Source organism: Equus caballus, chromosome 9 (assembly GCF_041296265.1).
Source record: "Equus caballus isolate H_3958 breed thoroughbred chromosome 9, TB-T2T, whole genome shotgun sequence".
In the NCBI taxonomy this organism is placed as follows: domain Eukaryota; kingdom Metazoa; phylum Chordata; class Mammalia; order Perissodactyla; family Equidae; genus Equus; species Equus caballus.
The window spans coordinates 18,746,920-19,282,599 of record NC_091692.1 but is presented as its reverse complement, the minus strand read 5'-3'; the positions used below and the strand labels follow the sequence as shown (position 1 = coordinate 19,282,599).

General features: G+C 40.2%; 5 protein-coding genes, 3 long non-coding RNA genes and 3 other non-coding genes across 26 annotated transcripts; 8 read left to right on the top strand and 3 right to left on the bottom strand.

Annotated features, from left to right (window-relative positions):
- The first annotated feature begins 111,302 nt into the window (after positions 1-111,302).
- Positions 111,303-136,252, top strand: LOC138915631 (uncharacterized). The gene is made up of 3 exons (XR_011421726.1): positions 111,303-111,436; positions 113,936-114,124; positions 133,041-136,252. It is a non-coding gene; the product is annotated as an uncharacterized lncRNA (long non-coding RNA).
- An 878-nt stretch (positions 136,253-137,130) lies between these two features.
- On the top strand, positions 137,131-225,671 carry DNAJC5B (DnaJ heat shock protein family (Hsp40) member C5 beta). 5 transcript variants are annotated; one of them, XM_005613089.4, is made up of 6 exons: positions 137,131-137,277; positions 162,186-162,425; positions 168,911-169,038; positions 204,649-204,862; positions 208,584-208,755; positions 224,331-225,671. In XM_005613089.4, the coding sequence occupies exons 3-6, from the start codon at positions 168,920-168,922 to the stop codon at positions 224,423-224,425; spliced, it is 600 nt and encodes a 199-aa protein (XP_005613146.1). In that variant the 5' UTR covers positions 137,131-137,277; positions 162,186-162,425; positions 168,911-168,919; the 3' UTR covers positions 224,426-225,671. The 5 variants fall into 5 exon arrangements, with proteins under 5 accessions (XP_005613146.1, XP_023504294.1, XP_014583496.1 ...); XM_023648527.2 differs by lacking the exon at positions 137,131-137,277 and adding an exon at positions 152,268-152,556; XM_023648526.2 differs by lacking the exon at positions 162,186-162,425 and having other exon boundaries at positions 137,138-137,277.
- Positions 225,672-235,981: 10,310 nt separating this feature from the next.
- Positions 235,982-241,327, bottom strand: LOC138915516 (uncharacterized). The gene is made up of 2 exons (XR_011421568.1): positions 238,527-241,327; positions 235,982-237,880 (listed from the first exon to the last, which is right to left on the bottom strand). It is a non-coding gene; the product is annotated as an uncharacterized lncRNA (long non-coding RNA).
- Positions 238,939-239,011, bottom strand: TRNAR-ACG (transfer RNA arginine (anticodon ACG)). Its single transcript has one exon. It is a non-coding gene; the product is annotated as a tRNA-Arg (tRNA).
- Positions 239,925-240,013, top strand: TRNAY-GUA (transfer RNA tyrosine (anticodon GUA)). Its single transcript is given in 2 exon segments — positions 239,925-239,961; positions 239,978-240,013. It is a non-coding gene; the product is annotated as a tRNA-Tyr (tRNA).
- TRNAA-AGC (transfer RNA alanine (anticodon AGC)) lies at positions 240,147-240,219 on the top strand. Its single transcript has one exon. It is a non-coding gene; the product is annotated as a tRNA-Ala (tRNA).
- Positions 241,328-248,130: 6,803 nt separating the features above from the next.
- On the top strand, positions 248,131-293,371 carry TRIM55 (tripartite motif containing 55). 5 transcript variants are annotated; one of them, XM_070222199.1, is made up of 11 exons: positions 248,131-248,482; positions 249,030-249,202; positions 255,340-255,505; positions 257,524-257,619; positions 269,227-269,460; positions 269,809-269,831; positions 269,935-270,059; positions 271,329-271,585; positions 272,939-273,226; positions 274,573-274,660; positions 292,353-293,371. In XM_070222199.1, exons 1-11 carry the CDS (start codon positions 248,315-248,317, stop codon positions 292,361-292,363), a joined length of 1,629 nt encoding a protein of 542 aa, XP_070078300.1. In that variant the 5' UTR covers positions 248,131-248,314; the 3' UTR covers positions 292,364-293,371. The 5 variants fall into 5 exon arrangements, with proteins under 5 accessions (XP_070078300.1, XP_023504290.1, XP_014583477.1 ...); XM_023648522.2 differs by lacking the exon at positions 274,573-274,660 and having other exon boundaries at positions 272,939-273,191; XM_014727991.3 differs by lacking the exon at positions 274,573-274,660.
- Positions 293,372-294,247: 876 nt separating this feature from the next.
- CRH (corticotropin releasing hormone) lies at positions 294,248-495,262 on the bottom strand. Of its 6 annotated transcripts, none has more exons than XM_070222201.1 (9): positions 492,025-492,159; positions 487,008-487,145; positions 461,013-461,112; positions 390,382-390,611; positions 388,655-388,806; positions 298,243-298,378; positions 297,542-297,678; positions 296,057-296,360; positions 294,248-295,365 (listed from the first exon to the last, which is right to left on the bottom strand). In XM_070222201.1, the coding sequence occupies exon 9, from the start codon at positions 295,349-295,351 to the stop codon at positions 294,761-294,763; it is 591 nt and encodes a 196-aa protein (XP_070078302.1). In that variant the 5' UTR covers positions 295,352-295,365; positions 296,057-296,360; positions 297,542-297,678; positions 298,243-298,378; positions 388,655-388,806; positions 390,382-390,611; positions 461,013-461,112; positions 487,008-487,145; positions 492,025-492,159; the 3' UTR covers positions 294,248-294,760. The 6 variants fall into 6 exon arrangements, 4 of the variants coding, with proteins under 4 accessions (XP_070078302.1, XP_070078303.1, XP_070078304.1 ...); XM_070222202.1 differs by having other exon boundaries at positions 390,437-390,611; positions 487,089-487,145; positions 492,025-492,148; XR_011421564.1 differs by lacking the exons at positions 294,248-295,365; positions 296,057-296,360; positions 297,542-297,678; positions 298,243-298,378; positions 492,025-492,159 and adding exons at positions 316,158-316,362; positions 495,143-495,262.
- Positions 368,330-413,444, top strand: LOC111774934 (uncharacterized). Its single transcript, XR_011421566.1, has 4 exons — positions 368,330-368,453; positions 368,972-369,042; positions 381,073-381,208; positions 413,080-413,444. It is a non-coding gene; the product is annotated as an uncharacterized lncRNA (long non-coding RNA).
- Positions 492,258-493,846, top strand: RRS1 (ribosome biogenesis regulator 1 homolog). The gene has a single exon (XM_001494813.5). The coding sequence runs from the start codon at positions 492,258-492,260 to the stop codon at positions 493,353-493,355; it is 1,098 nt and encodes a 365-aa protein (XP_001494863.1). The 3' UTR covers positions 493,356-493,846.
- Positions 495,263-495,294: 32 nt separating the features above from the next.
- Positions 495,295-529,803, top strand: ADHFE1 (alcohol dehydrogenase iron containing 1). 3 transcript variants are annotated; one of them, XM_023648519.2, is made up of 14 exons: positions 495,295-495,391; positions 502,559-502,596; positions 504,413-504,459; positions 505,992-506,045; positions 506,228-506,382; positions 506,528-506,724; positions 508,290-508,367; positions 510,163-510,268; positions 513,575-513,727; positions 515,484-515,582; positions 518,736-518,814; positions 518,996-519,092; positions 521,746-521,903; positions 528,577-529,803. In XM_023648519.2, the coding sequence occupies exons 1-14, from the start codon at positions 495,333-495,335 to the stop codon at positions 528,658-528,660; spliced, it is 1,404 nt and encodes a 467-aa protein (XP_023504287.1). In that variant the 5' UTR covers positions 495,295-495,332; the 3' UTR covers positions 528,661-529,803. The 3 variants fall into 3 exon arrangements, with proteins under 3 accessions (XP_023504287.1, XP_023504288.1, XP_023504289.1); XM_023648520.2 differs by lacking the exon at positions 504,413-504,459 and having other exon boundaries at positions 495,298-495,391; XM_023648521.2 differs by lacking the exon at positions 513,575-513,727 and having other exon boundaries at positions 495,302-495,391.
- Positions 529,804-535,680: the final 5,877 nt, after the last annotated feature.

The window sequence follows — 535,680 nt, the reverse complement described above, 5'->3', positions numbered from 1 at the left end:
AATGTTGAGTATCTTTTCATGTACTTCTTGCCATTTGTCTATCTTCTTTGGAGAAGAGTTTATTCAAGTCCTTTGCCCATTTTTGAATTGGGTTGTTTGGTTAATTCTGGATATTAATCCCTTATTAGATATGCAATTTGCAAATATTTTCTTCCATTCTTTGGGTGATTTATTTCATTCTCTTGATAGTGAATTTGATGCCCAAAAGTTGTGAATTTTGATGAAGTCTAATTTATCTATTTTTTCTTTTGTTGTCTGTGCTTTTAGTATCATATCCAAGAAATCATCACCAAATCCAGTCATGAAACTTTCCCCGTTTTCTTCTAAGAGTTTTATAATTTACATTTAGATCTTTGATTCATTTTAAGTTTATTTTTGTATATGGTATAGGGGAAGAGTCCAACTACATTCTTTTGCATGTGGATATCTAGTTTTCCCAGCACCATTTGTTGAAAAGACTGTCCTTTCCCCCATTGAATGGTCTTGGCACCCTTGTCAAAAATCATTTAATCTTGTATATGAGGTTTATTTCTGGGCTGTCTACTCTATTCCATTGGTCTATATACTTTATGCCAGCACATGCTATTTGGATTACTGTAGTTTGTACAAGTTTTGGAATCAGGAAGTGTGAGTCCTCCAGCATGTTCTTCTTTTCTGAGATTGTCTTGGCTGTTCGGCGTCCCCTGAAATCTCATATGGATTTTAGGATAGATTTTTCTATTTCTGCAAGAAATGTCATTGGGATTTTGATAAAGATTATGCTGAATCATTAGACCACTTTGGTAGTGCTAATATCTTAACAATGCTAAATCTTTCAATAATGAATATGGAGGGCTTTCCATTTATTTATACCTTCTTCAATTTCTTTCAGCAATGTTTTATAGTTTTCTGTGTACAAGTCTTTCACCTCCTTGGTTAAGTGAATTCCCAAGTATTTTATTCTTTTTTATGCTATTGTAAATAAAATTATTTTCTCAATTTATTTTTTGACTTGTTCATTGTTAGTTATAGAAAAGCAACTGATTTTTGTGAGTTGATTCTGAATGCACAATTTTGCTACATTCATTTATTAGTTTTAACAGGTTTTTTTGTGTGGAATGTTTGGGTTACTACACAAGATCACATCATCTATAAACAGATAATTTTACTTCATCCCTTCCAATTTGGATGCCTTTTATTTCTCTTTCTTACCTAATTGCTTTGGCTAGAATGTCTATAACCATGTTGAATAGAAGTGACAAAGTGGGCATCCTTATCTTGTTCCTGATCTTAGAGGGAAAGCATTCAGTCTTTCACCATTGAGTATGATGTTTGCTATGGGTTTTTCATATATGGCCTCTATTATGTCCAGCTAGTTGCCTCCTATTCCTAGTTTGTTAAGTTGGTTTTTTTAATCATGAAAGGATGTCAAATACTATCAAATCTTTTTTCTGTATCATTTGAGATGAACATGTGCTTTTTCCTTTATTCTGCTAATGTGATATATTACATTGATTGATTTTCAGGTGTTGAACAATCTTTGCATTCCAGGAATAATCCTATTTAGTCATAGAGTATAATCTTAATATGCTGCTGAATTCAGTTTGTTATTATTTTGTTGAGGATTTTTGCATCAGTATTCATGAGGGATATTGCTCTATAGTTTTCTGTTCTTGTGTTGTCTTTGTCTGGCTTTGGTATGAGAGTAATGCTGGCCATATAGAATGAGTTAGGAAGTGTTTCCTTCTCTTCAATTTTATGGAAGAGTTTGAGAAGGACTGATGTTAGTTCTGCTTTAAATGCTTGGTATAATTCCCTAGTGAAGCCATCTGGTCTAGGACTTTTCTTAATCTCCTTACTTGTTATAGGTCTATAGATTTTCTGTTTCTTCATGATTCAGTCTTGGTAGGTTTTCTACTTCTAGAAATTTCTCCATTTCATCTAGGTTATCCAATTTGTTGTTCATAGTACTCTCTTATGATCCTTTTCATTTTTGTAGAATCTGTAGTAATGTCTGCATTTCCATTACTCATTTTTATAATTTGTCTTCTCTTTTTTTTAGTCATTCTAGCTAATGATTCTTTAATTTTCTTTTTAAAGTAGCAAATTTTGCTTTAATTGATTTTCTCTATTGTTTTTCTATTCTCTATTTTATTTATCTCTGCTCTCATCTTTATTATTTCCTTCTTTCACCTAGCTTTGGATACAGTTTATTGTTCTTCTTTTTTTTTTTTTTTGAGGAAGATTAGCCCTGAGCTAACTACTGCCAGTCCTCCTCTTTTTGCTGAGGAAGCCTGGCTCTGAGCTAACATCCGTGCCCATCTTCCTCTAGTTTATACGTGGGACGCCTACCACAGCATGGCTGCCAAGCGGTGCCATGTCCGCACCCGGGATCCGAACCAGTGAACCCTGGGCCACCGAGAAGCAGAACGTGCGAACTTAACTGCTGCGCCACCGGGCCGGCCCCCAGTTTATTGTTCTTTTTCTAGCTCCTTAAGGTGTAAAGTTAGGTTGTTGATTTGAGATCTTTCTTCATTTTGAATGAGTTTATATCTATAAATTTCACTCTTAGTACTGCTTTTGCTGCATCCCATAAGTTTTGGTATGTTGTATTTTTGTTTTCATTTGTCTCAAGATATTTTCTAATATCTTGTGTTATTTCTTCTTTGACCATTTAAGGATATATCATTTAATTTTCACATATTTTTGAATTTTCCCGTTTTCCTTCTGCTGTTGATTTCTAATTTCATTTCACTGGGATTAGAGAAGTTTCTTTGTATAATATCAATCTTTTTACTTTTATTAAGACTTGTTTTGTGGCCTGGCATCTGGTCTCTCCTTGAGAAAATTTCATGTGCACTTGAAAAATTGTACGTTGTACTGTTGTTGGATGGAGTGTTCTGTATGTTATGTGTGTCTGTTATGTCTAATTCATCTATATTGTTGTTCAAACCATCTAATTTCCTTATTAACCTTCTGTCTGGTTTTCCTATCCATTATTGAAAGTGAGGTATTGAAGTCTCCTGATATTATTGTAGGGCTATCTATTTCTCCCTTCAATTCTGTCAATGTTTACTTCATATATTTTGGATCTTTGATGTTTGGTGCATATATGTTTATAATTATTATATCATTTTGGCAAATTGACTCTTTAATCATGATATTATGTCCTCCTCTTTCTCTAACAACTGTTTCTGTCTTAAAGTATATTTTTTGTAATGTTAATATAGCCACCCCAGCTCTCTTTTATTATTTTCACAGAATATCTTCTCCTATCCTTTTACTTTCAACCTGTATGTGTGTCCTTGGATCTAAAGTGAGTCTTTTGTTGATACCATATAGTTGGATCATGTTTTTTTTAATCCATTCTGCCAATCTATGCTTTTTGTTTGAGAAGTTTAATCCATTTACTCTTTTTTTCAAAGATTGGCACCTGAGCTAACAACTGTTGCCAATCTTTTTTTTTTCTCCCCAAAGCCCCCCAGTACACAGTTGTATATTTTAGTTGTGGGTCCTTCTAGTTGTGGCATGTGGGATGCCGCCTCAACATGGCCCAACGAGTGGTGCCATGTCCATGCCCAGGATCTGAACCCTGGGCCACTGGAAGCGGAGAGCACGAACATAACCACTTGGCCACGGGGCCGGCCCCAATCCATTTACATTTACAGTAATTACTGATAGGAAAGAACATACTTTGTCATTTTGTTATTTGTTCCAAATGTCTTATAGCTTGTTTTAGTCCCTCATTTCCTCTATTACTGCCTTCCTTTGTGTTTAATTGATTTTTTTGTAGTGACGTATTTGGATTCCCTTCTCATTAGATATTTTCTTTGTGGTTACAATGGGGATTACATATGTCATCCTAAAATTATAACAATCTATTTTGAATTGATACCAACTTAACTACAGTCACATACAAAAACTCTACTCTTTTACAGCTCCCCTACTTTATATTATTGCTGTCACAAATTGCATTTTTATATATTGTGTACTCATTAACATAAATTAATAATTACTTTTTAGGCATTAGTCTTTCAAATTTGTAGAAAATGAAAAGTGGACTTACAACCCAAAATTATTATAATACTGCTTTTATATTTGCCTATGTATAATTACATTTACTGGAGATCTTTCTGTCTTCATACGGCTTTGAATTATAGTGTAGCATCCTTTCATTTCTTTTTTTTTTTTTTCTGCTTTATCTCCCCAAACCCCCCTGTACACAGTTGTATATCTTAGTTGCAGTTCCTTCTAGTTGTGGGATGTGGGACGCTGCCTCAACGTGGCCTGACGAGCGGTGCCATGTCCATGCCCAGGATCCAAACCCTGGGCCGCTGCGGCGAAGCCTGCGAACTTAACCACTCAGCCACGGAGCTGGCCCCGCATCCTTTCATTTCAACTTGAAGGACTGCTTTTATCATTTCTTCTAGGGCAAGTCTAGCAGAATGAACTCTCTCAGCTTTCATTTATCTAGGAAGGTTTTAATTCCTCCCTCATTTTTGAGGGACAATTTTGCCAAATATAGAGTTCTTGACTGATGGAGTTTTTTCTTTCAGTATCTTAAATATATCATCCAAGTGCCTTCTGGCCTTCAAGGTTTCTTCTGAGAAATTGGTAGATAATCTTATTGGAAATCTCTTGTATATGAGAAGTCGCTTTTCTCTTGTTGCTTTCAAAATTTTCTCTTTGTCTTTCAACAGTTTGAATATGTATCTCAGTGTGGGTTTCTTGGAAAGACAAGGTCAGGCTTCCTCATATTCTCCAATATATCCTATTGCTTGCCATTTTTATTTGTCAACACATATGAGCTTATTTGGAAATAGGGTCTTTGCAGACCTAACAAAGTTAAGATAAAGTCATATGGGATTAGAGTGGGCCCCATACTCAACAACTGGTGTCCCTAAAAGAAAAAAAAGATTTGGAGCCACACATACACACTCTCTCTCTGAAGACAGACTGAGATTGGAATGATATGTCTACAAGGCAAGGAACACCAAGGACTGCCAGCAACCACTAGGAGCTAGGAGAGGGGCATGAAACAAATCCTCTTCTAGAGCCTTGGGAGGGAGCGCAGCATTGCCAGCATCTTGATTTTGGACGTTAAGCCTGCAGAACTGAGAGAGAATAAGTTTCTGTTGTTTTCAGCCACCCAGTTTGTGGTAATTTGTTATGGCAGCCCAGAGAAACGAATACAATCAGACTACTCAATTTTCTGTGTGTTTGAACTGGAGCAGGAGGTGTTTCACAGAGGGTCAATTCTTCTAAATTCATTTCCACACGAGGTTAAAAACAACAACAACAAAAACTAATCAAGCTAGCTGGGTTTTTTTAGGGCACAGTATAAAACCCATCTGTTTAATTAAGGGATGTGGGAGGACTGGCAAATGTGAAACACAAATTTTGGGCTCTAGTTATAAATATTTAAGTGGATGCCTGTCTGACGTTTACTTTCTGTTTTGAAAAAAACATCATTCTCTCCTGCTATCTCTGAAGAAGAATAGTTACAAAGAACAAGGATCCCTTTCCTAACACCTCACACGATAAGAATGCAAAATGTTGAAGAGAATGAATATTACTCAGAGCAGCAAAATCTTTGACAGTGGACTTGAAAATTGACTACTAAACTAACAGTTATCCAAGTTAGTTTTCTAACTAAGAAGTATCTCTGAACTTAACTATCATTTTATATGAAATAGTAACAGATTTAAAGAAAGCACCTGTATTATTTACATTTCCTACTCTTCTGATTCCATTGCATTGTCTTAAGTTCCAATATCATCTTAAAAATAGTTCAAGTTACAAGATATTTAAGATCTTAAAGCAGTTGGTTATCAGGTATTATGGGTTGAATTGTGTCTGCTCCTTTCCTCCCCACCAAATAAAAAATAGGTTGAGATCCTAACCTCCAGTACCTCAGAATGTGACCTTATTTAGAAATAGTGTCATTGCAGACATAATCAGTTAAATTCAGATGAGGTCATACTGAATTAGGATGGGCCCCTAATCCATTATGTCTGATGTCCTTACAAGAACACAGCGGCACGGGGAGAACACCATGTGAAGATGGAGGCAGAGACTGGATTGATGCATCTACAAGTCAAGGAACACCAAGGATTGCTGGCTGCGACCAGAAACTAGGAGAGAAACGTGGGACAGATTCACCCTCAGATCACTCAGAAGGAACCAACCCTGCAGACATCTTGATTTTGGACTTCTGGCCTCCAGAACTATGAGAGAATAAATTTTTCTTGTTTTAAGCCACCCAGTTTACATGCCATAACATAAAATTTACCGTTAGCTATCCAGTTTGTGGAATGTTTTACAGCAACCTTAGGAAATGAATATGCAGGACTTTTAGCAAAATTATAGTACCTGGGGGGAGGGGAGTCCTTTAATATTTTTTCAGTTCCAGTTTTTCATTCATTTATTTATTCATTAAATATTTGTTGAGTGACTACTACGACTGCTGTTGAGTGTTAAGCACTTTCTAGGCACTGGACATAAAACAAGACAGAGAAATGTCCTTGCCTTAATAAAGCAAAAAATCGAATGGAGGAGAATAGCAACAAACAAATGAATACATAACATAACATAAAACGCAACACAACATAAGCTAGTGTTAGGTGCTATGAAGAAAAATAAAACAGGGAAATGTATTAGAAAGTGGTATATAGAGGTCATGGAAGGCCTCTTTGAGAAGATGACATTTGAGTGGAGACCTGAGTGAAGCACAGAAGTTAGCTAGGCAAGGATTAGGGGGTAGGGAAGAGTTTTCCTGATAGAGGAAACCAGTACCAACGCCCAGTGCACGAGTAAGACCAATGTAGAGGGAACCTAGTGATTGAGAAGCAGAGAAAGGAGATGAACCCAGATCAGTGTAAGCCCCTGGAGGCCTGGTTGAGCATCTGGATTTTATTCTAAGTGCAATGGGAAGCCATTGGAACTTTTTGTTTGTTTAATCAGAGAAGCGACATATCTGATTTATATGTTTTAAAGACTTCTCTGGCTGCTCTGTAGACAATGGCTCCTAGATGAAGAATGGAAGCAAGGAGATCACTAGAAAGCTTTGAGCATCTTTGGAGATGGCGCTATGCAAACTGATATAGAACAAATTTACAGATAACCATCTAAGCCCATAAAGGTCATCCACTTTTCAAGTTAAAAATCACAATAGTCATGGGGTTCTTCCACATCCCTAGAACTTCTTCATATTAGAAATGGGTAGGAGTTTCTGAATAAACCAGTTAATATCCATTTGAACATCTTACTCACAGCTCAAAAACTTAAAATAACTCTAAAGTTGAGGGATAAAAATGAAGTTACATTGAAAAATCTCGGGATTAATTTTTTTTTAGGTAAACATATAATATAATTAAAATTTTACAAGCAGAGCAAAAATGTTATACATATTAACAGTATCAAATCAAAATTTTAACTGCAACTAAAATAATAATCCTACTTATGGTGTTCAGGAATTTCCGCATTGTCTAAGAATTAGTAAAGGTTCACAATTCTTAGGATGGAAGGCGTCAACATTCAAACTTCAGTTAAGTTTAAAGTGAAATTTGTTCATTTGGGAATAAGTGAATATAATTAGTAATAGTGGTCATTAGCTTTAGAAAACAAAATGATTAAATATCCAAAGTTGAAGCTTTTAAAAATTTTCCCAGGGCAAAAAAAAACTCAGTTCAAAAATGGGTGAAAGACTTGAACAGACATTTCTCCAAAGATATACAAGTGGCCAATAAGCACAGGAAAAAATGCTCAACACCTTTAGTCATTAGGATAATACAAATCTAAACTACAATGAGATACCACTTCACATGCATTGGATGGCTATTGTCAAAGAAATGGAAAATAAGAAGTGTTGGTGAGGATGTGGAAGCATTGGGACCCTTGTACACTATTGATGGGAGTGTAAAATGGTCAGTCGAGCCAGCCCTGATGTCCTAGTGCTTAAAGTTTGGCACTCACCTCTTCGGTGGCCCATGTTTACTTCCTGCTCACGGAATCTCACCATTGTCTGACAATGGCTATGCTGTGGTGGTGGCTCACACAGAAGAGCTAGAATGACTTACAACTAGGATATACAACTATGTACTGGGGCTTTGGGGAGGAAAAAAAAAGAGAAAGATTAGCAACAGATGTTAGCTCAGGGCAAATCTTTCCCCACAAAAAATGGTACAGTTGATGTGGAAAACAATTTGGTGGTTCCTCAAAAAATTAAACAGCATTATCATACGATCCAGTAATTTCACTCCAAGGTATATGCCCTGAAAAACAAAGCAGGGACTCAAATAGATGCTTGCACACCAATGTTCATAGCAGAATTATTCACAACAGCCAAAAGGTAGAAACAACCTACACGTCCATCGATGGAAGAATGAATATACAAAATGTGGCATATACACACAATGGAATATTATTCAGCTTCAAAAAGCAATGAAATTCTGATACATGCTATAATGTGGATGAACCTTGAAGACATTATGCTAGGTGAAATAAGCTAGACACAAAATGACAAACATTGTATGAGTCCACTCACATGAGGTACCTAGAGTAGTCAATTCAAGGAAACAGAAAGTAAAATAGAGGTTATTAGGCGTCAGGGCAAGGGAGGAATGGGGAGTTATTATTTAATGGATATAGAGTTTCTGTTGATATAATGAAAATGTTCTAGAACTAGACAGTGGTGATGGTTGTACAAGACTGTGATTGTACTTAACGCCACTGAACTGTGCACTTAGGGTCAAAATAGTAAATTTTATGTTAGGCATATTTTACCACAATAGAAAGGGAAAAGGCATGTGCTATAGCCGACCACTCTCTGAGCTCTAGAATAAAACCCCTGAAGAGGCAGGCCACTACTCTTGCTCTGAAGGCACAGCCTCTTCAATGCTCACAGTGGTTCTGTTCTCAGAAACGGGGGGTTTGATAGAGCATGACGGTGGTCTCCCTTCTCTGTAAGCACCCGAGCCTGTGAGATGGCTCATCAGGGTACCTATTACACATTTTTTTCCTCTACTGTTTTTCTGGAAAGCCTTGGAAAAACTTTTCAGATGTATTCTATGACACTTGCTTCTTCTGTTCATTTCAAATATTCTCACAGCTGACCAACAAAGACGGAGTCATTTACCAAGCTGAAGTTTGTACAATTATCATGATTTTCCTTAATACTTTCCATATGCTGATTTTTAAATTTAGATTGGGCCAATTGTACCTGACATGAATGTTGTCAATAGTGCCCAACTTTGTTGGCGGCAATACGCCCTGACAACTCAGCTCTTGTATGTTTCCTTCATTTGAGCAATCTGTCCAGCCCCATCAGGCAAAATACTATAATGCAATGTGTCTGTGGGCAATTATTATAAATCATACAGCCTACCAGTCAGCACCACAAGTAAGACTGTGGTACACACATGGGAAGACAAAGGAACAGATAAGCTGTGAATCAAAAAAAAAAAAAAAATTAATAAAAGATTTTTTAAAAAGGAGTGCTTTACCAAAAAAGCCCCTCAAAACAAACAAAAAGACTCTTGACCAAGGCCACAAGAAACCAGTTACTTTTACTTTAGACAAAGTTCAGTCAGATGAAAGAGAGAACTGGAAAAAATGCTTTTCTTAATCTGTGGGGAGTTTCGTCTGCCAAATAATCCTCAGACGACCCTCCCTCACTCGAACGTGTTTAAGTGAAATAACAACAGACTTATAATAAAGGCAACAATGATGCAAGTTCACAAGAAGTAGAAATAAAAATGTTTGCACATGCATAAATGAAAATTATCCATGAAAAAACATACCAATCGTTCTGGAAATAAGTCCCCAGAAATGGCAGTGAAGGGAGAGAATGCTCTGGCTTCTGCAGAACTCACCTAACACCGGAGTCTGGAGTTACTCACTCATATCCTCAAAGCCCTTATTCTAGCATCTGAAACTTCTGTTCCCACCAGTGCCTTGCCCTATCATCTCCACGTATTTGTTCATGTACTCCTCTCTGAATTGAACACCCACTCCTTCCCAGCCAGCCCCCAGGTTCCCCAAGTCCAAATCCCAGGGATCCTATGGCCCAGTTTAAACGTCCATCTTCAATGAAGCCTTTCCCAAACTCCTCAGCTGAAAGCAATCTCTCTCTCATAAAGTTCTGTGAGACCGTCTGTACTCCTCTCAACGCACTCCCCTTTCTGTGTGGTATTATATTTATTCATGTACATATATGATCTCTCTGGACCCCTAAACACAGATTTTCTCCAGAGATATCTACTGGACCCTCTTCTCGTCATTCTACACTACATCACTATCCCTCCACCATGACCATGTACCCACTGCCTCACGATGTCTTACCTCTATGAACGTGACTCCAAAATCCCTATTCCAATCTTCAGTCCTATGGTTATCTCATGTTTAAGTCCCTCATTTCTGACTGCCTGCTAGATTTGTGCACCAAGTTGCCCCTTTAAACTTCAAACTCACTAAGTCTACAGTGGAAAGGATCACCTTCCCTTCCCAACTTGCTTCCTCTGTTCTCCTTATGTTAATGACTGCCTTTCTGGTCACTTGGGTGTAAAACTCCTTGCCCATCCTCCCTGCCCACATCCAGTCAGTTACAAAGCCTTGCCAATTTCATTTCTGTAATATTCTAGTCATTTCAGCCCTTCTGACCCCATTTCCCTTTTCCTCAAACTCCAGTTACTGTCTTATCCTGACCATCACTGCATCCACAGTATCTAGATGGTGTCTTACTTAGAGTGGAAAATAATACATATGGGAAAAAATTAATAGTAAATTTACCACCCCAATGTCTTTTCTCACTCAATTCTCTTATCTTGGAAGGTTCTTGTTCCACATTGCCAATATCTACACTATTGCTCAAGGTACAATTCAATTGCTCATTCTAGGAAATCTTCCCAAAAGAGCACATTTCACATTTTAGATTTCTGAATCAGTCAGGATTCTTGGTTGCAAACAACAGTGGCCAACTTTGATCATTTTAAAGAAAAAGAACAACAAAACAATTTATTGGATAATATGGTGGAAACTCATAGAATGGATGGAAGGCTGAAAAACAGGCAGGTAATAGTCATTGGTTAATTGCCCCAGGAAATTCAAGGTGGGGTTTGGAAGCATTTAACTGTTTTTCCAAATTGTTTTTTTTCCTTTTTGTTATGTTAAGGAGATGTAATCACCAACTGCCCTGAACCAGACCAAGCCTCACCACAAGAGCTACACCTATGACCTTTGCCTTATTTTTTATGCTAAGACCTCTCCAGCAGGAGCTTAGGCCTTATTACCATAAGCTGCAGTGTCTGTGGAAGCATGTTTTCCGACTGAGCCTGCACAAGCCAATACCCACCTCTCTCTTTGGAATATTCATTCCCCATCTGAAATAAAAGGGCCCTGCTTCCCTTTGCTCAGGACGCGATGACTTTGGAAATGATTTCTCTTGGTCTTCTATTTGCTGCAAATATGCTTTACTTCGTGAGACAACTACTTCTGGTGGAGAGTCTGATTTAACTTGCCAGGAGGCAAACCCACTTTGGTTTTGGTAACATAATCTGTAGGCTAGACAGAAGCATTTGGCAAGGATGCCACCACCCTTCTTGTCACCATATCCCACTGCTGCTGGATTTAGGAGCCAATACAATCTCTTCTCACCATTCTTCATCTTTCATCACCTGCTTAAGATTCAAAGTCCTGGGTGGGCATGTACATTTGGCTAATCCTAGGTTATTTGTCCACAGGGTTCTAGGACACACGATACCTGACTCCTTGACTTCACAGGAGGTGGCAAAACTCTGCCTCTCCCAAAGACTCAGATAATGGAGAAGTCTCTATGTTTATAAGAGATTCAGATACTGGGCAGCAAAATAAAGTAACAAATGTCCACTACGTTGTGCAGCAGCCATGTCTTAATTCTTCCTCTAAGTCCCACGAAGCCAGAATTCATGACTAGCTCATTTTTATATTCACTGCAGTTCCTAGAAAAAGCACCATGCACTTCACCTGGTTGAGAGAGCTCCTTTTGAATTACTTTATCCTATCTATTGTGTAATAAAATGAAATAAAAAAGATCCCCATGAACAAGACACAATCTGTGTGGCTAACCAGGATGAAAAAACAAAATAGAGTCAAGCAACCATGACAGAAACGGGATACAGTCACCTACTCTGGTTTCAGAAAAACCACAGGATACACTCAAGCTTTTTCTCTCCCACAGTTCCTGATTTTACAAAAGTCCCTAACAGCTACGTGGACTTAACCAATAAAACGTGACCTGCACCAACCAATCAGGACTTAGCAGGCTTGCATACCTTATTTGCATAAGGGGACCTGAGTGGAAACCTGCTCAGAAAGTTTCTCTACCAAAAAACAGCCTCCCAGGGGCCGGCTCAGTGGTATAATGGTTAAGTTTGCACACTCCACTTTGGTGGCCCCAGGTTTGAAGGTTCAGATCTTAGGCGTGGCCCTACACATGGCTCATCAAGCCATGCTGTGGTGGTGTCCCACATAAAACCAGAAGGACTTACAACTAGGGTATACAACTATGTGCTAGGGCTTGGGGGAGAAAAAAAAAAAAAAGAGGAAGATTGGCAATAGATGTTAGCTTAGGGCCAATCTTCCTCACCAAAAAACAAAACAAAACAAAACAGCCTCCTTTCTTTGTTCTCACTGAGCTGTACTCTTGGTTTGCTTCTGAGGGCTTGTCTTCCAAGTTTGCAAACTGTATGTGCAATGAAACTTTCCTAACTAAATCCTTGTATTCCAGAGATTTTTGTTGACACTATCTTGATTTGAACTTTCTTGTTTAAGCTTCTCCATGCCACTTGAAATTTTTCGGATTTTAAATATTTCTCATGTTTTCTGTAAAAGTTTGATAAATATTTGTCAAATAAAACAATAAATGATGCACTTTTTAAAGCACAGAAGCCACAGTGTTTTACATACATTATTTCCCTCACTTTTAACAAAATTGTTAGCTTTTTTCCATAGTAGCATTTAATACAATTATGAAAGCCTTTAAAGCTAATAAAACATTCAAATTCTGTTCTTGAAAGATATACCTTCAGTTCCTCACTTAACCATAAATCTTTATTATGTGTTCTCAGTTCCAGAGTCTAAGCAACTCTACTTTATAATTTTTCTCACATCAAATTTCCATTTAATGCACAAGATAGCTAGCAATAAAAAAAAATCAGTCTTTTTCTTCAGCTGTACTGTGCTCCACTTATTTTCCCACTTCTCCTTGTTGAAAGTGTTTCTAATTACCTTATTATATCTACCTTGTTTTAAAGATTTTCAGTTTAAGCTACTCCATAACACCTTAAAAATTTTCAGATTTATCAAATTTCTAAAGTCTTCTCTAAAATTCTATCTTTCTGAGCAGCTTTTATGCTATTTATGAGCAGAGACCATTTCCTGGGTACATTGAGTACCCAGCACACACAAAATATGTGTTGAACAAATTGATTAATGAGAAATGAGAAGTACATCTTAAGGAATTAGATGTGCCTGGATCAAGCACCTAAATGGTAGCAATTAAATTCATGCTGTCATCATTATTACAGGGTAATGCAGGGGTTCTCAGAGTGTGGTCCATGGACCCCAGGACGCCCTGGAGACCCTTTCAGGGGAAGATCTAAAAGATCAAAACTATTTTCATACAAATACAAAGAAGATATTTTGCCTTTTCATTGTGTTGACATTTGCAATGGTGTGAAAGAGATGGTCAGTGTGACTGCTGGCGCCTTAGCACAGCACATCTGCATTACAAACCATGGCATTCTTCACCATTGGCACTCCCTTTAAAAAGATGCCAATTTTAGCTTATGCACATCGTTGAAGTAAAAACTATTAATGTTATGATATCTCAATCCCTGGGTCCACACCTTCTTCATACACGTGACGAAATGGAAAGTGTGCGTAAAGCATTAGTGTCCCATGCCGAAGTGTGCTGGTTGTCTCAAGGAAAAACACTTTGCCACTGCTGTTATCGTGAACTAAAGTAGCTGCTTTTTTCATGAAACACCATTTACCTGGAAGAATGACTGGCAGACAAACTGTGCTTATTAAGACTTTGGTATTTGACAGACCTTTTCTTTAAATGAAGTAGAGCCTGTCACTTCAAGGAAAACAACTGACAGTATTTGTCGTCAATGATACATTTCAAACTTTCAAGCGAGTATCAGGATTTTGGAAAATTTTTTCCACCACCGTGAGCTAATCCTTAAAGATTTTTCTGAATATCAGTGGTGATATTAATAGATATATTTTTAACATTATATAATGAAATGTGCCAACATTTGTAAAATGAGCATGATAAAATGAACCAATATTTTCCAAATGACTAGTGCAGGATTTACAGAAGCATGCAATGGTAAAACAATCCATTCAGAGTTCAAGATAGTTCAGTGAATTTTAGCGTAACAGAGTACAAAAAGTTCGTGGATGAGATTTCAGATTCCACACTGCAACCAACCTTTAAGAAACCATCATTTGTCGAGTTTCAGTGCTGCATCAAAGAAGATTATCTATAAATATATGAAAAGATTTTTAAAAACTCCTCCCTTTTCCAACTACATGTGTATGTGAGGCTAGATTTTCTTGACATACTTCCACCAAAACAACATATTGCAACAGTTTGAATGCAGAAACAGGTATGACTTCTAGCTATCTTCTCTTAAGCCAGACATTAACAAGATTTGCAAAAATGCAAAACAATGCAACCTTTTTCACTACTTTTTTGTTTTGGAAAATATAGTTCTTCGCAAAAATGTTATGTTCATATGTAATAGATTTACTATAGTTGTTTTTAAACAAATATTTTTAAACTTTCAATTTCTAATGTGGTAAATATTGATAGATGTAACTCACATAAACAAAAGCTCTGTGAGGTCTCACAATTTTTTTTGTTATTGAATATGACCTTTAATATTACTTTTCAATTAGTAGACTTTTTTTTTTGTTAAAGATTGGCACCTGAAAACAACTGTTGCCAATCTTTTTTTTTCTGCTTTTTCTCCCCAAATCCCCCCAGTACCTAGTTGTATATTTTAGTTGTGGGTCCTTCTAGCTGTGGCATGTGGGATGCCGCCTTAACAGTGGCCTGATGAACAGTGCCATGTCCGCGCCCAGGATCGGAACCAGTGAAACCTTGGGCCGCTGAAGTGGAGTGCACGAACTTAACCACTCAGCCACAGGGCTGGCCCCTAGGCTTCTATTTTTGAAGCAGTTTTAGGTTTACAGAAAAATTGAGCAGAAAGTACAGAGTTCCCATATACGCACCCAATCCTACACACGGGTGCACACGCGCATGCACACACACACACACACACACACACAGAGTTTCTCTAATATTAACATCTTGTCTTAGTGTAGTATATTTGTTACAATTGATGAGCCAATATTGATACAATATTATTACTCAAAGCCCATAGTTTACATTAGGGTTCATGCGTTGCGTTGTACATTCTATGGGTTTTGATGAATCTATAATGATATGTAGTCACCATTACAGTATCATACAGGATAATTTCACTGCCCTAAAAGTCCCCTAAACTCCACTTATTCCTCCCTCCCTCCTCTAAACCCCTGGCAACTACTGATCTTTATACTCTCTTTTACCTTCTCCAGAATGTCATACAGTTGGAACCACGCATATAGTAGCCTTTTCAGATTGCCTTCTTTCACTTAGTAATATGTATTTAAGATTCCTCTGTATGTTTTCGTGGCTTAACAGCTCATTTTTTAAAATCACTGAGCAATATTCCATCGTATGGATGTACCTCAATTTGTTTATTCATTCATCTATTGAAGGACATCTTGTTTACATAGTTGCCATGTTTTGGCAACTATGAACAAAGCTGCTATAGACTTTTGTGTGCAGGTTTTTGCGTGGATATAAGTTTAGAACTCCTTGGGTAAATTCCAAGGAGTGTAGTTGCTGGATCACATGACAAGAGTATGTTTAATTTTGTAAGAAATTACCAAACTGTTTTGAAGCAACTGTCAGACTGTCTTCCAAACTGATTGTGCCATATCACATTCCCATTGGCAATAAATGAGAGTTCCTGCTGCTCCATCAGCATTTGGTGTTGTCAATGTTTTGGATTTTAGCCATTCTAATAGGTATGTAGTGATATGTCATTGTTGTTTTAATTTGCAATTTCCTAATGACATTTGATGTTCAGTATGTTTTCTTATGCTTATTTGCTATCTGTATATCTTTGGTGAGATGTCTGTTCAAGTCTTTTGCCCATTTTTAATTGGATTGTTTGTTTTCTTATTCCTCAGTTTTAAGAGTCCTTTGCATATTTTGGATACTAGTCCTTTATTAGACATATATTTTGCAAATATTTTCCCCCCGTCTGTGACTTTTCTTATCATTCTCTTCACATTGTTTTTCACAGAGCGGAAGTTTTTAATTTTAATGAAGTCCAGCTTACCTCTTTTTTCTTTCATAGATTGTGCATTTAGTATTGTATCTAAAAAGTTATGCCAAACCCAAGGTCCCTTAGATTTTCTCCTTTGTTATCTTCCAGGAGTTTCATGGCTTTGCATTTTACAGTTAGCTCTAGGTCCATTTCGAGTTAATTTTTGTGAAGGGTGTAAGATCTATGTCTAGATTTATTTTTTGCACGTAGATGTCTGGTTGTTTCAGCACCATTTATTGAGAAGACTATCCTTTCTCCATTGAACTGCCTTTGCTCTTTTGTCAAAGATCAGTCAAATATATTGGGATCTCTATTTTGTTCCACTGATTTATTTGTCTATTTTTTGCTGGTACCACACTGTCTTGATTATTATAGTTTGATGGTAAGTCTTGAAGTTGGGTAGTGTCAGTCTTTCAACTTTGTTCTCCTTCAATATTTTGTTGGTTATTTTGGGTCTTGTGCCTCTGTGTAGAAACTCAGAATCAGTTTGTTGAATATCTACAAAATAACTTGCTGGGATTTTTATTGAGATTGGGTTAAGTTTATAGAACAATTTGGGAAGATCTGACATCTTGACAGTATTGAGTCTTCTTATCCATGTACATGGAATATCTCTCCATTTATTTAGCTCTTTCTTGATTTCTTATCTGAGTTTTGTAGTTTTCCTTATATAAATCTTGTATGTTAGATTTATGCCTAAGTATTTCATTTTTTTGGTGCTAATGTAAATGTTATTGTGTTTTTAGTTTCAATTTCAGTTGTTCATTGCTGGTAATTGAATAGGACCACTTTATTTAATGTTTTCTTCTTATTCTGTACAGTTTCTTTTTTCTCCGTCAATAACTTTTTAAAATTGAGATATAATTGACATAGAACATTGGTTTCATTTGTGCAACATAATGATTTGATATTTGTATATATTGTGAAATGATCATCACAATAATTCTAGTTAACAATATTTAATATTTTCTTAGAGTGTAAAGGGTCCTGAGGTCATAACATTTGAGAACTGCTATTGTTTTGGAATGAGCATGGTCTTTGGAGCCATGTGGAACTAGGTTTCAATTCTAGCTCTAACACAGTTTCTCTATCACTATGGGGACGTTACTCAACTTCTCTCAGTCTTGGTCTGCCTGTAGGTAAAATGGGATAAAAATAATAACTACCTTATAGGGTTGTCTTTAGGATAAATCTAGTAATATCTGGAGTACCTTTCATGGTATCTGGCATATAGAAACAACACAATTAATAGTACCTATTGTTATTCATGTTTTTTTGACCTGGTAATGCTATACTGGAGAATAAACCTCAAGGAAATAACTCCAAAGGTGGTAAGGAGAAGGTTATTTAAACAAAACTGTTTATATTAGCACTTCTAACAATAGTAGAAAGCTGGAAACAATAACGGACAAGACAAACACATTATGCTCTAACAATATGATGGATTATGTAATCACTAAAACTGACAAGTATATAAATTAGGTTGATTTGTGAAAATTAACATACGAAAAAAATGTAAGGAAAAAATATTAAATAGTGTGTAAACATCATAACCATAACAAATGCATTTTGCAAATTTACAAATATTGGAAGTTAATTTGAAGTAATAAAAAGAGAATCTAAGATTTATTAAATCTCTTTTTGCAAAATTGCTATATTCATGATTTTTTTTAAATGGAGATCTATAAAGTGGTTTGTTTGGTTTTTTTTGGAAAGGAAGATTGGCCATGAGCTAACATCTGTTGCCAATCTTCCTCTTTTTTTTTTCTCCCCAAAGCCCCAGCACATAGTTGTATATCCTAGTTGTAGGTCATTCTAATTCTTCTATGTGGGATGCTGCCACAGCATGGCTTGATGAGTGGTGTGTAGATCTGCATCCAGGATCCGAACCCACAAACCCCAGGCCAATGAAGCAGAGTGCATGAACTTCACCACTCGGCCACAGGGTTGGCCCCACATTCATGATTTTTAAGTGATAGCAAATTCTTTATTGTTTAGTATTTTTGGAGTGTTTCTGATAATTACCCTAAAGTGCTTTGTGCCTTGAATTCTTTCTGAAATTTACATTAATGTATGCAAATAATTTGCACTGCGACTATTACAAAGCTGTCCCTGAAAGTCTGTCATATATATCAAGTGTACATCTTCTCTTGTAAATCTGTTATTACTACGAGTCCTCTTTGGGAATATTTTTGCCTTGCTCTTTCCTTTCCACTAACATATGAGAAAACCAAAAGCATGAACCAAGGTCTACATGAGCTCTTCTTAGTGTCCCATTTTCTGCTTTTCTTCCTGTCCTTTCCTAAAAGCAAATACTCCTTTGGACATTTCTAAACCTCTCATGAAGTCTTGCTCACTTTTATGTGACAAAGGTGTTAAGTCAAGGAAAAAACACTGGACTAGAAGTCAGCAGTTCTAAGTCCCACCGTTGGCACTAACTGATTATGTAGTTTTAGAAAAGTTTTTCAACTGTCCAACCCTCAATTTCCTCATCTGTAAAATAAGGTTGGATAAATGGTCTCTTTGAGTTCCCTTCCAGCTTTCAGAATTCCCTGAAATCTATATTCAAAGTCCAGAGTATGTCTTGCATCTCTGAGCACAAAGAGTTCCAAAAATATTCATTGTGATTTTTCTTTTCCATCTTCTTCTTGCTCTTGCCCAACTATTGCTGCCTCTACTATGTTATTCAGATCAGAGCTTTCACCTTCACAGGTGTATCCTGGGTCTGCTCTCTCAAGTTCCCTTCCTGATTTATTGTTCATATTGTTCATATTGTTCAGTCATCTCCTCAAAAACTATCCCCAGAGAACGGTCTCAGCGAGGTAGGATAGGTAAAGATTGATTATTCACATGTTATAGTTACCCATTTATTGAAGCCATTTCTGTGAGCTGGGTGCTTTGTTAAGTCCTTGTAAACATTATCTCATTTATTTATCACAACTATCCAATGAGGTAGGCATTTTTATTCACATTTTACAGATGAGAAAACAAGTTTAGAGAAGTTTAGTGGATTGGTCAAGACCATATAGGATTATTTTCTCTAACGTTATTTAAATTGGACATAAAAGACTCCAACTATACTGGCTGTCTCTCTAAGCTGGGCTGCTTAGAAACACAAGTATGGCTACCATATTTTGACCTTGTAGTATCCAGTTCTGACTAGAAGATATCCTTAAGACCTTCATTACAAACCAAACTGGTTTCCTTTTTACTTCAAGGAAAGCATTGCGGTATTGCTGATAACTGTCACTAAGATTATTATGGCAGATCATGTCATCTGTTTTCATCACACTGCCTTTAACTCTAAATTCCAGTAAAGCAATGAAGATTGGTATACTTTAAACACTGTCTTTCAAAATGGAATCTTCTAGAAACGGCACAGCAAAATTCTCAGGAGTAATCTCCTCTCTACCCTTGGAAATTCATTCCAACTACTAATTTGCCAGCATGATTTGATGGCCTTCAATATAAAGTTTCTTTCAAAGAGGGTTTTATTTTGTTTTTGGTGGGAAGGGGTTTATGTTTTGTTTCTGTTTTCTACTTCTAGAACATACTTTATTTTGATTTTGTGAATTTTACTTTCTTGATTTCATTTACATCTTGGCTAGTTAAGATAGTTTTGGCAGAAGTTCCATTTAAAAAAAAATTACTATGCATTAGAAGTGATATTTGAATAATTTAGGCTTATTGCTCTTGAAATAGAATTCAATGCCATAAAATTAATCATTTTCATGGAAAATAAAAAGCCATTGAAGTTGTCCTTTCTGCGAATCAGCCTTAAAGAAGTTATTATCCCAATGAAAACCAAATTCTCATTCATCAAAAGTTAGGATAGTTCAAGGTACAACAAGATAATTCTCTGAAAGAGAATCTGCTGACTATTATGTGCGTAGATACTACTTTTTCAGGATCATGCCACAAGCAACATCTTTTCAAGGACCTTTCCCACGCGGGCTAATCTGCCCTCAATTATTTTGCCACCATCTTTTCCTTATTTCTCTCCAACAACATTCCTTTTCCCTACCCCATAGATAATTTATTTCCTCATCTAACTTTTTCCCTATTTTTTCTTTTCCAGAGGCCCTTTCCTACAGTCCCTCCCTCAAGTTTTCCTCCACATTTTCAGATTATCAATATCCCCCCAAAGTTGCCTACACTTTTTCTTCCTAGTTCATCTCCTTAACTCAAAAATTAGAGTGTGTAGAATAATGATACATAATGTTTGGAGGCGCATAATGGGTAGAAGTCTTTGGAATGTTTACCTTTCATTTCATTACTCATTAAAGTAAAAAAGAAAGGAAGTAGATGGCTTAGACTGAATATCAAGTCTGCTTCTGATACTGAATATCAAAGGCTGCTAAATTAAAAGAAATTCCAATCTTTTATTTATGTGATATTTTTCTCGTATGGAGCTCAAAACTCTTTTATGTATTTGCTCTTATCTACGGTTTTGTAAGGAAGTTCTGGCCTACCATCCTACCTTAGAAGATCTTTGGGGGATCTAGTTTCTACAAGAGTCAGTGCATGCAACTACCGTGGAAAACAGTACAGAGGTTCCTTAAAAAATTAAAAATATAACCACCATATGATCCAGCAATTCCACTCTGAGTATTTATCCAAACAAAACAAAAATCCTACTTTGAAATGATATCTGCACACCCATGTTCATTGCAGCATTATTTATAATAGCCAAGACATGGAAACAACTGAAGTATCCATGGGTGGATGAATGGGTAATGAAAATGTTGTACATATATTGGAATATTATTCAGCCATTAAAAAAACTGAAATTTTGCCATTTGTGATGACATGGATGGATCTGGAGGGCATAATGCTAAGTGAAATAAGCCAGACAGAGAAAGACCAATATTGTTCAATTTCACATGTGGAATCTAAAAAACCCCCCAAAACCAAAGAACTGAGCTCATGCATATAGAGAACAGATTAGTGGTTGCCAGAAGTAGGGGGTGGGTGGGTGGGTAAAACGGGTGAAGGGGGTCAAAAGGTACAAATTTCCAGTTATAAAATAAATAAGTCATGGAGTTGTAACGTACAGCTGGTGACTATAGTTAATAATACTGTACTGAATATTTGAAAGTTGCCAAGAGAGTAAATGTTAAAAGTTCTCACCACAGCAAAACAAATTTTGTAACTATATATGGTGACAGATGTTAACTAGACTTATTGTGGTGATAATTTCACAATATATACAACTATAGAATCATTATGTTGTACACCTGAAACTATATAATGTTATATGTCATTTATACCTCAATAAAAACAAGAGTCATTACAGGGTAAAGTCAGATCTGACAAGTCCCAGCTTTAATGACAGTTTCTCCCTGTCATAGACTTTAACTGCTAACATAGCCATAGCACTAACCCAATTTTCTGGTCCCTCAGAAAAGAGATAGAGAAGAGATAGCTTGGGAAAATGCTGACAGATAGCTAGATAACTAGATGATAAATAGAAAGGAAGGAAGACAGAGATAGAAAGAAAAACAGAGAAGACAGAAAAAATAAGAGAAAGAAAGGAAACCTAAAAGTGGTGGAGCTCGAAATATATCATGTTAACAAAAGACAAAACCATTAGAAGTGTTTCAGAAACAGACAAGACTGATACCAGCTCAACACAAGGTTGACATAAGGGAAGCCATATTGTGGAAAAGAAATCATATTCTAACTTTGAGTGACCTCTGATTAACTAACCCAGACATGCTCTGCAGATTTTATGGCCCCTCCTAGCTGCTATAAGTTGATAACTTTGTTCTTTTGAATTCCTTATGAATGTGATGACCCCCCTGGGCAGAGAGTCTATACTGATAGCCATCATCAATGACAACTGAAGGATCAGTGTATAGGGCGCTGCTCTAGTCTCTAATGCATATCCAGTAAAACAAAAGACTATCAGTAGCTAAGACCAGATATCTGCTCCCACCCAGAGACCAGATGTCTGCCCCCACTTGGAGACCCACTGCCTCCCCCACCCAGAGACCAACCCCATATATAACTGACCTATAGTCTTTGTTCTGTAAGATGGTTCTTTTAGACATTAGTCGGCCATCTTCCCTCTTGCTAGCAAGCTGTAATAAAGTCCCTTTCTCTCCTACCACCTTCCCTCCTGACTATTGGCATATCTCGCAGTGGACAGATGACCCCACTTTGGGAGGTAACAAGACTTGGGAGGCACACTACAAACCACTCTGAATCCTTTGTGATGTCAAAGTTCTATTGATTCATGAAGTATGTTTTAAACTCAGTTATCATTCCCCTGTCCCAAGTCTTAACTCTCGATTAAATACAATTAAGCATTTAGATAAAATAACACTGTATTTCTTAAATTCAGAATCAAACACTTTATGAAGGTGGCTCGATACCATTTTTACTTCTTCAGTGCTGTCCTCTCTTTTCTAACCTTTAAATAGTGAAGTTGATAATTTATTGTTTTACCGAAGTCTTACAAAGTCCTTGAGCTTACAGATGGCAGTCTAGAACTTGGAATTAAGGCCACATGGCCTCTATTGTAGACAGCCATTGCTGGGAACAGACTAGGTCTTTCTCTTTCTGAGCTAACAAGTGAAAAGAAACTTTTGGGGCAGTTTTGGGGAGAAGGCTCAGCTGTTTATTCTCTGTCCTCTTGGCTTGAGAGGTGTTAAGTTTATAAAATTATTTCTGAGACTGCTTCCCTTGTACTGAGGTATTGAAATAAGTTCCCAGATTTCATCTTTCCTTTGAGAGTGCAGATACTGTCTTGCTGGCCGCCAGATACACAGGGCTGAGAGGTCTCCTTATGGCGCCTCCTCTGCCAGCAAAGTCAGACCACATGACTCTCTTTTCCTAACCAGATGATGCGCCCGTTTTCAAACCACTGTTATGGAGAAGCTGAGAGAACGAGATTAAAAATGTTTTTGAAAAATAATGTTACTCTCTCACTCCCAAAGCACTCCACTTATTCTTTTTTTTTTTTTGCATGTTACTTTCCAATCCTGTTGACAGGTAAATATATTTTTATGTAGTTGCAATTTCAGATCCTCTTTCTTAAAATAATAACATTATTTGCAAGCTCTTTTTTCAAAAGCCACTGTTGCTGTTTTCCTCTGTAGGTGACTTTTAACTAAACCTGTGTTCATAAACAAGTGTGAAGGGCTGGAAAGGAGAGTGCTGTCATTACATAATCTTGGCACTGATTATCAAAATCTCTAGCATGTTCTCTGACCTTCTCAGTTTGACCTAAATTTCATTTTATGTTCATGTTTTAAAGTATCCCACCCCTAATATTTCATTCAATCTTGTTGGAAAATAAATAGATATCTGACATTTTAAGGCACTATATAATAATTTTTTTAAAAAAAAGCAACCAAGAATTGCTTAGCTTATTTACAATAGACTGGCAAAGCGTTGCCATGGAAGATGTGACATCACCAGGATAATGAACGTGAGAAAATTGTCTGGAGCGTTACATTGACAAAGGAGAAATGAAAAGAAAAGGAAAGCTTTAACTTGCCAGGAGGTTGAATCTCCTAGGAAAAGGAAGTATTCAGTACAGTAAAAGTTCCATGATTTTTCTAATTTAGTGTTCTAAGGATCATTAAAGCCATAATTTTTATCTAGAGAGACTGCTGCAAAAGAACTGGTGGTTTTCTTAGCTTAATTGCCTGTTACGAATTCAGATTTTATATATTACTTAAACATATTTGCAAAATTCTATTATATTCCTATTCAAATAGAAGTGGAAAAATTACTCAAGAAGAACCTAAAAATATATATATTAGAGAATACATATTTTGGTGATTTTTCCATGTTTTTTTCAAGGCACAATTTAAAATGTGCTTCTTTTCTGTTTTCTTGAATGGGAAAATTATAACATCTTAAATATTGAAAGACTTTAAATAGCCTATATGATTTATAGAAGGCATTAGAAGAATAGACCTCAAATCTACACTATTTGTCATACTTCCTTCTCTGAGAACAAATTTTCATCCTTCTCTCATATTATGTCAGAGATTGATGATGAATGCCTGAAGAAGTCATCTAATCACTCCCGCATTCGGGTACAAGTAAGTCTTGATCTAATCCATTATGTAATCCCTATATAAGTTTTATGGAGGGAGCTAAAGCACTTTTCGAGTACTGCCTGTTTTCCTTCTGGTTGTGTAAAGCCAACCTGCTGGGCTGGCGTCAGATTCTACATCTAGATTTATTTTAGGGCACCCGGTCAGATCTGTCCCAGGCACAAACTGTTGAGATAGCACGGTTCATCTTTGATGTGTTCCATTTCCTCTTTTGGGGCCTCTTTTCTTCCAGGCCCCACCTGCTGCCCTGCCCACCACACCTATCATAACAGACCTGTGCTAGTGTTCAAGCTGGGCTGGCTGGGCTGACGGAGCTGGCACTCAGAACATTCCTGCTGATTGAGCCTGGGTTTCATTTTCACCGTATTTGTTCCTTGATCTCTCAACTGGGTAATTTCCTTTCATTGTCCACAGACAATTCTATTGAAGATTCCTGAAGACTCAGAGGAATATGGCTCCAACTGTAAAGTTTATTGACCTTTAGTAGAAGGTGAATGTTTTTTTCCTTCTGGAGAAGCAGACTAACTCTTTCAAATCACGTGGTTTATTTCTGTGTGGAGATGTATATGCTTCTCCATGCCTTGCTCACAGAATGAGCATTCTGTAAGTGAGACACGATGGGAGCAGGAGCAGATCGATGGAAGCTGGGAATGCTGAAGCTTCAGGTCCCGTTTTCTGCACAGGTCTGTCCGAGGTTTTGGGAAAGGCCATAGCAATGTGTTCACATGTCATATGCTTTTGCAAAAGTTGTAAAATAAAGATATTTTAGCCATCTTCAGTTAGCAGTACTCTTTTGCCCTTTGACTGCCCCTCTGTAGTGCTTGCCCTTGCGTTAGGTATGTTGGATCAGATGTGGGTATTATGGGATCCTGGTAAGGGGAAGTTAAGTTGGTGATACATTTAGTTTAGGTTTCATAGGATATATTTATGTAGTTTGCAGTCATTTCTGTGATTAATTAAGTTATAGCTAGGTGTTGTAGTGAAGGAATAGCTTTCAAGAATACTTCTAGCTCCCACTATGCTGACTCACCTAGTACCTTGACAGAGTGCAAAGCCAAGGTTTATACAACACGAATGGGTCCTATCACACATCTTACTAGGACTGTGTAGGTAAGTATTGGGGAAATGTGTTTGAAATATCCTAAGCTAGTCTATGGAAAATTCGTCCAATCATCAGATGTATAAAACTATAAGCAGAGGATTCAGTTTGCACTGAAGCCTGGGAAGAACCGTGGCTTTCCAGTTGGAATATATATGGTGATGCAACATCTACAGTTATCAGCACACCATGTACGTCTTTCTTTTGTGATGGGAATTGTGTGAAATAGAGTTGATAAAAATTCTTTTGATTTTAGGGCACAACCCTGTAGCAGTACTAAAACCAGCAAGTATGTCTGTGTATGAGATTGTGATGACTCATGCATCTCAAACCTCAATATGTAAAACAAATTTGGATCAAGTATATTGCAAGAAAGGCTGAATTACTTTTCTATTCTCTTTATAGAAGACGATATTACAAAAAAGCTGCTGTATAAAGCAACTTCTAAAGAGCATTAAAACAGGAAATGCAGAAGAAAAGTACTATAATGGTATGTCAGGCAGTTGATTAATAAAAATATTATGTAATTTTCCTGGAGTTTGTATTACTTATTGTATTTGTCAGCATTTAAAAATGTTTTAACTTATTGTGATTTCTATTATCATTCTAATTTTTTTACCTAGGTTTGCATTTGTGATTTTGTATTCTTTTCTTTAAAGAGGGCCCCCAAATTATGTAAGCTTCTGTCTGTATCAAACCTGACCTGCCTCTGAACAGGATGAGAGGAGCCAAGTCAAGCTTATCCTTGGCATCTGACACAATGACTTAATCAAATAAGAAATGAAGTTAGTAAGAAAAGGTAAAAATAGTCAAGGTACTATAAGCGAGGCAAGGAGCAGGATTTTTTTTTAAACAATAACATGTTTTCTGTTGGTGAATATGATGGTGATATGTTTAGATAAGATTACTTAGGGGAAAGTTATATATTTAAATTTTTACTGCATTTATTGAGCTCTATTTCCTCTCTCGTATTTAAAAATATCCTATTAGTTGCTTGGCATTGGAGGAATATTAATGCTAAACATTTTATTTAGGGTCTAGTTTGGGTTTTTTTTTGCCACCTAGATTTTTTTAAAGGATTCTTCCATTTATATTAGAAGAATTTTCTCTAAACTACACCACCCCAAAACATATTTAGTGAAATATTCAATGGATTATTAAAGTGAATTGAGTGGTCTTCCCCACCTACTTATCCATGGCTCTCTCCGGGGGAGCCTACTTTTCATCTCAAGTGGGTTTACAAACTCACCTCCTTAGAAAGCATAACTAGTGTCTGGTGCATGTCAAACTGCTGATTATTACAGTGTTCTGGAATCAGTCTTTTCAGTGTTGCAAGACAAATAACTCTTGTTATAAATTCTTGTTATGATGATTAGTTAATTCTCACTCTTCATTCCAAAGCTCTGCGGTTCTGGGGCAAGCAAAGACACATCATTGGTGGTAGGTTCTTGTCTCTGGAATTTGCATTCTTTGTTATCCTTTTGAGATCGGGGAGTTCTGATCCTATCTATCCCAAACACATGCCTGAAGGCCTCATAAAGTGCTGTTCACTCTTGTTGGTTTCCTATTGACTGACTTTCACAACGAAGGGTAATGGAATAGCAGGTAAAGCACGGAGAAACTCGCTTCTATTTCCACTCCTGCTTGAATTTTTCTCTCTTCATTCTTGAGTTATATCCTTTTCTATGGAATTTTTATTATGAGGTATTTATTATCATTCTCCAGGATAAATCTTGCAAGCAGTGTATAGTTGATTAGCAGTATTAACTGGATTGAGATCCTCTTCGGTCTGTTTCTCTCTCTTTTACTTGAGCTTGGATGAAAAAACTACCAGGCAATTTTGCTCAAACTGTAAAGGAGCACAACATAGTCCTTAGAAAGTCAAATTGTGGAAAACATTGTACCTGTCATGTTTTCTGCATATCCTAATGCAACATGGCTGTATAAAAATATTACATCAAAAAAGTTTTGAGAGGATATATAGGAGATGCATTGGACTTCACTTTTTTTAAATTTCATAAATTTTCTCCACTTGAAGAGCTAGATTTAATCCACACGTTGGTTTTATTGCCATTAAGTATTTAAAATTAGTTAAATTTATTGTGTTCTTTGTGTTGGAAGAATGACTCAAAGAAGTTTTCAAACTGCTAAACCAGTATAAATGATTTTCCATAGCTTGTGTCACATCAGCTGAGAAAAATCAGTCCTCATAAGCATGGCATCGAATCTGCCAAATGGCACAACCTGGTGCTTACTTAAGTTTACCAAGTCATGAACTGTGTTCAAAGATGCAAGGAGAATATGACCCATCATATCTCTATTGCATTTTAATCACAAAAAAAAAATTTCTTCCAGCTAAATTCTCCATAATCTGAAAACACTGATAATGCTACACTTTTATTCAAACATTCCAGCAAGTCATTAGCCACTGTGTAACACTTGCCACAGAACACTCAGATTCTATTTGGTCAAGTTTGACCTTGCTAGTATTCTAAGTTTTTATATATGTATAACATTACAAATATGTTATCTAATATTAATATAATACATACATATATATGTATATATGAAATCTTTATGCACACAAAGACTTTAACCCAAGTCCCCAAAGAATTAACAAAAGAACTGGAAATCAGAAGACGTGGACATTCTCATTTTGTTTTTTGAGCTTTTGAACATTTTGCTTTTAAAACTTTTGTTTTAATTATTAAAGCAATATATATACATACACTGCTCATTTTAACAATAGGTGAATATAAAGAAAAAAGTTAAATACACTGCTCATTTTAACAATAGGTGAATATAAAGAAAAAAGTTAATAGTCTCTCCCCACTTTCTTTCCTAGCTCTCTGCCTTCTAGTAACCAGGAGTAACAATTAGCTAGGTATTCTCCCATATCTTTCTCTAAGACAACACAGCTCTGTAGATCAGACTTAGCCCGTGACTAGCTGGGACATAGAGCATGAGACTCAAGTCTTCAGTTTCCTCTTGCTAAAAATAAGGATGATTCAAAGACCACAATGCGATATTACTTTATATCCACTAGGATGGTTAAAATAAAAAAGACAGACAATAACAAGTCTTGGCAAGTATGTGGAGAAATTAGAACCCTAATACCTTGCTGATGGGAATGTAAAATAGTGCAGCCGCTTTGGAGAGCAGTTTGGCAGTTCTTCAAAATGTTAAACAGAGAGTTACTATGTGAGCCAGCAGTGCTACAACCAAGCATATATGTGAGAGAAGTAAAAACGTATGTCCACACCTAAACAAATTTCTTAACAGCATTATTAATTATTGCCAAGAAGTAGAAAGCACCCACGTCTGTCAACTGATGAATGGATAAACAGAACGTGGCATATCCACACAATGAAGTATTATTCAGGCATAAAAGGGAATAAGGTACTGATACGTACTACAACATGCATGAACCTTGAAAACAATATGCTAAATAAAAGAAGCCAGTCACAAAAGACCACATATTGTATGACGCCACACTGTGAAGTGTCCATAATAAGTAAATCATTAGAGACAGAAAGTAGATCAATACTTGCCAGAGGCTGGGGTATTGGGCTTCTCTTACCCTAAAAAATGTTCTATAATTAGATTCTGATAATGGTTACACAATTCTGTGAATATGCTAAAAACCACTGAACTGTAAACTCCAAATAGGTGAATTTTATAGTCGTGCAACATATCTCAATAAAGCTATAAAAAAGAAAAACAAGGATGTTTAACTTATTTGCTATCCAAGTTCCCTTTAGATTATAGAATTCTCTGTCTTAGACAATGTGAAGACACTTCCATGTTCTTTTCTTATTTTTGTTGACAAATTCAGTTCGATATCAAGTTCTTAACATGCATATTAGATCTACTACATTTTCCCCATTCTCTTAAAATGGTTCTTCATATTTATGCTTAAATTTGATATTTATTCTATGACATGGATATTGATCTTTGGTTACGACAATATAGAATCCAAAATATCTTGGTAAAGAAAAAAAGTGAGCTGACAGTTGGCATAACCAGTGTCTTACTGGCTTTATATACACAGTAGGGCTTGTTATTCCTCTTACTAATTGATGAGAGTCAAGAAAGCAAAATATTGGACTAATCCTGTTATGTATGGGATATCAAATTTCAGTTTCTAATATTTTTTGTAGAATTACCATATTTTGTAGCCTTGAAAACAAATATGCAAATAAACAAAGAAACTTGAATCAGTTGTCATTTTGACCACAGCAACTGTCCAACAAATGTATCACTCCTGTTCAGAACTTCAGCGGCTGCTCCAGGATATCTCGGGAAAGTGGGCAGAGTTTATGGGCTGTAGCCTGTCCAGAAGGGGGAGGAGACTAAAGACTACATTTGCATAAGATTGAGGAAACTTCAAGTGGCCATTTATGTCTATGCACATTAAAGAAAGGTGGGAGTTAAGTTGGGTACGCTGGGGGAGGGGCGAATGCCTCTCCAGCACCCTTTTCTTGGTGCTGGCATTGAATTAGCATTTTCTTAGTACTAGAAATAATTTTCTCCTTGCCTGTACTTCCTATGTAGAAAACTCCCCTGTTCATACTCAGAAAAAACAAACTTGAGCATGACCATGACTCCTAGATGGTGGGCAACTAGACCGGAGTTGAGACCTTGAGTCAAAATGAGCTTATAAGACTCTCTTCTCGGAACTGGGGCAAGAGATTGCGTCAGTTATCTGTGAGGGTGTCTATTTGACTGAAGTAAATCACAACTTAAAGTAAAGGAGACCTAGAAAATAAATCTGGAAAAGCAAGTTGGGGTCAGATTGTAGAAGACTCAGCATGCCAAAGTAAGCAGTTTGTATAGTATCTTAGAGGTAAAAGGGAGGAATTAAAGGTTTTTAGATAGGAGAGTGACAAAAATAAAGTAATGGTCCACAGGAAAAATGGACGGGAGACACACCGGAGGTAAACCTATGCAGAAGACAAAGTATAACAATAGTAGATCATCTGGGAGGGGCAGGAGGGATTAAACGAGAAGTTGCCTCATCCCACCCCACCCCTGTTAGAGAGAAGACCTCCATGTATGAAGATGGCCAGGAAAGAGCAAAAAAAGTTGAAACTTCTTCAAGAGAAAGAAATGAGAGAGGAAGCAAGGAAGGCCCACGTATTTCAGCAGTTTTCAATGTCTGTTAGCCATAGAGCTGTTTCGCCAAACCAATCTTACAGAGAAGTCTAAATAGGTAAAACAAATAAAAGTGAATTGTCCTAATAAAGGTTGCTGTGTGTGTGTGTTGGTGGTGGTTGGGAGGTATTACCTCCAAGTTCTCAACTCCCTCTATGAAAATCAATGACATGCTTGGTCTCCACATGAGTGGGGAAGGCATTTCTATTGGTGTCATTGAGGAAAATGATTTAGAGTGTCTTAGGGACTTAATCAAACTCACACAACTAGTATGAGGCAGAATCAGGACTAGAACCCAGATCTTACCACCCCAAATCCCTTGTTCTTTCTGATACACCACTCAAAATGCCTTGTTCTTTCTGCTATAGCACGCTAACATTTTTCATGACTAAAGGAGTTTCTTTGAAGAACCAGCAACAACAACAAAAAAAGAAAGATTTGGGAAAAATATGTGGTACTTTATAAATCAATAAAACCAACTCATTTATCTGATCAGAGGCCCCAAAAGGTAGTCCAACTTAGGAGGGAATTGCAGTCCCAGATCATCTTTTAAAAAATGATTTCTTATTGAGAAACATGATTTTTCTTCCTTTAGGAGAGACAGGCATTCCTGGTGGTAATGTAAAATGGTGCAGCTGATGTGGAACACAGCATGGTGGTTCCTTAAAAAAAATTAAACACAGAACACTATAGGACCCAGAAATTCCACTCTGGGTGTATACCCATAAGAACTGAAAACAAGGATTCAAAAAGATATTTGTACACCCATGCTCATAGCAACATTATTCACAGTAGCCAAATGGTGAAAACAACTCCAATGTCCATCAATGGATGAATGGAATACACAGAACATGGTATATACATACAATGGGAAGTTATTCAGCTTCAAAAAGGAATGAAATTCTGATATGTGCTACAACAGGGATGAACCTTAAAGATATTACCCTAAGTGAAATAAGCCAGACACAAAAAGACAAATATAGCACAATTCCACTTGTATGAGGAACCTAGAATAGTCAAGTTCATAGAGACAGAAAGTAGAACAGTGGTTACCAGGGGCTGAGGGGGAGGGCATGGGGAGTTATCATGAGCTAATGGGTATAGAATTTCTGTTTGGGATGACGAAAAAGTCCTGGAGATGGATAGTGGTGATGGCTGCACAACAATTATGAATGTGCTTAATGCTAATGAATTGTATAATTAAACATGGTTAAAACGGTAAATTTTAGTTCTGTATATTTTACCACAATAGAAAGAAAGGTGAAATTTTGTCCTTTGTTGCCTTCTCTGCCATGTTTAGAGTGATTTCTTGGCTTCCATTATCACTGTGTTAGTTGAAAAGCAAGAGAGACTTTGCTTTTCCTCACAATAGACATTTTGTTCTTCATCATAGCATTTAGTTTTTCTTAGCATTCTTGGCAAACCCTCAAACGAGTGATCATCAAACCTCTATGTTAAGAATGATTCTTACTAGATTTTTCTACGGTAGGAATATGCTCGTTATTTCTGGGTCAAGAAATATAAGTGAAATCAAACAATAAGAAGTCCTCGACTTTATGTGCTTCTTCCAGGAAGCATGGAGGCCTACTAAGAAACATCCCAATGTCAGCTAACTTTCATTCTGATGTGGATAGCAGGTTGATGACAGTAATAAACTAGCCTGATCATCTAGATCCTTGCTACTTAAAGTATGACCTACGGACCAGCTGTGACAGTATCACCTGGGAGCTTGTTAGAAACGCTTAACGTTGGGTCCCATCCAAGAGCTACCAAATCTGAATCTGCATTTTAACAAATCCCCAAGGGTTTCCTATGCACGTTTGGAGTCTGTGAAGCACTGATCTTTGCTTCACAGAAAGTCTGTGAAGCACTACTTAAATGTAACACAGAAATTTTTTTCTTCTTGGAGAAAGAAAGCTAAAAGTATGAAACAAATGTTTACTGCAGATCTGCTACATACTAGACACGATAGTATGTCTCACCAATGTAACATCATTTAATACTTAAAATAACAATAGAGGTATAATTTATTGCTCCTAATTAGCAGATCAAAAACCTGAGGTTCAAGTGTCCCATTGTCACCCAGTCAGGGTGTCCAGGACTGGCATTTGACTTCAGGTGTTTCTAACTCCAAGCTAACTTTTAAGTATATGAAAGAAGGCATTCGAAAACATTTTAGAATGAAATGTTACTCAGGAATTCCGCTAAGGAAAACATGGCATGACTCAGAATCATAAAACTATCAACATTGAGCATTTATTTTATCGTTGCAAAGTGCTTTCCTTTGTTAATCCTCACAATACCCAGGTGAGGCAAAAATTGTCTCCATTCTGTAAACGAAAAAGCTGAAGCTCGGAGTAGCTAAAGGTTTGCACACAGTCGTAAAGCAGTGAGTCAGAACTGGAATTAAGGTGAGAAACTTGACTGTTAACAACCAATACTCTGACAGTCAACTCTCTGAAGTTATCTGCATACTCAGAGACCCAAGGTAACTCTTTTGTAGCTGTTGACTGTAGTAGTTTGGAGCCAGGTGAGTTGATCTTCAGGGCATTCAACTTTCCTTAATGTGGCTAAACAAAACCACATGGAACCCACCCATTTCATTATGACTGATTTTGTCCTGCACTATCCACGGATACATATTAATTTGTGAGGTCCTATGACCAAATCCTTAGAAGAGTGTAGTCTACGAGGCTCAGCACGATGTGTCCCTTGGTCTCCCTGCCTATTCTCTCTCCTCTTATGTGGTGTGTCTCTTGGCACTGGATGTCCAGCCACCCTGGCGTTCTCTCTTCACTTCCTGGAATAGGCTGTGCCCCTTCCCAGCTCAGGTCCTTTGCACAGGCTATTTCCTTGTCTTCCAATGCTCACTCTCTTCTTTTCTTGGCTAACATTTATTTATTCACTCTTCGGGTCTTGACCTTCATTTCACTTGGTCTGGGAGGCTTTCCCTAACCCCTTGTCTAGATTAGGCTCCACTGTTGGATACTCTCACAATTCCCTGGACTTCTCCATCATGGCACTGACCACAAGTTCAATCGATGAATTATTTGGTTAATTATTTCTTCAAGGTATAACTTCCCCTACTAAACTGTGAGATCTGAGAAGGCAAGAATTGTATTATATTTTATACTACTCTCTCCTGGCACACATGCCTAACACATAATCAATGTCCAATAAATATTTGTGGAATAAATCCATGGATTTCAATAAGGCCTGTGAAAATATCTTCATAAACTGTAAAATTTTATATTAATGCTATTGCTATTATCATTATTTGTATTCTGATTACTTGAAATTTTTCTTATATTTTTAACAATGTCGCTAAATATTGAATTAGTATGTGGTAAATTAATTGTCATACATTTTCTTTTATTTTAATAGCTGAGCTTAACTTTGGCCCACCTTCTAGTTTTTGATGATATGCATAGGAAGAGCAAAAGTCAACCTGGCAAAGGCGGGCAGAGTTTCCTTCGGCTGTGGCAGATGTCCTAACTAGATGAGAAGGCTATAAATTCCTAACCTGACCTTTTGCCCACAAGACATGAGTCAGTCCTAAGAGATTCATACTCATACCAGAAGAGTTTGGGCAATCTTTCTGGTACTACTTGTTCCCAGGAGAAAGCATGTGTTTGCAGACAAACGTGTCTGCTTTTTTTTTTTGTCAGAAAACATAGACCATGTTACCCAGGATGCTTCCAACTTCTGCCATAGTTGCCAAGATATTAAAATAAATTCTGTGCCCAACTTTAACTCTTTGAAGTCTGGTATTCTCTACTTCTCTGTTCTCTTTAAATGACTTCTGTTTTTTTCCTAATTGTCCTGTTTTATATTATATTAAGAGTCCTGCTGGGCCAGCCTGGTGGTGTGGGTTAGATTCACACACTCCACATCAGTGGCTTGGGGTTTGTAGGTTCAGATTCCAGGCGTGGACCTAGCACCACTGGTCAAGCCATGCTGTGGCGGCATCCCACATAAAATACAGAAAGATTGGCACAGACGTTAGCTCAGTGACAATCTTCCTCAAACAAAAAGAGGAAGATTGGCAACAGATGTTAGCTCAGGACCAGTCTTCCTCACAAAGAAGAAAAAAAAAGAAGTCCTGAATCCTTTTGGGCAGTAGGCATAATATACACCTTAAAAAAAAAAAAAAGTATATATATATATATATCATATGCCTTTAGCCTGAGCTATCAGCAGTTCAAGAAGTAATTGCATTTTAAAGGAGGAACTGGCAAAAATAAATCAATTATCTTCAGTACAGTAATGGAATAAAGACACTGTGGCATTGGATTAGAGAAATATATTGTGCATTAAGCTTTCTTTAGTGTTCCTCAAGTTAAAATCCTATTTAACTCTCCTGTTGACTAAGATGAGGCTATCTTTACCACAGAATCTCTAAGACTAGTCAGTATTTTTTGTTTATGGTATGGATTCAACAGTGTGTGAGAAAGCACTTTGTAAACATGTTAAAGTGTTTAATAAAGGTTCTACCCAAGTGAAATTGCTATGGTTATAATAATTCTTTAATTACATAAAAAATTGTTTTAGATATTAAATCTATTGAATATTGAACCTGAGCATTTTGAGCATCAGAAACAGGTATGCACTGACTTCTGCTATTTTAAGCAAATAATTTTTTGCCAGCAAAAGAATAATGATAATAACTAGCACTTATTAAGAGTTCGTTATCTGCCAGGCACTATGTTAAGAACCTTATGGAAACGATCTCACATAATCCCCCCTATCCTGTGAAGAGAACCATTATTATTTTCACCCTCACTTTAAGATGAGAGGAGAAGTTAGGCAACTTACTCAAAGTCAAGTTTGAAGTTTGTTAGATACAAACCAGGGTGATGTTCGCAGCCTTTAACAGTAGCTATCGCGAGGACATCCGACAATCAGAAGGGACACTGACCAGAACCCTGCAGCAGCTCCAGGAGACCGGCAAATTCCCTCTAGTGCCTGGATTATGGGCTGGTCCACGAGTCGTGGGGGAGGGATCAGACAGGGTGGGAATTTAGCTGAATATCAGCTCTGAATGTAAAACAAGGCCTTTGCAACAATGTGGTAGGATGTGGGGTATGAGACTGAGAATTCAGTTCAACAGATAGCTTACTGTGCCAGACACTCTGTAAGCCCCACATGGTAGAAAAGGAGTGAGGAAGATATGACCTCTCATCTCAAGGGCCTGGGAACTGGGAGACCTGAGATTAGGTCTCAGTTCTGATTTGGGGAGCTGAGTGACTTTGAGAAAGTCACTAGCTTCCTGGAGCTTCCTGAAAAATGCATTTATTTTCTGATCAGTAAAGCTCAGGGGAGGCAGCAGGGTGACTAACCTTTTTGGAGCCTTAAGTCTTTAGTGACCACTTCTAAAAGAGGTGCAACTTCCTTTACATGCATGTCATGTCGCATTTAGCTGATGCTGTTTTCTTCTTTGGTGGCACTGTGATAGTCTGAGTTTGAAACTCTGCAAGGCAGTAAAATTGTTTTGAACTGTTAAATAATTTAGACCAAGTAAACCCTGTACACAAATATGTAATTATGTGAACTGCTGTTATTGATCTTGGAGTGTAACTGTTTACCCAATGAAAGCTAAAGGTGTGCTCTAATTAAAGCCTTTTAAATTCATGTTGATATTTGTACAGTTGAGATGCCATAATTATGTTCAAATGAATTCTTGGTGCTTCAGGGAACATGTGGCTATAGAAAATAATAATGTTGCTATAATTATTTTCCGTTTTTATTTAATGATATAATGGTTTATGCAATGTCAATGTTCAGATGGAACGGGTTGTTAATGATGTGATTATTGAAAACAGTAAACTATGTTATCATTAAAAAAATCTTCTGTGACCAGGCAACCTACTTTTTGTTGAATTATGCTAAAGCAATATTTTTCACATGTTGGATGAAAAATATCTTGTATTGCTTTCACACATGGTTCATCATCTATCTGAATACACTGGGGTAGAATTTTCCAAGGTTTATGCCTAATGCACACTTAGAATGCACACACTCTGGTATTTATCCATCCTCATAGACAATACATATTTCTGAATATTGTCAGCAACTGACATTCTGGTAAGCGGAGCTACAGAAACTAGGGAGACAGGTAAAAGCAGCAAAAGATTGACATGACATCCCATTTCGCAGGACCAATTTCTTTCCTACCTGTAGCACTGAGAGAGCATGCTACGCCACACATTTGGTTTTTTTATTACTCTAAGGCTGAGTAAGCTATATTCAGCGAAAGCTTCTATGAAACAACTACACCTGCTTCAACTACGGAACTAGACTGCTTTGTCCAAGTTACCAAGGGACGGACCCCTTGGAGCTGGACATTTGCATGTTCAGAATAAAAAGACTAAACAAGTCTTCACTTCGTTGTGTATGAATACATCCATGGAGGGGGACATTCAGTCTTGCTTGTCACAGGACAATTTATGGTATAGTGCGGCAAGTGGCAAAGTTGGAAAGTGTCTAGGATCCAGAGTCAGGTGGACCTGGGTTCAGATCATGGCTCTGAAACTTGTTAGCTGTGACTGTGGTCAAAATACCTATCTATCTTGGTACTTATCGTCTCTTGTAGATACTTATCTACAAGTCTCAGTTTCTTTAGACCAGGGTTTCTCAACAGTGGCACTATTGACATTTTGATAATGCTTTATTGTGGAGGAATGCCTTGTGCATTGTAGGATGTTTGGCATCTCCATCCAATAGATGACAGTAGCAGTTCCCTGCCAGTCGTGACCAACAAAAATGTCTCCAGACGTTGCAAGGTTTTACTGGAGTGTATCGTCCCTGGTTGGGAACCACTGCTTCAGATGTTAAATTATGGATTATTGAATCCACTTCATAGGTATGGCAGGCAGAATAATAGCCCCTGAAGATGTGCACATCCAAATACCTGGAACATATGAATATGTTACCTTACGTGGTAAAGGGGAATTAAGATTGCAGATGATGGAACTAAGGTTGCTAATCAGCTGAACTTTAAGTAGATTATTGTGGATTATCTGGGTGGACCCAATGTAATCACAAGGGTCCTTAAAAGTGAAAGGATGAGGCAGAAGAGGCCAGAGTGATGTGATGTGAGAGGACCTGAATTGCATTTGCTGGCTTTGAAGATGGATAAAGAGGCCCACAAGTCAAGGAATGTGGGCAGCCCCAAGAAGCTGGAAAAGGAAAGGAAACAGATCCTACCAAGAGTGTACAGGAAGGAATGCAGCCTTGCCAATGCCTCAATTTTATCCCAATGAGACCCGTGTCAGACTTCTCACCTACAAAACTGTTAGATAATAAATTTGTGTTGTTATAAGCCACCAAGATTACAGCAACTGTTATAGAAGCAATAGAAAACTAATACAATAGGGCTATTGTGAAAATTATGAGATAAGGCATATATATATTATTATTGCCTGACAAATAGTAGGCTTGCTCAATGTTAGTTATTTTTTTTACTATTTTGGAAAAATTTGGGTCATAACACAGTCATCTGCAAGTTTTAATGGTGTCCTAGCCCTTTCAAAAGAATCCATGGATTTCTTGCAACATGTTATCTGGACATGCCACTTGTTCAGCTGTAGCAAGAAATCCCTCACTCTACCTTGCTATTCGTGCTGCTGTTTGTGTGTTTCGACCTACAATTCTGCGTTCTATATCCCTAGCTCTCTGAGTCCTTGACTTCATTCTTTTCTAAGGTCTTCCTTCCTGTGGCTACTCTCTAGACGTGTGTCTTTGGCTCTTGTCCTTGGGGTCTCTCTCAAGTGTGATATTTTTCTTGTCTTCTGGCTCCCTGCTGAGCAGCTGTGATAAGACATGTAACCCTTTGTCCCAAACCCATTGTAACCACACAAGTTGTTCGAGCCCACCAGCCAGCCTCTTTCCTGGGGTGGGGATAGGACAACTGGAACAGCTTTGTTTTATGTATTTTGATGCTCCATTGTTTGGTGTCATTACATTTAGAACCATTATGTCTTCTTGGTAGATTGATCCTTTTATCATTAGAAAATGTCATTGTTTGTCTCTAGTAATTTTCTTTTCTCTGAAATCTACTTTATCTGATATTAATATAGCCACTAATGCTTTTTTTCAAACTAATGCTTGCATGATATATTTTTTCCCTTTTTTTTTTTTTTTTTTTGGTGAGGAAGATCAGCCCAGAGCTAACATCTGTTGCCAATCTTCCTCTCTTTTCTTGAGGAAGATTGTCACTGAGCTAACATCTGTGCCAATCTTTCTCTGTTCTGTATGTGGGATGCCACCACAGCATGGCTTGATGAGCAGTGCGTAGGTCTGCACCTGGGATCCAAACCCACGAACTCTGGGCCCCCAAAGCAGAGTGCACAGACTTAACCATTACACCACCAGGCTGGCCCCCTATTTTTTCCATCCTTTCACCTTCAATCTGCTTGTATAATAGTATTTGAAGTGAGTTTCTTGTAGACAGCATATTGTTGGATCATGTTTTTTAATCCGCTTTGCCTATCTCTGGCTTTTAAGTTCTATAACCAGAGCATTTACATTTAAAGTAGTTATTGATATGTTAGAGTTTAAATCTACTATTTTATTATTTGCTTTCTATTTGTTTTCTGTTTCTCATTCCACAGTTTCTATTATTATCCTCCTGTGGGTTACTTGAATATTTCTAGGGTTCCATCTTGATTTGCTCACTGTCTTTTTTAGTACAGTCATGCACTGCATAAGGACATTTTGGTTAATGATGGACCACATGTACCACAATGGTCCCATAAGATTAGCACCTTATAACCTAGGTGTCTAGTAGGCTATACCATCTAGGGTTCTGTAAGTACATTCTATGATGTTTGCACAATGTCAAAATCGCCTAACAATGCATTTCTCAGCATGTATCTTTGTCATTAAGTGACGCATGACTGTATGTCAGTTTATATAGTTTTCTTAGTGGTTTCTGTAGGTATTATAATATACACGTGTAACTTAGCACAGTCTACTGGTATCAATGTTTTCCCACGTTAAGCGAAGTAGAGAAAACCTGCCTCTATTTAGACCTCTTTATCTTCAGTATTTTTTAGATATAATCGCCCTAAGCATTACAATACATTGAGCACCACATCAGATGGTGCTATAATTTTTGCTTCCCCAACCAAAATGACTTAAGAAACATGTGAGGCATAAGGATAACAATGGAATAGTTTAAGAGTCCGTAAGTAAACCTTGACATTTGTGGTTAATTGATTTTCAACAAGGCTGCCAAGACAATTCAACAGGGGGAAAAATATCTTTTTAACAAATAGGGCTGGAACAACTGGATATTTTACATGCAAAAGAATAAAGTGGGACCCTAACCCTGCAACATATACAAAAGCTAGCATTTCTCCAAAGAAGATAGACAAATGGACAACAAACACAGGAAAAGATACTCAACATCATTAATCATTAGGGAAATGCAAATTAAAACCACAGTGAGATCCCGATGAGAAAAATTATAATTGAAAAGTCAGAAGATAATAAGAATTGTCAAGAATGTGAAGAAATTTCAACCCTTATACATTGCTGATAAGAATGTAAAACAGTCCAGCTACTTTGGAAAATAGTTGGGCAATTCCCCAAATGATCAAATATAGAGTTACCATATAACTCAGCAATTCCATTCTTAGGTATATATTCAAGAGAATTGGAAACATATGCCCACACAAAAATTTGTACATAAATGTTCATAGCAGCATTATTCACAAAAGATGAAAACTGGAAATAACTAAAAATCCATCAACTGAGGAACGGATAAACAAATGTGGTATATCCATACAATGGAATCTTATCTAGCCACAAAAAGGAATAAAGGACTGATACATGCTACAATATGGATGAACCTTAAAAATATTATAGTCTGTGAAAGAAGCCATTCACAAAAGGACATGTATCATATTATTTAGTTTATATGAAATGTCTGGGATAGGCCAATCCATATGGACAGAAAATAGATTAGTGGGTGCTAGCAGCTGAGGGGTGGAAGTGGGTAATAGAGAATGACTACTAATGGGTATGGGGTTTATTCTGGGGTAGTGAAAATGATCCGGATTTAGATAGTAGTGATGATTACACCAATTTGTGTATATACTAAGAACCACTGAATTGTACACTTTGAGTAAATTTTTAAAAAATTTATGAGGATAGTCTATTATGTTTACCCTTATTTTTATCCCTTCTGATTTTTCATTTTTCCCTGAAGTCCCAAGCCTTCTTGTGTTATCATTTCTTTACTGTTTAGAGAACGTCCTTTAGCTGTTCCTTAAGGGTAAATTTTTTAGCAAACAAATTCTTTAGTTTTCCTTTGTCTGAGACTGTCTTCATTTCCTCTTTATTCCTGAAGGATGTTTTTAGCAGATATAAAATTCATGGTGGAGAGTTCTTTTCTGTCAGCACTTGAAAACGTGCCATTTCTTTCTGACCTCCATTATTTCAGATGAGAAATCTGTTGTCTTTCGAATTGGTGTTCCCTTTTAAGTAGTATTGTGTCATTTCTCTCTGGCTGCTTTGAAGGTTTTTTCCTTGTCTTTAGTTTTCAGATGATTAATCATGATGAACTTGATGTGAATTTATTTGGTTTTAGCCTGTTTGGGATTTTCTCAGCCTCATGAATCTGTAGGTTTATATCTCCCTAAAAACTTTTGGGGAAGTTTTTAGCTCTCTTTTTCCAAACAGTTTTTCAGTCTCACTCTCTCTCTCCTCTTATTCTGGGACTTCAATCATTCAAATTTAGCTCCTTCATTATTTTCCTATAGGTTCCTGAGACTGTTTTTTTTTTTTTTAATTTATTTTCTCTCTGTTTTTCAGATAGGGGAAATTTTATTGATCTGTCCTCAAGGTATTGATTCTATTCTCTGTCATCACTCTACTTTTGGTCCCATCCACTGAATCTTTTATTTATGTTACTGTATTTTCAGTTCTAAAATTTTTGTTTTTTATAATTTTTTTTGTGATAGATTTTCTATATTTTCATTTGTTTCAGGAGAATTTGTAACTGCTTTTTGAAACATTTTTATGATAGGTGCTTTAAAATCCTTGTCAGATAATTCTAACAGTGTCAAAATGGATAAACAAATGCAGTAAATGGCATTGAATAAACAGTGTTGGCATCTTTTTTTTTCTCATTCAAGTTGTGATTTTCATGGTTCTTTATATAATACATGGTTATCAATTGTATCCTGGACATTGGGATATTATATTATAAGAATATAGGTTCTATTTAATCTTCTTTTCAGGTGACAGTCTCCCTTCACATGAGACCAGGTGGGTGTGCATGTTCAACTTACCACTGAGCCTCCCTGACAGCTTTCCCAAAGAAAGCGGGGCACCTAATTATGCATCTTGTTGCCTCCACATGGGGATAGAGTGTCAGCACAGCTTTCCACTGGCTTCTACAGGACACCCATACCATCAACATCAGAAACAATGATTGACACAAATTTCAGTACTTTCTCCAGGGCTCCAGCTCATGTTTGTGGGGCTCTAGCTTGTATTTGCTCTCCCCAAACTTACGTCAGTCTTCCCTTATGATTTGCCTGCCCTGTAGACTTCAAGCTTCAGTATCAGAAGTGGAGACAACAGCCTTACAGAGATTTATTAAGCAGCTTCACAATGACATAATGTCGAACTGCTATAACCAATCCTCTCACATGTATACATACGTCCTAGTGGTTCTGCTTCTCTGACTGAACTTTGAAAACCAAAAACACATATTTTTTCAGCAGTTTACTGCAGATGTCCACAAACTGGGCCTTCATCATTTTAAGCAATAGTTTGGAAAATCATTTAAAAATCATTATCTTTTAAGTAAATGTTTTATTTTAGAATAGCTTTAGATTTATAGAAAAGTTGAGAAGATAGTACAGAGAGTTCCCATATTCCCCACACCTTAGTTCTCCCTATTTTTTTTTACAGCTTTTAATTTTATATTTTAACAGCTTAATTGAGATATAATTCACATACCATACGATTCACCCATCTAGAGTACACAGTTCAATGGCTTTTAGTATATTCAGGGTTGTGCAACCATCATCACAATCAATTTTAGAACATTTTTATCACTTCTTCTAAAAAAAACTTGTACCTATTAGCAGATACTCTCCATTTTCCTCCTTCCTCCCCAGCTCTCAGCAACCACTAATCTACTTTCTATCTTTATGGATTTGCCTATTCTGGACATTTCATATACTTGGAATCATACAATATGTGATCCTTTGTGACCAGCTTCTTTCACTGAGCATTATGTTTTCCAGGTTCATTCATCTTGTACCAAGTATCAGTATTTCATTTCTTTTTATTGCTGAATAATATACCATTGTATGGATATGCCAGATTTTTAAAAATCCATTCATTAATTGATGGACATTTGGGTTATCTCCACTTTTCAGCTATTATAAATAATGCTGCTACAAACATTTGTATACTAGTTTTGGGTGGACATATGTCTTCATTTCACTTGGGTATATACCTAGGAGTGGGATTGCTAGGTTTATGTTTAGCATTTTGAGGAAGTGTCAGACTATTTTCCAACGTGGCTACACCATTTTACATTTCCGCCAGCAGCGTGCAAGTTTCCAATTTCTCCACATCCTCACCAACACCTATTATTATCTGTCTTTTTTATTATAGTCATCCTTTTTGATTATACGGTATGAAGTGGTAGCTCATTGTGGTTTGGATTTGCATTTCCCTCATGGCTGATGATGTTGAGCATCTTTTCCTGTCTTTTGTTGGCCATGTGAATATCACCTTTGGAGAAATGTCTGTTCAGATCCTTTGTCCGTTTTGAACTGAGCTGTCTTTTTATTATTTAATAGTAAGAGTTCTTAATATATTTCAGATGTAAGTCCCTTATCAGATATAGGATTTGCAAAATTTTTTCCCATTTTGTGGATTGTCTTTTCACGGTTTGTTTTTTTTTTTTTTTTTGGAAGATTGGCCCTGAGCTAACATCCATTGCCAATCTTCCTCTTTTTTTTTTCCTCCCCAAAGCCCCAGTACATAGTTGTGTATCCTAGTTGCAGGTCATTCTAGTTCCTCTATGTGGGATGCTGCCACAGCATGGCTTGATGAGCGGTGTGTAGGTCCACACCCAGGATCCAAACCCATGAACCCTGGGCCGCCGAAGCATAGCATGCAAACTTAACCACTACACCACCGGGCAGCCCCCAATGGTATCTTTTGAAGCGTGGATTTTAATGTGGATGCTGTCCAATTTATCCATTTTTCCTTTTGTTACTTGTGCTAGTGACATTATTTTTTAACTAAAATTCTGAACATTAACCTGATTTCACAACACCCTTACTGGCAATCAAATCATTTGAAAATAAAGCAAAACTTGTGATTTCCAAAAAATTGGTATCTCATTAGGTAGAAAAGCATAGAGAGGCTGGGGTATAAGTTGAGGGGGAAACCAACTAAAACTGCCCCATCACAGCTACACTCCCATCAGATGAACTGAGATCGTGTGTGCAGGGCACCATAAATGTCTGTTATGGTCTAACCCTTACACCACTGAGATATGCTTGACTGATAAATGATTCTTCAAGATGGGGGCTGCATATAATCTCTAAAATAAACCAGACTTACCATGGGAAGGTCAGTGAAACAAGCCATAAGCCCTGTTTCTATGGCTGATCCCAAGACCACAACTGATATTCTTTATCTCCCTCCTCCACAACCCATTTTATATTTTCTCATTCTTGGCCAGTATTGCAACCTCTCTAGGTTCCTCCCCTGGTAGAATGACCCACACTTTCATCTCTGGGGGGACTGAGGCCTTGGTGGCCTTACCTGTCAGACCATAGTTACTACTTTTGCCCGTTCATTGTTATTCACTGGGAATAGAAGCACCTGGGGATGCTCTGATGAGTCCACAGGGTTACATGCTCTTCCCTGACCCATAATGGAGGAGCAACCTTATTTCTTTATTCTAATCAGAGTCAGTTATCTCTGCCAATAGAGAAATTCCTTTCTTTGCATGGTGGCTCATGAACGTGAGGAGTCCAAAGTGACCAGGCATTAGTTGTAGTTCTGAGTTCAGGGAAAGATTACTATGTACCCAGTGAAAGTATTCTTTCCTCCCTGGGAACCAAGACCTCTAATCCAGCAGAGCCCAGAGCTGCAGGGATGGGAAACATAAATTCTACAAGTGGGCCCATGAGAGTAATGCTGAGACAAGCCAATATCTTGGTTCCTGGTCCTGTGTAGTGCACTTGTGAGGAACGTGCACCATATATTATGCACTTGTTGAAAGCATATATCACATCCTGAAGGAGATGTTGTCTCCTAGCTGGTACCTTAACCAAACCTTTCCAAAGATTTATAAGGCTGGTGCTCTGGGAAACGTGGCATATGGTAAGATTAGTGTATCCCATAGCCGTATGCCCACTGTCAGATACCCTTTTGCTGTAAAATGGCTCCTTTGGTCTGTGGCAGAATTACACAGGATTTCATGTTGGTAAAGCACATTCTATAAACCCTTGGAGAGTGGTGCTGTCAAAAGTTCTGTAGGCAGAGAAGTCATACCTTATCCAAGGTACCTGTCAAAGACTAATTACTGTCCCTTCAGGATTGAAAGGATCTGAAATAATCACTTCATCCAAGAGGCTAGTTGGTCTTCTCAAGGGGTACTATATTGAGAACACGGCTTTGGTCTCTGTTGCTTCCCAGCTCAGTATTCAGCAGTGGCAACAGCCAGCCAGGTCAGCCATGGTGAGAGAGAACTTGTGATGTTGAGCCAATGCACAACCCCCAATCCTGCCACCATGGCTACTCTGTATGTGAGCATACTGTGCAAGCACTGGGCCAACTAAGAAGTTACTTGGTCTACCTGGTTGTTGAGTATTTCCTCTGCAGTGGGGGTTTTCTGGTAACTATTAAAGCAAAATACAAAGATCCGTAATCTTTGTACCTACTCCCAGAAATCCTCCACATACATCTTCCCCAGACCTTCTTGTCTCTGATTTCCCATTTTTGCTGCTTCTAGGACCTGATTAATCAGCCAAGCCATTCACCACTGTCCATTCTCTTATTGGAGTTGGAGACAATAATATAGAAAACATTAGAGGAATTCTCTGTAAAGGGGAGCAGAGACTTGGGGCAATGATTGGAGAGAGAAAAGGGATGAAGATAACTTTTTTAAGATAAGAGGACAACAGAGTGTGTCAGTATGATGATGGAGATAATCTAATAGAAATAGAAAACTGTGATGTAGTACACAGAGAATTACTAGAGATGGATTCCAGTAGCCTTGACATGCCTTATAAGTGGCAGTTTATTATTTGAGGACAAATTATATTTTAGTCATTTATGTATAAATTTCATGGGATTATGCAAATTTATTATTCAAGAAACATATATTAAGCATCCTCTTACGAGCTAAGAAAATGCTATTTCTAGGGATATAGAGGTAAATAAGAATTCCTTAAGGAACTCACAATGAGAGAGAGGATTGTGGAGAAACTTAATTGCAATTCATTGTGAGAAATGCTATAATAGAGGCACAGAATGAAGACTCTCCATTCTGATATCTTATGCCCCCGACACTCAAATAACTGTGTAGATATACAGAGTCCAAGCACAAAAACTGTACAACTAGTTCCTTCAGGATTTTAAAATATCTTTCATCTACTGTTTTTGTACTTATAGGGGAGAATCAGAAGAGAAACTAGTTCTTTTTAATTTGCTCTCTTTTCTCACTGCAAAATGGATAGAGAGGTGACGTAAATGTAAATGTGGTTATAAAAAGTTACAATTATGAATAATTGGTACTGTCAGTTACAGATCCTGATAAATTGCTGGTATGTGGAATCATAAAGATAATAGGCAGAGGAATGTTATGAAATCACGTGCTGCTTCTCTAGGTGATTATTAGGGGGATAAAGCATCAGAATGGAGAAAATGAAGCTGACTTTATTTGGACTTTACTGTCTTTCACTGAGCATGTATTACACATAAAATTGCATAGTATGGGTCAATTTCAGAAAGTTTACTTTGAGGAGGAAAAGAGAGTGCAACACTGGGAAGAAGAAAGCCAGAAAACATCTTCACATTTTAAAGAGTTATTTTCTATTTCTCATAACTATGCCGCTGACATGTAATGTCTTCAGAGAACACAGACCAGGGCAACTGGAGCTGACTCTGGGCCGTAGACGACAGTGGCATTGAGAGTAACAAGAGCTTCTCAGAGACGCATCTTCTTCCCCACAGCCAATCAACCTCGTTAACTGCTCCCACGTCCCACACAAAGTATACTCTCTCAAAGCTTTCCAAATTGAATAATTATTATAGTTTTCCAATTTTATTAAGTATAAACTATTATTTTTGTTCTCATGATATAATTGTATTATATTTATTTATGTAATTATATGAGCATTAAGACAAGTTAGGATTGACCAATTGATATATTACATATTGTAAACATTTAATTAGATGTTTTAAAGTTCTGGAGCCAGTATTATTTTTTTTTCACATCTAAAATATATTAGAGGCCTTTAAAAATGTCATAACCCTAGGTACTTTGCCAATAATGCCTATTATATAAAATTTAGATGGTACACAACAAAAAAACATGGATTCTGGTGGGGTCTTTTCCTTTTGCAAGAATGCCCCTCCCATTGCAGGATTATAAAGTTATTCTATACGTCCGTTTAATTGATCTGGAATTTATTTGTATATAGTGTAGGGATGAAACTTCACTTTTGTATATATGTGTATCAAGTTGCCTCATATGTTTAATTGTTAGTGGATTGATTGTTACAGGATTGCTTAGCTTTAGAAAGTCAATCAGCTGTCAGGATCATAGAGAGAGGTCAGGTGCTATGGACTGAATGCATCCCTCCGAAATTCATGTGTTGAAATCCTAATCTCCAATGCAATGGTATTTGGAAATGGGGCCTTTGGGAGATAATTAGGTCACGAAGGTGGAGCCCTTATGATGGGATCAGGGCCCTTAGAAGAAGAGACCGGAGGGAGATTTCTTCCTCTCTCTCTGCTCTCCTCCACATGAGGACCCAGCCAGAAGATGGCCATCTGCAAACTGCAAAGAGAGCCCTCTCTCTGATCTCAGAGTTCCCAGCCTCCAAAATTGTGAGAAATAAATTTTTGTTGTTTAAGCCAAGCTATAGTATCTTGTTTATAGCAGCCTGAAATGACTAAGACATCAGGTAAGGAAAGAGAGGTGATGCAGGTGAAATACAGGTAACACTTGGAAAACTCCTTTTCCCTTTGTGGAAGAAATATTAGTCATTCAAAATGTCTCCATAGGATGTTGTATATATTTATATATTACATGTTACCAAGTTATAATGATTACCACTAATGACCATTTTGTACAAGGCAAGTAATCAAAGAAATTCTAGGTAAAAGGGCAAGCCCAAAAGCCAGAGCTGATCAATTTTTGGTTTCAAGATGTCAATGATCTCTTCTCTACAAAAGAGCTGCATGTAAGGAGCACGTCTCAGATAAGAACTTTCCAAAAGGAGTTGTGAGATTGAGGTTAAAGTATGTATGGAATCTGATCTCTGGACCTGGGAGGCAGCAGACTCCCTTGAAAGACTCCCTGGGAGCTTTCCAGCCAACCATGAGGGGGCTCAGAACAGTAAGCAAAGAACCCTGTTTCACCAAAAGTCAGTGCCTGCCTTAAAAACTGCTTAGACTGGAAGTCTCAGGACAGAACAAAGAGGCGCTTGTAGGACATCAGAGCAGGAGAAGAAAGTGGGATCTCTGGCTTGCTCCTTGCTGGGCGGCTATGGATTGGCTGTGTCCTCTGGCAACCCTCTTCAAATTGCTGCTGTCTCTGGATTCTGGTAACCACGCCCTCCACACCGGGAGGTGGTAACAGTTCCCTGCAATTGCTAGCACCAGGGTTTAGCCCATCTTTTGTTGGTTTCCCTAAACCCCCGCTCACACCTTTATTAATAGACCAATTGTTAATTCTCCTAATTGCTCAGTTGAGTTGTGCTGTTTCCTGCTGGGATCCGAGGGCTATATCCATTCTGAATCAGATGATTCTCCTCATGGTCCCTGGGGGAAGCAGAGTGCAGGTTTATTTTCAGCTCACCCTACTCCAGGGTGTAGCTTTTGAAATCCCAGCCTTACGGAGGAGGAACACCAGTTAGACTCACCTTGACTAGAATCTGGACTTTGTCTCTTCTTCCCCAAAAGACCTTGAAAACTGAAGGTAAAGTTCACCAGATTCAGCAAAAGCCAGGTGCTCCACTCACCTTTCTGAGTTCAAGCCTCCACTGAGGACTCGGCCTGAGAATTTTTTTCTTCCTTATCAGCTCTTCAACGCTTTTAAGAAGATGATGTTTTACCTTTTATCTAGGACTTTCAATTGTTTTCAGCATATAACCACCATATTACCAGAAATGGAAATCCTCTGTTATTTTCTTTTACAGCAGATGAGATTTTTTTATCTCTCTTAGACACTTTTCATTTCCTCCCTCATCCTCTTTATATTGTATAACACAGAGGTTTTTAGCTGAGTTTTATTTTTAGCTTTGTTTGTTTTTGCTTATTCTATATTCAACATTTTTCTGCTTTGACTGTGAAAATATTATTCAATGCTGAACCAAAAAAAAAGTACTATGATTACCCTTCCTTTCCTATTTTTCCTGCAGTTTGTATCTGACTTTCCTTATTTTCCTTAGTTTTCTTTGCATCTGTGAGTAAATCTTACTGCTCCATACCTACCCTAAACATTGCGATTGATAAGCTGACTGGGTATAAAATTCATGGATACAAATCGTTTACTTAAAGATTTTGCATGCCTTCATCCACCATCTGCTTGTTTCTGACGTTGCCATAGAAAAGCTTGATGTCATTGTGATTCCCAGTCTTTTGTGTGTACCTGTTTTTTCCTCCTCTCTGGAAGGTTTTAGGATCTTCTTTTTTTTTTTTTTATAGTTCAATACAGTGAAGTTGATATGGGTATTTTCTTAAAAATCTATTTTGCAAGGCACTCAGTCACTAATATCTGGAAATTCTTGTCCTTCCATTTCAGACAATTTTCTTAAAAAATTTGGTAACTCCCCCTCCTTAATTTTCCTTTTTTCCTCCTGGAATACTTCTTAGTTAGATATCAATCTTTTAGGACTGGTATTCTAATATTCTTATGTTTTTTGTCAGTCTTTGTCTTCTTGTTTTAGTTTTGGCAAGATTTATTTCACTTTTTCTTCTCACCCTTCTATCGAATTTTAAAAATTGTTTTGAGGACATTTTTATTTTCAAGAGTTCTTTCTTGTTCTCTGTTCCTACTATATAACATATTATTTTTGTTTCAATAAGGAACTTCTTCTCTTTTCTCTGGGGATGTTAATTACAGCTTATTTTTTGTTTTGGTCTGTCTTTTGTGTTGGAGGCTATGCTCAAAGGCCTAGTGATACACTAGAAAGCCAATTAGAAACTCTATGTAGAGAGAGGCTTGCAAACTGGCAAGCTTCATTATAGGTTAGTGGTTCTCACCCTCCACCCACCTACCACCACCAGAGGACTTGGCAGTGTCTGGAGACATTTTTTATTGTCTTCTTGGATGAAGGATACTGCTGGTATCTAGTGGGTAGAAGCCAAGGATGCTGCTAAACATCCTACAATGCACAGGACAGCAGCCCCACCCCCTCACCCCCAACAAAGAATTGTCTGGTCCAAAATGTCAATAGTGCTTAGATTAAGAAACCCTGGTGCTGGGACATGGAGCCTGCTTTTTCCTTGTGGGCCCCATATGTAAATAGCTAAAGGACTTTCTCTGGTGTGTGTGGTCAGTTTCTCCAGGGAAGAATCTTCCAGGCCCCTGCTGAAAGTATGAACCTGGCTGCTCCTGTTAAGAGCGGGCAAAGGAGAGGGGCTGGCAGGGCTCTTGAGCTTGTAATATGCAGACTTTTGCTTAAAATAGTTTTCACTTTTCACTTCACCTCACCATTCTCTTTGTTAGTATCCTTTCTGGTTCAAATTTCTCCAGAAGGATGGTCACTAGGCTGAGAGAGGTGGGAACAAAGATGTGAGGACTCAATTTTTCCTTTTACAAACTATCCAACGATCTTCTTATTAACGCTTAAGCATCCTTACCTTTCAAGATGTTGTTGTCTTCACTTTCTGAGCCATTCTGGGATCCTGTGCGTTAAATTGGCTTGCTTCTGGCCAGTACCACCTCTGCAAGCACTTAGCTTTGACTTTCCTGTGTTCTGCTAAGTCATTTATCATTCCTCCATCTGATTTCCCTCCTAGTATAATGTGGTCTGGGGTTACAGATGTTTCCTAGATTCAAAGATGAAATTTAAGTTTCTGTTTCTTGTTCTTTGCATGAAAAGGCGTTAGAAATATCTTTAAGAAGGAAGTAATCAGGACTTTTATGCCGAGTTGCAGAACACTCTTATTCTCTCCATTTCAGTTGCTTCAAGTTCACAATTTAAGCATAGTTTGTGTTCTTTTGCAACATGCTGATAGAAGATTTTTGAGCCTCTATCTTCTGAGCCCTCATGCCTCCATCACAGCTGTACTATAGCTATTCTTTTTATGCAAAGAGGGCAAAAGTAATGAATAAATGCTTTGGCGATCCAGAGGAGAAATGAATGCTTTGGTAGAATCAAGGAGGGTTTGAGAGAGGTGAGCCTAGCTGAAATTTAAAGGCTGATTGTCATTTGGCAGTCAAAGAAGGGAAAGAGAGGGGAAGGAGCAAGGTGGAGAGAATTCTAGACACAACAAACTACAAGTAAAAAAAGTTTGGAGATGTGAATAACTGCTAGAGACAATAATTATGGCTGACCATTATTGGTGCTTAACTAGCAAACACATCTAATCCTCATGTTAGCCCTGTAAGGAAGATACAGTGATTATTATCATGTTCTTCATTACACATATGAGGAAACTGAGGCATAGAGAGGGTTAGCAACTTGCCCAAGGCCCTCAGGTAGGAAGTCGCAGAGCAGGGATTGAGACCCCGGCAGTGTAACCCCCCAGAGCATGCTCTTTTTGACCACACCAGATTGCGCCCTGGTGAGAAATGTCACTACTAAGGTTGATGGGAGCTGTGAGACCAGATCCAGGAGGAAGTCGGGAGCCAGTTTGTTAGGGGGTCTTCTATGACAGGACAAAGAGGCTTAGAATTTATCACATTCACTCACCAGTAACTCACCAGCCAATGGATCTTAAGCAAGGTCAAACTAGCAATTTACCTCTGAGGACTCTTGATCAATAGTTCCCACTCACCAAATGAAAAGGTTTCAGTGCTTTTCTTTTCTGGCATGTCTCATAAGTCGTAGGTCTGCAAGTTACCTCCAGAGCACTGGGTTGGCCTAAACCATTTCCCTAATCTTACTGCTGCTCCAACTATCCCCCAACTCTGAGTTAGTATGGCCTCTACCAGTCAGCTGCACTACTGATGCTCTCTGGGCAACTGGTCTTTCTGCAAATGGGTCCCTGACCACACACACCTCAGCTGATTGCCTCTGGAAGGATCAAAAGTCCAAGTAAAAACCTAGAGAAACATTTACAGAAGGAGTGTTTATATGCTGATAAAGTATTCCTTGGAATGTGAGGCAATTTCTTATTTTGTTACCAGAGACTAACATGTAATGGGATCATTAAATAGTTAATGAATATGGATATATTTGTATAAGTATGTTATAGTTATAATGAATTACGATATTAAAGTCTCTTTTCACGGAAGTGCAATGTAATATTACGCTGGTGGATTTTGAGCCTATATGCTACTGAGCACTTGAAAAAAAATCAACAAATATTATGGAGCCCCTTCTAAGTGCTATGGAAGATACAAAGAAGCGTCAGGTGTAGTCCAAGACTTAAGCAATATATAATCTAACCATGCATCATTTGACATGGTTTTATATACATCTTTGTTTCTTATTCTTTCCACATTTCAATGATAAATTACTTAAGTAGAAGGGTCCTGCTAGATATGAGCACTTTTGTCAGACATTTGTATGCTTTACAAAACCAGCACAGTGCTAGTGTCATAGCAGGAACTTAGTCATCATGGATTCCTTTTTTATTTGCAGTTTCTATATCCTTTAATGGTCTCTGGAGTAAGGTAGATTTTATTCACATCAATAATGGGGGATCTAAACATTTCTTAGTAGGATCACTATTTCTCAATATATACTATATTCAACTAGTTAATTCTTTCCAATTTCATGTAAATGTAAATAAAATAAAGGCAATCATTTTAATTTTCTTCCAATTATAAAAGTAATACAGTATAGAAAATGGAGAAAAGTATAAAAAATAAAAGTCACCTATAATTCCTCCACTGAGAGATAAGAATTTTCTATATTTTAAATATTTCCTCTAATAAGGATACTTATTAAAGCATTATTTATCATATTTAAAATTAAAAAGAACATAATTATTGAATAGAAAGTAATGGTTAAATTTATTACAGATTATCATATCCATATGGAGGATTATTTTGTAGTCATTGTAAGTTATAGCAGCCATTATATTTTTTATAACAGTTTTACTGAGATAAATTTTACATACCTTAAAGTTCATCCATTTAAAGTGTACAATTCAATGGTTTTTAGTATATTTGCAGAGTTTGCAACCATCACCACAATCAAATTTAGAATATTTTCATTACCCTAAAAAAGGAACTCTGTACCTCTAGCTGTTATTCCCAATCCTCTCTCTCCACCCCATCCGCGCCCTGGGCAACAACTAATCTAATTTCTATCTCTACATATTTGCCTATTCTGAACATTTCATATGAATGGAATCATACAATAAGTGAGCTTTTGTGGCTAGCTTCTTTCACTGAGCATAAGGTTTTCAAGGTTCATCTATGTTGCAGCACGTATCTGTGCTTCCTTCCTTTCTATGGCTGAATAATATCCCATTGTATGGCTATACGACTTTTTGTTTATCCATCTGCCACCTGATGGATGTGTGAATTATTTCCCCTTTTTGATCATAATGAATAATGTTTCTACGGACATTCACATACAAGTTTTTTGTAGACATATGTTTTCAGTTCTCTTGGATATATACCTAGGAATGGAATTGTTGGACCGTATAGTAATTCTCTGTTTAAACATTTGAGGAACTGCCAGACTGTTCTCCAAAGTGGCTGCACCATTTTACATTCCCACCAGCAGCGTATAAGGTTTCCAATTTCTCCACATCCTTGCCAGCATTTGTTATGTGTCTTTTTTATTATAGCTTAGTGAGTGTGAAAGGGTAGCTTATTGTGATTTTGATTTGCATTTTCCTGATGGCTAAGGATATACAGCATTGTTTCATGTGCTTATTAGCCATTTGTATATCTTTGAAGAAATACCTATTCAGATCCTTTGCCTACTTTTAAATTGAATTATTTGTCTTTTTATTATTGACTTGTAAGAGTCCTTTATATATTCTAGATACAAGTACCTTATGAGATATATAATTTGCAAATATTTCCTCCCATTCTGTGGGTAATTTTTTCACTTTCTTGATCGTGTCCTTTGAAGCACAAAAGTCTTTAATTTGATGATGTGCAACTTATCTATTTTTTTGTTGCTAGTGCTTTTGGTGCCAAATCTGAGATCACAAACATTTAGCCCTTTCTTCTAAAAGTTTTATAGTTTTAGCTCTTACAGTTAGGGCTTTGATCCATTTTGCATTAATTTTTGTGAGTGATATGAGGTAAGGGTCCAACTTCATTCTTTTGCATGTGGCTATCCAGTTGTCCTAGCACCATTTATTGAAAAGACTATTCTTTCCATTGGAAGGTCTTGGCACCCTTGTCGAAAATCACTTGGCCATAGATGTCTGGGTTTACGTCTGGACTCTCAATTTTATTTCATTGATCTGTATGTCTGCCCTTGTGTCAGTACCACATTGTTTTGATCGTTGTTGCTTTGTAATAAATTTTAAAATTAGAGAGTGTGAATGCTCCTTTGTTCTTCTTTTTCAAGATTGTTTTGGCTAATCTGGCCCTTTGCAATTTCATGTTAATTTTAGAGTTACCTCGTCAATTTCTGCAGAGAAATCAGCTGGAATTCTGTTGAATCTCTAGATCATTTGGGGGAATATTGCCATCTTAACAGTGTTAAGTCTTCTAATCTGTGAACATGGGATATTTTTCCAATTATTTAGATATTCTTTAATTTCTTTTAACAATACTTTGTAGTTTTCAGAGTATAAATTTTACACTTTTATTGTTAGATTTATTCCTAAGTAAGTTATTCTTTTTGAAACTAGATTATAAATGGAACTGTTTTCTTAATTTCATTTTGTATTGTTCATTGCAAGCGTATAGAAACACAACTGGTTTGTTTTTGTATACTGATCTTGTATCCTATAACCTTGCTGAATTCGTTTATTAGGTTCTCACAGGTTTTTAGTGGCTTCCTTTGGGTTTTTCTATGTACAATATCACGTCATCTGTGAATAAAGCTTTATTTCTTCCTTTCCCATCTGAATGTCTTTTATTTCTTTTTCTTCCTTGATTTCTCTGGCTAAAACTTCCAATACAAAGTTGAATGGAAGTGGTGAGAACAGACATACTTGTCTTTTTCCTGATCTTAGTGAGAAAGTGCCAGTCTTTCACAATTAACTATGATGTTAGCTGTGGGTTTTTCATAGATGCCCCTTTATTAGGTTTAGGAGATTCCATTTTATTCATAGTTTATCAAATGTTTTTGCCATGAAAGAGTGTTATATTCTATCAAATGATTTTTCCCTGTGTCAGTTGAGATGATCATGTGCTTTTTGGTTTTTATTCTATTGACATATTGTATTATATGAGTTGATTTTAAGACGTTGAAACAATCTTGCCTCACTGGCATAAATCCCACTTGGTCATGGTATATAATTCTTTTTATATGTTGCTGGGTTCAGTTTGCTAGTATTATGTTAAGTATTTTGTTAAGAATGTTTGCACCTATATTTGTAAGAGATGTTGGTCTGTAATATTTCTTTTCTTGTGATATCTTTGTCTGGTTTTTGTATCAGGGTAGTACTGGTCTCATGAAATGGTTAGGAAAGTGTCCCCTCCTGTTTTTTGGAAGAGTTTGTGAAGAATTGGTATTAATTCTTCTTTGAATGTTTAGTAGAATTCAGCAGTTAAGCCAGAGCCTGGGCTCTTCTTTCCGTAGTTTGGTTACTAATTCAATCTCTTTACTTGTTAAAGGCTTATTCACATTGTCTATTACTTCTTAAGTTAGTGTTTTTGTAGGAAGTTTTTCATTTCACCTAATTTGATGTACAATTGTTCATAATATTTCTTTATAATCCTTTTTATTTCACTATGGTCAGTAGTAATGTCCCCTCTTTCATTTCTGTTTTAGTAATTTAAGTCTTTTTGCTTTTTTCTTGGTCTATCTTGCTAAAGATTTGTCAATTTTGTAGATTTTTTCAAAGAAATAGCTTTTGTTTCAATAATTTTCTCTATTTTTTTCTGTTCTGTATGTTTAAAATTTTTCCTTTAATATTTATTATTTCATTCCGTCTATTTGTTTTGAGTTTAGCTTGCTCTTCTTTTTTCCAGTGTCTTAAGGTGGAAGCTTAGATTATTGATGTGAGGACTTCTTTTAGGGTATAGGAATTTATAGCTGTAAAGTTCCCTCTTAACACTGTTTAACTGCATCTCCTAAGTTATGGTACATTGTATCTTCATTTTCATTCATCTCAAAGTATTTTCTTATTTCATTGGTGACTTTCCTTTGTTCCATTAACATATCTTTTTCCTTTCTTTTACTTTCAACCTATTTGTATCTTTGAATCTAGAGTGTGCTGTAGGCAGCAAAAAGTTGGATCTGACTTTTTATCCAGTCTCACAACCTCAGTCTTTTTTTTTTTTTTATTGAGTTAATGATAGGTTACAATCTTGTGAAATTTCAGTTGTACATTAATGTTTGTCATTCGTGTTGTAGGTGCACCACTTCACCGTTTGTGCCCACCCCCCACCTCACCTTTCCCCTGGTATCCACCAAACTGTTCTTAGTCCATAATTTTAAATTCCTCATATGAGTGGAGTCATACACAGATTATCCTCCTCTAGCTGGCTTATTTCACTTAACATAATTCCCTCAAGGTCCATCCATGTTATTGCAAATGGAATGATTTTGTTCTGTTTTGCAGCTGAGTAGTATTCCATTGTATATATGTACCACATCTTCTTTATCCATTCATCTGTTGATGGGCACTTAGGTTGCTTCCATGTCTTGGCTATTGTAAATAATGCTGCAATGAACATTGGGGTGTATGGGACTTTTGGGATTGCTGACTTCAAGCTCTTTGGATAAATACCCAGTAGTGGGATGGCTGGATCATATGGTAGTTCTATTTTTAACTTTTTGAGGAATCTCCATACTGTTTTCCATAGTGGCTGCACCAGTTTGTATTCCCACCAGCAGTGTATGAGGGTTCCTTTTCCTCCACAACCTCTCCAACATTTGTTACTATTAGTTTTAGATATTTTTGTCATTCTAATGGGTGTAAGGTGATATCTTAGTGTAGTTTTGATTTGCATTTCCCTGATGATCAGCGATGATGAGCATCTTTTCATGTGCCTATTGGCCATCCGTATATCTTCTTTGGAGAAATGTCTGTTCATGTCTCCAGCCCATTTTTTGATTGGGTTGTTTGATTTTTCTTGTTGAGTTGTGAGAGTTCTTTATATATTATGGATATTAAGCCTTTGTCAGATATATGACTTGCAAATATTTTTTCCCAGTTAGTGGGTAGTTTTTTTGTTTCAATCCTGTTTTCATTTGCCTTGAAGAAGCTCTTTAGTCTGATGAAGTCCCATTTGTTTATTCTTTCTATTGTTTCCCTTCTCTGAGAAGGCATGGTGTCTGAAAAGATCCTTTTAATACTGATGTCAAAGAGTGTACTGCCTATGTTTTCTTCAGAAGCCTTATGGTTTCAGGTCTCACCTTTAGGTCTTTGATCCATTTTGAGTTTATTTTGGTGAATGGTGAAAAAGAATGGTCAATTTTCATTCTTTTACATGTGGCTTTCCAGTTTTCCCAGCACCATTTGTTGAAAAGACTTTCTTTTCTCCATTGTATGCCCTCAGCTCCTTTGTCAAAGATAAGCTGTCCATAGATGTGTGGTTTTATTTCTGGGCTTTCAATTCTGTTCCATTGATTTATGCACCTGTTTTTGTACCAGTACCGTGCTGTTTTGATTACTGTAGCTTTGTAGTATGTTTTGAAGTCAGGCATTGTGATGCCTCCTGTTTTGTTCTTTTTTCTCAGGATTGCTTTAGAAATTCAGGGTCTTTTGTTGCCCCATATGAATTTTAGGATTCTTTGTTCTAATTCTGTAAAGAATGTATTGGGATTCTGATTGGGATGGCGCTGAATCTTTAGATTGCTTTAGGTAGAATGGACATTTTAGCTATGTTTATTCTTCCAATCCATGTAGATGGGACGTCTTTCCATCTCCTTATGTCGTCATCCAATTCTCTCAGAAAGGCCTTGTAATTTTCATTACATAGGTCCTTCACTTCCTTAGTTAAATTTACCCCAAGGTATTTTATTCTTTTTGTTGCGATTGTGAATGGTATTGTGTTCTTGAGTTCTTTTTCTGTTAGTTCGTTATTGGAGTATAGAAATGCTACTGATTTATGCAAATTGATTTTGTACCCTGCAACTTTGCTGTAGTTGTTGATTACTTCTAAGAGTTTTCCAATGGATTCTTTGGGGTTTTCTATATATGAGATCATGTCGTCTGCAAACAGCAAGAGTTTCACTTCTTCCCTCCCTATTTGGATTCCTTTTATTCCTTTTTCTTGCCTGATTGCTCTGGCCAGGACCTCCAGTACTATGTTAAATAAGAGTGGTGATAGAGGGCATCCTTGTCTCGTTCCTGTTTTCAGGGGGATGGCGTTCAGTTTTTGCCCATTGAGTATGATGTTGGCTATGGGTTTGTCATATATGGCCTTTATTATGTTGAGGTAGTTTCCTTCTATGCCCATTTTGTTCAGAGTTTTTATCATAAATGGCTGCTGGATCTTGTCAAATGTCTTCTCTGCATCTATTGAGATGATCATGTGGTTTTTATTCCTCAGTTTCTTGATGTGGTGTATCACGTTGATTGATTTGCAGATGTTGAACCATCCCTGTGTCCCTGGTATGAATCCCACTTGATCATGATGTATGATCCTTTTGATGAATTGCTGAATTCTGGTTGCCAAATTTTGTTTAGAATTTTTGCATCTATGTTCATCAGTTATATTGGCCTGTAGTTCTCTTTTTCGTGGTGTCCTTGTCAGGTTTTGATATCAGCGTGATGTTGGCCTCATAGAATGTGTTAGGAAGTGTTCCATCTTCCCCAATTTTTTGGAATAGCTTGAAAAGGATAGGTATTAAATCCTCTCTGAAGGTTTGGTAGAATTCCCCAGGAAAGCCATCTGGTCCTGGGGTTTTATTCTTTGGGATGTTTTTGATTGCTGTTTCCATCTCTGTCCTTGTGATTGGTCTGTTCAAATTGTCTGCCTCTTCTTGAGTGAGCTTTGGGAGATTGTAGGAGTCCAAGAATTTATCCATTTCCTCTAGATTATCCATTCTGTTGGCATACAGTTTTTCGTAGTATTCTCTTATAATCCGTTGTATTTCTGCAGAGTCTGTTGTTATTTCTCCTCTTTCATTTCTGATTTTGTTTATTTGAGCTTTCTCCCTTTTTTTCTTTGTAAGTCTGGCTAGTGGTTTGTCAATTTTATTTATCTTCTCAAAAACCAGTTCTTTGTTTCATTGATCCTTTCTACTGCCTTTTTTGTTTCAATAGTATTTATTTCTGCTCTGATTTTTATTATTTCTCTCCTTCTGCTGACTTTGGGCTTTATTCGTTCTTTTTTCTCTAGTTCAGTTAGGTGTACTTTAAGATTGCTTATTTGGGATTTTTCTTGTTTGTTAAGATGTGCCTGTATTGCGATGAATTTTCCTCTTAATACAGCTTTTGCTGTATCCCATATGAGTTGGTATGGCATGCTATCATTTTCATTTGTTTCCAGGTATTTTTTGATTTCTTCTTTAATTTCTTCAATGATCCATTGCTTGATCAGTAGTGTGTTGTTTAGTCTCCACATCTTTGTGCCTTTCTCAGCTTTGTTCTTGTAATTAATTTCTAGCCTTATAGCACTATGATTGGAGAAGATGCTTGTTATTATTTCAATTTTTTTAAATTTGTAGAGGCTTGCCTTGTTTCTCAACATATGGTCTATCCTTGAGAATACAACCTCAGTCTTTTGATTGGATTGTTCAATCCAGTCACATTTAATATTACCATTGGTATGGTTGCATTTATGTCTGCCATTTTACTCTTTGTTTTCTTTTTTTTTTGAAAGATTGGCACCTGCACTAACATCTGTTGCCAATCTTCTTCTTCTTTTTTTCTTCTTCTCACCAAAGCCCCCTGGTACATATATATTCCAGTTGTGAGTGCCTCTCATTGTGCTATGTGGGACGCCACCTCAGCGTGGCATAACGAGCAGTGCGATGTCCATACCCAGGATCTAAATCAGTGAAACCCTGGGCTGCCTAAGCGGAGGGCGCAAACTTAACCACTTGGCCAGGGGGCCAGCCCCTGCTTTTTTGTTTTCTCTATGTCACATGTCTTTTTTATGCCTCTATTCCTCCTTTACTGCTTTCTTTTGCAGTAAGTGAATATTTTCTAGTATAATATTTTCATTCTTTTAATGCTTTTTCGCTATTTTTTGAGTTATTTTCTTAGTGGTTGCTCTAGGGCTTATCATATGCATCTGAATTTAGACTCTAGTTCAGATTTACACTAACAATTTTAGTGAGGTATAAAAATATTACTACTATTTAACTCTATTTCTTCCCCTCCTTCCCTCTTGTGCTCTTATTATTAATTTACATATTACATTTGTATATGTTACAAACTCAACAATACACTGTTATAGTTATTATTTTATATAATTTTATATCTTTTAAAGAAGGTGGAAATGGACATCCACATGCAAAAAGATGAATGTAGACACAGACCTTACACCTTCCACAAAAATTAACTCAAAATGGATCATAAACCTAAATGTAAAATGCAAAACTATAAAACTCCTAGAAGATGACATAGGAGAAAACGTAGGTAACTGGTTATGGTGATGCCTCTTAAAATACACCAAAGGCACAACCCATGAAAGAAATAATTGATAAGCTAGAATTCATTAAAATTACAAAGCTCTGCTCTGTGAAAGACAGTGTTAAGAGAATGAGAAGACAAGTCATGGAAAGGGAGAAAACATTCGTAAAAGACACATTTGATAAAAGACTGTTATCCAAAACATACAAAGAACTTTTAAAACTCAATAATAAGAAAACAAACAATCTAATTAAACAATGGGCTAAAGACTTTAACAGACACCTCACTAAAGAAGATATATAGATTGCAAATAAGCATACGAAAAGATACTCCACATTGTATGTCATCAGGGAAATACAAATTAAAACAATAACAAGACACCACTATACAACCATTAGAATGATGTAAATACAGAACGCCAACACCACCAAATGTTGGCAAGGATGTGGAGCAACAGGAACTCTCATATGTTGCTGTTGGGAATGCAAAATGGTACAGCCACTTCGGAAGACAGTTTGGCAGTTTGTTAAGAAACTAGACATAGTCTTACCATATGATCCAGCAATGGCACTCCTTGGTATTTACCCCCAAAAGTTGAAAACTTATATTCACACAAAAACCTGCACATGGGTGTTTATAGCAGCTTTATTCAGAATTGCCAAAACTTGGAAGCAACCAATATGTCCTTCAGTCAGTGAGTGGATAAATAAAATGTGCTCAGACAATGGAATATTATTCAGTGCTAAAAAAGAAATGAGCAGGGCTGGCCCAGTGGCATAGTGGTTAAGTTTGTGCACTCTGTTTCAGCAGTCTGGGTTTCACTGGTTTGGATCCCAGGCATGGACCTACATACCATACATACCATTTATCAAGCCATACTGTGGCAGGCATCCCACATATAAAGTAGAGGAAGATGGGCACAAATGTTAGCTCAGGCCAATCTTCCTAAAAAAAAAAAAAAAAAAAGAAATGAGCTATCAAGACATGAAGGAAATTTGAATGCATATTACAAAGTGAAAGAAGCCAATCTGAAAAGGCTATCTACTATATGATTGCAACAAAATGACATTCTGGAAATGCAAAACTATGGAGATAGTAAAAAGATCAGTGGTTGCCAGGGATTGAAGAGGCATGGGGAGATAAATAGGCAGAGTGTAGAAATACTGTAAAAATACTCTGTATGATATTTAAGTGATAGACATATGTCATTATACATCTGTCCAAATCCAGAGAATGTACAACACCAAAAATGAACCCTAAGGTAAATTATGATCTTGGCTGATTGTGATGTGTCAATGTGGGTTCATCTTTGGTTAAAAAATGTACCGTACTGGTTGGTGATCTTGATAATGGGGAGGCTACACATGTGTGTGTGGGTGTGAGGGGGCAGTATATGGGAAATCCCTGTACCTCTCTCTCAATTTTGTTGTAAACCTTAGACTGCTCTAAAAAATAAAGTCTTTTAAAAGAGGAGATGAAGGAAGAAAGGAGAACAAGTATGTATGTATAGAGTTTGTTATGTTAACTTTCTTATTTACCATTTTTGGTTCTCTTTATTTGTTCCTGTGGATTCAAATTACCATCTGGTGTCATTTCCTTACTCTAATACAGCTTTGCACCAATGCACTTTCTTTGTTCTGTTATTGTCAAATATATTACATTTCTATATGTTATGGGTCCAGTAATATAATTTTTTATATATATGTATATAATTTTATATATATAGTTTATATGATTACTTTAAAATCAGTTAAGAGAAGAAAGGAGAAGAAATATGCATTTACACTGCACTTTATGATCACATAAATACTTTTGCTTTTTGTTTTTCACATGGATTTGAATTACTATCTGGGCTCATTTGCTGTCATCCTGAAAATCTTCCTTCACTATTTCTGGTTAGGCAGGTCTCCTAACAACAAATTTTTTCAGTTTTTGTTTATCTGTGAGTGTCTTTATTTTGCCTTCTATTTTGAAAAATGGTTTTGCTGAATATAACATTCTTAGTTGAGTTTTTCTTTCAGCACTTAGAATATGCCGTCCCACTGCTTCCTGGTCTGTGTTGTTTCTGCTGAGAGGTCAGCTGTTTATCCTATTGGGGTTCCCTTTTACCAAATGAGACTTTTTCTTTTGCTGCTCACAAAACTTTCTTTTCTTCTTTGTCTTTCAGTATTTTTACTATTATATTTTAAAATGTGGATCTCTTGTGTTTATTGTATTTGGAGTTCTTTGAGCTTCTTTGATGTGTAGATTATGTTTCTGTCAACTTTGGAAAATTTTCAGTCATTATTTTTTGAGTTTCTTTCCTGCTCCTTTCTCTCCTGTCCTTCTGATTCTCCCATTAAACATATGTTGGTGTGCTTAATTGTGTCCCACATTTCTCTGAGGCTCTGTTCTTTTTGCTTCATTTTCTTTTTTCTCTGTTCTTTGGATTGTGCGATCTTTATTGATCTATCTTCAAATCTGCTGATTCTAACTTCTGCCAATTCAAATATACTCCTGAGCCCCTCTAGGGAATTTGTCACTTCAGTTATTGTTTTTTCAACTTCAGAATTTCCATTTGGTTATTTTCAATAATTTCTATCTCTTTGATAGTCTCCTTGATGAAACATTGTCTTATCTCCTTTTACTTCTTTAGGCAAGGCTTCCTATTGTTCCTTAAATGTATTTATAACGGATACTTTAAAGGCTTTATCTGTTAAATCCAACATCTGGGTACTCTCATAGGCAGTTTCTATGCCTGTTTTTCCCCTTGTATAGGTCATACTTTCTAGTGTTTTGGTTTCCTTTTTTTTTTTTTTTGACATGTCATAATTTTTTGTTGAAAACTGGACTTTTTAGGTAATATATTGTAGCAACTCTGTGTACTGTTATCCTTCATCCCCAGGGCTTGATTTCATTGTTTTCTTGTTTATTTGTTTAGTAACTTGGCTGATTATATTAATCAAGTCTATTTCCCCACAGTGGGAAGCCTGTGATGTTGCCCCTCAGAAAGCATGTGCATACTCATCCTGGGATAATGGTGGGTTTAGCCTGGCACAATTTGTCTCTTTCCTTGATCTCTCTGTTGCATCTTCTGCCTCTGTTGGTATCACACCCAGCTGTTAGACTCCATTAATTGCTGGTTGACTGCTTTATTGTTTTCAGCAATGTCCTGGGGGCATAAATTGCTCCCTTGTCTGACCCTATTACATTCAAGATCCTTTGCAGAAGTAGTTTTTGAGACCAGTCTTTGAGGTTTTTTCTAAAACCTAGGCATTCAGAACTGTTGTTTTCTCTGGTAAACTACCTGACCAAGGTTTAGCTTCTTGCTTTCATGGAGCTACCAGCTGTCTCTTAATTGCTTATCATCAAATTCTTCATTGTTTTCAAGAGCACCTATGGACTTGAATTCCCCAACTCTTCAAATAAAGTCAGTGCCTTTGGACAGTACTTTGGAGCTCTCTTTTCTTATGGACTGCCTGCCTCTTGGGCAAAATCTCTGAGTCACTCCTCCAGAGCTGGGGCAGGCACAGGGGCCCACTTTTATCAGAGTGACACCCTGCATTTATGAGTTGGGCATGAGGGGTATTGATATCTTCCAGTGAAGTTAATGGAGGTCCCTGCCATCCCTAGGCTAGAGCTTGCATATATGTGTGGGAACTGGCCGGAGGAAGGGAGGCTCTATTCTTTTAGCCACACTAGCTAGAAATTTAGTCTTTGCAACCCGGAGCTAGGAAGATGAGAAATACTAGTGGGGCTGCCCCTCCTGGGGAGATACCCAGGAGCTGAGGGTAGGGACAGCTCGATCTTCTTGGCCATACCCACCTGGATTGGAACTTCCATTGTGAGGAGCTGGGGGTGTGGAGGGAGAGAGGGAATAGGTCATGACTTAAGTGCCACAGATTTGCTTTCTTTCAGAGACTTAGTAGATTTTCTTGAGCAAGTGTTTCTTTATTTGCTGCATGCACTTAGGCCAATTTCCAAAGAGTTTAAATGGTTGTTTGTTTTATAATTTTTACAAGATATGATGATTTTGCTGGGGAGTGGGTCCATGGAGCAAATTCTTCCTCCATTCCAGAAATGGAACTCCCAATAGTCATTACATTTTTGAAGCATATTTAATCACATGAAAAATGGTCATGACATAACAGCTGATACAAGTACAATTTAAAAATATTTTCAGTATAGTCTTGATTTTGTACATCATGTATGAGAGTTTTGAATACATATATTTTATGTATTAAAAGAGAAAAAACTGGTAGAAAATAAGCAAAACCTTAACAAGTGATCTTTTATTTATTTTACAAATTTTGTTTAATGAATATGTATATGATTAATATAATCAAAAATAAAATTAAAATAAAACACAATATCTTAGTAGTTTTAGCTCAAGCATGCTTTCCACTGATATATCTTCCCGGCTGACTATAGCAGTACTGGAGGAACAGCAATATTGTAGAAAATTTTGCACCAATTCATTATACCAATAAGTACCAATACATTACAATTACGAGCCATTGGTATATTTACATGAATCAAATGACAGAGACTGAAATTTGGTCTACTTTGGGCAGTAGGGAAATATAATTATATTTTACACCCTTTCCACATATGACTTTCTCAGTCTCTTGCCTGTGATGATGGTGGTAATGATGATGACGATGATGAGAATGATAGGCAACTCTGACCACATACAACGTGCCAGAACCTTTTTCTTTATGATTTGGTATATTCACAATCTTATGAGGTAGATATTGCTATTATCTTCATTTCATATTTGAGGATACTGAGGCATAGACAGGCTAAGTAACTTGTCTGTTTCAATTCGGAACGTGAATAGAGAAAAGTAACAGAGAACTTGATTAACATGGGCTTAAACATTTAGAGGAGTTTTTTAAATTTATTTTTTGCTTGTTAACAGAAATCAAGAAACTTTTTTGTTCTCTTCCATTCTTAGCGTGCGGCATTTGGCCTCAGAGTTGCGGGATCTTTCTGGATGTCTGTCTAGACATTGTGTCTTGAAAGAAAGAAGAGTAGAAGATGGAAAGTAAAGGGTTGAAGGGGCTATAAGCCAAGTTTATCCCTTTAAAAAACCTTTCCCAGCATATCTTCCTTGGAAATTCCATTTCCTTCTCATTGGCCAGAACTGGTTCCATGACCACTCTCATTTTCAAAAGAGCTTGAAAGAAATATTTTACCTCTGGAGGCTCTATTGTTGAAAAAGACAAGGGAAAGACTATGAATGTCTTTTGGGTCATCAATCCATTATGCGATACAGGCTGTGGTCATATAGCTAGTAAATGATGCAGGTCAATTCTCTTAACTCTCTAATAATCTGCCTGCAGATATTCAAAGATTCTATTTAGAGTACACTAATAATTTAGTGTAACATTTTGCCATTAGTATGACTCTTAGTTTTGTAGCCATAGAGCCAGACAGTGGATTGAGAGGAATTCATGATCCAAAAGATGACATTAAGAAGGCTGGAGAGCTTTGTCTGAGAAATTTCTAAAGAGAATGCAGACTCAATCATGCAATAAAGGGATTAGTTTAATTCAGCCAGGGTTAACAAGGGGAAGGTGGAGGATGGTTTGTAGAATTCCATCTACCGAAGTCAAACTATAACCAGGAAAAAAAAATAAAGGTAAAACAAACCTAGGGAACAAATATTATAAAACCAAACCCATCTGAAGGATGTAGACTTAGAATTCTTTCTTGTCACAGCTCTTCCCTCTGCAAACCTGTATCCTCAGGGCTGTGTCCCTGCCTGGGGTCTCTGATTGATAAGCAACCGTCTGAGGGTCTCATGGTCGGCACAGCCACCTCAACTTGCCTAGGATGCTAGAACTCCGCTTCTGTTCAGCCAAGTGTCCTCCCAACCATATGGAGTTTTAGAATTAAATTTGGATGTAATAAAATTAACCAAGCCACAAATAATACTTTTGTGTAAAGTATAGGAATAACTAATCATTAGAGTAATCTATTGTATTTATTATTTAAAATGTAACGCTTAAGAGAATCTGACAGGGGCTGGCCCTGTGGCCAAGTGGCTAAGTTCATGTGCTCCACTTTGGCAGCTCAGGGTTTCACTGGTTCAAATCCTGGGCACGGACCTAGGACCACTCATCAAGCCACACTGAGGCTGCATCCTACATAGCACAACTAGAAGGACCTGCAACTAGAACATATACAACCATGTACCATGGAGCTTTGGAGAGAAGAAGAAGGAAAAATAAAAAAAGATTGGCAACAGATGTTAGCTCTTAAAAAAAAAAAAAGAGGATCTGACAGATTACCCATATACTTTGAGCTTTACCTGCATTATTGACTTCAGACTTAAATTTTAAATTGATAGGCATAAGAATTTGGATAATTTCACAAACAGTTCTTAAATTTTTAGGATAACTTGAGATTCACTATATATATAGATGCATTAAATTTATTAGCTTATGGAATTGTTTTGCTGTTAAGGATTGTTTAGTTTACCCTGTCAAGCATTTGAAGTTCTAAAAGAAAATGTTAAATATGTGAAATTTGCAAATGTAGTTAAAATATTTAATGAAGTGAATAAATAACTTGAGGAATTAACTAAGTTTGTAAATGGGAATGATTATTAAAAAGAACTTAGCCTGGTCAGCTTGAGTTAATTAACTATTAAAAGAATAAGTGAAAATGATTCATATTTTATTAGAATTATAAATAGAACAACATGAATTGTAAATTGCACTTAAAGAAATGTTTGTAAGCATAAGGAAATTAGGTTTTAAATTTTGTAATGTTAAGAAGTAAACATTAATTTAGAACCAAAGTAACTGTAAATAATTCCTTCTCTGCACAAAGGCCCCTCTTGAACCTTCAAAGGCTGCACACTGACACATTTTCATTCTGGATGAATAGAGGCTTTATGTAGCATTTCACTGTTTATGCAGCCCATAGCACTTGTCTAGACAAGGACAATAAGCTGGTTAATGCCAAATATGAAGGCAGCAGTTTCCAAGAACTCAGGGTGTACTCCAGTTATTGGGAGGGATCTTTTTCTAAGACCCCACCACTCCATCCCTTGCATAACATTCTACTTAAGACCATTCTTTCCTACCTATAAAGAGAAATCTGGCCTTGGATTAAGGCAAACAAAGGATGTCCCAGTCAGCAGGTTTGGTTCCTCTGACAATGGAGCTGAACTTGCACTGCTCAGAGGATTCCTGACCGCACGGCTTTGGGCCCGTGCTCTCATGGTGAGAGGCTCCAAGACCCTCTAGAAAAGGGAGTTTTATATTTTCTGTTGAACAAATGATTTTAGGTTGTATCAACGTCCTACCCTGTCCAACAGAGCTTCAGTTTATTTATCTTGGCTACGTCAAAATTGCTGGACTGAGAATTCATCTGCTGAAGTACCATTCAGTTCACTCTCCTCTGGAAAGGGTTTCCCTTTCTACGTGTCTAAATTGATTATCAGTAGAATGATGTCCTATTTTGTCAGGAGGAAGGGAGGGCTTACTTGTTTGTTTTTATTGACATCTCCCTTACTTGGGGCTGCTGGAGAAGGCGTTTGCTAACAGGTTTTCATAAATTTGAGGTTTGTTGGTAGGTGTATCCTTCGGAGTAGGCAGCAGTGGCTCCATCTTTGACAATGAATTGCCTCTTTCTCAGTGACAATCTGCTTCCCAAAGAGTTAAGAGTCTAATGCACTCCTTCCTAAAATCTCTATTACTTCAGCAAAGCTTCCTTTGTCAGCTGGCTTTATTTTAATTTTAGAAATTTTGTCTGACACTTTCAGGAGTAACCTCAGTTCCAAAGCCCTATTGTGTGAGAGAAACAGAAGTCACAACAAAATGGCTTCCCTGATAGCCAGGCAGACACACAGGGAATGTGTCACTCAGCCCTTTGTAAAAGCTTCCAGAGGAGACTTCTAACCACACGGAGTCCTCAGAGTGACAGGGAGCGGGGACTGGTTTCCAGCCACATCCCTGGTCGAAGGCCTCAGTCCCATGGCCTATAACCCTGGTGTGCCTTCCACGTGGCCACAGGTATAGCCTATCTTGGGCGCTGTGCCTGTGCTCTCTCTGCTCTGTCATGTTCCTTGCCTCCTGAGTCTGGCATCCAGCCTGGGCTGTCATCGCTTTCTCTAGCTGGGGCACCAGATCCAAGTGTGGAGGAGGGTGTGGCTGAGGCCCTGCCACCGTCTGGCCTTGGCATGGTCCTGGAACATAGTGCTGTTCACACTTGAATGTGCTAGATTCAGATTCCGCAGGTCTTGCTGCTGGGGGGAGGGGGAGGCGCGGGAAGCAGAGAGCCTGCATTTCTAAGCCCCCAGGGCATGCTGTTGCTGCAGTTCTGGGACCACAATTTGAATATCAAGAATTGAAAAGACATTTTAGGTGATTTCTCTTTCTTTCTTTCTTTCTGTCTGTCTTTCTTTTCTTTCTTTCTTTCTCTTTTCTTTCTTTCCTTCTTTCTTTCTTTCTCCCTCCCTCCCTCTCTCTCTTCCTCCCCCCTTCTCTCCCTCCCTTCCTTCCTTCCTTCTGTCTTGTTAGTAAGAATCCTGTGACTACTTAAGGTTATGTGATTTCTGTTTCTCCTCCAAACGTGAGTTATACTTCAAAATGTCCCCTTTTACATCTGTATCGGGATTCAGGAAAAAAGATGTGTGGTAGTAGTGGGGGCGGTGTGCTGCAAACTCATTTTTTCATTCAAATGGCATCCTTTGAGAATGTCCTTCAATTCCAAAACCTCCGCCAAATTCACTGTGGATATTTGTTTATAGGGTGTCAAATGTGTCTCTGAAGATATATATTTTTTTTTTTTTGAGGAAGACTAAGCATGAGCTAACATTCGTGCCCACCTTCCTCTATTTAATATGTGGGACGCCTACCACAGCATGGCTCGCCAAGTGGTGCCATGTCCGCACCTGGGATCTGAACCAGTGATCCCTGGGCTGTAGAAGTGGAATGTGCACACTTAACCGCTGCACCACCAGGCCGGCCCCTGAAGATATTTTCTTTATATCACTTGTCTTTACTTCCTTTTGAAAAACAGGGCTCAGCATTTTTTTAATTCATTCTTTAAAAAAAATAATTTTCCTACTAAATTGTGGTGACATTACTGCTGTGGGATCTCAGAATCCTCATCAGTAGTTGTCATTTATAATAAAACTTATGTTCGAAATAACTTGTCTATTATGCTGGGATGGGGAAAAATTGTTTTCCATAATTAATAAAAACAACAAAATCAAAAGGATATTAAGTTTCTGGTCCTTAATTTTGGAACCAAAAACACTGCAGTAATTATTTGGTATGGCGTGGGCTCTGTACATTCTACTGGCTTATCTGTTCTTTCCTACTATTTTTTTAAACTCTTGTAGCAGCAGCTCGTCTTGTACACTTACCAAAGGCCCTGCGCTTCCTCCCTGTGTTGTCATGTCAGATGTGGTCAATGATATCCTGTTTCTGCAGGAACAAGTTCAACTTCCTTCATACTGCAGAAGCAGAGGCTGCCTCTGAAAATTAATAAATTCCATACAGAAAAGTATTCTAAAAATTATCATTAGAATTTAACTTTACAAGAGAGGAAGCCCTAGATAGCTAATCATTGTTGATGTCACTCCATGTTCACTTCCAATTTTGCAATCTTTGCCAAGAAAGCTGTAAGCAGATCAAGAAGATGCTGGTAATGTTGGGGCTGGTGCCTCAGTTTACCCTACAGCTGCTGTTTAGCCACAGGGAGCACCTTAGGCTGACTGCTATTAATTTCAAGGATGAGCAGGATGCTTGCTTGGGATTCGGTGGTCAGTAAAGGCAGTGGGACGGGCCTGAACCCTCATAGGAACTCATATTCACCAAAGTGAAATAGGAGGTCGAAAATGCCCACGGCACTTTGTTACACACTGTCAGAATTCTCTCCGAAAAAGACCCATTTGTCATGCTGCTAGTTTCTAGTTCTGCCAACATGATTTCTCTCACTTCCTTGGCTTAATTGACGTCATGGCACATGAAAATTTAAATATGAATCAACAATAGCACTGCTAAGCATACACTATATGCCAAGGGAAGTTATTTAACTCTTTCAACAACTTCTTCAAGAAATTGCTATCTCTGTTGTGCAAATAAGGAAACTGAGACTTCAAGAAGTTAAGTGACTTGCCCGAAGTCCAGGAGAATGCCAAAGGGTGGGTGTGGGTGTGATTGTGCCCTCAGTTCAGGAAACAAGGAGGAGCATTGTCTACAAAGAATTTAAATATAATAATAAAATTGAATAAAAGTCAGACTACCTTGTTTGTGTTTTTTTTAGCATTTTAAAAATTTGTGGTAAAATATACAAAACATAAATTTACCATCTTAACCACCTTCAAGTGTACAGCTCAGTGGCATTAAGTGTATTCATAGTATTGTGTAACCATCACCACCATCCATCTCCACATCTCTTTTCATCTTGCAAAATTGAAAATTTGAACCCATTAAAAAATAACTTCCCATTCCCCTCTCTCCTGTCCCTGGCGACCACCATTCTACTTTCCGTCTCAATGAATTTGACTATTCTAGGTACCTCATATAAGTGAAATCCTGTAGTGTTTGTCCTTTTGTGACTGACTTATTTCACTTAGCATAGTGTCTTCAGGGTTTATCCATGTTGTAGCATACGTCAGAATTTCCTTCCTTTTTTAGAGGTGAATAATATTCCACTGTACATAGATACCACATTTTGTTTATTTGTTCATTTGTCAGTGGACACTTGGGTTGCTTCCATTTTTTGGCTATTGCAAATATGCTCCTATGAGCATGGGGGCGTGAGTGTGTGTGTTTAAATCATTACGTACCCGCAATTCTAATAAAGTCAGTGATAAAATTAATCCTTCCCCCCAAAATTCTTTTGTTGGTCCAGTTTTAAGCAATTGTTGTAGGTATTACTGAATTTTAATCATACAGTGTATGCCTCAAAATTAGCACATTTAAAAATTACATCTCCTTTAACAATCATTGGTTTCTACATGGAAGTTAATTCCAAGAACAAGAGCTCCTATTCATTTAGATAATAAGTTTGTGATGGTTTGAAACCTTTTGAGCTTGCTCGGAGTGCAGTTAGTATCTTGAACCTCTTTTTTGGTACTACATATTCCTGTGCTTAAATACAAATTGAAAAAAAACAACGATAGCACACGATTGTAAAGGCAAAGAACAGAACTTGAGTCACTCTAATGCTGTCATTCTATGTGAACAATTTGGAGTTTTTGTTTTTCTTTAAAATTTAAAGTAATAAGACAGCTGCCAACTGTGCGGTATAATCTTTTTGTTTAGTAAGTACAATTTTTAGTTCGTTCATTAAATATTTGACTGAATTTGAATATCTTTAGCTTTGGAATTTACTTTTTAAAATTGTTAATTGTTTTAAAACTAAAGAATTCATCAAGAAAATAATGATCATTTACCAATTATTACATGAGTATTACTGAAAATAACTTTGTTGAAGAGGAGAGGATGTTAAAGATCTACTCTGGTGTCAAATAGCCTAGGTTCATCAAAGTCACAAGCGTATAAGTAGCAAGGCATGTGTTCAAACCCAGATTTGTCTAATTCTATGCTTTTTAATTATTAGCAAGTTTGCCTGTTTTCTAAAGATAGTTTCCTATTTACCAGTACAGTGTAAGGGTTTAAACACTTACCACGTACCAAGTACAATGTCATGGTGAACAAGGCATTCTTCCTCTCCTCAAGGAACATCTACTGTTAGTGAGAAAGAAAAATCATGTAATAGGTTGAGTGTTTTTTAAAAATTAACTGATATCTTGGTTTTTGTATTGCTTATGTTTTGCTGCATTGGGGAGTGTGGAGTAGTGAGAATCAAGATCTTTTTCCATTTCCACCAAATGGAGAACCCTACACTGTGCTCATAAAGCCCAATCGCCTTATACCCATCCTGTCCCAAGTGGTAGTAAGGGTACAAGCCCCTGAGGTCACCAGAGAACCAGTATCCACCAGATCAGCAGGCACCTTTTCTGCTTCTAGAAGATCGAGGAGGGATATTCTGGTTTGACTCAAGGAAAGGAAAAGAGACTTAAGTGGGAAAGAACAGAGTGCCTAGCTGTGTGTGCGTGCATGGAGAAGAGGGGAGCAGAGGTTTTCCTAGATGTAAATGAGTCTGAGGGTTGCTGTATATGGTGGGGTGGGGTGTATAAGGTGGGTGAATCTCTGCCTTATGGGGAGTCAATCCAGAGTGGCCAATCCATGCTGAGGCTTTGAGTGGCTGTGAGGGCTTGATGTCCTCCTGCAGCTGGTGGAGAGGATGCTGGGGTGAGGGTGGTCCCCGAGTTCACCAGATAATCAGTATCCAACAGGTCAGCTTGCAACTGCAGCATCATGCAGCTGGAGAACCAGTTTTCTGGTATCATGTGAACTCAGAATTCTTGGGTAATCTCACTGGAATGTAGGGCAAGGAGGAAGACCACAGATTGAATTCTTATGATTCAAGAGGATGAAAATGAGGAGCACATTTAGTTTTAGTTTTAGAAATAATAGAATGTGACATTTTTTGCACCTGAGTAGTGAAGAGTAAAATTCCTGCTTGCTACACAAATAAACCAATAAGTGCAAGCCAGAGGGATGAGCCATGCTGAGCGGAGCGTAGATGCATAGGGAGCACTGAGGAGGGGCAGGGTGGGCTTCCTGGGAAGAGATGTCCAAGCTAAGAGTGAAGAGCATTAGCAAGGAGAAGGGGTGCTGGGATGCACCAGGGGAAAAGGAGGAGGAGAGTGCTCCAGGCAGAGGGAACAAAGGTGCAGAGGCCAGATGGGAGAAAGAGGAGGAGTACCCGAAATGCAGGACTGCTGGAGAAGTTACAGGGTGGAGGGTTGGAACCAGGTGAGGCAAGCTGGGCATCCATCAGGAAGACCCCACACTGGGAAAATGCGAGTTTATCCTGAGGGCAATAGGGGAAAAAATCAAAGTGTTTTAAGCAGAAGAATGAAGGGATAAGATTTAAGTTTTAGAAAGAGCGCCCTGGCTGCCAAGGGAAGAGACTGTAATGGGGCAAGGCCAGCTGAAGGAGGCCAGTCAGGAGACTCTATCTGGTGCTGTATGGAGCCTCATCAGAACTCTGTGAAACCCCTGAGGCACCCTGAATTTGCGTTTTTCACAAATCCCTGGGATGAATTCATTCTCCTCAGGTTCTGTATTAGTTTCCTAGGGCTGCTGTAACAAAGTATCACAAACTGGATGGCTTAAGACAATAGACGTTTATTCTCTCCCAGTTCTGGAGGCTAGAAGTCTGAGATGAAAGTGTTGGCAGGGCCTTGCTCTCTTTAGGGCTCTGGGTGAGAATCTGCTCCATGCCTCGTTCTGCTATTGCCGGCCATCCCGGGCATTCCTCGGCTTGTAGATGCGTCACTCCAATCTCCGCCTCTGTCATCACATGGTTTCTCCTTGTGTGTCTCTGTCTTCACATCATCTTTCCTCTGTGTGCATGTCTGTGTCTCTTCTCCTTTTCTTACAGGGACATCAGTTAGTCAGGATTGAGAACCCACCCTATTCCAATATGACCTCATCTTAACTGATTGTATCTGTAAAGATGCTTTTTCCAGATAAGGTCACATTCTGAGATTCTGGGAAAGGTATGAATTTTGGAGGTTTCATGTGAGCACATCAAATCTGATCTCCACTGGCTCTGAACCATGAGGCACTGGGCAACTGCCTCAATAGTTAGTTTCCTTTACAAAGTTAACCCAAGTGCAAGGAGGGACTAGTGTATTCCAGAAGTATGCTCCCCTTGTTTATGCATAGATTATTGTTTAGATTTGCTCTGTTTTTTCACATCTGGAAAGGCTGTTACTGAGATTCCAAGGAGTAGAAAGATTGTAACAAGCATCTGCCCCACTTAAGTACACGCTATATTCTCCATTGAGACAACACATAGCTTCAATTCAACATGACCTATAAGGCTCCAAGAAAACAGAAGCCAAATAAATTGTTGTTTAAGGCATAATGCTATGCAAACATCCATGTCAATTTTATTAAATACTCAAGGGAAAGTTTGAGTAATCAATTCTTTTAGGGCAAATGCTTTTGATTTTGAGGCCAAAATCTGTGTATAATTTGGAAGCTTATCAGAAGATTCAGAGAGAAAGCTTATATTTTGTCACAGAAAGTTAGTTTCAGCTGTTTACAAAACGATAAAACTGGGACATCAAGAAACTAAGTTAGGGGCTGGCCTGGTGGCACAGTGGTTAAGTTTGTACCTCCCTCTTCAGCAGCCTGGGGTTTGCCAGTATGGATCCCAGGGGCAGACCTACGCACTGCTTATCAAGCCACGCTGTGGCAGGCAACTCATGTATAAAGTGGAGGAAGATGGGCATGTATGTTAGCTCAGGGCCAGTCTTCCTCAAAAAAAAAATAGGAAATAAAGAAATTGAGTTAAATTCTTATTATATCGTATGCATACTTAGTATAACACAGTGACATCCTGAATGATTTGCAGCACTGCGTCTCTCTTTCTTTAGAAGGAATGCATCTCTAATATATTGTTAGATGGATAGTTTAATGTTAGGTGATAATTTTCCTTGCTTTTAGGCTGCAGTAGAGCACTTAAGTTTTATTGTTTTCTCTGAGAATTCAAACCATGTGGTCTACAATAATCACAACTATTTTGAAAATTACTCATAGAAAAAATTACACATAGAAAAAAACATTTGAGGAGCCTAGACCTGCTTTTCTGGTCTGTGGAGAGGGCTCCTTTGGTTCCTGAATCCATCATGAAACAAATGACTGATCTCTTCTAATGAAAACATATTTTATCAGACTACCATTAAAGCTCTTCTAATTTGTTCATAAGATTTTTGAACTGGAAGGGCAGAACAATGTCCCTACACACTTCTCTTCGGGCCCTGTACACCACTGCCTTTTGGTAAGAACCGTCAGCCACATGCAAATCCACCTAGCTGTACCATCCCCTGGCCTAGCCTAGTTTTCCCAAATGCCTGATGGAGTAGTATGGGAAATTTTGCTGGGCGCCTTGCTAAAACCCACTAATACTATGTCTACCCACCTCTTTTTATCTTACTTGTTAGCAACTAAGTGTGGTGGTAACCATGTTAAAAAAGAAAGGAGGTTGACTGTAGCTGATGTTTTGTAAACCCATTACAGCTCCCAGTGGTCACATCTTTCCTTTTTAGGAAAAACATTATTTGACAGTTTTCAAATTTTGCCCAGGATTAAGCATACCAATACATAGTTTATAGATATAATAATATCCCCAATTATTGCCATTTTATTGAGTGTCTCCTCTGTGCCAGGTATTGTATTAAGTGCTTTACTTGTGTCATTTCATTTAATTTCTACAACAAGCATATAAGGTAGATTTTACTCCCAGATGGAGAGTGAGAGCCAGGGTGATTTAATTCCTTTTCCAGATCCACATGGCTTATATCAGACAGCCAGTATTAACCTTGAGTCTGTCTAACTTGTAAGCCCATGCTCCTTACTACAACTCTGGTCACCTGATGATATTCTGTGCAAATCAATATCATTGCACTTTCCAAATATTTATTATATAATCTGCTAAGTGTTTCCCTTCTCTAGGAAACGTGTCATTTCTCTTTTTATGCCCAGTGCTTAGCACAGTACTTGTTACCTAAGAAGGTTCTCAATCAAATTTTGTTGAGTAAATGCATTAAAAATGTCTTCCTATTAACCACGATCTTCTTATGTTTGAAAATTAGGAGACCATTTGCCCTTATCCAACACCTATCTTCTTGCCTTCGGTGATCACAGATAATGGCTCAGTTATCTGCATTTTTGGCAGTCAGATGTTCTCATAATATCCTCTCTTATCTAAGCCTTAAAGAGAGCCTTTGTTTTAGCTTTTCCAATCTGATGATTGCCACCCGGGCAGAGAACACAAAGCAAAATGGAAAATTGGTTTCCTTTTCTTTTATATCCATTAACTTTTTACCAGCAGCCAGATATGAACTTATGCCTGCCATATTCTTTTTTTTCTTTCTGTTGATTTTCTTTTTTTTCTGCCATATTCTTCATCTTTAAAAATAAATTACTATTCTTATTGCCCTCAATCTTTTTCTTTATGAAATGGATGGCTACTTTAAATCAATAATATGTTGGAGTAACACATTTAAAACTGAACACTCCTAGGCCTAACGTCTCATTCTTTTACTTATTCATAAAATCACATTTCAAATATAATTTCAATAATGTCAGAATACTGGAAGAAGAATAAGTTAATAAATGTTCCCTAATACTTTAAGAATTTTGAATTATGTGTATATACATGGCAACCTCAAAAATAGGGGGAAAAACAAAAATCATTTTAGTCTTTAAAATGGACAGATATTCTATGTTGGCTTTGCCTAATAGCTACCAATTCTTGCCTCCGTGCCTATTCTGCCTACAACATACATACACCATATTGGAATACATGCTCAGCCAGTACATTTTGGTAGTTATCTCCTCCTAGCCAAGAATTTTATGTTTTGGTGAATAAACATAATTTATTATTATGTAATAATACATAATTATTATTGTATTATGACCTAGACCTGCTTTTCTGGTCTGTGGAGAGAGCTCCTTTGGTTCCTGAATCCATCATGAAACAAATGACTGATCTCTTCTAATGAAAACATATTTTATCAGACTACCATTAAAGCTCTTCTAATTTGTTCATAAAATTTTTGAACTGGAAGGGCAGAAATTTAGTGTCAGAGATGTGCCAATGTATGCAAAAAATGGGACCATTTTCTAGGTCCCTCATTTATTGGGCTCTGCAACTGCCCGTGAGGGAAGGAGACGCACAGGCACACATGTAGGAGCCTTTTCAGAAGAGCCTCTCCCTGTAGCACTTGGGAGAATTATTTGGAATGGGCTTGACATACAACTCAGTGTGTTCCCTAATTTGTCAGTCCCCAGGAATGGCACTGGATGGCAGAAATCATGATTTTCTCCTGCTGAAAGGCTGGATGCATCAAACAGATGGATTTAGCAAATGCCAGAAACAAGATTGAACTCGGAAGGAGAGCCATTTGCTGAGATCCCCAACGAGGAAGAAATAGGCTGGAGCATTTCCAAGGCATAGAGGAACCAGAATAAAGCCTGATGTGAACCTGGCTTAAAGAGGATATCACGGCACAGAAATGGAAAGAGATGTTTCTAGATGGGATCTGTCCACTGATCTCATCAGGAAGGTTTATCCATTTTTTATCTCCTTTCTGTCCATGCCGTATATCTCATAAAGTGGTAGAAGTTCATTGCCTTAAGTGCTATTTATACAGCTATTCAACTCATTTACTTAATTCATTCATTAACCACCATTATTAGTACATTACTAGATGTTAAGGATGCAAAAATGAGTTAAGTCAATATGTTTCCAGAGTAGCAAGTGAACCAAGCATGCCAATCAGCACACCTATTTTCCATCATAACATAAAACAAAGTAATTAGAAAGCCCTATCTCTAAATCACCATTACAGGATATAGGAAAAGAGATACATTATTACAGGCAATACATGCTTATCCAAGTGTTTATGAATGTAGCATTAAGTATTATAACATATGATGCATATATCTCAGGACTTACCCAAGATATGATTACTAAAGAAGGTCACCTGTATGTCTCAGGCCTCACTGAGATGTACTATTTGATACGTCTGAATAACGTCACATTTTTGATAATAAGTTATTAGGCACTGAGTCCTCACTCGTGAAATTACTGCCCTTCAATGTCACAAGTGTTTGCTTTTTCTCTCTCTCTCTCCCTTTTTGCACACATGCACACATGTGCACAAACACCCATTATTATTAATTTTTTGGTTAATCCATTTGAGAATAAATTGCAGCCATCACGACCTTTCACTTTGAAATATCTGATCATATATTCTAAATATCTAAATACCTCCTAAGGACAAGAACATTTTCTTACATAACCATGACTCAATAATCAAATTCAGGAAATTTAACAGCGATATATGACTATTTTCCAACACACATCTCATATTCAAATTTCACCAGTTATCCCAATAATTAAATGTCCTCTATGGCATTTATTTCCTTGATCCAGGATCACACATTTCATTGGGTTGTCCTGTCTCTTGTCTCCTTTACTCTAAAATGGTTTCTCAGCCTCTCTGTGCCTTTTATGAAATTCACATTCTTGAGTATAGGCCAGCTGTTTGTGGAATGTCCTTTGACTGGGATTCTGTCATTATTTCCCCAGGTTATTTTTCAGAGTTTCTCCTGGCTGATCTGGAGCCGGTCCTTCTGGTTCTTCTGTCTGGCCAGCTGCCTTCACTGCCTTCCACGTGGCTGCTCCTGTGCTTCAGGAGAGGCCTAGCTGTCTCTTCTGCTGATGGCCACCACTCGGATCCTCTCAGGACTCAGAGAAAGTGCACTGCAGGCTCATGGCTTCTTGCTCCAAACCCTGGACGTGTGCTCCTTAATTCCTCACAGCATACCTGAGGCCAGGCTGCAGCTTTTTAATAAAACTTCATTCAATACTTGAGGATAACACAAGCACAACACAGAGAATAAGGTCAAACTGCTACTCAAAGTTGCTACTCTTAGGGCCCACAGGCTAAAATATGACTTCATTGTTTTAAAGTGGTTCCTACCTCCACATGGAAGGGTCAGCTCGCTCTACCACAAATGCTTGCATGATGTCCTCGCTAGGGAGTCCAGATCCAGCAGGGTACCCAGACCTGGAGGGAGAAAAACATCATCCTCAGTGCCCTCATTTTCTGATTTAGGAGGATTGTCTTCCAAGTAAGGACATCTATCCCCTTACCTGGGAACGTTGCTTTGGAGTATTAATTTGGACCATGGCTCAGCGGGTCCAATCCTCCCAGACCACATTTACTAAAGTGAGGCTGTCTAGCCTTATGTAACACTGCATGTGGGCCACCAAGGATCCAGCCTGGAAGTACTACCACAAGCCAAATACAATTCTTTCACAGCCTGCTCTCCAGCATGTGGTGAAGAGTAGAAAGCTCTTTCACACCCTTACTACAGCCAGGTCTTCATTTCTGATTTCATGTAAACAAATGCTTGGGCAAGAACCCATTAACACATCTCCCAAGAACAACCAGCAATTTTCAGACATAAGAAATTCTAAATCTAGATTGAGGAAAAAATTATAACTTTGCCAGGGGCATAACTGAGCTTAAGATACACCCAATTTACATTACTAAATAGACTGTTCAAAGCATTTGCATTTGGGTTACTTCAAGTTTTGGCCTTCTTTAAGAAAAACAGTGAGTACTTACTTGTCCTTATACCTACACAATAAAAAGACCCATTGAAGTCATGTTTACAAAAATTGATTTAGCTGTCTGGCCCCAAAGGTAAATTCCACTCTCTACCCCAGAGGGTGAAACTGCTTATAACTTCAAGACTGGTTTTCCAGCCTCAACTATTTTTACTATTTTAAGGCAGATTTTCAGCTTCTTCAAATATGTGCTACCTTTCCAGCCTTGTCACCCAAAGTCCTCCCTCAGCACCCTGTGTTCGTCAAACAAGAGCACTTTGCTGATCTCTGATTCTATGCCTTACTTTTTTACTTCCAAACACTTGCTTTTGTGGGCCTTCCATCTTGAATATCTCCCCATCATCCAAACTCTCAAAATTCTACTTAGTTCAAAAACCTGCTCAAACACAAACCCCAATCTTCTCAACTGGGTATGATGGATGTTTCCTAAAATCTCATAGCACAATATTTGTGCCTTTTTCTTTCTTATGGCTGTCATGGTCTACCTCACGTTACAGTTATTGGGTTCGCGTCTTATCTGTCCTACTAGGCTTTCTCAAGGTCACTGACAGAGTCATATTCATCTTGATATCTCTCCCATTATCTAGCATAGTGCCTTGCAAATAGCAGTCATTCAAAATATTTGTAGAGTTGAATTGAACTAAAACCTAGTGAATACAAGATCTTCCAGGAAATTGACAGCTCTGATTTAAATGACATCACATGGCAAATCTGAAAATATTAGTTCAAGAATGAGAGATGACCTGTTTCAATCTGTTGTTAATTTGCCAACCACAGCTTTGGCTAAACATTAACAAAGACAGTCATTGTAAATAAAGACTCCTTTAAGTCAAAACTAATGGACATTTGACGATACAGAGTAGAACAACTGGGTAAAATGATTCCTGGGTTGTAGAGCTTGAGGTTTATGAGAAAAGTCCAATCTCAGCTAAATGGGAAATAAGAAATTGCCCCTGTTCACTCTGCCGTTTGGTTGGCTATACTGAAAGAAAAATTAAAAGTAGAAAACAAGAAGGTAGTAGGCTAAACAAAGATCTTTAGTGACACATTTCTGGTGATGTTTTGGTCATCATATCACTGTTATCAAATACAGTCACTGAAGGCCTATTAGAATGGGCTGCTGATCAGCTAATTCTATTGCAATAGAATAAGATGGAAAAAATATTATATAACAAATGCTACATGGATTCCTCTTGGAGGAGAATTGCTTTTCTTATGGATAAAGCCTTGAGAAGCCTGTAAAGAGTGAATATTTCCCTGTAGAGTACAGGTGTCAAATGATTTGGAGTTTTCTGAGGAAAGAAGAGAGACAAAAAGAGAAATTTATTTTCAGTTGGGGTGGGGCAGAGGGAGAAGGGAGAGAGAGAAAAAAGGAGGACCACGGACATAAAGAAATGCCATGTCTAGAGGAATACTATGAACTAAACAAGGTGACTCCTCTCTGTGACCTCATGCACATTCAGGAAATTTTACAAAATCACAAAAAGCTTGAGGTGATTGGATTTCTTGTGAAAACCAGTAAAGTGAGCAAGTTCTGCATCATGGTTTTTGTGGGAAATAAAATAGAGACAGTAAGCTCTGGTGCAGGGGCCTGAGTCAGAGGGAACCTGGAGATCTAGAGTTTGTGAGAGTCCCCAGAAATTCTGGGGACTTCCCCACCCCTGGAAATTAGAGGCTTTGACCAAATTTCCCCCAGAGCACAGAAATAGAGAGGGCTTTAGATAAAATCAGCATTACAGCAAGTTTAGTGGTCACAGGCTTATAATCTAATATTCTAGGGATATTAACCCGTGACTTATTTACATAAACACTACCTCCATTTATAAGAAAAGCAAATAATGCTTGGGGCAGTATAATGTAGCATTTATGAGCATAGACTGTGGAGCCAGATGCCTGAGTCTGATTCTTGGCTCCACTTTTTACCAGTTATGTGATCTTGGATAATTACTTGACCCTCTGTGCCTCAGTTTCTTCATTTGAAAAATGGAGGGAAGAAAGGTACCTATCTGTGAGCAAATGATTTAACAAAACCTATTATTCCTCTGTGAAACTTAAACATTGGTTGACTTTCCAGCTCTGTTCTCCTGGTAGCCTGGAAAAAGTAGAAATGTCAACTATGTTACTAGACATTGTTGTTTGTTGTAAAATGAGCCCTGAGTGGTAAATTGGACCTGGACTGGGAGGAATTAGAATCATGATATGATGCATTTGTCAAAACCCATAGAATGTAAAATACCAAGCAGGAACCCTGATGTAAACTATGGGCTTTAGTTAATAACAATGTATCAACATTGGTTCATTAAGTGTAATGACTGACCACACTAATACAAGATGTTAATAATAAGAGAAATGTATGTGTATAGAGAGCTAAAGGAGTATATAGGAACTCTCTGTACTTTCCGCTCAATGTTTCTGAAACCTAAAACTCCTCTAAAACATAACGTCTACCAGTTAAAAGAAAAAAAATCCTACAGGAGATATTGGCTTTGCTGGAGGCTTCTAAGCCAGGCAGACCTTGCAGTTACCCGATGTGGGTTTTGCTTTCTGCCCTTGAGCTTTCGGACAGCTTCAAGAATTGTCATTGAAGAGACGTGTCTGAAGCTGCCCTGCTGGTGAGCTCTCCTATAGCTTTTTGAATGGGCTGGTGACCTGTGGTCACTTGGTGAGTCTCAGTACTTGGTTGAGCCTAAGAAGACCTCTTGGTAGCTATGCCCTATCTCCTAGAATTGTCATGAGAATTAAATAAGGTAACATTGCAAAGCACTCAGCACAGGGCTTGGGACACATAAATGCCATCTTATATTATAAATTATTGTTAGTTGCTATCATATATATATAGTATATATTATTGTTATAATTATTGCAGGAGTCAGTGGTTGTAAACATTTTAATAATTGTATTTCAAAATATTATGAGTGATATGCTCTCTGCAATGTCAGATCAATATATGGTATGTATGTGAATACATCCATAGATATAGATATAACATGCATGTCATAGATATATATACAAATATAGGTATAACATATATAGTCATTATATAATAACGCTTGATTTTTTTTTTCTTTGAGGAAGATTAGCCCTGAGCTAACTGCTGCCAATCCTCCTCTTTTTGCTGAGGAAGACTGGCCCTGAGCTAACGTCCATGCCCATCTTCCTCTACTTTATATGTGGGACGCCTACCACAGCATGACTTGCCAAGTGGTGCCATGTCCGCACCCGGGATCCAGATTGGTGAGCCCCAGGCCGCAGAAGTGGAACGTGTGCACTTAACCGCTGCGCCACCGGGCCAACCCCTGGTGTTTGTTTTGATTCCTTTTCTGAGATGGTCAGTCAGGTGTGGCCATAAGACGAGAAATAGGAAATGCTCAGGAAAAAGCAAAGTTTCTTGTACTCACAGGGCCTAGAGGCAGGAGGTGTGGCACACCACACACGGCCACATGGGAAAGCACCAAAGGGTGGTCAGGAGGGAGAAGAAAGGAGCCAGGGGAGGGTTTAGGCCAGAACCTTTGTTGGGATTTCCCTGAGAAAGGCAAGGCATGGCAGGGCATACAGTTTAGGACTGACTAGTTTAAATAATTTTGTGGGGCTTTGGGCTCTAGGGATGGTCCCTCTCTGCCTTGTACTCGGCCTTGGGATGAGTAAGGCAGAAGAATATTGCCTCCCGGGGTGTGCAGACAGAGAGATGGGGTCTGGCTCTGGACTGGTCAGTTTGTTTATCAAAGGCATGCTCCTGGCTGGGCCCTTTGCTCTCTAAGAATTGGTTAGCCCAGGGAGGGGCAGTCTCTCCCCAGCCAGAGAGATTTATTAACATGTAAAAACATCACAATAAACAGAAACTAAAAAATATATATATACAATACAGTGTTCCTCAGGCAATCCCCAAAACTCCATTATGTGGAAATACTTCAGTGATTACAGATGGAACCCAAGTCAGGACGGCATCTTTAAAAAGTCTGACCTGCCCTCAGCTCCTGGGCCCTCTGCTGCTGCTTCTCCTCAGCCGTTTCTGCAGCAGTCAGCTCCCTGTCTGAGTACTACTCAGTTCTATACTGTTCTACTGCCTAACGCCAATGCCCAGAGTCTGGCGCCTCCCACTACTTCCTCACATGTACTTGCATGAAACGCCATGCCACAGGTTAGATAAATCTGGCTCCACATACTGAAGGGGCCGGGCAGCATCACAGAAGTTTAGGGGAGTTAAGTCTGTGGGGCACACTTCGGTCAGCAGTGATGGCAGAGAAATTTCTTCTCCGTCCCTCCCTACAGCGAACTGTTCTGAGGTAATGTGTTCCATCACAGTATAGAGGAGACAGCCCCTTTATAGAAGAGGCCCTCTGTGTCCCTTCGTGAAGGAGACACTGTCTTGTGTTTGCTTCCACTCTCACTTCCTTTTTCCCTCACTTTTGCTGCCCTGGAATTGCAGCTCCCAAGGAAGCATTTGTAATTAAGTGTTGCCTTAGTCTCTGTTTTCTAGTTAACCTGGGCTACACCTTGCTCATAGATCCATGCCCTTAATAAGGCCAGTTACCAACCTTTCTGCATATTCTACCATAGTCCTCTCCTTGCCCCTTTCATTCAGTTCACATTCCAATTCCACTCACTTCAGTTCCATGACTCTCCTATTATATCTCTATTTTGACTCTGTGTACTCACACTCACCTTGGTTTATCCCTGTCTCCTTATTATCATGTATTTGCTTTTCCAGCCTCCATTTCTCATTCTTACTACAGTTAACAATATTTTTATTTTTATTTGGGAAATTACTCTTCTCTTACCCTTAGTCCACGTGGTTCAGGTGGAGCTAAACTTCCTTCCTACATTGCTTGGGTCTTGGCCAAGCAGTATAATCCATACCCCTAGTCATAGGGAGTCTTTTGGAGATAGGCATATGACTAAGTCAGTTCAAACAGAGCCAGTCCTGAGATATTTGTTGGAACTACTGAGGAATAAAAGTTCCTTTTCCTCTTAGAAAGAGAAAGAAAAGTGAGCCTGCACATTGAGTCAGCCTGAGAATGAAGCCAGACCCAAGGGAGAGAGGAAGAGGCTGGCTTTTGATGGGGAGGTTTGAGCTACTGAATTCATTCATGCCTGATGTTTTCTACCTGCAAGTCTTTTAGCTTTTTTAGGAAATATTTTGTATTGTAATTCTGCCTTTCTGTTGCTGCAGCTGAAAGTGTACAAACTAACATGGTTCTCTTTCTCCCTAAATCCCAGCCTCCTGGGCATTAATAGAAAAACCTGGAATACCCAATGTGGTACAACAGCACAGCTCCCTAGAACCTTTGATCTCCATACCCTTCCACTACAGTGTTGTGGAATGAGCTTAAATGAGTCATTCAGTAGAGATGAGGATTGAGTTATTGGCCCTGAGGGCAGACACTCCACATGTGGTACTCAAGTAGCCATTCCACAGTACACTGTCTTGTCACATCTTGCCTCTTCTCTTTTCCTCCTGACCTGTGTTTCTGTCTGAGTGCCTTGCCAGCAATCTGATGCAATTTCTTAAATTCTTAAAACTGCAGGGGAATTTTATGGCCATTCAGGCACACAGTTCTTAAGCAGAGCAAAGCAGGTGGAATTGCTGGCGCCCTACCAGACCAGAGAGACAAAAGCAGGTCTCTGGCCCCAGGATGTGGGCGCAACTCTAGGAGGAACTTCCCATCGTGACCACTCTGTGCCCTCCAAGTTTGGCTCCTGTTTGTCATTTCTACTTGACTCATGTTCCTGTCTCTCCTAACTCTTGATTGATCATGCCTCTCCTCCTAATACGGTTTTACTTCTACACTTGGGCACACACTCTCACACTGACCGGGTAATGTTTCTTAGCCTCGCTTGATGCTTTAGACCCTTTTCCTTCCTTTAATTTGCCCCTCTAAGAAGACAGGTCTTACAATTCTGTTCCAATCTGGTGCGTGGGACCTGGACACTGGCGAAGTCTAATTACTATGAAATAGAACTATTTACTCTACTGTGATGCAAGCTCTGGGTGTACCAGTGTGTCCCTGACCAGCGCTAAAGAGAATTCTTCCCTTACCTTGCCAGGCCTCCGGGAGACCTCTAAAGTTTCTGCATATCCTGCTGCATTCTCAGAGGAGTGTGCTCATGCAGTGATCAGCTGTGCATTGGGCGAGGTCTACAGCTCATGCAGGAGATTCCTCCTGTTTACATGATAAGTGAATTGCTGATGAGTGAGGTCCTGAAGCACAGACTGAAAAATATTCCCACTCATGCAACGGGGCAGTTTTCTGTGACATGTTAACCCCTTTAGTCCAGCACAATTTCTGGACATTTGCTTGGTAACCTTTGCAGCAGCCATAACCCAGTCTACTGGACATGCACTCACTGGGCAACTGGTTGACTTTCAGGCAACTATGGTGGTAGAATTCAGATATAAGATACATGGACCAAACAATAACAGAACATATTGAGTATTTTCTATATGCAAGGCACAGGCTAGGAGCTAGTGGCTCAAACAGCAAAACATTGAATTAAAATATTATTACAAATCATGAAATGTGCCTCAATCAAAATGAGCAGGAGGCAGAGATAGAATAATGGGGAAGGGCGACCATGCAAGGAAGGCCTTTCTGACAAGGTGACATGAGGGAGGACAGAAAGATTGAGATGGCATTGATCTTGCAAGCAGTTGAAGGAAGGGAGTGTTATAGCCAGAATAGCAGACACAAACTCCCTGAGGTAGCTATGTTAAAGAAATGGAAAGAAAATCAGGGTAGCTGATGGGTAATGAGCAAGGGGAAGAATGGTACAAGATGGGAACTGAGGCATGGTCAGTGGCAAGATGGAGGGCTTTAGAGAGCTTGGATGCAATTCTATGTGAAAAACGAAGCCATTGAAGTGGGAGAATAACATGAAATAATTGAAATTCCAAGTCATTCTTGCTTCAAAGTGCATGGAGAATGGGTCGTAAGAGGCAGAAGAGAAAGCAGGGGAAGCAACAAGGAGGCTGCTGCCCAGCGCAATGGCCTTGGGGAAGAATGGAGGGTTTCTCCATCCATCTGGTGAGTGAATCAACACGACTCCCTGGTGGATTCAATGTGAGAAGTGAGAACAAGAAGAAGCAGGTATGACGCTTAGATTTCTCGCTCAAAAGACTGGTGCATGGTGGTGTCATTAGCTAAGATGGGGAAATTTTAGGGGAGAATGAATTTGTGAGTGAATGGGAATCCATTGAAGTTTTGGAATTAAGTTTCAGCTGTTGGTGAGACAGAGAAATGAAGACATCCCATGGGAAGCTGGAATACACACTTGGAAGCTGGATGGGGGGGACGGGAAGAAGGTGGTGGAATGTCTGACCTGGAGGCGGGGATTTAGGAGTCTTCAGCATACAAATGGCATTTAAAGCCACAGGAAGGAATGAGGTCCTCAGGAGAGTGTATGGTAGGAAAAAAAGGAGGGCAGAGGGTGCTTGGCCCCAGTCCTGCCCCTCAAGCCTTCTCCACAAGTCCTAGTCCTTCCTTCTGCAGGCTTCATAAGCAAAAGATACAGCTCTCTTCCTTACTCTCATTAAGGAGCCTAGTGGCCTCTAAACACATGAGCCAACCAGGTCATCCTCTTAGAAAGCCAAGTCTTTATGCCTGTCCCCATGCTTCTATCTTCTATTCCTTTAAAATGTGTTTTCTCCCCCTACTCCCAAGGTAGACAAATGATCTTCATGCTAACAGAAAAAAAAGAAGGAAGGAAGAAAGCCCAAACAACACTGCCGTCACCACCCAGCTAAGCAACTAAACCAACAAACAAAAGTAAAACATGACATCTCAGAAGGGAGACTACCCCCTGGCCAAGTCTTGGGGGATAATTTGCTCTAAAGCTGTTAGCCTTGGGGTGAATAATGCTTCCAGACTGCTCTGCTTTGCCTTGGCAATCAGTTTATCCATGTGAGCGTGTAGCACGGGTCACATGGAAAGTTGAAACAAGATAATTTGACTGACTCTGGGCCAACCATGGCCACACCTGGATGAGCATATGCTCTGCTGAAAATGGGTCATGAAGCTGACATGCACCTGTAAAGACATCACATATCTTTCCATGTGGTGTGTGAGCTTCAAAGACCCTGTTGTGTAATTATCTGCTCTTTTTATGTGAAATGGTCAGGATCTTCTCCATCTCTCTGTGAATACTCGCTACTCCTGGCAGATTCACTCTCTTCCTCCTCCCACCAACAGCTCTCAGACTTGGTAGGCCAGGAACGAATTCCTGTACCAGAAAGAAGCAAGCAGGAAGTGTCCTCGCTGTGGCTGTAATCACCCACAACATTGAGGTTTCCTTTGGGTGTTTTGCACCTCTGCTTTTGTTCATTTTGCCCTGCCCCTTTCCTTCCGGTGCAGTGTCAGGCCACTTTCCTGGCCCTTCTCTGAAGTGCTTAAGGCCACTTCTTTCTTACCTTCCTAACTGGTTCTTACCCCACTATTTTCCCTGACCAATCATTGCTGTGCTGCTCAGACTGGTGATCCAATTCACAACTTGCCCTGATGCTTGTTTTGTAAGTGCCTCTGGGCCCCTAGCTTCCTATCAGGTTGCAGACCTGCTTTGCAACCCAGATCCACAACTTCAGCGTGTTCTTCGCTCTTTGAGCCCCAGCTTCCTGCCTGTCTTTATACTAAGCCACCACCCCCACAGTTCCTCTGTTGACATATGATGCACACATGCAGACTGCTTTAAACACCTGCATGCTGTGGTTGTGCATCCTTATGTATATGTTTGGTGACATTTGGCTCACTAATAACTACTCCATCTCTGCTCCCCACTAAGAGGGTCTGCCTCCTGCAGCTTTTCCCTGGTGGTCAGCATAGATGTATATCTCTGCTCCTAAGCACGGTTGCCATTGATTCTTAAAAGTGTTTCTTCTTCCTGTCCTAGGAATGCCTGCTTCATATTAGCTCATCCTCAGAGCTCCTTGGGAAATCTGCATTCAGCCAGCAGGTGCGAACAGTAAGGCAAAGGCTGGGAATAACAAACGCATGGGCTTTCAGCCTTCATTGATGTTTAATATTGTCTGTCTCATAGGTGGCATTAATGAAGTTAAGGAAAAAATGTGTGGTTGTCCTTAGTGCTATAGACTAAATTTTTCTGAGCCTCCTGAGCTCATATGGTTCAATTATATTTCCTTTCCTCTAAAAAAAGTTAGGCATGCCCATGTGACTTGTTTTGGACAAAGAAATACGAGCAGAAATCATCCATGTTACCTCTAGGTGGAAACTTTAAGAACCAGTGTGCACTTTGGCACATTTCCTTTTTCCTGCCAAGGCCAACACTGTCCATTAGAAATATAATGCAAGACATCTATGTAAGTTTAAACTTTTTAGTGGTCACATTAAAAAAAGTAAAAAGAAAAAGTTAAAATTAATTTTAATGATATATTTCATTTAACCCAAAATGTAAAAAATATCATTTCCACAGGTAATCAATATTGAAACTTATTCATGAGATATTTTACATTCCTTTTTTCTCATATTAAGTCTTTGCAATCTGATGTGTATTTTGTACTTAATTTCAGTTCAGACTAGTCACATTTCAAGGGCTTGATAACCAAAATTGATACACAGTGACTACCATGGTGGACAGCGCAGGCCTTGGCAATCATATATATGATATATATGTATCTTACTAACTTTTAAATTTTACCACCAAAAAAACCCCATAAGCCAGAACTTTAAAAGTCTTGACTTTTGGGACTTAAAAAGACCTTCGGGTCCCCACCTTTTGATGGGCAGGAAGCTAGTCCCCAAGGAAGGCATATTCTCCAGTGCTCACTTCAGATGTGGTCAAAGAGGATACTGAAACAGAACCAAAGTACATTCTCTGCCCCTGAGTAGGGGCTCCTTACAACACTTACCCAGCGGGATTTCAGAATTCTAAGTGACTGCTGTGTGTCTATCCTACTTTCCCAAATTTTAGTGGAGAGATAATATTAAGGCCCGAAGAGAGAATATTGGAGCAGCTGAGGGATAGTAGAGATACTGAGAACAAAGGGAATGAGAAGTTATGGATAAGCAATTAGATTCTGTTTGGAATTATTTAAGGAATAAAGTTTGGAATTACATTTAGATACACTGGCTAATGGGCTGATCCCCAGAACATAACTCCTTACAGATACTGCTCTCACTGGGGCCGCAGCACTATGTGCTTCACAGAAAAACGAACCAAACCTGGTGTCGGTCTTCATTGGGACTTGCCATGTCTATCTTCCACGCATCAGCCAGACTGATCATCAGAAACATAGATCAGACTGTGCTGCTCTCCATCAAGACACTTCAATGGCTTCCCACTCCCTCTAAGACAAAATTTGAGCTCCTTTAACATGGTATTCAAGGCTCTTCACGACAAGACTCCTATTTTCTTTTGCAGCCTCATTTCTTTCCACTCACTTCCTAATGTTTTATGCTTCAGGAACACCAGAGTATTTTGAGTTTCTTGCTCATGCCATGATGCTTCTCTGTATTTTTATTTTCCTGGAGTCCTCTCCTTCCTTTTGGCCTGGCTAAATCCTACTAACTATTTAAGACTTAAGTTAAGTGCCATCTCAAAGAAGTCTGTGCTGACTGCCAGGACGAGTAAATGTTCCTATCTGGCCTACCCTAAGACTTTGCACAGCTATCAGTGAACATCATTTTGCATTGGAATTATTTATTTATGTATAGCTTGTTCTTGGGAGCTTATATTTCCTGAATAAATATTTCTGGAAGACAGAGCCAATAACACAGAGAAGAATGGAGAGGGAATCCTTCTCAGAGAGCAGGGTTACCAGAGGCTTAATAAATGCCTCTTGAATAGTGGCAGTTGAACAGTTTGCTGCTGAAATAGTAGAATTTGACCATAGTTCATAGTCCTTACCTGCATGGCAGTGGTATTTCTATGCCAATAATTGAGGAGTTTTAGGCTGCTTAATTTTAAAATGGCTTATGATGAGGATTTTTAGGCTGGTTAGTTTTAAAACTACAGATGAGATTCAGGCTCCAAGGAGTGGAATTTGTTTGCCCCTTTGTTGGGAAACATTTACATTTCTAAGGGAAACCTCTATCTGTGAAGATGCCTCCCTCTCTGTGCCAGGAAGAGGGGGGGATGGTCTTATCTCTAGAGGCTCTTGGTCAATGCCAGAGGCAAGAACTTAAGTTGGTTACTGTCTGGCAACCTCATGTAACTGACCCTCCCCCCCACAAATCCTCCTTTGTCTTTAGCCAAGGATAAAATTCAGGCGGTGACTTCTGCCATTTACTCAATCCGGTTTGATTCTTATCTACCATTTTAACTTTTTTACATATTCTTTGTCTTGTAAAGAGATAACTCACATACCTATGCCTTAAATTTAGTCCTAACCCTCAACTCGGGGCAGCAGCAGCAGGAGCTCTGACTGCCCGTGGGTCCTGTCCCCACGCACCAGCTCTGCCTGCCCATGGATCCTGTCCCCATGCCAGCGGGGGCAGCAGCAGCGGCTCTGCCTGCCCATGGGCTCTGTCCCCATGCCAGCGGGGGCAGCAGAAGCGGCGGCAGCAGAAACTCTGATTGCCCATGGGTCCTGTCCCCATGCTATTCTACTCTCTAAATAAAAGAGCACTACTGCCAGATCTTGAGAGTCCAAGAAATCTTTCTTTCGACTCCTCGGCTCACCGACCCCGCATCAATAATGTGTCATAATTTCCAGAACTTCTTACTTTTTACCTGATAGGCCCCTGAAATTCTGATGGTATAAGCTGGTTAGCTTTTCCTTGCCAGCATATCAGAGAAGAATCTCGAACGCCTGATCTTTTACCATAGCCTGCTGACTTCCTGGCCTGGAGACAGAGCTGTGAGACTAAGAGACTAGAGGTCAACACAAAAGTTCCTGTGGTGGAGGAAGGTAGTTATGTGGTAATTGTGATAATGTCTTATCCGATTGTGCAACCATGGCTAAGGGCTTAATGGCCTTTAACACAGCTATGACATTTAGGTATATTTTTGGATTATCATATGAAATAACAGACACTTCTTAAGCAATTTATTTTATCAAATGTCAAGATTATTAGAAATTTGTGGAAATGCCTGCCCAGGAAACCACCTGAATACCTTCTTCTTATCTTATAACTTACATTGTCTCTTCCTTGTGACTACATTGGAAATTTACTATACTTTTACATGACCCCCTGACCATAGTGGATTGATTTATGGATGGAAACATGAACCCGGATGAACCAATTATAAAAATGCTCAACTCAAAATCATGTTTTATTGCTACAGAGATTGTCACCTGACTTAAGATTGACAAATAAAATCCAAGATTGTTGGACTTGGTAAAAGAAAGGTTGAAAGCTGTAAGATGCAAGACTTGGAAGACAAATGGAACAAAACTGAAAAGAGAAAAGAAATGAAAGATGTAGCTCCTGGTAGATTCGAGGCATACTTCCAGCTATTCCTTTGATCCAACTGCTATTCCTGCAGTTTTATCACATTCTTTGATACAGTGAGATAAAAAATTCCTAGAGCTCCTTATGTTTATTTGAACTGGATTTCTGTCAATTGCAATAGGAAAAGTGTAAACTAATATGTGTCACGCACTGTGCTATGTACTAAAGACAAAAGACAAATATGCTAGTCCTTATCCTCAAAAATCCACATTCCAGTGAAACAACAGTGTTTTAAATGAACTCATTACTTTTAGATACGATATCTCATTTATTATTTTAGCAATTCTGTGAAATAGATATTATCACTATAGCAGACTCTTGTCTTTTACAATAGATACGTGTAGAGATCTCGGGAATCCCAAAGGTGAAAATATAGTGGAAAAGTAGACCCTTCATTAAACGGAATATTGAATTTCATGATATAGTTGTTCTTGTCACAGTATTAGAGACATTATCAAATTAAACGTTCTTCTGTTTTATTTATCCAAAATTTTTGTTGAGAGCTATATCTTTTATTTTTCTTTGTTTTTTTCTTCCAGCATCGATAATAGCAGATAGCTTTTTGGGGGATTTTTTTTCCCTATGAAATAAAATTTTTAAATAAACCATGAAAATTACTGCTTACGTGATGAAGCTCTATTGAGTTCTATGTGGATGTTGGTAAGTTGACTAGGTGTAGCAGTCTCGCAGTAAACATGATTTAAATGGATGGCTTAGCCAAATGACAAATCATTTCATGTCCTGAACCTTCAGGATGATTCTAATATAAATGTAGCCATGAAGCTTAAATCATGGAATACTCATATCCTATTGTATTTACAGATGAAGAAACTGAGAATAAGGGAAGGAAAGTGACATCAAGATAATAAATACATCAGTGAAAGAGGCTGCACTTGAGCTTCAATTGTGTTGGCTTAGCTTCTAATTCCAAGTCCCCTGATCCATTAAAGTATGGAGGATCTATGGTGGATTAAAGATGGTCACGAAATCTTTGACACTTCTCCCACTGAAGTTGGAGTCTGTGTTTCCTCCACTTGAACCTAGGTGAGCTCTGTGACTGACCTAATGGATATAATATAGTGGAAATCACATGCTGCCAGTTGTTGGGTGCAGGCCATAAGAGAGTGACAGGTTCCACTTCCTATCGTTTGGAACACTCACTCTTGGAAGCCAGCCTCATAAAGAAGTATGACTATCCCAACAGTACCACATTCTAAGAAGCCAAAACTGTGTGAAGAGGACCCAGAGGATGAGACACCATGTTGAGCAAGAGAGAAACCAAGGAGCACTGAGATACTAGACATATGACCCATCTTAGAAGTGGGTACCCAGCTCCAGTGACCCCAGCTGACAATAAATGGATCAAACACAAGTTGCCCAGCTGAGGTCATCCTGAACTCCCAATCTGCAAATTTTGAGCAAATAAAATAGTTGTTTAAGATACTTAACTTTGTGGTAGTTTGCTATGCAGCAGTAGAGTGCAGGAACAGATACAGGTGGTGCCATTACAAAAACCCAAAATATGTAGCCTTGATTTTGAAACTGGACAATAGGCAAAGACTGAAAAGCCCTCAAATGGAGATTGATGGAGGCTAGAAGGACAGGAGGTTATTACTGAGGGTTGGCAGGAGGGCAGCCCATATTGTGTAGTTGCAGAAGATTTAGCAAAACTGTCACTTTACGTATTTTGCAAAATATATTATGGACCTAATAAACTGGTGGATCTCAATAAGTTGATTTCCAGGCAGAATGTTAAAGGTGCCAGCTAGTTCTTGTATTATCTGCAGATGATAAAGTGTAGATAGGGAGAAATAAGCTAAAGAAGTTATTCAATTTTTTAGCAGAATTTAGAGGAAATATATAGGACATAGGACTTGCTGGCTTCAAAGATAAAACTATCTCTCTTTTGTTTTCCAGCCGAGAAAACATTTTTAAAGCAAGAAATAGCCTTCAGATAAAGATCAAAACCAGGGCAATAGAACAAAAATTCAGGGTAAAGATGAAGTCAAACCACAAGCATAAATCCCCATGATAAGATCTCAGAAACATTTAAGTTGATGTCCCATGGATCCCATCAGCTAGACAAAAGATTTTAAGAGTGTGCCTCATAATCCTTCTCTGTCAAACAATAGAGATTCTAATAATCTTAAGGATATTGTCCCATCCTTAAGCAGATTTGCAGAGGGCCAAAGGCACAAAACAGACTAGCTCAAAAAGATCTGTGGACTTGACTTTTATCCAACAGAATGGATTGTAGTTTCATACACAAGAATTCTACAATGTTTTTAAAGGAATTATACCACCTTGGAGTGAAGGGGCAGAGACAATATCAAATTAAAAAGAGCGCTTCGGACCTCTAAACTAATACAGAAAGGATTATTCAGGCTGAGAAACTTACTTAGCGGCTATTTCTTGTGGACAATGAAGAATAACTTAGTGGGCAGAACCAAGAGCCCAAAGGTCAGAACCAAGGGCCCCAGAGAATCATACAAAGGATGCAGGACCAGGGTTTAATCAAGGAACTGGTAATGTGTGCCTAGCTGGATGTCACATTGTTATGGACCAGTGACTGCTCTGCGCCCCCTTTTCCCCCTTTCTCGAAAGGCCATGTCTACACATGCCTGACCCAACATTGTATGTAAGCGTGTGTGTGTTTGTGTGTGTGTGTGTGTGTGTGTGTCGGGGGCAAGCAACTTATATCTATTCACAAGACTTCAGATTGAGACAATATATACCTGAGGAACCAAACCCAAAGAGGTTTATCCACACCTGGCCCTGAGATCTGCAACCTTAAGCTTAAGCCCAATGACATAATGGGGTGAGACTTTTGAGGACCGGGAAAGGGGATTAGCACATTTTGCATGTGGGAAGAATATAGTTTGTGACCACAGGGCAGATGGTCACAAATTCTTTGATACTCCTCTTGTTGATTAGTGAGGAGTCTGTGTCCGTACCTCGAATCTGGTCAGACGCTGTGACTATTTCCACCAATCGAATATGACCACAGTGAAGATGCGCCAGTTTCCGAATCCAGGTTTTAGAAGATTGGCAACTTTCACTTCCTGTTTCTTGGAAGCCAGCAACCACTTGGGAAGTATGACTCTCTTGATACCTCTGTACTGTGAGAAGCCCAACCACGTGGAGAGGCCCTGGAGGACGAGACACCACGTGTGGGAAGAGAGAGGCCAAACAGAAGTGACGTGCCATATATGAGTGGAAGAGTCATCTGAGAAGTAGAGCCTAGCCACCACGGCTGATGCCTCATGGATCAGAAATGAACCCTTCCAGAGTTCATGATGTATAAAAACTATGAGAAAATAAACTGGCTGTTCTAAGCCACTAAGTTTGGAGTCGTTTATTATGCAGCTATAGTTAACCAGAACAGCTTCTACTTTGAATTCCCTATTTAATCAAAAGTACTTGCTCTTTCCATTCATAGAAATTGTTAGTTATACAAAATTTCAATCAGTCTGACTTCACGATTTCTGGGCAACAGATGCGACAGAAGTTATAATGTCTCAGTGTGATCCTGGGCCTCAAGAGGCTTGTGTGCTTCTGCTCTTTCTCTTGGAAACTTTGAAGTCTGAAGAAATGAATCATCCCAGCTGACCTCCCTGGCTGACCCCCGCAGCTGACCATGGACTTACCAGCGAGCCCAGCTGAGATCAGCTGAGTCCAGCCCAGACTGGAAGAACCCACCCACTTGGACCCAGCTGAAATGGCCAATTTGAAGAATCATGAGCTAAAGAATGGTTGTTGTTTTAAGTCGTTAGTTTCGAAGCGGTTTGTTAGACAGCAATAGCTAACTGGTACAATAGCCTTCTATTTGATCTACTGCCAACCAAAAAAAAAGCGGAGAAGTATTGGTTGTTCTATCCAGTTTTAGGTAATTTATTTACTTTTGTTTCTTTATAAATTTGAGGATGAAACCAATAAACTTACTTTTAGTATTTCTGTGTGGCAGAATACAATGAGAATACAGCAACACTGTGACATTCCTGCCCCAAATTCAAAACCTGAATCTAATTACAAGAAACATCAGCGGGGCTCGGCTGGTGCGTAGTGGTTAAGTTTGTATGCTCCACTTGGGTGGCCCAGGGTTTGTGGGTTCAGATCCTGGGCTCAGACCTACACACTGCTCATCAAGACGTGTGTGGAGGTGTCCCACATACAAAATAGAGGAAGATTGGCACGGATGTTAGCTCAGGGCCAATCTTTCTCACCAAAAAAAGAAAAAGAAAAGAAACATCAGGGAAACCCAAATTGAGGGATATTGTTCAAAAATGTCAAGGTCACAAAAGACAAGGAAACATCAAGAAACCATTACAGTTTGAAGAAGACTAAAGGACATGACAACAAAATGCAATACATGATTCTGGACTAGATCCTTTTACTATAAAGAGCATTTTTGGGGGATAATGGACAAAATTTGCATGGAGTATATGAATTAGACTGTAGTGGTGCATCAGTGTTAATTTGCCAATTTTGATGATTGTGTGAGTATATAGGAAATGTCTTTTGTTTATAGGAATTATATACTAAAGTATTTGGAGGTTTGGAGGCATCATATAGACAATTTATTCTCAATGGTTCAGTTTTTTAAAAATCAAAAAAGAAAAGAAATATTATAAAAAAGAATATTAATGGTAGGGCAGTTTCGGTCCTACAAGATAAAAAAGAACAGGTATCTCCCACTTAAGTCAATAATTTGTTGTTGATAATCAGACTTATTGCCCAAGAAATGCTGACGAGGAACCCACTTTCCATTATTTTAATTGGGAAAAATTATATGGCTAATACATCAACCCAAAACACCCAACTAATTTCCCTAACATAGAAATAAAACACAGTAAAATGCTTATATATTAGAAATATCACATTAGCATATAATGTGTTTAAAACATCATTTTCTGATTACCAAACAATTAATAAGGTTATCAATAAATTTTTGCTTTGTATGTAAATCCCAGATATAATCCTCCTTGCTATCACTTAGTATGCTTTTCAAAATGGTCTACTCATTAGGATATTGATATGATTATGATAGTCTACTAATTTTATTTGATTCAAGACATTATTTATTTTTACTGTTCTTTATTAACTCAAGAATTATTCTATCCATAGTTTTGTTAAAGACATAGTATTGAATTTTAGGGAAAAATAAAAAATTTTCCTATATAAGCAGTGGTGAAAAAATATTGTACTGAAAAATAAGTATATTCAGTGAAGTTTGTGTAGTACAATCCAAGAGGCATTCTAATGACAAAATGTTACCTGTGAAGACATGGTTTATGCCTGTATATTGTAAAGCTACCATCATTTCAGCTATAAGTCTTACACAGAAATCTCAGTACAACCGAATAGATTGACCCTCAAATGTAAGAATTACATTATACTACACAACGTTATAAATATTCAGCCAATGAATGAGATTACCGGGTAGCAATTGAGAAAATAGTTTAGACTGATACACCATTATGAACACTAATTGTCGATAACTTAAAGAATTAAATGGAAAATCTAGAAGAAAAATTGAATTGAATTTATCTATTTTATGCATGGAGAAGAATTTCCTAAGTTTAGAAGCAACAGAAGCCAATAAGGGAAAAATACACAAATATGATTACAGTGAAATTTTAAAACTCTATGTGTATGAGTTTAAAAGTAAAACAAACATTTATGGCAAATAGGAGACCAAAGTATTAAATAGTAAGAGCTCCTACAAATCCATAAGAAAAACGTGAAGACACTGACAGATATATGGAAAAGAGCACAAAAAGACAGTTTATAAGAGAAGAAATACAAGTAGTGAAACAAATTATGGGAGAAAATAACTTTACTAGTAGTCAAAGAAATGAAAATCATAACTGGGATCTATCATAGCCATCTTAAATTAGAGAAGTGATTAAAAATATCACAAATCCAAAGGCATGCAGGGTGTGGTAAACTAACTGGGAACTTTGCATATAACTAGCATCCATACAAAATAAAAGAATCCCTTTGGAAAGTAATTTGGCATGCTGACCCAAAGGCTATAAATATTAATATCTTGACCCATTATATTTTTGGAATTCACTCTTCTTTTTGCACAAAGATGATCATTATAAATTTGTTTATAACAGCAGAAGAAAGTATCTGTGTTAGAGTGGGGGTGGTTGGCAAACTAAACAGCTAATGGTTAAGTAAGCTGTGGTGCCGACATTGCATATCATAGTCTGTGGTTATTAAAACTACTCTAAAAGTGAACAAGAGTGATGATACAATGTTTTAAAAAAAGTAGAACACAAAATTATATATCCTGTGTTATTACCCAACTTAGTCAGATAAGAACCAATGTGTACAAATCAGTGGTGAGATCAGCATATCAACAGTGGATGTAAAAGGTGATGAGGTGATAAAAGATTGTCTAAAAATTTTTTTCTCAGGGATCCCTCATACACTGATGGTGCAAACTGGTGCAGCCACTATGGAAAACATTATGGACTTTCAACAAAAAATTAAAAAAAGAAATACCATACAATCCAGCTATCCCACTACTGGATATTTATCCAAAGAACATGAAATCAACAGTTCAAAGAGATTTATGCACCCCTATGTTCATCGCAGCCTTATTCACAATAGCCAAGATGTGGATGCAACTCGAGTGCCATTCTACAGATGAATAGATAAAGAAGATGTTTACATACAATGGAATACTACTCAGTCATAAAAAAGACAAAATTGTATCATTTGCAACAACATGGATAGACCTTGAGGGTATCACGTTAAGTGAGATCTGTCAGACAGAGAAAGACAAATGTCATATGATTTCACTCATACATGGAAAATAAACAAACACATAGATAAGGAGAACAGATTAGTGGTTACTAGAGGAGGAGAGGGTGGAGGGAGGGTGGAAGGGATAAAGGGACACACCTATATGGTGATGGATAAAAACTAGACTATTGGTGGTGAACACAAAGCAAACTATACAGAAACTGAAATATAATAATGTACACTGAAATTTACGCAATGTTATAAGCCAATATGATCTCAACAAAAATAAAATAAAATAAAATAAAAAGTTGGGGGGAAAGTACATAGTCTTGATTGTGAGAACAGAGAAAAAAGAGTTGAGTCTTGTTTCCTGATGTATTACAAATATCTGACACATGGTCAATACTAATAACTAATTTTTAAGCTGAAAAAAAAATCTATTCTCTGTTTTTCCAAATTAAAAGAGCATACATATTGCCTTTATAATTAAAACAAAATAAGGAAAGAAGAGAGGCGAGATAATGTGCCAGTGCTTATAGTCAAGTGGGAAATTTTTCCTATACAACTATTCAATAAGCATCACCAAAAGTCCATGAAAATCATACAGATGCTGGTGACTGCACTCTGGAAAGCAGATCGGGATCACAGAGCACTGTAAAAAACCAGTGTCCTACATGGAGCTGGTGACAACTCTAAACAAGACTGAGGTCATGCACCAACCTGCCCAAGGAGACTTTCCATATAGTCATAGCTGCTGTAATGCTTTATGAGGCTTCATAAACACATCGAATGCTTACTGGCCAGGAAATAAGCCTGGTAGTTAGGTATTTTTGTTTATGCGCAACATAAAGTGTGTCAGTGTTTTTCAACTTTTCATAAGGTTAAGGTCACAGTGTTTTTCCATTTTAAAATTGCTCTTGGAAGAAAAAAACCCAGCAGTCCCACCATAGAGTGTGTTTTTAATGTAGGAGCAATCAATGGAAGGATTCATGTTTTTGGTTTTCAAAGATCATTTAAAAAGTTCACAATGGATTTGTGCTGGTAGTATTTTAAATCAAGGAAGTATGTTGGTCATATCATTTTACTTGGAGTTTTGCTGCTTCTTAGAGTGCAGGATGTTTAAAGCAAATGTAATACAGTAGCGGGTAATCTTCCGTTTAGCTTTACAATTCTATCAGCAAAACTCAGGAATAGCATGTTCTCTTTGAATTGCGTTTTTGCAATTTGAGATTTAGGTTCAGGTTTCTTGACGCACCCCTGGGCATTGAATCTGAATTAATTATTGCATCCAATTTCCTGCACCTAGCCCCTAAGACAAGCGCAAACAAGCGAGAAATGGTTACCCTCATGGCGAATAAAGATCCTATCAAAGCAAAGCGCAGGGCAGTACAGTGTCTGCTGGTAAGAATTTATCCATTGCGAAAGATCGAAGGGAGAATCAGGTTGGCACAAATTGAAAGCTATTGAATACGCTTAATATCTTCTAGTTTAATTCACACCTTGCAGGTATGGATCAAAACACACCACGAAAAGCTTTGCTATAATGACTGAGGGAGGTGGGGTTTTTTCTTTCTTTTTGTACTTGAGGAGAAATTAGCCCGGCACCACCTACCATGCAGACGGCAGGCCTTGTGCCAGGTTACATGTGCGCTAGTCAGGTTGTCACCCATTGTTATGGGGAAAAGGGTTCCTTATGACCGGTCTGAGATTTGTCCTCCTTAATGAATGAGTCACGAAAACAAAAAGCAGAGCTGGGCTTTTTTGAAGCTCCTGTTTCTCTGAAGATTTGAAAAGAATGGTCTCAACCCTCAAAATGTCTTATCCCCTGCGATATAAAGTTCTCAATAAATAATGAGAAGATTAACAAAAGAATTTCATTATTTTATTCACTAAAATGTACATACTTGCTCTCAGTCTTTTTATCTTCGCTTTAATTCTCCATAAAATCTATTAATGAAGCACTCCAAAGGCTGGTCCTAGGGGAAGAAAAAGAGAATATCTTTTCTTATTCTCTTTATTAGAGACATTAAAGAAGAATTCTCTCCTCTTTAATTCAAGTTTTTAGGCAAAAATTTGAGAATGACTTTGGAAATCACCTATGAGGTAAAGAGAATGCCATACTGAGTTTCATTTTGTACAAGGGAGTATCTTTAAAATAAAAATAATAGCTAACAAGTATTACTATTAATAATAACAAATAAAAGAATAAAAGCTAACTGCTGGTTGTGGGGAAGTTAAGCCTTGAAAACAAGTCCCTGAGTAGTGCCTTTTTCTGCCACAAAACATTGTGCCTGTCAGTTGGGAGTTAAGAACACTTACAATATTTTTTTCTCAAAAAATTAGAACAGATTCAAGATTCTCTCCATGTTAACATAACCCTTGCGTGCATTCCAACGTTGCCTTCTTGAATTAGAGAGAAAGTTTTAGGCTTTTGGCTGATATTCTGGGGAGTTGTGGCCCATCTCAGATACATCTATTGTTATGGGTTGAATTGCATCCCCGCAAAAATGACTGGTGAAGTTCTAACCTCTAGTACCTCAGAACGTGACCTTATTTGGAAATAGTTCTTGCAGATGTAATAGTTAAGTTGAGGTCACACTGGAGTAGGGTGGGCCCCTAATTCAATACAACTGATGTCCTTATAAGAAGGAATGTCATGTGAAGAGACAGACACACACAAAGGAAGATGGCCGTGTAAAGATGGAGGCAGAGATTGGAGTCACACCACCACGAGCCAAGGAATGCCTATGACCACCGGAAGCTAGGAAGAGGCAAGGACAGATCCCCCTCTTCGAGGGCTTGGAGGGAGCACGGCCCTGCTGCCACCTCAGTTTCAACTTCTAGCCTCCAGAACTGTGATACAATAAATTTCTGTTGTTTTAACCCATCCAATCTGTGGTCGTCCTTCGTTACAGCAGCCCTGGGAAACTAATAAACCAATGGAGGTGTGCCTTGCTTGAGTGAGTGTCATCCAGTGTTAGTCAACATACGTATTCTGTGGGAAAAAAAAGGAGATAAAGAAAAAAACGATTTTTTCAAAGCTGCATAGAAGTTTGGGGTTGCTGACTATGAAATTTTGTGCCTGGCTAGACTGGAAAGTTCATTGCCAAGTTCCCTAATGTTCACCGAAGGTCTCTATGTCTCACCCACATAATCCAGGTCTTGATAAGATTGTTCAAGATAGCATAAATGACTAGGGTGTCCAAGGCACTCAGGTAGTGACCAAGGGCCTGAGCCAGGAGTCCGCCTCCAAATATTGCTCCCAGAAAATCAAGACTGGGCCCTTGTAGGGCAAATGATCCCTGTCTTAACTCTGGCCTAAGGATTCTCAGTTGGAGGTGGGACCCAGGTGTGGGCTTGGGATTCTTGACTGTCCTTATCTCATGAGGATGCATCCTGGGCACAGCAGATGTCAGGACAAAGCACAGTATTGGCAGGTTGGTTCTGATTTGGGGTTAATGCTGGAAAGGCACTTGGTGGACTGATGCTGACTGTTGAGAGCTGGGCTGTGTTGAGAAAGATTTTGATGCTGTGCCTGGGCCCAGTGGACAGAGCTGTGATGGATGGACTCTTTCACTAGTGAACTCATACGAGGTTATGGGAATGGAGAGTGTCGGAGCCTCAGCATGGATTTACTGACTCTGGGCTAAGGCAGGCCTCCGATAGGCTAAAATAATTGATGATGGAAAATTGAAAATTACTGTTTCAAATCTGAATAATCCAAGATATTTAGCAGTTTGTCTATGATTGAGATTCCAAGAGTCCTGGTCTAGGAAAGACTCACAACCACCTGGGTACTTGAAGCAGTCAGAGTCCTGAGAGAAAGGACTCTTTCTAGCTGAGTAAGTGAGATAATATTAGTAAAAGAACTGTTTGCAAAGGTGTGGGCAGGGTTTAGAGAGAGAAACAAAGGCCATAGCTTACTTTAGGCCAGTCAGAGCAGGGAACCATTTCTACATGTCAGTGGGAAAGGACAGGGGAAGGAAGCAGTGACCAAAGCTGGAAGATTGCTGTGTGGACAAGGTCCCAGATGGGAGCTAGGCATTCAGGAGAGGCTTGCAGGCAAACTGCAGGGGCCTGGCCAGAACAGAACCAGGGTAATAGATACCCAGCCCCCCACCCCTCCATCTCCTGCTAGTGACTCCCACTGGAAGCAGGAGGGCAAGGGAGCCCTCCATGGATGCAATGCACACAGTCAGCCTTTGGGGGCACAGAGCAGGGTGGGGACATGGATGGAGGGACTGCTGAGCAAATGAGAAGGAACCAGCACAGACATCTTTTATTCAGGACCATTCTGATTGAAAGTGACAGAACCCTATCCTAACCTAACTGAGACAAAAAAGGAGATTTATTGGAAGTCTTGGTGGAAAATATACGAGTTCATTTGAACCTCAGGAAAACTTAACTGGGACTTAAGCATTGCCATCTTGGGTTCTCATCTCTGCTTTTTTCCCTATTTCAGCTTTATTCTCTTAAATCAGTTTCATCCATCAGCAACTTCTACCTTTATACCTTCAACACCAAAGAGAGATTAAATTCCTTTGCTTACGTCCAGTGTGAAAAATCTCAGGACTGGCTTGCGTCTCACTCTGCTGACTTCCAACAAACCAGTTGTGCCCAGGGCTTCAGGGTGCTGGGACTGGTGACCCCACTAAATTCATGTGCTTGGAGTGGAGGGAGGAAGAGCTCCCCAAAGAAAGGGGGCCCATCCCAGAAAAAGGGAAGAGTTCTTGGCATAAAAAGAGAATAGGTGTCCACTGCAGGAAGGACACAGAAGCAGGGATGAGGATGGGGAAATTGAGGAGACGGAGGGGCATTCTGTGCTATTTGCCATGACAGGGGCTCAGGCTGAGACCCGTGGAGAGAGGGCAGTGTTGGGCTTTACCCAGAAGCTGTGACCATTGCTCAAATCAGTCTCCTTCCTGCTGCTATGGGAGATACCTTACTAACTACCTTTCAGGCAGACAAAAAGCCTGAAATTCTCAGCTGGTGTCTGACTCCAGCCTGGCTTTCCCGTTTGATCATCATCACTTCCAGGCAGGTGGTCCTGCCTGCCAGTTCATTTGCTGTTCCTCAGGAATGACCCACTTCACCATGTCTGGCTGATTCCTTTCCATGCATCTCCATCTGTCAGGATCCTACTCATCACTCAAGACCCTGCTCAAATCTCACCACCTCCATCAGAACATCCCTGCTCCCACCTGTGAGAAAGAAGCTTTCTGTCCCCTGTTCTTCTGTTACTATCATAGAGCTATTTAAATATTTATCAAGGCTGGATTTCCATCAGACTTCTTTATCTATGTCAGGCTCCCTCACCAGATGGTGAGGTCCTAAAGAGAAAGGAGCATGACTTCTGTGCATCCCCCACGCACCCACGCCCACACCCCCACATGCTCTTGTGCTTGGCACAGGGTCTGTGAGTTTTCAAATTGTTGAACGAGCTCTGGGAGCAGTGGGAAGGAATGGGGATCTGACTCCTGTTTTGTGCCCCTCCCTCCCACTTTACATCCCCCAGTTGCTTTCTCCTTTCTCACATTCCGCCTTTCTGCTCTTGGTTCTTCATTTGCTGGTTATAAATATGGTCACTCTTCTTATGACATTGGGATATATTTAGGATTAGAGTTTGGCTTTTAAAAGCACGCGCCTGAAACACTGCACTCCTACCTCTACCGTGGTTAAACATGTGACGAGTGTTGTCAAGCAAATGTGACTATATTTCCTTTCAGAAACTCATGTGCCTCAAAAACGCCAGGGTTGAAATCCTTTGCGGAATGATATTTTTATAAGAACTTTTAGAAAAGTATTGATTATTAAGTGAAATTGGTCAAATGTGCAAAGCATCAAGGATTGTTCACCCATCCAAGGGGCGAGCTTGATCTGACCTCTGCAGCTGTTGCTCCATTATAACTCTCCTGTTCATGCTTTTTACTTCAAAACTGGTTTACACTTTACTGTTAAGAAAGAGAAGTAAAACTGTTTGTTGAGTGCATTGAAAGACGATGGGCTTTCCTTCTTTCTTTTTTGGTGTTAACCACAGGTGTCTTTAACTGTACATAGCCTCTCTAAATGACCCTTTCTGTTTCTATAGCTACTACTTTGTGGACTAAAGTTCAGCAGTTTGTGGGTTGGACAATTTGACTTGGTAACCCCCTAAGCACATCCTGAAAGAAAAAAGACCTTACCATCCCCCGTGAAGAGATCTGCTAAAATTTGAGTAAACAAGAAGTCTTGAGTTTTATGACTACTAGTCAATAGCACATCTGTGCCAAGCCATAGTAATCAATTAAATAAAATGTAGCTTCTGGTTATTAAATAAAGTAGCCATTTTTTTTTTTTAATCAGAAGTGGTAAAAGAGAGGACCTAAACCTTTCTATTTCTTCTAGGACTTCAAACAAGCAATCCCACCTCACTCCTCTTTTCTCCATCAAACCAAAGAAAGAGAAAGGAGGGAAGGAAGGAAGGGAGGCAGGAAGGAAGAAAGGAAGGAAGGAAAGAAAGAGGGAAGGGAAAACATCCAAACATTTTCAACAATCAAACAAGGAAAAATTTAACAACTTTTCAAGAATAGGTGCTATGTTTCTTAGATGAAAATTTTTAATTTAGCTGAGAAAATCAGAAACTACAACCCTACTCCTCTTTGGTTCTAAGCCCCCATCATGACATTTTATTGAATCCACATTTCTACACTAATTACTATAATTTTTCTAGAAATAAAACAGAACACAGTAGAACAGATGTGATGACATTCAAGGTGTTCAACTGTGATACATGATTGACCCAAGTCACAAGGGAAGTTGGGAAAGAGGATATTTAGAGTTTCCAGCTTCTACAGTAGAAGATGGCAAGAGAAAAAAGGAAGTTAGGAATGACAACTAGGTCAGCCAACCAGGTGAAAGAAATGGCTTGGGCATAGGCAAAGGAGTGGAATGTACAACGTATCTTGGAGGAAGGGCAAGTAGATCACTTCACACTGGTGCTGAAGGCAGGTCAGAACTAAGAGATGAGATCAGAGAGAGAGCTTGGCACCAGGACCTTACCTGCCAAATAAAGGAGTTTGGAATTTATCCTTTTAGCAATGGGGACCCAGCAGAAATTTATGAGTGGAAGAGTGACACGATAAAGCAACTTTTAAAGTTTTAAAGATTAGAGTGGTGTTTGAGGATGAATAATCTGGCCAGAGCCTAGAATGTGTTGAAGGAGGGTGAGCCTGAAGGACGGGGCAAGGAGACCATTGCAGTGGTCCCTCCATGAAGTAATAAGACATGAATTGGAATAGTGGCAGAGGTATGGAATAAAAATTATGATCATGGAAGAGATGATAAAGTGTGAATGATCAGGATTTGTTGATCAATAAAGGACCAAGAAGAGGAAGCACATCAAAGATACCTATGCAGCTTTAAACCTGGGTAACTGGGAAAATATGTAACAGAAACATGAAACCAAGAAGGAGCTGGTTTTAGGAAGAAGTTGATTAGTTCAAGTTTAGATGTGAATTTGAGGTACGGGGAGCAGGATGTGCAATGGAGAGATAGAACAGGCAGATAACACGCAGTCCACAAGATATTGGACATTAAGAATAACGCCCCCTCTGGTGCTGCTCCCCAGGGTATATTTGGCACAGGAAGTGTGATGGTGTTTCCTAGCGGAGAACGTACAGTGTTTCAGAGAAAAGCAAATAATTCTATATATAGTCTGTACTCGGCACAAGTGAAGCCTGAAAAGTTTTTGAGATTAGTAATAAAGGCCCCCAAACAAGAAGCAGACATTCCATGGCAAGTAAGATGAAATACCCACAAGTATATCAAAAGCTGGGAGAAAAGAATCCAGGCTGTATAATAGCTAAGACAACCATATTAAGTGCTGCCACCAATTTCTGAGTGAGAAAGAACTAGAAGGTATTCAGAATCACCTGTATGTTTATATCCAAGTTAGTGTTTAGTAAACTTTAAGTGTAGTGTTCTTTCTAAAGGGTGCTGTCATTCCAACAAATCCTTTGTCGGGTCCCTAAATTAAAGAACCTCCATGTGGGTTTATTATTATATGGATTATATTATATTATTATAGATGGACAATCTGGAGAGATGCTGACTAACTAATACAGTCAATATGCTGCGCAAGAGCCCACAAAACCAGAACCGGCATTTCAGAATGCTGTCTTTACAAGGCCTATTTTGGTCTGATCATGCCTGTTGCCACAGAGCTGATGCTGTCTGCGGCTCACGTTGAGCTAACGGTGATCTCCATGCATACAGTCCTTCAGCTTGAGGTGGAGAGGATTCAATTTTAAGAGGCAGAAGAAATAAATGTGTTCATCAAATTTTCTGCATGGAGTAGGAAAAAAAGAGTTAGTAACAAGAAAAACTTCTGAACTCAGAAAATAAAAATACTCTTAAAGGAGCTGGCCTGGTGCCACAGTGGTTAAGTTTGTGCACTCTGCTTCAGCGGCCTGGGGTTCACGAGCCAGGATCCTGGGCACAGATCTGCATAGTGCTCATCAAGCCATGCTGTGATGGTGTCCCACATAAAAAATAGAGAATTGGTACAGATGTTAGCCCAGCAACAGTCTTCCTCAAGCACAAAGCGGAAGATTGGCAATGCATGCTAGCTCAGGGCCAATCTCCCTCACCAAAAAAAAAAAAGAAAAATCTTAAAAATTTTTCTTCAGGGGATAGAACAAGGTGAATACAATTGTCCTTATAACAGTGTAGTTTTGTTAAGTCAGTTTGAGTATCTGACATTCTTTCCAGGGTTTTCATCTTCTGTACACTGATTGCCAAGGCAATCAAGAAACATACAGCAAGACTTGAACACCTAAAGTAATTTTATAAAGGCCAGCTACCTTGTGTTATATAAAGCCCAGAGCCCAGCATTCACATTCCACTTTGGCTGATATTTTTCACATTGTTTTCATTTGATAGATAAGAATGGTTATGAACATATATTAGATATCACCGTGTATGGGGTTACATGAAGCATTGTTTATGTGAGAGATGTAAGATGTGCATATCCGTGTGTGGGGAAGGAAGCATAAGTGTGCCTGTTTTGAAAATGTAAATGAGGAAACAGCTACCAAAGCAAAAAGATCCCAAAGAACAAACAATAACGACAAAAAATTTTGATTAACCATATGGGAAATAAAATTAAAGGCTAATTTTTCTGGATTTTTTTCCAGAAGAAACAGAGATGTAAAAAAGTCCAATTGATATCAGAATTTTATTGAAAATGTCCTTGTTTTGTGCTCTGGCATTTTCTACAATGAGAGTCCTTATCAATCAGGGGCATGGGGAAGGAGAGACGCTGGGAAGGAGGGTGCAGATGTGAGCAACAACTGGCAGTGGCTGGCCAGGGGACACGTAGGGGTCCAGAGGACACCAATGCTGGAAAGCAGATGGGTCCCCTTCAGGTAATCAGTCAGAAAGCAGGCAATTCAACTCACCCAACCTGCATCAACTCAAATGCTGGTGAACAACGCACTCAAACCCTTGCCTTCACCTTTTCAAGTCACGACATAGGCACAAGAGAAAAGTGGAGATTCTTTGGCCCTGACAAAAATGCTTAAAACTCCCCATGCCAAACCTTGAGTCCCAGTGACAGAGACAGGCTGTTTCAGCTGCTTTCTTGCTGTGGGCACCTGCTGCCTTTTACGCAGATTCCTTGTAGCTGGCTGAGATGCTTGGCTAGGATTCCTGTCTCCTGGTGCCCAAACTCTTTGCCTGTGGCTCCCTGGCCCCCATGTTTCTCCACCTGATTCTTCCTCTTTCTCTCTCAGAGTCTGGAACCTGTCTGCCTACAAGACCTTCCCTATTTTCTCTGCCATCTGGCCTTTGCCTTCCTTCTTAGTGCTCCCTCATCCCTCTTCCTAGTTGAATTCCCAGTCCTGGCCTCTAAGACCCCCTATATTGTATCGTGAAAATGAAGAACTCAAGGACTACAAGTTCTTTCACACTATATGCTTCGTCAAGGCTGGGTTATGTCTGTGACGTCCACTGCTGCTTGCCCAGCACCTGACAGCACCACACATGCCTGACAAAGTAGACATGAACCAAAGAACAAAAAATTAACATAAGTTGATTATGTATTGTTTAACCAAAGTAGGACACTTAGGAAATAGGAAATTTTTATTATGGATTGAAACAAAAAGATATCTCTGCTTAATCACCAGTTTATTAGGAAATTCAAAGAATGAAAAAGTTCATATGTTTATGGTTAATTGAGATGTAAATCCTGAGTATTTCACCTTCGCCTTCTCAGCGTCCCTCAAACATGCCAAGGAGCCTCCCACTTCAGGGTCTTTGCATTTGTTATTCCCTCCGCTTCAAACGTTCTTCCCTCAGTTACTGCATGGTTCATGTGTTCTGGAATGTTCTTCCCTCAATTCCTGACATGCCTCATGTGTTCATTTCCTCTGGATCTCTGCTCAAATGTCACCACAGCAGGGAGGCCTTTCCCTGACTCCCCATCTAAAATAATACCACCCCATCACTCTCTAGATCTTGTGCCCTGTTTCATTTTCTCTCCACCTGACACATCATGTATTTATGGGTCCATTTCTGCCTCCTCCCACTGGAATTTGTAAGCTTCATGAGGGAACACCTTTCTTTTCCTCGCTACTGTATTCTCACTCCCTGGAATGGTGCCTGGGATAAAGCAGGTGCTCAGTAACCATTTAATGGATGAATAATTGAAGGTAGAAACTTAAATATGCACTTTTAAATCTGATGCTTAAAACTAATCAGTATGTCGGTTCAACTTAGTAAGCATTATCATTGGACCATATAAGAAATTATAAAAGAAAACAGCCTATTGTATTTAATTTTATTGCATTGAACTATAGACTAAGCTTATGTTTATAAACATTATGACAAGGGAGTACATTTTCTTCATTTTTATTTACTCATTTGATTCTCATTAACCTATTCTAAAATATGTTACCGCTTACTCAGCAATATTTTATCTGCAGGCTAAATAAGATAGAACATCTGCCTCCTAGATACATATAATGAATCATAAAAGTACAGACCCAGGTCAGGTATAGCAAAAGTAGACCTCTTCAAACACACACATGCTTAATCTTTAAATGGATCTTCTGGTGGGGCTTTTGAGAATCTGATAGCCAAAGTGCATTTTTGAATTACTGCTTTTAAAGCCACCCACTACTCAGTCATGGATAATTTTACTGAAAAAATGTTTCTCATATCTAATGGGAAGTCCCAAGCCTACACCACGAGAAAGCACACACCAAATGTGGGCATTTGTCATAATACCATATACTAGACACCAGATTCTAATCTTTGGTTTCCCTGCTAAGTCAGAGTACCCAGAAAAGTATACACATACTCATCATTCCTGGGAAATTGGTGCTCAAAATGGATATAAAAGGATTATAAACAAAGATCAGGGTAATCAAGGGGGAAACAGGTCAGGGAGGGGGAGGTGACAACAGTGATCCAGAATCTTCAGAGAAAATTGTCATTGAATGGTGGCTAGGTCCACAGATATTTTTAAAGCCTCCCAAGCATGATTTAAACTTTATTCTTTTGTTACTGAAACATAAAGCAGAATCTTCTACTGTCCTTTCTCAAGCACCAACCGATACTAAAGCTCCTACAGGAACGCCCTGAGGCCTTTCCCTCTCTTACTGGAAGCTAGATTTAATAAAAACCCTGGTCAGGAATCGAAAACCACTCCCCTTGTCTTAGGAAAGTTACTCAACTTCTCTGAGCCTCAGTCTCCTCACCTGTTAAATAAAGATAATAATGTATCTCATAGGTCATTATAATAGGTAATATATAGGTAATATAGATAAGTGCTAAGCCAGAGAGGTATGATTTACTAAGCACTCAATAAATTAATAGTAATGTTACTTCTTCCACATTCTTTCTACACCCTCACTTTTTCTCTCTGCTCCATTTCCTTTTCCTTTGTTTTTCCCTCACCACAGAGCCCAATTGTAATTATTATTTGTAAATATTTATTGAGCATCAATCAATTACCATTAAACAATAGTTCAAAAGAGTCAATAATATGTGAGGATTTACTAAGCAATTATCAGAAGCAGTGAGCAGGGAGAGGCTGTGTACTGAGTCCCTGCCCAGTGGGTACACAGTCACACAGCGATGCACTGTCGGTTGTTATCCATTGCCTGGGGCAACACTGCTGTTGAATTGCTGATGGTGGCTGGTCCTGACAGAGAGTGAAGACCTGCAGTGTTTGGATTCTTAGGAAGCCCATTACCATCTGGGAGCAGGAGGCTCCGGGTAAGTGCTTCCTGGGCTTGTTTCCCTGCTTCTTAGAGTCCCTGAGTCCAGGCGAACAGGCTCCGGGCAACAACTCTCTCAGAGCTGTTTCTGAGAAGTGGGCATGTCTAGAAAAAGGCCGTGTCCCACTAGACACGTTTGGCTCAACTATAGCTAGAAAGGGAGCTGTGGAAGCTGTTTCGAGGAACCCTTCTCTGCTCTTTCCCTGCTGATACCTTTGTCCTACCTGAACGACTCCCCACCCTTTACCAAGCCCTTCACAGGACTACCGCTCCCAACCTCCACCTTTCTACTTCAGCCATTCTGAAATCCTTAGTTTCCTAAGGAGGCTCATCTTCTCTCCTTCGTTTATTGAAGGCAGAGCTGCTTCCTTTACTATTTCTCTCGGCCTATCTCCTACTTGTCCCCAAGAACTAGCCCAGGTGCCACCTCTGGGTAGTCTCCTTTCATCCCCACCCTACAACAAGGTGCCCCTCAATGTGTCCCTGTGGTCTCAGCTCTTGTAGCCATCAGGCCCTCATCCATCAATATGTAACTGCCATGACTGCCCGCTCTTCTTTAAGCGCCTTGAGAGTAGAAAACAGATTTGTTTGTTTAATCTCCGTGCCCCTAACACGTAAAATAGTGCCTGATCCTTAGAAACCGCTTAGTAAATGTTGGTGGAACAAATTAAGAAGAATCTCCATTACATTCCTCCCCTCATACTCCATCTGCAAGTAAGCTGCTGACTTCGCTCCCTAAATAGTTCAATAAAATAGTGTGGAAAAAGTGCACATCTTCACCTGCCTTCTTGGGTATTGGAAACATTAATGCCTATTTGGTAATGAAAGTTTTGCAAGGAGTCTTAAGTTCCTTGGAGGAAAGGGGCCATGTGTATTTTAAAATTCAATAATGACTCTAATTCATGGTTATTGCCACACCACATCTCTTCTTGTGCTCCACTCATAGGGAATACAGGTGCACCGAACTATTTAGGAAAGTGGTACAAGTTTTAAATGACTAAATATAACCATACAATACCCCACATTCTTGTCAGACGAAATAAAAGAGATATTGTGAATGAGCAAAAAAACCCACAACACACCAAAAACAGCCATTGATTTGATTCTCATACTCTCTACCCTCCAACTGGGGAGAATCTACTGGTTTTCTAAAAAAGAGAGTAACTGTCAAACTTTTTTTTCTTTCCTGAGATAATCAATCCAGACATCATATGCCACATTGCCATAGGCAGCAATTACAGAAGATGAGTAGAAGACAGATTCAGAAAAGAATCCAGAAAGAGGGTATTCACTGGGTATCGGTGGCTGCTGTACTTGGCTTCTAAAAATCCATAGAGAGGTCCTTGCTGAGTAATAGTCAGGGTTTATTGAACACAAAACCCTTCTCCCCAAACAACCAGCTCTACTGTGTCCAATAATTCTCTTCAGAATAAACCCTTCCACCCACCTTGCTTCAAGGTGCGCTTAGCATTGATGACTGGCTTTCCATGAGTGACATTGGGTAGAGCTGTTGGGATTCCAACTGACTTGCTTTCCAACAATATCACCACCTAGGATTTGTCAAATAAATGTAGAAGAAAAGCCTTTAAAAGCATGAATTTTCTGGAAAAATTTCAAAGATGAGCATACAAATAGGCAACGAAAAGAGAACAGTTAAAATGCTTTTTGCATCCCTGAGACACCTCCAAGAAAATAACCTAAGAACATCACCATAAAGAGAGACAACATTATCACTACCAGCAAAGAAAGTTTATGCATAATCTTCTGAAGTGTAAGAAGATCTTTGACCAGCTAGGAGGTGCTGTGATTGTTGGGAAAAAGGTATGGGCTTCGTAGTAACTGACCAGATTCAAACCCTACTCCCTCACTTAGTAGCTATATAAATTCAGGCAAATTACTTAACTTCATGAAGCCTATCCTTCCTATCTTTAATTTGGATTCCTGACTACCTCATAAATTTATTGTTCATTCATTCAAGTAATTAATAAATATTTATTTATTGAGCAATTACTAGAAACCAGACACCATGCTGGGTGCTAGAGATTCAATAATAAGATACAATGTTTTCCCTATAGATTTCACTGTCTAGGAGCAGAAACATTTGAATAAATAAAATAATTGCAATACATTGTCATAACTGCCTTAATATTGGTAAGTTCAAGATAGTACAAAGGAGAAAGTGATCAGGTCCACTTGGGACAATCAAGGAAGACTTTGAAGAAGAGATGAAGTGTAAGCATCATCTACTGTTTAACAGATGGGCAGAGGTGGGGAATGAAAAGACAGAGTGCAAAAACAATAGAATGTTCAATGGTGTGATGTGAAAACTCTAGAAACTTCAAGAGTTCAGGAAATATCAAGTGTCTCGGTATGTCTATACGTTGAAGGAGGAGGAGAGGACTGGTGGCCACCTGGATGAGAAACCTTAGCAAAGGGAAGGATGACACCAGGTTTCTGTATTGAGTGACTCAGTTGAGGTTGATTCCCTTTATTACAGGACATAAGAGGAGGGACATTAAGAAGAAGGGATGACAAAGATAAAGAGGCAACTTTGGAACAAGTTGACTGTGAAGACTCTGTGAAAATGTCTACATGAAATGTCTTGTAAGCAGTTCAGTGTACTGATCTGGAGCTCAAGAGAGAAAACAGACCTGGAGATTCAGGCTGGGAACCCAGAGCCTCATATGTAAGACCAGATGAGCACTTGGATCTTTCCTCCCACACAGGCCAGCCTCAAGGCAAATGAGGAAGTCTAGGTTGTGGGGGTGGTGTCCAAAAGGGAATCCATGGTTTGGTTCAAGTGTTGGGGGGAGGACTACACTTGTGAAACCCCATGGTCCATCCTTGGAGCAAAATCACCATCAAGGAAAACTTTCCATAAAGTTCCCATAAAGTAGAAAAAGCACTGTCAAAATTATTCAAGTTTTTGCTTTTTTTAACATTTTGAATGAATTCACAGACAATAGCAATACTTTTTAAAACCCCCATCTCTTTCCCATTTCCTTCCTTCTCATCACACACAAACTGCTCCTCCAACCCTCCTACAAGTCCTAAAAAGCCTTTTCCTATTCCTAGCCCTTACATCTCCTGTTCCTATCTCCCTCACACTTCCTCCTTATTTTACATCACAAAATCCCCAAAGATGAGTCTGGTAAGACAGGAAGAGTCTTCTCTGTGGGTTGGAGGAGGAGAAGAAATGAAACTTGCAAAGTCAGGATCCTTTTAGAGGCCAGGAGGAGGGGAAAGGTTGGAAGGATTCATGCATTAATAATTTTACTCTTGTTACAGTAGACTCAAAAGCCAGGCTTAGCATCTAAATAAGTCATGCATGCAAAAAGGCTTAGCAGAGAGCAAGGATCCTTTTTCCAGGAAGGGGAATGGAAACCAAATAAAAGAAAAAGTTTCTAACCTATGGGTTAAAGGTGCTGCCTAAAGAAATTTCCTGGGCTGCAGGGAACTGCTGCCCCAAACTGTATAGGTTCTAGTGATCTCTGGCACTAGGAGAAAGGAGCCATTAAAGGTCCTGGTAAGGCCCGGCCATCATTGCATCATTGGAAGAAGGTATAGAGTGAGAAGAAAACAAGAGTCAGGACAGAAGCTTAGGGAACAGGTCGAAGGAGAAAGGCAATGAAGGATTCTGGTGAGAATCTGTCATGAGGTGGAAGAGAACCAGAAGTGTGTGGTGTCTTGGAAATTAGGAAGCATTTTCAAGGAGACAGTGTCAAATGTCCCATAATCATCAAGTTTGATAAGGAATGGAAGGTATCCATTGGATTAGGCAATTGAGAGGTCATTGGTAACCTTAGCAAAAGTATCTGTAGTGAAACCATGGAGGCAAAAGGCAAATTCGTGTTCGTGAGTGAAAGATGAGAAGTTCAAGACATGAGGACAACTGTCTTGAGAAGCCTGTCTGAGGATAAGAGACAGGACAATCACCAGAGGAGTTTGCCCCCACCCCCCTCTTTTTTTCTTCTCTCCTTCCCTCCCTTCCTTCCTTCCTCATGGGCAAGACTTGAATCTCTTTAAAGGCTGTCAGGTAGGATCTTGTGAAAAAGTGTCTAAAAGTCCAGACAGGAAAAGATAGAAAATGGAGGGAGGGGGATAGATGGAGGGATTCAACTGGAATAAGAGAAGATGGAATATCCCTTCTTCTGAGAGTGGAGGGTAAGGAAGGAAGAAAATTGGCAGATATGGGAAGGTTTTAGTGGAAAAGCAGGAGGTGATCAATAAGAAGTTGAGGGAGTTTATGTCTGTTAGCCTTCAAGTTCTCTGCAAGGGAGTTGGCAAGGTCATCTGCTGAGAGTAGGGTAAGGAGCCAGAAATTGGGTAGAGGGACCCAGGGAGAGGTTTGGCATAGTGACAGTAGAGAATGGGAGAGGGGGACAAGATAAATAGCACAAAAGGCTCATGTGTGTAGGACCACATGTTGGAGACACCTAGTATATTTGAGAGTCATAGTATATTTTCCCCCAGTTGCACCTGGTTGAGGTGCAGAGATGCTATCATGAGATATATTCAGGTATGGCAGGTTGAGGCAGGTGAGGCATTCAATAAATATCTGCTTTCCCAATAGGAAGTTCAGGTTGGTAGTATAGAAAAACATGCAGCTGTGACTTTCCAGTGGGGAGAAATGTTTTCATTTGATGAAGTTAAAGTCAAGGCCATGAAGGTCTTCTAAAACTGTTGGTTTCAACTTTGGGCAGATAAACTGCAAAGCATCAGGTAGTGCCACTTGGTTATTGGACCTTGTGTTGTGACTACCCTTATCTTGAGAACACAACAGGAGTAATCAACTCCTTTTTTGCCTTATCCATATCAAGGGAGACTAAAGAATTCCAACAGATCCAATCCTCTTGCCCTTGCAGATAACCTTCAACATTCCAGGAAGTATTAGGGCAGTGACTTTTGGGAACATGCACATGAAGTGTCCACACACATGAGATCATTTCTTACAATTACTGCATGAAGGCAGAGACATTTCTTTCTTGGAAAAGAGATCGGAATTCAACAAGCCAGAAGCAAACATAAATCAACCAATATGTCCTCTTTTGGTAAGAAAGCAAACCAGGGGCTGCCCTGTGGCGCAGCGATTAAGTTTGCACGTTCCACTTCGGTGGCCCAGGGTTCGCCGGTTCGGATCCCAGGTGTGGACTTGGCACCGCTTGTCAAGCCATGGGGTGGCAGGTGTCCCACATATAAAGTAGAGGAAGATGGGCATGGATGTTAGCTCAGGGCTAGTCTTCCTCAGCAAAAAGAGGAGGATTGGCAGCAGATGTTAGCTCAGGGCTAATCTTCCTCAAAAAAAAAAAAAAAAAGCAAACCAATCTTCCAGCAGATAGGCGTCAAAGCAGGAAAGGGAGATGGGGTGATTCATGGAGAAGGTCACAGCTGTGCTTGTCCTTGCAATTGCAATGGTTGTATATTATTTCAGAAAGAAACCCACACCTGAGCCAGGACCCATCTTGTGGCATTAATTTGGGTACGAACTGGGAGCACAGCTCGCATGTGTGTGTGAGTTTGTGTATGAGTGTGTGATGTAGTGCAAAGGGAAAGGAAAGGAAGCTAACACTTGTTGAATCCTTACTATGCGCTAGCAAGTCACTTTTCCTCATTCAATTTACATATCAACCCTGTGCCATAGATATGATTTTCTTTACTTCATAGGGGAAAGAATGGGCCTCTTTTCCCTAATAAAAAGGAGGGCAGTGTGAGAACTTGCTCAAGTTTGCCTGCAGAGACCACACCTTGTGTGGCTCAGACATGGATCGTGGAGATAGGCAGAATAGGCCTGGGGTCTTGGCTCTAGCACTAGCCAGCCCTGCACCTTGGGGAACTAGTTAAGCATAATAGTATCTTTATACTACTAGTTTTACAGGTTAGTTTTACGTATAAACTTGTCTAGGCTGTGGTCTCCAATTATTCAATTAGACGCTATTCCAGGTGTTGCTGTGAAGGTGTTTTGTAGATGTGAATAAAGTCCATAATCAGTTGACTTTGAGTAAGGGAGATTATTCTGGATAATCTGGGTCTGATTTAATCAGTTGAAAGGACTTAAAAGTAGAGCTGAGGCTTCTCTGAAGAAGAAATTCTACCTGCGGACAGCAGATTCACCCTGTTCCCCAAATCCCAGCCACCCCTTCTCTACAGATTTTGGACTTTCCTAGTCAGCCTCCACAATCATGTAAACTTTGCAATAAATCTCTTAATATGTATCTCCTACTGGTTCTGTTTCTCAGGTGGAAACCTAATACAATACCTCCCTCAGATGTGTTGTGACGATTAAATGAAGTAACATATCACCGTATAGGAAGCACCTGACACAGTACCGGGAACACTAAAAAGGGTTCAAAAAATGGTAGATACTATTATGAGAACTTGGCAAACACAAGGCTGAGCTTACATCTTGTTGACTCCCAACCTGACTCTTCACCCAACAACTTGGTCAAAAATTGTAGTTACTTGTCTGGACTCTATCACTAATTCAATGTGAACTTGAGCAACCTACTTCTAAGTGCTCTGGTTTCCCTTCTGTAAAATGAGGGGCTGTGCACCAAATGATTTTTGTATAAAAATAACTCTTCCAGTCCTGGTGTTCTCTGGTCAGTTTTGGCCTAATTTATTAGATTTTTATCAGGTCTGCTCTACCTCCTCCAGCTACCAGACGATATCTATTCCATTACTGGTACAAGGCTGCTCCTACACAAATGGCCCTCTAATTACTAAGTGGTTTATGGTCTGAGAATGCAAATTAAGTTTAATATTAACCTGAGCAAAGCATTCATATTAATTTAGTCAGGGGTTATAGAACTCCTGCTCTGCCCCAGACCACAGGTCGTGGAGGACATAAAAAGCATTAAATTTGGTTCCTGCTCTCAAGAAGCACAGGAAGACATCTAAAGACCAGATACTGCTATGAAAGAGTATATAATTAAGTCTAAGCACTACAGGAGTTGAGAGAAAGGGGACAATAAGATCATTCTGAGCTGAAATGATCAGAAAGGCTTAATAAAGAGACTAGGATTTAGATAGATTAGATGTCTATGTAAGAGACAAGAAAGAAGTTAAATCTTCCACTCTTACTGTGCATCATGTATTCCAAAATTGAATGGGTGAAATTTGGGGAGCTGTATACATTGCTGCTTGCCTTGTTGGCACAGATGATAGAAAAATGGATGCTTCATAACCTCAGTCTTTCTCTCCTATCCTCCCTGGCATGTTGTGTGCAAGGATGAAATGACAGCTGGTCCAACTCCCATCATCCACCCATTTGGGGACACCCCCACAGGAGAATAAGTTCCATTAAAGTGGGGTCCATGCTTGTCTTGTCCACTGCATAATATTTATGGGATAAATCAATGAAATCACCATTGCTCTCCAGGATATGGGAGACATAAAGAAGTTTTCCCATCCAAAGCTTTCGATGGCATTAAAACCCTAAAAATGGTGATTCTTATCTTTGGATTCTTTGGCGATTCTTTGATTTTCAATGTCAGCCCAATCTGACTCCTTGCTCCGACTCTCTGCAAAATGTTGCTTAAGTCCTGCTGATAGGGCTTCTCCGAGGAGCCATTGATAGAACCAATGCCAAAAACTTGCTGGAGCTGACCAAAAAACCAGTGGGTGTGGGTAGAAGAAAAGTTATGCTTGAATGACAAGCAAACACCAGAAGGATTACTTTTACAAGCTCACCTTCGGGATCAGATAAAGGCAACTTGACTTTTTAAAGATGATATTCATTTTTATCAGTTTAATAAACAGCTCTTAGCAACATTGATAGTCATCTTTAATAGGCAGAAACAAAGAAGCCTTATGAACAGTTAAATTTAAATTGTTCACTAATCTTACTTCAGTTTATTGCCTCTTTCATGACGATCTTTTGCTAAATTAGTCTAAAAAAATACTTGGTGATGTGTATAAACAAGCCAGAAATCCTCAAGACTGTGGTCTAAGGAAAGCAAATAAATAGGGTTTACAAAATAATTCAGAACACTGAGAGAGGCAGTGTTTCGGTGTAAATACAGATTTCTGCAAGCAAGAAGTTAATAATCATAAGTTGACATTCATAAGGATAACTATAAAGATTAGAAATGGAAAAATATCTTCTGGATTCAGTCTCCTAGTCAATTGCAAGGTAATTTGTCCATGGATTATTAACATTTATATTCCAAAAAATTTTTGCAAATATTTATTGAGCTTCAACTATGTGCAATGAATGGTTATCAAAACATACTGCATCTAATCAATGCAATTAGTCATTACCTATTTACCAAGGACTGGACCATGAGTAGTCTGAGTAACATAGTGTACATATGCTGTTTTTGCCCATCTAGCCTCTACGTATTCCTTGTTTTTCTTTTAGCAACACCTGAATTTTCCTTTGGAGAGTCCCATTCCATGCTATGTGTTTCTGTGGGATCGATTCCACCCTCCCAGCTCCAAGGGTATTCAGGTGATCATGACCTGTTCAGTTATTCTTTGGCCATAATGATTGATTTAGAGTTGGGCATAAATATAGATTGAAATAGATATGAGTTTGGTGATACCAGCCAGGCCAATGAGAGTAAATTCTGGGGTTTTGTTGGAAAAACTTGGTCAAGAGAATTTCTCTTCTCACAGATTGCAAGCTGTAAGAGTGATGAGCTGAGACCCTGCTTAGAAAGACACCAACACAGAAGATGGTGAGACCAAAATGATGGTGCTGGGTATTTTCCACTTATCCCCAGATCTCTCTCTCCTCTCTGACAACTGACTAAATGGAGTCTATCAACCTCTCTTTCCCTCTGGCTTCCAGGTGGGGATGCTGTCAGGAGATCAGAGACATTGGATTTTTTCCCAATCCCTTTCTATGGGGTCTCCTCAGGCTGACTGTCTCTCTACTGAAGGCTACAGCTCCTGTCAGGGGACCCTCTCCACACAGCTCCCTGTCTTCAGGTTCTAGTAACCACTCTTGCTTTGCTCCTTCAGGTCTTGGGATGGAGACAACGTCCCACTATTACTTGCTATGATGGTTCAATACTCCTCAATTTTCCTAAACCCTGCCCTCGCCTTTGTAAGTAGTCCTCTATTTGAAACCCAGTGGGATAGAGCCATCTATTTCCTGCCAGGACCCTGGCAGATAAAATAATATTGTTTGAGCTCTGGATCCAGACTGGCCTAAGATAGTGATACTCCTGACTTTTCAGTTACTTGAGCCAATAAATTCCCTTTTTCTTAAAGACTGGTGGAATTGGGATTTCTGCAGCTTATAACAAAGAGTCCTAATCCAGTTTGTTAGGTTGTTTTGTTTGCATAGACTCACACAAGACACTTAGAAAAAGGGAGGAGGCACTGTTATGGACTGAATTGGGTCCCCTCAAATTCATATGTTGAAGTTCTAACTTTAAAGAAGTAATTAAGTTAAAATGAGGCTATTAGCATGAGTCCTAATCCAATCTGACTGGCATCCTTATAAAAAGAGGAGCTTAGGACATAGATATGTACAGAGGGAAGACACTGAAGACAGGGGGAAGATGGCCAACTATGAGCCAAGGAGAAACCAACTCTGCCAACACCCTAATATCAGACTTCTAGCCTCCAGAATTACAAGAAAATAAATTTCTGTTGTTTTAGCCCCCTCGTTTGTGGTACTTTGCTGCAGCAGCCCTAGTAAACTACAGACCTCTGTAAACTACAACTGGGAAGGACACTTCTAGAGACCAGTGACTCTCCAGTTCTCTGAGTCAGCGTGATCTCTTAGCTATGGCATCTGTGTCTCTCCATAAATTGGTTCCATTTACCTTTATTACTCACTGGACAACCCTTCCACATTTCTGAATCCAAAGAAACCTAAACTAATTGGCTTGGCTAACTACCATCAATACTACGAGTGTGAGACCTTTGCACTGACTACCTCACCAGTTTCTGGCCAGCAATGGATAAGCTGGATTTGGATCATATGCCCTTGTCTGGTTCCACCAGTGGCTGCCGTGTGTAGGGAACAATTACATGCTGGTTCCCTGCATAGAAGCTGGTGGAAGGGTTAGTTCAGGGAGAAAGAGAGCCTGGAGACAGCAGGCATTTGACAAGTTCTTCATTTGGTCTCCTGGACTAGTGGCATTAATAATCATAGGAAAACATCAATACCAACACATACTGCTCAGATTTGGCTTGAATTTTTACTGTAGTAGCCAGTTCCTCATTTCAGCTGCTCACAAGGCCCACTTTCTTGACCTCGAGTTTTATGAGATATCCCAGAATCCTTACAATAACCACACTGTTTTGCCTGAGTTAGTTTGATGTGTGTTTGTTACTGGAAAACAAAAAAGCATTGATTAAAATATTTCAAAAGAGAACAGCAATTTTGTCCAGGGAAGAGAGATCTGTTTATGAGTAAACATGACTTTTATGGATTAGTTCTGACAGGGCTGTCAACCTCATTATGATGCTGGGGTCCCTTCACCTCTTCATGTACAATACGAGAAAGAGAAGGAATACTGAAAGATGTCTTCTGTCTCCCAGTAATGCTGCCAGAGCTCTTAAGAGGGTACCTCATGAGGTCATTGACTCCTACCTCAGACAGCAATTGTTTTCTTCTAGTTTCTGGAGCTCTAAAGAAGAACATTATTTCAAATTTCCTGAAACGTTAATTTTTTTTTCCTTCTCCACTGACTTGCCAGCAGCTCCTTCTTTGCTTACTTCCTGATACCACAGAGACAGGATCAAGTGGGCGCAGGACCTAAGTTTCACAATTTGCGGAGCTGATATCATGTGTCTGGCAGTTCGATTACATTTTTGTCAGCAGTCACTTCCTCTTCTGGGGAGGTCAGGGATGATGTGTGGAGGCGCTGGGCTGCGGTGAGGGCAAGCTTGTGGGGTTCTTAGGTCTTCAGGCCTACTCTGTTGCCCAGTAGGCCTTTCCAGCAGAATGGCTAGGGCCATTTCACTGGTATCCAGGAGGCTGGAGGTGTGGGAGTCTGAGTGCGTGGGAGAAGCTTGACTCTTTACCAAAGCTGAATATTTTGGGACAAGTGGGAGCACACATGGAAAGTCACCTTTTATTTAATAGAGACAAAGTGTAAAAACATTGAAAGATTTAAGTAAAGAGAGCCGCAAGATCAAATTTGGAGCCAGTGGGGACGAGGAGAGGAGGGCACTGAGAAAAATGTAGGGATTACAAGGGTGGCTAGGGCCTGCTGTCCAATACCCAAGAGGAGTGGGTGCAAAGGTATGTCTATGGTGCTAGGGCCCTTGGTTTTGGCGTTGAGGAATGGGATAGGAGGGTCAGGACCATGCCTGAGCAACTCTGCCTTCAGTTCTCCTCTGGAGACCGATGGAGACATTATCAACTCCTTAAAAAGGCAAAAGGACCATCCCACTTAGAAGAGAGTGGTAAAACAGAGCTCTCAACTGCGGCAGAGTTAGTAGGGTTGGAAAGAGGAATCTCCAGCTCATTTGGAGCTGGACAAAACTGGTGAAAAACAAGACAGCAGCCCTTGGGGAGCACCAGGGAGCACTCAGGCATGGAGCTGGAAAGTCTTGTGCTCCTCAGAAATTAAGTATTGATGCGACTCAGCCCTGCTGGTCTTTTAGGGGAAGGAGCTATTTAAGGGAGAGGAAAAAGGGGATTAGAATTTTGAGTGGCAGCATATTTAAAAAATTTTTTCCCTAATCATATACACATCAATCCCCCTCCTGCTCCCCCTACATTTTAGCAAATTTAAATGATAAATAACATAGGCCAGACCTTTGTCTAGTGAGGTACCATCACAACTAATTGCCCCAGGAACTCAAAGGTGGCTTCTGAAGCATTTAACTGTTTAAAAGATGCAATCACAAACCACTCTGAACCAGCCCAAGCCTCACCACAAGAAGGAGCGAGGCCTATGTCCTTTGCTAAGATCTCCACTGCGGGAGGAGCTGAGGCCTTATTACCATAACCTGCAGTGTATGTGGAAGCAGGTTTCCCAAGCGAGCCTGCGCAAGGGAATGCCCACCTCTTCCTTTTGAATATTCCTTCCCCATCCGAAATAAATGACCCCAGCTTTCCTAGGCTCAGGGACAGCCGCGACTTTGGAAATGATTCCATGTGGCCTCCTATTTGCTGCAAATAAGTTCTCCTTTGTGTGACAAGTACTTCTGGTCGAGAGTCTGATTGTAACTCACCAGGAGGTGAAGCCACTTTTGGTTTGGTAACAGCAGATTGTATTATTGTCGTTCTTGCCTCTCCTTCTTCCATTAATGTTGAGTCTGACTGTGTGACTTGCTTTGGCCAATAAAATGTGAGCAGAGGCTTAAAATGCACTTGTGGGATTTCGCTTGACTTTTTGCATTTCTGCCCTCTGCCATAAAAAGAGCCTTCTCCTTCAGCCTGGATCCTGGAGTGAGAGCAGAGATGCAGAGCTGAACCACCTGCAGGCTGGAGCAGTCATTGCAGGCAATCTCAGACCCAGGAGCAAGATATCTTTGTTTTATGAGTCAAGAGATCTGGGAGTTGTTAACTACACAGTATTATTGCAGCAAAAGCTGACTAATACAGAAATTAGTCCCTAAAAATGTGTTGCTGCTGTGATAAAAACTTAAAATATGTATTCCTGGCCTTGGGACTGAACGGCAGGCAGCAAGAAAGTGTTGGGGACTAGAAAAATGATGATCCATATTATATAGTAGCAAATTTTGGTAAAACTGTCACCTGTGATAACACGAAGACAGAAAACACACCTCATAAATGTGTGGTTTGGGGTGAAGAGATTTCAAGACAAACTGTTAACAGCAAGAAAGAATTGACCTGCTTGCAAGCAGGGATGAAAGAGTCAAGAGTGACTCCAGAAATTCTAGGACTTGCAAATTTGAAAAATAGAACTGCTTCTCGTCTTCAAAGTGTTAAATAAAAATGGCAAGTAATAGGATATATTGGAATATATGAGGAAGCCATTTTGGTGTAAACCTAATTCGGCCTGACCTTGTCTTTCCTAAAGGGCCTGACCGAGGCCATTGAGCATGCATTGTATATCTGCTTTAGAGATTCCCTATGGCAAGAGCAAAAGGCCCTTGAGATAAAGGTGCAACTTCCCTCCCCCTCCCAACATTGGCATCTCCTTAAGGATTAAGCATCTTTCCTTAGGCTAGAAACTGATTTCTGCGCTCACCTGTGACCGCCCAGCTCAAGACAATAGACTTGCCTCCTGCTACGCCCACGAAGATAGCAGACCCACTACCTGCTGTGTCCATCAAGCGCTGTGCAGACAGGGCAATCTTGTGACTATTGTGGGAGGGACATTTCAATCATATGTGAAACACCCTCTTTGAGGGTATATAACCACCCGATGTACCCCCACTTCTTTGGAGTGCTCTGTTCCTTTGTGGAAAGACTATCCCGGGTTATAATCCTCAGATTTCAGCTCAGAATAAACTCACCCAAATTTTCATTTACAGATTGGTTATGGATTATTTTCGTCGACAAAAGAGAAACAGAAAAAATTGAGAAATACTTAGAGCCACAAAGCTTCATTAAGATGCTAAGACTCAGTCTCAAGACAAAGATCAAATAAAAATCACCCTAATACTCTTCCTTAAACCTTTGAATGGATTAAGGTGACACCCCGTAGATTCTTTTATGTTGATAAAATGGCTCATAGAAAAGAGATAAGGACTAGGTTCCACAAAGCCTGATAACCTCACACTATCTATAATTAAGTCTAGAGAGAGGGAGGCATAACTTGGAAATTATTGTGAATATGGCTGTTGTCTCATGGAGCTAACTTGAATCACAAAAAAACTTTTAATGGCTTTTGAGAGGAATTTAAGTCTTAAAGCACCCTTGCTTGGATTAAAAGAGACTGAGGCTTTTTTCCTAAAGGAGACTGCAACTTTGAGCCATGAAAAAAGATTTTAGGATAACAGCAATGTATCAATATTGGTTCATTAATTGTAACAAATGTACCATACTAATATAAGATGTTAATAGTAGAAGAAACTAGGTGTGGGGAATATAGAAACTCTCTGCACTAGCAATTTTGTGTAAATCTAAAACTATTATCAATTAAAATTTTATTTAAAAATAAAAAGGGACTGCCCCAGTGGCATAATGGTTAAGTTCACACACTCTGCTTCAGTGGCCCAGGGTTCACAGGTTTGGATCCCAGGTGTGGACCTATGCACCACTCATCAAGCCATGCTGTGGCGGTGTCCCACATACAAAATAGAGGAAGATTGCCACGGATGTTAGCTCAGTGACAATCTTCCTCACCAAAAAAAGAAAAAGAAAAAGAAAAAAGAAAAGAACTTAGGGTCCCCACCTTTTCTTCTACAAGCAGATAGTAGGATGAGGAAGCTGCTCAGCTGCCAGGGAGGACATATTCTCCTTCAGATGTGGCCAAGGATAGCGGAAAATTACCTCCCAGAAGGTGGAGCCAAGTGTCATAAGAACAATGGAAAGAAGAATTATTCCTGGGGAATAGAATTGGAGCCTAATCAAAGAACACTCCCTACCTCCAGGTTGGGGACTTGGCAGGGTTTGCCCAGTGAGATTTCAGAATTGCTACAGATCAGTGACTGCTTCCCCTTCTGCAATGGGCTGCTTATTTTTGTTATCCTATCTCTGTTCCACCATGGTATGTTGAGCGAGGGTACTATTCAGCAAATACTCACTTCTATCTCCCCTTCCTCACCTATATAAAGAGTATCTTACCCTCTCCATTGATGTTGGCGCTGGTCATATAAATTGTTTGGGCCAATGAATGGAAGCAGAGGCTTTGAATGTGCTTGTGCCATTTGACTTGACCTCTCAGCCTTTTGTGTTCCCACCCTCTCCGTTAAGAAGAGTTTGCCCCAGGAGCCACTGTTCCTTCAACCTGGGTCCCAGAATGAAGGACCCATAGCTGCACCTGACCTGCAGTTCAGAGCAAGGCTGCTGCACTGCCCAGCCAACCTGCAAGCGAGATGTAAAAGTTTTATTATTGCAAACCACTGAGAACTTTTGGTACGCAGCAAAAGCTTATTAGTCCATCTGATAAAGGTTCCCAAGGAACTGAGGAATGACTCTAGATGGAATTGGAGACGAATAAAGGTGAAGGAAGAGGTAGAGGAGAAAGTTGTGGAGCTTCTCCAGATAACGACCAGCTCTATCTCCAAAATCAGGTTAGAGTATTCCAAATATCACATCCATAAGAGAGACCAGAAATGTTCTCACATGACTAGAGTCCATAATCTTATATCAGACTTTAATAATTAGTGATACTATTAAAACGTAGACAATAATTATAGTCCCAAACAAGCTTCTATAATAAACTCCTTGGGAAAGAGATTGAGATACAGAATGCTAATGAATAGTAGAACCTCTTAGATCATTTTTATGAAGAATACACAAATCTTAATGAGACAATCTCAACTGTGTTTTTCTGATAAATGTCTTGAAGGCAATTATTAAAACAGATATCTGAGACAGAAATTAACTTCCATTTTTACAGAACAAGATTAAAAAATCACTTGTTCGTTTTTTGAGCCATAAGTTTGCACCTGTTAAAATGAACATAAGTAGAATTAAAATTCTTCTATTGCAAAATAATTTGTCTGCCAACAATGGTTTAATTAATAATAATATTGATATTTATTTTGCTCTGATACAAACTTTGCATATTTAATTTCGTGCTAAGCAATAGTTGATATGACAAAATACCTATATAACAAAATAATTCAGACTTATCCACAGAACTTGTTTTAATGGGAAGTGACCTATGTTCAATGACTACAAACTACTTTAACAGGTTTTTCTTGTTTATCTAAGAGACATTTTTAAAGAAACATTTATTTTTCATTTTTCCTGGCATTAACTAGGGACAATCTTGCCATAATTCTACTTTATAAAACTACTAAGAAGGAACACTCAATTTGATGTTCATTTGAAATATAATTACCCACTTTTCTTCCTTTACAACATGTACTCCATAGAAGAGATGACAAGCCAAGAAGTACATAATACACTGCCTGTCATTAATAACAAGTATGTTCTTTTGAAATTATTTCATAATAACGCTTATTCAAAATATACTTTACTTGTTTTTTTTGACTATTATGAATGTTATTGCACCTCAACAAGTATTGCCTGTTTCGAATCAAAGATATAAATAGGAATTTATTGAATAAATGAACTGACCAGGTGGATCATAAATAAGTACTGTAAATTTTAACATGTACAAACTTTCATCTCTGCCTATGGCTTTTAAGGTGGTTGTACTGGCAGGCTCAGGCTCCCTTTGCCAGGATTGTAGAGAGATGCAGCTTCTCCATCCTGCCCTAAAGAAATGCCACACATTCTTCAAGGCTTTTCACAAAGGCCACCTACGGAATGAAATCTTTCTTGAGTCTCCCAAGAATTTGTGATCTCTTCTTCCTTCAAATCTATAGAGTACCTGGTTTGTCTCTCTATAGTAATAATAAAGCTAATAATAGTCAAAATCACATTGACTTATTGAGAACTTCCAACGTACTTCAACCACGTTAAACTTCACATTCACCATCTTGTTTCTTCTTTGCAGCACCCCTGCAAGGCAGGTATCATAATTTCCCTTTATGGATGAGGAAACTGGGTAAGGATTTGAACTCAGAATTTAACTCCAAAAACAGTAGTCTTAACAACTCTGCTGGAACACTTGGTTTGTATTTGAATTGTGTGTGATTTCTGTTTCCCTACTCAGTAGGGAAGTTCCTTTGGGCAAGTACCGTATGTAACCATCTCTGTAGCCCTTTATGTCCCATCGCAGTGTTTTGTATAGTAAGTAGGCAAAAAATACTGTATATCCAATACTCCAAAAGGCAACTCCTAGTTCCACATCTAAATGTCTCTTAAATTGGAACATGTGCTCAATTGATGTCTTGATTTACATGGTAGTCTTTTCCTTTCTTTCCTAAAAAGCTGTTATTAGCCCTTAGGTGTCCCTACCAATGCAATCTTAGGATCCAGGAGTAGTTACGGAAATAAAGTTGTGTAGAGTTCAACCCAAACTACACAGAGAAAAAGATTAGGTCACCGTAGAGGTAAATTCCTTTAGATTTCTGAATACCACCTGAGGGTTACACAGAAGATGAATTCAGAGGGAAATTCATTTGAGAACGAAGGGGCAGGTAATCAGAGGTAGTATAGTAGAAATAAAAAGTTGTGAATTCAATGGTTTAGGGAACATGCAGGTTACCAAGATCTCATGGGGAGGGGGAAACCACTGAATGCTTACATCTTTGTGATTCCCAAAACAAGGTGAGCCAGAAACACAGCTGGTGGGTAACCAAAAGTCCAGGTTCATCTGACTCTGAACTCCATTCCCAGTTGTCCTGGCAATGGCATTAGAATGAGAAAAATCACATGAAAATACTATAAACAGTCTTTGAGGCAGGGACATGAGTAGCCCGTCTACTGGCTGTACCCTGAAGGAAATCCTGGGAGAGTTTGGGAGTGATGTCATGAAGGAAGTCATTAAATATAAAATATCAAGCCTGGGTACTTTTGTAAACTCCTTGTCTTGCTTGGACATTGGCACTGTGGTTTGAAAGGAAACATAGTAGATTACTGTTTTCATTAGCCTGGCTTGGGAAAGGAGGAAAGAGAACTGAAAGTAGCTGTGTTGGGGAAAGGGGTCTGGGGTTAAGGGAGGTTTGTGTTTTTATAAATAGAAGAGACTTGAGAATGTTTTTATGCTGAGAAGAGAGAGCCAGCAGAGAGAGACTGCGGTAGAAATTAAAGGGGATAATTAAAGGAGCCAGTTCCTTGAAGTAGCAGTGTTGAATGGGGCTCAGGGTACAAAGGGAGGTATTCGCAGTGGTCTGGAAGAGGGATGCCTTTTCCACTGAGCTAAAGGAAGGAGTTAAGAGAGGGTGCAGATGTGGATGCGTTCAAAAGTCGTATTGGGTTGGAGTTGGAAGAAGTAATACTTAATGACTTCTGAGTTCTTTGCTGACGAGAAAAGCCTCGGTGCTAAGAGTGAGAGTGAAATAGGTGAGACAGGGCTTCAGGAGACTGGAGGAGGTTTACAATGACTGCGGTGGACAATGGGAGAGCTGCCTGGTGTTGAGGGCACAACTGAGGTTGGAAACCATTTGTAGCGGGAGCAGTCTGCATGGTGTTATGAGTTTCTTTGGCTATGATAACTACTTGGGATAAAGAAAGAGGAGAAAAGGCAGATTTATCAAGGGCTCAGCTGTTGCTGGAAGAGTTCAACAGGACAATAGAGCGAGGTATCTACGGTGTGCACAAAAGGGCGGTTGATGGGATGATGGCATCCTAAGCTAAACAGGGTAAATTGGGAAAATTGGTATGGTCAGTAGAATGTAGGCCTCTGTAAGGGTCAAAGAGTAGTTTAACAGGAGTTTAGTAGGAAACAGTGGCTTTGGAAGGACAGGAAGAGATGGTCAGAGAGCAACTGGATTTTAACAATTTAGAACTGGGTGACAGCAAGATCTGGGGGATTCCACAGATGTGAATGGAACTAGTAAAGTTGAGCTGAAGACTCTGAAGTTGAGGAGGACAGAACATTGGGTTGGATCATCCATAAGACAATGAAAGCCTCCTGTGACAACCGCAGGCATTAGGTGTTGAGAATGACTTTTCCCTATTTTTTAAAAATGTTTAATTGAAGTATAACATAGTCTACCTTTATTTTTTTAAACAATAGACGTTAATTTCTTTTAGATCAGTTTTAGGTTTATAGAAAAATTGAGCAGAAAGTATCAGAATTCCCATATAATCTTTATTTTTAACCATCCTGTTATATGTGTGTTTTAATCATATGCCCTCTTTCAAAGCCTTAGAGTGAATTACAAATAAATGTATTGATTGCATTTTGTAGCACTAAGATTTTGATTTGATTAGATAATAGATAAATTCTAACCCAGCTGTGCCCAGAAATTCCTTTTCACCTCTCACTCTCACCTTCATTTGCCAAAAAGTGCCCATCCTTCCACTCATTTCATACACCTTCCACTTCGTGAAGCTTTCCCTGATTGCCACATCTCGATGTCTGTTCTCTCTCCTTTAATATCTCATAGCACTTTGATGATACTTATACACTGCTTTCTGATAGGGTTATTTTGGTATTCAACTTGTGCACCATTAGGCTTTATGCTCTCTGAGGACAGTGTCTTTGTTCAGCTCATCCCCTGGAGCACCTAGCATAGTGCCTTGCACAGGGTAGGTTTGCAATCAATATTTCTGGAAGTGAATGAATTATGAAGTGGAAATCTCAAGTTTACAAAGGAGGCAAGCTAGGATGTAAATATCCTTTCAACAAAGGGAATGACTTCATGTTTTTGTTAAATAATTAGTTCCCTCAATGCATTTAATATATAATTTACAAAATTTCAACTGAACTAGGAACAGTTGAGTTCCAAAACAGTTTCTTTGCAAAAAATAAAGGACTTGTATGTAACCACTTACTTTGGATTATTTGAAGCAGATTTTGCTTTCATGTTCTTGTCAACAGAAAGAGTTGATGCCAAAGGCCTTTGTTCAGATGTTTCACCGTCTCTTATTTATTTGGACTCCTCCCAGAAACTCTAGCCCAGATTTTAAGCCCAAACATATTACCTTCTCTGATGTAGGGGAAAGTGTAAGTAATATAGCTCATTCTAGGATGATTCAGTCCAGGAGAGAGAGAGAGGACAACCTTTGGAGTTAGACATTCCTCAGGTTCAATCTTGTCTCCACCATTCACTCCTATGGCGCTCAAGACAAATTTTACTTTTCTGAACTATGTCCTGATAGGTGAAATGGCAATCACAGTACATCTACCTCGTGAGGGATGGTGAGGACAAAATATAATATATGCCTAGTACCTAATCACAAAGCTCAATAAATAACACATTCCCTTATTCCTGGGACATGATCGTGCCTGCCTCTGTCACGGGTGTAAGAAATAGAAAAATTTTCTGAGAAGGTGGCTTGGTGGGAAAGTTAGACTCCAGTCTTTAGGAAGGTAGATCTTCATAGTGTGTCTTATGTTTGGTTTAAAACATTTCCAAAAGACCAGGCAGTCATGTCCAAACAGAATTACACAAGTGTATTACAAAGTGAAATACATTGTTTTTATTTCCTAAAATGTTTGTGTTATTGATCCCATGTATAACTTTCTGATCTTCAGAGAGGAGCCACATGGCAAAGGCAGTCCGATAGGGATCAACTTACAGGGTCTAAACCAAGAAGTTCCTGAGACTTTAATTACAACACAGCATAATATGTCTCTGCTAATGACTTGAGCATTGTGTTTCTTGGATCTGTGATCACTTATTATTTTAACCTTTCAAAGCCAATAACTTTAAAGCATTCAACTCAAACTACTTTTATTGAGCTGGAAATGTTTTATTGCAGCTTGGCTGACATTTTCTTTTACTAATGTCATTAGCACCATTTAAAAATGAATTATGTTGAGGTGTACAGTACTACCTTTGTTTTGAGAAAATATTATGATTTTATGAGTATGTGAGGTGGGTCTCATGGGAACAAATGTTAGCAATATATATCTGTCTGATTCTCCAGGCATGCTTACATTTCTATTAAGCATAAGTAGTTTGGTTTGGAAAAAGGCCTGTATTATGTTGACTTCTCATAACATCCTTTAAAGGAGAGTCTAGCTTCAGAGTCACTAAAGCCTAATTAAAATCTTTAGTACATAGTCTGTTCACATCCCTTACCTATTTTGTAGCTTTAGCACCTAGTAACTGTTTTTAGGCTAACATAGTGTTCAATGGGTCATTGAAATCAAATTAATGCAGGCATCTGAAAAGTCAGACATCACTGGTGTTCATTCATCAACATTCTCACATATAAAAGGTACAAAATAAAGGAAAAGTGATTCCGTTTAACCTTGGAGAATCCTGAATGGATGCACATAGACTGCAAGCATTTTAGTGGAAAAATAAAAATTATTTGTGGGAAAAAATCCTAAAGAAAATAAAAAACAAAGTCAGAACAAGATTATGTGATACACAAATTCTTTTCTGAGTTTTTAAGAGGTAAAGACTTAGGGTCCCAAACCACATTTCCTAGGTCTTTGGAAATGCCTTTAGAATCTCCCTTGTTTCTTGGGCTAAGCACAAGGCTTTTCGAAGTGGGGTCCCAACTGTCAGCCCCATCATCATCTGGGAACTTGTGAAAAATGTCATCTTAGACCTCCCCAGGCCTCCCGAACCAGAAACTTGAGGGTGGAGCCAGCAAGCTGTGTTTTAACAAGCCCCCCAGACACTCTGATGTTCTGCTCTAAAGTTTGGGAAACTCCAGCCTACAGCAACTGTTCTCAAAGATTTCTGTGCAGCAGAATCCCCTGGAGGGTTTGCCTCACTGTGGGTCCCTAACCCAGCCCCTGAGATTCAGTGGTAGTAAATCCAGGGAGTTGTGTAGGAATCTGTGTCAATTTTTTTTTTTTTTTAAATAAAGTAGATGGTTCTGGTATAGGTGGTCTGTAAACCACAATTGAGCGATTCTGGCTTGAAGTGGAATTTAAGTATTGACAAAATTAATCTTTTTTTCCCACAAAATTCCTCACCACAACTGAGCAGAAACCTTTGAACTCCGACTTCTAAATATCTGTAAGTTTCATTTAGCCTGAAGAATGTCTGCTAATGGAGGTATTCCCTCATTGCAGGCTTCCCCATCCCACTGCTGGAGGGACCTGAAACCTCTGGGCTCCGCTGCGGGGTGCCACTCACCTCTTCACAGATGTGGCGTGTGTTTCATTACAGAAGCCTACACTAAAGGAGAAGTGATGTAATCCACACATCTGCAGAATATAAACTGTTAAGTACCTGCTCAGCAAAGTAAAACACAAGTGAGGATCTAATTTTTTTGCCTGAGATGATAGCCGGAGGAAGATCACATTGGGAAAAGGAACCTTGATCCTCACATATCCTGCCATGAGAATACTCTGTTCTAAGCAAGGTGACCTTTAAAGGAAGTTTTGGGAATTATTTATTTAATCCGGTGACACTACTAAAAACATTAATGAAAGTAAGGAAATTGTTGGTTCGTTTTATGCTTCTTCTAATGAATCTCTGCTTTTTCTATAAGTCTTTCCACTTTGTGTGGTAGGAGGAATATGGTAATGAATATTTTTGGATACCAAATAAATAAAAAGGAAGATGCAAGGTGTACACTGGCCTTACAATATGCTGTTTACCTAGTTATGATATAAAAATCTATTATTATAATATTTCTGGTTCCACTGAGAAAGAATTGATACTCACTCACTATATTTATATGTATATTCCTTTCAACATTTTTGTGTTTTATTTTCTAGTTTATTAGATTTTTAATAGCAAAAGTAATAATGCTTGTTCAAGAAGTCAAACACTACAGACATGTATATATGAATATAAATGTCCCATACCTCCCTTCAATTTTATCTCCTATGTATTTCAAATAGCCTTTTTTAAAAATTTAAGAACAAAACATGTCCATTCTAAAACATTTACAAAAGTAGACAAGCAAAAGAAGTGAGTCACACATAGTCTCCCATTCTGGTGTAACCACTGTTAATATTTTGGTGTAGATCTTTCAAACTTTTCCCAATATGTGTATTTATTAAAAATGGACTTACTTTTTGCAACTTATCTTTTTTGCTCACTAATGTCTTGTGGGCATTCTTCTGTATCAATACAATGGAAAATCTTGTATTTCCAAAACATGATATGTAACATGCGCCACAGTTGATGCGTGGGATGATTTTTTGGTGTTACATGAACACACCTTAAACATTTTTAATGGCTGCATTTTTTGTTTGTGAGTAATTGAAAAAATATAACTAGTACAGGGAGTCTGTAATTTTTCAGATACTGTTGCTTGTGACAAGGCTAAAGAAGGCAGCACTGTAATAATCAACTTTATGAAGAGTGTGGATTACTGTGCGATCCTTAGTCGTCCCCATGAATGTCTCAGATAAAACTTATAATTCTTGGACTTGATGAGTGGTGCTCAACCCTCTCAGATCCACTGTTCCCTTTTAATGCAAAGTTTTAACACCCCTTTTCCAATCCTGAAATAATAATCCTAGATAGCCAACCTATGTATAATTTAATAAAAATCAATATAATGTCCTATCCTGGATAAAAAGGAGACACAAAAGAAAATAACACGTTTAAAGGAATATATATTTCAATGAATTAAATGCTTGGGCTTGGCTACCATGGAGGACCTAACGGGAGATTTGCTGAGAACATGAAGCTGCAAGTACAGACAGATACAGATGAATTTCATGGTGACTCAAATACCACCAGCAGCACGGCCATTGGTGATGCTGATTTTCCAAAACTGTGAACAACTTTTGGTACATTTCTGAACAAAATAAAACATGGTCTTCCCTGATGTACAAAGGAGCTGCTTTTCTGGAAAAAATCAACATATATTAAAGTTGTGCAAAAATTTTGCTTTTATGTGTTAAATGGATTTAGGTCTGGCTTAGGTAATTCTGAATTAAGAATATATTTAGGTCTAGCTCAGTAGGTTTTTCATGGACTTGGATTTTCTATAAGACATTTAAAGTCACGTGGAATTACCCATCAATTCCTGGTCGTATAGGACCATGCCTGGCATTCTAGGCTGTCTAAAATTTCTGACCCATTTACCCAAAAAAGCCAGTAGTACCTCCAACCCCTGATTATTGCAACAACCAAAAACGTCCACAAATTTCTAAAATGATTCCTAGGCAGTAGCACAGTTCCTGAGAACCATTAGTGAAAATTGCACAGATGGCTGTGGATTCTCGTATACTGACTGTCTGTATGATACTTACGCTCTTTTCTGAGGTACATCAAAGGGTCACTTTTGGAAGCTGACAATTATTTAGTATGCAAGGTATGTATAAATATACATAACTGCGATTTGGAATCAGACATGCACTTCATTTCTTTTCCTTATTGAGCCTGTTGTACATCAGTCAGCGGAAAAAGAGATTTTTAATGCAGAAAGGTGAAGTTTGTGACAGATATAAAGGGTATTAATTGTGATTTGATTAAATCAGCCATGTTTTTTGCTGGGTATCAGGACCAAATCAATGCATTAATGTCATTACTCTGTATTTGTTTTTATGGTTATCTGACACCTAAGGTGAATTATACTGTATTTTCACTTACATAGTGTGAAAAAATTACCTTTAAATACTCTTATTTCAGTAAAACATGTGAGTTAATTTAAAGGAAAATGTTAAGTAGATATTAGTGCAGATGGCAATATTCCAAAGATGACACATAAATGATTAAAGTTTGGAAAAACCTCACCTACAACATTATTTTCATGAGTTAAACATAATCCATTCTATCACTTTTCTGATGTTGAGCTTTTAATTTGTTTTCTGTTATAAACAATACTTCACAGAACCTTTTGTAGCTAAATATTGTCCATAGCTATGAGGATTCCCTTAGGAAAATTCACAGATGTAGAATTGTCCGCTGGAAGGGTAATGGTTATGTTATTGTAAAGTTTGAAATTGGTGTTCATTAACCTTTTCTTTAAGTTTTTATGAAGACGTTTAGGAGGTTAGTAAAGCAGTAATTTGACCCTTGCAAATAATTTCTTCCTTTTTACTCAAAGGGTTGCTAAGTGCAATTGCCTTCAAGTGTTTTCTTGGTCCAAATACAATTCCTGTCACCCTGGGGAAGCCCTGTGGTGGGGAAAATGCTTGGTTGGAAGATCTGGTTTGTAGTTAATATTACCCTCTCCACTTAATTAGCTTTGTGATCTTGTGCAAGTCACAACCTCTCTAAGCTATAATTTTCTCACCCATAAAATTGTACTAAAAATAATACACTGTTTACCTCACTGAGCTGTGAAGATTAAATGAAATGATATATGTGAAAATGGCTTGTAAACACTAAAGCATGATATAAAATGTTAGTTGTTGGTATCATAAAAGTGCAATATATGTTCCCCTCTTGAGAGTTTCTGAAAGCACGATTTTCTGGCTTCACAGATACAAGTAGTCTCATGCAATGCAGATTATTTTTTAACATCATATGGGGACAGTGTCTAGAAAAAGTGAAGGGTACAAAGGAGGAAGGCACTAAATTCCAGGGAGAATATTTCTTTACTGATTGTTCCCTCCTCAACAAACACTGGAACCCGATGCCGTATTGCAGAATACACTAATCCCGGGCTTTCGAGCTTCGCTCCTTATCGTCACATCTCATTGAAAACATCAGTTACTCAGAAGTCACGTTGCTTGTTAGTTTAGAATTGGCCTGATGGCTCAGGATTTTTTAATTCGGACTAGGACCAGAATCAGCTATGAACTGGCACCTGTAGATTTTTGGAAAGTCCAATGATCTTCACTGACTCTGTTCTCTTCCTATAATGACGATTATCCAAATAGTCTCTTGTTATGGGTGGATTCAGGTAAAAATAATCCAAAGAGCTGCCTACCAGAAAACGATGATGTTGACAAAATCCAGAAAGAAGAGCCTGGCATGAGTGCAGTGTGTTCAGAGGGGCAGGGAGCTAAGACTGAGGGCACCTGGTTTAGCTCTGCCAATTAACCACCCAGGGCCACAATTTCCTCACCTGCGAAATAAAAGAGTTTGACTAGAATCCAGTCACTAGGTCTCCAAGGTCTCTGCCTACAATAAGATTCTGTGGGTCAGTTTAAAAATTAGGGAGTTGACCTTCCCAACCCCCAGCCAGGGGCAGGAGAGGAAGTGCTGCAGCCAGAGGGTCTCTGCTGGGCCTTTGGGCGGAGCAAGGATTCTACTCTGTGACATCACAATACCCAGCCCAGGCTCAGCCTTGGCTACTGAGAAGGAGAAGGTAACAGGAGGTTCAGCTGTAGATATATTAGAGGTGAGACACTACCTGACGGAGCTGGAAGGAAGTGGCCAGCCATGCCTCCGGTTCAGGTATGTGACAATTGCTAAGCTCATAACAGAAATTGCTGATGTCTAAGGAGCAGGAGGAGAGGACCACAACATGAGTGTGTCTCCAGGTTTAGGAATAACAGTATAGCAAAGATACTTTAGGGTGAGGTAAAGGTTCCAAATGAGCAGACAAAAAGCCAAAGGCTGTCCCACCAGAAACAGCTGGGGGCGCGTCCTCCCAACAGCCAGCTTTATTGTCATGAAGCCAGACCACAAGGACAATTCCCAGACTGTCAGCCCCTCACTGTCCTCTCCCCAGCCACTGGGAAAATGCAAAAGGCAGAGGTACTTCAAGAGGTCAGGGAAAGTTACTTTCCAAAGCAGTCTATGTTTGCTGCCTGCTGATGTTTATTCTTTTATCTAGGTGTTTTTCTTTTAAGAGTTTCTCCCCAGAATAACAGGGAAGAATAAACTAAACAAAAATAAGTTAACTGCAGGAAGTATTTTAATAGAAGATAGTACAAAAAGATATAAACAAAAGTAATGAGGAGGAGAAAAAAATTTGTTATGGGTTAGCAACTGAGATTAATTCTAAAGTCTGGTTTTGAAACTTCAAGGCTTAAAAGGCAAAAAAGGCCACCCCCTATAAACAGTGAAAGAGAAGGACCTTATGGTTGGGAAGTAAGTAAAACAGTTTAGCTGGAACCAGCTACAGCTCCCCCCGGCCCCCACTAAGGAACTCAAGCCAGTGAAATCATCGCTGGGGATGCGGACAGTTCTGTTTTCTTTACCTTGCCTTGGGGTTTTGGCTTCTAAAGTATTTGTTTCTTCCTGGAGGCTTGGGGCCCTGAGAGGCTCAGAGTGACGGCAAATAACTGTTCTGTTTACCAGTAGGGCGGAGTGTGGGGTGGGCGCCAGGCCCTGACTCATCTCCACTGGCCTCCCTTCGGGTCTCAGCACACTGCGACCCCAGGGCCCAATACAGGACTGCCCCAGGAGGCACGCTGAGATTCGCCTGCAAGATCCGAGTGCATTGCTGCGTTCCCCCAGTGGAAGCAGCAGTCCAGTGTTCTGACGGGTAGATTAGATACCCACAGGAGACCCCAACAGCAATAGACCAGAGGAGGGGAGACCCAATCTCTATCCACAGGACACGATTTCAACGATTTCAGGACTCCTTGGCCTCCAACACATCAGAAATAAATATATCTCAGCAGTAAGGCCAATACTCTCACACTATAAAAGTAGTAATAACCCAAAGCTTGTACATAAATCTAGAGACCAGATAAAAACAAAATGTCCTTACACATTAACTCTAGCACATATTCAACTCCCATCTAGGGAAGCCACTTTGATTTTCACAATTAGATTATGATCTAGCCTCTTAAGTCCTTGAAAATTAAAACCTCATTGGTCCAGTTTTTAGACTTCATTCATTTTATAGTCATTGAAAACCAAGTTTAGATTTAACCTAAAATAATATCCACAAAACACAGAATGTTCTAACTTGTCTGCATTTATATTTATTGACTATAATGTTCTCTGACCATTGTGTTAGTCACATACCACAGAATTTCAGAGTTGGAGGGGAACTAAGAGATCATCCATTCAAACATCCTCATTTCCAGAAGAGGAAACCAGCACAGAGAGGTTAAGTGTCTTGGCTTAGGTCATTGAGCTAGTTAGAGCTGGCCTGGGGACTAAAGCTTAAGTCTTGCCACTCTCAGCCCAGTGGCGTCTCCAGTACTGCCTGCCCCTAATTCATGCTGAATGAATTTATTGGTTCATATTTGAATATTTCAACTTCCAACTTAGAATATTCTAAGTAGAAGACACCTCATTTTATCACCTTGGTGTGTTTACTGGTAAACTCGGGTACTCCATGTAGGTGACATTATTCACCAAAGCTTGCATAGCTTTCACAGCTCCAAATTAAACAAGCTTTGGTCCAGGTCAAGAAAAGGCACTCAAGACCCCAACCAAAAAGCTGAGATAATAATGAAAAGAAATCCAGGGAAATTGACAGGCTACTCTGCCTTGAGGCCTGATTAGAGGTAGTCCCTTAAAAAAGAAAGCATTTATACAATTAACGAGCATTTTGCTTTGTAATAAGCATACAGACTTCCTATGGCCTCGCCTTTTCCAGTTTAGGTTGATCACTTTGTTTATGAGTATGTGTGTGTACCCTCTGTGATATGTATTTGTGTACCCCATAAATGTCCATGTGAGTAAACACTTCATCTGGCAGGTGTGGGGCTGTTATACCACCCATGGTAATTGACCTATCCTTATCACCTATGTCTCTTATAGAAGCATTTCCTGACTTATCTCATGAATTAACACTTTCTTTGGAATTATCTTGATAATTTAGGAGCTGCCTTAGATTTGTCTAGGTTTGTCTTATGTAGAGCTATATATGTCTTGCCTCTCCAATTTGTAAGTTTGAGCCCAGGCACTCCCTGAACACCGATACTCAGAGCATTTTCTAATTGAATTCATTGCAAATATATTAATATCAGCCTAAAGTCCCCAAATCCAAAAGAAAATGAAATGAAATGAAGAATTGTTGAATATAAGTATAGACCTCATTTTCATAGTCATAAGCTCCAAAGGTCTGGTGTATATTTTCTAGGCCACTAGATTGTTTTTTAATCAATTGAAAAGTGTATATCCTGTAAGGATCTTCCATATGTTTCTGGTTTTCCACATAGATTGTCTTTAATAAAAGAGAATTACAAAATGATTATCACAAGAAAAAGCATTCCATCATGGCATAGGGTTTAAACAGGCCTGTGGTAATATCTTTCAGCTTCTATGTTAATTTCACAAGTTGTGTAACATATTGAGTAATTTTGCACATACTACAATATAAAACTGCAGGAGAAAGCTGATTGTGAAAAATGGTGGGGTAAAAGGAGCTTTAGTTTCAGATTCTTCATTGTGGGTTTTGAATTCCCAAATCTCTCCAGTAAACTGAAGCACAGGTATGCCAAGCAAACTTTTGAAATGTTTTCTATCAAATTGCCTAAGAAGATGCATCTTGACAAGTCTTATTTAACAGGCTTGGGAGAAAAAAAAAGTAAAAGAAAGCTACCTTGCCAGAGATCCTGAGTCATTTGATTCTCTCTCTTGCTGCCACCACCTGCGGTACCTTGGCATCTGGCCACACCTGGATCTCTGACACATGCAGGACGCTCCCCTTCAGCCCAGCCCAGCCCCCATGCCCACTTTCCTAAGGATTGCGCAAGAAGGCCTTTGTAACCCGAGGCCTGTGAAGTCTGGAAAGGAATGTGACCCAGAGCCAACAGGCGTTGCTGCCGCCAGGGCCAAGAAGGAGCTCTCCTGTTTACCCAGGCCTGGGGGAACCTCAGAAGGGGAAAGGTATGCTCTAAGAGGAGTAGGAATCAAGCTTTTGGCAGGATTGTGAAGCAAGAACTCCAGTGCCTTTTCCCCCTCATCTTTGCCAGCCTCCAAAGGCATACTTCACGCTGCTCTCAAGAGTAGACTTGGGTCCACTTTTGAGCCACTTCCTTTCCTACTCCTAATAGCTCCCCCTATAGGAAGCTGTAAGTTGGAGGTCCTAATCTTTCACTGCCCCTGTAAAGGGTGAAAGGTAACCCTCATGGGGGTTTCCATATTAAATAGTGATGTAGATGGGAGAGTGCCACGTGCTGGTGGCAAGACAGCTGGAAAGATCTTTGTGATCAGAGGCCTATTGGTACTTGTGAACTGACAACAGAAAACAACCTTTCTACCTCTTTTCCCCACCTCCCCCACAGACATTTTCTTCTGTCATGACAAGCACACAATGGGTCACAGGCAATGCTTGGGGTTCTCCCACCTCTTCTGCCCAGGGAATGATGTCATCAACTGAGTCATGAATACGCTTCTTTTAAGTTGCCCAAACAGCATGATGGCCACACAAGTGTACCTCTAATGAAAAGAAAGAACTGAAAGGACATGAAAGACTTAACCCTCAGTCTTGCCATTTGAGCACTATTTAGTACCACTGAGCAGGATTAACTGTAATTGACAAGTTCTGTATTTTATTTTACTGTTGTTGCTTATAAACAAAAGGTGGTCCTAGGAAAACAGACTTTTTAGCCAGGTGAGAAGACAACTTAATTGATGATTGGAGTGCTGGTATTCTCCTCCTTCTTTCAAGCATATGTAGAATGCAAAGTCCTTGTTATTAGAAGAGGGGGAAAGCATTCCTGTTATGTTAGAATACATTCCTTTGTGTGTTAGGAAGTGATGCACCTCCAATCAACATCTTATCTCTTGTTATACCCTGTCCTTTCAAGGTGGTTATTGTCCTTTCTCGTTTCTACCCCAAATGAATTCAGTGTCGGTTTCAATCCAATTTGTATTTTTTTAAAACTTAATATGTACCAGGCACTGTGGCAATAACAAAATGAAATGTTTGGCATAAATTATGCTCTTTGAGAACTAATAATTTAGAGCCAGGCCTGATGGCCTAGTGCTTGAAGTTTGGCACTCTCACTGCTTTGGCAGCTTGGGTTCATTTCTCGATCATGGAACCACACCACCTGACTGTCAGTTGCCATGCTGTGGCGGTAGCTCACATAGAAGAACTAGAAGGACTTACAACTAGGATATAGAACCATGAACTGGGGCTTTGGGGAGGGAAATTAAAAAGAGAAAGATTGGCAACAGATGTTAGCTCAGGGTGAAAGTTTCCCTGCAAAAAAAGAATTAAGAATTTTAGTTACGGGGACAAGAAATACACCTGTGAAGAGTTCAAAGCAAAGAAGGAACTGCATTACTATGTGAAAAATGTTGGCATGTGGACTTCAAAGCGTCCCAGGGGCCTAGTACAGAGCTGAGGTGAAGTTGTTTCAAGTGTTCAAGTTGCTCATCATGGCAGAGTTGGGACTTGAGGGGAATCTTGAAGGAAGAGAAACAGAATAGTGACTGACACAAGCTTGGGGAGAAAAACAATTTTCTAGTGCAATTTTGGCCCCAGCACAACAGGTCTTCTCCCACTCACAGACCTTATCTCCGCTCTCCCTGTGCTTTTATAACTCTTTTGCATGCAAGGCAAACAATTCACATGGCTTCTCTGAGATATGGAAAACAGGAGTCATGGAAACATGCTCTGCGCCAGGAAGGATGAAACAACTCTAACAGGTGGTTTCTGTGAATGGCCCTGCATGCCATAACCAGGGTCGTGTCTGATTTTAATTATGGACATGGGCTTCCTGACCTTACAGCCTGAAAGCAACATGCTACAAACCTAATTCATTATCTTCCTTCAAATCTCTTCCCTTCTTATAATTCCCATCTCAGCCAATGACCTCACCATATTCCCAGTTATTCTGGCTAGTATCACGAGTCATCTCTGATTCCAGGGTGTCTCCTCCTCTGCATTTGGTCATCAAGCCCAGGAGGTTATATCTTCACATCTCTTTCGAATCTATCACTTCCTGCCAGTCCTACCTGCTGCTGCCCTGTGCCAGGCTCTCATCATCTTTCCCTAAGATCACTCATCTCCTCAGCTTTATTCCTCTGCACTCTGTCTGTCAAGTCTTTTTAAAATAAATACTAGAGGTTGCCACTCACCAGTTTAAAAACAGTTCAAGTTTTCCCATTGTTTAAAAAATGAGCACTAAACTCCTTATTTTGGCTTTCAAGATCCTTCACCTTCTCTAGCCTCTGCCACACGTTCAGCCAGTCCTCCCCCACCCCTTATGCACATGATGGATCCCTCTGCTTTCCATTCTCCCACCTGCCCAACACTTTCTTGCCTCTGTGGTTTTACTCAGGCAGCTCTCTTCTGACAGTTGAATTCCTGCAGGATTCCTCCTCAGAGGAGTGACTGTGTTCTTCCTCCATTATTTATGATTTTCTTATGACATTCGTATTATTTATGACCTTTTTTGCTGAAAGCTTGAGCCAGGTGGGGTTGGAAGACCAGAGAGAAGGGAGTAGAAGAATGTTTTAAGACAGGAAATAACATGTGCAAAGACTCAGAGGAAAGAGAGAATGGTGTGTTCAAGGAACTGAGCAGTGCAAGGTAGTTGGTGGAGATCAAGTCCAAGCGGAGAGAAAGGAATTGGGAAGAGATGGCAGTGGCCACAGAGGCAGAGGCTGGCTCTGCTAAGGAGCTGGGATTTTAGCTTGAGATCAGTGCGCAGCTTTAAAGGGTTATAAGCTGGGGAGTGATAGGATACTATTTGCATTTTAAAAGAAAGTAGTGTATGGAGAACAGCTGGGAGTGGAGGAAAGACTCTCAGGACGCTGGCAGGGTAAACCAAGGAACTTGAACTTGGTCTAGGGTAGTGACAGTGGGAAGAGAGGAAGGCAGTGGACTTCAGAGAGCTTTAGTAAGGAGAATTGCTTAGTCCTGGTTGATTGACCATGCACGGATCAAGTGGAGAAGGAGAAGCGAAGGAAACAGCTGGATTTCTGGCTGGACCCAGAAATGATACTGTACTGGGTGTAGTATCACTTCCCACTAATGATGCCCCACTAAGGAGACTGGATTTTATCTTATAGGAAACAGGCAAGAAGGATTTCTTGGCTTAGGTGAACCTATGCTTTTGAAAGAGAACACTGGAATGGTGTGCAGGATGACCAGAAAGGGAAAGACTGGTTACAGATGGACTAGAAGGCGATGCCATTGAGGTGGCGTTTTAAACGCTGACAGTGTACAGCTGTTCAAAGCAGCAGGCTCCTCTCAGCACTGCTGATCCTGCCCCAAACATAGCTTAATGAAAAAAAAAGTGTTCTAATTGGGAAGTTATACAGTAGTTGCCCCTTATCCACAGGGGATATGTTTCAAGACCCAGAATGGATGCCTGAAACAGCACATAGTACAAAACCCTATATATACTATGTTTTTTCCTACACATACATACTTATGATAAAGTTTAATTTATAAATTAGGCACAGTGAGTGATTAATGGTGCTTTGGGGCCATTACTAAGTAAAATAAGGGTTACTTGAACACAAGCACTGTGATACCATGACTGTCAATCTGATAACCGAGACAGCTACTAAGTGACTAAGGGGCGGGTAGAGCATAGATACACTGGATGATGGGATGATTCATGGCCAGAAGGATGGAGCTGGACGGTGGGAGATCTCATCATGCTACTCAGAATGGCACTGCAATTTAAAAAACTTATGAATTGTTTCTTTCTGGAATTTTCCTTTTAATATTTTCAGATCATGGTTGACCATGGATAACTGAAACTGAGGAAAGGGAAACTGCAGAACAGCCGGGACTACTGTATGTGCATGTAGTAAAAAAAGTTTAAATAGTATAAAATGTTATGCTACAAAAAACAACTCTCCCTCCATTCCAGCCCCCAATTCTTTTCCTCCATGGAAATTTACAAGTTGTGCATACTCTCCAGAAATGTTCTATGTATACACAAACGTGTCTGAGTATGTATTATGTACATGCTCTCTCTATATATCCATACACACATAAAGATCCACTTTGTTTTTTTATGAGATTACTATAATACTCTTTTACGGCCTTTTTTTTTTTTTTTTAACTCTGAAACTATTTTGTTATACCGTTTTTAAATCAGTTCATGTAGATCTGCTTCATTCTTTTTGATGTCTACAACGGATATACACCTACAGGTTTCTCACAAGCCTCCTAGTGATGAACGTTTAAGTCAAACATGGTTTTAAAATGGTCTTGCCTGTCCTTCTCCTTGTCCACCATTCTTGGCTCCTGATGTGCTTGCTGCTTTAAACTACTCATGGGCTCATCCTGGGTCACTTTCTTCTTCCACCTTTTCACACAGACCTCTTTTCAAATCAGAAGTAAGAATTCCCTCTGCAGCCACATGAATTTAGTGCATCCTACCTCTTTTCTTCCACCCTGGAATCAGATGCATATTCCTTGAGCAAGAAATCAACCAATCTTTTCTCTAAATGTGTGAAATGTGCTTGGAAGTCCTGTACTTATCCAGCCACACCAAGTTATAAATTCTAAAATGTCTCAGCCTCACTGCCAATCAGTGACTAATTCTTTGAGTCAGAATTAAGCGCAGAGTAACAGGGATTTTCCTTCCTTTTCAGAGATGAAACTTTCAACAAGGCTGGTCATGAGTTCCTCACTGTGCTTTTAGAGGACACTTCAGTTGATACTGGGCCTGGGTGTCATTCATTTGTTAAACTCTCCAGGGCACCTAAGTATTCAATAAACATCTAGGTGAATAGACATCTATGCCTATAAGCATTATTCATGATAGTCTTCCTACTATTTTTTTCTAAGACTTGTTAGGCATTTTATCCTGTTTTTCCTTTCACAGCATAAATTGTTATTGGATCCTTTCTTCCTTCCAAACTCGGATTTCAGTTCAAAGCCTTGATTGGGAGACAAGTCTTCTGCCTGCCAAGTCATTGATGTCCCTCAAAGACTTCATGGCATTCCTTGTGGGTGTCTACTGTCTGGTAGCCAAGGTTGTCACCAGAAAACCAAATCGTGTCCTTTGACACCATCCTGAGCTAGCTGTCTGCTTCCTACATTTTCCTTTCTCAAAGTCTTGGCCTGTACAGAAGAGATAAAACACCCCCTGGAGCTCTATGTCCTTTCTTCCCACCTGGAACAAAGTCACTGGAGATACAGTTTTTTCTGACTGCATCTTTCCTTTTTTTTTTCCAAAGAGTGGCACCTGAGCTAAAAACAGTTGCCAATCTTCGTCTTTTTTATTTTCTGCTTTGCTTTGTCTTCCCAAACCCCCCGTACATAGTTGTATATCGTAGTTGCAGGTCCTTCTAGTTGTGGGATGTAGGACGCTGCCTCAAGGTGGCCTGACGAGCAGTGCCATGTCTGCTCCCAGGATCCGAACCCTGGCCTGCCGCAGCGGAGCACGCAAGCTTAACCACTCGGCCACGGAGCCAGCCCCTGCATCTTTCCTTTTCTTACGAATGAATCATTTTAAGGCCCCTCGTGTCATCAGCAAGCAGCACATCTTAAGACTGACCAGCCAAGGCAGATTTGCTGTCCTCCCCTGCCACCACTGCCCTCCTCCCCTGTGCCTGGAATCTCCGTGCAATGGTTTTCTCCGGGTTCATGCTTGTCTTTGTGTGGGAGCCCTTTGCCACTTCTGCGAGTTGCAGAGAGAGGCAGCCACTGAGGGCTTTCTCCACCCACTTTAGATGAAAGTCAGCTTTGCATTTCAATGATTTCATCATAGTTATGATTCCTTAGTACGAATAATACACAAATAATATTTAGTACAAATAATATAATTCTTAAATTTTAGAGAGTCATACAAACAGCAGATAGTTATGAATACAAATCTAAAATGCTTTTCCCAGAATTTAAGGTAATAATATTATCAAAATTGTCTATATAATTATATATAATATATAATGAACATCATAATATATACACATTATGTAATATTACATATTATGCATATATTATACATATGTGTATATTATATAAGGTGCATATATCTTGATATACACACAAATGTTGTTATAAGTGCTTGTTTTAGAAGATCAAATACATTTTCTAAATAGCACATGAATAGCAAGTGCTGTTTAGGCCATTATTGGCATTTTCCCCTGTCTCTTACACAACATAATTTCAATCAGCTTTACATACAGGCAACATTTTCTGCTAAGTTCCAAGACATAACAGAAATAGCAATCATAAAAATAACCTTTTTTGGTTTCTTTAATACCTACTGTATTAGGGTTCTCCAGAGAAACAGAATCAATAGGATATATATACACATATATAAATATGTATCTATATATAGTCAAGCATTGCTTAACAATGGGGATATTTTCTGAGAAATGCATTGTTAGGCGATTTTGTCATTGTGCGAACATCATAGAGTGTACTTACACAAACCTAGATGTTATAGCCTACCACACACCTAGGCTATGTGGTACTAATCTTATGGGACCACCATCATATATGTGGTCCATCATTGGCTGAAATGTCGTTATGCAGCACATGACAGTATATATAGTTAGATCTATATGAATATCTATATCTCTGATTCATTATAAGGGATTGGCTCACACAATTATGGAGGCTGACAAGTCCCAAGATCTTCAGCCAGCATGCTGGAGACCCAGAAGAGCCAATGGTGTAGTTCCAGTCCAAATGCCAACAGGCTAGAGACCCAGGAAATGCCAATATTTCAGTTAAAGTCTGAAGGCAGGAAAAAATGATGTCCCAGCCCAAGGCAGTCTGGCAAGAGAAAATTTCCTCTTTCTTATAGGATGGTCAGTCTTTTTGTTTTATTCAGGCCCTCAATTGATTCGATGAGGCCCACCCACTTAGGGAGGGCAATCTGCTTTACTCAGTCTACTGATTGAAATGTTAGTCTCACAAAAACACCCTCATAGATACATGCAGAGTAATGTTAGACCAAATATCTAGGCACCCCATGGCCCAGTCAAGTTGACACATAAAATTAACCATAACACCCATTATGTCACCAGTAGGCTTAGTATCTATGTCATTTAATTTCCACAAAGACACATGTGGAAAGTAGACTTGTTCCCATTTGCTCAATAGGTGTTTATTCATCCGATGTTTGCACATTTTAGAGATGAGGAAACCAAGGTTCAGAGAGCTGAAGTAACTTTTCTAATACAGCACAGCTAGTAAATGGCAGAACCAGGATTCTAACCTAGGTCTAGATGACTTTATCTCGTACTCAATCTGTGTGGTCACTGCCTCCCAGCATTGGTGCTGCATTCCCCACAGGTCCTGAGGCTCCCCCTTTGGGTGGGACAGGTCTGAAGGCAAGAGCTGTTTGTTGGTCAGCAGGGGCAGCCGTGGGGAGGGGAGCTCATTTTTGTCTTCGTGTGTCTGAACATGCTGGACTTGAGTACAACTTGGAGCTGCTAGAAGGGCTCTGCTTTCCTTTGCCTTTGGGGTAATTCACAGAACACTAATAGTTGCTATCCTTTTTGAAAGCTACGTGCTTGTGCTTTGCATAGATAACATCATTTACTGTTCACAATGACCCTGTGTTCTTCCCGTCACCCCACTCTGCCGTGGGAGGGGGAAGGTGACAGGGTCTCCACGGGCTGCCAAGGGTGGGGACGGTGAGACATCTCTCTTAAACAACTGTCCTCAGAACCACCAAGGGTGCCCTACATCGCCTCAAGTGTCCCCATGGCCCAGTCCAATCCTGTTCCACCCCGTCCCAAAATCTGCCCATAAAAACAGCTTAAAATGTGTATGAATCAATAATTCTGCAGGTGTGAGCTGTCTGCTGATTCACCCATGGAACAGGCCTGGGCTGTCCCCTCATTTGGTTTGCTCCTCACGGCCTGACATGTTGCTTTTCCTCACCTTCTATCTCCATTAGCACTTTCAGGAAACGTTGTCCAGTGGCAAAGTTACTGTAAGCCCCTAAATCAATCTCATTTAAAGGGGACTCCTCTGTCCCCTCTCCCTGCAGTGCTCTCTGGGCTGCTCTCTGGGAGTCCCCTTTGTCGTAACAACATAAGCCGTCCCTACAGTGTTGCTGTGTTAGCTTCGGCCACAGCAAACCCCTTGTCTTAGAGAGGAGGAATCCAAAATTTAGAAGGGCATGTGTCTTATCCAAGTTCACAAGAAGAAGCCAAGTCATGTGTCTCCCAGTCCAGTGCTTCTGTGTATCCCATGGGTCTCAGTTCTGATGGGGTTGGGGCAGGGCAGCGTCTCAGTCTGGCCCAGTGGAGGCAGGCTGAAGAGCAGCATCTCTCGAAGGCAGCATCTGAGGGGCAGACATGCAGGCCACACCAGATGACTAGGGAGGTCAGCACCTCTTGCACATGTCTGCCTCCACGTACAGCAATGTACAGTGATGTAGATATAGCACAAACAAAGCAAAGTATTGGTAAAGAAACTGGGACGGGGGGTCCTTTTTTATAAACAGAAGCAGATTCCCTTTGGTCTGCATGCTTCACCGGAAGGCCCAGGAAAGAGCTGAGATTCCAATCTGTCTGAAATTGCAGCAAGTGACTCACTATGGCCCCAATCCCAATGGAAGTGGCTTTGACTTGTATCATGTGTTTACAGAAAATCATCTCCTCTGTCAAGTCCACATGGATCCACCCAGTGGATTCTCCATGACACCTTTGTAGGCTGACAAGCATGCATTTGGGCTCTGTGAGATGAGGTTTCTAGACCAGATCACTGGTATGGCTCCTTCTATCTCACCACTGGTGTTTCCAGAGCCTGCAAACCAGATGCCAGGAGCTGAGGGTAGGGCTTGTTTCAGCCAAGGCTCTGAGAACACTCTATGAGATAAACACTAACACAGGGAAACAATCACTGGTGGTAACAACTCTCAAAAGAAAGGAAAATAGAACTGCTTATTGCTTTCAAGATCATTCCAGTTTAAAATTTTTTAAACATAAAGGTTAAATGAACTTCAGGTGCTTTGAAAGCAATAGAGCCATTGTTGAGATGGCAGCACACTCTAGAGGTGACTAAAGAATTTGGAAGGTACCCAGAGACGTGGGTGCTCCTCCTGGCTGCCAAGGACTTGCTGGTGCCCTTACAAAATCATCTACTTCACTTCTTGACCTGGGATTCTCGGAACTGGAGACCTGTGTTTCCACCCAGGCTCTATTAATAACTGTCTGATGTTAATGTGAGACTCCTCTGAGCCTTAGTTTCTTGATTCGTAAAGTGGGAATAATAATATTTTCCCTGCCTACCTGTTCCAGTTGTTGTGTAGGTCAAATGAACCTATGTGAAAATACTTTGTTAACAATAGAATACTCTCTGTATTTTTTCCTGTGATGTAGGACATAAAGTCTTTTGCTGGAGGTGAGGTAGGAGATTGGAGGAGAGTGGTAGAGAATGGTAAAAGGACTAGGGTCTCCCTGGACCCACAGAAGGTGCAGGGCAGGGTTGCAGCTGGGATTGGAGACCATAGATCTGTGGTGGCAACATTCACCTCACCAGTGGATGTACGATTGAATGTTGGCTGGGGTGGTGGAAGGAATGAGGGGTATTGGCAAAAGAATAGTTACAATGGTGATGCTGGAGTCTAAGCTGAAGAGGGAAAGTGTCGAAGAAAGGGACATGGCTGATAGATTTGGGGACCCAGGAAGTTAGTGAGATGTAAGTGCCATGTGCATAGGGGAGTTAGCTGGCAAGGTAGGCAATGGTGGGCAGAGAGTGCAAGGCTGGAGTTCAAGGTTTGAGAGATTGAGGTTTGCCTAAGTAGGCCAAAGAGGTATGAGAGAGAGGATGCTGGCTGGGAGGACCACATGGGAGCTAAAGAGCCCTGGGTCGGTGACAGGACTTGGGGTGGAAAGAGTGAGAACTAAGTGCCAGGGTCCTGAGAGAATAGGGGTAAGTTTTCAGACCTGGGAAAAGCCATGGAGATGACAGGGTACCTGTGGATGGTAAGGACATCAAAGATAGGGGGCCAGAGTGTCTGGAAGGACTAAGAGGAGAATGCTGATGCTACTTCATGGTAAGGGAGGCCCAGAAAGCAGAACGGCCTGGAGGCATGCTCAGATTCAAAATTTGATATGAATTATATACAAATTAGTCATTTTACATACAGGTAATCAAAAGTTGTAGAGGCATCTTGGCCTCAATATGCAAATATATAAAACAAATTATGATGGATAGCTCCTTTTAGCCACTGACCTTTTTTTGAAATATAATAGGCCCAGTGGCATGATGGAGGCAGTTGGTACCAGTGGATGAGGGCCACACATTGTTAAATTTTCTGGAATTTTGTAAGCTAGGTGTCATGTTGGTAGCTTGAAATAGACCTGAGAAGGAATAGTTATACATGATGGAAATCTACAAACTAGGACTTTTCCTTTCCTGGAAATCTAGTTGTTAAACATTTCCCAGCACACCACTGAATAGGCCTAAATATAACCTCCAAATCTGCCCAACTTTACGGTCCTGTTGTTGTGGGTCTAATTGTGTCACTAAGAGAGATTTGTCCTAATTCCTGGTACCTGTGAATGTACCCTTACTTGGAAGTAAGGTCCTTGAGAACGTAATTAAGATGTAAGTTAAGATGAGGTTGGGGGGCCGGCCCAGTGGCGCAGCAATTAAGTTCACACATTCTGCTTCAGCGGCCCAGGGTTCACTGGTTGTGATCCCGCGTGCAGACATGGCATCGCTTGTCAGGCCATGCTGTGGCAGGCATCCCATATATAGCGGAGGAAGATGGGCACAGATGTTAGCTCAGGGCCAGTCTTCCTCAGCAAAAAGAGGAGGATTGGCAGCAGATGTTAGCTCAAGGCTAATATTCCTCAAAAAAAAAACCAACAACAAAAAAGATGAGGTTGTACTAGAGTAAGGGGCACCCAGTAGGACTGGTGTCTTTCTAAGAAGAGGAGACACAGAGACAGACACACATAGAGAGGAGAACACTGTGTGAAGACACAGACACAGGGGAGACTGCCGTGGCAATGGAGGCAGAGACTGAGAGATACCAAGGATTGCCAGCAACACCAGAAGCTAAGAGGAAGTCGTGAAATGGACTCTCCCTCAGAGCCGCCAGAAGGAACCAACCCTGCTGACACCTTGACTTCGGACTTCCAGCCCCCAGAGCTGTGAGAGAACACACTTCTGCTGTTTTAAGTCATCCAGTTTGTGCCACCTGGTCACAGCAGCGTTAGGAAACTGATACACCTGTCATGCTGTCAGGTGGAAGTTCCCAGTGTGAACCTGGAAGGGAAGGTCCCTGTTTCCTGTGCTCTGGCTCCCGGGGGAACCCTTCCTCCTACTTCCTCCAGTGTGAGTTTTCTGCACCATCATCTGTCCCTTCTTGTTAGCTGTCTTGCATTGTGGATTATGCTTCTAAGTGTAGACATGCTGCCTTCTCTTCTAGGAGGTAACCAGAGGTTGTAAACTCAGATGCCTCAGCGGTCAAAGTTGCTGAGTGTGGCTCTGGGGGAACCATTTCAGACCGGAATGTGTGTTCGTCTTTAAATAAAACACCCCTCCCTGCTGGCCATGGAAAACCTGACTAAGACCTGTCACTGTGGGACCTCTGCAACGCGCCCGAGAGGAGGGAACATTTCTTGGCCTTTGCCTCCCCGCCCACAGCAGCCAGCAGGCATTTATTCACTGTTTATGAATTTGCTCCCCGGAGCTCTCAGGTCTTCTGTCCTGGACCAGCCAATGGGTGTTGGGTCTGAGACCTCAGAAGTTCAACAATTGCCTCCAAGTTTCTCCCTTCAGACAGAAGCTTCAAAAACAGATTTTTGTGAGATTACAATGTAGATCCCCCAACTGACTTGTACTCGACACTATTGCAAAACTTCAGCTTCAGAAGAATGCAAGCAAAGGGCGGCGTCCCTTCCAGACATGGCTTACCCCACCCTAGTGTTTCTGTGAGTGTTTTTCTCGGCAATTCTTCTCAGGTGGCTGGGGGAGAGGCGTCAGGGATACTGAAAGCCAGGGGTGATTTGGGGTGAGGAGTATTTTGAAGTGGAAACTACAGTTCACAGTTGATTTCTTTTTGAACACCAGAGGGCGATACAGGCATATTGAATAGCGGGTGTGCTTGTTTTAAGACTGAAATCCTGGCAACCGATAATTTTTTTTAATGTGAGTACAAATGCTGAATTAAATATTTGTTCATTTGACTATTTTGCTCAAGCCTCTAAGAAAGTTACAGAGACGGCTTTTGAGACCACTTGCTGGATGTCCAAGCCCTGGGATCGGGCGGGGGTGGGGGGTGGGTGGGCAGGGAATTCCACAGAAGGGCGCTGGGCAGAATTGCAGCTTCCTCTGTGGGGAAGCACTTGTCACTCACCCTCCCACTTGTCCTGAGACTGGGTTCTGGTCAGCTCTGTGGGAGGATTTGAACTGTGTCCCAGGTAAGAGCTACCTTGTGTAGGGACCCAGTTTGTTAATTCCAGGACCAGTCCTTGCAAACTGGTTCCATGACATTGTTCCACTTAGTATCTGGAAGTGAGGCCTGCCTCTGAGAGAGCAGAGAGGACAGAGAGGAGACCCCTGTGAGGAGGGTGGAGGGACTGCAGAGGTCCTAACAGTTATTACCCCAACAGTAGTGAGGCTCTGGTGACAGTGGCCAGCTTACCAGCCTGTGTGTCTATGGTCTTGGATCACCTCCTGCTAATGCCCTCTGGGAGTGAGGACAGTCGGCAGAATGGTCACGGTTTCTGGAGCAATACAGAAAACTCTGTACGGCTCATGGAAGAGTCTGGAAGGAGTAGGGCAGCTGGGGATGCCTATGGGAGGCTAGACAGTGATGGTGAGGGCCTGTCTACCTTGGCAAATTAATAAACAGAAACCTCATTAAATTGTAGTCAAGAGTTCCCATGCCCTATGTCCATAGCAGAGCCCAACAGGAAGAAGAAAGACTTCCTTTTCTTGACTGACAAGAAGCTCAGCCAATGAAAGACTGTCACAACTCAGCCAGTGAAAAGCCACTACACATTGTGAACTCTCAATTCTTCCAATGGACTCTTTGTTTACAATAGCCCGCCCAACTTTGTCTTGTTCTTTGTAATAGAGTTTCTTCTCCTTTGCTGCTGGGAGACTTGCTTGTGGCTGGCCATGATTGCAGACCCCAAATTACAATTCTTTGCTGATCCTGAATAAACTCATTTTTTTAAAGATTTAAAAAATTTTTCCTTTTTCTCCCAAAGCCCCCTGGTACATAGTTGTGTATTTTCAGTTGTGGGTCCTTCTAGTTAGGGCATGTGGGATGCCTCCTCAGCATGGCCTGATGAGCAGTGCTATGTCTGCGGCCAGGATTTGAACCGTCAAAACCCTGGGCCAGCGAAACGGAGCATTGAACTTAACCACTCGGCCTCAGGGGCGGCCCCCAATAAACCCATTTTTACTAAAGAAATAACTGGCTGTCTATTTGTTTAAGGTCAACAGCCTTCACCCCTAGGAGAAGCAGCTCAGCTTTAGCCACATGGTTGTGGGCATCTTCCAGTGACCCTCAGCAGAGACCGAGACTGTTCTCAGCAAAGGCATGTTGTCAATAGCAAAGCATCACTTACTGCACAAGATAGAAGAAGGCCTTGCAGACCAAAGGTTGTGCTAATGGGTTGATTACAAATTAGCTTCAGCTGTTCATCTGAAAGAGAAAACTTTGACAAAATGAAGGGGGAATGTATATCTATAATAGAGAGCACAAGGTCATTACCATTATCCCAACAAGAAAGTTGAAATGTACCCCTGAGAAGATCCACTGTGGGTACTAGAGATTGGTGCAAGGCTGTGATCTGCTTGATGTGGTGGGCCCAGAAGGCAGGGGGAGGACTGTCTTGCTTCTCAGGCCTGTGACCATTGTGGGAGGTGTCTGGCCATGTACACTAATAAGAAAGGATTCTCTTTGTTGTTTATAAGTTTATTGCTCAATTCAGCCTTTTTGTTTAACAAGGATATAGAAGAACAAAATTCAGAAGCAGAGTACTTAGATTGGACTCCAGTTCCAGCTTTTTGTCGCTCATTATTGGTTTTCATGTTTGGGGGGAGTCATGTGACCACCCTTAGACAGCTCTCTCTCTCTCTTAAAATGGCCACTGAGTATCAAATAATGTATATGACATGTGAAAATGATACTGAGCCTCTTAATCTCAAGTTTGTGTGCCTGATGTGCAGTAAGCCAATCACTGAGACATCAGTGCTTGGAGATGGAGAAAGGTTTATTTGAATTGGCCAAAATGAGATGGTGGGAGGATAGGTTCTCTCAAATCCACCTTCACAGAAGAAAAAAGCAAGGGATTTTACAGAGCTAAGGGGCTTGGGAGGAGGAGTTTTGGAGAAGCAAAGGGGAAATCTGTGTTTCTTTCACTCCAGCTAAGCCCTTGGGCAACTAGACTTCTGGGCGTCAACAGGCAGCTAGGGGCTCGTTATCTGGCGATTGTAACTTCCTTGAAGATATTCTTTTTTCTGCAAAACAAGCTCATAAGTCCTTGTGACCCTTGAGTCACCCCTCAGGTTAAACAAGAAAACAGCAAGTTAACGACATTAACTCCTTTTCATCTGTGTCTGTGTTGGGAACGAGGTCAAAGGGAAGGGTAATCATGTTCTTATTGAATATTTACAGTAATCCTCAGGTACCCAGCTTTAAAAACACTTAAGAAATTATCAAATGTGATATAAGTGCAGTTATTAATCTCTAGAGGGAATCTTTAGTATTGCCTTCTCTTTCAAATATATGTCTGTTACCTGGGCTAGGTGAGTCTTCATTTGGAAGGAGGCTTAATTAAAGTTAAGATAAAGATATCTCTTTAGGCCACTTAAATGTGAAACAAATTGGAATGAAAACTATTTTGGTTTCTGTGTACTCTGTTGGTTTTGTAGGCTACTTAGCCACATTCAGATGACAATTTTCAGAACAATCACTTTGTATTGGAAACCCTATTGAAAGGACTTTTGCTTTGAGCAAAAGTTTTTATCTTCTATCTTTTTTAGTTAACTAACATAACAGACATCTTGGGATAATGTGAACAGGGAACTACTATTGGCAAAATCAAGAATCAAGGTACTGTTTACAGACATTTTGTCAAATAAACACTTCTATTGGACCTGAAGCCTCCTTGGTTTATTACAGCAATTGCTTACTGTAAGTAAGTGACAAAGTGGTTGAATTTCACACCTGTGAAATACATATTACATTTCCTAGCAGGGGATAAGACTCAGTCAATATTTGTTCAGTAACACAGGTCTCAGATTCAGAGCTTTACTTAACCAAATAGATATTGTCCTTGACACTGAATTAGAAGTTGGATCTCATTAATGAATGTGCTTATTGGTAGTTCTTCGTTTAAAGCTGATAAATAAATGAAAAGCAATAGGATATATTGGAGTATATGAGGAAGCCATTTGGGTTAAAACTAATTTGGCCTGTCCTTGTTTTTCCAAAAGGGCCTGACGTGTCCTGTTGAGCATGTGTTGTATATCTGCTTTAAATATTTACCATGTCCCAAAGACAAGAATGATGCCCTTAAAGATAGGGATGCAACTTCCCCCTATATCAGCATTTCTTTAAGGATAAGCATCTCTTCCTGGGAACTTAGGATTAATTACCACCCTGTTGTACTCACTTTGTGACCACTGACCTGCTGACCACTAATCTGCGGTGCCAGCTAAGCATCTCATGACAAGTGTAAAAGGGACATTCCTATCATAAGTGATGTATGCTCTTTGTTCCAGGATGGTATATAACCACTCTGTACACCCCACTTCTTTGGTACCCTTCCTTCCTTGGAGAAGGAAGGCCCCGGGCTGGTCCTCAGATCTGGCTCATAATAAACTAACCCCAATTTTGATTTATAGATTGGTTATGGATAATTTGCATCGACAAAGCCATTTCTCCAATTTTTTTCTTGAGCTTTAACTCATATATCATCTGACTCAGTCACAGATTGATAAGCAAGGAAATATAAGCCAGTAGTGCCCTGGAATTAGACTGTAAGGTCCTGAAGCAAAGATCTGTAGTGAGTTAGAGCTTGGGCTATGGAATCAGCCAGCTTGGTTTCAAAGCCTGGGTCCACTGCTTACTAGCTGGTGACCTTGGGTAATTCATTTAACCTCTCCAATCTCATATTCCTCTGTAAAATAAGGATATGAAAGTATCCACCATATACTTTTGTAGGATTTCAATGAGACAAGCTAGTTAATGTGTTAGTTACCATCATCATCATCACCATCACCACCACCACTGAGTCTGTCACAGCTCCCAATATAGTGCCTCGAACTATATGACAATAGGGGAGCAATTTCCATTCGTTGTATAACTCATTCTACCCACTGATGAGTTATAGATTTGGGTTGAAATCTACCGCATTCAAATTCTTAAAGCACTTCCAGTGTACTCTGTTCTGATTTTGGGAGGCAAGGAGGATAACTTCTTAAAAATTACCCAAACCCCAATTCTAGAAAACAGTCATTAGATCTGTGTTTATAAAAGTTCCTACTCTAATTCTTGCAATACTGTAGTAGACATTTGATAAAAGGTCTGAGAGATAAAAGGATTTGTATTTTATTATTGTTTTACAGAGAAGATACTGGCTCAAAATGAGTTGCCTAAAGTCTAAGAAACAGGATTGTTGTTTTGGGATATTCCTTCCTGAGTTGAACTATGCAAAGCCAAATTTTATTTTGTGTTAAGTCACACAAATGCCATTATCTTAAGTAAATGTTTTCTTAGGAAGCCCAGGAATGGAAAATTCCTCCAGAAAGCTGCTTGGTTGGCAGGTGTTTTCCATGTTACTTAACTGAGGAAACTCTGCCCATCAGACCTGGTGGATAAGGGAAGTGGTGAACAGTGTCTCTCAGCCCAGGCAGCTGTTTAGAACCACCCAGAGCCCTCAAAGTGCCTGAGCCTGGCCCCCCTCTGAGAGATTTTGCTTTGGGATAATCTGGTAGGGCCTAGGCTTCAGAATTCTTAAAATCTTTCCAAGTGATTCTAGCAAGAGTTCCCATCTAGTTCTTCCCCCTCAGCCTTCTAGGATCCTGTGCTTTCTACATATTTATAGATTTAGACCTATTAAAATTCCATCCCCTTTGTAACTTCTCTTTAAAAGGGACATTTTTTTACTTTAGAAAATTATGCAACATAATACGAATTAACCACTTTGCTCTTCTGAAACATGTGAACATTTGATTTTATAGCAGAAATGCCAGGATGGTTCTGGTAGTTATGTGTGAGATATCACTGGTGTAGTAGCCAACAGCCTCTTCATTTTATGCGATCACACCAATCACCTGTCTTTTTCTTTTCTAAGTTGACTTAACAGAATGAAGCTTGCCCAGATGATTCTTCCCTTTGAAATTTACAAAGTGATGGCCTTAATTCCATATATTGTAATAATAACAACATAATGTAGAGATGTGATAAAAACAGTAACAACAATAGCAACACTGTTCATCGTGTTGGACTCTTTAGATTAAGATTTATTTGTTGGGGCTGTGTGCCTTGCATGTCACATGTTCAAAATGAGTGGTGTTTGCACCTGCCAAGTTATGAAATTTGAATAAAAGGCTATGCACTCTAATTTTTATGATTGTTAGATTATTTTGGTTGAATATTCAAATTCATCTGTTGCCTATTGCAGATTCTGTGCTGATGTACTACTCATTTCTCATAATAACCCTAACCCTACGTGGTAATTAGAGAGGGATATAAAAGATCTCTAGGAGCACCTTAAGGGAATGGTGAAGACTCCATAAATAGAATAAACAAGGAAAATTAGCATGTAACCCCCCCTCCCCCCCGCACATACACACACACACAGTTCTATCTCCAATTTTCTACCTCACAGAAAGGCCACTCTGGTTCCACTTCTAAGCACTCCCCTTCAAACTCGAACGATTCCGTTGATGATACTTTTACAATACATTGAGTGAATTTTGCATTAAGGAATTATTGATGTGCTTGCCATGAGTTATTTCCTTTTGCAAACATCATTTGAAACTCACCACTTCTAGAAAGCCTCACCTGGTTAAGTGGAATATGATCCCATTAATCCCTGGCTATATGTTTAGATGATATATCAGAAGTCATATAAGGATAGGCATGTGCTGACATCCTATGTATGAGAGCACATGTCAGCATGTCTTTTTTATTTCTCCAATTTAAGCACCCAGGGCCATTGAACATGCTCTTCCACCTGCCTAGAATATATTTTGTTTCTACCAGTGACCCCTTCATCTAGTTCTTTTCAGATCTCTCCTTGGTTATTTTTGTTCAGGGAAACTTTCTCTGATCTCCCTCTGTCCCACAGATTTACGTGGTCTTGTAACATCTCTGCAAAGCCTCACCTGTACACTTATTTGAGTGATCATTTAGCTACTGTCTCTCATTCTTGGGAGGTTGTAACTCTGTGACCCACAAACCTGGAGTCTGTGTTTGGTTTTGTTTACCAGTATAATTGTACTATTTAGCCCAGTACCTGGATCCAGTAGGAGACTAATTGTTGAATGACTAGATGAATAAGAAACTGTGTTTTCTCTTTGAAACACAGCTACAGTTCTACTTCACCCAAGAATTTTGCAATACCTAAAAAATTTTAAACCTCATGGTTTATTCAGTATTTTAAAAACTAAAAAATGATTTAAGAAGAAAGTGGTTAATTTTGCAATAATGACGGATTTTTGATAAAAATATTAAACTGAATTTGAAACTCTAAACTACAGTTTTTTTAAAAAGTCACTCATAATTTCATGATATTAACATAGCAACTACTTTCATCTCACCAATGGACATTGTCTTTAAGCTGAAGTGATGCTGGAACTTGGGTATTTAGTTCCAAGCATCCTTATTTTCCTCCCCACCCCCTATTTCTCTGCCTGATGATGGGCTTCTTCCTAAACTCTGGCTGGAAGTCAGGATCTAGGAGAAATAGCCTTTTATTCCTTTGTATCAAAAAAAATCAATGCCATTTAGAGGTGAGAGTGCTCTGAAAGAGTCACACAAAATAGCCCTATGCTCTGCTGCCTGTCATACTAAGCAGCACACTTAAACTCTGCCTTCAACCTCAGGAGCCACACCCCACTGTGCCAATTTCAGGAATAACACCTGTCTCATATAAGACCTTTTCTGTCTGTGGGAATCTTACTTGAAATCAAAGGAGCTATTCTCTCATGTGACCTTTTATTTTATATGAGAATTTGTGCATTGTTTTAACAAGAGATCTTTTAATTCTTAAAACTATCTCAGTCACCACTGTGACTCAGTGCCTCTTGACTAAAATTAGGGTAAAATGTTCAGATATGAAAATAGTTGGATTAACGTAGTAAGCAGTTACAGTTTCCCCCTTATTAATGTTACATGGTCTTTTCAGTAATTTTAAAGCAATTGATTAGTACCAGCCTTAGAACAAAAAGAAAATAAAATTTAAAAGAACCTGCTTTGACCCTGCATAGCCAAAACAATCTTAGGAAAGAAGAAAAAAGCTGGAGGCATCACCTTCCCTGATTTTAAACTATATTACAAAGCCATAGTACTCAAAACAGTGTGGTATTGGCATAAAAGCAGACATAAAGATCAATGGAACTGAATTGAGAGTGCAGAAATAAACCCACACATCTATGGTCAATTAATTTATGACAAAGGGGCCAAGAATATGCAATGAAGAAATGACATTCTCTTCAATAAGTAGCATTGGGAAAACTAGACAGCCACACACAAAACAGTGAACCTGGACCTCTATATTACACCATACACAAAAATCAACTCAAAATGGGATTCAAGACTTGAACATAAGACCTGAAACCATAAAACGCCTAGAAGAAAAAATAGGTGGTAAGCTCCTTGACATCGGTCTTGGTGATGATTTTGGGATTTGACACCAAAAGCAAAGGCAACTAAAGCAAAAATAAATAAGCAGGACTACATCAAACTAAAAAGCTTCCGCACAGCAAAGAAAACCATTAATAAAATGAGAAGGCAACCTACCAAACAGGAGAAAATATTTGCAAATAATATATCTGATAAAGGATTATTATCCAAAATATATAAAGAACTCATACAACTCAATAGCAAACCCCCCCAACCAATCTGATTAAGAAATGTGCAGAATATCCGAATAGAATTTTTCCAAAGAAGACACATGATGGCCAACAGATACATGAAAAGGTGTTCAACATCACTAATCATTGGGAAAATACAAATCAAAACCACAATGAGGTATCACCTCACACCTTGTTAGAATGACTATTATCAAAAAGAAAAGAAACAAGTGTTGGTGAGGATGTGGAGAAAAGGGAACCCTTTGTGCACTGTTGGTGGGAATGTAAATTGGTGCAGCCACTATGGAAAACAGTGGAAACACTATAGAAAAATTAAAAATAGAACTATCATATGATCCCACAATTCCACTTCTGGGTATTTATTCAAAGAAAATGAAAATATTAACTCGAAAAGATATCTACCCTCATGTTCATTGCAGCATTATTTACAATAGTCAAGATATGGCAACAACCTAATTGCCCATTGGTGGACGAATGGATAAAGAAAATGTGGTACATATATATACAAAAGAACATCATTCGGCCATGAAAAAGAAGGACATCTTGCCATTTATGACAACATGAATGGACCTTGAAGGCATTATGTTAAGTGAAATAAGTCAGACAAAGACAAATACCGTATAATCTCACTTACATGTGAAATTTTTAAAAACCCCGAGCCAGCCCTGATGGCCAAGTTGTTCAGTTCCACGCTATCACTGCTTTGGCGGCCCGGGTGTTTTCTCCAGTCACAGAACCACACCTGTCTGTCAGTTGCCATGCTATGGCAGCAGCTCACATAGAAGAACTAGAAGGACTTAAAACTAGGATATTCATCCATGCACTGGGGCTCTAGGGAGGAAAAAGAAAGAAAAACGAGGAAGACTGGTGACAGATGTTAGCTCAGGGCGAATCTTTCCCTGCAAAAAAACCCAAAACAAGCAAACAAAAAAACCCCCAAGCGCATATATACAGAGAGAACAGATTGAGGGTTGCCAGAGCAGGGAGTGGGGGCTGGGTGAAGATGGTCAAATGGTATAAACTTCCAGTTATAAATTAGTCCTGGAGATATAAGATACAGCATGGTGACTATAGTTAATAATACTGTATTGCATATTTGAAAGTGGCTAAGAAAGTAGATCTTAAAAGTTCTCATCACAAGAAAAAATTTTGTAACTATACATGGTGATGCATGTTAACTAGACTTACTGTGTTGATCACTTAGCCGTATATACAAATACCAAATCATTATGGTTGTACACCTGAAACTAATATAATGTTATATGTCAATTACATCTCAATAAAAAAATAAAAGGACCCACTTGGCATGTCAAATTAGCGTATTTTCTTAAAGTTGTGGTGGAAACCTGGAGGCAACTCCATAATAGCGCTTCATTGAGCCAAGCACTAGTTGACTAACGATCAAAATAAATGTAGCATGTATTTTGGTATCACTGGATGCCTTGTAACGGCAACCTTTATGGTCATGCATGTTTTATTCTTTCTTTGTTATGTTTTCCAGAGGGATAACCAATTGGCTGATAGAATAACAAATGAAAAGTAACTTGAATCCATTGACCCGCTTAACCCTGCATGTGAACAATGGAAAGGAGTAGCCGTTTGCTTTGAAACAGTGGAGGAGGCATGAAACAGCTCATTTTGTTGTTGCCTTCTTTTATTGCTTTGCACATCTATTTCCAGACCAGTTGAAAACAGCAAGTTGTTCCTGTTTGAGAACACAGAGTCGGAGTTATAGGAACAGGTACTGTGGGTTCTTTGTAACATTTCTGAGTTGCCCTCATCTTCAGGTTGCTGTTTATATATGCACCAGTGCAATGGAGAGATAATTATTTTTCAATAGCAAATAAGTAATCAAGCTACGGAGAATTATTACTTTAAAACATAGGATTAGCATTTTGGATAGATATTTAGTTTTCAGATACAACACTATTTGAATAAAGAGATTTTGCTCCAATAAATAGATTTCTATGAGGAATTACAGAAGTAATAACAAAATAGTGAAGTGTGTTATCAGTTTCCCCAATCACAGCCATTGGAAGTGTTTTTGCTGTGTTTAATGCTAGTCTCTCCTGCCCACATTCTCTTTCTCAGCTGTGAAGAGACCCTGCCAAGAAAGGCATAGTTTGATTTTTTCCATTTCTCAGAATTCAAATAAATACATAGAGGTGAAGCTTCTTTTGCTTTGAAAGGAACATTTCACGTCAACATGAAAAATTTGTAGGACTCTTGGTATTAGAACCTTTAAAATATGTGTTTATTTTGAATCGGATGCCCATCATTGGAGTGCTGAACCTTCTTCCAGTTACATCTGTTTTCAAGGACAGGTGAGCCATATGTGGTTTGGTGGTGATTGTATGGCGGTCAATGCTTTAAGAAATTATGATATAAATGGGTTGTAATACAGCTAGAAAGTAATTTAAGTTCAGAAGATTAAGTATGTACTGGATGATCAAAATTAAATGACTTAGCTTTGCACGACAACATTTTTTTCCTCCATTTAACGGCTTATAAATGAGAGACTATGAATAAATAATAAAGACTTGAATTTTGCACAGGAATATTAGAATTCAAAAGGCTAGAGAAAAAGAATTCATAAAAATTATATTTTATGAAAGGAATTAAATAAGGGTATAACTCCATTATTTAAGGTTATTTCAGTTTTTAGGGGATGTTTTGACCATTACTTTGTAGTTAGTATGTTCTCAGGGCATAATATTTTTATTTTCACCCATTAAAACAACTAAGGATTTCAATGTGTTACTCTATTGAATTTGAAACTAAATGTCACCTACATCAATAATATATAAAGAGTTTGGTTTCTAGCTTAGCAAGGAGACAGAAAAAGTAGCAGGTTGTTGCTGCTTCATGCACAGAGAGCAACCTTGCTGTCTTTTGCTCCTTTTACGTTTCAGTTTGTTGAGTCAGCCAGCTACTAACCACAGTGACCAACCATTGATCAACTATCTTTTTCTTGTATTCCAATACTGATGTAAATGGGATTTTTCAAAAATTTAATTTAATTAAGAGATGTTATCTGTCTAAAAGAAAATCTTTTGGAATAGGGCAAAGAAGGTGAAACAGACAATAAACAATTTCCAAACTCTCTATAACAACTCATTCTGAATATTGTTCAATCCACACCATAAAGCAAGTTAGCTACCAGCTTTCACTTAGTAGGAATAGATTACAGTGTGATTAGATTTCTAAATGAAGAGATGATTTGGAAAAATACATAAACCAAAGGAATAGCCAGTTACCACGTCTACTTGGGTGTGAGTTTCTATGCGTGAAACTATTTAAGAGATGGGACCTGCCTTCCTTCTTTCATGGGGAAGAGGAGGGTATAGAGGGATGGTCATGGGAGAGGGAAGGATGAATCCTAAGCTATTTTTAGGGGTATTTTCTGGAAGGGGTTGGAGGTAGCCCCCAACTGACCCCATCTCTCTTAGTCCACACCTGGGATAACTTTGAAGACGGCAACCTTGGGAAAAAAATGTCCCAGTTAAAACATCAAAACGTCCTCCCTCCTCTTTCAGCCCCCAAACCCAGAAGTCCTCTTTCATGTTGATATATGCAAATTGATGATCAAGAGAGTCACTGGCCACCAAGTCCAACCAGATCTAAGGTTAGGCTTAGCTACAAGGACTGTAATAGAAATATGCACCAAGTTCTACAGAAACAAGTGGTAGTATTGTTATTCGCTCAGATTTCATCTTCTCTGAAATTCTCCCTAACCTTCCCATCCAAATGAACCACTTGTTTTTTTTATTAGGTACCCATCAAACATTTATCACATACCTAATATGTGCCAGGTACGATGCTAGGCCTCTGGTGGCACAAAGTGGAGTCCTTGGCCTCCAGAAGATTCCTTCTTGTTCATTTCGATCTCTGTACTCAGTACCTGTTTAACCTCTGAACACTAGTTTCATTTTTGGCTTGCAGTTTTGTATCCCATATTAGTCTCCAATTTCCCTAAAGACCTGGTCTTCATTGCAGGCTTTGAATAAATAACTCAATTGTCTGCTGTGGGTGTTATCATCATCTGTTTAGCAGATTATCTTCAGTAACTTGTAAATCTTTTTCCCAGGTTAGTGACAGCAGGACCAAGTAGGAAGGAATCAAAGCTGGTCATAGAGCATGATGCTCACAACTGTGGAAACTGTGCATGTCTGTGCCTTGTTAAAATTGATTTTAGGACTATCTGTTGATTTATGGGAGCCATGACATCTCTCTTATTTCATGAGATAGATAATGAAGAATGAATACATTTTTTCCCCTCAAATTGAAACCGTCTTTTTGAATGCTGAATGTAGAGAAAAATAGATAAAGCAAAGATAATGATTTGCCATATTTTTATTTCTTCTTGGTTCTCTTGAACAGCTCTCCACAAACTTTCTTTGTGAAACTGTCTTGACCCAGATTTATCACTGCTCCTTTTAGCCATACTAATGATGTCTACACAATACATCTGAATCTCTTTGGTTTGAATATCTTAGAATATCATTGTTATTTCCCTGAAATATTAATTCCCAAGTACTTGGAAGCCACATTCAATTTAAAGGAAGAGTGGGTACAGTGATTTAAGAGAAATCCACAATGGATTAGCTTGGCTTGGAGGTGTTCAGGGAACTACAACTGGTGTTTAATTGAGAGGGTATATGACACTAAGGAGTCTTGGTTGACTGTGATCAAAATCTAGTTAAAACTTGCTCAAGAGAAAAACAATGTGTGTAAATTTGTGTATGGGGAGGAATTTTATTGGTAATCCAAGGACGAGTTGATTGACAAACTATGAGAGGGGAAGAGTTCCAAGTACATCCAGAAACAACCGGAACCAGGGAGCTGAACTCCAGTGGGGCTCTCTCTTCATCTCCCGCTGCTGCTCCTCTTCTGCAAGTCAGTTTCAATCTCTCTCATTTCAGACCAGCCAACAATACCCAAATTTTAGATTTTACAGGTTTTACCATCTGAGAGATTGTCCTATATATATATATAAATCCTAGGGAAGGACTCTGATTGGCCTGGCTTGGGCCAGGTACCTATGCCTGGTCTACTCTACTGAGATCAAGTAAGACTGAAGCAGTTCTCAGGAAAAGCGTATGTTGCTATGGGGACCTAAGAACTCCCCAGAAAAACAACAGCTAATAGGCTAAAAGTAAAGTTGTTTACTGCAATGGTCTCTGGCCTGAATGCCTCACAAGGCATTTGATAACTTGGTTTAGATGACCTCTAATTCCATATTTTACAGTCCTAGGATATGAACCATTATACTGATACATTCTTAGTTAGTTACTCTGAGGATCTCACTACTCAGCAAGGTCTTAAAATCTCAGAGAGACAAGCATGATGACTGTGGCCCTACTCCTTGTCCACTAAGCCAAACAGAAATCTCTACTTTCTAAATCCCATTCACATGTGTGGCATTTAGTGTGACTTGTGAGAAGCCTGCCGGTTGCCTGTATTATTTGGAACCACTAGGTGAATGTGTGGGGCAGAGCATCAGTATCCTGAGCATGAGTGTGTGGTGGCAGCAAGGGAGAGGGGACAGGAAACAAAGTAGGGAGGGTGTCAGTTACTCAGGCAATTTTTCCTTCAATTGTGAATACAGTCATGTATCACTTAATGATGGAGATATGTTCCAAGAAATGCATTTTTAGGTGATTTTGTCGTTGTGCAGACATCTTACAGTGTGCTTAACAAACCTAAATGGTATAGCGTACTATACACCTAGTACTAATCTTATGGAACCACCGTTGTATATGCAGTCCACAGTTGACTGAATCATCATTATGCGGCACATGACTGTAATCCAAGATAGGGCTGAGCTGCAGGCCTGGAATGTAGGGATGAATGACACAGCCCCAAGCCTTGAAATTGCTTACTCCCTGGGGAAATTGTGATGAGTGAGGAAGGTAAAGTAGAGCAGTAATGAAATAAGTGCTGCAATTTACTGAGTGGCTGCCAGTCAGTATGGACTTCTGTTAGATTTTGTTTTGTGGCAGGCAAAATCAGGATTCCTTCTCCTCTTATCCTTGTGTGAACCAGCAATTTGGGACTAGGGCCCCTCTGGCCTCCACAGACTCCACTTTCCTGGGAGGCTAATTGAGGAAGGGACAATGCAGCCATGCCACAATAGGAGCTTTTGTCCTCACAGGATGGCACACTCAGGCAGGCCAGTTTTGTCCTTGGTGCCTTCAGGGCTCCACGATTTTTGCCTGGGGTCTGACTTTCTTCAGTACTGGCTTCCCTGCTCCCCTCAAGAAGCTAAAGGCTCACAAAAACATTTTGAAGTTCTTTACATCGTTCTTCATAATTGAACTCCTTCGGACCACAAGCACTCGCTGTTGGGGTCTCAGGGGTCTCTAAGACTGCCCTGACCCACCAGGCAACATCTAGTGGGCTCTGCTCTTGCCCGTGTTGGTTAGGTCATGAGCCTAGTGGGAGCAGAGTTTGGCTCTAACCAAGCCCACCCACCATCTGGACATGCCCATCTGGCTCTGCTGCTGCCACTGTTGTCACCAGGGATTCCTTGTGTTGAACATGAGTGTCTCCACAGCCCTGACACCATCTCCTGAGCCCTGTATATTCATTCATTCACATTCATTCACTCTTATAGCACTTGCTACACAAGGCCCAAAGCCAAGAGATGGACAATGATTTTCAAGGAACTTCTGATTAGAGGAATTTGCAATCTAAGTTTTTATTTATTTACGTCTCTTGTTTTGTTTTTGTGGTAAAATATAACATAAAATTTACTATTTTAACTATTTTTAAGTTTAAAATTCAGTGGCATTAAGTACAATCTCAGTAGTATTTAGCCATCACCACTATCTATTTCTAGAAATTTTTTATCATCCCAAACAGAAACTCTGTGCCTAGTAAGCAATAACTCCTCATTCCCACTCCTTCCTGGCCCTGGTAACCTCTATTCTACTTTCTGTCTCTCTGAATTTGCCTATTCAAGGTACCTCATACAAGAGGAATCGTAAAATTTTTGTCCTTTTGTGACTTGCTTATTTCACTTAAATAATATTTTCAAGGTTCCATCCATATTGTAGCATGTGTCAGAATTCCATTTATTTTTATAGCTGAATAATATTGCATTGTATGTACATACCACAGTTTGATTCATCTGTTGATGGACATTTGGGTTGCTTCCACCCTTTTGGTTTTTATGAATTATGCTGCTATGAACATTGGTGCCCATTTTTATTTTTTAATATATTAACATTTAATCCTCACAACAGCTCCATGATTTTAGGCACATTTTTGTCTCCCATTTACAGATAGGGAAGGTCACGCAGCTGGTCATGGCAAGGCCAATATTCCAACCCAAAGGGTCTGACTACAGTGCAATCTCTGAATTACACACTGTGCTGCATTTAATAAAAATAGTTACTTTTTTCTTTGAATGTACTGTGTCCTGTGTATATTGTATGCATTATTTCTAAATCCTTAAGATATCCTTATGATATGTGCTTAATTATCCTTATATTACAAGTGAAGACATAAGTCTTGGAAAGGTTAAGTGGTGGGTGCAGGAATACACCCAGGTGTCCTTGCTTCTCTGCGTGTCCCCCTTAGAGCCAGAACGCAGGAGGCATGTGGGATAGCTCCACCCTTTTTGGACAGGCCACAGGGAAAGGAGCTAGCTCAGGTGCAGAGCTCATGAGCACTGTGGGGACTGTGGTATCCCACAGCTGCAGACAACTTCTACCCTGGCTCCCAGATGAGACCAGGATTCTTTCCTTTGATACTTACAGAAAGTCCTTTTTGTTTTTTTTTTTTAAATTCTTGTTCTAACAATGACTAGGCCAATAGTCAAAGTAAAAAGGATAATTACTTCCCTTGCTGGCTAAATTTGGAAAACATACAAAAAAGGAGCTATGAAAATTTTGGCAAAAAAAACTACATATGCCTGACCTATAAGGATTGATTCTCAACAATTCTGAATTAGTTGAATATTTAGACAACATTTTGCTTCTATTTAACTATGTGGGCAAAGTCATATTCCATTTGCATGGCTGCCTGTGGCCTTTAACATCCTGACTTGAAGCTCTACTTTTGGCTCTCCTAACCCTTTTCTCCCCTCCTTTTGCAGCTGGCACACAACTATATTTCAGATTGTCATTTTACAAAAAGTCAGAAATGAGCTCTCTTCCTCTTTAGCAAGTGGGATCCAGGATGCATAACCTTCATGGCTATTTCCTCCCCTTGGTTTTGCAGCCTGAGAAAATGGCATGTAACATACCTAACCAAAGACAGCGGACTATGTCAACATGTGGAGAAGGTCTATATGAAATTCTTGGTCTGCAGAAGGGAGCATCAAATGAAGAAATTAAGAAAACCTACAGGTACAGAGGGAGCTCAGTGATGACGTTTTCTGTACTACCAGTGATAGTTACTTTGTGATTGGCAAGTGCCTCCAATTAAAGGCATAAGCTTTCTGCTAAGATCAGGGAATCAGAGTTTTGGAACTCGTGTTCCCTGTTCTACAACATTGGCAAAATAGACAAGATGATACTGATTTATGAAAGAACTCTCTCGTGATGCTGGGCCTTAGGAGAAGGGCGGCCTGTGTTCTAAGCCTGCAGAGTCAGAGAGCGAGAGATCATTGTGAATAACCAGCAGCTGTGATTTAACCCATATGATAGAGCATCACTGAATCTGGTAGAGGGATTTTTTAAAAAAATAAAAGGGGCTTATCACAATTGCTGTATTGTACACTAAACTTTTGAAGTCTTTAGTTTTGAGCTTTTGTATCTGATCTAGTTCCAAGTTAGCTATTTTCAGGGAAAATTTAAATACCTTTTTCTTTAAAGCTCCAAGGAATTTTTTTAAAAAGGATCAAGTACAAAAATAATTTCTTTATTGTAGAAAATTTAGAAATTACTAAAAATGAGGTCAAGAACATTTATCCATAATTCTACCTGTAGTGATAGTTATCATTGATACTTTTTCCTTTCTTTTTCTGTCTAGATAAAACATTTTAAAATAAAATTAGATGTCTATATTCTCTAACTGTCTTTCTTTTTAACAAGGTCCTATCACGAAAATATCTCTGTGTTGTTAAATATTCTGATTTTTAATGCCTGCAGCATATGGCTATTCTGTAATTTAATTACTTTATGAGCTATTTTTTAATATGTAAGTTCTTTTAATTTTTCCCTTTACTTACTATCCTTGTGCATAAATGATGATGCATATTTATAATTATTTAATTATTTATTGAGGAGGAAATCTGTGCCTTTAGAGGAAAAATGAATCAAAATATAGATGAAAGTTTCAGATTTTAATCAGTCACTTCTTGATTTGGCCTTGAATTCGACTTTTAAAACTTACAGTTTTTTGTGGATTCTTTTGATGTAAGTTTGGAATTTTTAAGTAGGCAAATTTGATAGTCATTTCCTTTATGGCTTTTCTTTTATCTGTCATAGTTAAAAAGCCTCTCCTGATAATATTATAAAAATAGTAATCCATGTCGCCTTCTAGTACATTTATGATTTTGCTTTTATAGCAAATCTTTGATCTATTTGGAGTTATTTTGACATGAGGAATGAAGGTAGGATTCCAGGTTCATTTTTTTCTCAAATCACTAGCCCATCAAAATTTACTGAATTCTCCATTTTTATCTACTGATGGAAAATTCTTTGGCTTCGGACTGGAACCTTCATCATGTAATAAGCTGTGGGACCTAAATGCCTTCAAGAAGCACGCGTTGAAGAATAAATGACAGTGGTAAAATTGCCATTTGGATCCAAATAGTTCTGGGAAAATGGTAGAGTTTGATCAAAGTCTAGTTTGATCTTCTAGATTATATTTCACTTAAGGTGCTGGTGACAGAACAAGTCATGGCTCTTTCATTCGCCCTAGAGCTATCCAGGAGTGTGCCTGGGAGCTGCCCAGCCCCCCGTGGGTGGATGTCCTTGGCTGAGGGTCACTAAACTCTACTTAAGGCTTCAGGCTAAGACATTGTGCTGGGGGCAGAGGGTGGGAATCAAAGTAATTGCATTCTAAGCTTAATACCTACAAAGATGCTCCCCAAAATGAGGAGGAAAAAGGTGATATCTAAATACCTTGTAAGTTTTAAAACCCACTTTACTTCACAAATGTGACTTTTAATTGCCTTTATTAATTTTGTAAGCTAAAATTTCAGGTCATATCCTAATTAAGGCACTAATTATGCTGAGTTGTTTGCAAGTTTAATAATTACAACATAAAGTCTTTTCATGTAATCAGTGTCTGGCTATTAATTTTGTTTTAATATCATACAAATATTATTTTTTCAGCTGATTAGGGTACTAGTATGCTGCCAAAAGCATCTACTTCTATCTAAATTACACATTTGTATTCTGCAAGTTATTCAAAATGTATGAGCAGGCTTAAAATCCACTGAGAATATAATTCTTATATTCAGGGATCTGGATCAAAGCAGTCACAATATAGTGAAATTAAAAGTCAGTGAAATTTAATAAAATTACCAACTGTTGAATCCATACGCTCCTTGACCTATGTTGTAATCCTTGGTTGTGCTCTTTGAAAACAAGGCTGAATTAGAAGCATCTTTCTTCTTTTGTATTTTATTTTTATTTTTGAATAGGTAATATATTCACCTCATTAAAATGAGAACACACAAACAGGTATACAAAAAAGTCTCCCTCCTACCTCATATCCCCCAGATTCCTTCCCCAGGGAAAGCAATTTCTTGCGTATCCTTCTAGAGAGATCTTATGCCTATATAAATGTATATAGAGACCTTCTGGTCTGGGTAAGATGGTGTAGGCTTGTCCTTCCCTTCTCCTCCCTGCTAAGCATGACTAAAAGCCTTGGAAATAACACAAGAGACAACTAAAAGAGAACCCTGAAAGGTCAAAAGATGAGATGAAATGGTTAGTGACCACAGGACCAAAGAACAACACAGTAGCAGGGCATCTTATGACTCCCCACCCAAAAGAAGGTAATCCCGGCCTGGCCTTTCCCAACACCCTCTCCAGCGATGGAAGGCAGCCAGGTAGCCTATTCTTCCTCCAAATTAAATAAGAGTCCTGCCAACAACTCTAGGCACGCCCAGCAGAAACAGCAAGGGGGCCCAACTGAACATTCCCCTAGCAATAACCGGCCAGAGGACTTTCCCACCAGCCTGAGACCCCTCTTCTCCCCAGAAACCTCACTTGACAGTGGACATCAACAAGGGGGATTCTGCCACAACAAAAACTCAGCCCAGGAGGTGCTTTTGTCCCTGCAGCCTGGAGATTCCCTTTGCCCACCTAAAGGCACGAGGCAACCTAGCCTGGGACAGCTCCTTTTACTTTCTCAACTGGTACCAACAAAGCCCAGTGGGGGCCCCAGAGGCAGGAGACAAACAAAGCAGACCAAAATAGCACCATAGGGGACCTGAATATTAGATTGTCATTGGAACCACAGCTCACAAAAGTAGGCTAGGACCTGTATGCTAAATCCACACAGAGGGACTGTTTGTTAAAATAGAAAACGTAAATAGGACTCAGAGTCTCCTAACATAATAGTCAAAATGTCCAGATTAAAATCACTCATTGTACAAAGAACCAAAAAAATCACAACTTGTATGAGAAAAGATAGTCATCTGACTCCCACACTGAGATGAACCAGATATTGGATTATCTGATAAGTGTTTTAAAGTAGCCATCATAAAAAAGTTTCAACATGCAATTACAATTTCCCTTGAAACAAGTGAAAAAAATAGAAACTTCAGCAAAGAAATAGAACCAAATGAAAATTATATAACTAAAAAATAACAGAAATAATAGAACTAACTGGATGAGCTCAGTAGTAGAGTAGAGATGACAGAGGATAGAATCAGTGAAGTTGAAGAGAGATCAATAGAATTTACCAATTCTGAACGACAGAGAGAAAATAAACAGAGCCTCAGGAACCTGTGAGACCATAACAGAAGATCCAACATTTATAGCATTGGAGTCCTAGAGGGGGAGGAGGGAGAGAGTAAGACTGAAAGAGTATTCAAAGAAATAATGACCGAAAATTCCCCAAATTTGGCAAAACATATAAACTTACAGATCAAGAAGCTGAGTGAATCTCAAAAGGATAAATCTAAAGAAATCAATGCCAAGACATATCATAATTAAACTTCTGTAAACTAAAAACAAAGAAAATGTCCTGAAAGCAGACCAAGAAACAATACATACCTACATGGGAACACCAATTCAAATGACAGCAGATTTCTCATCTGAAACAATAGAGGCCAGAAGAAGTGACACAACGGTTTTCAAGTGCTAAAAGAAAAGAACTGTCAACTGTGAATTCTATATCTGATGAAACTGTACTTCAGGAATTAAGGGGAAATAAAGACATTCTCAGGTGAAAGAAAAATAAAAGAATTCATCACTAGCAGATCTGCTTTTAAAGAATGGCTAAAGGACATTCTTCAAAAAAGGGGAAATGATAGAGAAAGGAATCTTGGGTCATCAGGAAAGAAGAAAGAACAATGAAAAACGCCTAAATTGGGATACATACAATAGACTATCCTTCTCATGAGTTTTCTAAATTATATATGATGATTGGTATAAAAATTATAACATCATCTAATACTCAAGACAATGATATTTAAAAGTGGGGAAAATAATGGGACCTAAATGAGAGTAAGGTTTCTGCACTTCACTCAAGTGGTAAAACATTGATATCAGTAGATTGTGATGTCATATATATAAACATATATATACCCAACCCTCAAGAAGACTATACAAAGCAATATACTCCAAAAAACTACAAGTAAATCAAGATGGGAATTTTTTAGGATGTTCAAATAACCCCACGAAAAAGACAAGAAAAGAGAAATGGAGGAATGAGAAACAGAAGAAACAAACAGAAAACAAATAATAAATCACTGACTCAAGCCCTTACATAGTAATAATTATATTAAATGTAAGTGGTCTAAGAATATGTGATATTTTTCCTTTCTTGTTATGCAAATGGTAGTGCACTATCACTTCTATCCTGTACTTTTCATTCTTCTCTTAGTAATATATCTTGGAGATCATTCTAAAGAATGATCAGTTCATAAAGTTTCATTCTTTTCACACTGCTGTGCTGGGTGACATTCCATGACACAGATGTCCCACGATTTAATCAGTTCCCTGTTGATAGATACTTAGGTTGTTTTCCATCAAGGCTGCCTTTCAAAACCAACTTACAGCTCAGAGAGGGAAACCCCATGGTCCCAGAAAGGTAGACAGAGATGGGAAAAGGGAAACTATCTTTGTTCCTATCCACTTTCCAGCTTTTGCGATGTCCCAATTCCAAATTCCTGGAGAAGGATCTAATGGATCCAGATGGATTAGATGCTCACCCAAGTCTAGCTGGCTCTGACTAGAGATCTGGAATCACAAACCTCCACTACCATTTAGCGAGGACTGTAGGATCCAACTCTACAGGAAGGAAAAGGGACGACGTTCTCTAAGAGGGGATATAAAGTTGGGAAGGAAGTTATTAGCATCTCTACTTCTTTATTCCTTTAGAGAATTATCATAAATAGTAGTCTCACAGACCTATCCCAGTCTCTTCCTATGTCTATTTATAAATCTTTTTCATAGAATCTTTCTGTGAATAAAGCCTCTTTTTCCCTACATCATTCTTTTTCCTACATTAGTACAGCCATACTTCATTAGTTAGCTGATAAAGTGGAGTCCCCAGCTACCTCAAAGGACAGTTGGGTGGAATGACAAGGGGAAGGCTTCTACTGTGTCAATCTGTCATGTACTGAAGCTCTTGCCTCATTGAGATTTTGTAAAGAGAAATGAGATCATTTTTTCAAAGTGCGTGGAGCCCCTTATGGAAAAGCACAATGAAAATACCAGGTACTATTGTGAATAGACAGATATCCTCACCATCCTTAGAAGTCTAAAATTATCCTGCCATTTGGTGGTACTATTCAAAAACCATTTATCTAGCATAAGGTGAGCTTTTGCTCCATGTCAACAGTGCCATATCATAGAGTGAGACTCGTGGTATGAATCTCATCCAGGGCCTTCATGATAGAATAAATCTGCCTTTGGCATTACAGAGCATGATCATCCCAAGGAGCTTAAGTCTAAGCCTCATTTAATCTAATTTTCTCATTGTTGGGTCATGTCACTTAATCCTCCCAGTGTTTGCATAAGATAAGCAAATATTTTTCCCTATTCTCCTAATGCCTAAAAGTCTTTACTCCTCCTGTTCATGCTGTCTGAAGGAGACTCATCTGAGTCAGTCTTTTAAAGTTCAGATACATTTGGAATGGCTAAAAGGTTACCTATATTTCACATATTTGTGTAACTTTAAACTGGCATACTTTCCCCTTACCTAACTTAAGTAGACTCTTTGAGCCAACAGGAATTTTGAGTTAGGAAGCTGGTGAAGGAGGACAGGAGAGAGACACCAGTGAATGGTGGGACAATTGGGAGATGATAGGCTGTTGAAATGAGAGGTTCGAAGATTCTTCTCTATATAACCCCCAACATCAGGCTTTGGCCCCTTTTAAATGACTCAAGAACTTAGGTTCCCTGCAAAGTCTCTACCACTCATGTCCTTCTAAGAGTCTCCCCTGGGAAAGTCTCCCAGGATCCAGGAGCCAGTTCACTCCCATGTGGCAGCGTTGCTCCACCAAACCAAGTTTCCACCATGCTGTTGTTATCTGCTTGTCCCTCGACTCAGTGGGCATGTCCACAGTCACTGCTAGGCACAACTCAGCGTGTTAGGCTCTGCTCCGGCAGCTCCACTGGTTCTCAGCTGGGTATAGCTGCTCTGCTGCTCTTCTGTGCCACCCTGTCAGGCCTGGGCAGGCATAGCAGGTGCTCCTTGCTAACTACTCGGTGCCCAAGTCTTCTGATTACTCCTCCAGGCCAAGAAGCCGCCTTTGCAATTTATCTTGAGACTTGAGGGAGTCACCAATGCCTCTGGGCTGTGCCACTGTGAGGCTGGATGTAGGGAATGGCTCCCTCCTTTTTGTGAAACCCTCTGTTAGAGCCCCCAGCGAGTGTCAAGGCTTGGTAGAAAAGCTCCTTCCATCATTTCTTGCAGATCTCTTTTTCTTTTAGACCCAGCCACACGCTCAGAGGTGAACCAGAGACTAGCAGTAATGATGCTACATTTAGAATCTCCATCCTCTCTAGCAGATAAGCTTTGCTCCCAGATCAAGCTCATCATGCCTGGCTCTTTCTTCCCTAAGAAGCATTCTTTTCCAGAAGACTCTGCTGTTCCCATCCCACCCCCAGGTAGGCTTCTGTCAGGCTGCCCCACCAATTTGTCATGTTTACCCAGCTGCGGCTATGCCAGCAGGGTATACTGCTTCAATTCCTTTCTGGAGGGCTCTTCAGCCCTCTGGGGGACTTCTGAGAGGCTGCAGCCACCAGGCTTCCAAGCATGCCCGAATATGCTCAAACTCCCAGCCCTGAATGGTAGGCTGAGATGGCTCAGAGATGCATCTTATCATAGCCCTACAACAAGGCTACCTGTTTCCATGTTCTCCTCGTAAGTTGACTGAGGTAAACATAGTTTCCATTTTACTGGTGCTCAGCACGCACTTGGGTGTATGATTAGATTCTTCTCTTCTTGATATTGGCTGGGACATAAAAACCCTTCACTCCAAAATCAGATTGTTGATCTATACCTCATACCACTATCTAATTATGGCAGAAGCCAGGAAGGCTGCTCAGAGCACTAGGCAACCACTAGTATGAGTAGAGTCTTTCACAGTCTTACCGGCTTTATGGCAGCAAGTCTTGTTAATTATTCAACGAGTATTTACTAAGCACCTACTATGTGTTGGGCACTGTTTTAGGCAGTGAGAAAATAGCCGTGAACAAAAGACAGAAAATCCCTGCACTTCTGAAGGCTATATCCTGGGTTGGGGGAGGGGGAAGCTTAACGATAAATAAATGAGTAAAACAGACAGTCCATCAGATATTAAGTGCTGTGGAGAAAAGCAACGGAGGTAGGAGGATAGAGAGTGCAAGGAGTGGTGCTGGAAGTTGTTCTCTTTGAGGGTTCCACACAGATTTTAACACTAAAATCCCTTGGTTGCAGTAAATTCTAAGTATAAAGTGGCAGTTAAGAGTGTAGGGCCAGCCCAGTGGTGTAGTGGTTAAGTTCACATGCTTCGCTTGGGCAGCCTGGGGTTCACGGGTTTGGATCCAGGGCGCAGACCAACACATCACTTATCAGGCTACGCTGTGGCAGGTGTCCCACATACAAAATACAAGAAGATTGGTACAGATGTTAGCTCAGGGCCAGTCTTCCTCACCAAAAAAAAAAAAAAAACGCATTCAGGGTATAGAGTCAAAAAGACCTGTATTCAAACCCCTTCTCTTAGCCTCATTTTCTTCATAAGTAAAATTCAGATGATGATACTGACCTCAGAGGGTTGCTGCGGATTAAATGAGAGGATACATGTGAAGTGTTCAGCCAAGGTCTGGCACATGGGTACTGGGTGCCACAAAGGATACAACAGGAGTCAGAGAAATAGCCCTATAGAGCAGAATTCTTCAAATTTTGCTGGGGAATGGGCACGGGCACGAGGAGACTCTCCAAGAAATGTGTATGTGTATATGTGCATGTTTGTGTGAGAGTGACTGTGTATGCTTGTGTATATGTGTATGTGTGAGAGTGAGTGTGTATGGGAGTATTTAGATTCTGTGACATTTAAATTCTTCTGAATGCATTTAAAATAGAGTTATAACTGTTTTAACATACCAATGTTTGTAATATGCTGAAAATTACACCTTTGCATCTGTTTACTCTTAACATAAAAAAATTTTAGATACCAAGTTAAGAATGTGGAGCGGACAACTTCTTAAAATTACTTTAAGTGATATATAAGCCAAAAATTAGGATCTAATTGAGAGAGAGAGAGAAGAAACTCAAACATCATACCCAAAATGATTACAAGGTGCCATTTAGGTGAGCTGGGGAGAGAGGGCTGTGGGGGGCCTTCTTTGAGGGCCTCTATATGCTCCATGGCCCCTTGTGCTGTCCCATGAGAGCACAAAGTCCTCATAGGTTGTAATCCCTCTTTCCTTTTCTGCCCCTCCCACTGCATCAATTCCCTGAGGGCAGGCACTGCACTTCCAGCCCTAGCACCATGCTAATATTTACCAGGCGCAAGAATGAATTGGTCGGCAAATACATTTTGGCCGTGGGTTTTCTCTTTGATTACATTCTCACCATTTCTCAAATGTTTGGTCATCTAGCTGAAGGTGGAATCATTTACTAACCAGTGGATAGAGAGGGGTCCATGAGCAAGGAAAGACCATAGTTTCAGTTTGGGACACAGTGTATTTTGTATGGTTGTGGGACCTTCAAGTGAGAAGTAGTTAGGGGATAAGAAAGGGAAACTCTGTAGAAAATAGAGCCAATTATGCAATTTGGAGAATGTGAGTCTTGAGTATTCAAAATCTCATATGTAACTTAAATGTTAGCATTTATTTACACTGATGTGTACATTTTTGAAATTAGATAGAAACAAGATTAAGATGCCTGAAAGGAGGCTAACTGGTTTCCCTGGTGTTATTGGTGCAGGAGCCTAACAAATGCCGGCCTACTGGATGAGAAATCAGATAAAGATCTAGCTCTTTCTTAGCTCTTCAGAGAACCACAAAATCAGAGTGAACTAGTTTTGTACATCAGCACCTGGGTCTTTGTGCCTCATTTGTTGTTAGTGCCATCAAGTCCATTCCAACTCCTAGCGACCCTGTGTACAACAGAGCCGAAACCTGCCCGATCCTCTTGCACCATCCTCTCACCTTATACCTCTCACCTACACTTTACAGTGCTCTGCTGCTATTCATATGGTTTTCGTGGCCAGTTGTTGAGGAAGTAGGTGGCCATGTCCTTCTTCCTAGCCTGTTTTAGTCTGGAAGCTCCACTGAAATCTGTCTCCCATGGGTGACCCTGCTGGTGGCACAGCAGCATCACAGCAACACACAGCCACCACAGTATGAAAAACAACAGACAGGTGATGTGGTTCCTTGACTGGGAAATGAACCCGGGCTGCAGTGGTGAGAGTGCTGAATCTTAACCACTAGACCACCAGGGCTGGCTCTATGCCTCACGGATGAGCTTAATTTCTCCTTGTTGACAAGAGACCGAATATCCTGGTTCACGAGGCAGAGGGACTCAATTGATTTTTCTATTTCATTCAAGTTTGCATGGAACTTTCTGGAAATCATCTTCCATCTGAAGAGGTGAGTTGCCTCAGTGTAGACCAAAGTGAGGCAAATGCTGTTTTCACAAGGAGCAGGAAAGAGTGTCATTTCCATAGTGATCTGTGGCAACCCCAATCTGTGGTGCTTTTACCCATCTTTATTAGCAATTACAGGTCATAACAGAAGCTGCTTATGAATAAAGTGTAAATGTCAGGGGAATGCATAGCTAATAGAAGAATTGTAAATATTTACAAGGCAAAGTGATGATTCAAGCTCACAAGATAAATTGAAATTAATCTCTATCAAGCACTAATTTGCTTCCTGAATTCTAAAACCTTCCACTAAAAAGAAGAGTATATGAGGCTATGTCATGGTTATCTACCAGGTTAGAGACATAACTTCCCTTCTCTCATGCAAATCTGCCACTTGATCCTCTTAGTTTTTCATGCAGATTCAACTTCATTCTTCCCTGGACACTAGAATCATTACGATCAATGATTTTTTTTCACTCACTCATTCACTCAATACCTATTTAGTATTGGATACTTATTTATATTATACTGTGAGAGATGAATATATATTTTTTTCTATATATGTGTAACTACATCTATATCTAAACACACAGTTTGTACCATTTAAAGAGCTTACCTTATAAAGAGTTAGATTTACTAAGGTTTAAAAGATACATACTGGAAGGCAAGCAAAACATGGGAGACTGTGGTGGGAGTGGAATAGACTAACTTGAACATAAGATTCATATTAATCATTTAAATGAAAGCAAATACTTCATTCTATCATTCATTCTTGTCCCAGGCATTATGCTAGATTCTGGGGATACAATTACAAGGAAACCATGGTCACTGATCTCATGTAACTTGAGGTGTAGTGGAGAAGACAGATATTAATCAAATGATGACCAAAATGAGTATATAATTACTGATGAGATAAAGCTCTCTGGAGGAAAAATTATGGTTCCATGAGAGTATATAACAAAGACAACTGATCTGGACTAGGGATTAGAGAAATCTTCCCCAAGAAAATGAATGCAGTCTTAATTTTAGTACAGTTTACACTAATTAATATTGAGGGTAATCAAAGAAAGGCCAGAAGCACAAGTCCAAAAGCCACAATAAGTCATTAAGAACAAGAATAAAAATAACCAACATATATGGAATGCTTACTATGTGCCAGGCACTATGCTCAGTGATTTGTATTCATTACTCTATTTAATTCTCACATCTCTGTACTGTAGGTGTTATTATCATCTTTGTTTTACACTTGAGGAAACTGAGGCTTTGAAAGGTAGATTAAGCAGCTGTCCAAAGTCACACAGCAGTAACTAGTGGGGTTAATACTGGCACTTCAGTTGCTGTACTCCAGAGCTCACTGCTCTTAACCGTGACATCTCTAATTTTAGAACAGCTACCATGAATCTAAAGGATTCAAAGACCAGAATCTGAGTGAGGGGACATACTGAAGGATGGAGTAAAGGTCAATGTCTGAGAAGGAGGCTGTAGATGAAATTTAGGGTTCTTAGGCAAGTTGGCATTTAAAGACAGAAGTAGGGAGAGGCATCCAAAATGAGCACAGAGACTAAAGTTTCAAACGGTGTGGGGAAATGGGTCCACTATCAGCACACCAGGGGATGACTGCACATCCCAGCTAATGTGATGTCTGTCCTTGTCCTGGGTAGAAGTAGCTTTTGGTATTTGCTAGTAAGATTCTATACATCTGATGGCTAAAAGAGTAAGATCTACAAAGCAGTCCTTATAGGTCCTAACATAATATAATGTACCTCTTTCTGGCAATACTGTTAATTAAGTTCAACTGCTTCCCAAGTCATCTGTTGATAAAATAAAATCATGGCATCATTTAACATATGTTACCTGCCACATATCCTGCACCTATAGCTATGCTTGATGGACTAGGTGCTTAATAAATAATTGGTGAATAAATGCATGCATAAAAGCACTAACGAATAAAGCAGTGAGAAAGGGCAATGCTTGTTTTCCTAGGTGCTTTAGCGATGGGCAAGTCAAATAATGTAATACAGTAATTGAAAGAAATTATGTAAATATAAATTTAAAAGCAAGAGTATGAAGGTACAACATTGTTTGATCTCATTGAAAATTGTTACATCTATTAGGTACCAAAATGTTCCTTAAGTCTGCTCTATGTCTGTCAGTATTCTCGAAAGAAAAACATAAATAATTTAAATATACTCTCAAAGGGATATGTTTTCTATAAACTTTAACACATTTTACTGAAATTGGTGTAGATATTAAAAGTATTAATAGGTGATGATGTCAGTGAAAATGGAGGAGTAAGGAACTCTAAAAGTCTGCTTCTCCATAAAAGCAACTAAAAATCTGAAAACAACTGTCAGAATCAACCTTTTCAGAACCTGAGACTAGCCAAAATCTTGTGGCAATTGGAGTGCAGTTATTTTTTTAAATTAAACCTTGTTGAGAACAATGAACTTCATGGCATTTTAAGTTGCCCTAGTCCTACCCTACTCCTCAGCTCAGTGGTAACCTTGAAAACAACTGCCTGCATTCCCAGTATCAGTACCATTACTGTACCAGAGGGAGCAGAAAAGGCCTCATTTGCAAATAATGGTCATTGGTTCATCTCTCTGATGACTCCTTGGAAGATCTGCTCCAAGGGCTTTCTTTATCTCACCTAAATCAAAATTTATCCAGTGCTAAAGCTTCTATGAAAGGAAGGGGGGGGCATTTGTTGAAAACATTTCTTGGCAAATTTTTTAGTCATTGCTGCTTGAGGTAATGAATAACAGTTGGGGCAACAGTAGACTCACTAAAAACACTTGGGAGGAAAGGCTGGGGAATAAGATGCGTTGGGGAAGAAGGACTTTGAAAAGCTTTGACATATTCTTGGAAATCTAGAAGCTATTCACATGCTCAGGGCTGTGTGCATGCTCAGAAAAGACCTGAGAAAGCTGTAAGCTGTCACTTCAGGCTGACCTTGAAGACCTGTACAAGCAGGAAGTGAAGGCTAAAGCAGAATTGTAAACCGCCTGGCTGGGTGTTGAAGGTGTGCCCTAACACACATAGAACCCATCTGCAAAGACTGGGAGATTTTGGTTTCCAGATATGTAAGAAAATCTCTGTCTAATCCTTAACTGACCTTTAAGCTAATGGAACAGAGACTTCGGAGCCACACATGATTATGAATACAGAATTTACAAAATTAGGTCCGAAAAGTTACTAAACACAATAATTACAACAAGCAACAACCAAAGACCATGGGAAAGGGGAGAATTTGTAGAGTTGCCAAATTGTAATATTCAAAATGTCCAGTTAAAAAAATTAAGCATGCAAAGAAAAAATAAAGTAAGGCCTGTATAGAGGGGGAAAAAGCGATAGAAACTGTTCCTTAAGAAGCTCCAAATTTGGACATATTGGACAAAGACTAAATAAGCTAAATACGTTCAGAGCCTGAAGGAAACTATATCTAAAGAACTAAAAGAAAAGATGTAAATGATGTTTCACCAAATGCAGTATATGAATCAAAAAATAGAAATTATATAAAGAACCAAAATAGAGATTCTGGAGATCAAAAGTACAATAACTGAAATGAAAATTTCACTAGAAGGGCTCAATAGGAGATTTGAGCAGGCAGAAGAAAGAATCAGTAAAATTAAAAATAAGTCAATTGAGATTATACAGAATGAGTTACAAAGAGATTAAAAAAATGAAGAAAAATGAACAGAGTCTAAGAGGCCTGCCTATACCATCGTGCACATCAACATATACATAATAGGTGTCCCATAGGAGAAGGGAAAGAGCGAGAAAAGGGCAGAAAGAATATTTGAAGAAATAATGGCTGAAACTTCCCAAATTTGATGACAAATATTAATCTACACATCCAAGAGGTTCCATGAACTCCAAGTAGGATAAATTCAAGAAAATCCTCAGAGACACATATATTCTGTTCAAAGCCAAAGAATATATTGAAAACAGCAAGAAAGAATATATCACATATAAGGGATCCTCAATAAGATTACAGCTGATTTCTCATTAGAAATCATGAGGCTAATGTTGAGGCAACATCCCACATGCCACAAGTAGAAGGACACACAACTAAAAATATACAACTATGTGCTGGGGGGATTTGGGGAGAAAAAAAAAAGCAGAAAAAAAAAGAAAGAAGAAGAAGAAAAAGAAAAAAAAGAAAGACATATAGAAAAATGGAATAGAATTAAGAGTCCAGAAATTAACTCATACATCTATGGTCAAGTGATTCTCAACAAAGCAGCCAAGACCATCCAAGGAGAGAACGAAAAGTCTTTTCAACAAATGGTGCTAGGACAAGTGGATATCCACATGCAAAAGAATGAATTTGGACCCCTACCTCACCCCATATACAAAATTTACTCAAAATGGATTAAAGACCTAAATGTGAGAATTAAAACTATAGAACTCAAAAGGAAACATAGGTGTAAGTCTTCATGACCTTGTATTAAGCAATCATTTCTTAAATGTGACAGAAAAACACAAGCAACAAAAGAAAAAATACATACATTGAACTTCATCAAAATTAAAAACTTTTGTGCAACAAAGGACACTATCAGGAATGTAAAAAGACAACTTACAGAATGGAAGAAAATATTTCCAAATCAGACATCTGTTAAGTGTCTAGTATCCAGAATATATAAAGAATACTTATAACTCAACAATAAAAAGACAAACGACCCAATTGAAAATGGGCAGAGTTTGAATAGACATTTTTCTAAAGAAGATATACAAGTGGCCAATTATCACTTGAAAAATATCAACATTAGTCATCAGGAAAATGTACATCAAAACCACAATAAGATACAACTTCACTTTTAGTAGGTTGACTACCATAAAAAAAATGTTGGGAAGGATATGGAGAAATTGGACCTCTCATACATTTCTAGTGGGAATGTAAAATGCTGCATCCACAGTGAAAATGTCTAGTGGTTTCTTAGAAAGTTAAAGATAGAGTTACGTATGACCCAACAATTCTTCACCTAGGTATATTCTCAAGAGAATTGAAAACATATGTTCACACAAACCTGTCATGAGTATTCATATCAGCATTATTCATAATAGCTAAAAAGTGGAAACAACTCAAATGTCAATAAACTGATGAATCAATAAACAAAATATGGTACATTCATATAATGGAATATTATTCAACTGCAAAAAGAAATAAAGTACTCTTACTCGTTATGACATGGATGAACCTTGGAAACATGCTAAATAGAAGAAGCCAGACACAGAAGACCACATACTGTATGATTCCATTCGTATGAACTGTCCATAGAGTAAATCCATAGAGACAGAAAGTAGATTGGGAATTAGGAAGCACAGAGCTTTTATTTTTAGGGTAATGAAAATAATCTGGAATTAAATTGTGATGTTTCAGGGCTGGGCCCGAGGCTGAGTGGTTAAGTTTGCACACTCTGCTTCAGAAACCCAGGGTTTCACCAGTTTGGATCCTGGGCACAGACCTAGCACCGCTCATCAAGCCATGTTGAGGCGGCATCCCACATAACAGAACCAGAAGGACCTACAACTAGAATATACAACTATGTACTAGGATTGCGGGGGTGGGGGGGAGCTTTGGGGAGAAGAAGAAAAAAGAAAAAAAATATGATGTTTGCAGAACACTGTGAATATACTAAAAACCCCTGAATTGTATACTTTTAAATGGTCAAAACAGATAAAATTCATGTAATATAAATAATTTTTTACATGTATATTTTATCTCAATTTAAAAAAACTATTGAAAATTTGTTAGATGCATGTTTGTTTCGGATCATGGTCTTAAAACAAATTGAGCAGACTTCCTAGATTAGAATATTCACACAATTTAAAAAGCCATTCATATAAAAATGCTGCTCAATGACCATCATTTACCTTATTATTCCTGAGTAGGGCATACAGTTCAAAGAATTGTAGATTGTCAGCTAGAGTCAGTGTTATCATTCTGTAGCAGGGGAAACTATAAGATGTCCAAGACTAGACCTAAATAGATACTCCTATTACTCTCTTTGGAGTGGGGAAAAGATGGAAGCTCATTGGAGATTTTGCTAGTTCAGTTCAGACAAGTCTAGAATCTAGGGAATGCGAAAGCTCCCCTTGAGCAAAAGACATGATTTTTTTCCTCTTCAGGATCTCTCAAAAGGGAACTGAGGATGTAGATAGAAACATCATGATGTGAGGTTTTCCTAGTCCATTTATCTATTCATTCATTCAAAATATTTCATGAGTATTGACTTTGTGGCAGCCTTATGCTAAGCTTGGGGCTGCAATAAGGAATAAAATACGTCTTCATTTAGGAAGGTATAAAACAGATAATACAGTACAATCCAGATACAAAGATAGAAGAAAGCACCATGAGAGAAGACACAAGGTTCAGGGTAAGTTCTCCCATAGAACTTTATGTTTTAAGATGACTATTTGATCATGAGTAAAGATGAATAGCTGGGCAAAAAAACCAAACTGTGGAAGTTAGGGAAAGAATGTAAGGTTAGCAAGGATAGGCATGCCAGACAGAGGGGATAGACCAAGCAAAGATAGGGAGCAAAAGCCATGGGATGTGTTTGAAAAACTACCAGTAATCATCAGGGAAATGCAAATCAAAACTACACTAAGATATCACCTTATACCTGTAAGAATGGCAAAAATAGCCAAAACAAAAAGTGACAAATGTTGGAGAGGTTGTGGAGAAAAAGGAACCCTCATACACTGTTGGTGGGAATGCAAACTGGTGCAGCCACTATGGAAAAGTTTGGAGATTTTTCAAAAAATTAAAAATTGAAATACCGTATGACCCAGCCATCCCACTACTGGGTACGTATCCAAAGAACTTCAAATCAGCAATTCCAAAAGTCCCATGCACCCCTATGTACATTGCAGCATTATTTACAATAGCCAAGATGTGGAAGGAACCTAAGTGCCCATCAACTGATGATTAGATAAAGAAGGTATGGTATATATATAATGGAATACTACTCAGCCATTAAAAAGGATAAAATCGTCCCATTCACAACAACATGGATGGTCCTTGAGGATATTATGTTAAGTGAAATAAGCCAGATAGAGAAAGATGAACTCTGTATGACTCCACTCATAGGTAGAAGTTAAACATGTAGACAAAGAGAACTAATTGGTGGTTACCAGGGGAAAGGGGAGGTGGGGGGTGGGCACAAAGGGTGAAGTGGTGCACCTACAACATCACTGACAACAATGTACAACCGAAACTTCACAAGGTTGTGAAGTATCATAATCTCAATAAAAAGTAAAAAAAATCTACCAATAATGTGGTCATGCCAGAGCATAATATGCAAGCTGTGAGTGAAGGACATGAGACAAAAGGTAGCCATGGGTATGATTGCGGGAATTTTGTAACCATGTTGAGAAGCTTAGACTTTTGTAGGGAAGTGGATCAATGTGTTTCAGATTTGAGTAACATGTCATTGGACCCTACAGAAGAGAAAACAAGTCTCATGAATTCCCAATATTAGGTTAAAATAGCTTTATGTTACAAACATAAATCTGAAGATAAATCTTGAATGCAAACATAAAACTAACCAAATTCAAGGAAATAATAAAAATCATATGATCATCTCAATAGATGCAGAAAAAGCATTTGACAAAATTCAATAGCCACTTATGATAAAATCTCTCAACAAAGTGAGGATAGAGGGAATGTACCTGAACATAATAAAGACCAAATATGAGAAGCCAACAGCTGATATCATACTCAACAGTGAAAAGCTGAAAACTTTTCCTCTAAAATCATGAACAAGATAAGGATGAGCACCCCTGCCACTTTTTTCAACACAGTATTGGAAGTCCTAGCCAGAGAAATTAGGCAAGAAAAAGAAATAAAAGGCATCTAAATTGGAAAGGAAGAAATAAAATCATCACTATTTGCAGATGACGATTTTATATATAGAAAACCCTAAAGACTCCACCAAAAAAACTGTTAGAACTAATAAATTCAGTAAAGATGCAGGATACAAAATGAATAATCAAAAATCTGTTTTCCAAACACTATACATTTCTATACATTAACAATGAACTATCAGAAAGAGAAATTAGGAAAACTCCCATTTACAGTTGCATCAAAAAGGATAAAATATCTAGGAATAAATCTAACTAAGGAGGTGAATGGTCTGTACACTGAAAACTATAAGACGTTGATGAAAGAAATTGAAGAAGATGAAAATAAATGGAAAGATATTCCATGCTCATGGATTGGAAAAATTAATATTGTAAAAATGTCCATATTGCCCAAAGCAATCTATATGTTCAATGTAATCTCTATCAAGACTCCAATAGCATTTTTCACAGAAATAGAACAAAGAATCCTAAAATTTTGACGAAACCACAAAAGTTCCAAAAAGCCAAAGCAATCCTGAGAGAGAAGAACATAGTTGAAGGCTTCATGCTCCCTGACTTCAAACCCTATTATCAAAACAATACTCGGGCCGGCTCTGCGGCCGAGTGGTTAAGTTCGCACGCTCCACTGCGGCGGCCCAGGGTTTGGATCCTGGGCGCGGACATGGCACCACTCGTCAGGCCACGTTGAGGCGGCGTCCCGCATCCCACAACTAGAAGGACCTGCAACTAAGATATACAACTATGTACCGGGGGGGTTTGAGAAATGAAGCAGAAAAAAAAAAAAATAAGGTTGGCAACAGTTGTTAGCCCAGGTGCCAATCCTTAAAAAAAAAAGGAAGATTGGCAACAGTTGTTAGCCTAGGTGCCAATCTTTAAAAAAAAAAAAAGAAACACTACTGTGTAAATTAGAAACGCCTTTTCTGGACCACAGGAAATTTTTTAAAAAATACGATATTTGCATAAAAACAAACATATAGATCGATGGAACAGAATGGAGAGCCCAGAAATAAACCCACACTTGTATAGTCAATTAATTTACAATGAAGGAGCCAAAATATACAATGGGAAAAGGACAGTCTCTTCAACAAATAATGTTGAGAAAACTAGACAGCCACATGCAAAAGAATGAACCTGGACCACTATCTTGCACCAGACACAAAAATCAACTCTAAATGGATTAAAGATTTAAACATAAGACCTGAAATCATAAAAATTGTAGAGGAAAATACAGGTGGTAAGCTCCTTGACATCGGTCTTAGTGATGGCTTTTTTGGAATTGACACCAAAAGCAAAGGCAACTAAAGCAAAAATAAACAAGTGAGACTACATAAAACTAAAAAGCTTCTGCACAGCAAAGCAAACTATCAACAAAATGAAAAGGCAACCTACTGGGAGAAAATCTGTGCAAATCATATATCTGATAAGGAATTAATATTCAAAATATATAAAGAACCCATACAACTTAAAGCAAAAAAACCAAAGAATTTGATCAAAATATGGGCAGAGGATCTGAACAGACATTTCTCCAAAGGAGATATACAGATGGCCAACAGCTACATGAAAAGGTGCTCAACATCTCTAATCATCAGGGAAATGGAAACCAAAACCACAATGAGATATCACCTCATACCTGTTAGAATGGCTATTATCAAAAAGACAAAAAATAAGACATGTTGTGAGGATGTAGAGAAAAGGGAATGCTTTGTGTACTGTGGGTGGGAATGTAAACTGGTGCAGCTACTATGGAAACAGTGTAAAGGTTCCCCAAAAAATTAAAAATAGAACTACCGTATGATCCAGCAAATCCACTTCTGGGTATTTCTCCAAAGGAAACAAAAACACTAACTCAAACAGATATATGCACTTCCATGTTCATTGCATCATTATGTACAATAAACAAGATATGGAAACAACATAAGTGACCATTGATGGATGAATGGATAAAGAAAATGTGGTATATATATATACAATGAAATATTATTTGGCCATCTAAAAAGAAGGAAAACCTGTCATTTGTGACAACATGGATGGACCTCGAGGGCATTATGCTAAGTCAAATAAGTGAGACACAGAAAGACAAATATCTTATGATCTCACTTAGATGTGGAATCTAAAAGAACAAAACCTAACTTGCAGGAACAGAGAATAGATTGCTGGTTGCCAGAGGCAGCGGTGGGTGGGTGGAAATCAGTGAAGGTGATCAAAAGGTACAAACTTCCAGTTACAAAATAAATAAGTCCTAGGGAAAAAATTAAAAAAATAGAAAAACAGAAGAAAAATTTTATATGTCTTTATAGAGATCAAATTGCCATAACACGGTGTTGTCTGTGTACACTGCTTTGTCATAAATATTGCTTGATGTGTTTAACTATTTACCATAGGGGGAAAAAATAAAATAATTAATAGTATAGTAGCATTCCAGCAAAGTTGTTAAAAAACATTAAATAGGTTTAAAGCTAGCAATTCAGGAATACATTTGAAAAAAAACCCAAAAAACAAAACAAAAAGCCCAAATTTCTATCTAAGGTAGTCAAACTCATAGAAATAAAGCAGAATTGTGGTTTCTAGGGGGTGAGGGGAGGAGGAAATGGAAGTTGTCCAATAGATATAGGGTATAGTTTTGCAAGGTAAAAAAGTTCTAGAGATCTGTTGAACGTGAATATAGTTAATGCTACTGAAGACTACCTTTAAAAATGGTTACGACGGTAAATTTTATGTTGTGTTTTTTACCACAAAAAAATAAAGAAAGAGAAGGAGGGAGGGAGGACGGAAGGAAGGGAAAGAAGGAAAAGGAAAGAAAGAATCATGTTTCAAATGGAATAACAGCAAAACTTCCAAACCAACGGTTCTTAGCCTTTGGTGCACAGCCAAATCAACTGTGCAGCTTTTGCAAACATGCGGATGCCCCAATCCTACAGAATTAGAACCTCGAAGAGTAGAGCCATGATAAGTGAGTTTTTAAATACAACACCCCTTCAGGGATGATTCTTAGCACCAGATGTTGAAAACCACTGATTTAACTGGAGGGCAGAGGAGAAATGACAAGCATAGATGACTGTAGCAACACAGTCAGATTGTCTACTCTGTTCTTGGTCCCTTTATGAGAAAGTTCCCTCCTCTTGTTTGTAGGGAGTAAATGAAACCCTGTTTCTGATGTATCCGCTCTATTTTCAAGTTCTTGTTCCTGGCTTTCCAGTTCTTTGTCTCTCCTGTCCTTACAAGAGGTTTGAATACTCACTTGCTTTTGGTACACTGATCACTTTGGAGAAAACATACTCCTTCTGCCAACCTTGGCCCCAAGGGACCCACAAATGTCTGCATTACCTTGCCTAGCCTCCAAGCCAGGCTAGGGGAAGAATCAGGAAGACATCCCAGATGCCAAGGGAAGAGAAGCGGTGGTCAACAAAACTTGCCAAAAGGTCAAATAGAACGAGGGCTGAAAATAGGCCGTTGGATTTTTCACTTAGGATGTCATGGAACGGAGAGCAAGTTCAGTGGAGAGCTGGAAGTAGAAGGCAGATCACACTTGGTCGAAGAGTGAATGGGCACTGAGGATGCAACCTTTTTGTGTAAACTATGCTTTGATGAAGTTTTACGGGGAAGGGAAGGAGGAGATAATTAACATTCTAACAGTATGAAGGGGAGGCAAGACAAAAAATAGTTTCCTTTTTAAAAAACATGACAGGCACATTTGCTCGCTCAGGAGAAGGAGCTAATGGAGACATTATTGAAGACATTGGAGTTGGGGGTAGGGATCAATGACTGATGGGCCAAGATTCAGGAAGGTGCACAGAAAAATAGATTCTAGAACACACTGGCAAGGTTAATCTTAAAGAGGAGAAGTTCTTCTTTCCTCCAAATAAAAGGAAGAGGGAAAGATGCATACAATTATACAGATGTATAGAAGTAAAAGGGTGTGAAGTAAAAGGGTGTGAAGTAGTCTTTTCTTTCTAATGACCTTTTTACCCCTTTTGAAGTAGGAAATGAGGGCTGAGGAAGTGATGAAGAAGAATCAAGGAGAAGTGGTAAAAGCTTGAACATCTCCCACAGGAGACTGAGAGGGAACTTACTGAGGTCAAATGAAAGGGTTGGCAAGCAGCACAGAACACCAGCTGAGGTGGGAAGTTGTGTGCCTTTACTGGCCCGTTTGCATGGTTTTGCAATCTTCTCCAGCAACGCTGGTCATCCCAGAAAAGGAAGTGGAAGCAGTGGATGGCTAGAGTCATCTCCTTGGGGGTAAGGCAGGAAATCAGGACATTTAAGGAATCGAATGAGTTGGTTTGAGTAGCACTCATGTGCATGACCATGAGGTTCAGACTGAGTAGTTAAGAAAGTTAAGTCAGTGAGACTGACAGTCTGGAAGAACAGGTCCTGGTAGATTTAAAAAGTGAGTCTAGAGGAAAAAAATGGGTTTGGGGAGAATAAGAAAGTGAGCACTTAACACAAAGACGTATCGGGGGTTATGCTATATGGTTTTGCACTGAGGACTAGAGACACTGGGAGCCCTACAAGAGCTACCAGCCAGGCCTGCCACTGGAAATTACCGGGAGCTGCTTGTAGCTTTGACATGATTCACTGTCTTGAGAACTTGAGCTGGGAGCAGCAGGAGGACGGCCTACCAAGAGCAAGTGCCTGCTGAGAGCTTTGGCTAGAACCAGTGGTGGGAGATGCTGTTGGAAGTAGGTGACAAGGTTTATATAGCCATTTGTCCTACATCCCAGTCTTATTCCACCTTGGAGTTCAAAGTTCAGTGAAGATTGCTGGCTCTAAAAAAACAAGAATGCAACATTTTCCCCCAGGAAATGTAATCAGGTTAGAGGCCCAGAAACTTTTGTTGGGAACCTGAGCCAGATACAGAGATCTTGACTTGTATGCAGCTCTCAGATTCTGGGTGAGCTGTGGGCTGAGGGGGAAAAGGATTAAAATATAGCACGCAAAGATCTTAGTGGCCTGCTGAAGGCTCTCAGTGGCCTACTGGTGTCAGAACTTCAGGTCCTCATTCCCTACAGTAGTACTTTTATGATTGGTGTAGACAAATACTTCTAATATTGGACACATTTTATCTACTGTGTTTGCACAAATATTCTAGTCTATTCTACCTTACTAGGGAGGGTAAAGAGCTGGCTCTTAAAATTAGCCATAGAAAATCATTGTAGCGACCAGAAAACTATCTAAAAGAAAGCTCTGTGAATTGGCATTTGAAATTTTCAAAAGTTTAGGTATTTTCAACTCTCACACTAAAAAAATACTCAAGCATAATACCTCATGAAGTCATTATTAGACATTCTTGTAAAAATTGGGGAAGACTATTTGCCAAGGCATCATTGAAGGACAGTGGTATCGGTCTCAACTGCCACTAGAGGTCAGCACTGACCCTCGATGTAGTTCTACATGAGGGAAAAGACCAGTTCTCTGAAACAGATCATCATTTATGGTTCCTGTTGTTATCTCGCGCAATCTATCTTGGATCACAAATGTGACTGTGGATCTCAAAAGACTAGAGAACATCCTAACAACTGCTGTGGTGAGCTGCTAAGATATTCCATCTGTAAACGTGAGGAAATCATAGGGCTGTGTAACGTGGCCTTTGGAGGGCTCTAGGTAAGGCCTTGGTGGTCAAAGTATGTAAGTCATACACTATGTTAGCAGGTATTTCAGAAATAATTACACAGCAGGGGTAGTATTGGAATCACCATTTGCAGTTTGAAGCCAAATGGTGCCCTGACCTTGCTATTCTATCCCTTGACTCTACTGATCCTGGCCCAGTGGCTCCTGCTTCCTTGAGCCCCACTAACACTCTCATTCCAGCTTTCTCTCAGCAGCATATTGTATTAAAGCTTCTTGTGGAGAAGGAAACTGTACTGTCTACAAATGTATGAAATGGTTATAGGGGGTTTGAGAGATTTGGGGGCTGATCAAAGAAAAAGATATGACCATGAGAGCCAGTAACACACAAGAAGCTTTACTGGGTGGTTCTTGAACAGGATTGCATGACGGGGGATGTCCCTCATAGCATGAGACCATTCAGAGGCTTGAGGCCACCCTCAGAAGGGGAGGAGGGCAAGGGAACTTCCAGGGGAGGGAGGGGTTGGGAAGGGGGCTTACGTGTCTAGGTGATGTCACTCAGGAGCATAGTGGGGAGTCTTTGAGTCAGAGAACTCCAAAGGGCCATAGCAGCTTAGATTCTTTTTTTGTCTTTTTGTTTTTAAATTTAACTTTATTTATTTATTTAACTGCAGTAACATTGGATTATAACATATTGCTTTCAGATGTACATCATAGTATATTTCTAATTCTGTGTAGATTACATCATGTTCACCACCCAAAAACTAATTATAGTCCATCCCCTCACATGTGATTAGTCACCCCTTTTGCCCTCCCCCACCTTCCCCCATGGTAACCATCAATCCATTCTCCATTGCTGTGTGTTTGTTTGTCATTGTTTTTATCTTCTACTTATGAACGAGATCATATGGTATTTGACTTTCTCCCTCTGACTTATTTCACTCAGCATAATACCCTCAAGGTCCATCCATGTTGTCACAAATGGTCAGATTTCATCATTTCTTATGGCTGGGTAGTAGTCCATCGTGTATAAATACCACATCTTCTTTATCCGTTTGTTCCTTGATGGGCACCTACGTTGCTTCCAAGTCTTAGCTATTGTGTATAATGCTGCAATGAACATAGGGGTGCAGGGATCTTTATGCCTTTGCGTTATCAAGTTCTTTGGATAAACACCCAGCAATGGGATAGCTGGATCTATTCTTAATTTTCTGAGGATACTCCATACTGCTTTCCATAGTGACTGCACCAGTTTGTACTCCCACTAGCAGTGTACAAGTGTTCCCATCTCTCTACATCCTCTCCAACATTTGTTGTTTCCTGTCTTGTTAATTATAGCCATTCTGACCGGAGTGAGGTGATACCTCATTGTAGTTTTGATTTGCATTTCCCTGATAGCTAATGATGTTGAGCATCTTTTCATATGCCTATTGGCCATCTGTATATCTTCTTTGGAGAAATCTCTGTTCAGATCTTTTGCCCATTTTTTAATTGGGTTGTTGGTTTTTTTGTTGTTAAGCTGCATGAGTTCTTTGTATATTTTGGATATTAACCCCTTACCTGATATATTGTTTACAAATATCTTCTCCCAATTGTTAGGCTGTCTTTTCATTTTGCTGATGGTTTCCTTTGCTGTGCAGAAGCTTTTTAGTTTGATGTAGTCCCATTTGTTGATTTTTTTCTTTTGTTTCCCTTGTCTGGTCAGACATGGTACTTGAAAACATGCTGCTAAGACCAATGTCAAAGAGCGTACTGCCTATGTTTTCTTCTAGAAGTTTCATGGTTTTGGGTCTTACATCCAAGTCTTTAATCCATTTTGAGTAGCTTAGATTCTTATAACTGCAAGCCCATCTTATCAATGGCCAGCAAGTGTGGGGTGAAGTCTTACAAGTATATAAAGCAGACAGGCTCTAAATGGTTAACAATCTGCTTGTTTGGGCTATTTTCAAAATAATGGAATATGCAAAAGTTTGAGTTTGGTACCAGTCGGCTTTTGAGTCAATGGGTCTCAGCCTGCAGCAAAGAAATAAACAACATATGGGTCAATAAACAGAGGTGATCTTTGGCTTATTTATATAAAAGCGGTATAAAGCCTTTTGTGGAATTATCATTACCTGAAAGAAGAAAACATAAACATAAAAGATAACCAGGGGCTTCTGAATCAGGAGTTTCAAATTACCTGAATCAGGTAATTTGTACCAGTTTTCCCTTTTGCTAAGAACAACTAAAAAAACTGAAAGAAAACTATATTTTATATATACATCTTAAAAGCATTTGGGAGTAAAGAATTACTACCAACTAGAACCCTCATACATTGCTGGTGGGAATGCAAACTGGTGCAGCCACTATGGAAAACAGTATGGAGATTCCTCAAAAAATTAAAAATAGAACTACCATACAATCCAGCCATCCCACTACTGGGTATTTATCCAAAGAGCTTGAAGTCAGCAATCCCAAAAGTCCTATGCACCCCAATGTTCATTGCAGCATTATTTACAATAGCCAAGACATGGAAGCAACCTAAGTGCCCATCAACAGACGAATGGATAGAGAAGATGTGGTACATATATACAATGGAATACTACTCAGCTGTAAAACAGAACAAAATCATTCCATTTGCAATAACATGGATGGATCTTGAGGGAATTATGTTAAGTGAAATAAGCCAGCTAGAGAAGGATAATCTGTGTATGACTCCACTCATATGAGGAATTTAAAATTATGGACTAAGAACAGTTTAGTGGATACCAGAGGAAAGGTGAGGTGGGGGGTGGGCACAAAGGGTGAAGTGGTGTACCTACAACACGAATGACAAACATTAATGTACAACTGAAATTTCGCAAGATTGTAACCTATCATTAACTCAATAAAAAAAAAAAAAGAATTACTACCAACTAGGTCATGATATGGGAAAAGAGAAGCTGAGAGGATGAGCAGGACTCTACAGAAGGGGGTAAAAACTTGGACCCTGGTCCAACAAGAATGGGAATCCTGCAATTCTATTTAGACTCTGAAGTGCTTCACCCAAGGAGAAAGGGCAGTAAACCATCTGTGACTGACAATTACTTTGGTGGTCTTCCATAAATCATCTTCCCTGGTATTCATGTCCTTGTGTAGTCCTCTTGAATCTGGGCTGGTTCTCTGACCTAATTTAACCAATAGAATGTGGCAAAAGTAATGTGCCTAAACATTAAAAAAGTCTAGAAGCTTCTGCTTTTGCAAGCTGGTTTAAGCTGGCCACTACTTAAGAAATATAATTACCCTGAGACTATCATGCTGTGAGGCACCTCACCTAGCCATGTGGAGAAGCCATAAGGAGGAGAACAGAGTCCCTAGACAACAGCCCTGGCTGAGCTCCCAGCCACAGCCAGCACCAGCTTACCAGTAGGTCAGTGAAGCTATCTTGGAAACAGATCCCACAGCTCCGACTGAGGTATCCCAGCCAAAGCCAAACAGAGCAGAGAAAAACTATCCCCACCAAACCCTACCCAATTGCAACATTGTAGGCAAATAAATAAAAAGTGTGTTGTTTTAAGCTATGAAATTTTACTGTAGCTTGTTACACAGCAATAAATAATGGAAACACCAGTGTTGTATGGACTGTAACTGAACTTTGAGCCATCTGAGTGTCTGAGAAAATCTCAGTCCCTAATATTGGATTAAGATGATCTCAGTTTTGCAAGTGCCTCCAGACACTAAAAGTAGGAAATAAAAATGCTCTCTGGTATAAGATAATATCTTCTTCGTCCTCTGATTATTTCTTTAAAAGTTTTTCTTTTAGTGTTATTGAGAAATAATCAACATATATCACTGTATACGTTTAAGGTATACAGTGTGATGGTTTGATTTACATATATTGTGAAAAGATTATCACAGTTGGTTCAGCTAACATCCATCATCTCATATACAATATAAGGGAAAGAAAGAAAAAATTTTCTCCTTGTGAAGAGAACTCTTAGGATTTACTCTCTTAAAGACTTTCCTATATGTCACAGTCTTTAAAATTTTGTAAAATACAGTATCTGGCACACAGAGATAATCAAGCACTGAAGTCAAGACAACATGAACAAGAATTGGCAGAAATGAGCCACTAGAAACAGAACCATGGAAAACCTCAGGTATTAGAATTATCAGAAACAGATTTTAAAATAACTATGATCAAGAAGGTAAAATAAAAGATTGAGAATTTTCACAGAGAATTGAAAATTATGAAAAGGGGCATTTCAGATTTTTTAAATGAACAGATAAATTTTACAACTCAAAAAATACAACCAAACTCAAGAAACTCAAAGATAGGGCTTAACAGGTTAGAGAGCTGACTGGAAGTTAGGCCAGAAGAAAATAGAGAGAATTACAAAAGGATAGAAAACACTGCAAGAAGATAAAATACATAGAGAATCCATTAAGAAGATCTTAGATAAATGCAACTGGAGTCTGAAAAGGTGAGTGGAAAGAGAATGAAGGGGAAACTATTTGAAAACATAATGTATGTGAATTTTCCAGGTTCATGAATGGTATCAATCCGTATATACCAGAAGCCCAGTAAAAGCTAAACAGAATAAATAAAAAGAAATCTACAGAGGCCAGCCTGGTAGTGTAGTGGTTAAGTTCGTGTGCTCCACTTCGGCAGCCTGGAGTTTCCAGGTTTGGATCCTGGGTGTGGACCTAGCATTGCTTATCAGGCCACACTGTGGTGGTATCCCACATAAAATAGAGGAAGATTGGCATAGATGTTAGCTCAGGGCCAATCTTCCTCACGAAAACAAAAAAGAAAGAAAGAAATCTACAGCCAAGCACATCACAGAAAAACTGCTGAAACCAAAGATGGAAAGCCTTTAGAGCAACCAGAGAAAAAATACAGACTACCTTCAAAAAACAACAATTCGATTTACAGCAGATTTTTCCACTGAGATAATGGAAACCAGAAGACAATGGACTGAAACCTTGAGCGTGATGAAAGCAAATAATTGATAGCCTACAAGTCTATATCCAGGGAAAATGCCCTTCAAAAATGAAGATGAAATAAATACATTTTTAAGCTAAACAAAAACTTTAAGAATTAATCATTAGCAGATCTTCACTAACAGAGATACTAAAGGGTGTTCATAGGCAGAAGGCAAACGATCCAAGATGGATGGTCAGAGATGCAGAAAATAACTAAAGGCAATAAAATTGGACAATATGTGAGTAAATGTACACAAATACTAACTGTATAAAATATCATTAAATATTAATTGTATTAAATAATAATTCTTGAGGGCTTAAGAGATTTAGAGAATTAAAGTACATGCTACCAACAACACTTAGGAGAGTAATAGTGTCCGTGTTCTAAGATTTTTATATTGTCTTGGAGGAAGACAAAAGTACCTTGACAGTAGACTTTGGTAAATCAAGGTTTCTGTAACCTCTAGGAGAACCCCAAAAGGAATAATAAAAGAATGTTAATTTCCAAAGTAATAAAGGAAAAAGTAGAATAATGAAAAAGAATCAATACAAAAAAGGCAAGAAAGGAGAGGAAAGGAAATATATTTTAGATGAGACAAAAGAACATAATGAAGTAATAGATTTAATCTGAAATGCATCAATAATTATATTTAAAAATAAACATAAACTAAATGCTTCAATTAAAGGAAAAAGATTGTCGTTGTGAATAAAAAACCCAAAACTAAATGGTGCTTACAACAGACACATCTAATATGTAAGGATACAGAAAATTTGAAAATAAAAGGAGAGAAAAATATGTTCTAGTAGATGTGTACCCAGAGAAAGCTGGTGTAGCTTTATCAATATCAAAGTAAAGACAAAAAGTATTACTACAGATAAAGAGGTATATTTCATAATAATAAAAGTTCAATTCACAAGGAATATATAACAGTCATGAATTTAGCATGACCTAAAATATACAAAGCAAAAGGTGACAGAACTATAAGAAGAAATATGCAAACCTATATTCATAGTGGGAAATTTTAACATATCTTGATTGATAGATCAGTAAAATGGCTAAGAATATAGAAGATTTGAACAAAAAAAGTTAGCAAACAAAATATGATGCTCTTATATAATAACAAAGCACCCAATAGGTATAGAATATATATTCTTTAAAGTACATATGGAACATTTATAAAAATTGAACATATAATGAGACATAAGGCAAGTCTCAAATTGTGAAGAGGGCATATTGTACAAATGTCAATCTCCAAATGAATCTAAAGAGTCAATGCAATTGCAATAAAAATCCCAATAGAGTGTGTGTGTGTGTAAACCGACAAGCTAATTCTAAAATTTATGTGGAAATGCAGAGGTCCCAGAATATCCACAGAACTCTTGAAGAACAACATTATGGAAGAGCTTGCTCTTTAAGATACTGAGACATATTTTAAAGGTATCTGTGTAAGACTGTTATTGGCCCAGAAACAGTCAAATAGACCAGTGGAACAGAACAGATAGCCTAGAAACACAGGGAAAGGATACCATTTTTAATAAATGGTGCTAGGACAGTTGGATATCTATATTTTAAAAATGAGATTGGATGCCTACCTTCCACCTCATTAAAAAGTCAGCTACAAATGGGCCATTGACTTTCATGTGAAAGGCAAATCTATAAAGATTTTAGAGTTATAGAGTTTATAGGACAATATGTTCCTGAATTCAGGAAAAGATTGATTAACTCAACTAAATTAAAATTAGGAATTTCCATTCATCAAAAGATTCCATAAAGAAACTAACAACAACAAAAAGGCCCCAGAAAGGGAGAATATATATATAATTCATATAACTGACAAAAGATTCATATACAGAATATGTATGTTTTTTAAATCCTACAAATTAATTTTAAAAATCAAACTAAAAACTGGTAAAAGACTAATATGCCCTTAGAGGATTTCCAAATGACATATATATTAGCTTCATTAGTAATTGGGAAAATGCAAATTAAACCACAAAGGGGTATATATACAAACCACCAGATTGTCAAACATCAAAATGTCTGTCAATACCAAATGTCAGGGAGACATGCACTGAACCCATATATTGGTTCCTCATATTTTCCCTTGGGTGTTGCCTGAGTCCAAGTGGGCATGGGAGTTCCAGCGAACATCCAGTAGTATAGCACACCATCAGGTTCCATAGTTCCAACACTTGCCATACACATAGGGGTTATTAATCGAGGGTTTGTGTTCACCTGTAAACTGTGGTTTCTAGCAGTTCATTTTCCTGTCTACCACCAGTCTCCTTTCCATCATAGCCAATTTTTTCTAGAAAGAATAGTCTATATCTAATATTAGCTCAGAATTTGCTTTCTTTTGCTACCTTTGCAGTAGACGCTGGCTCTGCCATGAAGGTAATTTTAACTTTTCTACTATATAGGAAGAAATCATTGCTTCACCCTCCATTTTCTACTCTTTTGTCGTAGACAGCGGGTGGCTTTCTTCTGGGACTTTGGAGGGGCAATAAACTGTGGCTTAGGGAGGTTAGCAGAAAGTACACAGCAATGGGGAAATCTTAAAACAGGAAGTAACAGGATGTTATTGGCGAAAGCAGTTGAAAATGTGTTGAGTGGAGAAAGGCAGCTATAGACACACCCATGCCATGGAGGTACTGAGTTCCCTGAGGCTCAGAGCCCAGCCTTCCCAAACAAGAAGGTCTCCTCTGACATTCTAGCCCCATGGAGATGGATTTGGTCTAGGGCTGAGATAACATGGTCAGAATCGGGTCTTAGGTGACTCAGAGACTGGTAGAGAGTAGTAGGTGGATCTTATCTGAGTGTTAGATGGGGCGAGGAAGAGAACTGGGCAGAACATTACAATTCTTAGAATTCCACTGCTTCAAAATAGGTAGATCTTAGAGGCCTTAGGTAATTACAACTATAAACCCCATGTTTATCTTACCTGCCATTCACTGGATTCACTATACATTTCATTTGACAGCTGTCATTGGATTTCAAAATGGAAATTAGAGGCATATTTCCAGTGTTATTTATGGCCATACCAGATCAACAAGTAAATGAGAGTATAGAGAGATTTAGAATTAAAGGTTCACATTCTAGTTGAATAATATGTCACTTTTAAGCATAAAATGAGAAATTATAAGAAAGATCTTTAAAATGAATAGGTGAATATTACATTTAAATGTACTCCAAGCACTTCCTTTCACCCTAAATTCCATATGTCTTTTTTTGCTGTATAGACAATTCCCAAGGGAGTGGGTCATTGATCAACTACCTCCTTGAGCAATTGTGTAATTTTGGCAGCTGCGTCTGCTAGCCATATTTCCTGAGGATTCCTCAGAGCCAAAAGTATCTGCCAAGAGGAGTCAAAATGCTGCTGACAACCAGGAATTGGATTTGTTGCAAATGGAGTTGCTCCAGCCCTCTGAATTTGCCAACTCCATTGTTGGAGGACTGTGATAAATGGTTGAGTGCATCTGCCCTTGTGAGCTGACACAGATCCAAGCAGCTTAAAATATGACAAGAAGCCAGGCTTCTCTGGCTAAGTCTTGGACAGTGTGTATCAGTCTACAATTGAACCCTAGAAACAAGAAAATATATATAAAGAGGCATTGTCCAGGGATTTCTTTCATTCAAGGCAGAAATAACAGCCCTTGCATTTGATTGGCCTGGATGTGATCTGTGGAACTAGTAGGGAACAGTGCTGCAATTGTATTTCAGCGCATGGAGTGAGATTTCCAGGAATATTGTATCCTTAAAATTAACGTGCTTAAAGAATCCACTTGAGGCTTTTTGATGATAGTCATTGCATCATTGTCGTTTGAGGACTTTTCTTCTTGCTTGCTTCTTTTTTTTTTCCTTGCTCTCATTTGGCAATGGGTCATTTAAGGGAGAAAACTCTAAACTTTCAGCTATTAAAAGAGAACAAAATTTGTGGTCGGAGCTTTAAAATGCTCAGGGAAAGAAACCACACATGTAATATGTATATTTTTTATAACAAGCGAAAAAAACCCACAAAGAATCACCCATAATCCCAATGTGTGGCTATAAGCACTGTTAAGCGTGGTTCTAACCTACCATTTTCCTTTCTTTTCTCCTTATTTTTCTGTTTTCTTTTTCTTATATACAGATATATATACAATTGTCTGCTTGTGTGTGTGTGTATGTATATATGTGTGCTTGTGTATTTATGTGTATATGTGTATGTGTTTGTGTGCATGTGTGTGTATTTATACGTATGTGTGTGTCAAGGTCACCAAAGATTTCCATATCACTAACCTGGTGGTCAGTTCTTAGTCCTCATCGTACATGACCTGTCAGCGGCAATTGACATAAATGACCACTCTCCTTGAAATACGTTGTTTACCTGGATCCCAAGACCACATATTCTCAAGATTTTTCCTTCTGCATCATTGGTCTTTCTTTCTTATCTCCTTTGCTGGTTCTTCTTCCCAAAGCTCGGTCCTTGGAATTCTCTTGGACCCACTCTCTTGGGAATCTTTTCCAGTTCCATGGTTCTAAACACCACCTACCTGCCAAGAACTCCAAAACGTACATCTCCCACAATAACTCTCATCTGAACATAAGGCTCTTATATCTGTCAACCTCCATCTCTCCACTTGGAAGTCTAGTAAGCATCTCAAACATGTCCAAAACAGAACTCCTGAATCCTAGCAAACCATTCTTTACTTCCAACAAAACTTCTTACTATCTCATTATATAGTACTCCAAACTTCCAGTTGCTCAGGCTAAAATTTTGGTGCCATCCATGATTCCTCTTTTCTTTTCCACCCCATGTCTAATCCATTAGCTAGCCTTCAAAATACACCCAGACTCCAACCACTTTTCTCTGTATCCTCCACGAGCACACTGGTCTGAAGCATCAAGAACTTCTCCTAAGACAGTCTCCCTGCCTTTGCCTTTGTCCTCCCCAAGACTGAGGGATCCTTCCAAAACTAAAGTCAGGTCACACCACTCTTCCTCTCAAAACGTTCCAATGGCTTCCCATGTCACCTAGACCAAAAACTAAAGTCCTTACATGGCCTACTAACATTCTGTGTGCCTTACTTTTTAAACTTAAATATAGGAGGCAGCATAGTGGTGGTTAAGAGCATGTGCTCAGGGTCAAATTGCCTGTGTTTAAAGCGTGGCTCTAATTATTAGCTGTGTAACATTGGGCAAGTTACTTAACCTCTTGGTGGCTAAATTTCCTTATTTATAAAATTGGATCATTATAATACCACCTCATGTGGTAAAGATTAATGAATTAATATTTACAACATGCTTACAATAGTTCTGGCATATAGTAAACATTATAAAATGACAATAAATTGTCATGATAAAAAGCAACAAAATAGGCATTTTGTGCTATTAGCACAAGACCTCATCATAAATTCTGCACGTAAAAAAACATGTCTCCAATGGTCCCACCTGTAAGAATTTATAGATACTCTAAACATCTCTCAAAAAGGAGGATGAAGATGTTTTGGTTAAACAAATTTAAAATGAACCATCATTATTTTATTCATTTTCATTATTCTGAGCTCAGAGTTAGAATGGACTATACACCATGATTTATACTTTTAAATATTTTAGTACTTTTTTAAGCATCCTGATGCTGAGCTGCTTAATTATTCACCTACATCCTAACCGGTAATACTTCAATTCCTAAAATAGGTATGACTTTTTTCAGTTTACCATGTAGTTTGATTTACAAAGTTTACTTTACTTTTATGCTCTACTTATGGATTAGCACATTAAAATGGAACAATTTGATCTAAACTAATATAATAGACAAAAGCTTAAGGTATATTCTTACATACACCTATATGGGCACAGTAGGGAGACTAGGGAGGCCATGTGAAATTTCCGGTAGAGAGTCATAAAATTAATGGAGTTTGAAGTGGAAAAAATACCACAGACTTAATTTTGAATGTGGCTTTAATCATTGTTTAAATCATCTGTAGAGGCAAATGAGGGAAATGACCACCAGCCAGAGCCTGACTATCATAGCTCGGTTCTTATATCCATTTTACAGGTTCCTTTTTATACTTGACTGTAACTGAAGAATAAAGAATACCTCCAAATCAGCCCCCAACACACACATACACACACACAATGCAATACAACATATAGCCACACCCTTCAGAAATTGCTTTATGATCCACAGAGGAGAAAGGGCCTTGTACCCACAATTAAATTGCTGGATATTTATTCCAAAGAACTGAAAACACAAATGTGTTAAAATACATGTACTCCTATGTTCACTGCAGCATGATTCACAATAGCCAAGACTTGGAAACAAACTAAATGCCCATCAACAGATGAATGGATAAAGAAGATGTGGTATACGTACACAGTGGACTACTACTCAGCTATAAAAAAATGATGAAATATTGCCATTTCTGACAACATGGATGGACCTCGAGGGTATTATGCTAAGTGAAATAAGTCAGAGGGAGAAAGTCAAATACCTTATGATTTCACTCATAACTAGAAGATAAAAACAGCAACAACAGACACATAGATACAGAGATTAATTGGTGGTTACCAGAGGGAAAGGGGGAGGGAGGTGGGCGAAACAGGTGATAGGGCACGTGTGTGCAGTGATGGACAGTCTTTTGTCTTTGGGTGGTAAACATAATGTAGCCTACCCAGAAATTGAAATATAATGACGTATGCCTGAAATTTGTATAATGTTATAAACTAATGCTACCTTAATAAAAAAAAAGAAATAATAGAAAGTAAAAAAAAATTTCTACAGATTATCTGAAGTAGAAAGACCTATTTGAAAAGAAGTCAAACATATATTTGAATACAAGAGAAGTCACAGTATTTGCTCAGAAAAAACAAAGGGAGTTAGGATTTGTGGAAGATTTGTGAAGGGGTCATAATGTTTATTCAAAAGTATATATTAGAATTTTTTTTCAATAGTTGAGTTTAACTTTGAGAATATGTGGTGGGAAGTTTTGTTAATTCTGGAAAATTCTTCCAGTTCTAAATGGAATTTTGGTGTAAATTGTTCCTGTTGCTGGAACTCTTAAAGACCTCTGCATGTTGGGGTGGACTACTGATGAGCTCACAGGTAAAAATAAACTTCACTTATTTGCCAACAGTAAAATGTCTCAGACTCAACAACTGCACAGCTGCTGAGAATTCCTTTGAGGATGTGAGAAGAGAAACAATACTATTGTGCCTGCGTGTTAGAAACAAGAGACAACTTTTCATGAAAACTTGCCTAGTCAAATCCACATTAGCGTGAAACATTATTTAACAGTATTTGCTCGTATAAAGGATGTACAAATAAATAGTGCCCTGATAAAATATCATTGTAATTCTTGTCAAATAACACTTTTTCTCACTTCTTTTTAATTTTAAAAGAAAATTGGCCCTGAAACACCATCCAGACAAGAATCCAGATGATCCAGCTGCTGCTGAGAAGTTTAAAGAAATCAACAACGCCCACACAATACTTACCGATCTGTCAAAGAGAAATATATATGACAAATACGGATCTCTGGGACTCTATGTGGCTGAGCAATTTGGAGACGAAAATGTTAATACCTACTTTATGCTGTCAAGCTGGTGGGCAAAGGTGAATTATGTTTTTTTCCTTCAAAAACAATTTTCTGGAGGATCATGATGTTATTCACTCTTTTAGAATCGATCTCAAAGAAAGCCTAAGGTTACTATATTATTAAACTCTTATAAATAAAAGGAGGTATCTTTGACTGAAAGCTGTTATTTGAGGATTGTTTTTGCTTTAGATCATCAAATAATTATAAAATACAACATAACTTAAAATGCTTTTAGACATTAATTATATTTGAATTTGAAGCTTCAGGTTAATTCTGACTTCCCTCCCTTCCCTCATAATGACTAATTAAGAACTGACTCATTGCTCAAAACCAAAAATAATTTATTAGTGTGACAACTGTTTAATAAATTATTATGGGACAAATTTAGCCATGTACTTTACTATCTATAGCATAGGTACATTAGCAAACACAATACCTGGGAGAATGGTAATTATGTCACAGGCTCACGTGGAGCCTGCTGTGAGGTAGAAGAGAAGGAAATGAAGGGGAAAGGTGAGAATTAAGTAGCGGAGGACAGGGAGTTGGAGAGACAGAGGAAGAGAGAGGACAAAAAAGATATCTGGTCAAGAAAAAGGCAACATTTTTAAGGACTTAGTGCAATCAGAATTGACTTTTGACAGTACATTTTGTGCAGATTCCTAGGAATCCCTAGTATATGTATGTTTGCTGATGGCTTTATATTTGTTTATGAGTTTTAATAGTCATATCTTCTGATAAAAGTATATTTCCATATGAACCATACCTATAGTCCACATATGAGTTGTACTTAATAATTTAAAAAACTGCAAATCTCCAAAGAGGAGGTTTCATATTCAGTAGTATTCTGATTGCTATTTCTTTCACTAAAATAAATTCTGCTAAATTGAAGTTTTATATATGCAGGAGGAGAGAGAATATGTTTTTGTAATAAGCATGGACAGACAGAGTTTGCAACCTAAAGCCTCATTTGCCTTCTGCAGTTCCTGGAATTCCTTTTCTTGGGGATAACTGAGATTCCCACTGAACCCTCCTTTCTTTACTGTTGAAGACTTGGGAGGGAGATAAGTTCCTGCCAAGCAGATTTGGAACTTGGGATGAGAGTGTACACACTGACGATGCCATTTATGATGATAGATGGAACATTCATATAACAATATGGGCTTTTGTGGGCTTGCCTGGGAACCTAAGCTCCAGGCGGGACAGTCTTTCCATGGGAAGGTACATTTGGAGTTCTAGATAACTTACACACTAGCACTTGATTGCATATTGGAGCCTGCTTGCATAAAAAAGAGAATAGGTTTCCCTGCCCAGGAAGTTGACAAAATTGATCGAAATTTATATAGACAAGCAGAAGCTGTCCGGTAGTATAAGAAATATATAAAATAATTCCTGATGTGGCTCTTTGAAAATAAGGCTACAAAAAATCTATCTTCCCTTCCACTTGTGCCTAAGCCTAATTACACGGTGCCCATTAGATGGGCGCACAGTGATCATGTATTAAGTAGCATTGCATGAATGAATCAGCGTACCAATGAAAATGTGTTTAAAAACTATTGGACAGTTACATGTGCCTGGTACTGTGCTGCTAAGCATTGTACGAGATAAGGTTACTTCTGCAATAGGCTAACAATCTAGTTGGAATAATTAAAGAACAAAACAGTATATGAATTAAAGGAAATTTTCACAGAGTAATATGGGAATTGCATAGTAAAAACAAAAAGGGCAAAAGTCGGTAAAGAAAGGAGGAGCTTGTTGGGGCACTGGCTCAGGAATACTGCCCAGGAGGGTCTTGGAGGCAGGTGGTGAGGAGGAGGGTGTCGCAGTTTTGTTTTCAGAGTAATTTACCAAAGCCTATGAAAATGCAGAGTATCCATAACAAAAAGATATAGGTGTGAAGTGTGAGTGAAGCTCCCTCACTCCAAGCCACCACAGGCTCCACCCCACCACTGGGGCCAGAGTCAGACAGATGGAGTCCCGGGCCAGGAAGCGGGAATGGGGCAGGTGACGTTCATCAACATTAAAGGTTTCTGCCCTAAGTTACTGAAGACCTGCAGACACCCGTGGTGATCTTTATCCTCTTTGCTCCCTTTATTAGATGAAATCTGCATTCTAATTCAAAGATGTATAAACCACTTCCTTTCTATTTCAAATAACATATTTTTAATAAAATCATAAATTTATTTTGCTCAGTTAACAAAAACTGGCTTATTTTAACTTCAAAGTTGGGGGTTGGGAGAGTTTCTTTTCATCTTTAGCTATGGCAAACTTAGCAAACCTTTTATAAGCTCGTGATGAAATCCCGGTGCTGTTCACCAGGAGAAACAAATCATTTGTTTATCTATTAATTACTTTATACATTCATTAATTCAGTAGGTATTTATCAAGTGTCTGCCGCATGCCATGTACTAAACCCTTAGATAGGAGGGATTAAAAGATTCCTGACACATAGTTCTAACCGTCAAGAAGCTCAAGAGACAGACCTGTAAACCAATCAATGTCCTAAAGTATCAACAAAAAGAGCACCAAGGTAGACATTTGTATGGAGTACAACTGGGGCACAAAGGAGGGAGTAATCATTCCAGGGGGCGATCAGGAAAGCTGTCAAAGAGAGAGGAGCTTTGAGATGAATCCTAAACACGGAGTGGGTATTTGATAGATGACCAGGGAATGGTAGGGGGACGTCCAGGTAGGGAGAGCGAAGCTATGGCAGGTATGGCAGGAACAGGGCCATGCTGGTGGCAAGGAGGGGTTGGCAGAGACTGGATGACCTCTAATAAGGAGCTCTGGCCTTTTCTTTTTTTCTTTTCTTTTCTTTTTTTTTTGAGGAAGATTACCCTTGAGCTAATATCTTCTGCCAATCCTCCTCTTTTTGCTGAGGAAGACTGGCCCTGAGCTAACATCCATGCCCATCCTCCTCTACTTTATATGTGGGACGTCTACCACAGCATGGCTTGCCAAGCGGTGCCATGTCTGCCCGCAGGATTCGAACTGGTGAACCCCGGGCCGCCGAAGCAGAACGTGAGAACTTAACTGCTGCGCCACTGGGCAGCCCCTCTGGCCCTTTCTAAGAGGCAGGAGTGTGGCTGCCTGGGCTCAAGAGAACACATATTTCAGAAAGCTCCAGCAGCAACGTGCAGAGTGGATTAGGAGGCAAGAACGGAGGTAGGAAGTTCAGTTAGGAGGCTGCTGAAGTGTCCAGAGTAGTGATGAGGGGATCTCTTCTAAAGCCTTACCTGTCAGGATGGAGAAGAGGGGGAGCGTGCAAGAGATCTTGAGGAGAGAGACTCTGCAGGACTTGGCGACTAAGAGGAAGGTGGGCAGGGCGGGGAGAGGTAGAGGGAGCTACGAATAGCTCTTCTTTGGTGAGAATGATTCGGTTCCCTTGCGTAGCTCATTTGACTTGTAGAGGTTATGTTCGTTTGTTGTTTTGTTTGCTCTACTCTTAATAATGATCATTATAGCTTAAGAATAAAGAAGAAAATGTCATACTTTGTTATTTTGGCTACAAGTCATTTCTTCCTGGCTTAACTTGTTAGGCAAACTTTATGAGGAATTTGTTTCCAAGGAAGCTAAAAAGATATTTCTTGCACAGCACAAGGAAGAGGGTGAGTATGTGCTCTTTGGGGTGAACTGCGATGTCTTCCGGTCTCCGGAGGTACATGGTGCACACAATTTCTGGAGTTCTCCCACACCCCACCCCCTCTCACCCCTATTTTTCTTTGCCTCTGTTTCCCCTAGACCCTGTTTGTTATCATTGGCCTCTTGACTGGCTGCTATTTTTGCTGCTGTCTGTGTTGCTGTTGCAACTGCTGTTGTGGACGCTGCCGGCCCAAATCATCTGTGCCAGAAGAGGATTTCTATGTGTCTCCAGAGGATCTTGAGGAGCAGATCAAGACTGACATGGAAAAAGGTGGAGTAAGATGAGAGCAGAGGTAGTGGGCGTCCTTTCACAGGCCTGAACAAGCACCAGGTCTCATGGTGATGGTTATAACTAAAATGAGAGAGATCCAAAAAGCAAAAGGGGGAAATCCCAGAGACTGTCAGCTTTGATACCTCTTTTGGAGAGGATTAAAGGACAACTACCTTTACCAGCCACAGAGAAAAGCAGAACCTGACACCAAATTAGAAAGAGATCATGAAATATGCTGGTAACAAAGCAAGGATAGTATAATTCACAGTCTCATTACAAGAGAGTGAACTCTGGGTTCAAGGAGGTTCAGGTGAGAATGCCCAGGGATAGGAGAACTAAGGTAAAAATTTCTTCTAGGTAAAGCATTTCAGCCTGTTACTTTAGGATTTCTCCTCAAATAGAAGGGAATGGACACCAAGAAAAGTCAACAATCCCTGACTTTTCTATTTTTTGATAATTTGGTAATGAGTTTTGGTTAGAAGTGGGAGAAGGTAGTCTTTCTTCCCTGGAAATGTAGCTTCCTTCCATATCCATGCATTCAGAGCTAGCCTCAAACCAGCATCAAGCATATTGTCTTCGGGCCGGCCCTGTGGCCAAGTGGTTAAATTTCCTCATGTTCCACTTCAGTGGCCCATGTTCGCAGGTTCAAATCCCAAGTGCAGACATACTCCACTCACCAGCCGTGCTGTGGAGGCATCCCACATACAAAAAATGGAGGAAGATTGGCACAGATGTCAGCTCAGGGTTAATCTTCCTCACCAAAAAAAAAAAGAATATTGTCTTATGTAAATGGGAGTATTTGCTTTGCTAAGCCACCTCCACACATCTATCTATGTGTGTGCATGGCCATAATACATTACTTGAGTCTTCAAGTTCATTCTACTCAGAAATGATAAAAGAAAAATGTTAAAAAGATGAAATCTCATAGAATTCACAACACCAGGAATACTTCATGTTCTCTGGGAAATGCCTTCGTTTAAACAAGCTGGAGTCAAACCAGCCATTGTTCTCTCTAGTCCTACTGCCATTTTCCCCTGTAGAATGCATCATTATTCTGAATTACAGACTTTATCACTAGATCACAAAGAACTCTGGACAGCCAAATAAAAGAATTACTTGGTAATTCAGAGAGTGGCCCATTGTTGTCAGAACTGCTGGAATTAGGACCGGTGCACTTTTCTGGACTGTACCATACTCTCATTCTTTTGGTCACAATGAAACAGAAATTCCATGAGATCAAGCACAGAGACTGTCTAAAGGCTTCTACACACCTTTTATTTCCTATCAAATGTGATGCTAAGTAATATCATCATTAACCACTCTGACTCCAGCTTGAAGGAAGAAGTCTGCGATCATGTGAATTGTACTTAGTCTCAGACCATTTTAGGATTGGGAGGTTAAAGAGGACGGAAGGGATTTTTCCTGCAACCTGGGACTCCTTCCTGTGGGGACACTGGGTGGCCAGTCTGGCAAACAGACGGGTTGCTCTTACAAATTTTTATTACTGTCCCTGGAGCCAAATTGGGGGCCCATGGTGAAATACAATTACAATTTTCTTTTGCCTTATTTGGGATATAAAAGGACAAATTAATCTTTTAATGGGGGCATACATACCAAAAAGAGCAAGCAAGCAGTATTATTCATAAATGGATTAAATGGACATATATATATATATATACACACACACACACATATATATGTAAATTCCTCTTCAGGGATGGGCCAGTGACCTTGACATAACTTGCTTAGGAATGATGATCCCAGTGCATTAATCCCATCTGCTCTTGTGAGGAAGATAAATTCTTATACGATCATGTCAGGGTCAGTGGCCCCATTGTCCATAGGATCACCTATAACATCCATCAATCCAGTCCAGTACCCAGTCACTGACAGAGGATAGGAAGGGACAGTGAGATAGAAGAGTATTGTCATCATCATCCACTGTGTCAACGTTATCTTAGCTTTTCCTTTACAGTGCAGAAACCAAAACTAGGTGAATTGAACCTAGCTACCCCAAATCCAGTGCTTCACACTTCTCTGAAAAGCCTCAAAGTCTTTCCTGTTTTAAATTAGATAAAAGCTCCACCAGGTCATTCCAACAGACCTGCTTTGCAGATTTCTTTTCTGGAATAGAAATTCATACTTGATGCCAAATTCCGCCCAGGCTTCCTACCTGCAGGGTGACTGGTGATAAATCTAAGTGCCTCTCACTGTTAGTTCTGACACTCCAGAGCTTCCAATTCCATTGCAGAGGTCAGATTCTAGACTAAGTCAGTCATGATCCCATTTGACTGTGTTGCTATGAATCCTTAACCAAAAGGAAAGTTTTATCCTATTCCTAAATATTTAAAAGCTCCTCTGCAGAGTTGATCCAGGTTTTGTAGGGCCTGAAAATTATACAATTAAACGATAAGAAAAAGAATACAAAATTACAAGTTAGGTCTGAAAGTGTATGTTTATTTAGAATGTGAAAAAGAAATCACAACAAAGTGCAAAGCTTCAAAACTGACAAATACTGTAAATATCACAAAATCTAGAAAAAGAGCAATAATTTAATTGACTGCCTGGCACACCTTTCTAATACTTCGCTCCTATGCTTTCTGGTTGCATGTTCTTTGATTGCCTCTTCATTTAACAGTAATTTTGTAATGTCATTCTGTGTAGGAAGGATAGAAAAATAATTCTGTCTTTCCTCTAGCATGTTTGATCAAAATTTGTTTTTTATTATCGGTAGATTAGAAAAGTTTCTTTGGGTTTTATGACTCATTATTGATAATGTTGTCTAAATTTTTAGGAATTGTTGTCAAATTTGCGAAAACTCCTATATAGTTTATTTCATATATAAGATATAAGATTTGGAAGAATTTTCCACAGACCCCTTTTTGACTCTGCACATTTCAAACCTTGTTGCCCCTACATCACCCAGTACTTCTAAGATCAGAGCCCACTGGACACACTCATATAGTGTGATACCACCTCTGGCATGGATCTTCATGTTCCCTCAGCAAGCGAATTGTCATAGTGAGCTATAAGAGTATTCCTAAAGCCATTCCTATGCCAGTACAGCTAGCAGTAATCAACTATACACAGAGTTCCCGCAAACCACAAAAACATATCCCACTAAATTCAAATGAAATCTATCCCCAACTCATTTCTCTGTAACTGAATCCCCAAAATGTCCATAGCCCCTCTGTTGCCACTCATCAAGAAAAGCATGATGGAGGGAATGTCAAAGTGGAAAGAGACAGTGTTTTGCTGATTACGGTTAAAATATCGTACTCTTGCAAATCAACAAAAATTTGAACACATTGCTAGGGCCCCAACAGACCCTCAAGGGTCTGAGCAGATAAAGATCCGTGAAACTTAAATTCTGTTAACTGTGCAGTAAATCCACCACTGCTCTTCGATCTAACATTTTATTATGAGAATTTATGCCTTATTTTCAGCTAGGTGCATCAGTTAGTTTCATATTTTTACTCCACTAATTCAGGGACTTAATGTGGTTTACAGGGAAAACTAATGTAGGTTAAAGCTTGTAAGGAGGAAAAAGCAGATTACATGTGAAGACTATGCTTTCTGGATTGTGATCCAATAAGTGGACTGTGGCTTCCTCTGTTCTCCAAAAGAAGGGGACCCACTTAAAGTTGTTTAGAAAATACACTTGAAAGGGGCTACGAGTCACTCAAGTATCAAGTTACTCACGACAAATGATAAGCAGCATACATCAAGATTTGAATCCATTAGCAGGTACTGGTGAGATTTTGGGCTTAGAGAATTTTATTTCAGTGATTCTGAAATTAAATAAAATATGGCAAACATTTTCTCACTGAGGAGATTTTTAATTATCTTATGCTGCATCTAATCCTAAAATCCTAGGATTTTAGAGTTGGAAGGAATCCGAAGGGTCAACCTTCATTTGCCGTATTTTTATGGGCCTATTTATGGACTCTCTCTTCTGTACCACTAATCTGTGTGTCTATGCCTTCACCAATAATACACTGTCTTGCTTTCTGCAGCTTTAAAGTAAGTCTTAAAATCAGCTAGTGTGATTCTTTTTCAAAACTGTTTTGGCTATTCTAGTTTCTTTGCCTTTCCTTATAAATTTTAGTATCAGTTTGTCTAAATCTACAGAAAAATACTGCTGTTTTTTTTTTTAATTAGAATTGCATTCAATTTGTAGATCAGTTTGTAGATCACTTTTACTATGTTGAACTTTCCAATTCTCCAACATGGTACGTGTCTCCAGTTATTTAGGTCTCATTTGATTTCTTTTACAAGTATTTTGTAATTTTCAGCATACAGAGCTGTTCCATGTTTTGTTAGATGGATATCTAAGTATTTCATCTTGCGGGGAGCTATTGTAAATAGCACTGGTTTTTAATTTGGTTTCCAATTGTTCATCACAAGTATTTACAACTATTTTTGTGTTGACTTTGCATCCTGTGTTCTTGTTAAGCTCAATTATTAATTCGTATTTTTGTGTAGGTGTGAATTCCTTGGGATTTTTTATGTAGACAATCACGTCATCTACAAGTACAATCTTATTTCTTCCATTCCAATCCGTATGCCTTTTATTTTATTTTATTTTTTCTTACCTAATAAGCACTGGCTAGGATTTCTACCATTTGGTTTATTGCTCTGCTATCATCACCTTGAAAATCTTAGCTTTTAAATCAGGTATACTACATTTTCATTTGAATACTACACCGATTTGAATTCAGTGACTAAACACCTCAAATTTCATTTTTAAGGACATGTTATAGGACATTGTAGATATTTCTTAATTTATCAAAATCCAAATATCAAATCCTTTTTTTAACCAACTGACTTATAAAAAGCCATTAGAAATGTTTTTTCATCTGCTTTGAGATAGTTTAATAATTCTAGTTTTATGTCTAAAGCTTATGATTTTTCTTGGATATTTTTTGTTAGGTGCATATTTCAAACATGCCTACTCTTTGACACTAAAGTCTGAGATACCTTTTGATACTGTAACATGGTCCCAATCTCTGTTCAAGTGTAGTGGTACAGGGTGGGATTTGGTAGCAGAGAGGAGAGATTTGCTTGTGTTATTGTATCTCTTTCAACTATATGAAAGGGTATAATCCAGCTTCTACCCTTAAGAAATAAAGGGCAGAAAGTTCAGAACAGTGGCATCTTCAATATTCACTGGAAACTATAGATCTTGTAAACTGATTCCCATTTCTTTCTCAAAATAAAAATATACTCCTACTTGGATCTTAGGAACACAGGGAATTCTATTATTCTTATGAATCAATCAGGATCAAATAGAATAGTCTTGGGGAGGAGTCTGTTCCCTTTTTTTGTCTTGGAAAATTTGAAATTTGAAAGGTGAAGGCAATGGATACCAGCTTATTTCCCTTCCTTTCAAATGTGCACAAATTAGAAGCTTGACTTTGTGAAATTTTGAGTGGTATATTTAAAACAAGCTCATTTATGGGGCTGGCCTGGTGGTGTAGTAGTTACGTTCACAAGCTCCACTTCGGCAGCCCAGGGTTCATGGGTTCAGATCTCAGGCGCAGACCTACACACCGCTCTTCAGGCCATGCTGTGGCAGCATTCCACATACAGAAAATAGAGGAAGGTTGGCACAGATGTTAGCTCAGCAACAGTCTTCCTCAAGCAAAAAGAGGAAGATTAGCAACAGATCTTAGCTCAGGGCCAATCCTCCTCACCAATAAATAAATAAATAAATAAGTAAATCTCATTTAGACTTTCTACTCTTCTGTTAGCTGAAGGCCACAATGAAATCAGAATTCTACCAGCCAAGGGAGTTTTATAGACCAAACCCTCTTCCCTGGGGCTGTGTGTCTGTACGCATCTATGAGACAGTGTAGCAAGGTACAGAAGCAAGAGCATAAACTGGAACTAGTTATCTCTGAACATCCTGACAAAGCAAACCAAAAATACAAAGCTAAATTCGGTTTCTTTTTTCTAAGCTGAAGGCAGTGGACTGAAAACCCCCAGTTAAGCTCTAAAAATTTCTAATGGAGTCATGATTTCCCCATTTTTTTTTTGTTTTTGAAGGAGAGGGAATAAGTATCTAAAGGAAAAGATTTTATAGTTTTGACTTTGGATCTAAAAATGTGAGACTCAGTGCATAGAAAAATCTATTGATTGCTTAACTGTTCTTGCTACTCACCTAGATAAAACCCAGATAAATTCACAGCCACTGAGCTGAAGAGGCCATATGGCTTGTAATTAGACTTCTCTCGGCCAATATCTTGGGCAAATAGTGAGATATTTATTAGATTGGCTGTTCAGTATTCATCACACTCTACTGCCCAGGAAAAGGGTACCAAGGAAGAGACTAAATTCATCCTTCCTTTTTTCACCAAGCCCAACTCAATCTCCTTCCTACCCTCTTTTCCCCAATCAAAAGGAATCAATTTCTAAAAATAATTCATGGAAAATAATTCTTGTAACTAGTTCAAAGCTCTTTCTTCTTCTTTATATGAATATATCAAGTAAGCATCCTCAAAGCTCTGGACCAGGGGAGCAGGATGAGTGAGTCAGCTCAGACTGCTACCACAAAAGCAGTTCAAAGTGGACCCAAGCCTTCTTCAATTTTTGGCTGCCAAGGTTCATTGAGCAAATTTACTACACAGGTTTATCAAGATCGCCTTTCAACAGCAAACATTGATTGAGCACTTAATATTTGCCTGACACTATGCGAGGGGCTAGAGAAAAGAAAGACATGCCTCCTGCTGTCTTAGACTTTACGATCCAGCAGAGGAGATGGAGAGACAAATATTAAACAATCACAGAAAGAGCTAGTTAGTTACAGGTATAAAAAGCCTGCCAAAGGAGATGCACAGGAGCTGGGATAATGAACACTGGGGAACCTGACCTAGATGCAGGGGAGAACAGCTTCCCTGAGGAAGTGCCATTTAAAGCTGAAGACTTAAAGAATGAGGAGTTGTTAAGGGGTAGGAGATTATGGGGATGGAGAACCCTAGAAGGGATGAATCTTCATACCAGCAAAGCACTTGGCACGGTATCTCCCTATATCCTGTGGATAAAATGGCCAACGGTGCTCCAGATGCCAGGAAGGCAGGTGTAGTCATATTGGGCTGTTCTATTTGAATAGTTTTATCAAGGAATTGAGTGAAGCAGAAGTTGTGCAGAGACCATATTTGTGTAACCCCAAACTGGGATATGCCCAGACATGGGCTCATACCACTGATGTGAAATGTGATAGGTGGAAAGCAGCTGGAATCCTGGACAGTTTACTAGAGAACAGCAAGAGCAGTAGGATTTAACCAGGAAGAGGGGAAAGGGAATTGAGAGAACCCAGGGGGCTCTGAGGAAGAAAGTGCAAAAAAGCAGAGCATAGGTGAAATATTATTCAGCCATAAAAAAGAATGAAGTACTGATACATACTACATGTGTATGTCGTGTGGACGAACCTGGAAATATTATGCTAAGTGAAAGGAACCAGCCACAAAAGGACAAATATTGTATGATTCCATTTATGTGAAATATCCAGAAGAGGTAAATCCAGTCTGGAAAGCAGACTGGTGGTCACCAGGGCCTGGGGTTGAGGGAGGAACAGGGAGCAACCACCTACTGGATTCTGGTTTTCTTTTGGGGAAATGTTTTACAACTAGATAGAGGTGGTGAATTATACACTTATTACGTTGTGAATGTACTAAATGCTACCAAATTGTTTATTTTATGTTATGTGAATCTCACCTCAATTTAAAAATATATACAGTAGAGGAGAGGGGTAGACCAAGATCTGACTGGAGAAGGAAACTAAAGACCCTCCCTTCAGAAAAGGAGAAGGCTCTTTGTTCCCTGCAGATTCACCCGTGGAGGAAGAGGACGATGCCACAGGCCTAAGCAAGGCCCCAATATTCACAAAGCGTGGGGAAATGGCAAAGTTGATTACCAGCCTTTTGTGTCTGTGACCTTGAGAGCAGTACACTGACAGTGGCTAGGACAGAGAGCTCTGGCGTTAGACGGTGCCATTTCAAGGCCCGACTCTTTTGGCTACCAGTTGAACTTTTTGGGGTAATTCACTTACCTCCTTTATCTGTTACTGTTTTCATTAAATATTAAATACACATAAACAGACATTTTGATCTGGCTTTCTACCTTTCAGTAAGAGAGTATTGTCCTTACCTTTTAAGTTCTTTGTTTGCTTTTCCCTCTTCAGAATTACCTGCTATCTTAAATCATTTGTAGTCATTTTCCTTTTTTTCTTTCAGTTTATTGAAGTATTTAGTTGACATACAGCACTGTATAAGTTTAAGATGCACAGCATAAGGACTTGACTTACATATATTGTGAAATGATTACAATACTAAGTTTAGCTAACATTCGTCATCTCATATAGATACCAAAAAAAAAAGTTTTTTCTTGTGATGAGAACTTCTAGAATTTACTCTCTTAGCAACTTTCAAATATACCATACAGCAGTGTTAACTACAGTCATCATCTGTACATTATATCTCCAGTACTTACTTATCTTATAACTGGAAGTTTGTACCTTTTAATCAGCTTCATCTAACTTCCCTCCCCTCCCCTCTGGTAACCACAAATCTGATCTCTTTCTATGAGTTTGGTTGTTTTTCTTAGATTCACTTATAAGTGAGATGATGCAGCGTTTGTCTTTCTTTGACTTATTTCACTTAGCATAATGCACTCAAGGCCCATTCATATTGTTGCAAATGGCAGGATTTTCTTCTTTTTTATAACTGAACAATATACCATTGTGTATATATATATACCCCATATTTTCCTTATCTGTTCACCCATAGATGGACACTTGGGTTGTTTCCATCCATGTCTCGGCTACTGTAATATAATCGTTTTCTTACTATCCTTTTTAGTATTACAACTATATATATTTATATTCCTAATCAGTATAATGCTTGGTTTTGCATATTTTTGAACTTTAAATGACTGGACTTATAGTCAACAATTATCCTTCAATTTGCTTTTTTTTCACTCCATATATTTCTGAGATTCATTTATATTGTGACTTTCATTCATTTTCACTGTTATATAGTATTTTTCTGTGAAAACATACTATAATTTATTTATCCATTCTACTGCTAATGGATATTTGGGTAGTTTCCACTTTTTTAACATTACAAACAGTGCTATTATGAATGTTCTTGTACGTGACTCCTGGTGCATGAATGCTAGAGTTTTCTAGGTATATATGCAGGAGTGAAATACCTGAGTCAAAGGGTATGGTGTTATTACATAACACCAAATTTGTTGCACTGATTTCCATTCCCACTAACAGTTAATGAGAATTCCTATTGCTCCAAATCCTTGCCAACACTTGACTTCGCCAGACTGTAAATTCATGCCACTCTGGTGATTGGGATATGGTATATCATTGTGGTTCCAATTTTTATGTTTTTGGTTACTAGTAAAGTTGAACATCTTCTCATATACTTATCGGTCATTTGGGCTTCTCCTTCTATGAAATGTTCAAATCTTTTGCAGGTTTTTTATTATATCATCTGCCTTTCTTACTGTTTTTTTATATTTGGGTATTAACTCTCTTGATTATGTTTGTTTAAAATATATTCTGCCAATTTATGACTTTGGTATATCACTCTTTATGGTGTCTTTTAATAAAGCAAAGTCCTTAATTTTAATGTAGTCAAAATGTCAATCCTTGCCTTTATGTTTAGTGATTTTTGGTGTTTTGATTAAGGAATCTGTCCCTATCCTAAGGATATAAAGGTGTTCTCCTAAATGGTCTTCTCAAAGTTTTATAGTTTTGTTTCTCACATTTACATGTTTAATCACCGGGAATTGATTTTTGCATGTGGCATGATGTAGGATTCCATTTCATTTTTTTTCCATATAGAAAACGCATTGTCCTAGCACGCTGATTTCCGGTCTTGGTTTTGGTATGCATTAAGTTTCAGTAGATGGAGCAGTTTCTGGGCTTTTTGTTCTGGTCCACTGGTCATTTTGTCTATCTGTAAGCAATACCAGGCCCATTTATAACAATTCCTGATACTGTTTAGGCAGGGCCTCCTAACTTGTTCCTCAGGAGAGTCTCACATATCTTTGGCCTTTTGCTTTTTCATATAAATTGTAGAATCAGCTTTGTCCAGTTCTTTAACAAAAGTTCTTTGAACAAAACCTTTGGGATCTTGGTTAGAATTGCAGTGACACTGGAGATTAGGTAGAACGGACATATTTAAGAAAGCAAATCTTCTAATACATGACATGATATATCTCTCCATTTATTTAGGTCTTCTTCATAGACTTTCACTAAAGATATATCTTATATATTTTGGTTACATTTATCCATTTTTATACAATTACAAATTAAAAAGTTATATCTATTAGTTTTATACGTGTATTTTGGTATAGAGAAATGTGTTTTCTTTTAAAACATTGATTTTGAACTTAAGAAACTAGCTAACCTCTCTATTTTTAATTATTTATCAGTAAATCCACTAGGGTTTTTACATAACTATTTACATCATTTGTGAGTAGTGATAATTTTGATTCTTCCTTCCTATTCCTTACCATTTTTTCTTCTTTTTTTGCCTTTCTGTGTTTACTGAGACTACCAGTAAAATGTTGAAGAGAAGATGCTTTCAAGATTGTATCATAATTATGAGGTTTGCTGTCAGTTTTTGATCAGGTTAAGAAAGTTGTCTTCTCTTTCTATTTTGTCAGAACTTTATGATGGGTGTGAAATTTTATCCAACATTTTTTTCTTCATCAGTTCAGATGGGCATGATTTTTCTCCTTTAATTCTGTTAATGTGAAGAATTATGTGAATTGATTTTCCAAGGTTAAAACAAGTTTGTATTCCTGAGATAAATCCTGTGCAGTCTTGGTGTATTAATTATTTTATTTTTTGATGAAATGGGTTTGCTAATATTTTGGTTTAGATGTTTGTATCTATGTTAATGAATGAGATTGGCCTATAATTTTCCTTTCTCAAACTTTCCTTATGGGTTCTATATCAAATTGTGCCTCATAAATAAATTAGGAAGTATTCCTTTTTTAACTTTTCTTGAAGAGTCTGTGTATTATTGGATTTATTTATTTCTACAGGATTTTGTAGAACCTTCTGGGCTAATGTGTGACTGTACAAATTTTAAATTATTGACTCAATGTATTTAATGTTTATAGGCCATTTAGGTTTCCTTTCTTCATTATTAAAAACTTACTTCTTTGGGGCCAGCTCCGTGGCTGAGTGGTTACGTTCACACACTGCTCTTCGGTGGCCCGGGGTTTGGCTGGTTGGGATCCTGGGCGCAGACATGGCACTGCTCGTCAGGCTATGCTGAGGCGGCGTCCCACATGCAACAACTAGAAGGACCCATAACTAAAATATACAGCTACGTACCAGGGGTATTTGGGGAGAAAAAGCAGGGGGGAAAAAAAAGATTAGCAACAGTTGTTAGCTCAGGTGCCAATCTTTAAAAAAAAAATTACTTCTTTAAAATTTCCTCTTATTACTTTTTATGCATCTATAGTATATGCATTATTGCCCCATTTTTCATTACTTATATTGGTTATTTCTGCCTTCTTTTTTTAGTGACTTTCACTAGATATTTGAAAATTTTATCAGTTTTCTCAAATAAATAACTTTTGGTTTTGTTGATTCTCTTGTATTTGTTTCTACTTAATTTTTTTCTTCATTATTTCTAAATTTATTTTTTGTTGATTTTTGTAGTTCTTAATATTCAGCCCTTCTTCTTTTCTAATATTTAGCATTTAAGGCTATAAATTTTTCTATGAGTATCACTTTAGCTTCATACACACACATATATGTTCTTATAATCTGAGTTCTAAATATTTTCTAATTTCCATTATGATTTTTCCTTTGATCCACAAGTTAGGCCTATATGTGTCTTAATTGTAAACCCGTGGGGATTTTCCAGGTTCCTTATTGTTTGTGTCTAACTTAACTGCATTGTGATCAGAAAATGTGGACAGCATGATACAATACTTTGAAACATCTTGAGGCTTGCTTTACAGCCTAGAACTTAATCAGTTTTTATAAATGTTCCACATTGCTTCAAAACAATACATTCTGCATTTGTTAGGTTCATTGTTTCATACACGACCATTAAATAAAGCTAATTTATTATACGTGTAACTTTGCTAGGGCTGCCATAACAAAGTACCATAGACTGGCTTGACTGAACAATAGAAATGTATTCTTTCACAATTCTGAAGGTTAGAAGTCAAAGATCAAAGTGTCACAGGGTTGGTTTCCTCTGAGGCCTCTCTTCTTGGCATGACGATGGCCATTTTCTCCTTGTGCCTTCACATGGTCTTCTCTCTGTGCGTCTATGTCCTAACATCCTTTTCTCCTGTACACACCACTCATATAGGATTAAGGCCCACCCTGGGGACCTCATTTCAACTTAATTACCTCTTTAAAGACCCTCTCTCCAAATGCATCACATTCTGAGGTGCTGGGGGTTAGAACTTCAACATATGAATTTAGGGGAAGGGTGGACACAAGTTAGTCCACAACATCATACTTTTCAAATTCTTTATATCCTTAAAGATTTTTTTGCTTGCTTCATCAGTCCATTCCTGGGACAAGCATTCAAATCTTCCACTGTGATGATGGATTCTTCTATTTCTCTATAAAGTTCTGTCAATTTTTGCTTCATATATTTTGAGGCTATGTTATTAGTGTATGTACGTTTAAAATTTTTATAGCTACTTGGTGAATTGAATATTTTATTATTATGTAGTTACCCTTTAGTTCTAGCAATGCTTTTTGTCATATTTTATTTTGTTAAAATGTAGTTATAGTAGCTTTCTTTTTGTTAGTGTTTGTGTGGTAAATGTTTCCATCTTTTTATTCTCAACTTTTTTTGTCCTTATGTTTTTTTAATGTGTCTTTTATAAAGAGCATATAGTTTAAATGGAGTATTAAGTCCATCTGTATTTATTATAATTAATGATATATTTTGATTATTTTCTACTAACTTCATCTTGTGTGAGAGACAGTATAGCATAGTCTTCAAGAGAACGGACTCTAAGAAATATTGCCTAGGTTTGAATACTAGCTCTGTTACTTACTATCTGTGTAACTCAGGCTAGTTACTTAAAACACTCTGTGCTTCAGTTTCCTCATCTGCAAAATGGCTATAATAATAACCCTACCTTGAAGTGCTGCTATTAAGGGAGTTAACATACATAAAGTGCTAACAGTGCTAGGCACATAATAAGCACTATATACATGCTTTCTATTAATATTTTATTATTATAATTATAACTTTAAATTGATGTGTTTTTTCTGTTTCTCTTTTCTTTCCCTTTTTTATTTCTTTTGTATTGATAGATATTTTTTTTCATATTCCATATCTTTCCTTCCTCCAGTTTGGAAATTATATTCTCTGTTCTATTCTTTTAGGGTTACCCTAGACATTTATCAAGCATACTTGTCAAAGTTTAAAGTTAATTCTTATCTTTAGCCCCTCCTGAACAATACAAGAACTTTATAACACTTTAACTCTGGACACCTCCTTTCTCATTTATACACTATTGTTGTATTCCAGTTTTAGCTTAATTATAAGCCTCATAACTTATTATTATTGCTTTATATAGTCAATAATCATTTACCTTTACTCACATACCTACCATTTTCTTTACTAATCCTTCCTTTTCCATTTTTTTTTTTTTAAAGATTGGCACCTGAGCTAACAACTGTTCCCAATCTCTCTCTCTTTTTTTTTTGTTTGCTTTTTCTCCCCAAATTCTCCCAGTACCTAGTTGTATATATTTTTTTTAGTTGCGGGGGTTCCAGTTGTGGCATGTGGGATGCTGCCTCAAGATGGCCTGATGAGCAGTGCCATGTCCATGCCCAGGATCTGAACTGGTGAAACCCTGGACTGCCGAAGAGGAGTGGGTGAACTTAACAACTCAGCCACGGGGCTGGGCCCCCTAATCCTTCCTTTTTACAGCACAAATTTTCCATTTGGTAACACTTTCTTTCTGCCGAATTACATCTTTTTAATTGGGTCTGCCAGTGGCATAATTTGTTTTTATTGTCTGAAAATACATTTCACGCTTTAAAAAAAAAGAAACATAACGATAAGAGGGTTTGTCAACAAATTTAGATTGATAGATATCTTTTTTTAACATACTAAAAATATAATTCCATATTTTTATATGGAAGCAAATATGGCTTCCATATTTGCTATTGAGAAGTATGACTGCTTTTAAAACCATTGTCTTTGGTGTTCTTCAATGTCACCAAGATGTTTTAAATATGAGTTTCTCTTTAGTTTATCCTGGCTGGTTCCTAAACCTGTGGATTTGTGTCTTTCCAGGGAATTTGCAGTCATTAAATCTTCAAATATTTCTTTTAATCTTCTTTTCATTTCTTTATGAAAGTTTTATTAGATATAAGTTAGACTTTATCACTCTATTCTTTATGTCTTTTAACCTCTTTCGTATTTTATTTCTTTATTTCTCTGTTACTTTCTTATTAATCTCCTCATATCTGTCTTCAATTTCACTAATTCTCTCATTAGCTGTTAAACTCATCCATCATGTTTTTAAATTTTCATATATTTTAATTTCTAGAAGTTTTTTTTTTATTAATTTCAAAATGAATTTGCTCATTCAAAAAAAAATTTAATTCTTTTTTAAATCTGTATCTGATACGTGAAAGACTTGAAGACTTTCCGGGTCTGATTTGGCCATCCGTTGTTTCAGTTGGCTCTTACTCTGTGTGCATTGTTTCTGTGTGTACTCTTTTCCTCCCTTCTTCTCAATCTCTCTCTTTCCTATCTATTTATTTTTACTATGAGTTCATGTTTACTGCAATTTTTGTAGTGTTTTTTTTTTTTTTTGAGGCCTGCATTGAAGGTGGGGCCATTCACTTCTGTTATGTCTTTGGGAATATATCTTGTACAGGACAATTTTAAACTAAATTATCAGCTTGATATTTCTTAGAACATCAGGTATTATAAATTTGGCCTGCCAATATGTGTGCCCACTGTCTTGCCATTAAACATTTTTAGGGCAGCTCTTTCCTCCCTCAACACAGCACCAAGACTCAAAACTAACAATTTAAATGCAGAGTTAGGGGTATGGAGATTTAGAGAGTGCATAACCATTTTTGGTGTTAGCTTTATGTGGGGAGTTTCCTATCAGACTCTTCACCTAAGCAAGCTCTGAGTTTTTACCTCTCTCCCAACAGGGCCATATATGCAATTGTGCACTGTACAACTCTAGGGGGAAGTTTTCATATAGATATACAGTAGAGCTTATATGACATATGTGGTGGCCCTGTCCTCATCCCCTCAAGATGGTGAAAACTAAAGCTTAAGTTCACCAGGTTCAGCAACTGCCTCAAGGTGAAAGCTGGGTTCGGTGCTTTGGTTTTATAATTCTATAACTGATAGAAGTTAAATGAAGAGTAAAGACATGTCTCCTCCCTTTTGAAGTCTTTTAAAGGGCAAGCAGCCTCAATATCTTATGAATTGATTTGCCACTCATCATTTAACAAAAATATCCATCACTTGCCCCATTAAAGGAAATGTAACATGATATGAGGGTGTTTACTGCTTTGCTTTGCTTATTTTTAGATGTGGACTTTCCAGTTGTTCTCCAGCCTACAAATGCAAATGAGAAAACACAGCTAATCAGAGAAGAACCTCGAAGTTATTGCACAGACTCTTAATATTGAGCCCATTGAGGGTCCACCGTACCTCCTCTTGGTTCAGCCATGTCTCCAGGTGGTTATAGGGGGAGGGTAGGTAGCATGAAATGCTGTGAACTTTTCCACATTTGTATTTAACTCTTAGGTTAGGGAATATGATTGCTACATAATTTTCTCAGTATGCAGTCTCACTCTGAGTAGAATTACTAATGAAGCACATTCCATTTTGATGAATAAAGGCTTGAAGAGTTGTTTTATGCTCCTTGCATGAGGTAAGACAATGGCATTGGGCAGGCGTTATGAGCCTCCCTTTGTGTGAGCCAGACCTCATTCCTTACAGCCTAAAGAAGTATTCCAAACAGAAACCACTAGTCATCTATTTAACTAAATGCAATATTCATACTTCCCACAAATATCATCAGCAAAATACATATGAGAATTTAGGAGGAATTGTGTGTGCGTGATTTTTCCCTGTCAGTATTCATTATGGTTACAGAAATATTTCAAGAGACAGGAAGAAATGATTAGGTAAAAAGACAAATCACATTATTTTAAAGTATCTTTTTGAAAGATTAAAAATTGTCATTTACTGAAAACTGACAAGTAAAACTAGGAGGAAACAGGTTTTGTGTGTACTGTTAGACTGCTATAAAAACAATAACTAAAACAAAACTTCAACCTGGCTAAATGTTATAAATGATCCAGAAAATCATTCTGAGCCCAAACCAGCCCTAAGAAATGTGCTGACCATTTTTAAGTAAAAGTAATTTTTGTACAACTAGCCTAGATTAGACAGACTAAGGAAAAGAAACACAGGAAGTAAAGGGTAGAATTCTAAATTTTATAGCCTAAGTTTAAATTTAAAGGCATATTACTTACCTCATTTTTGGTGGGATAATTATATTGACCAGAAAATGCTTAGCTCTGTGCATGTTAAACACTGAAGCTCAGAGGCCATCCCTGCATGTAATTGTTTGATCCTTATATCCATCATGTGTTCCAAACCATGTGCTATTTATAAAATAGTACAGCAGCAAACGTGTTTGTTTTTTCTAGGTCTTTCTTAGTTCTTATGTAATACTGCATTTTTGAAGACCTTGTTATGTTTTTATATAATATTGCATGAAATGTCATTTTCTTTTTTCTTTTTTTCTTATTCCCCACTACTACCAAATTAAAGTCAATGGAGGCTAAATAAACATTGTAAGTGAGAATTGGTGTTATACCACTGGCAGTTCTAAAGTCATTAAAACTCTACTCTAAGTCATGAATTCCTGGAATTTCTTTTTAATTGACATAAGTAGAAAAGCTCTGGGTTGAAAGTTAAGAAACCTGGTTCTAATCTATGCTTTTACTACCTAGTCCTGTGACCAAATGAGATGAGAGTAATATGGCTAATCACTCTATGACTATTTTCATACCTGTCCTAACCCCTTCCGAATTGCTGTGAGACCTGATAAAATAGCTGAGGTGAAGGAACTCTGAAAAGTCAAGTTTTGAACAAATATAAGGTGGTTTTACATGAGTTTGCATACGTTGATACACACAGACAAATGTGATGTGACTTGTTATGTATATAAATTCTTTCACCCACTAAGACCTATGAAGATACCCAGTATTATCAGCCCAGGTGACCAGCAGTGCTTGGAACTCTGTATTCAACAAACAAGTGCTACTTTCTGTTTGAAAGGAACAGTGAGATAAATAGTCCTGTCTGGGGGCATTTGAGCCACTACATTTCCTTTCTGAGGTCTCTTTTTCTTTTTCTTTCTCACATGGAACTTTTTACTTCCACTCCCAGTTTGCCCAGAGAGCTGGTACAAGACTGGTTAAGATAAGAACAGGGCATGAATCAGAATCAGTATCAGACAATGGAATTAAATTCCTAGAGGGGTTCTGGCCAATGTTCCCCACAAAAGGCTAGTTTCTGGTTACAGTGATGTGTGGTAAATACAAGCAAGTGAATACCTATGAATGAGGAAATGAATTCTACAGAATGCCCCTTAGCTACATAGAATCAAGGATCAACTCTTCATCTGAGGAGGGGCCACTGAAGCATCTTGTGGGGGTCAACAGGAGCTGCCATCTGGCATCAGCTGCAGTTATTCTGAATCCATAAGCATCTTAGCAGAGAAGCATCAGGGAAGGAAGGGACAAGCTGACCATGATCCTCAGCAATGGTTGCATGGCCTTGATTCATGCAGGGTCAAATGAACTGCCCATTTCAGTGGCTCATGACCTAATCCTGGGCTCCAGGCTACCAGAGGAGGGGATTTCATATAAGGTTTCATGCGTCATCCATTTATTTTTTTGCTATCTTACATTAGAACATAACAAAAACATATATATGCATTTTTCTTTACCAAAATATACATATCTTAATTCTTTGAGAATAAATGACATTCTATTTCCATTTTTCAAATGGTATGTTTGCTAAAACACATTTGACACGGCCTAGCCTTGAAATACACTCCCCTGGCAATGCACTACCTGATCTTTGGACCACTTAAAGGCTATACGATCTCTGTGGTTGGCACAATAATGGCCCTCCAAGATGTGCATGTGCTACTTCCCAGAATCAGTGAATATAGCACCTTTCATGGCAAAAGGGACTCTGTAGACGTGATTGTTAAAGACCTTGAGATAGGAAGATTATCCTGGATTATCCAAGTGGACCCAATCTAATCACCTGAGTCCTTAGAATCAAAAACCTTTCCTGGCAACAGAGAGAGAGAGATGAGACTACAGAAGAATGGTCAGAGATATGCTTTGAAGGTAAAGGAAGAAGAGGGTCAGGAGCCAAGGTATGCAGGCAACCTCTAATAGCTGGAAAACTCAAGGAAATAGATTCTCCTCTAGAGCCTTCAGAAAGAAACACAGCCCTACCGCCACCTTAATTTTCATCCAGTGACACCTGTGTCAAACTTCTCAGCTCCAAACCTGTATGAGTTTAACATTGAATCCGTGCTCTGTACTTGTTTCCTCAATGTCCTTCCTCCTTATTCTATATTTCTTCTTTTCACTTTTCCATCCTGCGTCTCTTTAACTTCATCTTCTCCTTTGTCCCTTCTCTTCCCTGTTTCTCAGTGTTCCGTCTCCTTCCCTGTCCTTCTCCCCTCTCTCACTTCCACCTTCTTTCCTTATAACTCTCATTTCTCTTAGTCTCCTAATCTCTCTGCTCACTACTGTCAACTCTCAACCTTCACATTTACTGGTCTTTTAGATAAACTGAACTATTGTGAATGTACCCCAACCAGCAGCGGAGGGAGAGATAGGAAATAGTCTGGGTAACAGAATATTCTTAAAGGAATGTCTTTCCCCCCGTAACTTCAAGCACAATTAATCACAATGTTAATAGGTAAAGGGGGAATAAAAGTATTTTTCAAGCAGTTCTCTGAGTGTATTGACAAATAGAAATCACTTAGAGCGACTACATTCATGATCTGAAGGAATGGCAAGGTCATTCATTGACACATTAATTTTGTTTTGCCCTTAGTGCTTTAGGGGACTCAAAGGAATGAGGGCGCCCCTCTTCTGAGTTTCATCTTTAAAAGTTCACTCTCTTGCTACCACAGCCTTAGAGGTTAAAAACAAAGGTAGTCAGACACCTGGAAAACAACCATCCCGGCTTTTGTTTGGGAGCTTGGGCTGGTAGAAAGGTGCATGCTGAAACCTGAGGAAGGGAAGTAACCCCATCATGAGGGGCCTCTAGACGAAAGATGGGTTTGGGGATTTTGGGGGGAGTTCCCAGAGTAGCCCAGACTTGTGTCCTCACAGAGGAGAGCCCCTATGATGAGACAACACTTGGATGCCCAGGTGACAAAATTAAGTCATGTCTTCGTAGCCATAACAAAAGATTCCTGTGCCCACATCTGGCCTCTCAAAGGAGCCATGCAGGGTTGGACACTGGACCTCAGAAGCAACGAAGCTGAAGCCAGATGAGGGGCTCAGAATCCCCTGGAGGATGAAGACATAAACCCCAGTAGAGCCCTTGCATCCCTGGGAAGGAGAGGAACTCTTTTAAGACCTGGCTGAGGGGAAATGTCTCACTACCCTGTTAAACTGCAGCTCTGGGCCAGAGGTAGATCAACTTAAAACATATAAGGCATTTAGAGCATGAAGAGACTCCCCCAGATCTTTTCTCAGCTGTCACTGCTCCGTAGGCTTTCTCAGCCACCCAGCCTGGGACTGGAACATCCCCTCTTCACTCTTCTATTCCCTTCTGCACTTTTTCTCCTTAGGACTTCTCATAACAAACTTTTAATCTCAATGCTTGTCTGTCTGCCAGACCACAAGACCAAAGATTTTTGTCTGTTTTTGTGTCTTCCTGAATCTCTAGCACTTAAAACAGTGCCTGACACAGGGTAGATGGTTGGGGAATATTTGTTAAATGAGTAAATGTTTAACCTGTTGTAGAATAGACAAATTCCTACCTGCTAGAAACTCAAAAGCTGCTAAAATCCTTAGTTTTTAATGAGACTTAGCATAAAATTAACTAAGCATTAAATTAATACAAATATTAATATGTCAGCTTGGGTGCCCAACCAAACCTCTAATCCAATTACAGAGTTGTCTTTCTAAAAACTTTCAGTAGCCTGCCCCCCCTTACTTCTCATTGATATGAAGGCAAATGTCCATTTCCAGGGCACCAGTCCTTCTCCAAGCAGAGAAAAACCTTTATTCAAGCAACACAAGTCCTCCTCTCCAAAAGCCCTCTTTTTCCAGCCTGCAGCCCCCCTAAGCACCCAAGTCACACTCCTCTTCATATTACTCCTGAGCAGTTCTAGACCACAAAGCGCCAGAGATTTAGATTAAGTTGTGAATAACCAGTTTCTGTAAAACAAATCCATTTCCAAACTGTAGATGGCTCAAATTAGCAGCGATTTCCAGAATTACATCTTAGAGTCAGAGTTTACACAGCGCTAAATATTTTGCACAGTGCTGAAAACGAAGTAGGAAACTAACAAATCCCTGTTGATTAATTGTTTAAATCTCACAATCTATGCCATTTCTGAGAAAAGCCTTTCTCCAAAAGGAGTCCTAAACATGCTCAGGGCCAAATAAACGGGTAAGTGTGATAGGCTTTCTGGAATTTTCATGCCCTTCCAGGGCTGCCCCAAGAAACAAAACTAAATTTCTAGAATCAAATCAGCAGTAATCAGACAGCTGTTAACATATTCTGCTCACCACTGGGCTGCCACCTGAGCTTTCTAATAGCTGAAAATCCGATTATCAGCTTCTCCAGGGCCTGAGAGCGCCCGAGGTATGTCCTTGTTCCCAGGGCCAGGAAGAGGGGATCTTACCTAAGGAGTTTTTTCCTTTTACTTCCAGGTAATCTTCTCTGGTACCCAAACATCTCCACTCCTGAGATGTCCAGATTCATCTCTTCTCAGTTTCATCTATAATATACTTCTTTTCCTGGTGAAGAATAATTGGAAATTTTTTAGTGCAGATTTTCACTTTGAGAATGAAATTCCAATATTTTCTTAAATTTTTTAAAATGATCTATTTGGGCATGTGTATATACTATTTACTAAACAGTCAGTTTTCAGGATTATTATAACTGCAGGAAGCAATATTTTAAAGCTAACCTCAGTTTAAAAGTAACGAATGAAAGCCATCAGGCAATGAAAAATAGTATGTCTATATATTAACTTCTTAGTATAACAGTTGTATATAAAATGCCTTTATTTCAAGTTTCTTTATCGTATTTCCATGGAATTTATTTTTTAAACTCACTATAGAGCATACTAGGAAACTTAATTTTTAGCTACCCAAACCTAAAAGATATATATTATTCTGAGTAAGAGGGTAAAGTGTTAACAGAAAATAAAAATGGTTCACTTCCCTGCTTACATTCTACTTTTGTTAGTTCCCTCTCATACCTCTTCTCAGCACATCCCATCCCCTAAACTAAAGGATTTGGAGGGAAGTAGGAAGTGTTGGTTTTTAGGATCACAGGTGCATTTGTATTTGAAAAAGATGATTTATTCTTTCATAAATTAAAATAAATCCGTCAAATGAACAATAATGACCAATAGTCATAGTGCTTAGTAGCTGACACTGCCAGAAGGGCTTTATATTAGCTTTACAAATTTTATATCTTCACTTACTACTCACGACCAGGTATGGGACAAGTACTATCAGCATTATCGTTCCCCATTTTTCAGACTAAGAAACTAAAACACAGAAAGTTACGTAACTTGGCCAAGATCACCTAGCTAAGAAGGGGTGGAGCAGGCTGATCCTTGAGTCCATCATATTAACAGCTGTACTATATGCCTCTCCATGATGATCTTCTATTTCCAACTACATTTGTCCTTCTTGAAAACTAACCCTCTCCACCTCCCAGCCCAACTCCTTCCCAGGGTTCTCTTATTTTCAAAAGAATACGCACTCCTATCACTACTTTTATGATCTACCTTTCCCTTCAACTGCCCTTTGCAGCTCAAGAAGATTCCTCTAGGGAATCGCCATTACGTAATTCCCAGTGACTTCCTCAAGTAAAGACTCAAAATCTTCAAATTCCTCAAGAGCAAATTCCCAAAGACTTCCTCTGTCTCCTCCTTCTCCTCCTCCGGCTCCCTGTGGCACCTCCTTACTGGGAAGCCTATGTGGCCTTGGTCCCTACGTCTGCCATTTTCTCTTGTCTGACTAAACAATAATTGCAACATTAATCAAATGAGTGAAAGTTGGGGTTTTTTTCATTTAAAAAGTGATTCTAGAGTAGTCAGTATTAGTAGATAATTGTGACTTTAAAAATTCTGATAAAGTTCCTGCCATAATTTTCCAGGACGTGTAGATAGTACTAAGACAACAGTATATTTTTTAATAGCAAACATATTTATGGTGCTTACCGTGTGCCAGACACTACTCTAAGTGCTTAATATAGATTAATTCATTTAATCCTGATAGCAACCCTATAAGGTAGGTACTATTATTTCCCATTTCACAGATGGGAAGATAGGAACCTTTAATTAACCTGTGCTGTCAATAACAGGAGAACCAGCATTTGGACTCAGGCAGTCTACCTCTAGGGTCCATCTGCTTAATTACTACACTATCCTGGTGCCCTAAGACATATTTGAATTCCATAAAGTCAGATGCAACTACTTATTTAATATCAAAAAAGTGTTTACATTCAGTATATTCTAATTTGTCCCTCCCTCACTAAAAGTGAATACAACAGGTCTGTAAATCCAAGTTAACATATCTGTTCCATTATTCTGATTCCATAAGAGTGGGATGAGAACATTTGCTATTATACATAAAAATAACGCATTTCAATACCACTCATACAAGAGACATATTATCTTTTCATAACTTTAAATGTTATCTATTCATAAGAAAAGTGAAATTATACTCAATAAGGTACAAATTGTGAAGTTTCTATTAAGTAAAAATATACCATTACTTATGTCAGACCACTAAATTAGCAATCCTTTATTATTTCTTCATAGTACAAAGGAAATACAACTTGGCAAACTAACTTTTCCTAAAGGAACTAAAATTTATCTGCAACATTTAAAATAAATGTGTGTGTATAAGTATATGTATACCATCACGTGCCACATAACGACATTTCAGTCAAGGACTAATCACATATAAGATGGTGGTCTCATAAGATTAGCATCATATACCCTAGTATCATATAGGCTATACCACCTAGGTTTGTGTGAGTATACTCTGTGATGTTCACACAACAAAATTGCCTAACAACCTACTTCTCAGATGTATCCCATCATGAAGGGACACATGACTATATATTCTGCAACAATTTATTTTGCTTCTTGTCTTATGTCAATTTGCCATTGTGAGAAGCACAGTATCCTTCACACTGGATCTACCTGTGCTTTATTTTCCCTTTTGGCACTCACCATTGCTGAGCCTACTATATACGTTATTTATTGTCAATTTATTGTCTGTCTGCCCCTTCAGGATGTGTGTTCCATCAGAGTAGGGATTTGTGTCTGTTTTGCTTATTGCTGCGTCCTCAGCTCTAGAACAGTGCCTAACACAGTAAAGACAAAATAAATATGGAATCTCTTGGAATAAATATGAATCTCTGAAGAAAATCTCTACGCAACATCCTTCCCCACCTCCCAGATCACACCTTTGGGAAAGATGCTATATGAACAAGATGACAGTTCCACTTTCCCTGAGTGTGAAACAGGGCAAGGGAGCTTGCAGAGGCTCATGGAGCCTGGGGAAGTGGATGGGTCAATCTTGCCATCCTCCTGTAGTACAAATGGCTCTTGTTAAGCTCCTTAATGGAGATGGGGGTCTGAGGGTTAGTCTCATTAAGACCTTTCAATGTAGTGATTTGGCCTAGAAGTCAGGATTTAGTGTGGTTTAATAATACAGCCAATCCTCCTTATCACAGATTCTATATTGCAAATTTGCCTAGTGGCTAAAATTTACTTGTGACCCCAAAATCAATACTTGTGGTGCTTTTGTGGTCATTCACAGGCACATACAGAACAGCAGAAAATTTGAGTTGCCTGGTGCATATGTTTCCAGCTGACGTTGAACAAGGCAACGTTCTGACTTCTTGTTTCAGCTCTCTTACTGTAAACATGTGCCACATTTTTTTTGCATTTTTGTGCTTTTTGTTGGTGATTTCACTGTTTAAAATGTTTGAAAGTATAGTGCTGAGGAGCCGTCTAGTGTTCCTAGGTGCAAAAGGTTATGATGTGCCTTGTGGAGAAAATATGTATGTCAGATAAGCTTCTTTCAGGTATAACAGTGCTATCGGCCGTGAGTTCAATGTCAATGATTCAACAATATATATTAAATAAGGTGTCTAAACCAAAACACACATAAAACAAGGTTGTGTATTGATCGCTTAAGGAAAATGTTGTAAACAGAGGCCTACAGGAACTTAATCCTGTGTTTCCAGGAGCAGTGGTTCAGCATGTACTCACTAAATCAGTGTTTGTGATGACTCTATAGAACCTAGCTTCCACGAATAACAAGAATCAACTGGATCTCCCCCAGAGTTCTCCAGAATGGTTCCCTTTCTGGCCTTGGAAACATTATCTCTGTCGTTTCTCACAAATATCCTTCCTAGAGACGTACATATTTACAGAAAGCCATGGGCGAGGAATCAGTAAACCTGAGTTTAGCCCTGTTCCCCCAATCTGGAGGGTCATCCTGAAGAAAGTATTCAACTTTTTTTGGTAGAGCCTCCTGATCTGTAGAACGGTTTCCTCAACTGAAAGGAAGAACTTGGAAGTTCTTTCATGTGTCTGTATGTAAGGTATTTTTCACACTGAACAATGCTTTTTGTAGACTTCAGATCCCAGAGTATCTTCCCGTAATTTTTGTGGAGCACCATTGTTAACAAATTTCAGGGATTTGATCTTTGGGTTCTAGAGGTGAGAAGACAGTTCACTTTAATAAATGGAACACTTTGCTACTCCCAGAATGTCCTGGTCATCATCTGACCTTGCCTGACATCAGAAGCCAACTTTCAACCTCCTTCCTCCCAGGAAGCAGTCCAGCAGTCCAGTCTCTCTATCTCAAGTGTTTAAGTGGGGAGTGGGAGACCAAGTAGTGCCAAGGAAAGGGTCCTGGCTGGCAACTCAGGAGAACTGAGATCTCGTCTGCCTTTGCTCAACTCTGTTACTGAAGGTAAGCCATTTCACATCTTTGGGTACCAGTTCCTTCCTTTTAAGGTGATTTTTATTAGATGCTGCATTAAATGACAACTATGGGACTATCTGCCTTATACATGTTATATAAAATAACTTGCATATGGTTAAATAAAAATGCAAACAATAACAAAGCATGCAGAAAAGAAAGCAAATTTCTCTTTCTTCACCATCCCTGTCTTAGTTTTCTAGGTCTCCCATAACAAAATACCACAGACTGGGTGGCTTAAACAATGGAAATTTATTTTCTCACAGTTGTGGAGGCTAGAAGTCCAAGACCAAGATGTCAGCAGGTTTGGTTTCTTCTGAGGCCTCTCTCCTTGGCCTGCAGATGGCTGTCCTCTCGCTGTGTATTCACATGGTCGTCTCTCCATGCATGTCTGGTGTCTCTCTCTCCCTGTATCCTAATCTCTTCTTATAAAGACACTAGTCAGATTGGATGAGGGCCCAGCCTAACGACCCAATTTCAATTAAATTACCTTTTTAAAGCCAAATACAAAAACACAATCACAATACAAATACACAATACAAATTACCTCTTTAAATCCAAATACAATCACATTCTGAGGTACTGGAAGTTGGGGCTTCAGTATAAGAATTTAGAATTGGGGGTGGAACACAAGTTGGCCCATAATACGTCATCGATTTCTCAAAATTGTGCCAGATTTCAGTTTGCTCTAAATTTGGATTATGAGTTATTTAAAAGTGATTTGTATTTTTTTAAGAAATTCCTAATTATCTTTGGTTTGCTTTTTGAGAAAAGTGACATGCCTTTATCATCTCTCTAAGGTCTCCCTAGTCCGCAGTCACATGACCATTGTGAAAGAATGCTCTTCCTTCTTCAAAGATCATCTCCCAGAGCCCTCTGACTTTTTTTGCTTTTTCCTAATTTCTCCTGATTGCTTTCTTGGCTTGTTGCATCACTATCAACCTGGGATTTATTTTGAGCTCCTGGGTTGGTTCCCTTTTTTCATAAATCCTAGGTATTCCTTTCTTGGATTCTTGTTTTGTTGAAGTACATCCATGCCAGACACGAGACTTGCTGCTAGATTGCCTTTCAAGAAAGGACTCACTGCCCAGCTGCAAGGAGGATGGTTAACTGAGAGCCTCCAGGTATTAACTCCTTCAGGGTCCACCTCAAATTTCCTGCCAAGGTTATCAGCCTCTGGCCAATGACTGAGCAAGGGGGTTGTATGAGGGCCTAGCCATTTCTGCCCAACTCAGGACTCCTCTAAAGAGAAATCTTTGCTCTGCAGCTACCCCTACCAAGGGGGCTGGCTGAGACTCTGTCAGGTCTGCATCACTATGTAATTGCTACCCCTACCCAATCCTGTGTCCTACCCTTTTCCATTCACAGATGTTGCTCTCCAGAAAAATTTTGTACTCTCATTTTGTGTCAGCTTCTGCTTCCTGGAGAATTCAATCAGTATAACATCCTCAAGTAATGTTTATTTTTTATGTTTCAGAAAGGAATTATGGAATTTAAACTTTATGAGACCTTGCAAGCATGGACTACCTGTTTGTCCTCACATGTGATTGCTGCTTTGATTGGTTATACAATTCTATGTTCAAAATTATTTCCCCAAAGAACTTTGAAGGTCTTGCTCTGTCTTCTAGCATTGCTAGAATCCAGTATTGCTGATGAGATTCTCATTCCTATGCAGCCAGCCTGTTTTTTGTTTGTTTCTTTTTGTCCCCATCACTGAAAGCTCTTAGGGTTTTATCTTCATCTCCAATGCTTTTAAATTTCACTAGGCCATGTCCAGGCCTGATTGTTTTTCATTCATCCTACTTGGATGGCCCTGTTGATCTGATGACTAATGTCTTTCTTCCATTCCTTTCCCTGTATTATCTCTGCTTTCTTTTTCTGGAACTCTGACTAGATAGCCATTGTGTCTTCTGGGTCTGTTCTCCATGCTTTTACTTTTATATTTTCTGCTCTCTATATTCTGGTATTCTGGGAGGTATTTTCCATTCTTTCTTCTACACATGCAAATTTCATCTTTAGCCATGACCAATATGTTAGTTTTCAACTTAGCAATCACACTTTAAGTTTTCAAGAAGTTAATTATTCTTTCATTGCTCCTTTTCCTATCACCTTGTTCTAGTTTTTATTGCTACAATAGCCTCTTGGATGTCTCTGAGGATATTAGTTAGCATTTTAAAAAAGTAGTTCTTTACTATTCCTTGCATTATCTGTTTCCTCCTTGGTCAGTTATTTTGTTTGCTCATCTTGGACTTTAAACTGTTTTGCTGTTTCCACTCAAATGTCTGGTGGACATTTGTTCATATTTATGAACAATGGATTACACTGATCTGTATCTGTAAAATGGCTGGGTCCTGGGGACAAGCAGGTGTTTTCATTAATAGTGCACGAGAGGAACAAGCCATGCTGGCCCAAGATGCCCCAACCAGCCAATTCAAGGAAAGTCTCACCCTGAGAGTGGGGTGGGGTGACCTTTCTTTCTCAACATGTCTGTTATTATTAGGCTCTACTCTGCCTCCCTCCCTAGGCCTACACTCCCCAGGCTCATCTACTCTGCTTAAGCAGTTCTCCAAGCAGCTCCAACTGGTGACAAATGCAGCAGCAGCAGCACAATGCTGTGTGTCTCTGACCTTCGCGCTGCTGCCTCTGTGCCTAGAAGCTCTCGGGAGCTCCACAGGGAGAATAGTTCTGTCTTTGCTAGCTTCTATAATGTGTAGTCTTAGCTGTGGTTTTCTCCATTCTGGGCTATGTGTCCATACAATCCCGTTTGCTTTCTACATCCCAGAGATTATTTAAAATCTCAAGTTTGCTGACTGTACCTATTGTTCTTTTCCATGCTGCAATACGCTTTTTTTCTTTTTGTATATCTTTATTATTTTTTCATTAGGATCCTAGGAAGGAGGGGATGCAATCCTATCTGCCCAACCATATGGCTAGAGGTGAGCCAGCCCTGCTGGCTGCATGTAATCCCTACCCCTGGACATTTTGGGGGTCAGGGGTGAGCATCTGAGGCCAGAACAATGAAGAGTTTTGCAGTCAGGATTGAGAAAGAAAAGTGAGTCTCTGGTTGATCGATGTCCTCGTTTGTTCAGGCTGCTATAACAAAATACCACAGACTGGGTGCCTTATAAACAAGAGAAATTTATTTCTCACAGTTCTGGAGGCTGGAAGTCCAAGACGCAGGTGCCAGCACCATCAGGTTTGGTGAAGCCTCTCTTCTGTGTTGCAGACTGGTAAATTCTCACTAGGTCCTCATGTGATGGAAGAGAGGAGGGATCTCTCAGAGGCCTTTTTGATAAGGGCATTAATCCCATTGTAAGGGCTCAACCCTCATGACCCTATCACCTCCCACATACCCCACTTCCCAATACACCACCTTGGCCATTAGATTTCAACATATGAATTTTGTGAGACACAAACATTCAACCTACAGCAACAGTCTGTGAGGGATAAAGGTCAGGAATGACTGGGGGAGTGGGCAGCACCATGTTTCCAACCCTGCACTAGAGAAGGAGAGGAGCCAAAAGGCACTGAGAGAAAAGCCATAAGGAGGCCCAGCGACATCCTGTCCCTGGTTTTCCTGGGACATCCCTACTTCACTATAATAAATGTCTGTCTTGGTTACACTAGCTCTATGTGAATTTCTGCCACAAGTACGGGAGCCAGAAATCAGGCACCATCTCGGCCCTCTTGGGACGTGTTACTCTGGTCCGGCTGGCTGTTGGGGAAGACAGCACCTCAAGAAGGGGATACACCAAGGGGCCAGAGCCTCCGCCACAGCGCAGGGACGGCCGTGACAGCGACCTCCGCAGACAGGAAACACCTCACTTGCCAACTCTGTAAAATGGGGAGAAGGCACGAATAAGATGGAGGCTCTTTCCTCTTAGTCCAACTTACAAGGTTCTGCCCACAAACTTGGGGGAAAAGATGCAACATATCTCCCCAACGTCCCACAAAAGTACTATTTTTTTTTTTAACTCTCAGATATCAGCTCGTTATGTGCGAAAAATACCAAAATGTTTACCAGGAAACAAAAATAAAACCCACCATCATTTTGTTCAAATAGTCTGTGCTTGCGCGCTCCCAAACTTTTAGCTTCTTTTAACCATATTTGTGTAGGCTTAAGAAAACAGTTTTCCCACTTAAAAACTAGCCCTTTTCCCTAACTTCACATTTTCTCTTCCTTAACTTCTCTCCTTCCAAGCTTCACATTTTATTAAAGCTTTTACTTTTGAGAACTGCTGTCTTACTTGGGGAGATGCAAGAAATAATTCTAACCTCCTCTCTGCAAATAAAATTATAACTTCAAAAGAAAAACTCCGCTTGCTCAAACCAACACTGTGCCCTTTTGGTTAAAAGACCTTGAGGGGAGAAGCGAAGTCATCAGATAGTTTTTACGCCGTGCTTACAACCGAGGGGCTCAACGCCTTCGTTAAAACGCAACGTCAAACAGGAACTGGATCGAAAAGACATCGTTAATAACCTGCATTGTTTCCCTCTGCGTCGCGCAGGATGGGGGAGCGGTTTCTTCAGTGACTTAGGGACGGTAACGTTTTTCAAGCATCTTACAAGAGCCGACGGACCGAGCGGCGGGAGCAGCGGCCCCGCGTCGTCGCCGGCCTCGTGCGGGGAGGACGGGCCTCCTCCCCGGAGCCCGCGAGCTCGGCCCGCGCCGCCTCCGCCCTCGGCCCGCAGCGCCCTGGAGGGGGCCGGCCCGGCGTCCCGCCCGCGCCCGCGGACCTCGCGATGTCTCGGAAGTCTGACGGGCTGCCTTGGACACGACGCGCGACGGTCTCCGAGCTCAAGGCGCAGGGAGTTTCGCTTGGCCCTCGCGGTTGGGAGGTCACAGAGCGAGGAGTAATCTCTGGTTTTAAAAACTAAGGTGACAAAAATCCCGAGCCAGGCAGGAGTCGAACCTACAATCTTCTGATCCGTAGTCAGACGCGTTATCCATTGCGCCACTGGCCCCTCACACCAGGAGGAATTGAGGGGATACATAGAGTACAAAGTGCTAAGGCCACTGCTGACGGCCAACCCCGACGCTGGGTAGTCAAGGAAAAGTGCGACAGGCATGTGGAGGCAGCGTCGGAGTCCCCGAGTCTTGGCACCAAAGGCCCTGGACGCACGAGTCGGAAGCCCTTTCCCGGGCCAGTCAGGATCCCGGGAGCCAGAGACGGCTGTCTTTCTGCGCACGCGTAAAGCAACACAGAGCCGGGTACTCCCCACGCATGCTCAGTTCGACCTCTGGCTCACGGTTGGGCGCGCTCTGCTTTTTATGAATTGAATCACAGAAGACGGGAAAGTCGCCTGCCCGTCCCTTCGATAGCTCAGCTGGTAGAGCGGAGGACTGTAGTTGATACTCTGACGAAAGACATCCTTAGGTCGCTGGTTCGATTCCGGCTCGAAGGAGACACGCTTGGCTTTTTTCTCCCTGCTTCCTATGATTTACAGTCCTTTCCTCGGGTACCCTTCGCTAATACACATTATGTTCCGAAAAACAGCTGGAAATTCTTGCCCTCTCGCTCCTGTTTCAGCCTACGCCAGCTTCCCCCGTGTGAAGTGTTTTGCGAATCCCGGAAGCGGGGACGTGCCGTCCAAGTTCAAGCGCCGCCGTCAGTCTGCGCTCGGCGGGAGGACGCGGGGTCACGGCCTCCTGCTTGTTCTCACACAAAGAAAGCTAATGCGGCTCCCCGGGGCCAGGCCCGGGCAGGGTGGGCGACGCCGTGCTCGCTCCGGCCGTCGTGAGGAGGTGGAAGGTCCGCGAGGAGGCTCTTGTGCTCCAGGAACCTGGGACTTACGGAGGGAACGCGGTAGAAAGCGCACGGAGCCTATAAAATGACTAGAACTGATGGCGAGGCGTCGGCGCGCTCTGCCTCCGCTCCCTTCGATAGCTCAGCTGGTAGAGCGGAGGACTGTAGGCGTGCACCTGCGGCCATCCTTAGGTCGCTGGTTCGATTCCGGCTCGAAGGAGAGACGCACACGTTTTGTTACTTTGCCTTCAGCCATGAGGCAAGATCAAGAATGTAGTCAAAAATGTTTATCTTCGCTTCCAAATCCTCTGACCTCTCTCTAGAGGAAGAGATAACCAGCCGTGCCCAGCGGTGGGGGATTAGCTCAAATGGTAGAGCGCTCGCTTAGCATGCGAGAGGTAGCGGGATCGATGCCCGCATCCTCCAGCCTTTTTCTCTCCTTGCCTGTGGTGGCTTTTCTTTTGCTTCTCATTCCGCTCGAACAAGAGCAGAAAGTCAGTCCTCTGGCAAGAGATGGGTACGGCGAGCTTGAGGTTACTGCTCTGGAAAACTTCCCAGACAAGGGACAATGGGTGCTGGCAAAGTTTATTTTTCTAATTTTAAAATTTTAGACCCATTCACTTTGGGAAGTTCACGAAATGGGTTCTTTTGCTCTCCAAAAATGGCGACAGATTGCAGTCACACCTGTTGCCACTCTGACTCCTTTGTGATTGGTGATTAATAGCTGCACTGCCAGGGACTCAGCTGAGTCAAACTACCCATAATTAAGGGGAACTGACAGATGGGAAAACAAAACAAAAAACAGAGAACTTGGAAAAGGAGTTAAAGGCTACTTTAGATTTATGTTGAGCCTAGGAAGCGAGGACTATTCCACTGCACCTCCACTGCGGACAGTGGGGTTCCCGGCTCTGGACAGATCCTACGTGGACAGGATAAAGTCAGGGGAACCTGAGGAGAGGTGAGGAAGTGGAGAAAGGCCCTAGACACAGAGGCTTGCTGTTGGAGGAGGGTTTTAATGTGTTTTCCTCCTGGGAAATAACCATGGAGAGTTAACTGGAGACCACCACTGAAAGGGAATTAATTGGAGAAAAAAGTTCAATCCAGAAAAGTTCTATCTAGAGCTGCCCTTGAGTGTAGTCTATTTTGTTAAAGACAAGACAAAAACAAAACAGACATGCATACACTCACTGAAAGATTCAGAAATTGAGTAGAACACACACAAAGGCTTTTCTGGTAATAAATTCTCCCTATCCTAATTTTCTAGAATATAGCCCTATAAAAGCTATTGAAACCATACTGCAGTTCTCAACACAAAGCATAAATCTTCTAGACAAAGGCAGAGATACTACCTTTTCTGAGGATTACAATTAATAAATGTCAGTTCTTTTATCCCATGTCCCTTTTAGGGTTCTAGGCAACCTGTACGTTTTTGTTACCAATGTGTAAAACTAGCTGTGTTTCATTGGTATAGCTTTCATTTTCTAGGGCAGTCTCCATTTTTATCTCATTTTATTCTTTTCAATAAAATCTTTTAATTGAACGTATAGTGATTCACAAAATATATCATCATTTTTGTAAAAACAAATTTACAAAGTAGGAAAAAAAGTCCTTTGATCAGGTGATATGTTCCAGTTTCCGTTTGGGATTATGGGTGTTCTAGCTGGCTGACTAGAAGAGCTGGCAGTGAAACTCTAAATGACTAAAAGAACAAGAAATAGGTAATGAGTTGAAGGAATAGGAAGGAAAGCACCCAAAAACCAGGTAGAGGACAATGTTTGGGGCAGGTGAGCTGGACGAGAACTCAAACAACATCTCAGGATCAGCAGCTCAGGTGTGGAATGGAATTCATACAAAAAGTCTAAAGGTATAAGCTGAGTGGCCCTATTGCTTAGTGGTTAGTCATGTGGACTTTGAAACCTGGTGGCCTTTCCTGTCTTTGCTGTTCTCTAGCTGGGTGACCTTGGGCAAGTAACATTCTGGTTCTTCAGTTGGCTTCAGTGGTGAATTCTACCAACATTTAAGGAAGAAATAATCCCAATTATACACAAACTTCCAGAAAATTGATGAAGAGGGAATACTGTCCAACTTATTCTGTGAAGCCAGCATTACCCTGATCCTAAAACCAGACAAAGACATTTTAAGAAAGCTACAGACAAATATCCTTCATGAACATCGATGCAAAAATTTTTAACAAAATTTTAGCCAAGTCTAGTAATATATAAAAAGGAAAATACATCATGACCAAGTGGGATTTAGTCCAAGAATATAAAACTGGTTCAACATTCAAAAGTCAATGTAATTCATAATAGTAAACAGACTAAAAAATAAAAACCACAGGATCATTTCAGTAGATTTAGAAAAAGCGTTTGACAAAATTTAATATCCATTCCTCGTTTTCAAAACTGTCAGCAAACTTGGGAGGGAAGGGAACTTCTTCAACCTGATAAAGGGCATCAATGAAAAACACACAGCTAGCATTATATTTAGTATGAATGCTTTCCTCCTAAGATCAGGATCAAAGCAAGGATGTCCATTCTGGGGTTTCTAGCCAGGGCAATAAGGCAAGAAAAATGAAGTAAAGACCTCCAGGTTGGAAAGGAAGAAATAAAGCTATCTCTATTCACAGATATCTCATTTTTAAAAATATTGATTACATATTGAAATGATAATAGTTATGTGTTTGGGAGTTAAATAAAATATATTAATAAAATTAATTTCATTTGTTTCTGTTTTTTAATGTGGCTCCTAAAATTTTTAAATCATATGTATAGCTCATCCAGATAATGTCAGGCCCAGGGACCACAGCGAGGATTAATGTCTTTATCCTATGGGTAATATGACCATGAGTTGGATTTAAATAGGGAGTGACACATGAGAAATAGATTGCAGAAGGCAAGAGTCAATTCAGAGAAATCATTGAGGAGGCTGGGGTGGAAGGGAAGAGGAGGGGATGGTAGATATTAAGTGTGGAGTCAAGGAGGCCTTGGAGCCAAGGTAAGGAGTTCAGACATGGCCATTGGGAAAGTCTTAGGCTAAAGTATTTGCTACTTGTTGGGAACGTCACTGTTTATTTCTGGTATATGAATCATGCCAAGAAATGTTGAGAGGAAACTACAATATGTTAGTTTTCTAACATTTCCTCAGAGATGTTTATGATGAAGTAAAATTTATAAACAACAGATTTGGAGGAGTAATTATCAAGGGGAAAAAAAAGCTTTCAGCCAGAAGTTTGCAAACTATCTAATGAAAGAAATGCCACAGTGTTAGCTTCTGTTAAGTACTTTTCAAGTTAGTTCATTTCTTTTTTATTTTAGATTTTGTAAAATGTTTCTTTTCATTAAAACTTTTAAAATCATGTATTCAAACTGCCTATTGCCAGATAGGCAGCTAAATTGAAAAGATTGTCATTGTAGACAGGAACAAAATGTTAAGTATTTTGTAGATGTCATGAGTTGAGTCTTTGGTGTAAGAAGATTGCAGGAATCCTTTTACTGGAAAGAGAGTTCTGGATTGTATTTTTTTCAAGTATATATATTTTTTCAACTATATTTTTTATCTGAGACAAATTCTTAAGCCAAATAATGGTTAGAAAGTGCTTTTTTGGATCACACTCTGAGCTCCAGGATACCAAAAGAAATAACATTATACTCTATATATGTCTCCTGTGGTTAGATGGCAGCACTGATCAACAGAGGCCAGCACTCAGAAAACCAGTTCATCTAAATCCCAAATGAAGTGCTGCTTTTCTCCACAGGTCACCTAGGGTGCTCTCACTAATCAAGGGAGAGAGGGAAGGAGGGAGGGAGGGATGGATGGATGGATATTGCACAAAAGAATTAACCTCATTGTCTTAGTTTAAGAGGACCTGGTCTGCACAATGTTAAGCATTGGCCTTTAGTTTGCCATAGGACTAAAGTGATTTGAAGGAGATTTAACCGGTGCTAGAGTTGACCTGAAGTTTCAGTCCACTCATGCCCTAGTGTTCCAGTCTAACTAAACCCCCATTTCAGCAATCCCCAGTTCTCTCCCTCCGTATCCACATCATCTGGTGTTCTCTCCCTGTTTTAAAGATTTAGTCAGCCACCAACTTTCTCAAGAAAAAGAACAAGAAGGGGACAAGAAGGAAGAATTCTCCTTCCTTCTACTCTAGTTTGATCCAGAAGCAAGATCAGCCTTTTAGTTCCTCTTGTCTTCTCTTCCATCAAAGCTAAACTTTATCTGCCTTACTGCTTTGCCTCAAACTGTATCTACTTTTTACTCCCCTCTAGCTCCACCGTCCATCTGACCATAAGTCTTCTGTTTTGTTTGATGAATGACTAGCTAGTTGCTTGAGCTAAACCTGGATTATTTTCAAGTACCTGGATTTGCAATTACCTGTGCTGAAGAGACAGAGAGATCATCTGTAAGTGAAATGCCAAGGACATTCTGGAATCCTCAGGAAGGGCAGCACTCCTAAGACTGATCCCCTGGGACTTTCTAATGCCTCCTGTTCCCAGAATGCTCTGTCTTGCTTTGCAAGTTTGAATGAAGAGTTGATGTTGCTTTTCTAACTACTCTAGGGTGAGAGGAGTTTCTTATTACCCTAACCAGGAAGTACAAATCCACCAAAAGAGGGGGACCCAGTTCGTGTTGGAGAATCCTTCATATACATTCCAATTTTCCCCCAAGATTTTTTAATATCTCATGTTCTAGGGCTGGTGTCCAATATGATAATCACTAGCCACATATAGTTATTTAAATTTAAATTAAATAAAATTAAAAATTCATATCCTGAGTTGCACAATACCACGTTACAAGTACTCGATAGTTACCCATGGCTAGAGGTTGGACAGCACAGATATAGAACACTACATCATTGCAAAATTCTAATGGACAGTGTGCTGTAGAGCATGGGTGTGGCATAGCGTAGTGGATGAGGTCGCGGGCTCTGTAGTCAAAAGATATGTCTTGGAATCTGCTTCACGACTAGCAGCCGTATGACACTGGGCAACTACTTAACTTCACTGAGCCACAGTTGGCTCAGTGGAGATGATAAAACTTAGAGAACTATTCTAAGAAGTGATTGGTACTCTGTACATATTTATTATGTTTGTTGTGGTGTTATAGTACTAAAAGTAACAGATTGTAGAACCTCGTTTTCTCCCTTCCTGAGATAAAGAACACACTGATATCTACATTTCGCTCCTATGCCCTGGTCCGTGAAGTCTGAGTCCTTTTGGCCTGGTAGCTAGAGGTTGAAAGAGGTCAAAAGCCTTCTCTTTCTATTGTCACCCCTCAGTGCCAAAGCCACTGTTGGGCATATACTCAGGTTCTTAGGGACTCATCTTGCTTCCTCTGACTTATCTGGGAGATTGGGAAACTGCTGGACGAGGTGAGAACAGCGGTGGTTTAGCTTCAGCTTCCCAATGTATCTAAACATACTCCTGCTCCAGTCTGGTGGGACTCAAGAATGAGAGGCAATCGGGGATTCCAACTAAGGCAGTGCCCTGTGTAATTCCCCCAGATTGGTTTCAACCCCCTGTCCTAGTGTGTGGTGGGGTGAGGGGAGGAGATAAGGAGGAAGTCGTGCACCACTCCTGTATAGTCCAGGATGCCTTCTGGAGACTAAGCTAGTTTTGATGTCTCTGTGGAGGCCCAGGTCCACTCCAAATCCCAGAGCCTTAAAACTGACTTCCATTCTGATTCAGTTCCAGAATTTTCCCTATCTCTGTGAATGAGTTGGGAGCAGACTAAAATTTTTTGTTTCCTCCCTAGAGCAGAGTGCTACTCCCATGTCCCACTCCCAACTCACATGCCCACCCCATTGCTTACTGGTCTCTGAGAGTGGGGAGGAGCGAGGATTGGAGAAAAGACGTTGAGGAGGGGAAGGTGATTATTATCTGTTGACTTGGCTCATATTCCTATGGGATTCTTGCTATTTTCCTGTGTAGTTTCCAGGGGCAGTTCTAAGAAAACGTGAAAGGCGGAGAGCAAGAAGGAGCAGAGAGTAAAAAAGAGGAGAGGATAGGGATCAACTCTATATCAAATAATTGAATTTGGGACTCTCAATGTCAAAATTAATACTGTTTCAGAGTGTTTTTTTCTACAAATACTGCTAAGTTAGGGTATGAACCCCACTCACTTATAGATAAAAGAACTGAAATCCAGCTAGGTGAGGTCACTTTCCCAAGATCACAAAGCAGGGTGGACCTAGGAGCTGGAGAGGCCGGTCTCCTGAGTCACTGTGCAGCCTCTCACTGTATCATCGGTGGTTGCTCCGACTCAGAGCGTCTGAGTCACCTCTGTGGATTCTACTTTCGTCACCAGCCCAGAGTCCATTTCCTCCTTTCCTTCCCCACTGCCATCTGCCTGTGCCAAGGCGTCATAACCTCTAACCTAGGCTGTTGGTAATAACCTCTCATCTGGTCTTTGGCCAGGTCATGTTCACTCTCATTTATCCCAACCACTGCTGCCCGATTTATCTATCCAACGCACAGCTCTCGTGGAAACGTTTCTCTGTGAGAAACTTTTAACGACTTCCTGTTGCCTAATTTATTAAGTGTTAAAAACAGTATTCATGGCCTGCCAGTGTGCCAGCAGCATGCTCTGCACTCCAGCCCAAAGCACCATTCGCTCTGAGCACTCCTGTGCCCCACTGTCACTGCTTCTGTTGTCATTCCTTTCAGTATCTATTTAGCAACTACAGTGAAGAAGGGAATTGGTGAATTTTTTTAAATGAGTTAATTCAGTTCACCTAGCCTAGGCAGTTAACTTATAATTAGTTAATGGAGTTTATTAGATTCTCAATAAGCTCTCAGTGCATGCAACACTAAGACCACACATAACCAATCACACCAACCCACTCCTTACTGGTAATTAAGTGCACACTGGGGATATATTAACCAAATGTATTCATTGTTTGAGATTTTTAAAATCAAGGAGAAATGAAGCTGCAAATTCCTCACATAAAAAATAGACATGTATTTCCTTTTCATTTTTGACCTGATTTTAAATTTTTTGATGAAATATATATTGATGAAACAGTTGTTTCACAAAATCCTGGAAAATGTCAGAATTGATATTTGTAACTCAAGAGCAGACCAAGAATATCAGAAATGACCAGGGAAAGTAGCATTTAAAAAACTAGCTTGGAGGAAGAAGCAAATACAAATGGATATAGGTATTTCAGACTAGCTAGAACCCAGGTACGGAAGCAGGCCCTGGTGGTCGAATGGTTAAGATTCAGTGCTCTCACTGCTACAGCCAGGTTCCTTTCCCGGTGAGAGAACCACACCACCTGGCTGCCTATGCCAGCAGTATTTCAAATACCAGCAGGGTCACCCATGGTGGACAGGTTTCAGCGGAGCTTCCAGACTAGACAGACTAGGAAGGACGTGGCCACCCACATCTGAAAAAATTGGCCATGAAAACCCTATGAGTAGCGTTGTCTGATAAAAACAGGGTCACTAGGAGTCAGAAGCAACTGTACAGCCAGCAGGACTCCATTTTCACCTCAGTTGGCAGCGGCACTGATCTGTTGTTAGTCCCCCGCCATATGACAAAATGAAATAATAGATCGGCTACCCCATGTGCCAGTTACTACTCCATTACTGGTTATCATTGCACACTAAATTTTAAAGATTATCAAATTTCCTTTGTGTTTTAGGATACGTAGGGGTGATGGTAGGGTACAGGAAGAAAGAGGGTTAGGGAGGAGGGAGAGCAATGTGGAAGAGAAAAGAGCATACTAGAGTTTTAGTACACAACTTTTTCAAAAATTGGATCATCAACTAGTGTTTGGAATTTTTTTTTTAATTTTGTGGACACTTTTATGGTAAAAAGATTTGAATTCACTTTTTAAATTAGAATTTTTCCCAGACCACAACCCTGGCAAAGATGAAGTATTTCACATTATGCAAGTCTCTTTAGACAATTGTCCTCGTGAAGCCAGGATAATGATTTTCAAGACCTGTTTTATTTGTTTTCACCTAAGACAATGTGATCATGCTACTTTGGGCGAGATGTTCCCTAAACTCTCAAGACAGAAACGGCATTCCTCACACAGTTAGACTGTTGTGCTGCGTCCTCCCCCGTCCTGCAGAAACCCGTCACCACGTTCTTACTGAGTGCTCACGGAGGGGCTGGCTCAGTGACTAGGCATGCACGTTTGCACTTGTTGTTGACAACTGTCAGCTTCAACCTCCTCTCACAGCCCCATCTAAATGGGGTTTGTAATCCTCCTTCCCACCCACTCTCTTCACTCCCTGGGGCAGGAATGTTGGCTTCTGTTCTCTGTCACCTGTCAGAATCCATCCTCCTGTCACTGGCTTATATGGACAAGTCAGCCCACTCTCACGTGACCCCTGACTGCTAAAAACAGCTCCAGCACCCACTCTGAACCTGGGCCTGAAATCATGTCCTCCACCAAAAGAAACGTAAAGGACACTTGATCACACAATCCTTGGAATTATTTCCAGGAAACAGTCGCAGAAACCATTCAGAGCACCCCTTCCCTGGCAGCACACACGGGGACGGCCAGGAGATGAGCGCTTCTTTGAATTACAAGTCTTTTTCTAAAGAGCAGCAGACCATGGATAACTTGGAAAAGCAACTCATCTGTCCGATCTGCTTAGAGATGTTCACGAAACCCGTGGTCATTCTCCCCTGTCAGCACAACCTGTGTAGGAAATGTGCCAGTGATATTTTCCAGGTAGGTTTGTTTGGAATTTAGGGGGTGGAAAAGATTCCTTCCTTCCCGAATCCGATGCTTAACTTTGAAGTTAATTCCTTTAGAAAACTTTATAAGGCTGCGTTCATTTTCAAGAAAAACAAGTTTTTTTTAAATGATTTGTTTTGTGCTGTGCTCTCAGCCTCTGTCTAATTCCCAAATCTAGTTTTATTTCAATACTGGGAATCATCTTTGTTTTTAAAAAAGTAAAAACATTGAGTCTGTTTCAAAATGGTAAATGAATTACTGCCCAAGACATTGCTTGTTGGGTTTCTCGCTGGAACCTTTGGTTATGAAAATGTTGGATGGAAAAGCACTTTGTGCTGAAAATGGTAACACTGTAGTTGACTGTGGCTAAGTGCTGGCCCCCTGTTTTGGGACTGATTGCTGATAAGGCCCTAAAGGATTATTTTATGGAAAGCTTAAAGGAGAAGTTGATGTTGTTTGTGGTAACAGAGAGTGAAAACAAGCCTCAGAAAAGCTACTTGTGGCCTTACTCAATTCTTCTTTTCTTGCTTGGCAAGAACAGGCCTCTAACCCGTATTTGCCCACAAGAGGAGGCACCACTGTGGCATCAGGGGGCCGATTCCGCTGCCCGTCCTGTAGACATGAAGTGGTTTTGGACAGACATGGGATATACGGACTCCAGAGGAACCTGCTGGTGGAAAATATCATTGACATCTACAAGCAGGAGTCCACCAGGTATGGTTCGTCTTGTGCCAAACCCATCTGAAGCCGGTTTTTGCTTATTTGTTTGTTTTAGTGAGTTGCTACACTGAATACTTGTTTACCCATCATGGGCTAATTGTTTTATAGGAAAATGTTTTTCCAAGTCAGTCGTTCCCAATGGGAGTGAGAGTTGCTCATGGGAGGAGAGAAAGGAGTGGGTGCCCATGCTTTTGTATCAATTTCAGAACGAAGTAACTGATTAACACTAATCCAGTCCAGATGGTGAGAATGAAAGAGGCATGATGCTGCTCCCACTCAAGCTTTCTATTACATGTGTTGTAGACATTTCTGCCCTTCATAGGTCCTTTGCAGCTCCAGATTCTACATAGCAGAAAAATTATAGTACAAAACTTTACAGAAAATTAACAGAAATGCCATCTTCCAAAATAGTCCAGTCCCTAGTTCAGACAGTCTCACCTTAAAGTTATCTAGATGATAATAATAGAAACAAAATCCTCTAACGTAGTTAGTTGTGGTATTGTCTCTGGGAAGTTGCAAAGCAAGTCCTAGTCCTGGCCTTTAGCTACTTAAACTTTAGAGAAAAAAAAAGATGGAGTTCAGGTGATGTTTCCCTATTCTCTAGATCGTATTTACTGCACACTCTTAGCATTTGCCAGTTGACTGATATGCAGTATATACATCCATTCACACATCCTAAAAAAGGCTTCTTGCTGGTTGAATCACATTGGCTATAGAGTGCCTTTCCTAGCGACATGGTTGCAGGAGCTCATTCCTAGAAGGCATGGTGTGAAGAGCCCTTTTTCAGACGTACACATAGGCCAGGCCAGGCCACGAAGCTTGATAGCAATATTGGGAACACCCAGAAATGACCTCATTGTGATTCTTACTAGGAGTCTGTATTTACTGAACATCTGCACGGCTCTAAGAGCCTTGCATTCTTAGAAAGAAAGCTGTTCTATAAATCTAACATATAATTATTATAATCATTATGGTTATTAGTTTCTGCTTAAGAAAACTGAATTAGATAGTGCCTGGATATAGATGGATTTGGGGAGGAAGAGTCGCTGGTGACATTGCAGAGATGTGGAGCCAGCTATTGCCCTCGCTTCCAAAGTCCTCTTGAGAGGAAGGAAAGTACTGTTGTTGCTGTTGCTTCACAGATCTGATCTCAATGTATTTAATTACTTTAAAATGCAAATACACCCACTGTTTCTTAAAAGAATTAACCAGCCAATTAATAACCAAACCGTTATTAAGGGAGTTTATATAACAACAGATTCAGTGCTTAATACGGTGCCTCGCACAGAACAGTTGCTCCACAAGTGCCAGCTGATTAAGCAACACACCACAAATCTTCCACATGTTCTATTTATTGCAATAATTTTTTGTTTTGCTACTTGCCACAGTGAGAGCTTGAAACATGTGAAATAATAATAATAATTGTTAGGAAATCCAGAAAAGACGAGATGTTAAAACTAGTAGCGTGAGTAAAACTACAAGACGCATTCTGACTTTAACTATAAAGTGTGTGTGGTGCATCTGCCGAAAATAGTGCCCAGGCAAGCAAACTGTATGAAAGCAAAGACCAAATTTCCAACAATGAAGCTCACAGCTGAGTGCACTAGTGGTGTTTCTGCGATTATCAAATTCTTCTTATGCTGTTGTTTCTTGAATTTGAGACTTGCCTTTGGGACACTTTTACTTAGTAGCAAAACCACAAGTTACGCAGAGGGCTCAGGCGCATGCTTGGGCATAAACCCAATTGTTCCCTGGAGGCTGGCAGCCTTCCCAGCCCAGAACCCTGAGCCTCAGGGCACATTAGGTGACGCTGCAATAACCTTGGCCACACAGAGTGAGATGAACCCAGCTCTGGCCTGCAGTCACTGGAGTGGGGGCAGAAAGGGGAGGGGCTGGTCGACTCTGACCTCCCACAGAAAGGCTAGAGATTGTAGGTCTTGACAAAACCTGGCCTTATTATCTAGAATTCTGCATAGTTCTGAACCAGCCACAGTTTGGGGGAGAGGGTGATGAAAGAAGGAAGTAATTTCGCTAATATTAATAATGAACATAATAATAATTAACTTTGAAATTAGTAAAACTAAAATGTGCTGAGTTTGCATCAAACACTGTTCAGGGCACTTTACACATGAATCGTGTAATTCTTTAATTCTCACAACAATCCCGTGTGAGGTTGTGATTATGATTATTAATACCACCTTATTAAAAGTTTGTAATATTTTACTCAGAGTAATTCATACACATAATTTTAAACATCGAATAGTCCTAATGGCCTCTAATGAGGCCTACTGTCTTGCTCAACTCTCTCTTGCCCCCCAAGTCTCTCTTCTCAAAGTCAACCACTTTTAATTCTTTTAGCTGTCTTTCTGCTACTTATCACCCAGTGCCACAGGTATCCTACTAGTACACTCCTAGTTCTTGCCTTCTCAGTTTTAGACATTATCTTTTGACTTCACTATAGACAGTTAGGACTGTGCCCTCGTGGGGTTGGGCTTCTCCTTCTCCTTCATGTTTAGTCTCCCCTGGGTTGAATCCCTTGTTTTCTGGATCCTCTGTCCTCTCCTTTGTTGGTTTACTCTGCTGTTTTTGTGGAGCACATCCTCAAGTAATCTTCTAAAACGTGCAAACAGTCCTCTTCTTTTCAGCCTCCCCAACACTCTCACCTTTGAGTACCAGGCCTCTGCCATTCCAGAGCCTTTCCAAGGTCCCCAAGTCAGCTTGCTTCTTGTAGGCTTCTCCCCTGCAGGCACTTAGCAGAACTGAGATGCCACTCAAGTAGGTCACTTTCTTTCATCCAGATGTTCCCAGTTTCCAACATTTTGTTGGTGTCACTCATCTGCTGTCATCGTGCTCATTTTTTGTCCTTATTGATTTATACCATTTTATTTCCTTACTCTCATTTTGTGGGATTTCAATGGGAAACATAAATAAATAAATGCATGTGTTCATTCTGCCACATTGAATTAGAAGACCCTTAGCCCAATTTTTAAATATGAGTAAAAGCTGAGCCTGAAAGAGGTTAAGTAACTTACCTAAGCCCACACAGCCACCACATGGAGAAGCCAAGCTGGAATTAAGCTTTAAGATCAGTTTGACTCTAAAAGTACTGCCTGAAATGCCTTGCCAAGACCAGATGCCCACCTTTCAGGAAATGCTAGGATGGTCCCAGCAACCTCAGAGACCACGGACAGCAGGCTACAGACTCCTCGCATTGTACAGCCATTCCTGCACTGAATGGCTAGGGGCCACTGCCAGCATTTGGCATGGAGCCCTGAACCACAACTGTGAGCTCGGCCACCCTCACCTCATGAAAGTGCATTTACATCTTTATTCTATGCACCATGTTTGTCCCATGTCTGTTATTATATGTTTTAAGTTGTCTAGAGGTTTTCATTATACACTCATGTTTATAAGTGGGGGTTGCCTCTGAGCCTGTGTTCTCACCTAAAAAAGAAAAACTTAATAAGGAATATGGGAAGTAGTTCTCAGTCTGTATTGCATTATGAAAAAATAAGTAATCACAATCAAAAACTAAACATAGAGCTGTATGGCTATTACCACATTGTCAGTGTTTGCATATACCTGAGTTCTGGTCAGAGCTGTTGACATCAGACCAGTGCATGAGAAGCAGGCTACCCTCAGGTAATGCCTAAGGGAGATGAGCCACAGTAGTATCACCTGTGCCATTGTCCAATAATGTGCTCCAGACACTTGCTTGACATTTATTATGAGGTGGAGATACTGGGAGGGAAGGTTCTAGAGGTGGAGAAGCCTTTGACCAAGGAAATCGCCACTCCGAATTTCTAGATAAGCTCTGGAGGGCTTTGTCATTTATAAATGGAGCCTTTAGGATGTTGTCTGGTCTCTTCCTTTGCCATTCATAGGTGTCAAGTGACCCCAGACTTCCTCCATGTTTCACATGCCTTCTCCTGATGAGCAGTTTCATGGCAGAGCACAGGGAATACTGTCCATTAATTTGGCAAATTCCCTTTCATTTCTCACTCATTCACTCAACAAATGTTTACTGAGCACCCAGTCTATGCAAGGCATTGTTCTGGGCACTGGGGATCCAGCAAAAAAGAACATAGACCATGGCCCCTGCCCTCGTGAAGCTCACATTCTAGTGGAGAACTCAGACAGACCTGGGAGTGGGGATAGTTTTTTCAGTTGTGGAGTTTACTTTCCCCAGTTAGCTTCCAAGCATAAGGCAGAAGTTAAGTCAATAGGTCATAGACTTCATGGAAAACATGCTTGGTACAAGAGCAGGTAAAAATTCCTTTTACAAAAATCAGATTCCAAAATCTTGAAGCTGAAAGTCCATACAACTTCCTTACCAGACACAGGACTTCTCCCAACCACTAGCCCAATCTCAAGCACTTGACTTCTACCTGGTGGCTTAGAGACGTAAATTGGCATATTCTCTGCCTTTCTCTAAGTTCTGGGGCTGTAGCTACATGATACCACACATCAATATCAATGGTTTTCAAACATTTTTATTCATGGCTCACTGTCAGAAGTACATTTTCCATTGTGATCCAGTGACTATTATATATATAGATGGATGTAGATATATAGATATATACAAAATATATACTTTTGTATATACATATGTACACACACATATGTACACACATACATATGTATGTACACCTGAAACAAAAGTTTCACATATCAATACTTATCTATCCTTACTACATGTAGTTCACAGTATTTGCTATTCTATTTTGATTTTAACAATGCTAGTCATGACCCCCTAAACTGATTTCATGGCCCATAGTAATTAATTTCATGGCTCATAAAAACCTATGGTTTTAAAGAAGTGGATCTTGATAACTAAAAAGATCCAGTCCCAAATCTGAGATGCTTCTAAGTGACCATGTGTTCGGGAATAGGAGAAAGGTTTTGGATTTGTATTAAAATTTTCCAAATACCTCTGAAAACTATTAACAGCCTCAGTCTTTAGACAGTTTATATAAAAATCCCATATTTCTCACCATGCTTTCCAGAGGGAGCCTAAAGCACCACAATTTGGCATAATTTTGCCCTTGATCATAACACCTAAACCACACTGAAGGTTAGGGGAATACACAGGGCTCTGTGCTGTGTTGTGAACGTGGGCTGCTCCAGGTGATTACACAGCTAACAGGTTATCCTTAAGCAGCAATGACTTGTCACACCCTCTCAGGCTTTCACGTTTTCATTGCTTGGTCATTGTCTCACCGGCACGTACAAACCCAATGCTCCATTATTACCTGGGCAGTTGTGAAAATTTTCGGTTAGTGCTGACCTGTTGAGAAAACTGAAACTTGGAAGTGAGATTCGTACTTCCAAGCTGCCACCATGTCCCAGACCAGCATGTGGCAGTTTTCTTATTGCCTAAAGTATTCAGTACAGTTGTTCACATTCACTGAGCACACACTACACACTCTTGACCACTGCCAAGTCCTCAGGAAGTTATTTCCATTTTCTGTGCTAATGGCAGGAGGAGACCAAAACAAATTCATACAGCACGTGCTGACATCTTCCCTCTCACACACAGCTACTTCCAACCAGTGCCTGGATTCATAATCAGAGATTTGCTCTCCCCCAGCCTATACCTGTTCTCACTCCTTTTGGTGGGAAAGGTGTTTTCTGGGGCCAGAGGCTGGAGGGATGGGATCTAGCACCTCTGCAAGACTGGTGCAAACTTGAGGTTTATGAGCAACCTCCCCTTCTTTACTCATAATGTAAAGTGTCTTGAGAGACTTGTGAGAGTGTGGAGACACTGCTAAAGCACACTCCTAACGAAAGAGCTCCATGTTCAACTTTCAGGGGGAATTGCACTAGCCGGTTTTTAAACCGTGAAATGGACCACAATGGGAATGCTTACACCATGGAAATTGGCAAATGCTACAGATCAAAGTCTCTGTGTCCCCATCTCCAGGCTGGCTGTTAATTTGTCAGCACACTACTGCTAAACCAGTAGGGAAACTGAATTTGCGGAGGGCTCTGAGCACCTGAAAGGGATCCTGGGAGTCTTCGGGCATAGGGTCGAGGTGGGTGCAGGGACTAGTCGAGGTTTGCAATGCTGATTACCCCTCTCCGCTCTGCCCAATGGGAGCTGACATATTGATCCGCCTACCTCCTCCCAGACCAGAAAAGAAGTCGGACCAGCCCATGTGTGAGGAGCACGAAGAGGAGCGCATCAACATCTACTGTCTGAACTGTGAAGTCCCCACCTGCTCTCTGTGCAAAGTCTTTGGGGCACACAAGGATTGCCAGGTGGCTCCCCTCACTCACGTGTTCCAGAGGCAGAAGGTAACAGAGCTCCTCCGGACCCTCCTCTATAGCCCTTTCCAAGTGCCTGTGTGACTGGCTCCCTGCCTCCCAAGGAGGGAGGCCCAAGCCCTGCAGGGCCACGGGGGCCATAAGGCTGGGCGGGTGTGGGGGGTGGAGCGGGAAGGGATGCTGTGGAAACCTGGCCATACAGTCGATTCTCTGGAGGATAGTGGAGAGGGCCAGAGAGGGAAGGGGTGCAGAGGGTCAGGTAGGGGGTAGAGAGGAAGAGTGGCTGTTTTTGTACCCCTTAGAGTGGAGGTAGCTGAAGACAAGCAGTGTTATGGGACCCAGTCCAAGCTCAAGCTGCTCAAACATTATTTGAAGTTCAGACTATAGGTAAAAGGATAACTTTTTACTCCAGTCTCAGAATAAAAGGTTCCTTTTTGCCCGCTCCCTGACCCCATACCCCCAAGGCCTTTTCTCCTCCACTCCTAGTGGGTGAGTTACAATGAATGGCATTTCATTAAAGAGCAACTTTAAAACATTTCCTAGTGCTAGCCCTCAAGGCTACGGTAACCTGGTCCTGGCCTTTCAACCTAGGTCAGTTCTGAAAGTCCTCCTTTGAGAGTGGCACATGCTCCCACTCCAGGGCCCCAGCCTCAGCCGCCTCATTCTGACCAAATACAGCATATCCCCTAGCTTATCACTAACCTGCTAACCTGGTTTCACCTGTGGGTAAGTAGGAACTTATCTATTTGATGCAAGCAGACATGTGGTTGTGTGTTCAGAGATGCAGCCACTCGAGGCACCTAGAACGTGAGTAGCGGCACCTCTCAGCTCCTTTCTGTTAGAATCATAGAGTCTACGTGTGGTCAGTGGTTTACTGTGAGGATCAGAGTTGGAATTAAATTTGGAAGCCAAACTTTTGGGCAACTCCGCTTACAACCAGTGACTACTAATTGGTAAAGAAGCAGGATTTAGCAAGATATCTATAACATTTATTTATTTTTCCGTCCACTTGTGGTTTATTCCCCCTTTTCCTTCCTCCCGTCCCCCAAGTCGTAGCCTATTAGAACTGAATAGTACCAGTTTCACACTATTTCCCTCAGAGCCCTGGGGATTCACGTGCGGTGGACAGAGGACAGACTGGCAGGATTTCCACCCTGCTCCTGTTTGGCCAGAGCAGCTTCACTTTTACCCACTGGGATTCTGTACTAGCCTCCATTTAAAGAAAGCGTTCTGTGGCTTTAGAATGTTTTACAATCACTGTTCTAGTCCCATCTCCTCACTTGTATATGTGAGAAAATTAGGGTCCAACTGATTACTTGTTTTGCCCACCATCACAGAGAAGATAAGGCAGAGATGGACCAAGTATGCAGGCCTCCTGAGTCCCCATTAGTGCCCCCTGGCGCTCCCTAGGCTGACCTTGGCAAGGGAGTGAGTATAAGCAATGGACTCTTGGAGTCAAAAGAGTCTGAGAGGAATTTCAAGTTGGAACGTTTCCCCTAGAACCAGTTTCAAGTTTGTAATGACTTGGTGTAGTATGTGAGTATTTGCGTGCATCTAGGACATCGAAGGTGCATAATAAATAAGTTGAATGAGTGAATAAATGGATGAGTATTTACTATATATATTTCCTAGTAAAACTGATCTTGAGCTGCACTAGGCAAATAATTCATTTTGGGTCCCTGATATCACATATTGGACTCCATTCCATTTATAAACAATACTTAGAATTCTTTAGCATGAATATGCTATTCTCTATCTATGGCCTATAATTCAGCATTCCTAATGTTTATAGTAGAGCCACATTTCCATTAAGAATTTGATGAAAACTATGAAACCTCTTACCAGACAAATGCATTTATATACACATCCATACAGACTTTTATTTACAAGCTCAGGAGGTTCACAGGCCTCCCAGGCCTCACCGTTACTCCTTAGGGGTTCCACGGACCCTAGATTAAGAACACACGAGGACGCTATTTCGCCTAATCCACACTCGGTGCTGACTAGAAAACCCCTAAGCTCTTGCATCCCTCTTTTCTCTTCATCAGTCCGAGCTCAGTGATGGCATTGCTGTCCTTGTGGGAAGCAATGACCGAGTCCAGGGAGTGATCAGCCAGTTGGAGGACACCTGTAAAACCATTGAGGTGAGTTGAATGACTCCAGGGGAGCCTGAAATCCTGGGGTTCTGTGGCTTCCTCAACAGCACACCAGAAATCCCCATTCCTTCCTTATAGAATGACCTCTTCTTGATATGTCTCTAAAATATTTACCTCCTGGTACAGGACGAGAAATTACCAGATGAGTCAACAAGGCGGATTTTACCACATTTACTAGAGTGGTTTTTACCTGGGTTATTCTGTCTTGGTCAACCCATTTTGAAAGATTATCTGCAAGAAAAATCAATTCTCAGTAACGAAAATGAATGTTGTCCCTCATAGCTCAATTTCTTTGTGGAAATCCAAACAATCTTATGGAATGCTAGTTAGTGTTTTAGAAAGTCATGTGTAAATTTGAGCCGTGTATCTGTCCTAACAGCGGGGCTGCAAAGAGGCCAGCAGGAAGAGAAAGACCTGCCTGACCGTCGGGAGACAAGGGTTCAGTAGCCGGGCGCTCATTGAGGCCAGAGTTCCGGCTCCTTCATCTCTGTTTGCCCTCTGCCTGACCCAGTGCCTGACTTATAATAATCACTCAATAAAAACTTGATGGACAAATGACTGGCTGGTTAGCTCACACTTAGGTTTAGCATTTAAGAAATATCGTGAATCCACTTTTTCTCAACATTAAATATAAACTGTGTAAATGCTGAAGCCTAAAGAGATTTGGCTATGTGGCAGACATCTTTTCAAGAATTGAAGATTCACAGACTAGTTGATCCATGCTACATAGGGGACAGGCGCGAGACATCTGGGGTTGAGTCCTGGTCCTTGGCTCTGTAGCCTGGAGCAGTTTATTACTCCCTCGCTGCTCTAAGCTTTGGGGCTGTTTTTTGACTTGGACCTCAGGTGCAGAGTGTTGAAGCACTTCCTGCTCAGTTCATGGCATATTGTCCTCATTGCTGTGGGCAAGGCCCCTCTTGTTATCTATTTATTTCCTTTTATCCCCATTTCCCACTCCTGTTCTCTGTAAATAGCCACTCTAAAATGTTTCATGTTCCATTTACCCGTATTCTTATAAAATGTGTATAGTTTTATATGCATGTCTTTTAATTTTATAAATGGTATTGTGCTATATTTCTCATTCTGCTTCTTACTTTCTCTAAAGTAAGTGTTATGTTTTTAAGCCAAATTCACGTGTACATTCAACCCCTCAGCTCTCCTCTCTGTAAAGATGGGGCAATCGTAGTACCCAGTTTGTAGAGTTACTGTGAGGAATTAAATAAGCATCAGCAAAATGCTCAGCACGGTGCCTCGCATTAGTGAGTGCCCGATAAATGTCCTAACCTTATTATTTTATCACTAGAAAGGCAGATTCTATCAAAAGCCAAAAGCTAGTTCCTAGACGATGACTTCAAGACATTGACCATATTCACCCGAGTTTAGATTTACACGTCACTGAAATCCATCTCCTTTCTTCCCCAGACTCATATTCCTGAAAAGATCCACGATAAGTGTGGGATCCATTTATAGAAGGAAAGTTTTCTCTTGGTGAAGAGCCCAAAGAGATTCCAAAGTGGATAATATAGACTTTCTTCTTTTTACTTATTTACAGTAAAGGCCAAATACAGCTTAATCATTAAGCCATGAATCAGCACTCCCGTGCAGGATGTGCTGAGTCTGGCGTGTATTAATAGGAGTGTGTTGTTTGTGGGCGAGTGAAGTAATCTCTATACTCGTCTCTGGTCAGGCCCTCATCAGAGACCTCTGTCAGGGGAGCAGGCTTGCTGTCGGGGACGTTGAGGCTGGAGAACACAAGCAGAAGAAAAGTCCTGTGGGTCCCATTTGGCCTCGAGCAAATGCAGACTACTTGGGCTCCCTTCCCCAGTATCAGAGCACACCGGGAGGGCGAGGAGAGGTTTGACAACCAGTCTTCTTCCCAGAGGAGGTCAGGCGCGCAACAGGCAGGAAGCAGCTGTTTTTTCTTTCACTGACAAGACAAGAAGGAACAGGTTTGAAGTTAAGTCAGCAGAAGGCATTCAGTGCAGATGCCGGGAAGGACTCCCTGGCAGTGAAGGTCAGGATTATTACCCCTATTATTCCTGACACAAACTTTCGCCAAACATGACACACTTGTTTACCAGCATTTTCAGAGGTTGCTAGAGGAGGGTGTGTGATTGTCCCCCGCAAGGCTCCAAGATGAACCTGCAAATAGGCAGGAGCCTTAAAGGTGTCTGTCCCTTTTACCGCTTTATTTCGCTTCTGGGATTTTACCTTCAGGAAATAAGATGAAAAAGCAGTATATAAACAGTATAGAAAGTCCATTTTCATAAATGACCCCCAAATACATTCATAGCAGGGACAATGCCCGAAACCAAAAGGTTAGGTTACAAGCAGTGAATGGGGGACTACAGGTGATTTTCAAGGCCTTCCTGATGTATTCCTGTATTTCACATTTTTCGAAAGTGAGCCTGACATTTTTAATAACCAGTAAAATGAATCAAGAATGAATGAATGAATGAATGAATATGGCTCAGATAAGCATGGCTCTTTCATACCGGTGTAGGTGGCTCGTCTGGAAATGTAGGGATTGGCTCAGAGCCCACGGAGGTCTCTGATTTGATGATTCCTACTCAGTGCAAATATCCTCCATTTGAAGAGGCCCCAAGGACAGAGACACTGCCACAAATGGCCACACCGTACACCTGTCCTCACTAAGGTGGTCGCCGGTAGAGCCAGGCCCAGAGCAGTGGGCAAAACTCCAGGGGCTCACTCGGCACCAGCCTGCGAGGCAGCGCATAGAGAAGCACACTGGGTCCTGGGCTCAGAGTGAGATGGTCCTACCTTGCCAAGCAGGTGAATTCTGCATCAGGGTCAGAGTCACGAGCTCCTGTGTCTCCTGGGCCCCCGGGGTTGTTGTTTTCCTTTCTGGCTTTGCTCACCACCTGCCTGGAAACATTTTCTGAGAAGCCATTGGTGGTTCCCGGCCACGGGTTGGGGAGCTGTTGTTAAAGAATCCTCCCTTCTGATTGGTGTAGAACCCCTTAGGGACATGGAAATGGTGTAGTCCCTAGGGTGGGCACTGTCCTTCCCAGTTACCTAGCCTCTCCCCACTTGGAACCCTGACACCCGCCCTCTGGTAGTAGTGCCGGTTCCTTGCATGTCTAATTCTGTCTCTAATCATGTAATGTCTTGCAGGGCTGGCTGGGCAGACACCTGGCCCTGGACCAGCCCTGGAGAGCTGCTAAGCTTAGGTCAGTCGCACTGTGGGCTCCTTGTTATCCTTTAAAAATAACGTGTGCAGTTGATATGAGTTTACAGTGATGATGAGAGTGGCTTTGAGAAGGATTACAGTCACAACAGGGCAGTCTGGATGGTGTCAAAGGGGGAGTGGCATTTTCCCTCGTTGCTGTGGGCTGATGGTGGGTGAAGGAGCTGTGGGTCTTTCTAGCCCTCCTGGATGAATGTGGCTCAGCCTGAGATGTTCCCAGAGCTCTGGATTGCAGGTTGCTGGAGGGCTTCTGGGCTGTTCCAGATGAGCCCAGCATGGTCTTTCCAGGTCCGGAGAAGTTCTGGGATGAACTGGGACTGAGTAGAGTGGCTGTTGGTGGGAGTGGAGGAGTGCACTGCTTTGGGAGCTCTCTGCTTCCAGAAAAATGTGCTTGACTTTCATCCCTCATCCCTAGAAAACATAACCTCCCTCTCATAGTCTTTATAAACAGCACTTATCCTACAGCATCGGATACCCAAGAGAGCAGGCTATTAACACAGCCCTCGCAAGGCAGCAGGCAGGCAGGCCTAGAAATAATCCTGTTTCGTATGGATGCCTGTCTAGGGGAAACAACTACAAGTTGAATAATAAATATTTGATCTCAAACATTTTGAATATCTGAAAAATGACAACTTTAAAAAAATCCTCCAATGATTTCACAATGAGAACAAATCCACTATATTTCCAAAACTAATTTTACCCGAACAGCCTTGAGACATTGTCCATACAGTTACAAATAGGAAGTATGAATATAATAAGAAGCATTTTCATAAGCAAGCCAGAATTTTTAAGGCAATAGAACGTATGGTTAAAAGAACAGATTTCAGAGTTTGAACTTTAGCTCTGCCCCTTAATTATACGACCTTGGCCAAGTTACTTGAGCTCTCTGTTCCTCAACTTCCTCAATAGTACGGTGGGGTTAATAACAGCTTCTTAACAGTGTTGTTATGGTGACTAAGTTGGGGTAAGAGGCACCTGCCAGGAGCTCAATAAGCGTCACCTCATATCATCCTCACAGTCAGCTTGAAAAGATCACACTCATTCTAATGATGCTAATGATCACTTCCACCCCTGGAGCATCGTTAAATAGTGTCAGAATAAGACTATCAGGGTCTTGGTCAATTACGATGGCAGGGCTCAGCAACTCCCTGCAGTGGAAAAGATTGAAAATGAGTGAAAGTAGACGTTAGCTCTATTGTTTATCTAAGGGGCTTTGTGGTAACTCGAAATACTGGCAAGCAGGGAGGCTGCGCCTCTTCCGGGAAACATGCTGACCATTCACAGCACATGGGAGTGAATTAAACAGCTGCTCAGCTTGCCCTGGTCTCGTGGCTTTTACTGAGCTGTGGGACTCAAGTCAGGGTGTGCTCACCTGGCCCTCAGTCTTCAGAGGGTTCACTCTAGGAGCTTCTAAATGATCTGGACTAGCCCAGACAATCCCTCAGGCCAAGAACCCCAGGAGTAAGCACCAGAAATCCCATAAATTAACATAATTATTCTAACCTGAAGTGGGCGGCAACATGAATGGTAGAAAAACGCATGAGTTTGGGAGTCCCGAGATCCATGACCACCGAGCAGAGTTGTCCCACTGAGCACTACTTGAAGGTGCCAGGCTAGTGGGACAGGGGCTGAACTCGAGCCTGTGTGCCTGGACAGATGGCATTTTTCTAATTCTCTCTCCCTTTTCTTGAGCAGCCCAGCAGAGACCTGGGTTCTCATCCTGGTCTCACTCATGGGACTTCTCCCAAGGGCTTGTATTTGGGCCTGTATGTGATTTCCAGAGGAAAATCTTCCTACCTTAATATCCTTCTTTCTTTAGTATTATTAATCTACTATCTGCTTTTCACCCCCCTTTTTGGGGGGGGAGGGGGAGGGGAAGGAAACCCTGTTTGGTTTAACAGAGGGAATTTTGAAGTACTGTATTTCAAATGAAGCTGAGTGGGCACTCCCAGGTCCAGAGCTGCAGCTCCAAGCAAGTGTGTCTCAAAGGTTGGAGGAATGTGGTGGAGACATGAATGGGCCGAGTAGAGCCACAGTTGCTCAGTGACAAGTGGTGGGGCTAGGAGCTTATCTTTAGCTCTATTTTGGTCTCAGAGCCACACTCCTTACATGGTCAGAACAGTGGCCACAATTGTCTTAGGTGTTTCCTGTCATGGCTGTGGCACATTCCCAAGCTGGGACTGGTGTTACAGGGCTAAGACATGTAATTTATGTCTCAATGCTGGAGTGACTACTCTGAAACTTGCCAGGAGTGGAAGGAGACATTTTAGAGCCTGAAGACTCAAAATATCTCCACATTTACCTGAAGTTGTAGTGTCTCGGAACTGTAGAGTCAGAAGGGACCTCAGCCATCATCTAATCCCACCCCTTCTTATACAGATAAAAGAACTGTCCTGAGGGGCTGGCCTGGTGGCATAGTGGTTAAGTTCACACGCTCCCCTTCGGCAGCCTGGGGTTCACGGGTTCGGATCCCGGTGTGGACCTAGCACCACTCATCAAGCCATGCTGTGGCGGCATCCCACAGAAAATAGAGGAAGATTGCCACAGATGTTAACTCAGTGACAATCTTCCTCAAGCAAAAAGAGGGAGATTGGCAACAGGTGTTAGCTCAGGGCCAATCTTCCTCACCAAAAAAAAAAAAAAGAAATAAAAAGCAAACCTGTCCTGAGGTTAAATGGCTTCCCTAAGGTTGCATAGCTATTTTTTGCTGTTTTCTTTTGAGAGTTGAATGAAGCAGAGGCTTGGAGTATCCACTTACATACCTATTTCTTTGGAACAAAACAAAATAGAAACTTTCCAGTAGGGCTGAATATACCTAGATACAAATCATATTTCATTCATTCAATCATTCAAACTCTATTTCTCACGTGCCCATTATATGCCATCTTCTGCACACATGATGCTGGGAAATAGTGGTGAGCTAAACAGAGAAGGTTCTGCTCTCAGGAAGGTTTTTTTTTTTTTAAAGATTTTATTTTTTTTTCCTTTTTCTCCCCAAAGCCCCCCCGTACATGGTTGTATATTCTTCGTTGTGGGTCCTTCTAGTTGTGGTATGTGGGATGCTGCCTCAGCGTGGTTTGACGAGCAGTGCCATGTCCACGCCCAGGATTCGAACCAACGAAACACTGGGCCACCTGCAGCGGAGCGCGGGAACTTAACCACTCGGCCACGGGGCCAGCCCCTCTCAGGAAGGTTTTATTCTAGTAAAGTAGTTAGACAACAAAACAAGATCATTTCAGAGAGTAATAAGCGCCTGGGAAAAAGGTGAGCCACTGAAAATTTAGCGATTAAATACGATGGGATGATGCTATTGGCTGAGCCGGCTATCTACTCATGCTTAGTATAAGATCATCTAGTGTTGATTTGTTTCCCTGAAAAGGTACTCTTTGTAGTCATGTATCTTATTTTATCCTGTTGCCACTAAAATATAAGAGTGGCTAAAATTAGTCTGTCAATTTTAATATTTCTATGAAGGCAATAGCTAAATAATGGTTTTTAACTAAATATTAAAGGTTACCTACTCACTTCTAAGGAAACAACCAAATAATACTCGATTTTTTCTTTTCATCCGGATCTTATGACAGTGGTCATAAACAAACATTCTACCTGTCATTGTTTTAGCATTTCAATACAGGCAGAACCGTCTTCCTTTTATAAAATCACCCCTGATTGGTATATTGCATCCATACTGGGTTCTCCCTAGAGATGGAATGGATTTTATTTTCACTAAAGAATTACAGACAACTTTTATTTGGTTCTTCTAAGAAGCCAGTAAATATGACTGTCCTGACTGACCCAGGAGGAAGGTCATGTTGAGTCAGAGCCTTTGCATCACAATATGCCTGGATGCCAACACCTGGAGCATCTCTAATGGAAGTTACTTCACTTGCTAAACACGCTTACATGAGCGTGTATGCACACACACACTCACACACCACACAGGGGACACAGGAACCACAGACATCAAAAGGAAGAAAATGGAGAATATTTGAAAAGATAAATTTGAAAGTTCAAAAACTACGTATCCTGATTCAATTACTATCCAGGGAAGTGGGGGAGCAGGGAAGGATACAGCCTTGAACTGGGCTGAAAGATAGAAGCCTTTTTATCCGAAGAAGTGCAAACGTATGTTAAAATCACGGAGAAATCTTTGAGGTGAGGCAGTTTTTGTGGAGAGGAAAGAAAAATGGTTGCTCTCATGCTTTTGCCAGTGACAGTTGCCATTTAAAGTGTGCTGTCTCCAGACATTTTGACAATGCAGAAGTCCAGTTTTTCCCGTTCCATTTTTTAGGTGACTAGAAAGACACTGTTGAAAGCATTTCAGATCCACAGTTACAAAGGCACAGTGCGTACTGACATTCAGAGTCGTCACTCTCAGTAGTGAGGCGGCCTAGGAGAGCATTTTATTTTCTTTCACAGCATATACCTGTTCCCTAATTACCTGAGAGGGCGAGGGGATCCTCTGACTTCCACAGCACTTTGAAGGTCTCGTAGACAAGAAAGATCGAGGGGTGCCCATGTTAGTCTCTCCTGCATTGCTTCTACCTCAGAGACTATGAAAAAATAGGAGAATTTCAATATCATGGAGAATTCCTTATTTGCATCTGACATTATGTTAACCCAAACATCTTAAGTTAATTTCTAAAAGTTTGTAAGTACCGACTTCATAATTCCAAGGAAGAAGCATGCATTTTTCCTATTTCAGAAACAGATTTGTCTAACTCTTACCATATTTTGCATAGAATTATATTAAAAGCACATTAAGCAAGAGAAAAAAGAAATGAGGTTTTTTTGTTAGAAATTAGAAAATATAGTAATTTTTCTACCATTCTCCTGAGCAGTGGAAAATTATGGCAGGTTTTTAGATCTCATAATGCCTGGACATAGTAAGCACTTAGTGAATCTTGTTGAAAGGATGAACTAATGAATGTAATTCTGAAACAACCTGAGGTTTCTTGCCTTTAAAAGGCTGCTTTGAGTGTAGTAGATTTGTTAAAGGGTACATATTCAGTTCATAAGCAGTTCATATAAAATTGTGTGTGTGTGTGTGTGTGTGAGGAAGATTGGCCCTGAGCTAACATCTGTTGCCCATCTTCCCCTATTTTGTATATGGGATGCCACCACAGCATGGCTTGATGAGCGGTATGTAGGTCCATACCCAGCATCCAAACCTGTGAACCCTGGGCTGCCGAAGCCACTATAACCACTATACCATCATGCCAGCCCCTCACATAAATTTTTTTCAACTTACTTTAAAGTATGTCCCAGTTGGGCATGGTGGGAGTAGCAATGATCCGGGAGTTCAAAGATCTTGACTCTAGGCCAGGCACCAACAATATATGGCAGAAGGCTTGAAAAAGTGACTTCCCTCTGATGAGTTTCTGTTTCCACATGAGTGAAATGATTGGTTTGGAGCAGATTAGATTACTTCTGATAGTCCATGCAGCTTCAAAATTCCACAGATGAATAATTCTAATTAAGGCAAATTGGATCTAAATTTAATAAACACTGACATAGCACCTACTGTGTGCCAGGTAATATTATAAGTACTTTACACAGTACGTGGTCAAATAATAATAATAACTAAGCATATGCTATGCATGGGATAGCATTTCCTACACTGTAAAGTATAAGCCAATGAGAGTTGCTATTAAAATGACAGAAGTTTTATTAAAATTCAATATAGTATGAATCATCAAAAAACCAGAATAGAAATAAAAGAATACTTGGAATTGAAAATAATGTAAGAATGAAGTAGTGATTCTATTTAAACCATTAAATAAAATTCATCTCGCCGAAATGTGATCTAATCTTTATTTGACTTGAAAGAATAATCTAGCCATCACACTTGCACATCAGTCTCACTGCAAATAATTTGGCTTTTGTGAACTTGAATGTTCTCACACATATTGAATTATAGAGAAGAAAACTTTTATGAAATAAAGACATTCTACCAGTATCACATCTTAATGTAATATTCTTATAATGAAATATTCTTTATAATATGCTTCAAGTGCACAATTCATTTTAATAAAATAATCTAGAAACCAGTATGATCACACAAAGGCATATGTCAGGAATGCAGCGGGCACATGGTTGTCTGTAAGCTTAGAACAGAAAGTAATACAGTGAAGAGAAGTTTGATTGGGAGATACCAATAGGCTTCAATCCCTAGGCCTTGTAATCGTCCAAGTCTCGAGTTAAAGCCCTGGAAATGGATGGCAATTTGGCAAGCCCAGCAATTTCTACGTCTGGACATGGTGTGTGGGCCCTTGTCCTTCTCCTTGAAACTGCCGAGACTCCATGCATTTTCATCCCCTTTCAGCACCTCCTCTGCTGCTACTCGTCCTTTATGGCCACACTCCAGCACCGTTTCCTCTAAGAAGCTTGTTCTGAGCGAAACCACCTGCTCCCCTCGAATGTCCTCCACCCACACAAAGGGTTAAGTTCCCAACTTTATGCTTCTATAAAACCTGGTATAAATCTCTAACATATTTCAATTATTCAACCTACTAGGTTATGTTACATTATTGGCCCATAGTCTTTCTCATTCAGTGAACTTTGAGCTCTTTGAGAGCAGAACCTATGTTTAATTCATTGTTGGGTCCCCAGAGTCTTGCACAGTGCTTGACACAAATGATATTCTTAAGAATTGCTTGTTAAATGGACCAATGAATGAGTGAATGACAGCAATAACTAGTATTTACTATTAAAATGGTTTGAACCATTGGATGTCCTTCATGTGTTTAATTGGTTAGAAAATATGTTGGGAATTGACTGTGTTTCAAGGGAGGCACTGGAGTGAGGGATGTATTTCTTGCAAATTTGTGGAGTATCTTCATGATCAACAATTTGGTTTAGATCATCCTTTTTTCTTCCTTACTCTGAGAATAATAGAGAAATTGGGGGGAAAATCTATTCAACCGGTATTTACTGAACATCTGTTGTCCGAGGTGATGTGTATCCTAGGCAGACCCAGATTCTATCCTCAAAGAGACAATAGTTTAGATATTTAAGAAACTCCTATGAAGGAAGAAAGTGATACATGACATCAAAGAGACCAATGTTTCCTAAAATTAAAAAAAAATGTAACAAGGGTCATACAAAGGTCAGATTTGTCAGAGATAAATTGTCTGGATTCCCAAGAAGCCCCCACCAGATGGGCGAGCTAAATTGGACGATCAGGGCTCAAAACCTGCTCTCAGCTGTAAAGGCCCTGGACCCAGAGATGGTCAGATCTAAGGAGACTGGCATACATACACGCCAAGCTTAGTGGAGCTTGGAAACCCAAAAGGCTAATGACCAGGCGAACTGGAAAATTAGTTGTGATTTAAACATGGACTCAGAGTAAAGGGAGCTGGACAGTACTGGAGATGCTTCAGCCACACAGTGCACACGCACCAGCCTGACTTCCCATACAGGTTTTTCCTCCAGGAATCAAAGACCAGATCCAGTATTTCCTCTCTTAGACAGTATTGGATAAACAGAGGACCTGTGGATTCAGGTGTATACCATAAATGGTAACATTATGGGATTTCAGAGGCTAAAAGATGACATTTAATCATAGACATCAAGGAAAGCTTTATGGAAGAAGTGGTGTTTCAACAATGCCTTAAAGATTGCTTAGAGTTTGCGGGGGAGAATATTCTAAATAGAAGGGAGAGCATGAGCAAAGAAAGTGAGTGGTTCATTTTTGCTGGACATAGGGTATGTGATGGAGAATGGCAGAATATTATGGGGGGCTGGAAACAGATCATGGATGGGCTTGAGAGCCAGTTATGAGGTTTAATGTTATTCTTTGGGCAATAGGGAGTGATAACAGAGAAAAAGCACTGCACTCCAGGAAAATGAATTTGACTGTAGGGTGTGAGTTGGCTTGCAGGGAGAAATCCAGATGCAGAGGCCATTGGGAAGCTTCAGAATCTACATGGAGGACAAAACTCAAACAGCAGCAGTATAGGTAGAGCAGAGAGAGACCGAAGGGTACAGGAAGTACCATAGTTTTTTCCTTATACACACATACACACACACACATATACATACAAGCTCACTCCAAAGCAAAATATAAACCTATAAGCTATATAGCCAATATAACGAAACCTGTCCTAATTTCTATGAAACTCCCCGTTTATAAAAAAAACAGAATATTGAAAAATCATTGATCCATTTAGCCAATTTGCTTGATTTTGGATCGTCTAAGTATCGAATTTTATAAAAATGGGATTTTCAAAGCATCCACACGGTGGGTATCGATACCTAAGGGGTAGATTAAGGGGAAAAAAATATCCTATGTAGGTCAATTTTCTTGTCTCCAAAAATGTCCAGGTGATTTCTCCAAATAGATACTCTTTCAAGCACTTTCTAACGTTAGCTAACCCAACTAACAGGAATGCTGCAGAAAACAGAAGCAGGAACTTTGTGAGAAGTTTGATTACCTGTATGGCATCCTGGAGGAGAGGAAGAATGAAATGACCCGAGTCATTACCCGAACCCAAGAAGAGAAATTGGAACATGTCCGTGCTCTGATCAAAAAGTATTCTGAGCATTTGGAGAATGTATCAAAGTTGGTTGAGTCAGGAATCCAGTTCATGGATGAGCCGGAAATGGCCGTGTTTCTTCAGGTTAGTCTCCTTTTGGTACCAGAGGAAACTAATCAAGAAGGTGGAGAATTAGTTGTGATCACATTTTTGTTATTTTATGTACATCTCATTTGGATCTATTTTACCAACCAAAATATAAGCCTGTTATGTGCTTATTTCCCCCTCTGTTTAAAAAATTTCATGAGCATATATTTAAGGGACCATGACATTGCTTAAACATAGAGGGTTCTGGTATAAAACAGCAGTTGTCTACAGCATTTAGAAACTAAGCTATGAGATTTTCAGAGTCTGCAAAGGAAAGAACTAAGTCTCAATACCATCCTTGATGAAAAGAATTTAAGTAAGCCTGTCTTTTGTTTGCTTTCACAGAATGCCAAAACCCTATTACAAAAGTAAGTAATTTTCATTTTATGGAAAAATGCATGCTTTTCATTTTTACCCGAGGCTATCAGACTTTAAACAATAACAGAAAGTGGCAACTTGTCTTTGTTGCAGAATTTCTGAAGCATCGAAGGCATTTCAGATGGAGAAAATAGAACATGGTTATGAGAACATGAACCACTTCACAGTCAACCTCAATAGAGAAGAAAAAATAATACGCGAAATTGATTTTTACAGAGGTTTGTTATTCTTGTGACCATTTGGCCAAAATTGCAGGTGTGTGAAAGGTGCACAAGGGTTTAGTGGGAGGAAAGGGGGATTCAGAATCACCTCCAGAATGGATCTTGACAATTTTACAAGGATCACAATCCAATGTGAAGCTCTATGTCATTACAGAAACATATAGTTTATCAACAGTGTTTATTTAGTGCCTATTACAATGCCATTCTTGAGCATTTGATTCTTAGTAGTCAAATACTTAATCACTGATGGCAGTGATGCCGTCTCAACTTCGACCCTACACAAGGTGTTAGCCACAATGATGTAGTGTCATCCGGTGCAAGGTTAAAGATGAGGTAAAAATAAAACATGTCTGACATTTGGATAGATACTATAGCACATCCACTTAATCAAACTTTAGAGGGCAAGAACAATAATGAGTCACAGAATAAGTCACAACCTGGAAATAAAACTGAGTCTATGTGACCAGATGTACTCCATGAGTTACAAATGCATCCCTACCATTTGGCCCAGAAATCCCACTCCTGGAAATTTATCCTGGTGAAATAATTGAAAAGAGGAAAATAACCTTGGAGCTGACCAAAGCTTTGATTGTCTTGATTCATCCTATCCTATCTAGATGAGAGACTCCTCAGCTGTACCACTAATAATGCCATGAAGTTATATCAGTGTCCACAGATGTAACTTTAGAAGCAAATCTTCAGGATGGATCTTTTTTAAACAATTACTTAATATTGTCTGTCCTTAGTATTGCCTGAGGGAATATTAAGATCATGGGTTAGGAAAAGAGTCATGGCATTAATTGTGGCAAAAGTCGGTATTCACTGAACAAAGGAGGTAAGAAATTAAAACAAGACAAGGGTTTTGTATGTTTTCTGAGATAGAGGAGAGTTGTATTTCCATTTAACTTGACAGAGATAAATAAGTGACAATCCCAGCTCTCCAGGAGCTTGCAGATGTGACAGAGCATGATAAAAATGTGAACAGGCTCTGGGAGGTGGATGGATGGTTCACGGTGGTGGTGAGGACTGCACTCTGTATGGGGAGGGAGCAAGGACAGTGATGATTTGGTCCCCTTTACATTTGTCCTGCCCACATTTAACTAGAAGCACAGGCCCTAGCACAGCGTACTTGGGCGACCGTCAAGAGTCTGATGGAGAGGATTTCTCTAGCCCTAACCTTAACCTGGGCTATAAGTACTGGCCATTAATTGTTTTCATGGCTGCAGTGGTAATTATAATGATTTTAAAAATACATTACCTTACCAGAAGATGAAGAAGAAGAGGAAGAAGAAGAAGAAGGAGAGGGAGAAAGAGAAGGAGAACGAGAAGGAGAAGAGGTGGTAGAGGTGGAAAGGGTAGAAAATGTTGGAACAGAGTCGTCAGGAGCAGATGAAAGTCCGGAGAAAGGCTTGCAGCCCTCTCAGCTAGCCTCAGAGCTCCAGGCTGCCCCAGAGCCACTTCCGGTTTCCTCTCCAGAGCCACCTCCAGCCCTGCCACCTGCTGTGGAGGCCCCGGTGACACAGGTAACTGTTCCTGAGTTCCTTCCTACAGGACACACAGGTGCACCTCCTTGCTGAACAGCCTAAACAGTTTATTCTACCTTAAGAAAAAGATGACTGTGTGCCAGACATTTGGATGTGGAAGAGAAAGGTTTCAGGGCAGTCACAATGTCAGGGAGAAACGTCCTCTAGGTGATTCAGCAGGTTTGTTGTCGTAACTGGTTGTCATGATTTAGTTTAACAGGATTTTCCCAGCAATAACACCCTCAAATCTGAGACAAATTTGTCTGGAAATTGTGTGTGTGCGCAACACGTTAGTTCATAGAGGGCTGATATCATGAGGATTGTGTCTGTTCTGAATACAGAATAGGGTATAGGATGAGAAATAATATAGGGCAAGAAATAAAAATAATTTTACTTTCAGGTCTTTAAATTTTTGTAGCTAATAAAGCAAGTAAATGGAGAAGCCATGCTAGTTTGTGTCCCTGTTACTTACGCTGAAATACAACTAAGGCTTTCGTTTAGTGGGCAAACAAATGAAGCCTGGTTTTCTATGTATCTGTCATTTGATGAGATTATGTGTTGACAGAATTGTTTTAAAAATTTCTTAGGGAATTAGCTCATCCCAGATGCTATTCCTGGTTGGCTGACCTTACGTTTCTAAGATGTCACTGTCCAATTTTCATACCTTTGTGCTGACTCCATGACACCTTCAGCAGACAGCTTCCAACCTGTTGAGTTTGTGGGCAATGCAGGCTTGTCAAAAAGGAGCCCTGGTTTTGCACGTGCTTTCAAAGTGGATTGAAATTATCTACAGAAACGAAACCTCAGAGGGGACCTCTGAGATGGAATTATAATCTATTCTCTGTCTCCATAGGAAACCAGGCTGAAACTATTTATAGTTCCTAGGATCTTGAAATTCTGGGTATACCAATTGCCCTGAAATTGAAAGAGATGTGATCACTAAATGAGATTTGGATTTGATCAATAAGACCAATTTTTGGTTTTAGAAAAGAGGTTTTGGGGGGTCCACATATAATGTCAAAAATTAATTCTGGTCAATAGTTTGACCTTTCTCTTATATCTGATCTTTTATGAGCAACCTTTATTTTAGGCTTCTGCTGTCTGCCTGCCTAGGCTACCATCTAGTGAAAGACAAGCCCAGAAAAGAAGGGGCACACGCAGATGCCAAGACAGGGGGCGCTGCTGTCAGCATCCCTCCCTTAGCGCTGGCGGAGGGTGGGCCGGACTAGACACGCACTACGTCAGGCACTGCGCAGAGAGGTCACAGTTTCAAACCCAAAGGGAACTAAAATCAACTGCTTTTTTCTTCTTCTTCTTTTTTTTTTACTTTTAAATTTATCTGTCCTGATTAAGGGGGAGGTTGTGCCCACTGGCTCTCAGCAGACCACAGAGTCTAAAACTCCAGCCCCTGCAGCAACGGACACTGCGGATCCCTTGTTTTACCCTAGTTGGTATAAAGGCCAAACCCGGAAAGCTGCCACCAACCCACCTTCCACCCCAGAGAGCGAAGGTCTGGGGCACGTAGGGCCGCCAGGTTCTGAGCCTTCGAATGTGCAGAAAGCAGAAGTGGCAGAAGCCGCAGCCAGTGAGAGGGCAGCAGTGAGTGGTAAGGAAACTAGTTCACCTGCAGCTACTTCTCAGGTTAGTGTTGATGCTCTTGTGTCTGAATGCTTCCCCCTGCCGCCCAGGCTCCCGCTGGAGCCACAGCAAGAAAGAAGGGCTTCCGAAGGGGCAGAGAGAAACTGTGGCCTTGGGAGAAAACAGAAACACCTCACCCCCCAATGTTGCCTTGTTGTTTAAGCCTTATATTGGCTTGTTTTTTAAGCCTTATATAAAAGGAAAAAGAAAAAAATTCGACTTCACTCTGCTTGTGCGTGGTGAACTCACACCTGGCTTTCTGAGGGAGGGGGCGCAAGCAAGCTTAGCCCTTAGGCATGCCGTTGGAAGCTGCTTTGTCTGCAGTGACTGGCTGGTGTCCTGGTCCTCCTTTGCAATGGCCACTTGCCTCTGCTTGGCCTTTTCTGTGTCCTCCTTGGGCTTCCAAAGGCTACTCTTTTGTGTGGTTCCCAACAACCCCCAAGGAGCACTTTTGAATTGAGTTTTAAGTCTGCTCTGGAAAATAACCTCTGGTTCATAGATTCTGGAGGTGTACTGGCCACGGCTAGACAAAAATAGTCTTTTTTGACTGGATTAAACCAGTGCTTCCTGAGCATGTGCTCCTGAGAGCAGAAAAGCACAGGTTTTCCTCCATGGCATTTTTTTAAAGGGTCACTTACTATTTGTTTTTTCGTTTTATAATAAAAGTTTGAAGTCCACATCTTCTTCCTAACACTGGGTTAGATGTTTGCATGACTCAGAGATTCCACAGAAGAAATCTTCCCCAATTTCTTCACGAGGAAGAATGTTCATGGTTACTCCATACCTGTGAGCATTCTTAAATGATCTGTGGGTGTGAGTGTCGCCCAGACAAAGGGCTGGCAGAGAATTACTCTCTAGTTCTGTGCTCCTGGGTCATCAGGTGATTCTGAACAACAAACGGCATTTTTTCAAAAATCAGAAAATTGCTTATTATCTTGACTGTATCTGCTTAAGTGAACGTCAATTGCATAAGGTAATAAAAGAAAATGATTTTTGGAAAATTAAAAGTAGCATGCTTTTGTGCCATATATTTATTTTCACAGATGAAAAATGACAAAAATAAATGTTTGATGTGAGGAAACTTTTTGAGGTAGTTTTAAGGTTAAAAATGGATTAGAAAGTTTCCTAGAAACTTTATGGGAACTTTATTGCTAGAAAGCTTATGAAAATTCTTACACATTTGGTGGAAGTTGCGTGAGGAGGAGCTGTTTTCTGAAAACAGCAGTGAAATACCCCATCATAGGAGCACATCACAGGGCTCCAAACCAAAATGAAAAGTCCATCTAAATGATGCTGAAAAATGTCATTTGTGATAATATCAGTGAAGCTTTCTTCTTGTTTTCTCACAGGAGTTAGCAATCTGCCTAGCACTTTTGGCTTTTCTTATACTTCACTACATCTGGCGTCAGATTCAGTGCTTGATTTTTACTTTAATGGGTAGGAAATATTTTCTTTTCCCTTGACTAACATCTCATGTAGTTTCTTCCATAATGCTCTTCTTCTGGAAGCCCAGAGATGAATTTCTCCCCAACTTTGAGGTTTGCCATCTGAAAAGCACCAAATTCTTAGACAATACTCGTGGCCTCAAGCTCCCTACATGCAGTCACCTCAAGGCACCTTCTGAGGAGAATTGCTCCGTTATCTAATCCTGCATGTAGGGGACTCCTGACTCAGAAGAGTGACTCAGTGGGCAATTATTCAGTAATCCAGTAGGAGTAGACCCTTCAAAATAGCCACTGGGGAGGCTGATTTCAAAAGGTGTCCATAATTCTGTGAGGATTCACTGCTCTTAAAGTAGAGTGAGGAGCAGCAAAGGCCTTGTTCAGGATATGTGGGGTTTCCATAGATTAAGTAGCAGCATTTCGTCTGCTTACACCAGAGGTGCCCAGGAGGTGGCTAGATGACTCCTGTTGGGGATACTAGGCAATTCTTACACTAGTGGACACGTGGACTAGGTAACTTCTCAGTTCTCTTTGAGAGACTCTATAGTGTCTCTCCTAGGAAAGGAGGGCCCTGAGAGAGAGAGGCCCTGGGTGCAGCAACATCAAGGGGATTGTAGCCAGCTGAGTTCGGAATGAATAAAGAGCTGGAAGATCAATGTTTATCTACCACCAATAAGAATCAGAACCAAAGAAAAGTCACAAAGCCAACAAACAGCATATTTTTTTGAGACACATTTCTCATAGTCAAGCTTTTTCTTGATGGCTGTAATGAGTTTTGCTTAGGAAATAACATCTTACTCCTTTAATAGTTTTTTGAATATCATCAGTTTAATTAATAATATTTAAAGATTCAAACCCCATGTACTTTCGAGTAAATGACCCTGTTAGACCTGAGCTCCAGCTCACCGCCTATAGCTCAGAAGCAGTTCAGGGTGACTAGTGCTGAAAGGTCTCAGCTATTTCTGGCTCATTGACTTTTCCCTGGGTTGACATTGACTCTTCTGGAAGCTCCCATCATAGTTTCTTTCTGTCTCATTAGCTGTCTGCTCAGCAATGGCAATAGGATCTCCATGGGTCCCTGTCATGTCTGTAACTATGTATAAGTAGGACCTGCCCCTGATATCTAATAGCCAGAAACCTGTGCACCCTAGAATGTTCCAAGTGTCCTTATAGTCTGCTCAGGTGCATAACTCCTCCTTCTGTCATTATTTGTGGTGAAGAGTGGTGGGAGGAAGTTGTGACCATGGACTCAGTGGGGCAAATGGAGAAAGAGAAAACTCCGTGCTTTATTGGAATATCCTAATTGTGGATCTGAATAGTCTGAAGAGGTCAGTTTACATTCTGAGAATTCAGGTTTGGGGCTTTGTCAACACATATCCTTGTACTGCTTCTCTGAGGCTACAGAGGAGAGTCATGCTTCTTGTCTGCCATCTACAGAGCCCGTGTCATGTCCACTGACATTCACGTGCTGTCTGGTGAGATGAGGGTGAGGCAGGTGGGGGCGGGGTGGAGTAGGATGATTTGACCTTCAGTATTGCAAAGACCCTTGCTTGTGTAGTTCTCAGTGTTTGAGAGAGATCCTTTCATGTGGAGAAGGAAACCTGTTCATGACAGAGTACCTCTCTTTGATCCCTGAAAGGGGATATGGACAGATGGGTAGAGACCTCACCATAGTATCAGATTCCTGGCCTCTGAAATGTTTGCAGGCCCAGATCACCTTCACTACCTCAGAACCCAACTCACTAAGATTAATATTTGTGCAATGCAAGGTTAGCTTGTTGGAATTTCACACTTCATCATTAGTCTTTCTGTGAACACTTAGGATATGATACAAAAGTTCTCCTTGATTCACTGGTGGTCTTACTTCTCTTCACTAGATGATTCCGTATCAGGGAATGAGGTTGCCTTGGAAACTCCGAAGCACCTCAGGCTCACTTGCTGATCTGTAAACTCACCTCAGCCCCCATCAGCAGAACTGCAGGTCTTTTGAGAAGGCAGATGTTTCCAGGTGCTTTCCTCATAGCCATTCACACAGTGAAACCTGCCCTTGCTTTTACGGCCTGTGATTTCTGATGCCATTATGATCTCTACTTTATCAGGTACCTTCTCTCTTCACCTAATCATGTAGGTAGATTATATATTAGAAACTGGCGAAAACCAGATGTCAGCTGTCTCCTCTAGTGGTGAACGGGGATTCTGCTTTTTGTGGATCAGAGGGGCCTTGCTGCCTTCCTCATCCTCATTCTCAAAGAAAAAATAATTTCTCAACAAGGTTTGGATTCAGCCCTATGGCAAATTTGGATCTCATAGAAGGCCCTGGTTCCATTCATCCTCCTGCTGGACACACTTTGAACCCTTTCACACCCCATTCCTCCCGGAAACCCCTGTGAAAGAGGTCACAGGTCACATTGTGCAAAGCCCTTCTACATGAACTGGTCGTTAGCTGCAAAATTGTCCTGTAAGTTTCCATCCTCCTGGGCCACGCCTTTTGTATGTTCAGTCAATTGCAAAGAGAGTTTAGTAGAAATAACACTTGGTCTACTTCATGTGTTAATTTTCAAATTTATTTTGAAAAAATTACACCACAACAACCTCAGAAGACAGCGCAATAATAAGGTGGGGAGGTGGACTCTGTCTGACAGGTCAACTGCCCTCGTAAGCAGTCTCTGTGAGCCTTGTCTCCTGGGCGTGCCTCATTGGGGCGATTTCCTGGTCCAGTCTGCTTCCATCCTCTGTTCTTCCTCTTCCTACACTATTTACATGCAAATACACCTGGATGTCAACACAGGGACTGCCCTGACCCCACAACCCCATGAACAATTGAAATAGATGCGGCAATTAGATTTTTCCAGAAGTGGGAGCAGCAACAATGAAAGCCCCTCCCTGTTCCCATTCCTCCCTTCCCAGTGAGGCTTAGTGGCCTTGTGTGGAAGAATTTGTCCAGACCAATTAATGGTAGCTGTTCAGGGAATAGGAATTTCCAGAGAAATGTCTCCCTATTTGATGATTAATTTGGCAGCTGCTCTGGCTGATACTTGAGCTGGACCAAGGCGGCTGCCTCAAGGTCAGAGAACGCCTCCCACACACACGCCCCAATGAGAGCCAATTGCCTTGGAGATAGGGAGTCTGGCATTAAAATTTCTGCAATTTCTGCCTCTATAAAGAACCAAAGCTCATATATTTCACCAGAGCATGAAGTTGTAATTGTAAGAGACCCTAAAAGCTTTACCATATCATAGCCACTTGTTGTTTCAAGAATAGACTATCCACTTTTCACATTCCATTCTTCAAGCCCGAAAATAGACCAAAAAGTTGGGTAGGAAGTCTGCTAAGGCCCAGGGCTCTGGAAAGATCAACGAAATTAGGAAAAAGGACTTAGGTGCCAGTGCTGCCACTTCTGCCTCTGCCTCTGGGCGTTTGGTTTCTTTGAGCCTCAGTTTTCTCACCGGGAAAGTGAAGCAACTACTCAATGAAAAGATTCATCTATTTACACAACATTGGAGAGTGAAAAATCTAGTACTAAGAATTTTATAAATTGTTTCAGGATGTTTTCATTGGGAGGGTTACTTAGGCCTGACACAAATCGTTCTAAGTCAGAATAATAATGATAGATTCTCAGTGAAATATAGATGGCCCATTGCATTTCTCAAAATATATTTCTTGCCTTGTAGCTCTTATATAAATCTCATTTCCCTAACAGTTTTCCAAATCCCTCCCTGGGCACCCATTTAGCTGAATTTACCCAGCTGCTATTACCCCTTTAGATGCTATACACTCCACAAAATCCATGATGGCTCAACTCTGAAGTCCACCTAAAGGTACTTATAGACCTCATTGCCCAGTTGAGCAAAGACTTCGAATGCACACAGTAGAGGCAGTCACAGAATATTAGATAAATGAAGAGATGAAAGAGACGTGATTTTAAAAATTTACCCATTTTAAACATAAGGTTCAGTAGGTTTTGACAGTTATGTAGCATTGTATAGCCACTACCATAATTAACATACAGAATATTTCTATCACTCCAGAAGTTCCCTCATGTGCCTTTGCTGTTAATGCTCTCCTTACATCTCAGCTGGTGTTTTGCTTGTCATTACAGTTTTGCCAGTTCTAGAAGGTCGTTTAAATTAAAATATACAGTATGCAGACTTTTGTGACTGGCTTCTTTCACTTAGCGTAATGCTTTTGAGATTCATCCATTTTGTTGCATGTATCAGTAGCTCATTTCTTTTTATTCCTGACTAGTATTCCCTTTTATGGATATATCACAATTTATTCATCACTTGATGGATGGTTGTGTTATTAGCAGTTTTGGCTGTTGTAAATAAAGCTGTTGTAAACATTCACATACAGGTCTTTGTGTGGATGTTTGTTTTCATTTCTTTCGAGTAAATATTTAGGAGTAGAATTGCTGGATTGTATGGTAAGTTTCTGGTTAACTTAATAAGAAACTGTCAAACTTTTCCATAATGGCTATTCAATTTTGTGTTTCCACCAGCCGTGTAAGAGCGTTCTAGTTACTCCACATCCTAGCCAGAACTTAGTATTATGTCAATCTTTTACATTTTAACCATTCTAATGGATGTATATGGTATCTTCTTGTAGTTTTAATTTGCATTTTCTGGATGACTAATGATGTTTAGCATCTTTTCATGTGCTTCTTAGTCATTTTTATATTTTATTTGTTGAAGTATCTGTTTACATATTTTACCCACTTTTTATTGGGTTTTCTTCTTAGAGAGTTGTAAAACTTCTTTATGTATTTTGGATAAATGCCTTTATCAGACATGTTTTGCAAATATTTTCTCCCAGTCTGTGGCTTGCCTTTTCATTTTCTTTTTTTTTTTTTTTTAAGATTGACACCTGGGCTAACAACTGTTGCCAATCTTCCTGTTTTTTTTTTTTTTTCTGCTTTATTGCCCAAACCGCACCGCCCCCCCCCCCCCCCCCCCCCCCCCGGTACATAGTTATATATCTTAGTTGCAGGTCGTTCTAGTTGTGGGATGTGGGACGCTGCTGCCTCAACGTGGCCTGACGAGTGGTGCCATGTCCACGCCCAGGATCCGAACCCTGGGCCGCTGCAGCGGACCACGTGAACTTAACCACTCGGCCACGGGGCCGGCCCCTCATTTTCTTAACAGTGTATTTTGAAGACCAAACATTTTCAGTTTTGATAAAGTCCAATTTATCATTTTTTCCTTTACAATTTGTGCTTTTTGTGTTCCATTTAAGAAATCTTTGCTTAACTCGAAGTCACAAAGATTTTCTCCCATGTTTTCTTCTGGAATTTTTATAGTTTAAGTTCTTAAATTAGATCTAAGATCATTTTAAGTTAATTTTTGTATAAATGAGATATGGATCAAGGTTTTGTTTTCTGTTTGTTTTCCATATAGGTTTTCATTTGTTCCAGCACTGTTTGTTGAAAAAACTATCCTTTCCCTCAGAGAATTGCCTTGATGACTTTGTAGAAATTCAAATGATCATATACATGTGGGTCTACTTCTGGACTCCATTTTGTACCATTGGTCTGTGTGTTTGTCCCTCTACCCTCTACCACACTGTCTTGATTATTATAGCTTTATAGAAGTCTCCAAATCAGGTAATGCAAGTCCTCTACTTTATTTGTTTTATTTGACTTTATTGCTTTTTTCTATTTTTTATCTATTTTCTATTTCATTCATTTCTGTTCTTTATTATTTTCATTCTTATGTTTACTTTGTGTTTAATTTTCTCTTCTCTTTCTAGTTTCTTAGGGTGAAAGCTTGGATTATTGATTTGAAATCTTTCTTATTTTCTTATATAAGCATTTAAAACTATAAGTTTTCTCCTAATCACTGCTTTAGCTGTATCCCACAAGATTTGATGTGTTGTATTTTCATTTTCATTTCATTCAAAATATTTTCTAATTTACCTTGTGGTTTCTTCTTTGAGGTTATTTAGATGAGTAGTGTTTAATTTCTAGATACTTGGAGATTTGTTCTATCTGATTTCTGGTTTGATTCTGTTATGGAAAGAGCATACTCCTTATATGATTCCAGTCCTTTTAAGTTTATTCAGATTTGTTTTATGGCCCAAAATATGATCTAACTTGGTGAATGTTCACTGTGCAATCGAAACCATTGTATTTTCTGTTGCTGTTGAGTGGAGTGTTCTATAAATGTCAATTAGTTCAGTTGATTGATAGTGTTGTTCACGTCTACTGCATCCTTACTGATTTTCTTGTTTTATCAATTACTGAGAGAGGAATTTTGAGGTCTCTGATTATACTTGTGGATTTGTCTATTAATCCTTTGCAGTTTTATCCGTTTTGCCTCATGTATTTTGGAACTCTGTTTAGGTGCATTCACATTTAGCATTATTATATTAAAGAATTTATCTCAAGATAAGTGTTGAAAAAATAACTTGTTTTCTATGTCTCCTCTTTTTGTGTCTGCCTGCTTGAATGGATATAGAGAGGGTCCTCACTCACATGTACTATCTTTTGAGGTAGCTTAGAAAAGATAGGGGGCAGATGAGGAGGGGCCTGGAGGAGGAAGGTGCTGACACTCCCCAAGGCATTCCAAATGGCTGGCCATGGGAAAGCCTCATGGCCTAAATCCAACACACCTGTCTCCCCCTCCTCCCCCAGCCATGCACAGGGCTTGCATAGCAAGCGCCAGGATGGCTGAGGTGCCGGATGCTTTTAAGTGACTAGGCTGAACTTTATGATCTTATGATTAGTTGTCACTGGTCTATGGGGCCCTATTTTTAGTTTTGATGTAAATTACTTTATGATCTAATATCTCTATACATTTTCATGACACATTTATGCCTTAGTTCACTCCTGTCCTATCTAAACCAGTTTCCACAGAACTGCAGAGGCCACCCTATCATAGGTCAGGGATTTCCAGCACTGGGCTTGTCCTCTTGGCTGAGAAGGTCCAAGGTTCCCAACCCAAGTGTTGACAAAAAGGTGCAGATGGTCTCTTCTCCTGTCCCAAGTGTTCCCAGATCCTTCCTATTTAGCATATCATGAGCTCAGAGACAAAACTCAGGAACAATGTGGGTCACCCACACCTTTGAGCTCTTCACTCTAAAATAGCAGAAGGAATATGTGGAGGTCAAGGCCAGTGCAGAAAGTGTCACCAAGGAAAACCAGCCCATGGCCACCTTAGTCCTCAAGCCAGGCTCTATAAATGTTGTCTTTACCCATTTTGCCCTTCCCCCTCCCCCCTTCCCTTCTGATAACCACCAATCTGTTCTCTGTGTCTATGTGTTTGTTTGTTGTTATTGTTTTTTATTTTCCATGTATGAACGAAGTCATATGGTATTTGGTGTTCTCCATCTGACTTATTTCGCATGACATAATACCCTCAAGGTCTACCCATGTTGTTGCAAATGGCAAAATTTTCATCTTTTTTATGTCTAAGTAGTATTCTACTGTATATATATATACACCCAGTTTTCTTTATCCATTCATCCATCAGTGGGCACTTAAGTTGTTTCTGAGTCTTGGCTGTTGTGAATAATGCTGCGGTGAACATAGAGTTGCATATATCTTTTTGATTTAGTGTTTTTGTGTTCTTTGATTTAGTGTTTTTGTGTTCTTTGGATACATATCTAGATGTAGAATAGCTGGATCATATGGTATTTCTATTTTTAATTTTTTGGGAGATCTCCATACTGTTTTCCATAGTGGCTGCACCGATTTACATTCCCACCAGCAGTGCACCAGGGTTCTCTTTACTCCACATACTTGCTGACACTATTTTTTATCTTTTTAATAATAGCTTTTCTGACAGGCATGAGGTGATATCTCATTGTGGTTTTGATTTGCATTTCCCTAACAATTTAGTAATTATGAACATCTTTTCATGTCCCTGTTGTCCATCTGTATATCTTCTTTGGAAAAATGTTTATTCAGATCCTCTGCCCATTTTTCAATCAGGCTGTTTGTTGTTGAGTTGCATATGTTCTAGCAAAAAGAGAAATCAAGAATACAATCCCATTTACAATCACAACAAAAAGAATAAAATACCTAGGAATAAATTTAACCAAGGAAGTAAGAGACCTGTACACTGAAAACTATAAGACATTGTTGAAAGAAATCAAAGAAGACACAAAGATAGTCCATGCTCATGGATTGGAAGAACAAACATGGTTAAAATGTCCATACTACCTAAAGCAATAATATAATGCAATCCCTATCAAAGTCCAAATGACATTTTTCACAGAAATAGAACAAAGAATCATAACATTTATAGGGAACAAAAAAAGACCCCGAATAGCCAAAGCAATCTGAGAAAAAAGAACAAAGCTGGAGGCATCACAGTCTCTGATTTCAAAGTATACTACAAAGCTATAGTAATCAAAACAGCATGATGCTGGCAGAAAAGCAGACACACAGATCAGTGGAACAGAATCGAGAGCCAGAAATAAACCCACAACAGTATGGACAGCTAATTTTTGACAAAGGAACCAAGAACATACAATGGAGAAAGGAAGGTCTCTTCCATAAATGGTGTTGGGAAAACTGGACAGCCACATGCCAAAGAATGAAAGTAGACCATTATCTTACACCATATACAAAGATTAACTCAAAATGTATTAAAGATTTGAATGTAAGACCTGAAACGGTAAAACACCTAGAAGAAAACATAGGCAGTACACTCTTTGACATCGATTTTAGCAGTATCTTTTTGGAAGTGTCTCCTGAGACAGGGGAAACAAAAGAAAAAATAAACAAATGGGACGACGTAAGACTAAAAAGCTTCTACACAGCAAAGAAAACCATCAACAAAATGTAAAGACAACTCACCAAATGGGAAAAGATATTTGTAAATCATATATCTGATAAGGGGTTAATATTCAAAATATATAAAGAACTCATACAACTCAACAACAACAACAAATTCCTATTTTCTGAAACTAGGATGAACAATAGGCCAAAGTTCCAATGAGAAGCAGCCAAGTGGAGCCCTGGGTCTCCACAAGTTGTCACATGCAAAAAGATGAAATTATTTTCATGCAAATGACCTGTGAGACCAAACCATTCACTCGGATTTCAAGGGTAAATATCAACTCCAGCTGCCACCAGAGACCAAGAGGTGAGAGATGCCTGTGGCTAGAAGGCTGGAATGCTTCTTTTCTGAGTTAGATTAATTTCACAAGGTGTTATAGAGCATTTAAAAAAATAAAGCAGGAAACGAGGAACATGATTTCCCATGAGTGTGACCATAGGTCTCATGTTCTTTGAAATAATCTATTTAATTTTCCAAAACAAACTGAAATGAATGAAAATTTACCGTTATTCTCTAAATTTAACTGAGGGATTCAGGGTGTCAAATTATTTTCAAACAGAAATCCCTGTGAGAGCGATTACTTGTGTTTTTGCAGATTGGGAGATTCAAGTTTACAAATTGCTGACGTGCCAGATGCCCTGACTGTGCTGGACTTGCAACTTGGTAAAAATACGGACAAAACTCATCAGTGCTCAGGACTGGGCTGCATGTACTGCATGACATTGTCCAGGACTTAATAATCCTGGAAATTATAAGAAGTTATGATAATGAGATGCAGGCATTTTTATGTTAAAAAAAATTGTAAGAGAGAGTAAGATTTTTCTTAAACAAGTTTTAATGAGGCCATTATATTAACATTATTAATACTTTTTCATTTGTATCCTACAACTGCAATTTTCTTTTTCTGGGCTTTTTTTCTTGCTGGGAAAGTGACATCCTAATAACTGGCAATTTTCGAGGCCTTTCTAGAGGACCAAAAAATATCTATACTAAAGCTATAGACTACATTTTTCAGGATCAAATAGCATCTTTAGTAAATGTCACTTTAATAGGAAGCTAAAATGGATGTATCCACTTTGAAAAGGGAAATATAGTGTAAATTGTGTGTGAGCACTGTAATGAATTCATTTCTCCTGGCAACCTGTGCCTAGAGCTGTACAGTTCCATGAAATCAGTAATGGGGGCACCAGGGAGAGCTCTCTGAGGGAGCAGTTATGACACAGCAAGTTGAGTTTTGCTTTCTGTGTTTTTAAATTGTTTCTTGTTCTGATTTAATCTAAGACTCTTGTTAGTGTTGTACATCCTGTGGATTTTTTCTGTCTTTATTTATGTATCTCAGTAATGTCCAGGAAATGCCTTTTCCCCCACTCCAGCCCACAAAGCAAAGAATTAATCCACCCTCATGTTAATGCATCTAAAAAACCAATGCCACGTGGCAATGGGTGTAACTAATGTGTGTACTTCGCCTTGTCGTTTACAAAGTCTTTCGTAGAGATTCTCATTTAAAACTCGCAACAACCCTGTATGGTAGGAATTGTTAAACCTCCTCGTTTTATAGTGGAGGATCATAGAGCATGAGTGATTTGCTCAAGAGCAGAGAGCAGCTGGGAGCTTTGTGCCGAGTGCTCCCTTGTCCACCAAGTCAGAGTGTGTGTGTGCAGTGTATAAGGGAGGCCATGCCGGCATCCAGGAAAAGTCCAGGAAAAGTGAGTGAATTGCCACTTTACCTGGGTTGATGTGACCGAAGCAAAAATAGTGTGACCAAGGGCTCCTCTGCTTTGAATCACCACTCATGACGCAGGCACAGCCTCACAGCGCACAGAGGTCGTGTCTAGGCCTCCACTGCTTGCAGACGTGGCTGTCCATTGCAAATGAGAGCACTCCAATCCTTTAGTTGCAGTCCAGGCTGCTGACCAACCTGCTTCTTTCAATCTATCTGACTTCCAGAGATAGCGTCAGCCTATCCCCCGAGTCTCATGTGTTTACCAGCACGAGCTGCCCCTTTTCTCTCTGGATTTGCGGTTACTATTAACAACTCAGCACTTTCTCCTTAGAGTTGCTTTGAGCAAATTCCTCAGCCTTCCTGAGTCTGAGTATTCTCAGCTATAAATTGGGCATGGTAATACTGTTGACCTCCCATGGCTCTGGAGGAGAACCCATTTGGACTATTTGCCTAACACAGGGCAAAGAAGCCCTTATCTCTGAGGATTAATGATCTAATTAGCAGTTCTTTGTAACTCACTTCTTTAGAATGGGTGCGGCCATACACACTCTGTACTGGACACAGAATCCTCAGGTCCATATCTGAGAAGAAGGCTGGCTTTACGTTTTTGCCAGGCTGTGATATCAGTGTTTTTAGCTTCTCCTTCCTGCTCCTCACCTGACCCCATCAATTCCTAGACACCATGTTTAAAACAAACCAAACAGCATACACCCTGCGTCTTCCTCCAGGTTGACAAAAAGTGAGCGAACTTAGTTTCTTCTTGCTTCCGAGGCCTGAGGAATTTACTGTGCTTTCTGATCTTCCCTTAGCAAGAAGGAAGCAGTTCATGGCAACGAGGCCCCCAAATCCCCTCCCTCCATCCGTCCCTTCCATCCTCAGTGTGTACAGCTGTAAATCCTCCCAAGAAAAAACGCTTCTCAGTGAGGGTGTTCCTTCCGGAGCTCTTTTCGGGGGGACCTGTTTCCTTCTTCCTGTAGCATTCATGGAGAGCATGCTGCATTTTCACAGCCCTGTGCTTTGTTTCTAACATCTTGCTTGTTCTGCCACCACGCAGAAATGTCTGCATTCTTGTGAAAAAAATGCCCACGATGGCAGACCTGCCCAACAGAGTTTCTGGGCTTTGACCCTTGGCTGTGTGTCACAGGCCGCACCTCAGTTCCTTCTCAGGCATCAATGACTAGCCTCGGTTCTTGGCTGTACTCTCTTTTCCAGACTGGAATCCATAAAGCTTACGCTATCCAAAGGCCTGAGGTTCAGGAATGCTAAGTAGGGGAGTAGGTCATGCTTGCGTTTAGTCTTTCTGAGTAAACATTCTAAACATGACCTCAGCATTCCTACTTACACCTGTTTCCCGTATCTGGCTTTGATTCTCCGACCCAGCCTAGCAGGGGCAAGATAGATATGGGGCATTTTCCCACTCAGCAGCCTCAAGTCTAGCCTTACCCCTCCTATCCACATTCTTTTAAGGCAAATGGATTTTATTATAAATGGGCAAGGGTTCTTTTGCTTTGGCCTAGAAGGACTGGCATTTAACGTGCAGTAGTAACCAGATCCTTCTGTCAGGTTGCATTTGTGATTGGCATTCACAGTGGCAGAGAAGAGATGGAGTCCTGGACACAAATTTCCTCACCGCCCCCAATATCCCATTCAGTGGCCTTGCATAGTGGCTAACATGTCCACAACAGTCATCCCTCAGGATAAGGCTCGGACATTTCTAGGTAAAACGCTCTCTCGCAGGGGTGTACATTAAGCCATTATCATCTATTAGTGTCTGAGTGGCAATTCAGTTTATCAGTTCAATTACTATCACTTGGATAAGCCTGAAGGAATGGAACACAAGACAGTACATTTTAATGGATCAGGATCATGGGTCATGTAGAGAATGATCATTTGGGTAAGGGCTGAGGCTGGCACCTTGTGGAAGCCCTGGGAAGCCTAGAGGCAGCCAGAGGGCACTCCCTGGGTACTGATCAAAATGACCGGGCAGAGCTCCCTCTTTACTTTGGGCCAGCTGAAAAAGTAATTTCCCTCCTGAGTGTGGCTACCCAGACCTGTGCCCGAGTGAGTATCGGGAAAGCACCCGTTTAGTTTTGTTCATTCAGTGAATCATGTGGTGCAAGATGCATTTAGGTAAAGGGGCTACTTGTATTGTCCCCAAGCCAGAACAAGACCCTGTTCACCCATCTGCACCCAGTTGTATCCCCTGTACTAAGTGCCCAGAGACACGTCTGGCCTCAGTTGAACACTGAAGGCAGTTTCATGCTTTGATTGTCAAGAATCTTGCCACAAGAAGTATGTTGGCTTTTTTTTCAATTTATCACATTTAGCACAAAAATCAAGCCAAAGACTCCATTTAGAATTTTACTCTCTTTTCTTTGACGTTTTCCTACTAAAAGCTAGCCTTCTGTTAAGAGCAACAAGCTTGTGTGCCTTTAGAGACCAAGAAGGTAACATTAATGAAAAAGCAGGCCAGGTAAAAGAGAAGTGTTGACGGAAGCATAAATACATGCCATAGGTTGCCTTCCTCTTGACTCTACTCTGTGCACAGCAACTGTACGGGTACAGTCATAAATGGCCACTGCAGCCAGCCCTGCAGCAGAGGAGGTGAAAGGGGACAGTGGGCACTGCCGAGAGAGAAGGTGAACCCAGTCCGAAGGGGCCGCTCTCCATGCAGGTTCTGGGTTCCTAAGTTTCTGCTTTGTCAAGAGAACTTGCAAATCCAAATTTTAATGTGAAGTCTTCTAATTTTTAAAACAATTTTTAATTGTGGTAAAGAACGCATAACATAAAAATTACCATCTTAACCCTTTCTAAGTGTACGGTTCAGTGGTAAGTGTATTCCCATTGTTGTGCAGCCCATCTCCAGAACTTATTCATCTTGCAAAATTGAAACTCTAAATTCATTAAACAACAGCTTCCCATTGCCCTCTACTCCTGGCCCCTGGCAACCACCTTTCTCCTTTCTGTTTCTATTAATTTGACAACTCCAGATACCTCATAAAAGTGGCATCATAGAGTATTAATCTTTTCCTAATTGGTTTATTTCACTTAACATAATGTCCTCAAGGTTCATCCATGATGTAGCAAGTGTCAGAATTTCCTTCCTCTTTAAGGCTGAATAATATTCCATGATATGTATACACCACACTTTATCTTTTCATCCATTGATGGACGCTTGGGTTGCTTCCACCTCTTAGCTATTGTGAATAGTGCTGCTATAAACATAGGTGTGCAAATATCTGTGTAACCCCCTGCCTTCAATTCTTTTGGGTTTATTCCCCAAAGTGGAATTGCTGGATCATATGGTAATTCTATGTTTAATTTTTTGAGGAACCACCATACTGTTTTCCGCAGCAAGTACACCATTCCCACCAACAGTGTACAAGAGTTTCTATTTCTCCACATTCTTGCTGCTGACTTTTTTTTTTTTTTTTTTTCTGGGAAAGATTCTCTCTGAGCTAACATCTGTTCTCAGTCTTCCTCTCTGTCTTTTTTTTCCCCTCCCCAAAGCCCCACTATAAATAGTTGTATATTTTAGTTGTAAGTCTTTCTAGTTCTTCTGTGTGAGCCACCACCACAGCATGGCTACTGACAGACGAGTGGTGTGGTTCTGCACCAGGAACCAAACCCAGGCCACCAAAGCAGAGCATGCTGAACTTTAACCACTAGGCCATCAGGGCTGACTCTGCTCCTGACTTTTTAATGTTTGCAGCTAATTCAAGTGTTTTTCAAAATGCCATGCAGCCACACATTCAGGCCAAGCAGACATTGTCCACAACCTGGAACTGTCCTGCACACAGAGACACATGTCCACAAGCCTCTGGCAGAATGCTTGCTCCTTAATCCCCATCAACAAGAAATGGTCCTAGACGACATAACTTGTCGAGGATGATGCCCGCACATCACACAGCTCTGGATGGAAGCAGCTCTCACCACCCTGCTCTTCTGTGCAGTGAAACAATACCCTAGTTCCATAATCCAACATTAATTTTTTTCCTCTCAAAGGACATTTGGTAGTAACAGGAAAGAAATCAAAGAAAAATAAACAATTTTGTATTTCTGAGTGAGTCTGGCTCATGAATACCCAGAATTTCTGGTCAGGTTCATCTGAAAAAAATAGTCCTTTCTCTAAGCAAAGGTGTATCATCCCTTCTGCTGGCCTTTTGTGGATCTTGACCAAATTGAGTGTCACAATTGAGGGAGAGGAAAAATGCTGCCTCCCTATTCCATGTTTTGATTTTATTTTATGACTAAAACTCATATTTCTCAAATTCTCTGAAACCTCATGGTGAGAGAGGAGCGTTAAATGATGGTTGTAAATTTGCTCATTTGTTTTGTCAACCGAGGAAAATATGTAAAATATAGAAATAAATAACAATCCTTTCTTCATCTTTTTATACCCCTCAAACTAAACTGGAATGCAGGACAAACTCAAAAGCAGGCAGAGGAGATCAGTGCTGATCATTTTCTGTCCTTTGTTCAGCTTCATGAGACATTATTATTTCCAAGAAATAGCACTTCCTGTAAGGAGAAGAGCCAGCATGAGGGAAACTACTTAAAGGAACTCATATATATAGTTCCATCTGGGAAGGGCTGTAGGAGAAATGCCTGCTGATGATATAATGGGCTGTGCTTATAGAAGGAAATTTCTAAATCTTTAATTCATTCTTCCGTTATGAGAGAGCTGTATATAAAGTTGGGCCACTTGGAGATGCACTGGACAGGAACGTGGATGACCATGATTACAACATGCCAAAGGAATTTGATCATATATATGGGGTCCAATTCTGGAAAGACGAGCATTGCAAATACAATTGTCTTTCCTTACTGAGGGTCGTTGCCATTGTATATAGTTCCTCATAAACAGTCACCAGGTGATTCTGCCTGACAGAGGAGCCTCTTCATGGAGAAAGGAAGGAAGGGAGGGAGGGAGGAAATGAAGCACTTAATATACGTGAGGTATGTGCAAAGTGCTTTAGGCATATTACTTTTTTATTCATCCTCCCAACAACCTTGTGAAATAGGGTCTTATCTCTATTTTACAAAAGAAAACTAAGGCTCACAGAGGTTAAGTGACTTGTCCGAGTCATACAGCTAGTAAGTGGTTAGTCTGGGATTCAAAACCAGGCTAAGCCTCTGCATAAAACTTCCTTGCTGAGATGGTTGGTGGCTCAGGAGACATTGTAATCACCTAAAGAGGCTCAGGATAATCTCTGCTCTGGGCCCCCACTCTCGCACTGGCCTTTCTTCTCTGAAAGAGACCATTGGTCCACATCATTTGGAGCAAAATCTAACAACTGAGTGAAAACATGGGGGGTGTAAAAGGAGCAAACCCAAACTATTTCATACCAAGTTTTGAAAGCTGTAGGGTATTAACAGCTAAAACATTTTGAATGGAAGATAGTTTTTAATCTCGCATACAGAAAAGCACAAAAATATAGACAGACTCCAAAAGCAGTCCCAAATGGTTTGTTAGCCACAAGCAGTTTCACAAAGATTATATCCTGCTGTAGAAAACACCTGACCCAATTAGATTCACCCTTTAGATATTTCAGAACAACTGTCATGGAAGTTTCCTCTAGACTAGGAATTCCCTTCAAGGAAAAGAGACTTCAGAATGGACCCTGGTGGTCTGTTCATCTAGGCAGGATTCAATATTCACTCACATAGGATGGTTAGAAAAAAGGACTTTACGCATCAATGATATGCCCAGATCACTTGGGATTGTTTTAGGATATGTGAGAGTAGGGTGACTATGAGGGGACGAGAAGAGTTTGACGTGCGCCAATAGGCACAGGATTCTGTGAGGATGACATGGATTCCACCTCAACTCCCAGGACACTGAGGTGACTAACCCATTACCAACGGAATCTACTAACAGCCTTTTTAAAAAGCCCCGTTGCACTTGATGTCTCAACTCTTCCTTCGTGCCTCAGTTTGATCCTCCTGAGGCTAATATGAGTTCATGGCCCTTCTTAACTTTCTATCAGTGAGCAACATGGAAGTGGGAGGGACAGTCCCAAAGCCATAAGGACTTGGGATAATTTTACTGAATTTGAAACATTACCCCCAAACATATATTTAGGGTAAAATCTGGTAAAGTGCAGGACAAACACTCATTTTTTCACTTGAAACTATTTTAAGTGGCAAGAAAGCAACATACTTACCAATGTTCTGCTTCGCCTCTGCCAAGTATTGTCCATTCATACAGCAGCTTCCTGAAATTACCGGGCTTCTGAGCTGAATGCACGTGTCTACCTCATTGCTTTGATATCAGTGGCCTCCTAATCCAGTGGGATAATTTTCCAGTGAAGTCATCAGAATATATTAGCCTGTCTTTGTAGTTCTCCTGGGAAGAGCTGTGTTTGTCATGGTGCCTTTAAATGTAAGGAGTTTGAGTTTATACCTCAAATTGCATTTCAGCAAGACTTCTTTGTGATTGTCCCTCATTGCATTGTTATCAGTTTTTAAACTCGAAACAACATAAATTTCACTTATGAGATTAAATTGATCAATTATTTCAAAATCACAATTTGTATCTGTCTGGTATCTATAAAAGATAGACATCTTTTATAGAGATATCTATATAAAAGATAGATAGATACCTCTTTTGAAATATTGATGTTATTAGATTTTATTGCTTAGAGAAAAAAGTCCTTTCATTCATGATTTTCTCAAAATTAAGCCTGCAGTTTTGCAAAATTATTATGTATATATATGTATATATTTACATCCTGATAGAAATTCTTACTTTAGCAGTGAAGAGATTATAATAATATGCCCTGGGATGTCATATGATGTAGCAATGTCATTTAAATTACGGTTTTATTTATTCCACAGACTTTTCTAAACCAAAGTTCCTGTTAGTTTCAATGTGCTTTTCATCTCAGTAAATCATGTACAAGTGGATTTTTTTAAAGTTTGGAATAGCCTGGTCTCTTTCCCAAGAACTTCCCTCCACTGCATGCATTCCTGTTGCCCCCTTCTGGATCATGGGTGTGAATTACTTTCATGGCTCTTGGCCATGGCCAAGATAACCAGAGCTTGCTTTCCATCCCTAATAATAATTATGTCCTATGTAATTATTATTATTATTATTATCCTTTCTCCTTGGTAGAAAAGTGACCAGAACAATCCAACAAGGACGAGCCCCTTCCGCTGATCCCGAGTTTCTTCTGTTGCAGATTGGATCTGAGAACCCTCCCCTCCAGGGACAGGCTGCAGCTTCAGGGAGTGGGACAGGAGCTGACTCTGAGCCAGCTCGCCACGTCTTCTCCTTTTCCTGGTTGAACTCCCTGAATGAATGATGTTCATTCCAGCTGCTGCCCCTCTGTCTGCCTGGCTGAGATGCACACAGGCACAGGGAACCTTCATGAAATTAGCATGATGCAGATGATGAAAGGGACCTCTGAACAGGATTTCTGCCCAACAAAGCCCTTTAATTCCAGATGACTTATCCAACACTTTGAAGGAAAACAATACTCTCAGAAAATAGTTGCAGAAAATATTTGAAAACAGAAACTTGATCTTATGCAAATCTTTTATTGTGTGGGAAATATTATGAAGGGTATGTAGGTGTGGTATGTGTGTGTGTGCGTCAGTAACAAGTGGCAAGTGTTGAAAAGTATGCACTACACTGTCGTCTCTAATAGGCATTGCTTTTGTTATTACATCATAGTAGCTCTTACTCTCCTTCCCTTTAACAATGCAGGTGGTCAGTGAAATTCAGTGTTAATTCAAAAGTGACTGATTTATCAATTTATGGACAAAAGGTAAATCATTGACCAAAGGTATGAAATGTTTCACAAAGGCTTCCTCTTTTCCATAAGAGATATCACTGGATGTATATCCAGAAATGTTCTTTGACTCTGGTGACACTTTACAGTCCAGAAGGCTGAAGGCCTAGGACATGTCTTGTGATGTTTTTCTAATCTTAGCTTTAGATATGCAGATACCAGACACTTTAGTTAAAAAAGACTTCCCAAGAGGAACTGTCTGGTTTCTCAACTTTCCACTGTGGCACCAATCAGTGAACCACTGAGAACAACTGCATGTATTTAAATATATATACACACACAATTCACATTTTATATTTATATGTATATATTTAAATCATGCTTTATTTGTCCCACCACAATGCCTCCTTCAGAACATAAGTATAACTTTACTCTGTATGAACTCAAATAAATGCTGTTTTTAACAACTCAGTCTTATAATGATTTATTCAGTGTTTCATATTATCTTATTAATCCATTAGTCAAGTGTATTTCAAGGGTCCCAAGGGAAGAAGCATCTTCATATATCCAAAATAATTTCAAAGTATTCAACATTCAATTGAATTTTTTAAGTTATAAGTAAACTATCAAAGGCGAATGCATTGTAAAACTAATTAGATGTGCTGTTCAGTTTTAGAAATGAGTAGAGATAGTTTATATTTCCAAGAATTAAAGTGATTAAGATTGGCATAGACATAAACGAGGAGGGGATTTAACAAAGTTATTAAAGTCTAAATATTCTTTATAAGAAAAATATTCTCAGCTGCAATTTTATAGCAACTAAATTTAGTTAAGTGGAGAGGCTATCAAGTTTCTCCGCTTAGAAGTAGGCATTGGAAAATAGCTTAGGAAAAAAAATACTTTATGGTACCAAAGTAGTAGCCTTTTTTTAGAAAAAAAAAATGCAGCATGCTGGCTCTCTAGTCTGCAGGAAGCCCCGCCTCAACCCTTCTCCTCTTTGCTTTCCTCCCTCCTCATCCTCCCCAATTAGTTCACGTCTTATAGTTAATCAGGGTTAAATGTTATTTCCATTATGAATCAATCTTCCGTTTACAGAATTACCAAGTCTTGGAGCTGGAAGCAACTTCCCAAATTATTTAACTCAATCTCAGGGGAGTATTCTGAGGTACAGAGATGAGCCCAAGGCGCTTGCTGGATCTGTGTTAAGCTACTGACATGTTTGTATTTTTAGTAGAAATAATGCAAGGAGTTTTGTTTTCTCTTGTGCTGAAGTCAGTTTGGAGGAAACCAGGACCTGAGAGTATTTCCCCTACAAACATTGAAGAGGAAAAATAAAGTCACGATTACCTTTGCAGCTTTTATTAAAAATATAAATATTCTACATTCTCTTACACAACCAAATTGACCAAGGGTTGGAAAGATGTTTTATTACTGAAACGTTTACAAGGCAAAGTTGATTCAAAGAGCTTACAGATTTTTGTCTCACCCACGCAAGAGAATGACATTCTCTTTGGCTCAGACCATAACAAAATAAATTGGGTGACTTCTGATCAGCTTCTTCAAAATGTTTCCTCCCGAGTCCATACTCTCTTTAAAACACATCAAAGACACCTGGAAATGGAAACTAAAAGTAGACAATACAAATAACATTGTGTTGCTGTTACTGCTCGTGAATACACTTTGTGCATGCTAATTAAGGAGTACAGCCTCTCTTGCTGTACATCCTCTACGTTTCAAGCTATATAAAAATAAACAAATGGTATCAGAGCAATGCTATGATTGAGAATACTGTATTGTTTTTATTATTTTTATTTTTTGTGCTAAATGCAGAATCTTTTTTGGCCAAACGCACCGTTTCATTTCCCAATAATCTCCATCAGTTTCCTGTTGCTGTGAGCTTGCTGCGCTAACTGCTCGGCCCTGGCCATTTCCAAGACTTCTCGGAGGAGGTGGAAGGTGAGATCCAGCGAAATGGGAGGTTCCTCGGATCGCCTCTCCCTCTCCGGTGCCTCCTGGCGGCCGCCGAGGGCATTCTCGGCGCCGGGCTCCGCGGGACCCGCTGGGCTGTCGAGCGGGCGCCGGGGCAGCGGCAGCTGCTGGAGCAACGCGCGGAAAAAGTTGGCGGCAGCCTCGTCCGGCGAAAGGCGGATGCCGCTGCCGCCAGCGAGAGGAGAGGAGGCGGGCGAGAGGGGAGCAGCGGGGCTCTTGTTGAGGTTACCCAGGCGGAGGAAGTATTCCTCCCCCATGCGGAGTAGGACGGGCCGAGCCTGCGGCTGCTGGGGCTGCTGAGGCTGCGGCGGCGGCTGAAAGAAATCCAGGGGCTGGGGGTGCTGCAGGGCCTGCCGGGCGCCCGGGATGGGCCCCCGGGTGAGAAGGGCCCTGCATGGCGGGCAGGGCAGGAGAGCCACCAGCAGGACGCCCACGGACACAAGCAGCGGCAGCCGCATGTTAGGGGCGCTAGCTGCGGCACAGAGGTGGGCAAGGGGCGGGATGAGAGAAAGAAAGAGAGAAAGAAAGAGTTGGTCAGAGTTTAGCTCAACTGGGAGGTGCACTTGGGGGTCTTCCCCACTGGACACCCATAGACCTGGCTCAGGCGCTCGGGCGGGCGCTGTCCGCGGTGCTGAAGCGCCCGAACTAGGACTTCCAGAGTTGGAGCGAGATGGGAAGCAGGCTGGGGTGACCCGTCTCCTTCTGAGACCTCTGAAGGGACTGTCCCTGAGTCCCCTTTCTAACGATCCCCAAAACTGATTCCCCGAGCTCTAGAGAAGATCTACAAATTAAAGATCTCTGCCGCTCTAACCCCTCCCCCCATTTCGGATGTTTCAGTGTTTTCCTCCAAATTGAGAACTGCTGCCTCCTCCTCCCCTTTCTCCATCCGTGCCTTTGCGTCCTTCTCTCGGGGGTCGGGATCGATAGGGGACTCGTCTACCCAGCCAGCTAGGAGTAACTAGCAGTTTGGGGAACGATGAGCAGCCGTCTAACTTTGCTTTTGCCACATCCCAGCTACTATTGGAATCTTGAGGCACAGTCAGTAAACACACACACGCACACACACACACGCCCGCATAGGGACAGCCCGCTCCGCGGCGCACACCGTGGAAAGCTCAGGCAGTGCAAAGTTGGAGGCGCGTTTCCGTCTGTGCGCTCCCTACCTTCTGAGGCGCTTCTGCAGGTGAGCCGGGCGCTGCCGCCTCTCTGCAGAGGAACGTCTCCGGGGCTTTTTCAGGGATTTTCTTCCCTTCTCCTTTCTGTCCCCACTCTCTTTTTCTCTCCCTCTTCTCTTTCTCTTCAGCCTCTCAACGGACTTGGGCTCTGAGTTTCTCCACACCAGAGCCTGGAGTGGGATTTTATAGCGTCGACCCTCTTCAGAAACCACGCAGCATTTGCCTAATAAGCTGACGCTCTCTTGACAGCTCGATTGCGTGCTGCCTCTGCTCCTGCATAAATCATAGGGCCCTGCCAGGGAACGAGGGGCAGAATTTTTGCTATCTCAACACTGAATCTCACATCCAATTATATCAACAGATATTTATCGCCTCCTTAGTGACGTCAACGAGCCCTAAAATGGAAGGGCTCCTTATGACTTGTCCATTGACAAAAATTCTTGAATGAAATTTCCCAAGTGTGAAAACATATTGACCTCTTACTATGAAAGGCCAAACTGAGGGCAGAAAAGAGACAGCAAATGAGAGGGGAGAGGAAGGGAAAGTGTGAGGGAAGGGAGGTCTATCAATGCACAGTCCTGTGGGGGAAAGCAGCACCCAGTTACAGGGGGCGGATCTGAACCTCCTCTTCACTCTCCCTCGTAACTTCTCTGATCAGTTGTCTCGGGCAACACCTCAGTATCTGAAAATATCCCTTTGCTAGAGACAAAGTGTTCCATCACCTTTCTGCCTGGATAAGAATGAAAAACAAGGAGATGCGGGTGCAGGGACATCTGGCTTTTAAGTCTCTATCTGCTGTTTCCTCCCAGGAATCCCAGATAAAGGAATTATGAGTCTGCAGAGGCAAGACCAGTACGTCTCTAGAAACCCAGTTCAATTTTTTTTTTTAAATGATGGCAAGAGCTATCCCCACGATGAAGGGGCACACACCAGGGTCAGTGAGGGGTGCAGCAAAGATTTTAAGTTCTCCCAGAACCTATCTGCTCCTCCTTGTCTCTCCTGTCAGAGTCTGAAATTAATTGTGGACTTTTCTGTTCCAAAATTAGGGAGAGAAAGGACCAGTCAGAGTTGCATGAGTTAAATAAACCTTATTTAGTCTACTCAATGCAAACCCAATGAAAGAAGCATTGATTCTAACTTCCTATTCTATTGGAAAAGGCTTAAACTGCCTGATAACCAGGCTGAATTCATCAATTGCATGTTTTAATGGATGAATATTGAGCCTGTAATAAGGTAACCTCATTCATTTTACTTCCAAATACTATTAACATCCATGATAGTATCCATATCAGAAGCACCCAGGTTGTTTTTTGGTTTTTTTAAATCATTTCCTTTTCCAAATTCAAATGTGCTCCATGGGAGTCTGATAAATAAATAACTGCTCTCCGGCACTACCACAGAATGGAATGCCTATAAAACCACACTCAAATTTCAAATTAAATTGACGTTATCATACAGGTGGGAGGCAGTTACCTCTAATTCTGCAATTCAAAATGCAATTCCAAACTCTGGTGTCTACGATTCAATTCAGCTTCTAGATAACCATCAGAGTTGTTTTTCAGAAATTTCCAGTTCCTCATTTCTGGTTTCCTCTTCTGCTCCTTTTGTAGCTAACGTGACAAATGACGAAATGAGTATTTCAACTCCTATTTTGGGTGTATACTAATCCACAACTGCTCTTAGAAACAAAAGGAAGGTAGAAGGAGAAATTCTGGCAGTTTCCAGAGAAGTCAGCCCATGGTTGGGTCTTTGTGCAATGGAATGTACTCTTGACTTAAGGGAACAGGGAAAGAAATGTGTCTTCTGGGAAAGATGTGAGTTGTTAACAGAAGACCGTCATTATGGAAAGAGGTTTAGCCTTTAGAGGAAAGCTGTGTTTCATGTTGGTAAAGGGTATATAGAACCTTAGTTTTTGTTATTGTGGTCTTTTTTAATCTTTTAAGTTGGAATGGATATCAACTTTTTTGCTTACTTTCCTTTATGAACCCTTCTGTGTCCCCACTGGCAGATTTCACCTTGGATGTCAATCAGGAGATGAAAGTAGATTTGGAAGGGGAAGTTCAGGTAAATGTACACAGAGGAAGAATTAGGAAAGGGATAAGAACATGGTTTTAGCTGAGGAGGCGGGGAGGTTCCTCCAGAGAAGACACAACATGGTTTGGGCTTTGACTCACCTCGTACCCCTTCAGAACTCTCTCCTACTGGGCCATATGGAGGACGTTGTTTCAGTATGGCTCCCTCATCACTGTTGCATCCCTGCTGTGAGATTTCCCTCCAGTAGGTAGTTGGTTAGGGACAGAGTGGCTCTGACTAGGGATGAGGAACAAAAGGGCTAGACCCCAGAGGAGGAGGGACTGTGAAGAGCAGCCCCTACTCTCCACAATTTATCCAAAAGTTAGATCTCATCAAATCACTGAATGTTCACATTAGAAATAACTTGAATAGATCATTTGGTTTAAATGAGAACCAGAGAGGTTAAGTGACTTACTGGAAGTCACTCAAATAGTGGTTAAGTCAGAATTAGAACCCAGTTCTTTTGACTACCAGCCTGTATTATTTCCATAATACAATACCCTTTGAACTTCCTTTTCCAGTAGAGACACATGAACAAATTGAAGTGAGAAGATGGATTTAGGTAAAGCAACATATTCACAAACCAATCTTGAAGTACTTTTTCTTAAACTTTCCTTATACTGAGAAATCTCCAAAGGCATGAGAACACAGAGATTCTTTGTGCATGCTGATGCCCCAGCACCTGATTTTAGATCTCTGTGTGCACACACTGCAATTTACTTTTCAGCTGAATCTGGTAATTATGACATGAGGTTTTGAAATGCATTGCCAACTTAAGATGCATTAATTTGATTTTCCACCTTAGCTCACCTTGGAAAAAAGGATGTTTTGATAAAGTATGTGATATGTGTGATACTTTATCAGAAGTATTTGATAAAGAGTGATGTGATTCTCAAAATAATGATATAAATGTATAATTTGAGAAACAGCATCATGAGGAGGATTTACCTGTGCAGTAAACTAAATACGTGAGTCCACAAAAATCACCATGACAGATTTAATCTTACATGTAGGAATAACTTCTTGAAAGGAGTCATTGGGAGAACCAATTTAAATACTTTTAGAACCTAAAAACACAATCCAAGAAACATGGGCACAAAAACAGGGATTACTTCATGTTTTAAACCACATTTTTCAATAAAAACATAATATAGGATATAGTTAAATTTAAAAAGACATGGCACAGCAGTCCAATGAATAAAGAAATATTAGAAATAAGAGGTAACTGCTGGGCTTAGTCCTGTCATCTGCATCTCCTTCACTTTCAAGGAGTATGCCAACATGTGCCTCTATTAGCAAAGTTCATAGACAAAGACAAAACAAAGACAGTCTCCAAGTTTGCTAAGAAATGTTTGTTGAAAGGAATCTACCATCTCCAATGACAGCCTTTAAAAATGCCTCTGGCGGACAGGGCGTTTGGTAACTGTAACTGTGCTTCAGTTAGATTAGTAACTACCTTCTGCTTCCATTGGTAGGGCTGAGGAAGGGATCTCAGACAGGACAAATATCTAATTGCTTAACCAGTAACAGTAACTTTTATTAATCTCTTCTGATTATCAAAGCCATTTATCCTCCTTGTAGAAAACTTGGACAAATCAAAAAAGTATAAAGCAAAATACAAAATCCCACAGATTCCAGAATCTCAAGATAATCTCAGTTAATATTTTGTTGTTTCCCTTGAGAATTTTTGCTAAGCTCATACATCTTTCATAATGGAGATAACAGTGTGTTCCTAATTGTGAATTTCTGCTTAAAACACACACACACACACACACACACACACACACATTTAAAAGTTAAAAGTAACTGGTTGAAGGAATCGCTCTCAGATTCCTAGATTAAGCTTAGGACCTGTGCTCTATCTTCTCCTAACATCATGGATGTCCTTTATCATAAAGTTCACATTTTTTAATCATTAGTGGTACAATATGTCTCTTCCTTGCTCGACTGTAAACTGTGTGGCAGAGACTTGACTGTCTTTATGAACTGTCTTAGCCATTATTCCAACCCCAAGCACAAAGCCAAAACATGGTAGATACCCAATAAACCTTTTGAATGGATGAACTATAGAAAATTTGTTGAATGAATGAAGTATAGATAAATCATCCATAAGCCTATCATCCAGAAATAACTAGATAACAGTTTATAACTAAAATTTTATAATCTATGTTTTCCCACTTGAAATAACATCTCAAACATTTTGCTATATCTAAATGACATGCTTTTTATTGACTGTATGATATTCCATCAAGGAGGTGTACCACAATTTCTATTCATTCCGCATTGTTGATCACCGTCCTAACAACCTGCTTTTTAATTTTTTTCTACATCCTACCCTTGCACCTTTAAGTAATACATCCACAGAATTGTTTCCTAGTCCTTCAAATATAAACAATGTCTCTTAATTCCCCAGATTGTAAAATGAGATTATTAGTATCCCTCCAGCTTTTCACACACCCTCCTGCACCTTGATGTCCCAGGCTCTCTCAACTGTACTTTTATTTCTAGATTGTCAGTGCTCATATTTTTATAACCATAGCTACGCTTTCTGTGCTTTGACTCTAGATTGATCTAAAATTTAAAAATCAATGTAGTTTTTAATTATTAACAATGTAAAGATTGTTCATTGCAAAATAAAGTGATAGACTCTGATTATATTTCCTTTCTTGTTTGTTTTTCTACAAGTACCAATTATCGTTTTTATATTCTCAATTTGGTTTTTCCTAGAATTACCTTCTTAATTTTGTTCCCATTTTTTTTCCAGATTTTCTATCATGACAGGTAATCTATCCAGCCCTCCCCCTCTTAATAAGACCCCTTCCTCGAGCACCCTAATCTGGTGCTTTCAGATGGTCACTTTCTGGATCTGATGCACATCTGTCTTGCTGGGCCTTTACTGTTTTTCTGAATTGAATTCACTGTCCAGAATCACATGATTTATTCTTCTTGATTTCTGCATTTATTTTGCTAGAGCACATCCACAGATAATTTTCTAAGAAAGGATACATGGTAGGTACATTTTCTGAGTTCTTGCATTTCTGAAAATGGTTTTATATAACCCAGATAACTGAGTGATACTTTAGCAAGGTATACAATTCCAGGCTGAACATAATCTTTCTCCAGAATTTTGAAAATATTGTTCCCTTGTGTTTTATCATACAGTGCTGCTGCTAAAAAATCCAATGTCATTCTGATTCTCATTTCTTTAGAGAACCTTTTTTCCCTCTCATTCTCACTTGAAGATTTTAGGGTCGTCTCTTTGTTGTTGAAATTTTGCAATGATGTTGGGTACTTTTTCATTTAACTGTTTTGATTTGGAGACTCTTGCTCTTCAAGTGTAGGAAAGTCTCTTGCATTATTTCTATGATAATTTCCTCCATTTTCTCTGTTCTTTCTTTCTGGGACTTCTGTTATAAGATGTTCCTCCTCCATTGGCCCTCCATGTTTATTATTTTCTCTCCTTTAGGACTCTGTTTTGTGTTCTACTTTCTGGGAGGGCTCTTAAATATCCTCCAACTCTTCAATTAGTCTTATTTTACAACTATATATTCAACTTTCAGGCTTTTTATTCTGTCTCCATCCTTTTTTCATATCCCCTATTTTTGCTTTATAGTGTAATATCTTTCTCAAATTTCTTTAAGAATATTAACTAGAAAGTTTCTAAGCTTTCTTTTCTTGAATTATCTATTCCATCCATGGTCATTTTAAAAAATTTCTTTATATGAATGGTTTCACTCTCATATTTAAGAATTAGGCAATAAAAAGCTGATTGGGAACTCTTTGTGAAGGAAAAGGACCTTGTCACCAAGCAGCCTTCATTTTAGGGTGAAATAGATAGTGAAATCAGATAGTGAATCAGTCATTACTTTGGGGACACCCATAAACATCTCATTACAGAGGACTTTTCTCTGGAGCTGTTCAATTTCAGTTAAGGAAAATACATGTATTAGTTTGTTAGAGCTGCCATAACGAAGTGCCACAGATTGTGTGGTTTCAGCAACAAAAATTTATTTGCTCACGCCTCTGGAGGCTAGAGGTCCAAGCTCATGGTGTCAGCAGAGTTGGTTTCTTTGGAGGGCTCTCTCCCTGGCTTCCAGATGACCATCTTCTACCTGTATCTTCAGATGGTCTTTGCTCTGTGCATGTCTGTGTCTTAATCTCCTCGGCTTAGAAGGACTCTAGTCATATTGGATTAGGGCCACCCATATGACTTCATTTTACATTAATCACTTCTTTAAAGGCCTTATCTCCAAATACAGTCACATTCTGAGGTACTGTGGCTTAAAACTCCAAAATATGAATGTCAAGGGGGCACAATTCAGCCAATAACAATATATTTTGCAAATGTTTGTTTATTTGCTTTTTGCCTGACAGGTAGACTTGGAATGTTCAACATTCTCAAAATGGAGTAAGAAAGGTTAGACGGTTTGACTCCTCCAGATATAGACTTTTGAGAATCTGCTCTTTTTTGACCCCTTTTCTCATTCTTACCTGTGGTGATACTTGGAGTTTCCAACCCCGGAGCCCCTCCTGGTTTCTGCAGGTGGGTTCCTTCCTCAGCCACCTACCCCTTTGTGTGCCTTCTGCAACAGCTTTCTTACCTTTTTTCTCAGTAACCACTCCATCTTCTCTGCTCTCCTTCCTCAGCTTCCCCTTTGCAGACCCTTGAGACTGCTTCCTCAAATAGCACTTCCTGTTTTCTGGTCTTCTTATTTCAGAAGTTTGTTAAACCCTCTCATCTGCTTATGGTCCTTACCCTGTTCTCTTCACCATTTGGGATTTATACTATCATTTTAATGGGGTCTCAGAATGAGGCGAAGTAAACACATATGCATTTTAGGAAGACTTCTCTGAATGCAGTGTGGAGAGTGGATTGGAGGGGTCAGAAGGCAGACAAACAAGTTATGGTCTTTGGGTCATTACCACTAGACCTCCATAGAATGAGCATCCCATGCCAGTGACCGTGGGAGCTATACAAGACAATGGCAGGGTCTCCTGTGGATTGCTCCAGGAGCCCAGGACACTACCTGTGGGCAGCCACACTCCTGTTCAGGGGTTGGTGAGGGCAGGGCTTCCTTTCAGTTCCCAGTCAGTCAATAATTCTCTCAGCATCCAGAAATCATCATTGGGTGCCTTATCTCCTTTCCTCAGAAAATGGCAAGGACTTTGTTGCCTGTCCCTTTATTTTTCCAGAAGTTAGGAAGTAACTGACCCTGGGGAGATGACTCAGAGTATCTGAAAAGGGGTGTGTTTCTGCTTCTCTAACAAGCCCTTGTCTTGATAGACATGACTGACCTTTCTATTTACATCATAATACATCGAATTTTCTGTTTTAGGCTCCAGATAATGGATGGAGGGCAGTGAGAGGATGTGTGTGAACTTTCTGTCATGAAGGGCAATTTGCAGGAACTAATCATCTTACAATAGTTGGTCATAAGAAAGAAATCCATCAGCCAAGCATCCTGAATAGGTATTTATATTCATGAACATTTCTGACTCTAAAGAAAGATTTCCTAAAGAGCCCTCCTAGGAATGTTACTGGTGTTATAAAGGGGGGTGTGGGTGTTTATAGAAAAGCTAAACACATTTTTACTGCTGAATTTTCTAGTGTTTTAAAATTTTTCTTCTGCAGTGTAAAGCCCTAAATCTTCAGCACTTCCCAGACTTGACTACAGAGCATGTTTATTATGAGACTAGGTGGGAAATAGAATAAGTCAAGGCATTTTATGAGGAGTCTAGCTACACTTTCTTTCTTTGCCATCTATGTTTAAGTGCATGATTAGAGCTACTAAGTAATTTTCTATCACTCCTGGGAGAAAATTTTAAAATGACACTTTTCACCCTTTAAGAGAGGGTTTCGAGGTATAGGAAGACGTCTATTTCCATTGCTTCAGAGGACTACCTGCCCTGGGAGGGTCACCTTACAGCAAGGAGCTGCCCAGCCCTCCTTCACTATCCATGAAATGGTCACGTGTGTTTGCACACTTCCCGGTCAGGGGAAGGAGTTGGTCTCTACAGTAATTTAGCCCAGGGAAATCTGTGGGCCCGCTTTGCAAAGGAGGGACTTCTTCAGGTGTGAAAAGGCAGAAGTGTCCTAGACAAAACTGATTGCAATGGGTGACGGGTTTTTCATAAAGGAAATTCGGTTACTCAAGAGGCCGTCGGCAATGAGGGCTGCAGGGGTGGACAGGGATGACAGGAGCCAACATTCAGGAGCTGCGAGTTTCAAAGGTGTTGCTCCTGGTTGTAGGTTCAGACCTTTGCGAACCTTGCTGCAAGCTCTTTTCATCTCCAAGGCTTCTGTCATCCATCTGTGGAGAATGTGATGTTAGCTTCCATTATGAGAGCTACTGTTATTTTTTCACGTGTGTGTGCCTGTTTGCCTGCCTCCCAGCTCATTGTGAGCTTACTCCCCACTTCTCTGTAGCTGTAACTCCTAGTACACAGCTAACAGGTGGTAAGTGTTTCTTGGTTGTTGGAGACTGACTATGTAAGTCCTACTTAAGAGAAAGTTTCCATCAATTCAAGATGGTCTCATAACTGTGAGTCAACGAACCTTCAAAAGGATGGTTATATGAAACCTATGTGTGGGAAAGAAAGGATCTGTCTGATTTGCCACATTCACTGTTCTCTTTTGCATAAATTTTAGAAGTGATCTGAGCAACAATGTTCCCAGGATAATGGAAAAGATTTAACGGCCTCAAGCTGCAGTGAAGTTTAATGCTCTTATTCATATAAAGTTAAATATAGATACATATTTGAGCCTCACCTCATTTTCCAACTTGTTTTCTTTGTACTTTATTCTTAATAGCTGTAAAGTTCTGCCTTGTGCTAATGTACTTTTATCTTCCTGGCAACAACAATAATTGCAATGAAGGGGTTTTTTTTATTTGAATGGAGAAATACAATTATATAATCTGATAGATTTCTTCTGTAAAAAGAGTTACTCAGCTCTTTGAGGCAGAACACCATATCTCATTCCTGTTTACAATGGGATTTGTTCTAATATCTTTACCTGAAGATTTCACTATGAACAAAACTCTTCAAAGCAGCCTTGCAAATAGAATAAAGAATGTTACCTGGCTCCCCCTTACTGTGGGGACACACTGGGTTTCTGATATGGCGGATGTCAAGTTACCTCAGTACAGTATGAATCTATTAATTCCCAGCTGGGTGACCTTGAACAAGTTACTTAAATTTTCCAAACTTATTTTTTTATTGGTCAAACCATTGTACTACGTCAGTTTCCTTATTTGCTCCTCATAAGGTCACGGGATTAAGTGAGACAGTGAGTTCAGGGCCTAGGATAGGAGAAGTGCTCAACAAACTCTGAACGTCGTTGGGCTAATGATGTGGTGGTTGTTACGGCTGCAGGTTGGGATTCTATCTAATCTCAGGCCCTCAGAGCTGAGCACTGCACCCACTGTTCATTAGGCTTAATCTATGTTTATTAATGAAACAAAATAAGTATAATCACTTATTTTTTATTCTAACATCACTTAGTGTAATCATTTAGTTTTTATTCTTCTAACACCAGAGGTTTTTCAGCCATACAGCTGATTTTTAAAAAAATTTTTTTTAATTAATAGACTTTGTTTCTTTAGGTTTACAGAAAAATTGAGCAGAAAGTACAGGGAGCTCCCATATACTCTGTCTCCCCCACCAGTCTTCCCCGTAGTTTTCCCGTTATTATTATCACTATTAGCATCTTGCGCTGGTGTGGTACCTTTGTTACAAGTGATGAACCAATGTTGATACATTATTATTAACTGAAGTCCATAGTTTACATTAGGGTTTTCTCTGTGTTGTACATTCTGTGAGTTTTGACAAATGCACAATGTCATGTATTCACCGTGACAGTGTCACACAGAATCGTGTCACAGCCCTAAAATCCCGTGCTCCACCCAGTTCTCCCTCCCACCCTCCCTCCTGCCAACCCCTGGCAACACTCATCTTTTACTGTCCCTATGGTTTTGCCTTTTCCAGAATGACATATAGCTGGAATCATACCATATATAGTTTTTTCAGACTGGTTTCTTTCCCTTAGCAATATGCATTTCAGGTTCCTCCCTGACTTTTCAAACAAAGATACATTTTTACTTAGGAATAGCATCATTTTGACTTGGGAAATATCTGTTTGGTTGATTTCTGTCTCCTCAGTAAATGTCTGCTCACTTGAGGATTATTTCCATGTTGAAACGTCTATTCTCAGTCTAATCATTTATTGATTTAACTGAAAGCAGGTGCACTCAAAGGGGAATTTTGCATTTTAAGGAGGGGTTAAAAACAACAATTAACATTGCTAATTAAAAGTAAAATACAAGAATATATACTTATCTTTTCCATTCCAAGATCAATAAGCCCCTCAATTCCTGGTGGGAACCTCCACTGGCTGCTATGGACCTGTCAGATTCTCCAGATGTGACCTGGATAGCCACGCACACCAAGCTGGCTGACAATTCATTTTTCTCTCTGTACCCTGTGCTCCACCTATCCTCCCCTAATTGCTCCTGGATGACCTTCCTATCGTTCCATTCTTGGTCTTTGCACTAAGGTTAGGCAATAGAAAAGAGTCATTCATCATAAATTTTAAAAATCCCCTTGTACTCATCTTATCTGTCTCCCTGAGTCAATCCCTGGAGGATGCCCCCTTTTCCCAGGCAGAGGGAGGCGGTGGGGACAGCACGGGTACAGCTGCCTTCGTGCCTTCCCAGGAGGCCAGCCCTAGACCAGCAGGCTTCTTCCGGACTTCATTTCCTTGATAATTTCATGTTTATCCTGTTCCACGAGACACTCTGACATACAGTTTCTTCTGCAGCCCTTCAGCTTCCTCTTACCTTCTTAACGTTTGCACCTTTCAACCACTTATAAACAGTATGTCTCTCCACTGGTCTAAATTTAGAAAAGGCACAAATATATTTATTTGGCTCCTTCAGTGCTTTATTAAAAGCCATCTTCCTGGGCCCTTGAACTTTTCATAGGGTTCTTTTGTGGGGGAGGTGAAGGGAGAGTAAGCTGAAGCTGGGTGGTTTGGATTTTTCTAAAAAAGCTGTTGTTTTCCTCCTGCTCCCATTTCTGTGTCTAATTGTGGGGGCGGCTCCATTCCCATCCACACAGGTGGCCTCCCTGGTGCAGGGCCAGGGTGGGGAGACTGATGAGGGTGAGGTTGAGAGTGACAAGAAGGGGGTGGCTCAAAGTAGGGCCCTGTGTCTATCCAAGTCTCAATAATATTCCCCAAGTGAGGCAGGGCCCCTGAAACCAGATCAACTCTCTCCAACACTGAGCACCTTCTTTGAGCCAGGTACTGGACTAAGAATTAAGAACAAGACTAAGAATAAACATAAGCAGTGGCTGAAATTTGGGGCTTTGGGGTTTTGATGAAATACAAAAATGCCAACTCATGTTTGTATTTGCTGGGGTTTTATCGGAAATCTTCTAGGGGGACCTGGAAGGGGCGGGGCAGGGTCTCAGGAACTAGCCACTCAGTCTTTTTCTCTGGGAACTTGGGACATGGCAGCTCCCTCCCTCTTGGCCATAGTAATGGCTTCCCTTATTTACACCTCCTCCAGAAGCCTTGCTTTCCTTGTCTCCAGTCCTCGCTGGAACCCTGCTAGGAAGTAAATATTATTATCCACATTCCATAGACAAAGAAGCGAAGGCTCAGAATGGGCAAGCAACTTGGTTGACGTCTCTCAGCTGATATGTGGCAGTGCACTGGGATCTTCCAAAGAGCTCCTCCATTCTCTCCCTCTGCTTCTCTCTCAGGCCTCCCAGGAGCTCTGCGGAGGTGAGGGGCGGGGTAACGTGGTTTTGAAGGAACAGGCCCCATATTTCCACTATGCTCCTGGGTTGCCTCTGTGCTCAGCCCTAATTGCAGGGTGCGATTGTGAAGACTACCACACTGTTTATGCTCCTGTCACTCAAGAGAACACTAACTAAAGAGCCGGGGCTCAGTGGGTACATCCCTGGAAACTTATACAGGCATTATCCATAGTCATTCTGTTTGCTATTAGTTTTTCCTCTTTAATTTCAATCCTCACAACTCTTCTGTATAAACCATGTGAACATCTCATTCCGTCCATCCTTCGCTGCCATTCCCAGGAGCAATGGGGACAATCCACTAACAAATGTGCTTATCCAGATCCTCAAAATAGTTTCCAACCTCCCACATCTCTGGGCCTTGAAAACATTTGTATGGCTTCTCATTCTACAATGGATGTTATAAGTTGATGTTTATGCTTCACACCAGTTTCTAAATTAATATTTGCTATATGAAGTCCTGTTAATTAATATGTACCTTTCTTGAAATTTCAAATCAGCTATTTGAAATGGGAAGAAGGCGGCAAGCAACTTGCAAATTGTGTGCATAATGAAGCGAGGAACAAGCTCACATAATGAAGACCAACAATTATACAACATTTGCATGATTCTTTTTTCTTACAACATGAGACAAGACACAGGGAGCTGATTAGCTGCTGCCTTTGCTCTGAGTCTCGCTTCTTATTTCCCCACCATTTGGTAGGATTCTCAAGGCCAAGAGCAGGTGACACTCTTTTGTCAAAGTTTTCTTATATTATCCTAGAGACTATAAGCAGCCAAGATCACCCTGCCAAATTTAACCTGCCACAGGTGACTTCTGTTTCTGTGACCGTAACAAGGTGTGTCCCTCAGTTGATACACCTATGCCCAGACTAAGGCTCCAATTCAGGTTCTAACCACCGAACTCAACCGGTCAGAGAGTACTGAAAACAAGTCTTACTTGTCTCCAAAATATTTACTGAGCATCTACTATGTCCCAGCCCCTGTGCTAGATGCTGGGGATAAAAATGAGCCAGTAAAATCCCTGCTGCCCTTAAGGCATTCACTGCCCACCAAGTAAGACATGTTAATAGCGACAACATTTATGGCGAGCGCTCTGTAGGCACAGAAAGAAGGCTACTCTGATGGGGGCGAGGGGAGAAGGAAGGGTTTGGGAAGAGCTCCACAGAGGGGACACTACCTGAGAAGAGACTCGAAGGAAGAACAGGACTGGTCGACAAGCAGAGGAAGGGGGGCATTCCAGTCAGGGCAGCCTCGGGCGGAAAGAACCAAAGCTGTGAGAAGCGCCCGGTGTTCCAGGAGCTGCAGCTGGTTCCCTGTAGTGTAGGAAGATGTACAGAGAGGAAAGGGCTCGAAGGTAAAGCTAGAGAGGCTGATGAGGGCCAGCTGCTGAAGGATTCTGAACCTGAAACGTGATCCTGGGCCGACGGACAGTCAGAGGCTTTAACCAGGGAGATGACAAGGGAAAACTTGTATTTCAGAAAACATACCCAGGCTAGTTGGACTAGATGAAAACATGTAAAATGATGATGATGATAAACACTTCTGGGTGCCTACTGTATGCCAGGCACAATGCTGAAGAGGACAAGAGCAGGAACACCGGTCAGAAGCCTCTAAAACGATTCGGGCAAGCTGAGATCAGCCCCGGGTGCCTGAGAGGCTGTCAAACGGCATGGTTAAGAGCCTGCCTTCCTGGATTCAAACACCAGTTCTGTGACTTACTGGTTGTGTGACTGGGTAGGTCATATAACCTTTCTGTGCCTCAGTTTCTTCATCCGTGAAAAAGGGATAATAATAGGACTCCCCTCAGAGAGTTATTGTTGTGAGGATTAAATGAGTTGTACGTCAAGTCCTTACTATGGCTTCTGGAACACGGTATGGAGCTGGAACACAGCTCTATAAATGCGAGCTCTCTTTATCTGAACTATGGCAGGGGCTGGAGATGGAAGCCACGGCCTCAAGAAATGTTAAGTGCAAGAAAAGGCAGGGTGTGGGGCAGAGGGAGAAGTCCAAACAAATTTCATCATTTTGTCTTGGGCGATGGGGCAGATGGAGAACATAGCAGAAGAGCAGTTTGGGATAAGAAGATGACCAGATTTACTGGGGAAATTTTGAGACTGAAGAGCCTGAGGAATATTCAGGTAGAAGGATCTAACAAGCAGGTGTAAGACGGAGGGCCAGCTCTGGAGAGAAGTCTGGGCAGAGTTGGAGAACTGGACTCCTCGGCAGGAGGTTGAAGCCATGGCTCAGAGCGACCTAGGTGGAGCAGGCTGAGAAGACCAGAGAGGGAGCTGAGGAAAGCCAAGATTTAAGGGGTGGCCAGAGATCCTGGGGAGACCGAGGAGAAGTAGTTCAAGAGCAAGAAGGAGAACCAAGAAAGAATGGTGACATGAGGCCAGGGGAGAGGAGAGTTCCTGAAGCAGTGAATAGTAGGAAAGTAAAATGCTACGCAGAAGTATCATGATATAAAGACCGAAAGATAGCCATTGGGTTTGGCAACCTGGAGCCTTCGGTGACTGGATCAATCAGGGCTCAGTTAGTGAAAGAGAAACCACACTAGTTATTTCATCACAGAAAATTTAAAATAAGGAATTGGGTAAACAGGGGTTAGCTGAAAAAGCAAAGGGAACGGCGAGGAAGCACAGAGATTGTAACTGCAGGTTATTGTGTGGACCAGGGGAACACAGGGCAGAGGCGGGAGCCACTCGAATCAAGGCCCTTGGAGAAGAGGCCCCATGGAGCTGGGCTCCAGCCTCTTGGGAGGGGGTCCCACTCAGCTGGTGCTGACACCTCTGGAGCACAGAGAAGGGCCTCAGGTAGCTAGGACTCAGGAGAGGGGGTCCTGCTCAGCTGGAGCTCATGCCTTAGAAGCTTGGAGGATAGACCCAGCAGAGCAGGGGCTGAGACCTGCGAGGAGGACAGCCTGAGGTTGATTCTGGGGGTGTTGGTACAAGAAGGAGACCAGAACCAACTGCTACATCCAGAGTATGGGGCTGTTGCTGGGGAGATGCTAACTAAAACAGCAAACAAACAGGAAAGAGCAAACCCTTCTTACCTCTTCCTGCCTGCCAGTCTGCCTCTAAAATCCCCTCTCAGCAAGACCCCATGGAGACCAGATGACAAAGGAGAAATAGAGTTTGCAGACTCCTGGCCCCAGGATCCCAAAGCAGAGTCTAGAAAGGTGGTTTGAGGCTGAACGACCATCTTTACAATCCGTACAGTGACCCTCACAAGTATAATTTTCATGGTTTGGAGAATAGCCATCTAGCAATGGGTTGAGAAGCAGAAGTCAAGACAGTAAATCAGGACCATTTTTCCAAAACAGTTTTGCTGTAAAAGAGAGAAGAGGATAAAGTGGCAGGAGGAAGTAGATGCAGTGTTCAGAAAGGGCGTTTTATTGTTTGTTTAAGAAGGAACACCCTAAAGCAAGTTTTAAGCTGAGCCCACAGAAAGGTGAGAGTTCCATATTGATGAGGAAAAGCATCTGAAGGAGATGGGAAAGATGGAGCCCAGCACCTCCGTGAGGGGATTGGCAGACACAGAAGCAACAGGACATCAATTCCTCTGAGAGGTGAAGAAAGATGTTTCACCAAATGCAAACAAACACAAACACCCTGGTTGTAAGTGACAGGCTGAGTCTACTACAAAGTGATCCAGACAGAACGTGCCTCTCATCTCTTAGCCGAGGAAACCTGCCGGGTCTCCGCACAGATCTCCACTCAGCCTCTCTGACCACCCCATCTAAAATTTTAACCCATTCTCCCCAGACACTTGAAATCCCCTTTCTACTGTCCTCCTCAGTGCTCACATTCTATCTATCTATCTTAATTATCAGATTATTGTTGTCTCTCCACAAAAGCAGGCGGTTTTGTCTGTTTTGTTCACTGTTCTAACCCAGAGTTAAAACAATGCTTGGCACAAAGTAGGTACTCGAGGAATATTTGTTGAATACACGAGTGAATGAAATCCCCATGTGAGGACTATTGAAACAGAGACAGGAAACACATATCAATCAACTAGTATTCAGAAACTACCTGCTGGGCCCTATGGGAGATACCGAAAAAGAATAGGGAGGAGTCCCTTCTATTAGAGAATTTACAAGGTTTGAAGAAATGAAACAAACTAGCCCATGTGGTAACAAAGGATGCCTGAACCCTGCGCTCCTTCTTCCCAGGCTGTACTTTCCCCTGCAGACTCATCTCATATCCTCTCTCCCTTTCTTAGATCCCTGGACTCAGTCCACAGCACCCTTTCTGCTCCCCAGGATTCAGAGCCTTCAGCTGGTCAAGGTCACAGGCTCCAGTGGACAGAGTTCCTGGCCCTCTTGGAAGTGGGATTAGAGAGTCTGGGCCCATCAGTGCAGCTCTCTTGCACCTGACACATGTGTGTGTTTTGAAAGCCTCATCAGAGCTGACTTTGAGGGGCAGCAGGTGCCCTCAAGCAGTGGGCTGCCAGTACTGTCAGCCCAAACCGGGTGGGGGTGCATGGCGTCAAATCACCATCTGTCAAGGTGTTAGAAGGGACCTCAGAGTGCTTTGTGGATGCAAAGGATGAAAATCAGCAAAATTGAATGAGCGTGTGTGTTCTTAGTGGAAGCAATGTGTAATAGTACTGTACTCTGGACTATTCTTGTAAAATTCTGTTTATTCCTTTTTGAGCAACCCCAAAATTAGTGCATCCAATACATGTGCACAAACATTGACACACACACACACACACCCCATTGCAAGGCTTGTCCTCTGCCAGAGAGTTTGGAAAAGAGAAAAAGAGAGAGAGAGAGAGAGAAGGAGAAAATAAGGGAAGGAGGGAAGGAAGGAGGGAGGGAGGAAGGAATGAACTACCGTACTATCTGTAATCATTTAACAGAGGATGGAGCAGTGTAGACACCTATGCTCAACCCTCCCAATTGTAAATGGTTATTTACTGATATTGGAGTTTAATTTCTTTTTAAAAGAAATTCAAAAGTTTGGGGTAAAGTGTTCCTCCCAAAAGCTTTTGCTGTCACTAGAGTTTATTATTTTTACAAATCCAATAATTTGTTGGGGACTTTTTCCTCTCTTTAAAGAAAGGAATTCTCTCTGAAGAGAATGGCAGTGTTTACTGAGAAATCATGCTGAAGAAGCAGAGAAGAGTTAGTGGAAAGGGCACTGGACTGGGGAGCCAACTGAACTGGATTCCAAACCTGTCTTTTTACTATTATTAGGTGCAACTGTATGCAAATTACTTCTTTTCTCAGAGTTTCCGTTTTCTCATTTATAATTTGAAGGGTGAGGCGGACAGTCTTTACTTAAAACAGTGTGTTGACCATCCATACTCATCTACATTCTGTCCTAAGACCTCCTGAAATATTAAAGAAAAAAGAGGCTAAACTTTTTAATCATGAAAACCCATTGTGGATGCAGGACATCAAATTTTCAGAAGATGAGAAACAGGATGGAGTGGTAACTGATTAAACAGGGTGGAGGAAGCCACAGGCTATAGTAACAAAGAAAGAAATATAGCCATCTGCCTATTAAACCTTGAGAGTCTTGGGATTCTGGAACACTAGTTGTAATAAAGGATTGGAGAAAGCCACAGATTGATTCTCAACTGTGGGGGAGGGGGAATTTTGCCCTACCCTCAGGGGACATTTGTCAATGTCTGAAGACATTTTTGATTGTCATGACTGGCACCTAGTGGATAGAAGCCAGGGATGCTGCTAAACACAGGACAGCCCTCCTTTCCCCCACCCCTACCTCGCCAACACACACACACACACACACACACACACACACAAAGAATTATGCAGCCCACAATGTCAAAACTGCCAAAGTTAAGAAACCCTGCTCTAGACTCAACAGTTAACCTCAAACTTTCAAATCTTCTTCTAGTGACAGGCTGACAGATATCTACCCACTGTGATGGACAGAATTGTGTCCCCCGAAAAATCCATATGTTGAAGTCCTAAACTCAGTATCTCAGAACGTGAGTGTATTTGGAGATAGAGCATATAAAGAGGTAATTAACTTAAAATGAGGCCATTAGGGTGGCCCCTGATCCAATAAGACTCTTGTCCTTATAAGAGGGAGAGACACCAGGGAAGTGCACGCACAGAGGAAAGCCTATGAGAGGACACAGCGAGAAGATTGCCACCTGCAAGCCAGAGAGAGAGGACTCGGGAGAAACCAAACCTGCCCACATCTTGATCTTGGACTTCCAGCCTCCAGAGCTGTGAGAAAATAAAGTTCTGTTATTTAAGCCGCCCAGTCAGTGGTATTTTGTTCTGGCAGTCAGCAAACTAACACACCCAACTTTGCAAGTAACGAGAGGATTCTTTTCCAAAGAAATGGAATGCCCACAAAGAAAAGCCTCTAATCTGGCAATTATGGGCTTCCAGGATTATTGCCCATTTCCCCACATCATCTTAAAGCGAACGGCCAGCCTGTAAGCACTGCCTACTCCCCTTTCCCCTGCCACACACACACACACACAGAGCTCAAGATCAGCTTATTGTCTGGTTCTTAAATATGATGGAAGAGCAAAAGATCAGTGGACTTTGGGAAAAATCTACAACACAAAAGAGACCAAGATAAACAAGTAGACTATGTAACTCTGAAAGGAACAGACATGATTTAGAAACACAATTTAACCTTTAAAAATTCTTCAATTAATATTCTTAGAAAGAGTAAAAAAGGTATTGCATCAGCAAAATACAAATAGCTAACAAGGAAAAATTATTGTAAAATAAAAGTATGACTCTGAAATTCAAATAAATGGTAGATAAAGTCTAACAAAACCATCAGGTAGTAGAACAAAGAGATGTGAAAAAATGAGAGAAAAGGTAAGATATATAGAGGATCAATCTAAGAGGCCCCACATCCAATCAACAGGAATGACAGAAAGATAAAACAAAGAGGAAGAAATCATCAAAGAAATATCACAAAGGATTTACTCAGAGTCAAAGGACATGGGTGTCCAAATTAAGATGCCGGTCAAGTGCCCAAGGCAATGAGTTACCTAAGTCACATAAGGGCATATACACATCTAGATCCAGCTTTAGAAAGTTCAGTACATCAGTATTAAAGAGAAGATACCAAGGAGCTTCAGCAGGAAGGAGAGAAAATTAAGATACCTATAAAAAACCAGGACTCAGACCAGCATCAGCCCTTTCATCATCAGCCACACCGGATCTGAGAAGACAGTGGAGCAAAGGCCTTCAGAGTTCTGAGTTCAAATGACTGTCAACCCAACAATCAAGGATGAGGGTGGAAAGAGTCCTTTTAAGAAATGCATAAACTGATATTATATTTCACACTTGCAAGCAATACCACCCTGAGACTCCTGCCCCTTAGGAGTGTCTTCCTTTAAGTTCTAAGTCCCCTCCTGAGCCTGGCAGTAACAGTGCAGAGTAGGGTGAACCAAGCTCAGATCTGATTCTGTATGGGATCTAGTCTCCAGAAGCATCTTCTCTGAAATTTCTTAAGCCTCCTCTGGTGCCTGGGACCAGCCAGGGCCAGCAGAGCCCTCCTGGTGGGGTGCCCTAACCTGGTCTGGGACCCACGTGGGCCCCAGTCTCCCTTCAGCCCCTTCCTGGTGCTCTCCTACCATCTACCCAGCACATGAGTTTTCCAAGAAGCTCCGAGGAGTTCTGGGACCCAGGCCACAGGGTTGTCTTGAGGTACTTGGCTGACTCTTGTTCCAGGAAGGCATCGTGGCAAGTGGATTTCTCCTTTTGCCTGGTGTCATATTTCTTTCACAGAATCATGTGAGAGTGGGCTGTGACTCTCAAACATAAAACACAGGATAGGTTCAGGGTCCGGGGCTGCCAAAGGTAAAACCATTGACCCTTGGTTTGAGCTGTATGTGTGGGGCCCACGGGTCAGCTCTTGCTTGGTTTTGTTTTATGGTGCTGCCTCTGATCTTTAGCACCAAGGACAACCCAGGGTGGCAGCAGGCATCCCTTCCTCTGTGTGGCCCCAGTTGACATCCTCTTCCACCTCCATTGATGTGAAGACACCATGCTTTCCCAGGTCAGCTTAAGTCATCATGCCTGATGAGAAACAGACATTTCTTCTGCCAGTGAGGCCACTCTTCTAATTTCTCCTACAGTCCTCTCTGCTGCTGGCAGTGAATGGAAGGCAGGGTGCGGTTAACGTTAAAATAATCACTTTCTAGGAATGCAGTGATTACCGCATAAAGAATTCAAGAGAAGACAAAGTTGGAAGATGTATCGTTCTACATTCATTATAAAATTCCAAATGGTAAGTTCAGCATAACCAGGAAACAAATTATTGTTCACATTTTCCTCCATATTCTAGAAAAGACTTGCATTTGTGGTCATCGTCAGTGAAATACAACAGCAACATTGGAGGGAGTCACTGGAAGCCAATATTCATGAGTGGCATGATGGATGATGCAGCATCCTAAGTAAGGATATAATCAGCATTCAATAAACAGAATTACAGCATTGCAGAAATACAGATCTATATTGTTTCAATGCAAACACGCTCCCAAGAGCATGGCATTGTGAGTAATAACAGTATTGCTATGTTTTTTCTCATGGTGGCAGATAGGCAGGAACAGTGCATCTGACAACAAAGAACATGGAGAATAAAGAATTTTCATATACATTGATTGAATATTAAATACACAACCATCACATCTCTTTCCAATATTCTAAATTAGTTCTGATAAAATGCTATAGTCTACATGGGCCCCTGAATTTTGTAATACTTTTAAAATCAAATTATCTATGTAGAAAGATGTCCCCCAAAAATTATTTGTTTGAGGCCTCACATACCTTAGAGCAGCCCTGTTTTTAGGAAACTATTTGAGGATTTGCTTAAGCTCATCAAGTAAGTTAAAAAAAAGAAATGAAATAAAAAGAAGAATTCTTGGGATCCAGGAGACAGGAGAGTCAACTCAGAAAAGCAAAGAAGACAAGTCCCAGCATAACAAATGAACATAAACCTAGAAATCAACCAGTGTAGCTCAGAAGAGGAGAATGGAGGGTTCCAGGGGAAAAAGGATGACTTGAAGAATAGCTAATATAATTTTTTAGTTTTCAAATGAGCAAATGATAAGAGTAAAATTGTGATAAAGAAAAATAGTTCAATTAGAAACTCCTAGAAAAACAAGAAAAGAAAGTCTTTTCAACAAATGGTGCTGGGAAAACTGGAAAGCCACATGTAAAAGAATGAAAATTGACCATTCTTTTTCACTATTCACCAAAATAAACTCAAAATGGATCAAAGACCTAAAGGTGAGACCTGAAACCACAAGGCTTCTAGAAGAAAACATAGGCAGTACACTCTTTGACATCAGTATTAAAAGGATCTTTTTGGCCACCATGTCTTCTCAGAGAAGGGAAACAATAGAAAGAATAAACAAATGGGACTTCATCAGACTAAAGAGCTTCTTCAAGGCCAATGAAAACAGGATTGAAACAAAAAAAAACCCACTAACTGGGAAAAAATATTTGCAAGTCATATATCTGACAAAGGCTTAATATCCATAATATATAAAGAACTCTCACAACTCAACAACAAAAAATCAAACAACCCAATCAAAAAATGGGCTGGAGACATGAACAGACATTTCTCTAAAGAAGATATACGGATGGCCAATAGGCACATGAAAAGATGCTCATCATCGCTGATCATCAGGGAAATGCAAATCAGAACTACACTAAGATATCACCTTACACCCATTAGAATGACAAAAATATCTAAAACTAATAGTAACAAATGTTGGAGAGGTTGTGGAGAAAAAGGAACCCTCATACACCGCTGGTGGGAATGCAAACTGGTGCAGCCACTATGGAAAACAGTATGGAGATTCCTCAAAAAATTAAAAATAGAACTACCATCCGATCCAGCCATCCCACTACTGGGTATTTATCCAAAGAGCTTGAAGTCAGCAATCCCAAAAGTCCTATGCACCCCAATGTTCATTGCAGCATTATTTACAATAGCCAAGACATGGAAGCAACCTAAGTGCCCATCAACAGACAAATGGATAGAGAAGATGTGGTACATATATACAATGGAATACTACTCAGCTGCAAAACAGAACAAAATCATTCCATTTGCAATAACATGGATGGACCTTGAGGGAATTATGTTAAGTGAAATAAGCCAGCTAGAGAAGGATAATCTGTGTATGACTCCACTCATATGAGGAATTTAAAAATGTGGACTAAGAACAGATTAGTGGATACCAGGGGAAAGGTGGGGTGGGGGGGGCGGGGACAAAGGGTGAAGTGGTGCACCTACAACACGAATGACAAACATTAATGTACAACTGAAATTTCACAAGATTGTAACCTATCATTAACTCAATAAAAAAAAAGTATTTTATAGATTATAAAAAGAAAAAAAAAGAAACTCCTAGAAAAACAAAATGCCATACAAGAGAGGCAATGCAATCTTTGTCGTCCACTTGGCCCTACAGTAAACCACATGTGCTTAACCATACTTAGATAAACAGTTTCTTGATTTTAAGCTTTTATAAACAACCTATAAATAAGGCATGAGACAATTATGATCTTACAAGAAAATGTGAATGTCATCAACTTTAGCAACATAGACATAAAAATTCACATGATGGAAACTGGGAGGTGGGAAGCAGTGAAGGGGGGTGGGTGAAGGCAAGGGTGGGTGCTAATGGCCTCATCTTTCAAAGTGTGAAGTCAAGAATCATAGCCGCATGATAAATTTGGAAATAAAATTGTATATTTTTTGAAGTGCCAAAGTTATGCCATAAGAAGAGACTAAAAATAGTGATAAGACCACATTAGGAGGATGGGTAGGGAAATGGTAGGTGTAATGAATTAAATTCTCATATATCAGAGAAGTTAATACAAAATAATGTAGAAAATTGAATTCAAGATATTATTTTCTAAAGAGTGGGATTTGAGGTGCAGCGAGGGTAGGAAACTTGCTTTTCATTATAATCATTTAATTTTAAAACTACATACAGACATTTCTTTGATAAAAAAATAAATTTTAAATACAAAGTAAAGTATGAGGGCTGAACAAGATGATTTCTAAAACTTCTTTCATATCTAAAATCCATGGGAAGTGTTCCCAAAGCTTAGTCCACTCAGGAGGAACCCTGGAATTTTTCTCTTCAGAAAGGCTATCCGATCAGAAGCCAGTCCACGTCACTGGGAATCTCATGAACATTATTTTGATAAATGTCAGATTTTCACTCCCTGACCTTATTTTATCTTCTCAACAGCTCTATGAAGCAATCACTACAATCATCTGCATTTTGGAGATGATACTCAATGAGACTAAGTTAATTGTACTGAATGACATGAGCGTTCAATTGCTAGAATGCACGGCCTCATCACTCTAGGTCTTTTTCTCTCCCACCATATTATGCCTCTGACCGGGCAGAAAGAGAAAAGTAAGAGAAATTCTCTGCCCAGGAACCAATCCTCCAGTGAGATGTTTATATGAATGCACTGCCCTGCGGTTATAGGTTAGCTCCTTTGGGAGTCTGATGGGGGAGGTTGGCAAACTACGGCCTCCTTCTCTATTTGGGCTCATGAACATCAGCAATCTGTCAGCGCACTTCACCAAGGCTTGGAGGGCTCATTGAAGGACTTGGAAAGTCCTTCTTTCCTAAGGGACCATCCTAAGTGATTGGCACCAACGCAGTGTAAGTACCCATAGGGCCCTGGCTATGATCACTGGGAACCCCCAACTGCAGCACTTTTTCTTATGTTGACCCACCCTCATTCTTGACATCTTTTGCAAGTCCCACATCACTATGAGATACTCCTGCATTTCTTTCTCAGGCTGGAGTGAGAAGAATGCCTCCAGGACAAGTGGCTGTCAGGAGTGGGGAAATCTAGGAATATTCTGGACAGGATGCTGCTCATGCCCGCCAGAGAGAACTTCCCAACACCTGTCTTTCCAGGGAGTACTGGAACACTAAAGTTACCTGCATCAGGTAACTTGCCTGCCGCAGGGCTGCGGAGTTTCCTAAGAGGGTACGTTTCCTGTGAATATAACAACAGAGTCCTTGACCTGCAGAAACTCCATGAGAAACTGGAGACGGCTTATGTAAATTCCCACTAAAAATATTACTTATTCAAAATGGCTCTGTCAAATTGGAAACTGCAGCCTCACAGCAACCTTGTGAAGTCATTGAGGTCCCCCTGGTCCCCACATGCTCCCTCCTCCTCCCTTTTCTAAGTGTCTCTTTCCCCTCCCCCAACACTGCTGCCCGGAGATGAGCTCTGCCGTGCTCCCTCCAGCTGGGCCAGAACAACGCTGCTTCTCCAGATCTCCTCCTCCTTCCCCCTTCTCTCTGAGCCACACTTAGGAGACAGGCCACTTAACTTGATAGCTAATCACACCAGATGCTATGTATTGATGTATTGTCCCTCTCAATAACACACTGGCATCCTGGAGGCCTTGAGTGCCTAAATCTAAGGGCTTGGCAGATGGAGGAACATGTGGGCCCTGCGGCAGGTATACTGATGTGGTGGCCACTTAGAAGCAAATAACTCAGAACTCCTCAAATCACTTCAAAGAGGCAACCTCTGATGTCATTCATGCACAGTGCCAGACCGTCCTGGAGCACACTATGAGTGACATAGGCCTCTTAGAAGTTGTATTGTTAACTGTGTTTTAGGTAGTAATATAGACTATTTTTCTTTTGGCCTCTACTTATTTCTCGATATTACACTTTAACATTATTTCAGTTTTATAGTCAGATCTCATGGGCCTCAGTAAGACCCAGTTTATCAAAATTATACTATTCAGTAAAATTAATTCAGAGTATTGACAGCAATCACCTTCCCATTCCAAAGCAATAAGTGTACAAACTTTCCTTGACATGTGGACTTATATTTTTAATACATGTTTTTAAAAAATATGTAAAAAAGACATAAAGGGAATACTTTCAAAGGCTCAAATTCAGACCTAAGAAAAACAAGAAATTAAAAGGTAGCAAATAAGTATGAGGAAAAGAGGAACTTACATATAAATCCTATAGAATTATTTTTCACATTAGACTTGTATATTCTAAATGAAACAGGAATCACAATGTTTTAACTAAACACACAGGCTCTCTCTTTTAGTGACTAGGATATAAAACTTAGCCTCAATTTCTTGAATGGATATGCAATAAACTATTTATAGCATCTTCTTTGTCCTACTTAACTTATGACTAATCCTAAACAATTAGAGTCAGATGGCTGAGTATTTAAAGAGCCAATTATTTCAAATAAACAGAGGGTCATTTCTACCTAAATCTAGAACCCTCAGTCCCTTTAGATGCATGGCTATGGGGCCACTTAGCAATAGCTACAAACCTGCGGGAATCCTGCAGAATCCTGCAGCATAAAATTAAGGAAAAACAAAGGTGGCTTAACATCTGGATAGCGTGGTCCTCTTGTGGGGGCAAGGAGGAGGCCCCAGGCACCTTTAATAATTCCAAAAGAAACTTTAAGTTTTCTACGTATCTTATAAAATTCTACCATGTGGACCTTTCTCTTGAAATTTTGGGAAATAAAACTCTGCAACCACTGCAGATTTTTTATGATGTCCACATCACCGAAATCTCTCAAGCCCCACCCAGGATAAATCTTTTATAAAGCAAGGCTGGGTCTGCCCTCCAAGCCTATCATTTCACTAACACTTAAAAATATTTTCTCAACATTCTCAAGCAGTGCTCAAAATTGGCCTGATATATATAGAGCCTCCTTTGTGGAATAACAAGATTATTTTTATCGTTTCCCGATTCTCAAAAATCTGACCTGTCACCAAAGAACTTCTAAAAATATCAGGATGATAATGATATCCTTCGTCATCTCCCTCCTGGCTTATGGCTGCATTACTAGAGTCAGATATTTTATGTCTTCTCCAAGGGTCCTCTCTAATTACAGCACTCATCATTTCATTGCTTCAAGATGTGGGACAGAATAGCTATCTTGGGAAGGTGGCTGATTTTTTTCCCAACTTTAAAGAAAAGGTGTTTTTACAAAACATTCAGTTCAATTTACTTTCTGCCTATTTCTTAAATCACATTTTTGAGTTGGTAATATATTGGAATGGATCCTGGAAAACAAATGCTGACTGAGGCGAAGCATTTTGTTCTTTTACCACAGCCAAATCAATTCAGCAGCAGAATTACCAGGTGCCTACTATGTGCCAGGAATATAAAGACGAATCAAATACTCTCTGCCCTCGAATAGCTCACAGCTTACGGGGATAGACAGTCCCACTAACAAATAACAACCTAAGCTGTGACAAGAGCTATAATCTTATTGTCGTTTGTATAAACATACAAGAATGAAGACACCCAGTAAGGGAGCAAGAAATACTGTTTCGAGAAATCAGAAAGAAAATGTACTGGGAAACCAAATGGCATTTTAGAGATGGATTCCAACAGTCCCTGGTTGCTCAGAGATTGTGTCTCAAATTTGATATATCTGGGGTTGGAAAAAAAACTGGTTCTAGAGAGTTGTTAGAACCATCTGCTTTTGGGGTAGAATTTAGAACATATCTTTGGGGGCAGGTCCTTCCCCGTTTATTCTTAGCGGTTGCTTTGGTGAGGCTTTTTTAGGCATGCATAGAAATTCCTACTCGCTGGTCTTGCAGAGCCCTGAACAGAAGGAATGTTCCAACTGTAGAGACTTCACATGAGAGTTTTATTACTCTATTTATCACTCTAACAATAACAACTTCTATCTTCAGATTGGGCAAGATACGTCAATTATATTGCCAACTATTATATGATCTATTACATTATCAACAGGTTTTCCCTTACTTTGACTGTAGGTCTGGGAAGGACAAGATAAAAGAGACTTCCAAGCATGGGAAAGAGCAGGCCATTGCTCCAGTGGCAGGAGGCTAAGGACAGAAGACAGAGAGAACCAGTAGAGGGCCATCTTCACAGGGACATGACGGTGGACTCCAGGAATAGTGATGTACGGTATCTTGTTTTAGATTTCCTTTTCTCTGTAGTAGTTTGTTGAACATCATTACCTCATGTTGTTGTGTTAGTAAATATTGATGAATGAAGAGAAGGTTCTGTAGCCATGCTTTGGGGGAAAATGGAATAAAAAGGCTGTGGCAATATCAGAAAAATACTTATGAGGTGGCCAGAGGTGATCGTGGAAAAGCTGGGAGAGAGGTGGGCTCGGGTGGCCACCTGTCTGAGTGGCAAGGAGAGACCTGGGGTCCCAGTGCTCTTTTTGCAAATTCTCAGCCAAGCCTCCTGCTTTCAGTCCTGCTCAGCGCCTTGCCTCCAGCGGTTCCAGGTGTTTCCCATTCTAAGCCTTTCCAAGATTCCACATAAAAATTGGCTTGCTTTTCTCTCATTCCTTCTTGTTGGCTTCTCCCCTCTGCAGACAAGCAGCTTTCAACTCTCTCTAATCTATCAAGCATGTCATTGCCCTTCCATTTGCTTTCCAGCTTCCAAAATTTTGCTTTTCTCTCTCATCACCTCTCCCCTTGTCTTGTTCTTAGAGGTTCATGCATTTTAAATTCTTTTACTGTGAGGTTTTGCACAAGAGTGGAGACAAATGCAAGTGTTCAATCTGTAGTTTTCTTTTTCAGTTATATTTTATCTTTTCATTAATATTCCACTTAATTGAAAATAACATGACACCAGGATCTTGCTTAGAATTAGTACTCAACCCCAAAAAGGGCTTATAAAAGCTAGACCCTCAGAGTTGGAATGAACTGTAAAGGTCAACCTGTCTAAGCTCTCATCAGATGTTTAATCCAGGAAACTCCTTAGCTTGCCTGATATAAATTTAATTTATTGAGTGAAAATGTATAAAGATATGTTATTACTTTGCTTATCACCATACATCATATTTAATAATAATAACAATAGCTGCACTTACGGTTCACTTTCCATGTGCCCAAGCCTGTGCTAAGGGGCATTTATGCCTCCCAACAATCCTATGAGGGAGGTATCATTATACTCCACTGCCTACCACCCCCAATACCCACCATTTCGCAGAGAAGGAAACCGAGGTTTAGTTCAGGTTTAACTCACTTCCCAATTGCTTATAGCTTGTACACAACAGGCAGAGCCTAGTTATGAACCAGCCTTCTCAGATTCCAAAGCTTATCTTCTTAGCTGTGATGCTTCCTAGATTTAGGACCATATGACTCTTAAAGAACTTTATTTCTGCAGGGGGTCTGATGCATGCTTTCGGCTTTTTCCCACTTGCAGCTTTAGTCAGTGATGTCGTGATGCTGGTTTATTCTTGCCTACATTTGGGTCCTTAGGGTTATGACCCACAATGGTCCCAGGCTGACTTCCGTCTGCTATCCAAATTACTTCTCTTTTAAATTGATATGAGCCCAGGAAACAAGAAAATAATTTTAAAATTAGTTTGAATAATGAAGGTAAATCTGTTGTCAAAAGACATGTAATACATTTCTAGGTAGACCATAAATGGCACTGCATTTATCATCCATTATATCAAATCACTATTGTTTACATGTTGAGTATAGTTAAATTAGAAGGTTCACCAAACCAAATATTTTGACTTTAATATTTTGGTAAAATAACCACACATTTTTCCTGTCAACAATGTCAGTGGTTGATGGTACACTATTAGAATAGGCAGATATGGTAGAAACTACCCAGAACTCCAAATCAGAAGACCCAGGTTGAGTCACAGCTCTGCATCTCTGTGTATTTTGAGCAATTCACCTAACTTCTCTGAACAACAGTTTCAGGATCTGTAAGAAATAGAACCTAACACAAAAGAGTATTTTGAGCAAAATTGAGACAATGTATGTGTAAGTGCTTGGCACAGAGTAGGAGCTAAATAAAAGCCATTTATCAGCTTGTTTCAAGAGTCTCCAGCAAATGTTGAGGAAATACTCATTGAATAAATTAGGAAATGGAAGATAGACATTAAGAATATGTATAGGCAAATAGAAGAGCTTGGATGTCTGAAACCTCGTATCTTTCTAAAGTATCCCCAGGATTTCCAGGCTGCCCCTCTAGTTCTGACAGCCCCACTAGTCATGGAGATAGGCTCAGAAACTCGGAACTGTCAGCTCAGTTAACTGTGCCAGGATCTGCGATGTTGTGTGTGGCACACAGTGTTGCCTGTGACTTCCTTCACTCCATCACTGTTAGCTCTAAACCCTGCCCAGCAAAACTCTGAGCATCTATAGTACAGAAGATAGCAGAATCTTTTCTGGGACTCACTGTGGATGTCTTCTGAGGATAAACAATGCCATGGGAAGGGCAATTTATCTAGGTAAATGCTACAGGCTGCTAATGTCCAAAGTCTGCTAGATATAAATTTAAACCCCAGCAGAAAGTCTCTGAAAGGTTTGCCTCTGTCCTAGGTCTTTCAATGTCAGAAGGACTTCATGGAGAAAGGAGCACATTTTTACTCTCTTGGCTGTTTGGGAATCACGGTGCAGACTTGGGGTGGCACTGGGGGTCCCACAAAGAATTGAACGGCTAAATCAGAGCAGTGCTCGTCTATCTCTCAGCTCTCAAATGCTCCGTAGGGCCCTATATACCAGGAATGGCTTAGGGCACAGCCAACTTCCCCAGAGCCATTTCAGATTGGAGCAAGCTCCTTAGAAGTCCTTGGTGGCCATTCCCAGCCCCACATGGATGCTGAAAATGGCTCAACATTCTGGATTCATGGAGAAAGGGAGGCATGGGGCAAAAGATATTTGACTAATCTTATTTCTTTCTTGATTATCCCCTAAATAGTCCTTATCCTAGAGACATGTCCCTCTCAGGCAAGAAGTCATTCTGACTCTCAAAGACTTCTACAGGAAGCGGGTCATCAGACTGGTCCAGTGAGAGACTGCACTCCAGTCCCAGCTCTGTCACTGACGAGATACCTGAGGCAAGTTACTTAATCTCTCTGGGCCTAGGTTTGTTTGTTATTTTTAATTTAAAAAAAAACTAATGAGAACATGGAGACTGGATTCTCTCTCTGGATCCTTCTAATTCTAAATATCTCTGATATATCTATTAATCTGACAGGTACGAGCTGAGCTAATAGAATCATATGACTAATAGGGAACATTCCATAGCTAATTCTACAGTCAAATACTTCCTGTTTCCTCTGCTGAGTGTCTGACGGAACTATGAGTTATCTGGGTTTTCTGGATCCTGTCTGAGCTGCCCATACCAGAAAAATAAGATGAGAGCTGTGGCCTTTAAACTGTTGAAAAGACGTATTTCTCATAATCTAAGTAACTTTGACACTACACACCACAGCCTGACAATTAAATTTCTCTCTCTCTCTAAATTTCAACCAGTGGATATGCTACATTGAGAGTTAAACCGTTCTGATGTGAAGACATCTCTGTTCTCTCATCAGAGCCTAAAAAGCTGTCAGTGCTAGTTTCCTTATTAGTAACCAATCTGCTTGCTCAGACAGTGCCTCACAGTTTATACCAAGTGAAAATGCTGTTCTCTGAGAACAGAGAAGCAAACACAGCTGAAGAGTGGAGTAGGGCTGGAGTGGTTTGCAGAAGGCCCCAGGAGCTGAAATCCAACGTGCCGTGCACCTCACCCAGACAGGAGAAGCAGAGGGCTGCTCAAACCAAAGGGAAACTTTCCTGATCAGTGATGTATACACAATGCCCAAAGAACATTTTCTATGGTTGCATTCAAGAAATTGCTCGGCTCAAGCCTTGGCCTGAGACTGCTTTTTCCTTTCATTAGACACTATTTTGAATCAGCACAAGTGACAGTCTTCTCCAAGGGAGCTGCTGCCAACATGACAAAATAACCAATGAACCCCATTGCTTCTCTGGCAATGCACGGGAAACATGCTGTATACAATACGCAAGCTAAACCACATCTAGTTTAATGCAGGGCAAGGGAGTCTGGAAGCTTGGTCTGCATCCCCAAAAGACTATAGCCCTTGAATAAATGGGCCTCGGGGAAAACTGCTGAGGGTGGTTGTCACAAAAGACCAAGACCCCCAAGACACGTGGCCAGTAGTCCCAGTGGAGGAAGTAAAACAAGGAGGACGTGCAAAGGAAAAGAAGTTTTCACAGAATTCCAAGTGAGTATCCTGGGGAAACAAGACAGGGGTAATGGAAGAGAAGGAGGGAAGGTGGAGTAAAAACTGGAATCCTGGAAGACCCTGGCCAGAGAGAGCCCTGGATCTGAAGGGAAGGGAAGGGAATGGGGAATCTGGCAAAGCCCATATTCTATATGGGCATTTTCATCCTCCTTCCTACTCTCTCTCCTCCCCAGCTGATACAGCCAATGGTTCTCCTGTTCTGAAGTCTTGCATCCTTTCAAAGGGACAAGCAAGCAATTTTCTGCCTCCAAAGGTCCCTATATTCCTTGATTCTCCCTGTAAGCAAACAGCAGAGTTAAATGAACATTTTGGAGATTTAGGTGACAATATCCATTTTACTAATAAAAATGAAAATATCTTGCTCAGGTAAAACATATCACCAGAAAGGCCAAGGAAGTCAGTCATTTGGATATGAAAGTCCCAATGCGAGTTCTCGCATGTTCTCTAATGATACTCACTCTTCTGTCTTAGCCTGGTGGTTATTTGAGTGTAAATATTTTATTTTTAATTTTGTGCTGCAGCAAAACATACATCCACAAAAGTGCACATATTAGAAGTGTTCAGCCTCACACCTGAACACGCCTATGCAACCAGCACCCAGATCAAGAAACAGAAACTCAGCAGGCGGCCTTTCCCTTACCCTTTCCAGTCACTCTTCCCCCAAGAGTAACCATTATCTCGTCTTACAATAGCATAGATAAGTTTTGCTGGGTTTGTACTTTATAAACTGAAATCACATGATATGTTCTTTTTCATATCTATGTTACTTCTCTCACCATTGTTTGTGAGATTCATCCATATTGTGCGGTGTAGCTATAGTTTATTCTCATCACTATGCAGACTAGTATCCCACTGTGAATACCACACTGTAGCCATTCTGCCGTGAGGGGCATTTTGGTAGCTTCCAGTTGGGGGCTATTTCAAACAGTGCTGCTATGAACATCTTGACACATGTTTTTGGTAAACACATGCAGCAAGTCATACTTTCTAGTACTCTCTGGCCCCAAGGTAGGTGGTCATGTATCTGTCTGCTTTCCCAGACCCCATTTTAAAAAGCTAAGAAAGTATGTGCCGAGTGTATTTAGGATTCCATTAGAAAAAATAGGATGGTTTGACATTCACATCATCTCTCCACAATATTTTGGCAGTTTGTTCTCTAAAATCAAGCAGCAACAACCAAGCCGATGCTGCAGCCTGGATTCTTATTGCCGTGGGATCACGGCATTCTCACCTGACAGACTCTTCCTGCCTCCTGGCAACAGCTCGTAATCACTTCAGTCATTTCATCTATTTTCAGCTCATAATAAATTTTTTTTCAAAAACACTTTTTCCCAATCTAATTTTTCTTCTTTAAAATTCTTTGGTAATTTTTAAGTTAAAATACAAAGATACACTATTTCAGCCTAGTATCTCATCTTCAAAATGACACTGAAAAATGTTTTCTGGGAATGTGGGAGAAAATAACCTATTTCCTCAAAGGAGATCCTATGTTCTGTATTTTAATATGGAAATCAAAATGAGTAAATTCAGAAAAACTATTCCCAGGCTGTGTGTGTGCTGGCAGGAGGGAGTGAGTTAAAACTTGGTCTCAAAATTCTTTGACATTCCTCCCATCAAGAGGTAGAATCCAGGTGATTGTGACTGGTTTGACCAACTGAGTACAGCAGAAGTGACGCTGTGTGACTCCAGGACTGGGTCACAAATGGCTATGCAGCTGCCATCTGGTTCCCTTGGAATGCTCACTTTCAGGATGTTCCCTCTCAGAATCTAGCCACCATGCTGTGAGACACCCAAGCCACCTGCAGAGGCTACATGTAGATGCTTTGGTCAACGGTGCCAGCTGAGCCCAGCCTTTGAGTTATCCCAGCTGTTATGTGGTTGAATTGTGTCCCCCAAAAAGATATGATGAAGTCCTAACCCCCACTACCTCAGAATGTGACCTTATTTGGAAACAGAGTGATTGCAGGTATAATTAGTTAAGATGAGGTCATGCTGGAGTAGGGTAGGCCCTTGACATAAGTCCTTATTAGAGAGAGTACACCATGTGAAGACACAGACACACAGGGAAGATGGCCATGTGAAGATGGAGGCCGAGATTGAAATTACGCTGCCACAAGCCAAGGAACACCTGGGGCTACCGGAAGGTGAAGGACACAAGGAAGGATCCTCCCCTAGGGGCTGTAGAGGGAGCATGGCCCTGCTGACACTTTGATTTTAGACTTCTAGACTCCAGAACTGTGAGAGAATACATTTCTGTTGTTTTAAATCACCCAGTGTATAGTACTCTGTTATAGCAGCGCTAAGAAACTAACACACCAGACCAGGTGTCAAACATTCGAGTGACAACACCCTCAGTCATGCCCAGACCCCAGCCAATCAAGCCTTCCCAACTGAGGACCCAGGCATTGTAGAACAGACAAGCTATCCCCATTGCACCATGTCTGAATTCCTGCCCCACAGAATGTGTGAGCGTAATAAAATGGTTGTTATTTTATGCTTCTAAGTTTGGAGTATTTTTTCACAGATTTACAGTATGTGGAGCAGGAGTCATCAGTTTCAGACATGGTAGCCTGAGGCCAGGTGCCTCAGTCTACAGACAGACCAGACATCTCTGCTCTGAAAGTATACTGAGCATTAGAGGCATCTGTCAACAGAAAGGAGGAACTCACAATTGGGTGTCCTGTGGGCAGCACGGGCCTTGAACCAGGAATAACAGGTACTACAAACCAGGCAACACTGTAAAAATTTCACATGGATCATCCCATTTAATCTTTCCAACAGTGCAAGGAAGTAGGTCCTATTATTAGGGCCATTTTTATAAATGAGGACACTGAGGCACTAAGAAGCTAAGAAATCTGCCCTGAGTCACACAGTTAGTATGTGGTAAAGCATAGGCTTTACACTTAAGGAGATGGCACCAAGAATCAAGAAATTTACTACAGTCATTGGATAGAACGGATGTGAAGCAGCTGGCTTCCAGTGCAAGACAGTGGCCGGAATGTTTATTCGCTTAACTTAATAGACATTTCTTGAGTTCTGCTCTGTGTCACTATGTCATTTAGGGAAGGCACAGTCTATGACCTTAAAGATTCAGATATGTAAGCAGACAGATATCTTTTCTTTTTAGTTCAGTCCAAGGCTGAACTATTTTGAAAGAAACTGTCAAAATTAGGAAAATGAGAGAAAATAAAGGAAAAGGGAAAAATAGGTTCCCTTGCTGATAGAAGCAGAGAGAAAGTTGAGGTCAAAGATAATGTTCTTAACTAGATAACAGAAATTTGGGTAAATCAAGAAGTGGACTGTGAAATTGAGTTGTGACCTGGTCCTATGAATCTAAGCGATGCACCATATATTCTCAGTGTCCCAAGGCATCTGATTAGATCAGATCCAGCAGAGCTGGGACAAAAACACACATGACCACATCTAGATGAGTTCACTTTTGGAGTGTATTTTCCCCTCAATCAAAATGTACCCTTTGAGGTCCCAAGAGAAAGGAAAAAGGAGGAGAAGGCAAAGATAGTATGCTCAGTGGGAGAAGTCATTCTGCTCTCCCAATGCTCAGGACAGCCTGGCCACCATGCTCCCTCAGAGGGGTCATCTGCACAGGTGGGCAGAGAAATGAACTCCAGACTCAGGAAGGATGCCTCTCCTGGATGGCCCTGACAGTCATCCAACCTCAAAGGGTGAGGATGTTGCACTGTTTTTGCAAAACTGGCAGAAACAGGTCAACAAAGCCCCTGGAACCATAGCTCACTCTCCTGGATTTTTGTTCCCTCAGCCAAGTCATGACTGCTTTAACCTTTTCTTCAAGTGGGATGTTCCTTCAACTAGTTAAAATAGTTTTAAAAATGTTTCACAGAAAAGAGAAAAGGTCAAGGTTACACGGAGCTGGCTCACCCATTTTATGAGCTAAGATGAGAACTTTGATTTTTGTTTGCTATATTTTATTAGAGCTTTAAAAGGAGAAAGTGAAAGGAGTTTGGGGCTGTTTGGTCAGGGAAGGAGTGGCCCGGCACCAGTCCAGGGCTTCTGCAGACCCTCCATCACATCCAGCACCTCATCTGTGAGGAATGGGGGAGACTGACACCCCTAAAAGCCAAACAGCTTTCCTTGCTTCTGCTCACCAGATAGAAACTCATTACCTACTGATTGCAAAGTGAGGGAGACGTATTTCTAGTAGAACACACAGTGTTGCTTTTGAGGACCTTTTATTATGTCAATTATCTTTATTGTGTCCAATGGACATAGAGCCAGGATCACAACCAGAACATACTCGGACATGGTTTCAGAATTCTCCCAGTTCCCACCGCGATGTGTTCTAAAGCTCTTAATGATATTTGCCCTTTCTCCAAGTGAGTTAATCAAACGAGATGGAGAGGAACAGTCAATAGAAGAGCCACTGGGAGGAAGACCTTGTTGAGCCTCTTGTCACAGGGAACAGTGAGTGAGGATATGATGGATAAGGGAATGTCCCTCCCTGGGTTAACTTTGATGTGAGAGGCTGAGTAGTTAGAGTCTTCTCGGCCAGATATTGTGGGTTTGAATCTGGGGTTCGCAGTTTAATAGCTGTGCAGTTTCGAACAATTACTTAACCTCATTGTACTCCTTTTCCTCATCTGTAAAATGGGGATAATAATAGTATCTACCTCCTAGGATAGTTGTAACCAATAAATAAGTTAATATAGGAAAGGTGGTTTAATAACTGTGCCATAAGGAGCTTGCTACTATTATTATTATTATTATTATTATTAGTGTAGGAAAAGGAGCAAAAGAGTGGACTAAAATGAGGCAATGGAGACCCTGAAAAATAGAAAGCTAGTCTCAGATTCTGGGTTCTCCTTCTGAAACCACTTACCCATCAGGACCCATGGTGGTTCTTCCATCCATGTAGAAAGCACATTCAGCAAGAAGAAAGAGCCCTTAATGCCTGTTCTGAAGTCATCAGAAACCCACAGGAAGTCACAGAAAACGAAGGTGAGAATTCCTGCTTTCATTCCTGTATGAGCTCTGCATATCTGTTGACAAGCTGCCCTGTGATGTATAATTTATAGGCCCAATTAATCAAGGATTATTTGAAAAACATTTGGGAGGAAAAAAATAAGGGTGGATTAGGTTGAGTGGGTTTGCCTACCTGTCAAATTGCTTAATGCGGACAAGTAGAGTCAGCAGAAAATGGATAAGAAGAGGTGAACCATAAGGGTTACATTCTTTCCAATCCTATACCAGATCGGTCCTTATTCCTTAAGTGTTCTTCCATGGCAATATGTCTTAGACCTCCTCATTTAGGAGTCTATGTCCTTTAAACTCTCTCTCCCTCCTCCTAGCACAATGCCTGGCACACAGCACTCCCGGTTTTTAAAAAAGATTGACTGAATGCATGTGTGTATGGATGGATAGAGAGATAGAGAGAGAGAGAGACAGATAGACAGATAGATGGAAATTTCTTCAGATACCTAATCCATTTGAAAGACAAGCATCTAGTTTTTCACAAATCCCCAAGATCTTATTACGGAAATTTCTGGATTTCACCCAAATCAGTTTTCTGTACAGACATAGGCTTCTTGTGCATATCATTATACCACAAATTGTCTTTTCAATTTCCACTAAAATTTTATCTTTCACTTGATGAGCAATTTTTGTACTAGCTGAGACACCAGCTGAAATTGTTTCTCAAAGTACTTTTTTCTTCTTTCTGTGGAGAATATATGGTGAATTGCTTATATTCATAGAACGGGGTCACTGCTGAATTTCATATTCCACTGCTTGATTTACCCCAAACTTCTGTTTTCTAGTTAAGAACTATAACTGTCTTCAACCTCAACTTTTTCTTTACTTTTATCAGCAACACTGGGTTACCTTTCTTTTCAAATCTTTTTTTAAAAACCACAGAAAAATCGAATTCTTTTATTTCGTCAGTACTACCACAAGATGTGGAAGTCTGGTCAGTCAGCTAGCTGAACTCACTATCTAAGGCTCTTGATCTCACATAGCAGTCTGGAAATATGACATGTCGATGTGAAACAACCAATAACCATTCTATAGATGAGAGAGATAAGGTGAGTTTTACTTGAGCCAAACTGAGGATTACAACCCGGGAAGGCAGTTTCCACAAAGGAAGAAAGAATTCCGGAGAAGCATGGTTTTCAGTGCAGTTTTATACCTTTTTAGAACAAAGAATATATATTAAACATGCCCAGAATATATATTCATCAAAGTTTCAAAGAGGTGTTCAGTTGCAAATTAGCAGGTCAACACGACCCTGATGTCCAGGAAAGGGAACTTATCTTCAGGAGTATTAATACGGGCACTACTAATAATGGCATCGTGGAGGGAAAGTAGGTATCTTATCTTAAGAAAGCGCATTCTTTTACTTTGAGACAATGTTTAATACACTCTTTACTATAATGGTTAAAAAAGATGTAAAATGTATGTTTAACAGGCCATAATCAGGCTTCTGTCGTTCAAGCCGAATCAGTTTTGAACCAGAATGGCTACTCCATTTACTTCGACACGTGAAAATCTCGTCAGACACATCACAGAACTTGCTCCTAACTTGAGTCCCCATGATGTAATATCTCAACTCGAAGGCCACATCCACTCACATTTGTATGACTTTTCTCATATAAGACCCCTCAGTAACAACCAAATCTCATATGTACAACCATCTAAAGAGTGTGACGTCAATATCATCAATATTTCAAAACACTTTCTATAAAGTAAGACAGAGAGCAGATTTGGGATTTTTTGTTCTCTAACATTTGTTCAATGGGTTTGGGGAGGCCTTCACTTTTTCAGATAATATAATATACTGTCTCTTGGAGATAACACCGCTCATTTTAAGACGTAGAAATGAAGGAATGTTTTTGATAAGGAGTGATGTCAAGTAGGGTATGCTATGAGGTAGTATGTGCAACTCACATACTCCTATCCTTGCTTTGTGGGCAGGTCTTTCAGTTCCCATGCCAAGAATTAAAAAACTGGTCTCTTGGATTTCTGGACTTGATTTTGAGGCTTGAGCAGATAAAGTAGCACTTGCTTTTCTGGAATTAGTTTGCTTGGGTTTACGTCTTGTGAATTATTCCAGGTGTTTTCATCTATTAGTTTTGAATCTATCTGAATAGAAGATATATTGGATATCTCTAAAGATACTTCCTTTGCTGCCTGTAAATAGATTGAGCTTAAATTTCAAGTCTGCTATTAAAACTGCAAATGCTTCCACTAGGAAATCTCTTCAAGATTCTCTGTGCACAGGGGAAGATGCTCCTAGGCTGAATGTTCTTTTTCCTTCCCCGTTGGCCCTTGCTATACTTTCATCTTGATCTCAGCCCAGACCATGCCTCATTAAAACCATTTCATTGTGGACTGATGAATGAAAAGGAAACCAATGACAGGTAAAAGAACTTCCTTTCTAACAACCCCAGCTTCACAAAAGACAAAATCTCTTTGTTGATAACAATGCCCAACATTGGAGCTGTGCTTTACCTTTTCAAAGCTGTTGGTTCCACGGGAATTCTCTCCTTGGAACTCTCTGAGGTTGGCAATTACCACAGTGAAGTGCTTATAATTATCTGCTCAGGCCTCTTGACTGTTGTAACACAACCCTGGGATCTCCATTCAGGCCATTAGATGTAACTAGGCTTCTAATTACCACATTATGCAGCTTTGAAATGAATTGAAACTTTGGATTTCATTCAATTAAGACAATACATCTGGAGCCCACTTAGAGACACAGTACCCACTATAGCAGCTAATGTCTCTGACCCAATGGTAGCTGGATGGCAATGCCACCTATCCACACATAACTGCCTCTTCATGGTGGTCACTTGGCCCAAACCAGTTGGGCAACAATGACAGTCAATTATTAAGAGCTGGTATAAGTCCATTCTTTTTATGAAACAGATAACCTTACATAAGAGTTGAGCGTTTAAAGCATCCTTTGAATTTACTTTACAGCAGTTTTCCCAAGAGGTATGAATGTCAGAATGCCCTGAGGTGCATGGTAACATTCCCTACTCCAGATCTACCAAATCAGATTTTCCGAGGGATGCATGTGCCCAGGAAAGAAAGGGAAGCACCAGTTTCATAACAATCTTTATCTTAAAAAATGATTGCAAAAACACAATTCAATTTTATTCCTAATATTTATGAAGTGAATACTGTGTCCTTCCTGCTAGATCCTCTGACAAATACAAAGAGAAATAAGATGACAAATAAATAATAAAATAATTTTTTTCCTATGTACCACGTGCTGTGCATATTCGTCTCTAAATCTTCATAACAAATGTATAAGGCAAGTTGCAGATTCCTTTTTACAGATAAGGAAATCAGGGCTTAGAAAGGCTAAGTCGCTTGCTTACAAAGCCCGTAAATAATGGAATCGCAGGCATTCTCGCTGTTTATCCCATGCTCTAACCACTACCTCCACTGCCTTTCTTTTCTCCTCATGTGAGGTAAGATACGTTCCTGGAGAAGAATACAAGCAAAATGTCTGTACCTAATGAGGGTAGAGATGTAAGTTCTAACGGCATTTAGCAAAGAACATGTTAGAGTACTCTGGACCAAGTCAGGAGGACTTCAAGGAGGAAGCAGGAGGACAGGTAATATTATGCAGGTGGGAGGAAGAAGAGAGCATATTACGGGGAGAAGAAAGGGCAACACAAAAAAGATAATATTGCTTTTATTGAGCACTTAAATGCCAGGCACTTTCTATATATATTAGATGTGTTCTCACATTTAGTCTACTCCTCACACCAGTCCAATGAGAGCAGGGACTCAAAGTGCCATTTTGACTTAAGTGTGAAGGCTCCTTGTCATGGAGAATAAATAAAGTTCTGTCCACTTTCTCCCTATTTCAATTCCTTCCCTCCTTGTCCCTTGTCCCCAACCACAGCTCAGGGAGGAAAGTCACAGAGTGTATCATATGTAGACAAGCTCAGATGGTGCTCACAGTTGAGCCCAGCATAAGTGGGAGCCCAGCCATGTTGCAAACACCACAGAAAACTTTATTTCATGTTCTCAAGCAAATTCTGATATATACATGGGGCTTGTGAAAACCTCATTTGAAATGGACTGAATCGTTCATAATAATTAAATGTTCAGGGTTGTTCAGAAAGTTCCACGGCCATTAGTCACACTGTTTTGATCCATGAACTTGCTCTCACCAGAGCATGACTCTGATTCGCGGCCCCTTTGAGTGAAGCTCTGAAGGGCCCTAAGGCTAAGGCACACACTCCCAGAGGAGGCCAGGCGAGGCGAGCACTGCTCAGATGGGCAGGACCACTTCTCCTCCTCATGGTTGCCTTTAACGTTCCTTTGAAAATCTTTACACTGAGGTTTACATAGAACGGGGACTGGCCTTAAAATAAAATGGTTAAGTTTGGTCTCACTCCTGTGTTCCTCTCTTCCTTCCTTGGCACCCAGCATCTTCATGCTCCCAGGCACCCAAATCTTTCTGTGGAGCCTAATTCAGGGAACTGGGCTCCATCACGTGGAACTGCTGGTATTGCTTCCTCTCTCACTTCCTTGCAATATCTTATCAAAACATTTATTTCTCAAAGTTCTGGAGGCTAGAGGGCTGAGATCAGGGTGCCAGCATGGGCAGGTCTCGGTGAGGGCTCTCTCCCAGGTTATGTTCTCACACCGCCTTTCTTGGTGCATGCACAGAGAGAGAGAGATCTCATATCTCTTCTTATAAGGGCACTAATCCCATTATAAGAGTCGCACCTTCATGACCTCATCTGACTCTAATTACCTCCCAAAGGCCTCACCTCCAAATACCATCACACTGGGGATTAGAGTGTCAACATCTGAATTTAGGGGGTGACACAAACATTTCATATAGCATAGCACCTGGAGTCTTACCAATGTGTTAAATCCCATGTCCCAAGAAAATGCCCCAAGAAAATGAATTCTTGTTAATCTAGTCATACACTCCAGCCCCTGGATCAAGCCCCCTCAAAATCTAGTTCTAGAGGTATTCCTCTGATGGCTGGTACATTCTAGCTAATTCTTGAAGCTCCTTCAGTGTAGAATATAATCTCTTTCCTCCTTTATCAGACCCAGCATGTCCCAGCCAGGTTTTGCCGGGATTTAACCTGTTATCCATCTGGCAGCTAGGCGAGGCATGGGAGCAGTTCCTGTCGCCTTGTGGACATGAAGCTCTACAGCATCTCCCAGCATGGGGGAAGAGCTGGCTCCTACTAGGGAAACTCTGAGGGTTCAGGGAAGTCTTCAGAGACATCCATCCAGATGTCTCCCTGCCATGTTGCAGGGTCCCAGGTTTTCTCAACCAGGGCCCTGACCTGAGTATGGCAGAGCTGCCTCTGCTGAGCATTTGAATGTCTCTGAGTTCTGCAATTCTCTCTAAACACTGCTCAGCTGGGTCTCTTTGTAAACTATCAAAGAGAGCCTCTGGCTCTCATGGCTAGCCTTCAACTGCTTGTCAAAATCCTTCAGGTCCTCTTAGAAAGGCCCCCATCTCATTCTCAGCAGGATATCAGTACAACTAAGCAAAAACCAATCAACTCCACCGTCTTTGTAGACATTCCTCTCCCCCCATAATTTCCAAATGCTGAATCACTGCTTCTGCAAGGGGCTTCCCTCACTAGGGCCTTTTCCCAGGTCACCACTGGTGAAAAGTTTACACTTGGGCCTCCACCTGTGCCAGGGATTACCCATGCCCATGTATCCCTCAGGATCGTGCTTTCTTTGCCCTCCGGTCCGTGAGTAAGCCCATTACACAACACCATCTTACCACCTGCTTTCTCAGACCACTCCTGGCACCACCTGTGTTAGTTTGGGTCCTCCAAGGGTTGGATATGCAAGAGATTCTTTGAGGGAAATGCCTGCGAAGGATAAAGGGGAGGGAGCAGGAGACGGCAGGGAAGGCCTTCAGATGACAATGCAGGTCTGCTATCTGTGAAGGAGAGGGCAAGGGACGGGAATGGGCAGGAAAGCCTGGGACTGCAGCACAGGTCCTAGAAAGGTACGGCTGGGCTGACGGGGAGTTCTGGAGTCAAAGTCACACTGTCTCTCTCAGGAACAGACCTGTGTTACTACCCTTGCTGTAGTCAATCATTGGCTGGGAGTGGCCCGCAGGAAATGTGACCTTGTACAAACATGGTGGAGGTCCAGGGGGCTAGCTAGCAGCTGGGGCTACAGCAAAACTGAACAGTGCATTTTCATGAGCACCGAATAACACTCTAATGATCAAACTAAGTCTGGCCAAGATGTTAATGACTGATAATGGCTCGAGGCATTAGTCACCCTGGATAACATTCACATTTTGATAGCTCTATACAAAGGAATGACAATCATAGAGTAATTTTAAGATGTGCAGCAGGACCAGTGGAAAAAATAATTCGGTGCAATTGAGTCTTGCTTTGCTCTCCTCAAATCATACCACATAGAAAGCTACTCTGTATGGTACATAGGCCCTTGATATCCTCATAAAACAGAAATAGTATCATTTTAGAATTCAAAGGAAGATGATCCAGTTTGGGAGTAGGGAATGAAATACTCAAAATAAAGTCCATTTCTGCCTCCCTATTTTGGGTTGAGAAGTGAACAGTATTACAATTGAATGAAGCAATTTTTTCCACCTGCATTTTTAATAGCCAGGAAAAGAGTGGTGATGCCAGCCTGGACAGACTCTTAAATTGGAAGGGACCCTATAAATCATGTTCATTGTATATCAACTTCCTGTCTGGCAGCAAACCTCTGTGCAAGGTTCTCATCCCAAATTCCCAAGAGGTTAATTGTTCTTGGCTTGCACGCCTCCAGTGACAGGGAACTCACTGCTTCCTGAGGTAGTTCATTTTGTGGCTAGACTGCTCTAGTTCTATGACGTTGTTTTAAAAATGATTAAGTCAGCCCTCTGCCTCACTTGGCCATATTTTTTCACGTATTATCTCATCAACTCCTTATAATGACCAGGGAGGAAGATTTTTTCCCCCATTTTATAAATGGGGAGCCTGAGACAGAGTGGCTAAGTGATTTACCCAATGTCACACAGCTGGAATTCAACTCCAAGCCCGGTTCTCTTCTTTAGTTTCCCCACAAATGCCTTAGATTGTGTTGTAATCTGTCTCTAGTGTCCACTTTTACTGATTCTACTTCACACAGAAAAAGCCTAATATTATTATACACGATGTCCTTTGAAATACTTGGGTCAGGCCTTACATTATTCTGTATGATATTTTAATATCCAGGTTTATTCAACTATTCTTCAAATGCATCATTCCCAGATGTCCACAAACATACTCATCAAGACACATTTTAGGTTTCCAATTTTCCTCTTAATTCGACACACACTAAACTGAGCACATCTTCCAGGCATGTTTGACTTGTGCACTGTGGAAGGAAACCATCACCTTCCTTTCCCCACACACTGTATTTCTGTTAATGCAAACACATCACGCTATGGACTCAATAAACTTAAAAGCAACTAAAGCCTCTAGCTCTTTTTCGTATAGGCAGCTATTAAATTTTATCTCCCCTATTCTATATCAGTACAAATTTTTTGGATCATATTCATTCAGCTTAACTTTAAGCATATTAAAAATCAGTCTGTTGTTACTGCCTGTTAAAATTCTTAATTCCCACGGCGCATTTGAAGTCAAGTCATCCTCTATAAATTAGTGTTTTTGAAAGAGCATCTATTATGTATTAATAAACACTGTAGAGACCAGCCTGTCCCATTACCACCTGTTATGGGATCTATTAAGACCTTATTCCCTCCTTCCACTTCTGCTATCGTTGTCATATGCTTCACTCTTCCTTCCCACTCACAGCACAGCCCCAGGGCCAGACCCAGCAGTTTCATCTGGAAGCTTGTTAGAAAAATGCAGTCGCCCAGGCCTCATCTCAGTCCTACAGAATCAGAACCTGCACTTTAATAGGATTCCAAGTGATTTCAGGTGCACATGAAATTTTAGCTGCTCCAGTCTAACATACCTTGAGCAGGTAACTTAACCCCCCTGCATCAGTTTGCTCATCTATCGAGTGATGGAGAAAGACAAGAAGCTCAGAGCCTTACAGCTCCTCAGTCCTCTAATCCTCTGCTTCCTCTGAGCTCCTCAGGTGCCTTCAACTGTCCCCAGAATTGTCCTGCAGTTCCACCATGAAGGCAGGAGAAAATTGATGACTGATACAAAGATACATCCCATCCCTTTCAATATTAATAGCCATAAATGAGAATCTTTAACTCTGGAGGGGCAAGGCTCGGGTTTTGCAGCCTAGAGTCATTCGATCTCTGTCCTAATTGAATATCAGACTTTTATCTGAGTTCTAGAAATATGACCCTAGCACAGAGACCCATGGCACAAAGGGCTCTGAGATGTGTCTTGTCCGCCCAGGGGGAACATAGCTAAAGAGGCACCTCTCCATAGGAGAAAACAGCACAGGCTCCTTTGGAAGCAGCTGATCGGAGCTCAAGTTCTAGTCCAGCTACTTACTGGAAGTGATCCTCAGGTGCTCACTGGTAAACGAGGAGTAGCAGGAGCACCCATGCCAGGGGTCACTGTGAGGCTTACATGAGACTATTTCTGTGACATGCATAGCCCAGAAGAGCTTAGTAAATACTCAATATTGTTTTTATTGTTATAAAACAGGGATACTTTTAATTATCTCACAGGGTTGGTGTAAATAGTTAATGTGTACAAACATACTTTGTAAATGGTTACAAAGTACTCCACACTTGCTCTTTTCTGACTTTTATTGATCATCTACAACACAGAGAGCAGATACTGAGCAAAGGTGTATAGGTATCTGTCCCCTAAAAACTTGAGAATCAAAATGAGGGTAAAAAGCAGAAGAGAATTAAGCCAAAGAGACGCAGGGCTCCAACCAAATTTGTTGTCTCTACATAAACTTGCAGCATCACCACAAATCAATATTTAATCTATATGCATTAGCCAGGGTTCCCCAGAGAAACAGAACAATAGGAAAGAGAGAGAAAGAGAGATTTATTTTAAGGAATTGGCTCACGCGATTGTGGAGGGTAGCAAGTCCAAAATCTGCAGGGTAGACTGGCAGACTGGAGCCCCAGGGAAGACTTGATGTTGTAGCTTGAGTCCAAAGACAGTCTGGAGGCAGAATGCCCTCTTCCTCTGGAGATCTCAGTCTTTTTCTCTTAAGGCCTTCAACTGACTAGATGAGGCCCACCCACATTATAGAGGTAATCTACTTTACTTAAAGTCTACTTATTTGAATGTTAATCTCATCTGAAAAATACTCTCACAGTAACAGCCCAACTCGTGTTTGATCAAATATCTGTGTACTGTGGCCTAGTTAAGTTGGTACATAAACTTAACCATCACACCATGTTAGGTAAATACCTGTTCAATACAATTTTTATTATTTCTTTGTCTTCTCAGCCCCATACGCCTCTGATTCTACCAGAGAAGCCAATGGATTGCTTTGTTCTGCCTGTCCACTGCAACCACATTAAGGTACTGTTAGGTCTCTTATATGTATTTTTTAAACAGGAAGAAGCCCTCCAACTTAATGAAAATAACATAGCTTATATTGTTACATGAGTGCAATGTACCAGATAGTATACTAGGCATTTTGCACACATTCTCCATGACAACAATTCTGTAAGCCTGCAATTGCCCCTACTTTACTGCTGAGAAAACTAAGGCTTCTGATAATTGCAATACCTTGCCCAATATCATACAGTGAGTCCCAAGAGAACCAGAAGTTGAACCAAGTTCTGTCTTACTCCAAAGCTGTTGCTCATTCCACTATGTTATACTGCTGATGGCAAAGACTAAAGACATCTTAGCAGCGATTAGGTTTCTTTTTTTTTTTTTTTTTTTGAGAAAGATTAGCCCTGAGCTAACACTCGCCACCAATCGTCCTCTTTTTGCTGAGGAAGACTGGCCCTGAGCTAACATCCACACCCATCTTCCTCTACTTTATATGTGGGACGCCTATATATCATGGCTTGACAAGTGGTGCCATGCCTGCACCCGGGATCCAAACCAGCGAACCCCAGGCCGCCAAAGTGGAATGTGCAAACTTAACTGCTGCACCACCAGGCCAGCCTCAGCTTTTTAATGGTAGAAAATTTTTAAAAGTTGGAACAAATGGCTCTGCTAACTTTTCTATTCTTTTCTTCCCTCTCCCTCTTTATTCCATTAGTGTTTAATATCATTTTGGGTAACAGAGAGAAAACAGACATTCACCATTCTCTGCATGTGATGATTTATTCTAATAATACATTTTCCTCCTTTCAAATTTATTTTCCTTCACCAATTAATTACAGTAGGTCTATCAAGAGAAAGTTGTTGCATTAAAAGATAAATGTGCCATGGTCAGTTGCAAAGGTACCTTCTTATCCTTGGTGGCCACTTAATGGAACCAGTCTTCAAGAGATCAGCACAGCTCCTCAGTGCTCTGCTGTGGCCAAGGAGAGTCATTCTAAGAGAACTGGAGTTGGTTGTCCTATGAAGACTTTATTAAGCACTTTAAAGTCTAGACAGAGAAATGAATTGTCAAGGAAATCCACTAAATTCATAAAGAGAAGTTGACTCAACTACAATGGATTGACAAAGAAAAGAAGATTGTTTTTTAAAAGATACTTGCTTTTGCTTAGTTACATAATGACCTTACAACTATTGCCACTGCTCCCTAGTAATGTTTGTTGTATAAAAGCTGTTAACATGAATGTTGGCTCTTCAGCATGGAGCCCAGAGCTGACATGTGCTGTCACTTTAGGTAAGATCCTCATATCCCAATAAATCTCAAAATGTTCATCTCACAATATTAAGAGGACTAAGTGAGATAACACATTGAAACGTGGCTTGAAACTATAAATCAAACTATTCTAAAATAACAAGTTTATTTAAATTTTTAAAAATCTGGTTTCAGTATTCTAATTCAGTATCTGAACACAGTTTAACAAGCAAGAGTTGAGAACATCCAGTAAATGGTAGTGCTGGATTTAAACACAGTGTCACCAATACCAACATCCATGCTCGACCAGTTCCCCTGTTTCAGTTCCTGCATATCCAACTTTCTTAAAACAATACATGAAATCCTTGGGTTTCCAGTGCAGAGCACAAAGCTGTATTACAAAGAACAAGCACATCTGTGACAGCTCATAGGAAGAAAATTGATAGAAGCTTCCCATATTTGTCAACAGTTCTAAAAATTTACATGATATAACAATAACAAGTTGTGAAGCTGAAAGAAACTTTTCTAAACTATCAGTAATAATAACAACAACACTTGTTAATCAACCACGATAAAGAGAGGACTGAATTGTCTCTCCATTCTTGCTATAGAAAATATTACAAAATTATTGTCATTGGAAGAGATGGTAATGAATTTACAGCCAAAAACATAGGGGAAAATTCAAGGTAATCTTTATACAAGAACTGCCATAAAATGGGAGTGTCTTTCACACAGCAATGTCAATAAAATAGTCACTAAATATTAATTGAGGAAATGCTTATAATAAATGTTATGGCACATTCTAGCTCCTTATTTTCTATAAATAATAAGAACATATATTCTATTTGAGCTAATATGATTGCATTAGAATTCTTAAGTGGAAGATAATACAATATAAAAATTATCAAAGTGAAACTTGAATGGCTGAAAATATAGAACCCAAGTCAATGACAGTTAACAAGATATGTTGAACTAAATAAAAATATCATGATATTAATTATACACTTGTGATATTGCGATTTATAATAAGAAATATATATAGTTGGTCTTTGTCTCCATTCCTGGCACAGAGATCTTAAACCCTTGTAAATTCCTAAGTAATAAGAACACTGAGAGCATCTTTTGTTCTAATGAGGTGACTCTTGGTAGGCTCCTCAATGGTTCCTGTATGGGGGCTGTTTACCAGAAAGACTAAGCCATGATTAGAAGCTTGGAACTTTCAGCCCCACCCAAATCCTCCAGAGAGGGGAGAGGGGCTGGAAATGGAGCTAATAATTGATCACACCTACGTGAGGAAGCCTTCCAAAATCCCAATAGTATGGGGTTTGGAGAGCTTCCAGGTTGGTAAACACATCCATGTACCAGGAGGCTGATGCACCCCAACTCCATGGGGACAGAAGCTCCTGGCCCCTCCCAGACCTCAGGCTATGTATCTCTTCATTTGACTGTTCATCTCTACCCTTTATCATATCCTTTAATAAACTGAGTTTTTTCCGACACAACCCCCATAATAATAAGAAAACAAAAGGAAAAGGAAGGAAGGGAGAAAGGAAGAAAATCACCTTTTCATTAGCTCTTTAAGGACTGGTTATAAGAGAGAGCAAAGAGAAAAATAAAAAGACTATATATATATATATACATACATATATATATATATATATATTTTAGCACAATGTTCTTGGTCTTTAAACCAAAATGATTTTTAAAAGAATTTAAAGGGTGCTCTCTCAAGCAATATGCAATCTAGGCAGAGGCAAAAAGAGAAAAATACAAATTATTTATAATGACAAGGAGGAACGCCAAGGTAGAGATAGGGTTATTAAGCACTAGGATACTATTATAATTTATTTAAATCTAAAGAATTGGCAGGATTTAGTATAAACTATTTCTAGATAAAATAGCAATATTTGCAGAGTTATTAAGAAATGTCTCACCAAACAGAGTTCTTAATATTAGCATCTGGCTAATCCTATTACAACTTCTGCCAACTTTTCACTAAAATATCTACACATATGCTTGAGAAAACAAAAAAATGGCAAAATTATAATCATAGTAGGATGACAATCTATCTCAGAGGCTGACAAGTCATGCAGACAAAAATCAGATTGGAAAGCATTCGAATAACACAATTAACAAGCTAAATCCAATAGATAAAATATCACTTTATATACCACAAAAGAGAATACATATTCTTTTAAAACTCCTATGTAGGGGCCCACCCCATGGCCAAGTGGTTAACTTCACACCCTCTGCTTCAGCGGCCGAGGGTTTCACCAGTTCGGATCCTGGGTGTGGACCAAGCACCGCTCATCAAGCCATGCTGAGGTGGCATCCCACATAGCACAACCAGAAGGGTCTACAACTAGAATATACAACTATGTACTGGGGGTCTTTGAGGAGAAGAAGAAGAAGAAAAAGGAAGTTTAAAACTCCTATATATTAGAAAATAAATCAACAAAGCATCAAATTCACAAACTATCAGCAGAAAAACAACATAAATATCAATAGAAGTAGAAAAAAGTAATAAATAGTTATAATGTAGAAAAAGTCAATAGAACAGAAAAGAGAAGAGTAGACATGATCAAGAAAATCAAGAGCTAGTTTTTTCAAAAAATAAATGAAATAAATAAACCTCTGGCAGTCTGATGACAAAAAAGAAAGGATATAAAATTAAAATATTAAAAGTAAGAAAGAGAAAATAATTACAAATAGAGACATATACAGGGAGATTTTAGAATTATAAGAAAATACTATATAAAATTTCGAAGAAATAAATTTGAAAACCTAAATGAAATGGATAACTTTTAAGGAAAATAAAATTATCAAAATTGACTCAAGAAGAGGTAAAAAGTCACAGAGATAAGTAACTATAGAGACAAATTGAAAAGCCGTCACAGATCTAGCCATGATAAGAAGATACTAAAGTCACAAGATTTGGGGTAAGTTCTATAAAATGCTTGAGAAACAGATTAATTTTATATTATTTACATTATTTCAGAGCATAAATGAGAAATTTCTCATTCTAACTCATTCTGTTAGTCTATCCTAACCCTGATACCATAATTGGGTAAAAATAGCAAACACACACATGTGTGCGCACACATGCACACACACACACAACTATAGGTCATTTTCACTAATGTTCATGACTGTCAACATTCCAGTGTGAAATATTAGAAAATGGAATCAGCAAGATAGTTATTGAATATGCATCGTATTCAAGCAGACTTTATCCCAGGACTGCAAGGATTCTTTATTAGGAAGTCTGTTGACGTAGCAGATTACACACAAAAATTTTTGATTATTTCAAATTACTCTAAAAAATATTTGATAAAACTTAAAACCTTTTCTAAATTAAAAAAATACACTAGGAATAGGAGGAAATTTCCTTAAGGTAAAATATATCCCCTAGAAACGTAGAGTAAATACTATACTTAGAGTTGATGTTAAAATAATTCTTATTAAAATCAGAAGACAAGGATGCAGGTGGCTGGGCAGCACTGTACTGGATCTCTTACCAAATGCACTAAGATGACAAAAAGAAATGAGAGAAAATTGTCATGATTTGTACAAAATAATGTTGTATAATCCAACAGAATCAATCAAAAATTTTTAGAATTAATGAGACCAATAAAGTTGTAGGATACAAACCACCCTCCAAAATCCTACATATTAGCAACAATCCATTTTAAAATGTCATTTAAAAAGTATTCTATTCAAACTAGCAACCAATAAACAAACAAATAAACCTAGTCATAAATCTAACGTAGGATCTATAAAAATTAACTGAACAACAGAACAGAAGATTGGAATACGTAAGGAGAAAAAACATTATTTTAAAGTTGTTAATTTTAATCCATAAATTCAATGTAATCCCAATACGAATCCCAATAGAATACTTTTAGGGAACTTGACAAGCTGGTTTACAAATTATTATGAAAGAGAAAAAATATAAAAATAGCCAACATGTTTTTGAAACAGAAAAACAACAACTTTTCCTTAAGATTCCAAATTACACTGCAATATTGTTAGTACTAAAGTAGTATAGTATAGGTTCAGAAATAGACAAATTAATCAATGGAAGATAATAAAGAAACTAGAAATAGTAATCTCTCTTTCTCTCAATATCCTCCCCCCACCCACATACACATACATGTGTGCATGAGCACGCTCAATTTGTTTAACCTTAGATCTGACATTTCATATCAGGGACAGGGGAGTGAAATAGAATATTCAATAAATAGCTTGTGGATTATTAGCCATGAGGAAAAATCTTTTCCTCTACCCATCTTAGGTTCTCTTTCTGGGACCCTGTAAATTGGACTGACAAAAGACAGATTAACAAGAGAAAAGCATATAAATGTATTTAATACAAATTTTACACAACACAGAAGCCTTCATAAGGAAATGAAGAGCTGAAGAAGTGGTTAAGTCTGAGCATTTTTATACTAGGTTTGATGAAGAGTAGAAAGTTGTGGGAAAATATGATGGGACGAAAGGGTATGAGATAAGGGTAGCAAACTGGAGGAAACTTAGCAAGGCCAGTTCCTCTAGCATCCCTCCATCTTCAGAGATAAGGATGCCCTTTCCTCCAAATATAGGGAGGGCCTCTCTCACAGGAGGGTCTTCTATCTGCTTCAGGGGAGAGGGGAGAGAGCAGAGAGTCCTTCCTGCGCTTGCCATTTCCCAAATTCTTTCAGCTTACAATATTCAACATGCCAAAGCACCATATTTTGGGGTGGCATGTCCTGAACCCTGTCATATGTAAAAGGATATTTATTTCAACACTGTTAGTATTAGTAAGAACTTGAAGTGGGGAGCCTTAAAACTAAGTACCTATCAATAGAAGGACAGTTAAATAAATTATAGTAATTCATACTACAGAGCACTGTACAGTTATTAAAAAGAATAAAGTGGATCAATTGTAATGAAATAAAAGATCTCTAAGATAAATCAACAGGAAAAGAGCAAGTCATATGCTTCTCTGCAAAACAAAACAAGACAAAAGAACGACTATGTTGACATGTGTGTATATGTACATACAGGTATGTAAAGAGCAATGAAATGACCAGGAAAGTATGTTATTAACTGTGAACAGGAAAATGTGTGTGTGTGTCCAGGTGATGGCGGGACTTCAAAGGAAGACTACCATACTTTATTCTGCATCCTTGTTTATTGTTTGAATCTTTCACAGGAATGTAGTTATGTACTGGTTGTATAATAACATACAATTTCATAAACAATAATATTCAAATAACCAAAGTTTTATTTCCTTTTGAGGGATACACAATAGCATAAAAAGCCCTAGGACAGGGGCTGGCCCCGTGGCCGAGTGGTTAAGTTCGCGCGCTCCGCTGCAGGCGGCCCAGTGTTTCGTCGGTTCGAATCCTGGGCGCGGACATGGCACTGCTCGTCAGACCACGCTGAGGCAGCGTCCCACATGCCACAACTAGAGGAACCCACAACGAAGAATACACAACTATGTACCGGGGGGCTTTGGGGAGAAAAAGGAAAAAATAAAATCTTTAAAAAAAAAAAAAAAAAAAAAAGCCCTAGGACATACCAGTTCGGCCTTTTAGAGTCTCTGGATTATCATTTCCTTCTCTACAAAATGAGGATTTTAACTAGATTATCTAATTTCCCTAATAAACTTTACATTTCTATTCGCCTATAAATTATAATTTAAATAATTTTTCGTATTTTATTTTTAATTTGTATTTGACAATTAATACATCAGTCTTACAGGCTGATGTAATAAATCAATTTTTGCCTAAATGAATAAATTTTGTCTGCCATAAATGTGGTTACCTACTTTTATATTTTAAAATGATAGACAGTTTAGTTCTGTTCTTTATCTTATCAGAATTGCTACATGGTCAATAAACGTTATAAGGAAACACAGGATGCTAATCACACAATTGTTCTAGCTGGGAAGAATTATGGCTAATTTGACTTCCTAAACTCTTTCTCTTAGCTCTCTTCTTTCAATCGAGAAAAGAAAACGACACAATGCAAAATTTTCATGAGAAAAAAACAGGCCCTTCCAGAGGAAGTAAAGAGACAGCTGAAGCTAGAAAAGGAATGCCACTTCATACGAAATCTTTTAAAATACATGGTCTCAATTCTTTGTTTAGAGACAAAAGTAAAAGGACATCATTTGAGAAGAAAAAGTATTTTCATGCAAAATTGCCTGAATAATTCACCCAGAACTTCCCCCAGATCATCACTAGCTTGGTAGTCAATACCAGAGGAAAGAAAAAAAGACTATGTAGGTTCCCCAGCAAAGAGTCCTACCTTCATAAGCTACCCAGGCGGTTAGAATCCAAATGCAAATTGTATCCTAGTTCTGGAGGACATTCTTCAGTACATTTCATTTTAAAGTAAACATAAGTATCACACGATATTCCATAACAAAACAAAAATGAGGCAAATTGAATCTTGAATAAATATCTCTTCTTTTATTTCCTTTAGACAGCAAATTTGGGCCCTTTACCTTGTCACTACCTAAGAGAAATCTACACTCTCTTCCACACAGAACCCTTTCTTCAAAAAAATACAGAAATTTGCAACACAGGCACCAGTGTAAAGATGAGAGGGGAAGAGGCTGGCCTGGTGGCGCAGCACGTAAGTTCGCACGTTCTGCTTCGGCTGCCCAGGGTCCGCTGGGTCGGATCCCAGGTGCGGACATGGCACCGCTCATCAAGCCATGCTGTGGCAGGCATCCCACATATAAAGTAGAGGAAGATCGGCAAGGTTGTTAGCTCAGGGCCAGTCTTCCGCAGCAAAAAGAGGAGGATTGGCAGCAGATGTTAGCTCAGGGCTGATCTTCCTCAAAAAAAAAAAAAAAAGATAAGAGGGGAAGACAAGAAAGGAACTATCCCCAGGGTAGAGATGGGCATGCACACACAACACACTCAGGTATCATCAGAAAGAGAAGGATGATTTCCAACACAAATAGTAAGGAAAAAATTTGTTCAGCTATTAAACTTTGATTCCCTTTCTTCATATATTCATCAATGGGCATTTGGGAGGCAGTAAGCACAGTTCTGGAAATGCAAAGAAGAGCAAGGCACAGTTCCTCAAGGATATAGTCTAGTGAGAGAGACAAAGATAAATAATTACAATGCAATATGATTACTGCTATAAAGGAGGGACACATAAAGAACTATGAGAGGACATAGGGAAGGGAGCTGCTAGCTATGTTTTGGGAAATCAGAGAAGGCTTCATAAATACATGAGCTCAGTTTTGTAGTATTAGTAGAGATTCCAGAATTATGCAGTAGAATTTCTATTATCCCTGAGAAGGAATAGTTGTCACAAAAAGCAAAATCTGAAAGCACCAACCCAAAGGTAGGAATAGAAAGTAGGAAATGTCTACTGGGGTACACACAGTTGGAGAAATGGAAAGAATTAACAAACCAAGAACAAAGTAAGAATATCCACTCTTCCCACTTCTGTTCAACATTCAGGACAAAATGGCCAAATAGGATGTCCCTCCCTTGACACCAAAAGCAAAGGCAACAAAAGCAAAAATCAACAAGTGGGACTACGTCAAACTAAAAAGTTTCTACACAGGAAAGGAAACCATCAATAAAATGAAAACACAACCTACAGAATGAGAGAAAATATTTGCAAATGACATATCTGATAAGGGATATAAATATAAGGAAATCATATAAATATATATATGAAGAACTCATATAAATCAATAGCAAAAGAAAATCTGATTAAAAATGGGCAGAGGATCTGAATAAACATTTTTCCAAATAAGATATACAGATGGCCAACAGGTACATGAAAAGGTGCTCAACATCACTAATCATCAGGAAAACGCAAATCAAAACCACAATGAGATACCACCCCACACCTGTGAGAATGGCTATTATAAAAAAGATAAGAGATAAGTGTTGGTGAGGATGTGGAGAAAAGGGAACTCTTATGCACTGTTGGTGGGAATATAAATTGGTGCAACCACTATGGCAGACAGTATGGAAATTCCTTGAAAAATTAAAACTAGAACACCATATGATCCAGCAATTCCACACCTAAGTGTCCACTGATGGATGAATGGATAAAGAAAATGTGGATAGGGGCTGGCCACGTGGCCGAGTGGTTAAGTTCGCGCGCTCCGCTGCAGGCGGCCCAGTGTTTCGTTAGTTCGAATCCTGGGCGCGGACATGGCACTGCTCATCAGACCACGCTGAGGCAGCGTCCCACATGCCACAACTAGAAGAACCCACAATGAAGAATACACAACTATGTACCGGGGGGCTTTGGGGAGAAAAAGGAAAAAATAAAATCTTTAAAAAAAAAGAAAATGTGGATAAAGAAAATGTGGAAACAGTGGAATATTATTTGGTCATAAAAAAGAAGGAAATCCTGCCATTTGTGACAATGTGGATGTCCCTGGGGGGCATTATGCTAAGCGAAATAATCCAGACAGAGAAAGAGAGATACTGTATAACCTCACTTATATGTGGAATCTAAAACAAACAAACAAGCAAACAGACCAAGCTCATAGATACAGAGAAAAGACTGGTGGTTACCAGAGGTGGGTAGGGGGCAGGGGCAGGTGGGCAGGGAACAAATGGGTGAAGGGGGTCAACAGATACAAACTTCCAGTTATAAAATAAATAAGTCACGGGGATGTAATGTACAGTATGGTGACTATAGTTAATAATATTTTATTGAACATTTCAAAGTTGTCAAGAGAATAAATCTTAAAAGTTCTCAACACAAGAAAAAAAATTTTGTAACTATGTATGGTGACAGATGTTAACTAGACTTATTATGATAATCATTTTGTAATATATACAAATATTGAATCATTATGTTGTACACCTGAAACTAATATAATGCTATGCCAATTATACCTCAATTTTCTAAAAATTGTAAATTAAAGCCAAAAAAATGTCCCTCGCACATATCCTCTCAACAACAATAATTTGGCATGCATCCACGGACAAAAGTGCCCTTGTGGAAGCTTTGGGATCCGGGTAGGAGACCCTGAAACCCCAGTGCAGTCCAAGACCATGGCTCTCCTCGCACCCAGGCAGCTGACTCGCCTACCGTGGTCCTGGCTGCAGACCCAGAAGCAGCTCAGTACCCCTGAGAACTCGGCTACATTCCCATTTGGCTTTGGTTCTGCCACCAGCACCATATGCTAAGGGACTCAGGAGTCGTTGCGCCCATCTGTGTGTAGGGTAATAAACACACAGACCTGGATCCTGGCTGTGAACCCTTAAGTGGCCCGTCAACCAGCTCCAGCCCCTCTAGGCCGTGGTCCAGAGGCCCTGGAGGTAAGCGTGCCAAACTCAGTCAGATTGTAGATTCTGAAAGGGCCCTGTGACTGCGCTCTAGCCCGTCCCAACACAGTCACTAACAGTCTTGTTGGCACAGGAGACACTCCCATCTGTGCTTCCAGAGATCCTGAAAGGGCCCTAGATATAGCTTCACCTTCCTCACAGCCACAGTCTGCCACTCTGCCAGCAGTCCTGAGGGTCCAGGGTCCCAGCAAGAGATACTCCTGTCTGTGTACCTGGAGATCCTGAAAGGGCCCCTATGCAGCCACTATGGAAAATAGTATAGATGCGCCTCAAAAAATTAAAAATAGAGTTACCATATGATCCAGAATCTCACTTCTAGGTACATATCCAAAGGAAATGATATCACTATCTCAAAGAGATCATCTGAAATCCCCCTACCATGTTCACTGCAGCATTATTTACAATAGCCAAGACATGAAACAACCTAAGTGTCCATCAGCAGATGAGTGGATAAAGAACATGTGGTATATACATACAATGGAATACAATTGAGCCATAAAAGAAAAGGAATTCCTGCCATTTATGACAACATGGATAGAACGTGAGGGCATTATGCTAAGTGAAATAAGTCAAACAAAGACAAATACTATGTGATCTCACTTATATGCGGAATCCAAAAAAAAAAAAAAAAAAAAGCCAAACTCAGAGAAACAGAGAATAGAATGATGGTTGCTAGGGGCTGGGTGGTGGGGGAATTGGAGAGATGTTGACTTCTTATAAAGCTACAATAATCAAGATAGTGTGGTACTGACTGCCTCTGGATTGACTGGAAAGGCGCATAAAGAAGTTTTCTAGGGCAAAGTAAAAGTTTTCACAGGTGTATAATTTGTCAAAATAAATATTTGCATACCTATTATGTGCCTTGCTGTTCTTGAGATACATCAACAGACAAAAAGAGAGAAGGAGGAGAAGAAGAAATGCCTGCTCTCATGGAACATACATCCCAGCAGCGTTAGGGGCGAGAGAGAGACAGATAACAAAGAAAAGGTTTAAGAAAGAAATTATATTGTATGCTAGATAGTGACAGTGCTGTGGGAAAAGCAAAACTCCAGTGGGCTACAGGAGCATGAGAGTGCTGGGAGGATGCAATTTTATAGTGAGTGATGAGAGGCCTCATGGAGAAGGTAACAGTAGAGCAAAGACTTGAAGGCACGCTCCAACTCCTTGAGGAAAGAGCATTCGAGGCCCTCAGGCCTAGGAACTGCAGAGAGGCCAGTACTTGCAGGAGAGCTTTCTTAGTGCAGTACCAATTGAACAGAACTTTCTCTAAAGATCTATTGGGTACCTCCCTGAGCTGCTCCACCTGAGCTTAGCATGGTGCCTGATGTCTAACGGCATCTGTTAGCCCAGAGGAGAATGGAAAGAAGAGAGAGAATTGAGGCTTCTTTACTCGGGTTCTCATTCTGCATGCTTCTAACTTGCCACGCACGAGGCAAGGAGGCGAATTCCCACATTCCTGAGCTTTGCTCAGCGGTCCAGCATAGAAGGACATCAGTACACCCTCAATATGCCTGATTTTGTTTCTGAGAAGTAAAAACTAAAAACAAAACAAACAAAAACAGTGTTCATTTCCCAATAGCTCTCAGGTCTTAATCTATCCCTGCATTGGGGGCAGAGGATGGGCAGGGCAAAGAAGAATGCTCCCAGCCCTTGAGAGGCCTCCAGAGGTAGCCAGGTTGCTTCTGGAAAGAAAAGGGTGGGAAGGACCATAGCCAGAGTCTGCACAATTTTGAAGGGAGTGAATATTTCCCAGAATATTTGTCTTGTGTGACAGCACAAAATGGGAATTCACTCTGGTAGTATTGTTCAGGGAGTACCCTAGAAGACAATCTGTTTTTCTTGCTGTGTCTGAAAGCGGCACCAGTGTAAGGGCTACAAACATCAGTTGGTCTAATTTCTAGTTTTAGCAAAATCCCTGTCTAACTGGCCTGTCCTGTCACTGTGGATTCAGTATCAAGCCACTGACTGAGTTTACTGATTCCATAAGAAATAGGGCTTCATCTATTTCATGGCAGTTAATTCCAGTTCTATTGCTTTAAGGAAACATTTGGTATTTACTTAACATGATGCTTATTAAATCAAAATCAATGCGAATTAACTTCAAAGTGTTATCTAATTTCCTAATCAGTATTAATGATGGTTTCCAATAGCAAATGCTTTGGAGTAAAAAACAACACTTAACCTATGTATCTTTCCCAAGTTTTCCCCCATTGTATTCAGTTTTAATTAGTGTGACAAGTTTCACATCACAAAGTGCTTCCTCCTATTTTCTAAACACACATTGAGATCTGTTTATATATTAATTTCTGCTAGAATCACAGACATCTCTTCCTTCATGTCTCCTCCCCAAAGGACCAAAAAGGCCTCTTGAGTGGCAATAAATGTCTCATTATAAACACTTAATTAAAAACTGTGTCACAGTTAGAGTCAATCTGGTCTGCACTCTCATGCCAAAAAGCCAAGTCTTTCAAGCTGTGCATTTTTACTATTAACTTTCCAGTGTGGCTTTGGAATCTCAATCAATTCTTTAAGAAATGCAAATATTCTTTTCCCTTTGGTTTAGCAACAGCCACTGGGAAATACATATGTATAATTCCTTCCTGGCTATGCATGTGCTGTAACAATGATCAAAGCTAGAAGCCAAAGAAGATATTCCAGAGCATGCTCAACTTTTTCCAACTTGCTGTCAGGGGCCATTTAACTTTCAGCCTTCCCCTCGGCCCAGCCAGGGGGCTAATGAAAGTGTCCCTCTACAAATGTAGCCTGTTCACAGGATTAATCTCAATCTGTTATCACAACTCTAATTCCACTTCTGCTGTTGGGCCCTTGCCTATAGCCCTTTCCCTCCAACCCACCCTCTACTCTTTTGATAGGGCCTCTAGGGCCCCTCCTGGCCTGCTCCTGACAGCCCTCTAGGTTCCTCATCTGCATCCCCTTAACACTCAACCCCAGTAATACACCTGTGCTCTAATCACGGCATCACTAGTAATTCTCAACACACTATGGGGTTGCATGCTTCCATGCCTTTGTATACATTTCCTCTGACTGAAGAGTCCTTTACCCCTGGTGATCGCCCATCCATCCTTCCAAACTCACTTCAAGAGCCATCTCCCCTGTGACATGTCTTCTCTCACTGCTCTCCCCTGCCTGGGCAGGGTTGAGGTTCTCTCCATTAGTTCCCACAGCACCGTGGGCCCTTCTCTATCCTAACATTTATCATACAATATTTAATTATGAGTTTCATGACTGTCTCCCCACTGAGCTCTGAGCTCCTTAAAAGTAGGGATTTTTTTCATTCTTATATTCCCAGCTGCTAGCACCTGCCTGGTATCTGGCAAGTATAGAAAAGTCTGTATGGAATGAACAGAAGTAGGTGATATAAATGTGGGAAGTATGGATCTTCCAGCTCTCCCATGCACCTGGAAGCATGTGAATCCCACCCTTAGAGAGATGGACGCCCTCTGCTCAGAGTGGCTCTAAATCCCTGACCAAGAAAAGAAACCTAGAAATGACACCATCATTTGCAGATGCCCTCTCACCAGTCGTTATCTCTGTGCCTAATGGGATATGGGCATGGATCATGGAAGCATATATGCCATGAAGGGATCCAGAATACGCCACAATGGCATGAAAATTATTTTGAGCTGAAAGCATTTGAGTTTATGAAATTCCTTTTCTGCCTAAAAGCAGAACTTCCCAAAAGAACTCAAAAGAATTCAGTTGTCATAAATCCCCTCCCCAGAAGCAACCAGAGAAGACTGACTCATCCCTACACCCAAATAGACATTGCCAAAGCACACACACACACGTGTTTATGTGACTACAGGTCCAGTCACATGGACAACTGCTCGTGCCTACAGAGCAAGCAGAGGAATAAGCTCTTTCTCCTATTAGCTTCACGGATCCAGGTGTCTGAGTCTTGGAGGGAGGGGATTTAAAACTAAAAACACTTAAAACAAATATGGAAAATAACAGAACAGAAAAAATGACCAAATGAGGGAAAAAAATGCTCTTGACCTTGCAACAGTTCCTGGTTCTCTGTGGTTATTGGATTGGCAGAGCTCAGATAAATTGAATCAATGGAAAATCCCCATGTTATATTTCCATTTCCAGTCTCCTCCCAAATAAGCCTTTTTCTAGTTGTTAACTAACAACACTGACTTTCTCTGTCAACCTTCATGTAAAGATGCTAGTGAGCAATAATAATGTAAAATAGGGTGAAGCCAAAGGGAGAAAGAGAATCAAAAGGATGAGATTTTCCCATGACTGGACCATTTCCTTGAATGTAATGCTTCAAACCTGTTTCCCCCTCCCAAGCCTCAAGGACGAGAATCTAGACCAGCAGTTTCAAGGTGTGTTCTCCTGGTCTGGGGAGGTACCTCACTGGCAATGGGATGAGAGGGGATATCCACCCCCTACCCTCAACCAGAAAGTGACAGCTTTGTTCTGTTTCACAGTTGGGCTTGCATGGAAGATTCTGTTTGAAGGAAGAGGTTTAGAGCTAAAACAAACAAATGAAAACAAACAAAAACACCAGTCCAGAAAATGAAGCCATTGGCTCTGATGAAATGCCATCTGGCTTTACAAAAATAAGAATGGCCTAAGACCAGCCCAGCAGGCTAGGGGGTGACCTGTAGCTTTCCCTCAGTGTAGTACAGGAGAAGGAACCCCAGAATTAGAGACAAGAGAAGATCCAAGCTCCATCCTGCTGGATGCGACTGTCTGTCTCTCCTGCGAAATTCCCAGGTTCCATGAGGGCAGGGACCCTGTCTGTTTGTACATCTTTGAATGCTCAGGACCCAGCACAGTGCCTGGGACATGGCAGCTACTCAACGACTAGTTGTTGAACAAATAAATGAACAGTCTCTTGTGTTTGTCTCAGGAATTCTGGATTCTCAACTTGCTAAGGTAACCTCTCTAAGCTTCAGTGTCTTCACTATTAAAACAAGCATAATGACAATACCTATTCCAGAGGTGTTTCAAAGATTAAGATAATTCATGTGAATGCATAAGCACAATGCCTAATACAAAAAGGTCTCCAGTAAGGGTTACCTATTATTGTTTAATATTACTACAGTACTCCCTGGCAGGACTGAAGTTTCTCCCTGAGGCACTTTTTTTTTTAACCTCTCAAAGGCAAGGGAGATGGAGTCTGGGTATTATAGGCAAATTCCTTAACTTCTCTGAGTCTCTGGTTCCTTATCTTAAAACAAGAGTAACACTGCCTTCCTTCCAGGGTTGTGGTGGGGATAAATACGGTAGCACAGATATTCATATAGTGGGCTTTCAATAAATATTAGCTGATTGTCAATCAACAAGGTCATCTTGGTGGTGACAATGCTAATGGCTACACTCACGGAGCACATTCTATGATTACACATAGATCATTCAGTCCTCACAAGGTAGGCATTATTAGCCCCATTTTTTGATGTAGAAACCAAGGCTCAGAAAGGTTAAGAAACTTGCTTGACATCACACGGCTAATAAGCAGAGCAGTGGGATTAAAACTGAGACAGGCCTTACCCCAAAGCACACGATCTTATCTCTGCTTCAATTCTGCCACTTCTGGAATCTCTGCCCCACGAACACCTGCCTACACAGTCTGCATTGTCCCCACGAGGGACGTATGTTTGAAGAGGAGCCTTACTCAGCACTTTGCAGCTGGGACCCAACGCACCTCAGCCCCTCATGAATCTGTCAGCCCTGGAGACTGATACTAGGCCCATGGCAGGCAGGGGCAGAGTTGTCCTTTGTGTCGCTTGTGAGAGAAGCAAAACCGTCATCCACCATAGGCAAGTATAAAAGTTTTAGAGCATGCAATGCAATCCGAATTGTTCTCATTTCTGTACCATTTTGTCTCCGCTCTCATTTTTCCTCTCTCTTCTTTCTCAGCTTTTTCTACTCTGTATTTTACATATGCTTGTTAGATATCTTAAAGCATATTTGGAACGAAGTAGGAGTATCATAAATAAGCCAGCAAACACATTCCATGGGGATTCCCTCAAATGCCCCAGGAAAATCAAGAAAGAACACACTCCCCTCTTTCCCTTCCCCATGGAAGGGCTGTAACATCTGACGAAGCCCTGCAGCCCAGCCCGAGCCCCTGCTGAGTGTCAGGGGAGTCACGCAGGAAAGCCACGCACCTCCACAACCAAGCTGCACCAAACTACCTCACCGAGCCCCAAAAAGTCGTGAATGAGCTGGTGGCTGTCCTGACACAGGTTTCCAGGCAAACTAGCGACAAGTGAAGAAACAGAGCTTAGAAACCTAACCTTGTAAAACATCACATCTCGGGCAAGAAGACAGAATCAACAGCCAGGGGTGGATGGAGGCTTTAAAGAAGGTTCGAGGTGCTTGCTCACAAGGCACCACTGCCCGACAGCCCCCTGCAACCCTCAAGACAGGAGAAGCATGGAGCAGAGGAGTCTTGTACCCAGTGCCCTGTCAAGGAACGACCGGGAATGAGGTTGAGGGAGTGTTTTCAGCGATGAGGAGGAAGAGTCCACCTTAAATCTTCCTGACTTTTCAAAGCCCAGTGTTACCCGTTTCAGGCTAAACCTGAAATTTTGTCTGAAACCAACCCAGCCTCAGGTTTGGGTGGGTCCTGGTGATATTGAGGTGGGTGATTTTAACACGTAAATTAAATCATATATCTCCCCTGCCTAAAACCCTCCAGTGGCTTCCCATTTAACTGAAAATAAAATCCCAAGTCCTCAGCAGACCCTACAAGGTCAGGCCCCAGGCTGCCTCTCTGAGCTGACCTCCTACCCTCTCCCCTTGCTCACTGTGCTCCGGCCACCAGAGTTCCCTCATGACCTAAGGGCTGAACTTGCCCTGCTGTTCCCTCAGCCTGGGATGCCCCCTCAATGGGGACTTTTGCAAGGCTGGCTGTCAGGTCTCAGCAGAGCCAGCACCTCCCCAGAGCAGTCATCCCTCACACCCTGAACCCCAAAAGAGTCACTGTCCGTCTCATGGCCTGATTTTATTCTTCCATAGCAGTATTACCATCCGAACTTACTTTGTCCTCATTGTTTACTTGTTTATGTTTCCTCTTCCTGTCACAATGTAAGCTTTGTGAGACAGGGGAATTTGTCCCATTACCTCATCAAGCTCTTCCTGTGTCCAGGACCTGATTTCACACTGAATATCCACAACTTCATGCCACCTTCTCTGCACTAAGAGGCTCCATGTCACCAAAGGAACTGACCTAGCACCACACTGCCTGTGTATGGCATCTGGACCCAGAGCAACCTGCTTCCACGTCCTAAAGAGTTGCCTCCATAAATATTTGTGGCAGAAAGGCAAAAAAGAAAGAAAGGCAGAAGGGAGGAGTTGAATGGGTTTTCCCCTATTTCTAGTCCCTCCTGCTCCCAGACACAAAGACTCTGACCTCCCTTCTGCAGAACTCCAGGCCTTCTCTCATCCAGTCGAGACTCAGTAAGTTCACAGCTGAGGATCCTCAGTCCCTGGGAGAGCAAACTGTGTCCTTCTTGCTCATTGGTGTATCGGCCAGAGTATCGAGCATGAAGCAAAGCATCTGGCTTGGAGCCAGCCCTCAATAAAATACTTGTTGAATGAATGAATAAGAGAGAGCATGGAGGGAGATGGGTGAGGGCGATCAGATTCCTCCAATCTCTGACAGCACTGTCCATGATGGTGCCCCTCGGAGCATTACAGCGGTCCTCAAACTCAAACATGCACCTGCATCTCCCTGGAGAGCTTCCTTAATAACACAGATTCCTGGACCTCATCCTGCAGATTCTGTACTTCCACGGTGGGGAGTTGACGCAGACCCAGGTTTGGGAGTCATGGTATCCAAAGGGGTATTTGATGATTGGAATCCACATGATGATTTTCTCCCCTATTCGGTCAATGGCTAGAATTTCTGGATAATGACAAGGCTGTGCTACTCTGTGCTGTATGGAGGCTTGTGCCCTGCAGGGCATCAGGTAAATGTTAGTTGAAAATAATAGTAATAAAGCCTTTCCCTTTATCCTTCTGAGCATCTTCTGACAAGGAATCCAGTTCTGCCTTCTCACTGTGAAGGGCTGGCTTACAGGTTCTGAGCTGAATAAAATAATTCACCTAGTTATGAAGCGGGAAAATGAGTGCCTCCCTCCTGAAGGTTGCAGCAGCTATTGGGAGAAAGGCCAGGCCCTCAGCTCGGGCTGGGGGAAAGCGAGCGTGCTCTTCAATAGAAGCAGATCAAGTGCTACAAGAGCCACTTGAAAAGAAGGTGACAGAAAAACACCAATGGAAAACCAGTCTTAAGCTAATCTGGGCCTGAGTCTTAAAAGAGAGCCAGTTTGGGAAAAGGTGAGGTATGAATGGAGAGAAATCAAATACTGAGCATGACCTCCCAGCAGAGAGTTGAAAGCAGTACAACACTCCTTCCAGCAGGGAAGATACTATTAATAACACTGATAATACAATAAAGTGTAGAGCTGCAAGGTACTTTTCCTTCAGGGAGGTCAAAGCGTTTTCCTGTATCGTCCCACTTTAACCCTCCGCAATCTGATCTGATGGTGACCACGGCTTGGACTGAGGTAAGGAAACTGAGGCACATGGAGACTAAGCAAAAGGAAGCTGTCTGCATGATCCACCTGTGGCAGAATCAGACCCCATGTGAGGGCTCCAGATTTGAACCTCAGGGTTCTTTCCACTGACACCAGCTGACATCTCACAATTACAGTGATGAAGTACAGTATACATCAGTAAGATCAGAAAAATGGGCATGTGGATTTAGGAATTGTTAGGCTCAGATTGGCAGACTAGCTCAGACTCTAAGATGGGTTCCCCCTGACCAAACACTTCTCAGCCCAGCCCTGGGTCAGCAGGATTGAGCATCCAGCTGCAGTCAGTCCAGGGTGACCCTGGGTTCCCAGTCAGGGCCCTGGTCATAGAGAAGGATAGAAGGAATGAGACCTCTTCAGCTTGCAACCTGGCCCTCTGAGCACCGTAGAGGGTGGGGAGCATCCAGCTGGGCCCTCTAAGCCACCCTCAGCTCAGTTTTCCTTTCCATGCTTTTCACAGGTGACTCTTTCCACACTAGGCAAGAGCCTGGACAGGGTTCCTGAAGTTCCTCGCATTTATCCAGAGCCCTGCAGGATTTCTCTACTGAGTTGCTTTACTGGCTCCTCAGACTCTGCAGGCCCAGAACAGCACCTGTCTTCCTCACAGAAAACTGGTCCTCTTCTGCCTTCCCTGTTTCAGTGAATACCACCAGCATCCAGGTAGCCCCCCAGGCCATTCAGCTCCCCAGCCCCTCCCTCATCCATGACAGCCACCCGGTCACCAGCGTCTTCCCCTGCTCCCTCTTCTCTTAGCCACTGCCTTGATTCTGGGTCTCATCACTCCCTGCCAGGGTCGCTGCAGTAGCCTCTAAAGAAGGTCAGTGTGTCCCTTCCTGAGCTCTACCTCTTGCAGCTCAATCTCTGCACTGCTGCCAAAGGGGTAAGCTGGCTGTGATGGAGTTCCTTCGTAGCTCCCCATCTCTTTTAGGATAAACCCAAACTCCTTAGTGAGGCATCAGGCCAAGATTTTCATGATTTAAGCAACACCCTCTTCTCCAGCCTTTGTTATGGCAGGAACTAGGAAACTAATACAAGGACTCAGAGATTATCCAGGTGGAGAAAGAGGGGAGGGCCCCTGCAGCCCTCCCAGCTCAACCCTGCCACAGCGCCACTCAATTGTACCAACAAACACGCACCATGCCCCTGTCTCCACACCTGGCCTGGGGGCTCCCTTCCCCTCTTTCTCCACCTGGATAACCCCTGAGTCCTAGAATTAGTTTCCTAGTTCCAGCCATAACATTATACCACAAACCAGTTGGCTTCGAATGGAAATGTATTGTCTCACAGTTGTGGAGATCAAGTCTGAAATAAAGGTGTTGCCAGGGCCCTGTTCCCTCTGAAGGTGCTAGCGAAAGACCTGTTCCATGCCTCTCTCCTGGCTTCTGGTAGTTCCTTGGCTTGTGCCAGCATAATTCCAATCTTCTCATGGTGTTCTCCCTGTGTCTGTGTCTGTCTTTGTGCCTAAATCTTCCCCTTTTAATATAAGGACATATATTGGGTTAGGGCCCACCCTAATCTCGTTTTAACTTGATTACGTCTGTAAAGACCCTAACTCCCAATAAGGTCACATTCTGAGGTACTGGAGGTTAGGACTCTCACGTATCTTTTGGGTGGGTGGGGGAAGGGGGACACCATTCAACTCATAAGAGTCCATAAAGCCACAAAGTGATTATCACCTCCTGGCCTTGCTGGGCTGGGCAGCTTTTCCCCTGTGCTTCCCTGGTGTCCCATCTAGTCCTCATCACACACTACTATAAAATCCACTTGTTTGTGTCCCCACCTGACCATGACTCCAAGAGAAGGAACCCGAGACTTTGATCTCTATAGCCTTAGATCTTACTCAGCCTGGTACCGGGTACATTGTGGGCATCAAATGTTTGTTGATGAATGAACACAGATGGTGATGGATTTTGCAAGCTGTGCCGCTGGCCCCATTGCCTGCCTTCACCACAGGATTACAAGGGAACACATGGTCAGCAGGCTTGAGTGACCTCTGTCCAGACTCTAGCCTCAAGGACAACTAGGTGAGCTGACAAATTTAGTCCATTTGTTTCCTACCAGCCTGGTCTGGACAGCTGGAAACTTCAGCAAAGACAGGGGCCCATAGGGTGAAACTTCAGGAGCTCCAAGCCTTTGTCCTGAATGCCATCTTTCAAACTCTGCTCATGAATGGCTGCCAAAATGAAGAAGGATTTTTTCTGGTTGTTTTCCTTACTGACCTTTCTCCGAGCTCTGTAAACTCATTCTTCTAGACAAAGATCCTTGCAGTGGAACAGCAACAGTAGACTCAGAGCTACAATGTGCAGCTTACCTCTCTTCCAGCATGTGGGGAAGTCGCAAGGCTGCAGCTGCCATTGCTTCTTCACATTTGCACCCCCTGCATGTCAAAGGCCACTTGGAGCTGGCCCCGGTCTCTGTTGTGGCTGGAGCAGCCAGGAATATTGCTTGGTGCCAGGCCTTTTGCTTCTGTCTATAGTACCTGGCTTTCTCAAAGCAAGTTTTGAAATTAAAGCCACTTCCTTCTACCTCAGCTATGGTAATAATGCTCAAGATTCATTTAGAAATATAGGACACAGCTATCTTTCAATAAATGGCACATCTGAGATTGTGTCTGTGTTGACCATTTCATCTCCAATTTAACGAATTGTGAAACAGGGCTGTCGTCTCTGTGCAGGGATGCCCTCCCAAGGGAGCCTAGTCAGTTAATGTTGTGTTTGGATTCACTCTTTTGTTCCCAATGTGCTCTGGTGGGTTTGTCAGTATAACTCCAATTTGTCTCATACACATCCTTTTGATGTGCTAATATCCTTCATGGTGAAGGCAAAGTACGTGATCAGGTTGAGAGAAGCAATGCACAGGTGAGAACACGCTCATTCAGAAAAAATCTCACTACTTCCATTCTGCAGATATTCTTTAATGTTCTCAAGGATATGAGTTCCTCATCCTTAGAGCCTTTGCTTTCCACCACTGGTCATTATACTAATATTGGCTAGCTTTTTATTACATCTCATTTCATTAATAATTGTGGCCATTTTTTGAGCACCTGCTAAGTACCATTAAAGCCTTCACAGCAGGCCTAGCTAGCACAATTAGGCAAGAAAAAAAAATAAAAGGCATCCAAACAGGAAAGAAAGAAAGAAAATTGTCTCTGTTTGCAGATGACATGATCTTATATATAGAAAAGCCAAAGATTCCACCAAAAAACTGTTAGAACTAATAAATGAATTCAGTAACATTGCAGGATACAAAATTAACATACGAAAATTGGTTGCATTTCTATATATTAATACTGAAATACGTGAAAGAGAAATAAAGAAAACAACCCCATTTAGAACAGCATCAAAAACAATAAAACACTTAGGAACAAATTTAACCAAGGAGATGAAAGATTTGTACACTGAAAACTATAAGACATTGATGAAAGAAATTGAAGAAGACACAAATAAATGGAAAGATATCCCATGTTTATGGATCAGAAGAATTAATATTGTTAAAATGTCCATACTACCCAAAGCCATCTATATATCCAGTGTAATACCTATGATAATTTCAAGGGCATTTTTCACAGAAATAGAAAAAGTAGTCCTAAAATTCATATGAAAACACAAAAGGTCCCAAATGGGCAAAGCAATCTTGAGAAAGAAGAACAAAGCCAGAGGCATTACATTTCCTGATTTCAAACTATATTACAAAGCTATAATAATCAAAACAGTATGGTACTGGCATAAAAACAGACATATAGACCAATGGAATAGAATCAAGAGGCCAGAAATAAACCCATGCATATACAGTCAACTAATATTTGACAAGGGAGCCAAGAATACTCAATGGGGAAAAGATCGTTTTTTCAATAAATGGTCCTGAGAAAATTAGATATTCACATGCAAAAGAATGAAACTAGACACCTATCTTACACCTCTCACAAAAAAGTTAACTTGAAATGGATTGAAGACTTAAGTATAAGACCTGAAACCATAAAATTCATAGACGAGAATATAGGGAAAAAGTTCTTTGACCTCGGTCTTGGCAGCAATTTTTTATATGACACCAAAAGCAAAAATAAATAAGTGAAACTACATCAAACTAAAAAGCTTCTGCACAGTAAAAGAAACAATCAACAGAATGAAGAGGCAACCCATGGAATGGGAGAAAACATCTGCAAATCATTTACCAGATAAGGTGCTAATATCCAAAATATGTAAGGAACTCATACAACTCAATACCAAAAAGAAACCCAAATAATTTGATTAAGAAATGAGTACAGGGCCCGAACAGATATTTTTCCAAAGAAGACAAAGAGGGCAAACAGGTACATGAAAAGATGCTCAACATCACTACTCATCAGGAAAATACAAATCAAAACCACAATGAGATATCATCTCACCCTGTTAGAATGGCTGTTATCAAAAAGACAAGAGATAACAGTATTGGCGAGGATGTGGAGAAAAGGGAACCCCTGTGCACTGTTGGTGGGAATGTAAATTGGTACGGCCACTATGGAAAACAGTATGAAGGTTCCTTAAAGAATTAAAACTAGAACTACCGTATGACCCAGCAATTCCACTTCAGGGGGAGGGGGTAATACATCCTGAGGAAATAAAATTACTATCTGGAAGGGATATCTGCCCCCCCACCCTCCATGTTCATTGCAACATTATTCATAACAGCCAGGACATGGAAACAATATCTCAACGAAGCTGAGAAAGGAAAGCCTTCACAGCAACCTTCTGCATACCCTTGTCCCCACTCTATTGGAGAAGAAACTGAGGGCTCATTTGCCAAATGTTCACATGGTCAGTAGGTGGCAGATCCAACGTTCCAGCCCAGGTTGGCTCAACTCCGGGGCCCATATTCTTGGCTAATTCACCTTCAACACCTCCAGGTCTTCAGAAATCAAAGTCTTAAATAAACTTTGAATTGAATGGAACTTAGCTTTGTCCTCTGGCACTTCCAGCATAGAAGACATAAAGATCTTACTGACATAACTAAAATTTTCCTCAATTGTCTTCCCACCCTCTGCCACCCCCAGTTGTTGACGCAAACAGTGGGATGAGGCAAGATCACCTGAGTGGAAGCACAGAATGAAGCAGCACTAAAGAGGTGAAAATAACCTCCCTGTACCCAAGTAAGCCTCCAGCAGATTGGGCCCTGTGGGAATCCTTGCACAGCCTCACTGCAACAGCCGTGCCTTGGGTTTCTGTTCTGCACTTTCCACAGACCGTGCAAAAATGACACCTGGAAAGTAACTCAGCTCCCACTAGGCGAGCAGAGACAAAAATATGTCATGGACTCCTATAGAAGTCACTTCTTGTACAAGGTAAGAGGCCATGCTGGACAGAAGTCCAGGGCTTGCGTCACAAGGATTTGTAGGAACTGTGTATATTAAGAGAGGAAGCTAAGAAAGGGCCTCAGCTGACCCCAGAGACAGGACCAAACAAATGAATTTTCTTCATTTTAATTCACATCTAACATGCACATGGATAAAATAAGTGTGGGCCTGGGAACATTTACCAAACTGGACTAGTGACATTTAATTAAAGCATTGTTGACCTTGCAGGAAGAATTGAAGGCACTAAGGGAGGAGAAGAGCCTTCATCCTCCTCTACTGCTTAAAGCCTTTCAGTGGCTCCCATTCTCTTTGGGAGTAATTCCTGCCATCCCGGCCCATTCTGAGGCCTGCACAGCATGGCTCCTGCTCCGGCCCCAGGCCACACCCACTCCTGTGCTCCTGGGCTTCCAGAGATCCTCTAACTCACTTTGCTCTCCTTGTCTCCGAAGTAGCTGTGCCCTGTACCTAGAACAATACTTCCATGCCCTCCTTACCAGCTGACACCTGCTCATCCCTCATATCTCCACTTACTCACCACCTCCTCCTGGAACCGTCTCAGCTGCCCAGAGGTACAGCTCAGTATGTTTCCTAAGTTCTCTCCTAATGCCTCTACTCCCTAGTGAAGCACTCACGCTGATGGAAATTGCTTGAAAAAATTTTCCCTGGGGGAAAGCTCTCTGAGGGTAGGGCCTAAATAATTGTATCATTACTGTGCATCAAGTGGACAGTATCATGCTGGAAATGTGAAACTACAGATGAATGGAGTAAATGAACACAGAGATAAAGCTTGAATTATTCCCTCTGCCTATGAGAGGCCTCTTCCATCTCCTCTGGAAATAGACCCCTCTTGTCTTGTTGACATGGTCTGTCTAAGCAGGGAATGTTAAGCCAAGCCCACCCAGGTTCTTTGAGTTTGGCTGTGTCCCATTAAAAATATAATCCATAAACCCAGGCCAAGGCTCCATCCATCAGACACCAAAGGCCAAGCCTGCCATCATCAATAACAGGGCTGATGTTGCTGTCAGTACCAGGAAATGAGGAAAGTGATGCAGGCCCAGCAACTCAGGGATACCAGCAGCTGCACCAGCCACTGATGGATTGCCTTTGGATGCCCAAAGAGCGTGTCTAAGAAACAAGGAGGACTCCTGTTCAGCAAGATGAGAACTCTACAAATATGAAGCCTAGCTGGTGGAGAGAAATTAATAAAATGTTACTTCATGATTTAACTATATATTCATTTTTCATCTGGATTAAAGATATACTACACTTTATGAATGAAAACATGCTGCTAATTAACATTAATCTACTCAGGAGAAGGAAAGTCAGTGTAGATTCTTTTTAATATTAAAGTAGAGGTGTAAACCTATCTCTTTATTATGTATTAAAGTTAATCCAACTAGGCTGGAGAATATTTTGGCATTTTTCTGCTTTTGGAGTTGTCTGAAGGGGACTTCAAGGGCATGATGACATGCCAGTGAAGCTACCTGCAGCATTCGCCCCTATACAAACTACGCTGGAGGACTCACACCCACCCTCCTCCCCAGCCCGTGGACTCCTGAAAGGTAGCCCAGGAAAGGCACATTTTAGGTTATTCACTCCGTTCTCAACAAAATCCCTTCTCTGGAAAATGCCCCTGGCCAAGCTAGCCATTCCAGGCATATTCATACTCCGCAACCCGCCCTCCTGGCTATGGGTCACCTAAGTTGGGCCAGAGTTGGAAATCTGAAATCAGGGCTAAGAGTGCCCAGTTTCAGTCTGGACTGGTCCCTTGAGCAGAGGAGATATAAAGACCCGGGGGCTTTGAGGACAGCCACTTTCTGCCAAGTGGACCAAACAGTAGAGAAAGCCAGCATGGAGAAAAGCAGCAGGAAGCCCCTGCAGAAGTAACAGAGACAAGAGAGGGACTTCCTGGGTTCCCACACCTAGGCCCTCCCTGCTCCCTCTCTCCAATGCTTTTCCCCTAACCCTGTACCCCTGTCCATTGTAAACGAATTACTGGACACCCTCAGACTCCATAGAGTTCTACCTCCACCTGACTGACCCTTCTTGACTTGATCAAAAGCTGACTTGGAAGCATGCTGATTTTGGTACTACATCATGTTTACCTCCCCAGATCATGAGTGCACAGACACATTGCTTTCCTAGCACCTAGATGTGCTCAACACACATTTATTGAATGAGTATTGATATCACCTTTCTTGAAGGGCACTCAGTGGAGGTTGCTCATTCACTTGATTCCCACATACCATGAAGGCAGGTGGATGGACAGTCTTCATGCTGCCACTGCTGCTTCTAGACATCACTCCTCCTCCCTTATAAAAACAAAAAACACAAACAAAAATCCAACAGCAACCAGTCCTGAGGTTTGTGACATCACAGTCGTCTATACATGTTGACTTAATTCCTCAAACCAAGTTCCCCCCATCCTAACAGGGACCCTCATCAGTCCAAGGTTTGATTCCATCCATCAATAATTTCTCCTCAGGGTTTCACAGAATCCATTTCAGGGTAACATTTGAGAATGGCCTGCTGAGAACTGATTTGTCTGGTCCAGGTAACTACATGGTTGAGATTAGATATGCTAAAAAAGACGACAGTTGAGTCAATTATGGTGAGTTTGGCTCATGTAGCAGCTTAACTAGAAAAGCTAGCTTTGAGAAAGGCTCTTCTCCTTTAATAATAAGTGCTTTGACTTGGTAGAGTGCCTTAGCTCCCCACTAAAATTGAACTGAGTGGACATTACAGCTTTTGGCACTTCTCTGGGACAAGAATTTATTTGGCACCATGAACAATATCCCAGATTCCTCATGTTCCATCACACCAAAACAGAACAACATCATCCGTTTATCCCAGTGTACAGAGCCAGATAAGGAAGATGCCTCAGGAATGATAATGGGTGTGTTGGTGGGGTGATTTAGTCTCCCTTCATAAAGCTTTCTTGATCTTTATGTGGTTCCATTATCTTTGAGCAATTAAACCCTTATGGGGAGAAGTACTGCAAAGAAAATTGCAATTATACACACATAGCTGCCTACACCTCTCTGCAAACCCTTTTTATTTCTTGTTCCCCAGGTAGCATGAGAGCTGTGCATGTGGAAAACAATTAGGACCAGAGAGATTCTTCCCACACAATCAGAGAGCAGGTCAGTAGTGTGTGATTCCCTGCCTGCAGCAGAGGCTGTAGGGGAATCAGCCACATGCCCAGCCTGGCAGGCAGGGTGTAATTGCACGTGCTTTCCCGGGGCCCTAATGCAACCCCCCAAAAAGCAGAGATTTGAAATGGGTTGGCATTTGGGAATCAGCCTCTTTGGTGTCTAAGTGCTGCTTTCTGCTTCCTGAGCAAGAGGAATCATGCAAATGGAAAGAGAAGACATTTCTCCAAGGTGGCCCTGACTTGTAATAGTGATAGCTTACATAGGGCTAAACAATAATCACTCACTCTTGACCAAATCCAGATACCTCCAAGGAAGCTCCAATGACAGGTCGGCATGCAGGTCTGTAGAGTCACACCCATTGTGGGCACACCGGGCCATTGAGCAGCAGCAATGACTCATTCTAAGAATCTGCCACGAGGGTCTAGCCAATGGGGGCTCATACCAGAGTAACATGCAGCACCATACACACACACACACACTCACATTGTTCTTGCCTCCCGAACTTGGAGCATCTCCTGCATGTGATGCTGCGGTACAAAGAAGTCTGGAAGTCTGGATAGGTGGGTGGGATGGCAACGATGTTTTATGTCCTCTTGCTCATTGGTCTTAGTTGTCACCTAAACTCTCAAGCTCAAAACTTATGTATCATAATCAAATGACAAAATTATCTAAAGCAATCACATACATCTTACTTTCCATTTCAATATATCATATAAATATGTTCTATTATATAGCTCAAAAGCATGTAATTGGCCCATAAAATCCTTAACGTTCCAGTTGTCCATCTTAGGAAACATCAATAAAAACAAACATAATATGCTGCATGAGATATCCTTTCCAATTCATATCCTGACCTAGACATTCAACCAAGCACATGAGCATGTCTAAATCCATCATTTGTGGCTATGCTGCAAGTTGACTTCAGATGAGCCATTACCAGGCCTTCCCTTGCTGACTTCCTAGACTGTCCCCTCACTTCCAAGCCACATCTCTTGGAGCTTCCATGCCCACTATCCAGCCAGTCCCCTCACTCTACTTCTCTACATGTCTGCCAAGGAGAGGGCTTGGCCCCCTCTCCTGACAAAATGAACCCAGTTATCACCAAATTACAACGTCCTTGATGCCAATTAAACTAGATAAATTGTTTCTAGGAAGCTTGAGGTAAAGTTATCAGACAGTTGCCAATGTCTATGCTTCACTTAGAGGCAGCAACACACAGGCTGATTGAACCACTTTCTGAAAGGTGGCCTGGTCATTTGAAAACTTGACTAATGAGAATTTGATTCAGGCAAGGCTGGACAAGGGAAGTGGCATAGTTGATACAAGAGCAGCAAGACTCCCCTTTACATAGAGGAGAGTGGGGGACCATAGAGGGGCTTACAGTGAGTGGGTCTTTGGAAAGTTTCAGGAGTGTAGCACCTTAGAGTTCTGTTTTAAGGCCCTATGTCTTATTCAAGTGTATTTGATTAACTCATTTTGATATAAACTTATATCTTCTTTGCTTTAGATTAAAATATTCTGCACAGCAATATTCGTCTTAGCATTGCTTATTATAGTGAAAAATTGGAAGTCTACGTGTGAGAGACAGCTAAATAAAATAAAGTGACTCCATTCAATGGGATATTATGACATAATAAGGAGTCTGAAGAGAATGTTATACCATGGAAAATGTTTAAGATGTAATGCTAAGTCAAAAGGCAAAGGGAACCAAAGTGTGCATAATATGTTATTTCACATTTTTAAATAAAACTTACGCAAAGAAAAATATAGTCTAGGAGACAGTTCACCAAAATATAAATGGTGGAGATGTTTAGGTGGTGGGATTATGGACTTTTTTTCCTCTTCTTTCTATATACTTATGTTTTCTAAATTTAATCAACATGTACAATTTTTAATGATTATATTTTATAATAATTACTTTTTTGAAAATATAAGTAAACTGTCTCAGAGGCCACACTATAACAGTCACAAGGGATCAGAAGATACAGGTAAGAGAATCACTACATGAATCTGTTCATCTGATGGAAGATGAGGGAAAGCTGAAGTGACTTTAGAAGCTACTAGGGCAGCTGTGCTCTGGAAAAAAATCATGCGACTTATGCTGTAGACATGACCCTACACTTCTTTCTCTCTTCTGCTTTACCACAGGGAAACAAAGGATCAAACAATGATTTTCTTCTGAGAACTAAAAGCAGGACACTGAAAGCCTGCCTTCACTTGGTGCATTTTTAAATGACTCTTCTGCTACTTAAAAGGTTTTAGCCTACTTCCTGCTCTGAAACTCTCAGGAACTAGAGCCAGACCCTACGTACCACATATATCCTGAAAGAACTGCAATTCCAGAAGAGGTTTTCAATCCATTAGAACACTGCATCCTGCAGACTATCATCTCTCTGTAGACAAAGATCAACTTTGTCTTATTCATTATTGCAGACTCAGTGCCTAGCACAGTGCTTGATACCAAAGGATGCCTCAAAGCATATTTGTTGAATGAATGTTTTTAAAATATTTTCTTAGAGTCAGGATTAGCCTAAGCAGAAACTGAAGTGAGTTCAGGGCTGGCGAAAATTACATTTTATCATAGTTAGGTATTAAGTTTTTAAATTTGCTATGACTATATGTTATTTAGACAAATAACTTTACTGTTTTAACTAGTTTTAAAAATGGCCAAATTAACACATGGTATTACCTTGAACACGGTTATTCACATGTAGGAGAAAGAAGCTGAATCCAGACAGTACCATCTACCTAGTGCAAGTGATGTGGATCAAAGATAGACTGCAAAGGAGGGAATCAACAGCTCTGGAACACCACCCTTGCAAACCTGAACCTATGACGTGGCGGCAATTGTTCCATGAGGAGTTGATCCCAACCACTCCCAGGAATTGTCCTGTAGGACAGTCATTTGGTAGCAGGGCTGGGAGGAAAACAGGAGCAGCCATGTTGAAACCTCACAGCCAGTGACTGGACTAGGAGAACCGGCACCAGAGGAGTCTCCCATGATGCCATGTTCTGAGGCACTTCAGACTGGCGCCACCAGGAGGCCCAATTCAATCAAAGTTGCTTTTGTGCTACTCTTCCTGTCATTAGTTTACAACATGTCACTGGTCCTTGTGCTACACAGACAGGTAAATTCAAATATTTCACTGGCTCTTTCCTATCCTGTCAGCTCTTCAGCTCTCTGCCATCTCCCCAGTGAAGAGCTCTGTAGATTCTCCAGAATGAACAGGAAATAATAATTGTAAAAATGTTTTAAATAAGTAAAGTCCTGGCAGGTTTCATGTGCTCTCCCCCTCAGTATCAGATTCTCTCATTAACCTTCACAGGGTCAAAACTGGGAAATAAAACTTAGAAAACCTTCTAAGGAAATGAGATTATTTTTAGCAGAAAGAGCCACATAACAATGTCTTTCAAGTGTAGGAATGGCTTTCACACAGTGAAGAGCTACTTTTCATCTCCTCTAAACAAAGAACAAGAAGAGCCCAGTTTTAGTTGAAACTTGAGGAATTTAACTTCGATAATATTACTTTTGGTTCTCTGATATTCCTTCCGTGGAATTTTTTTTTTTAAGTAGGGTAGATTCTCATCTTTCTGAAATGCTTTTAAACAATTCAGCCTGAATGCAGAAGATGGAGCAAATGGTCTTTTAAAGACTCCTCATCTTCAAGATGTTGGACATGCAGGAGCTTCAAGAGGAAACTGTATTTTGTCATTTGATGGCCAATTCCATTCTACCAAACATTTCTAAAACACCAGATACAAATTTTCATACAGATGATGACCTAACAGCTTTCTCCTTCATTTAAACCTACTGGTTGATTTCCTCTCCTAGTTATTGAGAACTGTCCACCCTTCCTCCAATTGTTCTGACATGTTTCCTCAGACACTTTCATCCTATCCAAGTCCCTGTGAACTCACACTATGTCCTCTGCAATAAAGAGGGGCCTTTCCCCTTAAATCATACAATCTTCTAAAAAAGGAGATTATTAACCATTGTGTCTTAGTTAAATTTCAACATGGGAAATTAGGTTTTGCCTTCCTACAATTTCCTCGTCATTTTAATTAGAAATACTATTTAATATCCCACTCAAAACGAAACTTGTTGCAGAGAGGGTTGCCTCAAAGGGGCCTGCCTTTTCTAGCACAGAGGAGGCGACATTTCAGAGATGTATGACTAATACTCCTGGGGCAGGAGCTGAGTACATTGGGATCCTTTGAGAGTAAAGGTACCTCCAAAGGATAAAATTGATTTTTATTTTATGCCTGCGGTAGACAATTCCATAAGACAGATTTTTCCCTCCAGCATTTTGCAGCATCTTCTAAAATTCAGAATCAAGGCAAGAGCTGCTTGGTAACATTGTGTGGATGACGCATTATACGGAGCTGACTCTGTGACATCATGCTGTCTTGTTCTCAGTTAGAGCAACCCCATGTGCCTGCCCTGTACTCCCCAGCCCTGTGAGTCACTGCATGATATATTATCCAGGAAATGCACAACGATGCTTTTCTAAAAACTCACGATTACAAAATTGAGGCTTCCGGCCTGGGAATGTAGAGTGAAAAAAGTAAACTCTCAAAAGGAGTGGGTTCTCATTTCTGTTTTTCTTCTCATTATTAAGTATAGGATCCTACAAGGGATTATAGTCTTTAAGCATTGCAAGTGATTATTGTTTTTTGCCATTTTATTGCCTCAAAACTGAAGTTTATTTTCCACCAACAAGAACTTTCCATTATGAATAGCTATGTCACTCCACATCCTAAGAACCTTTTATCATCAAAAATGGCTAAATATCTATGCATTCATTATGAATGCTGAATACAATTGGCTAAATAAGCTCCACTCATGCCTGAAGAATCCTATAATACAAAACAATTTGATACATACAAACTTGTAGTGGATTTGAATGATGATAAAATAAATAAAATATTGAGGATAATCTACTAAAGAGAAAACAAAAATTTGGCTTTATCCAAATACTTCTAATCTGAGAAAAGAAAATCGTGCTGGACCCCAAATAGTGGGAACTCAAAGTTGAAAATCTTTTCTTCTGTCTCCACCTTCCAAATTTCAGTAAATAAAAGAATTAGTGAACAAAAGAGTCAGTGAACAAAAATTGAGAGAACGATAGAAACAGCAGAGATTAATCAAGCCAAGATGTTAACAAGGATGGAATCTCTTTCTGGCAAGGCTGACCTTTCCAAACCAGTACATAGTATTTCTCACTCCTGGAGCTTAAGACTCTAGGACAGCTAGACAAATTAGCCAGAGTGCAGACCCCCAGGGTTGAAAAGCAATCAGGCAGAGAGTACACATTAAATACCCTCCCTTGCCTCAAAAACACCATCCTTCTCCTATTGGAAATGTACCGTTAGCGGCAGGGCAGCATTGCTTGGGGTTTGAATGGTATAGGCTTGATTTGGATCATCCCCATGAAGGCGACACTGTGGGTTCCACAGAGAAGAAATCACTCTGGGTAATCACTTTAACAGGCAAAGAAACCTCTGGAACCACTATTGGATTTGGAGGTCAGCCAACCAGGCAGAACCTGAAGGAGCCTCTGGACCCAGACACTCTAATACACCCCCCGAGGAATTTTAGTTCTTTCTGTCCCACACTCCACTTGTTTAACAGCATGGAACAATGAGGGTCACTCAAGTCCTCTTCAGTGAGTCCGAGGCTGAGAACTCAGTGGGGCTTCCAGGAATACTTCATGTTACAGGTACATACATGCCTGACAACACATTCCCTTTGGTTTCACAGTTATAACATGGGCTGTAGAGGTGGGGCAGGAAACTGAGAGTTAACTTTACCTTTTTCCCAACGATTACTCTGGGCCAGCCATGGGAAATCCCATTAGAGGCTCCAAATGGGTTCAAAGTCAATGTCCTGGAGGAAATAACTATTACAGCTATAAAAAAATGTTGTCAAAATTTGGAAGTTATAATGATGCTCATCCAAGGACCTAGAAATAATGGTCATAGCATGGCTTAAAATCAATGTACAAGAGTAAAAGATACACAAAGTCATCTTTGCCTAAGACAAGATGGCTGCCAAACTGGCAGGTTCGACCATAGCTTCATTGAAAGTAACTGCTATTTTAAAAAAGACCAACTCAATCAGAAGAAAGATTTGTCACTTTTGGAAGCTTTTATGGCTACCAGCTACTGATGTTATAAAAAATAACTTAATAGTTGCATAGATAGAAACTGCCAAACTGTTTTCCAAAGAGGCTGTGCCATTTTACAGTCTCACCAGTAATGTATCAGTGATCCAGTTTCTCTGCATCCTTGTCAGCATTTGGTATTATCATTTTTTTTAGCCATTCTGATAGATGGGTAGTGATATCTCATTGTAGTTTTAATTTACATTTCCCCAATGGGTAATGATATTGAACATCTTTTCATGTACTCCTTTGCCATATATATATCCTCTTTAGTGAAATGTCTCTTCATATCTTTTGATCATTTGGTAATTTAGTATTTGTTCTTTTACTGTTGAATTTTGAGAGTTCTTCATATATGCTAGATACTAGTCCTTTGCCAGAAATGTGGTTTGCAAATATGTTCTCCTGGTGGGTAGCTTTTCTTTTATCCTCTTAACAGGGTCTTTCACAGAGCAAAAGTTTTCAATTTTGATCAAGTAAAATTTATCAATTTTCCTTTTATGAATTGTGCTTTTGGTGTCCAGCCTATGAACTGTTTGTCTAGCCCTAGATCCCAAACTGAATTTTCTCCTACATTTTTTTCTAAAAGCTTTATAGTTTTGCATTTTACATTTAAGTCCATGATCCATTTTGAGTTAAATTTTGTATCAGGAATGAAGTTTAGGCAAGATTGTCGGTGTCGCAATCCAATGTACGCATCAGGATAGATGTGGAGAGGGCTGATGGCCACTCAGAGTTTATTATAACCAGCGTTTCAATATATACATAGCTTACATCTGTTAAACATACAGAGGTGTTCTGGATGAAGTAATTAGCGAATGCCAAGAATTCTTAGTGATTTCTCAAGGAGCCCTCCTTCAGCCTCCGTTTTGATATTATCATATTATTGCTGTGCTTGTATATTTTTATCTCGGAGCAGGCAAGGTCTCCTAGGCAATGGCCCCTCCTGCTCCCAATATCGATATCGTGTCCCCATCTGTGCCCCCAGGTGACCGCACCTGTCTTAGGTTGCCTCCCCCTGGAGGTCTTACTCCTCATTGGCTGACCGGCCTTCTCACCTCTGGGTCACAGTTTGTTGGTAAGCCTTTTCCAGTGATTATTAACCCTTCCTGCGTCAGGGGCAGCTACAAAGATTCATTTTATTGCCTCTGGATGTTTAACTGCTCCAAGACCATTTGTTATAAAGGCTATCCTTCCTGTATTGAATTATTTTCATACGTTGGTCAAAATCAGTTGGGAATACTTGTACAGGCCTATTTCTGAGTTCCCTACTGTATTCCGTTGATCTAAGTGTCTACCCCTCCATGAATACCAAATAATCTTGATTACTGTTGCTTTATAATTAGCCTTGAAATTGTATAGAGTGATTCCTCCACTTTGTTCTTTTGTTTCAAAATTAACTACTTTAATTCCTTTGCCTTTCCATATAAATTTTAGAATAATTTTATCTATAAAAATCTTGCTAGAATTTTGATAGGAATTGCATTAAATACGCACATTCCATTTAGAGAGAATTGACATCTTTACTCTGCTGAATTCCAAACCATGAACATAATATGTCTATTTATTTAGAGCTTTGATTTTTTATCATTATTTTGTAGTTTGTAGAATACAAGTCTTATTTATGCTTTGTTAGATTTACATCTATTTCTTTTTTATTTGAGTAATTGTAAATGGCATTGTACTTTTAATTCCAGAGTGCACATTCATTACTAGTATATATAAAAACAATTTTTGTGCTGGATTCACTTAATTGCTCTAAGAGTTTGGGATTCTTTTGTTTGTTTTAGGGGCAGGGTTTTTTTTGGTAGATTCCTTGGAATTTTCTACATAGACAATCATGTCATCTGTATATAGAGACAGACATATTTGTTCATTTCCAATATGTATGCCTTTTATTTCCTTTTCTTGCTCTATTGCACTTGCTAGAATTTACAGTACTATGCTAAATACCAGTGGTGAGAACTGACATCCTTGCCTTGTTCTCACTTTTAGGGGAAAAGCATGCAGTTGTTTACCATTAAGTTTGATGTTAGCTTTAGGATTTTTATAGATTCACTTTACCAAATTGAGGGAATTCTCCACTATTCCTATTTTTCTGAGAGGTTTTTTAATCTAAATCTTGAATTTTTTTCAAAACAAATTTTGCATCTATTGATATGATCATGTAATTTTTCTTCTTTAGCCTGTTAATATGGTAGACTAAACTGCATGATTTCCAAACGTGGAACCAGACTTGCATGCCTGGAATAAACCCCATTTGGTCACGGTGTACAATACTTTTCAGAGAATGCCAAATTCTATTTGCCAATATTTTGTTAAGATTTTTGTGTCTATATTCATAGTGGATATTGGCCCACTGTTTTCTTGTTTTCTTTTTTGTACTGTCTTTGTCTGGTTTTAGTATTAGAGCAATATTGGTTTCATGAAATGAACTGGAAGTGTTTCCTTCTCTTCTATTTTGAAGAGATTGTGTAGAATTGGTGTTAGTTCTTCTTTAAACATTTGCTGGTATTCTCTGGTGAAAATTTCTGGGTCTGGAGATTTATTTTATGAGGTTTTAAACTACGAATTCAAATTCTTTAATAGTTACAGGGATATTCAAACTGTCAAAATCCATACTGGGTGAGCTGTGGTAGTTTGTGTTTTGCAAGGAATTGGTCCATTTCATATAAATTGTCTAATTTATGTATGTGGAGTTGTTGATAATATTCTCTTATTATTCTTTTGCTATCTGTAGGGTCTTTAGTGATAACCCCTGCTTCATTCCTGATATTGGTAATTTGCATCTACTCTGTTTTTTCTTCATCGCTCTTGCTATACACTTGTCAATTTTGTTGATCTTTTCAAAGAACCAGCTTTTTCCAATGGTTGTCTCTACTTTTGTTTTTAATTTTATTGATCTCTGCTCTTATCTTTATTATTTCCTCCCTTCTGCTTGCTTTGGATTTATTTTGCTCTTCTTTTTCTAGGTTCTTGAAGTGAGAGCTTAGATTATAGATTTGAGAGTTTTCCTCTTTTGTAAAGAAAGCATTTAATCCTATAAATTTCCCTTTCAGCACTGCTTTAGCTGTGTCCCACAAATTTTGATATGTTGTATATTCATTTTCATTCAGTTCGTTTTCTTTTTACTTTAATATAATCTTTGACCCATGGATTTTTTAGAAGTCTATTGTTTAGTTTCCAAGTGCTTAGAGATTTTGCTGTTATCTTTCTGTTAGCAATTTCTAGATTAATTCCATTGTAGTGAGAGAACACATACTACATGACTTCTATTTTCTTAAATCTCTTGAGGTTTGTTTTATGGCCTAAGATATGCTCTATTTTGGTATACGTTCCATGGGTACTTGAAAAGAATGTGTATACTCCTGTGATTTGGTGAAGCTTTCTATAAATGTCAATTAGGTCTTGTTGCCTGATGATGTTGTTGGGTTCTTCTATACCCTTGCTAATTTTTGTTTAGTTGTTCTCTTGATGTTGATAGAAGAGTATTGAAATCTTACTGTGAATTTGTCTATTTCTCCTTTCACTTCTATCAGTTTTTGCTTCACATATTTTGCAGCTCTATTGTTTGGTGCACAGACCTTTAGAATTACTATCTACTTTTGTCATTATATGATGTCCCTTTATGACTCTAATTTTCTTTGCTCTAAAATCTAATTTATAAATATTAATACACTCATTCATAATTTATTTTGATTAACAGTTGCATAATATATATTTTACCAGCCCTTTACTTTCAACTTTTCTATATTGCTATATTTGAAGTGAGTTTCTTAGAGACAGCATATAGTCAGGACATGTTTTTTAATACACTCAGCCAATCTCTGTCTTTTAGTTGGTATATTACAACCATTCTCATTTAATGTAATTATCAATATGTTATTGCTTAAGCCTGACATTTTATTTTTTGTTTTTTGTTTTTTCTCTCAGTTTTCCATTTCTGTTTTCTTTTTCCTGTCTTCGTATGGGTTACTTAAGTATTTTTTAGAATTCCATTTATATTTATCCATATTATTTTTGAAGGTACCTCTTCATATAGCTTTTTAGTGGTTTCTCTAGGTATTACATTACATAGAGAGATGACTTATACCTCTGCTGACCCCATAGGGAGCAGGGAGGTGCTCTCATTACCACTGGGCAGTGTTGAAAGTCCTAACTCCGCTACATCTCCTCTGACACCACTCCAGCAAAGGGGTTTACTCACTACAGCGTGGAGAGGGTGGGAGTCTTCTCTGGTGTGGGTGAAGGTAGGGCCTTGGTTTTTCTGTGGTGGTTGGCTGGAGTAGAGCAGTTACCATCTAAAAGTTTTCTCTCTTCCTAAGCTGCCCTTTTCCTGACCCATTGACTAGAGAGAGTAGACTTGTGTTGGGGCTTTTTTTGTCTGTGCTTGTTGGTGTTTCCAGGTTACTGGCTTATCAAGCTCCAAGTCTGGGATTTATGAGACAAAAGAAAACCTGGGGAATTTACCGTTACATTGTTGCTTGGGTCCTGAGGTTCCTAGCTGGTCTGCCTTCTTTTCATCTTTCTGAATCTTCTTATGTTTGTTTTAAACATACTGCCCAAGGTTTGGGGTTGTACTTAGCAGAAGAAACAGGGGGGAAAGTATGTCTACTCCATCTTCCCAGAAACAGAAGCTTCTTCCTTAGCTATTTAACAAATAATATTTAAAAGAATAAAAAGACTATTGGCATAGACATTTAAAGAAGACAAAGCACCAGCTAGCCATTATATTGTCAGCTAAATATATACTACTTATCATAAAATTTAATTGAGCCTATATTTATTCTGATTCTTATCATCAGAAAATTGGGTTTCTCTTTAAGGAAAAGAGGAGTTTTCTTGTAATGTTGAATGATTTGTTTTAATAATTCAAAAGACTGTTCAATTGTAATCTTGATATCATAAATGTTATATGAACGTACATTTCTATCAGCTTGTTAATAAGTGCTTGTATTTGTGGAAAGTTATATATAAAGCAGTTCTCAGATAAAATTCTGCCACAAACACAAGCATTTATTAGCAGATAGCACAAAAGCAACCTGCTTTCTTAGCTAGATGAAGTCCAGGCTCTGTCTTCTTAAGTTCTCTAAATACAGTTTGCATAAAAAATATATATTCAAGTAAACATGAATTCTACAGGCAAAATTAAGTTAAGCCTCAAGTGATCAGAATCTTCTAAATTCTAGGAACACAAGATCGTATTATATTGAAGCCTCAGGCACCAAATCCACATATGAAGGGAGATGGGCTTCCTAGATTCTAATACCCTTTCACGCAGAATGGGAGAGTATCTTGAAGATGTTTTGATCAAACCATTTATCTTAAACACCAATAACTTCAGGGATGAAAAAAAAACAATTTCCAATAGCCAGTGTACAAAATAGCAAACCATTAATTTCACCAATGAGAATTCATTTGTAACATTAACAAAATGTCTAGTCCCATTTTGATCGGTGATAAAGATGGCTGGAAAGGTTGAGGAGCTGTCTATAAAGTGTATCACTTGGTTAAATATCAACTAACCATCCCAGAAACATACATGCTACCTAAGTTAAATGACTGCCCAAATTTGAGTAGAATCCAAGCAATTCATACACATGCACTTACATCACAGTGTCTGTAGTGAAGTATTTAAAACATAAAATTATTGACCACATAATGCACACATTGTTAAATGTTAGCCTTCCTATTTTCAACAACCCACTTGGAAGGAACAGCATATTCACACATCAGTGTAGGATGACCCTTCCATACCAAAGATGTGAAGCACATTACTATTATATTTTTCTGCTATTGCAAAAACTAAGTAACTATTTCTGTCCCTTTTCTCATTTTTCATGAAAACATCCAGTAGCATCACCCTGCCCATCACAGAGAATGCTGATTCACTCTGAGGCATAAAGGACAGGAGGAAGGAAAGCTGGAAGGCAGAAGTAGCGGACAAAGCATTTTACGCTTTACCTCAGGACTCAAGTAACAACTTAATGGTAAATTCTCTGGGTTTTCTTTTGTCTCACAAATCCCAGACTTGGAGCTTGATAAGACAGTAACCTGGAAACACCAACAAGCACAGACGAAAAAGCCCCAAAGCAACCCTGCTCTCTCTAGCCAAAGGACCAGGAAAGGGGCAGCTTAGGAAGACAGAAAACTTTTAGATAATAACTGCTCTACTCCAGCCAACACTGGTAACCACCCTGTGTTCTAGAGTCACCTGTTGTAAGCTTCTGAAAGTCATTGCTTTTCTGAAGTTTATCTTAGGGTAGAGTAAACAAAGCATTCTATAGAAAGGTAGTTTTCAGACTTTTTTAAACTTCTATTCGGGCAGAACAGTGGGAGGGGTTGATTAAAGCCCACCCAACTGCCTAGTACTACCCAGCCCCCACCCCAGGAGAGTGGTTCTCAAAATGTGGACCCCATCCCAGACTTACTGAATCAGAATCTCTACAATTAAGAACCAAAACGAGGGCTGGCCCCCTGGCCTAGTGGTTAGGTTTGTGCGCTCCACTTTGGCAGCCCAGGGTTTCACCAGTTTGGATCCTGGGTGTGGACGTGGCACCACTCATCAGGCCATGCTGGGGTGGCATCCCACATAGTACAACCAGAGGCACTCACAACTAGAATATACAACTATGTACTGGTGGGTTTTGGGGAGAAGAAAAAAAAGAAGATTGGCAACAGTTGTTGGCTCAGGTGCCAATCTTTAAAAAAAAAAAAAAAGAACCAAAATAGCATATTTAACAACCTCCCAGGTAACTTGGGAGATCCCGGCCTTCATGCCCTGTAGAACATAGTTTGAAAACCACCGTGTTACAAAGTTAGTTTAATAGTCAACATAGAGAGAAAATCAGATCTCTTTGGGGAATGGAACAACCGAAAGCTCCCGTCACAGTGAACAATCAAAGGGCAAGCCACCACAGGCAGTCCCGGGGTCCAGAGCAGGGGTGTCCATGTGCACTCAAGTCAAACCCAGGCCTGGGTGACTTCCTGTCAGTTTTGTTTCATTGGGTTATGAGGTGAATAATAACATAGAAAAGGTAAGAGGTTTTTCCTTTCAAATTCCTTTCTTTACGGAATAACTTTTTTAAAAAAAAATAGTAACATTGAAACATCTTATTATGGAAACACGACATTTGAAGAGAAATCTATTAGTCACAGAATGTCATGAATAAAAGGTGTTCTTTCTGAAGTTGGCACCAATGATTTCATTGATCAGTACCATCAGCTAACATCAATCACAGAGGGAACATGGGTAGCATTCCAATCAGAGCACAAAGAGGAGGGGGTTGGGGGAAGTGTGCTGTGTCAAGTCAAATACATGTAGAGTACACCCATGCTCTCAAAAACACGACAGTGTGCTTGACGAGCCCGCCCAGGCTAAACCATGGCAAGCAAGCAATGTCAATGCTCAATTGCTTTTATGTGAACTCTTCATGTTTTCAGTGTTTTCCATCTCCTCACACTGCTTTTCCTGTACTAAGATTTTCACAATTTGGCATGTACAAACATAGCGATATTTGACCAGACTTTTAATATCCTAAAAAAACCAGAATGTCCAAGACAGAAAGAAAGAAATTTAAAAATATATATTTCCAACGAATATTTAGTGGCAGCGGGGGAAGTTCTCAATATAACGTTAAGGTTTTTTTTAAAAAGCAGAGATATGGAACTATATTACAGTATAATGAGTTTTACTCCAGTTTTGTAAACATATGAGTACATATGCTTGAGATATATTGAAAAGAAGACTAGAGCAAAACATACCTAAAATGTTAACAGTTAACTCTGGCTGTTGAGTGTATTATTTTCTACTTTATACATTTTTTTGTTTCCAAATTGTCTACAATAAATGTGTATTCATTTTATAATTAGAAAAAAAATGTATTTTCTAAGAGACAAAGCTTCCATTACCTTGAAATAATTCCAGGATCTTTTTCTATTTATTCATGCCTGATTCATGTCCTTCTTAACAACAAAACCACCCCAACTCATTGGAAAATACCCTTCAAGCACAAAGACATTGACCCCAAATTTGAACAAGATTATTGAAGCTTTAAAGTTCTATGATTCTAGACATCTCTAGATGCCATATATTGGCACATTTATTTTGTACATAAAGAAGATACAGGATAATAAGGACTTTTACCAGAACCTGGTGTGTCTACCATTTTGCCATTCACATTCTTTTATACTAACTTTAGGCTTTATAAAGGAATATCTCAAATACTAACAACTGAGACTTCATCTGCGGGAGAGACGTAGCTCAAGGCTATAAATCATACATATATTCTATTCCTAATTAGGGAGGAATATTGTCATTTGTCATTGCAAACAACATAACAGACAGCTGCTTCTGCAATGCCAGCTCTTGCATCAGCCAGAATGTCGCTCAGGAAATACAAAGATAAGACAAAGTTATATATACTGTTACCCACAGGGCTAAGGACAGTCATCAAAGATTCATGTACAAGACAAAAAAACCTGCTACATAAAATCTTTATTCTCAAGTTATCCCAGTGGCATATATAGCAAAAAGGGGGTTGGGGATTCAGGAGGAAAATGGAAAGCAGATTCAGACTCCAAATTTGATATATAGGAGAGATTAGGGGGTAGAAATCTCATTGGTACGGAAGTGCAGTGAGCCAGGCTGGCTTACCACAGGCAGAGGAGACCCTAGGTACTGGAGAAATTTGGTTCCCAGGATGCTGGGGGATAGCAGCTTCCTTTATATTCCCCGGGGAAACCACTGATCCCCTCTACTGGGGCACCCTGGGTTTTGTTCATCTCCTGCTCTGTAGTACTCTTCACCTGGGACCTGTTTTCTCACCTCCCTCCTGCCATACACACTTCTTGGGGCTGAGCCCTGTTCTCATTCTTCCCTGCCTCACCTCACTCAGAGCCCTGGGGACTCAAGTGCACTTTGTTACATTCCATGAGCCAGTTCCCATGCTCCCTACCCCCTCACATCCCATCATCTGGCCCGAAAGGGAATTGATTTCCCGCAGCTCAACTCACAGAATCAGAACAAAACCCCTCTCCAACATGAAAACATCTCAATATTTACCATGTCTTTCAATCTGATTAACTTACCTTCTGTGTCTTCATCTTATCACCATAACAGATCAGAGAGACGGAGCAGTGCCAGAAACCTCCTTCCAGGGCCACTAGTCCCACAATATTGCCACTAGCAGCAGGCAGGAGTTCCCCTGTTTGTAGTATCTTCTAGCTTATATTTGCCCACATGGATCTCAGGTACAATTGCCAGGGTCTTGCTGAGGTTCTGACAGCCCATGTCTACCTCTGTCCTATGGGAAATTACCTTGATGGCATTAGAGACTACCAGGATGCCAAGAATCCTACCAGGATGTCATGGGATAGCTTATTAAAAATCAATTTATAACACACAGTGAGAAAGAAGGGAAAAGAGCCCAGGATAAGTTAACACACTTAGGATAGGGTACAGACAGGGGAGAAGGACCTTCACTTGAATCCTGGGTTACCAGTGATGGCTTCTCTCTCTTTCTCTTTCCTTCTCTCCTTCTCTCTCTCTCTCTCTCTCTCTCTCTCTCTCTCACAAACACACACACACACACACACAATAACATTTCCTACTGATGACATGGCTGTAAGAACCAAAATTGAGATTTGAGCAAGGGGGCCCATGGAAGGAGGGTGCCCTGGGCCCATCCCACCTTGGCTCCATTGGAAAGATGCAGGGACAAGTACCTCTGGCCACAGCTATAGCTCACCGAGGTACACCTATAGCTCACCAGTTAGCCTATGAACAAACCTGGGTTTATTTGTGTTTCTTGGACAGAGGACACATGGGGCCAGAATGGTGGCTATGAATTAGGGCCTCATGAATATTATATGCTCATTTAGTAATATGAATACTTTGGCCTTTTTTATATTTATTATCTCATATATTCCATGTATCTTTACTGTATAATGAATATTTAGTACCCAGGACCTCATGAATATTAGATACCTTTTGGTCCTTTTATTGCTTCCCATCTATGTTTGACGAACACATGCTCTACTTACTAACTGCTTGTCTATACATACCTTAAAATGTTTCACTACATTTTACAAATTTATTCATCTTCCATAATAGAATTGAATATTTCAAAAGCAAGTGCACATTACAACCATATTGTCCCTAATTGCCAGTTGAGTAACCCTATCAAAGACAGAAATTAGTTTAAGCCAACATAACTTATCTACATTGACACAGGGAATCAGCCTGGCCTCCAGAGAGGACTGGCTGTGTTTAACTCATAAGCTGTGTGACTTTAGGCAAGTCACTTTTCCCCTCGTACTTCAGTTTCCTCAACTATAAAACAGGGATGTTAATGGTATCGTCTTCATAGGGCTATTGTGAAGATTAAGTGAAATAATCTAAGTACTTAGAACAGGCCAACACATATTAAGTGCTGTATAAATGATACTATTATTCTTTTCCATAGACCCCTCATACAGGCACCTAAGAACATCTCTTCTTCATCTAAGCCATTGTCTAGACTTGATGCCATCCCTAGGTCTGGAATCTACTTCCATCACATTTGGGAAAACTAGGATGGTGTTTATCTTATCTCAGACTATGTTGACAAGGCAAAGTAAAGATAAATATGACATGACTATAACACAATAAATGAGGTGAGTCCAGGGAGAGGGCAATGCAGAGAGCATTACAATCTCAGTTCCTTCACCAACTGTCTCTCACAGGAATCGCAACACTCACCCACAATTTCACCCTTCTTTTAATGATTCCTAGTCTCTGTGGAACTGATTTTACCAATTTCTTTGGCTGTGGTCTTCTCTCCTTCTCCTGCCCTATTCAGTTTAAAGCACTCTACAATCGTTAGCTAGCTTCTGAACAAATGCATTCTGCCCCTCCATCCATCCTCCACACTTAGCATCATAATGTCGTCTCAAACCAGGGATCACACAACCAAACCCCATTTGTCAACACCATCTGCATAGCCAGTCACTTCCTTCCAAGGTCTTCCTTTACCATCCAAGTCCCATTCAGAGGGAGAAATGATGAATAATGATAATAGTCACCATTTGCCAAATACCTGCTATGTGCAAAGGAATGTGTTTAGGGCTTTCCACTCAATCTCTAATCCTGGTACCATAGGCATTATTGTTAACACCCACGGGGTTTCCTGTCAAGTGTCTCTCATAAATGCAGAGACAGGAATAATAAAAAAGAATTGAGTTAAACTGCGAAATCAATACATAATAGATCAGAAATATGCTGTCACCTTAAATACCTAGAAAGTGAAGTGTCTTACATTAATTGACCAAAACCAGGTAGAATGTGTAAAATTATCTAAAGAAAGAAAGTACCACAAAAACCATAGAAAAAAGAAGTCAGCCACTAGTTTGTTGACCCAAGAATCATTCCCAATTCCTACTCCCTTGTCACTTTCCACTATATAGGATGGAAAAGCCAAATACTTGCCTTCCCAGCCTGCTTTGCAGCTGGAGTGAGGGGCAGGTACGTAAGGGGGCCATGTAAGGGGACATGTATTGGGGTCATGCAACACAATTCTGGCCAGTGAGAAGTAATGGAAGCCCGCTGGGAGTTCTATGGCAGTTTTTGCTTTCTTAATAAAAGGGACAGGTAAAGATGATGCCACCTCTTCCCCCATCTCTTACTGCCTTGAATGAGAGATGTAATGGTTTCAGCCAGAAAAGAATAGCATTTAGATTCAGATAGATCTGAGTTCAAATCTCAGTTCCTCCACTTACCAAAGGTGTGGTATTGGGCAGATTCCTTAACATGCCTCATCTATAAAATGGGCTTAATAATACCTGTAGACAGTCCAATGAGAAGGAAATGAAGCACCACAATGGTCATATGTTTAAGTCCTCAGCTGGTATGTTGTGTCCAAGTGGCAGCTCTATGGGATTGCCAAATTTTAATCAGAAGGCACTTTTCACCATTTGCTACTGCCTTGGTGCTTCCTCATCCCTCACTGATTTCCTTAGCCCTGCCCATATCTCTGAAAAAAGTCCATTCATTAAACTCTCTTAATTGACCATTTCAACATACCATCTATTTGCTGCTAGAATCCCAGGTGATGCAACTACTGATCAAATATGCTTCTTTATGATGACTTTACTCTGACAAAGAGTAACCAGTCCAGCCAGACCTCAGAGGCACCCTCTGATCCAAAGGCTTCCAAGCCAAGTCCTTCCTCCCCTTCGTGTCTGCTGTCAACTCCCAAGTTACCAAGAAAGTACCCTGGTCTCCCTGCCGGAACATGATTCACCCACCTCAGAGACACACACGGCCCCCCCCCCCCCCCCCATCCCACCTCAACCAAAGGAAAGGAAATAGCATTCAGGCAGGGTCAACAGCTGGATTAAATTTCCAGAGGAATTAAGAAAAGCAAGAAGGACTAAAACACTTTAAATTTTATCTAGTTTCATGTTATATCCCTAAAGCCTACTACAGTGCAGTCATTGAGCTCAGTAAAGAATGATAGAAAGGACTGCCCCTGTCCACATGCCCACCCCAGCCCACGAGAGAAGGAAAAGCAGAGGTGAAGGGGGAAAGCCTCCCTCATGACTATGCTGGAGAGAAGAGGAGAGGGCCAACAGTTATTAGGTGATCTCAATAGTCTGGAATTACTTTTCTGTTACATGTTGTGTGCACACCTTCCATTAATTTTGATCAAGTTATCAAAATCTCTAATTTCCTTATGTCCATTTGGTATTACTTCTCTTATTTTATCCTGGATTCATTCAGAATTCTGACACACTGGGGTACGGAGAAGCAACTTTCCTCAAGCTCAGTGGCCAACTTCTGTTCATTGTTCAGCACGAAAATTAACAAAGCAGAATCCCAGTTCCTGCCAAAATCATGCCTCTGTTTCTACACTCTTCATGGCCCTGGTCTCCCAAGCAAGCTTTTCCTTCTGGGCTCCCCTTGCTAAGTGGCTTGTTGAGCTGCTAGGCAATCTGGGCTTCTGGGTCTAGGCTCTCTAGTGCCATTTACACCATTCTATCCCTACTCTTGCTATCTGGGGATATACCTTTGCTGATGCCAGGACAAACACTTGCTATTGCCAGAAAATTACCAGTAATCAGCAGCAATTAGAAGCAGCTTGAGTTAACACATGTTAGAAACCATTCAGTGAACTCAGACAGAAAAACCTCTGAGAATTTTAGAGAACGGCTGACCTCTTCTAAACTTCCAGCTGCTGAGAGAAGAAGCCTCATACCTATCTGCCCAGAACTCTAAAGAGGCTGCCTGTGTACACTAGATCTTGTAAACTCCCAAGGAACCATGTGTTCTTTGGGGCCTGCAACCTATCTTTTGGATCTCCCTCCTTGAAACATGGTTTGGCATGCTCAGGTGTAGCCAGATGGCAAGTGACTAGCTTCATGCTGTCCTCAGTGATGAAGGCTCAGAACTCACTCACCTTGAGCTCCTCCCATCAGTAAAGTGGCACCAAGGGACTTCACAGGGCTGATGTTTAGAAGTGGCTCATGGAAAATGAATCTCAACATCCTCATTATTCCATCCAAGACACAAACTAGCTACGCCCACCAGACAATGCCCAGAAGTCAAAATCTGCTGAAAGACAAGACATGGACATCAGCATGGAACTGTTTGTCATCTCTTGGAGATAATCAATCAGCAATCTATCTATATACCACTAAACAAACATTTATTGAGCCTCTCCTATGTTCCAAGCATAGTGGTGGCACTGCTATTCAGAGCCGAGAAGTCGACAGCCTAGGAAGAGAAAAAGATCTAAGTAGACAGTTACAATATGGTGTGATTAACACTGTGATAGCAGGAGGCATTGGGTGCTGGGGAAGCTTGTAAGAGGATATCAAGCAAGGCTTCCTGAGACGTTGATGCTCAAACGAGGCTTAAAGAACACATAGAAGTTAGCAGGGCAAAGACAGCAAAGGGCACATCGTGTGCAGATGCTCTGAGACAATGAGAGAACCTGGGGCATTTGGGGAGCTGTACTTTAGTTCAGCTGGTAGGTCAGGCGATGGGATGGGCAAGATATAAGACGAAATGGCAAGAGATGAGACTGAAGAAAATCAATGGAGGCAAAAGTCAAGAAGTTCTCAGTGAATTTCAAGGTTCTTTCAACCATTATCTCTATTTTCTTTAAAAAAGAGCCATGAAAGAATGGAATTTTAGAAATAGAAGAGAACTTGGATATCAACTAATGCCACCTATTTTATACACAAGTAAGAAGAAGGCCCAGGGAGGTTAAATTAGGATAAGAGGCAGCATGCTGAGATGATAGGATGATAGTAGCTTCCATATGTATAACATTTTACAGTCTACCAAGCTCTTTCATTATCACATATCAATAACAGAGGGAAGGGGGGCCAGTCTGGTGGCACAGCGGTTAAGTTCCCATGTTTTGCTTTGGTGGCCAGGGGTTTGCTGGTTCAGATCCCCAAAGCAGACCCACACACCACCTGTCAAGCTGTGCTGTGGCAGGCGTCCCACATATAAAGCAGAGGAAGACGGGCATGGATGTTAGCTCAGGGCCAGTCTTCCTCAGCAAAAAGAGGAGGATTGGCAGCAGATGTTAGCTCAGGTCTAATCTTCCTCAAAAAAATAAAAATAAAAAAATAATGCAGGGAAGGTGAACACATCAAAATACCTAGGTTGTAAGCATGCTGCAATCAGTGGCTGGCTGTGTGATCTTCAGTAAGTCCTTTTATGGCTCTAGCTCTCACTTTCACATCTATAGGATACAGAGGCTGGATCACTAATATTCTTTCCAGTTCTAACACTCCACATTTCTAGAATCTGATACTACAGAGCCTTACTGCCTCATTGGAAAAAGGTAATTTCTCCTACAAGGACCTATAGTTGTAATTTCTGATGGTTTTCAGGATGGCTCTAACTCATATTTCTAATCATCAACGGTCACAAATAATCTAACATCACCCTTATTGAAACTGTCTGCAATCAAACCAAAAAACAAGGTGTCTCCACAATCTCTGGAAATCCCTCTGATTCCAGAGGAGTCGTTATCTCTCTCCCAACTGAAACTGTTTCATGATATGCAACCAAAGGCCCACAAGGACAGCTTGTTTTCTTTTTTAGTTTAAATTTGGGCATCGAAAGTCTACAGGGATGTTCCATAATAACAAACTAAATATATCGCACCTTCTGCCTTTCTCATTATGTATTATTAAAGACATTTGTGGGAGAGCAGGCTCACTTTACTTCGGAATCCATCCAGGCCTGCTGGTAATTCTCATTACGAGGTGGCCCTTCATCTTCTCACAAGTGGAACAATGTGGCTGTCACCACAAGGACTGAAGAGGCAGGTGGGCACTATGCGGCAGGAGCAAAAGGATTCCTCAGCAGCGGTGACCATGTTTCATGCAAACAACCTGAGAAATAAGAGGAAAGAAGAAACAAAAAATGTAATTTGCTAAGTTTTTCAACAATGGCATTTATTTAAAAAATAAGGGTTACATGCTTCAAGGCACTGTGCTCTAGTGTAGGATCCGAATGTGAAAAAACTCAGCCCCTGTCCTCAAGGAGCTTACAATCAAACAGGGGAGATGAAAAGTGAAAATGGAAGGCAGCAAGAGAAAAGTATCCCAAAATCAAAAGTTGAGCTCAGAGACGAGACAGATGCCAAGATGCTGGGCTAAAACAAATAGGGGCAGGGGCGGGACTTTGACAGACGGTAGGTATGCAGCATCCACCCTCCAGGTTGTCTGGGCCACCTCCCTCTCACCTTGTGCACTCTCCTTAATTTTTTCCCTCACAACACTTAATACCCTCTGGATTTCCTTCCTTGCTTCCTTCCTTCCTTGCCCCTTCTCTCTCTCCGTCCCTTCTTTCCTTCCTTCCTTCTTCTCCTTTTTTCGCTTATTTATTGTGTGTCTCCCCCACTAGAATGCAAGCTCCATGAGGGCAGGACTTTGCCTTGTTCTCTTCAGTGCCTAGAACAGTGTCTGGCATGGAATAGATACTCAATAAATGTGTGAAAGCAGGAAGGCAAGGCAGGCTTGCAGGAAATAAGGAAAGGAAGGAGGCAGGGAGGGAGGACACAATCCACAGAAATGGATTCATCACCCTACTCATCTTTACCTTATATCCTACTGAGATTTTAAAGTTTGAGATAGGTTACTTTCACTGAGAAATCTGCCCTGAGGCCTTCAGCTCACATTATTCTTAACCTGACCATAAATTCTTTTATAGTTCTGTGTCTGGCCATTCCCCACCACACATCCCACAAAACTACACAATCACTTGCACATGCTGTGCCTTTATTCCTGCTGTTCCCTGTGCCTGGAACTATAATCCCTTGGTACACCTTTCTCTGCCAGATAAACTCCCACTCATTCTTCAAAACACAATGTAGCAATTTAACATTATCCAACAAAATGTTAAATATGCACTCATTTTGACCCATCAATCCACTTCCGTAAATGTATCCTTGGGGTTTTCTCTCACAGGGTAAATGTTCCCTCTTCTGGGAAGTTCCCTTTCCATCCTGAAGCAGGGCCATGAGCTCCTCTGTGTTCCAATAGCACACAGAGCATCCCCTTCACATATCATTTATCCCACAGCGTGCAACTATTTGTTTAAAAGGTGTTCTCCTCATATTAAACCTGAGCTCCTTGTGAAACTTACATTCGTGTGGGTAGACAGACAAAAATGGAAGTAAGAGAGCAAATAAATACATAAATATGTACTTTCAGATAAGAGCTGAAAGTAAAACAGGATAATGCAATCTCCAAAGAAAGAATAAGAGTCTCCCTTTTCTAACTTATTGTATTCTTACTGTGTGTGTATTACGGTTGACATGTTTTAAAATCTAAATTCTCCTCTGAGTATCTGTACTATGCACTTTGATATCCTATGGTATGTTGCTGGTGTCTAGGTCCCATCTGCCCAAATATGCTGTAAGACTATAACAGGTAGAATCCATATCCTGTACATCTTTTGCCTGCCCCATGTCACCGAGCACAGGTGACACAGCAGGATTTCAATTACTACCCGGTTGATGGGTCATAAATATAACTTAAAGCACAGGTGCTATTGACAAGTCCGAAGCATCATCTATGAATAAAAAGATCAAACACATGGAGAGAGATGAATCCAAAAATGGAAAATGCTCACTATTACCTTTAACAGAGATCCAGGCCTGGCCCCTGACCAGACCAGATAAAAAGAAACTCTGAGGCTGTAGATCAATATAACTCTAATATGTAATCTGAATTTATCGTCTTTAAAGTGACTTATAAGAATCTTTATTTTGAAGGAGTATAGGAAGTGAATCATTTATAGCCTCTGATTGCTATACCCTCTATTTCCTATTTTATTGCAGGCCCATAAGAAAATAATTTCTATCTTAGAAGAAGTATATTTTTAAAAGAAAACAAAAATGCTTATTTAGAAATTCCTTTCAGAATGCCAGTGAATATTGTAGGAAATTGATATTACTAAATGAGTAAGATTTGGGGTATCTTGTGCAATAACAAATCTAAAATAGCTATTCTAAGAGAAAAATTATTTGCTCACTCTTAACCTATAATATTAATACAAAAACATGCAGTAATATAATCTAGGTACTGTTCTTTTAATTACTGTTTTCTTTTTCATTTTTCTGATTGGGCAGACAATGTATTCAATAAACAGAAAGGAAATTCTTTTCAGAATAAACAGGAGGGCAAAGAGAGGCTCTATATTTTTTGTTCATTTAAGGTGGGAATGTTTCTCACATAAGGAAAAAAAGAGTAGACGTGAGCTAGTTTTCAATGGGAAAATATCACAATGACTGAAATGTTTACTTTTTGTTGTTGTTACTTAAACCAAACTCCACAGAGCTGTTTGGTTCTTTAAGAATGAGGTGTCAAAATTGTTAAGATGACAATTTTCTCCAAACTGAACTATAGATTCAACACAATGCCAATCATGACCCCACAAGAACTTTTTGTGGAAATTGACAAGCTTATTCTAAAGTGTATACAGAAACGCAAAGGACTTAGGAGATCCGAGAACTTCTTGAAGAAGAAGAAGGAGGAGAAGAAAGAGAATAACACACAGTTAATAAAAATGAATAGGCAAGTCACAGATTGGGAGAAATTATCGCAAAACACACATATGGAATATTATTGCCCATCTACCAGAGAGACAAAATTTTCAAAAGTCTGACATTAATAAATGTTTTCAAGAATGTGGCTCATTGGGAATTCTCATGCAATGCTAGTAGAAATGTGAATTTCCAAGTTGATTCTCATTCTTTGCAGTAGTTATTTTCTGTAAAGTTGTCACAAACACTGAATTAGCAAACATTGAACCATTGCTCCTGGGGGAAATAAAGGGTTAGTTCCCTGCAAGTCTCTAGTCACAACATTTTCTTCAACCAATTAATATATAACCTTGTTTTATGTGTGTTTCTGTTCAAAGACGCCTTATTTAATACACATTGTTGATTCATTAACATTGAACTCATGGCCAACCGCATTTGAACTCATGCCTGAAGGAAACATCTAACATACCTATTTTCTCTAAGGCACATCACAGTCTCCTTGTGCTTAGGAACACTGACAGCACTTCAGCACTACAATAGGGGGCCATTTTACAGAGTGAAATCAACAAAATGCACAAAAATATGAAAAATGTGGCACTAATAGACACACAAAGGATACTTGCTTATAGTAAGAGAGCTGAAAAAAGAAGGCAGAGTGTCGTCTTATTCAGCCTCAGCTGGAAATGTGCCCATTAGGAAATCAATTTTTTTTTGCCACTCTGCACATGTCTGCAGTTAACAAAGAAAGTGGCCTGAGTATTGATTTTGGAGTTACAAATAATTCTATCAAGTAGGAGAGATCACAAACACAGAATCTGCAAATAATGAGGATAGACTGTACTTTGGAAAAGTGGCACTTATAGTAATTATTACAAGTAGATTTGATGATGAGCATATACTGTAACCTGGCAATTCCCTCCTGCGCATAAATTCTTGAACGTGTTCAGCAGAAGGCACGTACAGGTTTGTTTGCAATACTTCATTCACAATAGCTCCAAACAGGAAGCAGCCTAAATATCCATCCTTAGTAGAATGGATAAATATATTGTAGAATATTTACTCAACTGGAATACTATACAGCAACAAACATTTTAAAACTACAACCCCATGCAACAACATGAATGAATTTCACTAACATAGTGTAGAATGAAAGAATACTCACTGTATGATCCCATTTTATAAAACATAAAGCTTTTAATACTTTTTTTGTTGAAATACAAACATGTGGTAATACTATAAAGAAAAGCAAAAGAATTATTACAATAAATTATTTAAAATGTGCACACTGGTTTTCATATACTTTTCTATGTGTATGGTACACTTTACAATAAAAAGAAAAATTACATGTTTTTAAAAAGAGTAAAAATGCTCCCCAAGGAAAACTGTTATATGAATTGGGGGAAGGGAGGCAAGCAAGACCTACTTGCAGGGAAGCTTCTTAGGCTTTCCCAATGTTTAAAAGATTATCGTCTTAATAAGAGCATATATTGCTTCAGTAGCCTTTTCTTATATTATACTTGGGTTGGAGAGCTTTGTTTATCTCCTAATTAAGAGAAAAAAATGTAATAAATACAGTGTATTTATACCCATCCATGAAATAGAAGTAACCAAATGAGATTATATTGGTCAATCCAATAACTAACCCTGAGTCTTTTGGTTTAAACTAGCATGTGGGAATCACAGAAGTCATTAAGTTAGCTAAAGCCATATACCTCAGCCACAAAAGTTAACACATGAAATTACATCGGGTAGGAGTCTCTAGAACCTTCTATCTAGAAGTATACTAGTGAGAATGCTAAGTATCTTGGAAAACAAGTATAAAAAGTTGAACTGTCTGCACAACAACATCAAAGTCACAAAGTATAAAACAAAATAATCCTCACAGTAACCAACTTTTCTATAGGTTGTGTAGCCTATTTTGGTGAGGAAGATTGGCCCTGAGCTAATATCTGTTGCCAGTCTTCCTCTTTTTGCTTGAGGAAGATTGTTCCTAAACTAGGGATTATCCCTAAGCTAACAACTGTGCCAATCTTCCTCTATTTTGTATGTGGGATGCCTCCACAGCATGGCTTGCTGGGTGGTGTGTAGGCCTGCGCCCAGGATCTGAACCCATGAACCACCAAAGCAGAGCCCATGAACCTAACTGCTGTGCTACCAGGCTGGCCCCGTGCAACATCTTTTTTGATTATGATTTTCAGTGGAGAGAACTTTCATCTATTAATCCAGAGTCCATCTCTTGCCCTCTACACATGAGTGACCTTGAACTAATCATTAACTTCCTTGGCTTCTAGTTTTTCATCTCTAATACTTAGGGTGTGGGCCAGCCGATCTCTAAAGTGCTTTCCAGTGCTAAGATTCTCTGAAACCTGGAGTGAAATGTTTTTAAAGAACTCTTCATCCTAACTCCAACCTGAAAATTCATCTGCATTTGAATGATAAAATGACCTGACAACCAAAGGAAATAATGGAATCAAAAGTCAATCAGAATCTCAAAGGAATTACTATAAGTACAATCATAATACACTATTTTCCTACATAAATGGACCTTAAACGGAGATTGTTATCAATATATCTCTAACACATAAAGCAAATACCCAGACCTCAGGGAACCAAAAGGGGGACATGATTAAGTTGAAAGAAACCCACGTTTGATAGCACAATCACTTTACAGAGTCTCTGAAGGGTCGTTTTCCAAGCTGCTCTCACTGCGCCTTCCAAATTTTGCAGAAGAACTCAGGTTTTGAGAAGCACAAGTTGACTTTTGAAATACATGTTTCAGGTTATAATGTGTTGCTAAACATGAAGAAAGAAAATCAATGACCTTTGACTTAAATAGATCCATAAGCATACCCAACTGCTTCTTCTGCCTGCTACAACAGTTACAGATTACAAGATTTTCACCTTATCCCTAAAACATTTAGGAGAATGCCTAGGTCAGGAGCCTTGAACAGCCCAATGTTAACTCATCTCTTCCCTATTAGCACAGGCCTATGGGTCCTGGCCTTCAACATTGGGTCTGGGTGAAGAACTAATGATTTTGAAATGCAATTTCTGTCCTCCACTGCCAGTGCAACTAGCAAGTATGGAAAAACTGATTTTTTTAAGGGCCTGCGTGGAGACTGATGTTAAATCTATTTTGTCGTTTTAATAAGCTGTTAAAATTGAGGACCAAATGATCTTATGAATACTTTGGACTTGTTGAAATCATATCTGTCCAAATTTGAAATTCTTTATCACACTAAACCTAGTCTCTCCCAGAAATTAACTATCGTAAAAGAGTCCTAATGGGGTTCTTTATTTTACTAAGAGGAATAAAGATATTCCAGATGTAACTTCCTCATCTTCCATTGTAAGAATGAAGCTGGCTAACATCTGTTGAGTGCTTACAATGCCGGGCACTGGTAAACGTTTTACATGCATTATCTCTTTTAAAACTCATAACAAGTCTAAATGGCTAACACTGTCCTGACCCTCACTTTGTAGATAAGGACACTGAAGGGCTGAAAGGTTAAGCAATTTGCCGAGGATTGCATAGGAAATAAGTGCTGAGTCTGGGACCTGAACTTTGGCATCCAGACACTGTGCCACACTGCCTATCTTTTCAAAACATCTCTGTGTATTAGGTCACATTCTCCCTTCCAGTCCTGTATTATAGTAAATACCATTGGGATTACCTTCTCAGCCTCAGGAACCCTCTTTCTCTGAGAACTGCCTTCACACACACACACACACACACACACACACACACACACACACACTCACAGGGGAGGAACCCTCCAGACGCTATCTACCATCTGACTCTGCCCTTTTGGTCATAGCTGATTGGATCATGAGTGGACACCTGACCACAGCCAGGCCAATCAGAATCTCTCTCTCAAGAATTTAAACTGACAGCCATAGTGCAGAAACATTGAGAGCTGCCATGTTAATGGCCAAGTTCCCTAGTGGTCAAGTTGCCAATGTTCCCAGAGCTGCCCTGCTCAGCCCTTTCCTGCACACTGGTTATTTGGATTTGTCTAGAATTCTATGAGGTTTCTTCTCATGAATCTAGATTCCACAAGAGTCGTAACTAACACACAGTCATTTAGTCATTCAACAAACTTTTCAAGCAGCTCTATGTGACAGGCACATAGTTGGAAACTCAGTCGATGGAACCAGACATTAAAACAACTAACTGCACAAATAAATATACAGTTACCAGTTGTGAAAAGTGCCACAGCGGAAAAGTATGAATGCTCTTAGAGGGGGAATTACTTTTGCCACAAATGAGATAATGTATGTAAAGCACTTAGCACAAGACTTGGCTCCTAATAGGTTCTCAGCGTATGTATATTCTTTGGCCAAATTCTCTCTAAATAATAGTTCTGGCACGTGTCTTCCTGGTCGAGGCCCATACTCTGCCAAACTGTTCCAACTGGCTGCTAATTTACTCCATGCCTTTAGTTTGTGCTGCCAAATTATTATTCCCAAAATATCACTTTTATTATGCTGCCTATTTGTATCTTGTGCCAAAGAATTTGGACTCTTTCCCATAAGCCAGCTGTGAGGTCTCAGATGGGCGAGATGGATGTAAGCAGGATTCTCGGTCACCTGCCTGCCCCCGCCCGCCACCTTACTCCAAAGGAAAATTAAAGGTGCTGCTACCATGGGGGGAAAAAGGAATTGATGTCAGGCGGGCCACTATCATACTCATTATTTCCATTCAGTTAAATAAGTAGTCCAGTAATCCAAGCTGCCCAGCTAAGTTTTGACCAAGAAGGGAGGAGGGTCAGCTCAATAAACAAGTTCAGCCATCTGCTCTCCTTCCCTAGAGCTCCAGTGGATATCTGGGTGTTGGAGACATGCTCTTCGGGGAGCAGTGGGAGGTTCAGCCCCACCATGTGCTATTCTGCCATCTAGTCTCTCCCCCTCCTCCTCCTCCTCTTTCATCTCCCATTCTAAAGCATTTTGTGACATTTAATGTGGCTACACAAGATAACAGTAAATTGCACAGTATTATGCACAAGGACCTTGCTGGTTTACAATAGGAATGATAGCTGCAGGAAATAGGGTTTATTCCTAGAAAGGATAATTAAGGCACAAGAGCTTTATTTTATGAATCATACCACGCTGTGTGGAAGCAAAGTGCACCTTATGAAAAAATCATTACTGTTCATAAAGCCAAACCTAAGCCTGCCCCCGAAGGAGCAGTGAGCTTGATGGAACACATTCCTCTCTCCAGGGAAACACTATGATACCCATTAAATGGCAACTTTGACATGACCTAGGACTTTGGAAAATCGCTTCTAAACTAGCACTTAAATGTAAACTTCCTTGACTGTCAGCTTTTTTTCTCCCTCCAATTTTTAAATATAAGTTAAAAGAGATCCTTGGAGAAAGTTCAGGAGATAGGGCAGACTTAAAGCAGCATTCTCTACATCCAGAGTGGCCTGTCAACTCCATCAGTTCAATATGTGCCGAGCACCTCTCACTCTGAGTCCAGAAGCCTCTACTTTCTTCCTACTCCCTAATCTGAATTCTGGCAGAGACAGAGGGCACTTGTCCATAGGATCAGTGGGTTTGGATCCCAGCTGCCTGGCCACTCTCCTTCCCATCACTGACGCTGACATTCTAGCATCACTTCCTCAGGAGGACAAATGGAAAGGAGCTGATTTAGAGATTCTCAAAGATATTTTTTGGTTGATGATAATTTTAAAAGCCATTGTGCAAATTTTCCCCCATCCTTAAAGTCCTGGGGGCCTGAAAGAATAAAGTGGAAACACTTTAGAAAGGATGGATGCTATTCAGAGTAGACTTCAGAATAAACCTGTGTCTTTAAAACTGAGGGAAGGACCATTCACTCAACATACACTTGTTGAGCCAGGAACTTGACTTGGAGCTGAGTATACAAAGATTAACACCACACAGTGTTTGTCCTTAGGGAACTCATAGTCTAGTAGAAAGACAACTAATTTAAACACTTTCGGGAACAATACAGGTTTATACAATATCCAAAAGTACATTTGCTGTTTTGATGCGCAGGCTCCATTCCCCCTGCTGATACTAGGATTCAATTTTGCCTCCCACATTAGATTCAGTCTGGGTGGAATAATTCAGCCGAGGAATTCTGTCCGAGACCCAAGCTAGGTCAACTGGACACCAGTCACTGAGAATTATGCACAAGATGCTATGGAAATACAGGGAAGGATTCATAACTCTGCCAGGAAAGATCAGGGAAGGCTTCTGGAAGTAAGTGAGTCATGCTAGCCAATTAAGAGTTAGAAAAACAGGGTCAAAAATAAAGACATTCTAGGAGCATCATGTGCAAAAGAAAAAAGGCATAGAAAAGGAAAAAAAACCCCAGCACATTTGGAGACCAGTCAGTGACCAGGTATGACTGGAAGAGAAGTTGAACACACATGTATATTTTATTCCAGTAAAAAGTTTGAAAACAATACCAGATGTTCGGGCCCCATCCCACACCTATTGAATCTGAATCTTTGGGACTGGGACCAGGCATTGGTCTTTTACTCAAGTTCCCCAGATAATTCTAATTGCAGCTAGAAAACCAGCATTCCAGGCAATAAAAGGCAAACAGCTTTGTCTGCAAGCAAACCCTTCACGGTCTGGTCCCAGACTTCACTTTCCACTTATTTTTCCACTTCTTGTCCCTCTTACCTTTTTGTGCCAACAATACTAAACTTCCTGTAGATCTCCAAACATACTATGCCTTCTTGACCATTTACACAGGCTCCTCCTTCCAGCAGGGCTGCCTTCTCCCTGGTAGGACATCTGGAAAGCTGTAATTCTTCAGAGCCAGCTCAAAGCCTCGCTTCCCTGGAAAGCCTTTCCTGGCTCCCCTGCAGATGGAGAAGCTTCTTCCCCCACAGTCTCAGCACCCATCCCTACCTCCACTGGCGTGACCATCTTACTGTCTTATAACACTCTTCACATCTCCCTCCACACTACACTCTGAGTGAAGACCTTGTCTTGTCTTATTTTTGTATCTCTAGCCTAGTGCACATGATTGCCACTCAACAAATATTTGTGAAAATATAGCAGAAAGGAAGGAATCTATCCACCTCCTTCTGATGGACGCTGGACGTACTAGTCACCATTTCTTCCCCTCAAGTAAAAAGCCTTAAGGTGTTTAGAACTCCTTTTCAGAGTAGTCATGCAAGAGGAACCCTTGCTTATATTTGGAAAGATCTAGCTACTCCTATTTTATTTTAGTCTCTTTGGATAAATTCAAAGCTGAAGAGGTAGGAAAGACTGCCCTGGGCCAGGTAATCTTTTCAATGTTTCATATAGCAACCTCTTGGCTTTTGCCAGTGTTGGAGAATGCACAAGAACACAAAGACTGACAGTTCTGTCTGCTCAACTAGACCACAGGCCCCTTGGGGATAAAAGCTGCATTTTACTACTTTTGAATTTACTGTCCATAGCACAGTGTCTGGCTCAGAAGAAGAACTCAATAAGTATGTAGAAATAAAACAGTTAAGAGCCCTTGAGGTTGGGTCCCAGCTGGACCCCTCTGGGCCAATAGATGAAGTCTGGGTCTGTGCAGAAATCATCTCCTTGCCTCATTTCTCCAGTCAGGACATTAAGGACCCTGGGTTCTTACCCAGCTCCGCCACTTACTAGCTACATGACGATGGCTACTTCACCCCTCTGAGCCTCAGTTTCCTCAGCTAGGTAATTGTTGCTCAGTGTCTTTCAAGCAATTGTGGTCGGATAGTGGCTGGGCTGGAATCACCATGAAGGCATCCTCACACACAAATCTGGCAATTAATGCTGCCATTTGGGTGAGATGTAATCTGAGTTGTCGGCTGCAATACCCTACACATCACTTCTGCATGTTGCCTGGGCTTCCTCACCATGTGGCAGCCAGGTTTCAAGAACAAGTGACCCAGGAGAGCAAGATAAGTACATGGCATTTTTATGACCTTGTTTTGGATGTCACACAGTATCACCTCTGCTGTATCTTATTGGTCGAGGCAGTCACAAAGGTCAACCCAATTTCAAGAGGAGGGGACATAAACCTCATCACTCTATGGGAAAAGTATCAATACCACATTGTAAGATTGAGGGATGGAAAATAATGTGGTAGCTATCTTTGAAAAATGTAGTCTGCCACACCTACCTGGGATGATTATGAGGATAAAATGAGACAGTGATACAAAGTAGTTAGCCTGTGCACGGCACATAGTTATTGCTCAATAAACAACAACTGTAGATATTTTTGATTATTATTCAAGAGACCCTTTCACTTTCCCCCTCTGCCACAGAACTACATGGACCACTCCGCGCAGATGGGCTGTGCCATCACATAGGCACAAAAGACCACCACTAACAGAGGGCCATCACAGCTATGAGGATACCTTCATACAAAAGGGATACACATGGTATCACTGATAGTCCTACCAGGTGCACACAGAGACCCATCTAAGCAGAGCAGTGGCCCTGTGGCAGGAAGGTCCTGAGGCTCCTCAGGCCCTTGAGCTCTCACTCTCATTCCCAAAGCACCTTCCTTAGAATTCTAGGCCCCACCATGAGGAGCCAGTCCCAAGGGAGCCCTATGGTTTGAATACTTCCCTTCCAGCTGCCTCTGAGGCCTGGGAACTCTGGAGTATTGAGAGGCTCTCCTTCCAAAAGGGAGGATCTATAGAAAACAGTACGTGACCTGAGAAGGCAGGAGGAAGGCACGGATCACAGGAAAAAGAGGGAAGGAGTCTCAGACAGGAACAGATGGTGAGACTTAGGACCCAAGAGAGGAAGTGCCTTGTTCAAGGTCACATCACTAATGAGTGGCAGGCCAGGATTTGAGCCCACATTGTCTGGCTCCAGAGTCTGCTCTCTTAATCTTTATACTAAGAAGTCTCCTTTGGAACTTTCATCTCGTTGATGAACCTGAGGACTTGAGGAGGGCAGCAGCCATCAGTGACATGAATAGCCCATTAGGTTGGGAACATTCAGTACTGACTCTATGCCCACGGACATCAGTTGGGTTAGGAACATCAGACAGTCCATCTGGGCCATTAGCCAGGGCTTGGTTCCCAGAAAAGAAGATCCTCCTTGATCCCAGGATTGACTGTAGACAGCATTGTGTTTTCTACCAAAACCATCCTGAGTCAGGAGAACCTGTTCATGTCACCGTCTCTGCACAAATGAGACTGGAAAAAAGCAACTCAGGCAACCTATGTACCAGGCAGGCGGGGGAGGCCAAGCTGTGTGCATGAGGCCAAGGACTAGGGAGGAGATAGGCTCTCATCCCAGGGGAGATGGTGGGGTTTAAGAGCACGGGCCCCGGAAGCAGTCACCTGGGCTCTACCTTTTACCAGTTAGGTGACCTCCCAGAGCCTCAGTTTCCTTATTCGTAAAATGGAAGAGTAACAATAGTAGCCCTTGATGTAGGGCTACTATGAGGATTAAAGAAGCCAGGGCTTGGAAAGCAATGGTTGGGTGCCTGGTACCTGAAAAGTGTTCAAACAGCATTAGTGATGGCGAGGATTCTAAGATTATGGAGTTCTCAGTTTTCCAGTTTGGGCAGTTCTGGGCCCCAAACACTCTCTTGTCAAATACTTACATAAAGCCGTGCAGATGTGAAAAGTTAGAGACCCCTCCCCACCCTGCAGGAGCCTGATGAGACCTGCTGCCCCACAACCTGCATTTCTCCTTCTCAACCTGCTTTGCACTTGTCATTTCTTTTTCAGTTCCTGTTTTCCTACATAGACTGTGGTGCCCAGCAGGGCACAGACCCCCTTTCTTAACTTTACACCCCCAGCACAGTCCTTGGTACGTAATACGTACCCAATAAATATTTGTTGAACTAATCAGCAAATGAATAAAATAAAAATTCATTAACTACTCAAAAAATAAAATAAATTAAAAAAAAAAACCTCAGCCCTATTGCCCAAATAAGCAATACAATTTAAGAATTCAGTCTGCTCTTTTCGCCTCCTTATAGCTGTCATAGTCTTTTCTATCTCTAGGGATTTCTTCGTTCCCTCAATATTTATTGAGAACCTAGTTTTGTCTAGGTCCTGCGATATAGCAGTAAATTAGAAAACAAACTCTGCCCTCACAGAGCTGTATTCTAGTGTGGGAAACAGACATTGAAAAAGCAAAACAATAAATAAATATAATTTCAGATGACCGGTGCTATGAAGGAAATAACCAGGGTGTTGAAATATAAAATGTCTGGGTTGAGCAAGCCTGGTAAAACCAGCAAGAAGACTCTATCTGGAGCCAGGCTGACATTAAGTGCCAGGGCTTTCTTTCCTTCATGGGTTCCCTTTTCTCCACATCCTCTCCAACGCTTGTTATTCCTTGTCTTTTTAATAATAGCCATGCTGATGTGCTCAAGGTGATAGCTCACTGTGGTTTTGATTTGCATTTTCCTAATAATTAGTGATATTGAACATTTCTTCATGTGCCTGCTGGCCATCTGTATATCTTCTTTGGAAAAATGTCTATTCCGATCCTCTGCCCATTTTCCCATTGGCTTTTTTGTTTTTTTGTTGCTGAGTTGTATGAGTTCTTTATCTATTCTAGATATTAACCCCTTATCAGATATATGATTTATAAATATATTCTCCCAATTGGTAGTTTGTCTTTTTGTTTTTTGATAGCTTCTTTTGCCATGCTTTTCAGTTTGATGTAGTCTCACTTGTTTATTTTTTCTATTTTTTTCAGCTGCCTGAGGAGACACATTCAAAAAGATACTCCCAAGGTTTATGTCAAAGAGCATACTGCCTATGTTTTCTTCTAGGTATACCACAAAGCTGTACTAATTTTATGGTTTCGGGGCTTACATTCAAGTCTTTGGACCATTTTGAGTTAATTTTTGTGTATGGTGTAAGATAGTGGTCTACTTTCATTCTTTTGCACATGGCTGTCCGGTTTTCCCAACACCATTTATTGAAGAGACTTTCCTTTCTCCATCATACATTCTGCCAGTACCAAGCTGTTTTGATTAGTACAGCTTTGTAGTATACTTTGAAATCAGGGAGTATAATGCCTCCAGTTTTGTTATTTTTTCTCAGAATTGCTTTGGCTATTCGGGGTCTTTTGTTGCTCCATGTAAATTTTAGGATTCTTTGTTCTATTTCTGTGAAAAATGTCATTGGCACTTTGGTAGGGAATTAGGACTTTGCATTGAATCTGTAAGTTGCTTTAGTAAATATGGACATTTTAACTATGCTAATTCTTCCAATCCACGAGCACGAATATCTTTCCATTTATTTGTCTTCTTTGATTTCTTTCAACAATGTCTTATAGCTTTCAGCATACAGGTCTTTCACCTCCTTGGTTAAATGCATTCCTAGGTATTTTACTTTTTTTGTTGCAATTATAAATGGGATTATATTCTTGATTTTTCTTTCTGCTATTTTGTTGTTAGTGTATAGAAACGCAAATGATTTTTGTATGTTGATTTTGTGGCCTGTGACTTTACTGTATTCATTTACTATTTCTAATAGTTTTTGGTGGATTCTTTGGGGTTTTCTATTTATAAAAATCATGTCACCTGCAAGTAGTGATAGTTTTACTTCTTCTTTTCCAATTTGGATCCCTGTTATTTCTTTTTCTGGCCTAATTGCTCTGGCTAGGACTTCCAACACTATGTTGAATAGGAGTGGCAAAAATGGGCATCCTTGTCCTGTTCCTATTCTGAGAGGAATAGCCTTCAGTGTTTCACTGTTGAGTATGATGTTTGCTGTGGATTTGTCATATATGGCCTTTACTATGTTGAGGTACTTTCTATACCTATTTTATTCAGAGTTTTTATCATTAATGGACGCTGAATCTTGTCAAGTGATTTCTCTGCATCTATTGAGATGACCATGTGATTTTTACTCTTTATTTCATTAGTGTGGTGAATCACATGTACTAATTTGTGAATGCTGAACCATCCTTGCATCCCTGAAATAAATCCCACTTGATCATGGTGTATGATCCTTTTAATGTCCTGTTGGATTCAATTTGCTAATATTTTGTTGAGGATTTTTGCATCTATGTTCATTAGCAATATTGGCCTGTAATTTTCCTTTTTGTACTCTCCTTGTCTGGTTTTGGTATCAGAGTAATGTAAAATGACTTAGGAAGTGTCCCCTCCTCTTCAATTTTTTGGAAGAGTTTGAGAAGGATAAGTATTAAACCTTCTTTGAATCTTTGGTGGAATTCACCAGGGAAGCTGGCTGGTCCTGGACTTTTGTTTTCTAGCAGGTTTCTGATTACTCTTTCAATCTCCTTACTAGTGATTGGTCTACTCAGATTCTCTACTTCATCTTTATTCAGTTTTGGAAGGTTGTACAATTCTAAGAGTTTATTCATTTCTTCTAGGCTATCCAGTTTGTTGGTGTATAGCTTTCATAGTAGTTTCTTATAATTCTTTGTATTTCTGTGCTTTCATTGTAATTTCTCCTCTTTCATTTCTGATTTTATTTATTTGGGCATTCTCTCTTTTTTCTTAATGAGTCTAGCTAAATGTTTGTCAATATGTTTATCTTCTCAAAGAACCAACTCTTAGTTTCATTGCTGTTTTCTATTGACTTTTTAGTCTTTATTTCATTTATTTCCACTCAGATTTTTATTATTTCCTCCCTTCTACTGATTTTAGTTCTTGTAATTGATTTCTAGTTTCATACCATTATGGTCAGAAAAGATGACCTATATTATTTCAGTCTTCTAAAATTTATTAAGACTTGTTTTGTGGCCTAATATGTGATCTATCCTGGAGAATGTTCCATGTGCACTCAAAAGAATGGGTACGCTGCAATTTTGGGATGGAATGTTCTATATATATCTACTAAGTCCATCTGGTCTGATGTGTCATGTAAGGCCAATGTTTCCTTATTGATCTTCTTGATGAGCTATCCATTGAAATGTAAATGAGGTGTTAAAGTCTCCTACTATTATTGTGTTCCTATCAATTTCTCCTTTTATGTCTGTTAATATTTGCTTTATGTATTTAGGTGCTCCTATGTTGGGCACATAGATATTTACAAGTGTTATATCTTCTTGTTGGATTGTTCCATTTATCATTATCTTCTTTGTCTCTTGTTATGGTTTTTGTTTTAAGGTCTATTTTGTCTGATATAAGTATTGCTACCCCACCTTTCTTTTTGTTTCCATTTGCATGAAATATTTTTTCCATCCCTTCACTTTCAGTTTGTGAGTGTCTTTAGGTCTGAAGTGTGTCTATTGTATGCAGTAAATATATTGGGCTTCTTTTTTATCCATTCAGCTACCCTATGTCTTTTGATTGGAGCCTTTAGTACATTTTACATTTAAAGTAATTATTGATAAGAAGTACTTACTGCCATTTTGTTACTTTTTTCTGGATATTTTTGTAGTTCTTCTCTGTTCCTTTCTTCTTCTCTTGCTCTCTTCCCTTGTGATTCGATAACTTTCTTAGTGTTATGTTTTGGTTCCTTTCTGTATTTTTTGTGTATTTATTATAGGTTTTTGCTTTGTTGTTACCATGAGATTCACATATAATAACCTGTACAAATAGCAATCTCTATTAAGTTGATGGTCTCTTAAGTTTGACCTCTTACTAAAAGTCCTGCACTTTTACTCCCCTCTGCTACATTTTGTTTTTGACATCATATTTTACCTCTTTTTAATTTTGTGTATCTCTTACCCTCTTATTGTACATATAGATGATTTTACTACTTTTGACCTTTGACCCTCATACTAGCTTTACAGGGGGTTGACCAGGTACCTTTGTTGTATATTTTCCTGTACCAGAGGTTTTTTTCTTTGATAATTTTCTTATTTCTATTTTTGGCCTTTTATTTCCTACTTAAAGAAGTCCCTTTAACATTTCTTGTAAGGCTGGTTTGGTGGTGATGAACTCCTTTAGTTTTTGCTGCTCTGGAAAACTCTTCATCTCTCCTTCCATTCTGAATGATAACCTTGCCAGGTAGAGTATTCTCAGTTTCAGGGTTTTATTCCTTTCAGCACTTTGAATACATTGTGCCACTCCTTTCTAGCCTGTCAGGTTTCTGTTGAAAAGTCAGCTAATAGCTTTATGGGCTTTCCCTTGTACATAACTTGTTGCTTGTCTCTTGCAGATTTTAGGATTCTCTCTTTATCTTTAACTCTTGACATTTTAATTATAATGTATCTTGGTGTGGGCCTCTCTGGGTTCATCTTGTTTGATACTATCTGTGCTTCCTGCACCTGAATGTTGTTTCTTTCCCCAAGTTAGGGAAGTTTTCAGCTATTATTTATTCAAATAAGTTCTCTGCTCCTTTGTCTCTCTCTTCTCCTTCTGGGACACCTATAATGCAAATGTTAGCATGCTTAATGTTGTCCCAAGAGGTCTCTTAAGCTTTCCCCATCATTTTTAATTCTTTTTTTCTGTTCGGCCTGGGTGATTTCCTCTACTCTGTCATCCAGATCACTGATCCATTCTTCTGTGTCATTTACTTTGTGGTTGACTCCCTCTAATGAATTTTTCATTTCAATTATTGTATTCTTCAGCTCTGATTGGTTCTTTTTTCATATTTTCTAATTCTTTGTTGAAGTTCTCAGTGTTCATCTATTCTTATCCCGAGTTCAGTAAGCATCCTTATGACCATTAGTTTGTACTCTTTATCAGGAAGACTCTTTATCTCTGTTTTATTTAGTTCTTCTCCTGAGGATTTGTCCTGTTCTTTTATTTGGAACATATTCCTTTGTCTCCTCATTTTGCCTACTTCTCTGTGCTTACTTCTATGTATTGGGTAGATCGGTTATGTCTCCTGATCTTGGAAATGTAGTCTTATGTAGGAGATGTCTTACAGGGCCCAGCAGCATGCTTCTCTCTTGTCACCTGTGCCAAGTGCTCCAGGGGTGTCCCCTATGCGGACTGCATGCACACTTCTATTACGGCTGAGTAGGCTGAGCTGGCCCCCAGGCCAGTTGGTTGCAAGGCCTGGCCATATGTGGCTGCTATGGGTGCATTAAGGGTGGGGCAAGCCCCTGGCATGGCTTGCTGCAAGGAATGGTAGCACACAACTAGTGTAGGTTCATTGATAAGCAGGTCAGGTTCCTGCTGTAGCTACTCACAGGGTCCAGTGGTGCATGACTGCTGAAAGCTCACTGATGGGCAGGGCAGGCCCCTAGTGTGGCTAGGTTTGCAGGCTGGTGGCAGTTTTGGTAGCTCACTTTTGGGCATGGCAAGCCTCAGGCACAGGCTAGTTACGCAGCCAGGCATTGTACAACAGCCTTGGGCATGCTGGTGGCAGAGCAGGCCCCCTGTACGGCTGGATGTGAGGCCTGCTGTGCAAGTCTGCTGCAGGCTCACGGTGGGCACAGCAGTTCCCTAGCGTGGGCTGCCTGAGCTGCCTAGCTGCACTCAATTGCCTCAGGTGCTCTAGTGGGCAGGGAAGGCCCCTGCACCAACAGGCTAGAGGGAAGATTCCAAAACGGTGCCTGTCTGTGTCAGCACAGCTGAACTAGGTCACAAAAATTGCTGTTGCTAGTGTCTCAGTCCCTGGCACAGGGCCCAAGCTACTTCCTGCCTCTCTGGGATGTACTCTAGGATTAATAAGTAAGTCTCTTTTACCAATGGACCATACACTTTTCTATCTGGTGTTTTCATGCTAGTTTCCGGGTTGAATGAGTCTGTATGTAGGCCCTTGAAGAGCAGGTTTTCCTTTCCTTAAAGTTCTATAGTTTTCCTGGGCATATTCCCCATGGTTTTCAAAGCCAGGTGTTTTGGGGTCTCATCTCTCTTGTGATGAATCTAAGGGCTAGACCTAACGTGCAGCTTGAATCCCCTACTCCTCCAGGAAAAGCTCCATAACTTAGAAATTGCTCCCGACCATGAAGCATTGCTGTTAGGGTGTGGGTTTTTTCCTCATCAGGACTGTATCTCTGCCTCTTCCAACCCTCTCTGAGTTGTCCCTTGTTGTGGAGGTTCTTTTCATCCAGTTTCTAGATCTCTTTCAGGGGAAGCTGTTCCACAGGTAGTCGTAGGTTTGTTGTATTCATGGGAGGAGGGAAGGGTAGGATCCTCCTGTGCCTCCATCTTCCAAACTCCTCCAAGGAGCATTGCTTTAAAGAGAAGGGTCAGGAAAAGTCTTTCCTTGAAGGCAATGTTTGAGAAGATCCTAGGATAATGCATTCCAGGTAGAACGAGTACCTTCTCCAAAGATCTAGAGGCAGAAAAAAGCTTGCTTTGGTTCAAGTCTAGACTCTAATTACGTGTTACCTTCCTTCATAATATTTGCTCCCTAAAACACAGATTCTTTTTTCCAGAAGAGTTTTACTAACACTTGCTATCTGGAGAAATAACAAAGCAATAACAAAATCAGCAAAAATGGGAAAGTTACTAAGATCTCACTAATCTCACAGAGGTCTCAAAATAAATGGGGCCTGGCTTTGTCTTGTGTCCCTTTTCTGCATCTCTCTGAAAATGACCCCATGGAGCCTCCTACCTCTCTACTTCTTCCCTCCCCAAGGCACACACACAATTCAATCTGCTGGCTCACTCCTCTATCTTGGTACTTTTAATATGGAAAGTGAGAGTCAATTTACGAACTTTCTAAGTGACCTCAGATTACTGGCTCTCAACCAGAAGCAATTTTTCTCCCCAAAGGACATTCGACAATGCCTGGACACATTTAGATTATCAGGAGTGCGAGGTGGGTGCTACTAGCATCTGGTGGGTAGAGGCTAGGGATACTGCTAAATATTCTACAATACACAAAACAATCCCACACAACAAACAATTGTCTGGTCTAAAATGTCACCTGTCTTAGATTGAAGACTATAATTTCCATCCCAGGGCCGGGGCGGGGGCGGGGGCGGGGGGGCGGGGGACAATGAGACCTCTGTCTCCTAACCCTGTGCCTAATCCTGATTTATCCCTGAAAAGTCACCTTAGTCTCTTCCCAGGAGATCAAAAATACTGTGGGTAGTAATTCCCAAAGGATGCTCCATGTGTTATATGACAAAACTGTTCCGTGTTCAAATAAGTTTCATAAACGTTTGGTCAAACAGATATATAGGTTCCATTTATACAGGACTTTTTTGAACCTGGCTAGGTCAATAGCAATGGCTAAAGACACAGGTAAGAGTGTAAATGAGCACCAAGAATTATAGCAAGAGCTCTCTAATGACTACCAAAGGAAGTAGATAAGGAGACTAGAGTCTAGCAATTCTGCTAATAGAGGCTGGAACCAAATATCACTGTTGTTACTCACATCCATCGATTATCTTCACCCAGGCTCCAAGCTGGGGAAAGATAGGGAGACAAAAGTAACAGTGGTACCAGGAGCAATAAATACCTAAGCAGAAATTTAAATCCAGTATTAGTTTCCTAGGGTAACAAAGTACCACAAACAGAAATGTATTGTCTCACAGTTCTGGAAGCCAGAAATTCAAAATCAAAGTTTTGGTAGGGTTGGTTCCTTCTGAGGGCTGTGAGGGAAGGATCTGATCCAGGCCTCTCTATCTGGCTTATATATGGCTGTTTTCTCCCTGTATCTGCTTATAGGGTGTTCCTTATATGTATGTCTATCTCTGTGTCCAAATTTCCCTTTTTTGAAGGACACTAGTCATAGTCGATGAGGGCCCCCTCTAATAACCTCATTTTAATTTTATTACCTCTATAAAAATCCTATCTCCAAATAAGATCACACTCTGAAGTACAGGGGTTAGGACTTCAATATATCTTTTTAGGGGGGACACAATTCAATCCATTATACAAGGCTAGTCCAAATTCTTTGTTTGGGCCAATGGTTGTAGTTTCCTGGCCTAAAATTCTTTCCCCAGGGCTGTTAGTGAGCAGTCAGATTAACATATTTGATTTAATGCCTTCTTATGCACGAGCTACTTCATATAGAAATTGTCAAAAGCTAAACAGTAGTAGGGAGAACTGAAGAGAAGCCACATGTTGAATAATTGGGGGCTAATTATGAACATTTGTGCTTTCCAAGGTAAATGAACTAAGCCACCACAAATATGTCAGCTTCTACCTTCAGACTTAGTGTGACAAGAGTTTAGACAAAGGGTAATTGTTCTTCCCACTGTCAGAAACAATCCCAAAGTCTGTCAAACCCCAGACACAAAGTTCACATCTGTGGAGAGCCCACCTGTGGTGGCCCCTTCAAACCTATTCTATCTCCTCCACCTGCTGCCATTTATTCACTTAAATGGCATTGGATATTATAGCAATTATGTGGATCCTGACCTGAAAGTCATCAGTGGTCATGCAGCCCCTTCACAGACATCATACTCCCCTAGAGAACAGGCTGCATCTCATTAGGAAGTTTCTCTTGGAAACTATTCAGTGGCAAGTGTGGGCAGCTGATAAATGAGCCACTGAAGCTGGCCTGCTCTGGAGTTTGTTTGGGAGCCATAATCCAGAGGAAAGTCACTCCACATCAGCTGTCATTGATAATCCCATGGTACCAAATGTCTGCACATTCTCACTCTTCTTTTCTATATTTTTTACTTTATTTAAAAACACTTATAACGCCCTTACTATGTGACAGGGACACAAAAACCCTATGAGGTAGATACAACTTCTACTGCCATTTTATAGTTGGGTAAACCAGAAGGCACTGAGCAGTCAAATAACTTGCCCAAGGTCACACAGCCAGTAAGCAGAGGAACGCACATCTGACCCAGGCAGCCTGGCTCAGAATCCATGTATTAACACTGGGCCCTGATGTCTCTGTACTGGATTTGAGAGCTGAGGTGGGAGGTTTCCAAAGTTACATGACAGAATTTGTTTAGATGTGATTATCGAGGCAACCCATGAGCATTCCACCCTAAGTTCTAAATATATGAACAGTGCTCAGAGCACCCCTGTGAGATAGGTACTATTTCTAGTCCCATTTCACAGTCTGGTAAACTGAAAGACACAGGGGGTTAAATACCTTTCCCAAGGTCACTTATAATGTATCCCAAAAGTAGTGCTAGATGCTGATAAACCACCCAGAGGCACTGTAATATAATGAAAAATCTACTGAATTTAGAATCAGAAAACCTGGGCTGGATTCCCAGTTTTACCACTTATCAGAACTGTGTGACATCTGGCAAGTCATTTTTTCATTAATCTTTCTGAGCTTCCAAATACCTACCTCTCAAAGGTATACGGGTTAGATTGAAAGAATGTAAGTAGAAACTCTTTTTTTGATGTAGTATAGTGTCATATGCAGATGTCCCAACTATATCTCACAGAATTCTTGGAACTACAGTTTATCTAGCATGGAGTCAGATTTGCTTTGCTATTTGGTAAAATAATGGACTTTTTCATATAAGTTTCTGCGAGAATGCTATTTCTGAAATTCTGTATGTGGAAACAAACACCTCATTTCTGGGTGGGCTGAGTTCTTGTGTTTAAGTCAAAGAGGTGTGATGAGCCTCAAAGGAGGAATTTCCTGTTATTTCCTGTTTTAGCAGTACTGTACAGAAACAGCAAACACCTAGCATTTTTACAACGCTTTACCATTTCCAAAGGATTTTCACACATATGATTTGAAATTACCCCAGGATAGCCGTTCCAAAGTGTGATATCACAACAGATTGAAGGCAGGAGCAGACATGAAAAATGAACTGTCTTCTATTAAGCCAATATAAAAGAAAATGGGAAAAATGTAAAACAAGGTGACTCTGAAACCGGCACATAGTTAGCCATTGATGATTAAGTAGCTAGGAACTAAAGGTTTTTTCCTGTTTGCAATTACTGATTATAGCTTTAAGCTGTTTACCACCCATTGTTAACTGTGCTGCTTAGGCAATGTGCTATCTGACTCCCACTACGTTCCTATAGATAACATCTCCCTGGAGCCTGGATCACCATGGTAATGGGCGTTTGTGCTGTTTTTCAGGAATTAAGACCCCTTGTTCACTTCAGGCCAGTTGAGACCACCAACCCATCAACTGGACTTGCGCAGACGTCCGATAAGTGACCTTTTGATGTCAAGAGGCTAAAAACTCCACCCTCAGATCATGCTAATGCCACCATTTTGTGAGCATGCGTCCTGTGAAGAGACATGGAGTCTGACTACACTTGCGCAGATCATCATTACCTCACCTCTCCTCACCTCCAATCATTCATCTCCACCTTTCAGACCACCTTGCCCCCTACCCCATAAATATCCCTGAGTCCCTATTTTTGGGGAAGTGGATTTGAGACTCCTTCTCTCGCTTCCTCACTTGGCTGCCTTGTGATTAAACACTCTCTCTGCTGCAATCTCGTCATCTCGGTGTTTGGCTTTCTGGGCAATGGGCAAAAACAAACCTAGTTTTGGAAACAACTCATCACAAATTTTTTTTGTCTTGGAAAATATAGTTAGTTTTCGTTAAAATGTATCAATTATATTACTACATTTTTAAATGAATTTAAATGAATTAATGTATAATTGTCTTAACTTCTAATATGGAAAATATCAATCGATACAACCCACATCAAGCAAAGTTGGGAGACTCAATAATTTTAAAGACTGTAACAGGGTCCCGAAACAAAAAAGTTTGAAGACTGTTGCCCTAGTGTGATGCCCAGTGAAATGAAATTTTAAATATTTTTGATTAAAACAATTGCTAATTGTTGTTTGGCTTCTGCTGGTAGCAACATGGAGTTGCCGTGAAGCCTTCATTCTTCTTGGACAAGTAACCGAAGTGTCTTTGAGTCACTCAACAGACATGTCCCCACATATCTCCCACTGGCAGAATAAGCTTAAAGATTGCCCAAGAGAGGTGGGCATATTTGCAAATTTGCATAAGAAGCCCTGGTGCTTTGGCTGGGGGCCAAGAGGAAGAAACTGAGAATTCCACCTCCTTTTCTTCTTGCTTCTAAGTTATTACAACTGTCACCTGACCTGTGTGGGGAGGCAGATGAGTTTAACAATACTCCTCAGGGTCACTCTTGAGGTCAGTGGTCAGGCAGTCAAAAGGGCTCTCATGAAGACTGGGAGGCAGCTAACCCCAGAGAAGTGCCTGTTGATCCACGAACAGACTGGAAAGTCCATTTCACTAAAGGAAGTTATCATTTTGAACCTGGGCCTGCTTGGGCATGGGGCATGCACAGGTGAAGGAGGCATTCCCCTTCCCCATGCTGCCCCAAGTTGGTTCTGCCAGAGCAGCAGTGGCAATGACAGCAAGCTTTGCATTTGGCTACCTCGATACCACTGTGCTTTCTGAGGCATAGCCCTTGAATGAGCCGACTGGATGCCCAGGTCAGGGCAGTGACGACACCAGGGGGTTGGAGCAGCAGCAGCAGGCAGAACAGTGCTCTTAGGTTTACAGGCCACTTTCCTCCCTGTAAGGCAATATTAACCAACGCTGATCTCCTGGATTAAGTCCCTGGGGTCCATGGACTGATCACAGGAGGGCCCCCTTCCACTCTTACCTCAGACCCAGGACCTCTGGCTAAAAAGGCAAGTGGGGGCTCTGGTGGTAGCAGTTTTAAAAACCACTACGGGATGACACCATTTGTACTGATGAAGTCAGACAGCCCAGTTTCAGTTTCATTCCTGTGGGAGGCAGAATAATGGCCTCCCAAAGACATCCACATCCTAGTCCCTGGAACCTGTGAATGTGGTACCTTACACAGCAAAGGGACTTTGCAGATGTGATAAACTTAAGGACTCCGAGCTCGGGAAATTCTCTGGCTTATCCAGGCAGGCCCAATCTAATCACATGAATCTTTAAAAGCAGAGAGCCTTTCCTGCTGTGGTCAGAGACAGATGGGATGACAGAACAAGGTGCAAAGAGAGGCCCTATGAAGAAGGCTCTACAGGCCATTGCTGGCTTTGAAGACAGAGAAAGTGGGGGCCACGGGCCAAGGACACTGGAAGAGGTAGGGAAACGGATCTCCCTTTAGAGCCTTCAGAACTGAATGCAGTTCTACCGACACCTTGATTTTAGCTTAGGGGAGACTCATGTTGGAACTTCTAACCTCCAGAACTGTAAGATAACACACTTGTGTCATAATACAATTACTAATCAGTGCCTTGCTCAAAGGGAATTCCTAAAATCTCTCATTAAAACATTAATGAGAGAAAATTAATAAAGTGAATTTCACTTAAAATGGAGTCGGGAAGCCAGAAGGGGGAGCTCCCGTGCAGTACCACTTGAGCTCAATTATAAGAAAGATAGTTATTTACAGATCTCAACAGAAAGAAGTCAACAGGAAAGAATCGTCAATTACAGGAAGAAATGTACATTGCATCCCAAACAGAAATGATCACTCCAGCAACTCAGCCATTGAGAAATCATCACCACCCTGAACTCTTGCTTTTTTCCAATGAACTTCGTTCAAGACAACCCCTCCCAATTTCTTACTTTTCCCTATAAAATAACATTCCTCTCCTTTGATGATTGGATTTGCCTATGGTCCCCCATAGCCTGCACTTCCCAAACTGCAATTCTTTGGCTATTCCCGAATTAACTTGTTTCACTGGTAAAATAACTGAATGTTTTATTTTATTTTATTTTGAGTACAATTCCTGGATTTCTTTCTTTCTTTCTTTCTTTATTTTGAGGAAGATTAGCCTTGAGCTAACTACTGCCACTCCTCCTCTTTTTTCTGAGGAAGCCTAGCCCTGAGCTAACATCCATGCCCATCTTCCTCTACTTTACATATCGGACGCCTACCAAAGCATGGCGTACCAAGCGGTGCCATGTCCACACCCGAGATCCGAACCGGCGAACCCTGGGCCGCCAATAAGCAGAACGTGCGCACTTAACTGCTGCGCCACCAGGCCGGCCCCTGAATGTTTTATTTTTAAGGCTGACAGAACTAGCTTGAGAACTATGTGTGGAAATAGCTGGAAGGGACCAGCTGAGCACAGAGTAAATGAATACCTCTGGAGAAGCTGAATCTGAGGATTCCAAGCAGTAGGAGATATTGTAGGAGACTTGGAAAGTCCTGTGTTAGGCCACCCCCAAGCTCAGGAGCAAGTGACCTTGATGACTACTTGAAGGATTGGGATGACTGAAATCTGTTGCATACCATCTCAGGTCTTCATAAATTTTCGAAGTTACCTTAGGAATCATCTAGTCCTTGCATCTGCCCAATGCATGATTCTCCTCCATCATACAGCAAAAGTTCTTTTTGCCATATTGTGAGCATTTTATTTGCAAGTGGAGGCCTTGCTACTGGCTTCTCACAGGGTGCAGGGAAGGTATTCTCTCCAATTTCTGGGCAAAGGCTTGAGTCGGACGAGGTCGAGGCAGTACAGCAACATGGCTAAGATCTCAGGCTCTGGAGTCAGAGTGCCTGGGCTTGAAAACTCACCACTTACCAGCTGCTTGACCTTGGGCACTTTCCTCATTCACTTCTCTGTGCCTCAGTTCCCTCAGCTGTAAAGTGGGGAATAATCATAGTGCTTCTTCATGGAGTCCTTGTGGAGATTTAAGGAAATGGTGCATATAAAGTACCTGATACGCAATAAGTGTTTTCATTATGATGTTGCCTGGGGGGGTCCTTCAAGGGACACAAGGGTTACATTTACTTTATTACAAACCAGACAAATGGACTTAAGGAAAGATTCATCCACACGCTCATGCTCTCCCATCAGTGCAACTGACAAAAGTAAGTCACAGCTGCCAGCCAAATTAAAGTTGGATCGTATCTGTTCCCAACAGCAGAAAAGTTATCCTAAACAACTCAAATAATAGTACTTAACCCTAATTGGGCATGGACCATGTGCCAGGCACTATTCTAAACCATTTAATCTTCAAAATAACCCTATACCATGGTACTATAACTACTCCCATCTTAACAGATGAGTAAAGCAAGGAACAGAGAGGTTAAGTAATTTTCCTAAGATCACACAGCTAGGAAATAGTGGAATCAGATGTGCACCCAGTCAGCAAGCCATGTCTGCTCTGAGATCTGTTAAATTAATTAAACAAGGAGGCCACTAGACCAAGGTGATTCTAATGCTGTGGTGGCCTATGGCCTTCTTAAGCAAACCAAAATCTAAGCCAGTAAATGCCTCGAGGTTATGAAATCAAAATCTAAGGACAACCAATCATAAACACCGGCTGGGCTTGAAGCTATAGCCAATCAATAATTTCCTTACTTTGCTGTCACCTTTTGTCTATAAAAATCTTTCCTCAAGCTCCTGTTGGTGGAGCTCTCCTAACCACTTCCGGATTGCTGCTGCCTGATTAGAATCCATTTTTGCTCAAATAAGCTCAAATAAACATTTTTAATATGCCTCAGTTTATCCCTTAACAGGTCATGCTATGCCCTTAATCACTATGACATACTGTCTTTAAATCAAACCAATATATGAAATATAAATGGTGATCAATCCCACCTCATAAGCACTGACCTCCTCACCAAGAAATAGGCAAGTTTTGATTGATTATTAATGACTTAAAGGAGCCAATCTTTTCAAAGGGTCAAAGTTTCTTGGTAACAACCATAGTGTGGGACAGGCTTAGTTCATCTCACTTAACCACTTCTGCTGGGTGATGTGCAGCTTTGATCTTTCTGAACAAAACTAATATACCTTTTAATATTTTTTCAGAACACTTTTCTGTACTTTTTGGATGAGTTATTCTGCTTGGCCCTATACGGCCAGGGCATTGTGCAAAGAAGGAAGTGGTTTGGGACAGTACAGAAAGAAAGTATTAATCTAGGCATAGCCCTAGGACTTGAAAATAGCCATTTATCCCTTTATTCTTTGAGTTTCTCCCTAGGCATTCTGCTAACACTTCTTCCTTGCTGGGTAACTGGTTATTTCCGTTTTCAGTGGCTGCCCCAGTGACCCAGCTAAGTTGTCGGTTGATCTCATCCCTAAACCACTACATTCTACTTTGCAGTTTCCTGAGGTAGATCTTAAAAGGCCATTTAAACACTAATCACTTCTGGTCCCCTGTGAAGGAGGCTCCCTCTGAGACCAAAACAAAGAGTCATTTGGGGTGTAAATGAAAGAAAATGTCACGGGAATGGGAAATTTGAGCCACCTGTTCCCTGCCTGGGGCTACAGTTGCCCCAGTGAACACTGTGTTTGGTCCTGCCTGGGATTTCTCTTCCCATCCTTCTTGTGTTTCCTCCTGCCTGACTGCATTCAGGATATTTGGGTTGAAGCTATAAAATTAAAGTTCTTTATACTTAGTTTTATTCCTTCTTCCCACTCCCCATTCCACCATCTCAGCCAAAGCAATTTTCAAAAACATTCTAAACAGATCTTAACCAAAACTTGCTACTCAAAGCTTCCACCCTCAATAAGGCAGCATGTCAGCGTCAGTAATATAACTGGGAGGTGATCGGTTGTTTGTAACATAATTGTTCAAATTATGTTTGACCATAATTCACAGCACAGGTAAGAAAATGTGAGATTACTTTTTAGATGTACATACTCACGGATTTAAAGGTAAAATGATGTGATGTCTACAATTTATGTTTAAATAATTCTATTTATTTAGTATTTGTCTTCCTTGCTGGATTATAAACTTCACGAGGAGAATGTGTTTGCTTTATTTTCTACTGTATCCCTGGCCCATAATAGATGCTTAACAAATATTTCTTGACTGAGTTAGTAAATTAATATATAGGAATCATACAGAGAAAAGTACAGCATGAGGAGCAGTCAGATTACTCAGGGGCAGTGATCAGTGGGCCCCTGCATGAGTGTTAGTTTGGGGCGAAGGGTTGTAGTCACAAAAGAAACACTGCCACTTCAAAATTATTATTATTTATTTGTTTTGTTTTGTTTTGTTTTGTTTTGTTTTTGCTGAGGAAGATTCACCCTGAGCTAACATGTGTTGCCAATCTTCCTCTTTTTTTGCTTAAGGAAGATTGTCCCTGAGCTAACATCTGTGCCAATCTTCCTCTATTTTGTATATGGGTTGCTGCCATAGTATGGTGGCAGACAAGTGATATAGGTCCACACTGGGGATCTGAACCTGCGAACCTATGCTGCTGAAGTGGAGTATGCCAAACTTAACCACTCTGCTACAGGCCTGGCCCCCCCAATTTTTTAATAGTACTATTCTTGTAATAGGTATTTTAAATGCATTTACATAACAAATTCCATAAAATGTTTTCCTGGTTTTCCGTGGATTGCAGTGGAAAAGAAATTCTAGTATAAATGTTATAATAAAAGGCAATGAGACCCCTTCTCTTCTCTCCTGTAAAAGCATAGATACATTTTCCAATTCATTTTTGCCGCAGCCTCCTAAAGGACACTCAAAGCTTGCCAAACTCAAATATTGTTAGAACTCAAACAATTCCAAAACTCAAAGAAAGGCAAGTTTTTAATCACCTCTGGGATGTTCACTTTCAATAAAGATTTTTAGGGCTAAGAAGGAATAAGCCCAAATATAGCTCTCAGATGTTGAGCTACCTACTTTTATAACTCCAGTGGTGACAGAATTGTTGTTGCTTTGTCAAACCCTGCTGCAGTCTGACCCTTCTCAGTGGGAACTTGGTGATTAATAATGCCCTTAATTGCTTTTCCTCCTGCCCTCACAGCTGGTAGGGGAAGTGATGTACATCACACAGAAACGAGGAACCGCTGAACCAGCTGTAAGGACAGAGCAGAAGCCGGGATGTAGTGCAGCTGGGCTCTGCCTCCCTCCTGCGCCGTGGGAGGCTGAGGAGTCCCTCCCTTGTTAATGAGAGCGGCTCTGCCCAGGTGCACTGAGCAGTCTCCCTCCCGATCGTGACTGTGCAGCAGATGGGGGGCGCTTCGACCAAAACCGGGCTCTAGAAAAGCTGCCCTGTCAGTCAGGAGCTGAAGCAGCAGTCATGATGGTAAATTTTATGTTTTGTGTATTTTACCACAATTAAAAAAAACGTTTTTAAAGAATTTGAATAAGTTGAACACTTTTGACTATTTAGAGTTCTTAGTAACACTAGAAATCAAAGAGAACTTTCCTAACTTGGTAAAGGTTATACCAAAACTCTACAGCAAGCATATAATGAAACAAAAGTACACACATTCCTTTTAAGATAAAGAATAAAAGCAGAGTGCCACTATGGTTTAACATGGTCTTAGAGGTTATGGTTAACTTTAAAAGGAAAGAAAAAGAAGTAAGAGATATGATAGGATGGAAAGAAATAAAAATATTTGCAGAAGATCATCAATCTAGAAAATACAAATGTATCAACAGACAGTAAATGAGTGTCTTAGAACTAAGAGTACAGCAAAAGTAACAAATACAAAATCATCAATAAAAAATCAATAGTTTCTCACACCAGGAATAGCCAATTAGAAAATACAATAAAAAATAAGATACCACTCAGCATAGCAACAAAACTCTAAAATATCTAGTATTTCACTTAACAAGGATACACAAGAACTCTGGAGAAAACCTTAAAATTCTAATTAAAAAAATAGAAGAACCACTGACTAAATGAAAAGTCACTTCACTAGGCTTGAAAGTGACAACTTAATATTATAAAGATATCCTAATTAGCCAAGTGAATACACAAATTTAATGCAATCCCAATGAAAATTACAGTTGGATTTCTTTTGAGGAACTTGTAAAATTTATTCCAAATTTATATGGAAATTTAAAAATCCAAAAATAGCTAAGTCAGCCTAAAATCAGAAGGATAAATAGGGGAGCTTACCAGATAACAAGACATACTACAAAGTCATATTAATTAAAATATGTTGGTTCTAGCACAAGAAAAACATATAAAACTAACGTTAATGGAACTGTAGGGGAGGAAGACATTTCCTCTACCCGCTCTGTGTTCTTCTGGGCAGAGAACGAATTAAATTCACATGAGACAGAGTAACAGGAGAAAATTAAACAAAGCTCTATAGCATGTATACATGGGAGAGGCTCAGGCAACCTGAGCAACTCACCAAAATGGCTGAAGCCACCACCTTAAATATCATCTTCAGCTAAAGACAAAGGAGGATGTTGGGGATGGGGGGAGTCAGTTACAGGAGGTTACCAGACAAGTACAGTAAACAAGAGTCAGGTTATTATGCAGATCTAAGTCCTTGCCTTCCACAATGATTAAGAGTTTCTAGAGATAAGGTCATCCCTCATTCTTCCTGGTATAGAGAGGGAGACACCTTTACAGATGGAGATTTCCCTTACAAATGTAAATGTCTCTTAACAAAGGGTAAGAAAATTCTACTTTTCAGAGTTGCTTTCCTGTATGTGGTTTTTAAAAGTAACCAGCCCAAAATAATCCTCATGCCAAAGAGACATATCTTGGGGTGGCCAATTCCAGTCCCCCACAGAACAGAACAGAAAACTCAGTCAGGAACCTAACACACAATAGACGTTAGCACCAAAAATCATTGAGAAAGACAGATTACTTAGTTCTTTATTTAAGAAAATAGCTAATTATGTGGAGAAAAATAAAAGTGGATTCCTAGCTAACATCCTAATCAAAGATAGACTCCAAATGGACTACAGACCTAAATATAAAAGATAAAATATAAAGTTAATAGAAGAAAACACAAGAAAATGTCTTTATGATCTAATATAACAAATCAGTTTTTATTACCTCAAAATTAATTATTTTTCAATAATATTAAAATTGATAATATTTTGAATCATCCTCAACAGAGGATAACACAGATAAAGATGATAAATTACAAATAACATTTTCAGTTTCTTAACCTAAGTGATTAATATATAGAATATATGATTACTCTGGCAAATCAATAAGATAAAGGAAACAAGCCCAATAGGAAAAATGGGCAGAGGATATGCATAGGCAATTTACCAAAAGAGAAAACTGAAAAGGCTAACATGCATAGAAAAGATTTTTAGTTCACTGGTAATCATGAGAAATGAAAAATAAAACAAGTGCTCACTTTACCCTTTTAGATTGGTAACAAGTTGAAAGCTGAATAATACAAAATGTTTATAGGAATATGCACTCCAAGTAGGAGTACAGACTACTACCATTCTGAAGAGCAATCTGGAATTACTTAGTCAAATCGAATATGCAAACACCCTAGAATCCAGAAATGCCCAGAGAATAATGAAAACACTGGGAGAAAATATTTACAAGACATACATCCAGCAAAGGACTAACACACAGAATTTTTTTAACTCTTATGAATTAATAACAAAAAGACAAAAAAAGTTATTAAAAAGCAAGACTTGAATGGACACTTCACATAGAAATATATACAAATGGCCAATAAGCCACGAAGATGTTCTCAAATCTCCTCAAATCTCTTTAGTCATTAGGGAAATGCAAATTAAAACCACAATGAGTTACCATTTCATATCCATTAGAATGGCTAAAATTAAAATGACAATGGCAAATATTGACAAGGATATAGAAAAATTGGAATGCCATATATTGCTGGTAGAATTGTAAAATGATACAAAACATTTTGGAAAATAGTTTGTCAGTTTCTTATAATGTTAAAACATAAGTATACCCTATGACTCAGCAATTCCACTCCTAGGTATTTACTCAAGAGAATTGAAACATGTGTCCATAAAAGATTAGTACAAGAATGTTTATGGCAATATTGTTCATAATAGGCAATAAACCGAAAAAATACAAATGCCATCAGTAGAAGAGTGGTTACTATTCAGAAGATAGAATACTACTTAGCAATGTAAAGGAATGAACTATTGATACACACAGCAACTTAATGAATCTCAAAAATATGTTGAGCAAAAGAAACCAAACATACAGAAAGACATACCGAATGATTCCATGTATATGAAGTTCAAACACAGGCGAAATAATCTGTGGTGATGGAAATCATAACACTGCATGTGGGGGTTGGGAGTTGACTTGCTGAGTGCATAAAGGAACTTTCTGGGGTGATGGAAATGTTCTTTATTTGATTGGGATGCAGTTATGTAAGTGTATTCATTTGTCAAAACTCATTGAATTGTGTACTTAAGGTCTATACATTTCACTATTTATGAAAATCACCTCAATAAAAAATATTGAGGTATCAATTGATATCATCTCAATATCATCAAGAGAAGGAAGAAGAGATACAGCCAAGTAGCAACTGTGAAAGTTCACTTGGGGGAAAAAAACTCAATGATGAAGAAAATCAAACACAAAAATCACACATCTCACTGATTAAATTACTATTTCTTGAAACCGACTGAAATTAAACTTTTCTATTTCATTTAGCTCCAGAAGATATTTTCTGAATCCTATAGGATGAACTTTGATCACAATCAACTTTTTGAAACAAAAAGGTCTTTAGTGATTTTATTTCTTTTTTGTGTGTACATGACTCTTAAAATTTTCTTAAATATCCAGAAACCTGAAAATAGCTTTATGTTATTCTGGTTGTTGTTTATGAAGAATTAACATGATACTTTTAAATAAATTTTGAATTAAAATTCAGCCAGCAGCCTTGTTACAACCTCCTACACATCTCCTGATATAGCTGCAACATTGCCTTGGGAAAGATACAATGTCCCGTTCATTTATTTTAAGGTCATCCTTCTTTCAGGTAATTGCAAGAAAAAATTCAGCAAGCGTGAGGCAAAGTACTGTAATAAGGCTGTGAAGTCCTGGGTCCCTTTTAAATTATCCTGTTTTGTCTTTATTTTGCATTCTGACATTTTGTCGTCTTCTGTTCCTTCTTTATTAAATTTTCCATTCACTTTTTAAAAATTCATCCTCACATATATTACAATCAGATATGCCAATGCAAGAAGTCAAACAGTATAAGGCTTTTCGTCAAAGTCTCTCCCAACCCTGCCTTCAGTCACTGGTAAATCTAACAAATCTTTTAGCTGAAATGGTCCATGTTTAGTCTTGGACAAAAGGAGTAAAACATTGTTTCAGCATAAGGAAAACTCCTAACTCATATCACCTTTTTAAAAAGATTCTAATTTCACTTCTAGTATTAAAAAACAAATAGCATAGATTTCCCATATTTTATAAAGTTAGTAGCAAGTTTTTAAAATAAAAATTCTGCATACACTGGGGCCAGGCCTGTGGCTGAGTAATTGAGGTTCCATGTACTCGGCTTGGGCAGCCTGGGTTCTTGGGTTCAGATCCTGGATGCAGACCTCCTCCACTCATCAGCCATGCTGTGGAGGCATCCCACAAATGAAAAATAGAGGAGGATTGGCACAGACGTTAGCTCAGGGCACATCCTCCTCAACAACAACAAAAAAATCTGCATACAGAATGTAGCTTATTTTCAAACATTCAAGATTCTCTGCAAATCACTACTGAGTTAGGCATGAAAAACCTTTGCTTTCCAATTTGCATCAATGCAAAATGAGCTGCAGGAGGACAGGAGCAGTATCTTTTCAGCTGAGCACTGTTATTCCTGCATAGCATCATGCCTGGCACACAGTAGGTGCCTATCAATATGTGTTGAATGAACAAAAAAAGCAGTTTTTCTCAGCCAAATGAGGTGTCAGGAGACGTTGGAGTGCCATCATCTGTTATAAGATATGTTGAAAGTAATTAGTTCCAATAACAAAGAAACTTTTTTTCTGATAACTGAAATGTTTTAAAACTTTTTATCTTGACATACTTTTAGATTTACAGAAGACAGGAAGTTCCTGTATACCCTTCACACAGTTTCCCCTTATGTTACCATCTTGCATAATCTCAGTACATTTACAAGACTAAGAAATTAACACTGGTACAATGCTATTAGCTAAACTATAAACTTTACTTGGATTTCACTGGTTTTTCCACTAACGTGTTTTTCCTGTTCTAGGATCCAATCTAGGCTACCATGTTGCATTAGACTGCATGTCTTCTTAAGGTTTTGTAGACTGTCTCTCAGTTTGGGTTTGTCTGATGTTCTCTCATGATTAGACTGAGGTTACAGATTTGGGGAAGAATACCACAGAAGTGATGTACCCTTCTTATCACATCATATCAGGGGTACTTGGTTTCAATGTGACTTATTACTGGTGATGTTAACCTTGATCATTTGGGTAAGACGATATCTGCCAGATTTCTCCACTGAAGTTACTATTTTGCCTTTTCCATATTCTTTTCCTTAAAAGCAAGCTTCTAACTCAAGGGAACTCACAATCAAGGGAAGGAGAATTAAACTCCACCTCTTGGCAGGAGAATTTGTGGATATATGTCAAAAACACCATAGTAATTAATAAATATCTTTGGGAAAACCTTTCAGGCTATGCAAATGTCCTGTTTTTCCTTGAAGTTTCACCCACTGATTTTAGCATTTATCAGTGGATCTTGCCTGTAACAACAATTATTGTGGGGCAAAGAACACTTTTTTCATATATTTAGATAAATTATAGCCAATTGAAAATTAGTCCTAAAATGTCACTGTCACTCTAACAGACACTGTTGGTTGCCTGTCCCATCCTGCCTGCTGGCAGAACTCTAGCTTCAGAGGAGGTGAGCCCCTCTGCCATTTCCCTCACAACAAATGTTTGGTTTAGGAATTGGCCCATGACACAATTCAGGCCAATGAGACATATAAGTCTTTTCGGGGAGCTTCCAGCAGATTCTTCTGCACTCTCAAAAAGAGACAAGAAAGGGATGTCCTGTCTTCTATACTTCAGGCACAGCTCTATAAGGATGTAAGGCTTGGAGCTGCTATAGCCATCTTTGGCAACGAGGGGATAAACAAGAGGACAAAAGAAAACACTTTGGTAGAATGGAAAGACAGAAAGAATTTGGTCTTGATGTTGTTGACTTGCTAAACTAACCAATTCTGGACCCACTCTAACTCTGGATTTAGTTTTGTGAAATAATAAATCCTCATTATCTGAGCAATTTTGAGTGTTACTTGCAGCTGAAAGCACTCTAAGTGATGCACTTCATTGCAAGAAGCTTTCTTGAGAAGCGGAGGAAGGGTAGATTTACAGCTCAGTTAGAAATTGCACACAACCCTGGACATGCACACAGGTGTGTGCCCTGTATATAAACTTCACTGGGGCTTATGTCACTAAGGGGCAGTAGGGGATTGAGAAAAGTGGCTGTATGAAAACATACCTGGTTCCAGTGTGAACTTCTAAGAGTCAGCTTCAGCATTAAAGATAGGTTCAAAATCATTCTTCTAAGAAATTTTGGCAAATAGAAACTTTTGTTATTCTCTATTTCTCATTCTTTTGGTTCTCATTACATTTACTTTCAAAATATTCAAAATTTAAAAAAACTAGTATATAAAGTTCAGAACAGAACTAGAACAGATTTAGAATTATGTTAACATAACTCACTGAGTGATCTCATCTACCCCTTGCTTAAAGAATTATAAGCAGCACCCAATTCCCTTTTGAAAGTCAAATTACAATTGCTACCTTGATTTTCCTTCAGAAGGATTACTTTTAAAGCCTTAGTAGGTTATGTAAATATATTAAATGCTCACCACTAGTCAGTTCATACCATGGCTTTCCCATTCCTAATTCTTTTAAATTGTGATGTATCATTTAGTTGTCCATAGTTCATCATCAAATTTTTTTGAAGCAGGGCTCTTTAATACCCTGAGACAATGCATACTGGAAATGATCTTCTGTTATACTTATTTGTGAAAATAACTTAGCTGAGTATAAAATTCTCACCTCTAAACTCTTTATAAAGTGACTGCACTTCTTTCTGGCATTTAATATTGCTGTGGACAAGTCTGAGGTGAGTGTGATATTTTCTCCCTTTTGGGTACAGTCATTCTTTGCTTGGTTAGTCATGAGAGACTTTTCTTGACCTTGAAATTTAATAATTTCACCAGGATATTCTCAGCATTAATCACTACATATTCAATTTTTTCTATATATCAGATGTTTCCTTAATTTCAGGAAATTTTTCTGCTATTAGACCTTTCATACTCTTCTTTCTCCCTTTGTTCTAATTAGTTGTTCAAATAAATTATGCTATGGTTCTGTTGGATCATTTTTTGGTCTTCCATAGCTATCATCTTCTCTCTAATCACTGATATTACTTTGCTGTTCTTTTTTTCTCTTTTTGTTTTGCGAAATTTTCTCTAAGACTATTCTATATGTCCTTGACCTACTTTTTTCCCAGCAGTATCCTATTTCTTGCTGCTTCTGAGGGAGTTTTAAATTTTGTAGTGGATTTATTTTTACTTTCAGTTTCTTTCCAGAGCTTTGCCTGCTCATTTGTTATGTCTCTGAGTAATTATCTCTTCCTTGACCTTCTTTTCACAAAGAGCCTATCCTCCCATTAATTTCTCTGAAAGCACAGGGAAGGTATTTTCTTGAAATCTTCTTCTCTTTACTAGAATAATTTAACTGAAATATAATCTTTGTTCTGTATTTTATTACTTTCTTCTCTTTCTTGTGGTGTCTGTGAATAGATCTCATGCTGAATCTTTTCTGCTTATTCCTGAGTAAGTATAATTCTAATCAGCAGTGATCTATAGTAAAAATAGTATGTCTAAAGTGTGTACATCCTAAGTCTAATACAGAAGAGGTGCTCAACAAATATGCACTGAAGGAATGAATGAATTACTGAGAGAATGATATTATTTTATGTGCTAAAAACTGTGTTTATTTTCCTAGATATAACATAGAAGAGCAAATACAGCAGGTACTCAGAAGTAAGAGGGTCAAGAGGTATGTCAGTTTTGTTCAGGTGCACAGTGCAAGTGGTATACAACAAATGGAAGCCTGAGCCCTTTGTCCTCTCTGTCTACGATCAATACTCATTATTCATGGATTCAGTATTTGCAAATAAGCCTTTTCACTAAAATTACCTGTAACCCCAAAATAAATGCTCAAAACCACTTTCATGGTCATTTGTGGACATATGCAGAATGACAAAAACTTTGAGTCCCCTGACACACACTTTCTGAGTTGAGGTAGAACAAGGCAACTCTCTTCTTTCTTGTTCTAGCTCATATTGTAAACAAGTGTCCTTTTGACAAGTCTATTTAGTACCACATTTGTATGCTTTTTGTTGGTGATTTCACTGTTTAAAATAACCACTGTGTAGTGTTCCTAAGCACATGATGGCTCTGATGTGCCTTAGGGAGAAAATGAGTGTTAGATGAGCTTCATTCAAGCATGAGTTATAGTGCTATTGGCTGTGAGCTCAATGTAAATGAATCAACAATAAATATTAAATAAAGTGTCTATAAACAGAAATACAAATAAAACAAGATTATGTGTTGATTGCTTAAGGAAAATGTTGTGACCACAGACTCAAAGGAGCCCAACTCTGTATTTGCTCTAGGAGTAATGGTTCAGCATTTGCTAATTCAGCATTCACAGTACCCTTATAGAACATAACTACCACAAATAACAAGACCATCTTATCCAGTGCCGTGGCTTTTAAAATCATATATATGCTGAAAACTCCAAAATTTATATCTTGCCCCTAACAAATCCCCAGAGGAGCAAGTTTATTAATGCAACTGATAAAATACAGGATGATATCTTTACTTAGATGTGTAATGTGTCTCAAAATTATCTTTACTTAGATGTGTAATGTGTCTCAAAATTAACAGGTTCAAAACAGAATACTGATTTTTCCTTCCCACAAACCTGTTTTCTCCTAATCTCCAAATCTTTAAATGTCAACCCCTTCCACTAGTTGCTCAAACCAAACCCTATGAGTCCTCTTCAATTCTCTTTCCCTCACCCTTCCTATCCATTCCTCCAAGCCCTGACAGCTTTACTTCTCTCTGAATGCACGCACTTATCCCTGCCTCCACTGCTATCATCTCAGTTCTGGCACCATTTTCCCTCTGCCAGATTTCCACAATAATAGCCTACCTGTCTGACTGCGTCCTCTCTGGCTCCCCACAAGTCATTCTTCACACAGGGACAGAAGTGATGCTGTTAAAATGCAGATCAAACTGTGTTACCCCCCTGTTTAAAATTCTCCAGTGGCTCCTCATTCCACTTAGGATAAATCCAAACTCTTTACTTCAGCTGATAAGGCTCTACACAATCCAGCTGCTACCAATATCTCCAAACTTATCACCTACCACCCTCCCCTCACTTACTATTTTCCAGCAGAACTGGCCTTCTTTCTGTTGCTTGAACACCCCAGGGTAGGGATGTCAGATTTAGCAAATAAAATTATAGGATGCCCACTCAAATTTGAATTTCATATAAAAATGAATAATTTTTTGTGTAAGTATGATCCATACAATATTTTGGACATACTTAGACTAAGAATATATACATTCATTGTTTATCTGAAATTCAAATTTAACCGGGCATCCTGTATTTTATCTGACAAAACTCATCTCTGTCCCAGTACCTTTCAGCTTGCTCTGGTTCCCTTTCCTGGAGACCCGTACTCCCAGATCATTGTCATATGACTGACTTTTCTTTGTCATTCAAATCACAAAGCAAATATCACCTCCTCAGAAAGTCATTCTCTAGTCTCCCAATCTACATGGCTCCCAACACACACATCTTCCCCATACCCAGTCACTCTCTCTCTCATTACCTTATTTTTTCCTTCTCGACACACAAGCTCTCTTAAGGCAGGAACCTTGTCCATCTTATTCACTCTTGCATCCTATTATGTACAGTGTCTGGTATATAGTAGATGTTCAATAAAATACTTGCTGAATGAAGGTCCTCTCAATACACTAGCCTAGATAACACCTGTACCTTTGAAAAGACTGCAGGTAGTAGGAAGTGAGTCTGCCTTTTACTTCAGAAAACGGGGGAAGCATCATTAGAAGTAACCGTATAAACTGAGCATAGGCTACTTGAACTACAGCCCTAGTCAAATTATTTTAAGTTATCCACTTTCTCATCAGAAATCTATCAAGAAAGAAAGGAAACAGCAATTGTAATTTTTGGCAATGACCTGAATAATTCAAATTACCCCTCTTTTTAAAGAAAAGTAAGCTTAGAATTTCTGGAAAACCAAGAAAAACTGTCACTAATTAGATGTTTAACATTGTTTATTCTAATTAGCATAATAACTGTGGGTTAAACTGTATGTTTAACATAATCAAGCTCTATTTAGTGTAGGCTTTATAGGACGGCCCTCTTGAATTAATACACCCTTACTTCCATGCTTAATAATAATAGCTGGAATTTATATAATATTTTATAAACTATTTTAAAATGTATAACCCCACTTGATCACGCTAGGTGTTCTAATCTGTACCACAATTTTTCCAGACTCAATTACTGTAGAATATCCAAATTTAATATTACCATTGCTTTTATTATTTTGTGATAAAACTCCCAGGTACAACACTGCTCCTACTGGAAAACATCTGATTTACAACAATCTGTCTACAATGCCATTTTCAAGAATGCTTTGCTGCAAAAATAACCACTGCCTTCAAATAGTTAGCTTTTTAAATTCCAAGGTCCTGTTAATTATAATTTACCTGGTCAAAATAGCATTAAAGGACTTTAGTCCGAATTTCCTGATTTCTACTTTCTGCATTCATTGCAATAGCTGAACTAATTATTACTTCTTCAGGAAACTGTTAGTGAAAGAGAATGCCAGAACAGGCATTGCACAACACACATATGGATTCCTTAAATGCATGGTCACCATGTTCCCATATTTTAAACCCACATCACTTGGTTCCAAGCTTTAAAGTTGAGCACTCTTTAATTCCTCTTCAAAGCGTTACAGAAGAGACTAAGGTCGAGTTGCTCTCCTGGCCTCCTCCCTTGATGGCTGAGAGAGTGATGAATACCTCTTTGGCAGAGGGGTGATTTCCTCCAGGGATGTGGCAGCAGTTCCATTCGCTTCCTTACCCTTAACCTCCAGTTCTCACTACTATGCTGAACATCTTCAGTACAGTCTGTTGGAAGTGAGCCAAGGAACCACTGAATTAACTGACTTTGCGCCAAGTACACCAGACAGTCTAGCAGCAGACAGAATCATGTGACTCCAAAATGAATAATCCAGACATCTGCCCATTAAGGTGTGTGCCCAATGTGAAATTGACTGGAAAAAGCCATGGTCTCAATTTATCCTTGGTCTTTTTTGACTTCCCTAAAACATACTTAATACATTTTTGTTCTCTTTGTGCCAAATAACACAACTACACAGCACAGAGTGCTAATCATTCCAATTTACATGAGCTAAGGCATTGGAAGTTTTTTCGTAAGACCTTCAGACAATTGTACAGAGCGCATCTCAGTTCTAAGTCGATCCATTCACTACTTCTATGTCTTCCTATCTTTTGTCTGCATAAAGTAAAACCAACCTTGCCCTCTTCTTTCCATCTGGCTCTCCTCCTCCGTAACACTCAGATGACATCAGTCCTGCCCTGAATTGGAGAGGCAAGGGGGCTCCTGGCAGTTATCCAGCTGATCACATCAGGGGACATGAAGACTCATTCATTCAGTCACTCATTCACTCATTCCTTCAATATACATTTATTAAAGGCCTACAAGGTATTATGCTAAGTACTGTGAGAAAATAAAGACGATTCAGATCCAGGGCTTATCCTGAAGGGGTTTACTGGTTACCAGTAGAGATGAAACATGCATATAAATAAATGCTATAATGCCAGGAGAGAGTGTGACACAATTCATAGAGAAAAAGAGCCTCCATAAAAGAGGTAAAGAAAGAGCTGTTGAGTGCTAGCTGATAGGATCTGATAAAGTTTCATAGAGAACTGGCACGTGAGGATGAGTACGGTTTGAATCTAGAAGAGGGAAGGAAGGACACTTAAGCTCAGCTTTGAGCCTGAGCAAAGATGCAGCGAGGAGACAGAGCACCAGAGCATACAGCATCTCACGACAGTTCGGTACAGTGCAAAGAATCCTAGACTTGGAACCAAAGCCATGGGTCAAGTCTCAGCTTTGCTAACTTTTAGTCATATAACCTTAGTCACTTAAATTTGTGGAGCTTCAGTTTCCTTCTATAAAGTGGGAAAGATAATTACTGTTCACACTTGCATGCTACTGTGCAAATAAAACAGGATAATGAAGAAGTTAAAGTGCATGATTATAATTAAATTCATGTCTTGTCCCTTTTTCTTAGGACTCTTCTCCCCACTTGCCCTGCTTTTCTGCCTCCTAATTTCTCCCCACAGTTTTCCTCAACTTGCCTTCAATCCTCCATCCTCTCTCAACAGAAAAACAGCAATAAGAATCTCATTAAATAGTTATGCTTGCTTCTTCTGAGGCTGAGGGTAAGCAGTATTGTTTCTCTTTTGAAGATGGCTCCAGACTGACACCCTTGCTAAAACTATCCACAGAATTTGTACCCCTTTGATGAGCCTCAGTGAGAAACAGAAGACTTCCAAATTCCAGCATATTGGAATTGGTATTTTTGGCTCCTCTTCCAGTGCCATTTCACTGTGTTAGACATGTAGATGAGATGACCCAATCATGGGTCAAAGACACATATAAATCTTCAAACTTCTTCTTCTCATGATCACATCAGGATTTCTTTGATTCTGAGGTTATAAATTATAAGCAATTATGTTTGCATGATGAAACCCCTTCTAATACAAGCCTATAATCATAGAGGAGCTGAAAAATATAAACATTCATGTACATTACAATAGCTATATTGTTGATCTTGATCATCTACAATTATATATCAATAGAGGAATGTCTTCCTCTTGGTCTTGGGTCAAAAAGCTGGATATAGCAAAAAGGAAATTCACAGGGGCAGGATTTATGCTTTTCATCTCTGTATTCCCAATGACTGATACAGTGCATAGCATATGCTAGATGCTCAATAAATACTCCCTAGACAAATGAATGAGTGAGTGAAACCACATCTCTAATCTTGCATTTAGTCCAAAATTCCATCACAAACTGCATGTTCCACTAGTACTTCAAACTCAACAGGTTACAAACCAAACTCACCATCTTCCCCCTCAAAAAATATCCTTTTTTCATGACTTTCTATTTCTATTTATGGTACCACCATTCTCTGAATCACCCAAGCTTAAATCTGCATTGGTTCCTCATCTCATACTCAGTCCCTTCCTATCATTAGGAATTTCTGTTGACGGTTTCTTTAGGACAATCCTCATAACTATTCCTTCTTTTTTAATTCATTTCCACTGTCAACCAGCTAAGACCATGAACCAATTTATCTTCCTATGGCTCCGATCATTTTGCTCCCTGGAGGGTAGGGGGATGTCTTCTTTGTCAGATCAACTGTCTAAATACTTTAACCTGGAATTACAGAACCCCCATGATCAGATCCAAAATTACCTTTCCAGCCTAACTCATACAGGTCCATTACATATACCTTATGTCCCAATTCAACAAGATTACTACTCATCATTCTCTTCAGACTCTACTCCTTTTCTCAAGCCTGGAGAGTCTTACATATCCCTGATGTCCAGCACAAACATTTCTTCATCCATAAGTCCTCAGTGACCTCCTCAGCCAGAACAAGTATTCCCTCCCGAACTCCCAGACCACTGAGTTCAAGCTTCTCTTGTGAAACTTAACACATTTGGCTTTGCATTTTGAGGTTTATACACTTGGCTGTATCATCCTCACTAGCTCATAAATTCATCTACTTGTTCAAAAATACGTATGGAGTACTTATTATGTTCAAGGAACTGGGATGGACACTGAGGAGTCAGCAATAAAGAAGACAGCTGTGTTATCTGCCTTGGTGAAGCTTCCTTTGCTGCAAAAGAAACAAGAGTGTTCAAAAAATAGGAAAAAGCCAGAGTGGCTAAAGGGGGAAAGTGGATGAGACAAGGTGAGAGATGCGGACAGAGACAGCCCACAGGGGGCCTTGGAGGCCATGAGAAGAAATGGAGGACTCTTTTAAATGTGAAGAAGCCATCAATGGGCTTTATGCAGAGGAAAGAGATACCGGATTTGGATTTGTCTCCAAAGGTCTCACTGACTGCTGTGTGGAGAATGCACTGTAGGAAGATAAGTTAAGGAGACTATGCCCGTAACTAGGCAAATAATGATAGAGAAGATGAAGAAAAGTAGATGAATTAGGGGTACATTTTGGAGCTAAAGTCCACAGGTCTTGTTAACGGATAGAATGTGGAAGGAGAAAGAAAGAGAGGAATTAAGGATAACTCCTAATTTTTTGACCTTAGCAACAGTATGGATGGCATTTACTGAAATGGAAAATATTGGAGGCAGAGCAGGTTTAGGAGGGTGATAGGTAGATGACAGCGACTTGAACATGTTTGAATGCTGATGGAAATGATCCAGAGAAGAGGAAGTGATAGAAAATATATAACAAAGAAGCAATCAATCCTAAGAGGCATCATAGTTGCAAAGTTTGGGCTAACTGCCAATCTAGGTGCTGAGGGGCTCAGTTTCATTAAGTAAATGAGACCTCAGACTACAGACACTGGCTAATGAGGATGGAGGAACACTGGGTCATACATGCATGAATGAATGAATGAGTCTGTTCAATAACCACAATTCTCTGTGCCAATTTATATCTTTCAGAAGCAACATTAACAGAAGAAATCTTAAAACATTTTTTATATTGTTGCCTATCCAGCCCTCTCAAAAAAGAACTATTCACTGGAAAAAGGCAGGTCACAAAGCAGTATGCATTGTGTAATCTCCTACACACACATGCACACAGACACAATACACACATTTTATACACATTGATAAATAATTGAGGACTGTCATCAAAATGTAAATAGTACCTTCATAATTGGATTACAAGTCGTTTTAATTGTTTGCATTTTATAAATTTTCTACGATGAACATGTACTATTTTTATATTAAGAAAAAAACTAATATATTTATTAAGTAAATATCTTGGGCTCTCAGACACACTCAAGTTCTGTATGATTCTTCAGGGCGAAGGAAGAGACTAGCACAGTCAACAGCAGTTTTACTTAAGGCAATTGCTGTGTCTGTTTGCTGGGTCTCTCCTCCCATAAGAAGCATGTCAGCTGCTATGGTCCCAGCCACCGTCTCCTACCTGTGGAGCTGCCACTTGCCCAAAAGAGCTCCTTTACCCACAGAGAGAATCCAGTCAAAGTGCTCACTGCCATTTCTCAGGCCATTATTTATAATTTTTTAATTTTTTTCAATAGGTATTACATTCATGTATTTTAAAATCCAAAAGCAAAGATGGTATGTAGTGAAAACTCCTCCTCATATCCCTGTTCCCAACCCCCAGCTCCCCTCCGGGGAAACAAATGTCACCAGTTTCTTGTATAATCACCTAGAGATAAATTACGGGACAACAACTTATAAAAATTTAATGGGGCCAGCCCCCTGGCCGAGTGGTTAAGTTTGCACACTCCGCTTCAGCAGCCCAGGGTTTCACCAGTTCGGATCCTAGGTATGGACATGGCACCACTGATCAGGCCACGCTGAGGCGGCATCCCACATAACACAGCCAGAGGCACTCACAACTAGAATATATGACTATGTACTGGGGGCTTTGGGGAGAAGAAGGAAAAAGAAGATTGGTAACAGATGTTAGCTCGGTGCCAATCTTTAAAAAAAAAGAAAAGAAAAGAAAAATTTCATTATAAAGAAAAATTTAGTTTAGAAAATACATATAACCACTAAGAAGACAATAGAGCTATCCCTCCGACACTATTAAGATTTAGGTGTACATCATTCCAGATTTCTTTGTGCTTAAACTAATACCCATCTGTATCTAAAACATTAGGATAAAACAAAATAAATAAAATAGAAAATTTTAGTGTCTATGTAAATCAATTATTTCTAAATATTCTCTTTCTAAATTTAGATCATACTGTAACTTTTTAAAAATAAATATATTGTGAATATCTTTCCCTATCAATAAAGATACTTCCACATATTATCTTTAATGGTCAAGGAGTATTCCATTATTTGAACACATTATTTAAACAACCCTTTCTTGCAAGACATTTAGATTTGTTTAAATTTTTTTTAATGTTGTAGTGACCATTCATGAGTGGATGGGTAGGTGTATATCTTCGTATGTATCACTGATAACATCTAGAGCATAAATTCCAACATGAGAACTGCTGGATCACTTTAAGCCTCCTGAAAGGGGACCTCCAAAAGCTGCCCATGAGTACTGGCTCTTCAGATTTGAAAAGCTGCTGATTCCTGATTGGCTGTGAGAGGACAGCCATTCTCATCTTTCTTTGTCATGACCTCGGTGCCCAGCACAGTGTTAAGAGCATAATTAAGAACTCACTAAATACTTTCTGAATGCATGAACTGAATTCACTTTTAAAAAGCTACCATTTCCTAACACCCACTGCCTGTTCAAGCCTCTCCCTGTACCCCTTTTCCTCAGCCCTCACCCAAGGATGAAGTCAAATATTTAAAAATTGATGAGGTCAAACACAGAGTTGGAGAGAACATAACTACTACAAGCGCTTTCTTCACAAAATAATTTAGCTGAAAACGACTGACCATCATTCATACATAATCCAGTTACCACTGACTGAGGGCCTATTGATGCCGTGCCAGGTACATTATTTATATGATCTCTTATCCTATTCTATGAGGTAGAAGTTTTATTATCCCCAATTTATAGATAGAAGCTAATGATTTCTTTAAAAGGAACTCACATTTATGGAGTGCTTACTATGTTTCAGGCACTGTTCTATGCATTCCATATTCATTCATTCAACAAAATATTTATTTAGTATCTGCTCTGTGCCAGGCACTGTGCTAGGCAACAGAGCAGTGAACAAAACAAACTCTCTGGCTTCATGGAGCTTACGCTGGTGCAGGTGGACACAGGAAGATAAACAAGGAAACTGTAAAGTAAGTGAGATCATGAAAGGCACCTAAACAGAAAAATAAAACCAGGCAACAGGGATATGAAGTTTTCACTAATCCTCACAGCAACTATACGTAGAGACTGTTATTATCTTCTTTTCACTAGTAAAAAAATTTGAGAGAAAGAGAGGTTAAGTAACTTGCGAGGTTTTATGGAGCTAAAGTTGATGAGCAATGGATACACCAAGGAGCCTATAAGGGTGTTAGAGCCCCACCCATGTCATCTCCATCAGCATCCCACTCCACGCTTTGAAATGAGTCATTGGTGTTTTCTTGGTCTTATGTAAAGAGCCCTGGAGAGCAGCCTCAAAGCTCTAACACCTACCAAACCAGCACAGCATAACCAGGTGATCGCCCCAGCCACTGCTCTGGGGAAATTCTGCAGCTAGCACAATAGATGAATGACGACGCTGGTGCATAATTTGCCAAATGACAAACAGAAGGAGAATTATCACTCATCCTAAAAACAACCCTGGATGACAGGTATTATCATCCCAATAGGGAAGCGAGGCTTTACAGATGAGCAAACAGAGAAGTCTCTTGCCCAATGTCATACAGGTAACAATGGCTTAGGCAGGACTCCAACCCACATCACTCTGGACTTCATGATGCCTCTCAGAGTTATGTCTTCTGAGGGGCAGACACACCAGACGGGTCAGATAGGTGTGTGTTGAAAGAAGGTACTTACGAAATCATTTCTGAGGAAAAAACCCAGAAAGACTCCTCACAAGAAACCAGCCTCAAAGCAGCAGTGTGAAGAGGTTGGCTGAAAGGAGAGGTGGTCTTGAGTCTTAAGTACGTTTCCACTCCGTGAACAATTTATTGGGCTCCCCACCCCAGCCCTTGTGATTAATAGAGTCTCAAGAGCTGTTCAGTCTCCAGACCATTTTGTTTTAGGAAGCTTTGATTTGAAAAATGAGACAAGCAGTTTTAGTGCTGTCATCAATAGGAAATTAGGGGATAAAAAGAAATCTATTAAATGGATTTTAAATATTCACAAGGAGAGCCGCTGAGTCTCAGCCATGTTCCTCTTCCCTGTCCCCCTTGCCCAGATAACCTGTCGCATCAGAATAATGAACACAAACTCTGCCACCACCAGCAGATGCTGAAGACAGTTGCAGGAAGTGCGGCCAACATTGGCCTCAGCACTTGCCCCCAGGAACTTGGATCTTTAGGGACTTGGTTCCGTTAAAGGGTCTTTGACATGGCTTCTCTCAAGCAGGATGCAAGACAAGATGGCTGGAGAGCTACAGGCATGGAGAAATGACAATCTGATTCAAAAGAAGCCTTTAACATTAGTTCTATGTAACTATTTCCCTTTCTTTTTGGCGTCCAGGAAGATCAGAAACAAATTTGAGGCTTAAGCCCAGTACTCTCGAGGTCCCTGTAGTTTGCAAATTTGTGATCTTTGCCCCTTGGACAGTCAGGACGGGACAGGGGGTAAGGGCATGAGTTCCAAAATCAACCTGGTTTCAATTACTGGCTCGACTGCTTACTAGCTATGTGACTTTGGGCATCATATTTAATCTCTCTGAGCCTCAGTTCCCTCTATCTCAAAATGAAAATAATAATAACTCCAACCTCAAAGGATTCTTTTAAGGATTAAATGAAATAATGTACACAAATTCCTTTGCATGCAGGAAGAACTCAGCAAAAATCAGCTGTAATTATTGGGGGAAAAAAGAAGCCTTTAAGGGAGTATAAATTAGTACAACCTCTTTGGATGCAATTTGTCAAATGTATCAAAATTTAAAATGTAGATTCCCTTTGACCTAGTGATTTCACTTCTAGGACATTTATTAGAACAAGTGTATAGATGTATATGGAAGGATGTTTGTAGGCACATTTTTTAATTCAAAAAACAGCAAAGTAAACATGCATCCGCAGAGGAATGGTTAAATGAATTCATCTATACAAAGGTATATACTATACAGTGAGTAAAAAAAGATAAGATATATGTGTTTCAACAGGGAAGAAAGTCCACAACATTTTATTCTGTGCAAAAAAGTAGGATGCAAGGCAGTATATTTGGTACGAACTCATTTATATAAAATGTACAGATACATGTTTCTATTTGCATTTAAAAGACCAGCATGATACACATCAAATGCTAGCAGTCATGAGCTCCGGGGAGTAGGCCCAGCTGGGGCTTGGGGAGAGCAGCCTTTCACTGTGTGCTGTATGTAGTTCTCCATTAGTTGAATTGTGACAAGCAAGTGATATTTTATATTTTTTAAAAGATTAGTAGGCCTCATACTTTTGAGCTTAGCCACTCAGAAAGAAATTAAGCAAATCAGATACAGACACACTGGGAAATGAAGCTTGAAGCATATAATTATACGGTTCATTTCAGCCATTTCAATTGAATAAAATTCAGTGTAATAAATAATAGAATTATGAAAATTTTACTTTGGAATATGCAGTACACATTTTATCTCAAACTGTTTAACTGGATAAATATATATATTTTTTTTACTTCATCTTTGCGACCTCAGCTTTATTTTCTTTTCTGATCCATGAATTCCCTCACAAGCCTGCATACCTATCTGATAGGTATTCCCACTTAGATGTTCCAATGCACTTAAAACTAACACATCTAATACCAAATTTATCATCTTCCCAAAATATCCTATTTTTTCTAAGGATTTTCCCATTCCCCCTACCACCCAGGCTTCAAACTAATTCTAGTTAAGTAATCCTCTGTCTTATTCTTTTGGCAGATGGATGGTCAAGTACTTCTTATTCTTCATCTGCAGTATCTCTGACATCACTTCCTTTTCTTCTCTCGTTTTTTCCTCTTCTTGCTGAAGAAGATTAGCCCCAAGCTAATATCTGTTGCCAGTCCTCCTCTTTTTTTTTTTTTCTTGAGGAAGATTAGCCCTGAGCTAACATCTGTGTCAATCATCCTCCACTTTATACTTTATACATGGGTCATTGCCACAGCGTGGCTGACAAGTCATGTAGGTCCACTCCTGGGATCCAAACCTGCAAACCCAGAACACTGAAGTGATGTGCATGGAACTTAACCACTACGCCACAGGGCATCACTTCCTCCTTTGTCATTCCCAAGGTCAGTCTCTAATCGCAGGCCTCCCACCTAAATATCACTTTGTATCTTTATTGCAATATCTGTAATATTGTGCACATCTTCCTGCCACACACCCACAAACGCAACCCCAGTAGACCATAAGCTCCTCAAAAGAAGGATTCATGTTCTATTCATCCCAGTACCCAGCACCCTGCCTAGGGCACAGTGGGTGCTAGATTAATATTTTTTCAGTGAACAAATAGATGGAAAGAAGTAACTGGTCTTTATTTCTAGCAGATTCTATTTTCCCTATCTCCTCACACCCCACCCATTTTCTTCAATAGTTCTCCCCATTTGATAATTCAATAGCATCATCATCATCGGTAATTTTCCACTTTTCAAATGAGAGCATAATCCTTTCAAATTCAGTCATGAATGGAATTTAAAGGGCTTTATTTGATATATCTAGTGGTTTTCAAAGAGAACTTGAAAAATTCAAAGCTATAGAAGCTGAAAAACTCCAATAGGGCTTAAACTTCTATTAGACTCTTACAAAACAGTAGAAATGAACATTTATGAAGCATTACAGGATTAAAGACTGAGTCCTTTAATTATCAATCCTTAAAGATTATTTTATGAGGGGAGTACACACACATTAAGAACAGAATTATGTAATTTACAAATCACTTCTAAATAGCTCTCTAACTATATTCAGCTTATTAGGAGTTGTTAATATTCTATTACTCAGAAGTCATTAGCACATTCTGCTAGCAGTATAGATCACATAATTTCAAGTGACAAGGGGAGAACATGAAGTATCTCAATTATGATTTCTTTTACAAAGCCCGTCATGACCTTCTCCCCAGAATGTGAACTGCATCTTGCAAAGTCTGAAAATGCTACAACCTTTCTCCATTAAATGGCTACTGTTGGGGGAGAGGAGATTACCTAGGAGAATAATAGCTAACACTGATATGCTTACTATGTGCCAGGCATAGTTCTAAGGGCTTTACAATAATTCACTAAATCCCCATACAAACTTTACGAGATAGGTACTGTTGTTATCCTCATTTTACAGATAAGGAGACTGAGTCCCCAGTGAGATTTGAAGTAACATATCCAAGGTTACTTAGGGAGCCAGGTGTGGCAGACACGGAGGTGTGGCACCTAGACCCCTCTTCAAGGAGGGACTTGTCCAGCTGCTGGGAGTGCTACCAGTGAAGCCTCAAGCTGTGAGCTCCTTCTGGATCTTCCTCAGCTGCAAAGAGCATCTCACCCGAGAGCACACCCTTCCCAGGGCAGCCCAAACTCAGTGGCTGATTACTGCTGAGGTATAAAGGTCTGGCCTTTGGGGCTCACTGAGGGACAGCTGTAACCTGCTGTCCACACTCCAGGCACCCCGTGGGGTGGGCTGAGGCTCTGTTGGACCTGCATTGTAGTTCCACTCCTTCCTCTGCCCAGCCTGCCCCCCTCTCCTGTCCACAGGGGTCAATCTGTATAAATATCCTGCATGCCAAACTTCATCCAAAGACCCCAGCCCACCACACCAGAACTGGAACCAAGTCATCTGATTCCACAGCCCTCACTCTTAATTCTCCACTATCTTCCCAGGTAGAACTATAGACAAAAAGAAACCTGCGAATCATTCCATAACCTCATCTTAGCTATATATTTCTGCCTCTGCTTTTATCAAACATCTGTTAGAATGGTTAAGCCTAAGCAACACTGTGCCACGTTTTGGTCCAAATTCTGGAAAGAGAAAAAAAGAAAAACTGAGATCTTGGCTAATGTCTACACCAATATCAAGCCCCAAAATAGTTTTCTACTTTTTGAATACACTAAAATATACCTATTCATTATTCTTAATTCTATAATCAACTCACAAATCCATACGATTTTCTCTCCTTCTGTTCATCTTACACTAGCCACTGTTAAAGTGGGCTAAATGTAGGCACAATGACAAGTTTTAAGGTTTCCAATCACTCTAAATGGCGGATTACACACTCAATGTCCTTACTCAAATAACTTTTAACTTTTCTGTGGGAAAATGCTAGCACACAAAGAAAACAAAAGTGAATTTCACATTCTCTCTCTCTCTCTCTCTCTTTCTCTCTGCTTTCTTGCAATGTATTGATGGGACAACTTAGAAACAAAAGCTAAAAGGACAAGTGGAAGTTCCCAGAGAGTTTTCCCAGTATCACAAGCTCCTAAGGGGAGCACCAACATGCCTCCCAAATTCTAATGGGATTGCCAGTTGGACACTAATTCATGTTTATGGCGCAGCCTATTGGTGAGATCCTCAAAAATACTTATCCTTTAATACACATGAATTTTTTGGATTCCACATTTCTAATATTTATAATAATAATTCAAATAGGGGAACAACTGCTGGTAGTGCTACTATCCATTCTCTATGGTTTACCAGGAGAGTTTAAACAAGGCACTTCTGAGTTCTGTCTCCTCACTGACAAGGAGACCACAGCTGGCTTTGTTCACCATCAGGAAAGAAGGAGTCAATGTCCACAGAGATTCTTTGATGAGAAATGGGCCAATGCTTCATGGCTTGACCTCAAGGGTCAAGAATCAAATACTAGCACTACATATAATGCACCAAGATATAGAACATGGATAACACATGGGTTCTGATTTTGTTAGAACTTTATCATTGGTTTTCGGAAGTGTTCAAGCAAAGAACAGGGGTATTAGGTATCCAACTTAAAGACAGTACAGAATCATTCCTACACTGAGACGGTCATAACCATGCCAAAACCATGAGATTAAAGCAAACCAACAAAAAAAGTGAAAGTAATCTCGTTAAGTAGTAGATGACATAGGGACCATTTTCTTGTCCTTCCAAATGCATTGTGTATCTTGGGCTTTCTCTTCCTTGTTTTGGTTGTTCCTGTGCTTCCTTACTATGGAGAGTTGACTGAAGCTCAGGCTATGGGAGCATACGTAAACAGAATAAAAAGTAAAAAGCATCCGACCCTGACTCCAGCTTTTCCCCTTGGTGATTCTCTGATTTCCTAATCCTACCTGTTCTCTTCTGCCTCTCCCAAGCACTTTCATTCCCTAGCAGGGTGGTTTTTTGAGCATTTTATTTAATACGTCAGGGATTCACTACTGAAAGGAAACATCTTTGACCAACATTGGATAAATTCTCCCAGGCAAGTGTCCAGGATGTCCTCTGACCTCAGTTAGACCCCTAGAGTTCAAGCGCCCAACATCAGAGCACACTCCCTGTGTCTGCTCTCTGAGAAGTATGATGACAACACCCTCAGCGCTTCCCAGAAAGAAAGAAGTCTCCTCAGTTCTGGAGACGGCTTGCACAAGAAAACAACCTCTTTCCCATGGAACTTGGAGGAGGTCAGGCCAGATCTCCCAGCTTGCTCATGGTCATTTAATAGTCAGGGGTAGTTTAAACCCAAGTCCTTCCATGCCAATGCTGGTTTTTCCTTCTATCACACTTGATTTGGGTTGCATTATGAAGGCAATTTTATCCACCTGTACTCATACACATTCATGAAATAGAAGTCTGAATTAATTATAATCAGCTCAACAAAAGGGAATGACTCTAGCTTTGTTATACATGTAATGAGTAGTCACATGCACCAAAATAAAAAAGATGGTCAACAGGTATAGTGCTGACACTAGCAGTAGAAAAAGGACTAACTATGATGTCCAATGAATTCTACATTCATAACAGTAGCTTTTGAGCTCAGGAAGGCAGGACCAAATAATAATAATAACAATAATAATAGTAATAATCATAATAGCTAACATGCATTCAGCACATATTATTCAATCGGGCACTATTTTGAACACTTCATATGAAGTAGTTCACTTAATCCTCACAATAAACCTAGGGAGTAGGTACTATTATTCCTATTTTATAGATGAGGAAACTGAGGCTTACAGTAGTTAAATAAGTTTCCCAGGGTCAAATAAACAGTAAGCCACAGATCCAGAATTCAAAATCAGGCTGTCTGACTCCAGAACCTGTGGTCTCCATTCTGCTACAGTTTATAACCTTGAGGAAGTCTGTCAACCTCCCAAAGTTTCCTTTTCCTCTGGAATTTGAGGGTGTGGTAGACTTTCAGTTAAACATGGAGGATTGTAATCTATCTCCGCTCACTCTCAAAACCCATAAAAATAATTTTTTTTAAAAAATTAAAATACTATCTAGCCAGAAAGAAAGAGAGAAAGGGAGAAAAGACAGCAGCAGATGGGAGGTTTCAATATATTTTTTGGAAGATGGAAATCAGGTGGAAAGTAACTGTCCTAAAAGAGTGGACGGTGTTCCAACTTAAGAGCCTGCAGAAAAGGAATATGGCCAGAAAAGAAAAGAACCATGCACCTTGCACAGCCCCTGAGAAGCTAGCACTTGAAATCAAGAGCAGGGAGTGAGGCTTAAAACAGGTAGATACCTTAAAAGCCCGTACTGATCGGGTGATCTCCAGCCTCCTTCACTGCACAGCCACTGCACAGCCAGATCAGGGACTACCCTTCCCCCACAGAAAACAGGAGGATCATTCTCTAGAGAAATTGAGTCAGGGGAGCTCTAATCTTGAGAACATGGACACAATAATATGACAGAAAAAAAGAGGGCATGACGGAAGGCAGATAATGGTAGTCCTCTTCCCCCAACTCACTCCTAGAATACCTACAGACAGGCAGACACACACGTGTACACACCCCCTAGAGAGGAAGAGATTGTAGCCTTCTTCTAAGGGAACTGAAGGTCACCTCCCAAGATATTTTAACAGACTGGCATTTGGAGATCACTCTCCCAATGAAACCCATCAGTTGGCAAGCCTTCCAAAAGCACCCAGAGCTTCTGATCAACATTTTAATGCCTCACTTTTAAGTAAAAGAATGAATAGCCGAGGATTAAAAACACTTAAGGAAAAGTTTCCAACATGAAAGAAAACCCAAAACAAACAAAAGAAAAAGAGACTGGAGAAAACACAGCAATATAGGAAAATAAACAAACTAGGAAAATAAACAAACCCTTATAAAATCTATAATCATCTTCAAAAAATAAAAGAATCCATCACTCTCATAAGGCAAAACTGGAATGCTATGAAAAAGGAAGCATTAGAGAATAAGAAAGTAAAATAGAAGTTAAAATTATAACCAAATGAAAATTTTAACTGAGGAATTGAAAGAAGAAAATCTCCAAGAAAATAAAAAATGAGACCAAAAGAGAATGAGTTGGAAATGAAGAGCAAAAAGAAACAAAATTTTCTTTCCCAAAAGAAAACAGTAAGGCAGGAAATTATCAAAGAAAGAATACAAGAAAAATTTCCAGAATTGGACATAAGCCTACCAGAGAGCACACAGCACAATGAATAAAAACATCTATACTACAGCTCATCATTACGAAATTTCAGAACATCATAGATACCTAAAATGTCCTTACAAAGTCATATACAAAGGGATGGAATCATCAAAATGTCATTAGATGCTCAATAGCAAGACTAGATTCTAGACAAAAATGATGGAAAGTGCCTTCAGAGTTCTGAGAAAAAAATCGTTTCTAACCTAGACTTATATATCCAGCCAAACATTTGAAAATGTCTTTATTCTGCCCTTCCATTTTTAAACAAGTACTCAAAAAATTATCTCTCATGCACCCTTTTCTGGGAAGCAACTGAAGTAAGGGCTTCCGAAATTTAAGGGAGTTCTAAGAAAAACGAAGATATGGTATCTAACACAAGAAAATAACAAAAGAAATCCCAAGCTGCCTGTGGTCGAGCAGATCTAGAGCACACCAGTCCTATCTGAGCAAGAGGGCAAGAGACTGTGAGAGAGGGGGCTTGAGGGCAGACAGACCTTATGTATTATGTGATATGTTGGAGATTTTGGAAAAACTATTGCTAAGCCAAATATATGGAATATCGGGGGGTGGAGGAGAAGGCAGGGATAGTGATAGATATACAGAAAACTAAGCAAATGAAAAACTGAAAAAACATAGGCAGTTATCAACTCTAGGAAAGAAAGACCGTTGTTTAAGAAAGGAAACATAATTGGAGAACACTTCTTGGCTCAAGAGTGAATCATTTTACATAATCATAATAATGTAAAACTCATTCTTTAATCAAAAAATATAATATTTGGATTTTAGGGTCAGGGAAATTAGATGACCATGGTGTAAGAGAGTACTCAACCACCAAAACAAGAAATTAACATCTAACAGGATAAATCAAGAAATAACATGACAATTGTATTATTTAGAAATATGGTTGGATCTGAGTGGCCTAAATACTTTCTCTCTTCAGAGTTTCCTGGGCTCATCTTCCCTTTTTGGGGAGGTCTACATATAAGGTAACCCTTCTATTTACTATGCTATCCTTACATGGGATTTTCTTCCCTTCACTGGCATCTGCAAACCTCTCCCTGGATTTTCTGGAAGGATTTATGATCCTGCAGGTCATAGGTTAACTGGAAACTCTTATTTAATGCTTCCCTGAAGGATGACCTTCCAGGTGAGTCACACTGAGGTCCCTGGTGTCACACTCTGAAGTATTAGAAATCCAGGTCATCCTCACTTACATACCTGCAAGGGCTCCTATCTCCCTCTCATCCCATAAAAATAAAAAGAAAGAAATATGATGCAAAATAACCCTGATATAACAAGGTGAAAGATTAAAAACAGTTGCCTCTGGGAAGCAAACTAGGGAATTGAGAAAGGAGGAACAAAGGACTTTTTAAATAAATGTCTTTAGCACAATTTGATGTTTTAATTATACATGGACTACTTCAATAAAATACAAATAAATATTATGATCTGTCGGTCATAATAGGTTTATTCTATGCCTTGTGGCTAAAAACTGCAAAGGTGTATTTCTTGCCCATACTCATGTCCTCTGCAGGTGTCAGGGTGGCTTTGCTCACTGTGGTCACTCAGGGACCTGGACTGATGAAACAGTCGTCATTTTGACTGTTTCTGATCCCCATGCCAGAGGCAAAGAGAGTGCCCTGAGGGTCTAGTATCAACAATTAAATACTCCTGGTTTAAAGAGACACAGATCATTTCTGCTCACGGCTTACTGGCCAGAACCACAAAAAGGCCAGGATGGCAACCTACCATGTGATTAGACAGGAGGAAGAACTGAAAATATTTGATGAATTGTACTAATCTCAGTCACACAGTGATGGAGATGGTCTGGGTCAGTGGTTCCCAAATTTGGCTACACAACTAACTCACATGAGGAGTTCTGGATTTCAGTACAAATTCCCAGACTCACCCCATATCTACAAAATTGGAATGTCCAGAGCAGAAGGTGGGAATAGGTAACCGTACTGAAGCTAGCCTGAAACCCACCCAACGCTGTGAACCTGAGAATCACACCACTACAATAGCTCCAGGGTTTCTTCCAAAGACCATGCTATGAAGCAGGACATGGAGTTTGGTGGACCAAGTTGTTTTGTATATGTAAATTTTATTTCATTAATAAAATGTTAAATGTTTTACTCTCTTTTATTTAATCTTTCTAAAACATATTTCATGTCTTCATAACTTATATAGAGTAAGTCTTTCCTTTCTGACTCTGAGTGATCAGTCAGCCAAGAATTCCCATCTTCATTCTAGCACTTCGCTGGTGTAACAGTCCTAGCCTCAGGAAGCTCATGGCCTAGTGAATAGACCATCACCCTGGACAGCGTGGTTTACAGCCATGGCCAGTCCCTCTCCTCCACAGTACATGGCCCTGGGATTTCCAACCCACTCAAGTCTCACAGACTGAGCTCTGCTTGTCATATAATTTTGATTAAATATGCCCTTGACAGAGTTTATCAAATATATATAATGACCTCTTTTGAAAAAAAAAAAAAAGTGTTTGCAAATGCCTAAAGCTAAATTAAATTGCTTTTATTATACATTACTTAACTATACACAAATACAAAAATAACTATATATACCTTACATTTCTAGTTCTTGTACAACCATAAAAACAAAATAAATAGAAAATAATAGCTAAGAGATTGGGCACTTAAAATCAGAATGTCTGAGTTCAAACTCTATTTCCTGTGTCTCCTTGAGTGTTATTTAAACTGTGTAGGCTTTGGTTTCCTCATCTATAAAACAGAAATGATAATAATTCCTATTAGATAGGTTGCTTTGAGATTAAATTAAATAATCCACATAAAGTATTAATGAATGATCAGTTAACGTTAGCTATAGGATTTATTGCTTTTATGACAAAATCAAATAAAATGCAAATTGAATTAATATAGTGTGATACATTATATCTTGCTGAAACCAAATAGCCAACATGAAAGTGGTACTAACTGAGCTATGACACAGGTTGAGTCCCACACAATCATACTACCATCTGTATGATGACTCAGTTGACCTACCATATTCCAACTGCTAGGAAAACTGCATTTTCTCAGTGCACAATGATGGCTATGACCTTTTCCTGGAGTGTAACGCATCATTTGTGTACTGTTTTCCTCTAGTCTATTCTCAGTAGCTTCTAACAACTAAAGTAACAGCACAAAAGCTGGTTTTGAAATTGTGTATCTGTATTTGATAATAAGATGGTAATTCAGATTGGCCAGAAAATGTTTATTCTTATTTCTTAAATTGTTATCAAAATGAAAACACAATACAGAATCTACCACTGAAACTTCTGAGGAACCCTGGCCTCTGACGGGAAAGCAAGAAAAAAGCTAATGGTGTTAGATGCCAAAATTTAGATCCTAAATTATGAGCCAAGTATAACAAGATGAAAGTTAATAAATATAACTGCAAATTCCTACAGTCATGTCCAAAACATAAATCATGCAAGTATAATTGGGAGGACATATTCTGATAAGAGCACATATTTTAAGAACCAAGGGACTGTTCAATTATCAACAGCATGATGTGCTTGCCAAAGAACTAATGAGATTTTGGCTACATTATCAGAAGCAAAGTCTCCAAAATAAAGGGAGCTCTACTCTGCTCTGTGCAGGTGTGATCTTACCTAGAGTCATGCATTTGATTCCAGACAAGACCCGTAAATAGGCCCATTAATAAATTAGAACCAATCTATTGTGATAATTAAAAACATGGAATTCAGAGTTTGAAAGATGGGAATTGGAACTTCAGCAACTCAGGCATGTTGGTTCACCACTCTGGGCTTTAGTTTCCTTATCTGCCAAATGGAGACATTAATAATGCATATCTCATGGGACTATTGTGAGAATTCAATGATAAAACACCTAGTAATATTTACTGTACTCTAAAGGCAAAATGCTAAACACAATGCCTAGCAAAGGTAAGATTCTCAAAAAAAAAATGGTTTAAACATTTTTAAGCACAATGAAGGACACAAGCCAATGGATTTTCTCTGCGTTTATTTCATATAAAAATCATTAACAGAACTGAGAAGATTTAGCTAGGAGAAGAGTCATCTTGAAAAGAACGTGGGATTGGTATGTTCAAATATTTGAAGGTTGTCACACAGATGAAAGAACTGGGACCAATGAGTCCAAGTTACAGGGAGACAAATGGTTTTTCATTAAACATAGGAAGAACTATTCAATGAGTGGTTCAAAAGCTAAGCTGCCGCCACAGGAAGTAGTGAATTTCACAGCAGTGGGAAGTTCCAGAACTACCTGAGGGTCTATGAATCAATGAAAATCCTCTAATGCTTCTCCACTCTGTGGAGTCTCTTTCTCTGAACATCTCATCTACTTACCAGTCACTTCAAGGTTGCAAAGTCTAAAGACTGGTCTGTCTCTGGGGATAGTGCGGGCCCTATTAGATGAGAAGTATTAGAACTGAGGCTAGGTGGGTATGAAGGGTCAAGCTAGATTATCTTTAAAGTTCCTTCCAACCATTAGAATTGATACTTCTAAGCATATAATGGCGTGGTAATTTCAAATGGAGTCAAGGAAGAAAAATCCCCTGGATGTACAAATAAATGAATCCAGGTTGAAATGATACACATCCGCACTTGTTATAAACACTTTAATTTAGAAAATAAAAGAAAAACTTCCATTTCAAATAGCTTTGTTGCCATTTTCTTCACCAAAGTCTAGTGTGTTTTAATGATAAATGCTTGCAGTACATTACAAAGACACAAGGAGTTTTCTTAGAATATACATATAAATGGCAAAAAACTTAGTCTATAAAACTTGAAGTAAAATTCGAGGGCAGTAATTATATAACATCCTCTGAATATGTGAAATAAGGCTTGACTTTAGTTCCCGCTTCCACTTTTGGATCATGAAAAATATCACCCAGTATGGTATGAAATTCAATGCATAGAACTTAGGTGTACACAAAAATGTCTGTAGAGAAGAAGCTACCGCCAGATCATCCCAAAGCCATTACTGTAGTTAAAAATCTGCCTTTCTGACTCCCTTGCAAGGAGTAAGGGTGTCCCATTGAACAATTTCATTCTTTTAATATCATCAGGTGCTTACGTGAAGATGAATGTGGAGGCTTTTGACATACTTCCTTCATATTGCTAAGAGTATACACTTCCTCCCGAGAATGTTCATTCTCTTCCTTAACAAAGAGCATGATAGTCTCAATCCCTGGCATTTTCTTTTTAATACACAGGGAACTTGCAAATGAACTGAAAAATGTCATTAAACACACTTCCTTTAGTCATGCAGTAATTTAGTTGCCATGGTAACTTTTGGTAAACTTAAAAAGTACTTCAGAGGGGTCATTTCTAATGCTTGTTTTTAAAATTCTAAAGTTTTAGAAAATCCTAGAGGATAAAGAGGCTGAAAATGCTTCTCTCTTCAATACCCAACCACAGACTCATTGAATAGAGCTCAGCTATTCACAATATGACATCCATTACACTTTTCACAAAGATCACTTCATCATTTCCCACGTCAAGATCATTCTTATAGACTGTCCATATCTTCCCAACTGAGTGAAAGCATTAACTCGGTCTCCGTGGCAGCGAAGGGAATTAATTCTCGAAATAAGCACTTTCCCATAATAGTCCCCAAAGCTTTTCACAATTGAGCACTGTCATTTTGGCCTTCCATCAATAACAGGGTGACAAAGTACACTTTGAGGCAGTTTAACAAAGGAACATCAGATAACTCAGGACTTGAACACATCCAGGCTGCTACCCCAGGAAACCTTGTTGGACAGGAGGCTCTAATGATTCACAGCTCAAACTTATTCTGTTCATCAACTATGTCAGTGCTCAAAAGGTTTCAGGAAACACTGCCTGGAAGACTTTTTTGGCTAATAGCTACACTTGACAACTGACCTTTAATCTTTATTTCACATTATCATCCTATCATTAGCCAAGAATAATACATGAGCATTTTTCAAATATGATTTCATGGACTGTAGATTTCTAAAGACTTTTCATCCAAAGAAAGACACTATTATTAGCTTTACAAACTCCGACTATATCCCGGATTTTTAAAAAGAACTTAATTAAGTAAAATCAATGGTTTCACTAGAGCTGAATAAGCAGTCACACACTATTTGGTTCCTTCTTTTCTGTGGGGCTCTCTTGGTCACATTAGAATAGGATAACACTCATGAACTAAAGCAGTGCAGGCTGTGTGGTAGAAGGAGCACTGACCAGGAAGATAAGAGTCTGCTTTGACCTTAAGCAAATCATTTAGTATCCCTTAGTCTGTTGCCTCTTCTGTAATATACGAAGATTGAACTAAATAGGAAGGCTTGTGGCTCCAATCACTGTAGCTAGAGCACAGAGAGGAGAAGTAAAAGATAAGGCAAGATGAGGTTTGGCCAAGTAGGCAGGGGCCAGACCATGCCTTGTAGGTTTCCTCAAAGATTCTGATATTTACCCTAAGATCAGTAGGATAGAATCCATGGAGGGATTTAAGCAAAGAAGTGGTGTGATCAGAGATGTATTTTAGGAAGCTCACTGTGGAATCTGGATTAGAGATCAGAGTAGAGAAATTGGAACCAATCAGTAAACTACTTTAGTAGCCCAGGTGACTGATGCTACATACCTAGATTAGAATGATGGCAATGAAGATGAACATAAGGGAATGGATTTGAAAAGCACTTAGGAGGTAGAATCAACAGGACTTTGTCTGGAGGTTAGGGAGAAGAATAAAGAGTCAAGAATGGCTCCAAAGCTGATAGCTCATGTAAACACTAGTTGATGACGCCATTGGCTGGAATAGAAAACACTGCAAGAAAATTTTACTAGTTCAGTTTTGGCCAAATTGAGTTAAAAGTGCTATAAAATATCTAAATTGGGATGTCAAAGCAGTAAATGGGTCTGGAGCTTAGAGAAGGGATCTGAGCTGAAGATAGAAATTTGAAAGTCATTGGCATATGGAAGGTAATTGAAGCCACGGTATGGAACAAATGTAGAGTTAGGAAAGAAGAGGCCTAGAGGGCCAGCCCTGTGACCCAGTGGTTAAGTTCGGGTGCTCCGCTTCGGCAGCCCAGGGTTTCTCCGGTTCAGATCCTGGGCACGGACCTAGCACTGCTCATCAAGCCATGCTGAGACGGCATCCCACATAGCAGAACTAGAAGGACCTACCACTAGAATATGCAACTATGTAATGGGGGGCTTTGGGGAGAAGAAGAAAGAAAAAAAAGGCAACAAATGTTAGCTCAAGATCAATCTTCAAAAAAAAAAAAAAGGAAGAGGCCTAGAGCCAAGCTCTTACAAATTCCAACAATTTAACCTCTAAATATAGAAGTATAAGCCGTGAAAGATACTGGGAAGGGAGAAGCCACATAACTGAGAGGAAAACCAGAATATAGTGTTAGCCGGGGGGGAAGTATTTTCTGGGAGGGAGAATTCAACACTCAATTTAGTGACTGGAGGTCACTGGTGATCTTAGTGAAACAGTGATGAGCTCAGAAGCAAGATTAGTATGAGGGTTTTTTTTAATTTTTAAAAGTTTATTTGCACATAACAATTTACCCTAAAAGAATCTTAGATAAAGGGGAGTCACAAAAAGAATACTTGAATGAATCATGTTTAAAAAGGAAAAAAAACACATCAGATTCTGAGCATGGATCTGTTAGAGACTCAAACTACGTTGTAAATAAAGTTACGGTGGATTTCTGCACCCCAGTTGCAGCGTCCCTAAGTGGAGAACTTATATTCCATTCAAGTATAGGACAAGCTTTCATGATTCACAATTCCCACAAACTGTAGAGCCTTATTATATCGGGTTCTCAGAGCCCGGGCAAGGAAACCACTGAATACATGAAACTGACTTACTGCAAGGACTTTCAGCACTTAGTCACTATCACAGACATTTGCAGAGCACATTCTATGTCAAAGGGACCATGCTAGGTGCTGAAGTCCAAAGAAAAGTCTGTAGACTAGTTTAAAGCTATGGAGGGACTACCCTGGGGGGAGGGGGGGGTCCTTCTGAGGTATGACTTCACAATTACTCTCTCCCAGTTCACAATATAGGCTGAATGGGAGATGATCGTGTATTTTAGAAGCACTGGATTTTGGTTAAATTAGGTCCTTGAATAGGATTAAATGATCCTGGAGATAACGCCACCTTCCTCTCCCAAGTCTTCTTTGGCAACTATGCTCATTCGCTCATTCATTCATTCATTCATTCATCACTCTCCAGTCATTCAACTATGAACCAGGCTCTAGCACTTGCACTGGGAATTCAGAGAATGGTCCTTGCCCTTGAGAAACTTACCAGATGGAGGATATCCCTATTCAGGACATACTAGCCTGCACAAAGCTGAGTGGTGAGTAGCTGTGATTGAGAGGGTGGGGCTATTAGCTTTTGATAGATGGCTATGTTTAGGATCAGGATCCATCTGCAGCCATTATGGGAACTGTTTTGGGGAAGAGTGAGAGCCTCTGAGAAACCATGGTGTGGTGAGGAAGCTTGTAGGTACCCAATAAGCCCACTGATAAAGATCTTACCGGCAGCACTTTATTTATAGAATTATAGATGCTGCAATTTGGAAGGGACCTTCAGTGTCATGTAATCTCCCACTACTTCCCCAACATAGGGCTCCCCTCTACTGCATCCCCTGCAACCACCTGTTTCACAAGACAGCCGGTTTCCTTGCTGGACAGTGGTCTTATATGGTTAGCCTCCACCTGCATCTCTCTCCTCGGTCCTGGGATGAGCCGCTTCTGTCCCTGCCCCTCTGGCAGAGTCCACTTTACTACTACCCACAGTAGATCCAGCCCTGCCCCAATGCTGACCCAATCCTTTTAAATGGATATCATAATCCCACCTCCCCCAGATTGTTGAAAAGAGCCCAGCACAGTGCTTTATCAAACTGACTGCCGTCTTGGTCCCCATTCTCCCTGCCTTGGCCCTCGGGATCTTCTGGTTATGAGATCTTGGGATGCTTACTTGCCACTAGGGGCAAGTAAGGGGTCCTTCTAGACACTCAAGACCTACCACTAAATCCTAGTTCCACGACAGGGCCTCTGCTTCCTGCTGCTAGAGCTTCTCCCTCCCACCAAAGCAAGGCAATGCTCTGCATATCTGTTAGAACGTCCACTTTTTTGGTCTTAGAGTCAGAAGTCCTGAGTTCCAGTCCCCATTTTGACACTTCCTGGATATGTGAGCTCAAGTAGCTTGCTTATTATTTGCACACCTGAGGTCCTTATCTGCAAAAAGGGGGATAATAGCACCTATCTCGCAGTGGAGGGATGATCAAAGATGATGACTCATTGAAAGCACTTTGGAAATCATGGAATATTCTGCATATCTAGACCTCCCTGCACTCCTTGTTCCTGGGCATTGGTCAGATTACAGGGTTTGGACTGTCACACCTGTTCCACTGTGTGTAGGCCCTGGTTTGGCAGGCTCCATTCTGCCCTTGGGAGCAGCACTGAATAAATCGCTCCCTTCTTCAAATACATGAAACCATCATATCACATCAGGTGATGGCCCTGCCTGAGGCCCTCCTTTGGCCTCACTCCTATTTAGTAATACCCCCTCTGAAATACTCCTTTTTTCCAGTAATGTCACCTTCTCTCACTGCTAGCTTCAGTTTTCATCAGATTGCTCCCTTCCATTCTCCTCTACAATTTTCCAGTTAACAATACTAGTCTAGACCCTTCTTCTAAGAGAAGTGAGAGCAGGAAGGCTAGAGGGGGCTGAGAAGTCCCATGAAAGTTCCTGTATGTGTGCCATGAGGACAGTGGCTGCTGCTTGAACAAACCTCATTAGTTTTCCAGCTGCCTCTGTGTGTGTATCTTTCTATTGACAGTGATTATGCAAATGTGATATTTGTTTTAATGAGCATGTCAGGTGTGTTTTGCTGTAACGTTATATATGATTGACTGTGGTATTAAAGTAACAACTTGATGGCAACTGCATACGAATATGTGGAGCTGTAAAAATAGAGGGCTGGCAAACTCTCTTCTCTGCTGGACAATAGGAGCCTAAATATTCTGTAAAGCAATTCCCATGATGTAAAGAAAATTCAGATATTCAGGATCCATACCTAGTTATCATTTCTGCCAAACTCCTTTGGAAGCAGAGGAGTGGCCTGGGGCTCCAGCCAGCCACTTAACTAATCTTAGGGAGGTAGTTTTCAGCCCATATGCAGACTCTTTGTGGAGCTGTCCGGGGGCTGGAGAAGGGGCATACGTTATTCTGGAGATGCAGAATGGCAGAGCAGTTTTAGAGTCAGATCACACCTGAGTTTAAATTTTGATTTCTGCCCTTTCTTGCTGCGTAATCTCAGGAAAGTTACTCTCTGTGGACCTTGGTTTTCTTGTCTGTAAAGTAGAGACAGCTGATAATGCCTACTTCATGGAATGCTGTCAGAATTTTACGAGGTACTAGCTGCAAAGCACTTGACATAGTACATGGGCCCTCAAGAAGTTGTTTATGTTGCTGGAGGCTAGGACTGCCACGGTGTTAGCTTTCTGTTCACTGTTTTAGATGTTGGGGAGAATATTCAACCCTATATTTGTCCTCCCACATTTTCCTCCTACCTCCAGCATCAGTTCTCCCTGAGGAGAGTTCTCAGTTCTCCCTGGTTGCCTCTCTTCACCTGTATTACAAAATGTCAAACCCTCTTCTGAAGGATACATGTAAGTGACAATGTAAAACAATGAGAACTGCTGAGCTCTCCTCCATGGGCTCTGACAGTTGACTGGCAAGATCTGGGGAGAAGCTCATTGACAAGGAGGCTCTCTCACTTCAGCTCAGGTCTCTCACTACATGTGTTGGGTAGGGAAGAAAGGTGGCCTGCTGGAGGAAGAGCCCCGTCACTCTCTGGGACACAGACAGGGCAGCACCAAGGAAACCAACACATCAAAATTGAATCAGTCACCAAGACAAGCACTTTTGACAAAAATCTATTTTCATTTATTTGATTTCACCATATGATCTCTAGTTATTGCTCTGACTCTTCCTATCACAACACACACTTGTACATATTTTGCCCAAATTACATAAGATTGGTAGTGAAGGACCAAACATCACGGGCTACCACTTGGTCATTTTATCTTCCTACTCCTGATTCTAGAAAAGTATACGACAGGAAACACACCACAACCACAACAAAATGGATGGAATATCTGAATTCTTATGACAAATTATAGTACATCTGAAGGCTTCAGAGCATTCCTATTGTCACAAAGGGAAAAACGTATTTCATTATCTAGAAAGCCTGAGCATCAACAGAAGACCAGTCTGACCTTCAGGTTTCTTCCTTTTCCAACAGTATCCAAGTCCTTTTTAACTTTGGGGCCAGCACTGGTGGCACTCTGTTCTCTTCAAGTTGTTCTGAAGAATTTCTGCTCAGTTCACTGTTCTTAAAATGTCAAACGCTTTACATTTATAGACACAAAATGGTTTGCCTTATGAATTAAGGTCATCTACTCCAGCAGACTAATGATAGTTTTAGGACTTGATCAGCTGAAGTTGGGTGTGAATTTAGTCTATGCTCTCCTTGGGTTTCCAGTATGTGCCCTCCTTAGGATTTATTACAAAATGAATTTACACACTTCAAATACTGGAGACTCTTTTGAAACCGAAATATCTTAAACTTTTAGAACAGCTTGGCTTTAAGATTCACAAATAATCCAAAAACTTTTTAATAATGAAGTACCTCAACCTTCTCCCTCATGAAAAATTGAGCCAGAATTCCTAATGAAATAAAGCGATTTGAACTTCAACTCATATAACACAGGATTAAATGTTTCCAAACCAGATTGCTCAAAAAGACCCAAAAGGCTTAAATAATTCATTGACGGTCAAGAATTATACATCATTTCCAAACTCCAAGAATGAGGCTGGGCTGAATGAGCAGAGAAAATACATATAAAGTTAGCTAAGGCTTGGGGAGGCCTTCCCAACTGGGCAGCCTAGTCACACCTCACCCCTCACAGCACAGATAGCAATTCATCATCATACGCTACTATCTTTTTTATTTAAGAATAGCATTTAACAAGCTTATTTTAGAATCAGATTCATTATCATTCTTAGGAAATGTAAAGGCCTTAAACCTGCTCCATACTGTGCGATTACACCTAATTAAAGTTCACATCTTTCGCAGAAAGGTGGAACATCAGTTCCAATTTTACACACTAGTGTGATCTAGAGCATAGAGCATCAGACTGCAGGTCAGGAGACCCAGGTTCTATTTCTGACTTGGTCACTACTTTTCTGGCTTTTGTTAACGCCTCAGTTTTTCCATCCATAATACATGGGCAGAGTTCATTAGGACAAATTACATCATCAGCATGTATTTAAAAACTGTCAAGCCCATACTGTGTGCTCAACACCATCCTATTTCCTAGAAATACAGTAGTGAACAAGAAAGACATGATTCCTAGACTCACAGAGCTTATATTTGTTCCAAGTATTTTTACTGCTATCCAATCACTGATACGACACTCTCAGGAACCACAGAGGACACGTGAAGTCAATAAGTCAACCAAGTCAACAAACATTTGTTGGATACTGCAAGGCATTGTTCCAGATGCAACTAGAAAAAAAAAATGTCCCTCACTGGACCTATGCTGCAAGAGGACAGAGGTCATGTTCATCATTGCACTCTGTGTCCCCAAAGTCTAGCACAGTGCCCAGGACTCAGCAAGTGCTCAATATATAATTGTTAAATGACCGAATGACTCTGTGAATGAAAAAAAATCATGAGCCCTTCTCTCAAGAGATTAGACTCTAACTGGGAATTTAAAGCATCTGTGCATCTATGCATCAACTACAATAAACCATAATATGTTATGAAAAAAGACACGAAGGACACAAAAGAATTAAAAGCATGAACTCAAACAAATATCTGTACACCCATGTTCACAGCAGCTTAATTCACATTAGCCAAAAGGTGGAAACAACCCAAATGTTCATCAGTAGATTAACGGATAAATAAAATGTCACATATCCATACAATGGAATATTATTCAGCCTTAAAAAGCAAGGAAATCCTGACACATGCTACAACATGGGTGAAACTTGAAGATATTATGCTAAGTGAAATAAGCCAGACACAACAAGACAAATATTGTATGATTCCACTGATATGAGGCATCTAGAACAGTCAAATTCACAGAGACAGAAAGTAGAGCAGTGGTTCCCAGGGACTGTGGGGAGAAGGAGTGAGGAGTTAGTATCTGTTTGGGATGAGGGAAAAGTTCTGAAATGAATAGTGGTGATGGTTGCATAATAATGTGAATGTACATAACGCCACTTAACTGTACACTTAAAAATAATTAAAATTGAAAATTTTATGTTACGTATGTTTTGACACAATAAAAAGATAATGATACTTATAAAAAGACATGAAAGATTTTGGGAGGCAGTAACAACGTCACAAGCCATGGACCCTAACCTGCTTCTCTTGTCCCACCTAAACTCTAACTTTTGTGTTTGACATAATTCTCTTGTCTTCTTGAAAGGTGCAGGTGTTCCTTTATCTAAAACCTTGGGGCCTTGAGCTTCTGCAGTTTTCAGCTATGTTCCAGGAAGAAGCTCTAAGTGACAACCGCTCTGGACCCAGCTGCTCTGAACTGGACCAGACCAGCCCAGACCGCAACCGCAAGACTGGCACCTGCACAGATGGGCAGAGAGTTGTACTAAAGTAATCTGCCCTCATTAACATCATAAATTCCCCTCCTCTGGGAGGTGTAAAGCAGCCATTTTTAGATCATGCAATGAATGTAAAAGCATGATTTCAAACCACGCATGTGCAAGCTTATGCCCACCTCTACGTGCAATGATGAAACTACCCCTGCGAATATTCATTTCCTACCCCAAATAAAGATACCCACCTCCTCGTGCTTGGGGGGTCATAGCTTTGTGAAATTATTCCCTATGATCTCCATTTTTCTTTGTTGCATTCCGCAAATAAAAATTCTGCTTTGTGAAACAACTACTTCTGGTGCAGTTTGATTTAACTCCCAAGAAGGGACCCATGTTTGGTCCAGTAACAACAACATCTGCCTGGCTTAACCAAGGAGGGAGTTCCTAAAGGTGGTGTCATTTGAGCTTGCTCTTCCTTTTAATGCCTATAAATCAAAGTTTTCACTGTTAACAATAAAAACAAGCATTCATTTTCATACGGTTCACCAGTTTTATATGACTCCTTATACAAGAAACTGGTAAGAGCGTGTTGCTTGTGGGCAGAGGCACTGGAAGTTCGGAGAGTAGGAACCTAATGGGCTGGCATAGGAAATGACTTCCTTTTTACTGTACATTTATCCCTTTTTCATCTTGTACATTTATTCCTTTTTTTTTTTTTTGAGTGAAAGACTTTTTTTTCTTTTTAGGTAAAGATTCGCCCTGAGCCAACATCTGTTGCCAATCTTCCTCTTTTTTTTTCTTATCTCCCCTCCCCAAAGCCCCAGTACATGGTTGTATATCCTAGCTGTAAGTCGTTCTAGTTCTTCTATGTGAACCACTGCCTTAGCATGGCAACTGACAGACAGGCGGTGTGATTCTGTGACCAAGAAGCGAACCCAGGCTGCCCAAGTGGTGAGTGCCAAACTTTAACCACTAGGCCACCAGGGCTGGTTCTACATTTATTCCTTTTTTATTTAAGAAACTAATATTAAAATAAATTTAAAAACAAATGATTCCAGATCCTCTTTACAAAGACTCCCTAAATGTGTGATGGTCTGAAAGATACACCAATTGTCTATAGTTCCTTATACTCCTTTTATTCAAAGGACATAAAAGCAGTCAACGTTCCATGTCAGAAGCATTAATCAGATAACTACCAAAGCACTTTGTCAATTTGAAATTCTAACCATCTCTTCTGAGGACATTGGTTTTATAACTTTGAAATCTCCCTCCCTGCTAATCACCCCTTAGCACACAAATATAAAGAACTAATATCAAATCATGCAGACAGTACAATTTTAACAAGGCTTCCTCCCAGACATGATTAAATCAAGGTCTTGGTCTTGGTAAATAAGCTTACCAAGATTATGAGAGAGCCCGAGTCTGAGGTCACTGGTCCACAGCATCTCTGAAATGGACTCAGACCTGAGGTTTGTAACCTAAAGAGAACAGGACCCAGGAGAGGAGAGGGCAAATGGTACAGAATCAGAAAGTGCCAGCTCTGGTGACTCTCTGGCATTATCCTAAGCACCCAGTCTGGCCTGGACTCTGGTGCTGGTGGGAGGAGAGCACAGCAGAGGCCCCAGTCCAAACACAGTAGTCAGAGGACAGGGTTCCCTGGGGAAGTCACTCCTTTTCTCTGAACATAAACTAGAAGGGGCAGCACCATCAAATAAGGAAACACTGGCTTTTTCTAACTAAACTTATGCTTTATCACTCTTGGCAGACAGCAAGTTTGTAAGTTATCGTTTTTTGTTCCCACTAGTTACTACTAAACAGATTAGAAAGGACATCATAAATATTGAGATATCCTTTCAATCTTTTATTCTCCACTATTTAGATGGTATTTCATTCAGATCTTGTTTTCTCCTGGGAGGCACTGGATCTTATTCCCAAAATACTGAGGTAGATGATTTCCCTTCTTTTTCTACACATGATAACTAGGAAGCACACGGCCGTGAAGAGGATTGGGACCAGTCATTGGGGTACGATGGGAAGGGAGCAAATACATGTGCCAGGGTACATCACAATGTCTGGGAAGTTCTGCCACACTTTTTATATTCTTCCCAGGAAGGCATTTTGTCTTTTCAATTAAATTAACACTCCCTGAAATTCAGGCACCCTCTTGTCTTTTTATGGCACTTGATATTCTGTCACATTAGGCATTCACCAAGTGTTTGTTGACTCCTTATTTAGGCAAACTGGAAAAGGGAAAAAATAAAGATATCCTACCATGTGTCCATTTTCAAGGCTGCAAATAGCATGAGATGCTGTCACCGAGGCTTGGTAGAAAGCTGCAGCACACAGTTTACACATATGGCTGACCTGGGAGCTGTAAACAGGGAGAAAAATATAATGTAACAAAATGCTCTCAACACTTATTTGCTTAGAAGAAATTACTATTTGGAAGGTATCCATAGTGTCTGCTAAATCATTTGTGATTAAATACATTGTCAAGGGAATAAGCCCTTTTGTTGCATATTGTAAGAAAATAGCTTTAAACAAGATGCCAAGAGGAAGGAAAGAACAGAGAAAGGATATGTGGTAAAATATCCTTTGTTAAAATGGTAGTTGCCATTTCCCCTTTATTTTTATAGTTGTTAAAAGTAATGAAGATAACAAAAACTAACAGCCTCTAAATATTTCAAACTACATATATTTATACATGCAATCATACAATATTGCCTTATTTAATAATTATTTTTACAACAGCTATATGAGATAATTCACAGAATTGCCTCAAAGGGATCTCTAACTGCTCTAACAAAAACTTAGAAAATAATGGAATTCCTCCATAAGAGTATTTCCAACAAGTCAGTTATGAACTAGTTGACTGCGAACTTTAACCTAGCTAACAACATCCTGTGTTTACTGGAAATACCGATACAATGCTTCAAGCCAAGTGGGGCAAGATGGGCAGTTGGACTTTCTCTCTCCAAGAACCCATAAGAAGCGAAAACAGGAGGTGAATGCAGCAACATCACCACCATCTTTAGGCCAGACAAGGAAGGATGCGGCTAGAGGCTATTGGCATGCCTTCCTCTCCAGGTCCTGCCTCCTTGACCTTCTCCTTGCCCCATGCATGTCTCTCTATTACATTTTCTCTGCCAAGAGCCATCGTTCTCTATAGTCTAAGCTCACATCATTTCTCCCTGGAACTAAGGCAGCTGTCTCCTACCTATCTGGACTCCTTGCTTCCAGTCTCTTTCCCTTTCTCTGCCACTAGAGTGAACTTTCTCAATCTACAGGCTTAAGTCACTTCATTTTATCAGCTCCTTAATTCTTATAGCTCCTGGAGAGCAGGAACACTGTCTTTCTCACTCCTATATCCCCAGTGCTAGCGGCTCCTGACACACAGTAGGTCTTCAGTAAATGTTGGTTGACTAAATACAGCACAAAGTGTGAAACGCAAACCCCTTCACAACCTGGCCCCACCTGATCTTCAGAGCCTCATTTCCTGCTCTCTTTCCAAATGTTTCAGCAGTTCTGAATTGTTATATTTTCCCAAACACATGATACACTTTCACATCTCTGATCTTTGATGAAGCTACTCTCTATTGCAAATATTCCTCACCCATTTCTATCCTGTCATCTCCTGATTCATCTGGTGAAGTTCAGACTGATACGCATTAAATGAACGAATGAACTAATAACTCTCCTGAGGTACCCTGCCTCTATTCCTGCATCTCACTTGCAGGAATCCCCTGTCAACACTGTCCTCCCAGTCTCACTCCTTCCTTCCAAGATTCATATTCCACTACATCTTAATATTAACTAACCTAGCTATGTGATCCTGAACAAAATTCAGTTTGTTTTTAAAAATGTGGTTGGGAGACAGATTCAGGGCTGATGCCAACCTGGATCTCTGTTTTTAATACTCTCATTCTTATTTCTCCCACTTTCCGACAGAAGATCTGGAAATGAGTAAGTATATCATGTATTCAGGAAACAGAAGAACAATTCAGTACATATGAAACACTTTGTGCATGGAGGAGGAGTAGGAAAAGGGCCAGAAAGGTAGGTTTGGGCTGTATTATGAATACATCCATGCGTCATGCTTCATTGAATATCATTTAACAAGCAAAATAAACAGCTAATGGGGAAGAGGAATGGGTGTGCGTGTGTGTGTGTGGAGGGTGGCCCACTGTTAAAGACAGAGGCAATCCTACTCACATCTGAAACACTTAATTCCCAAGGAAATTGAGCAGAGCAGCCAGTGGAGGACGCACGCATTTGGAGTCTTGTTTACAACTCCAGGAGGACTCAGCCACTGCAGAGAAAACTGGCTTCCCCCACCAAGCCTGGGGTGATGATGAGATTGCCAGAGGGGGAGCCAGAGCCAGAGCGCACTGACTCTCCCCAGCACTGAGAACCACGCTGCTCCCTATGGGATCTAACCCACCAGCTGACAAGAGCCAGCAAAGAGTTTGTGGACCACGCCTGAACAACTGGCTCCTATTGAGACAGACTGAACGAGGGAAAAAAACCTAAAGAGAACTTTAATAAAAATCTAATGATAATTCTTGGGTAGATTTATTTAAAGGGAAGAAATATGTTCTGGCAAATTAAAAAATAAACACCACTTTTGAATTTAAAACTTCAAGCGAAAAACAAAGTAGTAATTAGAAGCAGTAAGCTAGATCTACAAGATCAAATGGAGAAAACAGCTGATGACAGAGACAAAAATACAAATTGAAAAAAATTTTCCTGAGCTGAGAAAAAATTTGATATTTCCAATAGCAGGGACACCCCTAAGTACCAGCCAGGATTAATGAAAACTGACACATATTTAGGAGCATCCTGGCGATATTTCTAAATTTCAGAGATAAAGAAAAAATCATACAAGCTTCCAGAGAGAGATGAGGTTATTGAAAAAGAAAAGAGAATCAGAACTGGTATCATATTTCTCATTGATAGTACAAGAATCCAGAAAAAAAGGGGGGGGGGGGAGGGGTGAATACTATTTAGAGACTTTTGAAAGCCTAGAATTGTGATCCAAGAATTCTATGCCTGGCCAGAATATCATTTATAAGGAAGCTGGAGAGCCCACTCATTGGTGGGCCCCATCTCTCTGGGACTTACTTCCCTCACTTTGTCTATGCCTGAGTGAGTACTAAAGCTTTGAGTTATGTGCTATCATGGCTCTGGTGTGGCATGTCTTGACATGAATGCCTTTAAAGAAGGGAAGAGTGGGCCCAGCAGTGAGCAGGGTCAAACCACAAAAAAGGTCAAAGAAGAGCATTTTCAAACAGAAAAGGACTCAGAATTTATACCACTTATGCACCTTTTCTGAGGAAATCATTCACGACAGAATACCTCAATCAAAAGAAAATTAAATCTAAATAATAAACTCACTGTAGGAGAAAATAAACTATAAGAAATAATGGTCATCCATGAATCTAGAAAAATATATAGTTATTTAAAATACATGGTGGTATTATGTTTATATATTACATAAGAAAAACAGCATACTTCTCAAGAACAGGAATGGAAAGCAAAAGATGGGGTGAATAATATCTTCAAAGTGCTGAGAGAAAGTAACTGTCAATCTAGACCTGCGTATTCACCTAAACTATCTTTCATTAACTAGGGTAACTAAAGATACTTTCAGATAAGCAAAAACTGCAAGAATATGCTATCAGGAAAACTTAATGAAGGAATTTTATAAGAACATACTTCAGGAAGAAAGAAAATGACCCCAAAAGAATTTTTTAAGAGACAAGAAGGAAAAATGAGCCAAGATATTGGTAAATACCTAAGCAAAGTGGTAAATTTAAACATATTACCTATAACTATAGTAATGTCTAATTTAGGAGTTCAAAAAAAGATAAAAGTAAAATACTGACCAACAATAGTAAATAATTTGATGGAGTGTGATCAAAGTTCAGAACCTTATACTATTCCATAGGGAGCATTAAGATTTTTTTTCTTCTTCTCCCCAAAGCCCCCCAGTACACAATTATATATTCTAGCTGTAGGTCCTTCTGGCTCTGCTATGTGGGATGCCACCTCAGCATGGCTTGATGAGTGGTGCTAGCTCTGCACCCAGGATCCAAACTGGTGAAACCCTGGGCCACAGAAGAGGAGTGCACAAACTTAATCACTTGGCCATGGGGCTGGCCCAGGAATGTTAAGATATTGATTAACCTTTGACTTCACTAAGTTAAATACAAATGGGAAAAAGTATAGGTAAAACCTTGAAAAGAAAAGAAAAACAGTGTCTAATTTCTAAACAATTAGGAAAAAAAAGAACAGAAGAATAAAAACAAACTATCATTCAAAACAAAGAGAGAGAAACATAAGAAAGGAGAATAACAGGACAAGTAAAAAAGCATGAAGACAATTAAAACCCAAAGATATCCTAAATTCCAGTGAATATTAATGGATTAAACTTCTCAATTAAAAGATAGAGATTGTCAAGTGGATTTTTTAAAATCCAGCTATATGCTACTGACAAGAAATATACCTACATTATAAAGACATAGAAAAGTTAAATGTAAAGGAAGAAAAAAATATATTCCAGGAAAAAAAGAGAACTAAGTGAAAACCAAAGTATCACAAATCAAAATGTTGTGAGAAGCTGTGAAAGTATTACTTGAAAGGAAGGTTTATCCCACAACTAGAAGGACACGCAACTAAGATATACAACTGTGTACGGGGGTGGGGGTTGGGGGAGATAAAGCAGGAAAAAAAAAAAAAAAAGACTGGCAACAGTTGTTAGCCCAGGTGCCAATCTTTAAAAAAAAAATTTAAAAAAAAGAAAGAAAGGAAGGTTTAGTTTTAAATATTTACATATTAAAAAACAAAGTCTAAAAATTAGTGAACTTAAGTTGAGCCTGTGAAAGAAAAAAGAATAACAAAACAAAATCTAAGTTGAAGGAAGATTAATAAAAGAGTAGAAATTAATAAGATGGAAAATAAAGATAAAATGGACAGCATCAATTAAGCCAAAAAATGGATCATTGCAAAAACTAATAAAATAGAAAATCCTCTGGTAAGATTGATCAAGAACAAAAAGAGAAAACAAAATAACATTAGGAATGAACTGATGGACATAACTTCAGACAATGAGGAGAAGTTTTAAGAAACTATTATGAAAATTTATGCCAATAAACTTGAAAAGTTAGAAGAAATAGATAAATTCCTAGAAATATGTATCTTACCAAAACTGTTTTGAGAAAAACGACTTCATCTTATAAGATGGAATCAGAACTTTACAATCTCCTCACAAAGAAAATACCAAACCCAGATGATTTTATAGGTGAATTCCACCAAATTTCCAAGTTATCAGATGTTCTAATCTTATACAAATTACACCAGAGATCAGAAAAAGAGGAACAATTCCCAATTTAGCCAGTGAAGTTTCTATAACATTGATATCCAAATCAGGATACAAAGAGGAAAGACCCACCTCATCCGTGAACATAGACACAGAAATGTAAATAAAATGTTAGGAAACTAAATTCTTCAGTATAAAAAAAGATAATATACCATGACGAAGCTGGGTTCATCCCAGAATGCAAAATCTATGAAATACATGAACATAATTTACCACACTACAAGATTAAAAGAGAAAAAACTATATGATAATTTTAATTGATACATAAAAGTTTTGATAATATTCAATGCTAACTCATTAGAAAAGTTCTCTGCAAACTAGGAGTTCAATAGAATTTCCTCACCCTATGCAGGACATCATTCTTGCGATGAAACATTATAGAAGGATTCCTCTGAAAATCAGGAATAAGACAAGGATACCTACAATTACCCATCTACTCAACATTTTACTGGAGGTCCTAACAAGTGCAGTAAGAAGAGAAAAAGTAAAAAATTTAGGGTTTGCAAAGGAAGAAACAGAAATATGATTTTCATAGATGATATTATTTTATGCATAATAAATAAAAATAAATTATTAAATTAATAAGAGTTCTTAGCAAGGTGACTGGATATGAAATCAATATTCAAAAATCAATTGTACTTGGGGCCAGCCCCGTGGCTGAGTGGTTAAGTTCGCACTTAACCACTTAAGTCATTAAGTTCTCCACTTTGGTGGCCCAGGGTTTCACGGGTTTGGATCCTGGGTGTAGACCTAGCACTGCTCATCAAGCCATGCTGAGGTGGCATCCCACATAGCAGAGCCAGAAGGACCTACAGCTAGAATATATAATTGTGTACTGGGGGGCTTTGGGGAGAAGAAGAAAAAAAAGATGGTAACAGATGTTAGTTCAGGTGCTAATCTTTAAAACAAATTTTTTTAATTAAAAAAATCAATAGCACTTGTACACACTAGCAACAGTTAAAAACATAGTCTGTTAATATAATTTATAAAGAAACAAATATACATAGTACCTAGAAATAAATATAAGAAAAGCTGTATAAGATGTTTGTGGAGAATAACTGGGTCATTAAAGAAAGCCTAAATAGAGATATGTATCATGTTAATATAGAGAAAGATTCAATAATGTTGAGATGTCATGACTTTTCCCAAAACTGATGCAAATATTCCAATAATAATCTCAACAGTGTTTTTACAGGAATTTAAACCAATTCTAAAATACATTTCAGAGAGCAAAAGCCTCCCCAAAAATAAGAGTCCAGGACCAGACAGCTTCTCTGGAGAATTCTACCAAACATTCAAAGAATTAATACCTATTCTTCTCAAACTATTCCAGAAAATTGAGGAAGATGCAGTACTCCCTAACACATTCTATGATGCCAACATCACTCTGATCCCCAAACCTGACAAGGACAACACAAAGAAGGAGAACTACAGGCCGATATCACTGATGAACATAGATGCAAAAATCCTCAACAAAATTCTGGCAAACTGAATACAGCAATACATCAAAAAGATTATACACCATGATCAAGTGGGATTTATACCAGGGACACAGGGATGGCTCAACATCCACAAGTCAATCAACGTGATACACTACATCAACAAAATGAAAAACAAAAACCACATGATCATCTCAATAGATGCAGAGAAAGCATTCGACAAGATCCAACACCCATTTATGATAAAAACCCTCAATAAAATGGGTATAGAAGGAAAGTACCTCAACATAATAAAGGCCATATATGACAGACCCACAGCCAACATCATACTCAATGGACAAAAACTGAAAGCCATCCCTCTGAGGACAGGAACAAGACAAGGCCGCCCACTTTCACCACTCCTATTCAACATAGTACTGGAGGTGTTGGCCAGAGCAATTCGGCAGGAAAAAGAAATAAAAGGAATCCAAACAGGTAACGAAGAAGTAAAACTCTCGCTGTTTGCAGACGACGTGATCTTATATATAGAAAACCCCAAAGAATCCATAGAAATAATCAGCAACTACAGCAAAGTAGCAGGGTATAAAATCAACATACATAAATCAGTAGCATTTCTATACACTAACAATGAACTAACAGAAAAAGAACTCAAGGACTCAATCCCATTCACAATCACAACGAAAAGAATAAAATACCTTGGGATAAACTTAACCAAGGAAGTGAAGGATCTATACAATGAAAACTACAAGACTTTCTTGAAAGAAATTGACGACGACATAAAGAGATGGAAAGACATTCCATGCACATGGATTGGAAGAATAAACATAGTTAAAATGTCCATACTACCTAAAGCAATCTACAGATTCAATGCTATCCCAATCAGAATCCCAAGAACATTCTTCACAGAAATTGAACAAAGAATCCTAAAATTCATATGGGGCAACAAAAGACTGCGAATTGTTAAAGCAAACCTGAGCAAGAAAAACAAAGCCGGCGGAATCACAATCCCCGATTTCAAAACATACTACAAAGCTACAGTGATCAAAACAGCATGGTAGTGGTACAAAAACAGGTCCACAGATCAATGGAACAGAATTGAAAGCCTAGAGATAAAACCACACATCTATGGACAGCTAATCTTCGACAAAGGAGCAGACGGCCTACAATGGAGAAAAGAAAGTCTCTTCAACAAATGGTGCTGGGAAAACTGGACAGCCACATGCAAAAGATTGAAAATTGACCATTCTTTTTCACCACACACCAAAATAAACTCAAAATGGATCAAAGACCTAAAGATTAGGCCTGAAACAATAAGTCTTCTGGAAGAGAATATAGGCAGTACACTCTTTGACATCAGTTTCAAAAGAATCTTTTCGGACACTATAACTCCTCAGTTGAGGGAAACAATAGAAAGAATAAACAAATGGGACTTCATCAGACTAAAGAGCTTCTTCAAGGCAAGGGAAAACAGGATTGAAACAAAAAAACAGCTCACTAATTGGGAAAAAATATTTACAAGCCACTTATCCGACAAAGGGTTAATCTCCATAATATACAAAGAACTCACACTGCTTAACAACAACAAAACAAACAACCCGATCAAAAAATGGGCAGAGGACATGAACAGACATTTCTCAAAAGAAGATATGAATATGGCCAATAGACACATGAAAAGATGTTCATCATCGCTAATCATCAGGGAAATGCAAATCAAAACTACACTAAGATATCACCTTACCCCCGTTAGATTGGCAAAAACATCCAAAACCAAGAGCGACAAATGTTGGAGAGGTTGTGGAGAAAAAGGAACCCTCATACACTGTTGGTGGGAATGCAAACTGGTACAGCCACTATGGAAAACAGTATGGAGATTTCTCAAAAAGTTAAAAATAGAAATACCCTATGACCCAGCCATCCCACTACTGGGTATCTATCGTAAGAACCTGAAATGAGAAATCCCAAGAGTCCCTTGCACCCCTATGTTCATCGCAGCATTATTTACAATAGCCAAGACGTGGAACCAACCTACATGCCCAGAAACTGATGATTGGATAAAGAAGATATGGTATATATACACAATGGAATACTACTCAGCCATAAAAAAAGACAAAATTGGCCCATTCACAGCAACGTGGATGGACCTCGAGGGTATTTTGTTCAGCGAAATAAGCCAGTCAGAGAAAGATGAACTCTATATGACTCCACTCATAGGTGGAAGTTAGTATATTGATAAGGAGATCTGATCGGTGGTTACCAGGGAAAAGGGGGGCTGGGGGGAGGGCACAAAGGGGGAAGGGGTGTACCCACAACATGACTAACAAAAATGTACAACTGAAATCTCACAAGATTGTAATCTATCATAACATTAATAAAAAAATAATAAAATAAAATAAAATAAAATAAAATAAAATAAAATCGGGGTCGGCCTGGTAGCACAATGGTTAAGTTTGCACACTCCACTTCAGCGTCCCAGGGTTCGCCTGTTTGGATCCCAGGCACAGCCCTTCGAACTGCTTGTCAAGCCATGCAGTGGCAGGCATCTCATATATAAAGTAGACAAAGATGGGCAGAGATGTTAGCTCAGGGCCAGTCTTACTCAACAAAAAGAGGAAGATTGGCAACAGATGTTAGCTCAGGGCTAATCTTCCTCAAAACAAAAAACAATCAAAAATAAATAAATAAAATAAAATTGTTTCTTAAATATAATATAGGATTCCTTCCAAATCTTCCAACATTTCACATGTATCACCCCAATTATCACCTCCCTTCCACTCTCCTCCCTTCCTCACATGACCACCTCTATGAATGGAAAAGCTCCAAATTAAGAGAATGACTCTCCAATTCACACAACTTGGAAACCCCAACTGGTAGCCTTTCCGAAAGTGCTGTGTGGGGAACAACATGTTAGCGTTATTACTTGACAGCAAGATTATTGTTTGTATCGTTTTTCTGACAATGCCTGAGATTGGCAAATTACTTAGACTGAGAGTTAGCATCCACAATAATGTTCAAGATCCTGCGTTACAAATAAAATTACATCCCACTATCAGAAAAGATTTCTCTTCTAGGCCAACCTCCAACACTCATGATTAAAGAAAATTCTAGGGAAGGAAGCCTTGCACAGCTAGAGTTAACTGGGGGAAAGCAAATGTGATTCTTCCCTAAAGCATTCGTTTCTGGAGATGCCGATCCTTCCCACTGATCAACACTCTTCTAAAGCACTTTTCTACTGGTTTTCCTGCTACCTTTTTTCATAGATTAAGAGGTCAGTGACATTATCAACTATTGCAAAAGAAGCTTCGGGCAAAGTAAATGGAGGTCTTTTTATCTTTAAAAGGTATTTGGCTAAGCAAGTTTAATATTTTGCCTACACATGAATATAGTATATATTATTATGGGGTTTGTAATTTATCAACTTATATGATTCAAATCCCCAACCTTCAAATTCTCTTTATCTCTTTTAAATTCCTCCAATGAAATCTAAAAATAAAATTGATGTTCTATTTTAGATCTTTTTCTGTATATAGACTTCTACATCTTAAGCTAATGGTCTTAACTATTTTTAAATATCACACTTTGGTTGTGATAATTTGCATATGAGGTATTTTTAGAGAATAGTTTGGATCATAAATTTAAAAACTCCAATTCTATTAAACTGAAATTTTGATAACTCAAAATGAAGGGAAATGTGAATGCCTGGAGACACCTCCAAAATAGTAAAAGATAAAGCAATCTGCTATTTAAAGGATGTAACAACCACACTGAATACTGCTTTCAATACTAGTAATAAAAGCTAACATGCATCAATTACTTTCTGGGTTTCAGACACTGTGAATACATTTTCACATTTAATCCTCAAGAGAGCATGAAGAGAGGAGTGACGTCAGCAACATGGCTGAGTGAGCAGTTTTCTTTGTCTCTCTCCCTTCGAACTACAACTAATTGGACATTCATCAGTCAACAAAGGATATCCACATAGAACTTCAGGATGCCTGAGAGACCCATGCTGCTATACATTGGAAGGTGGATGGACTTCCCCCGAGGAGGAGGTGGAGATAGTTGAAAACTCTCCAACTCCCAGACAGCCTAGTACCTACAAGTGACTTTCTACCAGCTGATATGCCCATAGCATCACCATGGAATCAAGGGTGGGTGTGCACGTGCGCATCAGCGGCGCATCAGCAGCATGACTGTGGAAACAGGTGATACAGCCCTAAGCCCCCCACGATTGCTCCTTAGCCCAGTGGGAAAATCCATGGTCCCACAGCAGCCACAGGGAAAGCCTCTACTCAGCCTTAGCCAAGAGGCCCTGGCCAGCACTCAGATTGCTGGTAGGCCCTGAGGCAAAAAGGGGCTCCACCGTTTGAGCAACCTGCCGGCCACATTGAACAAACAAAGCCCTGCTGCAGCCCTCAGGGAGCAAGGGAGACCCAGAGGGACCATGTGAGTGGGCAGTGACAATCTGGAACCCCAGCCTGACTGCTCCCTGTTCCAAGGGGAAAATCCATGGTCCCACAGCAGCTGCAGGGAAAGCTTCTGCCCAGCATTAGTGGAGAGGCTCCGCCCAGTAATCACAAGCCTGGAAGGCCCTGAGGTAGAAGTAGCACAGCTGGGTGAGCTAACCACAGTCTGCAGTAGATACCTATAACTCTGCTGTGGCCCAGAGTGGTCAAGTGAGATCTTGCAGGACCTGACAGTGGCAGAGCTGTGAGTCTAGGTGAACCTGCTCCCAGCCACTGTGAAAGCCCATAACACCACTGCAGACCCTAAGGAGGGAGTGTGTCTAGGCAGTCTGTGAGAGTAGGCACCAGCAAACTGAGGCCCCCCTTGAGACTGTCCCTACAGCTGACAAGAGACCCCACAGGGCCACTGCAATCACAAGGAGGGGCCCAGGCTCGGTCAGGAATAGCTGACAGGGATACTGGTCGGTGCAGATTACACAGCTGCTGCCCACCTCCCACCACCAGTAGAAGCAAGGGGAAGCAGTAACCAAACTCTATCTCTATGCAGATGCACAAATCCATGCCATCAAGCAGTATGAAAAAATATATTAGATCTCCAGAACAGAAGGAAAATGACAAGTACCCAGAAAACAATCCTGAAGACACTGAAATCTGTAACCTAAATGACAATGAATTCAAAATAGCCATCATTAAAAAACTCAATGAGTTAAAAGAGAATACAGATAGACAACTCAACGAGTTCAGGAGCTATGTCACAAAAGAGCTTGATACTATAAAGAAGAACCAATCAGAAATGTTGGAGATGAAGAACACAATGGAGAAGATTAAGAAAAATCTGGACTCTCTGAACAGTAGGGTAAATAAAATAGAAGACAGAATTAGCAATTTGGAGGATAGGAATATAGAAATGCTGCAGATAGAGGAGGAGAGAGAACTAAGACTAAAAAGAAATGAAGAAACTCTCCGAGAAATATCTGGCTCAATTAGGAAATGCAACATAAGAATTATAGGTATCCAAGAGGGAGAAGAGAAGGAGAAGGGGGCTGAAAGCCTGTTCAAAGAAATAATGGCTGAGAACTTCCCAAACCTGGGGAGAGAGATGGAACTCCATGTGACAGAAGCTAATAGATCTCAAACTTTATCAATGTAAAAAGACCAACCCCAAGGCATATAGTAGTGAAGCTTGCAAAAGTCAATGACAAAGAGAAAATATTAAGGGCAGCAAGGCAAAAGAAAATAACCTACAAAGGAACCCGCATAAGGTTGTCAGCAGATTTCTCAGCAAATACCTTACAGGCTAGACGAGAGTGGAATGATATATTCAAAACTCTGAAGGACAAAAACTTGCAGCCAAGAATACTCTATCCAGTTAAAATATCCTTCAAATATGATGGACAAATAAAAACTTTCCCAGATAAACAAAAGTTAAAGGAGTTCATCGCCACAAGTACCCCCCTACAAGAAATGCTCAAGAAGACCCTCATACCTGAAAAAACAAAAAAAGGAAAGGGGTTACAAAACCCAGAGCAAAGGAAATAAGTAGAAAGACAAAATCAGAAAGTTGCAGCTCTCCATCAGAACAGGTTAGCAAAGGCTAAATACAACATTAAAGATAAAAGGAAGGGAAACACCAAGAATAAATATAATCTTGTCATTTTAACCACAAACTCACAACACAAGAAGGGAGAAAAAAAAATCTGACAATAACAACCTAAAAGGGGAAGAGGAAAGGGATGGAATGGCTTAATTTAAGGAAATAAGAGGCTACCAGAAAATGGACTATCTCATCTATGTGATGTTTTATACAAACCACATGGTAACCACTAAAAAAATAACAAGAATAAAGACACAAATTACAAATAAGAAGAAAGCCAATATAGAAACCTACCTACCTGAATTGGTAGTCCAAAAATCATGGGATGAGAAACAAAGGAAATGCAAGAGAACTAGAAAATAAGCAATAAAATGGCAGCATCAGGCCCCTGCATTTCAATAATCACTCAAAATGTAAATGGATTGAACTCTCTAGTCTGGATTAAAGAACAAGACCCAACAATATGCTGCCTCCAGGAAACACACCTCAGCCCCAAAGACAAACACAGACTCAGAGTGAAGGGATGGAAGACAATACTCCAAGCTAATAATGAACATAAAAAAAAAAGTTGCCATACTTATATCAGACAAAGTAGACTTCAAAGCAAAACGGATAAAGAGAGACAAAGAGGGGTAGTTTATAATGATAAAAGGGACACTGCACCAAGAAGACATAACACTTATAAATATATATGCACCCAACACAGGAGCACCAAAGTATGTAAAGCAACTATTAACAAAACTAAAAGGAGATATCAACAACAATACAATAATAGTAGAGGACCTCAACACCCCACTGACACCAATGGATAGATCATCCAGACAGAAATTCAACAAGGAAATTGCAGAATTCAAAGAAAAACTAGACCAGATGGACTTAAATATATATAGAACATTCCATCCAAAAAGAGCAGGTTACACATTCTTCTCAAGTGTGCATGGAACATTCTCAAGGATAGACCATATCTTGGGAAACAAAGCAAGCCTCAACAAATTCAAGAGAGTTGAAATAATATCAAGCATCTTTTCCGACCATAATGCTATGAAACTAGAAATCAACTACAAGAATAAAGCTGGGAAAGGGGAAAAAATGTAGAGATTAAACAACATGCTACTGAACAACCAATGGATCACTGAAGAAATTAAAGAAGAAATCAAATATTATCTGGAGACAAATGAAAATGAAAACATGCCATACCAATTCATTTGGGATGCAGCAAAAGCAGTTCTAAGAGGGAAATTCATTGCAATACAGGCTCACCTCAATAAACAAGAAAAATCTCAGATAAGCAATCTCAAATGACACCTAACAGAACTAGAAAAAGAAGAACAAACAAAGCCCAAAGTAAGGAGAAGGAGTGAAATAATAAAACTCAGAGCAGAAATAAATGAAATTGAAACAAAAAAGACAGTAGAAAGGATCAATGAAACAAAGAGTTGGTTCTTTGAGAAAATAAACAAAATTAACAAACCCTTAGCCAGGTTCACTAAGAAAAAAAGAGAGAAGACTCAAATAAATAAAATTAGAAATGAAGAGGAGAAATTACAACAGATACCACAGAAATCCAAAAGATTATAAGAGAATACTATGAAAAACGATATGCCAAGAAATTGGACAACCTAGAAGAAATGGATAAATTCTCAGACTCTTACAACCTCCCAAAACTGAAGCAGGAAGAAATAGAGAATCTGAATAGACCAATCACAAGTAAAGAAATTGAAACAGTAATCAAAAACCTCCCCAAAATAAAAGTCCAGGACCAGACAGCTTCTCTGGTGAATTCTACCAAACATTCAAAGAAGATTTAATACCTAGCCTTCTGAAACTATTCCAGAAAATTGAAGAAGATGGAACTCTTCCTAACACATTCTATGAAGCCAACATCACCCTGATCCCAAAACCAAGCAAGGACAACACAAAGAAGGAAAACTACAGGTCAATATCACTGATGAGCAAAGATACAAAAATCCTCAACAAAATTCTGGCAAATCGAATATAGCAATACATTAAAAAGATCATACACCACAATCAAGTGGGATTTATACCAGGGACACAGGGATGGTTCAACATCCACAAGTCAATCAACGTGATACACTACATTAACAAAATGAGAAACAAAAATCACAGGATCATCTCAATAGATGCAGAGAAAGCTTTCGACAAGATCCAACATCCATTTATTATAAAAACTCTCAATAGGAGTCAGCCCCGTGGCCGAGTGGTTAAGTTCACACGCTCTGCTTCAGCGGCCCAGGGTTTTGCTGGTTCAAATCCTGGGAGTGGACATGGCACCACTTATCAGGCCATGCTGAGGCGGCATCCCACATGCCACAACTAGAAGGACCCACAACTAAAAATGCACAACTATGTACCAGAGAGCTTTGGGGAGAAAAAGGAAAAGTAAAATCTTAAAAAAAAAAACCACTCAATAAAATGTATATAGAAAGAAAGTATCTCAACATAATAAAGGCCATATATGACAAACCCACAGCCAACATCATACTCAATGGGCAAAAACTGAAAGCCATCCCTCTGAGAACAGGAACAAGACAAGGGTGTCCACTCTCACCACTCTTATTCAACATAGTACTGAAGGTTTTGGCCAGAGGAATTAGGCAGGAAAAAGAAATAAAAGGAATCCAAACAGCCAATGAAGAAGTGAAATTCTCACTATTTGCAGACGACAGATCATATATATAGAAAACACCAAAGAATCCACTGGAAAACTATTAGAAATAATCAACAGCTACAGCAAAGTTGCAGGGTATAAAATCAACTTAAATAAATCAGTAGCGTTTCTATGCTCTAACAACAAACTAACAGAAAAAGAACTCAAGAACACATTCCCATTCATAATCACAACAAAAAGAATAAAATACCTTGGGGTAAAGTTAATCAAGGAAGTGAGAGACCTATACAATGAAAACTACAAGACTTTCCTGAAAGAAATTGATGACGACTTAAAGAGATGGAAAGACATTCCATGTACATGGATTGGAAGAATAAGCATAGTTAAAATGTCCATAGTACCTAAAGCAATCTACAGATTCAACGCTATCCCAATCAGAATCCCAATGACATTCTTCACAGAAATTGAACAAAGAATCCTAAAATTCATATGGGGAAACAAAAGACCCAAATCACTAAAGCAATCCTGAGAAAAAAGAACAAAGCTGGAGGCATCACAATCCTTGACTTCAAAACATACTACAAAGCTACAGTAATCAAAACAGCATGGTACTGGTACAAAAACAGGTGCACAGGTCAATGGAACAGAATTGAAAGCCCAGAAATAAAACCACACATATATGGAGCACTAATCTTCGACAAAGGAGCTGAGGGCATACAAGGGAAAAAAGAAAGTCTCTTCAACAAATGGTGCTGGGAAAACTGGGCAGCCACATGTAAAAGAATGAAAATTGACCATTCTTTTTCACCATTCACAAAAATAAACTCAAAATGGATCAAAGACCTAAAGATAAGACCTGAAACCATAAGGCTTCTAGAAGAAAATATAGGCAGTACACTCTTTGACATCAGTTTCAAAAGAATCTTTTCGGACACCATGTCTTCTCAGACAAGAGAAACAATAGAAAGAATAAACAAATGGGACTTCATCAGACTAAAGAGCTTCTTCAAGGCAAGGGAAAACAGGATTGAAACAAAAAAACAACCCACCAATTGGGAAAAAATATTTGCAAGTCACCTATCTGACAAAGGGTCAATCTCTATACTATATAAATAACTCACACAACTCATCAACAAAAAATCTAACAATCTGATCAAAAAATGGGCAGGGGACATGAAAAGACATTTCCCCAAAGAAGATACACGGATGGCCAATAGCCACATGAAAAGATGCTCATCATCACTAATCATCAGGGAAATGCAAATCAAAACTACACTAAGATATCACCTTATACCCATTAGACTGGAAAAAATAACCAAAACAAAAAGTCACAAATGTTGGAGAGGTTGTGGAGAAAAAGGAACCCTCATACACTGCTGGTGGGAATGCAAACTGGTGCAGTCACTATGGAAAACACTATGGAGATTTCTCAAAAAATTAAAAATAGAAATACCATATGACCCATCCATCCTACTACTGGGTATCTATCCAAAGAACTTGAAATCAGCAATTCCAAAAGTCCCATGCACCCCTATGTTCATTGCAGCATTATTTACAATAGCCAAGATGTGGAAGCAACCTAAGTGGCCATCAACTGATGATTGGATAAAGAAGAGATGGTATATGACCCAGCTATCCCACTACTGGGTATCTATCCAAAGAGCTTGAAATCAGCAATTCCAAAAGTCCTATGCACCCCAATGTTCATTGCAGCATTATTTACAATAGCCAAGATGTGGAAGCAACCTAAGTGCCCATCAACAGATGATTGGATAAAGAAGATGTGGTATATATATATATACAATGGACTACTACTCAGCTGTAAAAAAGAACAAAATTGTCCCATTTGCAACAACATGGATGGACCTTGAGGAAATTATGTTAAGTGAAATAAGCCAGATAGAGAAGGACAATCTCGGTATGACTCTACTCATATGAGGAATTTAAAAATGTAGACAAAGAGAACAGATTAGTGGCTACCAGGGGAAAGGTGGGGTGCGGGGTGGACACAAAAGGTGAAGGGTTGCACCTACAACACGACTGACAAACAATAATGTACAACTGAAATTTCACAAGATTGTAACCTATCATTAACTCAATAAAAATTTTAAAAAAAGAAGAGATGGTATATGTATAGAATGGAATATTACTCAGCCATAAAAAGGATAAAATCATCCCATTCACAACAACATGGATGGACCTTGAGGAAATTATGTTAAGTGAAATAAGCCAGATAGAGAAAGACAATCTCTGTATGACTCCACTCATAAGTGGAAGTTAAACATGTAGACAAACAGAACAGATTAGTGGTTACCAAGGGAAAGGGGGGGTGCAGGGTGGGTACAAAGGGTGAAGGGGTGCACCTACAACATGACTGACAAACAATAATGTACAACTGAAATTTCACAAGGTTGTAAACTATCATAACCTTAATAAAAAGTTTAAAAAAAAAGAGAGAGCATGAAGATACTGTAATTTTTCTTCATTTTACAGATGAGAAAATTGAAGACTATACTCATTATGTTAGTCAGTATATTAGTTCACTGGGGCTGCCATAAGAAGGTACCACAGACTAGGTGGCTCAAACAGAATAAATTTATTTTCTCATAGCTGTGGAGGCTAGAAGTCAGAAATCAAGGTGTCAGCAAGATTGACTCCTTCTGAAGGCTATGAGTGATGGATCTGTTCCAGGACTCTTTCACTGTCTTGTAGATGGCCATATTGTCCATGTCACATCATCTTCTCTCTGTGTATATCTCTGTCCTAATTTCTTCTTCTTACAAGGACACCAGTCATGTTGAATTAGGGCCCACACTAAGGCTCTAATTTTAATTTAATTACCCCTATAAAGACCTTATCTCCAAATAAGATCATATTCTGAGATACTAGAGGTAAGACTTCAGCGTATGACTTTGGGGAATGACACAATTCAGTCCACAACACTCATTGGCAGAACAAGGATGTGACCCAAGGTCTATGACTCCAAAGCCTAAACTCATAACCATTCTATTTTACTGTCTCGTGGTGGCTTGATTCCTCAGATTTTCCTGTCTTATATGTATTTATTTTAATTTCCTTACAAAACCATAAAATCCTTGACAGCAAGGATGATATCTTATTCCCTGAACAGATATTTATTGAGCATTAGTCAACAAATATTTGTCACTATTCTAGAATGTTCTAAGTACTGTTTCGGGCACTGGAGCTACAGCAGTGAGCATGACGAAATTGCTGTTCTCAAAGAGTTTACTTTGGGGAAGTGAAACAAAGCAGACAATAAAAATAAATAAATAAGTGCCATAAAGACAATAAAACAGGATAATGTGGTGAAGGTGGGTGGTTTCTTTAGATGGTGAGCTAGCACAAATGAGATTTTCTAATTAGATTATCATAAATCAAGGATTTCATGCAATGTGAAGGTTTATAAATAATTTCAAGGATATAGGTAATCAAGAGACTCAAAAGAAAAAGTCTGGAACATCCAGGGGAGCTGCCTACGTCCTTCCTCCCCACAACAGACATGTACTCTCTAGCCCAGAAAAATAAATGAGGTTTCTACGTGAGAGTCACAGGTCACTTCACATAGCAGGAGGAATGTCTACATTATAAACATGTCCATTCTCTCTCCCAGAGAGTTGTGTAGCCTACATGACATTCTCCAGGTAACCATGCCACATGTATCCATACATTCTGAGTTTATTTACTACAAATAATCCTTTAGCCAGGGACATCTTATTAACAAGATTCTGCAGATAAGGGCTCTTCTTCCTGGCAAATACCATTAGTCTATTTACTTGGATGTCCAGTTGACCAGGAGATTAGACAGATCACCTGCCTTCTTTTCTTTCACCTGGAAATATCCCTGTAAACAAAGCAAACGGATGACTGGCCACCTGATTTAACTCCTTTTTTCTTAAATGGTATGGTCAAGGAGCATTCCTATGTGGAAGTGGTATTTGGCCCATCACTTTTCATACTTCACAATTCTTACAAATATTACACATTATCAGCTATGCCACCACTAATTTCAAGTGGCAAACACCACACTTCCATTTCCAACAATACTGTAGACCAGATAACCTGAAATTTCTGCTACAAAACACAAAAATACTGGATAAAAAGGAACAAACATAATTTTGAATTCATAACTGACCTCTCATGAAAAGGAAACAATAGTCTCAAGAGCCAAAAGCAAAGAAAGAACTAAAAACCAGAGTGGACATCTTGAGAGCAGATGTGCTAGCAGCCCTGGGGGGTGAAAGGGATGGCGTACTACTGGTCTCTGTCACCTAGGGATTTGATTTTACCGCTCACAAGGAATAAGGCCTTGGTCCACATGAGGTGAGAAATTGAAACAGAGATGCCCAAAGAAGGGAGAATTTACAAAGGGCATGGATGAAAGAATAACCTAGAGAAAAAAATCCAACTACTAGCCGAAGGAAATTATAATAAAGAATCTTGTCTGACATGGCCTGGATCAAGTGTGAAAAAAAAATGTTTTTACTATATTTTAGCTATGGATTCCTTCTCATGTGGGTTTGGGGTTTGGATTTATAGAACCCAAATGATCAGGAGCCCCCAAACCAAGTTATTAATATAAAAAGGGTTCCATGATGATGATGAAGCAAATTCAAAACTTCTCTGGGAGGACATGCCCTACATACAGACAACATAGGATGCCCACAGATAAGAAGACTAGCGCAAAATTCAAATTTACCAAACACAAGAAAACCCAATCAGCAGACACAACAAAGGCAATATTAGACTCTCAGGAACTTCAGATAATAGAATTAACAGATGGAGACTATAAAATAAATATTCCAAATTATTAAAGAGTCAAAAAATGAACTTGAAGTATGAAAAGAACAAGATAGTATGTGAAAAGAACAGGCTTGAAAACAAAACAACTAGACTTCCTACAAAACAAAACTATAGTGTGTTCATTCAAAGTTCAACAGATAGTTTTTAAAGGCAGTTTAAATACAGCTCTAGGAAGAATTAGTGAACTGAAAATGGATCTGAGGAATTACCCTGAAGACAGCACACAGATAATGCAACAGAAAATAAGAGGGATTAAAACTTGGAGAATAGTATAAGTTCCAATTTATTTATTTGTAGTTCTAAGAAGGAAAAACAGAAAGTGGCAGAAGTAATATTCAAAATTATAATGATTAGGAATGTTTTACAGTTAATAAAAGACATGAACCATCCAATTCAGGAAAGAAATCTTAAGCATGATAAGTAAAAAGAAATCCACACTCAGAAACATTGTGGTGAAACTGAAGAGACCAAAGACAATGAGAAGAAGAACTTAAATGAGAGAAGAGAGAAGTTATGCAGGTTGGATTCTTCAGAAGCAAACAATGAGACAGAGTTTTGGGGACAAAGTGCTTATTAGGGATCAACTCCAGTAAAAGAAAGGGGGTGGAAGCAGGATTGAGCAGAGGAAGAAGTCACACTGTGATGTGGGCTGACAAAGCCTCAGTCAACCCAACAGGGACTCAGGGACAAGAATTATCCTTCAGGGTGTCCTGCATTGGGCTGAAATATGCAGACCTTTATATGACTACCTTCTTGGTCACAGAACGCAGACTGCCCCAGGAAGGATGTGATCTCAGGCAAAACAGCTCTCTGCAGCTGAGGCAGGCCCTGAAAGAGCTGACAGTAGAGGCTATGTGATGCTCCTGCAGCCGGACAGCAAGTCTCTCCATGAATGAGGATCTGGGAGGTATATCTTTGTATCTAACACAGAAGTTATCCACATAGGAATAATAATTCAAATGACAGCATTCCTTGACAGCAGCAACTGCAACAAAATATCTTCAAAGAACTAAGAGAAAAATAATTGGCAACCTAAATGTCACACCCAGCCAACTTACCATTCACAAGTGAGAATGAAATAAAGCTGTACAAAGAATAAAAGTGTTTACCACTAACTAATCTACTGAAAGAACTACTAAAAGATGTATTTCAGAAAAAAGAAAAACGAACCCCAAAGGGTGGGCTGAGATGTAAGAAGGACTGGGAAACAAAGCAAATATACATATGGCCAAGTTTGACTATATAAAACAATAGTGTTTTTAAGATGATTAATTTGGAGGGTATAAAAACAAAATGGAACTAAAATTCAGGAAAATAGTATTGTCTAAGGAAAAGGGGGCCTTTTCCAGAGTTAAAGCATCCTAAGATTCATATATTTGATATAAGGAACGTAAAGTTGTTGTTTAACCTTAGAATAGTTTTAAGACAATTACGCTTTTAACATTTGAAGGATCACCCTAAAAGGATCAAAACAGAATGCTCAATTTCCAAACTAGCAGAGAGCTAAAATGTAATAAAGAAAACTCAAATTCCTATCAAAATTCTAACATCATTTTTCACAGAAATAGAACAAGGAATCCTAAAATTTATATGGAACCATAAAAGACCTTGAATAGCCAAAATAATCTTGAAAAAGAAGACTAAAGCTCAAGGCATCACAATTCCTGATTTCAAACTACATTACAAAGCTATAGCAATCAAAACAGACACATAGATCAAGGGAACAGAAGAGAGAGCCCAGAAATAAACATGGTCAATTAATTTATGACAAATGAGGCAAGAAGATACAATGGGGAAAAGACGGTCTCTTCAATAAACAGTGTTGGGAAAAATGGGCAGCCACATTCAAAGAACAAAACTGGACCACTATCTTACACCATAAACAAAAATGAACTCAAAATGGATTAAAGACCTAAATGTGTGACCTGAAACCATAAAACTCCTAGAAGAAAACATAGGCAATAAGCTCCTTGACATCAGTCTTGGCAATGACTTTTTCGATTGGACACCAAAAGCAAAGGCAACAAAAGCAAAAATCAGCAAGTGGGACTACATCAAACTAAAAAGTTTCTGCACAGCAAAGGAAATCACCAACAAAATTAAAAGGCAACCTACCAAATGAAAGAAAATATTTGCAATTCATATACCTGATAACGGGTTAATATCCAAAATATATAAAGAACTCATAAAACTCAAGAGCAAAAAAAGAATCTGATTTAAAAATGGGCAGAGTACCTGAATAGACATTTTTCCAAAGAAGACATACAGATGCCCAATAGGCACAAGAAAAGGTGCTCAACATCACTAATCATCAGGGAAATACAAATCATAAACACAATGAGAACCTCACACCTGTTGGAATGGCTATTATCAAAAAGAGAAGAACTAACAAGTGTTTGAAAGGATATGGAGAAAAGGGAACCCTAGTGCATAGGTGATAGCAATGTAAAATGATGCAGCCACTATAGAAAACAGGATGTAGGTTCCTCAAAAAAAATAAAAATAGAACTACCATATGATCCAGCAATTCCACTGCTGGGTATTTATCCAAAAAAAAATGAAAATACTAATTCAAAAAGATAGCTGCACCCCCATGTTCACTGCAGTATTATTTACAATAGTCATGACACACAAACAACCTAAGTGTCCACTGATGGATGATGGATAAAGAAAATGTGGTATATACACATACAAGGGAATATTATTCAGCCATAAAAAAGAAGGCAATCTTACCATTTGCAACAACATAGATGGACCTTGAAGTCATTATGCCAAGTGAAACAGTCACATAGAGGAAGACAAATAACATATGATCTCATATGTGGAATCTTAAAAAAAATAAAAAAACTGATAGAGAACAGATTGGTGGTTGCCAGAGGCAGGTGGTAGAGGATAGATGAAATGGATGAAGGTGGTCAAAAGGTACAAACTTCCAGTTATAAAATAAATAAGTCCTGGATATGTAATGTATAGCATGGTGACTATAGCTAATAATACTCTACTGTATATTTGCTAAGAGAGTAAATCTTAAAAGTTCTCATCACAAGAAAAAAAAATTGTAACTATGTGTGGTGATGGATGTTAACTAGACATATTGTGGTGATCATTTTACAATATATATAAATATAAAATCACTATATTGTATACCTGAAACTAATATAATATTATATGTCAATTATATCTCAATAAAAAAAGAAATAAAACTCAATCAAGCTAATAAAATGCAGGAGCAGAGAAAAATAGGTATAGAAAATACCAGATAAACAGAAAGCATAAAATAAGATAGAAATAAATACAAGTCAGTAATCACAATAAGTATAGTCTAAATGTATTAATTAAAACTCATAGACTGTCAGATTTGATTTAAAAAAACAAACCACCAACGAAATCCATCTATATACTGCTTACAAGAGACATATCTAAAGCAAAAGGACAGATACAGTTTGGAAATAAAAGATGGAAAAAGATAAACCAGACAAATACTAACCAAAAACAGCAATATAGCTACAGTACCAACAAAAGGATTATTAAGGATAAAGATAGTCACTGTTTTGATAAAAAGATAAAAAGAAAAATTCACCAGGAGGATTTAGTAATTCTAAATGTTCATGTTCTTTACTAACATAGCATCAAAATATGGAATGAAAATTTAGTGGAATTACACATTGATAAATCTATAATCAAAGCAGATTTCAACATACCTCTCAGTAACTGATAGATCAAGAAGATAAAAGAACATGGAAGATTTAAACAATATAATTAAGAAAATATCATTTTGGGTATGTCTTCACCGGTCTAAAATCTTCCACGGCAACTATTGCCTCTGGCATCAAATCCAAATTCTTACTGATCCTGAAAGTTTAATTCCACATTTGGTCCTGCCCTACCTTATCTAGCCAAGCTTATTTCCTACCTGTCCCCAACACAAATCAGCTATCCTAGGTAAACCAAACCATTAATGAACCAGAGAGAGGAAGCTCTATGGTGTAGCAATTACGCACCTGGATTGGGATTAGACTACAAAGGTTCAAATCCTGGTTCTACCATTTACTAACTGCATGACCTCAGGCAAGTTATTAACCCTTACAATCTTCAGCATTCTCATCTATAAAATGATTTTATCTACCTCCCAGGCCTATTGTGAGGTTTTATAAAGAAAGTGCCTGATACATTGTATTTGCTCCATAAATACTGGCTACACGCCTTTATTCATATTGTTACCATCTACTGGAACCCCCAACTTCCTCATCTCATCTATTCAAACTCTACCCAGGCTCCAAGGCCAATCCACATTCCTCTTCTTTCATAAAGCCTTCACCAATTACTCCCTCTAGCCTTCATTGATCTCCCTCTTTTACAGCACAGTAGTTCTTAAGCTTGTAGGAGAGGGGTAGAGAGTCACAAATCCCTAAGAGAATCTGATGGGGGAAAAAAGATCTTCTATCCATAAAAACACACATGCATACACACACGTTTGCATAAAACATCAGGGTATTCATGTCCCTCTGAAGCTCACCCATGGAACCCCAATTAAGAATCCCTGTCTTGTAGTCTATGTTTCACCATCACCCAGTCTTTTCTCCTGAGGTCATCTTAATGAAAGCACAGAATACCACATGGAGCTAGAAGACATAGAGAAGCTAGTGAAGCTCACTTCATAGATAAGGGCACTAACTCATAGAGAAGTGAAGCGATTTACCAAAGCCACACACAGCTATGGAGTGGCAGAGATGGAGCCAGAACCTGTCTCCTGACTACACCTCTAGGGTTCTTTGCAAAAGTGTGTTTGAATAATTTATCTCTGACTCACAGAACTCTAAAACTGAGAAATAATGTTAACCCATTTTTCAGATGATGTGATGATCGCTTGGGGAATTTGTACCCATGCAATTAGGCCAGAAATCACCAAGACTCATTCTCAGAATGATACTGACTAAACATATCAGCAACGTTATTTTTCATTCTGTTTTCCTTCCTTGTACTGAAATTCTCTCACTAGCTTTCTCTGAAGCAACACCAAACTAGGAAACACAAAGCTGCCCTAATTTTATTATTTTAGGGAGTTAACTTTGAAGCTTTCTTTAAAACTTTTCTATAATTGTAATAACCAAAGAATATCATCAGTTCCAGATCTTGGGCCAGGAGAGACACAAATCAGTCCAATCCCCAACCTTTCATTCTCAGATCTGACTTTACCAATATAAATACTTTTATAAATATTTACAAATATATTTTCTATCTTCTTCCCTATAAGACAATTTTCCAGAACAACTAGCAAATAGTAAAATGGACTATACCTTGCTCATTCTCTACACTACCTTCCAATACTCAAAGTAATTTAATGGTAAGCAAAGAAAAAAGAAAAGTATCATGAATAACCTACAAAACACAATAATCAGCATCCACATTATTAAAAACTGATGAGCACTTGTGTAGTCACAGTCTCCTGTGCACTTAGGGAGCAGTTTTACTATGTGGAGTCATACACTCAGCCTAGGAAATGAGATAATTGACTCCGGGGGAGGTTTGTAAAATGGGATATATCAGTCAAAAACTTTAATCAACAAGCAGGAAAGAAAGCACTTTATCAGAAAATAATATTGGAGCACCTGAAGAACACAGATTTTTAACAAAAGAAAAGGATCATAGAGATGAATCGTAAGGGCCCTCTTCATTTTCCAGATGAATAAATGGAAGCCTGAGACCTAAACTATCTCCTTTGAAATCCACAGGCTTTTCAGAGAAGGAAACCAGGACCCACCATAAAAAGTCATAAAAAGTCATTAAAAAAAGAAAATTCACACTAAATCTTGAATAATGAGGCAAGTGAAATAAATAGTGGAAAATACCAGGAACATTATTTATACATTCTAAATAATAAGCCCCATTTAGGCCTTGGGGGAAAGTACACATGCCACAAGCAACTGGATCTTGTGCATTACCAAGTGGCTCAGGGAGCTAGACGAGACTGCGGTGCTGTCCCTTGGAGACCCTGGGATGCTGACAAGAACACAGCGACACACCTACTTGCCACTAAGAGGTTCTTTCCTTTGCTGTCTTCCTTTGGCAAGTAAAAACACCTAGAAAACGAAAAGTGTAGGTTATAGAATTTACCACATATGTGGTCATATTTTTAGATTTCTATCCATTGTTTTTATTTTTCATAGATGTATTCTAAAAAATGATGGGTTAATAATGTTTAGAAATAATTCTTGGTTAAGAGGGGCCAAGAATTAATGTTTATTCGGCATAGCTGTAACTTTCCTGTGTATTCTTAATATTGCATAGGTGGGAAATTTAGAAGAAAAATTTGATTAATACATGTTTGTACATGGTCTATGATTACAAAGATAAATTGAAGGCTGCGTGGCAACAAAGTTGCTTTCCTGAGGCGAAAAGTACTCAGGACTCAGTTGCCTAATCTGCAATAAATCTAAAGTTATTTACAAAAAGTGTTCCGGATTTTTGATTAAGAAAAACACAAAAAGATTTCTTACTCATTGCAATCTTACTTCATAAATTAAAATATAATAGAAAATGTAATTTAATAATGGATCTACATTTTCTGTTGTTGTATTCTTTGAATATAAATATCCCTAAAATTCTGGAATTTCAGTTTTCCTTTTTATATCAATCCTTCATTCTCATATTGAACTCCTTATAGAAGTCAAATCTAAAGCCTAATACCAATTTCATTCCCTTGGGATTTGGTGATGAAGTTTTAAGAACGGTGCTTACCTACCATACAGGTAAGATTTCAGCACGTGTAGAAAACTGCATTTGTCAATTTTTGAAAAACAGAAACCAGCGTGTATTTTACAGTGAGCAAAACAACTTAGGTCAATTCCAAAATGCTACCATGATTTTTACTATCCTAAAATCCAAAGTACTTCCTAGGCAAATGCACAATGTTTGGTAATTTTTCTACCTACACTAACTACATAAAATCTTAATGCTATACCTTCTTTGTTCCTTTTTAAACAAAAATAATGGATCTTTTGTATGGGTTTCTGACTAAAACTGACGCACATGACGACAGATTTTGTCTATGAATAAGAAATTTTCAAAATTAAATTTTCCCTTCAAGAACTTCCAAATTAAAATTATAAATCAGTAAAAATGAACCATGTGGAAATAATGTAAGCATTTTAAGAGTCTTTTTCTTTTTTATCAAATTACTGGCACACTGAATTTCCCAGACAAAATACTCAAAATAACTGTGTTCACAGCAGGACTGAAGAATGGTTGAATCATCCCTAATAATTTTCACTACCAAAAAGGGGCAAACGTTCTTTAACATTTAGAAAGTAAATCTAAGTTAATGCAGTATCCAAACAATAAAGAAAGACATTGCTTACAAATGTGTTTTACTGACCAAAGTGTGCTTTGAAAGAACATGAAAGGTATTCCTTTCATGTCTGTACCCTACTTGGGGGTGAGGGGGGGTGCGGATCTCCCTATAGGTTCTCTTTTGTTAACGGAAAATTTCCAACAGTTGCTACAAAAATATAATTGTTGCTTTTTCTGTCCTGCACCTCATTTTTGCCTTTCTTGAGGAATATTCTTAAGGTTCTAGAGAGAAAACTTAGATGGAAAATAGGAGTGGGGAAGAAATATTTGGAAAACAAGCATAAAACCATCATGCCATGTGAGTAACAAGAGGTGTTTGAGGCCAGATCATGAACACCCAACATCAAGAACAATCAGTATTTTGTTAGGTAGAGAAGGGAGTGTTTGAGGAGAAGAGTGATTTGGCCAGATCTGTGGGAGATAAATCTTCAGGACCGGCCTGAAGAGAGAAAGGCGGCAGGAAACTGTTAGAACGCTCCTGGGGTAGCTCCCTGGGATCAGCCAAGGGCCTGCAGGAAACAGGGAGCAGTCGAGCTGGGTAATTCAAGAAAGATCAACAAAGGGAATATTACAAAGTTGTGGGCATGGTTTTAGGAAACTCGAAAAGAAGAGTGGTACAACGACGAGAGCCACAACCACCCCCAGGCCTGCAGGAACCAGAGGAGCCAGGAGAGGGTGGCTGCCACTCTGGAGAGGGCTGCCTGACTGGAGCTATCACTTCCAGACGAACCAGCCAACCCATGGCAATCTGCAGAGGGCTGGTGGCATATGTGCCCTCACCGTACCCTCTTCACACCCTCTGATCTTCTGTCACTGCTTCCTGCTGGCCACATCCAGCTGGAAGCCAGTGGCAGAGAACAGAGTGGACAGAAGATCTACAGAAGCAGCTGGAAGAGACCCAGTCTAGGCGTAAGGCCATAGCAGTGGGACTGGAAAGGGTACAAAATGAAGATACATTTAACAGGAATTTCTGCCTGAGTAAATTTGGAAACGGGAAGAGAAAAGTCAAGGATGATGTCATAGTTTTAAGCCCAATATACTAGACTAGAATGATAATAACATCAACTGAACCTATTTTTACTAACCATTGTATTACTGATACCCAGCACAGTAACTTGGGCATGAAAGGCTTTCAACAGACATTTGTTGGGGGGAAAAAAGTGGATGGATGGATGATGGAAGAAGTGAATTTGAAGGAAGATGATGTGTTATGTAGTTTTAGACATACTGAGGTTAGAGGATGGTGGAAGAGCTCAGCACATCCCTAGTAGGCTCTCTTTTTCTTGAAACTGCACAGTCGTGCCTAACATAAAGATGATATGAATGCAAGCTGGAGACCACCACTCACCAACTTGCCTCAGTAAGATTTTTTTAAAGCCCTAAACCCCAATCTTACTAGTTGTGCTCACCTTGAATCTAACACAGCCAACATTAATCCTTTTTTAATTGAGACAAGGTTATTTATTAGGCTTATTTTTTTCAAGTAATCACGTATTGATTACTTATTATGTATCCAGCACTATGCTCAGCAAAGTGGAAGGAAAAAATCAGTCTCCAGTCATTAAGGAAATTAAAATCCACTGGGACTGTAAAAAATCATTGAGCATAAAACAATTAGAGTTCAATTAAGAGCTGACCTGCCTGATTCAAACCAAATAGCATTTCATCCAGTGAGAATTGATACTGTTCAACATCGGTCCACATCTGCTCTTTTTCCCCAACTCAGAAAACTGACAGAGGAGCCAAATCTTACATAGTTGTATTTCTTATTAAAGGCTCAATCATGCCATATTGTAAATTTCTCTTTACTTCTCTTTCTTTCCTGCTGTTTCATAAGGTCTCAATAATCTTTGTATCTAGTGTCTGGAACACTGTAGTCATTCAAATGCTTGTTAAATGAATGAATAAATCAGAAGCTAAGCCAAGCCCAGAGTAGCTGTCAATGTCCTTAACTCTCTCCTCCGGCAAATCCTGAAAGCTTTAGGGTTCAAGGCAGTCACCTATTATGGCCTTTGACCTAGTCTTGGCCCCACAGGATGATTGGTTTAAAGACTTGGTGCTGAGTGTTAAGGCAAAGGCTCAGAAAATCCCCAGCAAATCCTAAAATGCTTTAGAAAAAAGGAAGAGAGAAGGTTCTAGCACAATGCCAAAAGCACAAAATGTGCTCATTACACGTCTGATGAGTGAATGAAAAAAGGAGAGTTGAGGAAAGATAGTGAGCTTAAGCTGAGACCAAACTCTGGGGGCAGGTGTGGCAGAGGGGGCTGTATCTAAAGCCCTCTCGAGCAGAAACTCAATTGAATCTATTTCCTAACAGCTACTATGTCCACTGCTATGGGTTAATTCTCCAGCATTACCCCCTCTTCACTACTCCCAACCTCCTGTTAAAGGAAAACAAAACCTGTAACCCACACAGTCAGTGGTGCCTCCCAAACTTGACTGTACATGCTCATCACCTAGAGATCTTGTAAAAAGGAAGATTTTGAATCATGACATCTGGGGTGAGGCCAGAGAGTCTGCATTTCTAACAGACTCCCAGGTGACGCTATGATGCTGGTCAAGAGACCACACTGGTGAAATATCAAGAGCCTGGAAGACGTTGCAGAGAGTATAGGAATATGTATGTAGTCTTAATGATGTGAGTTGAGATTCCTCTGCTCCCCCATTTCCAGCTGCATGACTTTAGGCAAGTCATTTTACCTCTCTCAGCTGTCACCAGTGGAATATGGTGACTAATAATAGCTAACACTTATTGAGTGCTTACCATGTACCAAGAACTAACGTTTCATATTTATCAGCTTACCAGTAGGACTTAGGTTAATCAACCTGTCCCCAGGTAGGTTCAGTAAACCTCGATCTTATTCTAGGTAGTCTGACTTAAGAACCTGGTGTTAATCACTGTACAGGACTGCCTCTTCAGCTTAGTTCCCAGAGCCATTATGAAGATTAAATAATAATTGGTATTTAGCTAACATATATTGAGCACTCATACGTTCCAGGCCCTAGTCTAAGCTCCCTTGGGGGCATATTAACTCACTTATCTTTATACCAGCCCTAGGAGGGTACAGGTTTTAAAACAGGCCCAAACGAGTCAAACAGCCGAAGGTCAAACAGTGGCACAGTCGGGACTGGAACCCAGGCAGTGGAACTGCACAGCGGGTGCTCTTTTGCCACAAGCCAGCAGAGGATGCGGCCCGGGACTCTGGGTTACCAGCGATCAGCAAGCTGGGGTGGGCGCACACCCGCGCCCACTCAGGGCGGTCTAACTGCCAGCCCCGCTCGCTCCCAACGCAAACCAGTCTTCTTCTACACTCGGCTTCCTGCATATCTGTGACAAGAGTCCTTCTCGACCCACACGCCCCATGAGCGGGTAGAGTCTCTGGCGAAACATAATTTGTCTAGTCCCAAGAAGGGCTGATTAGCTAAACATCCTGATAACGTATTTACACTGAAATTGTAAGACAGTCGCTCCAGACCCCTTAACCAGTGGCCCCAGATTAGCACCCCCACCGCCCCCAACGCCCTGCGCCGCCGCCGCCGCCTGGGAGGCGCGGTCCCGATCAGGCCCTGGAATTTGTCGCCTGGGCTCCTCGCGCCGGCTCCGCCTACCTCCGGGCGCGTTCGCAAGGGCCGCCTCTAATCCCATCTGCTCTCCAACACCGCCCTCTGCCGGCCTCTTCTCGGGCCGCCCGGATTGTGAGCCAGTTCCGGGCGCTCCGGAAGCGAAGCTTTCTCTTCCGGAACGAGCGTCTGGGCGCCCGCACGTGGTTGTGTTGCCCTGCTCGAGCCGGCACTGGCGGAGAAGTGATTGAACTGTCCTCCCGGAGCGAGTGAGCCGAGCCATGGAGGGCCATAGCGTGGAGGAGCTGCTGGCAAAGGCGGAGCGGGACGAGGCGGAGAAGCTGCAGCGCATCACGGTGCACAAGGAGCTGGAGCTGGAGTTCGACCTGGGTAACCTGCTGGCCACGGACCGGAACCCCCCAACGGCGGTGCGGAGCGCGGGACCCACGCCGGAGGCCGATCTGCGGGCCCTGGCGCGGGACAACACGCAGCTACTCATCAACCAGCTGTGGCAGCTGCCCACCGAGCGCGTGGAAGAGGCGCTGGTGGCGCGGCTGCCGGAGCCCACCACTCGCCTGCCGCGCGAGAAGCCGGTGCCCCGGCCGCGGCCGCTTACACGCTGGCAGCAGTTCGCGCGCCTCAAGGGCATCCGTCCCAAGAAGAAGACCAATCTGGTGTGGGACGAGGTGAGCGGCCAGTGGCGGCGCCGCTGGGGCTACCAGCGCGCCCGCGACGACACCAAGGAATGGTTGATCGAGGTGCCCGGCGGTGCCGACCCCATGGAGGACCAGTTCGCCAAGCGGATTCAGGCTAAGAAGGAACGGGTGGCCAAGAACGAGCTGAACCGGCTGCGTAACCTGGCCCGCGCGCACAAGACGCAGCTGCCCAGCGCGGCCGGTATGCACCCTACCGGGCACCAAAGTAAGGAGGAGCTGGGCCGTGCCATGCAGGTGGCCAAGGTCTCCACCGCCTCTGTGGGGCGCTTCCAAGAGCGCCTGCCCAAGGAGAAGGCGCCCCGGGGCTCTGGCAAGAAAAGGAAGTTTCAGCCCCTTTTCGGGGATTTTGCAGCTGAGAAAAAGAGCCAGTTGGAGCTGCTGCGAGTCATGAACAGCAAAAAGCCTCAGCTGGACGTGACGAGGGCCACCAATAAGCAGATGAGGGAGGAGGACCAGGAGGAGGCGGCCAAGAGGAGAAAAATGAGCCAGAAGGGCAAGAGAAAGGGGGGCCGGCAGGGTCCAGGGGGCAAGAGGAAAGGGGGCCCGCCTAGCCAGGGAGGAAAGAGGAAGGGGGGCTTGGGAGGCAAGATGAATTCCGGGCCGCCTGGCTTGGGTGGCAAGAGAAAAGGAAGGCAACATCAAGGAGGAAAGAGGAGGAAGTAAATTGCACCCGCGAACCCGTGTAAACCAAGAACTATACTAAATTTTAAGTTCTGCGTACTGTACTGTAGGGGGAGATGCAGAAGAAGGTGACCGATACCTTCACTGAGCTTGAGGTTGAAGGGATAGAACTGCCCTTCCCTCAAGATATTGTGTAAGTGTTGGACTCTCCAAATTAATGTTTTTCCCACAACCAAGACTTTGGAGATTAAAGGATGTATTTGAGGACTTAAGAATTAGGGAAAGAAGTTGGTCGAAACTGAGAATGAGTTCTGTTTTCAGACAGACATCTTTTTCCTTTTTAACTTTTGGATATGGTGTGAGGAACAGTTAGTCATGTTTTGAGCCTTAGATTGATTTCTTTTATTCATTATTTTTGTAACAAACCTGTGTATTTATCAAAGTCAGGGGGAAACAGGAAGATTACATTTTCAGAACTGGAGTTACAAGTCACTGTTGTAAAGGTTATGTAATAAAAGTATATCTGTATCTAATGTTGCTTTTAACTTTTTGGCTATTGGTAGAAATCTTAAGTAAAGCCAGTGGCTAAGATACCTGGTACAGATTATTTTCACTTACTTTCCAAAACACATAAAGCAGCTAAATTCACTTTTTTAGAAAAGGTCATACTTTTTTTGGTATCATAATATTGAAAGTGTAGTACAACTGGTGTCTCTTCAAAAAAAGATCATGCTTTTCAACACTGAAAACACTGATTTGCTGTAGATGATAAATTTGGGCTTCAGTAAATAATGGTGGTAATCCTCATTAATCCAAAAAGTACTTAATTCTTTCTCAACATTTACATCTCTAATTTTCTTTAAAGCTCCAAGTAGAGTCTGGGGAAGAGAGAAAGAAACCAACAAAATCCTTAATTGGAACATTATTATCTTTAGATTCATTTTTCGAATTGACCTTAGCTAGTTTGTAGGAGGTGAAATGTTTATAGCTATCCTGGGTCTCTCCCTAATTGATCTCAGTAATTCATCTTTGTAAAAATACCTCCTGAAAAGGATTTATAGTAGATTCGACAATCCAGGGAGACTTTTTTGCAACTGTTATACCGCTGAGAACCACTATTAGTCTGACAAGTGTCAGAAAATTAAAATTGGGAGTCTTTCATTTTTTCAGTGTTGTCTCACTTTTATAAGTTAATTTTAGAAATTGCTATGAAAGAAAAGATTAATTCGGATTTCATGATAGGGTACTGAAAACACAGGTGTTCAATTGTTACTGTCTTAGGATACTTTCTGATTAAGTTAAAGTGGAACTTTGCAATCACTGATCAACTTTTCCACTGGGACACGGTGCACCTGGCGCTCCCAAGCCCTCCCAGGGTATAGTGTAACCATGGAAAGCTTTTAACTACTGATGAAGCTATCTAATGATATCCTGAACAACTTCATCAAAAGCCAAGCCATTCATAGAGCACTTAACGCCTTTTAAATTCTTCTCGAGTGTCCGGGTTTTTTGTTGTTACTCTTTTTGTCTCGGGATTTTTCTGTTTTTTGTGTTTAGATTTGCTTCATTTAGTAGTTGGACACAACAGTGGCCCTGTAAAAAAGGGCCTCGGGCTCTTTGCAAGGTTCTTGTTTACTGTTAAAACAGTTTGAATGCAATGTCTTAATAATTTATTCTGAAATACTTTAAGAAAGAAAAATAACATTTTAAAGGAATCAGCGGAAAAAGAATGTCCTCGGTTCTCTCCCTTTCCCCACGTCCCCATCATGTGAAATAGAGAGTTTTACGTAGAGAGACGTAAGGAAGTACCCAAGAGCCTACGGAGTTACCTTTACGACAATTTCAAAGGTGGATGTGGAGACTTGTAGCCGAGCACTTGAGATTTTGACCCGTGGGAAAATGGTCCTGAGCCACCGGGGTCCTGGCGGGGCGGGTGGGGCCGCGGGGGCGGGAGCAGGAGGCGGCGGCCGGGATTGGCCGGCGCGGGGGGCGGGGCCGCGGGGAGGGAGACGCGCCGCCATGGCCGCCGCCGCGCGCGCCCGGGTCGCGCACTTGCTGAGGCAACTGCAGCGCGCAGCGTGAGTGCGGGGCCCGGCGGGCGGGAGGGGTACGGCGGGGAGCCTCGGTGCCCACGCAGCCCTCCTGGGCGTGACCCGCCCGGGCCCCGAGCATTGCATTCTTCCTCGGGTTCCTTTCCAGAAATTGGGGAAGGGGTGCCGCTGCGCGCCGGCGCCGTGCCCCGGGCGGGACGGCGTTGTCGCAGAGTGTGTCTTGCAGCCACGCACGGCACGCCGAGGCAGGTTTTACTTGTCCTGCCCTTAAGGAAACTTAAGGCCCAGAGAGGACAGTGCCTGGTCCCACGTTGCGGTAGCCAGTGGAGAACTTGGCTCAGTGACCAAGACAAATTCATGCCCCGACCAAGACGTGTATTGGTTGTATGTCATGTGCCAAGAACTATTCTAGGTGCTGGGAATACAAAGATGAAAGACTGGAGCGGTGTAAAGTCTAGCGGGGGATCTCGTCGCCGGACGGGGGTAAATCGGGCCTGTGCGGAGCACCGCGGACAGAGGGTGTAGAAGAGACAGAGGGATGTGAGAGGGAGCTTCCCTCCCGGGCATGTTCAGGGAGGCAGGGTATTAAATGTTAGGGCATGTCTGACTCCCTCTCTGGCAATGCCAGGTACATAGTAGCCGCCTGATAAAGGCATGCTGAATGTCCAAGTGTCCAAGTTGACCTAGGAAAACATGGAAAATCTTGAGCGGCCTGGTGGAGATAAATAAGGGGAAAGGAGGGAGACTAGAGAGGAATTTCAGACAAAGGGAAGAGCAGCACCAGAGGCAAGCGATGTGGTTCCAGGATCTAAAAGTAATTAAAGTCTGGACCTACCCTCCTAGGAGGAGGTGAGGATGCAGAAGACTGATGGTGAAAGACAATGAGTAAGAAAATAGCTAACACTGGGCACCTACCATGTGCCAGGCACCATCCTACACACTATGCATGTACAGTTAATAGTCACTCTAGTCCTTCCAACAACCCTATGCCACCCTGTATTATTATCTTCATGTTAGAGATAAAGGCATGGAGAAAAATCATTTGTCCAGTGTCACATACTAAGCAAATGGCACAGCCATAGGTTGAACCCAGTTATTCTGGCTTCACGGTCCTTGTTCTCAGTCCTCTGCTAAGAAATTTTCATTGTGTCCTGTAGATAATGGAAAGCTATTGAAGCAATAATTCCCACTGTGAAACACTAATACCTTGAGATGCCCCCATGAAAAAAGAATCCCATGGCCGAATAAGTTTGGGAAACTAAACACTGCTGCATCACCCTGTGGAGAGTCAAGATATACACGTGTGCTGATGGTCACGAAGGGCTCTGAGAAGTGCTAACAAAGAGTTTAGCTGTATTTACTCTTTGTCCTAAACCTGTGTCACCGTAGAACTCTTTATCAAGCAACACCATTCATATCCCTTGGAACCAATGTCATGTCACACGTGTTTTTGGAAGGGTTGCATGACAAAGGAGTGTGGCGTGATTAGAATTATGTTAGAGCTTTCTAGGGTTAGTGAAGAGTGGAGAGGAAAGACTAGAGGAAATTGTAGTGCTCCAGCTAAAAAGTCCTGGCTTCATGCACTAAGGAGAGGCAGCCGGTACAAGCGGGTAGATATGACAAGTATTGAGGAGTTGGTTAGAATCAGCAGGATTTTGTATCTGATTAGTGAGACAGAGGGAGAAGTTGAGGTTTCTGGCTGGGGCCTCGGGTGAACAGTAGGGTCATTTACTCAAATAGGGCCTGTATGAGCGTGAGCTTCAGGAAGAAGATGATAACTTTAGTCTTGGGCATTTTGAGTTGGAGACGCCTTAGATACAGACAGATGAAGACTCCTAGCAGATAATTGAATATATTGTTCTAGAGTTCAGGAGCGAGTTGGGAAGTCATCCTGTGTATAGAGGACAGTTGAAACTGTGGATGTGGAAGCAAAGACCTTGGCAAACTGTAACCCTGAAGAAAGGGCTGAGGATGAAGTCCTGGGGAGCAGCACTGTTAGAGCAGGAGTAGCAAAATGGTGCTTTGTTTGTTCTGCACGTGTTTCTTTTTTCAATAGGGTAAGCATTTAAAAAGTGGGAGATCTAGGGGCCAGCCCGGTGGCGCAGCGGTTAAGTTTGCACGTTCTCCTTCGGTGGCCTGGGGTCCACCAGTTCGCATCCTGGGTGCAGACATGGCACCGCTCATCAAGCCATGCTGTGGCAGGAGTCCCACATATAAAGTAACGGAAGATGGGCACGGATGTTAGCTCAGGGCCAGTCTTCCTCAGCAAAACGAGGAGGATTGGCAGCAGATGTTAGCTCAGGGCTGATCTTCCTCAAAATAAATAAATAAATAAAAAGTGGGAGATCTCAGATAAAAATCTTAGAAAATTGGGAAATGTCATCATTGGGCCCACTTTCATTTGGGGAAGGTCTGCCCGGGCTGAGGGGGAGTGGAGGCCACCTCCTTTGGACAGGGCAAGCACGCCAGCCCACCGTTTACTCGACACAGCAGCCATGTGACAGCAAGCTGCTCCGGCCTCTCAGTTAGGTTACTTGTCAGCCCCCTCAGGCATTTAGATTTGCAAATAATTTGCACCTTGAATGGAGGAAAAGGAATCAGCATTAAAGGGTAGGAGGCCAGAGAGGTGGGAGAAAGTCCAGCGGGGAAGGACATCACAGCCCCTGCAGGTCTGCAGCATTCTGGTCCCTGGGGTAGGGCAGGGAGCAAAACAGCCTCACATCCCCGGCACTTAGGTGTGCGCCTAGGGTGGATGGGATGGACAATAAACTAGTGAGTAAAACTCAGAGTATATTAGAAGTGGGTAGGTATTAAAGAGAAAGTAAAAGGGTGTTAGAGGAGGGGATGCAATTTTAGAGAAGATTGCCAGAGAAGACCTCACTGTATTAGTCCCCTGTTGCTGCTGAAACAAATTACCACAAACGTGGTGGCTTAAAACAACACACATTTATTCTCTCACAGTTCTGGAATACAGAAGTCCAAAATCAGTTTTACTGGGCCCAAATCAAGGTGTCAACAGGGCCACACTCTTCAGAGGCCATGGGGAGAATCCATTATCTTGTTTTTTCCAGCTTCTAGAGCTGCATGCCTTGCATTTCTTGGCTTGTGGCCCCTTCTTCCGTCTTCACAGCCAGCAATGTAGCTGTTTCAGTGGTCACATTACCTTCTTCTGTGTCAAATCCCTCCACCCCCCCCACCCCTGTTATAAGGGTGCTTGTGATTACATATAGGCCCCACTCAGATAATCCAAGACAATCTCTCCATCTCAAGATCCTAAACTTAATCACATCTGCAGAGTCCCACTTGCCATATAAAGTAACATTCACAGGTTCCAGGAATTAGGACCCGAATATCTTCAGGGGCTCAGCTGACCACACTCACCGAGAAGGTAACTTTTGGAAAGACCAGTGGAGGGAGGCAGCAAGCCATGTGGTTCTCTGGGAAGGTATCTGGAGGTGCAGTATACTTGGCATTGTTTCAGAAGAAGGGGACTGGAGCAGAGGGAGCAAGGGGGATATGAGGTCAGAGACATTGGGGGCCCGGTGGTGGTGGTCAGTGATGATGCCAAGCTTTTTTGGCCTGAACAACTGGAAGGACAAAGTTGCCGTTAAACTGGGAGAGAGGAGGCTTTGAGAGAAGAACAGAAGCTCAGTCTTAGGCAGGGAAAATGTGAGATGCCTAACAGACATACAAGCGGAGTTGCTGAGTTGAATCTGGAGTTCAGGAGAGAGGCCTAAATGTGGAAGTCATCAACATAGAAAGTATTCAAGGCCATGAGCCAGGTGAGGTCCCTCAGGGAGTGAGTGTGGAAAGAAAAGAAAAGGGTCCACAGGCTGAACCCTGGGACCCTCCAGCGTTCAGAGTCAAAAGCATTAAAAGAAATGAGGCCAGGAGCAGCTGGTGCAGTAGGAAGAAAACCAGAGAGTGGTGTCCTGGAAGCCAAAGGAAGACAGTGTTCCCAGGGAGGAGGGAGTGAACAGGAGGATGCTACTGCAGGTCGGATGACACGAGGACTGAACCAAGAACTGAGCGGTGTATTAGTGAGGTGGAGGGCATTAGTGACCTGGGAAGCTTGTCACTGGAGCAGTGGGGCAAAGGCCGACTGGAGGAGGTTCCAGCGAGAATGGGAGAAGACAGATTAGAGAGAGCAGGTATAGTCAGCTGAAGGGAAGGACAGAGGTGGGGGCAGCAGCAGGAGAGGGAAGAGGGACAAGAGGAGGTGGTGGTTTGTTTTTAATATAATATAGGAAATATAGCATTTTCATGCCGATGGATAAGATCTAGTAGGGAGGGAAATTTTGATGATGCAGGAGAAGGAAAGCAGAACTGCTGGTAGTGATGTCCTTGAGTAGATGAGCGGGGCTCAGGTTTAGTGCACTGGGGTGGGGGGTCCTAATACGAGGAGGAAAGCCAAAATGACTGGGCAAGAGCCAGAAGGTGGTTGGATGAGGGGCTTGCTCTACCCGGGGTTTCCTCTGCTTCCCAGGAGGAGTGCAAAGAAGCCTGCCAGTGGTTTCAGGCCATCCTAAGAAGGTGGGGGAGCCCACAGCCTAGTCTTCCTTCCCCGGGCCAGGCTCTGTGTCTTGGCACACCACGAAAAGAGAGAAGGTCAGGGGATTTTACATGTCTACACTTACTTATTTACTCATTCATTCAGTCCATATTAAGGGCTTACTTTCTGCCTGGCACTGTGCCTGCTACTGCAAATGTGGTTGTGAGAAACGACAGCTCTTGCCATCACAAAATTTACAATCCAGTGGCAGGTGGAAACAGGAAAACAGCACCAACAATACAGTGTGGTAACAATTTTAATGGGGAGGGAGGCGTGGGTACTATGGACCACAGAGAAAGGGTGTCTACCAGGCTCTCGGGCCTAAGGGAAGACGGCACAGGGGAAGTGACATCTGAACTGACATGCAAAAGAACCCTAGTTATTCAGAAAAAGGGGGCGGGGGGAGGTGGGGGCGAGTGTGTTCCAGGCAGAGGAAATAACAAGGACAAAGTTCTGGGGAAGAGAGTGAGTGTGGCCCGGTCAAGGAAAAGAACAGAGTTAATTTTTCAAGAGCTCAACCCGGGAGATGGAGGGCCAGGCTGGAGAGGGCAGCAGGGCCAGTGAAGCAGGGCCAGGTCTGAACTTTATCCTAAAATCCATGAGGAGCCCTCCAAGTACTTTTAAACAAGGGAGTGACATCATTGGAAATATGCCCCTGACCACAGTGTGGCAAAGGTGGAGCCAAGAGAAGCCTGTTAGGAGCTCCAGAGTAATCCAGGTGAGAGACGACACAGGAACTAGAGACTGGCAGAGGGCCCCAGAGAAGAGGGTAGATTTGGGTAGAGAAATATCTGGGGCCTTGATGCATGGCTATAAAGGGTGAGGGGTGAGCCCAAGATAGAAAGAACCCAACATTTAAGGAAGGGGCAGATTGGAAAAGGAGCCAGAGAAAGAATAATTAGAGGAAACCCAGGTGAGTAGGGAGTCGTGGAAGCCAAGAAGAGCGGCTCCCCGGTGCAAGGAAGGGTGGCTCAGTGTTCAGTGCTGTGAGAGCAAGGGCCTAGGAGGTCTGAGAAGTGAGGATACAGCAGCCAGATTTCAGGGGACCGAGAAATGTGAGGGAGGCAAGGAAATGGATCCAGCCAGTGTAGGCTGGGAGTGTTAACCAGAGGGTGGGCAAGCCGGAGGGGGCACCCCAGGGGGAGACAAGCTGGAGGGGACAAGAGGTTGAGAGTTTTAAGCATGAAACTCATAACTATGATGACAAGGATCCAGTGAGGGGGAAGACTAGGAATACAGAACAGATGGAGGTCCCGAGAAGGCAAGAGGGGATGAGATTCAAGCCACAAATAAGAAGGAGAAGAAATGAATTGAGGTAGCCTCAAAGCTTAAAAAATATAGAGAAGGGGAGAAGGGTGAAAAGAAGCCTGTGCTCCATGGTCCTGCGCGTGGGAAAGCTTTCAGTTTTCTTCTTCCCCTTGCCTCTCTTTTCTTGTCCTTGGAGGACATGAGGCAGGGAAAGCCCTGGAAAGTGAAGCCCCCCTGTGAGGGATAGCACGTTGGCCCCGCCGCCTGTCCTGTCCCCGCGGAGCCGGCGCAGTGGGTAGGCAGCGGGTGCCCTGGGAAACTCCCAGCGCTTGGCGTTCCCAGCGGTGCCCACCAGATGGCAGCCGTGACTCATGGGAGCGCTAGCACCGCTGCCCACGGCTGGCTTCGCAATTCTCAGTTTTTGAGATCTTGACCACCGTTGAGTTCAACCCTTTTCCTCCCTTCCCCATCCTCCCCCTCAGATGTTTTCATTCCAAATTTGAAGGGGGCTGGGGGCTGGGGGCTGGGGGGCGGGTTATGCACTCATGTATCTACCAGACCCCTCTATGACACGGTCCCCATCGGATAGCGAGCCCAAGAAGGGAATGCCCAAGCAAGAGGAGGCGACAGGGCCAGGGAAGGGGTACGGAAGCCAAGGGAGGGAAAGTTTCAAAAAAGGAAGACATGGAAAGTCTGTAGAGAAGCGGACTGAGAACTGAGAGGTGAAGGATTCGGTGAGAAGGTGACAGATGTGAGAGCAATTTAGGCGGCAGAGACGATGGTGGTCCCTGGTCTCCCGGGGAGGGGACCAGCACGCGGAGCCTGAGCCGTGGCCGCTGGTCGCTGCAGCTTGGCAGAGTAAGGACGGAGGCGCGAGGTGGTGACCAGGGAGGCCTTCAGGCCCAGTGAGGGCTTCCTGGAGGAACGGGCCCAGCGCCTGCTTGAAGAAAAATTAAACCACTTGAAGACAATGGGGAAATACAAGGAAAGAACGTGGGGGATGGGAGATGAGGCGAGAGTAGTTAATCTTGGGTCAGTTTGGTCGAAGCTCCTAACCTCGTGAGAGCTGAGACCTCACAGAGACCAGGGAGCCCATCTTAAACTTAGTCGTATCCCCAGAGTGCTCATCTCTGCTCCCCGAAGACAGGCACTTACTAAGGGCCGCTTGAATAATTCCTGAAAGAATGATCCTACAACCCTGGAAAGATTGAATCAACTTTTCGTCCATGGTGATTTCTGGGTTTTTTTTCCATTGTCCACTGTTTGCCAATAGCTACTACTCTGATAGCATCTTAAGAGGAGAATGCAACGTGAGTTATTTTAAGGCTTCTTGTGTTTTGGTTTTCTAGTTTCACTTTCTTTTTTTTTTCTTTTTCTTTTTTTCTTTTCTCTAGATGCCAGTGCCCAACTCATTCTCATACTTACTCCCAAGGTAATAATACATTTTGTATTTTTAAACTAGCCACAATTTCGGTTTCCACGGTTGGCACTTACAGTACATTTGGGCAAAGTGTAAAGCAAGAAAATCAAGACGTGAGAGGAAGGTTGATGAAAATGGTTGGCTTTTCACTTGAAATTGATATGTAGTTCTAATTATATGATGTTAGCTAAATGTAGGCTACTGATGATGTGTTTGGCTCAAACATAAGCTTAATGCTATTTATAATGTTTTTCTATTTTAAATAGAATTATTTGCCAAAGCTAAAAATGGTGGCACCAATGTTAAGACTGTCTGAGTTCATCAAATAGAATTAATCAAAATGAAATCTTTGGAAGGTTCTAACATCTCAAAAAAGAAAGAGGCTAAAGAACAAGGTGTTTCCTTGAAGGAAAAAACTCGTTTGTATCAATTTTTTAAATTAACATTCTATTTCTAAATAATTAAAAATAATGACAAAAGTTTTCACTTCCCACAAACATCTTAATCTTTACCAACTCCATTGTCCACAGAGCAGCAGGAAGCTCATTGTGGCTTCAGCGTGTCCTCAGAATGTCACATGAATTACTGACACAAAAACTGATTTCACCTCTTAGAAGAAGAGGTCAAATCTAAGCTGTGAGGCAAGGGATGGAAAGGTAGGGCCTACCCCTACAGGCCCCAGAGCACAGAGGAGCCTGTTGGGGCTCAGAACAGATAGACTGACTAACTGAGGGCTTTTTCCCAGCCTGTAGAAGGGTGTGGCTCACCCTTCAGGACAAACCAAGGGACCTCCTGGTCGTTAACGGCCATCCACCAGGCAGAAGCCCAGACTTTTGGGCCCTCATGGATATAAGCAGGATTTTGCCTTTAGCTGGTTTTCTCCAATTCTTAGTTGGTGTCAACAAAGAATCAGTAATTTCCTATTTGAGGGAATAAAATTAGTAATTTAGAAAAAGATACTCTCACTGTTTTGTAAGACCCAATTATGTCTTTTCCTAAACTTTAGTAACAGGAGTAATAGATTTTTTCTTTAAAGCCTATAGGGATCAAAGAAATTTGAATTTTGATTAAGGATATCTTTGCCCCCAGGGAACCGAAGGTGAAGGTAAATTATTGTCTAGCTGTAGTCTCTTTTTCTCAAAAAAAAAATGGAATTGCAAATTGTTCTGTAGACTTTTTTCCAACATTACCACTGACAGGACTAATACAAATAAGTAGATAAAAACAAGGATAAAATTCATTCATATTGTTATCGCAATATGACAGAAAATCATTTTTGCCATAATAAAACAAGATGCTTTGCAAAGAAATATCAGTTTAAAAATTTTTGTTTCACAAAGAAAACTAAATTTGTCATGTGCATAAGCTTGAAAAATATAAATATCTTACTGTGATAAGTAACCTCCATGAAAAAAATCCTAAAACAAATGGTTACAGTTGCTATAAGAAGTATAAACAGGACTCTGATTAATGAATTTGCTGATTTAGTTGTTCTCTACCAATAACCTAACTCTAGAGTCTAGAGGATTTTTTTTCTAGAAGATTTTTACAGATTATGTTTTCAAAAGTTTTAAAAAGTATTAAAATTTCAGTGGAGAAAATATTTTAAAATAACTATTTTCACACAATCAGCATCAAGTTAGCATTACATTCTCTTAAAATGCAGGTTTTAATTTTGATTGGATATGCAACAGTGGAACCTGCAAAATATGTTTGCGGCTTCAAGGGTATGCTTATGTTCACTGCTGGAATACCAATTTACTATCAAACAACAATATTTTTGCTTTGTGTTTGAGGCCTACTCTGATGCTAATTTTTACGTTTCTAGCTCCTGGACTTCCAGCTTCTGGAAAAACAACAGATTATGCCTTTGAGGTAGATTTAATCCATCCATCCTTTTATGAATGACCTGAAAAACTACAGCTACAGTCTTTTGCTAATGCATTATTATCTCATTGAACTCTGTTATTGATTGATGTTCCCTCATCTTATTATTTGGTCAGGCTCTATTTAGCAAAGTACTTTGTTAGGATAATGGAATACAAGTCTTCTGATAGCGTGAGTAATGGCTAGAATACTGTCTTGTGTACAGCCAATAAAATAGGACAAATTCCCAGTTCTACAAACTCTCCAACTTATATAGGTTGCATGCTAAATTGTCTTTAGTTTTGTAATTATAACAATCCCAAAAGAGGTCCTAGTAATCTTCTGAAGCAAGACTAAAGGAACAATTAATTCCGATGAATTTTTATCACACTGTAATTACATAACTATTTATTTAAATCCCTGTCTCCTGCTGGTTCAGGAGTCAGAAATTAAAATATTGCCAGGGGCCTGACAGTTAACGGGCCATGAGCAGGCTGGGTGAGGACGGTGCTTAGTTCTCTGAGAGAACTGGCCCATCGGAAGGGTGCGGCCCACGCTCAGCCCCACGTGAGTGCTACCACACCAGAATCCAGCCTGCTGTTGCCCGATTATTCAGGAGAGATAGAAATCTGGAAAGTCACGCTGGATTTTTTTTTAATCTTGATTTTTAAAGTAATTATCCAACTCAAAAAAAAGAAATTTGGGGCCGGCCCCGTGGCGCAGTGGTTAAGTTCGCACATTACACTTCCGCTGCCCGGGGTTCACCAGTTTGGATCCCGGGTGCGGACATGGCACCACTTGGCACCCCATGCTGTGGTAGGCATCCCACATATAAAGTAGAGAAAGATGGGCACGGATGTTAGCTCAGGGCCAGTCTTCCTCAGCAAAAAGAGGAGGATTGGCAGCGGATGTTAGCTCAGGGCTAATCTTCCTCAAAAAAAAGAAAGAAATTTAAACATAGTGTGGATCAAACAAAACATGTCTGGGCCAAAAGGGACCCATCATGCATCAGTGTTAAAGCTCTTCTCTCAGCTGTAAACTTTGTGAGGCCATGTTTCTCTTGTTCATAGCTGTATTACCAGAGCCTAGCGCAGTGCCTGGAACAGAGCAAGCAGTAGTATTGGTTGGATGGGAGGATGGATGGATGGATACATGCATGCAAGCATGGTTGGATAGGTGAATGGGTGGATGAGTGAATGAAGGAGTGAAAAATACACAGAGATAATAACATTTAAATTGGAAAATAAGAAATTTGAGAGTTAATTTAAGTGTGGAGGCAAGGGAAGGCAGGCATTTCAAGCTGAGGGAACAATTGAGGGTTTATGATGTGTTTGGGAAAAGAGAAGTAATTCCAATGTGACTAAAACCAAAGTTTACTTAAGGAAATGTAATGAGCCTGAGGCCAGCTGGGGGGTGACCTGGAAGGCCATGCTGAGGAATATATACTTTATTCTCTAAATAATGAGGAACCATTTCAGGATTTTAGAAGTGCAGTGGCCAACTCTCTAATATACCCTACACCTGAATCTTTTTTTTTTTAGATGGCTGTTTCAAATATTAGATATGGAGCAGGAGTTACAAAGGAAGTAGGCATGGCAAGTATTTAAGATTTCTACAGTCTTCTACTACGAATATTATATGTCTTTTAAAACAAGTGCATATGGACAACAGCTGAGTCCTCTGTTTTTAAAAATGGACAATGTTAAGTTTGCCAGAGGACTCTATTACAGTTCTAGTTCGATCAAACCTAACTTATACATTGTTTTTGTTATTGTAGGACCTGCAAAACATGGGTGCTAAAAATGTTTGTTTGATGACAGACAAGAATCTCTCCCAACTCCCTCCTGTACAAGTGGTTATGGATTCCCTAGTGAAGAATGGCATCAACTTTAAGGTTTATGATAATGTGAGGGTGGAACCAACGGATAGAAGGTATTTTGTTGTTGTTGTTATTTACTTTAAGTGGAAGCCAACACATATCCCTGTTGCTTAAAACTTGCACCAGGTCTTGTTTAATGGCATGACTATTTATTTCTGAAAAATATGGCATAATGGCTTTTGTTTTTCCTTCTCCAAGCTTCATGGAAGCTATTGAGTTTGCCAAAAAGGGGGCTTTTGATGCCTACGTTGCTGTGGGTGGCGGCTCCACCATGGACACCTGTAAAGCTGCTAATCTGTATGCGTCCAGCCCTCACTCTGATTTCCTGGATTATGTCAATGCCCCCATTGGGAAGGGAAAGCCCGTGTCTGTGCCTCTTAAGCCTCTGATTGCAGGTAAAGACTGTTTGTTTGTTTTGTTTTGCAATTGGCAAATGGCCTTAGGAAAGATGCAAGCCAGTAATTTTAGGGTGTATGTTTCCAAAGCTTTCTGATTTCTTCATTTCAGTGTAGTACCTTGTTTTGAGGTCAAAACAGCAATTCATTCATGTTTAAAATTCTGATCTTCATTATTGCTCAGATAGAGACAGTTTGAGTCAGTAGTAGGAAAGTTTGCAGGTTTTAGCTATGAAGTCACTATGTGGAGGCGGGAAGAACCTTGTTTACATATTATTAGATCTCTCTATTGGCAGGTTTGTCTTCTAAACCCCTCTTTGTTTGGTCCCATTTTGCCAGCCACTATGGAGTTTAAGGGGAACATTCGCTATTATTTTTCTGGTGTTGACTCAACCCTTTCTTCCACATAATGGCTCTTCAGCTGACCTGGGGCTTTGTCTCTGCCCTGGGACATGTGGCCGGCCTGGCTGCCTCACTCTGGGAGACATCTGCTTTGTGGATGCCTGGGGCAAAGACACGCAAATCCAAAGCAGAATAGCTTGTTGTCTGTTCCACACAGCCCTTCGGATCTTTCGGTCTTTTCTTCCCACTCATTTATGGCTATTAGTGTATTACTGTTTAAAGTTTTATAGCTAAAATGCACTAACTGGTAACTGGAAAATAGTTTAAAGTTTTATCCTCTCTCTTCTCCCCCCTTTGCCCCCATTGTGAGTGGGCCTGTGATGGCATAGGAGTGAGTTGATGGCAGATGAACTCCTTTGACGTGAATGAGCAATCAGCAGGGAGCAGCGTAATTGACGTCTGGCAAGTGGAACCCTCTGGTGAAACTGTGTCAGCATCACACAGAGGGGTGATTAGTAAAGTTTAGAAACTTGACACAACTACAAAACCGCGGAGCCCAGCAAAGGCAGAGCATTACTGTGCTTGCTGCCAAGAGGGAATAAAGATGTCTTTTAGAGATGGCAAATACGAGTTCTCTTACTGGAGATGCCCAGCAGCCCCCGTTTGCATACCCAGCTGCAGCTGCTTAAGCTCTGGCACTGGAGGAGCCTGGGTTCCCAAAGCTGCTCACTATTAAGGCAGAAACAGACATTACATGTACGTGTTAAACACACATGCACATTAATACAGGCATGGGCATCATACATGCATTAGGCATATATACATGTTAGCATAGACGTGGACATCATACATGCATGTTAGCACAGATACCAGTATCACACACATCAAAGCACACATGCATGTTAGGTGTGCATACATGTTGATGCAGACGTGGACGTCATCCATGTTAAACGTGATACATGTGTATTAACACAGACACTGCCATAACACATGTATGTTAATGCTAACACAGGCCTCAAACTGTTACACATACATGTTAATGCAGACACAGGCATACATGTGAGGCGTACATGCATGCTAACACAGATACAGACATCAGGTGAGCAACAGGGGCAGCAAAGCTTCCTTCTCTAACTTTGCTCCTTATTTCCTAAGGCTGAATTAAGTATCTCCACTGGCCTTTATTTAGATGCTTTATTAAAATTAATATTATTTTGTTCAAGTCCCAACTACCTCAGGAACTGGGAGTGAAACTACTGGAGTTGCCATTTTTGACTATGAACACTTGAAAGTAAAAACTGGTAAGAACTTTGCCTATAAATTTTTTTTTTAATTCTTTCTCTTACTTATCAATCCCACCTTCTTTTCTTTAATCCTAGTATTTAAAAATCAAGGAGTTATGGAGTTAAGGAAAGGGTATGTACATATACATGTTTTCTCTCTTTTTCCAAGTACATATAAAAATATGAAACAGTCTAATAAACTTCTTTTTGAGAATTACCTACAAAAGCATATTGAAATGCCATGAATCTTGATTGGCATTTTTCTACCTGAGTTATGACTGTATGTCAATAATAAATGGTTATTCCCTTTCTCAGACATATTTTTACATTTTAAATCAATTTCATTGACATATAATTTTTATATAATAAAATGCATGCATTTTAAGAGTCTGCTTTGGTGAATTCAGACAGATATATACTCCCAAGTAACCACCACCCCCATCAAGATACAGAACATTCACATTGCTCCAGAAAGTTCCCTCATGCTCCCTCCCAGTCCATCCCCTCAGCCCCATTCCCAAGTAACCACTGCTCTGCTTTCCATCTTCTTTGTCATTCTGACCCTGCCTTCTTCTCTGACTCTCAGCTAATGTGGCGGAAATCTCCCTCTCCTCGAGTCTGGCTTAATATTCTCCCTCCAGGCCTTTGTAGCAGAATAAATTGACATTCAACCACACATTTATAGTAACTTCTCTTTTTAAAATTAAATTACATTATCCTTCACCATTGTTAAAGACAATAATAATAGTAATCAACACTTGAATTCTCCCTTACAGTTTTTTAAAGGCTGTTACATGATATTTAATATTATCTAATATGATCCTTACAACAGCTCTGTGAGAGATGGAGGCCCTGTGTTGTTAGAGTCTAATCTTAGGGGCCAGCCCTGTGGCCGAGTGGTTAAGTTTGCATGCTCCACTTTGGCGGCCCACGGTTCACCAGTTTGGATCCTGGTCCCAGACCTACACACTGCTCATCAAACCATGCTGTGGCAGCATCCCACATAGAAGAACTAGAATGACTTACAACTAGGATATACAACTATGTACTGGGGCTTTGGGAAGAAAAAAAAAAGAGAGAGAAAGATTGGCAACAGATGTTAGCTTAGGTCCAATCTTCCTCAGGAAAAACAAAATTAGGCTATAGATATTTTTTAAAAAAGAGTTTAATCTTATAGAGAACTCAGAGAGGCTAAGTGACTTACCCAAAGACACACAGTAAGTAAGTCACAGAGCAGGCAGCCAAACCAGTGATGTTCTGGTAAACCAGCTCTGTGGAATTTAATAAGTAAATAAGCCCTGATTTGCAGTGTTTGCCAATTTCTATGGTGTAAACACTCCCATCATAGCCAATGACGTCTCTCAGCCTGGAGTTGGGAAGAGATGCACACCCTTGGCTCTTGCAAAGTGGAAGGAGCTTCAGCTTCACTGAAAAACCCAGGTTTCTGACTCTAAATCTCTTTCCACTCCTCCTTGTGGCCTCTCTACATGAGAATGAATGTATCTCGTATTTTTTATTTATTTATTTTATTTTTAGATTTTTTGCTGAGGAAGATTGGCCCTGAGCTAACATCTGTGCTAACCTTCCTCTGTTTTCATGTGGGACACTGCCACAGCACGGCTTGACAAGCATTATATAGGTCTGCACCCAGGATCCAAACATGCCCTGAAGCAGAAGACATGAACTTAACCACTATGCCACCAGGCTGGCCCTGTATTTTTTATTTTTTTAGGATACTTTGTCATCCTAAAGTTATTTAATTTTTTTAAGTGGTGTCTATACCGATAGCCTCTACTGAAAATCTCTGTCTTAGGCATTGCTTCCCGAGCCATCAAACCCACGCTGGGACTGATTGATCCTCTGCACACCCTGCACATGCCTGACCGGGTGGTCGCCAACAGTGGCTTCGATGTGCTTTGGTAGGTACTAGTGCCACCGGGAGGGGCTTTTTCAGTACCTGGGTCTATGCACAGTAGTTTCTTATTATAAGTACTTGCTAAGCCTTCATTGATTAGTGCTCCACGACAACCCCAGCTTGACTGTCATTATCCCCTTTCCTGGGTGAAAATATTGAAGCTGTAAAGGTTGGTGACTAGGTGAGTCTTGGGTGAGCCAAAAATCTGCTGTTCAGAATGGACCACCCCAGCCACAGCTGCAGCCTCAGGAACTCAGCAATAGGAGCAGTTGGAACTGGCATGCAGTGTCTCAGACCCGCAACACCTACCTCTATGGCTACACTAGCCAGCGATGGCCCAGGGCTGCCTCAGCACGGAAGAGGGCAGGGAAGGGAGCTGACGTTTCCTGAGCTGGACTGTGCTCACCGTGTCAGCACTGCACACACTTCCTCACTTCACCATAGCTCTCTGCCATACGAAAAAGAAACCTGGCTTTGAGATGTTTAGTAACTTGCCCAGAGTCACACCACATCCTCCCTTGGCTTCAGCTGCCATGTGCTGGTGGCTCCTTACTCAGCGTTTCTACCACAGACCTCGCTCGTGAGCTCCAGGCCATTCGTTCCAGCGGCCTGACAGAGGTCCCACAGGCACTTCGGCATTGACCCAAACTACCTTATTTCATCCATTTGCACATGCACATTTTTTTCACATTCTAACATCTCTGAAATCAGAACAAAACTTAAAATCTGTGGCATGGCAGTATCGTTTTCTTCCTCTGGTACATTTTTTAAAATGGTACATCTTATGATGGATGGCGTCTTAAATTTGATGAAATCTGACCATTCTCTTAATCACCCCCACACCTCACAGCTTCTCCTCCTGAGTCCCTTAACTTAGTGAGCAGCAGGACTCAGTATGAACTTTGCCTTTCTCTCATGCCCACACCTAGCCAGCAGATCCTGTCTGTTGTCCAGCTTGAGTCTCTCATATCTGCTCCCTCCTCTCCAGCCTCATTGCTCCCACCGTGTTCAGGCCTGCACCAGCTCTTGCCTGGACAGTGTCCCTGCCTCCATCCCATGGTCCTTCCATCTGTCCTCCATACTGGCCTCAACAAGCTTTCAGAATGCAATGTGACCGTCACACAGATACACATGTGTGCACACGCACATATACACACCTCTACCTTGCAAGTCTTTCAGTGTCTTTCCACAACTAATGTCTGCAAGCCAAATTCCTTTGGCCCTGGAATACTTGGAGAACTCTCTTTCAGTTCCACTGGAGCATTCTCTCCTCGATGGAGCCTTTGCTGACCTCTCTTCCCCTCTCCTCAAGTACAACTGATCCCTCCATCCTTTTTCTCTTTCCTATTGGGTGGCCGATACCTTGCTCTCAGACACCTATTTCTTCACATGCCGATCTCCCTCACTGCGCTGTGAGCTTGGCAAGGACAGAACCATCTTACTCACCTCCCTATTCCCACCCCTTGGCACAGTGGCCATCACATCATAGGTATTCAGTTGGTATCTGTTGAATGAAGTTCACACAAGCAGGAGGCAGCAGAGTTAGCATTCATATCCAGGTCTACCCAAGACCATGGTCTGCTTCTCTCACTACGTTACGCTGCCTGCCAAGAAACTGGAGACAATTGTGTCCAACTCCATCCTGGTCAGTGTTGTCAGTACTTGGAAGAGTTGTGCCCTAAAAACTTGGAAATAAGGGAAATAAGATTTCCCTAACTGGAAAATGCATAATAAATATATAATGGACCAAAGCAGTCACTTTTAAGTAAATGACTTACAGGCCCACTGCCTTCACTCTTGATCAAAGCGGGGAGTGGGCTCAGAAGAAAGGAGGATGATGGTAGTTGCCCTTCCAAGTACTGTCTGAGGGAGAGAACACCTGGCCTGAGGAACCTGCGCCTGAGGCCCGGTGGTCTGTTCTGAAGATGGACATACCCATGTATTCAAGCTTAGAGGCAGTGCCCCTTGTTAGGACTCCATGGGCCTTCTGATCATAAATTGGCATCCATAGGACTTGCTGATAGCAAGAAAAGGTGCCATCTGGAAGACTCAGGTATCTGTCCCCCTCAGCAGTTACATTTCCCATTGTAAATCAACAATCAGACTTCCAGATTTTACACATAGTTTCTGTGGGCTCAGCTCAGCGAGTCTGCCCCTGTGAGACAGATCTGCTCTTGGGCTCAGAATCGAGATGCATGCAGGGCGGAGGTCTGACCCTGCGCCTCCGAGGACTCATCGCTGCCCTGTCCTCCCCACGTGGACACCTCATTCTTGCATTGCTCACAGACTCCCTGTTTTGAACCATAACGTCATAGTACCCATCTGCCAACTAATTTAAAAAGAAGTGCTAAGGCTTTGTTCAAAACATGTTATCTGTTTCTCACATGTATAAAGAGAATAAATTCTCCATTCTAAGATTGAAAACTATAATTCATGGAAAAAATGTTTCATGTCATGTTGTTCTCCCAGTGCATCATTGATCTAGATGGTTCTGTTTAGTCTCATCTTTTCAGTTGATTAGCTAGAACTGATGGCAGGCCAGTAGGTGGAGGAAACTCTGAAGCCTGGTTCTTGGAATAGCCAACCCTGAGTTTAGGGCATATAAAAAAAATTGCATTTTTTTTCAGGCCAAGAATTAGTAATACTGGTGAATTATAAGTTTTAGAATGTGCTGGGCACTATTTAAGTACTTTACATATATTAACTCATTTAATTTTCACAGCAGCTCCATGAAGACGTGCGATTATTTATCCCCGTCTTAGAGTCACATGGAGGGAAGTGACTCCCCCCAGTCCTGTAGCAGGAAGGTCTGGTGCCAGGATTTACATCTGGGCGACTGACCCCAGGGTTTCTGTTCTCATGCACTGCACCAGACACTTAACAGGAGGCTAGTGTAACTATGACCCTCCTTGGGTAATATGGTATTTGATGAATACAAGGTAAAAAATGGTAATATATTTTACAAGGAAATCATTTTTTAGATTCAGTGCTTTTCTTCGTGACTCAAATGTTTAAAAATTCAACATCATAAAGATTTATTTGTACCAGAAAGGGGCCATATGTAATCTTATACTTACTGGTCAAAAAACACTGTAGTGCTGTTAATGTAAACTTCACTGTGCTAATTTTGATAATAAGCAGTGATTCTTGTAGACACGAGGCTGACTAGTGGAGTGTGTTGTGACTATCACTGCTACATAGCACATCCACAGTGGACTGAGTACCGAACGTTTCCCAGAGGTTTATAATCTGAATGGAGGGAGGAAGGAGGACAATGCTTTCAATCTGTGTTTTAAATATTTCTTGTTAGCCACGCCCTAGAGTCCTACACTGCCCTTCCCTACCACATGAGGAGCCCCTGCCCTTCAAACCCCATCACACGGCCCGCATACCAGGGCAGCAACCCAATCAGCGACATTTGGGCAATCCACGCGCTGCGGATCGTTGCTAAGTATCTGAAGAGGTATGTCGCCCGGAGGGGATAGAAACAGAAAAGAGAATCCACATTCCACCGTCACATAAAATGTTGTGTGCCAGAACCTGAAATATCCTGAGCAAGCGTGTTCCACAAAAGATCAGGCAGGGGACATGGAGAAGCAGCAGAGACCAGCAAGCTCTAGGGGGATGAAAGGGATGGGGAGGGAGCCACTTGAAGACAAATGAAAACTGCATCCTTCAGTCTGAAAAGACCAAGGCTGCAAGGGGACAAAATATGAGCCCCTGATTCATGAAGGACGCAGTTTGAAGGTTTATTCAACAAAGCCTCAAAACCAAAGCTAGGACGAGGGGAGACGTCCTTCGAGATTTGGCTACCAAGGGCAGAAATGAGAACCACAGAGGCGGGTGTTGGCTCTGCCCACCCAGGCCCTGTCCAAAGGCACAGGAAATCGACCCATCGAGCAAACTCACATGAACTAAATTTAGGAAAGAAATGCGTGGAGTTGTCTGTCCCAGGAGATATAAAAGGCTTCCTAAAAGGTTTGAAAGATTCATGAATGCCATAGCCATGATAGGCTCCTGAGGGAGCAAAGATAACGAGGTAAAGAACCCAGGCTTGTTAGGCCTAGATGGGAGAGCTGTGCTCCTCTGGCCTCGAGCGGGTGGCAGTGGGGAGGGGACTTGGACTGCATTTTCTAGCAGAGCAGGGGCAGGGACACGGAACTATTTCAGGCTCATGGAGACCATCAGGGAGCACGGCAGCCTTTGACTGCATAGACCCTGGTACAGACAATGGTCAGCCCTTGTGTTTGACAAGGACAGAAGGCTTGGCAGAGCAGCAGTGGGAGGCAAGGGGGTCAAATGGACAGAGGAAAGGCTGAAGCTCCATCATCTGCTATTTTATCTTGTTATTCAGGGAATAAGGAACTAACATTGGGTTTTGGAAAGGAGACACAGAAGCCTGACCGTTCCAAATGAAAGGGAAAAAAAGATGGTGGCACTCTTATTTCATAACAGGAAGCATTACTCCAGGCAAAGTCACAGAAAAGCAAGTGAGAAGCCGTGCGCTTGGCAGTCTCAGGCTTCCTCCCTGGGGCAGGGTCTCCAAGCAGTGTGCAGGGAGGCTGAGCTGCAGAAAGGGGCCTTTGAGAATTTGCTTTTCCAAAGTGCCGTTGGGGACATGCAGAGCAAGCAAAGGCTTGTCCTACAATAACATCCCACTTCCACAATAATAAATATTAAAATAATGTGCAGTTTCCACAGATTCCAAAAGAGGTCTCCAGTGGGTCCAATTTGGGACAGTGTCACAGAAAGAAAGATGGCTGAGCAGACTGCATTTGGCCTGCAGGTTGCCTGAGGCGACGGGGACGCACTTCAGGGAACCAGTCTGGGCCCTGTGCCTTCTGAGTAAATGTTTACTCCAAGCCCATTCATGGCTGCAGTCAAGGTCATTGACAGATGAAGAAGAAGAATGAGTCTCAGGGCCCTTTTCTAGAGCAGCTCTCACCATCCAAGGGTCAGTGGTTGGCTTCCTCTGGCACTTTTATCACGTGAGCAGCCTGACAGCATATTTATTATGCCTTTCTGATACCGTTGATGAGAAAATATGTTTCTCTTCCGTCTTCCTTTAGAAAACAAGACGTTGTTTGAACAACTTGCCTAATTTTTCTTCCTACCGAGTAGCATTTCTTTTTTTCCAGATCTTTCCCTAAGGCGGCTCTTTATTCAGTAGGAAATGCCAGTGTTGATGTGTTATTGTTAGGTGTTTATATCATCCACAGGGCTGTCAGGAATCCTGATGATCTGGAAGCGAGGTCTAACATGCACTTGGCAAGTGCTTTCGCTGGCATTGGCTTTGGAAATGCCGGGGTTCATCTGTGGTGAGCGAATCTGAGATTTTATTTCTTCACCTAAGCTATTACTTTAAGATTTTAAAAAAATGTTTACAATTTAGGACAGGTGGTAAGATTTAAATATGCTATAGAAAGAAGAAATTTAATTTAAGGTCCCAGAATATTTTCTTAATTCAAATGTAGTTTATTGGATCATAGATTTTTTTTTTGGTAACAGCTTTATTGAAATATAATTCACACACTATATAATTCACTCATTTACAATATGTAATTCAGTGGTTTTTTTATAGTTACAGAGTTGTACAGCCATTACCACAATCAATTTTACACATTTTATCACTCTAAAAAAAAATCCCATACCCCTTAGCTATCACCCACCAATCCTCCTATACCCACCCGTCTTAAGCAGTCTTTTTTTTTCCGCCATTTTTTTTTTTGAGGGAGATTAGCCCTGAGCTAACATCCACCACCAATCCTTCTCTTTTTTGCTGAGGAAGGCTGGCCCTGAGCTAACACCTGTGCCCATCTTCCTCTACTTTATATGTGGGATGCCTGCCATAGCCTGGCTTGATAAGCAGTGCGTAGGTCCTGCACCCGGGATGCAAACTGGTGAACCCCAGGCTGCCAAAGCAGAACACGGGAACTTAACTGCTGTGCCACTGGGCTGGCCCCTTAAGTAGTCTTAATTTACTTTCTGTCTCTACAGGTTTGCCTATTCTGGACATTTCATATAAATGGAATTATATAATATGTGGTCTTTTGTGCCTGGCTTCTTTAACGTAGCATAACGTTTCCATGGTTCATCCATGCATGTATCAGTACTTCATTCTTTTTTATTGCCAAATAACATTCCATTGTATGGATATACCAAATACCTTTCATCAGATGATGGACATTTGGGTTGTTTCCACTTTTTGGCTGTTATGAATACTGCTGCCATAAACATTCATGTACAAGTTTTTGTGTGGACGTATATTTTCATTTCTCTTGAATATATATACCTAGGAATAGAATTGCCGGGTCATATAGTGCCTCTACGTTTAAATTTTGAGGAACTGCCATATTGTTTTCCACAGTGGCTACACCATTTTACATTCCCACCAAAGTGGACGAGGGTTCTGATTTCTCCACATCCTTGCCATATGTCATGGATTTTTAAAACCTCAAATGCAGGGTTTTTTTCCTCCTGATCTCTCACAAAAAGAGAAGGATCAGAATCTTTGTCAATAGCCCAGAATTAATCTTTTTGATCAGAAATTTGTTGTTATGTTGCCTTAAAATTGAATACCAATGAACACTGAGAATTAAGAATAGGTCTTTTCTAGGGAGGGTGCAATGAAAAAATCACCCTCAAACTCTGTTGCTGAGAGAAGCATAGATTGGCACCACCTTTCCAAAAAGCAAGTGATGAAAATCTACCCAGAGCTTGAAAATGTTTATACCCTTTGACCCACTAATTTTACTTCTAGAAATGTAGCCTAAAGAAATAATCATGATATGATCAAAGAATTTCCTTTTAAGGATATTCACCTAAGTGTTATTTATAATTGAAAATTTTAGAAACAACCTAAATTTCCAACAGTCTGGGAATGGTAAACTAAAGTTCAGTACTCAAAGAATAAAATAAGGCTATTAAAAATAGTGTTTTAAAAGAATAGAAAATGATATGGGGGGCTGGCCCCGTGGCCGAGTGGTTAAGTTCACGTGCTCTGCTGCTGGCAGCCCAGTGTTTCGTTGGTTCGAATCCTGGGCGTGGACATGGCACTGCTCATCAAACCACGCTGAGGCAGCGTCTCACATGCCACAACTAGAAGGACCCACAACGAAGAATATACAACTATGTACCAGGGGGCTTTGGGGAGAAAAAGGAAAAAAATAAAATCTTTTAAAAAAAGAAAGAAAAAAAAAGAAAATGATATGGGAAAATGTTTATAAAGAATATTAAATAACAAAAGCAATGTTTAAGACTGTATGCCCAATGTGATCATAAATTAAAGATATGCATAAAAAGACTAGAAGAAAATATTATATAAAGGTTATCTTGAGGAAATAGGATTATGGATAATTTTTATTTTTTACAAAGAACATATATACAACTGTTAAACTGAAATATTGGATATTGTTAGAAAGGTACTTTGGAAAGCTACATGAACCCCTTCATGTCATGAAAGGACACTAAGCAATAATTTTCCTAATACTGTGGAGCCTGAGCAAGGCAAAGCACATTGCTAAGCACCCAACAACTCAGAGAACTGATAGCTTCTGCTCTGCCTCCTGAAAGAGAGTAGGCAAAGAGTACCTTTTTTTGGATAGGTAGTCATACAGTTCACCAAAATACGTCATCCTTCTATGAAATGTAAATCTTTTGGTGAATAAGCACAAAGTCATCTAATAACCGACATTAAAAGACTTATAGACCATTTTGCTATTCTAAAGCATTTCATTTTTAATATATTAATTGTAAATATATTAACTTCTCATAATGTATATCTTCTGGGTCATCTAGTAAACGATAACATTGTCCTATTTGTTCACTAAGAATTCAAGAGGATATAAAGAGTTTTTCCATTAAAATAAACCACAAGAAAAACCCACAAATAAAAACCATGCTGCCTTTTCTTGATAGCCTTTCAGGCTAGAATAGTCATTTATGATTCAACTCCATTAGTATGTAACATTTGAAAGGATGTTTCAATTATTGGCGGGAAGGATCACTGGCGGGCCATGCTTGCATGTCTAATGCAGTACATCTTGGCTCGTAAAACTCCCACCAACATCGTCAGCTTGTGCAGGAGCATGTTGCCAAGGCAGTGCAGAGCTAAATGGAAAATGCATGCTCTGAAGCTTATTAAAGAAATTTCAAAGTGAATTCTCAATTTCTTCAAGATAATAAGGTTAACCAACGTGTTTGGGGAGCAACTTCTGCATCAACACTTTTTAATGGCGTACAATTCTATGGAGCGTTTATATTTGAATATTTCAGAAGTTTTGTTAATGATAGACCAAATGTCAAATGCATCATAATATATCTTTATATCAAAGAAAATGGAATGTATAACTTTGTGAGAGAACAATATTGTCAAGAGACTGTGAAGGGCTGTCCCATAAGAGTATCTTTGTTTTGTTAACTTGAATTTCTGATATCTATATGTCAACATAAGGACTTTCTTTCTTTTCTAGCCATGGAATGTCTTACCCAATTTCAGGCTTAGTGAAGACATATAAAGCAAAGGATTATAATGTGGATCACCCACTGGTGGTAAACTCATAATAAATTCTTTGATTAGATCTTATAGTCTTTGCAATTACCATAAATGTATTTGTCAATTCTTGATTACTTGGAGTAAGCTTGATTATAGGGTAAGGTAATTTAATATCTAGAATGTGCAGGTTAAAGACCGGCATTGCCCCATCGGTCACCATGTTTCGTTTCTCTCCAGCCTCACGGCCTTTCTGTGGTGCTCACCTCCCCAGCGGTGTTCTCTTTCACGGCACAGATGTCTCCTGAGAGGCACCTGGAAACAGCAGAAATATTGGGTATGAATCATTACTCATAAATCTGTGACCACATATGTGGAACATTTCCTAGGGTTGCTTCTAAAGATAAACCATGAAGGATAATACCTATAAATGTTGCTTTGAGATAGTTTAATGATAAAATGTAAGAAACCTGCCCAAAGTCCTGTCTAGCACTAAAATTCTGTAATTTTGTTTTCAATGGCCCATTAACAATCAAATGGAACAAAATATTGCTTATGTTAGGTTTGTAGTAATAATATTTCCACTGTTTTCATCCCTAAGGAAAGTGAAACTCTTTATATACTATTAATGTTATAATTGGCTTTTGCTATGTTTAATAGGTAATAAAATGAATCTAACTTAGGAAGTAACAGTAAATTCCCAATTATAGAGAATCTAAATTACTAGAAACTTTATAAAGAGATCCCAAAAGAAGAATTTGTTTGCTGCTCTGTGGAATAAATAATGTCTCTAATAAGATATCCACAGTGCCTTTTGGATCTTACAAGAAATAAGATTGTATTAAGGATAGCTTTCAGTTAAATAAAATTTTGGTATTTTTCTAAGACGAGAACTCTTTTAAGTAGACTTGAGTATTTGATTAACTTTCAAAACATCTATTCCTCTAATTGTGTGTAGGGTAGGAAGGGAAAGGCTAAAAAGAAAACTTCATTATGCTCTTCTAGCACCAGCCGTTGGAGAGATTATTTCCAAGAAGGTAGGAATGACCACAGGCATCCTTCTGTGTGTGCTGCTTCCCTTCCACTTCTCTCTCACACTCTGACATTGGGGCTTTTGCAGAGTTCCAGGTGCTGTGCCGGGAATGTTAATGAAAGAAACCCGGGGCAGAGAAGCAGTGCCGGGGGCTTGATCTCCCAGCTTGTGCTGCCGGAAATGTGGTGCCGACTGTACCAAGGATCTTGTATTCCTGTTCCCTTTTGGACTGAGGATGTTGTTCAGCCAATTGTTGGGACTCAGCTGCCTTCGTAAATATGCAAACAGTGTAAATGGGAAGGAGCCCAAGTAGTAGGCTAGATGTATGGTGAAAGAGAAATTCTTAGAGAACTTAAAGCTGACATTCCAGGCAACTCACAAAATTAGTGAGAGAGCAATGCCTCTGTTAGACAAAACCCAGGCTGAAAGAGCCCACTAATTCTTTCTTCTTGCATAGGAAATTTTGTTTATTATTATTCCATACTTAGCTGTTAAGTATTTTGATTCTCTATGTAATCTTAGATTTTCTTAGCTTTATAGCGATTTATTCTCTTTCCTACCGTCTCTTTTTTTCTAAAACGTTTCATAGGAAACTCAGAGGTTTTGATGGTGTGTTTTATGGCAGCAATCCCAGGAATATAAAAACCTCATAAACCCTGTATCATGTGTTGCCTCTCCACCTAATCCATATTGTAACGGTGGCTGTGGACTACAGACTGGTCTTCTCAGGCAAGGTTTACCTTCCATCCAGCTGCTCTTCCAACTAGTCCAGTATCTGGTTCTATTTAAACCTTTTCCTAGATTACTAAAACAGTTCTCACTGTCACAGAAGAGAAAGATCAAAGCTGATTCAATCATGTGCTTCAGTATGGAGGTGAACCATACATTCTAGTCTCCTTTTGGACAATACAGAGAAAGTGGACTTGGACTACAGCATGAGGCATTTTGGATGATAAATAATACTATATTCCCTTTGTAGAGTGCTTCACTCCCTGGCAGTGAATGTATTCAATAGAATAGATGGAGGGCAGGGGTGCTAAGGGTTTGGGATCAGCTCCTGGAAACCTTCACTGCTATGCTGCCTAAAGGCAAACTCTGGGCTCTTCCAGATTGACGTCTCCATGATTTTGTATATTGTTATTAATTCTATCCAAATTCTGCCCTTACAGATCTCCAACCCTTGGCAACCTTCTTCCACTTTCGCCAATATCATTATTATCTGTGTATTAAATATTGTTTTCTCAGTCTTCATGTCCTTCATTCTGTCTGACTGGTTCTGTAATATTTATTTAGACGAACCTTCTGCCCTGCCCTTTGGCAACAGACTCCAAAATAAAAAGTTTTAACTATAGAGAGGAAATATTTTCTTCTGTGGCCACACATACTCTGTTCTTGTCCTTTTCCTCCTTTTCAGCAGTTAATGTTGGAGTTTTTGTACTTATATGTATCCTCGTCTCACAAGGTGTTTGCAAAGGGTTTGTCTTCTGTTCCTAAGAGGTTGCTGTGAGAAAAGATGTTGAACACACCTACCTCTAGATGTCAGCAAATTCCAAGCCTTGACAGTTACATAAGCTGTGTTTTCTCCTACAAATGCTCCTTCCTCCTCATGCAAACACCAGCCTTCTTTCTTGGTCTTTTTCCTGTGCCTCTTTTCTTGGCTCTGTTCTCTTCTTCCCACCACACAGGGGGCGAGCAGCCCATTGGAAATGTGAGAGCCAAGTTAGCCGCCCCAGCTGACTTCTCTGCAGAGGTTCGCCGGGTTCCACAGGCTGGCCTGGCCCCATCTGTCTTCTGCGGGGTTGACCGCTGGGCAAGCCTCCATGTGAAGGCACAGCTGTGCTCTTGTCCTCAGTGTCAGGGAGCCAGCAGTAGGTTATATATTCAGCTATCTTGTGACTGAATTACACCCAGGGCCAGCTTCCTCCTCTCTCTCCAGTCAGTGCTTTTTGTCTTGTAGGAGCTGACACCCACACTGCCAGGATCCCAGATGCTGGGCCTATTTTGGCAGACACACTCCGGAAATTCTTATTCGATCTGGATGTTGATGATGGCCTAGCTTCCATTGGTTACTCCAAGGCTGATATCCCCGCATTAGTGAAAGGAACACTGCCCCAGGTAAGAGACACAGCGCATCTTTACTCCCTTCTAAGAAGCATGAAGCTAAGGGAAGACATGGTCCATTTGAGACGTTTTAGGGGAGATGAAACCCACGGGTCCTCTGGCAGCTCTCAGTCCTCCTCCACACCAGGCAGCAGCTCTCCCCTTCCCCTGTGGGAAGGGGCCAAGGCTCCCTCACCTTAAATTCTTCCATAAAATTGTGGCTTATGTGAAGTTTTCGTGATGTAACTAAAATGATCCTTTATAAAAATTCAAGGGAAAACCAACCAAATTTATCTTGAGCTTTGGCAAAATTTCCCTTTTCTCCATTTCTGCTCTTTCAAGAGTCCCCTATAAAAGCATGTGAAGCTGTTCCAAAGGGCCACTAATATTATTTTCTGTTATAAAGAGTTACAAATTCCTACTATTTTGTGAAAAATAGACATGGCCTTTAAATTAAGACTATTACAAAACCACTTTTTAACATACTTGGGAGAGTGTATATTTTATACATATACATATGTGTACATATCTGTGTCACTTTGGGTCTTATTTCATTTTTTAAATGTTGCTAAAGAATTTAAACTGAGCTGCCATCTGTTATTTGGTAGAATCAAATAGACGTAGTTTCCCTCCTAAGGTTCTCATGAAGAGCATTTATCCCCCATTGGATCTCTCTCTTCCCTTTAGGATCAGATACCCATGTGCTATATAGCATCAGATCCTAATAGGCCAAGACCCTGTTCACTGCAGTTCACTATACAATAGAGAGCCAGAGCCGTGAACGCTCTGTTTGTGGACCACACCATGCTCACCATGTCCAGAGTGCTCGTTGAGTCCTCCTCCCCAAATGGGAAACAGAAGGATCACTTAAACCCTATGAAGATATGAGGGTAAGGTGCTTCTGCCCAAAGTTCAGACGTTGACGGATCTATCCCTGACATTAGAACAAAGTTCACATCTGGAATATCCACTCACACAGCACCCTACTAACCACAAGTAACAGTGCTTTTCCCTCACTCCACTCCAGTTAAGCAAGGCCTCACACTAGCTTCTTCCCCACTTGGCAAGTGCTTAGAATGTTGAAGACCTCACCACTCACATAAGATAATATTTGTATGGATTGGGTTCACAGACTCATAGGTCTTCAGGAGCCAGGTAGGTAATAGCAGTGAACAAAGTAATTTAAGGCAATAGGGAATGGTGGGGACTTTGGTGAGCTGGAAAGCACATGATCCACCTCCTTGGGTAAGTCCCTTTTCAGCTACAATTTGTTACCTCCAAGCAGCAATTCAGGTCCCAGTGTTGGTAGAACTTCCAATTTTCAAGAAAAATCAGCAATCTGGATGTTTGTGTTGAATTCTTTGATTTCCCAATGCACAAGCAAACATGGTCCATGGGCCACCAGTTTCCCTGATTTAGATTCAGGCCCAGTGGACTCACTTGCATCTAAAAATATAAATGAATGAGAAAAAGAGGAGTTTGCAAGTGTAGCAGAGCCCCTAGGCTCACAAACCTTTAGTTCTAACCTACAAGTTGAAGGGACTAAATAGCCAAAACATATGACCGTCGCATTTATTTTATCCAAACTGACTAGACTGTAAGTTCCATGGGGGCAGGAGCCTGTCTGTTTTGCTCATCTATCCTCTACTGCACCTGGCATGGGCTAGTAAACACGTTAAATGAACACATACTGACAGCCCTCTCCTCCTACAGCTTCTGTCCAGGTAGGCTTAATGGCTGAATGGTGGTAACTCTCTGAGATGATGCCGTAACTTAATAGGATTCAACCAATGACAAGGAGCCATGAAAGCCTGTCCAGGGACACCAGAGACTAAGTGGTCACCACGATTTTGATGTAGCCTCTGCCTCTTAGAGCATGGTGCCAGAGAGAATGTCCATTTTGCAAAGGGTCCTCTGAAAAGTTCTGCTTGTTTAGCCAAGGAAAGTGTTCAGGTATATGAGTTTGTCAACCTCCAAGAATGGGATCTATGATTTTCAAATGAAACTGTATGATATTCTTGGCCATTTAATTGCTGGTAGCAATGCATCTTCCAGCCATCAGCAGACAGTGGCAAGTGTTTACTGTTTTACTTCTGCTGTGCTCAGACTTTCACTTTCAGAAGCTGTTCCAGACAGCAGCAGATCCAGACTAACATTTGAGACCATCCACTAAAATCGCAAGTTAATTAGATATCATTCTGAATGCCTCAGTGCACATGTCATACTGGGAAATCACAGAGAGCAAAACCTTAATTAGGCAAAACTGACTTCTTAGTTTCACAAAAGATGCAAGGTAAATTGAATCTTTTGAATACAAGTCATGTCTATAAAGCAGGAAGCCAGGATTTCTCAAGCTGTATTCCTAAAGCAGCCCAAAGATATATGCTGCCTTTTTTTCCCTTTGAACATGTTTTTGTGATTGGGAGAAACATAGTTAATTTTAATTAACTGACACTAGTTCCATTTTGGAGGCAATGTGATAGAGAGAGAGAGTTCACAGGACTTTACAAGGAATCTTAGCAATAAGCTTGAATATTTTGCAGATGAAGAATGACTATGGGGTTTTTGTTTCTTTTTGGTGGCAGTGAACGTTTTACAGGAATGCTGTGGCAACTTCAGACTTTTCCACATGCGGCAGACTATTCTTCACCTATTAGTATCCACAGGATTTAAGGCAGTGAGAGGTAGTGATTCCTTCAAAGAACTTTGCCAAAAAGTTTATGTCGTGTAGTTGACTTTTGATAAAGCTTCTTTTATGTTCAGGAACGGGGGATCACTTTTCTCTGGAAGGAACAACTAGGCCAGTATTCTTGACCAAACACCACATCCCATACTGTGGCAGCAAATAGCAGCCCTGTGTACAGAGGCTTCCAACCGCCATAGCCAGGCTGCAAGGGAGCAGGCAAGAATAAATTAATCTTCCAAGCTTGATTTCTGAAACCTCTGGAAAGAAACATTTACATTTCAAATCCAAACATTTCATTACTGAGGAGAGCTGTCTACCAAAATGAGCACTTCCACTCCCTGGCAGACAGGCCAGCTGAAATGTTGTTATTTTATGAATGTGCTAAAAGTAGTAGTCTGAATTTATTTCAGTGCCCACGTTAATCAGCTGTCCTGCGGTCTTACACGTCTATAAATAATAGTGCATTGCTGAACACATCTTAACTCTGAGAGTTTAGTTTTGTGTGGTATAGATGATATGTGTGAAGATATATCACAAGTTTACATGCTTGTTCCCTTTTAACTAATCACTGGGGGTTAGAAATGTGAAAGAGAAACTCAGCTCAGCTTGGCCTGAAGTATTTCTGAGAGTCCTGAACTGCCCTACCAGTGATGAACAGGATCATTTTAAGGGCCTTTGAGCTCATCAGGTAAGACTGTCTCCATTATAAACAGAATAATGTGGCAGTAATCTTCAGCCATAGCAAATGCTGAACTCCAGTTCATGACCCTGCCACAAACATATACGTAGGTCACCATAAACAAGTCTCTGCCTTGCTATGGATTTTCAGAATTCTTTAGGATCTCTAAAAGATCTGCTGGGATGTAAAATTTTACCATGGCTTCATCAGCGTTGCCCCCGTTCTTCTTCCGTCTGTCTATCTATCCATCCTTCTTTGTTTATTTATTATTTTAATTGTGGTAAAATATACCTAACATAAAATTTACTATTTTAACCATTTTTAATTGTACAATTCAGTGCCATTAATTACATTTACAATGTTGTGAAACCATCACCACTACCCATTTCCAGAACTTTCTAATCCCAAATAGAAGCTGTGCTCTGTTGTTTAATGATAAATAATAACTTGCCGTTCTCCCCTTCTCCCAATCCCTGGTAAGCTCTATTCTACTTGCTGCCTTTATGAATTTGCCTACTCTAGGTCCTTCATATAAGTGGAATCATACAGTATTTGTCCTTTTGTGTCAGCCCTATTTCACTTAGCAAAATGTCTTCAATCTTTCAGAATTTCATTCCTTTTTATGGCTGACTGATATTCCATTGTATGGATCTAGCATATTGTGTTTATCCATTCACCCACAGATAGACACTTGGGTTGTTTCTACCTCGTGGCTATTGTGAACAGTGCTGCTATGAACAGTAGTGTATAAGCATCTATTTTAGTCCCTCGTTTCAATTCATTTGGGTGTATACCTAGGAATAGAATTGTTGGATCACCTGGTAATTCTGCCTTTAACTTTTTTGAGGAACTGCCCAACTATTTTCCGTAGCGGCTGCACCATTTGACATTCCCACCAATAATGCATGACAGTTCCAGTTTCTCCACATCTTCACCAACACTTGTTATTTTCCCTCCTCTTTTTTTCTTTTTTTTTTTTTGATAGCCATTCTAATGGGTGTGAGTGGTAACTCTGTGTTTTTGACTTTTATTTCCCTAATGACTAATGATGTTGAGCATCTTTTCATGTGCTTATTGGCTATTTGTATATCTTCCTTGGAGAAAGGTTTATTCAAATCCTTTGGCTGTTTTTGAATTGGATTGTCTGGGGGTTTTTGTTGTTGAGTTATAGAATTATTTATATATTCTGGATATTAATCCCTTATCAGATATACAACTTACAAATATTTTCTCCTCTTCTGTTATCTTTTCACTCTCTTGATAGTGTCCTTTGATGCATAAAAGCTTTTAATTTTGACATAGTCTTATTTATCTGGGTTTTTTTTCGTATTGTTGCCAGTGCTTTTGGTGTCATATCCAAGAAATCATTGCCAAATTCGATGTCATAAAGATTTCCCCCTGTTTTCTTCTAAGAATTTTAAAGTGTTAGCTCTTACATTTAGGTCCATTTTCAGTTAATGTTTATATACATTCTTTCTTCTTTTCATTCTTCATTTTACCTGACGAGTACTTAGTGAGGTCTTACTATATAACCATGCATTGTATGGGATACAGTGAAGAGGAGAATAAAGTCCTTCCCCCCATCATGGAGCTACGTTCTAGTGAGGGGAGACAGACAATGGACATCTAGTCTTATCTATAAATATGATACAAATGAAATTATTTCAGATAATGATTAGTGATATGAAGGAAAACCTGGGTGATTTCATGCAGGACAGTGTGGAGGGAACACCAGCGAGGGTGGTCAGAGAAGGCTTCTGACTGGAGGTGGAGGCAGCCACGTTAAGATCTGGGAGAAGCATTGTAGGCAGAGGGGAAAGGCCCTGAGACAAGGTGAAGATCAGCATTTTCATGGGACTGAAGGTACCGTAGGACTAAGTGAGATGAGGTGATGGGAGAAGAGTCAAAGCTGGGACAAGAAGCAGGGCCAGATCAGGGTGGCGTTCGAGGTGTGGTCTTGTTCTAATTGCAATGGGAAGTCATTGGAGAGCTTTAAACCAGGGAATTGTGTGATCAGACTCCTGGGGAAAAAATCACTCCAGCTGCTCTGGAAGGAATGACCTCTAGGGGGCGAGAGTGGAGCAAAAGTGGAAACAGACCTTTAAGAGGCCTTTGAAGTAGGACAGGAGAGTGAGGGTGACAGTGTCGGTTATGGTGGAACCAGAGGTGAGAAGAGGTTGGATTTGGGATTTATTTTGGAGGTAGATCTGACAGACTTGCTGATGGATTTAACATGTAGGGAGGGGAAAGAGGAATCAAGGATGACCCCTAGGTTTTTGCCTGAATGATTGGGTGTCATTTCTGAGAGGAGGAAAATGGGAGGCAGGGGGCACCAGAGTTCTATCTTGTGTAAGTGAATTTTGAGATGCCAGTATTCCCCCTCCCACCATCTTTATTAATTAACAAATTAATTAATTAACAAATAACTGTTGAGCACCCGGGTACTGTGTGTCAAGCACTCCAGTAGGTGCTGGGCGTAGAATGAACACAGCCCCGCCCTCATGGGGCTGCCCTCCTCTACCAGGTATGCTCCCAAACAAGTGCTTATCATGAGAAAACAGACCAAGAGACCCAGGAAAATGGAACCAAAAAACTGGCATGTGTCTTAATTTCACTTAGGCCCAGAAATTTGGGCATAGGGTGGTCATTATAATATCTTTTAATTCTCTGTCCCAGAGGGATCTTGGAGCCACTGACGGGCGTATAAATAACAATAGGATGTGCTGGCTACCTTTGCTGACTTGACTCAACAATCATTGGAGAAATTAAGCAAGTCACTGAATTCATTTGGGAAAGTAGAGATAAAACCTTAGTTAATAGTAAAGAAGGAGTCACTTATTGTCCGTAGCCTGAAAGTTAATGTCCTAATGAAGTCCGTTTGAATATACCTTAACTCCAAGTTGCAAAATCTACAGTCTTTGAAGTCAGACAACCCAGTTCTGTTTTCCTTGGCAGCACCGGCTACGCCTGGGACAGTGCTCTCTGCACAGGGCGAACCTGGCAGAGGCTGCTGACCAGCATGTTTTGTCATCATAGGAAGTGTTTTTCCCGAGGTTGGTTTGGTTCTGTACATTTGGGCAGAAGACTTGCCAGGGCCTAAGACAAGGGCGATGGCTTTTGAAAGCTTCCTAGGAAAGAGGCACCACTTGATAAACTTCTGAGTTGGGGATCCGCTAGTACAAAGCAACAAGAAATATGATTTTTAAAGATATGGCTATTATCAAGTCATTGTTTCTTGTGACCAAGTTCATTTACATAACCTAGTAGCCTTTACAAACTGTCTTTTCAAAGCCCTGGATAACTCCTTTTGTTTACTGTTTCAGGAAAGGGTCACCAAGCTTGCACCACGCCCTCAGTCAGAAGAGGATCTGTCTGCCCTGTTTGAAGCTTCAATGAAACTGTATTAGGTTTTGTTTTCACTGAACTGGGAATTCAGAATTACCATTGGCCATCACAGTTATGAAGACAGAAGCTGATCCAGCCAGAGCTTTGACTTTTCGTCTCCACAGATAACTTACCTGTTTCCAGTTGTAATATGATATAAATTCATCCTGCAGAAGATTCCCTGATGCTCAAAGTCAAGCTGCTTCCATAAAACAGGCTGGACAAGTGCCCACCATATCAGACCTTGGGCCCGACTTCAGGCGTCCATGTTCCTGCCCCAAACCCCACAGATTGCCACTGCTCCATTTATCAAATGGGCAAAAACTCAGTATCTGTCAAATGTAAACGCACATATCCTGTGCCCAGTAATCACATGTCTAGAAATTTGTCCTATAGAACTAACACAAGTGTGTAAAGAAACATGGCCAGGATGTTTCAGGAAGCACTTTTTCTAATAATAAAAGATTTAGGGGCCGGCCCAGTGGCGCAGTGGTTAAGTGCGCACATTCTGCTTCTCGGCGGCCTGGGGTTCGCCGGTTCGGATCCCAGGTGCAGACATGGCACTGCTTGGCAAAAGCTATGCTGTGGTAGGCATCCCATGTATAAAGTAGAGGAAAATGGGCATGGATGTTAGCTCAGGGCCAGTCTTCCTCAGCAAAAAGAGGAGGATTGGCAGTAGTTAGCTCAGGGCTAATCTTCCTCAAAAAAAAAAAAAAAAGATTTACAAGAACCTAAATATTCGTTAATAGTATATAGATAACTAAATCATATTATATTAAACAATGGACTGCTATAGTGCTATTAATAAGAATGAGGTAAATCTATTGGGAATATGTCCATGATATACTGCTAAGTTGGAAAAAAGTAAGTTGCAGAACAATTAGTATGGTCTGATTTTTACTTTTTTAAATTATACATAAATCTATGTCTATATATATAGAAAAGAAGGATACACATCAAAATATTAAAAATTTACACATCAAAATATTGAAAGTTGTCACTGGAGAAATGGAATTTTGGGTATAGAGAATTAAGAGAAAATGTTCACTTTGTATTTCGTCATTTTATAAACATCTGTATTGTTTGGATTTGTTACAACAAGCATATATTTTCTAATTTTAAAAGGGGGGAGAGAAAATAAAGAAAAATATCATTTTACTGTCTTAGATCAGTTTCATCTTATTTTTCAAAAATACTGGTAACTGGTGTTTAAAGGTGAAAAAAATCCAAAAGAGTAAAATATTAGAGGCTTATCCTCTGGTGAATAAATTGTTATTCGAGAAAAACACTAACATCCTACATGGTGATTCCCTCTTTGGAAAAATGTTTCTGATGCTCAGAATAAATTAATTCAAAAGCAAGGAGTGTTGTAGGTTACAGATAGCAGCCTTGCGAGTAAAATCCAGGGAGCATGATCCCCTGCCTCCCATGACTCCCAGCCTACAGAAACTTCTAGGGCTCATTTTTCCACACAAAGGTGACCACCCTGAGGTTTGCCTGCTCAAGCTTTGGCAGTCTAGCTCTCAGTGTACTTGCAGATTTATTCATGTTTTAAATTGTATTAAAGTTTTAATCAAGTAAGTAAAGGATACGTAATTACATCAGGCTTTTAAAAAGCAGATGAGAAGGGCATTACTGTGCCATTCGACCTGCCCCTGCCCACTTTATCTCTATGAAGGTCTTTATTTCCCTGAGACCTTTTAAATAGTGTTTAAATAATGTTTATTGGGAGTTTTCTCTGATTACAAACATAAAATGTGTTTAGTACCAAAAACTGGTAACACAAAAATAAACACAAAATACTTGTTTATGAACAATGCAATATGTTGCACCACCCAAAGGTAGCCACTGTTAAAAATTTGGTATATGTTCTTCCAGCAATTTTGTGTGTGTGTATACACACACACACATACATATATATGTGTGTCTACTATAGATAACTATATATTTATTTTTTCACTTGGAAATGCTATCAAGGTGTAGTTTTAATTCCTAAAGAACATTCAAATTCTTTATACCAAGTGCCCAAAAGGCAAGCATAAGATAGTACCAACAGAATTTCATCTAGGCCATGCAGACCACACCTAGCTAAAATCCCCCCAGCTTTTCAAAAGAATCATGGATTCTGAGCGCAGAAGCTGTGTGAATGAGGCAGAGGACAGCTAAACTCTCTGCCAATCTGAGATCCTTCAGGAAACTTTAGAGAAGTTGTTAATGAGCATCTCATAATATATTTGGCATAGCAAAAACATGTATGTGTCACCCACAACCACCCCCCAAAAAGTCCAGGTAAGCTCTAGAAATTTTGTAATACATTCTGCAAGGTGATGTGACATCCTTAGAACAACATTGCACTAGGGGTCAAGGGCCCTGGCTTCTCCTCCAGCCCCTTGGTCTGTCAGAGTCTTACGTTATTCCACCAAGACCTCTTCCAGCTTGAAAGTGCTATGCCTAGATTTTATGTATTACGTCATCCCTAATGTGAGATTTTGAGTTTGGGAAATTTAATGTAAAATAATTTGAGATATAAAAATGCATTCTCTGTCTCCCTTAAATGTTCGATGCCTTTATTACCAGTAGCCAGATGTCTCAATGTGACTCATCGGGAGAAGTTTGGTATTCATACTGATTATGACTGTAGAGGAAGGATTTAAAGGTCAAGCATGAAGAAACAGATTTAGGAAGGCTTTATGTTTTTTATCCTAATACCCATCATTTTGGTCCTTACAATTTGAGAATATGGAAAAGATGTGTTTCTTGACTTAACAGCTATTAAAAGAATGAGACGGGAGATTTGGCCCATTTCTATAAACCAAACACTTTGATGCTTCTGAGACAACAATTAAGTGCATTTTTCTAAATCCTATTTTTTCTATTGATTTCCTTTAAAAGATCAAAAAATTCTTAGGGGTTACAGCTCCATTTAAGTAGATTAATTCACTTGCGAAATCAAGGAAAATTAAAAGAATAATATTCAAGAGTTTGTATAATTTTACTTTATAAAATACCACCACTATATGGTGGCATTTTTACTTAAATACATGCACATCCCTAATTTATTTCATGATACGGAATACTAATTTGTTTCAAATAGGTCATGTTTGTATGATTTTTGTCAAGTGCCACAATGAATAGCCGACTCATTTTGTACTTCTGCCCCTTCTCTGTGCACAGGGAGGACTGTGCTGGGCTTGGCATTGTTTGTGTAGCTGTGGACACAGCTGTGGGGTGTTTTCCAGTGGTCAATGAAGTAAGTCTGCTCTTGTAAAATACAGACAAGTACAGTATTAAAATAGCGCAAAATTTGCTTTTCTGGCCTTTTAACCTGAGAAAGATTAATGGCTGTTTGGATTAGAAACTGCACCCTAATGAGGGACTGTTGCCTCTGGGGAGTGGGTATGAGAAAGGGGACGTTCACCTCCAGGTCAACATCGCACAGGCTGCCTTGTCTCTGATGACCAGCAACCCCAAGCCGAGACAGCTGCCAGGGCTCCTCCATTAAATGCCTGAGCCTCTCGGGGCCGCTGGGGAGGCCAGGCCACATCCCAGCCATCATCATCACAATGGCCTGCGGGTGGTAGTCTCCAGGGACAAGCCACACTTTGAATGGGCAGAAATTGGTTCTTGAAACCCTAGGTTGCATTACTGGCAGCTGGGGGCAGGAGGATCTAGTTTCTCTTGCTATTATTCCACTGTCTTTCCAAGCACCCCAACAACTCTCAGAACAAATGCGTGTCCCCCGAAAATTGCAATAACTGTGTGATTTTTGTCCTATGTGAAATCCCTCATGAAGCCATGTGCTTTTAATTGATTTTCCAATTTATAAAATTGGAAATGGATTAAAATAATCATGAGCGAAAAGATGGAAAAAACTACCATCATGCCATTACCCAAGCACAGCTGTTATGATTTGATATACTTCCTTTCCATCTTTTCATTTGGGGAGTGTAATCTTCAGCTCTTTTCTCTTAAGGCCTGACATTTTAAGTATTTTCTGTGTTGTCACATAATTGTCATAACCATTATCTTAAAAGGTACACAGTAGTTTATTGACTAGGAATTTAGTAATTTATCCTTATTATAGGGAATCAAGATTGCTTTCAAATTTTTACTCCTACCAATAACAGAGTGATGAATAATGTTTATGTGGCTTTTTTCATATTCTAAATTAATCTCTTAGATTAACTAATCCCCAAATTTAACTTTTACATTGGAGTATGGACATTTTTATGGCTCTTGATTCATATTACTAAATTATACATACCGCATTATTCTTTTCAGAGTTGCTTCCCTTCTCCTTCAGTTTTGTATCTCTTCAAAATAAATAGTAGTGCAGAAATGAAACAGTTCACGTGGATGGACTGGCTAGCCTATTTCTGCAGACCTGTAAAAGTCGACTGTGTTTTTTTCTTTTATGTCAGTATATCTTAACAGTTCACGTAAACACATTAAAATTTTCAAATAAAATTATGAAACTTATTTTAGTGTTATTGCCTCTTAAGTGAATCTATAGATTACTAAGTCTACTTTTCTTTGTTACTTACATTTTTTTTCCTTCTAGGACCCTCAATGGGCCCATAAGCTTATGTATGGGTCTGTATTATTACATTCATGGCCCTCAGTTTTGCTGGCCAAGAAAAAGCACCCAAGGGCCAGCCCTGGTTGCCTAGTGGTTAAGCTCGGCACGCTCCACTTTGGCGACCCAGGTTTGGTTCCTGGGCATGGACCCGTCTGTCAGTGGTTGTGCTGTTGTGGCAGCTCATATACAAAAAGAGGAAGATTAGCAGTGGATGTTAACTCAGGGCAAATCTTCCTCAGCAAAAAAAAGAAAAAGGACCCAAGAGAACAACACGTAAATACAAATATCCTTTTCTATAGGAATGTTCTAGAATCACCCGGGCCTATGAGTGAAAAGATTGCTGCCCTGGCAGGCAGGTGAGTGACACCAAACCCCCACCCCCACCAAGATCCCTTCAAGGGTCTAAGTTGCTCCTCTAATCAGAAACCTCTCAAAGCTTTGCAGTTGTGTACATTGGTCCCACAGTGGCTTTGGCAACATTTCCGGGCGACCAGTGTGAACTTTATGCCAAGCATTGCGTATGAGGAAAGAGTGTTTGTAAGGCCATGGATAAGTGAAGACATGTCCAAATAGTACCAACAGGCTGGAGTGACCAGCTGAATAAGGACAGGCGAGTTTATTTCATTTTTTTTATATCTCATTTCACTGTATACTCAGGACATAGCTCAGTACTCTGACAAAGTAGTTTCCCTAAGGAGGAAGGGGAGCATAGTTTTGGGGAGAGGAGAATTGGGGTTCTGCAGGGTGAATTGTGGGGGCTGGGAATGAGTGCAAAACACAACATTTAGTAGTATTTTTAACCAAACTAGTGACACTTTATAAATAAAAATATCAACTCTTATGAAATGCTGTGGCCTGTTTCCTAGGGCATCTACTACAGCTGGCAATAATAATAAACTAAAGACAATAATAATCGTTTATTTATTGAGCCCTTAGCCTGTGCCAGGCTCTTTTTCAAGGATTTGCCTACTCTGAGAGAGGCATTGCTATTACCCTTTTTGGACAAATGAGGAAACTAAGCCTCAGGTTAAAAAAAACCTGCCCAACTTCACACAGCTGGTAAGAGGCAGGGCCAGCCCTCAGTCCCGAGCTTTGAAGTTACATTCCCAGCCACCAAGTTCATGCCTCTCAACCGCCTTCTGCTTTCCTAGGAGAGTTTCTTGAATCGCATTGGACGCTATATACACTTGTGCACAACAGAGTACCTTGAACATATTAGTAACCTCGTAAGTATTTGTGGAGTTGAGGACTGTATTTCACTGAAACAGGAAGGAGAAAGAGAAAAAGAAGCTTCTGCCAGCCTTTGACATGTCAGAGGGGCATTGAGTTGGTCAAGCTGGTGGCCACACAGAGGGGTATTAGAGGTAACAGCCGCCTCAGGGGTGAATCCCAGCCCTGCCTCCGACTAACTGAGTAACCTTGGGCAATTCACTTAGACTCTCTGAACACAAGCTTTACCATGGAAGGCTGTTATAGACATCTGTGGGAAGTAAGGTATGGTAAAGGTCTGGAACAGTGCCTGGCCCCCAGTCCCTGCTTAGGAAATATTAGTCCTCTTCCCTCTCCTGCAGCCTGAGCTGGCAGGAAGCCTTTCATCCAGCAGCTCCCAGATCACTACAGTGATATCAGCTGGGCACCAAGGGCTTCCAAACTTCCCTCAGGACAAGAATTACCTGGAACGCTGATTAAAGATATAGCTCACCAGGCCGTTCCCCAAAGCCCCCAGAAATCCAGATCCTGTCAACCTGGGTTGGAACTCAGGAATCTGTTGTTGGGTAAATTTGGTTTAGGAAAATTAAACTGCACTTGCACCTGTTTGGCAGCCCGTCCGCATAGGTGGTGACAGAAACAGAGCAGTGGTCTCGGCCTTCAGCATGCATCAGAAACTTCTGGAGGGCTTGGTAAAACATGGGTCACTGGGCCCAGCCCCCAGAGTTTCTGATTCAATAGGTCCGGGTGGAAAGTGAGAATTTGCATTTCTAACCAGTTCCCAGGTGATGCTGCTGCTCCGGGGACCACACTTTGAGAACCACCGAACCAGAGGATTGCAATTTTCTCACATTTCAAGCTCAGCTGGCTCAGGAGATTTCTGCTGGAATAGTTCTACCCGGTGTATAGCAGGACAGTGCTGGGACACTGACCACAGGACCTACCTCTCCGCCAGACAGAGAGCCCACAGCCCAGGCGCTGTCCTGCCTCTTCCCCACCAGGACTGCCTCCCCCTGCAGCTCCCGCCTCTCTCATTCCCAACGCACTTTTCAGGCTGAGGCCTTTCTGAGGTGTGCCCATCAAAGTCCAAGCAGAAAGGAGATGCTCGCTTGTTGAGGAAGGCCACAGTATTTGCCTCAACTATGATGTGAGTATTAAAAAGTATACTAAGTACCAAGGCCCTGAGTTTCATTTCAGTATCATTGGTAAAAAGAATATAGAACTCCCAGCTATGAGGTTAACAGACGGATGAAAC

Bases quoted from the DNA above. Each gene is read 5' to 3' on its own strand.
- DNAJC5B (XM_014728010.3), top strand. From the start codon at position 152,500: ATGCAAGCAAAGGGCGGCGTCCCTTCCAGACATGGCTTACCCCACCCT. The intron at 152,557-168,910 runs GTGAGTGTTTTT...TTGGTTTTGCAG, and splicing joins TACCCCACCCTAGTGTTTCT to CCTGAGAAAATGGCATGTAA. The intron at 208,756-224,330 runs GTGGAGTAAGAT...GCTTATTTTTAG, and splicing joins CAAGACTGACATGGAAAAAG to ATGTGGACTTTCCAGTTGTT.
- TRIM55 (XM_014727991.3), top strand. From the start codon at position 248,315: ATGAGCGCTTCTTTGAATTACAAGTCTTTTTCTAAAGAGCAGCAGACC. The intron at 249,203-255,339 runs GTATGGTTCGTC...ACCTCCTCCCAG, and splicing joins TACAAGCAGGAGTCCACCAG to ACCAGAAAAGAAGTCGGACC. The intron at 269,832-269,934 runs GTAAGTAATTTT...TCTTTGTTGCAG, and splicing joins GCCAAAACCCTATTACAAAA to AATTTCTGAAGCATCGAAGG.
- ADHFE1 (XM_023648519.2), top strand. From the start codon at position 495,333: ATGGCCGCCGCCGCGCGCGCCCGGGTCGCGCACTTGCTGAGGCAACTG. The intron at 506,383-506,527 runs GTATTTTGTTGT...TCCTTCTCCAAG, and splicing joins GTGGAACCAACGGATAGAAG to CTTCATGGAAGCTATTGAGT. The intron at 513,728-515,483 runs GTATGTCGCCCG...TATCATCCACAG, and splicing joins GTTGCTAAGTATCTGAAGAG to GGCTGTCAGGAATCCTGATG.
- CRH (XM_070222201.1), bottom strand. From the start codon at position 295,351: ATGCGGCTGCCGCTGCTTGTGTCCGTGGGCGTCCTGCTGGTGGCTCTC.
- RRS1 (XM_001494813.5), top strand. From the start codon at position 492,258: ATGGAGGGCCATAGCGTGGAGGAGCTGCTGGCAAAGGCGGAGCGGGAC.